At 38.6% G+C, this 576716-nt stretch overlaps 4 protein-coding genes across 7 annotated transcripts; 2 read left to right on the top strand and 2 right to left on the bottom strand.

Moving 5' to 3' along the window:
• The first annotated feature begins 37403 nt into the window (after positions 1–37403).
• FOXA1 (forkhead box A1) lies at positions 37404–42820 on the top strand. The gene is made up of 2 exons (XM_069858456.1): positions 37404–37890; positions 40245–42820. Exons 1-2 carry the CDS (start codon positions 37819–37821, stop codon positions 41505–41507), a joined length of 1335 nt encoding a protein of 444 aa, XP_069714557.1. The 5' UTR covers positions 37404–37818; the 3' UTR covers positions 41508–42820.
• A 27520-nt stretch (positions 42821–70340) lies between these two features.
• Positions 70341–230246, bottom strand: MIPOL1 (mirror-image polydactyly 1). Its single transcript, XM_069858457.1, has 11 exons — positions 230174–230246; positions 215246–215432; positions 213030–213171; positions 211934–212039; positions 195793–195922; positions 190149–190182; positions 189719–189889; positions 169546–169653; positions 120250–120344; positions 90805–91035; positions 70341–71025 (listed from the first exon to the last, which is right to left on the bottom strand). Exons 1-11 carry the CDS (start codon positions 230190–230192, stop codon positions 70959–70961), a joined length of 1290 nt encoding a protein of 429 aa, XP_069714558.1. The 5' UTR covers positions 230193–230246; the 3' UTR covers positions 70341–70958.
• Positions 230247–264077: 33831 nt separating this feature from the next.
• Positions 264078–516749, top strand: SLC25A21 (solute carrier family 25 member 21). Of its 4 annotated transcripts, none has more exons than XM_069858464.1 (10): positions 264078–264182; positions 404416–404464; positions 448737–448820; positions 486610–486676; positions 493233–493292; positions 496297–496404; positions 502338–502502; positions 512882–513063; positions 513877–513929; positions 516458–516749. In XM_069858464.1, the coding sequence occupies exons 1-10, from the start codon at positions 264116–264118 to the stop codon at positions 516526–516528; spliced, it is 906 nt and encodes a 301-aa protein (XP_069714565.1). In that variant the 5' UTR covers positions 264078–264115; the 3' UTR covers positions 516529–516749. The 4 variants fall into 4 exon arrangements, with proteins under 4 accessions (XP_069714565.1, XP_069714566.1, XP_069714567.1 ...); XM_069858465.1 differs by lacking the exon at positions 264078–264182 and adding an exon at positions 340150–340265 and having other exon boundaries at positions 516458–516748; XM_069858466.1 differs by lacking the exons at positions 264078–264182; positions 404416–404464 and adding an exon at positions 489584–489773 and having other exon boundaries at positions 448774–448820.
• A 3334-nt stretch (positions 516750–520083) lies between these two features.
• PAX9 (paired box 9) lies at positions 520084–541075 on the bottom strand. The gene is made up of 6 exons (XM_069858397.1): positions 540982–541075; positions 540271–540894; positions 538731–539357; positions 536355–536497; positions 531207–531359; positions 520084–521906 (listed from the first exon to the last, which is right to left on the bottom strand). The coding sequence occupies exons 1-6, from the start codon at positions 541073–541075 to the stop codon at positions 521652–521654; spliced, it is 1896 nt and encodes a 631-aa protein (XP_069714498.1). The 3' UTR covers positions 520084–521651.
• Between the last annotated feature and the right edge of the window lie 35641 nt (positions 541076–576716).

The following is a 576716-nucleotide window of genomic DNA, read 5'->3' as shown; positions in this document are numbered from 1 at the left end:
TTAAGAATAATTACTACCAGAAGCTTCAATATTGTAAAAAATTAAAATAAGCAATACTATTTGATGTATATTATTACAAATTGTACAATGGCTTATATACAGTGATTACTATATCCAAAAGTTTTAATAAAATAGCAGCATAAAATCGTAGAATCATAGAATCACCAGGTAGGAAAAGACCCATCGGATCATTGAGTCCAAGCATTCCTATCAAATACTAAACCCTGTCCCTCAGCACCTTGTCCACCCGTCCCTTAAACACCTCCAGGGAAGGTGACTCAACTGTCTCCCTGGGCAGCCTGTTCCAGTGCCCAATGACCCTTTCTGTAAAGAATTTTTTCCCAATGTCCAGCCTGAACCTCCTCTGGCAGAGCTTGAGTCCATTCCCTTTCATCCTGTCCCCTGTCACTTGGGAGAAGAGCCCAGCTCCCTCCTCTCCACAACCTCCTTTCAGGTAGTTGTAGAGAGCAATGAGGTCTCCCCTCAGCCTCCTCTTCTCCAGGCTAAACAACCCCAGCTCTCTCAGCCATTCCTCATAAGGCCTGTTCTTCAGCCCCTTCACCATATATTGTATAGCATACTATACAACTATTAGAGTTGGCAAACATAATGTTAGAAAAAACCTTATACTTCTGCAAGAGATGGGAACTCTAAAAATATGTTAAAAATACTTACCACATAGGTAGGAAATAAAATTTCCCTTAATGAAGAAATTAGGGCAGAGAATTTTGCTGGCTCTGGAGCCCAAAACATTTTTAAAGCCCCTGGATAAATGGAAACCTCCAAAAACAATACAATTCAGTTACCAAGTAACATAAATCCAGTTTACTAATAGCTGTACTGAATCTGAACTATTCAATGAGAAAAGTCTGTTTTCAGCTAAACAGGATTTTGTCAAAAAACATGATTTTGTCAAAAACCACTAAATACAATGAAATGCTGAGAGGTATAGGGCTCCACAGCCTGGATGAACTACCTGTTTTGCTCTTTTTAGTGTTTTTGTTTGTTTTTAATTAGCACATTATCATATTTTATTACTTCAGAGAAGAAATTAAGATCTCAGGCATGAGTCTTCAGAACAACACGAACCACCACACACACATTTTTATACTGCATATTGTCAAATGTTGAAAAACCAGCAGAACTGTATTTGCAAGGTCGTGTGTTCTTTCGTTGCATGACACAATAGAAATAAAAACACATTTTTTTCCCCTCAGATTTTGTATCTTGATTTGTAGGATTGTGCATGTACAGCACACATTTATTAAAATTATTTCTTAGTTCCTTTCCTACCAGTTGCAGCTGTGGCTTTTGAAGACAATATTCAGCTATTTTTTGGCATCCAGTTACAGTTCTTGATGTATGAAGGGGAAAAAAATGAATCTCATCTGTCTGATTATTTTGGAATTTGTCTGAAATAGGAACTCTGTAACAAATTCTGCAGTAACATAAAAGATGAGTGAATTACTCTGATTCTGTCAACTATTAACAGCACAAAAATAGCTTGGTTGCTAGAGAAAAAAATAGGTAAAATTTAAATAAAACTGCAAATAAATTACAAATAAAACTTTTTTTCTAAACTAAAGATTGAAATTACTTATACAATGGAAAACTCATGTCAAACTTGCAATTTTTGTAGTCACACACCAAATAATTTTAAGACTTTCATGATCAGGTCTATGGTTTATATTGTAGAAGCCACAAGAAAAATTTAACATTAAGCTCTAAATTAGTATGAAATGCATTACATGCATAACTTCATGCAAAGCAACATTTTGTGAACAGCACCTTTTGTGATTACTTCGGTATTGGATTCTGATTCTTTTTTGGTTTTCTTTTTTTAAAATAAACCTGCCTATGGCAAATGTTTCACAAAAGGAATATTTCCCTTGAGAAAGTTCAATTTTGAAGTAAATATACATCCCAATTTTCTATCTATTAATATCTACAATTTCAAGTTCCCAAAAACAGTGAACAATTTTACACAACACAGTAACTTACGTCTATATATGCATTTGCATATACTTATAAATTAAAAATCCTGTAATAACTGTTCTACTTCTGCTTCTTTTGTTCCTGGCATCTCTAAAGGGAAATTCAGATTTGAAGAATTCATTACTGCTAACAAGATGGTGACACTGTTTTAGAGATTAGTAGCAACAATTAACATCATAGAATAACAGAATGATTTGATGATTATCACTTAAATAGATATTTTACAGGATTTATATATAAAATTATAATGAATATTTTTAATAGAGAGTAGAAATTTCATTTATATAGTTTGCTATTCTTCTTGTAGCTTGTTTTATAGTACAATTAGTCGTCACTTACATAGTTCTTACTGTACCAGCAATTACAAGTACAGAATGCAAGAAATGGTGAAATGCGTAATAAATTTATAAAAGAACAAGAAAAAACCACTCAGTTTCTAATATTCAGGTATCCATATATGTATGTAAATTAAAATGTACATTACACGAAACATGACTTTTCTCAACACAGTGGCACAGTGGCCTATGACAACACTGACATCTACTGGTGTAAGTCAGGTTTGGGGTCGTTTTTCTGCAAACACTAATAATGAAGTTTCTTCCTGCAATTGTGGAACTCCAGTGTGCATTTTATGTTACTTGCAATTTCACTGGCAGAGGTATATCTGCTATAGGAGACTACATTCTCATTTATGCTAATTGCAATGTATTTCCACTTTAAGGTCTATTTAAAGTATCCAAATACCATGTAAATAAGGGAGTACCAACGTAACTGAGAACCAGCCATTTGATTTAGCAAAAAAAATGCCTTCAGAAGTACATTTGAATGTTAAAAGGGGATCTTTATAATGTAGTACTAGCCCAGAAACTGTAGTTCTTACACAGACAGAAAGATTACAGATCTGGGAATAGTTCTTGAACTCTTTCTGGAATGTTCCTTTCTTCAAGTAGAAGCTTTGACAAAAGATCTGTTTCTTGAGGAGAAGAAAAACAGGAACCAAAACCCTAACTTTTGACAAGTGTTTGGCCTTCCCAGTTTTTCTTTGCAGACAAGTGTTTAGTTGTTCTGACTCTTCAAGGTGGGTGTCTGCATGAAAACGCTGTCAAGTGAAGTTACACAAGATACAAAAAAGGTACAAAACAACTAAAATACTCCTTATCATTTAGTGGATAAAAGTGTTCTAAGTGAACAACATAAAAAGAGCTGTCCCTCTTTCGTGGCACTTTTGTCATAAATAGGTTTCAGTTCAAGGAGTTCATGCTAAGTAATTAATTGTGAGTCAATGCAAAACAGCATTCAGACTTTTCATTTCTGGAAGAAAGTAGTAACATGGAGGAAGGCTCCAAGTAACAAGAATACTGATCTAATAACATTCTGTTTCCATCTGCTGGTAAAAAACTGTAAAATCATAATGTCTCAGGGAGATGCAGGCATTCCTGCATGAAGGAATCTTAACATAACACGAACCTACAAATCCCATTAAATTTTTTGTAGGCTATCTGCCTAGAGCAGGTTTGAGTATCCATACATATATTTAGCTTAATACTTGTCTTCATGGCTGAAAAAAACCCAGCTTCTTAAACTCACAGATGCCTGCACAGTACACCGAAATGAAAGAGTAGAGTAAAAGCAAGGAACCTTTGTTATTTGATGAAATAAACTTAATATTGTCAGTCTGTAGCTGACCTTAGGAAGTTTACACCTTGATAAATTAGTACACCCTGCCTCACAAGGTGTTTTTTGTAGACATAAATGAGACGTTATATATATTTGTAAGCCTGTGGGTATTTTTCATAGCGAAGACAAGACTTTAAAGCAAGAAAATTATTGCTTTCTCAATCCAATCTATTATAAAATCCTATCAGTGTAGGCTTCTTTGGTCTTTGTTATAGTGAGAAAATATTCTTTCACAGCACAACTCAGAACTAGTACAATAAAATAAAGACAGATCTGTTACTATTTAAACAGTTGACAGAGATTTGAATTTTACTACCCTCTATGCAGAAATCATTACACCCACATAGATCATTTGCATCTGTAAAATTAGATAAATGTGGGGAAATGGTCAGTAATGAAATACGAACAGCTTAAACAGACCTAAAGTAGTGTCAGGTATATGATACCTCTGACCTTCAAGGCACACATAAGGCAATCCATTTTAAAAATTAAAAGAGATGATGATGGTAGATGGTGCCACTAGATGGCAGTGCTCAAAAAAAAGGTTTTCTAGATTTTGAGGATTAAATTAATTTAACAAGGATTTCTGGTATGGACATCTTTTTAAACTAATTCTCTTAATCTCTACAGAACATAGCTCTCAATGTAAAACTTTCTTCCTAAATATTCCTACTAATTCATAAGCTTAGTAGTCTAACCCTCAAAACCGTTGGCTACTTCTTGAAAACCAAACCACTGTCTTCATCAAATCCCACCCTCCTATAGCTTTTACAATTCACCTCTCCTAGTATGACTCCCATCAAACTCCTCCAACTTCCTTGGCATTTCAAGGTGTTCTGTCCACTAATCTCTTCTCTTCTTCCTCTATTTCTAATAATGTCCTAGTCAAAGACCATATACAAGTACCCTCTGCATGGCAATGAATCACATAGAATGGATTGAGTTGGAAGGGACCTTAAAGATCATCTCTTTCCGACCCCCCTGCCAAGGGCAGGGACACCTCCCACTAGATCAGGCTGCTCAATTCCCCATCCAACCTGGCCTTGAACACCTCCAGGTGAGACATTGCCGGCTCATGTTGAGCTTCTCATCAACCAGCACCCCCAAGTCCTTCTCCGCAGAGCAGCTCTTAGTCACGTCATCCCCCATCCTGCATTGAAACTGGGGACTGCACCAACCCAGGCGTAGGACCTTGCGCTTGGCCTTGTTGAACCTCATAAGATTCATACAGCCCCATTTCTCCAGCCTGTCCAAGTCCCTCTGGATTACATCCCATCCTTCTGGTGTGGCAACTACACAACTCAGCTTGGTGTCATCTGCAAATTTGCTGAGGGTGTACTTGATCTCTCTGCCTGCATCATTGATGAAGATATTAAACAGCACTGGTCCCCTGAGGGACACCACTCGTCATGGATCTCCATCTGGGCATTGAACCGTTGACCACTATTCTCTGAATATGACCATCCAACCAATTTCTTATCCACCACACAGTCCACCCATCAAATCCACCTGTCTCCAATTTAGAGAGAAGGATGTTGTGGGGGACTGTGTCAAAGGCTTTACAGAAGTCCAGACAGATCACATCCGTTGGTTTACCCATGTCCACTGCTGTGGTTACCTCATCATAGAAACCCACAAAGTTGGTCATACAGGACTTTCCCCTGGTGAAGCCATGCTGGCTGCCATTAGTCACCTCCCCATCCTCCATGTGCTTTAGCATAGCTTCTAGGAGGATCTTTTCCACGATGTTTCCAGGCACAGAGGTGTGGCTGACAGATCAGTAGTTCCCAGGGTCATCTTTTCTACCCTTTTTAAAAATGGGCACAAAGTTATCCTTCTTCCAGTCACCAGGGGCTTCTCCTGATTGCCATGACTTTTCAAATATCATGGAGAGTGGCTTGGCAACCACATCTGCCAATTCCCTCAGGACTCTCGGGTGCATCTAATCAGGTCCCATAGACTTATAAATGTTCAGGTTCCTCAGGTGGTCACAAACCTGATCCTCCTCTACAGTGGGAGCATTTTTACTGCCCTAGTCCCCATCTTGTTGTCCATTAACCCAGGAGGGGTGAGGAGAGTGATCGTCAGTGAAGACTGAGGCAAAAAAGTTGTTGTGTACCTTAGCCTTCTCCTTGTCTGTTGATACGAGGTCACCATTTTCATCCATCAGAGGAGGTATGCTTTCTTTAACCTTCCTTTTCTGATTGACATGATCTTTTCTTAGTGATGTCAAACCATCCATGCTAGCTCAGCATGCCTGAAAGTTAAGGATCTAATGAGTCTTTCCCTTTTCAACCTTCACGGCCTCCCCACTACTTTCTTTCTTCATCACTGTGACTAGCATCCCATCATTCACACAGACTCAGTACATAATTATCATTGACAACATTCTAAAATTAAAGCCTTTTTCTAATCTCTCTACAAAGCTAAAGTCTGGTATCTGATTTCATATCTCGCTTGCTGCAGCATCCATTTCTTTAGCCTAGACAAGCATCACCTTGTTTAGTTCACATCCATTTAAAGCACAACTGCAAAGATCATAGTTGTTTCCTTTGAACATTAACCCATTCTTTGAAGTAATAAAGAAAGAGAAGCTCATGCAAATATATAATGTTCCTCTGCTTTTAAAGCCTTTGCAGTGTTTCCTTTTTCATCCACTCTGCATCAGTAAAGTGATAACAACTTCTATTTCATGACATCTGACTCCATCACTGCTTCCTAAGGTCGTCTTTTTTCCTTTTTTGCATATATTCTTGATCACCCTCATATTGCCTCTCACATCTAAGAAAAACACACTACAGACATCAATTTATTCTTTCAGAATTTCCTTAAATCTTTCCACCTTGACCTGCAAAACAGTTAATGGCTAAGTTACCGGTACACTGAAACTCCTGCTTAGAGCACTGATCAGTGTCCTTATTGAGTCCTTATATTCTCTGTCAGTATTTGTCCAACAGACAGAAAATGCTGCTGAATCAAAAGTGAACACTCCAGTTACAGCTGTGAATGGTACTCATATGATTCCCAAGTTCCAGACAGAAGCAGAAACTCACAAAACCCATAAGCAGGCATCAGGGCCTAATCCTGTACTCTGAAATAATGCTATCCTTAATGATTAGGGTAATCTTGACTACATCAAAATAATTCAGTGACTAAAAACTTTCACAAAGGAATTTATGGATTCATATTTTAAGGTCAGAAAGAATCATCATGATTAGACAACCTGACTTTCTAAATAATACAGATAATATAATAGAATTTCATCAATATTTCTGCATGAAGCTCACAATTTGCTGGATGAAACTCAGGCTATACCTCAGAAAGAAATTCAGTTTTGATTCAAAGGCTGTACGTAATGGATAATTTCAGAAGCTGCTACTTAACTCCATGTAACTACACATGGAAATCTTACAACTGCTCTCAATTTGTCAAGACAGAAACTTCAACTACTGGGTCTCTTATGTTTTTATTTAGCAAATCCTCTTGCATAAGAAACTATACCATGCCAGTAGTAGATTCAAACCAACTCCGCAACTCTTGTGTAAAACCAACATAATGAATTTTTTTCATGTCTTAATACAGAACTGGTTTTCAGGAAAAAGAGAGCTCGCATAGATAGTTGATGCTTCTGCTTGCTCCCCTAGAATAGCACTTGGAACACTGTTTACTGCACTAAATGCACAACATTCCTACAAATCTTCATGTGGAAGAAGAATCACAGATTTAGCCAACTGGAAACCTATTTCTCCTCTCTGGAACATAGAGTTTTCAAGGGCTGCAGGCAGAAATCTCCCTCCATCTGAAATCCAAAACATGGAGCCCTCTTCTAAATGTTGATGCATCCATTCTCTCGAGGAAGGACAGATTTTTTTTGTTTGTTTTATAATACAGGAAAAAAAGCAGAACGGTGATTTCCATCTCATTATGATAATTCATTATTGAAGCTCACAGTCAGGAAATGACAATTTGTTGCTCATCTGAGGATTCAAACCTCACTCACCATAAGAGTATTTGACCATTTGGGGTGCAGAAAGTTGTACTATTGAGCAGAAAAGAATGCAAAAGTCATACAGCCAAGAGAGAGAACAAGTGGTGACATGACTGTCTCAGTTGTGAGAGCACTCACCTGGAACACAAAAGCTCTGAATAATATTTCTAATACCAAATTTTTTTTTCTATATTATTGCAAATGTCTCACCTCCTTTATTTTAGGATAAACATGTTTAAAATAAAGTTCAGGGAGTATTACACAGCTGTCTTTTGTTGCTTATCTTTGAAAACTGTAAAGCTCCTTTTAGAGTTACTGCTTTTCAGGATACAATCTCTCTTCCTGCAAAGGATGACCCTAATTCCCTATTCTTATCCTTATGACCTTGTACTTGGCTGCACTAAAATGGATGTTTTTCAAGTGAGCCCAAGTTAACAAGCTACTCAAATTGCCCTATAAAATTGGCCTCTCCTTATCCTTTTTAACCACTCTATCATTCTTTAGAACACTACAGACTTTAGGAGCAATAATTTTATATTTCTGGAACTGGTGATATACAGAAACTATAAGCAGCAAACTGCCAGTCTGTAAAACCACCAAGAGCATTAATGCTCCAATTATGAATTCTTTATATAACCATATAAAGTGGAAAGGCACCAAAAACAGGTAACCAAAATAATATGTGTGTTATTTTAGAGCAAAATAAGTAAAAAAAAAAAATAAATTAAACCCCAAAAATTTAGGAATTCACTACAATCAAAAATAAAAAGTGGTAGTATAGTAGCATGCTAAAAATGAGTAGGCTTACTCCAAAATCCATTTACATTTCCTTACCTTTCCTCACTACATCTTATAGAATACATATTTTGACATCTTTTTGCATGTTGTATCCACTTCAGAAAAATCACCTACTATGCATTTTACTTTACTTCAACTCCTCATTCACCATAGAAGCAGGATCCTGCCGTTATCACATGAATACCTTTTACACATGCAATGAATACTTTTGACTACAAGTTTGTCCTAGGTCCCAGTTCTGTATATGCTTAACTTTGTGCATGTGTTGAGCTCAACGGAACTACATTCAATTACTTAAAGTTATGCTTGTTCCTAAGTGCTTGAAGAATCAGGATTGAGGCAAGATTGTGTCTGTGATAAAGGGCTAGCAGGTGTGCACTTTAAACCTTTTACTGTTCAGAATTTTACAGTCACAGAAAGGCTACTCTATTTGCTCAGTATTTCTTGTTATTTCAGTGGGATCTCTCATGTGAGTAGAATATAATCTAAATTGTAACATAAAGTTTAAAATATGTCTACAAAAACCATTTCTAAAACCAAATAAAACATCTCACATGCTAAGCAAGATAAAAGCCTCTTAGTGCCCTTACTCTAATTATTTTAAAATACACCTACCAAATACAGAATATTTTTTTTAAATCTTTTCCTTGCCACCTCTTTGAAATGAAAAAAACTGAAACACTCTGAAAGCTACTTATAGACATATAATTCTTTAGCTTACAAAATTAGTTAAATCATAGTAACTCTGAAAACAAGTAAGTCCATATCTTTTCCATTTAGCTTGCTCTTTAAGGTATTTAGTTTAGATAATACTACATCATGACATGTATCACAGGATGTAAATTGCGAACATAAGTACTTGGCATGAAGTACTTGGCATACTAAAAGTAGAGATCACATTATTTAGAAAGAAGACTAGGTAAAAGCTAAAATGTTGCTAGTAATTGTGAAGTAAAAAATAAATGTAGTTACAATTTTATTTTTTCAACTTAAGCAGAGCTTTCACTTGCTGCACTGAAAACTAAAGTAACGTGGATTTAGAGATTAAATTAGGTATATGAATAGATGATATGTTAAAATGTTATATATACACACATCTGCAAATTCTCTCCTATTAGAGAGTATCCTGTAAATGCCCTTAAAACTTTGCATTAGTTTTATGATATGATATGACTTGACTTTCTTCCTAGCTCTTCAGTTCAGCTGTTGATTTTAGAGGAAACACTAGGCCTCTGACTATCTTGAAAAAGTTCATAACTAAAAAATTCTACCATTTAATCCTCCAGCCTATGTTGTGCTGAAGATGATGAAAGTCTATTGACTTCCACAGGCCATGGATCAAATTCTAAAACCAGTCTGCGGCTACTGTATGAACGCTGCAAAGTTAATAAATGTCTAACATGCAGACAGTTTCAGCGTGAAGAGCAGTATATGGAAAATGTCTGAGATATAAAAAAACTTAGAAATAGATCCCAAATACATGCTACTTTTAATTAAAGTTCATAAGTGCCTTCACATTTTAAGAGAAAATCCCAAGTGAAACTGGTTGAAATTGCACTTTGAAATTACACTGGGTAGTTTTTAGGTTTAACTATTTTTAGGAGGTTCTCCTGAAACAATGACACTTCCAATAATTTGGGTGTTTGGTTTTTTTTTTACTGAGTTCCATACCTTATGTTATAAATAGATACTACAAAGAATATATCAGCAAGAATGAAAAAATTAAGTAAGGAAAACCAGAACTGATTTATCATGCAATATATATTAAAGTTACAAAATCATATTTTATATTTGCTTATTTTTTCTGAAAAATATTGATAGTAAAAGAAGTAAAAGATAAAAATCACATATGTAAAATAAAAAGAACATGAAAATCAGTGTAATGTAACATAAATTTGACTCACAGTCAAGAAATGATCACAAGTATATACCAGATGTATCTCCATAATATTAGTATGGTTTGTGTCCCTATGTTTATAGGCATGTGACAACCCAACATGAAAGAATGTCAACACCTCTTTTCATTTTAATTAAGACTGCACAAAATAATTTTTGTCTAGCCATGCAACTTTAAAATATAGAACAGAGTCTAGAGACTTTATGCTTCAAGAGGACAGTTTCACCAAATCTTACAGTCCAAAGTCACTACTGAAATCAGCAGCATTTTTGCCTGAATGAAAACAAGGTCAAGGTTATGAAATACAATATGAAAGTTGAAAGTTAAAAATAAAAATAATATATCCAGTTTGAAAAGTAACTTCATCACACAATTCACACGACTGATTAGGATTTAAGGCATGCTTACAGCAACTCCATTTAACACAAAGAAAAATATTTTTTAAACTAATTCAATACATTTACAGCATAAATGCAAATGAGTAACTGTTTTGGAGTGTGAAATCAGAGATCAGTGTTTTAATAAGTGAATCACATTAATTTAAAATTGGAAAAAATAATGCACACCGCTTCTTTAACTTGATAGAGAGTATATAATCCTTATAAATGTTTACAGTAGTTTAAGTCAGGGTGCTCTCACACAGCTCATTTTCTCACTTTCTCTGCAATGCAATTACCACACAATTAAAACAAAACAAAACAAAACAAAAAATATATGGCAAGCAGTTTAACTTTGAACTTACAATATTTGGAGTGATTTCTGTTAAGGAAGACAGGCAAAATAATTTCAAAATTCTCTAGGAACTTTTTCTCTAAGTTTTGTCATTTCACTTAGACAAATAAAAATAATTTGAATGTTATTTTGAGTGCATTATCATTACTGCTTTTACAGAAGTTTATACTTTCATTGAATGAACTAACTGAATGCTTTACCGATGTAAACAGAAATATTTGGAGCATGTTGCAGGTAAACGTGAATGTTTTTACAGCCCACACTCTCCTAAAACAGGCTAACAGACTATTTATCATTCTTTGAAAAGGGGGACATGAAAAAACAATACAATGTGTGTGGCCTACATTACCTTCACTTAATGCACTAGATACGAGTTTTTTAGAAAATCATGCAGTTTCTGCACCATTGATAATCTGACAGTAAGTATTTATTGAAGGTAAAACACTCATTGTCTGTTGACACTATTTGTTTTAATATATAATCTTGCTAACCAAATGATCTTTAAGCAATGCAGATAAGCAATGGCATGCAAAGGGTCACTTAAATGCCAATTTGACTGTTTCATAAACTTAAGCATTCTTTTCCCATGACTATTCTCAGCTACTTAATTGAAAGTATTATCCATTTACAAACTTTAGGCTTGTCATAAAAAGGCTCTCTTCTGTATCCAATAGACCTTTCAGGACCCTAAGAACAACAAAAGCTAATAATTAAAGCTTCTTCTCCACCCACCCCTTGCCTGTTTTTTCTTTAAACCTCATAAGACAAGTGAAGCGGCAACCTATGGTACATCTAAACAAAGCTATCTATAAAGATCTTATTAGCAGTGAAGACCATAAAATTGAAGAGTTTCACTTGACATGGGATGGACAAGAAGAGTTAAATTAGGACACAGTCTGTACTACTTTTGTAATTTGCACTCCTACTACAGAAGGACAGATACAACCTATGACAAGAGGAAAGTAATAAGCAGTTGTCCTTAAATTACAGCTCTCCATGTAAAATCTCCTGATTTTCAGGCAAGCACTGACTGTAATACAAATTCAAGTTAATGAATTTTTAATACATCTTCTCTATTTAAAGATGATGACTTACAGCTAGCATTGCTTATATTAAATTTGTGGTATTTTCCATTGTTTGTTTTTAATTATTTTGATTAGATCATGCTTGGAATTGTATGGACAAATTCAACCCCACATAAGCAACTTCAGTTTCTGCTGCAGTCAAGGGAAGTTTCATCTGCATACAGCAGGACTGAATAGGCCCTCTGGATTATAAAAAACATAAATCAGAGCTATTTCAAGGAGATAAATAGCAAATTAAAACTAAGATAACAAAGTTAACTTCACAATTTAGATCAGAAATTGCAAGTGTTCAGATGCAAATTTAGGGAAATGGGATTATTTCTTCTTCAAACTTATCTGTCATGCTATGCACTAATGACAATATATTTTTCAGTATTTTCTTCATAATAATGAAATAAGATTTTAAAATTGCTTGACATTTGAAGCCTGAGAAGGCAATAATTGTTGCAAGTCATTTTCCTCTTGCAGCTCTTTCTGAACTTCATCTGGTTTAATTTTTTATATTGCTTTTCCCTCCACCTGTAGCATATCCAAGGATGGAGCCTAAAATATTCATGAACAGAAGATAAACACAGCATTACAAACTCATAAGTTATAAGGATATCATCACGCTTACTCTGGAGTAGAACAAGGATCAATGGCACAAAAGCAAATGACCACCAGAAAACAAAATCAATTAAGCTAGAGTAGTTTAGAACTGCTGTAACTACACAGCTATTCAAGATATAGAAAAGTATGGTAAAACAAAATTTCCAACATTCCCTATGTAAATTGCATTTCTGAGCAGGGTATGATTGTATTTCAATATGTTACAAAGAGAATAATCAAAAGAGCATCAGAACTATTAAACCCATGAACACATCTAAAATTTTCTTGTATATTTAAGCAAATTCAAACGGACATACATAGTTCAAAGGATGATGTTTCTAGAAAAGTTTCTTTAAGGTTATGTTTATTAAATGCATGAAATTCAGCAGAAATATAGATGTAAGGAATTCCCACTGTTTCCACCCATAGCTGCTCATTCCTATTTATTAGAGCACCTCTAGCTCTGTTGTGCCAAAAATTGTTTTTTCACACTGCGAAATAGATCAGATAACTGATCCATGATGAAAGAACACAGTAAAAGAAGAAAGTGTGGATGGAGGCAGAAATCAATCTAGATCTCTGATTCCTTTTGTAGAGTGTCCCCACACAGAAATTTTGCCAGGGGCAGCTCACTGTAATCCAGGAGCAAGAGCAAACAGCAAAGAAAATCATTGAAGTCATCATTGGTGCCAAAGCATCTGCATTTGTTTCATGAAACTCAGCTTCAGAATCTATACCCTTGTGATGCTCTTTCCATATTGTGATGACCTTCAGAGGTCCCTTACAACCTCAACCATTCCACAATTCTATTTCCAGCAAACTGTTATTAAGCATCCTAATACAGACTAGCAGTGCCATCAATAAAAAGGATTTTTCTAAACTTCACTTAAAAGTTCGCATATATAACACAGAAAAATCAGGTTCAAGAAAATAAGTAAGTATAATCATAGCATTAAAAAGATAGATAGAAACAGAACAACACAGTCAGGAAAACTAATTTTAGAGTGCTTCGTCTTGAAAAAAAATTCTCTCTCCCTATGAAAACTAAGACCACTTTTTTCCCAGCTCTTTCTGATACACTATCATAATTACTTCTGCAAGGCTGGCTAGCTTAGTTTACAGGAATCCAAATACAATTTTTGTGACAAAATTACTTTCTAATTAAGATTTTCAGTCACATATCTGGTTAAATGAATCACAAAAGCACAGGATTTCACTCTTCTTTGTCGAGTCATGTGCTTTCTTTTTCCCAAAATATAACTAGGCACAATGTCTATGCCTACTAATAACTTCAACACTATTCAAGTTCTTAAAAGGAATCACTGCATGAAAAAGTTATGGAAGTATATGGTTCATAAATAAGTATATTAATCACCAAGTAAAAGATATTGAGAACTCTAGAACATACTTAAATGAGTCACTAGCTTCTGAAAAGGCTTATTCAAAATTAAAACTTATATTATTAGTTTATTTTTTAAATCAACATCACTGTTCATATCTGCACACACATGAAAACAGATGAGGGACCAAAGTCAGATATTTGATGTTTACCAGAGAAACTGAAAGTTCATCAAAATTCTACTTAGAGAAAATAGTCTAACAAAAATGAGGAATACAGAAAAATTTGGAAGTAATATGTCTACCTGAAGATATATCATTAAAATGAGCCAAATGACAATGACTTTTGCTTTTGAATGTCAGGTAAATATTTCTGTCATAGTCTCTTGCCCAATTTTAAGAAAAAAAAAAGTAGCCATTGGATTGTCACTACCAGCTTTTGGAATGCCCAGATACTCAAATAATTTGCGGGGAAAAAAAGCCATGTATGTGATATCCAAAGCAAAAGATACTCAGCAACATTTGTCAATCTCTTAGACACCAATATGGCTAATGAAAACCTCCAAAAAACTGGAATTGCAACAGCTACTATTTTAAAATCATAAGCCAAAGTTCAGTGATCTTGTCTTTTTGTGACACAGATCATGAATAGGGAGTTCAACATACTCTTGCTAAGGAATTACGGAGACCATACTAAGTAGAAGGGAGATCCTTAAGCTTAAAATCAGAGAACATGAGCCAACACACTTACTATTAGATGGACATTTTATTGTGTATAATCTCATACTTTATTTCATTTTCTTTGTAGGAATACCAGTGAACCAACACACAACTTTTTAATCAAAATATTTATGTAATTCATTCACATATGAACATATAATTACAACAGCTAAAGCTAATAACTGGATTTTTTTCATCTGACTCATTTCTGTACAACCAAATTTGCAATTGCATCTGTAAAATCAATCAATTTATTTTGAAATTCCATGGGCCATGCATGCCACTGAGCAAAGCAAGATCATTTCAAAAGTAAAATGTCACAGAAACAGGCCAATGAACAGTATTCTATGGAAATACTAATATATAGTACATTGCCGATACTCTGTATCGCAATCCTTCTACTAAGGATGCGATAGAGCATTTATTTAAAGCATACGGGTTCATGAAAATATTTTTCTTTTTCTAAAATGTTGTGTCCATTATTTTTTCCATGTGTAAAGGTGAAATAATGCACTTCCAAATAAAATAACATATTTAAATGATTTATTACTTAGGTTAAATAAAATCAAACGTATGTTATCTTTTCAGGTGCCAGCCTTTCAAACTACTTTTTGTTGTAGGATCACTGAACACACACACTGATGGGTGTTGTTGCAACACCAGTGCACTACAGAAGTGAGACACTGCCCCAAATAACACTGTCATCATAGTACTCAAATACTGGTCAAATAACTGGGAAACTGTTCTGTTGACACGTAGTATATAATTTAGAAGTAATAAATAATTATACTGTATTCTTGGATATTATAAAAATGACCATCAGTAACACTGTACTGTGTATTGTTTACACATCACTTAGTATATGTAGTTTAGTAACCAACAGATCAACTGATGTTACAGAGAATAATCTTAAAACTACCTGCAAGCATAATTATTATATTAATTCTATAAAATATTATAGCCAAGTATGGATGGCACATGAGATTTCAGTTACTGAAGGATTGGAAACATTTCTCACCTGTAGAGACAAATATTGTAAGGAAAATTTCAAAACACAATATTTTTTCTAATTTAGCAGATTTGTTTTAAAGTAATATCATTCCATTTTCATCCATTTTCTTCAGCAGAAAAACTAACCTACCAAGCAGAAATAATTTTGCTACCACAAAAGTTTCTACGAAATATGAATCCTTAGCTGCAGAAGAATGCGTGTCAATTGGAATCGCTCAGGCCAGCGTCACTATGTCACTTAGGGTGCTACTTCATGTCCACTGCCCCATTGCAGAATGCAGTGCCAAGATTGACTAAACCTCTGCCTTATGATGGCTAGACCTTGAAACAACATGCTCGCAAATAGTGGGCCATCAACAAGCATCCCACATCTGCTGGTTACATCCTCTTTTCATTTTGGTCCCTTTATCTCCTTCTTTTCGACACCCATAGCTTGTCACAGAATCACAGAATCACAGAATAACCAGGTTGGAAGAGACCCACCGGATCATCGAGTCCAACCGTTCCTATCAAACGCTAAACCATATCCCTCAGCACCTCGTCCACCCGTGCCTTAAACACCTCCAGGGAAGGTGACTCAACCACCTCCCTGGGCAGCCTGTTCCAGTGCCCAATGACCCTTTCTGTAAAGAATTTTTTCCTAATGTCCAGCCTAAATCTCCCCTGGCGGAGCTTGAGGCCATTGTCTGACCTTGTGTTCACCTGATTTAAGTTTGGGGCAAGGCTATCTGGTATCTAACCAGCTAGTGGAAACATAACCCAGTCTTGGTTGTTCTCATTATACTATTGTAAACATATTAGTGTTTTTCTGTTTTACAATAAGCATATATAATAACTTTAAGGCAAAGTAATCACTTACATGGAAGCTGCAGAAGGAACTATGTTAGCGTTTTATTTTAGTATCTAATTATACCCTTGAAATACCAAAACATTAGAAACTGATAATATATGGGAAAAGATATTATTTGGTCTTAGCAACAAATTTGTCCCCTGTGGTACTGTCTTTATAAACTTGATATGAGGTCGCTTCTAAAAATCTAAGCTTTATAGAGTTGATATTGTAATGACAGTTTTTGTCATGTGTGAAATATCACAAAACCAAGAGGATATTGAGCATTTTGCCATTTTCCAGGAAGACTTCCACTTGTTAAATGTAGATTAGGATTCTATATACACATTGTTTCATTTGTAATCTACTTTCCAATCTCATAAAGAAAAGCCTAACCCAACATCTGACCGAATGAACCTTAATTTGGATTTTCCTCTAACCTTAAGCTGCAAGACCAGTATGAAGACCTGTTTTATAGGAAAGCTTCTTTTAAAGGGCAAGTGGTAAGGAAACAGCTTGCAGATGTCTGTATGCTCTAAAGCATCAAAACCTTAAGCATGGGAAAACTAATGTTGCCTCACAATAGTACTAAACCTGCTTACCTGCTTCACCTGCTTATTTTATGTTAACAGCTCATCTTTAGGCCAAGACTCATTTTCTGCTGCTTGAGATTGTTTCTGAACTGCTGGTGTCTTCTGAGGCAAAGGGAAAAACAATCAGTGTAAGAGGTGAATATACAGTGGGTTTTTTTAAACCACTTTTGTGCTCCCTGGCAGGTGTTTCAGTAGAATATTTATTATATGTAAATATTTTTCATCATCCGTGCATTTTATGAAGCATCTAGAACACTGTATCAATTTTATCTTAAGCCAAATATTTCCTCAACAGCTAACCAGATTTCCAAAAATAAATATAGTAATAGGCAAAGGACCTACAATGATTAACGCTCAATGATAATATTTATAGAGATCTCTTATCAAAGATCTGATCTGTTTCTTCTACAATTGAACTTGTAAGAAGAAATTGCAAAATATAAGAAGTAACATACAGAAATTTATATCAAGGGTTCTATGATCCTTTAAAGCAAATTAATCATTAATGCCTCTAAACATTAAGCAATCTCCCAAACATATCTAAGTTCAAATATTTAAATTTTCACAACAGTTTGAATGAAAGGCATGAAATGATGGGGACTAATACACATTAATATATATTGATGCCTTATGATGCCATTGCCCTAATCGGCATGCTACTTAATGAAAGCATAATTCTTTATATCCAGGAGCTGAAGAATCAAACCCCACAAGAAAAGGAATGAACAAAAGATAGAAAAGGAAAAGAGGGGAAAATAAAAGTGTATTTGTGATTTATGAAGTACCAAAATGCTTACAAGGACTATTTCATTTCCTTCCCAATTTTATCAGTTTAAAATATGAACTACCTATCTTAACAACTCTGCAAGCAAATAGAAGCACTATTAATTTATTATATTTCAACATTCCTAGATAACGCAGAATGTTACCAGGCTTGCTTGGTGAAAACTTGGCAGGATTGAGACTCTGTTTTTTTTCCTCTTGTTCAATCAGTACATGTTGTATATAGAAGAGAAAAAAACTAGAACGCTAAAAAGAAAAAAAAACATTCATACTACCTTATAAAACAAAACAATGCCAAAATAATATATATGCATAAATTAAATTCTGGGTCTTCATTACACAAATTAGTTTGAAAGCAACAAGTAGATTCAGAGACAAGTAGGTTCATCTTTGCAAACATTTACACACATGCCTCATTTTTAACTATAAGTAACTTCTCCATGGAACTGTTTATAGTCAAAAAGTTTAAAAGCTGAGTGTAAGAAAATTAAAGTTGCTCCACTAGCAGAAAAGCTTCTGCAGATTTGAAGTTCTCTGTTTCCAGGCATACTACTCTTTCTTCAAACAAATCCTATTTTGGTTAAGGTATATCCATAAGAAAAAAAAAAGCAGAAATAAAACACAGCAACAACTCTCAAAACAGATGGTAGTTTTAAGGACAATCTGCTTCCTAAGCACCTGGTTAGCATACATGTATGTAACTCAGCACACACGTACTTTACCCTTTGCGCCATATGCTGGCTTGAGGAACCAAGTTTTAAAGATAACAGTAACAAACAGAAGTATCACATCTAAACTACATTTCATTTTAGAATACAGTTCTTTAAAACTGCTACAGAAACATTAAATATTTCTGGGAAATATATTTCAGAGCCACAAGCTGATGCAAGAATACACTGAGGCTGTGTGTGTGTTAAATCAGTCTGTCACATCACAAAAAAAATCTTTTGCTGGCACAGTAAATGTCCATTTGGCTCTTTTAATGTAAATCTTCCACATCATAGCAGAATTTTTATCCTGTTGAGTGTATCATCAACCTAACAATCTAAAAATACTAATTCTTTTAATGCCTAGGATTTTATGCATGTAACTTTAATAACACATAAGAAGCATATTCTGCACTGTAACATTTTTTTTCCCTTGCATATTAGAAAATGAAAATGAAAATGAAAACGAAAATGAAAAAAGGAGTCTCTAGGCCAATACAAAGTGATGCATATTCTACCCTACAAATGTAAACTATAAAGCAATAAAATGGGATGGCCTTTTAGAAGACTGTACACACTGGTGTTTTGCTTTTAACCAACCAAAGCCTTAGTAATTTATCTACCTTTGACAGAAAAGACAGCTTAAAAAAAACCAATTCATATTACATATTTTTTTCATCACCATGAGAGCAAGGAACTAAAATAGAGGAATGTAGTAACAACTCAGAATAGAGGGAACAGATTCAGAATTATCTTGTCAAGCTGTGCCAAATAATCTTCATCTTCTCTGCAACACACACACATTTCCAAACATGGTGATTGTCATGGACAATTAATTATTATCATTTATCTTAGCTGACAGCAATTCTTTATGCATGCAATTTATTATCAAATTCATGGAATCAAAGATAAATTTTCACAAAACCTTTCATTTAAGCAGACTGGATCAACTTACATTTCTAAACTATTGCATAATATGTAAATTACAATTTTCCATATTAATTTTCCTATTCCGTCAAAACCAACAGAATTATATGAGCAAATATTATCTTAATTTAATTTTAGACACCTGTAGATGTAGTGTGATTGCTTTCCTTTGTTGGGTGTGGTGTTTTCTCTTTTGTCCACTATCCATGGGAGAATCACAGGTACAATGCTACTGTGTTATTTTAATAAAATATTGTGTACTGTGTATATTTGTACTATTGGGCTGTGTGTTTGCATTAGTAAAAACAAGGCCAAGAAGGTATGATCTAACTTTGAGAAATAAAAGTGTTGAGAACTGTGGCAACTCTTAATTCCTGTGGGAATCTGTTCTTCAGTGTTCTGCCCGTTCTTGAGGAAGCTATTTCATACAGTGATATTTTAACCTTGTGATGGAAACTCCTACTTTTCCTTCAAAATTAGGTTTATTAGACATAAACTTCCTCCTGCAGGTGTAGATACCTATGTAGGTACCCAAGCATCTTGATAATTCATTAGAAACCATTTTAATGCTTTCAGTCATTTTTATATGTCTGTTGCATATTTTGTAGCTGAAAAGACCCATTGTGAGTCCTGACATACAGAAAATTAACATTTTTTTGTTGTTTGAGTTTTTTTAATAATTACCTCTAAATTTATCTTACTTAATTATCAGCCAGTATTTCTTTAATTCTTCATTTGAAGTGACATGGTATTAAAATAAACTATTTTCCTTCATGTTGTGACAAGGTTCTCTACTACCAGTGCAGCAAATACTTTGATAAATGATAAAACAAAGTCAACCTAGACTTAGAAGACACCTTATAACTCCTAAAGCGAAAAAAAATAAATATTTTCAATAAGCCTCTTAAAAATACTGTTTTATCAGAAAACAATATATAATCATTAGTGTAATTTTCATTAAATATGAAGAATATATAGAGCAAATAGTCGAGATACTGTAAACTTATGAGCAAATACCCTCTTCTTGAATTTGAAGAATAATTAGTCTCCATCAAACCACTTTTGAGAGAGTGTTAATGCTCTTAAGATAAAATCTTCCCAGGGTCTCACTATGGAGATTAGCTGACAAGAGCTAGACAGAGTTGTTAAAAATAAAGTATATTCTGTCTTGTCTTCCGGCTAGTATGGTGCACTTTGTAATCTTTGCTTACTAGAAGCATTCAAATTTGATGTTATTTTTCATGAACAAAAATGTTGTTCTTTTAGTCACCACGCTCAAAAGCTGATCTAAGTAACCAAAGAACAGATCTGCTCAAAACAGTAATCAACTTAAGATGATGAACTGCAGGTTATCACCAAGAAAGCTGAACATCAAACTGAATACCAAGAAAATGTATTTCTGAAATGAATATAAACACCCTCCTAGGGATGCTAAATCCAATATAGGACTTAATAACTCAATACATTTCAGGGGTGGCAACAAGCCTCAAGACAACAAAATTACTCCAGGCATTGGAAATTATATTATTCTTATAATAAAAAATTCTTTTTAACAGAAAATGTGGTAGAAACCATTATTCATAACTGATTTCCCTCAGAGGAAACAGGACTAAGTACTAATGTCCCACTGAGCTGGCATTCCTTTCCACAGATAATGTTTTCTTCTATGCGGGGGGAAAAATAGTGCTCAGCCCCCATAGCAATATCATAATCTATCAATGCTAACCAGTCATTAATGCAAGATCAATAATAAGAAAAAAAGAATAGAATATTTTTTGGTAAGAAATTAAAAACACATTTAATTCTGACAGCTTATTTTCATTTTAGCAGTTCTGTTATTTTCCTAGGTATTTCTGTTTCATTTAAAAGACTATATTTCTTACTTCATTAGAGAAGCCAAGCCCTCAAGCTCAGTGTAAAGTAAATAAACCATGCATAATAATAATAAAGAATTGCTAGAGTCTTTATCCTATTCATAAGGTCAATTAAGTTCAAAAGACACCTGCTGAAAACGCCTTTGATTAAAAAAAAAATGTAATCAACAAGGGTGTCTTTCATCCTCACTAATGTCCATATGTCCATACCTAAAAAAACATTAAACAACAAACAACTGCACCAGAAAGTCATCACCAAGCTGAAATTTTCATTTCACTTTGAATGTGATTGATGTAAGATTTAGAAATAAAGAACATCACACTAGTCCAAAGGTCAGATTTTCAAACCCCAGAGCCCAGTTGCTCCCACTACAAATGATATAAAATCACTTCTTTCCACTTCAAATTAAGAATATTAGGACTTGCTAGCTTCCAGACTTTTAAAATCTTACCTACTACATAAGCCATATTCATAATAGAGTAAGAGAAAACGTAGAATGAAGCACATGTAATAGTTTTTCTGGGAAGGCTGAACAAGAAATGGTTTCCCAGATCCAGGATCTTCATTAGGTTTCTTCCCATCTGCCCTGTAGTATTTTTCATAGAATCATAGAATCACCAGGTTGGAAAAGACCCATCGGATCATTGAGTCCAACCATTCCTATCAAATACTAAACCATGACCCTCAGCGCCTCGCCCACCCATCCCTTAAACACCTCCAGGGAAGGTGACTCAACCACCTCCCTGGGCAACCTGTCCCAATGACCCTTTCTGTGAAAATTTTTTTCCTAATGTCCAGCCTAAACTTCCCCTGGCGGAGCTTCAGTTTCATCCTGTCCCCTGTCACTTGGGAGAAGAGCCCAGCTCCCTCCTCTCCACAACTTCCTTTCAGGTAGTTGTAGAGAGCAATGAGGTTTCCCCTCAGCCTCCTCTTCTCCAGGCTAAACAACCCCAGCTCTCTCAGCCGTTCCTCATAAGGCCTGTTCTCCAGCCCCCTCATGAGCTTTGTCGCTCTTCTCTGGACTCGCTCCAGAGCCTCAACATCCTTCTTGTGGTGAGGGGCCCAGAACTGAACACAGGATTTGAGGAGCGATCTCACCAGTGCCGAGTACAGAGGGAGAATAACCTCCCTGGACCTGCTGGTCATGCCGTTTCTGATACAAGCCAAGACGCCATTGGCCTTCTTGGCCACCTGGGCACACTGCTGGCTCATGTTCAGTCACTGTCAACCAGCACCCCAGGGTCTTTCTCCTCCAGGCATCTTTCCAGACAGACTTCTCCTAGTCTGTAGCACTGCACAGGGTTGTTGTGCGCCAAGTGCAGGACCCGGCATCTGGCCTTGTTAAACCTCATGCCGTTGGACTCAGCCCAGCGGTCCAGCCTGTTCAGATCCCTTTGCAGAGCCTCCCTACCCTCCAGCAGATCAACACTTCCACCCAGCTTAGTGTCATCCACTTCTCATCAGACTTCCCTATTTCTCTGCAGAGGCAGCTGATGCTGAAAAGGAATAGTTCACCCTCCAAGGGTGTATTTATTCCATGGTATCCCTAACAAGTGCTAGCATGAATATCAGGTGGATAGCGTTTTTTGTGACATAAGTTTCAGCCCTCTTGGGACTAGAACAAAACTAGGGGAAAAAAAAAGGGGGACTCTCTTACAGCTGCTTACACAATATGCCTAACTGTGACAATAAAGAATTTGTTTTATTAAGATGTCACAAGTTAAACAATAACCAAAAAAATAGTACTTCAACAATATCCCAAATGCATTTAATGCATTTTTTCATCTTAAAGAAAGCTTATTAAACTTATTAAACTATAACCTATAATAAAAATAACGCCTCAAAAGAGCTTATGCTTTAATATATTTTGATATTGGCTAATTTTCATTTCTAAGGGACATAAAAAAACTGGCAGAAGAAAGAGTGAAGAATATTCTATGATACATTAGCGTCTTTATCCAATTTGTTTTGTCTGGCTTCTGTGTTGTAACACATAGTAGGAGATGGAAAAAAATATACAAACCTTATAAAAGTAATATTTACCCTAGCGAAAAATATTGTTCTTGTTCTGGTTCACTTATTTCCATTTTTATGTTGTAGTTCTGGCCAAGAACACTCTCCAGGCATTCTTTCATCATCTGGTCTGAGGGAGATAGCAAAGCAGGCTGCAGGGAAGCAATTATTTCATCAGTAGACCTACCAACTACTTTCACAGGCAATGCTGGTGTGGAAGAAGGATCTTCAGGTTTACTCTGCTGGAAGTTCTTCTCGTATATTTTTGAAGTGTCTGGTCTAGTCATATCTCTTGCCTCATCCAACTGGTCTGGCGCAGACCTCACACTTGGCTGCTTGCTTCCTTTTCTCAGCACTCTTCCCAATTCAACAGCTAAATCTTGTCGCTTTGCTTTTGAAATTGCTCTGCTTCTCTTCTTACAGCTTTCCCTGAGTATTCTTCCCTTTCTTGCAATGTTTATACTCATATCAGAATCTGTACAGCTATTTTCAGAACTATCTATTTCTCCAGTTTTCTCTCTCTTTAAATTCTGAGGATCTATCTGTAGTATACACACTCCATCCTTTTCTAGCAGCTGTTGTCTTTTCTAATGACATAGAGGAGTTAGTAACATGAAAATTAGACCTGAAGTAACTTCAGTTCTGTGGTGGTGCTGGGAGCTTGACTATTACAGTTTCTTTAGTGGTACCTGCTATTACTGGCAGTTTTACAACTGTACTTTCATGACTACAAGTGACATTCTCTTTGTTAACTTTTTCAGAGCAACTTCTCTGATTTTTGTCAGCACTGTCTTCTTCCACAGATTTATTTCTTTAAGTCAGCATCCTGAGATCAGGAGTTTGTTTTTTCATGTCTCTTACTTCAGAAGAGATCCTTATTTTTTGTGAACATCAGAACATCCAATGAATTAATTAGGAATATTTTTATTTATATTCGCGACAGGCTTACATGGACTCTTTGACCTCTGGAAAGGATAATGTTCTTAACTGACGCAATTGATCTGGTGCTAAATCTTCCAATAAGGCCTAAATACTCACATTTCTAGCAGCAGTAACTATTGCTTGTTTGATCTTCAGACTATCCCACTGAGACTCCCTGCACATAGTCTCATGCTTCTTAATCATATTCAGCTCCTCCACATAACTCAGCACAAAGTCCTCGTGTTTTCTAGCAATTTTCTCCTACTGTACACAGCCCTTAAATCCAAGCAGAAATGAGTTTTTGCATTTTATATACCAACAGAGAACCCAATCTTGCAGAGACTACTCCATTTTGCTAAGGGCCCCATTGATTCTGACAAGACTGTGGTGAACATGTATAAATAAGCACCAGCAACAAGTGTTAGCATTTTATCTGAGGAAACAACTGAACCATTTCTACTTTTGGCAGCATAAACTGGGAGTTGGACAGAAACTCACAAGAGAGAAAAAAGAAAATAAAAAGGAGAAAAGGGGGGGAAAAAAGAAAAAAAGAAAAAAAGGAAAAAAAAAGGAAAAAAAAGAAAAAAAGAAAAAAGAAACCAAGAAAAAAGAAAAAAGGAAAAAAGGAAAAAGAAAAAAGAAAGAAAAGAAAAAAGAAAGAAGAGAAAGAAGAAAAAAGAAAAAAGAAAGAAAAGAAAAAAGAAAAAAGGAAAAAAGAAAATAAGAAAAAAGGAAAAAATAAAAAAAAATTAAAAGAAAGAAAATAATAAAGAAAGAAGAGGAAAAAAAAAGAAAAAATAAAGAAAAGGAAAAAGAAAAAAAGGGGGAGGAAAAAAAAAAAAGAAAAAAGTAAAAAAATAGAAAAAGGAAAAGCCCTTCGCTTGCACGGCCGGGCCGCCGGCAGGACGGGCAGGGACCGCGTCCGACAAGGGGACAGCATCCCCGAGGTGCGGGACAGCATCTCCCCGGGGAGAAGGAGCCGGGAGCGCCGCCCCGTCCCGAGCCGCCGGGCAAGGGAAAGACGCGCCCCGTAACCGAGCGACGAGGCTCCCGCGGGAGGGAGCGGGCGGGCAGCGCCCCCTGGCGGCGGGGAGGGCCCCGCAGCTTCCCGCTTTCCCTTCCCCGCGGGAGGCGGGGATGTATCGAGCTCTTCTGGGAATTGACTCGCTCGAGTGAGCTTGTATGGAGAAGGTCGGCAAGTTTCAGCGTCACCCGGAGACCTTGTTGGAAACGTTCAAGTGAACCGCGGGTTTCTGAAGGGCAGGGCGTAGCCGTAGTCTGTACTTTTTTATTATTTGTTATTATTTGTTTATTGTTCGTATTCTGTACTTTTTTATTATTTGTACCATTGTAGCCTCGCTTCTCTTCTGTGTCTGGCAAACCTTGTTCCGCCGTCGTTCACGGGATATTTTGAATTTTGTCCTGAAAACCGAACTCCAGAAGGGCATTGCTGTGAGCATGCAGTGCAACCACTTCCTGAACGCAATTACAGATGCATTTTTCCTGACAAACTAATTTTCAAAGAGTCAGCTTGGAGATGAAAGCCCAACTCAGCTGCGTTTGACCCATTTATCATCATCGATAAAGCTTCAGTGATCAAGTTTTTATTTACAGTACAAGGAATTGCCTGCAACAGGATAGACTTCATCTCAGACTCTATAAACCAACCAGCTTTGCAGTATTAACGTGAGCAAAGAAGTCCGCAGCCGGTTCTCTGGGAGGAATCCTGACCCTGTGTCATACACTTTTACTAGCCTGTCCTTCAAAGAACAGAGTATCAAGTGTATTTGACAGCTCTCTGGTGAAAGTTAAATTTTAACAGTAGTTCTTTTCACACATAAAGTATGAACTAAGAGAGGGCTACAAAAAAAGGTATGATTATTTCAATGTCCAACAAATGCAGGGATGATAAGGTGTGCTAAAAATAATCAAAATTCAGGGGAAAAAAAATAAAAATTAACATATAACTAAAAGAAAATGTAAAAAGCCAAAGTGAATCTGTCAAGATGGTTATAACTATGGCACAATCCTACAAGGTCACATTGACCAGGTTCCCAAGAAGGCTTATTGTCTAGAACATGGGCAAAGTGAATATTAGTAAAGGGGGCAGGGGAAAGTTTCCCGTGTATAATCTGAACTCAAAGCACTGGAATTTCCAAGAATCTCTGGGCTGCAGTAGTTCACAAAATTGTGTTTGTAATCCACTTATGTCTCTTACGGTGGGTAAAAATAAATTCAAATTTTTTCTACAGTTTGGGTCTCCAGACACCAATGTGATAACAAGGAACTGTAGAGACTAACTGCATGCATTGGATTCAAATATGTCACTCAACTGATTGAAAGTCTCCACTGATCTAACAGATAAATGTCTTCTGTTCTCCTCTACTTCCACTGTAGCTTTCAGCTACAGCTTTATATCTTTTTTCCCTACCTAGCTGTATTCCTGAAATTCAAGAGGGTAGCCAGTGTTCTTCTTGAACTAAATCCTTGTTACACTGGGATAAATGGCCCAGTTTTAGCAACTAAAAACTTGTTGAAGGTGAAAACCTCAGTAGCCAAAAACATTACATCCCAATTAATAGAAGATTTTCTTCCTCTGATAATAAGATAACTGATTAAAGCCCTGTAATACACACTAGAAAGCTTATCTATTTGGTGCCTGATTTTCTTCTCCCTCTCTAGCAGGAACCCCAGAGTAGCTGGAGGAGTAGAAGGTGGAATATGAAGTAGTTGATCTGTGTTGAAGGATTCCTGTCCAGGACATTAAAGCAGTTCAGAACAGGAATGAAGTGTTCGACTGCCTTACTGAAGATGAATCCTATTAGCAGTTTAATGCAGTTGTAAGCCTAAAGAACAGATTTGCTTCAAATTAGTTAAACAGTAAGTAAAGCCTCACCAATTTCATTTACCTAGAACAGTTCCTCTCTGCAGGAGTCACAGTGGGATGTGGAAGAAAAGACCCTGCATGTGAAGAGGTATTTGCATCAGGAAGTTCCAGTAAGAAGCTGATGAGTGACAAGAAGTTATTTGCAGAAAAAAAAAAAAAGAAAAAAAAATCTTAGGAAGAAGGAAAAATACTTAGACATTGGTTTTCTTTTCAGGTTAATAGTTGTGGTAAATATGAAAAATAAGTATGCTGCGTTATCCTACTGTATCTGTTTTCTGTCAGTTCTGCTTGCAGCAGACCAGGGACTGGCTCCTGGAGAAGGTAGTTAAGTTGCAAGAAAGGTTCCAGCCTTGGTTCGTAAGTGTTTACTGTTTTATAGCATTAAGACTAAGTCTTGCAAGCAAAGAGAGTAAGCACATACGGGGTGCTGATATCAAGTTATATCCTAAATGCTGTATTTTAACCCTACTAAGCCATACACACTGCTTAGCAGCCGTTCCAGGAGTGAGTGTTGCCAATATATCCTTCAGATCCTCAGCCTGAGCTGCTGGGATTCTTGTCTCTGATACACAGGAAAATAGGGAAAGCTTTTCCCAGGTATTCTTACTGTGTGCCACTCTCTTAATGACCATAGTGATGCTTGAAGCCTGAAGGTGTTTTTTTATTAAGTATTTAGTTAAACAGTTAAAGACGTATCCCTGTTGTTCGCGAAGTCCAAAATTTAATCAGTAGATGAATCCTTATGCTTAGCAAATGGATCTAGACTTGGAAAACCTTGTGCAAGTTCAGTGCCTGGGTACACATTATTATTTTTCTTAATTAGGCCTCACCAGATGACTAAGCTTTATAATATCACATAAATTGTATCAGCTAAGTTATTAGTCTATTAATGTTGAAAGGAAGGGTTTTTTTCTTTTTAGAAAGAAAAGCAATCATTAAAAAAAGTGTTCAGTTGGTTGGATAAAGTAAAAAATGCAATTTATTTTCTCCTAAGCTGGCTGAGTACACACCACGCAGGGAATCCCACCCCCAGCGCACATCATTGCCATGATCCAAGTTCATGCTGGACTGGGACTGAGATGTGCATAGTGCCCACAGGCTTTGGGATGTAACTGAAGCATAGTCAGGAGGACTTAATGGTGCTTTCAAACAGTCACCTTCATCTAGGCAATCAGGAAACAGGATAGCATGGTGCGTATGAAATATGTATAGCCTGGTATGGGCTCTCCAGTAAATGCCAGAATGAGTCCTTGGAAACCTGAACAGCAATTACTTAAAGGCAAAAGGAAAGTAAGAGCATAACTACTTTGTTACTTCTTCTGTGTTGATGTGTTGTTACTTCTTCTGTGATGATGCTAAGCCTTGTCTTGGTATCCTTTTCCAGATGGCTGTGGAACTCTTTTCACATTAAATAGTTAAAAGGTCCCTCAGTCCTGCTGGAGAATGCTGCTCTCTCTCTTTCAGTGAGCTACAGCAAAAGTGCTCTTCTGGTCTGCCTCAAAATGGCAGTGCACTCACCGAAACTATTCACCAATGCAATAGTTGTAGCAAGGATAACAGCATGTTTACAAATAAAGTTTCACTATGGTGTCCAAGTAGCATTATCCCATTTCAGAGACCATGAGCTAGAACAAAGAGAGCTTAAATGGCTCTCCAAACTCCCCTAGTAGAGCCAGCGGCAGATTCATAACTGAGTCTGTGATTCTGACTGCTAGCAAATAGAAAATCAGAGGTGTGTATCCTCAGGCTACAGGCTGCTGTTTCCTCTTCATGTCAACATCTTTGTTTTAATATTTCTGCCATATATATGTATAAAATGGCCAAAAATACTCAGAGAAAATCAATTAATTACAAGCTAAAACATTGAACTGCTAAGTATGGCCACTGGGAATGCAGCACACAAACTTCTCTGACAGTTACACTGCGGGGACAGTAATCTGTAGCAGAAAAGTGGAGTAAACAGGTTGGGAGGCAATAATCTCTTAGTTCAGAAAGTGTCAATACTGAAAAGCTTTTTAGTTAGCTGCAAGAGTTTGATCCAACTGAGATGACGGAAGTGCTTTTTTTTTTTTGGTCATCAATCCGTATTGAATCCCTTGTGCAGTAAGCAGTCATAGAAAGGTTTTGTGGAATTAGTATTATAGATTACACATTCAATCCCTTTGTGAGTGTTGAAAGCATTGTCATTCTTCTAATCACTATATCCTATCTTTGATCCATAACAAATATGCACACCCAGCTCTACTAATCTCCATTATGATTGTGAGATATCTGTATTTGCCAGTACTATGCCAGCAGAAATAGTTAAAATTTTCCTTCCTTGTATGATTTCAAGCTTTGCCTTTTTTTCTATTCTGATTGAAACATATTGTTTAAATAATAGTAATTCCATTATAATTCAAAACAAAAATAAATAAAAAGTTGGAAACAAGACGGAGTCCTTTTATTTAAATCCATATCCATAATGAGAAAATCATTACAATGAGAAAATCGTCTGGTGATTTTGAGTGATCATGAATCCTAGCTTTATTCTTTAGTATGATATGACTAGTATTTCCAGATGTGTGCCATTTTATTATACAGCCCAAGAGAAATTACATGAGTTACTTCTGGAAACCCATCACACGGCCTTTATTATAGACACAAGGTCAGAGGCACTCCTGGCTTTGAAGAAGGCTGTAAGCAATAAACGGAGAAATTACAGCTAAACACCCACCAAAGTCTTTGCTGGGCTCAGCCCGTTACTTGCTTTAGTTTTAAAATTTGATCATATTATCTCTGTTCTCCATTGTCTTTCAGCTAATACAGCAGATTTTCCAGTCAGCTATTCCAGTCCAACTCTTCTGTTCTCTCAGGACAACAGCTTGACTGGGATATATAGATGTAGATATATATGTGTGTGTTTGTAGGTCTCATAGGTTTCAGAGCTGAAGATTCAGCGTTGGGGGACATAGAAATCCCATTTAATCGCAGGAAAAACTCACATCTGATCAGTTTCTTCAGCAAAAGGAAATGCCCTGCGAAGGGTGAGGAGAGGTGTCTGCAGAGGTTGAAGTTCCAGCTACTTCTAAGGGTAATGTTAAAAGAGATTTAAAGGTTTATTGGCTCAGGATGGATGGTGATCCTTCATATTGATCCTGAAAAGGGGGAAAGGATTGTTTGTTCAATGGGTAATACAAAAGCCACCTGATCCAGCTATGGAATTGTTGGGATGGAAGAGAGGATCTCTCTCTTTTGGAGGAATTGAAGGATAGGTCAGGTGTTGTATTCCTTCCCAGTCATCCTACCTTATGTCACTACCTAAAAAGGAGTAAACTTGAAACCTCATGCACTGCAGAAAAACTTTGGCAGCTGCCTTGTTGGCTGGGGAGGGGTGGAGAAGGAATTATTTAAATCTGATTCTTCCTTGTCTCACCAGTAGTTACACAGAGAACTGGGCAAACGTGACAACAGAAGGGAAGGCACATAGTGAGCTAAGTGACTTTCCTGATGCCATTCCCTTAAATCTGCTCAGCAGGGAGATTCACCCTTGAAATGCATGAAGCAGCAGCAGCAGCTTAGGCCAACTGCTGGGAGGACCAACCACTCTCCAAAACACTGAACAGCTGCTGCCCCAGAGGAGTCCTAAAATGTTACTGAATCCAGACCTTCCTCTGTTTTCCCATGGATGCTAGTTGACTATCCTATTTTATGGTGTTGCTTATGATTCTAGGGTGTTACCAGTTGATATTCATATTCTCACATTTCAATGTAAAACTGTGGAATGTGTTACATAGGGCCTCAGGGCACCCTTTTCCAGGGCAAACATCATTTTTACTACACACAGGTTAATGTATGTCCCCTAGTAGAGTAAATGGCCAAAATGTTTCCTTATATGTGTGATCAAGCTGCCACACATCCCACAGTTGCTGGGTGTCTATGTTAGTGCTGCTCAAGAAAAAAAGTGCAGTTAATTCAGCCTGAATTAATTTCTGCTCTAGGAACTGCGAGCTGGGTAAAGCTGTGAAACTGCTCCCTGGGGAGGAGTTTAAACAAGCCAGGCTTGATTTTGTACATTTGATTCTTCAGAGCTGAAGCCAGACAAGAAAGACATTTATGATGGATACTGATGTCTCCTAATGCTTTTCTGTAAAACTGCTGTAAAGACAGAAGCAGAAAAATGAATAATTCCTTACAGGTAAAGGAGAATGGAGCAAACAATTTGAAAACATGGTGCTATAAAGTGAAAGAAGGGTAGCATTCCTCTGCTCTCCATCACTCAAAATCCAAGTGACCAAAATAAGTCCATCTCTGCACAGGAAGGTTAGTTTGCAGAAGGACTGGAGTATTATATTGGCAGGAATATTGTAAAACAAACAGTTGATCAGCTTTGCATATCTTATCCAATACAGCGATATTTGGTTTACATCAGTAAAACAGATGTTCTAGCAGAGAACTCACTGCAGATTTTGGAGAAACAAGACTTGTGGAGAGTTCAACCAGCATATATGGGGGGGGGGGGGGGCAGGGGAAAGCAGACTTTGATTTTGGACAACTTTATCAAAGAAACAATTAGAGATATCACGCAAAAGTTTCTCTTCTATCAAGCTTTGTTTCTCTTAGTGGTTTATATAGATTAATGGCACTCATCGTCTCAGTTTGCTGAGAGTCTCTGTTTCCTTATACACGTATTGCAAAAAATCTGTATATGTCCTGAAATATCAATTATGCAAGTTGGCTGAGATTCTACAAAGTGGGTGCCATTGGTGTATATGTTTTTATCTCCGTGCATAATCAAATTCCCTTTTCCTCTGCTAATGTTTCTTCCATGCCGTACTACTGCTGTTACTTTAAAACAAAACAAACCACACAAAACTTTAAAAAAATATATTGAGTAATTGCATAAGAACTGTTACACTGATCAAAATAAACAACAGAAGCATTTCCATTTATGTTTCAGTAAATCATAACATAAATAAAACACCCAATAAATAGAATAAATACCTACATAGCTGCTTTTGAGTCAAATGAGAAATATCAAGTGCATTTATTTTTCCATAAAGAAGGTAAAACACACTTGGCCAATCACACACTGCACTGTGGGCATCCTGCCAACTGGAGTTCTGCAAACAGCATACACACATCCAGACCTAAAAGCAAAAAAACTGATTGCATGCCATGGGTGGTGATTTACCTAGTTAAGAAATGTTTTGTTATAGTAAAGAAAAGGTAAACAAGAACACATAGAGTTCTTTACTCTCATCTCTTCAGCCATAGGATATTAAATTATCTGTATTTTTTTCTTTTTGCTATTTGTGCTTCTTTCTCCTTTAGCTGATCTGATACATGAGTATTGGGGTGGGTATTATTTTTCATATCAGGAGTGTTGCTTAAGTCACTACCTGCTAAATGATGCCTAGCAAAATGAATGCAATGAATTACAATAAAAATAAAATAAAATAAAATAAAATAAAATAAAATAAAATAAAATAAAATAAAATAAAATAAAATAAAATAAAATAAAATAAAATAAAATAAAATAAAATAAAACAAAACAAAACAAAACAAAACAAAACAACGGACAGTCTCTACTGCACCAAGCAACACAATGCGTCCCAGATCTCGTACAGCACCCACGAAAGGTGCCCCCGAGTGCGGGCCCTGAGAGCTCGGCAGGTCCATCCCGGTGCCCCGAGGGCTCGATCCGCCGCTGCGCTCCCGGCATCCCGGCCGCTCCCGAGCCCCCCGAGCCCGTCGGGGGAGGCTGAAAGGGCGGAAAACCCGCGGCCGAGAAGCAGGCAACGGGAAGGCAGAACCCTCCCAGTCGAGGACGGCGCGTCGGGAGGGCACTTCTGGTGCGCCCAGGAAGATCCGGACCGTGGGCGCTGGGAGGAGGAGGTGCAGAAAGGAGAGGAGTTTCCCCTCTCCTACGTCGGGTTGGTCGGGGGAAGAGGGTCGCTTGGCTGTGGTGCTCGTAGATAACTTGACGTGAAACAGGTTCTAAAGCAAGTGTTGACCCAATAGGGTGCCTTCACCTGCCCGGGCGCTGCTCCCGAGGGAGAGGAAGGTAAACGCCACCTTATCGCATCGCACCGGCCCGTGAACTCCGAGGGCTGGGACCGCGGGAGCCACCGCCCCGCCAGGGGCTGCTCCGGGGAGCGGAGGCGCCCCCGCCGCCTCTTCGCGGTGAGAGTTCAGCGGCAGGAGCGCGGAGCCACGGCAGCCCTGCCCGTGAGAGGGAGGGAAACAAGCCCCCCAGGCCCGCCGCCGTCTCGCTGGGCTCCCTGAGCAGCGAGGGGCACTCCGGGCAGTCACCGACCCCCGGCGACCGCCCGGCTTTCCACCTCGTCCAGAGAACCCGGCTCTGGGCAGCGGCGCCTTCCTATTCGATTACCTTTTGCCCGCTTGGGGTGCGATTCCGTGTTGGGAAAGATGGGAAAAGGGGGTTCCCGTCGTCAAGAGGGATGGATGAGTAAGGACATGAATGGGGGAGGCTTGAGGGAGTTTGAGGAGACTCGCTGCGCGGGGGTGGGGGGGCCGCCTGGAAGGCCGGGTACCAACGACCCTCCGCAGGAGATAGATCCAGGGAAAAGACAAGAAGGCTGAACAGTGAGGAGCAGGGAAGGCATCCTGATGTGGAGATAACCTCGCAGCCCCTTCCCGAGCTCGACATCCGCCTCGCACAAGCACTGCCGAGAGATTGCCGGCCAGAAAACGATGGTGTTTGGCAAAATCAATTAAGACTCTGCACGTTAAACCGGAGGGGTGGCCAGCAGGCACTGCCTCTGCCGGGAGAAAAGTCGCTCTTAGGCTGGAGCGAACTGGAACAGCGCTCCACCGGGAAAATTAAAGCCCCTTTCGATTCCCACGGCCGCCCGCCCCACGCGTGGGACGGTACCTGCGGGCGGCGCTCCCGAGCAGCCCCCGTGCCTGCTCCGTCCCCCCCGGCACGGCCGGAGACACCCCCCCCCACCCCATGGGAGAGACCCCTGAGAGCCGAGACCCTGCAGCGATGCTCTTCCCCAAAAGCGGACGCTGGCTTGGTAATATGGGCTCTCGTGATTGTCCTCCCCCGGCTCCACACGCACCCAAACCACATGCACGTACTCTTAGGTTAGTTATCACGTTTACCTCCTTGGCTGCACGCACCGGTGGAGCCCGGAGCCGGGACCTGCTCTCGTTTAGACAGGTAAAATACAGCTCACCTCAGCCTGTGCTTTTTCTCCAGGCTACACAAACAGTTCTCCCTGAAAACAAGCAAAAAACAAACGATTAAAAAAACCCAAAAACAAAAACAAAAAAAAACCCCACGATGTAGAGCTTGATCAGAAACTGGCTCTACTATAACCAATGTTGGGAAAAGACTCTGCAAATCAGGCCTGGGTTACCGTCCTGAAGTCTAGAAAACGCATAAGCAGCTACGTGTGTCTGGAGTGCTCCTGCCTGCTTTCACTCATCCTCCATCCTAGGAGAGCCCTTTCCTTCCTGCTGAGCCTGCTGCAAAGGGTACGGACAAATCGTGTTGGATTCTTGGAGCTTCCCACACGGGGTTTCGCAGAGGCTCAGGTGCGGGGCAGGGACGACTACCGAAATACCCTTTCTCCTGTGGCCGCAGGCAACGCCGTCAGGACCTTCTTCTTCACACAAGGAAGGCTTTTCTCCACCAAAGCTGCAGCACAGCAACCCGTGCTGAGGGGAATTTCCAGCAGCGGTTGATTCTGCCTCGGGGCTGCTGATTTGTACACTAAGCCGAAACGCTCCCTAAGAAGATTACAGATGGGAGCTCGTCTGTGCTCTCACCTCTGGGAGCAGCCTTAGAAAGAGGGAGCTGAACCCGAGACGCGGCCGGACAACAGGAGGCGCTGCGACTTTGCACAACCCGGGGTCCCCCTCCCCGCCCGGCCAGCCGGCGTCCCGGCGGGGGCGTCCCGAGGGCCCGGCCCGCTTGGAAAGCGGCTCTGCCGGGCGCCACGTCTGCTCCGCCTGGCTCAGCGCCTCCGCGGTGTGTAGCAGCATCCCCGGTTTGTAGCAGCATCCCCGGGAGCGTGGCCGGCTCCGTGCCTGCTCTTTTTTTTTTCAGGTACAGGGTGAGCCCGGCGTCCCGGCAAGTGTCGCTCCCGCGGGGTCGGGCTCTGGGTCACCCGGCGGGGAGGTGCCGCCAGCGGGGTCGCTCGGACCCCCGCACCCCTCCTAGCCCGGCCGTAGAGTTTCTGAACAGACGTCAAGTACTGAAATGAATAGGCCGCCACCGAAGGGTCTCTATTTTCAGACGTATAGACCGCTTCCATTAGTGAAAGAAGGAGGGTGCGTACATGAAGACAGCAATTTTCATATCTCTTAGATTTCCCACTGGGTTTTGTTCCAATTTCCATGGGTGTAGTTTGACCATTTGAGAACGTAGGGTTTTAATCCAGCGCTTTTATCTATTTTATTTCATTCAAGACACATTTTGATCCCTTGTTCTCGCCTGCTGATTCCAGAGTTTTGTTTGTTTCCAGGATTTGACTTAATTCTGTTGCCAGATTTAAAGAAAGAAGGACTAGGAGGGAAAGAACAAAGAATGGGATAACAGAAAACGCATTTAGAGGACAAGTTAAAACATATTTGTAGAGGCGGAGATATGGTATATCTCGTCACATGAATCCTGGGTCTCTCTGTACAAAAAAACTTTAAAATCGTATCTGTTAGGGTGACGTTTTTGCAGATCACTCGAGGACAAATCACTGTGGAAGCAACTCTGATCCTTCTGGATGATAAACGTGCCCGGCACAAATTCAGACTTGGATGCGTATTTTAGTCTGTGTGGTACAGTACGCAAGCCTTTTTCAAAATCCCAAGAAACTTTATTTCTCCTTCAAATACCCATTGCCCAGAAAGTTATTTGGGTTGTGTTGGTTTTTTTTTTTTTCGTTCGTTGGTTGGTTGGTGGTGGGTGTGTGTTCTTTAGTTTTATCTTTCTTTTTTTTTTTTTTACTGTCAGGTGACAAAAGTTCTAGTAGCTGGGTAGGAACAAACTCATAAAGGATAGGGTAGAGAAACCCAGGAAAAGTCTGTGGTCTTGATTTAAGCTCGAAGAGCTGGACAGAACAGGAGCAAAACCCGAAAATGTTCAATCCGTATGCAGAAAATGCGAGATTCTCTCTATAATAATAAAAATCGTTGTTCAGTGACAGTTTGTTTTATCGGTATCGCCCCTTTTAACCTTTTACCAGTCTGTGTAGATTCCTCCTGCTCTGTCCTTTCTGAGAATTCAAGTTAATGAGCAAGAAGTTGGTAATGAGATACCCGCTACTTATTATTGTTGCTTCTGGGCGCCTGGCACAACAGAAGGCTTCCAAAGGAGCCTTCTGGGCTGCAGGCTTTCCACAGTAAAGGTATAAAATGGTTCCAGTGACTCACCTGATGTTTGCCAAGGGGAAGTTAATATCGGTGGATCCGCATTCAAGCCTCTGTCCGCATTTATTGGGTGCCTGTAGTGCTATGTCTCAGCGTGGTGACTCACATGATTTCTAAATGCAAGGCACCAGAAAAGAAATATCATCACCATCCACACAGGACAGCAGCCCCGTTTGAAGGGCTAGGGGGAGGGGGAGGGGTTTTGGGGGGCACAGAGCCGAGTCCTGCCGCTCGCAGCCCGGAGAGCCGAGTCCGGTCCGCCTCCCCGAGGGCGCTGGGAGCTGGGGGGGCCGAGGCAGGGGCGGAGGGCTCCTCGGAGGTACCTGTTCTGCAACCAGCTTTGAAGTGAGGGGCAGGAGCCGGGGGGGCGTGGGATGGAGGGGAGCCTGCAGACTGCAAGACTCGGGACTTTGGAGCACGTCCCGGTCTTCACGTTAAAGGAGCATCTACTGGACTTTAGTAAATATTGCCCTTAATCTCAAGGGTTTAAGACTGGATGGCCCTTTGCATTCTCTCCAAACAGAGGGGGCTGCCCTTCTCTTATCTACCTCATTTAATTTCCACCGATCCCTCCTAGCATTTGTCCTGTCCATCTGAAAGGGTGGGTTCCGCCCTCCCCCTTCCTATTCTCTCCCCCTCTCCCACCTCTGTCTCTCCTTCTTTCCCCACAAGCTTAAACCAATTACGCCGCTTTGCAAATAAAGTGCCGCCCCGGGGGGAGTTGCAGGCGAGGGGAACTGCCTTGTTTGCAGGTGCATCTCCGGCTTTGTAGGTGCGAACGCCTTTGTGCGGCGGACAAATGGGGAGAGGAGGAGGAGGAGGTGGGTACTTCTGCGACGTAAGATCCACATCAGCTCAACTCCACTCACATCCCAGCCGGCACTTCCTCACTTTCTCAACTGTCTCGCCCCACACCGCTCCCTGCCTCCTTTTTGGCTCGTTATAGAGGAGAATTCAGCACCCCCCGCCCCTCCTCAGAGCTGGCTTCCTGCTAGGTCGGGTTTTCGGGCTCTTTTCCTGCTGCCGGTCGCTCACTTGCAAGAGGGCTGGATGGTTACACCGGGCAGGTTGGCTCCATAATGTTAGGGACTGTGAAAATGGAAGGGCATGAAACCAGCGACTGGAACAGCTACTACGCCGACACTCAGGAGGTGAGTAAATCCCAGGGTCTGGCTCCGCTGCTGCCCCTCTGCAAGGGGGAGGAGGGGGCCGGGGTGGGAGCTGGAGGGTCGCGAGCGATCGGTTTGCGCTCCAGATCCCGCCAGCGCAAACGTAGCTCCCCCCTCCCTCCGGCGCTGAAGCCGCTCAGGCTTCCCCGAGGAAAACGCGGCTTCCCGGGGTCCAGAGAGGCGTTCGGGGGAGACCCGGGGCGGCCGGGGGCGCGCCGGGAGGGCCGGGGGCAGCCCTGGGTCGGGGTCGGGCGGGCTCGGCGCTCGCACAAAAGCGCCCCGCGAACTCGCGGCTCGGGGCGGGCGACTCTCCGCGCCTGCGGCCCCGGCTCCTTCCCGGCGGGCGGCGGGGGCCGAGGCAGCGCGTCCCGGGGCGGGGGCAGCGCCTTCCCCGGGCTCCTCGGCGGGCCCCACGGCCTCTGTGCGCGCCCTCGCCGGGGGCCTCACCTGTTAAAGGCGGGCGAAAAGAAAGGGCGGAGGGGAATCGCCGTTTGTTCGTCCTTTGCCAGACGGGCCCCTGCGGCGTGCGCTGCTGCCGCGGGCCGGCGGGCGGCGCTGCCGAGAGCGGCCCCGGCGGCCGCGGAGGGAGGGGGGGGCCGGGCCCGCCGCCCCGGCACCCCGGGTGGCGCTCTCGCCCCCCGCGCCCGTTTGACAACACGGTGCGAAGCGCGGGGGTTGGGGGTGGAGAACCAGCCCAGGCGGCAGCAAGTCCGAGAGAAGAGAGGGCCGCGGGGCCCGGGGTGGGCGCTGCGCCGCCGCGGCTCTGCCGAGCGGGTCCCCGGGAGGAGCCGGCAGCGCGGCGGGTCCCCGCCCGGGAGGCGGCTGTTTCGAGGAAGTGCGGGAGCGAGACGGGCGCCGAGGTGCGCGCAGCCGGGCGTTGCATCAGCGCACCGGGCACACGGCCCCCCGGCCCCCACGCCTCGTCCCGGCACCCTGGAGCTGGCACGCAGCGCAGGCAGATACGTGTCACCCTGCCGGCGTCCTGCTTCAGAGAATAAAGTCGGCTAAGGGCAAACAAGGGTCATCCTAATTATGTGCCGTTTCCAGACTCGTTTATCCTCGCCGTGCTCGCTGTCCACAAACATAAAGTTAAGCGACCTTCGCTTTTGCTATTTTTTAGCCTCGGTCTTTTCTTCTCCCCTGCTATTTAACTGGAATCACGTCGTGGATGCAAGGTGGGAGACCCATCCACGTTCTACCATCTCAAATAATCAATGTGATCCTCTAAATTAAAAGCGCTCTCATAAGCCCGTGGAATTTGTAGTGAACAGTAATGAATTTTATATCAGAGAATAGTTTGGATTGGAATGGACCTTAAAGATCATCTAGTTCCAACCCCCATGCGATGGGCAGGGAATTATATACATATATTTAACCGTAGCCTAAAGATCCTTCCCTTAGCCGTAATGCCTTTGTTCGAAGTAAACTGGGAATGCCTTTCTCCAAAAGCAAAATTTCAGGCTCCCCAGTTCTGCCTTTACCAAGAGCTGTGTTACATAGTAGGGTGCTTAGGGTGCTGCAATTTTTTCACGGCGGGCAGTTGTAGAAAATCTCAGGCAGGGAAAGCTTGTCGTACTTTGGGAAAGTTTGTTTGTTTGTTTTTAAACTTGAATTTAAAGGCTGACTTTATAGAAGATGCAGACGAGGGGAAGCTTTCCACAGAGAAAATATGCGAATGTGAGCTGTTGTTTTTCTGTTCTGTTAGATTTTTGGGGGTGGCAGTGTTTGGGGGGGAGGGGGTTGCATGGGTTTGGAGGGGTTTTTTGGACAAGATATTATCGCATTTTCTTTAAGAACAGAAATTGAAATCAGTGCAGGTTGGGAGGGACGGGTGAGATTATTTTAAGAAAATTCGGGCAATTGAATTTGTCCTCGGCACAGTGCACGCCCTTAAATTTCAATAATCTCGGGAGTTTAAATATTCAGGTAGCAAGATGGGACACAAAATCAGCACAAACGCGGGAATACTCTGGGAGGAAACCTCCTGCCGGGGCAGCTGAAGCCCTCAGCAGCTCTGCGGAGCCGCTCCGGGGGGGCCGTCGGTCGGTGATCCCGGCGCATCCCGCCGCGCAAGCCGCAGCACGCCGGTAAACCGAGGCCAGGGGGCTCCTCTCTGTATCTAATTTATAAACACGTATAAATATAAATTAGATCTTTGCATCGCGCCAGCGGCCTTTCGGTGCGGCTTTTGGGAAGCGCTTTCCGTGTGTCGGGAGGCAGACGGTGTCCCGCGGCAGGACGTTTGCACGGCTCGCTTGGCAGAAAGGGCAGATCCGGCCCCGCTGGGATCCTACCTCTCTCCCCCCTAACCCCTTCTCTCCGTTTCACTGCCCTAGGCCTATTCCTCGGTACCCGTGAGCAACATGAATTCGGGGCTGGGCTCCATGAACACCATGAACACCTACATGACCATGAACACCATGACGACAAGCGGCAACATGACCTCCAGTTCTTTCAACATGTCCTACGCCAACACGGGGCTGGGAGCCGGGCTGAGCCCCGGTGCCGTGGCCGGCATGCCTACAGGCTCCGCGGGGCCAGTGAACGGCATGCCAGCTGGTGTGGCCGCCATGGGAACGGCGCTGAGCCCCGGTGGCATCAACGCCATGTCAGCCCAGCCAGCCCCCATGAACGGGCTGAGCCCCTACAGTGGTATGAACCCCTGCATGAGCCCCATGGCCTACACCCAGTCCAACCTCGGCAGGACACGGGACGCCAAAACCTTCAAGCGGAGCTACCCCCATGCCAAGCCACCCTACTCCTACATCTCCCTCATCACCATGGCCATCCAGCAAGCGCCCAGCAAGATGCTGACGTTGAGTGAGATCTACCAGTGGATCATGGACCTTTTCCCCTACTACCGGCAGAACCAGCAGCGCTGGCAGAACAGTATCCGCCACTCGCTCTCCTTTAACGACTGCTTTGTCAAGGTGGCCCGGTCCCCCGACAAGCCCGGCAAAGGCTCCTACTGGACCTTGCACCCCGACTCTGGCAACATGTTTGAAAACGGCTGCTACCTCCGCCGGCAAAAACGCTTCAAGTGCGAGAAGCCAGCGAACAGCAAAGCCCCTCAGGAGGGCAGGAAAGATCAGGCCGGGGCCTCCAGTTCCAGTTCCAACTCCCCCCTGCACAGAGGCCACAATAAACCTGTGCAGCTGGACACAGCCACCTCCCTCTCCAGCTCCAACCCATCCACCAGCCCCCAGTCTGTGGACCACAGTGGATCGAGCACGGAGCTAAAGACCTCGGCCTCCGCCGCCTCCTCCACCATCAGCTCCGTCCCCACCTTGGCCTCTGTTCCGCACCCTCCTCACTCCTTAGCCCATGAACCCCAGCTCCACCTCAAGGGCGATCCCCACTACTCCTTCAACCATCCCTTTTCCATCAACAACCTCATGTCCTCCTCGGAGCAGCAGCACAAGCTGGACTTCAAAGCCTACGAGCAGGCACTGCAATATTCCTCCTACGGGGCCAGCATTCCTGGTGGGCTGCCCCTGGGCAGCGCCTCCATGGCCGGCCGGAGCAGCATCGAGCCCTCGGCCCTAGAGCCCTCCTACTACCAAGGTGTGTATTCCAGACCCGTGCTAAACACCTCCTAGCTCTGCACCCCCCCTACCCCGTGCTGAGGGCGAACCTCTTTCCCCCAACCTTTTCCTGGCTTCTCTCCCTCTTTTCTCTCTCCCTACGACAAACCGAGGTGTTTCCGCACGCTGTGTGCAAAGGACTGTTACTTTTTAATTGTCTCACAATGTGTTGTGTGTTGTTACGATCCACCACAACCTCCTGCAAAGCCAGCCGCGTCCCTCTTGTATATACCCCCTCCCGCTACCTAGCCCCTCTCCCCAGAGATTCCCTCTAGCCTTTGCAGGGTGTTATTAAAAGGAAGAAAAAATTGTTGAGCTTGTAAACTACTTGTTTGTGCTTTCCGCTCCCTCTTCTCCCCCCTTCTGTGCTCTATAATCTCATGTAAGTTTACAGGTATGTGGCAATACTTTAACAATACGGAGATGAAGAAGCGAGTAGACATGTAAGACTTTTTTTAATTAAAAAGGCTTTGAAGGACAATACTGCTGTGAAGTAGCAAAACACTAAGAGAATCTCAAAGCAACAAGAGGACTATTTACTTTCTCGGATCATCCTTTTGATACTTGCAAAATAAACCTTTGGCTAGTACAACCCGCATACACCCAGATGCTGCGGGACGGATCCTGCACTCCCGAGGGGACCAACTGGAGCTTTGGAGTGCAGGATGCGACCCTTATTTTTTCCAAGTGTTACCTGTCTTGGGATGTAATATAAAGTCACAAGAGGTCACAGCCAGTTGGATATTTTTTTTCCTTCCCATCTGTTACTGAAGATTCTCGTTCATCAGGAACTCTTGACATGTGGATGACATGCTTATTTAATTTAAGTGTCTTCATTGTGTACCAGCTAGAACTGTGTATCTACAACACGGTTATTTACCCCTCCCCCAGGAAACGTTGGCTATTACACCGATGCAAGAAAAAGAGGAGAGCTGTTTCTCTCCCCTTTTCCAACTTGTTTAATAAATTCCACATCCAATTTTTTTGTGGCCATTTAATTATTGCCGTCGTTAGCTTGTTTCATCCAGTGTTAATGCACTTTCCACAGTTTTACATGGTGTTAGCATAGCCAGACGGGTTTTATTATTATTCCTGTTCGCTGTCTCAATGTTCTTAATTTATTGCATGGTTTATATTTTTTTTCTTTCTTTACAGCTGGAAATTGCTTTAAATGACAGTTTAAAAAAAAAATTACACGTGAATTTAAGAAATTTTGTTAATTTTATAAATGTGATTGTAATTGAAAAAATATTTTGATTTAAAACGATAACTGAGAATTTAATGCGTGAAGTATGGTTTTGATCATTTGCAGTTAAGGACTTTAAATAAATCAAATGTTAACAATTAAAGACTTTGCTGCTTTTTTCCGAAATTTCTGGGGCGGGTTGCGGAGGACAGAGACGCTGTGCCAGGGAAACAAACGTGCCGCTAAAGCGCGTATGTGGAGAGGAACGATTCGTACGGCCAAGCAGCTTGTGCGGAGGGCTCGGAAGGGGCCGGTGCTGCCGCGGTCGGGAAGAAGATGCGCCCGCAGGGTGTGTTTGCGGGGCGTTGCGGTGGCACCGCTGGCTGCGAGTGTGTATGATGGCGTCCTTTTCCTATTTTTTTTTTTTTTTAATTCACAGTGCCGGCGTTGTTGAGAAAGGGAGGGAAAAATTCACCTGAGGCGGTGTAAGCTCCCGGTGCCGGGGCGGCGGCTCTCAGACCCGGCGTTTCCCCGCTGGACGGGGCGACGCCCGAGGGGAGCATCCCTAGAGCTGCTCCGCTTCGGCCCGGGACGAGCTGCCCTCCTCCCTCCCTGCAGCCCTGGCTCGGATCCACCCCCGTAACAACGGCAGCCGCCCTGGCGAGCGCTGGTCCCCAGCAAGCGGCACTGTGGAGGGGGCCGGGGGTGGGTTTAAACGTGAACAGATTTCTCTGTGCTCAGCCCCCTTCCTGCTCTGCCGCCAGATAAAAGACCTGTGTAATTCTCATAATTATCACATAATTGCCCCCTGACGGGTTAGGGACAACGGCGGCAAATTAAATTTAAGGGTCGATTTAGAAGAGAAAAGCCAGCGTCCTAGACAACTCATCGAATTCCTCCAGCGCTACTACCCAGCGAAAAATGTGAGGAAAGAAATATCTATCGGAGAGAGCCTCTCTGCCGTGGGCTTTGCAGGTGCCCGGCGGCGCGGGCCGGGATGCGGACGCGGCTCTGCCGGTGAGACGGGGCCGGCGGCGGCACCGCGCTGCGCGGCTGCGCTCGGGCGGGCGGGGGTGGCCGGGGGTCCCGCAGCGGGAGGGAACGGGGGGTCTGTGCCTGGGGCGCCGGGTTTCGTGGAGAACCCGGTGAACCGTCTGTGCGGCCTCTTCGCCTCCTGCATTTTCTGAACTGGCGAACACCAGCAGATCCCCAGCAGCCAGGGGCAGCTCGGGGTTGCTCGGCAGGCGAATCCCGTTTAAAGTCCCGCTTCTACTGCCAAAAAGAGTTCCCTGCGAATCGAGGCAGGATGAAGTCCGTTTTCAGTAGGATTTCACCCGTCTCCCACAGGCTATAGCCTTCAGAGAATATGCCACTGCAGAGTGAAGACATTGATTTAATGCCCTGGGCTTGTACACAGAAAATATCAATCGAAGGGCAGCGATAAAGCAGCAGGTTTCGCATATCAGCTGAGGAGCACAAACCGTGTGTAATGGAAATATTCAGGGCGTGGGTAATAAAAAGGTTTAAGCGGACCGACGCGGCTCCAAACCTCTTATAGATAAGGAGCGGAGCCTGTCACGGATACAGAGTGTGCCCCTTTGCCTCTCGCCGTCAAGATCATACTCCTTCCCTTTCTTCTCGCAAGCAAATGGTGGCTGCGGTGGGCAACGATCCATTGACATAACAGGGATGCGGCTCATACTGAAAATGCGGGTCTGCACCACAGCACGTGCAGCTTTCTGTCTTAAACGACTCGGAAGTCTTAAATGACTTGGAAGTCAACAGAGGGGAGAAGAGTCTCCTGTTTTCTGCCCTGCTATAATCCTCAGCTCAAAGATCCCCGGCCACAGTGCAAAAATAAACTAAAAGTAGTCTCCATAGGAAAGAGGGTGCATCCCCCCTCCCGCCCCGCAATACGTAGAGGGGAGCTTACGAGCATCTCCTTCCAGTCGGACCGCGCTCTCTGTGCCAGGAGGGAAGATGCTGGCGGGTGCGGGGGTTTGGCCCGTGTGGCAGGTGATGTCCCAGCCCGTGTCCGGGGCCGAGGCGAAGCGGGGCCCGCCGGGCTGCGGGCTCCGGCCGTCAGCGCCAATTACAGGGGAACTTCGCCTTTTTCTACACGGCAATTATCTCCGATCGGCCACGTGCGAGGGAGCGAAAACGGCTCATTTAACGTCATTAAACACAAGCAGGGAGTAATTCAGGGCGGCGGGGGATCGCTGTAAAGATTTACGCAGAGTTTGGGTGGCGAGGCGGCCGGCGGCGGGGGGGTGTCGGGGGCGTTTGCCCGGCCGGGCAGCGGCCGTCGAGGCGGCTCCGATGGCGGCTCCGGTGGCGGCTCCGGTGGCGGCTCGGCCGGGCCGGGGCAGCCCGAGGAGCCGCCGCGGGTCCTGCCCTGGCCCAGCCGGGTCCGGTGGCCCCGGGGACCCCGAGAAGGACGGGGCCCGCGGCTCCTCCTCGGAGAACCTGCGAGCGGCTCTTCCCCTCCGGAGAGACGATTAGAATAAAACCGGCTTCAGCCTCCCAAATCAGGGGGCAGAAATAAAATCACAAGCACCTCCTGGGCTGTTTTCCGAGTGTAAATGGACAACACTGACACCTACATCGGCAAACAATCGGAGGGTGCGCATTTATTAGAAGAAATTAATTTAAAATGTTCGGGACTGAAAGATGCGAAAAAAAATATTCCCTGGCCAGTTTTTCCCTCGAAACGGTCATGTCAATAAAATACAAGTAAGTCGTAAAAGAACCGAGTGAGAAAACACTACAGCCTTTGGCATAGCTTCAAAAACTGTTTTGAAATGTTGAGTAGACATCGAATACTGGACTGGCTACTGGTCCGTCAACACAAACTCGAAATAAATTATTTTCCTTGCTGTAACGCCAAATAGCCTTTAAAAGAGCAATTGACTCGGTTTTAATTTTACAGCAGTATTGCAGGTAAAGCTCTTGATTGGGATAACAATGCATCTTGTTTCATTTCTTTTCCGTTCTGATAAAACGGGATCTGGGCATCTATGTGTGAGTATATGTGATCAATCACTCTGAAAAAAATATTTTAAGAAGAGAGTCTTAATAAATATATACTTTACGTGTGCATTCTGGTTGACCATATTTGTTCGTGAAGCAGTAAATTTTCCTCCTATAAACACGGGATAGAAAGTTCTCTCGGGAGTCATATAGATGCATTTATTGTATATATTACCATATATGTAATTAATATGTATTTGTTTCCAGGGGCGACAAGTGTATATATGCACAACACACAATGACCAGGCAAAAACCAGACCACAATAGGGCACAGAGGGTTACTGGGGTACGGAATGTACACGTAAGTCCTCGCAAAACTCCCACGCTGCAATATTGTGTTAGGAAATATAAGAGAATGGTTAACAGCTAAAATAAAAATGCAATTAGTTTGATTATTTAAATGTCAAGGGCGGTTCTGCAAAATGGGTCACTTTTTTCTCTTAATGCAACCCAGGCTTCTCAGCTACTAGCGAAGGCAAAGTAATAACTAAAAAAAATAGATTGTACATTTTCTGCTGTTTGCAATGTCGAAAGGTCTTTTTCAGCAGGAGAAAATAATTGAGGGAAGACAAGAGTGGAAAACGGGAGGCGATAAGAGGAAAACCTGCCATTGTTCTCTCTGGTTATTTTCTACTAATTATTCTGCCCATTGTGTCAAAGTAGCAGTTAAGGATAGGATAGTGTAAATAACCTCGCATTTCACTCCTAAACCGCGCAACTTTCTGGCCCAAGCCATGCCATAGTGTTTGTGTTTCCCCCCTTCACCTCAAACAGAAACTCGCTGAGATTTCAGATCTTTGAACTTTGGTCAGATCAAACTGCCAGCGCTCACCTTTGTCTTCAGCCATTAGGATTTAAAACATATGTAGCCTCATGGCAGAATCCATTTGTTTCTGCGAGGAGAAAAAATTACCATCTTCTCTCTCCTCCCCACCCCAAAAGTCTTCCGTTTGGCTAAATTGATTGAAAGTATCACTTCCCAGAAGGTCGCCGCTGCCGCGGGAGCGTCGCTCAAATGAGTTTGGCCCAGGCGCGTCATTCTGGGGGGGGTCGTCGTTATTTGGCTACTGCTGTTGGCAATCTAATTTTTCCCATGAAATGTTCATACACCTGCTGGTTATTCCACGGGGCAGCTACCCTCCGAATGGTATTATTATTATTATTACTACTACTACTATTCCGTCCTGCAGGAGGAACGCGCTCAGAACCTGGGCATGGCCAGGCGGGGGATGCTCGGAGGCAGCGCGGAGGCGACGCGGGAGCGGGCGGGACGGGGCCCGGGCGGCCGCGGGGTGCGGGGTGCGACGTGCGGATGCCGCTGCCGTCCCGGCCCTCCCCGGTCTCCATCCCAGCCCCGTTGGCCCGGCCCTTCGGTGTGCCCAGCTGCGGTCCGGCCCGGCTTTGTGTTTGCGACCCCCGTCCTTCGCCTGCCCTGGGAACGGTGGGGATGGAGGATCCTCGCCGGGAATGTTTTAGGCTGACCACGTTTCTGCTTTCGAAATCAGGCCCGTTCACACGCCTCTCGGCAGTAAAAGGATGGCGAGTCCAGGGGCAGAAACAGGCCCATCAACTGGGGCGGGGGCATCCCCTTGGCGGCCCGGGCACCCGCTGTCCCTGATGGGTCACGAGGAGGTGTTGTGCGGCCCCAGGGCTGCGCCCCTCGCTCCCAGCCCCGGCGGGCTCGCAGCGGGCTCTCCCCTCGCTCCCAGCGCCGGGCACCGAGGCTCAGAGCCGCCTGCCCCGGGAGCAGGATCTGGCCCCCTCACGGCAACCGTTCCTACGGCAAAAGCCGCCTTTGTGCCCGATACCTCTAAGTGCTCCCCAATGAATCATCTACGTTTGCGATCTACTGCGCAGTAGCTGAAATGTGTTTTCCCCTTTATTCCTTCTCTCCTCCGAGCCGGCCCGGCGGGTTGCTAACGCGCGTTTCCTCCGGTTATGACCGGCGGAAAGTGTAAACATGTTGGTAACTAGGAGGTGGGCCTCATTCTGCAAACCAGGATCTCTCCATAGTGACTCTCAGTAATGACCTCTTTAGCATAATAAAGCCCCAGGGGCGGGGAATCTTTGAACTGCGGGGCAGGCGATTGGAATAAGAGCATGTCTGAACTTATTCAAATGTATGCAACAAGTTTTCTACTTCTAAGGTTATCTGACGTGACCAACAGTTCCCTCTTCCCTTTTTCCTTGTCTGGTTGCTTTATCTAAGGAAGTACTTTACAGACTTCAGGTGTGTCATTACGTTACATGAAATGAAAAAAGCGGAAGGAGCGGGTAAAGATTCAAGCTCCTACCCCACATTTAGTGGAAAACCACAGTAATAACGACCTCTGTTTAGAAAAGTGGGGGTGCCCTCGCCTCCAGAGACGTGGCGGCAGACCTAACAATACTCACCGGCCATCAGAAACCCTGGCAGAACCATCAGAAACTGCGAGCGGAGGGGACCCAGCACATCCCTGCCTCCCGCGGGTACCCCGGGGGTTCTGCCCGCTCCGTACCCCTCCCCGCTCCCAGCTGACCGGGGCTTAGCCCCACGGACACCCGAGCAGCCCCCCAAGAGCCAGGGTGCATCTTCTCGTGTCTCCCTTAGAAACACCCCCACCGGGGCATCGGTGTCCAGAGGACGGGGAAAAAAAGAAAAAATAGCGGCTGGCCGGTGCAAGGCAGAGCTCTCCCCCACCCCATCCCCCGGGCAATTGTTCCCTTGAGCCCCTATTAATGCGGGACATATGTTATCCACAGGCAGTAGGCAGCGGTAAGACTTCGCCATCTAACTTGTTGCTCAACTTACGAGGCGGTTCTCATCTTCTCATCAAAAGCCGCCGGTCTTTCTTCAGCCGTATGGACAAAAATGTGAACAACAATGCCCGCCTCCCTTCACTTCAAAAGCTACCATCGCGGAGGCTACCCAGAGAATTTTCTTTCTGCCTTTCATTCCCGGTTTGAAAAAAAGGCACTACAGGGCCAAGGCGCTCCTAATACTCTTTGATGGGGATTGAATTCATTATCTCCAATAACACAATTGTGCTTGGCCAACGAAAAGAGCAAAGTAATACTCATCTAGAATTAGAGAGCGGGGCTCAGAAGAAAGGGAGCGGGAGGGTGAGGGGGGTGGGGGCATTTCAAAGGAAAAGGGGGGGAATGAGAAAACACCTATATCGAAAATCGGCTTGGAAGGAGGGGGTCCCCAGCAGTTTAAATTACAGAAGTGTATTAAGTGGCGCATTGTAGGGCTCAAGGCGCGTTGGTGGTCTGACTGCGCATTCCTCCCTGGGCCGGCCGAGTCGGCACCGCCTGGGCTGGAGGTTCTTGACGTTTCCTTCCCCGGGACGGCCCCGGGGCCGGCGAGCCCCGCTCCGCTACCTGCCTCGGCGCACCCCAGCGCCCATCCCCTGTCAGCCGGGCTGCAGGCGGGGGGCCCTCCCTGCCTTGGGACAGCGGCCCTGGCCCGGGTGTAGCTGCAGCACCTGCTCACGGTGACTTCGTCGACACTTCTCAGGGATGGCGAACAGCGGCAAAACCACGGAGCAGTCAAACAGGCGAACAGCCTCGCCACCACCCCACCACCCCCGATCCCATCCCCAGCCAACTCCAGGGACCTGAGGGACACCCCGAAGTCTGTCCTAGCAAGGGGGCTCTCAGAACCATCACACCCCGGGGCAGTGCGGGGCGACGGGCGTGCAGACTTAACCCCGCCAGAGGTTACCGGTGGCAGCAGGCGCAGCCCAGGCTACCGCGGATCCTGCCTCGTCGGTGGAGGGCAAGAGATGGAGGAATGAATGAATGACGGAGCTGATGAATGAAGGAATGAATGAACGGAGCGAATGAATGAATAACACACACATAAATAAATAAATAATCGAGCACCAAAAAATCAACCGATCGGAAAACCGCTGTGTTAATATGAGAGATTAAAATATTTGCCTGTTTGGCTTCCAGAATGAGCGTTTTCTACCGGGTCTTATCCAAACAGGCTAATTTTCAAAGCCAAGCGAAATAGAGCGCTGGGAGGTTAAAGGCATCGCAGGTGCAGCGGGCGGTGGCGGGCCCTGTGCGGTTGGTGTGCGGGTTGGTTACACGCGTGTCCGCGGGCAAACGGAGCGGCGGCGAGATGGTCCGGAGACGCAGAACTCAGTGCCTCACGTGTCTCTGCACACCGGCACACACGGACCCATCCCACCACAGAACTCGCTTGTGCTGCCAAACTTCCCAGCGCCCAGTACAGGGGCCCCGCAAGAGCTTACGCCGGCGCGGGAGGCCAGGGAGGAGCCGCTGAGCCCGTCAGAGCCGCGCCCGCGGAGCGCCGGGGAAAGGCGCGGAGACACAGCTTCACACCCCGGGTGTTTGCCACACCTTGCAAACGATGTCTTCGAAAATGTTTTACCCAGATAATGCCCTTTACGCGTCGGTAGCTACACGAAAGGGACCCAGTAAAGCATATCGGTCACCCAGGGACCTCCTGGCTGCTCCGGGGGTTAAGGGGTACACCCCACTTCCCAAAAGTCAAATTGCATTCCGAGGATCAGGAGTTCTCCCATTCCACCCTAAACTGGGAGCCAGGAACCCTAAACTGTCCAGCTGAGGAATTCACTTTGGGAATAAGAAATCTCATTGCATTTGGTGGGAGGTTTGCCCCAACAAGGGACGCATTGGCCAAAAGAGGAGAAAGGAGGAGAGAGAGACTCTCTCTTCCAGCCTCCGCAGGGGTTTCCTCACTTGCAGTAATGCTAACCCAGTAGCCTTTCCTCTCAAGACAAAGCTGACTTGGGCAGAACTGGTTTCTGTGGATCCACACTCCTCTTTTTAGACACTCCCTAAGCACGGGATAGATATTTTTTTTCTTCCCCCCCCCAGTGAGCATGGACCGAGATTGCACTGACCTCAGTAGAGTCCGAGGTTCAAGGATTTCAGGATATTTCCCACTTTGTGAAGTGCCTTAGGGGTTAATTTTTATTTGAGGGGAGTGGGCCGCTTCTTTGTGTAAGAAATAAAACAGATCTAGAATAAAGGGGTTGTTTCTAGGGCAAGCAGTAGCAAAATACTCTTGTCTTCTGTAGAAGTAGGAGCAGACCTCATGTTGTTTCCTCTGAGGTCTGTTTAGACCAAGCATACATGTTAACCGGCTAACTAAGCATTTTACTGTTGGTAGTTTACCTCCCCGTACGTAATGACTTCTCCAAAGTATACATTAAATAACCACAGACTTCATGTCCAAGAATCACTTTTTGCAAGCCAGCTTACCTTAGCGGTCAATGTGCCGTTTATACTTTTACAGAATAGACTTTAATTGTTACAAAGGAGCCCTTTTGTCTATGAGAAATAATTTGGTTTGTGCCGTAGCACAAACAGAGGATTAGGAGTTCAGGTAAGGAATAAGCAGCAGCAACAACTTAATTCCTAGGCAACAAAGATCCTGCTTTCACGCTAGATTTCTTTCTAGTAAAAAACAGAACAAGGCACCATATCCAGCTCGCTGGACCAGTCAGACATTAGTTAGTCTGCATTTCTTTCTGGTTTAAATCTGTCCAGGGTTTCTCGACCTTCATCCATCCCAAGGCCAAAAGTTGCATGTAATGCTATGCAGCGCTAAGTAAAAAATAAACAGCAGAGAATCGCCAAATTAAACAGAATTAATTTTTTTAAAAAATTCCTCACTATTCAACAGGCAGAGTTCGAAGCTGACTCTGTGGATTTAGTTTTCAGTATTTCGTATTTCCAGCGAAACCGGTGCAAAAGCGATTGGATTTAAAAGCATCATTGATAGTGCTTTTTTTTTTTTTTTTTTTTTTTCCCCCCTGCAGTCACCCGCATATCCCAAGTTCGGGTTGAAATTGTAAAACCCAACCAGATTTAGGACGGAAATCTCCTTTCCCTTCCAACGGCTGGGCACTAGCAGAGCATCACGGCGGCCAAACTCTCGCCCCCCACCCCTGCAGGGCGGCGAGTGGCCGGGGCCGGGGGACACACTCTTGTCTCTGAGTTTCTGTAGATGTTTCAGCAGAGGGGACTACCTGCTCACACACGGTGGCTGAAGCTATTCAGAGCATTCCCCCCTTTGGAAACAAACCTAGCGACAAACAGACCCTGAGCTCTGACCCAGCAGCTTCAGCCTGTCTCGAAACCAGTCTGGTCATCGTTTGTGACAAGCTGGGGGCAGGGGGAGGTGTCCCCTGGGCTTCTGCTGCCACCATCGGTGTGTGTGTGTGTGATGCTATGGAGGGAGCTGTGGACAGTCTCAGCCCAGTTCCTTCACCCCTAGACGCCCCAGCTTTTACTCTCACTTTTTTTTTTTTTTTTTTTTTTTTTTGTGTTGCCTCTTGGTGCCGTTTGACAACAGAGAAGGCGGGAATGACTCGCTCTGACCATGATCTCAAAAATTAAATAAATCAAACGAGGGACATACAAGTCGGTAGAGTGAAACCTTTTGTGTGGCTGTACTAGTGAGAGCTACTAGGTCAAACCCATTTGAGAACCAAGATAGACAGGAGAGACAGCCAAGAGATACATAGCAGTGCCCGGCTGAATGAAAGCCTTTTCCAAATGTTTCCTCTTCCCTTGACATCTTTTCTTCACTGACACTTTAAGAGTAAAGGCAGCGGAGATCACCCTCCTAGCACCACTAAGCAAGGCAAAGAGGTGTTTTAGGATGCCGAAGGATGTCTGGAAGGACTCTGGACTGCAGGTTGTTTCTAGTCTTCCATTATCAGCGGTGTAGATTAGCTGGCGGGTTTCCTTCTGCCCCTTCTAGGAACCGGGAGACCAACCTACTGCTGAGTTTTTCCTCACTGGGACTCGGTCTCCCATCCACAAGCACACACGTACAGAGACAAGCACGGACACACACACAAGTGGACTCAAAGCACCCCACGGGAAAGGCTGCACTGAGAGGTTAGCTTTAACCAAATGAAGGCTGAAAATACCTTAATGGAACAAGCAGGGGGCCTTGGGGGATGCATCTGACCTTCGATTATCAGCTCTTTAAAACAGGGACCGTTGTTTCCCTCTGTTACAGAGGTGTTACGATCCACGTGTTACTGGAATGTAATAAGTAAACAAAGCCTAAATAAACAATAGCAATCTTAAGTGTCTCTAAGAGATGCACTGCACTTTGCAGGGTGCAACTGCAAAAGCCACTCAGTATTTTTTAAGCAGTAGTTTGGATTTTTAAAGCTTGGAAAAACTGTACGTGTTTCCAGTCTCACCTTGATGCTATGAAAATATGTTGCTTTCACTATAAATAAAGAAGGGTTACAATATTTTTCACATATTGTGTCACAACAGGGGTTCTTTGCACAGCAGTTCTGAACTGTTTGGCAAGTATTGCCAAATTGACGTGAGAAATCAGAACACTTTGGTCTACTGTGATGGCAGACTTGAAGGCACTTTTAAATCTCAGGTAATGTGCAAAACTTTGATATGAATTAGTGTGTTTCCTGAGGCATAAACGTGTCCCCAAATACTTGTGTTTTTGTATAATCGTGTGCATTGTCTCTATTCTGGAAATGCTGGAGTAGAATAGAAGATACTGCATATATTAATCAGAAAATACATTAATGGAAAGCGGTCATTCCTGTTCAAATTTGTAATTTCAGAAGAAGGAAGATGACTGTACTTAACCACGTGGATTGTCTGTGACAGGGTAGTCTAAGAACAAACGATCAATATACATATTATGGATCGAATACTTCTTTACAGCCAGATGCCCTGGACTGCAGCAAATACACAGCACACGCTGATGAGGTTGTGAAGTACAACAGTTCCGTTCCCATGCCAGTAACCTTAGTAAGGAAAAAAAAATATAACAGGGAAAACTAAAGAGAAAACATCGGCAGTCATTATACTAAAAAAAAAAAAGAAAAAAAATCTTTTTCTCGATTTTGCCCTGGAATTAACAATAGCACCTTTCAATCTTGAGCTGCAGCCCGCAGCTGACTCCTATGGAAATAGTCAATACACAGGTCCTCGAAGACAGAGGGCTCTTTAATTTGCCGAAGGCCCAGGCTGGAGCTCTCCTCATCTGCAAGGACCTGTGCTCCACGGGCTCTGCGGTTTGGCACATGCAACACGCCCCAGCCGGTATGAGCGAAGCAGGAGACTTAGAAAATTAAAGGTCTATGTGAGGAGGGGGAGGAAGGAAAAAAAAAAAAAGAAAAAAAAGAGTTTTTCCAAAATAACATGAGTTTTATTGCAAAATTCTCGGTGGGTTTCTTAAATGCGGGGACTGAAAAGACGAAGTCGGGAGGCGTTAGAGCTCGGGCCGCCGAACGGCGTTTGCAACGGCAGCGGGTAGCGGGCGGGTCTGCCCCGCGCTCCCCCCGCCCGTTCCCGAGCCGTCGAGGGGGTTTCTCCCCGTTCTGGGGGCTCCCGGGCGGCTCCGGCGGCGGCTGCGGGCGGCGGCTCCGGCTGCGGGGAGCGCCGGGCGGGGGCACCCGGAACGCAGCTCGCGCTCTGGGCGACGCGCGGGGATTTCCCTCGTCCCTCCCCCGTCCCGCTGACACACCGGCCCCCGCCGGCAAGGGGACTGGCGGTGCCCCGACCCGCGGCCGCCGGCGATGCCCGAGCGCTCCCGTGCGCCGGGGCGGTTGTTCCTCCTCCTCCTTTCCCTGCTGCCGGCCGAGCTCCGCGGCCGCCTGGGCGGACGCAGCCGGCGCTGGCGGCTCCCGAGGCGTCGAGATCCGCGCCCGAGCTCCCTCCGCGGCGCTCCGCGGAGCTGCAGCCGCTTCCACTCCTCCGCGGAGGCGTTTGCGCTTCCAGCCATCGCTGAGGCGCCTGGGCTGCATCTCCCCGGCGGGGGGTGTCTGCTAGAAACTGCCTACCCGCCCGTAAGGTTGTTTATTCGTTTACTTATGAAGCACGAGTAACTGTTCTTCTGATCAGCTGCTTGTTTTAAAAAAAATAAAAAAACCCACCAAACCCAGACCTCCTTATCTAAGTTGAGCATAAATGTATGGCACTGGCCTCTATAATAACCATGAAATCAAGCTACCTCTGTGCTAACGAGCTTGCAGTGAGTCTATGAAAATGCAAGCCTGATCGAGGGTGAATAAGGAATCTGATGTCACTTCAGCTTGAACTGAAAGACTGAAATGATTCATGCTCGACTGATATTTCTTATTTTGATTTTTCCTGCTTCCTCTCCTGGTGTACACTCATTCCAATGAGTCCTTCAAACTCTCGAGGAGTGTGAAAAACAATGCTACATGCAGCATTGCCCTGAAGGGTTTTATTCCAAGGCTATCTAGAACAAAACCAAATGGCGTTTTTAAAAAATACTCTCTAAAAGAAAAGCGCCTGTTGGTTGTTAAAAGAGAGCAGGATATATGTATGTCAAGGCACTGATGTATTTAATGGTATCCTCTCTTCCCTTTTCAGCTGTGTGATATTTGGTCTTTATTTCGAGCAGTCATTGTGAATGCCTCATCCCTACCTTCATTTTGAGAGGTTTGTTCCCCAGATGATGGACAGCTTTTTTCTGCTGGCAGGGGTGGCACTACCCATTGCCCTCTACCAGGTGTCCGCTACATCTTCTGAAGATGGAGGGAGAGAGCACTTTGCAAAAATGGCCAGGGCCTTGGGAAAGCCAGGCTCATGCAAGGCCCTGGAGAACCAGGGGGAAGCTTGTGATTGGGGCACATGAGAGAAGCAAGGGTTGGAATAATGAGCAATGAGGGCTTAGAAGAAAGATTGAGGACACGGAAGGAAGAGATATAAAGCAGACAGTAAGTGAGGAAATATGGCTCTGCCAGGGGAGGTTTAGGCTGAACATTAGGAAATAATTTTTCGTGGAAAGGGTCATTGGGCACTGGAGCAGGCTGCCCAGGGATGTGGTTGATTCACCTTCCCTGGAGGTGTTTAAGGCATGGGTGGACGAGGTGCTGAGGGTCATGGTTTAGTGATTGATAGGAATGGTTGGACTCGATGATCCGATAGATCTTTTCCAACCTGGTGATTCTATGATTCTATGAAACTGAGGGATGCTGGGAAAAGGAGATGATTGCAGGGAGCAGATGGCTGATAGGGGATAGGGGACAGCATGAAGGTGGACCACACCTGGAGCAGCTGTCTGCCTTTTCTAGGAAGTGAGAAGCAATAGGAAAGCAATCTACAGGCTGTTGCCCCCCATGCAGATGACTGGAGACATACAGTGGAAGTCCGCCTTTGAACAGCAAACAAGGAAGCTGGCTTTTTTATGTGTGTTTAAGGTTGAATTTTGACCCCAAGCTGACGTCATGTAAATCAAGGGGTGGCTGCTGCTCTCTAAAGGCAAAAGTAATCCAGGGAATCAGATTAAAATGAAGAGTTACTAATTTAAACTATTGTTTAATTATCTCCTGGTTTGGGGTGTAGGAAGAGGCTGACTCAGGGGTTTCAGGAGGTGCTGTCATCTTTGCCAGTGATCAGGAATAACCACAGCTGTTTATTTGCTGTTTTTCACCAGGCCTTTTATAAACCCATGGAAGGACAGTCCCTGCTGGCACTTCACACTCTAAGGACTTGCAAGATAGGATCATTAGGTGTTTCTTGGTGTTCCAGTGTCACAGCGTCTCCAGGCTGGTTTTAAAGCATGTAAGAGCATGCGGAGTGTACTACTGCAAAAGTTACCAAGCTATATGCAATAGAGACTCAGGTTAGATAAGGGGCTGGCTGGGTGGAGCTGGTGAACAATGCACGAAAGTGCTTTTCTTTCACTGATCTTGGTTCAAATTAAGGTTAAATTCCAAGGGGAGTGTATTTTTTTTTCTCTCTCTCAACCTCTCTCTCTCTCTCCAGGAAGAGATTTAAAAGGGCATAATTTTCAGTTTCAAAAAAAAAAACCCAACAAAAAACCAAAACCAAACCTAAAACCACAAAGAAAGATACACGTTAATACAAATGTAGCATTCCACAGAGGGGAGCTAAGAGCTGCTGGTGTCGCACCCACAGCTTTTATTCAGTCAAAGCAAGTTCAGCAGTTTCAGCACCTGGCAGGAGCAGGATTGTTCCTGTTGTCAAGAAACAGCTATAGTAAAAGCAAGACCACATGCAAGCCACAGTCTATACAGAAAAAATGTGGATATACAGGAGTGGGAGATGGGATTATGAAAATAATACACATAGTTCAAGTAATTTTTACTAAAATGGTTCAGTTCTTACTTTGTATGACTTGGAAATCCATACCTTTACCCTTGGAAAAAAGATAAACTAAAATCTCATCTATGCAAGCATATAACAGAAGGAAATAGAATATGAATTTTGCTATTAAATCTACAAAATTAGATGCTGTATCTGCAAAAGGCAACAAGGCTTCCAGCTAGCTACCCTGAGACCTGCTTTTGTGGGAGGGTGGGAAGGGCAAAAAAAAAAAAGGGGGTGGGGTGGGTGAGGAGGGGGCTAAAAAAGATTTGGATTGGATTCTTCATGAAGCAAACTTCATAGAATTTGTTTGGCAACTTCTCCATTTCTCCATCATTAGTTTTCTGCTTTAAAGCCAATTTTCCAGGATACTGTAAAAAGTGCAATAGATTCTGTGTCATTCCAAAATGTGAAAGCTGAAATGCAGTCTCTGCTGTGATAAGAGGTCCCCAAAGTGCAGGGGCAAAGGTGGCAACTATTTAATGCTGACTGTTCTTTGGTATGACAAGAGCTCTTGAAAATCAAAGGGGAAATCTGCGGTCTTGATCCCAAGAGATAGTACGAGTCTGCTGTAGGGGAGTTCTTGTCTTTTAAAGGTCTGCAGGACCTTCTCTCATGCACTGCTTTCTAACTAGAGGGATGAAGCCAGTTCTGCCATGCTCAGGGGCATTTTTCATCACTGTGACTACTTTTGTCTTTTAAGAACTATGAGACATTAAAATACATTATGTGCCAGCACAATCTACCATTTCTTCCCTCAGTAGTGTCTTATTTGCCACATACACAGTACGTACTGTATCAACACAAAATCCAGCCTATCTTTTCTGAGCTGTGCCTCTGTTTCCCCATCAGAACAAAATGTTTTGCCCCATCAGTAAAATGAGTGTTCTTAATATTGTCCCTCAGCAGCTCCTTATTACCACAAGAAGGCTCTAGCATGGACTCAAGAAGCAATTGCTTCATGTATCTTAGATGGCTTTACAGTTCAAGGTAGCCGTGCTAGGTTATTTCAAGCAAAGTGTAAGCATTCCAAGGAATATTTTGGTGAAAACTTACCTCCATTCCACATCAGTCCACCTAAATGATGTTTTCTTCAAGTGCTGCAGAACACACAAGTCTGACAGCATTGCTTAATCAGGCAGTAGTGATTTAGGGTCTATTGGTGTGATAGATGCTGTTTGAATGTAGCCATCACTGATGGGTCAGAAAGCTAAATTAGCAGCTGGCTATCCCTCTAAATGTGAGAGGCAGACATTGCTGCCAGACAGGGCTAAACTCAAGTGAATTTAAGGTACAGCCTCATAAATCGTGTGAAGTGTTTGCCAGTGAGGGTGGATGCTCAATGCTGGCATTCGGCTCCGCAGTTCTGAGCTTGTGATAGCTTTCCTTACTCTTTGATTCCTGCTTTTGATCTCCTCCCTCTTAACTAGCATCAGTGCAATGTTTCTCACTCCCTTTTCATGGTCAGTGCAGTATCACTATTCCTACTCAGCGGCTTGGTCAGCCCTTACTGTCAGCCATACCTGCCCCTTGGCACCACTCCCTGCTGTGCTCATGCCAAGAACAGCCTCACCCCCTCCCCAGGAGCAGAGCAATATTTCTGCCCATCAGATCTGCCCCTCAAATCACATCTTTCCATTCACATTCCACTAGTCTCTAACCATCCTTTAATTCAGCCCAAATTGCAGTGTAATTAAAATCACCATGGAAAACAACTAAACCAACAAGATTAACTACACAATCACCTAGCTTTTTTTTTTTTTTTTTTTTTTTTTTGTAGCAGCCTTACTAAACATTTACCTGGCTTTGGCTCTTTTGACTTTCAGATAGTTATGACAGGGATATATTTCTTTCTATATTGGGGAAGCTTCATGGTCCAGCAATAAAATAACAAGACACAGAGGTCAACGTTAACAAAGGAGAGTTCGCTGAAATGAGCTTCCTAACTAAATTTTATCATCTTTCTTTCAGCTTCCTCTTTCACCATTGCTTTCTCTCTCAGATTATTTTCTATCTGGTGTCTTCTACATTGAGAAAATTTTGGGAAGGACTGGACTACAAATACACCTATTCTGGCCCCAAAACTGACACGGAGTGTGAGGTCCTGGGGTAACGCTGTGCCTTAAAGAATGAGCACAGTCCTTGGAATCAGGAAAGTACTCAGTAAGGGCAGGAAAAGGTCAGCTCCATACAGACCATGTCTGAGAGCAGGAAAGGAGTGTTGTGTCCAACTTAAGCACCTACCTGCCCAAGAACAAGAAATGCCTTACTGTCTGAGTAATACCTGATAAGTGATATCAGAAACTCACACTGCTCAGTTTATCCAAGAGAAGATTAAGGGTAGTCTGTTCATGGTCCCCAATTATCAAAATGGGGAGGGATTTGGGGTAGTAAATTGCTCTTTAAGTTCTCAGGGAAAAGCAGTGCAACGAGACCTTCTAGTCTGAAGTTGAAAGAAGACGAAGACAGACCAGAAAACAAGTTGAATAACAGCAGTAGATTCTCCATGGAGTCTTTAGTCAGGGATCTATAATTCCCCCCACACCTATAGTTCCACCTGGAGGCCTGGGTTCATGCTTTAGGTGTAGCAGACCAAGGGATGCTGGAATCAGTGCAATTCTGGTTGGCATCCAGCTTTCCTAGGGTGACTGCAACAAAAAAGCAACAGTAAATCAAGAAAGATCCTGCCATTTTTTTTTGGTATGTTGAACAATTCTATAGCATTTCTCACCTTTACTGTGCAGAACAGCTTTTAAAGCCAAGGAAATATTTTATTTTGGGTTGAACTATATCGTATGCACATGTTATACTCACCATAAACTGATATGGTAGCTAGCTAGATGTGCGTATTATATATGAACCACTTTGGTAAAAGAGTAACTGAATAGGAACTGAAGACTTAATTTACAGGTTTTGCGAGTGGGAGTGTACGGTGGGAGGAGGGAACAGGACATGCCTATGACAGGTGGTGGTATATCTCCTGCACATCCTGGGTCGAGAGGGTAATATGTAGTTCAGCCTGCCAGACCTTGGCCTGGTTTACTACCGCTGGAAAGCAGTAGTCACAGCATCTAGTTCAACACCTGCAGCAGTTGGTTTTAGGAGAGCCCTAGGTAGATAAAATGTCAACAGCACTGAAAAAAATTAATGTGACTTTTAATGAGATAGTAGGTAGCAGGTGACCTGATAACAAATGCTTGACTCTACAGGAAATGAGGCTGTGTGAGGGTGAAGTTCTGGAAGAAACACCTCGTAACATTAACGTTAGTCATTTGCAGACTAGACTTCAGTGACTGGAAAATTACAAGGATAACACCATCACTGAAAATAAGGGTGGACAGTTACAACAGGCGGTTGTGTATTTGCTATGTAGGATTGTTGAGAACTGTCCTGTGGGATTTCACATAAACATATACCGATGAAAGCATATTTTGTTTAGGCATAGGCAGTTCAGATTTATAGAAGTCTTACTCTAGTGGCTGTTAGAGCTCTGGGGAAATAAAGTTATCATGAGCAGACAAGCAAAATGTGGACAAACCAGGGCATTTAGCTGCTTGAAAAGCAATTGAACTGTGTTTGTGATCAAAGAAGAGCAAAACTATGAAGCTTTCTGCCCTTTATTACGGCACACCCCATGGCACTTGCTGCATTCAGATGTTCGTGGCTGTAGTTGCTTAGTAAGAGCAGCTCCTCTCACCCTCCACAGATATCCCCGCACACTGGCAGCACAGTTGTCAGTCAAGCCTTTGCCTGACACAGAGTGCAGAAAGAAATTGCATATCTTTGTCCTTGCTTCTCCTGCACTTCAGGCTCTCAGGAGGTTAGTGAACTCTAGCCCAGAAGTACCATAAATGGATGTAGGTAGTCTCATGTGCAAAAGCTTTGTGTCAGAATGGGGGAATCACAGCCCCAGCAGAGTGAGCCCTGCTCTGTGCAAAAGGCCAGGCAGAGAGACATCCAGAGAGCGAATTCCTGGGGCAGATTTCACTCAGGATGCATCTACATTTGTGTTTTGTCTGTGTTAGTGGTGCACTTTAAAAGCTACTCTGTTAGCTGTCTCCACTTTCTGTGCCTTGGTTAACACCCTCATGCAGTTTCGCTGCCCTCAGGATACCACAGAAATGATACTGAGAGATGTGCTTCTGTTGCCCACTACCAGGCAGCCCAGCCCAGGGAGCAGCATGGAGCTAGCCCCGAATGCACAGAAGTTGGCCGGGGTTGGCCTGCTCCATCTTTTGCTCTAGGGATCTCTCTCCTGCACTGTCTCACCTGGTAATCTAGACATGCTGAGGTGCAGCCATCATTTGGGCACAGCCCTGTTTCATGCACTTGTGATGTGTTACTCAAGCAAGAACATGCAGAAAAAATGAATGTGCTCAAACAACTGGATTCTCTTAACAGCTTAAACTAAGAAATGATTGCCTGAATAAAATAGAGGTGACTTCAAGCATGGACAGACATTAGTTGTTGTCAGGGGTGGGAATGATATTAAAGACTTGCTTCCAGTCCTCTATAGCAGAGGCTGGGGTTTCCCTGTCTGCTGGGACCCCACAGCCAGATAGTATCTCAAGACTCTACAAGGATCTGCAAAGCATGGTCACCCTCCACCTTTTCTCCCTCCCTTTTTGTCTTGACCTCTCCTTCCTCACCTGGCTCACCAGCACATGCAGCACTAGCTCTCTTGGCCACCAGACCACCTCTGGTCTTGTCAATATTTATTTGGATGGCTTTTATGGGGACTTTTTGAACTAAGGAAGAACTTAACTCAGCATAGGAGATACCTGGTCTCAAGTGGTCATGTGGTTAGAAGGGCCAACTGAACATCTCTACATTGACAGTGCGTGCGTGTGCATCAGGCAAGGAATCTTGTACCCCTAGGGAAGGGGGACATTTGTCATCTTGTCAGCAGAAGGCAAGACTGCCTACATCACGCTGCTGTGGAACCTCACTTAACCGCATACAATGCAGCTACCCCCCAGGGTAATATGCCTTGAGGGAACAGTCAGTCCCAAAGACCATACTGACTGTTCTGAGTGTCATTCCCTGTGACGGATCCCCTAGAAACCCACTCACTCTCACAGTGTTACCCCCACATCTTTGGTTGCCTTCAAACTCCACAGGTTCCCCTTTGCCTCTGAGGGAGTTCTTTTCCTTTCTGTAAAGCTGAACACTGCTGCTACTGGCAAGAAGAAAAAAAAAATGCATAAGGATGGTAAAATTCAGTTTCGTTTACTCTCTTGGGAAGCTTTAACCAGCTCCAGAGGTTCTTCCATGGACCAATAGCCAAACATTAGTCTATGAAGCAGTCCAAGAAGGGTACTATTTTTCTTAAAGACTACCAAATTCCTTTCATACATATCCAATATGTTCCTGATATGATTTTATAGCTTGACTTAAAGCAACTACTGAGCAAATAAAGGGACATTAAAATTAAGCCACCAAACGACAACTTTGCTATAGACATTGCCCTTTTACTCTTACAGTGGCACCTCATTATCTTGGGCTAATAATGGAGACAGCCCAGAATGAATGCCTGAGAGCTGTAAATTAGCAAGGATCAGATCTTCCAGAAGTTCCCAGTGGTCACTATTCTGGTCCACTGAAAAGGCTGCAGGTCTTCTTGGCCCCCTTTTTCTACTCACTTGGACAGAAGAAGCCGTGACTTTTTAAGTCAGAGAGTGAAACTGCTAGAAATTTGATAAAGAGCTGTGGATGGCTAGAGGTAGCATTTCACAAGTACGTCTGAGCCAGAATGGTGCTTTGACATTTGGTAGCACTGCCTGCACCAATAGAGATGGTAAAAGATCCACCTGGAAGACCCTCAGTCTAGTTTAGTCCATTCTAATCAGGCCCAAAATGAAGAAGTACAATATACAGTCAAATGCTCATTTAGGCTTTTCTTTTACTAATTTGGGGATAAAGTACTATTTTTATTAATTTTCTTTTAAAATATATGATGAGATTTATTGATCAAAATTGTAAAAGGGATCATATCCTATTAAATATTTTATAATACAGTATGTACTATTCTGTATCATAACTTTTTATTCACATCAAGAATGCCTTAGTGATAGGATAACTGCCATTTCTATTGCTCAGCAGTTAAGAAGTAGAGGGTACACTGCCAGTTTTCTTATTGATTATACAGGGAACAAACTGGCTAATTGTTAATTAGAAATGTTATTTCATTTGAAATTTAGAACTAAGGTAGCTTGCCCTATCAAACAAGAATTTAGTGAAAAAAACTGAACACAACCAAATTTCAATGATTTTCCTAGCCTTATTGTGTTCACGTACCGTCTTTGAGATCAGTGAGATGCCTACTTTCAAAGATTACAACAGCTGTATCTTGCTTTGACTTCCATGAAGTATTCAAGACATCTATGTGTAAGCAGAGCAAAGTATTTCTATCAGTCATTTGAACAACTTTTCATCCTTTTCTACAACTGAAGCAGGCAAAGCTCCTGCACTCATGCGTTTTTTGATTTTACACAATTCCATTCTGCTGTTCTGGTCAAAATTTGGTTTCCATCATCTTGCGCTTCCTTTGTTATACTGCTTTAGCAACAACGGGTCAGTCCAGGTGTCCTGCTTTGTGCCTTCCTTACCAGCTGGGAAGAGGGGCTATGATTTACCCACATCTTTCTCATTTTGCTGACTGGACAACACACTGAGGGCTCGTAACCTTATGTTTGAAATGGCGTTTTTGAGCCTCATAGCTCCTTATCCATGTCCAATGATGTGGACATGAGGCCCTACGTTTTTGAACTCTGGATGAGGGTAGCATCCCCATCAGTAAGTACACAGTTGAGCAGTAGAATTGGTCTGCCATAACACAGTCAGAGCTTGAAACATTTCATTTCCTGCACTGCCATTTTAAAACAACTGATGTAGCAAATGCCATACCTGATCACATTCCTAAGCTTTATCTACTCACACATCTCCCTCTCTTGCTTAACTCTACCGGTAATGTTTAGTAATGGTCATGTATAATACTGATGTTCTGAATGCATTTGTAGAATGTTAGGGGTGGGAGAGAATTTTTTCCCTATATAAAGCAAAAGAAACAAAGCCGATAATTTTATATAGCAAGTTAAAACAACAAATGAGGCAACATTAGTGTTATGAGCATGTGTTGATGGAGACTTCCTACTCTTTGGTATTCTATTTCTAGTCAAGTATACTTTCACAGAGGCTGCATCATAGTTATGTTGTTTGAATAAGCTAAATATCGAAGTGAAGAAATTAATTTTTTTTTAAAAAAATCTGCTTCTTATTTACATATATTAAAAATCTTGCTTCTAAGCAAAACTTCAGCTTCTCAGCTTCTATCTGTAAGTTGGTATCTATACCAAATTAGGCACCAGTGACTTCATTTGTCATAAACCGATTTTTGAAAACAGTTTACTTTGATCACAAATTCTGTGAAATAGTGCCACTACATTAGTGGAAGTCAAATACTAATGAAAAAAGTCCTGAGGTTTCAGATGATGAATTAGAGTAGTACCAAAGTATGTTTTTACACCTTAATAATTTGATCATATTTTTGTTTGCTTTTATAAGTTTGGCTCTGAAATTAGTTTTGCTAGTAGTTCATGATCAAATATACCATTGTTTACATCCTTTGAGTTCTTTGAGAAACCATTATATTCTTCACTTCTTTTTTTAAATAGTGTGTACATTCATGTGTGAATATTAATTATTGTAAATTCATGTATACGTATTCTGCAAGGTTTATCATAACCTTGCTTTAGCATGGCCACTGGGAAGCAGTTGTGACCAGTTCTACCAGCTATATTGCTGGTTTACCACATGACAATGGATCTGCTTCTACTATGTGCCAGAGGCATTCAAATAACAATGAAATGTGAATGTGACACTGTTTGGACCTTTGTCCCAGGGTAACCAGTGAGAAAACATGCCAAACTCCTCCTGATTGGAAAGGACTGTGACCCTTTGCAGCTTCTGGTGGGCTGGGCAACACACCAAAGCCCGTGCACGATTCTAACGGTGCACTCCAGGACTTGTTGAATGGGGGGTTCCTGCAGGCTTTAAATAAAACATAGTGGTTTCAATTTATACATTTTCAATCTTTTAAGTTTCTGTACAAGTTTTGGGTTATAAGTTATGAGTAAATAAAAGATGATTTAAAAAAAAAATTAAAATATTAGACTAAACATTTCCCCTGTCTCTCTCTTCCCCTTCTGCCAAAGGAAGGAAAGAAAACCAACTTCAGGTGAAAGACAGCTTTTCCTTTTCCTTGAACTATTTTATCAGTTCAGTACACCTTTTCAACCTGTTTACTTCATTGCCTGGCCCTGCACTCACCATCAGGGTGAGTACTTACTCATTGTAGTAGAGAGTATGACTAAGGGTAAAGCATTGCAGGATTTGGCCACTATTTCCGTATTTGATTAATTTTACAGCCAAATCTTGGCTATCAACATGAGGTCCTAAATTCTGAAAGCACTTCTGGCATTGTATTTCTGATGTTTAGTTGAATAGAGTTTCTAGGTAAATGTTACCTTAAAATTGATTAAGTTAAGGCAATATATCACGATTAACAAAAAATTCTCCAAACCCACACAACTCTTAAACCCAACTCCTTTTGCAAAGAGTATTTTAATAAAGGGATTATAAAATACAAAAGACAGAGAGACAGGTAACCTGAGATGCAATTTTGGAATGCAAACTTTTAGTTCAAATGTGCAAGCTCGAACTTAACAAATGTTTAAAATATTTGAGTTTTTCAAATGGTGCCAAAATAAACCATGTCTTTTCTAAAGACTACATATTTAGCTAGGCACTGGCAATGTAAATCTTTCAACCATTTCAAGTATTTGTTTAAAAGCCTCCCAGAACACGTGTGCTCCCAACAAAACCGAAGAATGAAATGTTTAGACCACTGAAGCTCAACAGTTTACTTATAATCAACCTAAAATGAGAACACCACCTTGGTTTTTTGGACTTGTGAATACATTTTATTTACCAATGCATGAGAAGAACAAACAAAGAAACTCCAGTATTGCAGACGTGATGTGAAATGGTACAGTGATAAGAGTCAGTACATGCAACGCTGTGATCATAGCAGGTACAGCTGTGATTATAGCCGATCAGCTATTTCATGTGCCTCACAGTTTATTCTTGCATGGGAAACAAATCTTCTAGGGTAAATACTACAAATAAAAAATCCTAAAACCTAACACCCTTCATCTGGAATTATTCTAAATGAAGAGAATAAAGGCACAGAGAAATCCTGTTCACATTCGTTTGTGTATGTGAAGATGTTACAAATCTTGAACACCTGATAAGAATATTTATAAAGCCATTTAATTTGAAAATTAAGGTATCTTGTAAAATGTCTTGTGATTTGGAACAATTAAATAAATAAATGTGCCTGTGACAACATACTGACATTGCTAAACTATTTCAGTATGATGGCTTATTTATAAAAGCAATTTTAATATTCCTCTACACTAATGATTAACTAATGAATCTTACTTGTGAATATATTTAAAGAGGAATCAAACTGACTTCATCTACAGGATTCCACTAACAAGACTGAGCTGGCTCTGAACTTTTCAAATATCAGCAGTTTTCCCAACACTAGTACAGAAAACCATGCTACCAATTTGGGCTACGGGCTGAATGAAAAACAGCACTAAATGATTAAAGGTCCACAGTTCTTTTCTGTTAAAGTTGATTTGTCACAATATTGTTAATTAGTGAGGGCTTAGGGAAGGCTTACTATGAATATAATTACAGTGCTGAAAAGCATTAATAACGCTCTTATCCCAAGCCAACATGATGCTATTTACATATTTTACCCTGGCATATACCAGAAATGGCTCCTAATGCATAACGTGCCGCAGCATCATCAAGAGAAACACACAAAATCTTGCAGAGGAAGGATGTTTCTGAGTATCTCAGTGCTCTTCAAGACAGCAGGGACACTAATTTGACCAGTAATTACAACCGTCACTATAAGCATAGCCTATGGTGAGCCACCTTTCACCAAGAACTACTGTTCTGTCGGGAAGCTAATGAATTGCTACTCCTGGTACATAATCTGATGCAATCTCATCCTCCTCTCATAAACAGGACAGAAGTGACAATTGCATTTGTTTGCTACATAGAGCAGGCTTCTTTGCACCTTCAGAGCTCTGTGTGGACATCAATCAGCTCTCAATTAATAAACTATATAATAAAAGCCAATTAACCCTTATTTTTATTATTGGCTATAGAATTCCTGCCCAGTTACACTGAAAGCCAAAACTCAGATGGGGTTCAATGGGGCCAGAAATTCACTCAAGGGCACTAAAGGATGGGCCCGCTTTACTGGACCTGTGTGACTTTTGCTGTTCACTTCAGCAAGTGAAGAAGTGGAAGTGTCTTGATATTAGCCACACAGACGCTTTCGCAAACTCCCCTGAGGAGCCAATGCAGCTATTCAGAGGCTGCATACCTTTTCTGACTGTCACTAAGACCACACACCACGTTGTTAGCAAGAAAGGGTGAGAACCCAACCACTTCCAGATTTTTGCCACTCTGCACAGTAAATTTCTCAAGGTCCTTTTCAAAGAAGACAAATATTTCTAGCTGAATTTAAAAAATCAACACCTAATTTAATTATGATTCAAAGTAATTTATCTACAGAATGATAAAAACCCCAAACCAAAAAGTTCACTGAATTTCAGGCTACTTGGTAAAAAACACAAGACAGAAAAACTTTTTCACTTAGGTACAATGTGTTAAAAGGAAAATTATGAAGGAAAATTATCACCTAATTTTACTGAATCAAGTATTACCCACAATCAGATGTATCTGACATTACGCCTGCTAGAATGCTTTTGCCTGGCCAATCCTACCTTTCTAAACAAAGCCAACTGACAAAAAAGGATGGAAGTCAAATAGTGCTGCTATATGAAGTCTGCACTCACCAGATTATTCACTCAGAGGCAGAGAGACTTGGGGCAAGGTGTGGATTTCTTGATACTGCTAGGGGAAGGAGGAACTGAGCACATTCATGCACGGCAAACAAGCCCTTCTTTAGAAAACCTGCATTTCTAACGTAGCAAACAAGCTTCCTCATCAAAGCTGCCAGTAAGAGGGAAGATCTTTACATGGAAAAATATGTAGTTAAAAGTTAGATTAAAACAATGAGTAAGAATAAACTTATCATTTAACAGTGAAGGAAAGTTACCTTAATGTCCTACAGGCATATTTGCTCCAGAGCCCATGTTGTGGAATTTAACTAAGAAATAACCTTGAAAAGGGAGGTAATTTGGAAATGTTGATGTTTCCTATCACTATATTCAGCATGGAGATGCTGATGATACTATGTTACTGTGAGCAGTAAAGATGAGCTGTGAGAAGAGATGGAATAGGAGCTTGTGGTCACCAGGGACGTTAAAACAACAGATGACATTCAGTACCCATAAATGCACAGTTATACATTTACAAAACCGTTCTGTCTTCATACACCCTTTGATGAACTCTGACCTTAATACTAAAACTGAGGAATGAGATCTAGAGTTGTTGTTATTATTACAGAAATATTACATTCACAAAATAATCTGTCATGAAGCAAATCTAATGCTAAAAATGATTACAAAGAGCAAAGAGAATAAACCAGACATCATCATTATGACAACTATGAAACTCACAATTTGTCCATATCTTGCATACCAGGCACAAATCGGATTGTATCTCAGTAAAACCACAGCAGAACTCCAGAAGAAATTGGTTAGCATGACAAGGCCAATTAAAAACATGAGACAGCTTCTTTACAAGAGACTAGGCGTCCTCTCTGGAAAAGAGATGGTGAAGGAAGGATGACAAAGATGCAAAATCACAAGGGACATGGAAACAATACGAACAGGGAATGGCTGTTCACCATTTCTTTAATGCAAAACTTAGGTGAGAGCAAATTAATAGAGCTGGTTCATAACAAAGAGTAGAAAATATTTCTTCATTCAATGCATCACTGACTGCATAAGTCCCCACAACAGGAACAAGTAGATACTAAAAATTTAAATGGATTCAAAACCAGGTTATGAAATAATGTTGCTAAATACAAAGACACCATCTCTGGCTCAGAAAGCCCCTAAATACCAAATTGCTGGAAGACCATTCAGGAGAAAGGTCACTAGTGCTGGCCTGACTTTGTACCATTTTGTAGGCACCTTCCACTTGTTATTGCCAAAGGCAGTCTTTGGGCTAGCTGGACCTTTGGTCTAGCACAGTATAGTAGTCCTTATATTTTTATCTTTATTCCTACCTCATCACTTCCTTAGAGCAGAGGTTCAACAGCACTGACATCTCAGGAGACCCTGTCTTTCACTTAATGCACTAAAACTTAACAAGGACAGTAGGAAAAAGAGTAGAGTTGCTCAAGTGCTGGACAGCAGCACATGAGAGATGGTGCAGGTGCTGGGAGCTGACAGTCCTCTGGTCTGGAACTTTCTTCCCACTGAATAAGGGTGGGAGAAGAGATTCCAGACTCACTGGCTATCTTAGGACTGATCAAAGGTCAAAAAGGAGCGTTTCAGAAGTTTCTGGAAGTGACTTAGGTAAATTTGGCTTGGAGGAATCCTATTCATCTCCCTGCAAGGAGTTAGGTTTGATTGACTGAAACAAGGAGAAGCTTAGCTGTGCAGATGATGAAGGTTTAAAATGGAAGTGCTTGAAAAGAAAATCGGGCATTGACGTGTTTCCCCCTACCCAAAATTAAAATTTTTCTTCAGCTAGACTTCCCTGCCTTGACATCTGTACAAGCAAACATTAAGAAGGAAGACAGCATAACGACATCAAACACAAAGTAGTGTAGGCATATGGAAGCCTTACGAGCAACATCCATCCAACCTGAGATGGCTGGTCCTGGGGGTGGCTTAAAGCCCACCATGCTTCTGAGGTTCCTTCCTGAATTTGGGCTGCTTAGAGGTTACAGTTGCCTTCATGAACAAGTTTATATAAGTGCTGACCTGACCTTTCTGCTCATCTTTGGTCATGTGGCAAAGACATACCGAATACAGGGACATATTTAGGTCACAAACACAACTCTAGGTCTGAGCCTCCTGTTTCTGTAAGTTCTGTAATGTCTGTGTAACCCAAATTTTCCTCTTCAGCACTCGGTTTCTCCCCTCCCAATAGGTTTTTATCCTTCAACCTTTGAATTCAGTCCCAGGGCACTTCAGGAGTACACAAAGCACAGGGTTGGCAGCCTGGCCTCAAACCCAGCCTGAATGGTAGTCTCGCACTGCAGAGCAACCAGAGGTCTGAAGAAGCAGGCAAAAAGTCTTGTGGGAAAGGGCTGAGGGACCCATCTTACACTAAGAAGGTAAATTTTAACTCCATAAGATGGTTTCTGAATATCTGAGAGATTTTTCCATCACAGGAAAGGACAGAGGAGTGACTAAAAACGATACAGGAAACTTTCTCCACTGTCTGAAATACTGTACAATGTCTCAAGGCTTTCACGTTGCAATTTATGAAGCTGTACCTCCAGTGAAACCTACCATGTATTAGCAGTAGCTATTCAATGGTTGTATAAAGCTACACACATATCCTTGCCTTAGATGTAGCCACAGTCACTAGCTGCAATTCAATGGGCTATGAGTAAAGAGGAAAAAATCCCCAATATTCTAGCCAGAGATATTTCTTGAGTATGAACCTACTTTATCAATTAATATATTTAACATACAAATACTGGACTGTTTGCAGTCTCACAAATAACATAAGGGATTTAAATTTTGAAACTGCTTTGAATGATTTTTACCTGAAGCGTGCAGTATTTGAAAGCACGATCAAGCTGTGCCTTGCAGCAGACTATAGGCTAGTAACACTGAGAGGACAGACTGTTAAAATAAGCATCTACATAATTTTTCACAGTGCACAGTGCCACAACGCATCTGCTTAAAAACAAATATATGTTTGCAGTGAAACATTTCAACAAATCACAGAACTCAGCAGCAAAGTAGTTAAACATTTATGATTTGATTTTATCTCAGCTTGGAATGTCGCTGGAGTGTCCCACTTCTAACAACTGTTTGCTAAGTTAAGGCTTTAGTGTTTACACAGTGCTGAATGAAGCAGCCTGGTCACCAGATGTGTATGCGTCCTTAGACTAGAGCTTTCAATCAGATCACGGTTCTAATGGTCCCTGCTCCAACCTTCTTCCTCAGGACATCCACCAGCCTTTCCAACCTGAGAGGGGGCAGGGGAGAAGGAGAGGAGAGAAAAAAAAAAGGAAGCTAACGTTAGGAATGTTCTGAAAGAGACAGTGTTTGCACTGAATCGCGCTGTCCTGGTGGTGGTCATGCCCAGGAACAAAGCACCACTGTAAGAGACAGACATTAAGGGAAAATGCAGACAACTTATGGAAAACTTTTTAACCTACAACCCAAACCATTTGCAGTCAGTGATATATATATCAACTCACTTTTCTTTTGTAGTATATGTGGTATCTGAGGTCCGCATAAGGCATTAACACAAAACCCTGTGCAGCAATCCTGTGCCACATCTACACTCTGGTGTAAGCAGGACATTAAACTCTTGCAATTTTTAAAATATGGGTGGTCTAAGGCTCTGTTAAATGTAACATTTAGCTGTTGTTTCCCTTTAAAAAATACCCTCCCCGTTATCCAACAGATACTTTTATTGTCCAGTTTATAAATTTATGCCTAAAACTCCACGTGTTCTATGTCAAAAACTTTTTCAAGATACTCAACAAGCTGAGTTTCCGAGGATGTGGATGATGATATTTTGAAGGTAGCGTGTATGACTACTATGTTGGCACAACTACAGAAAAATTAACAGCCTAAATAAGTAGGAGAGAGAGCTGCCTAATCCTCTCTTAGTTTTAAAGCCCAGGCTATAAGCATGTCCAGCATCTCACTGGCTTAATTTGTTCTTTCCTTTTGTTATAGTATATAGGCAAATGCAAAGGCCTAAATTTGTTCAGGGTTTTCCATCTGCACACATTTATCTTCAGCACTCTACTAACTGTGCATTCAGGCTGTTTCTTCAATTTAAGCGTATTTTATTGAGTCCCTCAATGGAAACTCTCCCACAAATAAACTAACTATATAAAGGCACACACTGTGAGTAACAGAACACTTTCAGAGCCATATTCACCATTTTATACACACTGCTTCCATAATGCATGAAAACAGTTGCAGGTGCAAACAGCTGGATTCACTGTTGCAAAGTCGACTATTTTTTTCTTGTCTGAAAAGACGGTTATTTTTCTTTTTGTTACATTATACATGAGAAATGTAGATAGGAAATAAAAATAACACAGCTTTATCAAAACTGTAAAATTCATTTTATCTCATAGATGCATTAATAACTTCAGTGCAGGAAAACTAGTTAACACGTCTTGGATTTATTGTCACAAGTCATGACTAATGCACACGGTACGTATTGAAACATTCTTGTTTTCCAGGAACCACCAAGCACCATGAAGCTACACCTTTCATTGTACTTACCAGGTGACTTAATTCCTGAAATGAGATTAAGAATTCACCACCCTAATGTAATTATCAGACACCACGAGAGGTATGTGGAAAGTCCAGCTACTTCTATCTGTTCCATAGGGATTCAAAAGGAGTGAAAGCACATGTGAAAAACTACTGCTTAAATATTCCTCTCCATTTTTTCCATGTATTGCTTTTTCTTTTTAGCTGACTAGTGCATTTTTCCTGTTTTTGTAACATACACCTACTGCATTTCTTTGTCTTTATAGAGGAAGCACCCAGAGAGTCATAACACAGTGCAGTCCATGAAAGTATAAAGTCAGGGCTCTCACAAGTTATTTCCTCCTGAAAATTTTCTCACAGTGAATAAATCAATGTTTTCTGGGTTTTGAATTGGTTCTTGGTAGATCATAGTTTTCTTCTCTTACTGAGAAGTTTCCCTGTGAAATCAATTGTCAGTCCAGGTGCAACTTTAGAAAGCAATGGCAGATCTGTCCTCACTTTTAGCAGTACCGCAACTTTCTTAGCCACTTTACCTATCACTGTAGGTCTCTTTCTCCCTCACACTAGCGCCCTCTCTAATGTGCTTGAGAGACATAAAGCACAGGATAAACATTACAAACTGTCTGGACAAACAGAGGTTTAGGCTGCAAATTGTTTTCTGGGAGACAGCAGGAAAATAGTAAAATCTGAGATCATGGCTTATTTAAATCACTGTTCAGTGAAAAAGGAATTCTGTGTGTCTTATATAAGTGAGGGAAAACCAACTTCAGTAACTGAGGTTTCATTTGGGGAGACACAGGTTGGAGGTCACTGCTTACACACTGCCCTGCATTTGGGCTTAGATGTGCACCACTCTGTGACGAAGCAATGACACTGCACACTAAGGCAGACAAGTTAGCGAAGAGCTGCCCATGTTTGAAGAGAAATACCACTGGGATGAAAGTAGCTGTCTTCTGTTTAACCTTGAAACTGTCAAGCTTCATTGAAAATAACGAGGCTTAACAATTATAACTTCTGCTTTTCAAATGAATGATGACTGAAATAATCAAAAAGAGGTATCCCGCACCAAATACAAACCATGCAGGGGTTATTTGTCTTTCGTTTCAGTCATATGTGGATTTGCAAATTTATTTATTCTTTATTAGAAGAAAGAAAAAAACAAGGCTGCAGGGGATTAAGAGACCATATCTTTGAAAGAGATTTAAACAATAATGCAAAAGAGAAACTGTAACAGCTATTTATAAGATAAAATAACGGAGGGCAAAATTCACCCCTACACAGACACAAGACCCAATATACCAATGAAATCCCACTTAAGCCTACAAAATAATGCTATGGGCTGAATCAGTGGTTAATAACTCTTGATACAGGCCTCAGGGGGCTTTTCGGAAAGATAATCCTGGACTCTTTGTTCACTAAGGGCCCAACTCTGCCACCCTGACTCATACTAAGCAACGTTTTTCTCTGTGAGTAATAAAAGGCAGCTAACAAGCCCATTTGTGTCAATGAGGTACTACCTGCCAGGGCTGAGGGTGGCAAATTTGCCCCTTGTCGATAATATTCTATGCCCAGCCCCATAAGATACTGCAGGCAGCTCCTTTTAGAGGCTACACATTTTAATCTGCAGTAAACTGAAGGAACAGTCTTATACTTCAAGAAAAAAGGTAACTAAAATCTAAACAGATGAATAGGAAGTGCTGGGAACTACCCTATAAGTCTCAGTGTTTTTAGAGTTTTATTCAAAATACAGAAGACCCGAAGAAAGCAACTTCTATTACTTTGCACGACCATGATGTATCTGCCAGTATAATCTCACCATATTTTACTTGACTGAAAGCAATACTGACTATGTTTGACCATTTACTAAGACACAGATTTAACAAACGACATTTGCCTTTTTGCTTGTGAAGTAAACAGCCCTCATAGTATAAATGAAATGCACAATATGACACTACGTTCTCCTGAGATGTAAGTGTGGATGCTCAGTGAATTTGCACCTCATGAAGCAATCAGTCATTTAAGAAGAAAGTATTTCAGCTTGCATTTTAGGTCAGACAGAAGAATGATATGGTAGGCAACTCAGTAGCAGCGCTGACAGTCCAAATATGCATGGACAGGCAGACACGTTTAGGGATGTTCAATAAAGCCTCTTAAGACCTCATTCCTCATTCTCACAGATTTCAATTCCTCACATTGGAGATTTTTGAGAATCCCAGTAGGTGACCTCTGCTGCTTCTTGGTACTTAAATAAAACTTGCCCCTTAACAAATAAATTCTCTCAGCAAATGGCATTTCAGCATTCTCTACATGATTACTGTATGTGTTCAAGGAAAATGAGCACAAAATGGCACATCAAATACAGGAACAAATTATATATTCAGATGAATAGGTACATATTTGGTGTTATTTATACTGACTTGCAAATATCCAAATTAAAAAAGTGCTGTTTTTCAGAATAGATAGAACTTGTGTCCATGAAAAGCACACAGATGAGAGCTAGAAACATTCTTCATCTACACTACCTACTTCTTAAAAGGTCATCTTAGAACTTCTGTGAAATGGAAAAACAAAAAACCCCTCACAAATTAGGAAAGGGACACCTAGTCCATCATTATTTTTAAGTTAGAAAAAGACACATGATTGTGAAGATTCTTGAACAGCAGTGGCTTCACACTTCCTCAGTACAAATTTAGAATTGATCAGGTGAATCTGTGTTTTAGCAAAAAGTTAAAAAGATTTCCTTGAGGGGCTTGCTGTTATGATTTTACCAGTTCAAATATGTACTTTTAAAAGAGTTGCTAAGCTTTAAGAAGGCCCTCATCTTCAGAGGAATGCTACTTGAACGAGAATGTTGCTAGGTGTGTCTTCCCTAAGAAAAATTCTCAACCATTCTCAATTCCTATTCCAGTCATTTCAAATTTTGTTTTCTTATTAGCTGTGCACACATCAAACAAAATGCCTATATGGAGCGTACGTTGTTATACAGAGTGTTCTTATATGGCTTCCTAACTGTCTGACAATCTGCTTTGATTTTTTAAAGTCTTACAAAGCTTTACTCCCCTTGAGTGTAAATAATTTCAGTTTTAGAATAAGTCTCCATAAAGCAGACTTAAAATTCTTATTCACAGAGCAGTTTGTTCCAGAGCCCAGAAGCCGGATGTATAACTGCAAAAATGTTATGTACTGGTGCTGACTCTTACATGCATTTTTGGCTTGCTCTCCTCTTTCAAGTATTCTGCCGAAGACGTCTAGCTCTGAAGTGTAGCTTGGGATCAATAAAAACTCTGTAACCACAACAGTACATTATCCCATGCTGGTCCATCTCTAGGCAAAAGAACTCACCCCAAAGGAGATCAATGGCTTTTATCTGCAAGTTCTGAATATGACAGCTATACAGTCACAGAGTAGTCTTTCAGGGCATCATACACCAGAAATAGCCGATATAGATACACAATTGAAAGCAAAGGCCATCCTTAAGTAGTCTATGTCTTAATCTGCAAAGCAATATATAGACTAGCTGAAAACAATAGCTTCTACCTGCAGACGGAGGAGTTAAGTGATAAAACCAAAACCCTCCTAGATTTTGAAATGCTATATAAAGGCTTATAAACCTAAACTATAACCCTTGGTTATCTTTCCAGTAGATAAGATTAGGCTCAGGCAATGAAGATGGCCTTACTTGCGTGATTTCTGGCTTCTTGTGGAATGTGTTTTGCTAACACTAATTCCCTTTAGAAACCAAGCATTTGAAAATATATTAGGCAAATAAAATGCATCGGACAAAAGCATTACAAGCGGTTCAGCAGTAGAGCTCAGTGAATGACTGATTGTTCACTGAGTGGTCATGCAAAGAAATTCATTTAATTTCACCTCTGAATAAAAAAAATCTTTTTCTTTCCTTTTCCTTTCCGTCAGTCTTCCCCTTGAATATATTTCATCAAATCCTAAATGGAGTATTCATTTTGAGTCATATTCTGCAAAAGTCAAGGAAATAAATGACAGAGAAGAGAGGCTGCTGTGATACTAGTCTCACTCAGAAACCAGTCACTTGGATAGAACAATTTACTCAAGAGGCTGGAGGAAATTGGTTCAGCTCTATTATCTGTATGGGGGAACTGGACTCCAGCTGCTTCCCTCTCAAGGGAGCAGCACTGTGTTAACACCGGCTGCTGGGGTGGCTTGTTATCAGTTTCAAATGCCGAGGATGCTCTGACTGAATAAAATGCTTAAATATTCACTGGATCAAAGCCTAGAATGTAAGGGTATGACCTCACAGTGAGTGGCCTATCTACCACACTACAGAGGCATCGTCCTCTTACCTCTGGGTGATTCAGTGAATCTTTAATTATTCTTATTCTTCAACTCAGGTGTTACTTTTTCCATCTCAGAAGTCTGTATTCTGAACAATAATTTTTGATCAACCTACTAAAAAACATTGCTGGTTCCATTTAATGGTCATACACTAGTCTGTAACAACTCCTTCACAAATCATCATAGCGGTAAAGACTACATACGGTTCAAATGCACTTGGCTGCCTCTCGTCGCTCAAAAAAGTTCCCTCTGCATCTTTTGGATAAGGGCCTGGGTGTCATTCTAAATGACACATTGGAGTTCAGCAGTGCTTTTGAACCTAACACAGGAATTACTGAGTAAAATTCAGTGCCCTGTGTTAGACAGGTGGCTGGACTGACCAGTATTAACGGTCCTTTCCGGTCTTAAAACACAAGTCTTAGAGACGGACTCAGCAGCACCAGTGAGCTCTAAACTGTGCTAGACCACAGTGCTGAATCTAATCACTCCACACATTGCCATCAATTCCTGCCTGCCCAGCACTGTTTATAATGTCACTCCAAAAAGTATGTTTCATTAAACTTACAAGCCTTAAATTTGGCAGGGAAAACCATTCTGCCTCTGAAAAGCACTGCCACAAAACAAGCATTCCTATTAAATCCCTTTCAGCGTCTTCTCAACCCAAAAGAGTAAGTCTGTATATGATTAAATGTAGGAGTAAATACAGCCAGTTGGGCTCCTGACAGCAGACAAATTTCAAAATAAACCTGGCCTTGGCTAAAATATTAAACCTTTATCCGTGGTCCACAATAACTAATTTTGTCAAATTGTTTGCTCTCTACCTTCTGTTTGGAAGATTATGAGGTAGCCCAGCATTACTATTCACCTTGTACCATCACTAGGCAGCAGGAAAAGTGAGTGGTAAACACAGTTGGTCTATTTTGACAGCATTTACCCTACTTTGCATTGATATAGATCCTGTACACAGTACTGGATAACACAGAACCAGGACTTCTCATCTATGCTGGATTTAATGCCACCTCATGAAACGTACTGCTCCTTTGCTTTCAAATGGTTTCTAAGGACAGCACATATTGATTACGAAAAATAAATGAGCTTGTGAGAAAGAAAAATAAACCATGAAACCACTATGCTATAACCTCATCTGTGTTTCACTAAATTGAGAACTAAATGCTTTACATTTAGACCAGGCAGGCACTCTTACTATCGGATGGACCATTCATATGTGAGCATGTGACTGACATTAAAGGGTTAAAAAATTAACAAGAATGGAAGTAGAGGATATCTTGGCATATCATGGCCAAATGATACTGATCAGATTATTTAACCAGATCACAGAATTTCACCTAATTACTCCAGCCTGCATCTAACATCTTATATGCAAATTTTATGCATTTACTATTTCTATTTGTGCAAAAAACCCCTTTTATATACCTCCTTCTATAAGCATGAATTACCTTTAGCACTCACACTTACTGCTTCCACTCATTTAGGGTCACAGCTAGTCTGTTTCATAGGAGAAACATTGACATTGAAACCTACTCTTTACAGTGATAGCATTTCCACAAACTTCATGTGAATATTAATAGGCAAGGGTCTCCTGAATTTTCTTGCCAAACACTACTTGGAAGTCTCTGTCATTTGCTTAGAAAAAGCTAGCAGTTTTACCTTATGTTTATATATCTTCCCTACAGAAAGTATTCTGTCACAGTATTTACCGATTTGAAGAACGAAAAATATTTCTTCCTATTAACTAATGAACCCTAGACCTGCCCATTGATATTGATGTCTGGTATCATTAGAGCACCATGAATCATAGGTAAGCTTATTCTCTCTCTGAACTGTTACACATTTTCTTCTTGAGAGGGATATAAACTCTGAAAAGCAAATATTCTTTACTCTGAATGCTCACAACATGGAAGGATGGTCAGTATTTCTATGTAAAATGTCCAAAAAGCAGACATCAGATCTATTTTGCATTATGTACATTTTGCATGTGGCAAAACAGTGTGCAGAGAAGTGAAATGACTTACTGAAGCTCAACCAAACAAGAAAACTGAAAAAAACTCCCAAACATTTTTTCATGTTTAATTGTAAATATAAATAGTCTTGAGCTAAACGGGGTTCCTCATGCTCACTGAAAAGAAAAAAAAAAGTGTAAGCACAAACAACTGCAGAATTAGACCTAAAACTGTTGGATATAGATCCCACCTCTATGCTTTGGGCCATGTCAACTGGTAACAACTAGCCAGTTCTCTTATTCTATACCCAGCTGAGACCTATTTCAGGACATGGATAAAGAACCTAATTTTTAGAGGATTTAGGTTTTATCCTAAATCCCTTTTCAGGAATATTTAAAAATAATGTCAGAAATTGATATCTAAATCAAATATTATTTCAAATCTGCCCCAAACAGATGGTTAGATAGCATTCTTCATAAGATACTGGAGCAGCAGACTGATACCCATTCAAGGACCTGTAAAGAATGGGGTTACTAAGAGACTCTAAACTTCAAAAAATATCAGTCTGATACCATTGCGTGACACCTTTCTCAATGTTTCAAACAAGTCATCCTTGTAATGCCAGGTCTGAACCTCTTAGCTGCATATTCCAAGACAGTTCACCCCTTCTGGGCATGTTCTGGTTAAGTCTTGTTTACAAAGAGTTTGTAAATCACAAATACTGAGGTACTACTCAGACTGTTCCCAAATATATCCCATCAGGGCACAACTTTGGCAGACTCATCTTGAAATCTTCAACAGTAAAGAAAACATGAGATTTTTTCTTGATTTCACAAATATTTTACAAAACTTGATGCAGACTTGCTACCTCTAGACAGCTCCTATTCTTGTGATCAAGAGTAATCTGGAGCTTGTGGAAAGAAAATCCTTCCACTTTACATTAAAAATAATTGGTTTTAGTTAGGTTTGAGTTATTTCAACAGATTTTCTTTCCTAGCATAACTGATGGGATATCACCCAAGCTGGAACGTCTTCTATGATGTCACCGAGAGATCAAGTAACAACAGAAATGGATATGGATGTAAGAGCAAAGCATTTAATTAAGCTCCCACTTGTGGCAAGTCCTTTGTGACAGGCTCAGGGACATGAACTCCCTACTCTTCTGGTGTGATCCAATGGTGCCTACAGACTTCTTTTGGTTTCAGGGTGACTTACACTCACTTAGTCATACTTCTGAAAAGTATTTCTAGAAAAAAATAAGAGGAGCCTTCCTTCAGTCATGGACTAACAACAACAACAAAAATCCTTGGGTGGAACCTTTTTTCCTCCTCTTAATGTTTGCAATATAATATAGATAGATGTTATCAGCATGAAACTTGTCTGTTATGATGATGTTACAACAGGGTCCTCTATGCAAGGATGACACCAGAAAAGATGTCTAAGTGCTCATTAAACTATCAGTTGAGACTTGGCATCACAGATCAAAGTATCCTCTACCTGTGGTAGTGTTCCTTAAAACACTTCATGGGCTTTTTACTAAGTTTTCAGTCATTTAAGGCCATTAAGGTAAAAAGAAGCCTCCATGATTCTAAGCTTCAGTAACCTTTCTCCAGTAGCTGGTAGACAGACTGTCTCCAACAGTCTTCTGTACCCTTCTAGCAGGATAATTCACTTGAGTTTTTTTTTTTTTTTCATTGGCTTTCTGGGCCTATTTAGCTCCATGTTCTTGTCATCAGACTGGAAATGAGCTTCCCCTCCTGCTCTTTGGAGATGAATGAATTCCAGAACAGGGTTGACACAGGAGAAAAGCCATGGGCCTTCAGCTCATTTTGCAGACAGCTTTAATTCCTCTGAACTAGTGAGCTTGCAGACTCAGACCTTGGTGGCAATTCTGCCTGATAGTGACATGAATGGGACTGATTGTAGGAAGAAAAGCTTTTAATATCTGCTGATGAACACTTAAAAATTTGGCTTTATATCAAGATTCAATAAATTATTCAAAGCACAGAGTAAAATGTTTTATCCTTGTTTAAATTTATAGATCTGTGAAACGTCTTTTGTGTTGAGTTCACCTCTTCGGATGCACCTTTTACCAGATGCAGGTGTTCATCTGTTACATCTTTCTAACAGTTTATAAGATTATCTTATAAAATAAAACACTGAGGTGATAGAGGTGGATATATTAAAAGACACAGAATAAAATGCTAAATATAGTTATTTTATTACACAGCTCTCCAACACCTGCAATTTGTTTCACCCAAAGGCTGAATTCTGATACTTTCTATGGCTAAAAATTCTACAACCTACCATGATAAAATTTGGTTCTAAATATTTACACCTTCCAACAACTCAGTGTTTCAATCTATATCCTTATATCCACATCACATACAGCAAAAATGTAGAATGGGAAAGCCAAGCTACTTAGTAATAGAAGAGTGCCAATGATGGCATAAAAGCTGTTGTTAGCTCTCATACCAATAAACACAATTGATGATGCCTTTCTACAAAATATTGCTAAAAAAAAGCCTTACGAAAAATCTGTATATTAATTAATGATGCAGTATTAGATTAGAAACATAAACTGTACTCTTTTCCTTGGAGAACTAGCCCTTGGTTTAGTAAAGGTTTTTTAAGCAAGAAAAAATTTAAATGTTAAAGTTTGCTTAAAATTAAACAACTTGGTGGGCTAGCCAGTTATTTCTATTTGTTGCTGTAAAGAACTGTTCCAGCGATTCTTTAAAAGATATGTAATTCAGAAGCTTCAGAAAGTCTGAGGTTTCTTGTTGAGCTTCTGCATATACATTTACAGTAGTCAATCTTTTGCATATGTTAAGAAACAGTATGAGTATTAACAGAAAGAACCGCAAATTTATTTTTATTCCTTCAGCCAAGCCACAAATAAATGACTTTTGCAAACAAATCAAATACTATTTAGTAACGGCAATGTACATGCCATGGACTTATTTTATTTGGATATAAAATATTAAAGTAAATGATTATTTGCTGTGACATTCATTTTATCATCTTGGAAAAAAACCCAAAATCTGAGAAAAATGTTTTCTTGCTGTTCTTCAAGGAGCACTCAATCTGCAAATCTTTGCTTTTCAAAGTTATTTAATAATTTGTCATAGAACAGTTAACTATAAGCTTACAAATACTCTGCCAGCAAGCTTCTTCCTATTGGGCAAACAACTTCAAAATCTAATTTGTTTGTGTTATTGGTCTTACTAAATATTAGTCTTTCTAAGTCTGGTTTACACCATTCATGTTAACTATGCCAACACTCTGATTTTGTTCTGAAGTATTCCACAACAAGTTGATATTATACAATACAAGCCCAAGAGCTAGCTGATCCAGTTTACTGAGTATACTTAGTGTATTTTGCTACTGATAAATCAATAAAACCATGTTGTAATCTACAAACTTCCATTTCTGTGAAGCAGCTATAAGCAAACTGTAAATGAACACACAGGTCAAAAACTGGGATGCTGAGATTATGTTGACTCTGAAAACATTTGACTTTCATAGAATACATTTTAGTGTTTGACAGAATGAAGTTTCAGCACTGCTTATATTTTCGTGAAAGACTGAGAAGATAAATATTCAAATGATGATAAATATTTGTGTTTATATTGTAACTACACATACTTTAAGAAAACAATATCTGCACTGCAATCCACAATTTATTGAGGTTAAGCAAATGTAAACCATAACTACACAAAGAAAATAAATACTTCACTTAGACTGTAGGCTCAGTTTTGCATTCTTCATCCGTGTGAAACTCCCTGCAGCCAGTGGGTATCTTGGGTGCGCAAAGAATGCAGGAAGCCCTTATCCTTCATTCCCTTTGGTTAGATTTTTTTGTCTTAATTCTCTTAAGTATGCCACTGAGCATAATACTGGCATTGATGATAAACTGTCAGGTGCTAAAGTTCTCACTATAATTTACGATATCCAAAATATCCATGAGAACGATACCTCATAATCTGCTCTGGCAATATCACACACTATAACTATATGAGACTTTCGGTACTGATACGACAAACTGCTCTGTTAAGGGCCATTGCCAAATGAAAACAAGATGTCGAAAGATATTATGAATCACTAGCACTACAAAGGGTCTCAGCAGCAAAAATTCTGAACATCATCAAATCTGTCTTTCAGGACTCTGGTATTAGGAATGGGACCTGCACATGTGTGCCCCACACTGGTGCACTCCTCCTCCAGAATGCACAGAGAGCACGGCAACACCTTGGGATCTGATTCGCAGCAAGCAGTTTAAGGAGAAGATTGTTCCTAAACTAGCCAAATAGGTATTTTTGTTCTTTTTTTTCCCCACAAATCTCAAGACCTCAGTTTAAATGTCTTGCTCCAAGCTGTCCAGAGGTCCTCAAGCCACCCTTCTCTAAAACTAACCTGAGGTTACTTGATTCTTTTCAGCTGACAAAGATGATAACAGCAGTGCTTCCACTACTCCTTTTAAAAAACAAGCATAAAAATTATACTGACTATCAGAAAAAGCATTTAGCCACGCTAAGGAAAACTTGTTTTTAACCCACATCTGCCACTTCTCAGGACAGCTGTACATGCCAGGGCTGATGAGTCTTCTCTACTTCTCTTTCTGAAGATAAGAGTTTCTACAGAAGAAACATCTGAAGTGTTATTAGATCTGAAGGCATGATTTTGTGGGTGGTGATCTAGGGTGCTCACCTGGAAAACAGGTTTTCTGATACTGGCTCTGTATTTATGTTCAATAGGCATCAGATAAAACTAAGAAAATGCCACAAAGGAAAGTATCAGAATCAGATCTTGCTCCTCAGAGACGAGTAGCCTACTCTCTGCTCTCTGATCGGAGAAACTTGAATTATTTTCTGATATGCGGTCCTATTTAAAGTACAGGAATAGAAAGCATCCAGACCTAACCCATGTGGTGAAAAGACCCCTTGAGATACAGGAGATCTGAACTAAGATCTTCTCAGATGGAGGAAACTCAGCTCCATTCCGTCACATCCTGGAGAAGCACTCCTGCTTCCAAACAACCGCTTAGAAAACTGGGGTAGAAGGACCTAGGTGCCAAGGAAACTTTTGAAAATTAATGTCTGTGGTCATGCTGCACTGAGTGGATATTGGTGCAATTGGTATGCATCACTCTGGTTCAGCATGTGTTTCGCCATTTAGGTCTCCAAGAAATCCAGGCAGAAAAGATAAAAAGTTGATTATTTTGTATTTTTTCAGTCAGAATTTTTCTGCTCATGCGAACCCAAGCTTTCTCTTCTTTGGGCTAGAGAGCTACCAGTGTTTGTCGCACTAAGTTACCAAGCGCTTCCTCCATTATAGCCTGCAAATTTTACCTGGACTGTAACACTGACTGCACAATTCAGAAACTAGTAAGTGTCATCCACTAAAGATAATATAATCCAATGTGGAAAATACATTTCATTACAGCTTTGCAAAAGAGATATATTTCCTTTTGCACAGAATGAGTAATAAGTTAGCCTTATCAGGGGAAAAAATATCTGCCTAGTGATAGAGAAATGCAGTATACCTACAGTAGTCCAGAGGATATACCACAAGTGACTGAATTCATTCAGCTCACCTTATATTTGAATACTGGTTCAATATTTTATTTCCTCCAGACCCATAAAACTGATTTCACTCTGTATGTTGAATTTCTCTGAGGTGGCACATAACCTCACTGGCTTACTCAGTTCTTTTATTACAGTAAACAGGTATCTCTACAACACTTCTTAATTAATCATTTCATTATGCATATTAGTGCAGTCTGAGGGGAATTTTTCTGACAGGAGTCATTGGCATTGGCACAGAATTCCAAGTACTTAAATAAATTCTGACCCTTCTCTGTACTGCTTTTGATTAGATCACGCATCTTAATTCCTCACTAAATTCCTGAAGCAGGCTACTTCCAAGCCTGTTTTCCCTAGATCAAACAAATTCACACTGCCTGTTATTGCTAACCTGGTGAACAGCAATATATTCACATATGATATGATGTGATTGCTACTAGATTTTGTGTTTCATTCTTTCTCATGTTCCTATTCATATCTTGCATGCCAAAGAAACTTTGCATCAGCTCTGCTGCACTCTGCAGAATTCTTCAAGGTATGCAGTAGTTTTGTGTGTCTGGGAACCTTCCATCTGGCTAGTCTGGCTTTCCTAAACACCATAAAACCCCACCTGTGGAGACTGTGTATCTGTTATGGGCCCCGTGGAGGTTATAATCTGCTTTTAATTGTTGTATGAGGCAGTCAGCATATCAGTCCTCATCAAGCAGTTTTTCCATGTTGAATCTCCCTTAATAACTTTTGATCCAGTTCTGAAAGTCCAGAACTATTGCTAATTTTCATCGGTATCTTAGACTGCTACAAGAGTTTTCTTCCTCAAGTCCCCATTTCCTTCCATACAAACCTTATAACTATTGATTTCTGTGGCTTGCTATAGCAAGTAAAAGATTCTTAGTACTTTGCCCTCACTTGCTCCTCTTTTGAATGTACCTACCAGCATCTACTTCTCAGTAAACTACAGGTCATATCCTTAACTGGGACAAATGAATGCAAGTCAGTGAGACTGAGCTAAGCCAGTTGGCTATAACTAGGAAATTAGCTCTACATCTACTTCTTCAACAAGTCACTAGAACTTACTTTACATTTAAAGATGCCAGCAATTATATTATTCCCTAAATGATATTAAAAGATTAACAACTATAAAATCTCAGCAGAACTTCGCAGCAGCAAGCAGCACAGTGGTTTTCATTAGAAGCAAAATCACTTTTGACATCTGCTAAATTATTTACCAACACAAACCAGTGAAACTATTAATATCTATGAAGCTGCACTCCTAGCCTCCAACAGTTAATGTGTTGATCTGACATTCACCTGAATATAGTTTTGTAAGCACAAAAAAAGCAGTCTAGCTTTTATAGGGAAGTCTGAGCACCTAAATATAAAACCTTAATAAAGACAGACATTAAATTGTATTTATAGTTCTGAAATATGAAAATTAAAGAAATATATCTCTAAAATTTTAAGTAAAGCCAGTCAAGTTATCTGACATTTGGTGGTTTCTCAAAACCAAATAGCTTTAAGTTCCAGTGAATGTAAAACTTGTTTCTTTTGTGCAGTACTTCTGCCTGCAATTTCTAATTAACTAGCTCCATTCTTATCTACAAGGAGTGACTGAAAGCATATAAGCATTCAACCCTATATGTGTAGGTATGATTTTAAAAGGGAGACAACTAGTTAACAGCATTTGTATGTGCATGTTGCAAAGACGCTCAGTTAGTATAATAATTCAGAAATCTTGCTTTTACCTTGTTCTCTCCATAGCTGCGCTGTACTGATTACAATCTGCACACTAAAGATATCATGTTTGCAGTTAAAAATTTCCAGAGATTTTAGACCTGTACATAAAGATACTTATTTCACTCTTTTCTGAGACACTGACCTGTATCCCCATTTAAAAATGAACACCACATCTTTATGTTATTAAATCTTTGTTTTGATCTATTAGTATGCACCAAAGTGCCATTTTATACAACCCCGCACTGAATAGGCAAGGCTGGAGGTAACCATCTGCAGCTTTAGAGTCTGCGTTTGAATTGATGAAAAGAGCTTTGTGTTTTCATTGCCAAGTTTGATTCTTCCAGTCATTAGACATTCCCCTCAGATCACATCAATGAAGCGGACTCTTACACCCATGTGTTAAATTCTCTTCTCCTCATGGTTTCCTTTGCCAGCTATACTCCAGAAAGGCTACTGGGTTTTAGCCACATTCTTCTCACAGCTGTGCTAAAAAAGAGCATCAGAGCGTTTTCCCAAAATCCATATGTGTATCTGGTCAGTCCCCTGTCGGAGGGTCACCTCACATTGTTGTGTGATTATTCAAATATTCATTCTTGTTCTTGAGCTGCAGTGCTCGGATCATTCTGGGAAAGATTAGATCCTCAGCCAGCACTGGAGAACGTCTTGGACATTGATGTGAAACACACACAGCTCCTGTACTCGAAAGGCAGATTAGCTTTAGTTGCAGAAGAGGTGAACTCTAACCAATTAATAAACACTTGCTCCTTATTTCTTTCCATTTTTGTATTCTTTTCAGCTGTGTCAAATGCTGGTAAAACCTGTTTATTTTGTTGTGTCATTGTTTGACTTATTTATCAGCATCAGCTAAGGAACAAAACTCCGTGAACAACTATGAAAGCAGAGAAAGCATGTTCAGAAATGCTGGAGGGAAATCCAGGACTACTCAAAAGAAGGTTGTGTTTCAGTAACAATGAAAGTTAGGTGGCCAAAAAAGATCACACCTTAAGAGATAAAGCAAATTTTTTAAGGATAGTATTTCTTTTATGAGAGATAGTAATTTCCTTTTATAAAACTATCTGCTTATTAAGAAGATTGCTTAGATTTCTTTTATATTCAATTCACTGATGTATTTTATTCAAATCTGTAACTGTCCTGACTTCCTCTTCAAATGGAAAAAAACGAAAATCAAAACAAAAAGGTGTCTTTAATGAACATTTAAGGACAAAGTAAGAATTTCTGTTTTGTGTCATTTAGATATTTGCTTTGTTCGTAGTAAGAACTACCTTGACAAAGTGAATAAGCAGTATATTTCTCGCTGTTTATGCTGATTTTCATATCTATATATTTTAACATTGCACCATTACTTTATGGATTTGTATTTACCTTTAGAGGATTACATAGAAATTCTACACACATTGCCTTCACTGCCACCTTACACAGTTGTGTGAGTGTGCAAGTGTGACTATGCTCATATGCAGAGAGCTATGCTTTACTGAGCTGGAATCATTAAACTGTGAGAAAAAATAGAAGCCCTCAATAGACAAATTGCATTAAAATTCACTCCAGCTGCAAAGTAGTTGCAGGAAAATAGAACATTTCCTGGAAAAAAACAGTGGCCTCAACCTTTACTGACAATTGGCTAATATTGATTTGGTATTACATTATAACCTCCTCTGATCTCACTGACATCAGTAGCCACTCCTCAATCCCAGAGGTTCCAGCAGGAAGGACAGTTTTAAAATGTCTTGCTTCCTCTGCTGGAAGAGGCATTAATTAATTTGCAGGCTCCTCCAGCCACCTTCTCCAGGCCAGCCACATTTCCCTGACAGGGCTGCACCAGCTAGCTCCTGGGTTCTCAGGCAGGACAAATTTGTGGAAGCCTGTGGTGTCAAGCCAACAGTCCTGGTGAATTCTATGCCACTGTCCTAATTCTTTGCACTTGTGAATTAGAGTAATTAATCAAATACCAAAAATTACAATCAAATATAGAAAATTGTATAGAAATGTAGCTTAATTCTACAGAGTATAGGTTAAAAACATTAAGTATTACATGCACCATCATAGTCCTATTGAATAAATATGTAGTGAGTTATATGTGCACATACATGTATTTATTTACATACTCCACACAGTTAAACCATGAATTTGCTATATAAACTAGAATATGTAGCTCTCTTAAAGGTCTAAGGTGTATCTCGTTAAGGTTTCAAAATCAAACCAGATTCGAACAAATTCTGCTAAATCTGTGTGGTCACTCTCTGAGCATCAACATTATCTGTTATACACTACCACCCCTGCTAGGATGGCAAATCATCTTCACAGGCAAGAACACACAGTGACAATTTATAACTCATACTGTAGTGAGTCCATGTGAGATTTCACCCTGCTTCAGTATAAACAGTATAAATTTTACTATACCCAAGTTCTCTATAGCCAGATTCGAATATACCCCCCCTTCTAGTTCACAGCTGCTGTTTCTTGTGGGATAGGATCCAGAAATTTTTTAGATGCTTTGTGTTCTGACAGAAAAAAACAAGACTACTATTCTGACTTGAGTTTCACATACAGAAAGCAACAATTGCAGGTGGGTGCACAAATGGCTGCTATGATGGTATTGCTGTGGAGAAATTACATTTCTATTTCAAGCTCTGTATATGGTGCTGAATGCAAAATTAAAGTTTTTAAGAACGTTAAAGAATTCTTTAGTGTTGCCACAGAACAGATTAGCGAAGGTATAGTAAACACCAGTAAATTACGTGGTACAACACTAAGTAGATCCTTTTCCAACATTATTTTAATTATTTTAATTATGTTCTTTCTTACTGAAGCTCATACTTATTTTCCTCTTCTGATTTTTAACTGTTGCTACATTATTTAGATATTTTAATAAATAATACTGAGAAACCACTTTATATAGCTGCTAAAACCACTTCCCTCATATGTCAGAATTCAATTCAACTTCAGCATTTAAAAGAAGTCAAGTAAAAAGATGCTTTAGAACTCCATTTAGGCTATGAACTGTAGTGGCACATTTTAAATTACAATAAGCATCCACTTAAGACAGTGCTAAAAATTAATACTACTGTAATTAACATGAAGAAGCCTTTCCATTGACAGGTTTATAAATTGTCAGTTCCTTTTTTGAAATGTAGAACATCCTACATCTTTGAAATAAAAAGCTAAGCTAACAAATGAGTTCCTGCCTAATTGCCAAACACTGATTTGTGTGAAGCGGTTGAGGTTACAAAGAAATTGGGAATTCTCAGCCTGGTTTCCCTGCTGATGAGTACGAACTGTCTGTGTAGCTCTCCCAGAGGTGTCAGAGGAATCTCTATAGTGTCACACAAGGGTTCTTAGCTCAAAGTAAACACACTTTCCACAAACTCAGCTGCTTAATCTGTTTGCAGGTTGAATTATAAGATGGGGGTGGATGACTCTGGGTGCTGGGAAGACGCACAGAGCATTTCCACAGTATCTTGGTAAAAAGGGCACGCTATTGTCATCAAAAGACTTTGCCCAATTGTTTAATTTCGCTACAGGCTCAGTGGTCTGATCTTAGCAATAATGAAAACTAACCTGACCAAAATTTTCCCAAGTAGTTGAGCATGTTAAATTGCACACATTCTTTTAACTACAGCAGTGCATCAGTACTGCTTTAATTCAGGTTGTGGCTGCACTTCTACTCTAGCCACTCGAGTTACAAGGGATTAAACAAGGCTGTTTCACTAAAAAAAAACCCAACAAAAGCCAAAAAACCAACCTTCACTTAGATATCTATGGTTAATAAGTGTTTATAAATAAAATGAAATAACAACTTTAACAGTGTACAGAAAGGTTTAGCCAATATTCTCTTCTACACACTCCAATTATTTTTCATAGGTTTATTTTTATCAAGCATGTACCTGCTGAAATTTCAAATATAACTAAGAGTTCAGAATGGAGATTTAAATGATTTTCAACCAACCACTGGAGGTTTTAAAGAGATAATTAAAAACATGAATTTTCATTTATATGTATACATATCCCAACTGTACTTTATGTGGTTATATATACATTTAGGAATATAAAATATATATTTTAAGAGAAGAACCCAACAGCTTTTTTTTTTTTTTTAAACAGGAAGAACTCTTGTTAGGTCCTTGAGATACATTGTAAGTCAATTTCCAGCTACTCTGGAAATATGCTGCAGACATTGAAGTTGAAGAAAATGTGGACTGACTGGAAAATTTGCATCAGTTTAGCATCAACACCATGGAAGGATGTGAGCGGGCTGTTTTGCAGCTGATTAATGTAACGCAGAGATGAGACGTGCCATACTGTTAAGAGGCTCTATCTGCATGTCCAACTATGTCCCAGCAATCAGACTTCTGAAGTAAAATCATGACAATAAGGACTTCAGCAGAGGTGAACTTCAGGTTTTGGAGTTCAGTTAACCTTTTAACAGGGAATTTTATGATAGGAAAGAGAATACAGTCCCTGTTCATCAAGTCAGAGATCTTCTGTTGGTTTCAGCGAGATTTTGAAGCCAACCCTGAAGAAACACATCAGCATTTACCATGGCATAGAACGTGCCCAATGTGTAGCAGACAACAAGAACCTTAATATTCTACCATGTAATTATAAAGGCAAATATTCTGTTGCGACAGGATTGCCATGGGTAAGAGCACAGTGAAACCCATTCGTAGGCAATGGAAATACTCTCTGTGCCTTGCACATACAAAAAACAGTTTCTGTAACAGTAATGACAGGCACACTGACTTGTGTATTACTATAAAACTGTTAAAATAATTGGCTTCACACTGAGCAGGTAACAAGCTGAGTGGCCGACAAAGAAGGAATTGTACTTTTCTGAAGAAACAACATTTAATTTGGTTTTCAACTACCATTTTTCTTGAAAGAAGGCAAGTGACTTACTTCTGAACTTTTTCATTGGCCTCCTGTGAAGCCTCCAGGGCTTTCTGGAGCTTCAGCTCTGTGTCCTTTTGCTCTGACCGAGCCTGGTGCAGCTGAGCTGCCAGGTCTTCAATTTGCCGATAAGTAAGGGTCACAACGTCCTCCTTGCCTTCCAGCCCACCTTCAGAAGTACTGAAAGTACAGTTAAGCTGGTCCTTCAGACTCATTCCTTCAGACAAAGATTTGTATAGGCTGGGAAAACAAAGCATACACATTAAATTTCAGTCTAAGGCTGAGCTGCAAACATACTACACTCAGCTTATTTTTTTTTAATATTATAATATATGGATCCACATATACTAACATCAAAACGCGTTTTATTTCAGAAGTGACAGAAAACAAAAAGAACATCCTGTTTCCACAAATCTGTTCTAGAAATATGCAACAACTGTCAGAATTTAAAAAAGTAAAAGATCTATTCAACAAAAACTTGAAAGGTAATGTTTTTCAGCTCTAGCATCTTTGTGATCGCCTTTGAGCAACAGCAAAAACTTATTAGTTAGATGTACACGAAGTTGAATTAACCAATGTAAGTTACTCACATGATATTTACTCCTGTTAAATAGGACTCTTTCAGCAAGCAGACTCATCAACTACAGTGGTTTTATTTGCAAAATTGCAGATTTTTCAATATAATGAAAGGAATAAAAATGCTACAATACAAAAATTAAAATAATTAAATCAGTAGGCTTACCTAAAAATATGAATGATTTCCACATGATAACCAATGCTAAAGGTCCTTGGTTAGTATTTTTGTGAAAGGAAACTTAAAGTAGTTCTTGATGACAGTTTAAATAAGCTAGTAACACCCGTATTAGAATACACTGTGTCTTAAATAGCTTCTCTGTAGTAGATAGAGATAGGTAACCTGTCAGCATCAGGGTTTTATCACAGGACATTTCAATATCTACAGTGGTCACCATAATTCCTTGCAAGGTCCTTTCTGATCCACTGTTTTGTCTTTACTCAGGCAAAAAGGACATGTTAACCATCTATTTCATGCTGAAGTGCCATGAATGAGCCTTGGTTTTAGATAAATAATTGAAATAATCTCAAAACAACTTAATGAATATAAGAAGCTGTTGCTGTATTGATGGATATGACTCAAGACCATCCCTCTGAATGACGACCATGCAAATATCAAACATTATTTCAGTGTGGATTTCCAGCAGCAGTACACACTGATTACAATACTCAAGACACAGTCTGCACGACAGCTGCTAGCACACAGTAGGATATTTTCTTCCTTTTCAGTTTATTAATGTGTTTGTATGGAAAACACCCTTAATTTTGGCAGCCCACAGAGGAAAATCATATACAAACTAAAATATAATATACATGGACAAGCAAAATCTGGATGAAACTAATAGAAATCCAGAAGCTAAAAGGTCAGAGTGCTGATATATCATTACGCCTACTACCTGCAGTTGTCTGAAAATAGTGTGAAGAACCTTTTCAATTAAATGAAGACATATTGAAAATATAAATATTTATAAAGGGACATTAAAATCCCTAGAACAGATTCATTTAAAACAAAATTACTTCAACAGTCACACATAAAATTTACTGACTGAAGTTCCACTATGGCTGAGCACTGATCTCCATGGAAAAATATGAAAGCATGCAAATAAAGCTGAAAGCAGTTTACCAAAATATCGCTGCTGCTCACTCCTTAAACAACTGGCACAAGATTAAAAGAAAAAAAGATAGACGAAGCATTCAGTGAATATATGGGTCCCTGATAAAAAACCAAACCCAAACAAATAGAGGATAACCTAAATACTCTAAATTGTTCACACCAGCAGAGAATTTTTTCCCCAGAATATATGAAAAATATAGTAATTTATTTATTTTCTAAAATATTGAGCCTATGTGGCTACAACTGGGCTTCTTCTCAAAGACTGGCCATGAAGAATACAACATTCAATACACTATTACACATTTTACCTCATAATAATGGCATCTGAATGATCAATACATTCTGACACGTATATGTTTTGTAGTCAGTGCGATTCCTCCAGCTAAAGGCATGGTGGTTGACAGATCACAGAATTATAGAATGGCTTGTGTTGGAAGGGATCTTAAAGATCATCTAGTTCCAACCCCCCTGCCATGTGTACGGACAAGCATGCAATTGCTAGATTTCCACCTAGCAATTTCCATCTAGCAATATGTGCTTTGCTAAAATACTTTTACTTAGTCCCTTTTCTTACTTATTAATTTTAAATTCCTTCATTAATGTCTCAAAGATATTTATTCAAATAGATAAAACATAAATGGGAGTTCTATGCCTGAAGAATGGGTTACACAAGCATTTAAACAGTTCCTTGATTTGGGTAATTCACATGTTCTTCATAGTAAGCCTTTTGCTTTACTATTGCAGCATGGCCCCTTTCTTGCTCCAGCTTGGGGCTGAGAACTTCAAGGGCTCAACTGCATCCAGATAGAAGAAAAGGTGACAAGTGATGATGTCACTTTGTCACTTATGCAGACCCTGCAGACATCAAGAGGTTTCCTCAGCCCCCAAAGTCAGAGCAGCTTCAAGTCTGCTAAAAAATGTCACTAGTTGTAACTACTCTCAGAGGGACTTGACTTTGCCTGAAAATCAACTGTATGAACTGCCGCTCTTATAACACTTCTCTCCCTGCCAGGCCTACTTTGCTGCAACATGGGAGAAGATTTTCTGCCTGAAGCAACTACTGAACAACATAGAGAAATCTTCCTCAGAAAAGGAACAAAAAACATCACCAAAATCCAAACATTTTGTATCCCTCCCATCCCTCCTCCCCCATCCCAATGATAAACATATTCAATGTTCCCAAAGACATGTAGGTCCAGTCTTGGTTTTCACCACAAATGTTTCTGACACTCAAGTTCTGGAGACCTCTCAGACCTCAGCCTGCACTCAGGATGGCTTTGAAGAGGGTCCCTTCACAGTGCTGAGTGCACTCAAGGGCCAGGCAGGATTGAGACCTTGGTAATACTGCCTCAAAGGTCCTCTCAGGAAACACTGCAATAAGATGATATTAAACAAAAAAAGCCCATAAGACCTAGGAGGACTTTGATATTTTGCTGTAAAGCAGAGGATACAGAATGGTCAAGTTTGCACTACATGTGAGTCAGAAGCCTGACAGCTGGTAGACTGGTAACTAGATGGCATTGCCCTACCATAGACAAATATTTTACTAGCTTTGCTTCCTTTGCAATTACACGAGTAAGAGGACTGTGTTTTCTCTTCAGTACAACCACCCCAACATCTCCTATTAATTTAACTGAAGACAGCAGCTGTGTTAGACTTTGTGGCACTCAGGCCATAGACCATGTTATTACCGTAGTGCACACTGTGTGTAATGCAGAGTATATTCTTTGCATTGTCACAGTCCATCTCAGAGTGTCGCTGTCTTGTGTGTGGTGTACCCACAAAATCTTAGTCCAGCATGAGCTCAGGCATCCTCTTTATTGTATATTCTCTCACCAAACCCAATGATAAGCACTTGCTGAGCAAAGCTCACTACTCATTTTCTTCTCTGTGGTGGTTGGTGCTATAACCTAAGGATATTACAGAATGCATGTCCATACCATCCAAATTCAATTATATGTGAATATGGATTCACAGTGAGCAGTAGGCCAAGTTTCAGCCTTCTCTCCCGAAACAGCCTAGAGAAACCTGTGCTGTGTACGAGGGTCCAAACAGTCCAAACTCTAGATGATTCAAGCACAGGTTCATTATCTACAGTGAAAGCTTGAACTATCAACCATGTTAGAACTCCCATTTTTCAACAAATACAAATTAAAGGCAAACACGTTTTCCCTCCTTGGGGTTCAGTCTCCTCATTTTTAAAAAACAGCAATCACAATACCACCTTTGCAAGGTACTCTGAACTTCACTACTGAAACTTCACTACCATCACTGTTGAAAGAGCTGTTAGATGCAGCACGGTCTGAATTTAAAACTAAACCCAGATGGTCTTCTGATGATGGCAAGCGCAAACGTTTTCTTTTCGTCCTCATTTTCACTCTTCAGGACCACTGCATTACCCACATCGTTCCCCTATGACTAGCTGAGGAGAGGTAATACAACACAGGGCGTACTATTTAATCACCTGAGCCTTTCTTGAAGTTGAAGGACTGCTGAGACATGCTCTCAACAACAAATAATCGGAAACTATACCTCCATTACAAACCCTTCATTTACAGAGTTGCATAGTAATCAAATGTTTCCAGTTCACTTCATGCAGCCACTGGGCAAATTGCTCAGACAGCACAGTCACATGAAACCAAAGTGCACACGACATCCAGCACCACCTATCATTCCTCACATTCACCATGCCATCAAACCATTCAGGACCCACACAAAAATATAACAGTTCCTGGATTAATAATGTTTAATTGAAATAGAGCAAAAGAGACATAATACCGATGAGCAGAAGGAAGCGATTTTGAGATTTTTGCAGTTGTGATACAATCCCCTTCAGCAAGCTTGTAGCTAAGAAATGCGCCTGAATTGCCTCAGCACATGATGCACCTAGAGCTGGGGTCTCTATTATCTCTGATTAATTAGAATCTGGAAGACGATATCTTAGCATTAGCTTTTCTTTCATACATACATCAACTCTTTGACATAGTGCAGCTGACTTTACAGAAGACACCACTGTAGATCTTATGCTTTAATCCTGAGTATTACTTTATATATGTTGACAGCTGTTACACATCATAGTCCCACCATGTACCTGTGTTTTTTACAGGACACAGTCACAGGCTCTCAAATTTCTTCCACAAAATAGGGGACTCTGTTTTCAATATAACAGAAACTATTGTGGATACTCTTCATATTTTACTAGACTGCATGTTATTCCTAGAATCAAACTTGCTGTAAAATGTTCCTGTCATGCTTTGACAGGGAATTGGCATATTCATAATAGCATATTCTAGCCTAAGTATACACAGAGTGCAACTATCCAGCCATGAAGACTTGCTTCTAAGTAAAATTAATCCAAAATTAAAAAAAAATACATTTTGTTTTATACAGTGTTTACTTTATCATACTAGAAGTTACAAGAAAGGATTTTGCTATCTTGTCTCTGTTCTTTATTGCCATTTCATATGCCTTGGCCATTCTTAAATATTTGCCAATGGCTTTAGTTAACAAAATAACTTTAACTTAGTATTTGCAATACTATAGTTATTCCCTACAGTAATAGATCATTTAGGTAACACTGCAAGGTAACACTGCAAATACACAGGGGACCTTATCTATTAATCGAAGACAGAACCCGCATCAAGTCATCAAAGGTGACCTCAGTATTTGAATATAAAGGATGTTTAAGATAGTGCTAGCAGCTCCATATTTTACCACGTATCACAAAACCCTGGCCACTTTTCCCAGGAAGCATGAGCATCGCTGCTGGGACAGAGCAGATCCTGGCTTGACTGGGCAGCAGGCATGGAGGAGGGGCACAGCTGGCTCAACAACAAGAGTTATTTTCACCTTTTCAGTCCTTAGGCTGAACTGGCAGCCCCTCTGCCTCTCTGTTGGCTGCTGGAGGCCACTTGGATGACATGGATCACTGAAGGGGTGTGTACGTGGGTGGTGTAGAGCCAGAGACTCTGGCTTTGAGCCAGAGTAGGGAAATTGCCTCTATCAGGGATTTGCAGAAACACAGACCTGGTGGAAAAGAGATGGAGCATATAGTCCTGAGGGTCATAGCGATTTATGTTTTATACTTTGAGTATGTTTTTGACAACATCAGTTTTAAGAACAACGCACCTTTTTCCTCAAAGTTAAACTTGATTAAGAAAGCAGTAACTCTGGTTGTGCACTAAAATAATAGAGCTGCTGGTATACCAACTAAACCAGGTAGAAAATAGACGCAGTATGTATTACTTTACTCCTTTTTTATTTGATGATCCCTGCCAAGAGCTTCTTTCTGAACAGTCTGTTACAGGGAAACCAGTGTATTATGGCATAGATGAACATCAGGCCTTCTGAGTAGGTGATTCAGAATTAGCTCCTAAGCTCCACACACCGACCTACCAGTCTGGTCCGGACTGCAACCTCTTCAGCTCCCATGGACCTGACAGCACACAGCAGACCGTTTACTCTCTAAAATGCCAACCACGGAAATCTTACCTGATGACAGAGAATGTGAACATTCAAGGGACAGGCATTTCCACAAGGCTCCTTAAATGACATCTCCTGTTACTATAGCTTCAATTTAAATTTGCCTCCATAACTAACAAAATCTAAAAGAGATATTTATGTTGGAAATTATGCAAGAAGTTAAGGCTAATTTGGCTTGTGCCTTTAGTTTCCTTCTCACTGGTAAGGATAATGGCTTCTGACTTTCATTTTATGTGAGTACTGCAACAAGTCAGATAATACAAATAAGAACCCTGATGCTGGACACTGAAACACTTAGTGAAGCGTCCACTTGGTGCAAAGGGGAACTTCATATATTTATCCATATATAGATCTATATAAAATAAATCTGCTAGTACTGCTATAAATCATAATGCAGGCATCAGAATCACCTGAAAACAAGCTCAATGCAATGACTGTCTGCTGTTGGCTTTTATTTTTGTCTCCAGGGAATAGTGTTTACTTTGCTTTAAAATTTATATGAGTCATTTTGTTATGTGCTTTTTTTTAATTAGTCTGAAGGAAACAGTCATTTGAGAAAGAGAGCGGAAATCAATTCTGATTCGATACTGATAGCTACCGTGTGATGTAAACTGTGTGTTCTTTCTAATTAAATGTAAACATGTGCAGTTCTAAAGTCCAGGAGTGATGACAACAACTACTAGAAAGGATTGCTTAAGCACTGGTCAACTGATTCTTGTGAACCTTTTGTTCATACCGTAGGTGAGCTTGTGCAATCTGTCGCAGGGTGAACACCAGTTGTAACTGACTTTATTTTAGGTCATCTTCAGAGAAAAGACTTGACAAGAATGTGGAGCACTCTGTAATACCTCCAGTTACCCATTAACTATGTCCTTCTGATAGCTAATCAATAGCATTGCATGGAGCCAAACATACTGCACTGAACTGCCCCTCTTCCAAAAGCCAAGTCTTGGTAAATATTTAATGGCAGTAAAGGTGTTTTGACTCTTATCAACCCGATATGTTAAAGAACTCTTGAAAGAAACTTTATCTTGCTTCTCTCTGCATAAATAATTTGTTCAGTTACAATATTAGTCTTATGCAAAAGCACTTAATTTAATGATTTAATGCTTTTAAATCAAGGCTTTGAACAGAGAAAATGTAGTTCCAATCCACATGTCACAAAATAAAGAAAAATCAAAGTTTATTTCCTTGATAAAATGCCAACTAGAAATATACATCAAGGAACCCAGCCCTTTATACTGTAGTAGTAAATACTGCACCAGACTCACTCAAAACCTGTTATACCAGTGCACATACGAGATTTTCTTACAAGGCTTTACTTTCTGTAAAATTCTTCGCTTTCACTCACATCAAGATGGCGTAGGATTTTTACCCTCTTTTCACCAGAAAAAAACAATAGTTATACTGAGATCCAGACTCTTATTGTTCCCATGCATTCCCAACTTCAAGTGCATATATTCTCTGCTAATGAGTTTTATCGAGATTTTTTTCCCATTTTCTGTATTTCTGTGCAAAGCAGCTTATCTAGATCACTAAACAGAGAAAAACTTTTCCCCCGATCCTTTAACATCTAGTGTGTGTAACCCCTCTCCTACAGTTAGGTAGGACCTACTCGTCTCCTTAGAGACTTAGATAGGCTTACCCCATGCCTCTGTGCTAATGTCACAGGACGGAGTATGGAGGAGTCTCCTGACCTCCTTCCCTGGCGCAATATTTCAGCCTTCTCTGCATGATCCAACTTCACTATAAGCCTAGATATTTTGAAGAAACTGATTGAGCAGTGGATCCAAGCTTTTTCTTGGAAAATAATCTGGGAATAAAACATTGATAGTGTTTCAGTTTCCAAAATGTGAATCACCATAAATGTTTTCCCAGAAGTATAAGCATTATTTTTTCCCCAGTGTTTAAATGGCCTCTTTAATGCCTTCGATGCCATTCAATAGATTTCAAAAATAAAGATCACAGGACACTAGGACAGATAAAGTGAACAGTCTGGAGTTTTCAAATCACTAGTAATTGTCTTTGATGAAAACAGTATAAATTAAAATCATAAAGGTTTATAAATCAGTCAAGCAGTAAAGCGCATAGCACCATTCAGGAATGACTGGCTGAAGAAAGTCTGTTACTAATAACCTCAGAAAATGTCTTGTACTTAATACAATGTTATCTTTATAAATCAGACATGATCATGAATTTTATGGCTTTCCTGATTTGCAAATGTGATCACTTGGCTTAACTCCCCCACTGAACCAGAAAAGCAAGAGACAAAGCTGTCTTGGACCCAGGGCTGGAAGCCAGCCCTGCTTTCCAGCATGGCCAGGAACATCCAGATGAGTAGATGGAGAAGAGTCTCTCCAGGAGAAGGCAATTAAAAGAAATACAGAGAATAGAAACATGTTTCAAAGATAGAATAACCAAATACATAAGGAATTTGAGAGGGGGATGATCTCATGGATGAGCTGAGTAGCACTAAAGCTAGAAATTATTAGTGTGATGGACCTGAGAAGGGAATTCATATGGGCCTGTGCCCTCTTGTCATTCCTTTCTTGCTGAATGATTCAGCTGGTGAGAAATCCTCAAATTATTTCAAAAAAAAAATTGAATACACCAAGTTTTTTAATTTGAGGATACTTCTTCCCAGTCCCAGGAAAAGAAAACAGAGAGTATTTGAACAGCTTTATCTGATTTTTATCAAAGGTGTTGCTGAAAATTATTAAGCAACTCTGACCAAAGTCAAACAAGGTGTCCTGTGCTCCAACACATGCCCAGCTGTGGTCACCAGTGTACCTAGAAGCGAGACACACTGATGAACTCTAGATGAGTATACCTAGCACATGGTTTCCCTGCACTCTTGGTACTGTGCACAGCAACACATGCCACTCTGAAATGGCGAGGGAGTCACTAGGAGGACTGCATGTGCTGCAGTCTGAAAACTTTCCTCCACACTGGTACAGATACCTCTAATGTCTGCTTCAAAGCTATCACGGCTTCTCCCATACAAAAATGCAGTTGGTTTGGGGATTGCTATGCAGATATACACTTAGCAAGTAACCTCCAGAAAGCCATGTAAATGACACAATGGCAATGTATTGCTACTCACTAAGCCAAGCCTTACCTAGCTGCTGCTGCCAAACCCTTTTTCATATAAATCATACAGCTCCTTGGACAGTTAAGCGCTATGAAATACGGCAGTTAAAGTGATGGCTTAAACGATAAAGGGAACGCCTGGGAAATTTAATATAGGGGAAGTCTGCTTCCCTATTGTACTAATACTTACTGAACCAATTGGGCAGACTTGTCTGGGCCATTCTCCTTAACATGAAACAAGGACACATGCTGGGGGAATGATTTAGTGGACTGGGGATCAGAATCTTGAATTCTCTTTTCTATTTCACTTCTTCTGTGTGGCATTTAGCAAGTCACAACATGCAAACCTGCCAAGCTGAAACTGGGAGTAAAGTTCCTTTCCCTTGCTTTTTATCTTCCTTAAATTCTAAGCTTTGGGGGTCCAGCATTGCTTGTCATTACCTGCATGTGTCACATTGGGACACCCGAGGCCCTGATCTTGATTCAGGTCTCAGTGCAAATTATTGTTTCTGGGAAGATACAAAAGAGCTAATTAACAGTATGTGTATATTGGCAATATATATCAGCCTGGCTAACCTCAGGAGAAAGATCCAGACTTGGGACCTTAATGGAAAAACCACAAGTTTCTCACAAGGGGGCAGTTTCTGATCCTCATTTCAGGTTCAGCCATCATTGCCACCACAGGGTGCTGGCAGCCAATAGCAGCCTTCTGTGCTTTGTCGAGCTACTGTGAGCTGAAGATCCATGTTACCTGAGATGTTGGTTTTGGCTTCCTCCTAGGCAAAAGGGGCCATCAACTGTATATGGCCCACCAGAAGCTGAAGCTTGTGTACCTCTTGAGAAATGAGATTAGGCTGGCAACTGCTGGAGAAAAATCAGTGAACAGAGAGCTCCAAAGCATAAGAGTTGAGAAATGGCTGAAAATGGATGCTGAATTGATTTCTGTATTCTAAAGCTTTTAAATCTCTCACATCTCTCTTCTTTTGCACTCATGATTTTTGACCACTAGTTTACTGAAATAAAATTTGCGAAAGAATAATTTTGTTGTGCACTTCGATTTGGCTTGAGTGAAGAGGAAAACAGCAGTTGCAACTTCATGAAGCAGAAAGAAAACCTGCAGCTTTTAATTTTTACCAGCATATCATTTCTCCATAATCAGCAGATAAATGTGAGATTCTGGAGCAGGAAATGTATTGGTTGCACTGAACCAAAAAATTAATTATTTTCTCAGGACTTGACAAGGAAACTGAATGATTATGAAAGCTCTTGTGAAATCCAGCCAACACAGAATTCAACACTGCTCAATTCCTTGTTTATTTTTTGAACAGGACAAGATAATTATTAGTATGAGTGCTGCCTACTGCACTTATATACATTCAATTGATATTATACTCTCCTCTGATAGGAGCAGTAACATTACTTAACAGGCAAAACTAAATTGTTTTATCATGATAGTCCTCGTTCTACTGTCAAAACTGCACAAGTATTATAATATGTGACTCTCTTGGTAAAAACAGTAGGGAAGAACAGCTAAACAGAAGAATAAGTAATTCTGCATCTCCACCAAGACCTTAGGATGGAAGTCTAGTCTCTGTATTATTCCCATTTAAAGAATATGATTGAAGCAAACAGAATGTGGTATTGTATGACCCTGGATAACATTAAAATCCCGCATAGTTCAGAAGCAAAATAAAAATAAATCGGATAATATGAGCCTTGTTACCCAACCTTCTTACCACTCCTTTGGGTGAGGGACAAATATACAGCACTACTCTATCTTCTTTGGAGAAAGCTTCTCCCAGTTCAATCTTCTTTAATGACAGTGGAAGTCATTAGCATTTCCCACTGAGGACCAGGAGAAAGCCTACTGAAGAATGCCTTGAATTTATTTGCATCAAAAAGCTAAAGGGTGCGGTCATCAGTAGGAGCTTACATTGTTCTGGGTGTCTAGTACAACTAAATCTTCCTAGAAATCTTAACTGCTTCCTCCTGATCTCTGGAACGGAATACCAAAAGAGAAAGAATCTAAGAAGATATTGTTTTATACATTGAAAAAGGGGGGCAAGAAGAAAAAGTTCCTTCAAGAGTAAAAAGAAACAATAAATAATCTAGATACTGGAAATTCTGACCTCAACCTCGCTTACCTCAATGACCACAGGACTAGTATGACACAAATCCTTCAGGGTAAAATTTGAACACGATGTACAGAGTTTTTACCTTAATGAGATATGTGAGATCAGAACTTATGAATCAAGCCTGTGATATGCCCCTAAGTTATTTTTTCATGGACAGTGGGTGAGCGGATGTCATTCCTCTGTTTAATCAGGAGTTAAAGCGTGTACAGTAATTCCTTATTTTCACAATATTCCTTCTGACAAAGATAACAACGCATAAGAATGGTTCCCAGCTGGCTAAACCAGACATACAGGTTTTGTTAATAAAAAAATGCATGACTTAATTAATGAAATGGATCTATTAAGACTGTCCCCCAATCTGCCACAGTGGCCCCACCTACAACTGAACTTCACATGACCTATCTTATGCAAAAAAGAATTGTAATGACTTGCACTGGAAGCTGTTATAGAGGAAAGGTTGCTATGAAGAAAAAAATATGACTCAGAAATGCACACAATGCCCCTAGAGGAGAAAGCTTAGCATTTTCACTTTTTCTCAGTGTTTTCTTTTACAGTGAATAATTGAAACGATTTTGCTAAACTGTGTAAAATTATTTCATCAAGAGTAATTACGTTTGATCTATTAGCACCTGATACTATCTATTGTCTAAATTGCTTGCATTCAATCTATGAGTAATGTCAACAGTATTAACGTTCATTATGGAAGCATTAGTTGAGTAAAAATAATTTTTAAGTGTTCGACATTCTTCTAACCTTCCTCCAGCATAATGTTCAAAAGAAACATCATTATACCAATATCTTACTGGAATTTTTTAAAGGCACGACTTCACTTAAGTCTGCAAACTCAGGGTCTTTAAACTCACAAACAATTTACCTGTTTTGTTCTGGCAAGCATAAATCTGCAGCGATCTACTCATTTTACATTCTTCTCTGTTCCTGTCTAGTTGTCCCACATTAAATGGCTCTCCAAATTCACCTCCATCAACTTTGGCAGGCTCAACACCTCTGTCGTTAAACCAGTTTTTTTCCCCTAATCACAAAGAGCTGCACTGTTACAAACAGAAAGAAGGGACACTGCAACATTTCTACAAAGCTATTTATATATTCATTGATTTGAAGAAAGTTGTCCTCCCCACCCCCGACCTGAACTAATACAACTGGATACACCTACTTGGAAAGCAGATACTTTCCCCCCTCTATTGGAGTCTTATTTCAAAGGTTTCCAAATTCTTGCTGCCTTTTAGCAGTGGAAATATTATGAACTGTTTGAGATTACATTCTCACTTGAAGTGATGAATGCCACAGTCTTCTCCAGAATAAAAAGCTACTTTCTCTCCTTGGAATAGTAACTTCACCGTAATTTAGAGGAAGCAGGAGAAACAGTTGGTCATTAGACATTAAATGGATTAATGGGGCACTCACAGTGTATGGTTTGTCTGGAAAAGGCAGTTCTGTACTTGCATTTCAGAAGGACTGCTGCAATACAATAGCTACTGTGATAAATTTAGGTTTACCCCACTTAACATCTAGAAGAATCTAATAATGAAAACTTAAATCAATGTATTTTCAAAAAAATGCATGAGTAGCACTATTCACATTTTAGAGCTAAGGGAATCAAGAGGCAAAAAAGAAACCATTCCAAAAGAGGCCTTTCATTTACACTCCCCAAACGAAGACCTTTAGAACTTAGTGTTTACAAGTTTCAGGGATTTGCAACTCCAGATTAAAACAATGACAAATCAGAGTATTCAAAGCAGGAGCCCCCCAAGCTCTTCAGCAACATGTAAAAATCATCCACCTCTCCAGACTCATGTTGCTCTTGAAGTCCTGCTCAGTTCTCTGGAAACCTCAGCCTGAGTATATGGATGGAGAATTCAGTAGCACTTTCTCGTTATGTAGCATTGTTAGAAATAGAACTTCTGCAGAGCTCAGAAAAATGATCCAACAAAGAAAAAGTAATACAGGCTATGTAGGATGCCTCCTTGTTTGATAAGACGGTTTATGTGATTCCCTGGAATAGCAGAAAAAGTGATTAGTATGAAGTGCGGTACCTTAGGAGACGTATAGAGAGACATAATTCCTAAGGAGTGAAATTCTGACTGCTCTCAAGACATTGTGAATCCGTTCTTTACAGTCTCCTTTCCTAGTGTGCTAGGAAAGTGTTCTTCATGACCTATCAAGCCTTAAAACACTTTGATGAAAGCTTTATGGATCTCCTTACCCCAAAGTTCCAATTCATTTAGGTGATTAGGTCCACTTCTTAAATTTTAGGAGGCAGAACAGCAATAAAGCAACAGGACCACTTAGAACACACTTAAATCAATGGGACACCTCTCGAGCCCAAGGTAAATATATCTGTCCATAAGGAACTCCAGAAATGGAAACACTAAGAAACAGGCATATTCACTACGTCCTGAGCTTCTAGTGTAGACTTTTGTCTTGTGTGGCCTGCTCTGGGGAAAATCAGGTCTTCGTTTTTGTCTGATGAAAAAAATTAGTTCACAGGAATCTGAAAAACAGAGGTGAAAAACTTATGCCTGGAGCAATATGCCTAGAGCTAGGGAGAATGTGACTCAGTACAAAAGTAATTTGTAAGAGCAGAGTAGATGACAGGATTGTTTAGATGGCAGATGAAAAGCTTTGGGACACACAAGCCAGATATTTCACAACAAACAAAAAGATAAATCAGCTTGCCACAATAATCAGAACCCAGAATCTGATTTACATGATTTACATTCATGGAAAGTCAGTAACATATTGCGTACTGGCTCAGTGGACAAGAAGAAGGGGACCAGGGGTGTATAGTGTCTTCTCTTGTGTAGAGAAAAAATCAGAAGGGCTAAGGCTCAACTAGAAATCAGATTGGCAAAGTCTGTGAAAGATAACAAAAAATCCTTCTATAAATATATAAATAATAAAAGGAGGACTAGGGAGACCATACAGTCCCTATTGGACGCAGAAGGAACAACAGTGACAGAGTATGAGGAAAAGGCTGAGGTACTTAATGCCTTCTTTGCCTCAGTCTTTAATTGTAAAGAAAGTCGTTCCGTCTGTGTACAAACCCAGGAGCTAGAGGAGCAAAATGAGGCTCCCGTGATCCAAGAGGAGGTGGTCAGAGCCTTGCTAGCCCGACTAGACACCCACAAGTCTGTGGGGCTGGATGGGATTCATCCAAGGGTGTTGAAGGAGCTGGCGGATGTGCTGGCCAAACCCCTTTCCATCATCTTCCAACAGTCCTGGAAGACTGAGGAAGTCCCACTGGACTGGAGGCTGGCTGATGTTGTGCCCATCTACAAGAAGGGTCGCAGGGAGGAACCAGGAAACTACAGGCCTGTCAGTCTGACCTCAGCGCCAGGGAAAGTCATGGAGCAGGTGATCTTGAGTGCTATCATGAAGCACATGCAAGAGAACCGGGTGATCAGGCCCAGTCAACATGGGTTCACAAAAGGCAGGTCTTGCCAAACTAACCTGATCACCTTCTATAAGAAAGTGACTCGGCAGCTGGATGAGGGAAAGGCTGTGGATGTGGTCTTCCTGGACTTCAGTAAAGCCTTTGACACAGTTTCTCACAGCATTCTGCTTCGGAAACTGTCAGCCTCTGGCCTGGACAGGCGCACACTCTCCTCGGTGGAAAACTGGTTGGATGGCCGGGCCCAGAGAGTGGTGGGAAATGGTGTGAAATCCAGCTGGAGGCCAGTGACAAGTGGGGTTCCCCAGGGCTCAGTGCTGGGTCCAGCCCTGTTCAATGTCTTTATCAATGACCTGGATGAAGGCATCGAGTGCACCCTTAGCAAGTTTGCGGACGACACTAAGCTGGGTGGAAGTGTCGATCTGCTGGAGGGCAGGGAGGCTCTGCAAAGGGATCTGAACAGGCTGGACCGCTGGGCTGAGTCCAACGGCATGAGGTTTAACAAGGCCAAATGCCGGGTCCTGCACTTGGGGCACAACAACCCTATGCAGTGCTACAGACTAGGAGAAGTCTGTCTAGAAAGCTGCCTGGAGGAGAGGGAGCTGGGGGTGTTGGTTGACAGCTGACTGAACATGAGCCAGCATTGTGCCCAGGTGGCCAAGAAGGCCAATGGCATCTTGGCTTGTATCAGAAACGGTGTGACCAGCAGGTCCAGGGAGGTTATTCTCCCTCTGTACTCAGCACTGGTGAGACCATACCTCGAATCCTGTGTTCAGTTCTGGGCCCCTCACCACAAGAAGGATGTTGAGGCTCTGGAGCGAGTCCAGAGAAGAGCAACGAAGCTGGTGAGGGGGCTGGAGAGCAGGCCTTATGAGGAGCGGCTGAGAGAGCTGGGGTTGTTTAGCCTGGAGAAGAGGAGGCTGAGGGGTGACCTCATTGCTCTCTACAACTACCTGAAAGGAGGTTGTAGAGAGGAGGGTGCTGGCCTCTTCTCCCAAGTGACAGGGGACAGGACAAGAGGAAATGGCCTCAAGGTCCGCCAGGGGAGATTTAGGCTGGACATTAGGAAAAAATTCTTCACAGAAAGGGTCATTGGGCACTGGAACAGGCTGCCCAGGGAGGTGGTTGAGTCTCCTTCCCTGGAGGTGTTTAAGGCACGGGTGGACGAGGTGCTAAGGGGCATGGTTTAGTGTTTGATAGGAATAGTTGGACTCAATGATCTGGTGGGTCTCTTCCAACCTGGTTATTCTATGATTCCACCATAGTGGAGGACCAGGTTTGTGACCACCTGAGGAACCTGAACATTTATAAGTCTAAGGGACCTGAAGAGATGCTTCCCAGAGTCCTGTGGGAATTGGCTGATGTGGTTGCCAAGCCACTCTCCAGGATATTTGAAAAGTCATGGCAATAGGGAGAAGTCCCTAGTGACTGGAAGAAGGGCAACATTGTGCCCATTTCTAAAAAGGGTAGAAAAGATGACCCTGGAATCCTCAGCATAAGAAGTATATGGAACTATTGAAACGGGTCCAGAGGAGGGCAACAAAGATGATCAGAGGGCACGCTGAGAGAGTCGGGGTTGTTCAGCCTGGAGAAGAGAAGGCTCAGAGGAGATCTTATAGTGGCCTTCCAGCACCTGAAGGAGGTGTACAAGAAAGCTGGGGAAGGGCTTTTTACAGGGGTATGCAGTGATAGGATGAGGGGGAATGGCTATAAATTGGAGGGGGGAAGATTTGGACCAGACATTAAGAAGAAATTCTTCACAATGAGGTTGGTGAGGCACTGGAACAGGTTGCCCAGGGAAGCTGTGGATGCATCCATGCTGGAAGTGTTCAAGGCCAGGTTGGATGGGGCCTTGAGGAGTCTGTTCTAGTGGAAAGTGTCCCTGCCCATGGCACAGGGGGTGGAATTAGGTTATCTTTAAGGTCCTTTCCAATCCAAACCATTCTGTGATTCTATGATTTTATGTTTATAACAAGTAAAATTCACTGGTTGTTCAAGCTGAAGCACAGGCTTAAGAGGGAGACTATGGGAAAGAGAAACTGAGTAACTATGCTGTGGGAGGCAGAAGAATTTCATTTGCTGGCCCCATCAAGCCCTGACAAAAGGAATGAAAGAGCTGTTCCCAAGGTGAAAGAACACAGGCTGAACAATTTGGCTAATGGGATCACATTAAGCTAATGGGATCACCATGACTTGCTTTGCTTCTCTTGGTGTATGTCAAAAGTCTGACATATTGTAAAATACATTTTCTTTTAGCCAGCAGTGGACTAAATCTTGAGGCACTTTTGAGAGAATTTACATATCTTCAGATTTTGAGATTTGTTCAGAAAGAGTCTATGAGACAAGAATATGTCAAGTTCAGAAGTTTATAAATTGTGAGAGCAGTTTTGCCAAAGGCTCGAATCTGTTAATATCATATTAAACAGACATTTGTTGCTGCTTCCTTCACATAGACATGCACAGGTTACAGACATTTCATATTTGTACAAGCCCCCAGTTGCCGAGTGTCAATGAGAGAGAATAAACCCAACTGTGCTGTAGCACCAAACTCTATCGTGGCACATTCGTATTTGGCAAGCACTGACAACACTTGTGAACGGTGCAGGTAATATTATTGATTTTTAGCAGCTCTGGAAAGCTTGATTAATGACCTTGGTTACAGTACCCTGATGCTCCTGGGTCAACTCATGAGGACTTAAAAATAAAATAGAACAGGTCAAAATGATCAGGCTTTGGTGCCTATACTTAAACAATGCTCTTGACTTTTGACTTTCCAAAGGGGCACTTGCAGATCCCTTCCCAACTTCTTAAAGTGCAAAGTCAGGTGCCTAAACTTATGCATCCAGGACTGAAAATTTTGGCCACCCTTCTTAATAGGCAGATCTGCTGGGAGGCCTCTTTTAACCAGATATTTTTTTCTTAAAGCCTCCTATTATTGGACAGATACTGGCCCAAGTCCAATCCACAACTGCAAATCCAAAGAAACAGCTCAGAGCAAACCAGCAGCCTTATTAGCTTTTAAAGATTTCATTTTCAAGAACTGAAGACCCTTTATTGACTAATGAAAGGTTGAGTCCCCAAGCCCACAGACTGATGTTGCTTGGAACATATTTTAATCATTTCTGTAGTAGCAGCCATCTGTCTAAAGAGCTTTGATCACATAAATGCACTCTGAACTGCAGCTTCTTCTGACTCCAAACAGTTTCCCAAAAGCCAAAGGGAACGTACAGGCAGGGCCATTTCAAGACAATTCAAGGCCCTGTGATGTGATAACGCTGCTGCTTTTATCATTTAGCACATCATTAGGTTTAATGACACTACAGATAACAGATACACTAAAAAGATAACATTGTCATCTCCTATCTTGTAACAGTAATATCTAACTGTGACTTCACTTTGTTTCTACCCAACACTTCTTACTTACTGTGTTATTTTAAAAGAACAGACAAATTAATTAAAAGGATTTTTTCCTGCTGCAAGCACCTGAAATACGAACAAAATAAATACACAACATATAAATAATACAAAACAGCACTCATTTTTTTCACTACTTTCTACTTTGTTGGTTTCTTTTAAAAAAGATACAGAAGACTGGCAAACAAATCTCAAACAAAATACTGTATTTATAGTTTAGGCTATTAGCTTTTGGGCAAACACTGTTTGCACATATGAGTCTAGTTTTGCCAGCACCAAAGACAAATTTACACCAAAAAGAGAGAGAAAGATTCCTTGCAGTTATATCTTCCGTAATGTTAACATTCATGAACAAATTTTATACAATTGTCATAATTATTTTCTACAATTGCCATAATTATTTTCTACACTAACTTTGAAAGACTGTGGGCATCTCAAAGCTTACTTTGTGGTGAACACTGTTTCCATCCTGGTGTCTACTGAATGGTACAGAAATATGCTATTAAGCCTGAAAACTTGGAAGCAACAACTTTCTCTCAAAAGTGAAAGCAGTATCCTTAAGAAAGTGGCAAAATCTGCATAGAAATAGCTCTCTTGATGACGGGAGACACAAAATGGTGGATTCTGTGTGGCAGACCATAACTTTATTTGTTCGTGCTGTCAGTAACCTCAGGGGGGTTAACCATGAGATCACAGGACTTCAAGGTTTCTCTTCTGAGATTTGATACTTGGCCCTTTCACTCATTCAGGACACTAGTTACCAGCTACAGAAGAAAATTTTACTATCACACACTGCAATATTGTATTTTTAAATGCAGTAGCTTTCATACTAAGTGTGGCTAGGTACTAGTGTGAAGAAGGTGAAAGAAATTAAAAAACACAGCATTTCTGTGTTGCTCATGAAAACATTTTTGGGTGGCCATGCTCTAACTGTTATCACTGACATGACACAGGTTAACAGAAAAGAAGGCAAAATCAAAACACGAAGTGGCTCAGGTAGGGGAAGAGCTTATTTAAACTTTGCTATCAAAGAAAATCTACTACTGATGATTCACCTCGCATAGACCATCTCCTCTTTGCTTCTGTGGCTTTTCCTTCCAAACTCACAGCCAGAAAAGCTTCTCTGCTAGTGGCACAGCAGCTCCATTCTGCTGCATACACACCTTCTTTCTTGGTCTTAGAAAAAAAACAAGTGCTCTGTGCTAGGTCTCCTTCCTGTCACGACGATATGAACTGTAGGTTATAAAATCAAACTGCTACTAATATGTTAAATTTAATCAAATATTTGAGAGGCTCAGAATTGCACAAATCCCAACAGGCCCACTTCTTCACTGGAAAACTGTGCCTTCAGCTACCAGGTCAGCCCCTATCCTTCCTAAAAATGACAGCGTTCACACCTATGCTGGAAGAATTACGCCTACCAAATGAATAACCCATCATTATGCAATGCTAGACACAATGTTAAAAATCTTCAGCTTCCAAAACATACAAGTTTCTACCAAATTAGTTAGAAAAGCAGCTCATGGACAGAATCTACAACTGGAAAATTTTCCAGTAAAAGACACCAGCATGACATGCATGTAGCAATTTAATAAAAACTCTAAGTTAAAAAAGCAACCAAATAAAGAAAATACCACAGTCTTTTCTACTCTCTTTGCAAACGCAACAGATGGGAAGTCTTCTGGCTTGTGTTCTGCAACAGGCAAAGGACTTTTCCTGCCACATGAATTCCTAGATACTTCCTAGGAGAAGTTTTCAATCAACACCACTATGAGCAGTATTAAGCTCAAAGTAAGAAAAGCAGTGTTATGTCTAGCATTGGCTGAAAATTGCCCACGTGGAAAATCTTCTCACCAAAAGAATATTTTTTTTAATTGGAAGATGTAAATTCATCAAAAAAATCAATGTTGGCTTCTCATGGCAAATTTTTAAGTGAAAATTTTCCTTTCACCTTGACATTTAAACTTGAAATGCTATTTTGTTTCAGTTCTTCAGCTGAAGAGAATCGTACTGAAACACATCAAAAAGAACATTTTTTTTATTATTAGATTGACATTTTAACATAAAAAATGTCCTGTAAAAAATCAACAAAAAAGAAATGGTATTTAAAGTCCTCCTAACATTGTTATTACTCAGTTTTTAATATCATACTCATAACAAAAGAAATTCCCTTTCATACAATATTTATAGGGCAGATAAAATTATTTTTTTGCAGTTTTAGATTTTCTTTCAAACTTCTCATGGGAACATTTGTCTTTCAAACAGCTCTTACTACACACACAGAGTTTTCCTGTATTTCTTTAACTTGCCCTAAAGATGGTAGCTTCTTATCCTGTGTCTGTTTTCCTTCCCTAGTTTAATAGTAGGAGTACCTGCATTTTCATAATCATGAATCTCTGAAGGTGTCATGGAAAACAGTAAAACTTCTTATTCAGTTTATACAAATCAGCTGAAGCAGAGTTTAGTGAAGTCATTAATCTATATTCATCCAGCATTTTAATGGCAGAATCAGAGTATGTAACCTCAGGTTACAAAACCTTTCTACCAGATAACAGATTTTATAATCCTGCATATGCTCTTTGCAGATTTTCCAATGTTTCTTTTGAGTTTCCTTACCTTACACAGAATACATATTAACTCTACTGATCCCAACATCCTAATTTTTACAAGTATTTCTACAGGACTAGAATACTTTGTATCACTAATCTACTCCAATCTATTGGTAGCACTCAGTCAATTGTTTGCAGATAGTTCTTCCAGAAACTTTAAACCTTCCTTCCAATAACTCCATTTTATTAGGCTTTAACAAATTTGAAAACCAGTTCCTAGAAACCACTAGCTACATACTTATTCCAAAAAACACAGAACAAAACTACAGTTCCTATGCTTCTCAGCTCACTGAGAAACCAAGGAAGTCATAACAAAAAACCACAGAGAGCAGAGGTAAAAGAGAAAAAGTCAGCCAGGTGAAGGAGACCTGCTAACAGAAAGCTAGCACACCCATGTATAGAGTCATGAGACCACATCAACATGGAATTCCTTTCTATTAAGTAAGTTCCTGCTCTTTGAGAAGAACAGAAACTCATCTGAAAAAGTCCATTGCAGCAAAACCGATATGGTATGTGTTTTGGTTCACTTTACCCCACAACAGCAAATAGGCAGGGAAGAAGTCTGCTCAAGTCTTTGAAATACAGCATAAGGAGTTGCAGAGTGCTTCTAGCTTTAAAGTGCTTGGCACAACAGGTGATTGGTTGGTGCTCAACAAATGTTAAAAACTTGAGAAAGTTTGCCAATATAACACATCCAATAACAGAAGCAGTAGCAGAATGAGCACAGTACATAGTACAGATCAAAACTGTACCACAGAATGCATTAGGCACTTTGGTCTATATTCACTATGCCCATGTTCCTCCTTAGTCCTGCTGCTTAGTGGTTCCTACTGACAAGACACCTCTGAAGGCCAAGAGCCAGCCCTGGAAACATTAGGCACAAAGGTTTCATTAAATGTAGTTGAGATCAGTCCACGCCTGAGTCAACAGCAGCACAAGGCAATTTAAGTGTACGACATTCACCTCTGTGCTGGTTGCAGGGATGGCATGGGGTAGCTTGTTATTCGATCAGGCACCTGTGACCTCTGATAGTCCAGTGCTTCCTTTCTCTTACAGTTTTTATAAATCACTAAAGCTGACTATGAAATTGTTTTTCCATATTACAATTTTTTTTCCCAGTGAGCTGGGAAAGTTTTCAAAATCATGTCAAGGCACAAAGAGTATTTCTTCAAAATTCAAAAGTATTTCTTCTATGTGTCTCTAAATGAATGAAACACAGAGAAATCTTGGAGAGCACTCTTATGGCTAAGATATTCCTCTGGGAGGCGGAAAAAAAAAAGGTACACTCCTCAACACCTCCCCCAAGTTCAGATTCCGTTTTTCCTTTTTATTGCCTGCCAAACTGGCACTGTAAACACCAAGCCTATGGTATATAATGGACTCTCTCTCTACCACCCCTCTTCTGTGCAAAAGGTCAAATATTAATTGGAGTACAGATGCACGTCTGGTCTGCCACACTCCCAAGGAAGTTGCCTATTCACTGATTTATAAAATCAGTCTCTTTATTATTGCTAGAAAGTACAGCAAGCGCAGAAGGAGACACAATAATCAATTCCAGGATACAGAACAAGAAATCTAGGAATGGGGCAGGGGAAGAGAATAATGCATCCAATGAAGTATGAAATACATACAGATAACAAGGATAGCAAGATAGGGAGCTGCCTCCACCACACACCTGCACCAAGACACTGTGAAATACAGCCATCTCAGTAGCACCAGTAAAACATCAGCAGCTTCTTTGCCAAGCAGAGCAGATTACTGATCCTCCTCCTCAGCTCTCTGTTCCAGTTTGCGAAGCAGCCCCTATACCCTGGGCGTTTATCTCATGTAACACTAACAACAGCTGCAATTGCACAAGCAATAAGGAGACAAAGGAAAAAAGGAGAGAGGGTCTTATCAGTGTGAAAATGCTTATGGGACTATAGACTGAGAAAGACCCACCAACCTAAAATGGCAGTTATTTTGGGGCTGCATCACCCCACTGGAAAGTGACGCAATAACAGAGGAGGAGGTTGAACTCGCAGATTCTAAGTACCCTGTCCAAATTACCAGGTTGTTGGCTCACTTCATCCCCACAAATAGACTAAAATCAACTGAAACCTCCATTGGTTGCTCAAGGAAGGTATGGTTTTAACCAATCTAACTTGAAAGACAATTACTCCCCTCCCCACCACCCATTTTTTATTAATTTCAGCACTCAGTTCAATAAACAAACAGGAAGAAAGCACGTACATTAAAAAAATGCAAACAAACCACAAACAAGGGCTATATCTCCATTCCTTGCATGTCCAAATCTCCCACAGAAATGGGTGGAACTTCATATGTAGGGAATAAACTAAGAAATATGACTTGGATAGTACCTGATTTTTTTTTCTAATAATGAAAGAAAAAAACTGCAGTGTTCTCTAAGAAACATTGTTTTCCATATGCTGGGTGGTATCAAATGGCAGTGGGTTAGGTTCCTTGACAAGTAGATATACCATACTTTCTCCCACCTTATAATAGATGCAAGCGCCTCATCTCTTTGATATAAAAGAGAATCTCTCCTCTGTTTGGAAGTGGGAAATTTAATTAGCTCAAGATTTATGTTTGATGTCAGGCGCTTGAAACTCTTGGATAAAATAGAAGTCACTGCTGCAAGGACAGAGAAAACAACTGCTGTCTTCTCCCTGATCTCCCCAAAATCATTCTGCAAAAAGAACAGTAGGTTTACAGTGATATCATTATCCGGTCATTCTTCTTAATGACTGTAATTATACCATGTTATGTTTAAAGCAACTAATACTAAAACAATGACAGCAACTGCCAGAACAGCAGTGAGCAGATAGGATGAAAAGAGCAGGAAAATGACTCAACGGCCATAACTGAAAAAGTGAGATAAAAGAACAGCCATGAAAAGACCAGTTTTCTGAGGTAAACTGCAAGGGCGGCTGCTCAAGGTGTCCTGCTATTGCTTTAGAGGAAGTACTGAGATCATCACTCTGTACTTGTAGCCTCACTAATCCCACTGTAAATGGGCTCCAGTTCATTTAGACTAGGAAGCTGGATGTTAGCGCAGCCCAATCTTCTGCTCCACATCATGTTTGACTGAAAGAAACCTGGACTGGAGAAATCACTGAAAAAGACAGAGACAGCAGAACAAAGAGGCTGAACGTTTGACTTGAGGTCAGTCAGAGAACAGGAGACTGAATATTTAGGCAGAGGTATTCTGACTTGCTACTGAAGTGGCTGTGAACCACACAATACAAGAAGAGGATGAATGTTGACTTGTTAGGTAGAATAATTTAGAGGATTTAATAGCCTTTAAAACTGGAATGAGAGGAACAATCTAACAGCAAGAATTACATCAGTATATATCCATGCACAGAAACCACGGAGCGTGGTTGAAATGTTATCATCTGAGTGTTATATTCCATACCATCAGGCATGAAACTATAGAATGGAAGTAAATTAAACATGCACCACTGTATTCAGAGCTTTGAATAGAAAACAGCCTTTTTAACAGAACTGCAAATAATGCCTTGCAAAGCAGCTTTTTTTCGTCTATTTCTTGTGTTATAGTGTGATTCAGAGTGTAACTAAATAAAAAATTTAATTTGTCCCTGTGCTTGTAAGTCTTTCATTTTAGGAAATAAAAACTTCTTGATTCTCTTTTCTTTCATATCTATAAATTGAGCCTCTACAACATTTTACAAGAGAATTTGTTGGAAAAAATATATGGACATCATAAAAAGAATTGTTATTTAGGCCAATTGTTTGTGTCACTTCAACATGAAGTCCAATTTAATTGAAGCATCAGGAGCATTAGAAGCTTTTAGATTAAAGTTATATTGAACTTCTTCAACAGTCTATTACTTCTTTGAAGTGATGCAAGTGGTTAGGAAGCAACAAACCTGCAGTTCTGATGGAGAAGCTACCCATATTGACTGAATGCCTGATTCTAAAAGTATTTATTTCAGGTCAAAGTACTTACTATTACAGGGGGTTTCACTGAAGATATTCTATTATTTCATTATTGAAAACTGTCACATAACTGTGAAACAAGCTACCTTTTTCTTGCATCCTTGTCCTAACATATAAATTCCAATTACTCTGCAATGTGCATTGTCTAGGACTATGATGTGCATCTGCCATTGAACTCCATCTCTCCACGTTACTATGATCTTTCTTTCAGATCTCTACTTCATTTCAATTTCAGAACAAGAAATAATTCTAAAGTAAATTTCATTTTAAAACTGCAAGATTTCTCAAATGTCTGTTCATTAGCTGCAATAAATGTAAGTTTCTTCCCATTGTGACTTCCAGCCTGCAGCTACTTCAGCATCTCAAGCATTTCAACACCAAATTGGGAGAACCTTTGGATAAAGTTTTTGGAAAAAATTTTTCACTGTCCCTCCCCTCCGTGAATATCAGACCTGGCAAATCTACAGCTTTTAGAGCACTCTATTAGATCACAATGGAGCCTTTTAAACTGTCATTGAAATAACTACTCAAACTTACTGAAAGCATCCCTAAATTTTACCTCAGAGCCTGGACACACCAATTCTTATCCTGAGAAGCTTCATTCAAAGGTGTGTGAACTAACACTGCTGTACATGTCTTACACAGCTGGAGCATAAACAATAATTCTATTGAATGGAGCATCACTGCATCTAACTCTAACATGAAAGCTATCAAACCCATACTTCGAAGTAAGGATAGCCCTGTATTTTTGTTTTGCTCTCCTATCTTCCATTGCAGTGAGGTTGATCTGTTAGAGGCATAACTTTTGGTTTTTGAATTTGTTCAAAATATTTGCCTGTGGAAATTCCTGGTGCCAGAGCTTTTCAGTTAAATATTTCTGACTTTTTAAAAAAAATTTGCAACGTATATACACACTTCCCTATATAGAGGTATTTTTCTCATACTCAGTTGTAACATGTCAAATATGTTAAAAATAATCAGTATGCAATAGCATATGTCTTTGTCAGCATTTTACGATGCAGAAGTACACTTATGAAGCATTACCTAAATAGAAGGAAATTGGTTATAAAAATGGAAAGACCATGTAACTGAAAAATATGCAAATAAAAAACTTGTGATGATGTTCAAACAACAGAGCTACATAAGAAAGAAGTAGTGGGACTAACACTCCTACATACTTCAAGAGTGATTATAGCCTTCTTTCGTCACTGAGGATCTATGATTTGCATTAATCCCTAGCTTAATGAGCACTGTGTCCAAACAATTACTTAAAGAAGCTAGAAAATCCATATTGTTCCAAACTGCTATGCAAATTCAAATTTACATTTCTGTTATGTATTTTTGAGTTACAATCCAGAAATGCAATTTTCCTTTTGAGACATGACACAAGAACAAACAGAAGCAGAGAATCTGATCAACTTTATTTGGAGCCAACTTCCTCTTCCTTCTGTATCTGAGTCTCTCTCTTCTTCTTTTTACTGCTTTTCACTTCTTTTTTTCCTTTTAAAGAAGGCTGGAACTGTTCTGGGATGTGCTTTCTTTTCAGAGGGTCAAAAATTAGATGGAAATGGCCCTCTGGAAACTTGCTCCAATTTACAGATGTCTTTCTTTTACTGGGGACCCAAAACTGGATGCAGTATTCTAGATACCAGGAATCTTTCTCCTGGAGACAAAAAAAGGGATTTTTTTCCCTGAAGCTCTCCACTTGTTTCCTTCCTTAGTGCATGCCTGTGTATACATACATTTGCATGTTCACATACACAGATATTTTGCACCTAAATATACCTTCCTTGATTTTCTATAATAAAATTATATTTGGCTTTTTCTGAACTATATTTATGTTAATGAAAGACGGATGAGTATAAAACCACACATTTTAATTTTACTGTTTACATATGTATGCATTCAAAAATTGTTATTATATGCGCACAGTCATTGCTGTTATGACCAAGCCCCTAAAAATGTGGTTGTGAGTTAAGGCATGGATTTAGGTATCCCTTGTACACTTTAATGTTAGCCTGTAATATTTTTTTTCTTAGATTTGTTTCTCTTTAGTGAAAGAAAGGAAGAAGATCTCAGAGCAGAAGGAGGAGAGGGCACCAAACGGAGGCAAAATTCCCAAGCTGCTGTCATGCTGGCACTGCAGAGACAACAGAAGGTGGGAGAAGCTGGCAAAGGCATAAGAGAACAGTAGGTGAAGGAAATGTGCACCCTGCATAATAACTTGCCTTATTACAGTTCAGATGAGGAGTGAAGCATGTGTGGAAGCCTATGTTTTGCTCACTGGGGAGTTCTGAAGTCCAAAAAACTCCAAAAACTCACATGGATCAAAACACCAAACTTCCACACCAGTCTAAAACAGGCTGTTTGAAAAACACTCTCACTGCTTACTCAAGATTACCATAGGTTGGTAGACAGTAAAAGGAAATAAACCCACCCACTCAAGATATCTATACAAGCATTCCTTAACTAGCCTCTAAATATATAACAATGAGTAAATTTTCACTTATTTGGGACAGCCTGGTAAATGTACTCCCTACTTGTCATTCATGAATACTCTGGCCAGCCAACCCTTGGCCTGATACAATCCCCAAAGCTTTATGCAAATGTCACGTATTCTTTGCATCATATACCTCATTTGGCAAGTGTTCAAAGTACTGCCACAGTATTGCATGACAGAGGCTGTGGATGTTCATGTAAGAAGTTGATAAGTATTCTCCTAATAGTTCAATTAATTTCTAACCAAAGCTAAAGAGGTACAAAACCTCATTGCTACTTATGCATTTATAGGAACCCTTCTTGAACCTGGTGGAGGGTGTAAAAGGCACCAATTCCAGGTGGCCTTTGGCTTTCCTAGCTGTGTTTCTGCATGCTTGGACAGTGTCTCTATAGAGGTTGTGGAGTCTCCATCCATGGAGATAATCAAACCCCATCCGGACATGGTCCTGGGCAACTGGGCTGGGCCTGCTTGAGACCTGACCTCCAGATGTTCCTGCAAACCTCAGTCAGTCAATCTGTGCCTCTGTGTGTCCACTTCAGAACCATTACAAAAAACTCCATCCTCTAAGAACAATGAAATAGGAAATAAAATCATCCATTTTTGATGTTCTGAGCTACTATTTAACTGTATATAACTCAGTAGTGATATAGTAGTTCTTGCCCCAAGGGATATTTCCACACCTTAAATCTTCCAAAATACCATCATCAAACCTATAATTATATTTTGCCTGTTCAAACTAAGGGCCATAAATAAGCAGCATGGAATATTCTAATAGTGATTTCTACAAATCATTATTGTTAACATTTCTGAGATCTAAAGCATTTACAATACTAAGCTGAGGCCATTGTCTACTGCATTGGTTAAATAATATATGTCAGCGTAAACTTGACACACTATCTCAAAACCATAACTCAAAAGTCAGCGAAAAATCTCCTGCATTCTGCAGAGACCAACACAGGCAAACTCCTAATTTCTGAAATATCAATAGAAAAATTGCATGTCTGTTTTTAGATTATTCTACAAGTTCCATTTAAGTGAGTAATAAGGGCACTACAATAAATTCTTTCTGGCTTGGTAAATCACACCATAATTTGTGCACACGGTAAATGCTGACCAAATTCATTAAAAGCAATAATCACAAATTGGTTGGGGTTTCTATTCCCTATTAACAGGCTTTAAATAAATGCCTGTGAGATTTAGGAACAAAAGTTGTTTTTGAAACTTCCCTCCAAGGTTTTAATAAACTTAATGAGAAGGGGAAACTCTAAAAACCTCTAGAAATCTGAGTATTTTTCACTTGTAAATGCTGAAACATTGAAAACATACATAGCTCTGCTACAGCAAATGCTATTTAGTCATAACTAGTCCTCTTTATTTCCAATGAACATAATATTCACACTACATTTATTATTTACCTCTGCAGCCCACATCTCTCTCATCACAGACAGTCAGCATTCACAATTTTCAGCTGTTCTGATGCCAGTTCTCCTGCCTTTAACCTGCTGGCAGCTCTGAATCCCCTCTCATGCCGGAGGTCAGGATGAAATGAGAGCTACAACCTAACACCACTCCATAAAACAACTTAACTCCTTCACTGGACCACACAGAGCTTTTCCTTAGGGACTAAAACCTACTGATCCATGCAAATGTTCAGTGCAACCCACCTAAATTAATGAGAGAACGGCTATTTCTCTCATTCTACATAAAACATAAGGAATTAAAACATATATATTTTGTTGGGGTTTAAAAGAAAACATCTTTTAGAATTACAGATTTTATTGTTTTAAAATCTATGTTAAGTTAGGTATGTGCAAAAAAACAGGGAAGAAACAAGCACTTCTGTTAACTGGTGCTTTTGTTCTCATGTTTTAAAGTGAACTCATCACTGTAACACAGCTTTTTCATTAATAGGAGCATCGACTGCCAGCAACCTTCCCTTTCCCTGAGAAGAAACTAATAGAATATTTAGGCTATAAGAAAAGGACTTTGATTTCAAAGAGAGCGTTGGTGAGCAGTAAAGCAGAAACGCAGGCCTTGATTCATTGATGTATTCACATTTCCAACAAATACCTATTTGATAAGGCCATTTCCTCACTCACAGTCAGACACAGTACATAAAATTTCCCCTATGAGTCACTAATTTAGATTAGTATTAATTATTTTACCTGTAATAAACACTCAGTGTCTGGATTTCTTCTTTTAATTTTTTACACTGTTGAAGAGCAGCCTCTTTTTCTTGTTGCAAGGCTATCAAGTCTGCCTGAAATACAATAAAAAAAAAGGTAAGCAGTTTATTCAGAATATCCATATTGCTTAGAAAGCATAACAATGATTTATGCATTCATTTCATTTGTGCTTTGTTGTAATTGCAGTATAAAGTTATACTGTTTTGTAACATGCCTAATTATGAAAAAAATCCTTTCGTCTTCTAGCATTGCATATTTTTCTAATTTTTCTTCCTAGCAGGATGATGAATGGCTTCCTTTGAGTATATGGTAAATGCTTTGAATGGCTAAGGTAAGACCTCTTCAACTCAGCCAAGTGTTTCTCAGCAAAATGTATTACATATCAACATAATATTCCTATAGTGCAAAACTGTTGACCAGCATATAGAGAGTGAAGCAAGGCACTCAGCCACAAACTACTGACGCACAGCTCCTGGTCTACACATGGTTATCCAGCTGTGAAGTGTGGCTCCTTCACTGGGAGCCACTGGCTGATGTTGACAGCAGGAGAGCTGCTGGATAATCTGCACAGAGTGGTAGCAGGTGATGAGCCTGCAGGGTCTGCTGAGACTGGCATTGCCAGCTTGCCCTGGGATCTGGGTATTCTTACCCAGGATCTGGTTTAGTGGAGTGAGGGAATCCCTGAGAAACCATCGTCATCTCTTACCTGTCAATCCTCCCGGATGTTTCCCTCTCCCATTGCTGACTCACAGCCATTATGGAAATTGCAGCATGTAGCTTGTAAGGTCAGGCAGGTGGTCAGACCTGACATGGTCTCACAGTTAAAGAGGAGGCAGGAGAAATAAGTACTCATGTATTTTTAATACAGCCCTACAGCTTAATCACCATTAATTTTTAAATGTCCACTTTCAATAGCACTGCAGGACTCCCTTGAGGGTGCAGGTACCATACAAATTATCTTAATATCAGTGGATGATTCATTATTGTAACAAGAAATAAGACTGGGCTTGCACAGCTATTCTTTGACACATGAGCCTGAGCAATGGGCTGTTTTCCAATGTTTTTAATTCATGGTGTAACTTATTAATCGTACAAATTGTAGGGCCCCAAACCAAGAGGCACATGTGTGAGAAATGCTGACTGCAGATTCTGCCAACTCTTCAGGACAGTGTCGTGGAAAAGTTTCTTGGTAAATTGAAGACCTGTTACCTGAGCTATGAACATATAAAGGGAAATGCACAAAGCTCAGTCTCTAGCTCTGCCAGACTAGCTATATAATCATGAACAATTCTGTCTGTATGCCTCAAAATCTCTCTTCTAAAACAGGGTCCCCACTTCTGTTTTCTGACTGTCTGTTAAGACTGCAAGTCTTCAGGGCAGGTGTTTTACCTTTTTTCTGTCAACTCCCAGTCATCTATGGGCAATTTATTCTGCTGGTTGATTAATCACGTCCTGGATACATGGCTGACTATTGGCAAATTTTATTAAACACAGCACTGCACAAATGCAGCTCCACAACCAGTCTCTGAACTGTGCTGCTCAGAGTGTCACAATGCATCCAGAGTTTTGCATTGCTGGGGTGCAGGACCCACAGCTGTAATTGCTGCTTTAACAGACATTCATAAATTTTAACAGGAAGTTCCCTGGAGAATAAAACCAAACTTTCTTACTATATGGAGGGTTCCTTCAGCTTTAAAAGCAGAAAGTGTTAATGTTTAACCTCTGAGTGACAGTGGTTTAGAGCTTCTGATACTGAAAACAATGTACTGAATGCTGGCAAGCCCTAACTCCTGTCAACAAGTGGTTAAAATCCTCTGCAGGTAAGCCTCCTGCCCAGTGCTGCTTGCTGCCTTGCAAGCAGAACTCAGAACACAAGGATGTTAGCCAAACCAAGCTATTTTCTGTAATTATACTGTTCTGTAGGTGAAACAACATTCTTTAAAATTGGAAAACATGCTTGAATCAAAGTAGGTGGTTTGTTCTAGAGCGCAATAATTAACATCCTTGCCAATTTTCAGCGTACTGTGAAGTGTGATTGAAATGGTAGACTGGAAGGAAATGTTTGCAGCTGACACACCTACTCTCAGAGAGATTAACAGCTAGTCTCTTTGGAGAACTATCATAAAAAATACATCTTATATTCCACTTCCTTTCCAGGACAAAAGTCAGGAGGTACTACAGTCTGAAGAATCTTGTTTATGTCAGTTTTCCAACAGAGAAAACCACACTGATTTGAGTGTGCATCTGGATTTACACCACTAAAAAATAACAGCAGAATTAGGTGCTTCAAATATAGCAAAAAAACACCCCCAAACAAAAAACCAAACAGCTACAAAAACTGAAGGGAAGAGTAGACATTTGCTAAACTCCTTAGTAGCATTTAGTGGAGTTGATACTAGAGAGCTGTCTGAGACCAACAAAAATTCAAGCACAGGAATTTTTGTGCACAGCGTGCAGCCACGGGATAAAACAACCCATCATTCACAGGCCTGTAGAGTGGTCAATGCAAATAAATGACTCAATTATACCCCCAAAAGAAAGATGCCTTCCTTTACTAGGAGAAGGAAAGCAAAACAATGCACATCATGAAGTTAAATTGCTTGCACTACTATAAAACACTTGGAAAACTCTTATAATGTATATTGAAATCCATCCATTGTGCACATGGCAAAAATCCTACATGAGCTCACCTCTAGTAATAACAATAGCTGCTCAGGAACTTTTTAACAAAATATTATTCTTTTGGAAAACATCAAGTTGTGAAAATCAGAACTCTCCACAGAAATGGATCAGTTTTGATTAAATTTTTTTCAAAGGTAGGGTAAAGAAGGAGCAGTAAGAAGAAAGAGAACTACACTCAGGTTCCTCTGGTGGAGGTTTTTCCTAAAAAGGTCAATTTAGAGGTGAGGTTGCTTACCACTTTGATATAGGGGTCACCCTCAGTGAAGTTCCTTTTTAATCCTGAGAGGGTAGTCTGATCACTGGCATGTGGTCTCTTTCTCACAATTCTGTTTTTCCCACAAGTTCCTACGCTTTCATATTCAGTTTAACACGGATAGATCCTTCCTTCTTTCCTGTTCTCCACCTTGCTTTCATGCAAAAGAGAATTCTTGTTTCTACACTTCTCCCTTTTTGCATTTCAGCAAAGAGTTACTTGTTGAAAACTTAGATTTTCCAATTGAATCCAAAAGCCAATTGTGACATCAAAATTGCTATATCTCAACTAAGAAAATCTCATTACCGAACTTCTTGCTGTTGTTTTTGTTTCAAATTATTTAAATGAACAGTACTACGTGTTTTCCTAACACAAAGGCTGGAAAAAATACAAGACTTAAGCAAAGGAAAATAGAGGGCAAAACTAGTTTTTTTTATCTTTTCCTAGTTCCTCTAGGTCAAACATATGCACCTTCAACTTCAATTTAAATTGAAATAGGTAAGAACACACAGCATCTTATGCTGTCAGGCTCACTGGGGGTAACAGATTGCTTTTATAATGATTTTCAACAACCAGCAGAAGGAAAAATCCACATTCAATGAACTTGAGTAATAAAGCTTCATAGTTTTACCTTTTTAGTGTTTTTTTTCCCCTCATGCCTTTATAGAGCATATATTTTTCCTTCCTTCCATGGGTTAAACCCCAAGCTTTCCTGTTACCTCTCGCAGTAAGCAGGCTCTCCATTCTCCTGATCAGTTCAAATCCACCTCTTATCAGTACTCTGATACTCCTAACTCTGGTGGAAACATCTTACCCGATACATTCTTGCACCCCTTTTGCTCCCTGTCATTCTCTGATATCTCTCTCTTTTCCTGCATATTGGTGGTGCCCAGCTAACAGTGGAAATGCTTATTAAGCCTGAAATGATGGTAACATATACTTGGTACCACTGAATTCCACCTCACTGTCTTCATTTTTCCAGTACTTGAGGCCATTCCAATCTTTCTGCAAGACAGCTTGAACTTACTTTGTACTATCTCAATTTTGTATTAATAACATTTCTCGCTCTGCGTCATCAAGCAATTCCGTTGGTACACAGTTGCTCTTCGTGCCAATGGTTTTCAATGACACCTTTAAAGAAAACTGGTTCAGCATCAATTGGTGAGAAATTGGAGAGAAATTCCACTAGTGAAATCCTTGGACCTTAACGTTTCTCCTTTCAAAGGTGTTTGCTGTTGCCTTTTTGCTAACTAGTTCCTTATTGCCTTTGCCTAATCCCTCATCTCCTTCATGGGTACATGACATTTTGCAGACAGATATGAACTCAATGTGCCCATCTTTCCAAACAAGAGATGCTAGGTGAACCCAGTTAACAGCAAGTAGCATTTCCCACATTAAGCTTGTGTCTGCTTGTAAAATAACAATATACACATTCTCCACTGTAATAAATAAATTTCCATATGGAACTACATATAAGCTTCTACGTCACTTGTATTTCACAAGTTCCTTTGTCTAAATAACCAGTTATCATGCCAAAGAAGAATTCTTGCATGATCTTACTTGGGTCAAAGTTGTACTTCAATTCAATGTTGATGGATCCATGCTTTAAAAACATTTTTGTTCCAAATTTACTTACAATTAAGACAAATTGTCTACAATTGTCGGAATTATGGTTTTTGCCCTTCTAAACACAGATGCTGCCTCTGCTAGTACCCTGTTGTATTACACTGTGCACAGCCTCATAGGTTTTATTTAATAACTTTGCTATCATTCCTGCAATTTCAGGTACCAGCTCTTTCAGAACTGGGGATAAAAAGCATCCATTATTTCAATCTGGGCACAATAACCTGTTGAAGAGCTATGATGTACTCCATTTCCATACATTCACTTAGTTGACATAGTTGACATCATCATTGCCCAATGCTGAAAGAAAAAAAAATAAAATCACACTTTCGGACCTAATCCGGATTATCTTTGATCACCATGCCATTCTCAAGAGAGGTGGCACATTTCCTCTTTCCTTGTTCTCATTTCAGTTGTTATACTACTGTTTGTTTTAATTTATTTTCCAAAAGCCAATTTAGTTTAACCTCTGGCAATTTTCATTTGTCTCTATCTCTCCTGTTTTCTATGATATAACTTTCTTTCTTAATAAGTACTTTTCTCGTAGAAGAGTTATTCTTACTTTATTCCTATTGAGATTATAATTAACTCAGTTAGAAATGACACTCTTCCCACCTGTAAGCATTTTCCCCCATGTGGACTGAGATACCTGTTAAGACACAGGTGTTCCTTAGCTCAGTTAACACTTGCTATCAACAGTTTTCTTTCTACTGACCCAGGAAATTCTTATGGAATAGAAGAAGTCTGGATGAGAAGTCTGGAGGGTCTCAAAAGTTATTTCTACAATTTATGGACTCAATGATTTACACACAGTAGGGCTATAAAATGTGGAAGATAGCAATAAGATGTCTTTCTGTTCCATTGGTCCTATGTTATCTCAAGTTTGAAATAGAATTTAGCCACAAATGGACAACTGAGAATTGTCCTCATTTCTGCTAGGATAGAAGTATGTTTCTGCTGATATTATAGGCTAGATGGACAGTAAAAGGTCAAGTGTCTTCTCAGAGCAGCAGAAGACTGGGAGAAGGAACAAAGGTTTCTTTCATTCTGAATTAGAAAGAATAAGCAAGAAAAAAAGGCTGGAAAAATGTTTTAAAACCATTGAAGAAATATTTTAATGTTACATGATTTCTAATGCTTTTGCAGTTTACACATCATGTCAATAAGAGAAGTACATACTGCATGACAAAGCAGGTCATGCTGTGACACATTATGACATCCAACTTGTAAACATTCTGTTATTTTTACATTAGCAGCTGCTACTTAGTGCAGATTACAACAGCTCATCTTATTTTCTATATCAAAATGTCAACATATCAAACTGTTCCACCAACAATAGAAGCAGGATATAGAAAAGAATACAAGCACTTGTCTTATTAATTAGGGGATCTGAGGTTTTCAGGGTCAAGAAGAAGACTCCAGTTAACATGAGGGGAATGAAAATGCCTAGCACTAATAACACGTAAGTGTTAACATGTCAAACTGTTTCATTACAACGCAAAGAGGGGACAGCCTGACCTAGAAATTGAGACAAAATGTTTCAACTTCCATTTAATTACCAGCTGCCTATGACAATTTTAAAACTGAAAAATGAAAATTAGAATCATACTACAATAGATACTATAAATTATTGACACCACATGAAATATAAAATTAACAATAATAAATCCAAATTTAAAAAGTAAAATTAAATCTTCATGTTGAATTGTTGAATTATGAATGTTGTTTCAAATATTTATGGAATAACACTTCTGGAAGATAACTCAAGTTGGAAAAGTTTGGAACAGTAACTAAAATTATTAGAATTTCATGAAAAGTTGTTTCTCAACACATCCTTTCCTAATGGAAATAGTTTTTACTAAAACTATCCTAACTTTGAGCAAATCAAGCAACAATATTTCTGATCCCTGACGGATATGTGTTGCTGAGGAGGATCAGTACAGCTAGACAACTACCCTGAAGAACCAGATGACAGTTGGTTTTGTGTGTGAATTTCAGAGTAACAGTGGCAGTGGTGGGAACTCTAACAAACTGTAAACTACACCTTCCCCCAACACACTGCCACAACCACGCCAAGGCTGACATTCCCTCTGAGCACAAAGGAATGGGATCTCAACAGCAAACATGACCTTTATGAGTTTGCAACAGGATCAAACAATTAACCATAATAAGATTTTACTCTACAACCTAATACTATTGTTGGTCAGAATAAATATCAGTTAATGAAACTTTTTTTTTTTTTTAATAAAAAGCATTGCTTCACTGAACAATAATGCCCTGTCAAGATGCATTGGTCTAGATTGAAATAGTTCTTAGGAATGTCAGGCTGAATTTCTGACAGAAGAGAGAACTTGTCCCCAGCCATGTGATCGGGCTATTCATTCTGGATGCAGAATGATTCCTAGCCTCTTGCGTTAACTTACTGAAGTGCTAGGCCCTAGATGAGACCTGGGCCGAGATTGACTTATAAGATGAACCCTGGCCCACTCAAGGACTAACACAATAGGTTGAAATTTACTCTTCACTGACACTTTAAGGACTAACACAATAGGATTCAGCTCCTCACACAGTAGAGATATTTTTACTGATAGCGACTAACTGTTGAAACACTCTGATGACAAAATGTCTAGGAGACATATTTTAGGAAACCCAGCCAGTTGCATTTTGGGCTCTGGCCAGACCCCAGACCTGACTGGGTGGAGGGTGCTCCACCAGATGTTTCTGCACAAAGAGAAACTGCAAGTCATCTTGACTTGCCAATTGGTAATGAATATAAGCCGGACCCCAACGTCAGTGGTCTTTGGAGGCTTCACCTATCAGAGGATGCTCTAGCCTGGGTTTTTCCCACTTCCAGGAAAAGTCTCCAAACCTCCACTTTATCTTGGAGCACCCCTGATGACTGCAGATCTGAATAATGGTAACATATTGATTAAGGCAAGTGGTGATGTATTTTTCTCTCTTAATCATTATTTCTTTTATTTTATAGTGATGTTTAGGTGTATTGCCTTGTAGTGTTTGTATTATCCTGAACGTCATTATCTTACAGAGTTGTTTGTCTTATGTGCACTACTCCATATTTTGTGTCGCTCATTTCCTGTGTTGTATAATCATATTTTTCTTGAATATTAACAGTAAAATAAGTTTAGCCCTAAATTTAATTGGCATCCTCAATTGGTGTTAACATAAATATTTAGCACTTTCTTGCAGCAAGACACTTACTCTGGACATGGCAGACTCCCACCAGTGAGTATACTTCCCTGCTCTAAACTCACATGAATTACTCATGTTTCTAATGACTTCCACTTGCCTATGTCCTCTTTCTGTTACTGGCACCAATAATTTTTTATTAAAATGCTAAGTATGTGAAAAGCAGATCCACACAAGAAGATGCATCATGGAACAGGCCTTATGAGGAATGGCTGAGAGAGCTGGGGTTGTTTAGCCTTGAGAAGAGGAGGCTGAGGGGAGACCTCATTGCTCTCTACAACTACCTGAAAGGAGGTAGTAGAGAGGAGGGTGCTGGCCTCTTCTCCCAAGTGACAGGGGACAGAACAAGGGGGAATGGCCTCAAGCTCCGCCAGGGGAGATTTAGGCTGGACATTAGGAAAAAATTTTTCACAGAAAGGGTCATTGGGCACTGGAATGGGCTACCCAGGGAGGTGGTTGATTCACCTTCCCTGGAGGTGTTTAAGGCATGGGTGGACAGGGTGCTAAGGGGCATGGCTTAGTGTTTGATAGGAATGGTTGGACTCGATGATCTGGTGGGTCTCTTCCAACCTGGTTACTCTATGATTCTATGAAAAGGAGACTAACTCCACAGCTCAGCAATCAAAATGTTTGAGGGCACCCAACTTGGATCAGGGAGCTGAAATCAGGATTTTCACATTTACAATGCAAGTACATCAACACTGGCTTTTCAGGATGTATAGATGTATCTTTTTCAGTTACTTTACAAAGAATGTCTTCATAATCTCTGTTTTATTTGAAAATTGTAATTGTAATTACATTAATTAATAATAAAATTGTAATTTTCAATTAGTGTTGTGCTGCAAGTCTACCTATTGCCACCATTCTTAACTCAGTCTTTGTGCTATCCCTAATTTAATACTTTAAAGGACATTTTGAGAAGACTTGTAAAAGACACCACTATCTGAGGTCCAGACTCTTGTCTTCATCACAATAACAAATTCCCCAGTAAGAATACATGTTCTTACCATATGAACATGGCTTGCATTGTCATTAATTTCTGAGAGGTACTCTTGTGACTAGGATGACAGCAACTGGCCACAACAAATATTATACAGGTTGTGCAATCAGGAAAAAAAAAATAAAAAAAATCACCAAATAGGTTTTTAGTGCTCTGTTGAAGAAATTTAAAAGATCCAATAGCATTTTTGTCCAAACTAGGTAAATACCTGGTTCATTTTATTACAATAAATGCAAACATAATAAGTACTAATTATCTTAAAGCAATACCAGTTGTATCATTATGTCTGAGATGTGATGGCCTCATTCTTGTACTACATGGTCACATCACACTGGGATGCACACAACATCAGCAGTATTTGACAAGCAGTTTGCTCTTTCACCTAATGATGTGCCCAAACAAGCACATACTACAGGCAGATTCAGTCTGTAATCACATTATGCAAGAAAATGTCTATATGAAATACTCACAATATTTTTCAGTAAGAATTAAGAATTCACTTCTCTAACCTGAGATATGATGTTGATACAAAGTTTCTTCATCATCTGCAATATTATTTCGTAATATCCTATACTTCTTCCAAGCAATATATTGTATATTGAAATTGCAGGAGAAATTAGCTATTCAAAGGACAACTCAAGGCATGCGATGAGTATATGAGACTAATACACGGGTCCATTTTATTGAAAAGAATGATTCATAGAGGGAGGAAGATTAATTTGAAATTCTGCCCCAGTGATGTTGACCCAAAACTGTAATTGACTTTCCAGGGTCAAGATTTCATCTATGGTTTCCATTTAAGTGAGTACATAGTTAAAAAACCCAGAGGTACCATAATATATACCTACTATGTGCATATGGATAACTACCTAAGGGTACCGCAAAGCTTATTTCAGGTAAGATATAATCTCAGTGACAAGAAAAGGACTCCTGAAAACTTTCAAAGATGACAACTACAAAATACACATTCACAGCGGAATTGGGTTTGCACATAAAAAATGTGTAGAAATTATGACCTTTTAGTAGGAGGGATTTTTTTAAGAACATAAGCTGGGAGAGCTTTAAAATAGCAACTAGTTAGGTGTTCATATACAGATAAATAGATACTTGTCTTACAACTAAACCATGATGCATACTGTGAAAAGAAATAAAAATACAACGATTAAGAAGACTTTGTTTTAATAGAGAAGCAAAAAAACATTCACAACAGTTATTTTTGTATAGTAGCTATGGCTTTAGAATTTATATGAAAATAGCAAAAGTAAGTTAATTCCTTTACATTCCAGGTTAAAGTCTGCTTACAGCTGTGGGCATGTGGAAAAAGCACATTTCTTCATGTTCTATAATTCAGGTTTGGCCTTGGTGACACACTTTGTTTTTGATCTAAAAATCTATTGGAAAAATGCAATTTCAAATAAATAATAGAAAGGCATCAACAATACAGAGAAACTTGTCTTATTTGAAGGAAAAATAAAGCATATTGTTTTGGGCATGGTGTTTACTGTATATCTGAGGAAGCCTTCTTTTGTCCTCCTTCACAGTTGCACGGGTAGCTGGACTAGAAAACAGACACATCCCTGCTAAGGCAGACCAGGTTATCAAACAAAAGCTTACAACAAAGAAGAAAAAAATGTCTCTGTTCTACTTTAACAAGAGGCATATTTCCCTCAACTGTGAGAGACCTGAACTGCTTTACATACACCATGAAGACTATTGCACTTTATAGCAAACTTTACTGGCAATCTCCCTAGGGGAACTCAAGAAGGAAACGATTCTGTAGGCTGGAGTGAGCTAAGAAGCCTTCTGGGTGGTGTCTGAGACCTTCTGGCATATTACTCTGGGAAAGCTTCAAATGTCAGCACCCATGATAAACTTGTTGTCCACACAAGTGACTTTGGCCACTTACAATATCAATTCAGTATCTGTCACAAGCAGCAAGTCATCAGCATAGGATCCAAAAGGCAGTGTTGTAATGTTGTCTCAGAAGCTTTGCAGTAACAAAGACCCTATTCAATAAAAACAGTCTTCCCCTTAGCCCCAAAAGTGTCCAATCCAGTTTGGGGTGGAACTGAACTGGCAGAAGAACAGAAGAAAGTTCATGTTACAGCCAGACATATTTTATTTGTGCTGCAGCCAGAAACTGCGTGCACTTTTGGCACTCTCCATCTGGTATATTTTCAGGCTCTACTAACTGACCACTGCAGTCGCCTCTCTACTGCTAAAAAGAACCAGCTAGAAACCATCTGCTGGCCTTGAGACCTACCTAAGTGACCTGCCTTGTGTTACCATATCAAAAGCTCTCTTCTGTGTACCCCTAAAAGGAAGGGCAATTAACACCAGATTGTTTTAGGGGAATAGGCCCTGGTACACAGTATCATTCAAAGGCATTGTCTAGGAGAGTGGCTTAAAACTGAGCCAGGGAGCTTCCTAACAAAAAGCATAGATGACAGCACACCACTGTGCAAGTCCATGCCCTATTTTAGTTACTAGAGTAGGTACAGATAATTGGTCTTGTCAACTAATAAGGGCTTAAGAAACTTGACCAAGATTGAACAACTTGCCTTACATGAGTTAGACTGATAATTTGCTTCTCTCACTCCCAGAAGGCTGCTGCGGCACTCTTGACTGTTCAGTGGGTGTTACCCACAGCTCCACTCCAAGGATGCAGGAGTAATTCCACTATCAGAATTAAACTACAGATCTTTCATAAAAGCCACGAGTCTGCACAGGATTATAAAAGTGAATTGGCCCAATGACTTAACTGGCACTACTTTAGCCCTTAACTTTTCCAGGATTTGGAAGGAAAGGCAGGGAACAGCACAAGTTAATATTTAGTACTTCACCTTGTCGGCTTCACCTTAGAATTACTAGCAGGTGTACACACTCAGATTTATCTGATATTTTTGTACACACAGAAACTGAGAATCGAAGTGCTGAGTTCAACAGCAACTGTCACACTGAAGGAAAGAATAACTCATTACTGAATAAATGTATCTGTTAGCAGGAAAACTAGGAATAAGAGTATACACCCTCCACTGACATGTACAGACCTTAACTACCAAGACATTCTCAAAACAGCTTTGAATCCGGCAAACATGTTCGTCCTTCTTTGATATCTAAAGTTCTTATCAGACAATATAGCAAGACAATTTGGGCTCATTCTCCAGATTGGTCAATGTGCGCCTGGCACTTCTAGGAAAAAGTCAAAGCTTCATGCCTGCTCCTGAGGCTGGATGCAGGCTTCACTACCTTGAGCCACTTGTGCAACTAGGTTGACCGTGAATTTCTGAGGCAGTGTGAACAAGCTACCATCACGTCACCTGTGATGAGATCTTAAATTATTTTCAACAGATAACTAAAACCACCTTCACTCTGAGTCTGTGCAATTCTAGACGTGTAAAAGGGATCAGTCCTACTGAGTCTGAAAAGCTGGTGCTGATTTTAACCAGAACAACTACCTGAATATTGCTTTCTCCACAATCTTACTGCTAAGTTTTCCACTCAAATAGAACTCACATTAGGGATTTAAAATTAAGGTCAGAAATGTGATATGAGGTGCTTGTGAGAAAGTACGTTTAAGTCTTTATAGGAGCCATCTGTCTGAAGGTAAAACTACAGGAGAAGCTTCAACAGATGGCACCTTCCTATTGAATCATCATGGAAAGGATGTCTCCATGGATTGTTACGGATGCTCTACTGTCAGATGAGATCTGTTGATATAGGTGAGTTACTTTCACTAAGGACTCAAAAGTATGTTTTAATAAAAAAAATCTCTTTACAATATTTTATATGAGGTAATCATATTTCTCTCTACTGTGTATCTTTTCAGTTAGATCCTAAGCTTCTGTTGCAGCTAACTCACACTCAACTACATTTCTATTGGACAAAAAGACAGTTGCTGCATATCTGATAATTATTGTAATCTTCAAAAGAAGGAAGAGGAAGGGAATGAGAGGAGTGACACATTACCCACATAACTTGCAAAGTGAAACAAAATAACCCTCTGAAAAGATAAACATTTTTGTCAATTATCAAATGCTCCAGCATTTTTCCAGTCTAATCTAATGAAGAAAGTGTACTTCTTTCCTCTTACATATGCAAGACAACAAAAACCATTTAAATCACCAAAGAATCTTGTGTACAAAAAGCACATATTGATAAACAGAGATAGTGAACACTTTTCTGTCTTTCTATCTTACAGTTGGAATTTAAGTCAGTGTTTTATTTTTTATTTGTTCAAATCATATCTTATACTTTTTCACTGCACCTATTATACATTTCTTCACTTGAACACCTGTTGAACTAAACTTGTCACACCAGAATATTTTTAATTATGCAATCTATTCTACCAATGGCAAGCACTTGGGTAGAATTTCTTATATACCTTTCAATGTATCCAGCATTCAATTAAGAACTCAGTGTACAGAAATATTTGCCAACTGAAATGTTAGTGAGACAAGTTTAATCAAGTGATCTTGACTAACTTCTAGGAAAGAATCACCATTTTTCATCATTGGTTTACCACGTCAGAATACCACTTTAAATGCTGCTTCTCAGAAATTTTTTTTGACTCAGTCATTCACACAACCTGCAATACATGCCTGACTTGGAAAACACTTCAGGCAACCATTCCACTTCCTTTTCATGGGTAGCATAATGAATGCCAAATTTGCCTTCAGCTTTTAAGAAAATTTTGCAGGGAAAATTCTAACCCACTGAAGCCAAGAGAAGTTCTCTGTTGACTTTAATGGGATTAACATTTCCCTGTACTTGTATACATGCATTCTCTGTTTAGTGATGAGTATTCCAATTACATATGTGCTGTACACAAAGAAAACACATAGAATAAGTCTAATTAAGAGAAACATCTTTCGCTTTGTGTTTGCTGACTGATACTATAAATTTAGATATTTAGTCAAGCACTGGGCAGAACCCTCTCCAGCTCTGTTACAATAAAATGGTAGGATATTTATGCAGTGCAAGGTGCTATCTGGCATTTACTTTTAAACTGACCAACATATCCACATTTCATCAGAGGAAAGAAAAAATACCACCTGTGCAACAAATTTTGCGAAGGATCTAAAGAGCAGTAATAGAATTCTTCAAATCAGCACCACTTTCAGAATGATGACACCTTTTCTGGGAAGCGGTGCAGGGCTATTAAACTCATGCACAAATGAGGAAACCCATTACTTTAATTTGGAGGCTGCTGGATCGGCAGTCCTGTTGCACAGGCATACTGCTGTGGATTGCAGCTGTTGTATGAAACTCCACAAAAAGCTTTTGATCCATTTTATCTTGCAACTTAGCAAAGAAATGTTGCAATAAGAAACACCAACAAAGATCTGAAAAACTTAAGCTCTGGATTACCATATTGTGTTCTCCTGCCATTCAATATGTCAGACAAAGGCAGTGGTGTTCAAAGTAGAAAAAGAAAAAAAGAAAAAAAGAAACTGGTCACAGAAAGTGCAGAGCACAGAGTAAATAATATTCCTCCACATCCCTACTCTTTCATAGATTTGTTGTTAAAAGAGTTGCAGCAATTAGGCTTTTGTTAATTACCAGCTGTTGAAACAGATGTGTTGACTGTCCTTATTAGCCAACAGCTGGGACAGGAGAACAATTGATGCTCTCTAAAACCAACAGCCAGCTGCTTTGCAGTAATTATCTCCTATCGATAATACAGGTGATAAAGGCAGTGAAAAGGTTATGAGCTTTAATAACCAAGGTACTGTTATTGAATATCACTGGAATTTATGGTTAATTTTAGAAAATGAGTAGAACAGTAAGTTGCTATGTCTGTTTACTATCTGCACTGTGTCAAGGTCAAGCAATATGCAAATAGTAGGGGAAATACAACCAGGAAACCCCCCCCATAACATTTTTCTGTTTTGTTTTGCTTTCAGCCCTCTTACTATCTTTAAAATGTCTTGGTGATGTTTAAGGAATGCTTTCTCTCTCAGGTGGCTATGACTACATGTCATTCATCATTAATTCGGCTTCTCCATTTGCCTTTCCTTGTGTTCAAATTTTACCATAAATGACTTTTTTGAATGTGTAGATAGTTATCCCTACCCGTCAGAAATTTTATTATATAGTATGTAATAAAACACGATAAACAAATTATTAAAGAGGGGGGCAAGCCCTCTAGAGATTTAGGTCCTAGTCTCAGGCATGTCATCAATTCTTAACGAAATTCACTTCACTTCTTGGAATTCAGTTTCCCTAGCACTAAAATGGGAGAACTATGTTTATCTCGATCGATCACTTTGTGATTGATGACTTTAAGATACTATTTAAATGCAAAGTAATGCTTGCATAATACATTACTGTAACAGGAGAAAGAAAAGAATGTTTTTCTAGTATTGATATACGTCAAAGGTTATAAAATGAATAGTTCTTTTAGAAGCATGGGGCCAACTTCCACGAATGGGAGCCACAAGTGTAACTGCTAATATCTGAATGGAATATATGAACATAGGTGGTTGGATGGTTTGTATTTACTTTTGCTCCTGCTTTGATCTATATTTTCTCATCTCCACACCCTATTAGAGCGCATTAAAAGAAAAGCAAAGCAGAGATTTTAAACCATTTCTATTAGCTGCTCAGTTCATCTCAAGCCAACAAAAGACATGTCTACAAGAATCTACAACCATGTCTATTCACCAATTAGTCTGCACTTAAAGACACTGCCTTACTGAAAACAAGGATTAAGGCTAGTTGAATACTCTCCCTTTCATAGACCTCCCTTATGTCTCTGTTGGGTCATCATAAGCAGCTTGTTCTCTGAGCTTTATGTAGGGAAGCCTGATATAATCAGTTTTGGGCCCATCAGCACACACTGGGGCAATTAACTGGAGCTACCAGCATTTTAAAGGTAAGGAAATCAACTGGCCAAAACGTTTCAACAACAGAGATGGGTAAAAATGTATCATACTCCCATGGCAGCTGTTTTAAGAAAGATAAACTGCAGGAGACATTATTTTTATTTCAAAATAAAGCAAAAAAAAAAAAAAAAAGCACTTGTCTGTTCCCATTACAGATTAGAAATTAAAAATCACGTCATTATAGCAAGAAAATTGACACTGATCCTTGTACACACTCCCTCATATCCCTTAACAAGAATTCACAGCACACTATAGAAGAAACAGAGAATTTGAGGCTAGTTGTCAGTTTTCAACTTCTAGAAGAATGCTAAAAAATATGGGAAAAGGGAAAGAGAGGAATTTTGGGCAATGGCTTTTCATTTGCTTTTCATTCTTCCCTTATTTCTCCAGCTGCTTCTCTCTACTCTTGCAGCGTTTTCAGGCTGTTACACTGGGTTTTCCCCTGGAAGGAGAAACTTGGCTCTTTGCATTTTATTTGTCATCCATGAATGAGTTTGGAAGGGAGGGGGAGCTGGAGAGAGGGGGAAAGTGGTTTAGTTTTGGTCTCACTCTGCTTTGGTCTGTCAACGGAAACTTAACATTTAGACTGTTCCAACAAGGAACTAATTTGAGCAATGGACAGTACAGGGCTCCTCTGCCTTAGGAAGAGATCTGAAAAAAGGTTTGTATCCAATGTGGAAAGATATTAACTAAATTCAGGATAGAAATCAGGAAATTCTTCAGGGCTGGTGTTCTGCGTGGGTTTCCATGGCAGAAACTACCACAAAGCAAGCAGGAACTTGAGCCTTGAAGACAAAAATGAGGGTGAACGTTGTTTCACCTAAGCCAAGACATATCCAGGAAACTTTCAAACTGCATTTATGCAGCAAGACCCTCCATTGCCTAAATCGCGCAGTTGGGAAGTCCAGTTCCAGTGTGTGAACTGACACTGTATGTCTGCAGAATTAACCACCAGCTTCTATTCTAAGAGCAGAAAAGCACCCTAGGGTGTGTAATGTGTGGCCACTGGCACGCTGTCAAAAAGCTGAAAGCACCTGGACTTCGGTCTCGTGTCTTGCAACAGTCACAGCCTGGTAACACACAGCTTCACTGGACTCACCATCTATTTACAGCAATACTTCCTAGCTGAAAATTAGACTTAAACTGATCTGAATTAATACATGAATTGGACACAATCTGTCTGCTGAGCCCCTCGTGAACCTCTGCTGCATCAGGGCCATGGCAAATCTGTCCCAGTGAATTTAATCCAATGTATTTCAATGTCTTGGTATCTACCTTTCTAAACAAAACTACCATACACAACCTGGAATCAACACACAGTGTGTTTCCCCTTGTATTTTTTTTTTCAAATGAAACATCTAGAGATAGCATGGGCCAGTTTCCTGAGAATGTAACATTGAAGACTGCTGTCCAAAACAAAACTTTTCTGATATCTCATAAAATCTTTGTAAATGTGACAATGAAGTGCTCAAGAAAATTCACCTGGCAACGGCTACATTGAAATAAAGTTACTGCAGCAACAAGTAACGTCACAGTGTTAATAATTGACATGGAAAGAATGAAAAGGTGAGCAAGGGATAAAGAGGACAAAGGAAAGATTTCAGTATAAACTTCTGCTGGTAAGTCATCAATCAAAATTAAGATTGAAAGAGTCGGTATGAACATTATATTGAAAGCTGAAGCAAGTTTATATCTTGGGCTGCTGAATGGGGCTTGTAAAACTGTTTTCTGCACCCTGATTTGCAAAATTTGACAAACAAATCCCCCACTGATTTGAATCTACTTTCATTCAATTCCCCCAAGAATCTAAAGCAAATGCAGGAACAGTGGCTTCTCATGTTTGCTAATGCAGGAAAAGTGACGTGTGATTCCTGGTTGTGCAGGTTAAGGCAGGAATTAGCAATGCAGTGGTAATGAATGAGTTTCTCAATTTACATAATCTAACAAAAGACCACTCCCTTTGGAGGGAGGAACTACATCCTAAAGACATCCTAAGACTGTTTAGAAGAAGCTGTTTCAGATGACTACATTATCAACTGACTTGGAGTGAGTTTGACTGCTGTCTTACTATACACCACTACCACTGCTAGAGGTCAAAGCAGCAGGAAAAACTTTTGAGAATACAAGTTAAATATTAAGAAATCAAGATTTGTTTCTTCAAATAACATTTTTAATGTATTCTTTAGTATGACTGACTTCTGATCTTTATATTAAAAACTATAAATTATCACTGTTTCATTTATAAAAATATTGCTCTGCACTTTGCCCAGAATCCTGGCAGCTAGTAAAATTAAACTGTTTTCTACAAAAGTTAGTCCTTAAATTTAATTCAAGTATCAGAGTTAATAAATTGAATACCTCACATGCTAAAATCAAATACTCCAAAAGAGTATACTCACAAAATTAAGGAAATTCAGCCCCAAAAGATATTGTTTTCTAGTGAAATTGGTAGATGGCTTCATTCACAATTTTTGAAGATGCATTGAAGTTTCAGCATTTCTCAAAAATGGAAATCCAGTTATGCTGCACCTCATCAGAGGAAAGAAAGTACTAATTCATACCAGCTCTTAGGAATATATTAACAGCAGCTAAGTGGAGATGCCATCAAAAAGCCACATTTTTTTTTCCAAATATCAAATAAAATCTTCCAGCAAAAAGTTACTGATAACTTATGAAATGTAAATAATTAAAGATGAACTGTCAAAATTATGTCACAGGAATATTTATAGTTCACTGGACTTAATTACACAGGGCCCAACGCTGCTCCCACTGAAGTCAATAGAAGTTGCTACAGTAAGTTCAGTAAGGACAAGGGGTTTCTTTCTGGTCTAGTCACTATCAAGTTGTCACTGTTGGCAAGAACTAATGAACTTCTTATTTCCTGCAAAGATTAATTAATTTTTCAGGCTTCAGGAAAATGATACTTCTGCAGTCAAAGGAGCACTATTTAATACTCAGACTGCCTGCTGAGGTTTCACAATGTGACACAAATTTAAAATATAACATATTATAAAACTTACATTTATTTTTAATGTACTGCACTGCGGTATTCTGAAAAAAATCTGGGAACTTTATCCAGCATGTAGGTGATATATAACCTTCCACAAAATACCTTACTTTTTACATCAACCAGACTGAAGCTGAATCACCACTTTCTCTGAAACTCTTATACAAAACAAAATTTCTGTTTCTCCTAGACAAACTGCTACCTCAGAGTTCATGATCAGCAATGTTTTTTTTAACTTCTAGGTTACCAATCTTCTGACTGAGTTACTAAAAAACCCCTATGATTGTCCTACTCTCTTCAAAAAGATTTATTTTACAGATATATTATTTTTAAGGATTTTTTTTGAAGCCTCTTATATTTTGGAGAACTATAATCAGAAATAACTGGTTCCCAGTAGCTATAATGATCATAACCGTAATTTAACATTTAGGTTGAAATATTTGTTGCTACAAACACTGAAACTAACTACTAGTATCTACTTTGCTAACAAAACCTACCATGCAAGTATAAATTTCACCACTTGGTAAAAAGAACACAGCAAGTAAATATTGACTGACAAATTCAAAGTATATTTGATAATAGAAGTATCTTGCTATTTCATTATTACTGCACTGAACCAAATTAGTATTAAAAAAAATCTCCAAAATTTTGCAGAAAAATACAATAATTTAAATTAAACATTCAAAATCTTTCCTACAGCACAATTTTAACAGACACATTACTAAGGAACAGAGATTAAATCAAGAATATTGACTAGAAAAATCTCCTATGCCAACAATCATTTTAGGAATTTAATTTTATTAAGAACATTTTGTTAAGATGGTTCAGTTATGGCTTTATATTGTTATATACAAGAAAGGGAAGGACAATACTAGGGAACCTGTCTCAAGGTTATTCTGATCTCCTAAACATGTATCTTAAAACGTAGATATTATTAGCAACTGATTAAGGAAAAAAAAATAACATGCCCCTGGATTTCCCTGTTTCACTATAAACAGTGAAGGACACAAGTCAGATAACCTCTTGCTGTTCAATGCTTTATCAAGCTTCTAACAGATGCCCATTAAACACACTGTGTCTTGAGAAGTTTTCAGCTCATTTCAAGTAGAAGGAGCTGATCTTTACCAACCAGAATCACCTCCATGTCATTGCTATATATATCTCACACTTTTACCAAGATGATCTGGGGACAGAACTCCTAGCTCTCATCAGTGACTAATGAGGCAAATTAAGACCTAATCCAAATTCAGTAGTTCAGTTCAGAAATGCAACTTTAACACTCCCGAGGCTTGATTTAAGAATTCCTTTTTAATTAGTACAAGTAGAGGAGAAACACAGTATTATGTACAGCTACATGTTAACACTGTATATATACGGGTGTGTAGGGCCACACACCCCTAAGCCTATAGAATCACTGAATCACAGAATCATTTAGGTTGGAAAAGACCTTGAACATCATTGAGTCCAATCCTTAATCTAGCACTGACAAGTCTACCAGTAAACCATGTCCCTAACTGCTACATCTACACTTTTTAAACACCTCCAGGGATGGTAACTAACACTTCACGGGTAAGCCTGTTCCAATGCTTGACAGCCCTTTTAATGAAGAAGTTTTTCCTAATATCAAGTTCAAACCTCCCCTGGTGCAACTTAAAGCCTTTTCCTCTTATCCTATTGCTTCCAAAGCACTTCCAAAGAACATTTCCCCTATCCTCTGCATTTATCTTTAGGGAAGAAGAACCATCTTGTGATGATATGTCCCTCTCTTTGTATTGACTATAAATGGAGCCCCAACAAGTGGCAGCTAAAGCTGGGTCAGTGAACCCCTTCTTTGGCAAAACATTAATAAGGACAAGAAGTCTCGTGCAGAGATATTAGGAAATGCCAGAGGTAAGGCTATCAGTACAAATGCATTGTGATTCCACTTTTAAGTGCATCATCATTTTTTTTCCAAACGTCTTTCTAATTTTTGCATGGAATGGACTTACACCTGGGCATGAATCATCCCTGCCCAGTGAAAGAGCCTGTTACCTGTTTATTCCTGTTTCTTTTGTTGGAGTCATTGGAGTGGCATCACAGTAACAGAGCAAATATGCTTCACATTTAATGGAGCTGAATACTGCTCAGCAGTCATGGAATCTACCCTTCCTTTGGTCAAAGTACCTTAGCATGAATTAACTGAAAGTTTTCAGAGGGATTCATAGTATATTATCCTTCTTCTGACTGTGCAAGATAAATCCCTCATGTCTAATCTGCAGAAGTACTGTGCACTCACAGCTGCAAATGAAGTCAATGGGAAACAGAACATAAATGCTGTATAATGCCTCCACATAAGACCTCAGATGAAATTACTGAATGCTTCAACTGCACTGAAAACAATTAAGAGGAAAATTAAAATGTAAGTGGCCATCCAGAGTTATCACAAGTGAGAAAGTTTATTTCCAGCATTTTCTGCCTGTCATCCATGACTGAAAAGAAGCAGATTTCAATCCGTGAAACAGCACATCAGTGAAAGAAGGGACTGTATGAACAGAACAGCTCACACCACACAAGTAGGAGGCTAATCTTCTCAGTTGGAAACTAGCTGGAGCAGCCAGGATATTAAATCAGCAACACAAGGGGAGGTTATTTGGAAGGCAAATGAGGTACATGCTCAAATTGAACACTAATGAACAAGTTGAACTAATGTGGCAAAGAATATAATGAAAAGAATCTCTTCAATTGTTTATGTATTGATCCTAGGAATCTGGGTAAACAGCAAGAGGAAATGCTCGTTGATGAGAATAAAGTTTGTAAAACCAGCATTACTAAAAACCGGTGGACAATTGGCATATTAAGATCACTGATTAACAGGAAGGACAAGACAGGCAGTAAGGGAGCAGGATACCTTAAAAAAATCCCTGTGACATTATTCCTTTTAGAGTGGATCAGTAACACAGGACCAGAGCTCTTGAGTGTGTAGAGGTCAATATGTTAACTAACATAACTTAAAAAAGACTTGCTGGGAGCAAATTAATTATGGCACAGGATGAGTTCTTCTTCAGCACGTATCTATAATCTTTGGAAAGGAAAGTAATGATACTACAGGGGACTTCAGTTTAGGACATGTATTCTCTGAGTCTTGTGTGGACAATTACAAACTAGTATTACACACTTTCAAAAACCATGCATTATTTATGAGCATGAGGTAAATAAACTCATTATAGCACAAGAGATTTTAATTACTGCACTAGAGATTGATAAATACTTTAGAGATAAGTGATAATAAAATGACTGAATTCCATATGGCAAAAAAACAACCAGAAACTTTATATGCACAGAAACACTAGAACAAGTATATGAAGTACTTCAAACTTGGGAGAAAAAAGGACAGAAAAATATGATAGGAAACTGAGGAGTCCTTTAAGGGTGGCTACAATAAATATCTGACCTCACAACCAAGTGAAATTAGAACTCCTTTTTTCATGTACAAAGGAAATAAAGGAAACATATGGTATAAAGTCACAAAACTATACTAGAAAAAAGTACAAATACATACTAAAAAGTCGAAGTTCTGAAGTGATGCCAACTGATAAGAGCAAAGTTATAAAGGAAAAGTTCATCATCGGCAAAAATACAAATAATAAGGATTTCTCATTACGAGAGGAACAGTGAATGAGTAAGCCAATTTCAAGCTTGGAATATCTATGCCATAAATTACAGTGCAAAAAAATCCTTAGAGTGTTCATATAACTTGGTCTGTCTTTAGAAAAAACAGGATGATATACCTACAGTCTATGTGGAATTAATAAGCACTTTTCAGTTTACCAGAAATCAAAGAGGGGTATGTTTTACATAGAATCATGCAGAGTCGTTTACATTGGAAAAGACCTTTAAGATCATCAAATTCAACCATAAACCTAACATTGCCAAGCCACCACTAAATCATGTCCCCAAGCACCACATCTACATGTCTTTTAAATAACTCCAAGGATCATGACTCAACCGCTTCCCTGGGCAGCCAGTTCAAATTCTTGACCTCTTATATTCACACTTACTTGGCTATTTCTGTATGTAACCTTGTTTACACATATACACACACACGCACTCCTAACTTGAAAACCAAACCAAACCTAATTTATTTATTCTGAGGGTTTGATTTGATCCCAGTCATAGGAAAACAGAGTTTGTTCCTTGTCCTGATTGTGTAAACAACCAATAATTACTTAAAACAATGCTTCGTTTCTTATAGACATAACTACATCTGTTCGGTCCCCAAAGCGAGGTTTACTGGAAGAAAGCACATTTTTTTCATGGAGTCTGTAGTTATAGACACCTCTGTAATATTAGTTTTTTATTAGTCTTATTGCAAAGGCAGGTGAGGATGAATCTTGAACTGTATACCATGACATTGACAGGCTCATCCAAAAAAGCTGGTGAAGAAAAGAAACCTCACATTTAACTTTTTAAAGGATGTATGTAGATAACTTTGTCAGTGATGACTGAAGGCTCTTGTGATTAAACAGAAGTTCCCTCCTTAGGAATTACTGTCATTTAACCATTTGGCTTCATGGGTCAGTACTTCTGGGATTCAAATTGGTCTCTTGACTTCCTGCAAGAATAGCTTTCTTCTCCTCTGCCTCACATCCTTTGTAGAGCTCTGTCAGATCCTTGCTCAGCTAAACGATGTTTTAAATTAATTTAAAAAATCTGTGGGTGTATTCTAGCCTGCTCTGCCAGCTCTAAGGCTACCCATTGCCCCTAAAATTGTCACAATGCTTCTTTGGCTATGAATGAACGAGTCTCTTTCAAAGCTCTTGTAATTAGAAATAATCTTTTGGTTGGTGTCCACTTCAGATTTTAGCATTTAGCCTGTGGTTTTGCGTATTGGTACAGTGTCAGTACTTCTCTGACCTGTGTGTATATAACAGATGGTTATGCATTCTGAAATGCAAACCTCATCCAGAGTGAAAAGCCTGGCAATCTTTAAATGTTGCTGCTGCTACTCAGTCAAAAAATTTTGTATTTCTGTCTTTTCACAACTAAACTGATGGTCAAGAAAAAGTTGATACAAATTTGTCTGAAAAAGACTGGCTATTATGCTGGCTACTAGTCTAAGAAGTATGGAGAGAAGCATCTGCTGTTCTTTGAGCTAAGGGGCAGGTGAGGGTACTAGTGGACACAGGCAGATCTTACAGATTCAGACAATTTTCACTTTAGATGCTATAGGGTTGTTAAAGAAGATCTCTGTTAACCAATCTTAAAATTCCTAAAGACTGGGAGAGCACTAAAAACGTGCCAATATTAAAAAAAAAAAGACTAGTGGGATTAAAACTGGGACAAATAAGTGAAAACACTGGATTCAATTAATACAGATTTTAATGAAAGAACAATTCCTCAGAGTCTATATGTTTTTGTGTAAAATAGGTCTTGCCAAAGGAAGCTGATTTCCTTCTTTAATGACATTAGTAATGGATGTTGCACAGACAGTTGTGAGGCTTTGACTCATCAGACATCACAGATTGATGAAAAAAAACAAATCCCAAAACACTATGCACCACCATAAAAGAACTTCTAAAGTGGATTCAGAATGGTTTGACAGTTAAAAAAACACCAAAATCCCATGTTGCAAGAGGCAATTGTCACTGGGTAATATCAGAATATCAGTAAGGCTGCACAGGTATCAGCACTAGGCATACTCTTATTCAACGTATCCTTCAATTACTTGGAACTAGGTAGACAAGGCTATTAATCTCCATGAACAACAAAGAAAGTAAGCAAATAATGATGATGAAACAACGTTCTGGGCCACTTGGCAGTTAGGCATATTCAAATCAAGTGTATTTTTATGAAAAACAAATGCTAAACTCCCAGTCTAAGAAAAGTGAACACAGGCTACACTTACAGAAACATAATCATATTCTGAAAAGCACTGTCTCTGAAAATCTGTGACTTCAATACAAAAAGACAGTATAAATGCTGTGGAAAAAATGAGGAAACACAATTTTTTGGTGTATACACAGTAAAACAACAAGTATTTCCACAAAGCAATTAAGTTGATTTTACTTTATGTATGACACTGAGAAGCAAAGATAGAAAAATGCATATGCATCTGTGTCCACATTCTAAAATAAAATAAGCTAGTAAAGATGTTAAAAACCCAGAGAAGATGTGGAAAAGAGCCATACCAGTACCGCAAACACTAGAGAATAAGGCATGTAGTGAACGAGCTTATTCTGTTCGGATTATGAAAATCCCTGAGGACATGCTTACTCAGTAAAGATCTACAGAGATACATGTGCTAATTCTGAACAAGGTAAATCAAGTACCATGAACGGAACAGTTTTTTGTTGCTGCTGATTCTCATTGTCCCCTGGTAAATGGACAGAAAATGCAGGATATGAAAGAATTTTTAATCTAGTTCAGTAAGGGTAACTTGAATTGCTGGAACAAACTATGAAAGGGAGATCATGGTTTCCCCACCTCTTAGACTTTTTTACATCAGATCTAGACACCTTTCTGAAAAGCAGGTTTAAACAAACCAATTTCTGGGCTCAGAACAGGGACAACTGCTGAAGTCAATGATCTGCGACATTCATTACATAAGAAATATCTTCTTGGCTTGGCCTTAAATGCTAGGAGTTTATGAATGATAAATATTCTAAAAGGTAAAGTCTTGTATGTCTCAAATAGGCATGCAAAATTTGTGGGCACTTTTGACCTTAATTTCTTCATGCATTGGTTTCCCCATGAAGCATGAAGAAAGTATACCTGCAAGAATACATTAAATCATTGTTTATTAAGACTTTGGCTCTTATGACATTGAATACTACAGAAAATCACCATGATAGTTACTCAAAATTCTGTTTTCAGGGAAAGGTTTGAACAGCATCCAGCAAATGGGGGACTGGTACATATAATGAACAGAGAAGATAAAAAATATATTGATTGGTTGTTCTCTGGATACTGTATGGAGCAGAAATGCTGTGAAACAAAGCACACATGATCTTGTAACAAAAAATATTAACATACTATTTCAGGGGGAAGGGGGGTAAATGATGCTTGCTTTAGAAATGCCAGAGTTGAAGTCAACTCTTGATTTGCTGGCTACTTCAGTGTAGATTTTTGCAAGTATAGCAAATAACACTGTACAATTGTGCACATACACAACACTCAAATTATTGTCTAAATAACCTGCTTTCCTGAAAAGACAAATGTTCTGATGAATAACTTTACTGAAAGCATGACCATTTGCTTGCCCTATCATGCACTCCCTAAATCCCCTGCAATTTGTCAAGTTTGAATGCAATACTTCTCCAGGGGCTACCAATGAGCTTTTCACATCTCGTTCATGTCATCCATTTTCCGCTTGATTAGTGAGGACCTGAAGTAATCTTTCTGCTTCACAGAACAACTAAAGCCAACATCACGAAAATACCAGTATCTTAGGTACAGCTCTTAGCATGGGACAAAGGTCTTTGGGGAAGTTCAGGATCTTGTTGGCCCAATGAAGTGGCTGAGACAGAGGAAGAAGAAACAAACATTCAGGCTGAAAAAAAAGGAAGGATAAGTTAGAAAAACAATGAGGGAAGACAAAAGAACACATTTTTGAGAATGGGGAACAGAAGCAAGCTGCTGGTGATGAAGGTGTGGTGTAAGACATGAGAAGAGAGAAGTAATACTGTGTATGGAAACCTTGAAGAGAAGAACACATATCTCAATGTACTTTACAGAGGTAGGTCAAAAGATGGAAGGAGCAGAACATGATATGAGACTAAAAGTAAAGATAAATATTTTTTTCACATCCCATTTTCTTTTATGTCTCAAGGTAATATTTAGCATTTTTTTAGCCTTTCAGTTTTGAAGTACTTGCATAAACAACAAGTTTCTAAAAAAGGCTTTAATACTGAAATATTACACAGATTATTCTTCTAAAGAAAAACAAGTGAGATTATTCTAAGAATCAGAAAATAAAACTCACTCCTCTTTGACTTTGTTTAAAAATACATAAAAATTTTTTTTATATTTTTTCCAAGTGAGAAATGCCACTGAATGAGTCTTTGACCATGAAAGTGAATGAGTTGAAAACTATGAGAGGTAGTTTTGCTGCCAGTATCTTTTCAACATTAACTTAACTCAAGCAACACCTCTTTTAATCTTCACTACTCCATCCCAAAACTGCCAGATATCAGTTGGTGTCCACACAACTAAAAACTAATGAAAGGAATTGACTTAAATTTGATGCATCAATATCCCTTCAAGGCTTAATGTCATCACTTCAAATGCAGCATAAAAAGAGCAAGAGAGAGAAATGATTGAAGCTCTTCACTATGGCTGTACTACTCTTGATAGATTTAAAATTTGCAGTTCTGCTATGAGATACAGTATTTTAATATATAAAAGAAAAAAAAGAAGAAAAGGTTTGTATTGACACTAAAATTTCTTGGGCAAAAGGATCTGTCTAAAATCAGTATACAAATAACGCAAGTTCTGTAGTCTGATACTTATCTTCATCCTCTCCCTCTCTCTCTCACTTTCCTCCTATCACTCTTCTTCATAATAACAAGCTCATTTTACTTCCAGTTCTCATAAAATTAATGGATTCTACCCATATTTTTCATGGCTTTCTACTATAATGCCTCTAGCATGTTATAAACTTTTTTTGGCCATTGTTTGGACAGTAGTGACATCCTGTTCCACAGCTCTCTCCTGCTTAACAGTAATGGCTACTGATGAAGTTCTCTGGCTTTTCCTTGAGTGGAACATTAGGAGTTCCATGAGAAGTGGCAACTAAGCAGAAGAGAGAAACCCTATTAGGGATCTAACTATTATTCTTCTGCCAGATTTGGCTGAAATTATCTAAAAATCAGAAGGTGAAAACAAAGTGCATAATCCTATATCCCATTTTTTTTTCCTTAGGGAAAGGAAGCTAAAAAATCTGCTCGCTAGATACTTTAAACAAAACCCTTTCTCTTTTCTCATATTAAAATTAAAGTACATTCTCATACAGCATTCTCTTGAGAAATCATTTCAATCCAGAAGAGACTGTGATCTATAGACCACAGAGGGCTTCTAGTCACTTTGGTACCCAGGAAAAGAACAGAACACTGAAAGGTCATCAAGAAGATGAAGATGAGCCTCATAATTGCAATCTAGGACATATTTAAACTATTGTTTCCTGTGGATTGTATGTACAATTGCTGCAAACACAAGCATAAATGTGGAGCATATATGAACCTCTCCACCTCTTTTCATTCTTGTTGAGAGTCTCTGACTGATAGGGGGGAAAAAAGCAGATAGATTTTTGAGATTTTACAGTGAGTGGAAGACCTATAGCTTCATAGAACAGAATCATAGAATCACCAGGTTGGAAAAGACTTTTGAGATCATCAAGTCCAACCATGCCTGTCCACTACTAAATCTACAAGTCTTTTAAATACCTCCAGGGATGGTGACTCAATCACTTCCCTGGGCAGCCTATTCCAGTGCTTGATAACCCTTTTGGTGAAGAAAATTTTCCTAATGCCCAATCTGAACCTCCCCTGGTGCAACTTGAGACCATTCCCTCCCGTCCTATCACCTATCACTTGGGACCAACACCCACCTGTCTACAACTGCCTTTCTGATAGTTGTAGACAGCGATAAGGTCTCTCCTCAGCCTCCTCTTCTCCAGGCTGAACAACTCCAGTTCCCTCAGCTGCTCCTCATAAGACTTGTTCTCCAGCCTCTCCACCAGCTTTGTTGCTCTTCTCTGGACTCGCTCTAGAACTTCAGTGTCTTTCTTGTAGTGAGGGGCCCAAAACTGAACACAGTATTTGAGGTGTGGTCTCACCAGGGCCGCGTACAGGGGCAGAATCAATTCCCTGGTCCTGCTAGCCACACCGTTTCTGATACAAGCCAAGATACCATTGGCCTTCTTGGCCACCTGGGCACACTGCTGGCTTGTGTTCAGTTGGCTGTCAACCAAGACTCCCAGGTCCTTCTCTGCCAGGCAGCTTTCCAGCCACTCTTCCCCAAGCCTATAGCGCTGCACACAGTTGCTGTGTCGCAAGTGCAGGACTCTGCACTTGGCCTTGAACCTCATCCCGTTGGTCTCAGCCCATCAATCCAGTCAGTTCAGATCCCTCTGTTGACCCTTCCTAACCTCAAGCAGATCAACAATTCCTCCCAGCTTAGTGTCATCCGCAAACTTACTAAGGGTCCATTCAACCCCCTCATCCAGGTTGTTGATAAAGATATTGAACAGAACTGGACCCAGCACCGAGTCTTGGGGAACACCACTTACTGGCCTCCAACTGGATTGAACTCTGCTTACCACCACTCTTTGGGCCCAGTCATCCTGCCATTTTTTTTACCGGAGGCCAGAGGAAGTCAGTTTCTCAAGCAGAATACTGTGGGAAATGATGTCAAAGGCTTTTCTTCCATGAATTAGCTATATATAACAGTAAACACTTTGCAGGTGGCAACCTCCCTGAGAGGATCAGGGGCTGTGGCTGATATACCAGGTAGTTAAGAATGCAACTTTCCTAAATCAAGCGCTGAACAAAGAAACCAAATCCACTGCATGATGTTTACAAAAAATAGTTGTTTTGAAAATGTCGTATATTGACATATTTTAGAAACAAACTGTTCGGCTTCCATCTTACTGCACCTTAAACAAGACCAGGTGAGACAACACCATGTGGTCCATGCAGAACAAAATGCATTAGTGCATATCCCCTAGAATGCCTATCCCCTAGAAACACAGTAAGAGGTGATACTGAAGATTGATGGAAATGTATCCTGTCTTTAAGCTGTTCCCTTACCCATGGATCAGAAAGGCATAAAGTGACTAAAAGCAAGATGGTACAAGCAATCTTGCCAGCACACACAGGCCTTGACCAAACTGAAGGGGAGGAATCAATGATATTTCAGTTGTAGCAAGATATGCTAGATCTGCAGTAAAGGCAACTCCATCTTTCAGGACACTCAAGCTTTAACTACTACTCAACTACTGTCTTTAATTTTGCTTTTATTTAACCATCAACTTTTACAGGGAGCAGGGATTAATTTTAACAGAAGTCAAAAAGCAGTCAGGCGATCAGATTTTTTGAGGTGCTGAGGCAGCTCAATACAGGTGCTTAGTGGGATTCAAAAAACTCTAAGTGGGTTAGATACCTAATACACACTGAAAGTCTAGAGAGGTAAGCATCCAAACCACTTAGACATATTTTGAATATCAGCTCCCTATTTACCTTTTTCTTATCAAGATCTCAGTGTTGCCTTCAGAAGAACAGTTACATTCACAAAGTTTTTTTCTACTCCTTTTATATATTGATATTATGCAGCTTGCTTTTAAAACACTTCTAGGCCTGGCAATTTAATAAATGTGACAAATTTCCTCTCTTTTAGACATATAATTGAATTACCTTAACATTTCCCTGGAAAAAATTCTGTGAACTCTTTAAACCTCTTGTGCCCCACATTTCTTAGCTGAGGTACTGGCATACATCCATTACTTAGTGGATTCCAGCAATACCACTGTGCAGATACTCAACTGAGAATCTAGCTCACATAGTCTTCTCTGTGTTCAAAGCTGATTCAGATGAATATCCTCCAGATTTTCTAGTCGAATCACTGAAAAAGGAGAATGTTTAAAACCCTCTATTTTCTAAGCACCTTCCCTTGCAGTCAGCTGAACGTAAGCTGTGTGTTCTGCAGAGGGCAGCTTCATCGGAGCATGCACTCATGTCACTTTTCCTATTCCTTGTTAAAGCCGTGGAAAGGTGGCTACACTGCTGTGCATCACAGAGAAAGATCACCTTAGCACTATTTCTCTGTTTATTAAAGATGCCCAGTCTGGAGGGTTTCAGCAAGTTACCAGTTTCCTCTGTTAAGTCATCATGTTAGACTAACAGTATTAAGTAATTTTGCTCTAGTTAGGCTATGCATCTTTGTTAAGGGGTTTAATGTTCATCCCCATACACAGACCTTGACTGTCTGCTAAGCTCACAATTCTAAAAAGAAATCAGTTTAAGGGAGAAATCACCTGTGCTCCTGTACCAACATTGTATTTTCTTTTTATTTTTTTTTTCATACTCTCAGAAAACAAAACCTGACCTATACTGAGTGATCCATAAAGAAAAACAAACAAAATTATGAAGTAGACATGTTTTTATAAACAGGAATGTCAGGCATGTCATCTGGCGCAGAAGGTGATGAGATGTTACATCAATCAAAAATTACTAGAGAAAGTAGCGGAGGTTTTTGTAAAGTGCCAAAAGAGTTTGTAAGACGTGAGCAAATGTTAAAGGTGATAATAAGTAAATTCGAAGCAATAGTAAAAAACATGCCTTTCACCAAATGAATATCTTAAAGACGGATCCACAAATGATTTTAAAAATTCTAAGCAAGCACTGAAAACCTGTGATACCTCAGCTTGCCTATTCTAAATTTTTTAAATATTGAATTTCCATTACCCAGTATTCAAGAGATGTCTATTTTATACCTAAATTAATTAAAGAACCCATTGCAGGACAAGATATTCATGTGATAAAATATGAGCTAGCACATTACAGAAAGTTAAAACACATCAAACACTAGGATATTATGAAGCAAAACTGTACTCAGAAAAGAACCATAAGATGAGTTCCCCTTTTTTCAGGAAGAGTGGTATAGAGGGAGGGCTATGCCTGTTTTGTATACTTTTAAATTGGATTATTTGTACAGGTTTTTCCAAATATTAGAATGAAATATCACTTTACAACAAGAATACTAATTTTTGTTATTACTTGTCACTAAAAAAACCCACAAACCAACACTAAATTGATTTTATTTCCACTAGAAAACAGCAAAGATAAAAATTTAGCTTAATAGACTACGAGAAAAAAAACATACACTATCTGACAGACTATAAAAAAATTAGAAAAGTTCAAAATGTTTTCAGCCAGGCACAAAAATGCTGTTAATGATTAGCTGTATAACAAGAGATTTATCTCTGTCTTTTCTACCTTTATTTTGTGTGTACGTGTGTTGCAAAGGCAACACAGGCACACTGCAGGTCTGTCTGTCTTCTAAGGCCACTTTCAGGCCGATTGAGAAAAGCTGGAAAGTAAACACAGGTGTTCTAAAACTGGAGCCGCTGTCATGGACAACCACAAACACCCTTAACTCTGATGTGGCAACGCCTCTTTCCCGCCCTCTCTTTTTTTAAAACGTTTCCCAAAAAGAACATGTCAGATGTTTCACCTTTCACCACCTCAAAATAACTTTGAGCTTATAACATTGTTTCGCAAATCTCAAGTAAAGAGATCATTTTTTTTCTCCTTTTCAGATGTAGCCAGCTCTAAATCAGTCACATAAAATAAAGAGTCATTGTAGTTCCAATTATTTTATTTTCAGTGTCCACTGACTTACCTGCAAGCACCGTGTTTCAAGTTGAACATTCCCTTCCTCAAGTGTAATTCAGACCCCTTGTTTTCATGATTCAGGTTCAACGAAAAAGACAGTGAGCAGATTTAGCAATAACTAAACAAGAGATTTAATCCAGGGGATAAGAGAATAGGTAAATAAAGAAAAAATCAACAACAAAACTCCACAAATCCCCCAAACCAAAAGAATAAACCTTGTTCTTTTGATTATTATGCAAGAATATGTACAAAACTAAAAAAAGTACTCACTTTTAAATTACCTGTTTTAGGAAACAGCACGTCCCTTCTAACAGCCATGAAATACTGACTATTTGGAGAAGAAGTAGGGAAAGCAAATCCAGAATGAATCCCCAGAAATTACGTAGCTATTCTTCACTCATGCAGTGAAGTTGATGTGCAGGGGGGCAGAGGGGAGGGGGAAAGTAACATATTAATTAAAAAAATGAAACAGTTACTGACAGTTGTGATTTTGTTCTGAAAAAAATGTAAACTAAATAGAGATGGTTACACTTGGACTGTACCTAACAGCCCCAGAAACACACCTCATCCCAAAATGCAGAGCTGGTTCATAATCTAAGTATCAAAATCTAGACCTTGCAAAAAATCTTGGAATTTTACACTCAAAGCAGTGAGACTCTCGCCTATACACCAACAGCAAATGTGTGGCAAATGTACAACATTGCTGAAAAGATAACACATGTCAAAATCAGGTCTTACTTATTGTAAAGGATGATTTTTTTCCTGTCAGTCTCAGCCTTCAGATTCCAGAATGATTTTCTTTTCTGATGTAGATGCTTACACACCCAAGTTTCAAAAACCAGACACCAGACTTAGTGTGTCCCCTGCGCTCCAGCTTAAACAAACATGAACAAATTTGTAAGACAGACAGCGCTCGTGCATACATTTATTTACGTTAGGACACAAGTGGTATTTTTCTTTTTTCCAGATTTTCTCCGGTGTGGTAAAAAGACAGCATTATTTATCAAAGGATCCTTCTGAACAGCCCTAAGCCTTCTCATCTTCCTATTAACTTCTCTGAGCATTCAAAATCATTCACAATCTCACAAAAACAGGCATCAAAAGATTTTTGCAAAACTGAACTTTGCAGTAAAAGTCACTGTTATTTCCGTTAGGCCATTTTATCTTGTTTTTGACAAAAATTATGAGCTATTTGTATACTTTTATATTAAAAGGCTAACCAATAATGCATTCAAAGCTTTACTGAATATAGGCAAATGAACACAACTGTAATGGAAGTAAAAACATCAAATTTGTGCCATCAGACACCATCATTCTTGGTGCTGTGCAATATCTAGCCATCACTTAAAGAGATCACACACAAGCACACTTTTAGCTGCCTATGTTAAGATAGCAACAAAAGCCATAAAGAGCAACTGTATTCAAAATATTACCTCATTTGTTTCTATTTCTGGCCTTTGCATTGGGCACACGTGACTTGAAAAATCATATACTGTTAAGATTAATATACATAGTGGACAAATTAGACTGAACAACATCGTATATAAATTAGCCTGTTCATTGGTTTGCATTACAAATACTTTTTCTATGAAAACAGGAAAGATTTATGACTGGCTATAATATAAAGCACACTATAGTGTTTAATTTGATACATTATAATAAAGTGCCTCACTATACTAAAGAAGAAAACTATTAAACATTCTGATAGCAACAATTTGGAGACAGCTAAAAATAAGGGAGATAAGCTTGTTGAAAAATTTCACCTCAAACAAAGATGCAGCAACAATGGTGTTATTTACCTGCAGATCTGTGAAGTCTCAGAAAGCATGTTTTAAACTAACAAACCGAGTTAGGGGAACTTCATCAAACCAGTAACTACCATTAAACAGCAATCATAGATTTATCCCTCAGTACTACAGTGCCCTCCTAGCGAAATGCTAATTTTTCATTCTTCTAGGCTTTTGTATTCAAAGTGATTATACATTTACAAAAGGAGCTGATTTTTAAAGCAAGAAACTTGCATCCACATTTTGAGAGACAAAAGATGCTTTCAGCTGCACCTAACTTCAAGCAAACTAGGGGACACAGTTTTGGGCATTTATTATTTAATGCAGCTCTGGAAAGCTTCTTTTTTCTTACATGCCTTAAAGAATGTGCAGGAGACATACAATAAAACTGTAAAAAATACAGTTTCAACTGTGAAAGAAGCTTTAACCATGAAAAAAGAGTTTAATTAATGAAGCAAATTGGGAAGGTGATTTTTTCATTTTAAGAAGTGGGGGAAAAACTTATAAGAAATACTAAAAAACAGATCCCTAAAGTTTTACTCGGGTGAATAATAGGTACTCAGAGAAGTAGCTTCCTGTATGAGGCTTACTGGATTAGGCCCCAATTTGTGAAAATGTTGTTTCTGGCCTGAGACTTGCTATTCTAAGTTTCAAGCTGGAACAAAGTTTGAAGAGTGGTGCGTTTAAGTCCTAAAGACAGGGGTCATAACAGAAACAGTGCAAGGGTGTGAAATATGGTGTTGCTGCTACAACATCAACTCTGCTTGGTAATTTTTCTCAAATTACCAAAGAAAGGAAATATGAAGTCTGATGTCACCTTCTTCAAACATAAACAGATCTCAGCAAGACTGTGAGTCTTTTTCTGCTAAAGAATAACTGAAAAAACAAAAATATGAGAAGCAGACATTCCTTTGTGAGGACAACATTAATAAAACATTTTATTTGGGAAGTAGACATGATAGAATTGGAGTTTGAAGGTGCACTTAGCTCTATTCTAATGTTTTAAATTTGACAACACTTGTCAAAAGATGTTAAAAATTGTTTTGTAATCCAACAAGTCACTCAGCAAGAATAATTTTTAAGCAGCTTTTCTTTTTCTTTCAGTTAAAATTAAAATCCATGCTGTGTAATCCTTGGAGTCAATCTGTAATTAAGGGGATTTGAAGAGAGACCACGCACCGCATTAATGATAAAATTTAATATCTGTTTTAATACTCTAACATAAGAAAAAAACTCTAAGCAACATACAAAACCCCAATCATCTCCACGGTTTGTGTGAATGCAGCATATATATACCATTACTATGTGTAGCAGCAATGCTCTATTTGGTGTCAGTTTTTTGTTTATAGACCAAATGTTTCAGGATTTAGCATCCACAGAGCTTAAAACTGCATCTGCCTGAAAGTTGGCATCCAGATTTAATAGGCTAGATAAACAGATTTTATTTTATCTAGTTTGGAAAACCAGTGTTTTTGTTGTTACTATTATGCAGCAATTCCAAATGGAAGGAACTATCAGCAGCATTTCCAAGGTTTCAGTCACTCTCCTCCCAGTCACCCAGCCACTCTTTCCTCCTACATCTAATACAATTACAGCGCAATTCTAAAAATCAGGAGCAGATAACCAATTAAAATCGATTAATTTTATGTGATATTCTTAAACACTTAGAAGCCTAACATATTACCAAAAAGATTGTTTGGTATACCAAGTGTCTCCTTTAGACTATATGCAAGGAAAAAGTTTGAAATCTGTCTCTTCAAAATACAGCTATTTGACACCAAGTAATGTATTCAAATAATTTACTCAGTTGTTTAACAGTGGCGGCAAAACCCGTTCCATTTTTAAACAAGGAACCTGTATTTAACAGTTCAATCCTTTCAGGAGATGGGACGAAGGATTAAAGTACAAGAGCAATGAGGTACTTTATGATTCATTCATTTTTTTCCAAAGAACTCAGTAAGAAGCATGGTTAATGTAGAGGCGCTCTTAATGAGATTTTGTGTGGAAAGGTTTTGAAGAGACACTTTCTCACAGAGAAAGGATAACATATTCTTTCAAGGTGAACATCAAAGATTTTTTCCAGTTAAAATGTCTTCTGGCCTGAGCTCTTCTGAAAGAATTAGCAAAGCATTCTTACCAAATCTCATTGTATCAGGTAAGATACCTTGTTTATGAAAACAAATTTGGGCAGAATTTCCTCTTATGTCTGAATAATGTCATAATGGCTGAAACAAGTATAACAGCTTAAGCCTTACAGATTCGGGACCTAGTCCCATTAAAATTTAAGTGCACATGGAATTCACAAGCTTCTAGGTCAAAATAAGAAAGGGTTAATTTCTTCTCAAAATGTAGATCCCATAACAGTACCTATCAATGTCAGTGGGACTGCTTGCTAGCAGTCACTGCTACACACGTGCACAGAATCAGGCCTAATCTACAAGATTAGCTTCAATGTTCGAAATCCTTATCCAACTGATGCTTCTAATGTAAAAAGTAGATTAAATAGCATTGATATTTAAAAATAAAATCTCTCAGTCTCTCAAAATGTGCAGCCAAGATCTCTGTGCACAAGTCACCCCCCCATCTTACTAGCCCCTCCAGTATAGCAGGTATTTCTTTAATAAATGAACGAGAATTGAAAAAATCATCTTGACTGTAATCCACAAAGAAGTGGCACATTTATGAAACCGTATGAAATCTGAATATGTCTAGTAAAACTGTGAAAGATGATGTTTGTTTCTGAGTGGAGAATCAATTCTGTAGATGGAAAATCCAGCATCAACCAATACAGTTCAGGAAATGAAGTCCCAGCAGGCTTCTTTATATATGGAATCTAACTACAAAATGACATTTGGGTCTTTGAGTTTAATTGTAAATTGTAAATTTGGCTGCTTAGCAGCTTAACACAATCACCAATTCACATTAATATCACGTCCAGGCAATGTGATATACGTTTATTTACTATTAAACAATAGCATTTGTTACTTCAGCTTCCTATCTGAAGTTTAAAGACAGTTTTCTAATTTCACCCTCTTATAGTTTTTCCTTTGTCAGATAACCACTAAGGAAGGTTGAATTTTGGACGTAACAACACAGCTGACTGAATTTTGGAGGCATAACAAAAAGAAGTTTTAATTGCAAACATATTTTACAGGAGAAAACAGTCATTCTTTGAGTGTTTTCAGTGAATAATTCATTTTTGTGCAAAAGTAATGGGTTGTGATTTTGATTCAGCTACACGACAGAGCTATGCATGCAGTGTTTCTAAATATGAAGATAAACATAATATATGGTGAGTTGAAATCCTAATGCATTGAAATACCTCTGCTGATATGAAGCTTACTTTATACCTTTCAACTCTCCAAACAATAAAAAACAAGGCGAAGTATTCCATATGCCAAAATTCTGTTCACGCTTATGTTAAAGAGAATATTAATATGCTTTCTGAATAGGTGGAACACCAGTGTGCCTGCACAGGTTTTCTATAGTTAATTTCTGGAAACGCAGAATTACTGATTTGTTCTACCAAATTTACTGCTTGACCCCTAACATATAACTGACTATTGTGAAGCTTACTCTTAGAGAAAAGCCAAAGTCCACCTGCCTAGTCCATACTTTCCTGAGAAAGTGATCTACTGGAAGAGTCAGGTGAGGTATGTTTCGCTTCATTAAGCTCAGTTTCTTATAAGATAAATGATTTGTTCTTCTGCTCTTCAAGCATTCTCACAACCTGTATACTGCTAGGGTAGAAATGCACACCTACTGCACACAAGGAGTTCATCTCTTCCCCTTAGTAACCTGAATATGTGAACAGCAGAGTCCACTTTTCCTTTACACCTCTGTGTGGCCACACACAACAGTCAAATCAAGATTTTGCTCTTATTTACAGGGAAAAGTGAGAGATCCTCAAAAGCCTCTCAGTGACCTACTACAAGCTCCCTAGCATCAAAAATGCAACTCTGCACAAGACCAAATATATACGATAGAAATTAAAAAGGACAAACAAAATGAGTCACAACTCATTCCTTCCTCTAAGTAAATGGAAACTTTCAGATTACAGTAGCACGATAAATAAGAGCAAACATGTAGCACCTTGGGGCTTCTCAATCAAGGCTAGTCTGTATTCTTATACAACACCAAGACCTAATGTTTCAGTGTCATCCTTTACCATCTGTTCCCCTTCTACTCTGACCACTCATATGATCACTTGCACGCAAAATGCTAGGAAAGAATTTTCCAGTTCTGAACAGAAATTTGGATAAATTTAAACACACCAAGATCATAGATTCCTTTTTAACAAGTACCTAAAACTCCAAAACATTTATATTGATCCTTCATCCTATCCCTGGTTTCCTCTCCCCAAGATCTAAACTAGATTCTGTCAATTCTGAAAGGCGTTTCAGATAAGGAGGTCATGGATGGGTCAGAGCAAGACCTTTGCTATTTAATGACCCTGTAGCTTGCCTTTTGCACAAGAGCTTAGGTTACTACCTTTGATACATTTTATTGTAGGACAACTAACTGACCTGTCATCATGCACTCAGGTGCAAGATTTTGTTTACAGTTGCTACACAAACAAAAAAGGATCATTTTCCTGTGTAGCATAAAAAATGAAGGGTGTACAGCATGATGAAAAAATGATTGAAAATTAAGATTTACCACACTGTCTTTCTACATGTAAGATTAACAGATTTCATACGGAAAAAGAAACAAGATTTATGAAATAAAAAAGTAATACCTAATAATGGCACCCTCTTCTTCATTCATTAGATCTGATATCTTGTCTTCAGCATAATTTAACACTCAGTACCTCGGAGAAAGGAAAAACTTAACTTGGCTATATATTTTTGGCACTTTCTATGTTTTATCACAGTACTACGCTGATAGATACTTAGAAAACTATCCCAGTGAGGACAGGGTTAATAGAAACTAATGCTAAGGGCTTCCTTAAACATTGCAGGAGATAGTTATTATTTTATGTACAAAATGGCTTCAGATTTAGACTGTCTTAACTAAGCCTGGAAATATGTTCTATGTATCAGACAGTGGTAAATGAAGAAGAGTCCCAGTTTTCTTATAGCACACCTGATACATTAGGCTTCATGATTGTTTTACAATTAGATTAATCTATGTCCTTCATTCCTGATCCATATCATCCTGAAATGAATCTCCATCCTAGTGGAAAAGTAAAGATTTGGTTTTTATAGCTGTTTGAAATGCAGCAATATGATACTTTCTCAGATGTTACAAAAGTTCACAGTGGCAGTACCAGTGACGACTTACTAGGCAGGAAGAAGGAAAAACAAATGCCTGACTTGGGTAATAAACTATACCACTGGAGATGGCCAAGAAGCTAATTATTACAGTTAAATAGTTTCTGTTTTTGTAAGAAGTTACTTTTGCATACAAGTAGCTTTTCTAATATGATTGTGGTTTCTACAGTATGTTTTGCTTATGTATCAGACTCTGTGATTCTAACTTACAAGATACTGATGTATTTATGTATATTTTAGAATGCACCAATTCTTTACCATTGCTTTAAGGCATGGGTGTCACCTCCATGAAGATAAGGAGTGAAGGAGTAGGTAGCAGACAGCTTTCTATCTGGCCACAGGATGCCTGCATACTTTGCTCTATTTTCTACAACTTCAGAATGTTTGTTAATTTCAGGACATGTATTTCTAGAATACATATACTTGAGATCTACCCCAGGCCTACAAACTATTCCAGTTTTGAGGTCCTTTACCAGAGTTTAGACAAAAACCTGAAAATGCTGCAGAACATTTACAACTGAAACAGTGTCCTTGAAACTGTAAGGCCAAGTGGCAGTGTCACTGGGCAAGGAAGGAACTTCCAGGAAGCAACCGGAACCACACAAAGTGGAATCTATCCTGTTAGAAGGAAAAACCAGGAACAAATGCAAAGTATTTGTAAAATGATCAGTTAATGTAATATGTGCAGATGAACAATTACAGAATGGTTAAATGAAAAACATGGATGACAGGGCCTTGTCAGCAGGACACAGAAGCCACAGTCACAGAAGCCTAGTACCATGAAAGGGATGACTCTATGCATAACAGAAGTGAAAATGTGGAAGCAGTCTAGATGACTGTGGGAATGATAATGCAGGTTCAGAATAACCTGAAACCATAATATTGCATTCCAAGAAGTTGCAGCATTCACCAGATATAATACTTCTGCTAACTGGAAGCAGTAACACCAACTGACTTCTTGGGAAGACAATTCCACCCATGGAAACCAAAAAATACACGATTCAATCAAAAGGACTGAATGACCACATTTCCCCCAATGACAAAGAGACTTTCATAGTATATTCAGTGACAAGTGACTCCATATATTCAGTGACTCTGTGAAAAGTGGTCTCCCTCAGGGATCCGTACTGGGACCAGTGGTGTTTAATATCTTCATCGATGATATAGACAGCAAGATCAAGTGCACTCTCAGCAAGTTTGCAGATGACACAACCTGGGTGGAGTCACACTAGATGGATGGGATGTCATCCAGAGGGACATGGACAAGCTGGAAAAGTGGGCCTGTGTGAATCTCATGAGGTTCAACAAGGCCAAGTGCAAGGTCCTACACCTGGCCCTGGGCAATCTGTGGTTTCAATACAGGATGGGGGATGACATCATTGAGAGCTGCCCTGCCAAGAAGGACATGGGAATGCTGACTGATGAAGCTTGACATGAGTTGGAAATGCACGCTCACAGACCAGAAGGCCAACATTATCCTGGGCTGCATCAAAAGATGCCTGGCCAGCAGGTGGAGGGAGGTGATTCTGCCCCTCTACTCTGCTCTTGTGAGACCTCATCTGGAGTATTGTGCCCAGTTCTGGAATCCTCAGCATAAGAAGGACATGGAACTGTTGGAATGGTTCCAGAGGAGTGCAACAAAGATGATCAGAGGGCTGGAGCACCTCCCGTATGAGGACAGGCTGAGAGAATTGGGGTTGTTCAGCCTGGAGAAGAAAAGGCTCCGAGAACTTATAGTGACCTTCCAGTACCTGAAGGGGGCCTACAAGAAAGCTGTGGAGGAACCTTTTACAAAGGCTTGTAGTGAAAGGGCTAGGGTGAAAGGCTATAAATTGGAGGGGGAAGATTTAGACTAGACATAAGGAAGAAATTCTTCACAATGAGGGTGGTGAGATAGTGGAACAGGTTGCCCAGGGAAGATGTGGTTTTCCCATCCCTGGAAGTGTTCAAGCCAAGGTTGGATAGGTCCATTAGCAGCCTGATCTAGGGGGAAGTGTGTCCCTGTCCATGGCAGGGGGTTTGGAATTAGAGGATCTTTAAGGTCCCTTCCACCTCAAACCATTCTATGATTCTAAGATTATCAAGAGTAATCCGGTACCAGCAGAGATTTGAAGGCTGTCAAATAAAAAGCAATAGACCTCAAGAAATTTTTTGTGGAGTAGATGAAAGCTGACATCAAACATAACGTGTGAATGAGTAATTAATTCCTTAATGCTTAGAACTGAACCAATGTTCAATAAAGAGATGCTCAGGATCTGTTAACAGGAGAGAAGGAAAACTTACGCTCCTCAGCAAGGTGAACAAACTCTTTTAGCCAAGATGCTGTTTGTTCAGTGTATCAAGACACATTCAGTGCCATTCCTGTGCGGCTTTTTGAAGGCAATATGAAGCATGCTAAAATTTCTTAAGATACACAGTGCTCTAGACAAGTATAATTAATTAGATACAAGTCTTCTCAGGATCATTTTCAGCACAAATGATCTGCCAATTAATGTTTACTCCATTCATATACTACTTTGCTTTGAAACAATCCTGAAAGACTTCAGGTCACAGTAAGTAAGAAACACCAGTGCCTGGTCCTCCTTCGTTTGAACAGAATCCAAGAAATCCTGAGTAGCTGTTGTACAGAGAACACTCTACACACAGGAATGCCATGCCCGATGGTGCTGTTAGTGAAAAGATAGCACTACAGATAAAGGAAGGAGGCATGGCCAGGGCAACCAAGGAAACAAAGATGAGGATTTTTGCCTGTCTAATCGTTTCCTTCATTTTGAAAACACCCCCAGACTTGAACAAGTTCAAAGTTCTGGCCCCTAGTGACACCTTAGTGAACCAAGAACAGTACAAATGGTTGCCTGTGCACACAGCTACTTAATGACATCACAAGTTGACCACTGAAAATCATGCAAGCACTAATGTTACCAAATATAATTTCTCTTCAACTCCCAGGCACACAACGTTTCATATAAATCATATTTATCACACCCCAGAAGCCTGTGTTTCTAAAGGGACTGTGGATGACTTCACTGTCAGTGTCTCATCTCATAATTTATTTCCCATGTTTTTCATTGGGGGAAACATTGTATTAGTTGCTTGTGGCACATTTAAGCAATTATTTTATCTTTCAAATCCCTATACAAATTAAGATATTTTTTGTCAATGAGTACAAATGCCTATCAGTGCTAAAACATTAATTACCAGATGGGAGGAGACCATCACTAGGGATGTTGTCACTCATGAACAACCATTCTGTCAAGATCTGCACAACTAAATAGAGCCTACCAGCCCAGATGGCTAGAAAAAAACAATTAATAAAACTGGCCACTAAAAGTGGTATTAGTAGATAAAATTTCTGAACTTAGCTTTTTGACTTATGGTCAAACACACGTAGTAAATTATTCACTTCTTGTCTATAGTGGATACACATAAGCAAACTGTTACACTCCTAAATATATGATGGCAGATGAAGGAGAAATCCCTGGCTGAGGATCTCCAGACCTGAAATGACCAGAATACCAGGTTATGACATCTGGCTCAAAGGAACAACTGAGTCCAAGAAGACTCCAAATGACTGCTTTAAAGACCATTTAATCAGTGCTCACATTTTTTCCACTGGGATTGAGGGGGAACTCTGGTCACTGTAGATTCTACAAGTTGTTTACACCTTCTCCATACATACCAATAACTGGGCATGTTGTCAGAGGCCTGTAGCAATAACTTTTGGAGACACTGCAACTTAAGCAGAAAGGAATGCAGAAAATTAATATTGAGTCGGAATTGCAGGATTTGTACACCGAGTCATTTTAGTGTTCATTTATGGCATGATGCACCGGCTTACACTGATACCCTCTGAGGTGCACAGTACTATTTAATAACATCAGCCATAAAGTGACTAATGTTTTTAGCATGGATAAGAGCTGAACAGACTTGGATCTAAACTTAGTGACATCCTTTAAGACCTTGTGATTAAGTGTTTTTGGGTGCTGCACAAGTAAAGGTTCTGTTCAATGCAATTAAGTCTGCAACTGTATCTACTCTGATAAAATGTCTAGGAAGCAGCAACTGAAGAAAAATGTTTGTATGTCCTTAACCACATCCAGATTGTCAGCAACATTTTCCAAGTTTTGCCAGGTCTTCTATTTCTACCTCCACTATATACTTCAAAGTAATTCAAGCATTCAAACCTCCACTCTAAAAATTAATAGTGATATCATGTGCTTTATATCAAGTTTTACTGATACGGTAGCAAATTTGTCTCTCACGTTGCCCAGGCATTTAAATGGAGACATACAGTGCTTTAGGGAAGCTACTGAAGAGTGATATGAACTCATACTTGCTTTCCATAACCTGAACTGAACAACTATTCTGAAAGCAGAAGAGCAGCAGTGCCCTTCCTAGGAGAAGAAACCGAACTACTGAAATTGCTCTTGCACTAAGCTAGAGACTGCAGCTTACTTTGATAAACCCTCTATTATTTTATTCTTTTGCAACTTATTGGAAGAATAGCACGAAGAACCTTTCAGGATTAGTTGTAAAAACACATTATTTGCTGGAGATAACATCCAAGAAGCCTGTTAACTATTCCCATTGCTCCTGAAACATTCCTGCAGTTTCAGAAAAAAAGATACAGATCATAAGTAAATGCAAGGGCACAGTGTATCTCCTTACACTGAGCAGCAGATCTGCAGTCTGATTCTCCTCCCCTTCTCCTTCCAATATGAAGCTGGCATCTCAGCCTTCAAACATACCTATAAATTCATTTGCAAATGTGACAGCAGTCCCTTTTATAGGTAGCAGCACATAAAATCAAAAATTAAAAGCATGAGTGCTTTAGGGTTAACTCTACAGAATAAGTGTTCAAGGTGAGCTTTCGAAGGATGATGTTCTGTTAGATACAGAGGAAACAGTCCATACTGGCTAAAGGCATTCATAGCAAATGTGATAGAAATGGGTGGATTGTCCAACAGATGAATAATGATGAGTTGCTTTATTGCAAAAACCCCAAAACTCTGAAGTAAGCACAATATTTTAAATCATTTTTTACCAAACAATAACACCATACCAACAAGTAGATCAAAGGCAAGTTTTAAACTCTTTGCAGAGTAACGCCTAGGAACTTTGTAGCTACAAGCTGGAGAAAGGCTTAACACTCACGTCACCAGTGGATAATATAGCTATTCATCTGTTAGCTACAAATATTGATAATCATCAGCTAGTTTCTATCACTAAAACAGCACTGCAGTTAACAACAGTTCACAACAGTTCAACAGTCAAAATGGCTGATGTTGGCAGAATGCTGCTTTAGATGTGGTTGGGCCTCACCATATTCAAAACTTAGCATTCTAGGTTTCTAATAAATCAACCCCAATCTCTGCTGCTTCACATAAAATGATGATGAAAGTATTGAAAGGCTTCAATACTAGGAGTTTTCTAGGATGCAATCGATAACTGTATCGATAACTATATTGATAACTATAATAACCAGTGTTTCCCACCACTGGTTCAGGCAAGTTTCCTTGGATTACAGAGCATTTCAGAAGCCTATGTCTCTGTCAGAAACAAATCAGAGGCCCTATAGCCATAAACCAGCTCTAAAGCCATTACAATTAAGCTCTGAAACTTCAGCTCTGAAGCTCTAAACATAAAACCATTGTTAAAAATGCTTAGCTTTTGCAGACTAGGGCCACAGTTGCTATCACCTGAAGGAAAAGCTTTATTCCAGAGTCAATATTATATGCTTAAACAGAATGAGTTTCATGCTTTTCAACAGTAGTAAACATTTTAAATTTTATGATAAAGCTTTTCTTAAAATGTTTTAAGCTCTTGTAATGTCATTTTGTCCTGGGATCACTCTTCATGGATGATACATTGACTAGTAAGCTGGATTTGGTTTTGTGTTGGCATTGGTAAGCAGATACAGAAAAATGGTTTCGGGTCTAAGAACCTGGGAAATTCTGGGAATCAAAACAGAGCTTAATATAATTTATAACAGGCATCAGGGAGTACTTAAATGAAATCTTCTAGAATGGCTTTTTCACAGGCATCATCTCTGGAACAACTACCAAACTACTATGCATTGTGGATTACCTGCCCTTGATGAGATTCTTATGTGCCAGCAGAAAGCAGATGACATCAGCTAAAATTTCTTTATGACACTACTGTAGCCAAATTCATGACAGCTCTTTCAGGTCACATTTTTGCCTCTGACTCTAAATTTCTGATCTGTTTAATAAAACCATGGAAACATGTAGAATGAATTCTACAGAAAATCACAACTAAAAAGATCGATTAGTCAGAAAAACATAACAAAACAAGCCTTTCATAACCAAAGATTAGCATCTTAACAGCTCCAAAGGAGATTAATAACCTTTACAAGTTCAAATGACATCATGCTTGGCTGGAGTAAACTCATTTAGTCACTAAAAAGGGCACCTGATTTCTGTATGATCACGGAAGAGGATCTTCTCCAATTTGACAGTTTGGAAGTAAATTGGCTTGAAAGTAAAACTAGTATTTTTCTTTGGTATTTAAAGCAGATTAATAGCTGTTTTAAGGAGAATGTAGTACCTAAATAAAAATTAAATTGAATAAATGAAAATAAATCAGGCCTGTGAAAAAAGTCACCTTTCCCTATGCTTCATTCAGATCCAGTTAAACATTTTCCAGGAATTTTCACATGAAGTTATATGTTTCACAAGACTTATTTCCTATTCTTCTTCAGCTGAGTAAAGAGGAGAGACATTCACATAGGAGAAGTCTTTATTTTTCTTTCAGAAAATGTATTACTTAAACCTCTGCGTTAAAAACTACATACTACAAAACTAATAAAAATAAAATGATCCACAAAAATATTTGAATACTAATGAAAAAATAGCAATTCTTCAACTTGTCTATATTTAATTGAATCAGCTGTTTCAGAGTATTGTGGGAATACATTTATCAGAATCAGGAGAGACCAAATGTTAATTATGAAGGCCAAGCACAAATGAATAATCTTACATATAGACTCTGACACATTAGAACTGCAAAGCACTCTGCAGATCTTATTTTATGAAAATGTACTAAGAGCGCAAATGTATAGGCCCTTAGGAAGCAATTATCCCTAAAAGATTTAGTTATAATTCAATCTGAAATATTATAAGAGATTTTTTAAAATGGTTTCACAAAGAGGAGGATTATTTTACTTTAACTATGGAAATAAGCACCCACATGCTTCTCTGAATGACCTCTGTGCAGTCGTGGGCATTGCCTAGAGGGAAGATTTGAAATTGGCCTTTTTGTTCAATTAATACAATCCCCTATGACCAATATGAATACTACAAAAATTAGAAGTACCAGTTTGGCACTGTGCGACTGAATGGCCCACATCACTGTCAGGAATGTTCTGTGCAATAAAGATATTAAATATGGAAGTTTTAAGTCATATACTACTAATAGTTATAGAATCATAGAATCATAGAATAACCAGGTTGGAAGAGACCCACCGGATCATCGAGTCCAACCATTCCTATCAAACACTAAACCATGCCCCTTAGCACCTCGTCCACCCGTGCCTTAAACACCTCCAGGGAAGGGGACTCAACCAGAGACAGATGACAGAGATTAGTTAAGAAGTACTGTCTTAAACAGTACACTTACACTTACACTTCTGTCACTCCCTGGAAACAACCTAAAGTAGATTGAACTTCTTATCTGCCACCTGTCACCAGAATATGTATTTTGTCAATTCATTTAGTTTAAGACAGTAGTGAAAATTAAAGGGTTTTTTTTTTGAAAAAAACCAACCAAACCCAACTTTCCTAAAAGATACTGCCCTGGATATATACAGAAGGAATACCTGGACTTCTTCTGCAGGACAGGTGTTTACATGTGAACGAACATAGCACTGTTCCCAGTTTGCACATTAAAGCAAAATAGCTCTCTGGATCATGGTGAAAATAAAAATATTTGTGTAGGTATTTAGCCTTGCACCACAGAGACAAATGGCCTGTTCTATTTCTCTGAAAACTGTAAAGACGATTAGAGGGTGATGTGCAGCAGAGAGGAGAGAGGGTATGCTGGAGTCTGTATGCACTCTGTGTGTAGTTCTTACGATAGCTGCTGAACGCATACTAGAGGCAGAAGGAGGCAGCTAAGAATAAGAGTTTCACAGGGGAGGTGTGTGCCAAGGCTCCACAGCACACTACTTGTCAGCAAGCTCTGGCTGGATATTTTTCTGCAGGGAGCTCTGCTGCTGATGGCACCAGGAGCGCCTTGGCCAGGCACAGACATGTCCAGAGCACTGGTCAAACCCATTTTGAAGGAGTTGCTGGCAAGACTTTCATCCCTGCCAACCACACCATATTTTCTAGGCTGTAGCTACACTAAAAAGGAGTGATAAAATTTTCATTTGCATGAATGCTTAGCTCAGGATGAGTACTCATATGCTGTACATCAAAGGTAACTACTATTGCCAATATTTCACATGGGTGTTTTGAAGTTTTCAAGGTCAGGAATTCAAATTAACCCACAGCCTTTTAAAAAGTACTCTGATGGACCTGTCCTCCCTGTAGGCAATAGTAATTGGAACTGAGACATAGTAATTGGAACTGAGACAAACTCTACAGAGGTACAACATTAAAAAAAAATCCGCTTTACCAGAAGTTGAAAAACAAACCTTTTTTCCTCCCCAGAGTCTCGTCTCTAAAAGACAATGACCAACTAACCTCTAACTCTGAAAAATCAAGAAGTGCCTGTGACAGCCAGAAATTAAATTCTTTGAAGATTAGGTGCTGGGAGAGCAATACCAGGTTTAGAATGAAATCCTAGTAACACTCTAAACTACTAAATTGCTTCTTGCTCTGAAAATACAATTTTTTGGTAAGCATTATGTCAGGCAATATTAAATATAAAAAGTATAGTTTCAATAAAACATGGCTGTTTACTAACAGAAAGATGGCATAATATTTTCAATGACACAGAAAACAAGTCATCATGCAATTAATGAAAAACAATACTACATGCAGTAAGTAGCATGCTCAGCAAGCACTAACTTTTAGTGATACCAGACTCAAAACAACACTATTATTGTGGTCAGAAACAGCTCTGAATATTTACAATCTCTATTTCTAATCATCTGAGGATGGATTGCTTTCAGTATTGCATACCTGATTTGTAATATTCATGATAGGTTCTGATGGCTATTACAAACCATGGAACATACATGCAGCCTCTCTCCTTTTGTGTATTATTCTTTTTTTTTCTTTTTTTTTTTTTTTTTACTGAGAAATGTCAAACTACACGAGGATTTACCCTAATTCCTATACTTTGCATCGGTCAAGTTGTTGCATGAATAATGATGTCTTCTGTCTATAAAAAAATGGAAAAGGAGACACAGGAAAATCTGCCTATAAATGAGAGACTTTTGGCTCTTACTGCCTAAATCAAACACAGTTTTAAAATGACAACACAGTATCAATAGAGTAACTTCTGTATTCATACTGTCTCTCCACCACCGATAAAAGAAATTTTTAAGAATATAGGAGTGCACAATGCTTGTACATCTTACCCGGTATAGTCTCTTATTCTGGCTACCGGTGATTGCTGGTTATGTAGCTATCAATTCCACTGATGTTACAATTTCCCTTTCTGCAAGCAGCAATAACCTGTCACTTTACATTGTCCTTTCTCTGACCCTCTTCTGCCTGCCTGCTCATTTTTATTCTTATTGACAAGACTTATTATTCCTCCTCCCAATTCCAACTGGCTACCCTTTTGCAAATAGTAGTATCAACTATGTGGTCACTAGTAGTATAGGTCAACAATGTTATTAATATAGCACACACTGCTGGGAGCAGATCAAACAGCCATGCTTTAAAATATTAGTTTTGCAAAGGTACCATGTAGTAAAATAGCTGCAGTTTTCTTCACATTATAAAATGTAATATTTCAAGGACAGATCCCAAGAATTCACTGTTAATTACCGGCCCAATAATTTGGAGGATATGTTATGTTTTTCTTGTTGTTTTCATAGACAAAATAAAATAAAACCATAACAGAAGGGTGCTGTATCTGTGTTTAAAGAAGGGGTTGTTGGCAAACACCATAGCTCACTTCTGCTGAAATGTACACAACTGATATATGCAGCCCAGAAAGCTGGCACCAGGGGCTTACAACCTTAATTTGCCTGCAAGAAGAAATGGAGATTTACCTTCTGAGCACGTTCTTGATTGTTTTCAGCAGTCAGATGTCTCGTGTTGTTTGCTGAGGTCTGGTTCTGCTCTTTCAGATGATGAAGCTCCTGCTCCAGCCGTTTGCACTGCAACGAGGAAAGAATCCCATTAAGTAGAGGAGTGTGGGCATATTTTTTTCAACAAGCCAAATGAATTAACGTAAATAACCCCATCATCATTTCTGCAGTAGCGAAAGCATCAGACAAAAGCAAGTTACAATCCCAGATCAGTACTAGAGCTACATTTTAAAAATGTGACAATTATTCAGTTTCTTCCTGTTTCATTTGTATGCCAAAGAAAGCTAAGTTTAGTATCAAATAAAGACACTTTGAAAAATATTTTAAAGTGTCTTAAAAATTATGAAGATGTTGGGTTGAAACTCTATTCCTAGTTATGCCAGTATAATGACAGATTTTGACTTTTCTATATTAAGTGAGTGGTTACAAAGGAAGCAATACATGCTGTTAGCAAAGCAAGCAAATTAAAGACCCTTCTCCGAAATCCAGGACCCAGCCTTTTATTAGAAAATATACATGTCATTTTTATACTTGCATTTTTCACACTAAGAGATTACTCCAAATCCCAAACACACACCACATCTTGAAAGAAAAGAAGCTTTAAGGTTGTTTTGTTTAAATATTTAACTTAATGACAAACAATGAAAAATTGCAGACAGACTCATGAAAAAACCAAACCCTGCTTTTAAAAGAAAATAAAAGTCAAAACAAACCAGACAAAGTATCTGGATGAGATAGGGGAACAACTGTTAGAACTAGGGAACAACATAGTATTAACCGGATCACTTTAAAATAGTATATTACAGGCAAGTAGTCTGTATATCACCAACAAACCCCAAAGCTCAGTAGGAATGAAGGATAATTCATTGATTAAAAGCATTTTAATAAACACTTTCTGAAAACGCTAGTAAGAAAGGAACGAGAATTGTGACATAATGGCCATGTAAGCATTGCTCTCTCAAATGAATGAGCTGGAAACATCAGTCTCTGGTGCTATCTTAATGACTATGGAAAACAGAACTGAGCTTCCTCTCAAGTGCATACAACCTATTCCTGAGCAATTCAGTATGTGGGACAATGTAGAATGGCTCATGTCAACTCTGGAAAAAAACAGCCTGTCAAACATAGAGCTGTAGGACTGCAAAAATTATAACTGAGGTCTATGTAAAATGAGTACTAAAGGATCTTGAGACAGAAATGTTAAAGACATACCAATAAATACGCTTCTTCGACACAAAATAAGTCCTTAACAATGTACTGCACATCAGGTATCCAGCACAGTATATAAACCAGAATGATTAAATCCTATATTTGAATACGGTTCAAGTAATTGAAGTTGTCTAACAGTACTATTAAAAAAATTCAAGTCACGCATCTGTTGTTGTATTTGCTTACTTCTATTAGAAACCTAGGTTCATTTCTAACAGGATTACTTATTTTAAAGGCACCAAATCTCTCTGGCCTAGTGCATTTTCTCAGTGTCTGATGTAAATGCAGAGTTTAATTTTATTGCAAGGAAAAAAGATACTTTCCCATAAAACAGAAAAACACAAGAAAAACAAGCTACAATATATTTCATTATATATGTTTATAGAGACTTAAGACATTTATCTCTGTCTTATACATACATAAGAAACCACAAATCACAGAATCACAGCTGTAATTCTTCTTCCATGTCCAACGTGAAAATCATGTGTCTGCAGACATTGAAACTACTTTTATTGAAAAAGTAAGCCCAGATTATGCAGGTTTTTTTTCTCTCACAGCTTTTTTTCTCTAGCATACATGACGTAAACACATTCTAAACAAGTAAAATCAATCTACTACTTCAGGCACTATTGTGACACTTTACACTGTGTAATATCTGTAGCTCTCTCACTTTTAAACTTTGCCAATATTTTTTGGAATTCCTCATTTGACAACAGCACAGGTTTCTTACAGCAAATATTGTTAAAAAGGCCAAAATCTCGACCTACTTTTAAAATATGAATTTATATTTGTGTCACTCTGTCTACTCCAAAAAGAGAAGTGAAAATGTGCTATAAGGAAAACCTAGCTACAGAACCATATGGAAAAAGAACTTGATGTACAGAGCAGATTGCACAACTGAGGGCATGGATGCAAACTTACTCTGTTCTACACTGCACTCCTGTGAAGAGAGGACAACGAAACAAGCAGCAGCAGTGGGACTCCAGTATCATGCAGTATATAGAGCATGTATGATACAGATACAACACAAGTAATATGAAATGGATGGACCTCCGTACGAAGTCAACCTTGACATAATTACATTTACATCAATCTTGGTTACATTTTGTAATTAGTCTTAAATTTAATTTTCACTAAGAATGTTGATACCTGAAAAAAACTGGGCTTCCTCAAGCCACATACTGCTTGAATCCATTTTGAGGGTATCATTGAAAGAAATGTTAATCTAATTTGACCTTTGCACCTAAGTATCTTAATATATTGGAAACAACTTATTAATAGAAGTTGTTCTGCATTATCAGTAAATATACATATATTCCTAGCTGTCTAGAAAGTAAAATCTTTAATTATCCTGTTAGTGAAAGTATTAGAATGCTCTTAAATGGCAACCTTGTGCATGTCTTACTAAATTTTATACTCTACAACACTTTGATACCTAAACTACTAAAATAGCATACTAAAAGCAAGCATTCTTTCACAAGAACAAAAGCATAAGAAATTTCACTGCAACTTTGTTGTAAATAAAAGTTTTAAAAATAGAACTTATAACAATGCAGCCTCTCTATTAATTTGAGCCAACCTTTTTCTGAATTCTGTGTCATTGGTTGTTAGCAAGGTCCAGTAAAAACAGATGTTCTTTCAAAGAACATGTGTTTTTATTGGTTCACTCCAGGGCTCTAAAATGCCAACAGCTGCAAGTAAGGAACTGGATTTCCTTCTGAAAACATATATAAAAATTCTTTTTAGAGAACAGAGAAGACATCGTCCAGTTCAGTATTGGCAAAAAGGAAATGTAGGATGTGTCCTTTCAAGAAAGCTGAAAGCTAAAGGAAGTGTTTAATTTTAAATATTATAAGTAAGAATGTCTAAATCCTGTTATCCCAAACTGGTAAAAATGCACAATTGGGAACCATTCAAACAGAATTCTTTGAAAGTCAGAGACAAAATGCCTTGTGCAACTCAGGTTGCCTAAACACCTGATGTGATAGCAATTGTGCACTTAAATGGAAGTTCTGTGAACTTAACGCTTTATGAAAGATGGGCTCTTAATTGAGAAAACTGCTTCTCTACCTCAGATACTTTGAGAACATCAAGGAATATGGCAGTAGTGCAGATGGGTGTCAAAAGAGAATACGCCTTGATCAGAACACTGAAGACTTTGCTATGTAAAGGATACTAAAGCCTTGTAAATAGTAACATGTCATTTTATAAGGGTCTCTCACAAACAATCCACCAAGAATTAGCTTCATTGTGTGGTCTGCTATTCTATTCAGAGTTCTGCATCCAGAAGCAATTACGAAGGTACAAAAAAAAAAAAAAAGCTTCAACCAGTAAAAGGTTTCCTCTTCTTTCAAACCTTAATATTTGTTCTCCTTTCTGAATATACTTGCCTCAAAAAGTCTCCTACCTTAGCTAGTCTCATCCATGTGACAACACACTTGTCAGATAGTGAACCTCTATAAGCCTACTGCAAGTATTCCTTAAGCAATCATCAGTGTCCAGCTGTACAGCCTTCACTACAACGTCATCCATTTCCAGCAAAGGGCACTCAAATCTTCGCTTTAACCATACCTTCACAGTGCAACTCAGCTGCACTCTTCCAAAATGCCCAGTCTTTAAAAAAAAAAAAAAATCCCTGGGCCCAGCACAGGATATATCACAAGCAGCTAGGACTCAAAATGAAACATATCAAAAGAATAAGAAGAGATTCAGACAGGAGAGAACATATAGACAGCAAGCACAGCTGTGTCCCTCTCCCATCTTCTAATTTGAAACATTAGGCTACAGTTGAGCCTTTTGTAATTAGTGTCAGCTGACATGATTCAGCAGAATGACAATGTTTGTGAGAGGTATAGGTTCAGCCCCCAGCAGGGACTGACCTCTTTCGGTAACTATGCGGACGGGAGGGTTGAGAATGCCACAGGGGAAAATCCAGACAAACTGCAAAAAGAAGTTCCTGCTAAAGGGGACACTGATGGAGAGGTCAAGAAGCGGACCAGGAGAATATCATTGAGTAAAGTCCTTGAGGCGCACCCAGAAAGAGACAGTTAGAACTGGTCCTAATTCCAGGTACACAAAAGGAGTAAAGATAGTTTAGAATGAATTGAGTATTTCAGAAGATAGAAAAATCAATGCAGATAACCACTTAATAGTGTTTGGCCTTTACTAGAAAATGAAGTTGCATTAACATATCAAACATAACTTTAGTGCTTGTATAAACAAATCACCTTTATCATGCTGTCAGTTTTTCCACATTTTCTTCTTCAACTTGTACCGATAGCATGTTAACATTGTACTATGGTGCTTGCCATGTCTACACAGATTGACCAGTTGTTTTTTGATTGTTACTTAACAGCATTCTTCAGTGAGGTGTTCTGACAGTTAAGTCAGAAGAGTAGACAAGAGTAGAGAAAAATCTGTAGGCGCTAAAGAAATAACATTAGTAGGGACAATGATGGAATACAGGAAGGCATTAACATTAAGCAGGACAACACCCTGCCCCAAACCGATTTGTTTATATGAAGACAACATCTATTCCCAGAGGCCTGAAGCAGAAGCGCATTTAACTCCACACTATTCAGGTCAATTAAACTATTCACACGCTTTCAAACAAACATAACCATTTTGCTACACTGGGGTCCCTAGCTTTCATCTCACTGAACTAGATAGTAATATCAGGTGCATTACTCATTTTGTATTTCAGTGCAGATTAGACCCAGAGAAAGGGTACTGTGACACTCATTGGTTGCAGAAGCAACAGCTAAAGCTGAGTATAACAGAAAACTATAACATTTCCTTCCTATAAATGCAGTCTTGGTGGTTTTTTTAACCCCATTATGTCTATATTTGCTTTTAATATTACTATACAGCATATAATGTTTCCCATGGTTTTTCATTAAAAGGAACCCAATCTAATCCCTCCTGAACTTATGGTAATATGCTAGAGAAAAAAAAGAGCCAACAAACTATGCCATTTACATGCTTGGAAAAAAAAGGAATTGATTTGTCTCTATTAATACAGGTATGAGGGTCAACAAAACACATATACTAGAACCAAGGTGTGGACAAATTCTGCACAAATTTATTTCCTGAACTCTGAATTACATTTGATTGTATCATCAAATTAGTAAACAGAAAAGACAGTATTTTATGAAAATGTATTTGTTCATATAGAGTCCTTGTTAAAAACTTAAATGTTTATAATCTTATGAAAATCAGCACTGGCATAAACATTCAAGACTCCACTGATGAGACTGATGAAGAAAGAGACAGTATGTAGATAGAGCTGCTGCAACGCGCTTGCACTCCTCCTGAAGCCTGAACTATTGGCTGAGTGAGGTCGGGGTTGTCAGGTAGGTGGGTTTTTGGTCTGATCTATATCCAGTCAGTCTAATGTGGTCTCTGTAGGTTAATACTAGATCTTGCATGTAATGACAGCATCCCACAAATATAGTAGTTCATTCTGCCATCAAATTTAGAGGTAACATATTTTTATTCAAGTCAGACAAAACTCAAAGGTGAGTGCAGTCACTCACCATGGGTCACCTGGCACATAATTACTTGATTGCCTATCAGGGTCTTCACTTTAAACAGTGACCACTCTATCACATTCTGTGGACTTTTATGTGTTAAGACCTTGCAGAACTGGGAAACCAATTACTGAAGGAGTGAGAAATAAAAATAACCTAGCTCCTACTGAATAACTTGGGAAAACAGTTTATGTATTCCAAATTATGGGAAATTAGGAGTCCATCTAAATGGCAGGTGAACTATTTTTCAGCATGCATTTTTTCTTTTATGCTTTTTAAACAAAATCCTCATCAGTAAAGTAAATGACACATTGTACCTTGATGGAAAATGCACAAATACCGTTAAAAGATGAGCATATGGGATACAAAGATCCTACTACAGCAAATCATAGTGATAAAATGCAGATACATTTTGAAATTAGTTAATACATATTCATTGCAATGAAGAACTGAAGTACAAATAATTATTCTAGACACCAAGCACAAAAATGATGAAGAAACATGGCTACTTTTTCACCTGTTACTTTTTAAAAATAATCACTTGTGGAAACGTGACTACAATAAACCACCAGGTGAAGCCAACAAAACCAATTAAACTGATTTTTATTTTAGTTTATTATTTTGTTCACCTTTTTCTTATTTCGTTTGTAATGATTTGCACTTCAGAGTAGCTCCCAGCTCAAAGATGCCGAATGGAACGCAAGTGTTCTCAGTTTGACAGCCCTTCACTTCCCCTCCCCTCAATATTTTTTATTTTTAACAGTCTGCCCCTTGTACCAAATTCATCACAACTTCTGGAGACGCAAACATCTTGCACCACTTGGATGCTGCACAGCTCTTTCCTTTGCAGACAGAAATAATATCAAAGTCATCCAGTCAAAACACAAACCAACCTTTGGTGTCACTGTGAATTATGTACTTTGAACTGCAGATGTTTGGAAGCACTTATATTTATATAGATAGATTTTAGTCTTTTTCTTCTAAAATAATAATTTTAAAATAAATAAAGAAATAAATAACTTTCTGCATAATAAATAAATGCTTCACTAGAAGGATTTTTCCATTAAATGATAATTTTGAACTAAAGATTTTAGTTCAAAAAGTTTTTAGGTTTTCTGAAAGAAAAGACTTCTCTTCAAAGTTCTGGCAAACCATTAACAAATGTGTTTAAATGATTATTTATACAATGCCCAGCAGCTTAGAACTACTGGGATTTCAAGAAAGAGAAGTGCTTTTGTAGAGCTTAGGCCTCAGCAATATATGCACCTTTAAAAAATTATATTAGTAAGAGAAACACTTAGATGTAGACCCTTTTTTTTTTTTGTAGCAGTGCAATGGTGTCTTGCTCCATCAGAAGCCACAAAAGAAATACATCAAAACATGAATGAAACATTTTTGTCTTCCTTATCGTTATAAGCCAGCATTAAGGTAGATAACATGCTGTATACATGACTTAGTTTCCTCCTACCATTCCTTTCCCTTTTTGTTTCTGAACCCTTCAAAATTCAGCAAAAGAAGGTTTCATTTTTTTTATTTGAACAGTTAAAGGCACATTCAGAAAATTCAGGCAATAAAGTTTGTTTCCGTTCTTCATGTTAACGATCCTTACATGTACAGCTATTCAAGAGCAGTGGGTGTCTCTATGATACTCACCCACCCAACTCCATTCTCTGCATATTCTCACATTCTCTTTTTCAGTGATGACATTTCAAAGATCAAAACAAGCTTGATCTACTTCCCAAAGAGCTCAGCACACACACTTTCCTAATCGATGACTCTCATTATAAAAAATAAGCAAGGAGAAGAGAAAGGAACATGTGATATTCACGAACTATATGCAATTCACAGGTCATTCAAGCAGGGTTTGTGTGCTGGCTGTGCCACTGGACTACCTCGACTCTGCCAGCTGGGGGTTGCTCACACATTCATAATCTGCAGGAGAAAGCTAAACAGTACAAGCTGCTGAAGCCACAAAACTGGATCACCTTCACAGCTTCCTGTATCCATTGTATGTAAGTTACCAATCTTCACCTCTGATTCAGTCTTTGAAGCTGTTTCTAATCAGAACATAATCCAGCAACTTGGAGTCAAAGATTTATTCATGAGGCTGTACTGGGTCTGAAGTTAAGCAAAAATGCATTCAACTAACGTAAGAATTTTTTTTCCTAATTGCCTGTCATGTATTATTACAAATGAGTGACTTCTTTTTTACATGGAAGTCATATTATTAATTCAATTTTTTAATTTCATGATTATAAGTCTAATAACATATAAACTAAGCATGTAAGCTGATGAGTAGTATGCAAAGCTAATATGCTTGCTCACACATGTCCCACTGGAGAGCTGTAGAAACGCTAGAAACTGGCACAGTAAAACGAACTTCATACAGTTCACATGTCACTGTGTTATATTCTAAAGCAAACTACCAATACTCCCAAATAATTAAAAAAATAGAAAATCCTAATTAAAATTTTATTATAAGAGGGAAAGATCATTCAAGAGTCAATATTCTCTTTTAAAAGCTATGACAAAAAAAGAGTAAATCTTTGTTAGCTAAATTCTACATCACTGAATAAAGGTCTGTAAGTACAGTAATACTTAGGCTAGGATCAGTTTTCAATGCATGGCAGCAATTCAACCTACGGATTCAAGAGACAATTTCAAAGTAGAAACTTCTGCATATAAAACAATTCTGAGTAATTAACCTCAACATCTTTAAAAACATTTAAAGAATAAAACTACACAACACCAAAGAGGTCTGGGGAAAAGTCTGCCATTAAAGCAGGGCATGTATTAAGAGAACTGCTTACAAGAGAACCAGGACTGACATACCCTGCTGACTAACCTGAAATAGTTTCTACCTTGGCTGAGTAGTAAGTAGCATGGCAAGTAAGGTCCCAAAGAAGCCAGTCAGAGCAGCTTATATTAAAATACTATTCTGATCTTCTTTTGCCCATGGTTTTAGGATCCGTTTTCTAAGTCAATGCAACTTTCACATACTCATATACATGTTATTTTGCAAGGCAGCTTTGGTCATTCTAAATCCAGTGCTAATTACAGTGTGATTTGTTAGCATTCTGACCTGTAATATGAAATGGGCTACTACAGTCACAATACTTTGTAAACGCAGATAACCTGATATACCACTGATTTTTTTCTTCAGTTAGATATGGACAGGTTCCTCAATAGCCAGCCATCTCTTCATCACATGGTCTCAAAAAAACCAATTACATTTTATTACTGCAGACTGGTAGATCCTATAGACATTCTTCCTAACATGGAAATATAATAACAGAATGGTTGAGGTTGGAAGGGACCTCTGGAGTTTATCATTCTAAATCCTCCTGCTCAAGGGCCGGCTTCCCAGGACTGTGTCTAGATTTTTTAATATTTCTAATGACAGAGACTACAAAGAAGTATGTATTCCTACTAAAAGGAAAAAAAGCCATGTAAACTAATGAATGTGCACAAAAAGGAGAAATCTTAGAAACACTCACAGCCTGATCTAACTAGATCTAGAAATCGGGAATATGATTCTCGGATACATCCAAGGCACTCAGCTGCTGACAGAGGTGTGTTTTTAAAATGTGTAGCCTTGCTTAATTGAACGCAACAAATATTAGTTGACCAGAAAACTAAATTTGGTAAACAATCTGTCATTCCAATGAGCTGGTTTTCAAATAATCTTCAATGGATTTTCTTAAAATCCGTATGCAAACAAGACTATTGCCTAAACGTTAAGTTGGCATTTACTGCACAAAAGGACAGGAATACTTCTGGTCCATTTTTAAATATCATCACATTATTTGAGAAAACAGTATCATGGATTACTCTATAGATGCCATAGTTTTTTAATCTCTTTATTCAGATGTTGTAATTATGGGATTGCAGGTGTTCCTCACAGTATACACTATCTGTTTGTTGTTATAAATACCATACTCTCAATTGAGCCATCAGTTGCTTAAGTGGCAGCTCTTCCATGTTTTTGGTTATGTATTGTGTTGTCCCTAAACTTCTTTAATGTGTAATAAAAGTTACTTTAAACTAGATATTATAACAAACTAATGCATTCAACTAGGTGGGTGAAAGCACAAAGCTCTGCAGATGCATCAGGGACAAGAAATACTTTTTGAATAAATTATCTGAATCAGTAGTATTTGCTCTTTCTCCATGGAAGTAATATATTTTTTTATGAAACTTCAATGCTAAAGATCACAACTATCTGAAAGCAATATTAATATGTGTTTTAACAGTCTGAGAATAACTGTGAACATGGAGTAACTAATTATAAATCTTCAAATGTCATTGTGAAATCAGTTTCTTTCTCACCAATACAGATCTAGGTAATAGCAAATTGATAAAATTTGTATTCAATACATCTTTTCAAATTTGCTCAAATACACTGAACTGTGGAATAAAAATATTAAAAAAAAATTAATCAGCTTTGCACAAGCTTAAAATGAGATATAAATAAAATACAAAGACACCCCACAAAGAAATGTTTAAGAAAGTAAACAAAACCTCCGCAAAACTGAAACCAAAACACTCATTTAGAAATTATGTATTACTCACCTTCAGTAATACTGAGAAATAGCTGTATGATTTTGGTATATGAATAAGACCTTTCAAGTATTAAATAGTGGCTGAATCTGAAGATTTTACCTCTGTAACAAAATTTAGTGTTAGCTTCACTGAAGCATTTTACAGGGATCAATGTGTGACTAGCTACCCAAATACATGCACATTTCTCAAGAGGACTGACCATGTAGCTTTGTATTAATAGCTACCTACATGCTTTCAAATACGTTACTGAAAAGCAGAAATGCTTAAACTTAAAATCAGCTGCCTTTGACATGAACAATTATCAATATTGTCCTTATCCAATTCAAAGCTTCCTGGAAATTCTATTGCTCATGTGTAGATGGCAGGACATTCTAAGCAGAAAAAAATTATGAAAAACACAAAGACAGAAGAATGTTATGACAACTTCTGAAAGCAAAGTGATGGGCCTGACTGCCAAAACAAACAAAATGGGTAAATGCATGACTACTGCTGAGAAGTGTCTGGATACTGTAGAAGACAATATGCTAAACATAAAGAGAGCATGTAATGAGAGAAACAGCTGCTGGTAGCCCTAGAGTAGAAAGCAGGCTGATAGGACTACTTAGCACAAGGGATTACTGAGGATTCTGCTGTTTCTTTTGGGAAGCTGGCACTGGATCCTTTCTTTTTCACAGTGAGATTTTTGAGTCTAGTTTTTCAGTCTGATATTCAGTTAAAGTCCTAAAATTTTGATTGTGATTGGGACCTCAAGAAATGAGGTTGAAAAAAATGACTGCAGATTGAGAAAGAATACTTTGTCTCAAAGCTATAAAAGATGAAGGAGGTAAACTCACAGAGAGAGCTGGTGTTCAGTCCTGTCCTGAACACAACTCAGCAAAGCTCTTTCAAGCAAAAAAGTAGTGAAACCTATTGTTCCCTGATGTTGCTGTGACCTGTAATACAATCTCTGTCTGAGGTATGACATTCCTCATAATGATTACAACATGACTTGGAAGGAAATCTTATCCGTTGGTGAGAAGTCATCTCATGAGACAGCTAGGAGCAAAGTGTTCATAGCCATTTTTCCGATATAGAGCTTTACTCTGTTTTTTTTTGTGTGTTTTTACTAAACTTTGGTAATACTTCTGCAGATAGAAGAGAAAGGTGTTACAGCTAATTAAGAAATAAGCAACTCAACATAACTCAAAGATGACCAGTAAGTGCAGCAGAACTTTGTATAACATACTTGGATTTACATCTTAACAGTTGCTAATTCATTAACTGGAGGTAATGCTAAAACTCCTCCCTCTCTCAAAAGATAGTATCAATTCTATGTTATCAACAATAGGAAGCAGAAGCATTTCTACCGATTATCCTGCATCAGTACACTACACCAATGAAATATCCTCTATTCAGCCACTTGTATGTTGTATTTCTGACAACTCCAGAATTGCAAAAAGTTGTCACACTTCCATGACTTAATACTCTTCTTCATCCATTATTAAATCTTTTTTTCTTATAGGTAAAAGTACATTTTACACAATCACAGATTCTCAAGGGTCTTAAAGGACTTCTACATGTTTCAATTGTGCTATTTAAAAAGGTATTTTCAATACAAAAGTTAACTATAAATCAGAAAATGATACTTCGTGCTGACTTTGTGTATACCCACAGCATACTCCACAATACATACTTTAAAAACACAACTGAGAAGTATGACAAAAAAATTAACATCAGAAAGCATTAACAAGTTCCCTGACAACAGCATCTTAAAATCACAAGAACTGAACATGCAATAGGAAAGCCTGTCCTTTGCTGGCAATAGAGGGCAATGGAAGCTAAATTTTTCTTGTTCTTAAGCAACTCAGCTTGAAAAATAATTAACAGTGGATAAACAGAACATAGAAAAGAGGGCAAATCCTAGATACTCACCATCTGAAGCATGAAACAGTAAAGCCATACAACAAACAAATGTAGGCATACTTGTTGAACAAGACACAGATAAGTTAATGCTACTGTGAAATCTTTCTTTCATAATGAGAAAATAGATAGATTTTCTTGTTCCACTTTTTTTTTTGCCAGGGCCACTACACACTCTAGACCAAAATATGTAAAGTAACTTCATCATGTCTGAGAACTTCCAGAAATTGCTTAGTGGCTTCACAACCAAAAAAATGTCACAATGTCCAGACCAAAGCAAGTGGAAAAATCCCTGTTGTGGTAATTGTTACCTGCTCATTTAAAAATAATTAAAAATCTAGAAAGAAATTGAAGTAACAAAAATGTTTAAGTCCTCCATTTCAGTGACTATCACCTACTTTTCTGCTGAGAATGAGTAATCAGCTTATCACCATTACAATAATCTTTCCTTACATTGTCTGTTACTGCCAGACCTAAACTTCCTTAATCATCACCTCTCTTTAGAGCTTAACACATGTTGACTCATAAGGATGACTGTGGAGGGTATTGCAATGCTAGCAGACAGGTCAGTATTTCACTTTAGGGACTCTGAGGGCTGGGGGGGAACCTAATGTCAACAAAACAGATCTATTAATTCTTCTCAGCTCCATGTCCCACAATATTCTTATTCAACTACTGATGTTGTGATAATGGCATGATCAGCAATATAGTTTAGCTGCTATTCTTTTAAGGTATCTCTACTGCCCAATTAAATCCAGACTTTACATTCTGTGTGTCATTTTATTTGTGACTTATGCCACTAGTTCAAAATCTGTTTCTCCTTGAAGGAATCAACTTCAATGTCATTAGGGATGTCAGAAGCTGAGAACTATTTCATACTCCAGATCCATTCCAGCAGGATCAACCAAAAAGTTGCAACTTGCGAACATTCAAGAAGTGGCAAGTGGGTAAAAGCAAGGGAGAAAATGAAAACACAGGTCAGACATATTAACCTTTTCAGACATATTAATATGAAACACAAAAATCTTTTTTGTCACCTATCAAAAGAATTTTTATGCAAACTCAGCTGGCTATCAAAAATAGCAAACTATTTTTGCATAAAATTTTCTTAGAAAGTTGCCTAAGAAAACCAGCTTTTAATATGAAACTCAGAGATGTATTTTTTTAAATTTATTTTTAAGAAAGTGAGAGACATTTTATCCAATAGGCAAGTAAACTGAACTCTGATTCAACACTCAGAGACTAACTTGAAAGTGCAGTGTTAAGTATTATGGAAAACTTACTTTAGGTACCTCTACTATAGTTCTGGTACCTACAGAACTTACTGTATGCACAGTGATTCATTCAGTCTCCTCTTCAGATGGAATGCTATTTGAATTCTGCTGCTTGTATCACGTTAGACATTTCCTCTATGAGTTGTTGCTACTGAAACAGGCAATCAATAAGCATACAAAACATTTTTCCTATCTTTCACTGTAGAGTTTTGACATTAAATATTTAAATTAATTCTCGAAATTGGTTTGGAAGTCTAAGCTGTGTGATCCTAGAGCTTAGCATCATGATAGATGAGTCAAATAGCAATTAATCAAACAAGCTTGTATGCAAATTTAGTGTCTTTTTCAAAGGGGTGAGGAGTTTCTAGGTACTGAAGAGATGAATGTTTAACTGGAAATTCATTAAAGTTTACAATTAAAGACACAAAACTTGATCATGCCCTCAAATACATGCCCTCTATGCAGACATGTATTTTCTGAATTCTGCACAACACACTGTTTGCAGAGGAACAACAGGTGATTTAACAATGCAAACAATGACGAGTCTCAGGGCATCACTGAGCCAAAACCTTGTGGCAGAAAAAAAGAGGAAATATAGTATCAATTAAAAATTCACTTCAGAAGTTCAAAAAGACAAACTGTAATCCCTCTCCTCAAGGAAACATTGCATTAACATTTACATATTTACTCACACTTTGCATTCATGGACTAAATACAAAAGTTCAGGATAAGAGCTCCTTGGAGTAATTTCCTTTTGACTTCCTATTCTCCCTTCCACTAAGGACCTGCCAGCTGACTTGCATTCAGTTAATGATGTGAGAAGCACTAACTCAAAAACTACTAGACCTCATGCAACCAAAGCCCTGCTGAAGTCAAAATAGGCATAAGCTGCAAAATACTCAATTTCACTAGTGAAATTCAGGCTTCAGTGAAATCAAACGGAGTTTCCTGCCCTACTGACACCTGCCTACAGAGAAAACACGATCTCTGCTACATCAATGCAAGAGACCAACTGACAGTGCAGATACAGATGTGTAGTGTCCCCAGATCTGCTCCTGTTATCTTGTCTGAACATTTCACCTCTCCTCAGCTTTCCTAACACCCTGCGAGCTGGGAGTTATGTACAGTGATCAAAGGAAACAAAGCACCATGACAAAAGACTAAACAAGTATCATTCTTTTGGGTAATATTCTGCACAAACCAGAAAACCCAACATAAGACATCAAGATGATTCTGTTTGGCCAGCTTCCTCTTACTTTAGTCTTTAGTGGACTGAAGTTCCTATTTCAGAAGAAAAACTACCTTATACATCTTCTGATTGAGTATTCTCCTGGCAAATACGCATACTGCAGTGAGCACAAATATATCTGAGGTAGAGTCAAAGCGTACCTACTTGTCTCAGAAAGTAACACATTATCATAATTTTTCAAGATGGGTTTGTTTTTAGAAGTAGTAAGCAGCCAGGTAGGGAAGAACACACTCTTGTGTGAGGTGCAAAAGATACTTGATGCTCTTCAGCATAATTCCCAATAGTTTTATTCCATGCCTCCCAACTACAGCAGTCACTGGCTCTGTTTGACACATTGAAAATTGTGTAACTGGTGAGATTCACCTGGTTTATTCTGAAAAGTAGCAAAGAAAACACGGATTTAAGCACGTTCAGTGTAACACAGACTTCCTAAAGCATGGATTTAGCCAAACTTTCAAAGGATTATCTCTATTTAGGTACACATCTGACATTACAAAGCACCATTGCAGTGCAACACAATCAAATGGAAGACTAATACTGCTAATCGCAACAACTACTCATATAATTTGGCTTTTTCTGATCCTTCTTTAGGTCCCCTTTTACTCAGCATCACCTCCAAAGGAGGATGTCTGTGAGGTTTACATGAAGCCATTGGTGTGAATACCAAAAAAACTGACAAACTTTTCTTCAACTCCTATTTCTTTTCTCCCCACAGTCACAGTGCAACTTATAAATACCAAATTATTATTCTTTTAATCTATTCTATATTTTTTTCCATATTCCTATTGCGCTCTTTCAGGACTTGAACTAAATTTGCAGGGCAGAAGCAGCATCTTGCAGAGAGCTCATGTCTCTGTTTAACCATCCTGCCCGCAGGTAATTTGCCCATACCCATTCATCTGCTACCTCTCGGAGAAAAGCATTGCACATGAGGGCAACAGGAACTTGCTGTTGCCTGCCCAGATGAAACCAGCCATAACAGTGAACCAGTATGGTCTTTGGATACTCAAACTGCAGCAAATATCTCCTTTACCTTCACTTTCCTTCTCAAATAAGCCTGTAATCAAGACCATCATTACACCACAGCAGCTGCCTCATTCATAAACAATTGTGAATACAGTGTTCTACCTTTTCTTTTCCTGTTTCCAAATATCAGTGGCAAAAAGGAAAAGGTAGTAGGGGAAGCATCCTGGCAGAGCAGCTAGAAAGGCACTATTAAATGTGCTCCTGCCAACCAAGAACTCGATTAGTATCCTTAACCAGGAGGTGCCAAAGGGTACCAAAACACAGCATTTAAAATATAACTTCTAATTCAAATTGCTAAAAATAACGCCCCAAACTGTGGTTTGGATTGCAAAGGGATCACCTCTATCCTAAGATAAGTGTGCAATGATGCATTGTAACCCGTCACCCGAGTATTCCCCAGTTAAGGGCCCAATATCCAGTAGTAATTTTTTTCAATTACATATGCTTTCATTGTTTTTATGCTTCACACAGCTCTTGGGTTTATTACTTCAGTAAGACCTGTTCACTCACGTGTGCTGAGAATGCCCTAATACTCCATGTAACACAGAGCTCTACACTTTATTTGGTGTAAAGGGAGGGAAATCGCTTCAGTAGAATGTAAAAAATCTAAGTTAGCAAGAAGTTGGCTTGTTGTAAGTACAGACATTTATCAGTTATTAGTCATTAGTCGAAACTGATAATGATGGGCAGTCAAGCATAGTGCTTCTCATCTTTGTTTTCAATGATGATAAACTGCTGCCTGCTGCCAAACACTGCCTCAAAATGGAGAAAGGCACTTAAACTTGCTTCAGATGAACAACTGGGTGCATGCCAATTTTTTACATGAACAGTCATAAGCATGTTCCTGCACAGCAGGATGTGATCAAACTATTCAAAGCTGTAAAACCAGGTTTGCTTGCCAGTTATATTATTGCTCCAAGATTAGTATAGCACAGATGATACTTTGCCAGCCATGAAACCACTGTTTTTAACAACAAATTCTATAACTTTACAACTCTGTACAGAAATGACTGCTCCCAATTTAAAAAAAAAACACAAACAAAAACCAAACAACAAACAAAATGAATAACCCCCCAACATTTACATGAAAGTTAGGAATATAAATATATCAAACATACAGTCACCTGAACTAGAACCCATCTCTTATTTAGCTTTAAAAAATCACTTCCTTCAAGCTGTACCAATTAAAAGGTCCTCTTTCTTCTCCAAACCAGAAGAAAAGTAATTGTAATGACTTACTCAAGTCCTCAGCTTCAGCCGCCAACCCTGTAATCATATTAACATTCCTGTCCATAAGGTGTGATGCAGTTAATAGGTGACTTCTAGTTTGAGACATTGCACTGTATTGCCTCCTGCTGGAAACTACTTTTTAAAAGCATTTTATGAAGATCATGCAATGTCACTATGCCATACATAATCTTTATTACGTCTGTCACTAATTGGATTACTCAAGCAAAAAAGACTTTTAAAGAAAGGTGGAACTGTAGTACAATCAACTGGACAAATAATTTTTTTCCTTTAATAGATTAAGATAAAACCGAACATCACAAAGAAGAAAATGGTATTTTATTTCTCATGATAATCAACACCTTTCTCCATTTTCCTTACAGAGGATCTGTCATAAAACAGACTCAAGCTTCTCAGTATAACACAATATCGGTTCACTAACAAACATATCTCGGCAAATACAACCAAACAGTTGAGTTTGTTTTTTTAAGGGGGTTGGTACAGGAGAAGATGATTGTCAATGTTTAGCCACGCTTCAGTTGTTTGTTTTTTATTCACTTGAAAATACATACTAAAAGTAGTATCAAATATTTGAGCTTATACCATTTTATTTGTTTTCACACATACAAAAAGTAGTTTGCATATTTGCTCAGCAATCTAGTGAATGATCTAAGATTACATACACATGCCTAGCTCAATACAGAGATAGAAGTGTTTCTATCTGCTTCCCAGTAAAAAGTAAATCTCAAAAAAATATGCAGGGATTCTTGGGTGTTATGGATCAAAAAACCATTTTCATGACCTTTACAAGACATGGATGGAGCTCTTCTTCTCTTAAGAATAAAAAGTTATTCGGGTAAAATTCAAATAGAAGATTCACAACTAACTAATCATTGCTAGTACACTGCAATAGCAGTCCAGTTAAATGCAACTTAACAGTATAACTCCCAGAAGAAGTATTGCAAAACTGCATTTCAAAGACTAGTTGAAAGTAATCTCTATTTACTTGGTCATAAGAAACACACAGCTTATAGAATGTCCATTCCCTAGGAATGTAATCCATTCCTTACTTTAAACCAAAACAATGTGTTTGAGTGATGAAGGCTTTTGTGTTACTATTTCTTACTGTGAAAAATCACGAATCCTACAAGTAAAACCCCAAAAGCTACATACTACTAATATTCACTGTGCCCAATTGTCAAATGCCAGGCTACTATGAAGAGAACCATAAAGAAGGCTAACAGATGAGGCTTCATTAAACACAGCCAGTCCAAATCCTTATTATTATACAAGCAGTTCTCTACCTTACGGAACCAGCTGTGGCGGTCACTGAAATGATGTTGCTGTCTTAAGCACCACACAACAGCAAGCAGGACAGAGCAACAGGGATGGCACCAAGCCTGTTAGAGTGCAAGGAGCATCTGGGCAATGCTTTTAGTCAATATGGTTTAGTTTTAGGTAGTCCTGTGAGGAGATGGGAGTTGGACTCAATGATCCTTATGGCTCCCTTCCAACCTGAGACATACTATGATTCTATGGTGTTCATAAAATGTCTCACGAAGCATTTAGCTTCCACTGTCCAGTGCCTTTTCCAGAAGAGAGCCACAGCATGCTAACCATTTACTCTATTCCTGCTTTGTCACAGCCTGTTCTCATCAATCCTCCCTTCATAAAAAGATTTTAACTTGCAGATGTTATGAATGTCTGAGGCTACCTCAGATCTAACTTCCAATAATTTGCATTTGTTATGCTAAGCATATACATCCCCCTGAATTATATCTAGTCCCTTTGTGGTCTAACGCAGGAATCCCTCTCCCATTGTTCTTGCTGTTAGCACTGTAATAACTACTGCTATTGCAATGTTAACAAAAGACTACTAATAATTCAAGTACAGTACGAATTCCCAAGGAATCGTCAAGTCAGAAATGCAGGTTGAAACAGTAGCTTCAATTCAAAGGACCTACTCTCTAGATTCAAGAGTTACAGCTGTAAAAGCATCACATATGCGAAAAAACAACACATGGTCAACAGAGTTCCATTAATAATAATTATTTTAAAGCAATGGTATTATAAATTGCCAACAGTATCACAGTAGTACAGCTTAATACCAAATATTTAAATTTTCATTTGGTGGGGATTTATTATTTTATTAATTTTTTTTTCAGTTGCACCATCTACTTAATATTAACTGTGCTTTTTGTTGGCAAGCCTAAAGACGGCTTTGCTACTTGTGGCACTTGAGACATTACTATATAAAATAATTATGTTCATTAATTTCCTAGCTGATTACTTGGAAAAGATCAGTCCTTAAATAGGCAGCTTAAAAATCAATTCCATTAAAATGTATATTAAAAAGCCCTAGAACGACATTCTTCTGACATTCATAAAAGTTTTATGTTCCAAGTATGCCAGAAAGTCTACTTCAATAAAGAAGCAAAAACTGACAAAACAAAAATAAAAATATCAAAAGATACTTCTCTTTTGCTGAAATGGGAAAAGCATGGATGCTCTCTTCATAGTGAAGAGAATGAAGACAATATTGTTCTGTGAAAACAGGAAATTGCAAGGACTGAGTGATCTGAGCAGAAAAAGGACCTCAGGTTCTTTCAAGACATGTAGAAGAAGTGTAGGATTGTAAGAGTCAAGGACCACATGGTAATTTTTATCTCCTGAATGTAAAGCACCAAAGGGAGGAATTGCCTGCATTAATGCATGCGGTACCGTTATCTTCCTTTACTGTATATTTCTGTCACTTATAATCCTTTACAAATCCTTGAGTCCCAGTTAACAGTCATCCAGTGGACTATACCAATACAATATACTACAAAACTAAGCCCTTAATAGCATTCTAGATTGGCCAATACACTGAAAACTATTTTGTTTTGAAAAAGGAGACAGCCAGTGACCAGGTGCAAAAAATACAGAAATAACTTCTCATTAAAAGCATTCATGCCTTTTCAGTGGGCAATACTACCATGAAGAAACAGTTGATCATTAATCAGCCATTTACTACAAGGGCTCTCTTTCAGATTTTCAACACAGAAAACTAAATAAAATATTTTTCTTACCCAAAAGTAGAGAGGAGAGGGGAAAAAAAAAACAAACAAAGGAAAAAAAAAGGAATTTGGTACTGAGTGATTATATACTTGTAGTCTTACCTGAGACAAAGCAGCATCCCGTTGTTCTATTACTGCATTCATTTCCTCAGCTATTATTTTCTTTTTACGTTCTTTGGTCCTGTGTATTCGATTCAGAATTATAGCTCCATTCTTCAGTATATCTGTCCCTGTGTCTGCATTGTTTATTCTGTTCAGTAATTCCTGTAATGTCTACCAACAGCATTATATGTTAGTCAGACATGAAGTTTTAATATATTTTATTTAATATAGGGTTTTAATTAATAGGCACATGTGAATTGTAAATTGACTGAGTGAAGTTATTGAATTTTCATATTGCAGCAAAGATGTACATTATTAGTGTGTCAATTCTTCTTTTTCCCACATCTTAGTTCTTGAAACCCACTCAATTGAACTTAAGCCTCTAAGATATAAGACTGACATCAAGAAATCTCCTCAGAGAATGGCTTACCATGTCATTTTCTTCAGGGTTAATATTTTCTAGCCTAGAAAAAAGGAACACAGAAAGCCTGATCAGTAGCATTTCCTTAGTGCAGCAAAATGAGTTCGCTTTTTAAATCTTTAGAACCTCAAGTAATTTCATTCTACTAGTCTTTAGAGTCAACCATGACACTGAACATATTAAAGTGCCACCTGCTCGACTCCATCTTTCAATAATGCTCCATATCTTCAGCACTGACTTCAGACTGTTAAGTTATTAATGTTTACTGCTATATATGACTACAAGGATCAATTGTTCATATGTGCTTAGATGAAGAAAGTTCCCTAGCGATAGAAATGACTGATGCTTTTATTTTATTTATTTCTGGGCTTACAACTTTTACTTGATGTTGTATTTTTGTTGTTTTTCATGCAGCCCAAATGAAATAGGACACGACTTTTGTGGAGAATTTTTTTTTCATTTTAAAGTAATTATTTTTCCACCTCTCTCTTCCAAAATGAGGAAAAAAAACCCTAGTTGAAATTTCCTAAAAATGTTTTAATTTTATATCTTGCATAAAATAGCAAGCTAAGCCAGCTCTCTACAAGGCTCTTATTTAATTCTTGAACAACCCCCCTGCACGTTCCTGCCTTTCTATTTCAACAGAACATATATTGACCTATCAAATACAAAGACGATATGAGGACTTTAGTCCTACAGCATTGAACACTGGTTGTGCAAAAGCAGAGAGTGATAGCACAAAAACCTAATAAATGGGATAGTATGCATTTTATTTTACCTAAGTTTGTTATATGGCCAACATATTATTCAAAATACTTATGTGTATTTTAAAACAGAAGAGACCTCTTTTCTGGAAAAAGCGAACATATTAGAGTTACCTACCACTCCATTGCTACTTACTTAATTATGACTTGTACTAAAAGTAGGTTTGTCACTAGCATATATTCTAAGAAGACAGATATAGTATGAGTAAGCATCTATTAAACAGCAACATACTCTTTTTCAAGAGTGCTGTGATAGGTGCTGCTCTGAAGCCAAGACTTTAGCTAGGAAGCTTCAGAGCACTCGACAGCACACTAGCACCTTTTACATTAAAGCATTAGTTTTACCAGATAACAGTACATAAGGCATAATAAATCAACCAGTACAGAAATTAATTCTTTAAATAAAAAGGAAATAATTCAGAATGTATGACCAGTGTACAACAGATGGTATGTTTATATGGAATTCACAAGCAGCAAATACTCCGACATATACAGTCAGTACCAGAACTAAAGAAAATAAAAGTAAAAGCCAACCTTTGCTGAGTTTGACTTGTATTCATAAGTAACACAAATCATAAAATAACAAACATATTATAAATCCAAATTCTCAGAATTGGCTTCTCATGGAGTTCCCACTTTAGGTTTTTTACATTAATCTAAGTGCCACTTCATGTGGGACTTAAAAATCAGATCTGCAGCTAGTTTGTATTCACAATGAAAGGACCAGTATTTGTCAAAGTAAATTGGCAGGACTGACCCAGCTTCTCCGGAGAACTTCAACCCTGATAAAAGCATGGGTCAACAAAACCACCCAGCTGACCAACAGGCTGGGTAAGCAAGACACCTTAGAGAAAAATGGGGTGGGAAAAAGAACAGAACTTCCACCGCAAGCGTAGCCCTTCAGCATATTACTGCCGCAAAGGATCTGTCTGTAGGGGTATGCACACATCCTTTGGTGAAAGTGTTTTTTAAAAAGCAGCATCCAGAGCTGTGTATTTGCCCTGCTGCTTCTACCAGTGCTGTGCTTAGGCAATAAGTGACCCTTAGATCTCTCATGATTTTAAACAGTAGTAACCAAGGACTCCTCTTCCCTGCAATTTCTACACACGTTCTGCTAATGTAACCCCTGGAGGCAACAGGACTGAAAAAATTTTGGTTGTTACAGTTAAATAATAACAACAGACATGCTCCAGCTACTAATTTAAAGAAAGAATTAAAGCATTTGATTAAGGTTGGCAGACTGTTCAATACTGCCCTCTTGTAAAGTTCTGATTGGAATAAGTCCAAAGCAGATGGAAGGAGTGACTTGTGATCTAAAACTCAAGAAGTGCGGTACAAATAGCCAATGTTCTTTAAAAAAAGGCAGAACTCCATGAGCTCCACAGCTGAGATGGAGAACCTGACCTTTTGAACAACCATCATCAGGAAGAAAATACTAAGGTTGGTATCTAGAAAAGTTCCAAGATCCCAGAAGAAACTCTTTCATAGCTCATCCCATCATCTCCGCTCCTTCCAAAGGAAGGAGGTGAACTACAAAAAAAAATTCCATTCAGCCACAATAATAAACTACTTAGAATAAAGAGGCTGAGAAAAGTAACTTCCTTATGGGGTTGACTCTGCTTCTGAGAAAGAAGCATCTCAATTTGACTCTGGTCATTCCTGGCTTGATTCTCCCATTGCAAAATGCCAGACATCCTGGCAGATATAGAAAGACAATGTCTTGTCACCTCAGCTGAGATGTTACCACAGTTAGTAAAGATGCACAATGTTTTGAAAAGCCTGAGTGCTGGCATCAGGCTGGTGTTCCAGCAGGAATCTTGGCTCCACTCAGCCACTTCTTGTCTGCGAAGGGTACAGCTGCATGAATAGGCATCCTGCAAGCTTAGAATAAGGGGATCAGAAGAAAAGCTGCTGAGCCTGATAGAAGCAATCTTGCCTTCTTGGTTCTGTAATGCCCAAAGACTTCAAATACAGCAAATAACTTTCTTCAAAAGGAAAAAGAACACACAAGCCCCAAACCAATAATCAAAATGGGAAATGCTTCACTGTAAATTTCCTATCTATGCTATTTTTGGAAGATATATCACATTATCTAGAAGGTACTGTCACGTAGAAGACTGATATGGATCAGGGAAGTGTGTGGTTGGCTTGTCTTTAGTCAGGTTGCAGAAATCGATGAATACACCGCTGACTGAGGTAATACTGAAAATAAATTGATGGAATAGAGCAAGATATCTTTGAAGTTTCTTACATTGTCTGATATGGCTTAAGACATTCCTATTAAACTTGCAATTTGGTTGAATAGGTAGCAAGGTAAGGAAAGAGGCAGATATTAAGACATCTGATGGAGTGAACATGATTATTACTTGAACATAATGAATGAGCTTTTCTCCCTTTCAAGGGATTACATAAAGCAATTAATGCCCAGTAATTCATTATGACTTAAGTACTCGCTGCATACATGATTAACAAACCCTACAATGGGAACAAATGAAGCTTTTGGGCTCTCTGCCTTTGTGGCTTTTGTCAATCGTGACTTTTCTTTATCGCTCTGATGACTGACACTAGAACTATCAATGATAATAAAAGAATATAACATTTTTGCAGAACCCTTAAGCAACATCTTTTTGGCCTATGGGAAGCATAAGTCTGCTTGGGATCTGTTTTAAGTATTTTGTTTATGTCTGGGATGCTCTCAGTGACAGGTCACACAGCATCCAGGACAGGAAAGGCTTGGGTATGACTCTTCCCAACGAGCTGCTGTTGCCACAGTCAGTCTCTGTAATGCAGAATGGGAGACCCTGGAGAATGCTGGAACTATGATCTTACAGTACACATACAGCCTAGCAAGGACAATTCTTCCAAATTACATTGGTTTTGTCCCCAGTTTTGTGTTCTGGTGTTGGCTATCACAGCAGCAAGTATCACACAGAAGCCTGATCCACACCCTTGCAGAATATACATGAAGAAATACTAGCTACAGACAATAAGTAGCTCATTGTTTTAGGCAAAGAGGAATGCATATCAGCTATCAACAGTAGCTGTTTAGGTCATCACAATTTTTACCTGTGTTGGGCTGGTATTCTCCACAAGGAAATCTCCTATCCCAGTTCTGAGATATGAATGGCATCAGGCTATCAGGCCACTCTACAAAGCATCAGAAAGCACCCAGGTGGATGACAGCAACAACTGCTATTCTCTAACTATAATAGCTTGGCTCCGAGCTATAAGTCAAGGGAGTTATGGACCCACCTTTTGTCATTACTAGTGCATCCTTCTGGCTTCTGACATTCTTTGGGGAAGGTAGTATACATATTCGCCAAGAAATGAATTCCTATTCTTTTCTTATCCTTCTGCTTGGAACTGAGTTGGTCTTCCAGTACATGAGTGAAACAGACAGAAGGGGTTGAAGGGAAAATAAGTGATGGTGTTCTGAGGGAGTCATGTGTGTCAAGACCTGCCACACGTGTGTCTATGGATTCCACTGCAGAAGAAGCAGAAATATACTTCTCATACACCTAACCTGTGATTTCTTCCAGAACCGGAAAAGCCATTGATTAAGTCCACAGACCCAAATAATTGATTTGCTGCAGGACTTCAGCACTTCAACCCCAAAGATCTTGAGTTTAAGTTAACAGCTCAGAGCCTCATTTGATCCTTGGGGCCATACCAAACATTCTTTACTCTTGGAACATAGAAAACCAGAAGAGTCACAGGAGAAATTGAAAAGACTGGAGTAAGGCTAACAGTTATGATGCGTTTGATGAGAATTTAAAGCACATTTTTAATTACCTTAGAGATTGCCGCTCAAAGCAAAATTTCAGATGCATGCACACCTACAATAGGCTCTGTAGAGATATTTCTCTAACAAAATGTGCACTAATTCTCAAGGGAATGGAATCTCCTAATCTTGCTATTGAGTCATACTTATAGACTGTGACAAACTCCAGCAACTTGTAAATTCCACAGAGTAACGGTAACATTCTCTTAACTATTAAAATATCCCAAAGAAGACAACTGGTTTTCTGTCATAAAGAAGAAAGAGTGTTTTTAGTAGAATCTATTATTTAAAACAATTGCTTGCCATTCAGTTAAATAATAATGGTATCCATTCAATCTCCTACCATGAAAAACTTCTCTGCTTTTTATTTCTCTTCGCAGAAAAACAGGAGAAATTTCTCAGCCACTCTAGACTTTGGAGGACTACTATAGATGATTGCCAAGACAACCACAACATGGATGGCGATGGATTACATGGAGAGACAAACTGAAGCTTCAAAGTTGTCTACATCACAAAGGGAGAAAACAAAATGTTCTTGATCTTCCTCTCCTGACTTAACAGTTTTGTTTAATATGAGATCACCTATTTCTGTTATGTTAACATGGAATAAATAAACCCTTATGAAGTATTAATTATACCCTTATTGCCTTACAACCTGTTCATACAATAAAGGTAAGAAAAAAAATCATATATTTTTTATTACATCACCCACATCAATAGCAGAAATTTTGCTGAAGGAAATGTCTAGTGGGCTTAAAAGCTTGATTGATTTCTTATACATTTCAACTTTTGACTGACATTCTGGTACTCCATGTCAAAAGATCCTACATAATGTTGCATTGTGCCATACTTGTGCCTGAATAAGTCAATACCAAAGCTTTTGATTATATTTTTAATGCTTGTGATCAAAATTATTCACCTTGCTCTTGGTCTTCATAGAATGGTCTTATAATAAAGGTATCAAATTAACCAGTAGCACAGTAAGACTAGCACAAGCCTGGTATTTCATCATAGAGAAGTTTTCCTTTATAACCACTGTTGAGCAGTTTATGATAATCATAGACTGACATAACAATCTTTTTGCACAAGCCAGGAAATGTATACTCACTCTTTGAGAGACTGTTCTAAACGCTGGACTCGCAGAAATGCTTCATCTCTCTCTTCATTGGCTAACCTAAGCCTTGCCATGACAGCCTCATCGCGTTCCCGTTGAGCAGAATAAACTTCTTCCACCAGAACTGCAAAAGTAACCAGTGTGTTTAACAAAAAAGTTTGACAGCAAAAGACACTATTAGATGCACTTACATGGGCATTTCTCACCATCTGCTAAAACTGACATTTCTCCACTGACCTCAGATTACTCTGGATAAGGTCTATATTACTCTTTAGACACAACACTAAATTGCTGTTGCTCACTTAAATAAAAACTTTAAGGAATGACAAAGTTATGTGTTTTCTAATTCATCTCTGTATAATCAAACAGGGCAAGGAAGTGATTTGCTTTACATTCTGAATACTTGCTAATGGAAAAGTAATTCTTAGAGCTCAGAATTATACAAGACACTAGTAGGTTTCTTCTAGGATGTAGAGTTAAAAGTAATGATCCATTAAAACTACTTCTATCATCACACTGCTTCCAATTCGGAGGGCACATTGATATTAAATATTAAAATTCTACTATTTTTATAGCCTCTCTCCAGTATCAAAAGAGTGGCACAGCTGGCATCTCTCCTTCTCTGCCAAGCCTTCACTTTATTGTGTAATATACTGTTATATTATCTGTTAGGGCATATATGGACCTTGGAGCATTAGGTGCCAATAAACTAAGATTTACTGTCTATCCTTGGGAGCAAACTAACACCTTCAAGTCACTTCTCATCCCCAGCTTTCGTTTCCTTCCTGCCTCTTCCCTGTCAATATGTCTAACACCAGCTCTGGCACATGGCCAGAATCCTCACTTCGACCCTGCCTTCACTAAAATCTTTATTCATACTTTCATCATTTCCCTCTGCAATACTGCAAATCTCTTCTCACAGCGATGATAAAACCCTGAAGTCGAAATGTCTAGGGACTTTCAGGATGCTATAGTTATACTGCTGTCACTGCAAGACAAAGGACTATATCCTCTCTGAGTGCCACAGGCACCTCCAAATAACTCAACCGAGGTCTGTAGTTCCTCTCCATGCTCCCCTTCTAGCCTGAAAAGCTGGTGTTTAGCCACAGTTTCCTAACAGCAAACTACAGCCTCTTTCAAATTTTGGCATTTATTTCTCTAGGACCTTCTGTATTAAGCCATTGCTACTGGGCTTTCTGGCACCCTTCAGAACTCTCTGCTCCTATCTGGACTACAACTTAAGTCATTAAGATGTCAAAGAAAGGCTCTTTGGCCTAGAGCTTTTATCCCTCCATTATTACCTCATAATCTTTGTTGCCTTTATACATTAGTTTACTCTTACTTCACCTTTGTACATTATTGTACAAAAACTTCAGTGTGACATAACATAAAATACTTTATGGTTCTTCACAGAATGGAGTAATAGGGACAGAGTAGTACATTTTGGTAGCAGCTATACTGCTGGCACAAAATACACTTTATCAGTAATGCCCCAAGCTTCCCAGTCAACTGAAATACAAGAAGTGGTAAGTTTCTGTACAGTTCACAAGAAGCTCAGATAACCAGGGATGTAAGACAAGTAAGAAGAAAAACAGAAAGAGTCCAGAGAAATTAATGAAGATGATGTTCAAGGTAGGAAAGCAAACCTCTTGCCCTCAAGCTGGGGAGAAGAGTGTTACTGAGGAGTAAGGAAGCATTTTTTGCAGGTCTAGCAAAAGGCTGCACAATTAGCAGGACTGCAAAAAAGAAGACAGAGAAAGGCTAAATGTTAGTTCTGGAAGTGTGGTCCCTCCTCTTATAAAAATCTGCAAAGGAGCTGCAGCCAGTGTTGTAACAAGTTATGTCCGAATAAAATAACAATAAAAAAAAAAGAAGAAATTCAGCATCCGAAACGCAGCTCTTGAGAAGTACAAAATTTAACAAAAAGTGATTTAATTCTCTACAGTTTGGTTATTTACTTGTTCCACAAGAACTGTGTCTTTTTTTTCTTGAAGATCTGTTTCCCCTGTTTGCAACAAGAAAACTTTGCTTGATATGGAATGGAAAAACTAAGGCAGGAGAAAAGCAGCTGCAAAACTGCACGTATACAGACTGGTAGTCAGGAATAAGTTTGTAGCACTCACAGAGGGCAAGTCCAATATCTGCAAAGGTATGTGGCTCAGCAAGAACATATTGTATAAGGTGGGCTCTGCAATTCAGCTCACTAGACTTCCACTTAGGTTGCTGAAGATCTGTGATGGCAGGAAAACTAGTACCTCAGCATTGATCGCCTGGGTAACCTACAATTCAACTGCTACATTCCAGTTGGAATACAGAAGCAGTTTAATTATTCATGGTAATTATTACCTATCTGTACCTTCATATATTTGCTTATTGTATTTTTTCCAGTAAAATATGCCAGTTTATCTAGCATCATGCCGCAGACACTGCACAGAGAACTCTCTCCTTAAAGCTGCAAGTGGAAACACTATGCAATTTTCATAATGAAAAAAACCTGCTGGAATGAATAGAAAGCTGTCTAAAATAACTCAAGATTTGGCACTTATTAGTGTTCCTGGGTTAATTAGTTTCCAAATTAGTAACCTTCTTTCTGGTCTCTTTCAGGGCGCCCCTTCTTCTGTCTAACATGACCTTCTAACATCTCCACCTCAGCAAGGAAAACTAGAATTTGCTGACTGCTACAACAGATCTTGAGCATACAAGTACATTTGGAGGAACAGTTTTGGCATACCTAATTCTCTCTCTGCGTACTTATAACTAGTGGCAATAATGACTATACAGGCTTTTAAATAACATTATTGCTTCTTTGTCCTTAAGCCAAAGCAATGTATCTATAACAGCATGAAAACATTCAGAAAAAGAGATTTTTTAAGCTACACAAACATCCTGCATATCTCAATTCTTAACATCCTCGATAGTAGCCCACAGGCTAATTGCATTGAACAGTGAACATTTGCCACACCTAAAGGTCCATTACGAATATGACCTTTTATTTAGTTGCTATGGAAAAGTGACCTAAATTGAGCAACTCTTTCTTGTTATTTTCTTATCTTCCCACTAAATGAAGGCATTGGAGTAAATATCCCAATGACCACATCTACCAACTACATTAAAAAAAAATTATAGTATTTTCATACAAATTACATGTGTTTGGCTTTTGCTTCTATTTATTAAAAGTACTATCACAAGTTATTTTTTTTATATTACAACATATTAGAGAGAATGTAGTAAATTATGAGAGATGCCTGCATGGTAATGTAAGTTTAAGAAAAGAAAAAAAGGGAAAAAAAAGATACTTTGCTGTGTTTTAATACCAAGTAGCATTATTGACACTGACCACAAAGAATTTCTAGTTTAAAAAATACTTACAGTCCTCATCTAACTCATTTTAGTGGTCTACAGAAGGCTAACTCACCTGATTCCTTTACTGGCCAAGGCTTCTGCTGAATTACATTAGACATTTCTGCTATCAAATGTCTATACATTTCTGACTCTATTTAATATTTTACAAATTCATTTATTTAATACTATATGGCATATTGTAACAGTTATACTAATGCAGGTAGTCTGAAGTATGGTGTTGTTAACAATAATTTTCACCACTGAGACTGAGATACGGAGTAGTCACAAGTAAAAGTTCAGGACAGTAAGAATTACAGGATTCTTCAAATGAGCCACAGAAATACATACACCTTTGGGTTGCAACGTAGCAGCAAGCCAAAACATTTTGTGTCATAGGTAGAAAAGTATGTTAAGTATAAGCTCTCCAATGAAAAGTCTGTAAGTGAGAGTGACATAAAAATATGCCATATTAAAAAGAGTAAAAACTAACCCGATTATCATCCTGATGCTTCTTAAAAGTGCCAGGTGAAAATTAATTCATTAATTGAGAGTAACAAGTCAAGCTCCTCAGCCCCATTAAAGTTACAGCACATACAGCAAAAATAGAAGCTCCATACTGGCACATTGACTTGATGCTTGATCCAATGAAAAAAGTGATCCAGCTACTTAGTCACCAACTGCTCTGGTCAACACCATGAGGTTTTTCTTGGAGACCTTCCAATGGTGCACCAACTAACTCTATCCTGTTTATCTTGAGGCCTCACCAACAAGAAACACAAATTCTTATAGAACTCATATTTCTAGCAAGAAAATGACACACAAAACTGAAACATGAATAATCAAGCTAAATAATTGTGTCACTTACTAATTCATATGCATATAATGATATTCAAGGTTAAAATATTTAAATCTCATAGAGATAAATTAAGAAAAAAGGATAAATTAAGAAAAAAGCATTTCCAATGCTTGCAAACACTGAAATATATACAAATATGACATTACTATTTAGTAGCATAAACTATATTTGCTTTGGAATAATTTAATAACATCTTTTTCCTTGTAGCTAAAATCCCTGCACTGTGAAAGAGCTCTTTATTTTAAAAGAATCATTATGCTAAACTCATCAATTCTAAAACATTTTTAGTTTTTAGTAAAGAAAACAATTGTAAACAGAGAGCTTTTGTAAGGTAGATAGCTATTACAAAGTTCACTTCGAAAATCAATATAGCATTTTAGCTGGAATTTGCTCATTAAACACCCACAGCTCTAATGCAAATTATGATGGAATGAATAAAGCAAATACATATGCTTCTTTCTTTTTATTAAATGTAGAATCTACTGTTAATTGCATCTGGTATGTCATATAAACTTTTCTCCTTAACTATTAAATGGAAGCTTTTACAAAAGTCATTAGAGATTCTCTTCCTTTGACTTGTATAAATTTCAATATTTGTTCAGTAAAGGTTCACAGCAGTTAAATTACATTAACAAATATTATTAGCTACTATGTAAGCCAACTAAGTAAAATACTTATATTGCAGGTAAAACAAATCAATGGGTGTTTACAATAATATTTGGATATGTCCATTTTTAAACAAGCTTATCAAATATCATGTAATTCTTAGTCAAATGAGAGAGACTCAAAGTAGATTTTTTCTTCCCAAATACTCAAATTTGTTTAGTAAGCTAATTGTTTTCTAATATGGGCAAAAGTAAATATGAAGAAGATGAACCATACCAAGTATGAGTTTACTGAGTCAAAGCAGTGTACATATTTTCTTAGTTGAACCTGATTCTTTCGGCAAACCTATCTTCTACACTTTTTAAACTACCTTTAGAATACAGCAGTAGTGAGAAGGTGTGTTGGAAATCATTCTAGTTTAAACAGTGGTTCATGATTTTCCAAACAACTGAACTCAGGGGGAAGGGAAGGAAGCATGGTTCCCAGGAAAACATTGTTTGCTGGTTTCCTAGAGGTCATCTGTGCAAATAAAAAACCTGAATAGGAGAAGCAAGAAAGAAGAAATTGTTAAGACTTAAAACGCCTATGACACGACAGCAGAAATCACTTCAGGATACTCATTTAAAAATGTAAAATACAGAATACAGGTGAGACCTTATAAGAATAAGACAAGATCACTATCCACACAGCTAGCTCAGAAGACACAAGTAAATATTGTAACAGTATAACAACTGGCTTTCAAGATAAGTCAGTTTTACAGAAATAATAACAACATTTTGGACTTCGCAAGGTGTTTGCAGATGTGATGAAAGACTGATTTTGGCTTTGGACTATGTAGAAAATAAAGTGATCCAAGAAATAGTACAATAAAAATTTCACTAGTGGTTTTTGTAACAAGCACTACTTAGAGTGATCAGTTACTTCTAAGAAAACAATATGGTGAGATAATAACAATGTTATGATATATTGCAGAAGGTCAGGGGGTTGCAGTTTAAGATATAGCATTCAAGATCAGTGGCTGATGAACAATGAGTGACTTGGGAGTTTCTTTGGTATTGATTCTGGTGCATCCAAAATAATTTTACTAGTTACTTGCACCATTACAGCAAAAATAAATACAAATGAGATGATAGGTTTTTACAAAAAGAGGTTCTAAGCATCTTGAATATTCAAGAACTGACTGAAATAATTAATGACTAAAAAAAAATAATTGATGCATGATTAGACTTCTGTTTCATATAGGTATACAGCTCTAACATAGGAGTGGATGTAGAACTCATGAGAAAAATGAAGCAAAGAATATTTTCTCTTTTTTTGCCTTTTGCAGACATAAATTACTCTGAAGGAAAAGTAGAAGCACTTGCTTGGCTGGGTTGTACTTAGAATTCAAGACTCCTGTAATAAGCTTCTTGTTTATCCTGCTCAGTTGCTTGCATGGAAAAACTGTCAGCTGAAATTTATCCTACAGAGAGGTTTAACCAAAGTGTTTTAGGGATTTTTGTTGTGTTTTCACTTTGGACTTCTGAGTAGCAGCTACATGAATGTGAGGAACTAGGGAAGTATACTGGGAAAAGCAGTGCAATGACCACCTGCCTTCTTATTTTCATCAGTTCTGTCATTCCAGTCCACCACTGCTGAGTCTCTGCCTGACTAATCACAGGAGGACTTGGAAACTATCCTTGCCATTTCCAGATGGGACTCTATCATTAAATTTTATTTAACCATAAAGATATATGATTGTACTCCTTACAAAACCACAGACATGCATGTATTTGTTATCAAGTCATTTCAGAAACCAAAATCCTCTGAGACCTCTTACTACTAGATTTAACGACTGTGCTCAAAATTCTTAAATAAGAAGCCAATCTTATCATAGCCAAATAAACAAAAAGACAGATTTACTGAACTGCTATGAAAGCCTTTAAAATTTGTCATTAACTGGTCTGCACATACATATTACAAAATGCAGGTAATCCCTAGAAACGTTCAAAGCCTAAGGCCCATACACAGTTCTTACTCAAGTTAATGGTAAACTACCATGAGCTCCAGGGCTGACTGTCGACTTAAAAACAGTGCTGAAATGTTCTGTTTCGAAACAACTTAAGTTCATAGCTCATTTTCTGAAAGTTACAATTCATTTACTTCAGTTATGACCTATAACTGAAAAATAAAAGCAAAACAGTGATAAGAAGATCATAGGAAAACTACTTAAGAGTTTTTACCGGTCTGTACCAGGAATTATAGACTACAAGTCATTTACACCTAAATGTGGCTTTACAGATAAAGCAATCTGAACAAACACTCATAGAACGCTGACTTCTTTATTGCTTTGTGCTTATTGTATGTATTTAGTGCATAGCATTCATCTGCTCCTACATTTCCAATGCTATAAACAATGTTCTTAATAAAAGGCTAAAGTTGCTTAGTGGCAGCTCTGCATAGGGTCTTCTTTGTGTACTTAGATTCCAATTCAATTAAAAAAAATAAAGTGGGAAAGAACAGCAGAGAATGTTACACACAGATCCCAAAGTAGTTCTTGTGAAAGCCAATCCCTGTAAAATACTTAAGCCTCTGCTTCTAATACACTAAACACAGCTAACTTCAAAATTTAAGCCATAATGCTGTTAAAACTTTTTTCCAGTGAATAATTGCTGGTGCCTGAATATTTACTTTAGGGGAGAAATATAAATGCATTAAAGTTTGGAAGTTATAGTTTGACAGATAAAGAAAAGATTTTGTAACATCCCAGGAAACAGATTATTTGCAGACCTTTTTATTCCTGAATCAACCCCAATTCTTTACATTCATCTAAGATTGTAGTGGGGAAGAGAGAAGGGCCATCACAAAAATATACAGAAGATAGAGGCTTGCTTATAATATACAAGCTCTACCCACGTTGTCCCCATGTGCTGGAAAATGAGGCAGCAGGGAAAAAACCAGCTGGTTTGAGCAAAGAGATCTGGGTGGACATGAAAAGGAAGAGGAATGTCGATGAGCTTTGGAAAAAGGGGCAGGCATCTTGGGTCAACTACAGGGAAGAAGTGAGATCATGCAGAGGAAAAATCAGGAGGGCTAAAGCCCAACTAGAACTTAGACTGGCCAATTCCGTGAAAGATAATAAAAAAATCTTTCTAGAAATACATCAGCAGTAAAAGGAGGACCAGGGAGAATATTCAGTCTTTATTGGCTACAAAGGGAACAACTGTGACAAAGGATGAGGACAAGGCTGAGGTACTTAATGCCTTCTTTGCCTCAGTCTTTAATAGTAAGGAAAGTTGTTCCCTGAGTGTACATCCCCATGAGCTAGAGGAGCAGAGCACAGCTCCCATGATCCAACATGAGGTGGTTAGAGATTTGCTTGGCCAATTAGACACTCACAAGTCTATGAGGCCAGATGGGATCCATCAGAGGGTATTGAGGGAGCTGGCAGATGTGCTTGCCAAACTGCTTTCTATCATCCATCAGCAGTCCTGGCTTACTGGGAAAGTTCCGCTTGACTGGGGGCTGGCTTGACCCATTTACAAGAAGGGTCGGAGGGAGGATCCAGGAAACTACAGGCCTGTCAGTCTGACCGCAGTGCTGGGGAAAGTCATGGAACAGGTGATCTTGAGCGCTATCATATAGCACATTCAAGAGAACCGGGTGATAAGTCCCAGTCAACACAGGTTCATGAAAGGCAGGTCCTGCCAAACTAACCTGATCACCTTCTATGACAAGGTGACCCACTTACTGGACGAAGGAAAGGCTATGGATGTATCTTCCTGGACTTCACTAAAGCCTTAGACACAGTTTCTCACAGCATTCTGCTTTGGAAACTGTCAGCCTCTGGCCTGCACAGGCGCGCACTCTCCTGGGTGGAAAACTGGTTGGATGGCTGGGCCCAGAGAGTGGTGGGGAATGGTGTTAATTCCAGCTGGAGGCCAGTGACAAGTGGGGTTCCCTAGGGCTCAGTGCTGGGTCCAGTCCTGCTCAATATCTTTATCAATGACCTGAATGAAAGCATTGAGCGCACTCTTAGCAATTATGCAGATGACATTAAGCTGGTAGGAAGTACTGAGCTGCTTGAGGGTAGGGAGGCTCTGCAAAGGGATCTGAACAGGCTGGACCGCTGGGCTGAGTCCAGTGGCATGAGGTTTAACAAGGCCAAATGCCGGGTTCTGCACTTGGGGCACAACAACCCTATGCAGTGCTACAGACTAGGGGAAGAGTGGCTAGAAAGCTGCCTGGAGGAGAAGGACCTGGGGGTGTTGGTTGACAGCCGACTGAACATGAGCCAGCAGTGTGCCCAAGTGGCCAAGAAGGTCAATGGCATATTGGTTTGTACCAGAAACAGTGTGGCCAGCAGGTCCAGGGAGGTTATTCTCCCTCTGTACTTGACACTGGTGAGACCACACCTCAAGTACTGTGTTCAGTTCTGGGCCCCTCACCACAAGAAGGATGTTGAGGCTCTGGAGCGAGTCCAGAGAAGAGCAACAAAGCTGGTGAGGGGGCTGAAGAGCAGGTCTTACGAGGAGCGGCTGAGAGAGCTGGGGTTTTTAGCCTGGAGAAGAGGAGGCTGAGGGGAGACTTTATTGCTCTCTATAACTACCTGAAAGGAGGTTATAGAGAGGAGGGTGCTGGCCTCTTCTCCCAAGTGACAGATGATAGGACAAGGGGGAGTGGCCTCAGGCTGCACCAGGGAAGGTTCAGACTGGATATCAGGAAAAGGTTTTTGACAGAAAGTCATCGGGCACTGGAACAGGCTGCCAAGGGAGGTGGCTGAGTCACCATCCCTGGAGGTATTTAAAAGACAAGTAGATGAGGCGCTCAGGGACATGGTCTAGTGGCAGATAGGAATTATTGGACTCAATGATTCAAGAGGTCTTTTCCAGCCTGGTGATTCTATGATTCTATAAATAGCTCAGTAATTTAAATTTTAACCTATGCCAGCTCATAGTACATTGTACTTCGAAGACCTGTACACAACTTTTTGGCAGTCAACAATTCTAAGAAATGGAAGGCAAAATTACAGAAATCAAGCTGCTAAAAATTAAGTCAATATGTTTGCAGTCACAAAACCCATCTTGGTTTTTTTTCCCCCCTCTCATTTAGCTGGATTGTCTGCCTTCCCATACAGAGGATTCAAATCCTACAGTTGTTTTTCAAATTCTGTTATTTATGAGGAAATAATTTGAAAAAATATTCAGGAAAAGTTTTGCTTAATGGAATCTTTTTAGGACATAACCCCCAAGAACTACATAGACTACATACACAAATGAATTACACAGAGAAAACTGAGTTAGGGAATATATACTTTACCTACATAAACTGTAAAATATTATTCATATTTAGGTTTATAAACACAAGGGTTGGGAACTATCGAGTTCCTTTGGCTAAAGCCCAATTTTGGCCTTATTTCAGTTTAATTGAAGAGGATCTTGAATTCATCTTCTCCATGAGATATCAGGAACTTGGATTTCTGTTTGTACCAAAGGTTAATAAGAAATGTGTCTGCAAAAGTCAAACAGCATTAAATACCAAAAACTGATTATTATTCTGCAGGAGTTGTTCTGTCATTCATAATCTCTCCATGCTCCAACCTTCCACAGCTAATCTTTAATGGATGACATGCAAGAAAGAAAAATAACATCTAAAAGGGACTCTAAAGTGAGCTTTGAAGAAATGGAAAATACTTTTTTTCTGTGCTGGAAGTTATTGCCACCCAAAGTTTATTACTGGCAAGATTACTTATTTCCTCTTACTTTATGGGATATTAAACTAACTCTAAGCTAATAGGCATTTGGATATTTGTTTTCACTTTTGCTGTTAGAACTATTGCCTATGCATTCAGGAATTATTTTTCATGTTAATTTAGGAAACTTCAAATAATGTTAACGAACATTTCCATACCATAATCAAGAATTCCAAACCACCAGAAAAGTTAATTCTTAACATTTTTGTAAAAACAGGCCTGAAAAAGAGACTTCATTGTAGGTATATTGCCCTAGTTTCTGAGAGACTGAAAGCTGTATAACGTATACAGCAGTATTAGAAGTACCGCTTTCCCCTTTTTACACCCTATATTTCCCAACATAATCGTGGTCTTTCTAAGAGCATCTGCAGAATGCTAACACAGTTTTCAGGCATTAAAGGTGTTGTGCAACACCTAACAGATCTAGCAGGGCTGGGCTCAATCAGCTGAATCCAATTTTACAAAGTATTAAAATTTGGTAACGTTACTATTAGATATTGGCAAAGCACCCCCTCCAGAATCGCCCTTGCTACAGAAAGATTTAACAAGCAATATTTTTTATTATGTTTTATTCAGAACTATTCTTAGTACAAATGTTCTTCTCTTCCTGATGGGGTACAGTACCTTCTGATGTTGGAGGAAATCCAACAGAAGAATAAAGAAGAAACAGCAGGAACCTGTGTCAACTAATACCACCAAAAGCAATAGTTTCTAATGCTTAAAAGCCTTCAACCAAACTGCAAATTCCCTAATTTTCCTTAGCCAGAAGTTCTAACATCCATTTTCCAGGCTAGCAAAATTAAAAAAAAAAAATCTTCTGAAAGTAACTTGCTTACAACACACAATACTAAATATTCTATTCCATCATGTATACCTTGACAGAGCTTTAAACTTGAAGGGGGAGGAGAATAGTATCAGGATTGCCTGAGGTAAGCTGAGGGATGACATGCCAAGGGTAGAGACAGGGTGCTAGCAAGGATGCTTAGCCGGGGCTACTGAGGTAATAGGGGCCAAGCGGGAAACATCATTGAAACCTCAAAGGAATTATGGGGTGTTCCTCTAAGAAGGTGACATGGCCAACAGCCCGGCTTAAGTGCCTCTAGACCAATGCATGCAGAATGGACAACAAACAGGAGGAGCTAGAAACCATTGTGCAGCAGGAAAGTCATGATATAGTTGCTAGCAGAACTGCCACCTTGGACTTCTGGAGGGCAGATTTTGGCCTCTGGAAGACTGGTAGACAGAATCCTCTGCAAGGCAGCCCTGAAGGGCAAAGGAGCCCAGGAAGGCTGGACATTCTTCAGGGAGGAAGTCCTAAAGATGCAAGAGCAGGCTGTCCCCATGTGCCAAAAGACAAGCTGGTGGTTAAGAAGACTGGCCTTGCTAAACAGAGAGCCCTGACTGGAACTCATTTATAAAAGGAGACTTTATGACCTTTGAAAGAAGGAGGAAGAGGGACAAAGCCCAGCTAGAACTTAATCTGACTACTGAGGTAAAGGACAATAAAAAATGTTTCTATAAATACATTGGAAGCAAAAGGAGGGCTGAGGAGAATTTCCAGCCTTTATTAGATGCAGGGGGAATGAAGAAAAGGCTGAGGCACTTAATTCCTTCTTCACCTCAGACTTTAATTATTTTTCTTCAGGTACACAGACCCTTGGGCTGGAAGACTGGGAGCAGAATGAAGCCCCTATAATCCAAGAAGAAATGGTTAGCAACCTATTACATCACTTAGATACACAAAAGTCTGTGGGGATGGATGGGATCCACCCAAGGGTACTGAAGGAATTGGTGGAAGTGCTCACCAAGCCACTTTCCTTCCATCGTTTATCAGCAGTCTTGTCTAACAGGAGAGATCCCAGCTGACTGGAGGTCAGCAAACGTGACGTTCATCTACAAGAAGGGCTGGAAGGAGGATCAGGGGAACTACAGGCCTGTCAGCCTGACCTCAGTGCCAGGTAAGGTTATGGAGCAAATCAGCTTGAGTGCCATCACATGGCACACACAGGACAACCAGGTGATCAGGCCCAGTCAGCACAGTTTTAGGAAAGGCAGGTCCTGCTTGATTAACCTGATCTCATTCTATGACAAGGTGATACACTTAGCAGATGAGGAAAATCCTGAGGATGCTGCCTACTTAGACTTTAATAAAGCCTTTGACACTGTTTCCCACAGCATTCTCCTAAAGAAGCCGGCAGTTCATGGCATAGACAGGCATACTCAGGTATGCTGGGTAAAAATCTGGTTGGATAGCAGAGAACAAAGAGTTGTAGTGAAGGAAGTTGCTGGACAGTCACAAGTGTTCTGTTTTAAACATCATTTACTTGGACAAGTGGATTGAGTGCTCCATCAGCAAGTTTGCAGATGACACAAAGTTGTGCAGGAGTGTTGATCTGCTTGAAGGAAGGAAGGCTCTACAGAGGGATTAGGACAGGCTGGATCAATGAGCTGAGGCCAGCTGTATGGAGTTCAACAAGGCTAAGTGTCAGGTCCTGTACTTGAGCCACAACAAGCCCATGCAATGCTACAGGATTGTGGATAAATGGCTGGAAAGCTGTTGGGTGGAAAAGGACGTGAAAGCATTGGTCAGCAGCTGGCTGAATAAGAGCCAGCAGTGTACCTAGGTGATTAAGGAGGACATGGACATCCTGGTTTGTACAAGAAACAGTGTGACCAGCAGGATCAGGGAAGTGATCATCCCCCTGTACTTGACACTGGTGAGGCTGCTCCTCAAGTACTGTGTTCAGTTTTGGGCCCCTTACTACAAGAAGGATATTGCTCTCCTCTGGACACACTCCAGCATCTCAATGAAGCTGGTGAAGAGTCTGGAGCACAAGTTGTATAAGGAGTCACAGAGGGAACTGGGGCTGTTCAGTCTGAAGAAAAGAAGGCTGGGGGAAGACCTTATCATTGTGTACAACTACCTGAAAGGAGGTTGTAGTGAGGTGGATGTTAGTCTCTTCTCCCAAGAAACAAGTGGTAGGATGACAAGTTATACCAGGGGAGGTTTATAACAGATATTAAGAAAAACTGCTTCACCAAAAGGGTTGTCAAGCACTGGAACAGGCTGCCCAGTGCTTGAGTCACCATTCCTATTTAAAAGACGTATAGAGGTGGCGCTTGAGAGACATGGTTTAGTTGTGGACTGGGCAGTGTTAGATTAAGGGTTGGACTTGATGATCTTAAAGTTCTTTTCCAACCTAAATAATTCTGTGATCTTCTGCCTTAACTCTACTTCTTATTCTCTCATGAAGCATTTAACAAATTTACACTTTTCACTGCTTCTTCACAAAGTAAAATCATAAAATGACAAGCTTTGGGTTATTTCTTTCTGAAGACTGTTGAAGTTTCATTTTAAAATGGCCTTTGTCTTCAGCTTTTCTGTTCTTTCCACAGGACTTTTTTAGGTAAAACACATCAATTCAGAGGGTTATATTTTAAAACAGAGTTGTAATATTCCTCAAAGTAGATGACATTTTTATGGTGTACCTTTCTGATGTTTTTTACAACATAATTTTGTGGAGTCATTTTCTTATCATAAAGTCAGTACTAAGTAATAATAAAAATGTAAACACCCATATTTATAAGCTTCACTCTACCATGTGTTATACGCTGTAGTAATTAAACATTAACTAGCAACACGAAATCACAGCAGCATGTGTTCTCCTTTCCTCAAAGGACTTAGCAAGTGAAGAAAAAGTTTTTCCTTAAACACACTGACTGTTCTTTATCAGGTTCTGCTTGTCCATTAGAACTGACTCCAAGGCTTTTATGAGAAACACATAGATCTCCACGAATTCAGTTTAGTTCACATCATTCCACATTTCAAAACGTTTATCCAAACTTGGTAACATTCTCAGAACTGTAAGACAGGAAGCAAAAAAACCATGAAATATTAATGATGCTTCCTTTTGGCAAACAGCTTAAGTAGTAAGAAGCCTCCTGCCCACTCTCTCGGCATTTAAAGGATTTTATACTTCCTGAACTCGTAAAAGGAGAAAAAGGTATTTTTTAAAGGTCATCTGTATTACACATTGTAGTTCTCATTAAAATTTGGTTTATTTTTCTGTTTAAAATGGATGAACTATGTTAATTATTATATCCATACTAATGCCATACTGTTTTGAATAGAATATTATGCTTAGGACATAATTAGAAAGTTTAAACAGTAATGTAGAAAAAAACAATTTACTAATAAACACTTCAATTGTACCCATAAAAATGAAACCAAACATGTTTTTGACACACCTTCTGCCATACATTTCTTCCCAGGTTTTAATGAGCAATGAACACCTATATCAAAGAGAATATTTCTCTATTATAGGAGGTAAAACACTGTGCAAGTATCCAGGAACAAACACAAAACTTGGGATTCGACCCAAACAATTTTTATTAGATATGGCTCCTGGATAGAACTACGATACATAGGGTAGATTTTTTTCTTCTGAAAATAAAGCAGGCAGTTTATGTAAAATGAAATAAGAATAAAATTATGTGTGTATTTCAATTTGCTTCCTAATATGTAGAATAGATTTGCCTTTCCCTTCTTTCACCAGAGAAAATCTAGTAACTGTCTCTTCCATCTATAATATACACAGAACATAGAATTCTTAGGAGTGACATTAAGTAGAAAGTCAGACATCTGTTTTTTCAGCTGGGTGGTTTGTTTTCTGCTCCATTCCCCTGAAGACAGTTACTATTCCTCCTTTCAGTACTAATATTTTGGGAACAGGTATTAGTTATTATTAAGACTGTATGAAGCATGTGTGGTCTATTTGGACGCGATTTTACCTAGCTTACACTTTATTTATAAACAAATGATACAATGAATTTGTAAAAGCACTCACATTCATTTCCTTGAAACAACTGGAGAGAAATCTCACAGTATTTTTCATCCATTGTAAATACAGTCACTTTTTAATAATAAAAACACTCAGCTTCATTACTTCAGAAATTTCCAGAACTGTAGAATACAGACTGTCTCCATTCTTGTATGTCTACCCAAAGAACAATTAACAACAGATACAAGCATTAATCCACTTTCAACCATAAACTTTAGAATCTTACATTTTGTGAGTCTGTATAAACTTCATTCACTGGAGACATACCATCATCAGACAAAAATCCATTAACTATCGCAAGAACAGATTTTTCAAGAAAAGGGCAAGTCTTTAGTTGAGGTGAATGTGTGACTACCTTCATACACGGGGAGGGGGTAGTATAGCTGTGAACAAGCTAAAACAATAAGTGGTATTTGAACTGCTGGTTGAAAGGTAGAGGCACTGGTAATCATTATTTCCCCTTGTTTGTTCAGGACCTTCCAACAAAACAAACAACCTTTTTGTGATTGGATTGACATGGTGTTAACAATGCATTTAATGCCCAAATCAGTATGAATACAGGTAAAGCTCCTGCTAATACCAGTACCAGGATGTTAAATGCCATCTATTTTCTAAGCAACTCTAAACAGCCACGCATAAAAAAAAAAAAGTCCAATCTTCCCTCCTTCAGCAAATAAAGCTAACATTCACTGGGCAATGTCATATAGCAACGGCGAGTACTGTATAAGCCATACAGCCATCTGTTAAACGCTTGCCTACCAGCAATCTTTTCTGCAATCTTTGCTTCTGTAGCTCCCTCTTGCAGTTCTAAGTCCAGTTTTATTGTCTTCAGCTCCTTGTCCTTTTCAGCCAGCTTATCCTGAAGCTGAATTGAACAAATGGACAGTAAGAATCTTACCCCGCTGAAACAGTCAGTCAGCTCTTTCAACATGAAAATTTTAAAGAATAGTTTCTTATTCCCAAAATACAAACACTAAGAGATACAACAGAAGTTCAATTAATTACATTTATTTATCTAAAGAACAAATATTAAAAATATCTTTTTTTATCTTCTGCGCTATCTTGTTCTGCAAGACAAGCAGCAATGTGTGCGCCATTATTTTTATTTGGGATTCTCTTCTTCAGGTATCACCAGCTGTGGCCCTTCTTGCTATGTTCAATGACTGGTCATCAATGACGTTCCATTGCATGGAAAACAATGCTGGTGGTGTCTCCATGAATAGCCTATTTCCTACCAAGAATACTCACATCACAGCCCACAGAGACTGTGGGGTAAATATATAATTTTTCACATGCATCACCAAATGGAAAAGTAGTATTTTTTCACATGTTGAGGCCTTTCTTTTAACTTTCTTTTCACTAAATCTTTCTTGGACAGATATCTGAGCTTGCCTTTGAATATTCAACAACACTTCACAGAAAGACTATAGACTTTTATGTTGTTTAGATGCATGGAACCACTACTAGCGCTAGAAGCAATGCAGTGAGCAGTAGGATGGAATTCTCCTCCCTTCAATAAAGAGAAGGTACCAAGGCACATTCAAGGACCACATGTAGAAAAGCACAAGCTCCAGGTTCTACTAATGAAACCCTGGTCTTGGTTTTAGTCCTTCTTGGTTTTCACCCATAATGCAAGAATCTATGATTAAAAAGGTCAAAGGGTAGGATGAAAGACTTTTTTAATTCCAGAGAAGCAGTTGTTAAGCAGACACTAAGAATCCAAAATGACAAGAAAGCTAGTTACTGATTGGTGCACTCAAATAAATAACACAACTAAATTAGGAATATTAAAATGTATGTTTTGTAAGACAACCATAACAGAACAAGAAATGTGATCTGAAAATCTTAATTGCACCTTTTTATTTTTGGCCCTCAGAGTATCCAGTTCTCTTAAAAGGAATGCAGTTTCTGTTTTTCCACCTAAATCTGCAGAATCCTCCCATAAGCATGTAAATTCAAGGGACATCCTGTTAGCCTGTCTTTCTATGGTGTTGTGTCTAGAAGGGGGGAAAAAAAGAAAGAAAAATAATGCAAAACCAATTACTTCCCCCACCACAAAATAAAATACAAATAAATAAATTCATCAACACGTCAACCATTACAAATGCATTAGATAGCCAGTAAAAGGGATGTCCTATCACGTCTTAAATCTGTAATTCTGAAAAAAGTTTGTAAATCTGGATAAGTAAATAAATATACTACAGTGCTAAGGCACAAAACAGATGAATATAAATTCGTCATGAAGCCTATAAACATAAAATGCTTATGGGAAGCAAATATTAAAAACTTGTGCTTCACACAGAGTGAAATTGTTGTGAAACATACGGGGATCAAATTGATAATCAGGTTAAAAGAAATCAAATTATTTGGTAGGATGGACAATTCTACATGAAGTAAAATGAGAATATCCAGAATACAAGATCTAGGAGCTCAACTTGAAGATATTTGTAAAATGATTCTAAATATCATAACTGACAACAAGAATTCTATGCTGTACACCACTCAAGAGTTTTAAGATAACTTATTTAGCCATGGACAAGGAAAATTAAGATTCCACGGCCACTAAAATTTTGTCTCAAGGTAAGACTTTTCTAAAACTCCTTGGCTCCCTGTTGATACTCACAGACAACTCAGATCTCACTTGTAAAATGCAGCAAAAGCAGCAGATGAATGGACTAGAAGGGGTTTAGTAAGTAATTTTAACATTTGGTTTCCTTTAGTGTTTTCTGTTTATAGACTTCACAGGCAATGAGTGATAAGAAGTAGCCACAGAAGAGCTATACCTTCTGAACTTCTACTGTATACGTTACTTTCATTACATGTAATTCATAACCTAGAAAGAAAAGGAAAGCTATCTGTTGCTCCAAAGAGTTATTCTCTTAGGTAGGCAATTGTTTGTACTTAGCCACCCCTTTCTTCACCTGCTTCCACTGGATTTATTTTCTCTATGGTACTTTAAGAAGGAAGTTAAGATCTATACTCACAGGCAAACTATGGCGCAACCTAAAGCACATCTAACATAGGGAGCAGAGAAATTCACAATAAAAAAGTGCTTGGTGTATTACACTATATATATGGTGGAAGAATCCTTAAACTGCTTATCTCCCCTTTCAAGATTCTTCAAAGCCTATTTCATCTTTGTCTAGAGCTAAAATTTCATTTAGTATTGTTTTAGACTGTGATAGATGTATTGCCCAGACATTACAGAACTAAAGCTGTTTTTCATGCATTTTCCATGTTCAGGAGGTGCTTCCAATGAACAAGTTCAAATATGCCTCAGCATCATCTTTCAATCCCTCACATGTTTTCTTCCTGATGTCTAAAGGAAAACTTGACAAGTCTCATGAGATGGTGGTACACTAAGACCATCATCTACAATGCAAATCAACATTTCCCGGGTCGCTCTATATCAAGGTATCTTTTCATCCTTGATTCTAGTTTCAGTTTGTTTGGAGAAGGAGATATTTTGTACAGTTTACATGGTGAGTTTTAGGCCTATAGCTTTGGGATCCCACATGCGATACATTTGCACATGAAACTTTAACGTACTGACTGCTGTGGGAGGTTTATCTCAGTGTTTGAGATCAGCCTGAGTGCCAGTGTGAGTGACACTGGTGTAGGATAGGAGCAACAGTCTTTGGCTGACTCTGCTGGCCTGTACTTAAGCACTCAAGACTGTATTTGGCTTCCAGTGCAAGATGCATTGCCTTAACAGTGTTTTTCAGCCCCTAATGAAGAAAAAAAAGCAACAAGACAAATTGAAAAGTACTAGGGACTGGGTTTGGCCTAATCAGGCACCACCAGATCATACTAAATATGACAAAACCAGGTGTAGAATCTGTCAGAATAAGCCATTGCCGTGATTGTATTGTCTATCAGTGCTAGAGAATACAGTGGTGAAATGCTGTATTCCGTGAGGGAAGAAGGGCAGATATGGTAAGCTTAAGTAACAAGCTGACTTACTGATTCTCAGTTAGCAAGTAAACTTCCCTATCTTTATAAAAAAATCCATATGTATATTGTCTACAATTTCAATGTAGAGAAACTATATATAGGGATATTTGTTTTTACCTTGATTCTTCACGACTGGAATTACAATTATTTGCATCTCCTCCTCTTCGACTGAGTACTGGCCAGTCCGAAAGTTTCGGTGTTTCAGCTTCTGCCTGGATGAAAATTTCTGGGTTTTTTTGAGAATTCTGATGAAACTGAAAATCAACACAGATGTCTTCTTTATTCCGATCCAGTATGGGCATTTCTACTTGGACATAGAAGCAAACACATTTTTTCATTTGAAAAAAGAAACATAAACTTGAGATCTCTCATTTAAAAATGACTTGCTATATTCTTATTTGTAGCACAAAGGAAAAAGTACTCTGGTTTCAGATTCACAGCTTCCTCATCCCTATAAGGAATGACAGTTGTGTTACTTAGGAGATACTACCTATTTACTGGATTTTTCTTATGGAAACCTGAAAAATTCCTCATCATTTCTGAATTCCTATTCCTCTTAAATGACTGCATAAAGTAATGCTGATGCTAGGAAATGAACCATCTTTTGTAAAAATCAGCTCTGTCCTAGTCAGACATGATGAATTTCTGCTGTAGATAGGGAAAACTGCAGGTTGTGAACTAGACTCATATTGAGGTCTTTTTTTCAAATCAATTTAGCTACAAAAAGAGTATCAGCAAGCTGTATTTAGCAACTACAAAAAGGCCCCATTATTCACTCCTGAAGAGTGTAAGGTACGGCCTCATACAATGAAAGAACTTGAAGAATGCAAAGCACAAATTGTGTCAAATTATCTGTTTAAGATGTTGAGTGTGATAGTTCTCTTAAGCTCAGCTAGTAGGTATTTTTAGGACATATTTCTGATATCAAAGTATTTAAATGAAAGAAAGACCAACATACCATGAATGTTTTTTCATAAGTAAGAACCAGTAAGTTTTAATTATGGAACTACATTAAAAAAATGAGAAGGGAGAAGCCTAAAAAAGCTGCAAATGGAAAAAAGTGCATATACTCTTCATTCTTAAATTTAGATTAGTAGAGAATAAACACTGCAGCTATTGCTCATTTAATAAAGTCTGCATTTCCAAACATTCTGCATAAATTATACGGTATAATTATTGGATACAACTTATTACTTTTTCCTCAAAAATAACAGAAACCGTTTATACAGTGGCAATCATGTACAAAGCCTAAAAATACATATCAGTCAGAATCGAAGTGTCATGCTGCATGCAAGAAACAAAAGCACAGATTGCAAGTCAAACATCTCTAAAATCTGTTACAATAGATCACTCTTTCCTTGAAGAAGGAAAGACATAGCCACTGGCACAGGAAGCATCCCGAAGGCATGGAGATATGACTCGTGGATTGGCTGGAGTCAGTTTAACAAGTTCCCATACAAAGCTATGTGTTACTCTCTTGACAAAAAAGTTACTGTATCCATTGCTCATCTGTATTCTTATTTACTCGAGCACAAATCCACTTGAACCCACTCTCACCATTCTTCTAAACTATAACCACTGCTTTTTGTACTAGATCAACAACAGTCAAAAGCATATCAGAACCTTTGCATCTGAGCAGTAATAAACATATGGGAACCATAACTTGATAAACATTCATCAAGTATAAAGTAATGTTACTTTCAGTACAGTGATAGAAGTGTGTTCCTTAGATTATTTCACAGCTAATGCAGAAACTGAACACAGCCCATGACCACCTGGATTTTTTGAGCAAATGCATGCTGTCCTTCACTGGCTTGAAATCCTGCAGGTTTTTGAGCAGAGATTTCCTTTTAAGTGCTACTACATTTTAAAATGGGATTAAACCTTCTTCTCCTTCTTATACTAAGTATCAGTGATCTCTAAAGAAATAGGCATTAAAAAACTTAGCATGTATACTTTAAAAACTTGCCCCAACTTGGGAATGGCAACACACGGGGTGAAATCCTCTCCAGTTGGTACTACCTGAAAACTAACCTAGTCTGAATTTCAATACCTGCAAAGCTTTTTACAGGGAGGCATACACTTGGTTGATATTTTTCCCATTTGATTTATATTATAAAGAACTGCCTATCAAGCATCATCCTGTCAACTTCTCCCATTTCAGATGCAAGAATCTGTACATATACGGTTGCAAATTATTCTTTAACACACTGAAGGGGAAGTGCAATGCTTCACTTGCTAGAACAACTTGTCCTACTCTTCTTCTATAGGGCATCAATATTTTCTATAAGCTATATATGTTTGAAGTGCCTCAGCTGAAGTGTGTTGTGTTCTGTGCAAGCACCCGAGTGTATCTGTTGCAAGAACCAGAGACTGTATTGCCATGAACCTTTGTTCCTTATTTAGCATTACTGCACTCTCCTTTGGCCCACACTGTACGAAAATTGGAGGAGAAAAAACTTCTTATTCTAAAATGCAAAGAAGACTAGATGAGAGAATGAAGCAAACATGTCTGCGTGACGAGACAAACATCTGCATTAGGTGCGGGAACATTCTACAGAGAACAAGGCCTGGATGCTGTGAGATTGTTTAATACTGACCAACTCTAACAAGGCCTTGAGACAGAGAGCCAAAAGATAAACAGGGGCCAGCTGGGAGGAATGCAGCAGCTAGTTCAGTGGGAACGAGTACCAGATGAAAGAAAAACCATTAAAGAGAACTATTAACATAGTTAATTTTAGTATAACTTGGTTTCTTAGCACGTGCAGTAGTTTAGCCAATAATATGTTAGTAATAGCCTTATGGACAGCTACCTTTAACCGATAATACACTGTAGATACCCTCGTGGGCACCCAGTTACGTAACCGAAAAGGGTTTATAAAGAAACAGCTAAGCTCAATAAAGTGAACATTCGCTGATCACATTGATCTCTGCGTTTTGATTCCATGCTCCCATCAACAATTAGGAGCTGAACTTCAGGCTAAATCCTTAGGCCATGTCAAGATATAGATCTTTATGCCTACAACTGTAAGTTACAGCAGCTGGAAAAAAATAGAATTTAGAATAGGAGTACACCTATGTTGGCCTTTATTAATGTTAATGCTGTTTCTTTAAGCAATTTACATTTGCAGCACAACTCTTTATCCAAAGTCAATTCCCTCAAGCACATAAGTAAGACTAAGCAGCATCACAGCAAGCCTGTAAGTGGCAAAACACAGAGGACCTATTTTTTCCCTCTACCAGCTTTGTAAGAGAACATGACGGCAGCCTTCCCTGCTCAGAACTGGAAGCACTGTGCCCAAGGGCAATAAGGTTAGAGGATTTTACTTGTTTAATAAAGCTGAAATGCATTTTTTGTCAACATGCTAAATCTGTCAGTACAATACTTTGTGAAAGACATTTTGAACACTGTCAGACTAATAGGCATAGTGATTTTTTTATTTTTAAAACCACTTCATTCTTCATATAGCCCATGACACTGACCCCAAGGAATTTAAACTTTGGTACATGATAGCTTGTTTTGCTGTCAAACTGAGTAGCAATATTAATCAATGTACTTCAGTGCTTTTCCTCATGCTTCCTGCAAATTGTATTGTGCACTAATTACCAATGCTGAAGAGACACACTGGGGAGTAAGTAGCATTTGCAATAACCAGGCTGCACAAGGAACATCAGAGAAAGGGTAAAACAGCCTTGCAAGCTTTAGAAAAAATGCTGTGGTTTTCATTAAGTGGTATCACCACCATTGATTCTGGTTCTTGAATATACTAAACAACTTATTTTCCATATAAAACAGAACAAGTTCAGTAGCCCAGATTAATATTTCACTATAGGGAGAAGCTGAACAGCTGATCTTCTGTATGTATTTATCTTGAATGAATAGCTTGTTCACAGTGAGGGAAAGAAAAGCAAATGTTAGGAAGAAAGAATATAAAGACACTAGAATTAAAGCTGGGAATTGATTGTGTGGGACATAAGGGGAAGATAATGCTGTCATGACTTGAAATAGTAAAGGCAGAACAGAATTCAATGTTAAGCTGGGAGTGGTTAGAAAGGCAAGGGAAAACATTGAACCTAACACATTTTGCAGGCAGCCACTATTTCTAGCAGCTTCCTCTTAGAAGTGGGTAATTGGCACTGAGACCAAAGAAAGCACAGCATTAGAGAACTCTGTACTGATTACATGGAAAAAAGTGTTGAAGATGTAAATGCACAGAAGGTGCATATTCATCTGTAAGGCTAAGGAGACGGTAGCTTCCCTTTTTATATCACTCAGGGTATGCAGCAGTCCTGTCATCCAGCAGAAGCTGGATGGGCACCTCTTTCCTCCTGTTTGTAGTCTTTTGGCACCTCACTATCCAAACTGTGCTGATGAGCTCAGAGGTTTGCAGGGGATCTCTGTGGATTAAAAATAAAGGAAAACAAACACAAACCAAAGGAACATGCATGCAGCACTGCAAAACATGCGGCTGGCTACAGATCTGCCTGCAGGATGAGTACGGGGACATTAGAAGCTCTTGGTGTTCCAAACCAGCTTCAAGTGTAACAGTACTTACTACTTGCTACCTGTAGCTTCCTAGTATTTGTTTTAAGCTGGCCTGTGGCATGGACAAAGCATGTTCTCATCTGTCTGCAGAAAGACTGCCTGAATTAACCCCTAGAGGGATGGCTGTAAGAGGCAGACCAGGAAAAAGCAAAACTAGGAAGGAAGAGAATGAGCCATACACACTCTGGGAGCATGAGCAAAGCTGACTGCAAACTCAGTAGCTTATTCTTCCTATGTGACACTGTCAAATTAAAAACATTTGAAAAAATGCAGAACAGAACATTATGCTATGTTTGAGAAACTAACTGCAACCTCAGTCACTATAAGTCCCCAAAATTCAGTGATTACAAACTATGCTGTTAATCATGTATTTTTCCTTCTCAGTCTGAGCAGCAACACAGCTTCAATTTCTATGGTTTTTTTTTTTGTTTGTATCATACCAAAAACTCTGAATTTCAAACACCAAGATGGAATACTCACCATCCAAAAAAACTATCAAAGCAAGGAGCCACACTGCCCCTACACCAAAATAGCATATTTCTACTAGAATAAAAAGGCACACTTAATACAGTTTAAAAATATTTGCTCTTGCCCCTGCCTGCAAACCACACATCTACCTCAACTTGTTGCAATAACTTTCAATTGTGTAATAGCATTACTTGAGAACTTCACCTTTTTATTTTCACCAGACTAATTGCTATTCTTTATTAGTGACTTTCAAATTAACTACATTTCTTGTATGTTAATAATATCACAATCATTTCAGAAAAGATAATTTTGGGGTATGAGTGTTTGACAATGCACACACACTTGCAAGCGTTCTAGCAAGCTATCAGGACAAGACACTTGCTTCATTAATAAAATGCAATTTTAATAGCTCTACATGAAAAATGGATTATGTAATTGTGGAATTGTTTTAAGGTCATAACATCTAATGCTACCGGACGTGAATTCATAGATATGCATAATAAATAAACAGAAACTAAATGTTTCAGTCTAATGGAAAATTTGAACCTGAAAGCCACTAACTTTTCAAGCTATGCAAGTCATATTAGTACTATTGCCATATTAGTCATATTAGTACTATTCCTTCACGAGCTGAAAATGGTGAGTCAGACTTTTTGTCAAAGACAAACATTCATTCATTCAGCTCTGACTACTGGAACTTCTACCAAACAGAATGACTGTGAAAGACTCAGCTTGCTCAACAGTTCACCCCTTACTGAATGATTAAAAAGCATAAATCCTGAAAATCAGTGTGAAACTAGAATTAAGTCAATTTATAGGCATAAATATGCAAAGAACAAAAATGAGGCTGGTGGAAGAAACCTGATCCTATTGCCTGGCATAAGTGGAAAGAAAAGAGCTGGTTTATGTTTTATGCATTTTCCTAATGCCTGTCATTTCCTTTTACAGTCATATTACATTTGGCACAGATAAAACATACATGATGTACATGGTATCTCAAAGGGTGTTCATTATTTTTGACTTTTCCCTCACTATTTTCTATCCAAAATCTGCAAAAATGTTTTCAGAGTTAATCCCAAGAAAAGACACTATACCTGGTTTTCAAGAATGTCATTCTTGCTTCTGGCAAAGAATTACAAAAGCTCAGTACACAAAGTACAAGGTCAATATATGTTTTCTCCAAAACAAACAAACAAAAGTGTACTGTTATTCATCTTTGGACTTAACTACAGATTTACTTACATTAACAATTATTCATACTCCTTCAGTGCAGTGTAGTATACTGAGAACCAATAACCTGCAACTAACAGCAAATGGCTGTCCCTTCATGACACACTTTCTAACGTTTAAAGATAAGTGGGCAAACTTTAAGGTCATTATTCAGTAGGACTCTAAGATATCAATAAATCACTTCTATAGCATAGCAGAATGTCAGTCCCAGGAATATAATAAGTGAAGACTGAGCTCAGAGTAGTTTTGTTATGCAAAGCTAATTTCTTTTATTTCTTAGTGCTTTGCCCAGCAAAAATGCCACATATACCCAGCCAAGCCCTTGGTAGTAACAAAAGGAAATCACTGCATAGATGCATTGTATGCTTAGTGCCCCAATGATACGTAACTGTGGGCCTTGCTGTAAGTGCCACGGGTCAACACAGAAGAACGAGGACTATTAACATACTTTTGATTAACTCTTACTCAGAAAGATCCTGCAATTTAGACTAAGACAGGATATCTGGTCTTACTTTAAGAAAAAAATCGCAGAAGTTCACTGAAATAAGCCTTTAAAATAAAATTTTCTGGAAACTCTCACAGATGTTTTGTAAGGGATGCATAAACACTGTGGTAGCAATTTTAAAGCCATCAAGATTGAGGCACACAGTAATGAAATAATTGGACTGAGGTCATTGTGCAAGGCATGTCAGAAACAAAACTGAAGATGTCCAAAGCACTGTATCTATGTTGTATCTTAGAGCCTGTGCTACCTCCCTGGTGGCCCTTCCTTGCTTCTGTCTCCTCCACAGAGACCTCAAATTCTCCTCTCTTCTGAGAGAGGGGCTTTGGCAACTAATTTCAATTGCACTTCAAGAAAAAGAAATACCATTTTTACTTATGAATGGTAGAGTAATATTTATACAATCAAAAAATTAAGAGAAATTTCAAGTATCTAGATAGGTATCCTTCCACACACCAGTATGATAATTTTCATTCACATGACAGACTACCACATTTCTGTATTAGAAGTGCAGCATGTAGTATATAAAAGCTTCCTCTGATTTCAATAGTAGGCATAAGAAATGAAATAATTTTCTTTTTTTCATAGACTGTCATTCCAGTACAGTAATCTTGTTTTAGAAGTCAGTCATGCTAACAAGAAAAATGCAATTCAAATGCTCAATCTCTGACTACAGCTAAGCATTTAAGGTGTCCAAAATCATAACTGAACAAAACTATGTATTCTTACTGGAACTTTCTTGATAAAGTTCTCTGTGAATGAATTAAGAACAACCTCAGTTAGATTTTGCACTAATGTCTCAGTTTGCTCTATATGTCATGACAGACAGACACAAAAGAGGCTTCAAAATATTTTGTCTGCCAAAATATAGACAGAACTCATAAGTTTAATGGCTGTTTTTTTTTTTCCTTAATGGAACATAAAGAGAACAGTGAATTAATTCAGTATTAGCAATTTAACTGGGGGGACATCTGTGTTACTCTGAACGCTTCTTTATTCACCTGTACTTGCATGGAACCCTGGCAACACCCTTCATAAAGAAATAAATTGAGAAGAAGATTAAGAACAGTTGGAATTATTCTGGCAAAAGCAATTTGTTACAATTCTCTGAGGATTCTGATTATTTTAGTAATGATGTTTCCCTCGCTTGTCTCTCTCACAGAGTCTTTTGCCCTCCTATTTTCTATCTAAACTGCAATTGTGTGCAAACTGGTGAATATTTAAAATCAAAAAATGCTTCTAAGTCTTTACAATACAAGGCCAATCATTGTCTTGGTATTCACTGCAGTTAATCATGATGCATTTATTAATGTGTAAATATCAGACATTTCCTTTGGCTTCCCACTCTCTGCTTGCAACTCATTAACATACTGTTATTTTAAAATACTAGTCTCTGAGAAGACACCAGATTTTCACTGGATTGGTCTCACATGTGAAAAAGCATTTTTATATTCTGAACGCATCAAAACAGCAGAATCTCTAGGCAGATACTAAGTGGGTCTCACTGAAACACAATGTTAGTTCTAATGGATGGATGATTGTGTTTGGTCTTTTGAAACTTTGAAGTATAGGTAAGTCTTGATCACACAAATTAATAAATCCTAAAGCTGGAGTTAACAATAACCATTACACCCAAATTCTGCAGCTTAGCCCAGCCAATTTTTCAAAAGGTCAGGTTGTGAACTGGAGAAGATCAGGGAGGTCCACCGCATAGCTTTGTTGCCAGGCATCTCTCGTCTGGATTGTTGCAGGCATTTATTAGTATTCGTCAGCAGACTCAACAAAGCAAACAAGAAATTCAAGCACGAATAATAAAATGAAATGCTGCTATATAACCCTTTGTCATTCTGCAAATATGGGACTTTTTAGCTACATTGTTCCTAAACCTGGGTTACTACTTTAATTTTTCTCCACAGTGCTGACTGAATGACTATGCATGTGTGTTAAATGCAGAGCTCCCTTAACAACTGCAGGACTGCCATTTAATCTGTTGGTAGATGGACCATTTCCTGTGGGAACTCTAGCTATGATTTCCAGATCCACCAAATAAATCTCAGATTAAGATTCCAAATGAAACCTGCCTTTGGCAGATAAAAAATGTCAAGATGGATATAAACAGTAAAATTATAAATTATCTAGGTGTTGCACAATGACTTGATGTGCGTTTTTTGTTTACACTTTCCCCGATATCACAACTATACAAGGCATTCATCAAATGTCACACTTTCATAATATTGGAGGCATCATTAAAACTGTTTGGCTAAGGACCTTGAAGTGTTTAAGCAGTAGCTCAAAAGTATATTTGTGCAAAGTAGAAGAATAAATTTACATATCAGCAGCAGCTCATAAGGGATGGGTAAATATTCTGTTTATCTCTCATTGTAATTCAGGTTAGTTTAAATACAGCGTTTCAGGATATCATTACAGCCTATATGGAGTTATTACATAATTTCCAAACACAGTGTCTGCTAGAGTTTTACTAAACACACTGCGTTTATGTTTTCTAAACCAGCTGAAAACAAAGTAAACCTTCTCATCCCATTTTTCTTTTGCTATTGTCATATCAGACAACTGCTTTTCATATATAACCCCTTCCATTACCTAAATCTTAATGAACCAGAAATTCCCTTTTATTTAGGAAAGGGTCGTGTTTCCTGATGACCACTAATTACAATGAAAATTATCTTATCCAAAAGTACTCAAGCTCCTCTACCAAAAAAAAACAACTAAGTCTTTGCTGAATTAGAGTTCTAAACAAAAGCTCAGAAAACTGCAGCTTTAGAAGTGAAGAAAAACATTGCAACTTTAACAGTCTGACATAAAAGGTCATTCTGCATAAAGCATCAGTAATACACCTTGCCCATGAGTAAATGGTCTACTAAAGGTGCAGGTGAACTCTTAGTTAAGAGTCTCCAATGCACTCCCAGGAGAACCTTTTTTTTTAAAATAAATTGTTATGTTATGTCTTTGCTCTGAACTTAAGCTTCATTCTAGTTGTTACTAAGACAGAAGCAATGAAGGTTTCTACAGAAGAAAGCAATTATGCTAGGTCTTCTAAAGTGCCATCTGAAGCACTACATAAAAATTACTGTGAGAATAAGTGCTACTCTTCCTGAAGCACATTTCAAGACATTCTGAAGTTAGCTGCACTCATACTTTAAACACTTCAGCAATTCAAAATGCAGTACTTCAAGGTTTGAATTCTCGCCATCTTTAGTGCTTGCAGAACTTGGTGCAGTTAAGGCACTACACATTTTCAGTGTACTGTAAAGAGTCTAGCAAAATCATATTCACAACACTCCAATGAGTCAGGCAGATACCAGATACTTAGTTGTGCTTCTGATGAGGAATCTTTCAGCATGCAGCGTGGTCAGAAATGCACTGTATTTTACCATTCAAAATGTTCAAGGAAAGAAACAGGATGGAATAACAAGCCATAAGAATTTATACACATGAAAGGGTGATTATATTTACAGGAGAGAGACCAGACAGTATTTGATGATTTTTCTGTTATCATTAACTCCTTTTTATCTTTTAAGTCATGGTACACACTTGCAAGATCATCCTCTCAACCTCCCTTCTGCCTTGTATACTGTGCAGAGAAACATGCAGCTACTCGTGCCACTCCGCAAGGGGACCTCTGACAGCACACAGCAAGCTCAATGCTGAAAGCACAGCACACATAGAATACACTAATCAACTGAGCCATATGTGTGAAAAGAACTCTCCCGCATACACACCCACACAGTACCCAGGTATTCTTTCTTTCCCAGGTAAACAGCATTCCTTATTGCTAAAAGAGGGAAGGAGAGGAAGAACAGGCTCATAGTATCTCCTGTTGAGGCATGTAAAAGCAGAAACAGACCTTAATATGACAAGCATGGTTTATTCTGCCTCCACTGCAGCCTTGGAAGAAGGGCTTCAGATTTACTTTCAACTGTTTACAGCTGTAAAAGCTGTATTCTGGAGAAAGGGGAAGCAGGACCTTTACAATTAGTTGCTTTTTGAGCCTAATAGAGCATCATATGAAAAATCTTAACAATAACACATCATCCTCAGAGCTTTCATCACCCCTTCATCTTTACGTGTGTTAGCGTGTGTATATGTATTAGTGTGTGCATGTTAAAGCCACGCAGCAGTAATACCAGACAAAAAGTCCTTGTAATTACTACTACCAAACCCACAAAAAAGGTACATTAAAATCATTACACAAGTAGAAAAACTTGCTACTTCTAATAAGGTAGTCTACCAATGCATGGTGAGGAACAAGAATTTCAGTTCTAGAAATTACCAAAAAAAATGACTCATTTTACTTAGCCTACACATATGCCTGTACACTGCTTCCATTACCAAGAATACAATAACGATGGCTGGCAATTAATGGAATGTATAAATGGGAGTAAATAAATGCAAAAATATTTATAGAGAGGTTTTATTTCCTGAATATAAGTCATTACACAGCAAAAGAACTAAAAAATATTCTCGTAAGCAATTCAATGGCGCCTACATGTCATGAACATGACAATACAGGGAAAGCTATGGACAGTTTCTAAACAGCAAGCACTATGCGTTCATGCAAGACCAATGCATGCATAAACACACAATGTAACTAAGATAATTGTTTACACGTAAGCTTATCACATGCACACGTGTCTGAGCAGCTATACATACATAACTTGTTCATTAGGTTTGCATGCCTGTTTTCCCCTTCTATTTTTCCTGAAGAACAGCTCACCAGCAGATAACACACTTTTCAGATTTCCCTGCACAAGCTGATTCTGCAATTCTGTTCCTCTCTAAATTATCAGCTCTTTTAAATCTAGAGTCTCCTCTGAACTGTAGTTCCCAGAAATGCAGTTTTAAAGTATTTTTACAAGCCATACAAACATTCTTTTGAGGGATAACAAGTTATAGTGAAAGCATCTACATGGATCACAAGTAAGAGCTGACATCAAACTCTTACAGGTGAAATAGGTTCAATGACTTACATTTCAATACATGCTTTAAGTAGTGGTTTAGAAATACATACATATTTATTTCTATGGGTGAAAAAATAATAACCACCTTTTAAGGAAGCAAACCACTTTGCCATTTAAAATAATCAATCTATTATCTTGTTTTCCAAATAATAATTACATAATGCATTTCATTTTGGAGTCAGCAAAATTATAATTTTATTGTCAAAATGGACCAAACAGTACTCGATATTCTACGACTTCACCTAATTTCTGCTCTGTCCTTAAAAATCATAGATGCACAGAAATATGACACAAGCAAAAAATATTAAAGTAGTGAAAGACTCTATAATACAGAACAAGTATAGCTGTTTAAACACAGTACATGATACGAGTCAAACGAGATAGAAATTTAACTCCAGTATATACACACTCACCAATTTCCTATCCTGCTAACTCTTTTGGAAAATTGACATTGAGTTCTGAATGTACATGTAAGTATGAAAAGCACCCAATTTTAGGTTCCCTCTTGTGTTTTCACAGTACTAATGTTTGTGCAGTTTATGTCATGCATATAAACCCTGCTAAACCAACAACTCCACCCAGGTGCACTGTGCCTCCCCCCTACATCCGCCACTGCAACACAAAGATATGCATCTATTTGCCAATATAAGATTATTTTTATAATGGACTATGATCCTAGACTTGCTAGCTTGGTTCCTGAACATTTTTCATTTGGGAAGAACACAGCATTTACTGTCCTGTTTCCAACGCTCCTGATACATTCTCTCATGTATTCTTAGAGAAAAATGAGAAAAATCACTACTCTGCTATGAAAAACTGTGCGCTGTGGAGACAAACAGTAAATTTAAATTAGATACTAACCCAAAATAATAAGCCTTGCACATAGACTGCTCTTTAACTCTTCTCAATATACCAGAACAGGCATATGTACTCAATCCACAAGGCATATTATATTCCAAACAACGTGGAAAGTTAAAAAGAAAATGTCAACAATCAAACACATTAGATAGACTCGTCTTAAACACTACCTTGCTTTCAAGTATCTTATTTTATAACGTCCATTAACACGTTACATATTATCCCATATGATTGCCATAAATCCACCATTTCTCTGTACCTAACGTTTTTGCTGTTGATTTAAAATTCTCATTGCTTGACTGAATTTTCATCTAGTCAGCAGAATTTAATCTCAGATGTGCCTTACCATCCTTATATTTTGACACATAATTTAATCTCCAGCATTTCAGTATGCTATTTAAAAAATGTATTTGCAGAAATCATTATAGGATTATTCTAAAAACAGCTCTTAAACTTCCAACTTAAAAGCAAGAAGCAACTAGATACAGTACCAGTCACAGATGATAAAGCAAGTGGAACACAAAACAGTCCACATTTCAACATAGGTATTTAAAGAGAAGATTAAAAGTTGCTTTGATTCAGTAGTTCAATGAGAAAATACACCACAATGTCTACCAAAGGCACGTATTAAACATAATGTTGCTGCAATTTATCTATTATGCTCATGATAAGAAAATGTAATTTAATTGCTAATACCCAAATAAAATTCTAAGGTAAAAAAATTTCCTCATCCAAACCTCTATGATGACATGAGATTCATCCATAATCCCTTTTTTAACTTCCCTAGGAGTAAAAGCATAAAGCATTATGTGAGTTATTAATAATCTGTAATAAGTGTATCAGCTTTACTTTTGTCTACATAACAACTCCTATTGGATGCAAAAATACCTAAGTATTAGCTTGTAAGAAATAGCTTTGTCAATAGCACAAAATACTAACTTAAGGCATGAAAAAAATGATACACATGAATCTCAGTGACTACCCAGTTTTTAAAGTATCTATGAGCAGCAGAACAATGCCATTTCTTCCAATTAGACAGAAATATTTCACAGAGAATTGGTTTATGGTATTCACTTGCCTACTCTGTAAAAGTTAACCTTTTGAACCATTCTTAGGGTATGCTGACCCCTAAAGGTCTACAAATACTAACTCTGACTAAGCTATTACACATTTAAAGTACAAATTGTCAGACTATAGTTCTCCACTGTTACTCCTCCATGACTATTTTTGTTTTGGAATCATACCATAGAATCATAGAATGGTTTGGGTCGGAAGGGACCTTAAAAATCTTCTAGATTCAATCTCCCAACCCCCCGCTATAGGCAGGGACACCTCCCACAGGTTTCTCAAAGCCTCCAAAACATTTTTAACTTCACACAGTAGTAGCTCAAAATTCCATTAATTAAAAGCGGTCTACAAGTAGTTTATTTTACACAATAGAAACAGAAATAGATAGAAATTCCTTTACATCTGTAAGATGCAACATCTCCAAGACTGAGTATTCTTGTTTCTAAAAAAAGAGATGCCATGAGAAACTTGGTATTTATTATCTTTTGAGAAAGAACACATAGTATAAATTCCAAAAAAAGGAAATGCACAAGATGTGATCAGGCTAGGATACAGAAGGCTTCTTTAATACTGACACGCCTTGGGTTTTTGTTTTTATTTGGTTTTTTTATGTACATATTGACGCTTACAGGAAAAAAAATCCACCCTTTTTTGATGTTCTGAAGGTCTCCTTCCTGTGCCCTTCCCTTTCTTCAATCTACCCATCAATCTAGTCACAAGCCACTTCCCGACAATTCTCTTCTATAGAGTCAGTCAGTCACATAGGGTGCCTTAAAATGCAGTGCTTTTTCTTTTTTCCCAATTTCTGCCATGAAACGGAGAAGAATGTGTCACCCAAGAGTAAAATTTTGGTCATCCAAATACAACACGATTCTTCTATCTTGATGGAGATGAAAACTCCACCAACCATGGAAGATCCAAGTTAACCAAGGCCTCCTTTACCTCCAAGCCTACCTTACCATCTATATTCAGCTGAGGCAATAATCAGAAATTCATTAACATTAGTAGGTGACTTAACGATACTCCACCCAGGCATGAATAGCTAAGAAGGTTACTTTAAGACAGACTTCAGATTTGTTATTAACCCATTAAGAAAAAAAGATTGGAAAGTAAAGTGTAACATACAGATTAAGAACTGCAATAAGACTTCCTGAAGTTATATAAAACCAAAAAAATTTCAGTAACCCTGAAAATAAAAATAAAGCTGGTGGCTTACATTCCTGCAGCTGCTCTCCTATTACCTGAAATACTTTTAAGAGGCAGTGTGTGTTTGCGGGTTTTTTTTCTTTTCTTCCAAAGTCAGTCATGTATCGGCAAGAACAAATACATTCCAGTCACTGCCTAGCACTGGTACAACACCTGAGGTTCCTTATTAATATCTTAAAAGTCCTTACCTTTTGACCAGTTTTCCATTTGTTCTTCTGAACTTGTTTGATCTGGCACTGAGTCCAGTTTTTGCTTGAAGATTTCAGAGCTAAAATAAAGCAAACCTTAGATAAATAAACTTGAAACAATGTATTATAACACACCTATAGTTTTTGCCTTCATTTGTTGGAAAAATTTACAAGATTATTTAAAAATATTTATAACAGGACAATAACATCTATGTATTTTAACAGTCAGTGATAAATTATATTTCTCAGTATATTTTCTTCACACATCTAATTTTTTTCATGGTTTGGTTCAGCTTTCCGTTGTGTATAACACCTTCACTGAAAAATGTATCAGCTTGTCTTCTTGTTCTAGAGTCTCGTCTTGGAAGTACATGCTACTGAGCACAGCCCAAATCACAGTGAGTGGTCCTGTTTGAGGTTATGAGACTGCTCACTTTAGTAATTCTCATAGATGGTGGTATGCGCTTCACTTTACAACATTCTTTCTCCTGCTTTAACTTCCTGGATGAAATACAGGTAAAGTGGCCAATGATCACTCCAACTCTGAATTTGCAGGTTTTTCTAAACAGCTAAATAATGTATCCTAATATTTGTGTACATATTGCTTCAGATTATACAGTTAATGACACAGTTGCAGTATTTCATATAATCAAAGATCTTCAAGAAACAACCCTCAATACTCAAAAATAATAGCTACAGTAAAATGTTATGCTTATTGGGTAATATTTTGAATGTTAAACTACATGCTGTCTTATATGTTAAAAATTCAACTATATTCTATATCTCAATAAAATTGTAATCTTGCTAATATAGTAAGCTTACCGCAAATTTTATTACTTATACTTCTTTAAATATTTATTGTACAAGGGACAATTTTTCATCTTTAACTACATAGTTGTGCTTATTTTATGTTTTCTGTTATATTTTTTCTACATATCTTAAAAAGACACAACATATTCCTTAAAGAGGCAGTGGCTGGATCATGAAAACACCCAGAGAGTTGTGATCGGGCTGATAAATATAAGAGTTCAGAAAAAAAAAAAAAGAGAAACACATTTTAAAATTCAAGCATATTAGTATATTATACCAAGACATATATTCTAACTAATAAAGTAGCAGAAGAAATTATTTTCCTACACAACATCAAAAAGGCAAATATTTTCATTTTTGTCTTTGTGATTATAAAAACCTAATAATTGTAAAAACACTTAAAATTCAACACTAACATTTACATTAAGCGTTCAAGAAATACAGTTAGCTCATATTTGTTGTTACCTATAAATATGCATGAGAAACAAAATGTGTATGATTTGATACGTCTTAAAATAAATAACAACTTCACCTAATATCACAGAACACAGAGTTCCTTACAAGAGTCCCTCAAATGAAGCTGTACGCTTCTTTTTCAATTTTGTGTAACTGTGTTGATTTGGAGTTGGCAATCTTTTCCTAAGTTCCTCATTTACTTTTGGATTAGCTGAAAATATGGAAGGTTATTAATATCAAGAAGTAGGTTTCTGTCAATGAAGCCATTTCCCTACATATTGCACAAAAAGGTTCATAATAATTGCAGTATTTTAATAAGATATTCATATAGCAAGACATGAAGAAAATACAGTATTTAATAACCTCTGGAGTATTTTAAAACATGTCTTAGGGCCTTAATGTGCCTAGTAATATACTATTTAAAACCATAATTTTATCCCTCCACAATATACAGTCACTCTTCCTCACCATTTACCCAGCTAATGAATGCCAGCAATTAGTAAAATGTAATCCCATTGCACAATCATTTTAATGCTTTTAGCACTCAGAAAAGTAAACACCAAATTAATACTGCTCAAGCCATATCAGATCCTAGTTGGAAGCAAGCAATTATAGTTCAGCTCCTCAGGTGTAATTAAATGATTGGAATGATTTAGTTCCATAAATGCAAGTTAATTCATAAGCAAGCAACAAATATACTGGGAGTAATTACAAGAAACATTGACAGTCTAAGCAGGGCATGTGCCTTCAGGACCTGAGGTAGGAAAATGCTGCCCTCTCCTGGAAATAGTAGACTATAGCACGGGAATAATTTGAAGTCAAGGGCCTCAATTTATAGACTTTTCTTCATAGGTGAAATACGTTTTGCTAATTAATAGGGAACTTACACATATAGAAAACAAAAATACTATTGATATCGAATTAAGGCAACTTAATGAAGACAAATAGAAAGACCTTTTGAGGGTCCCTAGGGTTTGCAGTATACTTTCCCTACCAACAAAAGTAATAGTGTTAGGAAACGTAACAACAAAATATTCTATACGCTAAGTATATAGATTGGTTGTTCTGAACACAAACTCTGTAATAGGAATATGACTTAAGTACAGTGCTTACATATCATTCAAGATGTACCTTTAACAATAGGTACTTCAAATATAAAGTGGTTTTAGAACCAGAACTTATTGAACTACCATTCAGATGGTGTGAAACTTCACCGTTCAACAACAATCAGAAGCTCGCCATGAAGGTTTTCCGAGGAGGAATTATCAGAAAAATTAAATACAATTATTTTAAAGCTTTACTTTATTTTCAATTGAAGACAATCTGTGAATAATCGACCTGCCTAATACTCAAAAGAAATTAAAGCTGGACATTAAAATAAAGTACACTGGTGGGCTGAGACAAAATTGAGAAGGCCAAATGAAACTGTAACCCAAAATCTCGAGTTAATTTTAAATACTAATTTCCTTATTCACTACCTAGTTATTGACTTATATTAGTGTTAAGACTACTACTTGCATATCATGCATAGAAAGCTAAATAAAAATTAATTTTCCTTATCTGTTGAATATGATGTGCAATAGTCACGTAAAATTGACACTAAATATTTAAGTACAAAATTACATACAAATATGAATATAAATTAATGAAGTACCTTCCTAGTAATGAAAGAAATCCCAGGTCTACCTCATTTGCCCTCCACAAAAATAACAAATGCTTCACAGTGCTGCATATAGTAATGTGGGAGAAAAATCAAAGACTGTGGTCAGCATATGATTATTTTCCACACACAGAAACTGACTGTAAGAAAGCTCAATTCAAAAGCACCTGATCACTATAAAAGATTAAAACTGTTCTTTACTAATAGCACTTTGGCATCAAAATATTTCTTTCTTCCAGATCTCTGTGTATTTCAAAACAAAGCCAAGCTGCGTACAAATAGCTTCACTGTTATTTTACCTACTGTGGAAATGAACCAAATTATTTTAAGAAGTCATATTATTAAAAGTTTAAAATGTACAGCACATTTGCTTTGCCCTTTGATGTCACAGTCCTATTTTTCTATTCAAATCTTGTACACTGTAAGTTAATTGCTTTTGGAAACTACTTATTATTCATGTAAAAATTAATGTGCCAATGTGTTTAAATCCTTTTAAATGACCATTCATGCATCTTTCTTCTTTAAGTACCAATGAAATCTGTCAAAGATATCAATGCAAGATGGTCTTAGAGAAAGTTCTAATAAAGATTTTTTCTGCTAACATAAGATTTTCATTTTCGTCAACTTTACTTAAATTCCATTAATTTTTTAAGCTGCTTTTAATAAATTCACAAGTAAAAAATTTTAGCCTCCATAGTCTGTCATTTGTGTTCCAGCTGACTTTATGAATATTAATAACAGTGTTATCCTGATTAAATAGGCTTCATATAAAATCCCTGTGAATCCTATAGCTCAGACATCTCATTTTTCCAACTCTTTATGAATTTGGATTCAGACATTAAACTGGAAAAAACCTTAAAAACAGATTCAATGGTACATGTGTGTACCCTTAAGCAAAAAATTAGATGTTCTAATGATTCAAATAATTAAAATTGATAGGACCACGTATTGAGATTTCAGGCTTTCTGTAAACATGCAACATATTTTAACTCTAATGAACACATCGACATTTCACAGAACAAAAGATTAAGAATCTATTATAAAATAATAATAATGTCTGCCCTTATCCTTATGTTAAACAACTGATGATATATTTTTAACGCTTGATATAGGTAGGGCTGCTTTGCAGAGGAATGTCCCAAAGAAAGAAATTAGTGGATGCCTAATTATATAAGCACATATACGAAATACATGAACATTCTAGCTTTGCATGGGTGTTCAGTGAAAAAAAATACTAACTTTTAATTGGTTTATACTTCAGTAAAACCAACATTTTGCTAAAGAATGTCTAATTGAAAAACATAAGAAAGAAATTTTAACATTATCCTAGGAGACTCGTGCAGTCACACTTTCAAACTGTCAACTTAATCCCATGCTTATATGTTTATTTATGTCTGTGACAGATGAAATTGGAATACTAAGGTCACTGCACTGCTTTCCCTTTTTTATTATATATAGTGCTAACTAAAATTACTTGTATGTTCTCTTGTTCATTCAGGGATATATGTTGCAAAGATGGCCACCAAAGTATTTCGCCTTACAATACCTTAAAATATGAATGGATTTTAGGAGAAAAAAACCAATGGCATATTCAGGATAGCATGCCTGTCCCAGTTCTAATTACTCGCCAACACAAACACTTAACAGGAATTAAATAAAAACAAGAGATATACAAAAATAACATACATCTGCAAGGTAGGAAGCATACAGTGCTTTACTTGTGCAGTTCTGAATAGCTTTATTACAGATGTGGCAGCATTTCCACTTTCAGAGGAAAAAACCTCCAGTGTCTGCAGAATATATATTACACAAGGGAGCACCCCATAATAACACCATATCTCAACCATCTGAACTGTGATGTTGACCCAAGATATTTAGATTAGTGACAGCCTGCTGTAGCTGCCAGTGCTTTCCCTTCCTAGGCAGGAGATCAGGAAGTCCATATTCTAATCTTGCCTTGACAGGTTTTGAAGACACCTATCAAATCATGGCCTTTGCCGCTGTGACTGGAAGCAAACACTTGCTGGTGTGGACAGAAGTAACCTTTTCTTAACAAAAAGTCCTCAGGTCTTGGGAAGTTTTTCCACAAGGAGGACTACCCTGCCGGCTCTTCCTGCGATGGAACAAGAAACTACTTTCCACCATCCCCTGGAATGGCACTGAGCCAGTCTTTGTCCCCCTTAAGGAAGCAGGTGGCAGTTGCCACTGACAGTGAGGCATGGAGCTATGTAAGAGATGGAACACCATATGCTTTATGGACAGAGAAATAAAGGAAGAATTTTATTATTATTTTCGTAATAATCTTAGATTACCAGGATCTCCCTACAATATCCTGAAACGTTTTGCCTCAGGCCAATATAAACTAAAAATCTTAATTTAGGTGGGTACACTACACAAAAACCAGTTACCTTCTAGAAGCATTTCCCTAGGGAACAAACAGTTTTGCCAGCCCAGGTGGAGGCCAAGTTTTGATGCAATGACACACTCTTCAGCAAAAAAGAAGTCACATTTCCTCTCTACCTTATGAAACTTTATGGAAAATTCAAAATCTCTGACAACTCAAACTAAGTTCAAGTTAGCTTTGGGCAGTTATAAAAAATACTAGTCAAAGAACAACTGAAATAGCCCCTTCAAATATTTGTCAAAGTTGGAACAACACCCATCTGTTAGTCAAAAGCTGTGATATGATAACAGTTAGTTATTTTACAGTATTCTATTACTTTTATAGAGTTCTATTACTTTTCTATGCTTTTAAATACAAGTAGTTCATGCAAAATACTCTGTTTTTAAAAGAGTATAAAACATAAGCAGATGGCCTAATCTCGTAAGTGGATAAATGTAGCATGAGTTGTACTTCGAATTTAAAACACACTGCTACAAAGACTTCATGATTTTGGTTTACAGAAGTAATTGCATTATCTGGAATCTTGATAAAAACATTCTTCCAGAGGGCAGTCATATAATAATCCCTGGGTTTTCTTCTCTATTGATTCATGGCCCAAAAGGAGTCTAGACGTTTGCTGTTGGTTCCAATTTACCTGCATAAATCAGAAAAACATGGGGAACCAGGGCTCAGATATTTTTACTCAATTGCTCATTAAAGAACTAAGTCAAAGAGCTCTTATTCTCCATATCATGCTTCTGATAAAGGCAGAAGGCCCAAAATGCAGTTTCAGCTGCTTTACATCATATCTATTTCTGAATCAAATTTAATTGGATAAAGGACATGTACTTTTCTCTATTTTTTCTTCCTAATTTCTGCTTTTAGTTCAATGTCTTCAAAGCTCAATTTTAATTTATTTTTTTAATGTACACCAGGAAATGGTTTAAGTGCATATTGGATCACTGACAGTTCCAAATCTCTTCTCCCCTCTGATATAATCTCTTCTCCTGTCCCCCTTTTAACAACCAAAATAACTGTCTCCATTTTTATTTTATTTGTAAACAATCTTCATCCTGCTCTGTCCTCATCTTTCCCAGTTTTCAGCTGTCCTTTGTCCTCTATTTCTTTTCTTTTTGCTTAGTTTGGTCTTCTTTTTGACAATAAATGCCTTTTACTTCTCCCCCTTGTCTGCTACCTCTTTGAAATGTAAAAAAAAACAACCTGCAGATGATCTTATCAAAGACCATCCCTCCTTTTTTTCCAGCTTTTCTCATTTTGGTGTGCATTCTGTGAAGCATCTTTCTTCTGTGACACTTCCATTAACATTGTTTTAACTCTAATAATGAAACCATGAAATGATTTGGTCAAGTGTGGAACAGCCAATTAATTTAGCCATTCTTCAGCTTCATTGTAAACATTTTACTGCTCTTATAACTCATTACATTACATGTAGGCAGCTAGATCTCTGTTTCTAAACTGTTTACAATCCAACTGTGAGTTCCATAGCATTTAAGAATAAGGATATATACATATATTTTAAACTAGCCATTGTCTTATCTGGAGCCATAGAATATTTACTAGAATATTTTAGTAGAAACAGTACTACATACTCACGGTGGTGAGGGCTACCTGTGTATTACACTCTGTTGACAGGATCATAGCCAGCACACAAAAGGAAGTGATTAATCCCCCATTTGGCACATTTGAGACCACATATGAAGTGCTGTATCCAGTCTGACCCTCTCAGAGATATCCTGAAGCAAGTCCAGCAGAGAGCCATCAAGATGATTAGGGGTCTGTAGCACATGACTTGCAGGGAATTTCAAAGAGTTGGAGGTAGTTGGTTTTAAGCAGAGAAGGCTAAATGAGGATTTTATTGGGTTTTAGCTGCCTTGTGAATGAATATAAAGAAGATGGAAACAGATTCTTCTCTGGGAGACAAATTGTAACAAAAAAGTCAGAGTTACGGGTAAGAGATTTTTTACGCTGGAACAAGTTGCTCAGAGAGGCTGCAGAATCTCCACTGCTGGAGTGCAAAACTCATATGGATACAACAAGCTGGTCTAACTTTGGAGATAGGCCCTTTCTGAGAAGAGATGTGAACTGGCTGGTGGTATTCACAGATGATCTCCTACCTACCTAATTTATTACCCCAAGGACTGCAATAAAAGAAAACCCACCAGAACCAGTATTTCTACAATAAACTAAATTCTGGGTTGTTTTCTGCAGAGCAGGAGGAGGAAAAACAAAGACAGTAGTGAAGCCTGACCAAAGATGACCCATGTGGCAGAAAGCCAACAGGGAGGAAACAGCCCAACAGCAGCATTAGTGCAGCACTGTGAGGAGGAATTGTCCCACTTACTCCAGTTTGCTACATGACTGAACGACTGGGCATTGGGCCAAATGTTAAACACTAATTGCACACCATCCTTCAGTAAAACAACCCTGGACCACTGATACAGGTATTTTACTTGCCTTTCTGAAAACATTTGGCTTAAGCTCCACAAAATCTGTCTGCCACCCCAAACTTAAAAAAAAAAAAATTCACTGTGACTGAAGAGCTCCAAAGCTAACTATGAAAGTCACTCATTTGAGTCTACAGTGCCTATGTTAGTAAAATTCATATTGGCTATCTTGAAATTCCCAGACCCCTAAAACATAATTTCTTTTATTACAGAAAGAAATTGCTTGCCTAGATTTTACCATAAAAGCAAAAATAAAGACATAGAACATTATATGCCTATAAAAATTAGAAGTGGTAACTTAGTGCCAGATTCATAAACCGCTAGTATAAGTAATAGCATTAAGCAGAAATATTTCCCCTGCTGAAAGAATTCCAATTTAATTGTTCGCTGCCATCATAGAAAGAAGGAAAATCGAACGGGGACTTAGTGAAAAAAAGGAGGTAACAAATCCCACTAAAGCAGAGAAACTCAGTTTATTCAACAACCTCACATTTCTCAAAGTACCTTCAAACAGCACCATTTTTTTCTGACAGCAAACACACTAAAAATAAAAAGCATAAAGACTACAAACACTGTGGATATTGGAGTCTGACCAAGAACTATCATGAGAGCTGAACATGCAGAGGGCTGTCAGAAACGTGCCAGCCTTTCAAGACCCAGCCCTGTGTGTGGAGACTGAGGGGGGCCCATTGGTCTCTTGCAGAGAAACAGCTGCATCAGTAATTTATCTGTCAGGCTGTTTTGAACAGCATGAAAACACAAATGCACCTTTACTGCTTCCATAAATCAGCATATCCAGTGCACTGGGTCTACCCCAAATTATTTATCTACTCAAATTCAACAATGTACTTCTGAGCTGCTGAAGATCTCGTCACCTGAAATCTCACAAGCTAAAAAGAGCAGAGACATAAACCAACACTGATTCCAGATCAGCCAGTTCTTTTCTTTTTAAGAGAATTAACTAAGCAATCATTTTTTTGGATGACTACCTGAAGAGAATGCTATCCTCTAACTAGAAGTATAACTGCGCCCTAAACTATGCTTGCATAGCAGTAAGAACATTGGAACACAGTGTGTTGCTCAGGTGTAAACGCAGACATACTTTTTGACTCAATAAACATATAGTCTCTCCCCAACTTCTGATTTTTATTTTAAACCTAGCAATTAGATCCAGTATTAGTGTTTTCATTGACTACAAGTAGTAACTTCATCCTTATAAATGAGAACCAGAGGGAGGTAAGGAGGAATGGCACACTTCAGGACATGTTTTTTTACCCTCTAATACTATTTCAGAGCATTTTCAGCACCTGTGCATTGGCTGTGTGCTTTACAATACATTTAACATAAATGACGCCTAACAAGCTCTATCATGTGCTGTTGCTTATTTAGGTATGATTAGCAGGTTAGTGTTTTTAGAACTTAATCCAGATGCACCTCTCAAACTTAATACAACGTCAAATAAACCTGAAGGCCAGTACCATTTAAAATAGCAGGATACACATCTACAAATGGTCTTGGACCATCAGAGAAATATCAGATATTCTGAGGTGGGCCAGAACTCAATAAGAACTGGAGATGAGTCTGTGAAATTAAGTCTGTTGAGAATGTCTAGAATTTAAAGAGAAACTAAAAATCAAAGAGGTTAAACCTGCAAACATCCAGCACCACGGAGCAGTTGCACTGCTACTTGTTCTTGCACCAACTGAGAAAGTTACAAGATTAAAATGGAATCACCATTGACTCTAAACCATTGCCAGGCAACTGGGAAAATACAAACAACAGAAAAAAAGGAAAAAAAAGACATTAGCTATAGTTAAAGAAGTTTAGATCATCAGTCACATTATCAGAGATATTTGTGACAGCAAATTCATCTCCCTGTCAAATTTTAAGAAAGCAGTGCAAAGTACAATCACATACGAGCTTCCCAATCAAACCACTGCAAAATTTCTGTTCATATCAAGGAAAACATTATAGTTATACTTAAAACTCAGTTTGGAAAATATTCAGAACCTTCTTTCAGCTGAAACTTGCCAAAAATAGTCATCTTCATCTAGTAGGAAGGAAATGCCTACTGTGGGAAAAAAAAAAATCTCCATCTAACACATTAGAATTACAAAAGTTGAAAACTCAAAGAAAAAAGGTATTCCAAATAGAGATGCAGGACAACAGGCAGAACTATTAGATCACCTATAATGAAAGCCCTGTCATTTCTGTTCTTGTTCACTTGTTCAACCAAAACCAATGAAATAGTTGAGCTTTTTATTTCTTTCTTTATCCACAACTTCCCTGGGCAACCTGTTTCAGTGTCTTACCACCCTCATCATGAAGAATTTCTTCCTAATGTATAGTCTAAATCTTCCCCCTCCAATTTATTCCCCCTCATCCTCTAACTACGTGCCCTTGTAACAAGTCCCTCCCCAGCTTTCTCGTATGCCCCCTTCAGGTACTGGAAGGCTACTATAAGTTCTCCTTGGAGCTTTCTCTTCTCCAGGCTGGACAACCCCAACTCTCTCAGCCTGTTCTCACAGCAGAGGTGCTCCAGCCCTCTGATCATCTTTATAGCACTCCTCTGGACCCGTTCCAACAGTTCCATATCCTTCTTATGTTCAGAATTCCAGAGCTGGACACAATATTCCAGGTGGGGCATCATAAGAGCAGAGCAGAGGGGCAGAATCACCTCCCTCGACCTGCTGGCCACGCTTCTTTTGATGCAGCCCAGGATATGGTTGGCCTTCTGGGCTGCGAGCATGTATTGCCGGCTCATGTCCAGCTTCTCATCAATCAGCACCCTGAAGTCCTCCTCCACAGAGCTACTCTCAATCACGTCGTTCCCCATGCTGTATTGAAACCATGGACTGCCCCACCCTAGATGTAGAATAAATAGATCATTCTCGTTCCTTAGTCTTGTCATTGTTTATAATGGCATACAACACAGGGAAAAAAGAAGCAGGACAGACTTTTAAAAAAAAAAGTCTTTACTGTGTTTTGAAGAAAGGTCATTTATTTTAAACCCTTAATAAGCACATTATCCAGCTAAAAACATGGTAGTAATTTACAGTGAAGAAACCTTAAAGAATTCCTCTGAGAACATAAGCTACAAAGAGTTTCATGTAAATTGTGGGTTACACAACTGACAGAAAAAGTTCTTATTAGGGGTTCTGAGCCTTAAAATCAGATTCTTTCCACACAGACAAATGGGGAAAAAACCAAAATCAAACCAAAATAAACTGGAAAAAATACAAGACCTAGGATTATCTAGGCAGTTTCACAAAGACTATTCTCTTCAGTTTTTCATAAGACTAGATAGATGTTCTCCTCCTTCTTGCAACCTCATCATAAATTCTAACATCTTGCATTCAATATTCCTTGATTCATCAAGTTACATTAATGTTTTTATTGCCAAAACAGTTGACACCAGAGGTGAAAAGAAGAAATTATGTGAGGTTGCAGAGAGCTTAGACAGCAGCTGAATCTCAGCCACACATCAGTTATTCTCAGATGGAACACAGCAGTTATAAACCCACTTACTAGACGAAGGAGGCAAAATCCTTACTTGGCACTCTTGAAACCCAGGCTTATTTTGATGACTGCTTTCTCTTGCACATAATCTTGCTGAACAGTTTGAGGCTTGTTTGTCAGATGTTCTGGGCACTACAAGTAGCACTACTTGGCATCACTAAAAACCAAAGAAATCGACTTTATGGCTACAGAAGGATAGATAAAACACAAGATTAAAAAAAGGAAAATTTGGCCAACAGTTCAAATACTCAACAGCTTTTAAGACCTTCTTGGACACTGCAAAGCTGCAAGACTTATAGATTCCAGAATTTTACCTCCCCTTTCATGTTGAAGAACTATCTGACAAAGTGCCTAGGATAGCTTCTGTGCCTAATCATAGTACTGGGAAAACTCCTAAATAGCTTCCTATTTCACCGTCGAAGGGGAAATAAGAAAGAAAGTTTTCTGGAATATTTCTTAAACATGTTATGAATGAAGGCAACTTTGTTTTAATGTTCTTTAATGACTCCTTGCTGTAGAAGGCAAATCTTAACTTGTTCAGGCTTTAATGTAAAATGGCATAATTCTGCTAAAAATTATGCCGCTTTGACACTGCTTTTGTAGCAGTCTTCAGTATTCTTCTTTTAATTTCCTCTAGACTTTAAAGCCATAACATCTAATCAATTACTAACATTTGTAAAAACTTATGCCAGTACGTCACAGCCCTCTTATGTTTTCTCGTTATCTAAAGGAAGTATTTCACTGTAGTCAGTATTTCAGCTGGATTGTGCATCTGCTGTGCACAGAAGGGAAAGGTTGCAGTTTTTGCCATAACTTAGCTTATTACAGTATGTTGTTCTTGTCTGAAAAAACTTAAATGAATTTAATTTACTGATCACACTGAACCTCACTGAGGTGTAAAATTATTTTTTGTTTTAATCAAAGATAATAAAAAGGGTAAACCTAAGGAGAAGTTAGCTTAGTACTTAAAAGGTTTTCCACAGTGTTTTCAGCATAGGTTGAAAACACTTGTTCTCAGACATCCATTAATATACACCTCCCTAAAAACTTGTTTCTCAAGACATTTGAGAAGTCCAAAGACCCCAAGACTAGCAAACTTATGCTCTGATCATGACTTTTTAAAATCAGATGAGATACAGGTTTGTTCTTTTCCTAAATATTTTGGATAACATTATATAATTAGTATGAACTGCTATATAACTGGAGTTTAACACACTCTGCGTTAATTTCTTTAGCAACTGGAACAACGTTTTATCATAGAATCATAGAATCACCAGGTTGGAAGAGACCCACCAAATCATCGACTCCAACCATTCCCACCAATCTTTAAACCGTGCCCATTTTGCTTTTCTTTACAGTGAAAAGTGGCACTTTTGCATAGATTTGTATGACATAGGATTACAGGTTTTTTTTTTTAAAAAAAGCCCGTCACTGGGTTATTTGTATTAGATGTGGGATTTTTAAGAGCTGCAGATATACAGGCAATTCTTAATTTCCCTGATCTCTGTAACGGACTGAATAGCTGCATTATTGGAAAAAAAGTGTAATATGTACTACTAAATGGATTCTTAATAAAGTATCTAGTTTGATTTTATTTTTCCTGGTAAGTTTTGAGATAAATTTGGAAAGTGTGTACCACACCAAATATAGAACAAGCGAGGTGGGCAGATACAACTGGAGCGGAACCTCGGTATGATAGCAACATATGCTATTTTTTGGTAAGTTTTTCCTCGTAAGTGGTAGAGAGTGAATGTTTGCAATAGGAATTTTACATCCAGGAGGGTTTTTGAAATATGAAAGATACTTTTAAACTATGAAGAGAATTATAATTTTTGCCTAATGTTTAGTAACCTTCAGATACTGTAATTCCACTTCAGATCCTGGAAAAACATTCTGGAGACAAATATTAGTCTACCACTGGATAGTGAAGAGGAGGAACAAAATTACATTTCAAGGGGAAACTGTTTTTATTAGAGTTACCTTGTACACCTGCACAGCAGTCACCTTCAGTACAGTATGAGAAAAAGTGTTTCACCCCACAGCTGTGTTTATTCTTTCTACCCTCAAATTCTGAGTGCATACAGCAAGAAGCTGAAGTTGCTCTCAGGCATACTTATATTATCCTGTATTTATGCTAGAGTAGTGCAGAAAATTAACTTCAACACCCTTAACTGGTTGACTGTATATCTCAGGATAACAGAATCTCTTGATAAAGCCACTGCATCCTAATCCGTAACACTTATGACAAAGGAATACTTCCTAGGTGCTCCATTCTTTTATACTGTTGGAGTGAAATGAACAAACTAGGGGACTGAGTCCATTAGCACCCTTTCACAGCTGTATCACTTTAGTAATGGCCTCATGATGATCCTGAAAGAAATCTCAATGTATCAAAAAAACAGAAGGTGAGCCTCTTCTCAGAGAGCTGCTCTTCCATCTATTTCCTTCTGCAGCACAATGGACCTATGCCCTTAGAAAGAGAACGAGTCCAGAGAAGAGCAACAAAGCCGGTGAGGGGGCTGGAGAACAAGTCTTACGAGGAGCGGCTGAGAGAGCTGGGGTTGTTTAGCCTGGAGAAGAGGAGGCTGAGGGGAGACCTCATTGCTCTCTACAACTACCTGAAAGGAGGTTGTAGAGAGGAGGGTGCTGGCCTCTTCTCCCAAGTAACAGGGGACAGGACAAGAGGGAATGGCCTCAAGCTCCACCAGGGGGGACAGGACAAGAGGGAATGGCCTCAAGCTCCACCAGGGGAGATTTAGGCTGGACATTAGGAAAAAATTCTTCACAGAAAGGGTCATTGGGCACTGGAACAGGCTGCCCAGGGAGGTGGTTGATTCACCTTCCCTGAAGGTGTTTAAGGCACAGCTGGACGAGGTGCTGAGGGGCATGGTTTAGTGTTTGATAGGAATGGTTGGACTTGATGATCCGGTGGGCCTCTTCCAACCTGGTTATTCTATGATTCTATGATTCTAAAGCTCAGTCACATGAGAGGCAGATCACAGCGATCTGATCATGGGCTCTACCTGCTGTGCTACAACCTGTGCAGAAGCCAACTCAGGGCTATACTTGTTAACTTTTTGGTATGCAGAACCCCTTACCTTGAAGCCTACCTGACAAACCAAAGATCAGATCCTGACCACGTCACCATGGCCCTTCTGTTGCTGAAGCAGAAGAAGTTACAAGGTTACAAAGAATAATACCACTTCTGAAGAAAACAAAAGACCATTTGGACCCCAGCACTTAACTAGAAGAGGTGTTCAGTGACACCAGTTCAGCACCTAGGGCTACTGAATCACATTGTTCATTGCCGCTGCTCTCTGACAAGAAGTAACTCAGGTAGCAGTGGCAAATTACTAACCTCAGCAACACTGGCACTTTGACAGGAGCCCTGTAAACCTGGAGTCTGTAACAAGCAATAGATGTCAAAATTGCTGCTTCTGTATAACAAAGGCAGCTGATTGAGGTATGTTTTGGAAGCCGACACTTCTGAAAAATGTCCAGCTGGACAAAATATCTGTCAGGTCTAGTAAATTTTTTGTGAAGTGGATGATGTGTACAAGTCTATTTCTTACCATTCTAGGACTCAATAGCTCTAATAGATCACACATGGAAAAACCCATCAGTGAATGTTACAGCATATTTATTAAATAGTTGTGGTAAAACGAGTGGCAGTCATTTCAGTTACCTACCTACAAGTTTCCAATTTCAGCTTGCAAACTGGCTACTCAGAGGCTGTCTCCTCCTTTAGTTCAGACTGACACAGATGGTCAGCTGAGGTACCTGACTAAGCCACCTCCCTACTGGATAAAATCATCAACAGTGTATGTTCTCTGTGAGGACCCAGAATCCATTTTACTTTCCTGCCAAATTTGAAAAATAGTTAAATTTTCTTCTCTTCAAGACATACTAGAGATCTGATTCTAGATAATATAAGCCTTCCCAACAGAAGATTCTCCTGAGAGGAAGTAATTTATTATAGAAATGGATTCTTAAATCACAAGTTCCATCATCTACCTAACATTTGGATCCCATTAATATCTCCAGCACACTTGAGGCCATCTAAACAAGGCCAAACTAATTTCTCATTGTTATTGTGGCAACAGTCACATTCTTACCCACAGACTGCAAGCAAGTTTTGCACTTATCTCTTCTTAACAAAGATGTTAATTTGGCTACAGGTAACATGGGAGGACAACAAAACCATCAATACCTATTTATTCCTTTGAAAGTCAAAAATACTCAAAGCTCTAACATTTTAATTAAAGAATGAAGAACAGGAAAGATGGTGCTCATTGGTTTCATTTAATTTACTTGGTACTTTCCACAGCAGTAATGTGTTTTACAAGGGAGGGGTTTCCATCTACTGACCTTGGCATTCAGGAGGACCACACTGCATTTTATACTGAGAATTCAAAGCATTTATTTGATCTTATATATAAATGTAAAATACATAAAACAATTATCCTAGTGTAAAATTGAATTTTATCTCTCTGTAACCAGCTTTCATCTATGCTACAAATAACTACATTTGAATAAAATTCAAAATTAATAATAGGTATAATTTATTTTCTTACTTTTCACTACCTTGATATTTTAACAATATTTTTTTATGTACTTGGGGTTTAATTTCATCTAGAGCTTCAAACCAATAGTTCCTTTTTAGAAATGTAAAATGTGTCTTGCAGAATACCTCTTCACGGAATAAGCCTGCTAAAAAAACATACTGGACATTTACCAGATCAAAAAAAACAGTATAAAGAAATAACAGAATTTTTTAACAAAGAAAACTACCAGATTAGGAAAGCAAATGTATCTCTCCATGTAAATGACAGAAAAACACATATTGGAAGAAATCACAAGTTACAATGAAGAATCAGACACAGAAAGTAGAGTTCTGAAGTTGGCGATACTGGAAAAATTTTAACACTAAGCTTAGATTGTTTTGTTGGGTTCTTTTTAAGAGCTGGAAAAGATAACCAAAGAAGTATATTTCCTACTAAATAGCAGTTGCAACGTTACTTTGAATGCCAAAACACTAGCAGTTGAATGTAGGGATTAACCTGGACACGAGCCTTTCAGTGGTTCATGAAAAATCACATTATCGAGCAATTTCAGGGGCTTGAATGTAAATTACACATATGTACCAACCTAATAGTTTAATTTCTTTATTTAGCACAATAAATTAGCATCACTTCAACTAACCATCCCCGATGTTTTACTACCTCAGACTTAACGTATGTTGACTTCAAAGAAAGTCAACTGTATCTCCTGCCAAGTTCTCACTGCTGTGCAGGCTCAAATATACTTTTGATGCATGTGTTATGTTTACACAGAATCTTTCTTTGATGAAAAGCAAAAGGCTCATAATTAGAGAAGGTCAGAGAAAAAAAATCAGATCTTTCAAAAAAGCAAGGAGCCCAATTCAGCTATGCTACATGTACACAAACATGCACAGTAAAAGATGGAAAATATCCCAGAGATTTTGAGAAATAAATATGAAGAATGGCACAGCTATGTGGGCTGATAGCAAAACTGCAGCATTCCATGCAGGGTGAGCAGAAGTCCATGATTGTGGCCACTGCACAAAGCCAGACTCGCCCTTGTGTGTGCTGGCTCTGGGACTGCTTCATGTCTGTAGAAAATGAAGCTGCTCGCTGGGCCTTTGTGACTAGATGAGGAATGTCATAACCGTGGTGGTCTAGACTGCTATGAGCAAAAATAACACATCGCAAAATGAGTGGCTCTTGGTCTGAAGTGCCTGTGGTCAGGATGAGGCATGTTTAGAAAGCAGACCCTTGAATACCTTGTGATAAACACACGTGGAGAAAATGACACAAAAGAACACTGTAGTTAACTTAATAAAAGGTTAAAGAAAATAAACAATATTTTCGCAGCTTAGCATTTATTTATGGACTGCTAGTGCAACTCTATGCTTGACAGAAAAGCTAAGAAGCTTTTGGTGCCTTGACAAGACAATCTACAAGCTTGAATGATATGTTCAGCTTAAGGAATTAGAATAAGTCTGATGACTGATGTGCTACTGAACGTGACAGACTGTCATCTGTTTTAAACAGGATCTCTGTAGGAAGTACTGAAAGCAATTTTTTCCATTACCTTAAACACACTAAGACTTCTTCCAGTGAATTCTGGCTAATCTATGAAGACAAAAGATCTCAAACTCTTGCTATTTCAATAAAATAGTGAAACAGTAATTCGGCTCACTTGCATAATTAATTTATGCTGACACTGTACTTCTGTGATTAATTTACATCCAGTCCACTAAAGTATACAAAAAACCCAATTACTCTGACTCCCCAAACTAACTATAAAATTCTAAGATATGATCAAAAAAGTGATTAAAGCAGCTTATCTAAGCCTTATTCATATGTAGTTCCATATACAAAAATATGAAATTGTTTATCTGTTATCAGAGCAATTAAATATATTAATGAATCAAGGAAACATTCTAGTAGTATCTTTTTTATCTTATCAGTTGATTCTTTACAGAAATAGGTACAAGTGTTCTGCAATAGCTTTTTAAAATCAAGACAGCTGATGAACAACAGTCCTACAGTGAAAACATGCTGCATCAGACAGCTGGAGATAGCTTAAAACACAGAAACTCTGTTTTAACCTGGTGAGATCCTAGAAAACAGTTAAAAATCCTAATACATCTGTGTGTTTACTTCTTTTAATTATATACATAGACATTCATATAAACAATGTAATAAACGAAAAAACTTTGGGAGGCAATTTGTGCTGTTTTAAAAACCATTTGAGCATCAAAAACTTCCGGAAGATGTAGGCTAAAATGGGAATATTCTTCCTGTATCGGACTGTAAATAGTTCCTGTAGGAATTACTGAGGTACTTTAACACCTCCATATCCTAATGATGCAAATCTGTCCTACAAACAAAAAATAAAAGGGGATTTTGTGACATCCACCTGAAATCTGTGCCTTAGATACAGGAAACAGGCAAAGCGGTTCCTTGTTGGATAAAAAGCAGTAATGTCAGTTTTAATGACACCATATTTACAAAGCTGAGCAGGGCAGCCAGCACAACTGTCCAGCTTGCACAATCCACTTCCAACTGGGAATAAGAATCAAATCACCACAAACATCATTTAGCTTTCACAAAAGGCTACATGTCACAGGTGCACGCTATTTAAGCTATTTCAGCTATTGGGTGAATTTCATTCTTGGTTGATTTATGTTCAACTAAAATTTCACATCACAAATTTCTAAGAACAGAACAGTCCATATTGTTTACCTCATAAACATCAGTATTAGACCAATTTACATTGGCAGTTTTCCTCGCTGCTACACAAGAGTACCACAATTAGGGGGTAATTAGCCCAGCAGGAAACCTATTTCCAGGCATGGGCAAGATTGCAAGTATACACCACATGTATTTTACTGCTGGAACAGAGAATTAGCATTCTGAAAGACGCTTTACATTAGAGGTAGCGAGCTTATGTGTCTGACTTAATGTTAGAATATTAAAACTTTGCCCAGTCCTGCTGCCAAGATGCAAATTTAAGCCATGAAGCTCAAAGAACTCAGTCAAAACAGTGTTCCATGTAAGACTGCAGTTGTCTAGGTTCCCACCTCCCCTGCATTTGCACTCAGAATCCGCTCAGACCTCAGAAGACCAACAGAACTTTTTCAATCACTTGCTGTGTTATAACAGATGAATACAGAAGATCACAAGCCTCCGCACAACCTGATGATATGTTCTGTTCTGCATTTCTTTAAATGGTTCAGTTCCCACAATCTCCTTCCCCACTAAATGTCATCTGTTAAAAAAAAAAAACCCTATTGCAGTGATGAAATCTCATGCTACAGGCAATTATCAATAACTCTTTGAGGTACTATGTACTGTCAGGAGAAAAATCTATTACTTCTGCTTATATCAGAAACAGAAATTAATCTGCTTTAGTTACCCCCTGAGATCTTTTGGATCAAGAGAAACAGAACCATAGCCTAGAAGCTCTGAATCTTCCCAAAGCTCTTCACAATTGCTAGCTATACATTTCTACCATATTTCCTGGGTCAAAACACCAGGTCTCACTACAACCTCTGCTATTCAACATGTGTTGTACCTCCCTCCTAAATGCTTCAGGCACTATGTAAAAATTTCTCAAAAGAATCAGGTGCTGATACATAAGGAATGCTGAACACACACAGAGGTGGTCTCCACATTATTCTGGACAACTGCCAAATTCAACTGATGCAACAAGCACAGTAACAAAAACATTTGTTATCAATCATCTTTTCATTAAGTTCTCCATGCACTTGCAGGTGCAAGACTTGATGTTTCTGTGTTTTGTTTTTTATAAACATTTTAAGGCCAAGTCTAATGAACGCTTGTCTTTTTCTTTTTCCTACCTTTTAATGACCAGGAAACCCACTCTATTGATTCTACCATTCATGTAACGTTTCATACAAGACTATTAAGCTATTTAGGCAAACATTCATTGGAATGTCATTTTCGGGACATTTTGTCTTTTCAGCTCTACCTTGTGTTTCATTGAAGGTGTCACTGTCAAACTGCTTCTGAAAAATCCCCCTCCCTCTCCACAGAAAATTCCCATTTAACAAGAATACGAGCTAAAACTTTGTAGCCATTCCCTTGAGGAGGAAAAGGCTTATTATTATAAACACTCAAGTCAAATATCTTCTACAGCTTCCTTTTTGTGTTAACCACTGCCTCTTACAGTAACTAAACAAAAATTCAAAGAATATAAAAACATGGCCACTCTATCACGCTGTAACCATCCAAAGATGGTTTAAGATACCCTGTTAATGCTAAATCTACGTGCTGTAACTGTGAAAATACAAAAAATCACTACACTGATCAACTGCTGCATTGAAGTCCAATTTCTTTAAAAAAAATATTAAAAAACTAATTAGCTGATGCTATCAGAAGTAGATATTAATATAAATTTGTGTTCCTCCCTTAAAAATTTAAGATGTATATCCAGCTAAGCTTTTAACATTAATATATCTTTCTATGAAATTACAAAATGCTTTTCATAGCAGGTTCTAGAATAAAATAGACTACTTTTACTATTGAAAAATAAGTTACTACTTGTATGCAACCAACTTTCTTCATAAAGGCCTGCATAGTACTGTGTTTTGGATTTGTGGCTAAAGCAGTCCTGATAGTACACCAATGTTTTGACTGTTGCTAACAATGCTTGCACATCATCAAGGCTTTCTCTCCTTCCCCTTCCCAGTCAGGGCAGATTAGCCTGGGGGGTGGATAAGAAGTTATGAAGGGACAAAGCTAGCCCAAACGGATATTCCATACCATACAAGATCACGATCAGCAGTTTAAACTGGGGTAAAGCAAGAAGGGTGTACAGTTTGTCTTCCAAGGCAGATGTTGCTCACAGATTGCCTGGGCATTGGTATGCTTATGGGTGGAAGGTGATGAGTGACTGTATTTGCATCATTTGGGTGTTGGTGGGTTTTGTGGTTGGTTTTTTTTGTTTGTTTTTTTTTTTCTTTTTTTTTCATTCTTCTCTTTCCTTTGCTTATTAAAATGTCTTTATCTTGAACCATTAGTTCTGTTCTCCCTCTTCATTCCCCCATCCTGGTGGGGATTGTGGTGAGCAAGTAGCTGTGTGAGTGCTTAACTACTGGCCGGGGTCAACCCACCACAACTCTTTTCCTTTTCTCCCAACAAAGTACAAGGATGTTCATAGTTGTGGTTTGTGTTTGCTTTTTAAAATCCACTGAAACATTAACAAGTTGCAATATCGTCTAGAGCTTCCTCTCCCAAGCGCAACAAATACTTGGGTTTGAAGGGCTGGTGTACCACAGTTTGATATGGGCCATGTTAAAGAAAACCTGTAATTTCATTTTTGTAAACCATAGGCAAAAGTGGCTACTAACCACCAAAACAAACAAACCAAAACAAATTATAACATTCCAGCAGAATTCTAACTGAATAATTTATTTTTGGCAAATCCTTTCACAATCTCACTTTTAACCCCCTTCCCTGACATCTGCATGCAGGTTTCACGTGCATAATAAGCAGCAGGCAGAAACATACTTTCAAAGACTATTTCAGATTACAGTTTAGCTTAGTATTCATACAGTCATCAGACAAATCTGCAGGCTTTGAGAATAAAATCATTTTTCTTTTGGGATATAAGGTACTGCACACAAATATTAGTCAGAGCAAGAACACTGGAGACCCACACCCTTCCCATTGTTTTGAAATGTAAACATTAAGTCATCTAGAATTTCAAATAAGAAATGCAGGGTATATAAATTATACAAAACATGTAACTGTTATAATAACAGAACAATCCTAATCTGGAAGATTTTTCAAGTAACTATATACTTATTGGCACAAACACAAACAACTAAACTACAACAGAATAAAAAGTAACTATTTCTTATTACCTCTAAAACATTATCCTCCTTTCTCCCTTTGAAACTGGGAATTGTATCTCACACTTTCAAATAAAATCAGCACCTTGCTATTTAGCAACTGTTTTCATATTAAAGTAACTAGTCTACATACAAAATCACATCAGGTAAATTTATTTCTAAAGGAAGTTGTTTGCAACTTTTATGTTCCTCATAGTTTTACAAGTGGCCTGCACAGATGTCAACAAACCAAGGCCATTATATCAGTTACTTGAACTGACTATCACAGTGCTGGGCTGAGAGCGTGGACACACATCATGCAAAATAGGGAATATGTAAGATTAGCTACCACTGATTTTGAATTTATGAACTGTGCTGTTCAACAAATGTCAACACTCAAAAACATAGTTTCAAAAGGATTAGTAGTTAGCATTAGTGAGAAATAAAAAATACAAACCCAAATCCTAAAACTTAAATTTTAAAAGCAAATTCCTCTGCTTTATAAGTTTCTTAAAAGACTCTGTCTTTGACTTTGTCAATCTAGATTTGCCTCAGGGCAAGCAACTGCCTTGGAATTTAACCAAAAAGTTAACACGGCGTACCAGATGAGCTCTCATACTTGCAGCCCTCTAGAACAGGTCGGGGTATTTCACCCACCTGTATCCACGAAAACTACAAAACTGTCCCTAAGCTCCCCATCTCATGGTTGCTACCTGGACTTGCACAGCTAATACATTTAATTCTAACACCATGTTCATTTATTACATATGAATAAAACATATTACAGATACATGCTCAAGAACTCTCCCCTGCCTGGCTCTTCGGATAGAGAGGCTGCAGGTACTCTCACCAGCCCGTTTAAGGCTGGCTGTTGGCACAGGGGCTCCCTCTACTGGTTTGCGGTCCTGCGTACACACGAGAAGAACTGGTCGGGAAAAAAATTAAAATCTCAACAGCTATTTCACACCTCCGTTTTCTACCGAGACCAGGATACTCAGAAAAAAATACGGGTTCAGAAGAAAACAGCAAGCCACGTACATCCACTCACACACGTTCAGTGAAAACAGTGGTAGGTATATAAAATCTTTTATAATCCCTTAATATTGATAAATGTATCTCAAAAACTGTTCTAAAGAACCATCTTTTTTTTTTTCTACAAGAAGCGACATATACTCCCAGTCCAGGTGTAAAGCTGTATTGTTTCTTCTTAGAGCAAACAAATAAGTAAACACAGATAACTTGGAAAAAATACTGAAAACTAACTGCATATCCGCACAATTTAAGGCATTAGAGTTGGCTACATTTTTCCCTTAAAAGAAAACCCGGGGATTTCTTAAACACACAGAAGCAAAAAGTATCTGTAGGAGATACATATACATTTTCATCTTGTACATTTCTATACTGCAGCAACTGCAGTTCATTCAGCTATAGTATGTCTAACTTAAAAGATTAATTTGGCTACAGCTGTTACAGCCTGTCTCAAATTGACCCATTTAACCCTCGCCTTACAACCTCCACTCTGCCTTCAATTCACAGAATCACAGAATAATTCATATTTGCTAGTGAAAAAGAGCAGCATCTTTTCCTCTCTGTGCCCACCAGCCAACCCTGATGAGCTCAGACTGCAGAAGAGAAGTCAGAACAGAAAGCAGCAGCAGCAGCATCACCTCAATGCAGCAGTTCAGGTAGTTACCTGAACTTGTTTTTAAACAAGCTTATTGTAGTCATTGTGTAGTAACAGCTGAGAAACCAGAGAGCAACCAGTGATCACATCTAGGTGGCAAGGGCCAACAAATGCCTGACCAGCCACTCTAATTCTGTTCTCCAAGGCATGACTAGCAAGATCAGCAGCTAACTGAAGACCTGGTGTAAGAAAAGGGACAGTGCAGAAAATGGACAGGAAGCTTCACAACTCTGCCCCATCTTTTCTTTAAGCATCCTGCCCCACAATCAAGAAGAAGTTGATGGCAGCTAAATGGGATTCAGTACTGTAGAAAGCCCAAGAGCAGTGGGATCGGGGTAAGGGAATCATGGAAATATCCACATCCCTCACTCTGTACCTATATCTAGGAAAAGATAAAAATAATTTAGACAGGAATACCTGGAAACAACCAACAGATGGTCACAGCAAGAAGACAGGAAGGGAGTGAGGAACTGGTGAACAAGGACACAAGGGAATTCACACAGTTCCTCTAGGATCCAGCTTTCCCAAATCAGCTTGTCTCCTTAAAACAACAGTTGAAGAGACTCATGGACAAAATCTCCTACAATGAACTTGCATACTACCACAGAATGCAAACAGAATGCTGCCTTTTGTCTTTTAACTTGAAATGAAATCAAAATTTAAACCCTGGAGGTGGCTTTTCGCTTGCTAAGTTTAAATTTTAATCAAAATGCATTCGAAGATACAACTAAGCAGAACTAAGGAGTTGCTGATGTCTCTTTAAGGAACAATGACATCAATGCATGCTACACTTGAGAAGGATATAGGTGTGGAACTACATCCGTTTTCATCATACATAGTCAGGTGCAAAGAGAAAAGTTTAACTTAAAGATTCCTGTGGTCTAATGAAAATAGATGCCATTACAAACAGATCCAAGAATACCGACTTGGTAAATACTGTTTGTTTTCCTTCAGATATAGGTCATGGAAAATGAGACACTTAACTACTTCGAGACTAATTTTTATTCTGTCTTAAACTGTTTACACTGTCAGCAAGGTCATGGTAATTTGACAACTAGCCGAGGAAAAAAAACCCACAAAAGTGGAAAAAAGTAAACCAGCATCTGTGAAAACAGATTTAAACTGGCATCTGAGTACGTGATTGTCCTACTTTGATTACACTGAGCACTTCAATGTCTACAATCCTTTATTACAAATATTGCTAGATGAGTGATAAAGAAATTAAACAAAACACAACAGATTTTTTATAGCTACAAAACATTCAACAAATCTTAAAATTGTCGCAAGTGTTTCACAGTGCCATTTTCGTCACTGCATAGAAGGCACTAAGCAGCAACTTTGTCATACAGTGCTTATATCAAACTTCAGACAAGGAAAACCACATCCTAATACTCTTCTACAACAGAAAATGGAAAACCTGCCTGCACCTGTGCACACATATAAGCACAATAAAGAAAAAACAATATGAAAAAGGCTGCTTTTTTCTTATACTTGTATCTAAACATTTAACTCATTCTCACTAAAAATTCATTCTCACTTACTGAGCCTCTAATGCTGCAAAATCCTGTACAACCTGAAATTCTATTTACTTGAATTTACTTGAACCACAAGGACAACACATTGAGAAACAGAATCTTAAAGCAAGTCTAACTGTAAATCAAAGACATTTGAAATTGAGACCTGTAATTGAGAAAAACAAATTGTGCCTTTCTAAAAGTAATATTAATAACTTTATTAAACTGATACTAATAACTTTATTATATCAATACTAACATTTTTATCATAAGGCGTATATAATTTAAGCAACTACAACAAGCATAAATGACAATATCCAGGCAACACAGTGCATTAGATATGCATCTTCTTCATATTTCACCATCTAATCTCTCTTAAACAGGACTAGCTGTTTTTAAAGAAAAACCTATCACTATATATATACTCATACCATTGTTGAGAGAAATTAATGTCCTTAAAAATGGACACACTTATTTTTGCATAACATCTTTCAGTAGCATTGAAACAGTCCCCGGAATGTCTTGGAATAACCTTCTAATTATGCTCAGTTAGTATTCTCAGTTCTGTAACTACAGTCAGCTACAAGCACAGTTATCATTGTTCTTGACGACTACGCTTATGTTTTTGGCAGTCATTGGCAGTCAATTAAGCTTCTAAAATTAAGTTAAATCCATAATACTTAGGAAAAAAAAAACAGCCAAAAGCATAATATCCTATCAGATGTAATACATAAGCACTAAGAACGGTTCAATTTCATCACCTGTTGATACATTAAACTCAACAAAGAGAGGGGTTCAAATATATGCATTTGGAAATAGTCTAATGAAAGAAAGCTAGAGTAGAGGTGATTAGTCCCAAAGGAAACAAGCCAAGGACATTAAAAAAAATAAAATCAATGCCTACAATTATAAAGACTTACACATATTTAACTTCATGCATTAAAAACTGAAGCAATGCACAATAACATTTTTAAGTGTGTACATGCTCTGCAAAAAGGAAATACTTAATACTTTTCATTTCCATACATATCAACTGGCATGCCTTGGAAAGCCTATTCCCTTTCCTCAAGCCAATCAAAGCTTAGTACCATTAACTTCGTTAAACTGGCAATTAAGGACAATTTGTATTTCTGGGCCCACCAAGTGTAATTCATACACACACCCAACCATGAAGCAATTTTTCAGCTGTAAATACCCTCTCTACAAATGGGCGTTTTATTTATAAGCTAAAGTAGAATTCAACATAAATTACTAGGTTCGTACATTTTAAAAGCACTATTAAAAATTCAGTCTGTTTGCTTTAAGTACAGCAATCTTTGATCCCATGTTAAATTCTTTCACATTGGAGCACCATACAGCATTTCAGAACAGTTTCGATTCAGGCACAACCTTGCTCTATTTCCACAAACCGTGGCGGGAACGCCCACTCCCTCCATCCAAAGAGCTAATCAATAACCAAGCATTTTAATCCTTCCTTGTCCTACTATTGCATTCCTGAAGCAGATTAGATTTTTCTAATTTCTTTCACACTTAACATCTAAATTAGTGCATAGCTAGCTAGAATATTACTATATAAATGAATGTGCAACTTAAAGATCAAACTCTATCTTCAGAAGATTTACATAAAAGAACAGAAAGGATAACATTTGTCTACCTGCATGTTATGTGGATCTCCTTAAGTCAATTTACTGTGGATTTCATGGTGCAAAAAATTAATGCCCACCAGAAGCTGAACTCATTGCCAATTTTTCTTCCAAACTCACAGTGTAACCCCATGCTACTGTGATGGATGGAAGTTTTGCCATTTAATTAAACGGAAATTGAATTTGTTTGTTGGTTTGCTACTCTAGCAAGTGACACTGAGTAGAACGATACCATAGATGTTGTCTTGACTTCTTTCTAGTAAGGAAAAAATACTATGAACCAGTATAATTTATTTTATTCCTTAATAAAACTGAAAGCAACGTATTGCTGATAATTTTAACTACACAAAGTCACCAAAGGATTATATGCCTTTTTCAACATGAATTTCCAGAATATATTGCAGCAACAATAATGGCAAACAGCCTGCAGATTTGCCTATGGACCTTACTCAGCCATTCATCCCCTTCCCTACCCCGCAGTACACAGAAGTGTCCCTGCAAGTCATCCTGCACATGTGTATCACACCAAACTCACAGAACACATACAAATAGCCTCCTACTAGACACTTGACAAAGTGAAAAAGTAAAAAGGCAGCAATCCTACTTGCAGGAAAATCTGCCAGTTGCAACATTACTGTAACCCAGAAGGGTTGGTTGGTTGTTTTAAAGGTAAGTTTCAGAACATATATTGCCCATATAGGACAACAGAAGTAAAAGTGAAAAGAAGCCTCTGCATAGATTTGGGAGATCTGCGCTAAAGTGAACATCCAAGTCAGATCAGCAATTTGTAGTTTAAAAACATTTTGCTATCTGCATGCTGCCACTAACATGCAGCATCTACTCTGTCATTATGTTTGACAACCTAAAAATTTTAAGAGGTACCAAAAAGATCCAGGCGGGATATTTCTCAAGTTCACATGACTGATTTTATACAAAATTGTGACAAACAGGCAGGACTCTCTTCCTCTTCACCCTCAGCTCAGTTGTACCCTCTTGCTTTCAATTCTAGTGATTCTTGCAATACTACTATGTGAAAACCTGTACTAACTACAAAAAGGGTATATACAAATGCCTACAATAAGGAATCATTTACTAAATCTAAGACAGTATGTTTTGAACCTTATCAGTCTAGGTACCTGGAAGAAAACTAGAAAAAAAATCTAATTCTAGGGAAGAAATGGCAAGGATATTCTGCTACTGTATGTCCTCTCTGAAGGCAGATTTACAAAGTCCTAGGAGGATTATAATCTCCCTGATACTGGCATCACTTCCAGTGACCGGATGCAGCAGTGACTGCATAGTTTCATGACTCCCTCTACTTCCCCCCAAACCTGCAGCAGCAGCGGTCCCTACTTTCTCAAGTCCTGTATATAGTTTTGCCTCTCAAGTCTCTCCCTTCACCTTCCATACTGCAACAACTTCTCCTTAGCTGGATGGGTAAGACAAGTTTGTCACTTTCAAGAGCCTGAAATCAGCGCCGATACCTACATCCAGTGATGGGCATTAGAGCTTGTAGCTGTCATGCTGATGGTACCTCACTGGTGTATACAACTCAGTCTCACACATCTCATACAGCTGCAGAACCTTGTCTGAATTACTACATTTTGCTTACTTAATAGCAAAACCAAACCAAACCAGAAGTACCACATAAAACAACGTGTTTACTTTAACTGTTATGTCTTAGTTTTAACTCTTGTTAAAACTCAGAAACCATTTCAGTTAGTACCGTAATATATTTAAATAAGCAAATAATCCAAAACAGGTGGTGTCAGGTTGAACCTGAGCTGTACATTCCCCAAGACGGACGGAACAGATGTTCAAGCACAGGTATTAAGAACAAAACAAGCACATAACTGCATTTCCCTAGGACCCTTGCCCTCCAGGGTTTGCAGTTCTGAGTCTGCTGAGCCAGAAGCACATCTCTGCGATTAACTGATTTTTCTTCCACGACTAAACCACTGCAGTCTTAAGTGCAAGGAGCTAGAATTTATGGAAATATTTTTTAAAAAAGATACCATGACAGGGCTGGACACTCTGAATTCCCAAACTCGGGATGAGCGATTTCCCACAGCACCCAGTTCCAACCACCTCAACTCTCTGAATCTATACCTAGCGCAGGTTGCAGATGTTCCGCAGGCAAACACTGGAGGGGATGCTAAAACAGGCCTCTGAGTAGGCTTACTGAATGCTTTTTTCCTCTAAAATGCACAGACTTAGAAACTATGGCCTTGGCACCACCATCAAGAAACTGGATTAGTGTAAAACTTATTTATGTCAGAAAACTCATTGAGACTTCCTAAGGATCTTCTTTCGAAGTCATAAATTTGGGGGAAAAAAAAAAAAGGCGCACGGACTGAAACTTTATTTTGGTAGTTTCCTTTTGCGTGGGTTTGCGTTTTTAGTTTACGCCTATCCCGAGTCCCCTCCGCAGCCCATTCTCCCCGGGCACTAAAGACGCGGCTGCGCCTGCCCGGACACGCTCGGGGCCGGCCTCGCCCCGACTCTCCCCGCATCCCCGCGCGGCCAACGCGCGTCCTCGGCTCCCCGCGGCGGCGCGGCCGGGCGGCAGCGCGGTCGGGCAGCCGGTGCCTGGAGCGAGGCCGGGCCGCGGGGGCGGCGCTGGGGGCAGAGCGGCCGCCGCCGCCGCCCGGCTCTGCCGCGGGAGACGGGCGACCTCGCAGCCGGGAGCCGCGGGGCGGCCCGGGGCCTCACGGGGCCGCGGCGGTTGCGGGAAACGCCCCCGCCGACCCGTTACCTGCGCGCTCCTCCCCCGGCGCCGGCGCCTCCGCAACAAAGCCCGCGAGCGGGCGGGCCCCCGCGGCCGGGGCGGGAGGGGAAGGCGGGCGCGCGCGCGGCGCTGGGGCCGCGGCCCGGGGGCGGGGCGGCCGCGGGGGCTCGCGCTCTGGCGCGGGGCGGGCCCCGCCCCGCGGGCGGGAGAGGCGGCGCGGGGCCAGCGGGGCCCGGAGCGCGGGGCCGGGGCAGCGGGAGGCTCTGGCACTGGGGTGCTGCCCGGGAACCGCGTGGGCTGCTGAGCGATGCAGCGATCACACACGGAGCGAGAAACCCTGCCAGGGCCGCTCCGGAGGAGGATGCAGTGCCGCGCGTGTACTGGTTTGGGAAGAGAAATGAAAATGACTGTTTCCCACATGAAAATGGGATCAAGCCTAGAGGTGCTTTATGAAATCTGCAGAGCGGGCAGGTCAACCTTTGCAGGGGAGAAGGGAGCAGTGGATGGAGATAAAGAGATGTGCAAGACAGAAAAGAGATACTCAGCTGGAGAATTTAATTCTGTTGAGGTGGATAGGTTTGGGGTTTGAATACTATGTGACAAACTTTATAGTTCCTAACAATAACAGTTTATTTTTTTAAGAAACAGGTGTTATGCTATTCTGTAAACATATCCCTATATAAATGATACACACTCTGAACACTGGTTTTCAAAAGTTTATTCAGGTAAACTTTTTTGTTGCCGCAACACCTTCTGCAGAAAATAAACCTAACCGGCTGTTCTCTACACCTTCTGGTCAATTGCAAATTCTCTTTAATGTTGAACTACTGCAAGTCCGCCTTAAGACTAGATTTGCTGTTTGTATCAAAGGAAACTGTGCAGGGAGACCTATATCTGTTGAAGGCAAGTAGTGATGTTTCAGCATCTGCTTTTTGACAGAACACTGGAGACTTGATGATCCTGTTATATTTATTGAGCGGTAGTCTCAAAGAGCCAAAACAAGAGATCTAATGCAAATGTTACTGAAACACTAAAGTTGAGATTTTAATTACTTAAAGGTCAGCACATTCAATGTTTATTAATTTAAGGAACTTATTCTTTATTTCCACAGCAGTCCCCACTCTGCTCCCACACACAAAGAATGCAAGTTACTGTTCATTTGCTGATGCATGTAAATCATATAACTGGATTTTATACTTGAATATAATTCCTTTTTGCAATTACAGTTTCAGTCTTAACACTTTATTTTAACACTTCTCCATGTATTTTCTATGCTTCCACACTTCTCCATAGCAGTAAAAACATTGGTTTTCTCTAATCTTTGCTCTAAATTACCGAAAGCTACATTTCTTTTCCAGTTTGGAACCTCTATTCAGTTAGCAACATTTGTTGCTAAAATATCCCAAAGCCCTCACAGGAACTCTATAAACTAGCCCAACAGAACAGTATTATGACTTCATGAAAATACTTTTCCATTGACACTGTTACAAAGTTTTGGCTTCTGAATACTACAGTGCCTGCAATCCATTCTCAAAATAGGAAAACATATTTGGAAAGGTTTGACAAATGATTTCCAGAAAAGCCTTTGGGGGGGGATGAATACACTGTAGTTTCAAAACCTTATGCACAAAACCCTCTTGTAGGCTGTTGAAGGATCCTTCCTTCTCAAAATCCTCTTCATGTAAAAATCATTGGGTTTTTGTTGGTGGAAAAAACGTTCTTTCCCAGTGAATGAGGTAACAGTAAGCTTTGTTTCTCCATCTACCCCACCTAGAAAGCTGTAATTTCAGACATCTTTCACAACATTTTCTGAAACAAATTGTCTCTGATTGCACTGCTTTCCACCTCTATGAAATAATTATGGCATTTAAATCCCTATAAAAATATATTTTATCTTTTATTTAAATATATTTTTACCATTTACTAATTAATCCCTTTGATTATGTGAAGTCCATCTGTCAGTATGCTGAATGGTATTTCTTTGTGCCTGTCTACTTTAGGTATTTCCATCTTCACTTTTATAGCAGTCAACCTTTCTTCACAATGGAATTTTTCCTCAACTTTTTCCCTATTCCTTCAGGAAAAGATGTGGTATCGTTAGAAAAAAAATGCAGATTCCTCTTGTGCTTTAAAGGTTCCTTCCACGAATGGAGGACCAGGAAAATGAGCATGTATTCTTTTAAACTCCACTATGCTTCATATATTCCTAGAATCAGAGTCATGAAATCCTGATTTTAGCACAATGCCTCTGGTGTGCCTAGAATTCACTGCGCATAGGATTTTACCATAAAGTCACTGCTTCAAAGGCTTTAAATGAAAACCTAGAAGCCCCTCTCTTGCTAAAATAAAATGTATATAGACAGCAGACTGCAGTCAAATACCTACCTCAGGCATGGAAAACAGTGCATAAACATACTGCTCAAACAAAAGAAACAGTTTTCACTTAATATGTTTCTTAAGGAATAGAGAAAAAAATAGGTACCAACATTTGCCTTTGGTAGATGTGCTGCAGGAATACGTAAATACACCTAGTTACAAATTACCTACGCTTTGAGTTTGGCATAAGCTGATGCTCTTGTAAGGCAACAGCAGTCGGTATTTTTTTTCAGGGGAAAGTAGTTAAGAAATAAGGATGTAAAAAATACCTTCCTTTTCCTTCTGTTTTGGAGAGGTGCCAGCAAATCTAGCCTGCTAGTTCTATTTCAAGATACTGAAGATCAAACATGGTATTCAGAATCTCTTTGAAGATAACGTGAAGGATTTCTGATTCTAAATGAATATCTTGGTCTGTGTTAACACTGTAGGGCTGTTAGTAAGAAAGAAAAATAATTAATCCAAAATTATCCACGTGACTGGTTAAACAAACAATCTAGCCCCTCATTCAAGAGCCATTTCCTTAAATCCATCTTCTTAACTCTAATAAATGTGCCCTTCAGATCAACAGTAGCTCTGTTTTCTCCCCCAAACCAATGTAATCGAGCTTGTATGTACCCAATTATTAGAAAGGAAGCAAAGGCTGAGTTCAGAGTGCACAAGCTTTCCCTTGGGGTAAGAAATATCAGTACTAGAGGCTGTGGACTACGTGCACAAGGAGGAAACACAGAAGAGTGTGAGAAACCAAAATGCTATTCAGAGTTAGGGGGAAGAGAAGAAGTGGAAAAAAAGAAAAAAAGCTTTGCAACTAGCTGTTGGTAACCTAGGGGCTTTTCTGAATAGCAGACCAGGGTCAGTGATAACACAGGGAAAATAAAAGAACACGTGCAGTACTGTGTCTTCTCCCATCTTCTGCAGGCTCCATGTCCATAGAAACATTTAGGTATTCAGTTGTTGGTCAAGCGCTGAAGCTGTAGCTTATCAACCTGAGTGCCATCCTGAATCTGGCTCTGAGTCAAAAAGACTACATCTGTACTAGTAAACAGAAAGGATCTATGCCCATTCTCTGGCCCTGAGAATAAAGGTCTCCGTGTGCTTTGCATCCACACGGCTAGACTGTCTTCCCCTTCGATGGTGCCACCCTGGGGATCAGCCCATGTTGCCCCCACATTGCACCCTTCTGGAAAAGCAGTCTGGCATCTTCTGGAAAATCACAGTTTGGCCTTCAGCGATGGGGACTGCCAGCAGCAGTACTGGCTGTGTCCCAGCATTCCAGCCCATGCTCTGGCACCGCTTCATTTACAAAGATGGGCCAATAGGTCCCTGTAACCCGTGCACTAACCTCTCTGCAAGTGACAAAATACCCGTGTCCTCTGACCACCAAAGACCCGGAAACAAAGTCTAAAGGTTTTAAAAGAAAGAACAGTATATGCTTCAGAAAGACAGTGGGTGAGCCGAGCAGCACTGCTGACCCCTCCCGAAAGCGGAATCATAGAATCATAGGATAACCAGGTTGGAAGAGACCCACCGGATCATCTAGTCCAACCATTCCTATCAAACACTAAACCATGCCCCTTAGCACCTCGTCCACCCGTGCCTTAAACACCTCCAGGGAAGGTGAATCAACCACCTCCCTGGGCAGCCTCTGCCAGTGCCCAATGACCCTTTCTGTGAAGAATTTTTCCTAATGTCCAGCCTAATTCTCCCCTGGAGGAGCTTGAGGCCATTCCCTCTTGTCCTGTCCCCTGTCACCTGGGAGAAGAGGCCAGCACCCTCCTCTCCACAACCTCCTTTCAGGTAGTTGTAGAGAGCAATGAGGTCTCCCCTCAGCCTCCTCTTCTCCAGGCTAAACAACCCCAGCTCTCTCAGCCGCTCCTCGTAAGACTTGTTCTCCAGCCCCTTCACCAGCTTTGTTGCTCTTCTCTGGACTCGCTCCAGAGCCTCAACATCCTTCTTGTGGTGAGGGGCCATACTTCTTGTGGCGGAGCGCCAGGCGATCGGCCGGCGTGACCCGGGTTCGCGGCACCGGGGGGGAGCAGGGCTGCACGGCACCGGCCTCCAAGCACGGAGCAAAGGGCACGAGACGAGGAGGCGGCAGGCCTTCCCGGCCGCCGAAGTCTCGCCTCCCAGCGCCGGCGGCTCCGCCCGGGCCTGGAGGCCACCCGAGGGCCCCTTTCCCCGCCGCGATCGCCGGCAGCGGGGCCGGGCGGGCCCCGTTGCCCAAGCCCGCCGCGCCCCCTCCGCCCCGCAGATAACCCCCGCCTCCCCGCGGCTCTCCCCACCCGGCCCCGGCTCGGCGCCCGTTCCCCCGGCGGCCGCGGGGATGGCTCGGCAGCGCGGGGGGTTCCCGCAGGAGGCGGCTCACCAGATCGTCGCGGGAGGCTCGGCGGGTAAAGCGCGCGCTGCTCCCGGGCCGGGGCGGGGGGGGAGGGGGCTCCGCGCGCCGCGGGGACCGGCGCGGCTCCTCCCCCGCCGGGGCCGTAACTCGCGCTGCCCGGGGCTGCGGTTTGGCCGCTCGGCGCGCCCTGCGGCCGCCGCGGGCGATAAACGACAACGCTGTCCCCTTCTCGGGCGCGTCCCGTGCGGCTCTCGCCGTTCCTGCCGCACAGAGAGCGATGCGGGGCTGAAGGGAAATATTCTGTGCTTGTTCGAACTTCTAGGAAGCGGAGGGCTGGGGCACCTCCCATACGAGGACAGGTTGAGAGAGTTGAGCTTGTTCAGCCCGGAGAAGAGAAGGCTCCGAGGAGACCTTATAGCGACCTTCCAGCACTTGAAAGGGGCTACAGGAAAGCTGGGGAGGGACTGTTTACAAAGGCTTGTGGTGACAGGACTGGGGGCAGTGGGTATAAACTGGAGAGCAGAAGATTTAGATTAGACATAATGAAGCATTTCTTCCCTATGAGAGTGGTGAGGCCTTGGCAGAGGTCCCCAAGAGAAGCTGTGGCTGCCCCATCCCTGGAGGTGTTCAAGGCCAGGGTGGATGGGGCCTTGGGTAGCCTGGTCTGGTGGGAGGTGTCCTTGCCCAGAGCAGGGGGGTTGGAACTGGATAATCTTTAAAGATCCTTCCAACCCAAACTGTTCTATGACACTATGAATGTCAAGGTCACTAAGTCATCACTTTATTTGTGCTGCAAACTACAAATGTCAAAACTATAGGCATCTGCTTAGCAATGAAAGCATTGCTACTTATTCCCTCAAGTTTCTTTTACCTAAATCAGAATTGGCGTTATTTACACGAGATCCCACTTTTTCGACGGTTGTGGGTAAATCCTGTTAGCATTCCAATTATGTAGTGTGTTCTTTAAGTATTCTTTGGTGTCTCTTTTGGGGTGGAAATGCTGTTTACTATGTTATTTTTAACTGAAAGAGGAAAGCTACATGGTAATACTGCCGTGTCTTATGTAACACTTTGGCAAAAGCAAAATTGTCCTGTGTGTACTGTGGCTGCAACACTGCTGTCTTCTCTCCAAGTCCCATCCTATCCCTAAATCCACTTTCATGCACTCCCGTTACCAATACATATTTGAGTGCTTCTTTTTTATGCTCGTGAATCTGCGTGCCCTTTGTTTTCAGCCTTCTGCTTTGCCACAGAGAGATGTCACAGCAGAAGCTGAGAGGTCTGCTGTCCTGGCCTTTCCGGTGTATTGTGTGACTGCTTATGTAGCGCTTCTGCAGCCTTTGAAATCTTGAAACTTTTTTCAATTCTGCTTGCCACCCTCACCCCCCCAGCCCCCCCACTCCTCCACGCCCCCACCCCCCCTCCTTTAGGAGAGAAAAGAAAGGTTTAATCTGTACTAACCTGTTACAGGCCCTTGGTATCTGAAGGGATACTGAGGTGCTTTGCTACCAGATGTCTCACAAGATGATGGATTTATCTGCCCAAAGCAGAGGGCCTGTGCCTTAGTGGATCACATTGTTCTAACTCAGTATCTCCCTATCCTTTGGCAGCAACTTGTTTTCTGTACAGGATCTTTTTTTTTTCTCATAGAAATGTGGACAGTTTGGCTAACACACTGGAAAGAAACTTGTCATTCAGAGAAAAGCAGAGTTTTACAGAAGGACTAGAATTGCAGAACAACTGTATTTGAGAGTGATATAGAGAAAAGTCTCCATGAAAACTATTTGCTGATTTGGCAGGTAGAAAACTTAAGCTGAGAGAGTTCTTAGTTCAAGGAGACAACCGGTCTGCACTTAACACTGTTGAATCTAGTCCAAAGGCATACTATCAACAGATGCTTGCATCCTTTTGCTTAGTCGTCTATCAGGCAGGCAGGTTCATCATCTCCATAACTAGCCTTAAATCTGTACAGAAATATTCCACTCACTGATATTGACATAAACCAGTAAGGACTGTTCTAAAGGTCTGAACAACACTAAAATTGTACCAGGGGGAGGTCAGCATATGGCTCGAAGTGGGAGTTCAAAGGTATTAGAAGGAAATCGATCAAACTTGAACTCACTTCACAAATGCTTAGAACTCAATGGTATTTTTCTTGGTAATTTATAGAGAAGATAGAAAAAGAAGGCTGTAGCTTTGAGGTCTTCAGTCTAAAGGTTGCATTTCTCAGGCAAGTGTGGATCCAACATGGAAAAGATAGAGGCAGGAAGGAAAGGATGCAGGACATGAGTTGTTGAGAGTGTACTTGGTATTTTGTCCTAATGAGGTTTGGTTGCCTGAAAGTTTTCCAGTATCACTTTAGACACAATATTGCTTTTAACCACCTCTGCAGAAGTACGCAGAACTTTTGTAAGTGCTTTGCTGTGTTTACGGGCCTCGTGACTGTCACAGACATCCTAGTGTGGCCTTGCTACCTGTACCACAGCCTGGTATGTAGAAGGAAACTGGAAAAAAAAAAGTGATTGTCGTGTACTAATGTGCAGGTTTTTAAGAAGTTCTGATCATCATGTACAGTTAAGCACAAGGAATGTATGAAGCTGTAAGAAAGGTGCTGTAAGTGTGTGGCTTTGTCAAAACAATGATAAGAAAATAGAGAGGTGGTTAGAAAATGAGCTGCATATCAGAATAGGTGTAATTGAACAGTCAGAAATGTAGTCCGCATAAGTAAAATAAGAGGTTATTTGGCATCTGCATGTCTGATGCAAAAGGACCTGATAAGAAGTGATTCTGCTAGGTCGAGTGGAAAATGATTAGAGATAAGCCTAAGCTGTCAGAACAGGAAGAAAGGGACTTTTTAAGCTTTATGGAAGATGACAGGACTTGTTAGTGGACTTAATAAAGACAGGGGAAGAGGAAGGAAATGAAGCATGACCCCTCATTTACAGTGCTGATAAAATGGAAGATACTGGCATGCTGAAGGAAGGAGAAATGAAAGTATTTAGTATTGTAAAGGAAAAGATTGAAACATACTATTGGCTGTCTGAGGCATTTCTAAGTTAAACTTGCATGGCTCTCTGGTATAAGTGAACTGATAAACTTAAGCATGACAAGGTCTCATGTGTACTTCATGACTGTGACAAGGAGTGCATCTACTTCTGCATGGCTTGTAATTTGACTTTATCTTAAATGGAAAGCTCTGCTTCCTCAGGATGAACTCTATCTTCAATATGAACAAAGTCTTATCCAGTCTTGGCCTATGTTCTTTCTGCTAGCATTCAGTTTTCCCATCTTTCAGATTCCTGGATGGACATTAATGGCATAATTGAAAATACTTGGTTTTGTTTGCTTGCCTGGGCAAGACAATAGTGAGGAAAGGACTTCAACTGAAATATAATTGGGACACTTTGTTAAGTAAGTTTGGTCCCTTCTAGTACAGTGAACTGCAGGCAAACTCCTTTTTTCTAGTAGTTAATTAGTAAACTAAGGCATGTGTGGAATTTATAGAAAAAAATTAACAGAAAATAAACCCTCTAAGCTGTAAGAATCACTGTGAAAAGAACAACTTGGGAATCTCTAATTGATTTCCTTAGATTTATAGCAATCCTTCAAAAGGGTATTTGAGAAATCCAGTTAGTGTAGGGTTCAAGTCATAGGAAGAATTGTTTCTCTGTTTCCCAAGGATGAAAACCTCCCTTGTTTTGTCTGCCTGTGGTGGAAAAGGCAGAAATTAAAATAATAGTGTTGCATACAGTGTCAATGGAGTGTTCTTTCCTCATGGACTGGAGTTGAATACTGCTAAGTATGTAGTATGATACCCAAGTCAATTTGTCAAGACATCCTTTAATAGAGTCCTGAGTCAGCTTAATTATGAAGTCTAAATGTCATCATAAGCAACTGCACAGATGAGCCTTGAGTGGGTGAATATAGTTACCCTGAATGTTTTATGATGCTGCTACTTATGATGTAGCTACTTGCTACATGTTCTTGTTTTTTTAATACGAAAAGGCTGCAGATGGAGACAACTGGCTAAAACCACACCTAACATACAGAATTGTACTTATTATTAGTTTGTATGATCACATCTCTTTCTTCCACACATTTTCAAATAAATAACACATAAACATTTTTAAATTTGAAATTAAAATTTTGAAGAATTTATTTAATATATGTAATAGGTGATAAAACAAAGATGACATGTTTTTCATATCTGTAATATTGAACTGATTTTTAAGTACTTTTCTGCTGTAATTCAGTTGTTTAAAAAATGTACATGAACTATTTACCCTCTCTTACTGCAAAATGAATATGGGAAAGTCAGAATAAAATGAGCTTTTTTTTTTTTTTAAAAAAAAATTCATTCTAAGAATAACCAGAGCTGATCTCTTTTTCCCCATTCTTCATATTTTCATGAAGCAGCAGGGTTTCTGCCTGTCTGGACCTCTTGGCTTTGATTTCTTTGGAAAGAGTTAGGTTTCCAGCTCCATTGAAATCTAATAGGATTTGGGAGCCTAATTCTCTTAAGCTCATTTGAAAGTCCAAACCTTTTCTTTTGAGAGGTGTTTTATTTCAGCAGCAAGCAAAGTTGATTATCCTGGATAGCAGCAACTCCTTTGAGCCAGACTGATAAGCAGGAAAGCAGGTCATCAGAATAAGACTGTCGGATGCAAATACAGTATTAAAGTGTTTGGTCTTCCTGTCACTAGAGGCAGACAAACATCATTGCAAGGTATGGTGGCCAGCACATTCTGAAACACCTTAGGTTCTTTGGTTCCTATGAGTGGGAGAGGGAGTGTGACAGATACACAGGAAGCACTTTAAACAGCAGGGAGATTGGCTAATTCTCTCCTCCTCCTCCCCCCTCCCCGGTGTTTAACTAATATGTTGCAATAATTTTTCTGACATTTTTCTGTCAGCTAAAGTTAGAATGAGTGTTCTGTGTTTTCTTAGCTGCTTTTTTTCCCCGTTTTTAAGGAATAAAATTGACGCTTGTTACTAAAATAATTACTTAATGCTCAGAGGTCATTTTCACTAGCTAAGTACTTAGTGAAACCTTGTAACTATCTTGACTTGAAACGATAATATTTTAAAGTCCTTAAACCTTCCTCTTTCTGAAGTCTCTTAAGGCTGAAATATTCTTTACGACTACAGTACATGATCACTGTCTTTCACTGCCTACACTTGGCATTTTGGATGTTAACAAAGACTGGTTTTATGTTGAAAAGCTAAGGGTGGGAATCTGTCAAATATTATTAGTTTCAAGGAAACAGCCTACAAGTTAAAGTACTCCAGGTACGTGTTCATACCAGTGAGGCCAATTTTCTCTGCTAGGCTGAGAAATTGATAGCATGCTATCTGGTGTTGGAGTTAGAGCTTTTGTGGGGAGCTGATTTGTTGACAATATGGTGGAGAACTTTGGGTGAAGAGAAGACCGAAAGAAGGTTAAGTATTTGTAAGCTGAGATTGGGTATCCTGAAGCTCCTCAAGTATGGTCCTAGCAATCTGGAGGACATAGGACAGTTAGAAAGTTAGGACTTGGAAAAACTTCTATTTGTTTCTACTCAGACAATCACTCTCCACCCCTCCACTGTGTTTTATGAAAAATATCAAAAGAAAATTTGAAATACCTTTGCAAAGATAATACAACTCCTATTGCTTTCACTGTTATACAGTTCAGAGAGGGAATACAGTATTCAGGTCAGTTTGTGACTTAAGTGGATCCCTCAAAATAAGAAACAGCCACAGGAGAAGCTCACAAAAACTAATACTAGTTTTGAAGTTGGTATGATTGAATTGCTGACTTCAGTCTCCTGAGCACTTAAACTGGTCAAGTGATTTTCTTCATCCCATGAGATGAACATACCTCCACGGTGAAGACCAGTGCAGTGACCAGCTATCTGAGGGTATGCAGAATGCCATGTAATGAACCAGTTACAGTTACCTTGTGAACATTCCCCAGTGGAAATTTTTGAGAGTATCTTAGCCTCCTCTTTTCTACCAGCTGACAACACTTAAAATTTACCCCTGAATCTGAAAGACTGGTTGGACTCAGAAATTGCTCCTAACATACTACTTGTTGAACCTGGGGGTCAAATTTCAAACTAAGCTAGTGTCGTTTTGCCGTAATATTCACTGTTGGTTTGAGCATCCTACAGCAAACTCATCAATCTCATTCTGTCTTTGTTCCAAGAGAAATACTGGGAAAAACAAGCAGTTGGTTGAGCTTTATTTAGTCTGTTAAACAATGGAACAAAACTTATACACAGAATCCTCTATGGGCACGCAATAAGACACTTACCATATGTACAAAATCTTAAGGTTAAGACTGAGGATTTAAAGAAATGTCATACATTTTCTATTTTTTTAGTGACAAAACGATCAACCCCAAACCTCAAACGCTGTTATTGATACTCTTTTGCTCTACTACCCACGAGATGGCAGTGTAATGCTGCAATAAGATACTAAGCGTGGCATTTCGTATGGGTGGAAGATAAGTAAAAATGTACGTTGAAGAACTTGTAGGTGAGAAGATTAGCATAAGTCATTTTTGATGATAATATGAGAAAGCAAAGCTTAGAGATATAAAACAAATAAAGATCAATAAATGCTGATTTCATTCATGTACTGCAAACCCAATGGCACTGAATTTGCCTTTCTTTGCATCAGTTGCAAAAATTGTAAATGATGATATATCTCTGGTAAAGGTCAAAAGATGGTGCTAAGGCTAAGATACCACGTATAAATCAGAAAACTTGGGATCAACTTCTGGCCCAGTGGAATCAATATGCAACTAGCTACTGATTTCTAGACTGAGGAATTTGTTGTTGATTATTTTAATTTTAACATAGATTTTATGTGGTTTTGCAGAAATCTCTTCAAACTTTCAATGTCCATCTATAAATGAAGTGAAGACTGCTGTGTTACATGCTGTTGTAAGCTAATGTTGACTTCTTTCAAGTATTGGCAGGAATGAGACCTATAGCAAAGTAAAAAAGCTTAAAGATACGTACTTCTTCAGAAGAAACTCTAAATATTTTGTTCTCAGATTTCCAATTTAAAGCATATTACAGACCAGTATTATACATGTAAAAGCAAGTAGGGAGTCAACATAATTAACTGGAGCAAGTCTGTTGTAAAGTGTACAGGCGAAATAATGCTTTGCCTGCTGTGGTAGTTCTGAGAAGCTGATACAACTTTTGTGGGCAAAGATTTTACTGGTGTTAAGAGCAAATTTTCTTTACTGTGTTTACTGTTTCACCACTTGTACCTCATGATGTATGTTCATGTTCAAATACATTTGTCATAGAAGTATAACATTGTCATAGCATAAGGGCTACTTACATAATAAGAATAAAATTTGAGTGTAGAAACAAAGTATAGCTTTTCATAGCAATATGTATATTTCTGTGGCAGTGCTCTAGAAGTTGAAAAGAAAACTGATTCTGGTTATTTGTGTGCAGAATATCTGGGATTGTTGCCTGTTAAGTGATAGTACAAATTTTTCCTTAACTGTTGCTCAGTGTCTGTGACAGTACTGTGGATATCCTTTCTTACACTTGTAAGTATTCCTTCTTATGCTTGTTACTTTTCTATTTTAAGGTAGTATACTGAGACACTCAAAATCATGGCAATGAGACTGGAAGAACTTGTCTGTTACTACAGGATTGACTCTGTCAAAATTCTCTCTGAAAAATGGGTATATTAGCCTAAACTCATCAGACTGGCTTAAGTATTATGATTAGGGTTGGTATGAATTAAAAGTGCAAAGAGAACGAAAGAGAAGTGGGAAACACCCCCCCCTCTTTCTCATATAGTGATGTAACCCCTACTACTTAGTCTTGTAAATCAGTGTGGCAATGAACTGATAGAACTGACAATAGTTCTGTTATAGGGATGTCTTTAAGTATTTTCAAGTACCTGCATCTTGATCAGAGAAAGCCCTAAATCTCTTCTGTTTCAATTGGAGTTGAAAATGTATAATTTTTTTTTCCCAGTCTTAGGGGATGGACTGGCATTCGCCACCTTTGGAAACAAATTACTAGTCCTGTTGATGGATAAAATAAATCAATACTGTTTTTTTAAATTATAAATTTTATTGCCCAATTATCTATTGTGCAAGAAAATGTTAAACATCAGTCATAAATAGTAGTTTCTGTGCTGGAAGCCTGTAGTACACATCACCTGCTTTGGGTGTGTTGAGAGTTGATAGCTAAATAGTTGCAGGACAAGTACATGCCATTTTTCACGTAGTATGTCTTGTCCTGGGAGTTCATTTCAATTGGATATAATTTCATAAATATCTGAAACATCGAAGATTTCAATTGCCTATAGTGGTGGCTTTCTGATAAGAAAAAATAGTTATATCTGAGAAAGAAAGTTTGACTGTTTATAAGGAGTCTCGCCCATATAGCGGGGAAAGGAAACACAGGAGTAATTGGCCTTTACATCTGCTTTTCAGTCATTGAACCACATTGTTAACAGCTGTTATTGTTGTTTTCCTCCAGATCCTTTTCAGTCTGCCAATTTTTGACAGGAAACGTAGTTTATGGGTCATCTTCCACCCTTTAGTCAATGGATCATTTCCCAGTTCAGCAAAATGAGTCCTTAATAGTACTTGCAGTTTGAAAAAATTCTTTACACTATATAATCCATTTCCCCTTTGAGCTAATTCTTGCAACAGAGTGAAGTTTTACTTATTCACTATTACCAACACTTATTTCTTAATATTTAGTTACAGGCTTAATTTTCCAAATGAGTATATATTTTGAATGTGTAGTAAATATTGGTCAACTTTGTTTTTTTAAGCTGATTCCAGAAAGAATGCTTAACTTGGTATAACATGAAGGGCATGGCAAAAATAAAAAAAGCAACACAAACAAACTCAACAAACAAAACCCCCCACCATATGGTGATTCTAACTGCCATAATCATGGATAGAGAAGCCACATTTAACTTTTTTTTTTGTGGGCTTTGTGATATTTGAAGTCTCTTCCTGCTTGTGGACCTATGTGATTTAGTTTCAAAACTTGAAAAAAAGCCACCCTTGTTTTGAGTTTCAAAAAATTCTTATCTTGTGTTGTGTCACTAAAGCTTGAAATGAATTATAAGGGCTTTAAGAACCTAAAACCCAAATAAACTTTAAGTAATGGCTCTCAAGATTTGTAGATGAATTTGGGATCTGAGCCATGAGGTTGTGAAATACTCAGAGCTGGTGACAATACAGTAGCCTCTTTTAGGCTGGTTATATACTTGTGTTCTCCACAGCCTGGTTTGCGATGCTGCCTTGCATGTGATGGTCTATACACATGTGCTTAACTTCAAGCAGTGAGTAGAAAACAAAGCATTGGGATGTCTATAGGTTGTTAGAAGAATTTATTTTTCGAAACAGTCTTATTAGAGATGCTGACAAGTGTTGTCATAACCTTGTAAGAGTATATACACCCTAATTTTGTTAGAATTACATAGCAGTGTGAACAAGAGTGTTTGCCTTGTTAATGCTGCATTCTGAGTATTATGTGCAGCATCCTTTTTAGGTGTTTTCTGTGATTGTATCCTTGGTAGACCTTGTCTCTATGTTGCTGTACTAGTTCAACTTTGGAACAGTTCCTCATCAAAATGAATTCTTGTGTGAAGGAATCTGCAGTGTTCTGAGAAGATGACTTCTGGAAGAAACTGGGAGCTTTGAGAGTCCTCATAGTCCTGCTTGTCACTCATTTCCAAACCTGTGGTTATAGAACCAAAGCAATGGGACTTTTAAGGAATTACTGTGTTGTATGGATGAGAGCTTCATTCTCTTCTCCCAAATGGTATTAGGTTTCTGAATAGGATTGGGGTTGTTGAACTAAGTAGAAGAGACGTGGCTGCCACTTATTTGATTATATCTGTTAGTAAATATTTGTGTAGCTAAACTGTAATACTGACTGGGATATTAGAAAATCCTTGCTTAAAACAGCCCTTACTGTGTTTTTTGTAAGCAGTGAAAAAAATAAGTATCAAGATGCGATATGCTTTGTCTGGCATATTCTTCCTTAGTGTGAAGTATGATGATGGCTATCCTAGATGACAAAAAAGGAAACAAATCAATCTCTTCTGACGATTTGTCATCAAATTTTTCTCCTTTCTGCAAAATTATACTTCTTAATTTGATAAGAAATATAAGTTTATTGATTAGACATTTCTAAAGGTGAGGAAGAAAGCATATGGGCTTTCTGTAAACATAAACCAATGAATATTGCTAGAGACTAAATGGAAAGAAATGTCTTATTTAGAGTATGAAACCCTTCCAAGTTAATGTCCAAAAAGTTTAAATTAGTTCAGACTTTTCTTATTAGAATAAATGTTTCCTTTTAAAAAAGCATGATAATCATAATCAAGACTAAATTTGTTCTGTTATTTATTTTCAAAATGATTGTACATGTTTAGCAGACTTTTGATTTAAATCCCTAGGGATATATTGGAGACAGATGTTTAGATGACCTCATGTTTAAAGTAAAAGTTATATTTGGACACTAGATTAAATTTTCCTTAAAATCTTTCCTTAAATGTTAGATTGTGGAGGGGTGCAGAAGGTATTGAAAGATTTATGTTGAAAAGATACCGCTTTGTTTTTTAAATAAGTTGTTAGAGCTCAGTAGATTTTTATTTCAGAGACCCTCAAAGCACAAAATGTCTGATTGTGAAATGGTATGTTTACAAATGAAAATATTGTTTCTCATTGGGGAGCTAAATGAGGAACAGATTTCTTTAAAAGTTCCTTGAATTCGAAAGCAAATTTACCATGTCATTTATACATTCCCTCCAAACCCTTTAAAGACTATAGTAGAACTTAAAATATAAAGTCAGTTGAAGACTGCATAATAGCACATAACAGTAACTAGTATTTTTACTACTTTCTGGTTTTGAACAAGTAATTGTTTCTCTTAAGTCACAGTTAACATCATAGTGTGGATAGCTATGATGGTTTCATATGTGACACTCTACAGCATTTTGGAAAAAGTCTTCAATATTTCATCAAGTCATAATTATCCCAATTGGCCTGTTGAAAACATATTGATTGACAGATTAAAAAAGAAGCCATTTCAGTCTTTTGAAGTTCATGTAGGCAATGCTGGCTTTTAATGTGTTTAGTTAGATAAACAAGTTACTAAGTTGCTGGAATTCTGCCATTTATAATTGTAACTGAAGTATTATACTAATGGACATATACCTATTCTTGTTAAATGTAGAATATTTAGCAGGAATACTCTTGCTAAATATTCCTAATTACCAATTTACTGTCAGAATAGACTTTTCCTGGTAGACTAATGTAAAGGCTGCCCTAAAATATTAATTGGATGCTTGGCACTTGGACTGAAAATACCCTTTACCCAGCTCTGATTTCTGAACATTTCTGTGGGATGGCATTTTTTATTGTTTTCTGTCACTTGTGATGATTATGAAGGTTGATGTAGCCAGCAAAGCTGGAAATATTTTGTGCTGAGCAGACCTTGTTAAGTTTAGGTAGCAGATGCATCATTTTTTTCAGTAATCTCATTGAAGTCTGCTGGGTTAGAAGTGGAGTAGACCTTCTAGAAAAAAAATTAATTGTTTTGCAGTATTTGGAGTCTCTTCTTTAATATAAGAGCAGTCAACACTGGTAAAAAGTAGTCATCTCTACTTCACAAAGGGAGTGAAAGGAAGAGATTTCACCCTGTTCCTGGAAAGGAAGCTTTTGTTCTGTATTGTTCTTCTAGGGCTTGTTGTAATTAGGTGAATGTTCATAGACAATTACATATTAGGCATGGACAGTAACTGTTTAGCATAGTATGGATTTAAGCAAAACCTAGAGAATGATTGTGTAGTACCTATGTGGTGCCATTTACTGTAAGCAGAAATTATGTTTTCTTCCTGAATCAAGATTTGGAATTTAGCTTACAATTCTGGGAAATAAATGGAAAGATTATTCTAAAAATTAATAAAAATTAACAGTTTTGCATAAAAATAGGATAACACCTGGTAATTCCTGTATGAACTAAAAGAAATTGTTGACCCCTTGTTGAAGTGGTATATGAAAGGCCTCCTTTTCTATATTCATAGACATAAGAATCCAAACTGTTTTTATAGATCTGTAAAATCTGTAAAATGCATAATCTACCCTGTATTGAACTTTTGTATTTGATATATTTTTTCTGTTGCATTATGCTTATCTGAAATTCAAATTCTGGCAGCTAAGTACTAAGGAGAAGGATTTTATAAACTCTAATCAAAAGTATTTTTTGAAAATTATTAGGAAAATAAGGTGATTTGAAACTAAAGTTTATGCAAACACAGGTGACTTTTGAAGACTTTTGAGAAGCAAAAAGTGGTCACAAAGTTGGAGCAGATAGCCCTGAAACATCCATTAACAATGTCACTTGTCAAAATTGCTGGTATGAAGGTAAGTGACAGTGTAGAATGAACTTCTAAATATTTTGCTGATAAAGCAGTTTTACCATGTGGTTAGTTATTGTTTACACACAAAGATTGTCTACATTCAGAAATGTTCTGCAAGAATATTTATCAGCTGATACATCAGATGCCTTCATCCAGATCATTGATGAAGACATTGAACAGGGCTGGACCCAGCACTGAGCCCTGGGGAACCCCACTTGTCACTGGCCTCCACCTGGATTTCACACCATTTACCACCACTCTCTGGGCCCGGCCATCCAACCAGTTTTCCACCCAGGAGAGTGTGCGCCTGTCCAGGCCAGAGGCTGACAGTTTCCGAAGCAGAATGCTGTGAGAAACTGTGTCAAAGGCTTTGCTGAAGTCCAGGAAGACCACATCCACAGCCTTTCCCTCATCCAGCAGCCGAGCAAGTTTGCGGACGACACTAAGCTGGGTGGAAGTGTCGATCTGCTGGAGGGTCGGGAGGCTCTGCAAAGGGATCTGAACAGGCTGGACCGCTGGGCAGAGTCCAATGGCATGAGGTTTAACAAGGCCAAATGCCAGGTCCTGCACTTGGGGCACAACAACCCTATGCAGTGCTACAGACTAGGAGAAGTCTGTCTAGAAAGCTGCCTGGAGGAGAGGGACCTGGGGGTGTTGGTTGACAACCGACTGAATATGAGCCAGCAGTGTGCCCAGGTGGCCAAGAAGGCCAATGGCATCTTGGCTTGTATCAGAAACGGTGTGACCAGCAGGTCCAGGGAGGTTATCCTCCCTCTGTACTCGGCACTGGTGAGACCGCTCCTCGAATCCTGTGTTCAGTTCTGGGCCCCTCACCATAAGAAGGATGTTGAGGCTCTGGAGAGAGTCCAGAGAAGAGCAACAAAGCTGGTGAAGGGGCTGGAGAACAGGCCTTATGAGGAGCGGCTGAGAGAGCTGGGGTTGTTTAGCCTGGAGAAGAGGAGGCTGAGGGGAGACCTCATTGCTCTCTACAACTACCTGAAAGGAGGTTGTAGAGAGGAGGGTGCTGGCCTCTTCTCCCAAGTGACAGGGGACAGGACAAGAGGGAATGGCCTCAAGCTCTGCCAGGGGAGGTTTAGGCTAGACGTTAGGAAAAAATTCTTCACAGAAAGGGTCATTGGGCACTGGAACAGGCTGCCCAGGGAGGTGGTTGATTCACCTTCCCTGGAGGTGTTTAAGGCACGGGTGGATGAGGTGCTGAGGGATATGGTTTAGTGTTTGATGGGAACGGTTGGACTCGATGATCCGGTGGGTCTCTTCCAACCTGGTTATTCTGTGATTCTGTGATTCTGTGATCACACTTTTAATTTGGCTAGTAATTTACTTAATCTTGTAGTCCTAGAACGAATGCTTGGAATTGGGCTGAAGTAACTTGGGCAACTACTTTTGTGTTTGTGTAGTATGGTTTACTTTTCATTATGCAATAGCCTTTTTCCTTTTCTCCATATCAATGTATACTTTCTTAAGCTAAAGGAAAGAAGAATGGTTTTCTACTTAAATACTCATTAACTCCTCATATAATACGTAATCACTTACTTGTATGGCCTAGTTCAGCTGGGGTGCCCCAGCCAGGTCAGTAACTAAACTGAGAAGCTTTAGTTCAATTTCCTTCCACACCCTGGGAAAGCAAAATGAGAAGAAGACTAGTGGGTTAAAACAAAATTAAGGCAGCTTTAATGCAACAATAATAAAAAGGAAAAAATAATATTAAAAAGAAAATAATAAAATCTATTCAAGTATGCAAAGCTAATTCAAACTTCTCGGATGGTAATGTCACCACTGACACTGCAGGACAGGCGTGGGGAAAGTCCTGGCCTGGACTCAGCATCAGGCTGGAGCTAAACTTAGCAATTGGATTTGTGAACACAGATAGGTTCAGTGGCTGGCAGACAGACAGACAGACAGACAAGGCCCTCCCTGAACTTTGGCCATCAAAGAAGCCTGTCCCTCATGATCCCTAAGCTTTTATATGATGTATATGGCATGGAATACTTCCTTGGCCAGACTGGGTCACCTATTCTGTCTGCTCCTTGCAGCAGATGCAACTCCCTTTACCAGCAATGGCCCATTACCTTGATGATAACTGTCAGGGCTATCACTTCTACAGGCAGAGACTGTCTGAAGAACTGTGTTGGTAACTTTCAGAAACTGAAGTTACTCAGAAGAGGCTTATCGGAGAACATGTTCTGCTTTAACCCAAACCAGAACAATATACAACATTTCACTATTTTTTTTTCTTGGTTATGCATAAATGTGTTGATACTACTTGAATATTTTCACCAATGACTTAGGCTGGTGTGCTGAGATTTGCAGGAGTGATCATTCCTCCAAGGTACTTCAAGTCAGACACCTGCAACTGAAGTAGGCATGTTTACTGGGATGCTGTGAGTGTTTTACACAATTTGTAGAGAAGCAGGGAGATAATCCCAGGAGGGAGGAGGAAGAGATGGTTTAAGCTACCTTAATTGTGATTTCTTTTTTTTTATTTCTCCCTACCTTTATTCTTTTTTTTATTATCTATACATCTTCCAACCATTTTTAAGAACTCGAGGGGACCCTAAAGACTAAACTACTCCTTTACTCAGACTGAGCTGTATGCGTTCTGTGGACTGTATTGGGCATATAGCATCCTTCTGGGATGCAGTCTGATTGCAGTCAAATAGAGTTGATACCACAATTACTACCAACTCAGTCTTAAACTGATCTTTAATCTTTGTTTTCTGCATTTTTATTAATATCTGATTTCACCTAGAACCTGAATTGCAAAACCTGTGAAGAACTAAAAAACTTTGATAGGAGAGTCAGTATTCTATAAATCCTCTTTTCAATGGGACATGAATAGGGCTAGGACCTTATTTAATGCAATTGGAATTAGGGGTAGCTTGCTTTGTCTTCATTGTAACTACAAGCTTTATGGTTAGCAAATTCAATTCAGGCAGAGGAATAAATCATTGTATTACATTTTGTATGATGGTTGAACTGTTTGTAAAACTTGGAACATATAAAATATGCTTGCTAATTGTTTTGTAAACCTTTCAGTATTCAAGTTTGTAGTATAAATAGTTTTGACTATGGACAAGATTTAGACTGCCTACATTCTGCAAAAGCAAAACCTGGATGCCTCTGGCTTATTGAATGATTCATTACAGCCCCAGAAGATTCAAGTTAGAGAATTGGGACCCTCCTTGGCTTAGTTTGTAGCCCAGGAAGGAACCAAGAAAATCCTCTTTTCCAAGAATGTGTTTTTTGTTTTTTTTTCACCAGGCTACCAAAGTGTGTTCATTCTTGCTCTCTCTTCCTAGGGCTTTAAAACTTGGAATTGTTTTTTGCTTAGTGGTATGGATTTGACAGGTTAGCTGCATATGCAGTGGCTGTAGTGGTCAGTTAAGTCCTCTGAAAAGGGAAGTAATGCATTTAATTTTTTAAGCTGAGGACAACTTGTTTTGCTTTCTCGGCCCTAACGCATTAGCTTTTCATGTATGCTTTCAGGGGAACTGTCATTCCTCAATTCTAGGGGAATTGGAAGTGCTGGAACCACGAGACTAATTAGTACCCCAATTCCACTGAAATCAATGGAAGTTACTGTTTCTCTGAATTTCTGAACTGTACTAGAGCTGCATCAGGTATCCTGTGGTGCCCTGCATATCAGCATGCTCATGACTAGTTCTAGGTGGCTACTACCTCTGTGTGTACAGAAGCTGATCTGTTGTTGAATTATTTCACTGGCTGGGGGCTTGGGCACTCAGAAGTGTCCAGTTGATACTGGAGGAAATTATCATGCTTTAATTTTAAACAAAAACTTTAAAAGATTGTTGTCACATGGTGCTTGTAGGAAATGAGTTTTACACTGGAAGAATATTCACTTTATGCCAAAGTAGTTAAAAATACTCAATGAGAGAAGTAAAGTTTTAAAATACATTACTTCTGTTGTAACTATTGCAGAATGGAGGCTAATCACAGCAATAAAGGATGAACATTATATAATTCTCATGTAAGTCGAAAGCTTCAGTCTTCTCTACAATGTTATAAAATACATAAAGAGTAATTAATGGACTGGACAGAGCCTTGCATCGTCTGAATCAATTTAAAAGTTGGCCCATCTTTGAGAAGAGTTTGGACTAGATGACCATCAAAGAGCCCATCTCACCTAAGTAACTAATTCTAACTATTAGAAATGCTACTTTTAAGTTACTTGTAAATCTGAGACAATCTATTAAGTTATCTCTATGAAATCCTGCTCAAGATTTGAACTGGTATCCCCACTTACATTTGGACATTAGGCTAAAATGCTGGAATATTTGCTATAATTTTAAAATAAAATTCTGTAGGAAATGGCTTTTGTGATAGCTAATTAATTATATTTCTGTTATAGTTTACATTCTCAGTTTATATCTGTGGTGGGGGAAAAAAAATCTGTAACATGCTGTAGAGCTCCTAGCTGAAAAATCTAGCCAGATCTGAATTTGTACTTCTAAATGTACAATCTGTTGTCAGGTATTTCTGGATCAGCTGTAGTGTTAAGTGATAATAAGATGCACAGAAAAGCACCATAAAACTCTTGGAAAACTGATAACCCTGGAATCTTCTACAGAATGGTTTTCCATCCAACAAATGGAAGCCTTTGCGTAGAAGGTGGAGAGCTATTGTGATGTATCACTGGCATCCTTTTCCATTAATTGTTTCATGGCTGCAGTGTTCTTATTATATGTTATTTCTTGTTCTGTTCTAGAACTTTTATTCTCAAACTTCAACAAAGTTCCTCTTAGTATTTTTCTTCCCTTGCCCCTAGTTATGTATGTAAAATCACATTCATGCTGTTGTGCTGTGGACCTGGTTTCACTGGCTTTTTACCGAAGGACCTGGGGCGCATATCTGGAAATAGTTGATTATTTGTAATTGGTCTGTAAATGGTATTCTTGCTGAGTGAGGAACAGGGTTTTTATGGACTCCACAGACACTGAAAACCTGCTCCTGAACCTATTGTACTAAGTGAGCAAAAACCTAAGCAGTCATCTGTCTGAGCCTATTTACATGTATCTAATGGCATTGCTGTTTTGTTTTGATGTCCTAGTTTAGGCTATGAAACTCTGATACAAGAAGACTGTCAGTATTTGACTTAGAAGCTTCTATGGACATCTCTGTTATTCTTCAAGTCATGTCTGGGACTTGTTCAATTTCTCATCCTTTGAGCTGAGATTTTCATCCCATGGGTATTGGTCACCTTTGGTTGCTTTGAATCGGAGGCTGAACTCTGTCTTCTGGGGCTGCATTGAGCGCAAGTTTCCTTCCATTGTTCAGTGCCCAGTATTTGTGTTTCTCCCTCATTTGTTGAAGTGTGTAGGCTGACAGTGTTCTGACAGTGCCAACATCTCTTTGAGGTCTGTTTCCATTCAACGGAAGTTCCATTTGTTTTGTTTTGCTTCTGCTCAGTGACTCTAGATTTTTCTACAACTCTGATCATAGTGCTTTGCATTGAAGGAAGGAATAAATAAGAATCAAATCTTGGCCAGCTTGCAGTAAGGAAGAATGTGATTGTAACAGGAGTTTAGCTTGTTTACTAGTTGAAGCAAGGACAGTTCTGCAGCAGGAATAAAGGACAGACCTGAGCTCATAAAGAGGACTAAGTGAGGAAGGAGATAAGGTAAAGACCATCAGAGGCACACAGAAGACACGAAGAAACTGTGATATGCATAGAAAAGTGGGTATACTAATAAGTTCCCAGAAAAACAATGAACATGTAACTGTTTAACGAGTATTTCCTGGAATCTATATGAATATGTATGTTTAACCAGTATAAAAGTCTTGTAACCAGCCTCAGTGGTTACACATATTAGGTGAAATGATTCACTGTGTGTCCGACATCATATTATGTATTAAAGAAATACCTGCATAATAATCGAATTGGCAGTGATTATTGAGTTTAGCTTTTTCTCTGCATCAGTATGTAGAACATACATATTCATATGTAGAACATCAGGTGATGTTCTACATCTGATCTTGCCAGAAGAACCGTTGTGTTATCAAACCTGCTGATGGGGAAAATATTAAATATCAGTGATCTCCTCCGAAGTCTCTCCTCCTGTATGTAGTTGAAATATTCCTTTTTTCTTGTGTCTACAAACTAGGTAAATAAATGAAGGCCCTGAGCTTTTTCCCACCTGTTGTAGCCAGTAAATCTATCCACTCAGCTCCTCTGTTCCTTCTGATGCCTAAAGCAATAAACTTGCAAGCTTTATAGGCTGTCTCTTAAAGAAGCTTCCCCATTTACTAAGTGTGAACTTCCTCTATGTTGAACTTCCTTGTTTCCTGTCCAAACGGTTCCTTGATTGGGATAGTCTCAGGAGCTCTTATTGTACACCAACGCTTTGTAGAATTAAAACACCAGGGAGAGTGCTTGTCAGTATGATATTTTGTTGGTTTTTTTTTTTTTCAGTTTGTTATTTGATTTTACAATTAGCTTGTGTTGTTGTTAGGGATATCATTGCTTGTGCAAGGCTTATTTCTTGCTTTAGCCAAAGGCTATCTACAAGAATACTTTTCTCATTTTACTTGGTGCATTCAGCTCAGTGGCCTTTGTTATTCTGGTTTGAAATCTGCACAAATTCTTGGTGCATTGAAGTTGACGATATATTATTCTTCTGTTGCAATATTCCTCATTGACCTATTAGGAGATGCAGTGCTATTTATCTATGCCTGTTCTCATTGTGTTAAGAAACTCTTCGAAATGATGCTCACTTTTTAGGGAACTAATCTAAGGAGCCTAAGTTACAAAAGCCTAATTGCTTTTGGTAGGATTAGTTTTCTGTTAGTTTATTTGGCTGAACTGGGAGGGGGCTGGCAGGAATTCTCAGTCAGTGAAGGAAAAGTAGGTAATGGCTCTGGTAGCAGCTGGATTGTTGGATTGCTTTACCTGTTTTATCAGGCTGCAATGAGTTCCAAGAACACTTCAATTCTGAACTTCACTCAAAGCTTAACAGGTATCAGCATTTTTTTTAATTTTCACTGTTGTGGTAGCTAACTAAGCTTCCATATTTCCCCTTGTAGGATCTGATTCTCAGGTAACCTGAAGCTTTAACAAATACCATTAAAGGAAGATACTTATTCAAATAATCCTTACCAGGAAAAAGGACTTTGCTTTGCTTTGTGTGAGGCTTAAGAAGGAAGGAATGTTCCATGTAGCTTTTTAAGAAAGAGCTTAATAATCTTTTCTTCATACTCTTGGAATGCTGATGAACATATACTAATACTAAATTGAGTTTAGGGTCTGGGGAATGTATTTTAGGCTTTGTATTGCATTTTTCTCAGTGTATAACCCGCTTGACTGTGGGAAAAAAACAGCAAATTGCAGATATGAAAGCTGAGTCACTGTCTGCTTCCCAGTGCATAAGCCTATCACTAGAAAAAACATGATGATTTGTGTTAATTTGGAACACTGTCGGTTAAACTAAGGCATAGAAACACCTTGAAGTATGTCTTCTGCCTTTTGTATGCTGGTCATTTGGGGGCAGGGGCTGAGGCTGGAAGTGTGAGAGGAATGTGCATTTTCAGCTAGCTCACTTGTTCTGTCGCTTCTAGGCTTTGGTGCTGTTGATTTTGATGCATTTCTTGTACACTATGCTTATTGGTTAAGCTTAATTTTTCTGCGTGACAGTGTTTATCTTAATTTGCTTGTAAATGTTTTAGAAGCCTTTACATATGTTCTTGTTTGCTCTACTTTGTAAACTTTTTGTGTGATACTTGTACTTCACCATTTTAGATGGAGATGGCAGTGTTGTGCTTCTCCGCTGTCTTGTTTGGAGACAAAAGCAAATTGCTTACTAGGACACTCAGGCTACTGTGTTGTTGCTGAGTTCATGTGTGCAAACAGAAGCCTAACCATGCAGGGGGGTTTGCTGTGTGCAAGCTTATTTTGTTGGAAGATAAGTATATCTTATGACAAAAATACTGAAGTTAAGAAGCTACTGGAAACAGTTAAAGATCAGTCTGAAGGTGTTGCAGAGAAGTTCTATTATATAACACTTGTTCTTAATTTAAATATTTTTCAATCAACTTTTCTTTTTTCCATAGAATATTGCCTGTGTTAGTTCTAGATTGAAATGGAAGAAAATTGGCTTTTGAGCTATTCATGGTCTGGAAGCTATAAGCTTTTATAGTAATTATGAAAATTTTATAAGCACTCATAGAAACTATAATATTATTTTCAGACATTGTCAATAATGTTATAGGTGTCTGGGCAGAAATCCCCTGACTTCAATAAAACCCTGAATTCTGTGTTTGGAAGACCCACCGTGTAAATGTATTCTTGGTGGAGCCAGAGCAGTGCCTCTGAACACCTGGAATTTTGGCCTTGTGTTTGGAAAGCAGCCAGATGCTGACCTTGGTGGTCCTGCACCTGTGGATGCAGTGCCCACTCTGGTAGTGTCACCTTGCACAGCATCTACTTGCACACTGAAGTCTGAAGATCTGTGCTTCACTGACTGCTTGTGTCTTGGCTCTTGCTTTGATATTATGATGTTCTTTATATAAGCAAATATTTCTTGAATCTTTTACTAAGGCAACCTCACAGGTGATAAATAACTTTGTTACTCCAAGGTGCATTTACTTTTAATCCTCTAGTTTTCCTCCTTAAGATTTCCTCGCCTCAACAATAACACTTCTACAGTTGAATGGTTTCAGTGTACACGCTTATTCTCCTAAATTTGAACAAGACTGTGTATCTGTTAATAAACTATGTCCTAGTGTCTCTCATAGCTATTAGTAGAATTCAATGGCAATTGTTTAATTTTCAGCACATCATGAGTAGATGTAAATATTTTGAGATATATATAGTATGAAAGAATAATATACTCTATATCAGTGGTGTATGCATTTTCAGTTCTTCATTCCTCTTGAAACTCGCATCAACAATGGTAGTTTTAAGAGCATAACCCTTAGTAACTGTGGTAGGGCCTGTATTACTGCCAGGTCTTACCTATTTTATCCTACAGGTGAAGACTTTGATACTTAAGGTGTTTGAATAGCTGTCACAAAAACAATTGAAGCAGGGTTGGAAAAGGGACCAAGTATGATACATCTGTGCTCTGTGTATAGTGTCTTGTTGTTTCTCTAATGGCTGTGATTGCATTTACAACTGCAGATCTGTCTGAAGGTTGTTGCTTAAATTGATATTTAAAAGGTGACATCATTCGTATTTTCTAGACTTCTGCCTGTCAAAGCCCTATTTCACTATTTAACTTTCTCTGTCTCTGAAGCAGGAATTTCCTGAAAAATGGTTCCAGACCATGCAGAGAAAGGTGTAGTAAAACATAAATATTGTAGAATATAGTATGATGACACTGCTTGTGTGTATGTGACACTGCTTTTGCTCACTGTATCAATAGTGATTTTGGAATTACTAAGTAGATTGTTTTTCTTTATCTTCAGTGTTTTATCATTTAACATCTTTTACTGAATGATGAAGCTGTTTCATGGGGCAATTACTACCATTTTGTTCCTAAAATTCAAGTATTATAGTACTAGGAAAGCATTACTTCTCTTTTTGTTTGGTATTTTAAATTCTTGTATGTTAGTTTCAAATGTTATACCTTATTTTATATATTGATTTTTTTGTTTCTAAAGTAGTGATTGATATATACTGAGTACACACTTTTTTTTGTTTCAAAAAAGTATTAATTAACATGGCCTCTTAAAACATTTATATAGCTTATGTAATTAAAAGCAATTTCCCACTAAAGGCAATGATTGGAACCTAATGTAAAGCAAAGATCAAGAATCAGTCAGGAAAAATCCAGTTCTGTACCATTCTCTTCTATAGCTGAGTTTCTGCTGCATATAACATCCCCAAGACTAGAAGAAACCATAACTACCAAACCAATGCCTGTTTTGAGAAGATTAGAAAAGATAGCTTGTCTGTTCTTTTCACTGTGCGCTAATGTTATGCTAATGATGGTGTTTACAGTGTTAAAAATTTTGCATAGACACGTGCCAACGTTTTCTGAAGCTTAAAAATGTGTGTGATGACCTGATAAGACTGGTCAAAAGTATCTATCTAAAGATATCTTATTTTTAACAATTCATGCTTGGACTTCGGAATGACTTGATCTTGTCTTGAAAGAAGGGGTTCTCAGTCTCCAGAAATCTGAAGTACTGTATTTCAAACCTGACTGTGAACACTCCTGATTACGTTACTCTTTAATTTAACATCTAAATTGAACTTAAGTATTAAATATATAAAACTACTTTACTTCAGATATTTCATTATTCATCTCATTGTTAAGCCTACTCCCATCTTGGTTACCAATGTTACCAATGAAGAGGGAGATGTGACTAAAATGTCCCTTAGCATACTTTGTCCATTTTGATTTACTAGTGAAATGAGCTGTTTAGTAGTTATATTGATATGGTGCAGCCTGGCTGTTCTGTCTTCGGAACAGCATATTGTATTTTGGATAGAATAGAAGGGTCAGTCTTTAATGTTGGAGGCAGAATAATTGCCATCCTGCAGCTGATGTGGTTTTGCTCATAAGAATATATCAGTCTTTCCATAGGCAAATGTATTTGTACAGACAGCTCTTGTGAATTTCTGTAAGCACAGATGCAATGCTGGGCATTAGCAGGGCAAGGGAAAGTGAGGATTAGTCAACAAAATGTGAATATGTGTAACATTAATTGTTTGAAGCTCTTTTAAAATACAGTGCCTGTTTAGATCACTAATGTATTTTAATTGTTTCCATCTTTCAAAATATGTCTAGCAAGTTCAATTTCTAGTTGTTGTTACACAAATAAACTGGTATTAGATGCATTGCTTTCTTCCTTTCAAACATACCTTCAAATTAGTGCTTAATGTGGTTTGAAGATTTTGCCAACATATTCTTCCAGATCCTTCTCTTGTTTGAGGGTGGTTGATTACATCTATCTTTCTCTTTTGGTTTACAAATGCCAATATGTTCTGAAGAATGCAAACCCTGGGACCGTTTGTCATCACACTTTGATTGTAGTTCACTTCATTTTTGTATGTAGGAGGAAAAGCAAACAATTAGATGCCTGAAGGAGGGAGGGGGGGAATTGGAGTGTCAGGGCATGCTAAACATTCTTATTGCATTGCATACTTTAACCTCCTATTGTTTTCCTGTTGCTTTTAACACTTGCCTGCCTGGATGTGTTAGATGCACATACATTTAAAAACAAATCAGAACTGTTTGGTTGAAATAACTAGGTGCAAACATTCTTGAAATAGATGGAGTCTGAGGGCTACAAAGCTTTAGGATTTAAATTTAAGTTGTTTTTGTAGACCAGGTGCCTGACTTTTAGATTCCAAAAAGATCTTTAAATTTTCATTTTAATAAGAGCTCAGTTTTCGGTAATTATATTTGCTAGGTATATTTGTTTGCTTTGTAGACTTACTCATGTCCAAGCTGTATTACAATTAACAGTGTGTTTAGGTGTTCTTCATGTTCTCTGCAGGGCTCCATTCAGATGTGTTTAGAGCATAAGACCAGGCTTTGTATAAATCATTGTGGGAAGAAAGATAGCTCCCCACAGTTTTGTCCTGCATCTGCTTTCTCTAGCTCTTCAGTGTTAGATCACTTGACTGTGAAGCAAGAGACTTGCATTCAGCTCCTTCTCTGCCTGGGAAAACTCAAGCTTGCATTGTTTGCTGTGTTGGGGCAGTATGGTGCCCTCTTTAAGTTGTAGGGAACAACTCATACTCTCAGCCTTCTGTATTTTACACTTTTGCATGAAAGATTTAGGGGCTGAAAAAGGTGGTGTGCTTGTTGAACTAGGGATGGCTGTGGAGCCTACTGACAAGGAAGGAGGTTTCAATTTAAGTGTTAAATATTTCTTCAAAGGTGATATGGTGACCTGGACTTTCTGCCTCCCGTATGACTGCCTCTTCCACTAGGCCACAGTGTATGGCCTGTGATCAAGTGGATCTCTAATTATGCAAAATGGACTAGTTTGAACAGAAGGGAATGAATAAACTTAACTCCTACAGTTCTTCTATTGTAGCTTAGCATTTAGGGCAGCCTCCTGGAGATGAAGAAGGCAAGTTTAAAACCCTTTAGGTAGAGGGAGGCAAGAAGTCAGTCTCTTTTGCCTTGATGTTATACTTCATTTACCTGTTGACTTGTTTACCTGCTAGTGTGCAGGTACAATCAGTCATTGCTTTTCAAAAGAAGGACAAATGTTAATGCATCTAACTCCAGGGTGAGGTTGCAGGTTGAAAATACTAGGTAAAAATGCCTTGCACCTCCTGAGAATTTGAGTGCCTGATCCTGAAGGCTGGGTCTCTTTCTCATTGGCATGTCTCAGTGCTACTCTTCAGCCGAGTCCTTTAGCTTTTGACTCTTTTGAGGAACCTTAATGGTATTTACCTTGTCTGTGAATCAAGGTTTTGGGAATCCTACCTAACCCAGTGTGGGTTGCACAAACGAGACAGAGAATTTAGTGTAGGTCCAGTAGCATACAGCATTTCTCAGCATGTTCTTTATGGGTTTAGCCTCAAAGTAGTAGTTTCAGACCTTGAAAGTGTCATAAGTGTGTGGTGAGTGAAAGGATATTGACTCCAGCAAAAATGCCCATTCTGCTGATAATAGTGAGAAAAGCTTAAAGGAAACAGTGACCTAAATAGGTCCAGTATAGTGTCCATTTCAGTGGTGCTTTTTCCTTTTCTTCAGTTGTGTGGCCTGAAACAAGATGCTTACTGTAGAGTCACTAAAATAGGTGATAAAGCAACACAAGGTGAAACACTGCATCTTTCCTTCTGATGAGCATTATCAAAATGACACTGACAAAATTGCAAACCAGAAGAACTGTGAATCGAATCTCTGCCCAGTAAACTATACAAGGTGACAACTCCAAAAGACAGTATGCTTAAGTCATGGCTGGTGAGCTGTTCACACTGCACAGAAGAGCAGAACTGAAGACCCAGTTGTTCTTAGATGCGTCTTTATTTCTGAGATACTTCTGCAGGCTTATAATGATTACTTCCATTTCAGGATTAGGGCTTCAAGAGTATTGGCCTCTGCTTAATCTGCTTCAGTTCTTCATAGTGTTAGAACCCTAATTAGTGAAAGTAGCCTACTGGAGGTCTTATGCTTGTCCCTTCTTTCAAGACTACTTTTTTTCTGCCAGTGATCTGTAATTTTGCAATCCAGTGCCTTTGGAAACTGTTTTCTTAATTGGGCCATGTGGAAATAGGGGATACCATGGCTGTTTAGTTGCTCCTTTTGGACCTTAAAGTCAGTCCCCTGTTTATATGTCAGGATTCAAAAGAGAGAGATCTGAGAGAAAGATGGCCCCTCACTACAAGACAAACATTGAGATCCTGGAGTGTATCCAGAAAAGAGCAGCAAAGCTGATAAAGGGGCTGAAGAATAAGTTTTATGAGGAACGGCCGAGGGAACTGGGGTTGTTTAGCCTGGAGAAGTGGAGGCTGAGGGGAGACCTGAAAGGAGGTTGTAGAGAGTTGGGAGTTGGTCTCTTTGCCCAAGCAATAGATGATAAGACAAGAGGGAACTGCCTTAAGCTATTCCCAGGAGAGGTTCAGGTTGGGCATTAGGGAAAATTTATTCACCAAAAGGGTTATTAAGCACTGGAACAGCCTCCCCTTGGAAGTGATTGAGTGACCATCCCTGGAGGTATTTAGAAGATGGGTGGATGAAGTGCTTAGAGGTATGATTTAGTAGTGGGCAGATATGTTTGGGCTTGATGATCTCAAAGGTCTTTTCCTACCTAGTGATTCTATGATTCTATGAAAAGAAGGTAAATTAGCGTAGAATCCTTCTACTGCTTCATAGATCAGTCACCATAAACTGAAACCACAAATTTTAGTATCTTCCTTTGGCTGATGCTTGGTGCCAAAGGCTCCTGAAGTTTCTTGTTAACTATGTGGTTTTAAACATTATTATTTGATTGACCATTTTTTAATTGGTATTCAGCTAACCCTAAATAAGCATCCACATGCATCTGAAAATCTATTAATAACCAGTTTACAGGCTTAGAAGCAAAAACTGTACATTTACTCAGGCCCCAAACTGCGCTCTTCATATGGATACACCAAGCTGGAGGAGTCCATTTGTGCTGATACAGGAACTGGAATTTTAGGAATAACAGTCACTGAATCATCTGTCAGCTTGGTTTGACGCAGCACTTAGGAGGACTTGGTAAGAAGACTCCAATTCATTTCAATTTTCATTAGATGGACCTTTAATGCATAAGCAGGAATTTCCTTTGTTCAAAGAACATCTGTCATCTTGGGTGGAATTGTAAACAGGCTTTGGCCTGAGCTCATCTTCCCTGCTCCCACTGAGCGACAGATTTTGGGTTTTAAAACACAAATAAGAGATTATTAGTCCAGAAGCTGGCCTACAGCCTTCCTCACCGCCCATGACTAGGTGTTTTTTTTTCTTTTAAAACAAAAAGCTTTTCCAAGTTATGTAGGCCAAGCTAGGGAGTTCAGCTGCCCTGAGAATCATGACTTCCATAGCCTGGAAAGCATTTGCACAAGTTGTCAGTTCTCTGTTCCTGACCTCTGTTTTTGGCAGCGATACAGTTCCTAACCGAAGAGCAGAAATGCTTTGGAAGCTTTTTGGATTTTCCTAATGCTTCTGTTAACTACAGTGCTTCCATCTGTCTTCTTCAGAGGCTCATGTGACCTGGAAGGCATAGATATTTCAGCTCTGGATCACCTCATTAGGCTTAAGAGGGACGTACAAATTTTACCGTGGTATTTTTTCCTTAATTTTTATTCTGAATAATGTATTGAGGGCTGTACTAAGACACACCTAATATATGATGGGAAAATAATTTGGATTGTCTATTTTATGACCCTTGTGCAATTACCCTACTTAGGAATGATATGTATTAAGTTTGCGCAGCAAACTTCTGTACAATTGAACAAAACTAGCAGCCTCTCTTACCAGACCTTTAGACTTATAGTCCCACAGGTTGGCATTCTTTTCCTTTCCAGCACTGATACATCTTTGAAGCTTTGTCTTTAACTCTGTAGCAGGTGTCATAGTTTTTCTCACTAGGTCTGTTCTAAGCATGTTTTTCTTTTTTCACTTTTTAAAGCTGTTACAATGCAATTATTTCTTTTATGCATGTTTTGAAGATGCAGTTTTTGCCTTTATGGACTCTTTCTTTTCTTATGATTAGGAGTAGCTCAGATCAACATAACAGAAGCTTGTTCACTTAATTTCTCACTGAAGAGTTTCACTACATAACTTCCTTGAATTCACTTAAGAGTAAGATCTTGGATCAAAACCATACCCAAATCAATAAATTGCTTCAGCTCTTGTTTGTGAGTGAAAGGTTTAGTATTTTTTTTGTTCTCGTCTTTTTTAAATTAGGGTGAAATAGACCCATTATACCTTTTAATATCTGTTGCTGTGGTAATACTCATCATACCTGAATCATAATTGGTTGTGGAGTAAAATTAACACTTATGTATAGGGTGAGGAGTTAAAAATAAAACACCATGCATGAAAGAAGGACTACTGGTATTGCTTTCAAGCTGTGAAATCTACAAGCTGTTAAAGAAGGATGTGGTGAAAGTCTTATCATCTTAGTCCTTTAACAGCTCATTAGAAAACACACTAGAATAGATTATAAAGAATGATCCTGCTTGACCATGAAAATGGCCTGTTAGGTCACTTCTGGTTCAGTCTCTATGACTAAGCAACCCCACAGAGTGAATTCTCAGTCTTAACCATGCACCAATACAACAAGGCCACAGCTAAGCAGGAATAGTAAATAATAAAAAGTATATTTATTTCAAGATACTTGAATATTAAAGAGGCATAGCACATGGGCATAAGAATATGGCAAACTGTCATTAGATTTTTACTGCAGTGTGATTTCGCACTTTGGTACCCTTGTGAGATAAAGTGAATTTCTCAGTGGGGACCGTACAGCTTTTGCAGCCAGAAAATTCCTGCTTTGTCTGGCAGAATCCCAGTGTTATACCTCTTCCATGCCTTGGTGACAACAGTTACCAAAAGCTTTAAGTGGAACAAATGCAGAGACTACTTGAAAAAATTACGGGCATGCAGTCCTTTTGTGAATAGATGTCCTTTTCATGTGAAATACTAAGTTGTAGATTTTAGGAATAACAGGATGAACTGTATGTGATTTTTAACATGTGGGCAAAGTTTTTAATGTACAGGATGCCAAGCTTTTGCCTATGAGATGTGAAAATAAAATACATCTATGGTTCTTAGAAATCATAGAGCTAGCAGACTTTCAGAGCATGTAGTATCTTCTGCTGGAACACAATTTGGGGTTATGGTCTGTGTGGGCATAGTTAACTTAAATGATTATGGCTGACATGGATTTTTGTCCTTGTAATACCAAAATGGACAGTGAAATCATAGATGAAAAGAAAATAACTTGAGAACTGAATATAGCATGCTGTGAAGTTTGTTAACTTTTTTGATGTTCACGACCCAGAATTTTTATTTTTTGGTAGAAAAATCAAAGTATATTGTAATCTTTCTTCTTGTCTAATGCCGTCTAATCACATATGTGAGTCTAAATAACCACTTCTATAGTTTTAAAATCTTGTAATAAAATGTTCCAGAATTCTGGTGAAAATTAGAGAGACAGAAAAATGTAGTGTTTTATAGTGTGTTTATCTGTCAAGGAATAAAAACTACACAATACTGATGGCACATACTGAGAAGGTCTAACAGAAAGGAAAGGTTAGGGGAGTTTTCTAAAGTTTTCTCATTAAAAGGAAGAAATTTTACTCTGGGCATGAGTGAGAGGAAAAGGGTGGATCCGGCTTTCTTCACAGAAGTAGTCTGCTGAAGTCATTTGGACTACTTGCATTAAAACTACAATCTGGACTCATCCCAGAGCATTGTAGATGATGTTCTAAGGAACATGGAATATAGTCTGTTTGAATAAGCAAAAGACTGCAGGACTTGAGTACTTTATTTACTAAGATTAATTTTGAAATTAAAAAAAGTTGCTATAGTATTTTAAGTTTCTAAGAATTTGCTTCATTCATAGTGCTCTTTATTTTATAGTTCTTTTACATTACACAGTATTTATTGTAAAGACAGTTTGTTTTTCCCATGAAGACTTTTCATTGCTCAGAGAAAATATCTTTGAAAACATATGTTGTTACATAAGAGCGTGTTTGTGGGAACTTCAGGGAACTTGTGCAGACTTGCTTAATCATCCTCTGGAGAGCAACAATGCTTATTTCCTGTCTGCTTCTATTACTTGATTCTGTGCCTTAAAAAGGTACTGCAACCAGGAAAAAAATGTCTCTGAACCAACAGAAAACATTTGCAAATGTAAGGGAAAAAACTAAATAGCCATGTGAGAGTAACTCATTGTAAACAACAAAATAATCCTTGAACATTGTACACAATCTATATAACATAATGGTAAAAATACAGGGTGCAAGTTTCTTTGGTCTTGAAGACTGGTGCCAGTTTAGAAGTAATTTCCAGATATGTGATTTAATATTTATTTTATTTGGCTCTAAGACAGTCATACTGATATGTATATAGCTTCTTAAAAATAAGGACAGTTTTGTAGCTGTTGAGACAGCAGTTGAAACTGAAGATGAAATCTGTGTGTTCGAGTATATTAGATGCTCTTTAGATGCAAATATAGAAAATGTCTCATTAATATCTGAAACAAGAAAACAATAGGTGAACTGGAATATACAACTTGGTATTTAGGTAGCATATCCATATCGCTGTTGTTCTTTTCAGTAATGTAGCAAAAACGGATGGTGATTGACCCCTTTGAAGCTGTCTTGTATAAAACAACCTCTGCCTTAGAAAATCCTTTTTCATTACTTGGGGGAAACTACTGGCTCTTTAAGTGACATTCTCCTTGCTATATCTGACATATATCTCTGATTTCTGCTCTAACACCCAGTAATTGTTTGGTGCAGCTCTGTCCCTTTGAATCTAATTTCATGCCTTTTTCTAGAGCAGAATTATTTGTATTTTCTTTAAGCAGACATTGGAGACAAACCCAGAAAGATATAGGAGCTGGGCACAATCCTAGGTTTCCCATTTCACACACTATTTCAATGTTGTAATTTAGAGGTTCATTTTCATGAGTATACTCCTTTAGTTGAGATTTAGGTGCTTCTATTGATGAGTTGCTGAAGAATGTTTTAGAATTAACAAGACAATCTGGATTAAGGTTAATCAAACACCTCTTATTCCTCTAGGCCAAAGCTTCTTAATATCCTTTTCCTACTGAAGCTGCTGAAGCAGTCCTCTGTCCCTCTTGAGTTGTCATGACTTACCTGTGTCTTGAATGCTTATCGCCCCTCAGCTTCTGTGGGGTCACCCTTTGTATTTTTCTCCTAGTTGTTTTTTTTTTTTATCTTTTAGTGTGAAGAAAGGCAAATATTTTTAATTGTCTCTTTCACTTCAGCCCTCTGAGATTCTCATGACACACTTTTAATCCTGTTTCTTCTTACATCTGCACCTAGCTTTTAGCAGTCTTCTGTACAAATATAAAATTTAGTATTATTTCTGTGCTCTGACTCGTATTCTTTGTTTGAGACCTCAAGTGTTTCTATCTCGCTTAAATCTTGTTACCGTGAAGTATTAATTTATGTTTATGATGCCTGAAACAGGTTTTCCGTCCTCTGACTGTAAACCCACTTTTCATTCTCTCTTAATAAACATCAACTACATCACCAGTTCTCTGGGTCAATCAATAGCTGTGATAACATTTCAGACAAGATGGGCAAGAGTCTTTGTCTAGGTGCTTGCTTTCAAATCTCACCCATCTGTTTACCTAACACTTAAAGGCTCAGACTTTCTGGTCGACATTAATGTGCGAAACAATTTTCAAACGTGGCTGTCATGTGTTAATGCAAGATTCTTTTCTCTAGAAGCAACAAATAAAATCTTGCTCTGTGTTGATTCAGAAGTGTATCTCTGTTGCTGTTAGGAAGTGTACCACCATGGAGGTGCTTAGGGACCTCTGTTCTCATTGTTGTGGTTCCTATCTGTAGTCTATGCTTTCAGGCTTTGGAAGTTCAGTATCCAAGGGGGAAAAGCAATTGTGTGTGCAGTCAGCAGTGACAGCCATATTGGGAAGTTAAAGGAAGATCCTCCTTCTTCCTGTCTCCCAAAGATGAAACAAAATTAATTTCAGACTACACCTTTTTATGCAAACTGGCCACAAAGCTGCTATTGCTTGGTTTAATTTCCTTCTTCAGAAGAAAGGAAAAGAGAAAAGAAAAACCAATCATACTATGAATGATTCTGGTAAGACAAAGTTAGAGCTAGAAAGAAACAGCAAATCAGAGCAAATAAGGACAATCGAAGAATGATAGGAGAGTCTTCCTCTTTTAAATCAAAGTTCCAATTACGTATTTTGCTGTTTAAAGGGAACCAAGACAAATAAGTAGGAATTTTCCTTTACAGATCAAAAAGAAAAATGCAACTTATGGAAATAGCTCCTCAGCACTGATTATTTGTGATACCTTTAGAGTTTCCAAACTATATTTGCCAGGGTGCATGGTTCTCAAAACAATGGAGGATGCTCCTCAATTTCGCAGCTCTTACTGGAAGAGGTTTATTCTTATATATGCACAAAATCTCAGATACCTGAGACAGGAAGCTTGAGGCTCCAGTGTTTATTTCTTCCTTTCACCAGATAGTGAACTATTTTACTGAAGTGATGAAAACTGTCTTAGCTTTAGCACAAAAGTCTCTTAGGTATAGAGTGGGGGATGCATTTGGTTCCTTCTGCATTTTGAAGAAGGAGAAGACAGTGGTCATTATCATTTTGGGTTTCAAAGTAGCACAGGGTTTGCCGTGTTAAGGAAGAATTCAGCTCTGTGAACCTCCCCATTTTCCTTAGAGCTGTCCTTTTATTTGTGTCACCGATGGCAAAGTTTGAACCAGAACCTATGAGTGACTGCAGTGCTTCTCTCTATGGCCTTTACAGAGCATTGCCTCTGCAGCTTGATTTTAATTATTAAGTTGTTGTTGTAGGTGACACTGGCATAACTGCTGCCTTCTTCATGCTCCCAGGAACATACAGAATTTGTAATTCCAAAAGAAACCCCAAATGAACTCTGAGATTTGAAGTGTACCTAAGCAATATATTTAATAATTCCACTTCTAGGTGAAGGATGCTAATTGGGTGTTATTGATACTGTACTAAATGAACTGGCATCATTGAAGTCTATTGTTGCATTGCTTTATTTAAATATGTAGTACATTGCATGCTGACGGAAAACTGTCACAACAGCGATCGCTGCAATCTGGGAGTTCAGTTTGACTGAAACATATGTCTTCAATTTTAATAGCTCAGCTTCCCAGATGCCCTAGAGGAGAATATTGCCTGAGAAGGAGCTTTTCATGTAAGAATAATTTGTGTTAAGTAGCTCAGTGATCTGTTTGTTAGGTTAGAGCTGACAGTTTGTTTATATTTCTAAAGGGGTATGATGAATGGAGGAGAAGTTGATGCTAATTAGCCCAAATTGTTCCTAAGAATGCAGAGCACTTTGCTAGTTTCATTGTTTCTGTTTCTTTGCACATTTTCAATAATTGAATGGAGCTCAGACCATTCATCATAATTTTAGGTAAGATGGAAATAAATGAATATAGCACAGGCCAGCCTGTGCGATGGAGGATGTCACTTTAGAGGTCAATTAGGTAAGACATCAAACAAAGACTAATGTAGCATTTTCTAATCCAATTCGATAAATTTAGTGAATGTGAATGTTTTCGTCTAAGGAATTAATTCTCTCTGTCATGAGACCAGTATTAACTATTATTTCTTGCGGTTACTCTGTCTTACTAGCATAATTTTCATCTTACACCTCAACTGTTACCTCAAGGTACGGACTCCTGACACTCCATGTGATAAAATGTGCTACTTTTCAGTATGCTGTATATTGGATACAATAAATGTAAAAAGTCTGCTTTTGAGAGAACAAAAACACTTGTCAGGTGTGATATGCAGGTGTGAACTGCTCAAATTCAAAACATCCTATCCATACACAGAAGCATAACTTTATAAGAATGTAAATTTTATATTGAAGATTTTCCTTGATAAATTGAAGTTATATTTGGGGGCCAAGGACTTGGAATGTTCGGTTTTCAGTCCTTATACAAGACCATTCTTTTTTAATTTATGCACATATAATGCCACAGGAAGAGATGGTATAAATTTGTGGACTGTGGAGAATGAGTGAACATTTTTGAATCAGGATCTTTAAAAGGGGTGAAATTTGAGTATGATTAAGTTAGGAAAAAGGCTCGCTTACGGCGGAAGTCAGAGACTCTGTATATATTATAGGCATGTCATGGCTTTTAAAAAGTTATGTTAGACTTCTACACAAATTGTGAAGGAATTTGTATTACCCCAAACAAAATTCTGTGTGACTCCAAACTCTTGCATAAGTACAAAATAAAATAAAATAAAAAGGAGAGAAATAATAATAGTAGTTAGTATTCCAGTCAGGAGTGAGTGTTGCTGTAGGGCAGGCTGGTAGTTTACACTGCATGGGTGTTTTGTTGGTCACTAATTTTCTTGGAAGGAAATGATCCCATGGCTTATGCTATCCGCACTTGTGCATATTTGCCCTATAATTGGCATTTATTAAGGGGACTTTTGGTTTGATGGATGACTGTCAGAGTATTGCCTGCTAGCTTTGATGCGGATTGCTTTTGCATGAGGTTTTTTTACATTAACTCATTAGAAACTCTGCTCTGCTTCAACATGCTCTTTATTTACCTTCTGAAAATGTGAGACTTCAGCCCAAGTTTCAAGGGACTTAGCGTGGTTTTATTTATGTACCAGTGTTTTATTTTGGACAGATGAAAAAGGTTCAAAGCAGAAAAATACTGAAATTTCAACCTGTGAATCTTAAAACTTGTAAGAGCTTCATCTAATCAGCTTAATTAGTTATCTTTGAAATGCTAAGCCACTGACAAGGTATCTTTAGTTTATATCACTAAATTCTGTGTTCCTAAGTTTTTTTAAGAAAAGGAAAGGAAAGCAAAAATCAAGTCCCATAAAAGCAGCAGGTATTGTAATATTTTTCACAGCAGGTCGATATTCAATGAACGTTCAACAAATCCAGGATTGGTGTCTGAGACGTATTAGTAGTTTCTTCAAGGACTGATTGATTTGGTTGTTTCCTGTAATGTATCTGGGACATAGGACTGTTAATTAGATTAATTAGCTATAACATGATTTATAAAGCAGTTATTATAAAACACAGTTACCAGTGTATTGCTGTGTTTTGATTTTACATTTAGAAAAGCATATAAAAGGAATGGAAGTTGTGTGTGCTGACAGTGTTACTTTGAAGGTTCTTTTATTAAAACATTTTCTTTACAAATAGCCATGCAAAGGAGAACTATTGTTTACTGCACTGAGCAAAGATTCTCTTAGCATGGAGAAATAATTGGAATGTTTAGGTTAAACTCTTCCTCTGGGTTCACATTGCAAGAAGAAAATTTGATAGAGAACTTCCTACTTTCCTAGTTTTCCATTGTTTACTGCCTTGATATCTTAATAAGATCCTGCATATCTTGTGCTTGCCACCCTTAAGACAAAAACAAAGCCAAACTACAAAAAAGCCAAACACATTTAGGTGGACTCACAAATTGTTTTCATTATTTCAGTGGACACACCATGTAAAATATTTCTTACAAGGCAGAGTAAATGTAGAATAAAAATAACATTGACCCTTGTATTTCAGTGTTGATTGGATCTGAAGATTCGATTTAGAGAGTTGATGGAGTAACATGACATGGGTCTGTCTTTTCTGCAAGGCAAGAAGTTTGTGAATGATCTGAAATTTATTTGGATTGATCTCAAAATGAAATTATTTATTTTTTTCTCAGTCCTGTAAATTCCTTGTGCATGTTTTTAACTTGTTTGAAAGGGTTTGCTGGACCAACTGACATGCTGAAATCTAGTTTGCAAGCTCACAGCTTGTTTGTATGTTCTGCTTGCTGTAATTAGCTGTTACTGTCTGAAGTCTGTTTGAAAATGACTTTTCTGTTAATTACAACTAATCTTGACTCTGTCATGAGGAACTAGTTTCTTTTTCTAGTAGTAAGACTTCTATGAGTATATAAAGAGCGTATCAACCAAATATAATCCTGTTCTTATGGATTTGTAAATTAAAGGCCTATTAACCTCACTGATCTAGAAAAAAAGTTCACTGACAGTGTTTGAAATGTCTAGCTCCCTTTTATTTATTTTTCATGGCTTGATATAGTACCCACAAGATATCAGTGCCAGAAGAAGCTGAACTAAGTGACCAAATATATTATTTGTTTAATTTTAAAATTTAACTACGTGCTTTACCCTTGCCTAGAGGTGGTAGGGAATGAGGAGTAACAGATTTGGCAGAAGAATGTTTACCTGTGATTTAGATTTTGAATTCCATCCTGAGAGAGGGTCTGAATACAAACTTAAGTTTGAATTACTAATGTTGCTGTGCCTCTGATGCCAGTATAAAAAAAGCAAGATTTATAGTGATCAAACTCAAGCATGGAAAACAAATTGTCAGTTGCTTGTTCCATACTTGTTTTATGTAGAAATTTGAGATTTGATTTTTACCAATAAATAAGTCCAGTAATGCAAACTCAAAAGTTTGTAAATCCAGCGAGTTTTCTTTTCCCCACAAGGATCATCAAGTGGTTCATTATTGAACTTGATCAGCCACAAGTAGTCTGTGACAGTAGTGGTTAGGCATCCCCTTCCTTACACATAATGAACAAAGAAGTGAAGAGGACACAGTTTGTTCACGTGCATTTACGTGGCTTATTTGCCTAAGGAGGCTTGTCTAGTAATAGATCCAAGTGGGACTTTCTGGTTTCTCTTGCAAGTTCAGCTGCTGTTCTGCTTTGTTGCTGTTTTAGTATCTGCACAGCCAGTTATAATGGGACATTGGATACAGTTGGGAAAGAAAAGAAGTTTCAGAAGTGACATACAGTGGGAACACTGGTGTGTTTCTACCCTAAAGCATTTCTCAAGTTCTGCCACATAGATAACAGGGCTTTTAAAAGGCACGCCCCACACATTGTCTGGTAGAGAAGTTTCTTATGGTTGATTGTTCCATCCTTTAATGAACTAACAATTTTTCAAAGGTGAGATAAGCTGCACTCTACATCTTTCTGTCTGCCTACCATCTCTTACCTTCTATTACGGTCTACACATGCATTTTTCAGGATGCTAAATTTTTTTTTAAGCTCCCTTCTTCCTCACCATTTATTCTTTTCTCTGTATGGACCAATGTAAAGAGCAATTCATATGGGCAGGTGGAGGAAAATGGAACTGGACTTCTTGCAGTGATCAGCTGAGATTGAGGTCCAGGAATCTTTAAGGGCAGCTACAGCTGTCATGCCCCAGAGCAGCGCATGGCACGAGGAGGCTTCATTGCAAGTTAAAGCATCAGCAGTTTTGAGCTGTCCCTGTCAGTCTTGCTGAAGCTTAGAACTTGGGATTTCCAGAACATAAATTATGAAGTTATCTCTATTCCTTCAGCCTTTTGAATTGTACTCGTACCCACATTATTCTCCCACCTGTAACTTATTCAAGGAAAACGTAGGCTGATGAGTAATACCACAGAGGTGTGAGTTTTTAAAGATCACTATGGTCCTGGTTACTTAGTCTGCCACATGTTGAGTCAGAGGTAAAATTGGAGAATCTGGGCTGATTTTGTGGTATAGACAGGGGAAGATGCCTGAAGTGCACAGGCATTTTGGTCAATTAACTGTTTTTTAATCTGCTTAAGAAGAATTCCCCCAAGTCTTTTGACACCCTGTGAAAGATATCAAAGGACACAATTTACTTACATGAGGACAATAAATCCCTTCTGGCATCACAAAGGCTGAGCTGATTGGGGTCTGGAGGTACTGCCTGGTGTACGCTGAGATAGTAAGAAGAGAATTTGTGTCGTATTTTTCCTTTTGAGGAGAGACATTGACAAGCTTACTGAGACTGTAACTGCCTACTCAAGATATCTTTTAGTTTTGTTGTTCCCAGTAACTTGAACTGGTATCTTATACATAGCTGAAGTCAAGCAGTTGATTCCACAGCTATTTTTCTCCAAATACCTTGCACCAATTATTTGCTGTGTAACTGACTAAGGGCCCATATCTACAGAATAAGCCCGTGCTATGTTCTGAGAACAGAATCCACGTCTTTCAAGTGGGTATTATTATTCCCAACAAACAGAACACGGGGCCCATCAAAGTGAAAACGTAGAGGATGAGCTCTGCCTCTCTTGCTCCTACTGAGGAACTAGGAACTTCTGGCAACTTCAAAGAGCTGTACTTTGGCCAAAGAGGATGAATGCAGAGAAGTGTGGTGTTGAGGAGTTTTTAGATCAAAATGGGCACGGATATTTAGACGTGCACAACCCAGCTTCTGCACCTGAATAAGTTAGCTTTGTAAGAGAATTAATCACTGTAGAGGACACGTTGCCTTTAAGGTTTCTCTCTGTATTATCAGAAAGTTGCTCTGCCTTGTACTCCTCTCACTTCTCACGGGAGGCTTTCCTCAGTAGTCCTTGACTTGTTATTTTCACGAGTAGTCCTTGACTTGTTATTTTGTAGACCAGAGTGCTCACATAGCCGTTTCTTATGGGAAAGCATAATACTGTAGGTAAATAATGATTGTTTACTGCTAAAGGAGAACTGACAAATCAGCTTGTAACACCACGGCTCGCCCCTTCTGAAGAGAGGTATAAGTGTAATGCAAAATCTCAATAAAACGGCTTCACTGGATCATATTGGTCGTGTGGTGTCCCAATCCTCTGCAGTGTGGCTGTTTAACTTCATAACTGAGGCGCATTGGTATGTTGTCAAGATTCATGAGTTCCTGTTCCTGTTCCTGTTTCAATGAGAATTTGTGTTGCAACATATGTTTAATGAAAAAAGAAAAAGCTGAAACTACTGGATCTAGAAATGAATTCCATCCACACCTCCTTGCTTTTGGAGAATTGCCTCAAGGATTAGTATTAGTCTTGAGTATTCACTCTCTCTTTGCTCTAATAGTCTTTGCCTAAAAGATTTCAGGATGATAAGTTGTGATTGAAGAAATGAAGTCCATAGGTGAGCAAAAGGGGATCTTAGGGCATCATGCATTGAGGGTGCAACAGAGAAACAGACTTCATTCTGCTTTAGCCTGTAACATCGTAAAATGTAGATCCTACTGTGTGTGTTATCGCATTTCTTTGGCAGAAAGTATGAAGCATTTCTGAGGGAATCTAAATTTTAAATTCTCTTGCCCTCATCTTCCTTAATGGGGCCTGAGGCTTCCTTGAGAGTCACTGTATTGAGTACCTGAAAAGAAACAGACCTCTAAGGTGTTTCTTGAGGATCTAAGTGTAAATTCCTGTGTGGGTCTACCTCTCAAATAATTTTTCCAGTGATCTTATGTCACAGATTTTCCCTTTAAATATTTAGTGTTCAGGCAACTTGCAACCATGGTAACCTGGTAAACTATGCACCAAAAATATTAAACCTATCTATTGGTACATATATGTGTGAAAATTATGCTTAGAACTTTGCACAGGCATTGCTAAATGTGCTACTGCATGGCAGTAGTTAAGAAAAGACTTAAAATAAAACTTTTGAACAATTTTTTACAAAAGTAGGTTTAAAAACAGTCGAAACATTTCATGGGTTTGGTTGGGATGAAAGAAATCCAGTGTACAAGTTGAGCTTTGAAAACTGGTTGAAAAAGAAAATTCGGGGTGCATATTTGAATTTGATATAATATCACCCAGTATACATTAATTCAGCTTGAGATGGCTAGAAGGCTAGCTCCACCTCCACCCCATTACATTACAAAGTCTACATCTCTGCATGTACCATGCTACCAATGGCAAACTCCATGTTTCACTGGCTATTCCTGACATGAGTATGAAAAATAATGGCTTTAAGAGGAAAATTACAATTAAAACTAAGCATTCATTGTTTTGGAATTAGAAAGATAAGAAGAAGCATCAATGTTGTGCAGCTGTTTACATCACAGCCACAAACATGGTTTTGTTTTTTCAAAATCTTTCTGTCTTCAGTGCTTTTGCTGATTAGGCACACCAGCTATATTTAAGCAAGTAGACCTGGAAGCATTTCTAGCACGTCTGACCAACCTCATCTCATGTTGCAGCAAAACTCAAGCACAACCTAAGTCTTCTGCCTCACCCCGCAGCCACGTATCTCAGTAGTCTGAGACCCAGCTTTCTACGAGTTCCTTTTTTCTTCCTGCTGTCCCCCCAGGTGCTGTTGATTGATGCGAGGGAAACCTGAGTATGAGGCCAGATGGGAGCCAGACTATGCAATAGCTGATCAGCCTGATCTGAGTGATCAGGAGACCAAGGTACACAGTAACGTAAAATGTTTTGCAATAGATAGCCAGGTCGTTGGCCTAGGCACAGCCAGAAGGTAACCCATGAGCAGCAGTAGCTTGTCTACCTCTAATCTAAGCAGGCAGAGGAAGTTACTTGTGATGTTACTTAGTATTTATTAAGTAGTATGTGATCATGTACTTGAAGGCTTTAGACATGACTCCTCCTTAAATCACTAAGAGCTTTCATTTTACATAGTGAAAGAGAATCAATAAAGCTATATATAATAATGCACTTTTCAACAGTTCACAGTAAACTCTTGAAAGTGATACAGATACATTTTTTACATCTTAATGTCTAGGTTTACAGGTTGAATCCTTTCTTATAGGTGGGAAAAAATGTTAAAGGAGAAACTCTTTGGTTGCAGGTTCTAGTCACTTCCACAAACTGAGCCAGTGAAAAGAACTGCTTTTGTTGAAAAGAATATTTCCTGTAGATAATACCTGACTGGGAGACAGTAGAATGAATAACTAACATGATATCTGTTCAGAAAGAGTTAGTTGCATATGTACATTGGGGAAATAATAAAGATGTAGGAATTATAGTCTTCTGAGGAAGAGTAATTTTTACCAGTTTTTCCAATGTTATGCTAACTAGTATTTACCAGTGTTAGAAGGCTGCAGAGATTTTCATATGGCTATATTAATAAGTGAAAAACGGAAAATTGTGTGGGTTAAAAAAAAATGTGAACACTTTCAAATTTGCGACCAGACAAAAGAAAAAAGTTACCCATTTTAAATCTGGAGAACTTTACAATGCTGCAAGTAAGTAAAAGCAGATGTTTTAAAGTTTAGAAAACCAAGACATTATTTTCCTGTTTCCACTGAATATTTCTAAACACACTATAAATAAGCTTTGAAGTAGTACAAAATACTGTGTTTGTTTTGCTGATAGTATCTTTTTTTTTATAAAAAAAACTTTATCAATGTTTGTTTAAATTATAAATTAAATGATATCTGTGTGGTTAAACAACTGGCTGTATCTCTTGCAAATACAATGCTTAACTGCTTGCAGTGTCTGAGCCCTTCAAAAGCCTATCTGATTGATCTTTTGAGTTTAATTTTAAACAGATTAAATAGTCTGTTTACAGAATGTAAAAATTAAACTCTAATTTTTTGCAAGTACCTCAGAAGAACATTCTTTTCTTTTGCTGTAAAAAGTAGCTTTAAATCAACAAATTGTTCTAAAACACTTATCTAAATCACTAAAACAGTAATTTTGGGGTGTCTGGCTTATTGTTTCTAGGCATATACTTTACTTTCAATAAATGTTCAGAAGCTTTAATAAGCAAATAAATTGACCTTGATCTGTGTTTGTGATTCTAAATGCACCTATTGACGATCCTGTGCATTAAATCTTATGTGATTCTATTAAAACGTGACCACTGAACACTAGATTTGCTGAACTGCAAGGTCTGTCTGTCAGATGAAGCAGTGTTTCCAAGAAGCAATCATGTATTTGGGGGTATATGTATCAAAACAGCATGGTGATTAAAGGGACACTGAGATAGCAAGTTAATTGAATTATATCCAGTTAGTAGACAGCTTTAGTTTGAAAAACAGTTCTAAAAGACAATATTGTCATTCCTTTGTTAGTGAGTCCTGTGAGTACTGGCTGTTGAGAATAACAAAGGAATTAAGCAATCTTGGTATTCGTCACACTATATTGATATTCATCACACTATATTGATATTCCTTCACACTCTGTGAATTCTTTTTTTATATAGCACTAAGACCTGAGAGGGGAAGAGAAGGGAATGTTTTCTCATTTTGCCATTTCCAGTGGAAGTTTCCTGTTGGGGACAGGTACGCAAACTGCTGCAGGCACTGGGGAAGTTCCACTGGACTGGAGGCTGGCTGATGTTATGCCTATTTACAAGAAGGGTCGGAGGGAGAATACAGGCAACTACAGGCCTGTCAGTCTGACCTCAGTGCAGGGGAAAGTCATGGAACAGGTGATCTTGATCACTATTATACAGCATATGCAAGAGAACTGGGTGATCAGTCCCAGTCAACATGGGTTCACAAAAGGCAGGTCCTGCCAAACTAACCTGATTGCCTTCTATGACAGTGATCCACTTACTGGATGAGGGAAGGGCCGTGGATGTAGTCTTCTTGGTCTTCAATAAAGCCTTAGACACAGTTTCTCACAGCATTCTGCTTAGGAAACTGTCAGCCTCTGGCCCGGACAGGCGCACACTCTCCTGGGTGAAAAACTGGTTGGATGGCCGGGCCCAGAGAGTGGTGGAAAATGGTGTGAAATCCAGCTGGAGGCCAGTGACAAGTGGGGTTCCCCAGGGCTCAGTGCTGCGTCCAGCCCTGTTCAATGTCCTTATCAATGTCCTGGGTGAAGGCATTGAGTGCACTCTTAGCAAGTTTGCAGGTGACACTAAGCTGGGAGGAAATGTTGACCTGCTTGAGGGCAGGGAGGCTCCAAAGGGGTCTGAACAGGCCGAACTGCTGGGCTGAGACCAATGGCATGAGGTTTAACAAGGCCAAATGCCGGGTCCTGCACTTGGGGCACAACAACCCTGTGCAGTGCTACAGACTCGGGAAAGAGTGGCCAGAAAGCTGCCTGGAGGAGAAGGATCTGGGTGTGTTGACTGATAGCCTGCTGAACATGAGCCAGCAGTGTGCCCAGGTGGCCGAGAAGGTCAATGGCATCTTGGCTTGTATAAAGAAATAGTGTGGTTAGCAGGTCCAGGGAGGTTATTCTCCCTCTGTACTCAGCACTGGTGAGACCGCTCCTTGAATACTGTGTTCAGTTCTGGGCCCCTCGCTACAAGAAGGATGTTGAGGCTCTGGAGCGAGTCCAGAGAAGAGCAACAAAGCTGGTGAAGGGGCTGGAGAACAAGTCTTACGAAGAGCAGCTGAGGGACCTGGGGTTGTTTAGCCTTGAGAAGAGGAGGCTGAGGGGCGACCTTATTGCTCTCTACAATTACCGGAAAGGAGGTTGTAGAAAGGAGAGAGCTGGCCTCTTCTCCTAAGTGACAGGACAAAGGGAAATAGGCTCAAGCTGCACCAGGGGAGGGTCAGACTGGATATCAGGAAAAGGTTTTTCGCAGAAAGGGTCATTGGGCAGAGGAATAAGCGGCCCAGGGAGGTGGTTGAGTCACCATCCCTGGAGGTATTTAAAAGATGTGTAGATGAGGTGCTCAGGGACATGGTTTAGTGGCAGATAGGAATAATTGGACTTGATGATCTGAAAGGTCTTTTCCAGCCTGGTGACTCTATGATTCTATAAGTGGCTGATCATGTCAGAAATACATTCACTTCACTTTCTTTACTTAGACTACAGTGTCAGAAATTGTAATCTTGCTGTCTTACAAGATTTTTAGATCTGAGATATGAATATACTGATTGAAATGAAAGAGTTTTTGTTGGCTTCTGCAAAATTTTCATGTATTTCTTTGCATTTGTGAATGACGTAAGACCAAGCATCTGTGCATTGGAGGAGTATACCAAGAGCATATATGCAGGTGAAAATAGTATATGCAATGCACAAGCAAATTCCTCTCAGATTTTTTTAGATGGCTACCTTTGTGTTAGTCATTCTGGGCTCTCTCTGTAGCCCTTAAGAGTCCTCAGGTAGAAGTAATTCTTTTTAGGATACTTGTCATCTGACCTGTATTAGCAGTGAAACCATGCCAAACAACACTTGTGTCTCTGACTGTACAGTGAGTCTGATCAGTTAGCTCACAAATAGACATCTTTATTGGTTCAGAGGACCTTCTTTACATGAACCTGCACTTTGAATAACTGCTTTGCTCTGCTTATTGCTCACTTTTCTGAATTCCTTTAGATTTTAAGTAGGGCAATACTATGTTTTTTTAATATCTGTGAGTTGCTTGAATATAAACTGTCATAGCAGAAGTTGCCAACAGAGCAGCATATGCAGATTTGTGACATTGGGCTCAGGATTATAGACAGTTCACTTCCTAGAAAAAAAATTACAACTATGTAAACCCTTTTCTGCTGCCAGAATCAATCGTGATTTTGATATCTAATCAGATCATAATTAACTTGTAACTTGGGATAGGGAAGAGGAAGGACTGGAATAACTCCAGAGAATGAAGCCACAGGGAACAGGTAAATATAGCCATAAGAAGGTACGTGGAGGGATTAATGGAGCAAAGAAAGAAAATTTTGGTGACCACGACAGTGGATATAAAGGCACTTGGCCTAGATGAGAGAGAGGTCTGCACTGGTGCAGCTTTTCTTGATTAAGGCTCTATCTGGACTCAGACTGGCTTAGACTTAAGTTAGTTTGGAGCCTGTGCAGCCCTGGTTCTATTAAACAGCTCACAGATGACTGGCTATTGACTGTGCATGAAACAATACTGATAGAAATGCTGTGTATATTGCACCAGTGAGAATACAGTGCTTGGAAAAAAAGGGAAAAAATGTATTTTGTTTTCTTTCCATTCATGTCATTATCCCATCGATACTTTTATAACTCACAGTATATCTGAAGTCTGTATCTCTGGACAAATGTGACGTTTGCAGACTGTGTTTTACTTCCTTTAATTTTTGTTAATTCAATTATGTACTTTTCTGAAGCCCAATATATTTGCCAGCCTGCAATCAACAGGACCTTTCAATCGAAGCATCACTTGCACTCCATTACTGACCCAGCCATATTTCCATAGTTTCTATTTCTATTCATTCCTTCACCTCTGTGATAAGAGAGCCTTTACTGACATTCCAATTAAGTTAAGCTATGGCAAGAGGTTTTAATTTACTAGAATTGTAAGCTCCTTTGGTCCTTCTTTCCCTTATGTCTGTAGACTGTTTAGTGTGGAGCCCCAAGTTTGGGGTTTTTACTGTACTTTGTAGATGCTAGCATAATGGAAATAGCACAAATACGCAAGCTGACTGAGGACTTAAATGAAGCAGAGTTTGTAGTGCAAAAGCCAAATTTCAGCCATCAAAAGGTAATTTGATTTGGCCTTCTCGGAAACTAAATTTTGGGGTTAGAGCCATAATAATTAAAAAGGTTGGGAGGAAAAAAAGTGTTCAAAATACTTATGGAAACCGTGTACTACTGGGAAAAACTCCATCACTTTATTTAAAATTTTTTTTTGAAACTGGAAAAATTGTATAAGCAATTTTGTAGTAATTTGTTAATGAATATATTCTATTAGCATTCTTTGTCTCTTCTTGCATAATTTAGTTCATTGATGATTTACTCTTGTTTTCAGAAAAAAAGCTCAAAATATATTTAAGTGAGAAAAATATATAGGCCACATGTCTTAACTGAGGGGATTAAGGCACGGACTTCAATCTGGTGGATCGAAGACACTTTATTGAGTTACCTGTTTCTTTATATACCTTTTTTGGTTACATAACTGGGTGCCCATGAGGGTACCTACAGTGTATTATTGGCTACAGGTAGCTGTCCATAAAGCTATTACTAACCTATTATTGGCTAAACTACTGCGCATGCTAAAAAAACAAGTTACACTAAAATCAACTATGTTGATATTTCTCTTCCTTTGCTTTTCTTTCAGTTGGTACTTGTTCCCACCAAACTTGCCCTTGTTTTTCTTTCGGCTGGGTATTTCTTATCAGAAGGCTGTGTCTTCTTCCCACCGAACTGGCCCTTGTTTTTCTTTCAGCTCTCTGTTTCAAGGCCTTGTCAGAGTTGCTCAGTATCAACAAGGCCCACAGCATCAGAGTTGCTCAATGTCAGCAAGGCCCACAGCATCATGTCCTTCTTCCCTATAAAATGTCTCCACAATTAACAGTCTTTATCTTATCTTTAATCTTCACAGAGAAATGTGATCCACAGTCATCAGTGGTTTTACAGGATGTTTCAGATATAGACATATAGTTATTGTACAACAGTTGATTTTAATAAAATTGCTAAAGTATTTTGGGGTCAAGACCATTGTTGCTACATTCAGCAGATAGGCTTATTAAATTGCAGTGGTAACAGTAATCAGACTGAGTTCTGTAACCTGTGCTGTTGCAGAACTAGAGCACAGTAGATGATTTTCCTTTTTCTAGCATGTTACAGTAGATATCCTCGTCTCCATTAAATAATGAAAAACATGAAATAATTTGACAATTGACCAGCATGCAATATTCATGTATCACATACGTAAATAATACATGAATTGCTGAAATAAGCAAAGATGACACAGTAATTCATACTGTTCATTGGAAGTATGGAATTTCTTTTTGGCACAGCTTGTTTTACTTCACACTGTGCCACGTCCTTCAGTGGGCCACGGGGTAAAACAATGCAATGCATTACCTTTTTCTGCAACAAGACCTGTTTCTCACCACTTGCCCTAAAAGCATTGGCCTGTTGTTCTGGACAGTTGTAGCATTACCCCTGCATTTATGATTTTGCTTTCAACTCCTGCCTTGAAGAACACGTCTGAAAAGCTTCCCATGTAGAAGATGCTCCTGTGACTTTTGAAATGCAAAGGACTCTGCAAGAAGTATGAACAGTGTCTAGACATTGTAATGTGGTTTCTGTTACCAAAAATCTGGGCCTTACTAAATGATAGGGTAAATTCATTAAGAATATTTAGTAACTATCCATGCTCTCTTTCTTTGACTCTTAACAGTGAAAAGATTAATTACTGTGCCTAATGTAGAACATGACTGTTTAATACGTTACTGTATATGTTTTTTTCATGTAATGTTTTCCTTACTCAGGATGTATGCTTTTGTATTCACATCTGAATATTTTACCAATGGCAAGGCAGGACCCATAAGTTTTCAAGCTGATTTTTTCTGTCATAGACAGGGTTTTTGTTTGTTGTAACGACAATGTGCTGTTCTGGTATATGATGTTCCGGTATATGCTGTTCCAGCTGCTGGAAGAGTATTATTTTACAAACATGGAAAGTAGAAAGCTTTAAGGTATACAAGTTTTAATGGACAGCACAACAAAGAAAGAGATGGATATGTGTGGAGGAAGGTGTGTCAGAAATAAAAGTGAGATTTTGAAGCCTGGAGGTTACTTTTTTCTCAAAAAGGGTAAAGATAATTAAATTTGCGTACATCCCACTGATCAGTAAAGAATGAGATGGAGATAATTCAGAGTTGGACTGGGGTTTTTGTTTTTTTTTTTGTTTTATTTATTGAAGAGGACCCTGAAGGCATCTGTAGTTGCCAGTCAGGAACATGTGAAAACAAATCAAGCCAATGCCACTTTGTAATTTATTTTCCGTCTTGTACATGATACAAGCTGAGACATCATCTGATATCTGTTGTATACTTTTAAGAGGTGGATTCAGTTCTGAAGTCCTGTTTAGAGCATGTAAGAATATCTGACAGAGCAAGCATACAGTATGAATGCTGCTACTGATTTTCATTGAGGTATGCTTAGTTATACATTCCTGTTTGAAATCCTAAGAAGTCCTGCCTCAGAGCCCTAGTTATGAAAACCCTTGACCTGTGTCTCATTAACACATAATAGTGGTACTTTCACACTCGTCCTTTTCATTTTTTTCTGTTTCATTCATTTAGTGAATGCCTGTCTATTTCTTGCTTGTCATGTGTGAGAAGAATCTTATAAAGAAACTGCATAAGGTTAAGCCGTGAATGAAAAATTTTGGAGAACACAAGAATGCACACTGACTTCTGTGCAGATCCCAAACCAACCCACAGTAGGAAGGGTTTCTAAGATAGGAAGTTCTTGGATACAGTGACAGTTCCAACACTTCCAAGTATATATGCATCTTCTTTTCCATCTACATCTTGATAGTTTTTTATAGTCAGATGCACACTTTATTTTTCCCACAGTAGTTCAAATTTTCACCATTCTTGAAATTAGGTTTTCCAAACTAATGTATGTGCATCTGCATCATAAAATTGAGTCAGAAACACCAATGTTCCTGACAATGGTGGTATCTACCTTAGATCTGTGCCCTGTTGGTGATAGCTGCTACCACTACTGCTGGTAGGGTTAAAAGAATCTTGCCTCTAATATTTTTGTGCATTTATTTGTCTTGCTTATCTGCCTGTTAATTAAACCTCTTGGACAATATATGCAGTTTAGCAAAACTATTACGCCTCTGCTGCAATTAATATAATCAGTTCGAAGTGCTATGGAAGAAAATCTGTTTCTACTAATGTAGAAAACTTTAAATTCTAGCTTTCGCCCCTTGAAACTCCTAGTGGCAAAATATAGCCTCTACAAGCCCATGAAGTCAGCCATCAAATCTGAGCAACTGCAGAGAATCAGAGGTAACTGACTCCAAAATCAAGGAACCCTTGTTTGAAAAAAACTGTTAATTCCCAGCTGTTCATATCAGCTGGACTTCAACCAGAGTCTTCTGCTGAATTGGACTAGAAAGAGGGGGAGGGAGTTTCTTTAGGCACACCTATTCATCAGTCTAGTATGTACATGTGTACTACTCAGTGCAGACGGTCTCTTCATTCATAGAAGTGAAACTTCCAGTCCTAACTGCATTAGCATATTGATGTTATAGCATTTCAACATATCTTAGAAGATCATCATATATTATTTGTAGGGATGGATAAAATGATGTTAGGGCCATAACATTACATTAGACTAATTAGGCTCTTTGAGGAAGAGACAGACTTCAGTATTTCGTAGACAGTTCTGACTAATTTATTCACTTCCCCGATAGACTGTTGTTTATATGGAGGCCCATATTTCTCGCTATCGCATGTGAAAAACTGATACTGTAATCTTTATTTTTTTTTATATATATATGAATTCTTCATATATTTTGCTAAGTTTTTATGATAGAGAAAAGAGGATCAAAGCACTATAGTTGGCATATGGCATGGAAGAGAGTAACGTCAAATATGTTCCACTGCATTCTCTTTCATATTTTGTTACTGTAGCAAGGGTGACATTGATGAGGAAATGAACCCATAGTTCTCAGGTAACTAAAGACCAAGCATCCAGTTTGCTGATTTTATTCAGTATGTTAAAGATAGTCTTTTCCATTGAAGTTGTCCTGGTAGTCTGTGAGGCCAGAAAAAGACAGCAGAGAGGATACTGATGAGTTCCTGGTTGGTTGGTTGCTGAGAAGTAGTACAATATTTTGTACTAAAGATAAGAGCCATGTCTTCTGCATGGATATACCACTTTGCTGTAGTATTGGGGATGAGAAAGGAGAATATAACTGAGGTAAATCATAAATCAGAGTGTGATGTTTTTTCGGTCAGAAGTGACAGAAAGCTTCACCTAAAGACACTGTGAGAAGTGAGGACCTGGGAGGAGTCTAGGAACATATCTCTACTATTTGACCTGACAAAGATGGTCATGTTATGACTCACACTTAATATGAGAGCTAATATTTGCCGACCTTTTTTTCCCAGTTACGGAAGAACATTTTTTTTGGAGGAGGGGGGAATATGTGTGGCTTGATTTTGGGGGTTGTTTGTGGTTTGGGTTCTTTTAGTAGAACCCCTGCCTGTATGCTTTCTTAGTGCAAGGATGCACACTGCAGATTTTTGGCAAACTAATGAATAATTTTTTTAGGATTTTTCTTGATTCATTTATTGATACCATATCTCTCGGTTTCTATATAATTCCTCTCCAACTACTCTGGGTAGAGGAATGATCATATTCAGTTGCTAAAGCTTTTGGACTCAATGATCCGGTGGGTCTCTTCCAACCTGGTTACTCTATGATTCTATGATATATGCCATGTGTGTAATGGTGATATCACTGTGACAAATTGCAGAGTCATCTGATAAATTGTATTTACATCCACCTTTGACCAGCTCACCTGCTTTCTGCCACTAATCTGTCTCCACTGGGATGCATTCAACATTCCAAACCTTGGAGCAGCTTCGGACATCTGCTAATTTAAAAAAAAAAAAAATCAGCCTACCAAAGAAAAATTTCCTGCCTTCTTCCTAGCCAATGAAGTGCTCTATTCCTCCAAAAAGTACACTGCCATGTGTAAGAAACCTGGCCAACAACCAGGGCAAAGTTTAGTACTTCACAAACTTTCATATTTTATACACATTTGGCTCCAGTATGGTACACTGTCTGAGACTGTCCTTTGAAACTCAAGTTGAAAATGGGATGATTTTATTTATTAAATTCTGTTGGAAGGCAGTTGATTTCAGCTCACGTGTGCAAAGTTAGCTTGTGAGCCCAGTGATGTTTGTAGGAACAGTGTTGGGCTGCTGAGAACTTGATTATGGTGCAGATACCTTTCCTGGAAGCTCTTTGTGTTGTGTTTATATTGGTGTCCATCATTAATGTTGTCTAAAAGGCTTGTGGTTTTGGAAGACTAATTCTAGCAAGACTGTATTGGCAATGTTTGTATTTAAGCTCTGATGAATCCACATACTTAATCACAGGCACAGATATTTAAACTTGACGTGAGGAGTTTGCTTCAAAAGTACCCTCTGAAACAAGCTGTTAGTTGGCTTTTGAATAACTTTCTCAACCGAAGTCACAGGCCGTTTAGTCTTTGTTAATGGCAGATGGCTGATATTTAGGGGAATGTGAAACAAGTGGCTTCACAAACCAGTTAGATATTTGCAGCTGCATTTAAAAACAGATTTTATGAACTGCTTGGCTAATGTTACTGAGGAGAACAGCTAACTACAAGACTTCTAATATGAAAAAATGAGAGCACCAGTAAATATGTGGAATGGTTTGGGATAGCAGCCCAACATCTGTGATATGAAGAGTTAGCCAGGAAATACGCTGCAACAGACTGTGCTTTACAGTCTACAGTATTCTTGGCTCCAGTATCTTATTCAATAGTAAAAATCAATGTGCAATATAACATCTGATAGTCACCGTTATTGTGACAATATGATCACATGTGGAAGTATTTCATAACCATTTGCAAACATCTCTGCTTTTAAAAATGTACTTGTGCACTGGTTTAAATGTTTCTGTCTAATAGGGAACGTACTTCTAAATAATTCTTTTCTCAAAACTGTTCACTTCAGCTCTTCAAACAAACACATTGGAGATATCACTGGTTTTGTGACTCACCCATAATGTGTGAAATATCTTGTGCTGTATTAAGCTGCTAAACAGTCCCCTTGCCAGCTGAGTACATTCTTATTAAAATTATTGGAGATACTGGGACACACAGAAGTTAAGAAAAATGAGCCACTTAAATCAATGGTAGAAATACGCAATACACATTTACCACATAGTCACTAGAGGGGAAACACATTTTTTTCCACAATAAAATGTAGTTATTGTGAAAAATGCCAGACCAATAAAACTAGAAACTGATGTTTTCTAATTGATTTGTGAGAGTACAGTGAGAAGCTGTAGAAATTACTTGTTATTGCTGCTAGATCAATCTAAAATTATAATGGAGACTGCCAATAAATACTAGCAATGGTTTTGAAAGGCATATTTAAATTATGCTTTTACAATGAGTTTCTGTATGTGAAAATATACAGAAACTCTGTTGTGGCAAAACTAGGATCTATTAATAAGAATTTTGTAAATCTGATTTAAGTGTCCACCTCTGATGAAATTCCTATTTGATGTACTTGCACAAAGCCTTCTGTGTTATTTAATTTTTTTTTAAATGAAATTAATTTGGCTTATGTTGGATAATGTCTTGTACAAGTGAATGTGGAAAACAGATTAATCAATCATTTAATTTCTTATGATTAATTTTTTCAAGAAGAGGGGGGAGTATGGAGGCAAGGAGTGGAGAAAGGGCAGAAGAAAATAATGTGAACTAATATGTTGATGAAACACAAAATGAGTACATAATTTATTTTTCATTTCCCTTCAGTTGATATAAGGTCCTCTGAGTTTTAAGTATCTTCTAAATCTATTTTAGTCAAGGATCAAATTTTCCTAATTATAACATGAGGGAGCAATTGGCATATGAAGGTTATCACTTCTGTGAGTATGAAAACATTTATTTATGTTTTCAGGACTTATCAGTGTGCTTTGTGTTACTCTGAAACTGCTCTCTAATCCTTGTTCTGTTTCTTTCATTAAGCAAAAAAAAAAAATCTGAAAAGGCAGCAAGGAAAAGGCATTCTGAATATATTTTAGTAGCTTAGTATGGATGTTAGCATATATATAAAAATATATGTATACATATATGTTTAACTATTACATATAGGCCCATATATTCTCACATCTCAAAGTTAAGCATTACAAATATAGTGCCCTACATTACATAAAGATGTGGCCCTTTATAGCAGTGCCAGAATTGAATTGTTAAGTAAGTATTTCGTTTCCCATTTAGCACACCTTTTGGAAACGGAACAGACACTTCTGAAGTCTCTTTATAATGTCTAGAGATCAGTTGCTGGGATGTATTTTTTCTCTTATGTTTATCATATTTCTGCTGTTCCTGGAAATCAGGGGAGACACTTGGCTGTTGAAGTAATGTGTTGAAATAATTTCATTTATTTGATAGAAGGATCCTTAAAATCTTCTAAGCTATTTCCCAGCTAATTTAATGGAAATAATTTGAATGTTATTCACCACTTCACCCATCTTGATTCACTATCAAGTAGCTGAGAAAGTGTATCACTGTCATAAGCACTGCATGTTTCAAAGATGCATGTGTTTGTCACAGTGTCTTTCTGGTTTGGATCGTTTGCTTCTTGGCTCTCTTCCCAACAGAGTTAATTGTAGATTCTTGATGTATTTCTATTTAGTTTTCTTCTCTACTGTGAGAAATGGCTTTTTTAGCTGAGAGCTGAGAGCTACTGCTCTCCTCAACTCCTCTGCCCAGATAACCCTCCCCCCAAAGTTGAAAAAGAAAGCAAAAATGCAAATAGGAAAAATGGAATGAAAATGGAAGAGGAAGATGATAAAACCTGGCTTCTTTCAGTTCTGTTTATTCATTTTGATTACAAGTTGATCCAGCCTCCATTAAAATTAATGTAAGTCCATTAGAATTGCATTTGCTGAATTTTAATTCGGTTGTCAGTAGCTAAATTGCACTTATTTTCACCTTCATTGTCTTTTGGAATGCAAAGTGGTGTAATTTATTGTTGATAAATTTTGATTTAAATTCTTGGGATACAGTCAGTTTTAGAATAGTATTGTCAAGAAATGGTGACCCTTCTGTTTAAATTACTATCTTTTAAAAATATATACTTTTTGCTGTTTGTTTGTTGAATTGTTCATATTTTTCTCAAGCAGGAAATGCTGAAGAATCTAACTTGATTTTTATGCTTTGATCACAGTGTTTAAATGACATAGTACTAGGGTTAGAACTACTGAGCAAGATACTACGCAAATTCCATGTTTCATTGCATGGAAACACAATGTTCTGAATGTAGATTTTGGAAAAGCCTGGTTTTGCATGTATGAATACAGGACCTTGGCTGCAGAGTCATCCTTTATTAAGCCCCTTAATAAATATATATGTATTTTAATTTTGTTCCACAATACAATGATGAGTTTGCCATTAATTTCAATAGGCATTCAGGTAAAAAAGCACATCAATATTATTTGTTTAATATAACATATTGTGGCTTTAGAAGAAGAGAATGAGAATGTTTTGACAATAAAATGTGTGGCATTTCCTGTTGGTTGAAATTTTTGTTTGCTTACTAAGTTAATATTTAATGTTATCATTGGCAAGTCAAACCTGTAGGAAAGTATCAGTGCAAATTTTACTAGTGAGATGGGAGTACAGGCCATAAAAATTCTCAGTTTCCCTTTTAAAAACTTAATCCATTTGTTCAACAGGAATGAATACAGAAGGACTAGAGGTTTTGAACTTCCCTCACATCTGGGTATAGCAGTGTATTTTGACTCCAGGCACAATAAAACAATCGTACTTGCTGGTGGTATATGACATAATGACCCAAATATGTTTTTAAAAAATCATTTATTGCTGTACATAAACAGCTAAGTTAGCACAAGGGATGATAAAATAACATTGGTAATTCTTCCTTTAGCTGGGAACCATTGGTGGCCCATTAGGATTCCAGATGTAGCCATATGTGCTTTTCCATTTGTTTTCTAATGTCTAGTGCTTGGGCCCTTGGTACCTTTGCTGTGGTTGTCAAGCGTGTTGGCTTTTCAGCTTGAGGTCTTCCTGGAGAAACACACTGGCTTAGCTAATAGCTATAAAGCAGCTTATTGTCTTGGGCCTAGTTTGTTGGGACTAGCCAGAGTGAGGGCAGCTTCCTGTCAAAGGTCAAACACCAGCTTGACCGAGTTTTCTATGGTAAACACTTGCAACTGGACCTCAGAAATCTAGATGTTAAAATATAAAAACTAAGATGTTTTAAAACATTCCTTAAAGGACAGCAATCTGTGACAACTCCAGTCTACTAAGAGTGCATTGGATTATATTCAGGTATTCAAGTTATTATTTGGAAAACACTTATAATTGATTTTGCAGGCAATAACTTGAAGTATTACAATAAAATGGAATAATAAAAGAAGAAGAAAATTACTGGAGAGAGTAACAATGATGAGCTCTCTTTGCCTGAAAGCTAAAATGAAAACTTCAGTTTGTTCCATATGAGTCAGGATTCACAGCTGTCTTCAGCTACTGATGGTATTATGATGTTGATTTAAGACAAAACAACGCATTGAGCTTGGGCATGGTAAGAGCAGAGAATTAAGGTCAGTGTGTTGGTATTTATGTATATAGACCCAGACTGTCAAAATTGTTGACTTGCTTAGTCCAGCTCAGCTTCCTAGGACTATTTATGTAAGTAGTTCTCATCTAGAAGTAATTGACATTCTGGCCCTGCCTGATTTCAGCAAGAATATTTGAATAAGCACAGTTCAGTGTCATTATAGCAAATGATGCTGTATACAGTGATGCAAATGCCTCTACTGAAACAGAAATTCAGTGGCCATGGGAAAAGCATAATGTGAAAAATGGTGGGTGGGTTGTTTCTTTGTTTTTTTTTTAAAAAAAATTCTTTATTATACGTGAGTCTTTAAATAGAACTGAGCCCAAACCAAGGCAGTTGGGACATTCCTGATTTGTTCATGAATATGTATGTGTGCATAGCCTTGTTTTCATATTTGTATGTATTTTATATAATCACCTACCAGTGTAATGCAAATTGATCTGAATTTACTCTTTTCTTTGAGGTCCTTGGATCTAAGGTACTTAGGTGATGGTCTATACTAACTCTGCTTAGCTGCAATTAAGAACATTTTGATTTTCATAGCTATAAACCCACAAACTTTAAATGCTCATGGGGGTATTTCTGAAACATGAACGGTTTTATAACAGCTAGTCTTAAGCTTTCCATTACAATTAAATTAAACAACCTAGATTCAATAATAACTGGTGTCTAGCCCCACTAGTAAATACAGCATACACAACTGAGATTCATTATTCAAGATACAAAATACAAAATCATTACTAGAGACAAAATCATTGCCAGAGACCAGCTGTACCCATGTGTCTGAGGAAGTGCTGGTGGCAGCAACCTGTTAGATCCTCCTTGCGATGATCCAGATTTATGTTACTTTTAAAGCCAATCAGCAGAATGTTTTTGCCTGCTGGTGAAAAGCTGGTAGTAGTCCATCTCAAGTCATGAGGACTAGTTCTGTGCCTGTTCTCTTCTGGCAGATCAGTTTGAGAGGTTTCACACCCAAATGAGCCACAGACTATCCTCTAATAACGAGGCTGTGCAGTAGACAGGATGAGAACCCTCCTGTCCAGTGATGAAGCTTCCTGTGCAGCAAAGACTGCAGAATCCCTGAGGTCACAGCAAGAAGGTGGTTGCTGGGGAGTAGGTGGGACCATTATATGCAAGGGGAAATGTTGTTTATTTTTGATTATTTTCTGGCTTTTTACCAAGGGGATTCTTGGAACAGAAAGTAGTCTTGCTGTGCTTTACCAAAATACCCGAATGAGCACTTGAGAAACGGGAGGAAATTGCAATTGGATGGCAGCAGGGCGCATGGGTGGAGGAAAAAGAGGATGTAGTCAGAGGTCAGTGAAGTGAAAGGTCCAAGCAGATGAGACTAGCCTCATCTTGTGGTACACCCATAAGAGTAATCAAGAGTGAGTTCTTTTGAGCCGAACTGGGTGGAGTTTCTGGTTTTATAGCTAGTCAATACACCCGATTCCTTCCCTAAGCACTAGAGATTTTCCTCATGCATCAGATTGTTTACTTCTGCACCCATTTACTGTGTTTATATTCCAAATATTCTATCAAAAGAGAGTTAGATTTCAAATGGCAAAACTACCAGAATTTTTTGAAGTGTCTTATGCTAGCAGAGACTCAAATCAAAGTATTGTGAAAAGTATAATACCTACCTTAATAGTAACTCATAATGGTAACAAGCTTTCCGGGCATGTCTAGCTTTATTTTTTCAGTATACCTGAATCTTATTTGTGTATGCTATTAGAGTTCTGTAGTAAAGTATGTAGTGTGCTTTGTGTGGAGTGTTATGTTTTTACTTTTCTCTGCTTGGAGCATGCTAAGCATGAATTTGTAATATAGAAATTTTCTTAACAAATTCTTAGTTTTGTGTAACACTGAATTGTCTAATCCCCATGGCTAGCTTATTCCATGCGATAATCAATGGGATAGTTCCTTCCTTTGGTCATTTCCGCTCCAGCATTATGTTGCTCTGCAACTTGAAAAAGAGAACAATTCCTTTAGCATGTGGAAGATTGTAAGTTGGCTAAATCCTAGCCCTTTGGCTTTGCAAATTAGAAGTCATGTACCTATCAGTAGCATGTTATTTGAGAAGCCATTGAGAATGCTATATCAGCAAGCATCTTCATGGATAATTCCATGTCCTTCTCAAGGTAGGCTACTGAAATCTGTCTGATTAATGACTTCTCCTCTCTCTGCCTTATGCATAGCAGCATCCAGTGACCAGTTTGCAGGTACAAGTGTCATGTTTTTCACTCCTTTTCATAGGAGACAAAGACATTAAATCATTTAAGAAATCCAAGGTGAAGGAAAGTGTTTGTTTTCTTTTTTTGGCATCTGCGCTCTTTGGCCATCAAAGATAAATACAACAAGCCAGCAGTACTTTGAGGATTCATGTCACCCTCGACCTTTCCTGGGCTTAGTTGGAACCAGCTGCCGTACAGCTGGGCAGTGACTTGCAGTATGTGTAAGGACACTTGCATACTGTCACTGCCGACAGCCACATACTGAGATACTGACAGCAGAGTAACATTTTTAGTAGAGTAGCCCGATATTTATACTCCCTTTTGAACAGTCTTCTGTAGACGTCAAAGAGAAATTCAGAACAGGCATTTCTAACCTTTGACTGGTGAAGAGTTTTAAAGAATGCATCCCTTCTCTGGATCCTATTACAAAAGGAAGCTTTGGAAACACTGTAGTGCTGGACACTGCTCCAGATGTGCCATGAAGGGGAGGAACTCTGGATTGTGGATGACCAAATTGCAGAGGAATCAAATATTGTTTTCTGTTCAGTGTAACAGATGGTCCTCTGTTTTTATTATGGCTGTCTCTAGTGTAGGTACAAGAAAGAAGTTGGATTGCAGTGCATACAAAATATTAACCAATAGAGGTCATATTGCTGAATCTTGTAATGACTGTTTAAGAATTTGCCATTTGAAATTTTAAAGTACTTATTATAAGACTAACTGCATTCTGACTGCAGGAGTATTTTAGTGGTGGATGAGCTAATCTTTAAGTTGGTGTGTCAGTAAGTGAAAGCATAATTTGAGAGGAAAACATCACTGATCTTTAAATGAAAAACACAGTGCAAGCAGAACAATACAAAATGTCAATTGAATGTTGTCGGGGACTAAAATAATTGTTCCTGCATCTCTGATTTATTTTCTCTATTCAGCATTTGAATATTCTAAAGACAGAAGAAACAGAAGCATCGTAGGGTACTAATCCTTGACTCCTTCTGCATGAAATAGGCAATAGTGTCCTTGAGGTAAAATATGTAATACAGGTTTTAAAGAACTGTCTCCTTTATTGGTATTAATATCGATGGAAGTTGAAACTTCTGTGTCAGATATTTTTGAGGAGAAACAATATCCATTTAATGGTTATCCCAACCAAAGCTTGTTTGTGTTTTGGGTTTTTTTTTACTGTTGTATTTTCAGTGGGTTGTTTTTAACAGAACAGAGTGGAGATAGTCCATGTTCCACGTAAGCCAAAGCGAATATGGGAGGGACCTAGCCTTTGTCTGTAAATGAACAGATCCTCTGCCCTATGATAGCCATTGCTGAGAAACAGTCATTTTTGTCATGTTTCAGAAGAGATGATTACTTCAATATTACAGCAGTCTTTATAGTTGCCTTGTAGAACTGTCTCAATGAATATTCAAGTCTATGTATACTCCTGCAAGGTACAGAATTATACAATGGTACTTTGTATTAAATAATGTAGAATGGTCATGTTAAAAACCTCTTCTTTCTTCCTCTCTGGAGACCAGATGCAAAAGTGCCTAGGTTACTTCTCAGGAGGTAAAATGTCCTAGATTGATGCCCTCCATACAGTAACATAGTACTCTGTACCTTCAGCTCAGTCCGGAATTTTAAGCAATAAAGGCATGCCTTATCTTTTATGGTCTACTTATAATGTTGTGCATTTTGCTTTCTCTGCACAATGACACTCTCCAGTGCTACTGCTGAAAGGCAACCTCGAACTGAAGCTAGCCTGTATCTGCATTTTTCAGGTAAAAGATGTTGAACCACTTCTGGATTGAGGAAAGATTTGAATCCTAGGATTTGTACCAGATCTCTAAGGTTTCCCATAAAAAAGTGACAGGGCTGGGCACCACCAATACTTCCTTTGTTAGTGGTGTTTTGTAGCGCCCATAGACATGTTTTCATAAGGTCCTGGTCTGTGTGTGCATGTCAAGTATGTTGTGGTTTTGCCTATGGGATTGGGCCCCTCCTGTGGCTTGTGTGTTGCACTACTTAAGTTTTGAAACCTGAACAGGCTTAAGCAGGAATTAATTTAACTGTGAAAGGCATACATTCATGGGCACAGAAACATCACCAGGAGCTTATGGAACATTAAGCTTAGACCATTGCCTTCAGGGCTAGGCCGCTCCTGAATAAAGCTATCTGGAAATGTGTGCATAAATCTGGCTTGAGCCTTATTTTAGAAACTTATATCCTCTGCAGTCAGTATGTTAAATTAAGTCAACTTTATAGAATTTAAATGCCAATGAAAGGTTTCAGTCACTTCTGTTCAAAGGAAGCCCAACTCAGTCTGCTTGATGACAAGGAGTCCTATTTTCACCCTCTCTCACATGTATCCTCTTCTTTAATGGAAATATTTGTTATGCACTTCTATGAACTGAAGTGCAAGAAGAAAACAGTCTATTAATACATAGCTGATAATTGTCATTAACTATGACAGTGCTTGGTACCATTCATGGATTCAGAGTGTGTTTGTGCATAAGCAGTAGATGATATGACAGTTTACATCAGATGCTGGAGCTGAAGGTGACTTGTAGGTGCCCAAAGATTTCTTTGGGCCTACATTGTATTTTCTAGTAAAGACAAACTGCTGAAGTTGAATGAATTTGGACTGCATTCTGACAGAGAAACAGCTAGAATAAATGCTTCTAAGGGATGCCTGAAAGTGTGCAGAGGAAATCTCTGAAGCCACATAAGCCAGTAGAGCTTGAGTTTAGGTCATCTGCTTTCCATTCTTCTGTAAGGGGCAAGACTGGATGTCACTGTACTCCAGCTGGCAGCATCTTGAGATCAGCAAGTAGATTAGAATTATTGTGCCCTTCTATTTCAGTCTCTTTCAATTTTACTGCTTCTTTTATGGGGCCCTTCATTCAAAACAGTGGGGACTTCACTTGCTTCCAGTCAGTTTCTTCTGCAAGGCTGCCAGCAGGTCTTTGGCTGGGTATGCATCTTGATGCTTTTCCTGGCCAAAGTGCTGTTATCAGCTTCTATTGTGTAATTAAATAATGTCAATATGGATATTGCTCCCTGGCAAAGAGTACGTAGAAAGGATTTCAGATTGATGTCTGCCTGCTTTGTGTTGCGTATTCAGGAACACTTGTGTAGAGCCCACTCCCTCTTAAAAAGAGTAAACAGTCAGTTTACTACTATTCCTGCTTGAGTCCAATCTTTGTTGATATAAAACAAATCTTTAGCACTGTGTTAGTTTCAAAACTCTACTTCTGTGGCATATACTTAGTAATTATCACATTTTTAGGATGTATATACACACATTTTGTTTTGGCAGAAGTTTAATATGTATATATATCAACTGAGAAAATGGGAAACAAAATAAGATGTTTTTTGATGAATGGGAAACAAAGGATGATGTGCTGGGTGAAATAAGAATACATTTCCAATGTCTGTTTGCAATTAATTTATGATAACTCACGAAGAAAAGCTATTCCTTTAATATACTGAGCTGAATTCAGTGTTTACTTGGAGCTGAACTTAAATCATCTGGATAATTTGACTTGAGACTTCCAGTTGATCTTAAAAGAAAGATTCAGAAAGAATAATCACTTTGATTTGTAATACATTACTAGGATTGCATTACTGTTTAATAAAATACTTTTGTGTTACGCTTGTATTTTTAGAATTAAAGATTCGTTTTAGCAATGTACAGTAATTGTTACTGACTCAAAACCAGCAGCTTGTGTGTGAGGGTGAGCCAACTTTTTGTTGAATTTCCGGAACAGAAATCCTAGTACACTGCTAACAGATCACACATAGTGTTTCTTCATTTTCTACACATTTGAAATGATGCTCCCCCCATTTAAACACATTCATGGACTTGTACACTTTTTGATGTCCAGCAGGCAGACCTATAATACCATAGATTATTGATTCATGTTTCTTAGGCAACAAGAACAATCCAACAACCTAAATAAAAGTAACTAATAAAGCCACAATATACTCTGGAATTAATGGAGAACCAAGTATTAGTTGAATGACTTCAGTTTAAATTAAGGAAATGCCTACTGTGTTTTCTTTAAGAAATTTTCAGCTTTGAAAAATTAAATTTAGTGTCTTTGTATCTTTTGCTGCTATTGGTACAAGAAGACTTTAAAGAAAGTTTCCTCTGTAAGAATGGTATATTGTAAGAATCTGAGCAATTCTCCTGCATGCTAACATAGAGCATAATAGTCCAGGAAGTGAGTTATTAAGCCAAGATGCTGTATCACTGACTCCAAGTTTCTAAAGTTGTTTTTCAGTGTATTTATGTGAAATGTAGTTGGAGTGACTAGAAGTGACATATCATTTGTTGGGCATTAGATATTCTAGTTTATTGTAATTAAATTTTGTGTAATTGTGTGTCAGATGAATAAATAAATGGATATTTAAAAGGTTTATAGGTAAGATTTTAGAAGGTTGCTTTTCCGCCTTATATTTATACAGTGGAATTTTTGATGCTACACTAAATTAAGAAGTTGGATGACTTTCATATGATATCCTATTTCACTAATACAGAATAACCTTGAGCCACAGTGGGGCAATAATTACCAAACTTAAATCGGAGACAAACTCAGCCAAACAGCTGTTTTTAGTTTGTTAGGAGATCCATTTGATTTACTCTTGGTCAACTTTCATTACTTTATAAGACAAAATTTCACTGGAGATTTTTAACCCTAAATTCCCAGTCTTGTTGGTTGCCTGCTGTAAAATTGCATGCTTGAACTGTCACGGCCACTTAGCATGTAGGGGAGCTACTGTTGTGTTTTACATTGACTCAATTTTCATTACAAGTGGTTTCAAATACTGAAAGGTGAAGGTAGACATATTTATATATGGCCTTCCTTCTCCTGTGGCAAAGGAAGGAAAAATGCCTTGTGTAAGGTCACTGCTTTGCATTTTGGTGGTTTGTCAGCTGAGTGGTGTATCACATCATTGTGAATATGTGATACTCAAATTGTTTGATACAGAAATTGTCATTGTTTGTGTTGGCATTTTACAAGGCCAGCACATCTCTGTTATCTCACACTGAATTTTCATGTACTTTCCATGTTTGGTGGTGTGAAATTTGAAACTTAATGCTAGCCTCTATCTAGCAGTTAGCTCAATTGGACTTAACCACTTCTGTATCCAATCACTGTCTTTGTTGTGTTTTACAGGACTACCATAACACCAATGTGATGCATTGATATTATGGTAATTGTCAGAAGTTTTCTTGATGGTATTACGAGTTACTGAAGGGAGGATCCAGGAATAAAAATGGGGTATTTTTTTCCCTGTTTTGCACAAATTTTCTTACTTTTATTCTAATATTGCTGGTTCTCTGGCTTTCCTTTCTGTTAAACTATTGGAACATATTAGCAAATTTTGAAAAATTACTGAATTTGTCCTTGAAAATAAAACACCTGGCAAAATCAAGAAGTTTCTTATAAATTTATTTACAGCACCAGTTCTGTTATTGCAGTTTGTTTCCTTTCATGGCAGTCTAAAAAGCAGGCATTGGAAAAGGAAACTGATGTCTTTCACATCTTCAGAACTAGTTTAAAACTTGCTTTTGTATAAAATTGTTGCTTTTTTTTACAGCTTCTCTAATAGCATTTCCTGTCCTTTTGGGTTATTTTTTTCCATTTAAAAAAAAGATAGTGCTAAGCCTCATTAATCATATTCCTCATTGAGCACACAGCAATTCTGTCCTCTTTTCTCTTATTTTGGGAAGGTCAACACCTCTGAAAAATGGGGGCTGCAAGTGTGCTTTTTGTGCTGACTGCTTATCTGCACAGTTGTGACACAGAAAAATAATACTACAGGGTTTTTTTCAGGGCCTTTTTAGTCTTCAGAACACTTTGTAATAATTAATTAAATTATCCTGCTCTTAGAAAGTAGAATTTTAGTCTCAGCTCATACACTACACATACAAATATTAGTGCAGGAGCTCAAACTTATCAAAATAGTTGCATCATAACTTTAATCAAAGGAGTTTGATTGTATAGGAAATACAAACGTGTTCTGATTGTACAACAGAGCATTCGCCCCATCTCCAGTGGCACTGAGTGTAGCTGAGTTTTAACTCAATAGATGAAGTACTGCTCTGTTCTCCCAACATGGGGAGAAACATTTTAGTGCGAAACTAAAAGGTCTAGAATGGGAAAAGCAGGCAGGTAGCTCATCTCAGTTAAGAGAGTTTTATCATGCCTTAGAGACAGGATTTCACCAAGGAGGCATTCACTTCCATCATCTTAACTGCTTTTCAGGCTCTGGGTCATTCTGTTTTCTCAAAGCTGTTGCTTATGTTGTGCCATGTTTATCCTGTTTAATTAATGAACGACTGAAAGCAAAAGGCTGAAAGTCTTGCTCCAGAAATATAAGTGGATGTGCAAGGATATTTTTTTGCTTTCCAGGAATTTACTCCTGTTTTCCAGGATTAAGTTTCAAGGAAAGAATATTTATAATGTGTTCATCCTTTTAGTAAAGGCCTTGTGGAAGGTACCATCCTATGTTAATACTGTTGTGCGCTATTGATGCTATTGCTCATAGTTTACATGAATGCTCAAAAGAGGAATTAACTGTGTAGGTAAAAATATGTGGCATCCAGTATCAATATTGTGATAAATCCATGCTCAGTATTTAATGACAGAAAAAACACATATAGATTGAAGTTGTGCAACATTTATCAACAATTGATGATGCTGTCCAAGACATTTTCCTGTCTGTTATGATGGCCAGTTCTTTCAAACATCACTTAAGCAAATTTTACATATTGATGTTTAAGCAAAAGAGAAATAAGGAAGATTCCAATATTCCTAATATTCCAAGAGGAATAAGCAGATAAGCTGAAAATGGGTATCTGTTATCTTTCTTTGTACATTTACCCTAGATAAGAATAGCCTTTTCACTAGAATCAAAGGAAGTGGGCTATTGATCCATCAGCTCTGAAAACCCATCATCCTTCTGAGTGTAAAATAGCTTTCAATAGGAAAAGTCTTGATCTGGTTAGTAAAGAGAGCAGGCTGTCCTTTTCTGCCTCTCTGGAACTTTTCATGCACACATGTTGACAGGATGGGATATAGGGACTCCTTTCTTTCTACTGCTGTCCCATACCAGGCAAGATTGGAAGGTTTTTGTGTGCTTTTGTTTATCCAGTTATATGATGGACTACTGAAATAGCCATGGTTTTGATCCAAGCCCCTAACTCTAGTTCCTTGCCTCTTTTTAAGTATGTTAGGTGGAAAGACTGCGATCTTCCCCTAGTGGTTATTCTTAGGCTCCCCAGAAGCCTTAGACTATTCTATATCCCCAGCTAACTTCTGCATCCAAGAGGAAGCCTGAACTTGTGGGTTTTTTTTTACTCTTGTGCTGTGAAGTCCCTTCCCATTCATTCTGCCTGCAGTTCATCACTCTGCAGTTGCCACAGCCAGGATCTGAGCGTTCTTTCTTTGCTTTCTTAGTTTCCCACGTGTGATCTTTCATAATGCAAACAACCCCTAAAACAAACAAACAAACAAACAAACAAACTTATCCTGGTTTTACTTAGCTGAGATACCTATGTTTTAGTGTTTCTGTCTTTGCTAGAGCCAGGAAGCGAAAAAGCCAGTACACTCTGGAACCCAGGTGGGCTAAACAGGAAATATTCAAGAAAGTAGTCTTTGCTTTGGTATTTTTTTTTTCTTTTAGGAAAGGAGATAAAGCATTTGATCTGATGGACTCACAGAAATCTTTTTAGAGCGATATGGATACACTCCACTTATATTAGGCAATAAAATATTGTTCAAAGTTTCACTGACATTGCTACAGTAACAAACATTATATACTTTTTCTCTTACAGCATGAAGTTATACTCTTGTATCCTTTCATCCCTGGTGGAAAAATTTGTACATCTTTAGTCAACATACTGAAGAATATCACTTTATCTGTGAGGAAGGTGCAGACTTTACCAGTTTCTCAGTTTAAGGAGAGCAATGAAACAAATGCTGTCTGGAGTGTAAAAAGTTTAAAAAAAAAAAAAAAAGAAAAATCAAAGTGCAAGTGTTGGTGAGTGAGCTTCATTGTGAGAGCATCCACAGTGGTGAGTGAGTATTGCCTTGGCGTTTAAACCGAGAGCAGAAAAGACAAACATTTCTGTTGTTGCAGATGAGCTCACTGATACAAAGTTGTTTAATTAGTGGAGATGTAATTTGTCTTTGCTTCTTAGTGACAACTCCATGCCAGAGCGGCTTTATGATCCTCAGGAGTTATGTAATGTTGTGTTCAAGTGATGTATTTGTGAAGTTAAGCATGGTTAAGTTTGTCTCTGTAGCAATGATACTTACATTTTGTGAAAATTACAGACTAAGATAATGCCACACTCAAAACTAAACTTGAGGCATTTGAGGGGAGGGGGAGGGGCGAGGGAGCGGAGGAGAGGAAGAATAGAAAAAAAACAGCGTGTCCTTATTTAAACTGCTTAATGATGCTCATGTAAAGGTGGAAACTCCTAGGGACATTGCTAAATAGATTGTGAATATACAGGAAAATTACAAATTGAGTTCATGCGCTAGTTTCCAAATCCTGCAAAAAGGAACTGAACTATGACTCAGAGCAGATCCATTTCAGTGAAGGAATGCTGTTCTGAAGAGTAAATGCTGATATATACTCACTGAGCTTCTATTTGACTGGTATGAAATGCCAGTCATTGACTTTGCAGAGCTTTGGGGTTTTGACTTTTAGAAACATGTGCACATTTCTTGTGAGGTTGTAGACATACTGAGGGTGACAGCACTTTGTTAAAATTTCTTCTGTGATAAGAAAAGATCTGCAGAAGTATCTTGAAAATTATTTGATGTTGCAGTGCAGTCTTCAAAGCAAGGATAAGGGTACTGGTGAAAGCTTCCCTGTGTCACATATTTGATGGTAAATGAAGGACTGCAGCATAGAATGTTGGTTTGGTGTGAATTCTGCAAAATGAAACTAGTGCTTTTTTTGCTGCTTTCAAGGAACAGATTTCTGCATACTTTACGTAGTAATGCACTCTTAGTACTTCTTGTACAATTCAGTCACCTATTGGACAAGTCTGATGTGGGATCTTGTGGCTGCTGTTGTTTCATATCTACATACATATACTTGAAATTTTCCCGTTCATTCAGTCATACTTTTTAGAATTTTCCCATTGATGCTGTTCATTCCATCTTTGCTGTTGTAAACTTAATTGTTTAACTTTGCTGTTACTATTGCAGTAATACAAAGCTAGCAAAACTAATAATAATCATCTAGATGCTCTACTGCATGTTGCTTAGAGCTGAGTACATAAAACCAGACTTCACCACAGAGACTGCAAACCAGTCAACCCCCTGACAGGAATGCCCGCACTCAATTTATTTTATGACCACGGAGTCTCTTGCATACAAAAAATTTATGCTGGGTGGGAAGACCACAACAGGAGAATAAATATGGGCAGCTGATATGGAGGGAGAAGAACTAAAATTCATATGAATGATGTTCTAATCATGATTGCAGATCCCTTTACTTCAGTGTGCCTCGTGCCTTATGAAGCAAATGAGGGTATTTGCTTTTTTGAGAAGTCTGGGACTTAAGAGTCAATTACATCAAATCCTAAATAATAGCACTTGGAATGAACAAAAAATACTCAAAAGGCAGTATTTAGATTCCACTGACTAAAAACCGAGATAAGTTCTTAGGGATCACCATTAATTCCCATCTGGAAAAAGTCTGCAATGAAAAAGCAAAATCCTTGAACAAAATGGGATAAATTAAATATTAAATAAATAAATATTAAATAGAAACAGCACAGATTTAAAGAAAAAAACAAAACCTCTTTTCTAAACAGTAAATGAGTTTATTTAACAAAATATAGCTATATTTCAGAAAATTCTGATCCCTGATACAGAATTACAGATTTCTGGGGAAAAAAACCCACAAGCAAACAAACAAACAAACAAACCCATGACTCTGTAATTTGCATGCCAGTGGAACTTTATGTACTTGGGCACATTCTACAGAAAATATAAAATGGAAATACCCTTATTCAGCTGCAATGTCTAAAAATGCTTAACCATTTATGAAGGCTTTAAAAATCTCAGAATTATGTTAAAGTGAAATTAGTGATGTGTTTATTTCTTCCACTTTAAATAATTCTGTCTACTCAAGAATGCGAAATTCTCCATTTTCCCCCACTTCAATATGGTAACAGCGTGTTTAGTTTGGATGTTGGAAGAGTGAATTTGCTACTCACAGTTGGAGGATAGATGAGGGTGAAGCTTTTTATCTGTGAAAATTTTCCACATGAACCAAAACAAAAGCAAAATAGCTATTTATAGATTTAGCATACTATTTTTAGAAGCTTTAACAGAAGAACTGGATAATCTTTATAGATGGTAACAGACTTCCAGTTAGTAGAGCCTGGCCCTTGTAAAGAAGGTAAAGACTTCTAGTTAGCTTTATTTTAAAAACCTCATCACAGAGCTGTCTCCAAAAATATAAAATATCTGTTTTCATTTTGTAGGCTTGTAACTACTAAACTGGAATGCTTACACGCATGTCTGTAGTTTTATTATTTTAATGCAAGAAACTCTCTAGATGACTACATGTTATAGAATAAAATGAAAATATAATGTCATAATTTCTACTCAGGTGCGAGTAAATGTTGGGAAAACTTGGGTTTACATTCTTTTTTCCATCTTCATGTTAAATGCAGTGCAACTATAATTGTCTTTAAGATAAAAGAAGGTAGTTTTTACGGAGTATGATTTCTTCCTGTAACAAACACAATTAATTGTTCCATTATTTCAATATAATCTACAAGGCAAGTATTCTTACAGATTGCTTTTAGTAAGTCAAAGCTCTTTTCTTATAGAACTCATACTGCTTTAAGAATCACTTTCATTTTCTCTGTAGCACATTTCTTTTTGTAAGCCAATTTTCTCAAATTTCTTCACAAATAATCAGGATATGTAATAGATTATGGATTTAATTGAATCAACTGGAATTGCCATTTTATGTCTTATATGAAGTACATTAATCATTGCTTGCAAGTTGAAATGATATATTTTATACACGTGTAAAAGTCCACGTGCCTATGTAGTACACAGTGTAGATAGAATAGCCAGTAGAAGTAGATGACCTCAAGAAACGTCTGATTTAACAAATCTTTAAATTGGAAATCTAATTATTTGCCTTAGGTTTGCAGTGCTTGGGAACTTAATGCAAGACAATGTTAAATAAACGTATTATTTCTGTTTTTCATTTAATCTGTGGGTTATGGTATGACCAATCTGTTTTATATCCTCAATCAACAGATGATTGTATTTGGTAATAATTTATCAAGAATAAAAATCTGTTTTTGAAACTAATCACCTCATGTTAGGTCTGCCCTTTTTCAAAACCACCATCTGATATTCATTTTGTCTGCAAGACAAACATACTGATGAAAATGCATCTACCACAGGATACAGCAAGTGGAATGAAGCCTTTATATATATTTAGAATATTTTGTTTTCTCCACAGATGGACCAAATTTTAGTATTAAAGAAAAAAAAATCAATTTTACATAGTACATAAACAATTTTGAACAAGTACATTTTGCATTTCTGATTACTTTGTAGCAAAACATCCCTTGGAATTTGAGGATCAATTTGGGCCATATAAGAGAGAAAACATTTAAAAGGCTACTTTAACTGCTTTCTATGTCTGACATAAGAAAGCTATCTGGAAGCCAGAGTTCTGAGCAAGCCTTTGAATTTGGCCCACTGAGTTTAAGCGCTGGAGTTTTCTTTTGAAAATTCTCCATCTTCTCAGAAGTGGCTGTTCTTTGAAAAGAGATTGAGAGCACAGATGTGTTCATGCACTAAATTACTTCTGTACCATAAAGCCCTTCTCTGCTTAGACTTCTGGCCATTGCCTAACCTGATGTGTTCTTTTAGGCTGTCAGCTGAGTCTTGCATCAGCTTGGATCTGATCAAAGCTTCCCATAATACTAAAGTGTAGACTTGATCAAACCAGCATGCAAGCCACATGCATGGAGTACGTGGAATATGGTGCACTTACACTATTATGCTCTGTATACAGTAGTTCTGTGACATTAACTTCTGTCCCAGGAGGTTTAAACTGAGAATAACAGGCTCATTTTAATTTGCAGTTGCCAGCTAGATTTAGACTTTTTAACCCTACTCAAAATTCTACTCAGATTTTTATAGTGCAACAAACATTAAATTTTAAAAGAGGCAATAAACCATTACAGAGTTATTAAATTATTTTTTTATTTCTAATTTTTAAGAACTGCACATACTGCACTGGACTTCTTCCAGTGTTCATTCTTCCCCAATGGCTTTATTAAAATAAATCCAAACAGTTTCCCAAGGAAGTTATAAATTGTTGTCCATTAGAAAATTAGAAATTCTATGGTGTCGAGTTTGCATGATAGAGTATTTTTATACTATCTTTTAGCAACAAGTTATTAAATGTTGTGATTTGAGATCACAACCTGTTTTTACAATTCCAAGTAATGTATTCTGAAGTCAATATTTGACCCCAACCCCCACTCCTGACTTTTACCAGAGGGCTTTCCACTCTCCTATAGCTCTCCCCCTTCCTCCACCCTAATTTCACTAGTGTGTTGGCCACCATGACAACAGGGATTTTTATCTGACAAAAAGTTAAAAAGCTTTGGAAAACAAAGACCCTAAAAAATGAAATACAGCTGTTTGCATGCAAATATAAACCAGAAGGCCTCAAATGCTTTCTACTGATTGGCTGGATTACTTGAAATGTGGCTCATTGTTTCATAATAATCAGCAGTTATTTTTCCCTATTAAAATGTCCACTGGCAAAGTATTTGAAACAGCTTTCCCAATCCATTTCTACAAGGAACCAGGAATATAAAACATCCCTATAATTTTTATTGCCTTTATGCTAAGAGACCAACCAAAACAAAACTGCCTAGGTTGAAAATCCATTTTATATATACATGCATATTAAAAATGGGTTTATATACTATTTTTCAATTCTGAGCAATACAGAGCTCTTTTGCAAACTAGCGGTTTTGGTTCCTGATGATGCAGTGAGTAGGCAAATGTGTCATCTGCCATAACTTCTGTAGCTCACACATCTTTAGATGGTTTTAGATCTTATTTTATTGAGATAGGAAGTGTTGGCCAGAATTCTGGAGTTATAACCAAGCTTTAAAGAAAAATGATAGGAGATCAACTTTCAGTTGGACACCAACTAGAGACAGGCAGAGATTTCCAGCTCCTTCATGTATCACATCAAAGCAGGCTGAAGTCTTGTGTTGAAGTGCATGGCCCAGTATGGCTTTAATTTTTTTACTGCGTAACAGTAGTTCACCTGTACTTAATCATAATAAAATAAAATACTTAAGGGATTTTTTCCTGTTAATTTCAAATAATATAGTAGTATCAGTGTATCCAGGAAAATGGAATAGGGCTATGGTATAAAAAAGATAAATCACAATCAAAGGGAAGGCAGACCCAATTATGACCCACTCTGCAGGCATTGAGGTAAGAATCTACATCCACCAATCTTGCTCCCTCACCAAGAAAGATGTAGCTTGTAGTAAATATTCAACTTGCACACAGCTGGATCATAAAAAATTGTTTAGAAAAGATAGCTCATTTTCTATTTTCTTCTGAGGTATTGAGTGTGAATGTAGGCAAGGAAGCACACGACTCCAATTCCCATTTCTTGGGTGTCCTCCAGACTGGAAAGAAGTGGACCATTGGCAGCTTGAGCAGTAGCGTCTTTATCAATATAAGCAATTTTTTTTCTCTGTATTATAGATTTGTTTTTTTCCATAGTGGTTTGGGTTTTTTTGAGACTGCACTTAAACTTTGAGCTGGAAAGCTAGTTAATACTAACTCTTATAAATTCCAATATACTTCTATTTTTTCTTATTTTCCCCTTTCTTTTAAAAGCAGCATAGAAGTCTCTCATTTTAGCAAGTGTGTTCCTACTCAGATGAGAAACAGAAGACTGAGGTGATAATTCTGAGAAAGAAGTAATTACTTAGATTTCTTTCAAAATCTAAATACTTGACAGCATAGAGAAGTCCAACTCTTCAGCTTGTCAGGAGCATGACAAGAGCTGACTGAACTGTTGAAATAGATCATTGTCTTGATACTCTAACTCATGAGCACGAGAGTCACTTAGGACTTAAGGACTTAAAAAATTATTTTCATTGTAATGTAATCTAATGATCTACTTCTTTCTGGAAGAATTAATAATTGAAATCCTAGTAACACCTCTTTAATGATACTTCTTGCATCTTGACATAGTGAACAACAGATTAGTGGATTAAACCAAGCACTTTAAAGATAGGTAATATGCCATGCATTTTGGTGTATTTCATCTTCTAAATATTCTCAAAGCATCTTGAACAAATACATTTGATTTCCTTATGTGCCTTCCTATACATATAGGATAGTAATATATGGAGCGGGGTGCACGTCTGCTCGAGAAAGTCCTATTTGCTGTGCTGTCATTGAAATTTGCTAGGGGATTTTTTAATGTAGCTGAGAAGAGAAAAGCAGGGGACAAATAGACCTCTTGAAACCTGCCCTCAACACTACCTTTTTGGTTTCAGTATAACATTTTGCGAGGGGGTAGGGGGTGGGAGTGTGTTCTTGTTTCTCTCCTCCTTCTTTCCCTGAGACCTGGTAAAGAAAGGTGGGATATTGAGAGATGAAGAGAAAAGTTAAAACCTCTCATTACTCACAAAGTTTTTCTACTGACTTTGGAAGAAAAAAATTCATTTGAGAAAATGTGCTGCATAAAGGTCACAGTTTTCTTGCTGTTGCCTATCAGATTTTTATTTTGGATGTCACATTTTTATTGTGCTGTGATAATAGCATTAAATTTAATGCAAGTGTATATGTGCATGCTTATATGAACAGGCATTATTCCAGATAAGTATTATTTGTACATAGAAATACTGATGTGAATATCATATACATTTTCCAAACCATTTTTTTTGAGGAACATTAATTTCTTTTGTATTTGTCTGCATGAAGGCACTGAATTTCTAATTACATGCTACTTTGAAGTCCCTCAGATGAATCCTTAATTGCCTCTCGAGATCATCAGTGCTTTTCCTTTTCAATAGCCCTCTGCCTATCATTGTGATGTCTCTTAGCATACAGTTTGGCTTCATATTCACTATATTTTTGTTTGTTCAAGTATAGTATATGCATATTTATTTAATAAATATAGTACTCACTTTTTATATGCTAACTAAGTTGCAGGCAGTATGTTTCTTATTCTCAAAGGAGTAACAATTCGGTTTTGATGAACAAGAAAAAAATCAGGTGGAAAAATAGCCATTTTTTCTCCTTGTCTTTCAAGTTTCTTAAGTGAGAGCAAAGTCTTGAGAAATTTTATATCTAAAATTATTTTACTTTAGTCATTCTTCTTTGAGAATGAATTTTCCTAGGGCAGCAGACCTGTATTCATTTCTAGTTATCACAAGAATTTAAAATATATGTTAAAAAAAGAACATGCTTGTTGTGTCTTTGTATATACATATGCATGATTCTTGTTAATGAAGTACTGACTTCACATGCACTCTGCCTTAAAAAAATAAAAAATAAAACAAAAAACATCAACAATGTGGAAAAGTTTGCTGTAGCTTCACTGCTTTGTATCTAGCTCTCTTAAGGAGATCATTATAACCTTACATTTAGTGGCCAATTTCACATTTTGAAATTTTCACACATGGTTCGAGTCTCCTTAACTTTAGCCATCTATAAATTCAGTGTCTAGTCTAACCTTCCTGTATTAATAGAGTGCACAGTGAGAGACACCTTGACCAAAACTGTCGCAAGATTGACATCTAAAGTGAGGACAAATGTTCTCCTATGGAGCTTTTATCTGTCCCAGTTGAGTGGGAATTTGTTTTCTTAGACTAGATGCCCAAGTTTTTGCCTAAGGTTGTAGATGAGATAAATTCTACTGCATGTGATAAGTAACATAGGTTTAAGGCTTCCTCACTGTGAGGGAAACAGGCTTATGATTTTGGAGAATCTTGTGCACTCAAGTAATCCCACCAGCCCTAGTGGGGCTACTCATGCTTTTAAAGCTAAACACAAGTCCATGCAAGATGGACCCCAAACAGTAAATGAAAACAGTAAGTTGACCTCTGTTTACTACAGAGTAATGTAGAGCACTTTACCGTGTACTCATTCGGCTCTTGAAATATCGTATCTGAGTATTAGGAGAAGCAAATAGGAGTGTGGTGTTTTCCTTAGTATTGTTTCATGTGCATCTTGAAACCAATGTGCAGAACGAGGAGATAGTGATCCTCAGTTATAATTCTAGCTCAGACTCTGAGTGCTCAATGCTAAGCATGTTTTATTACTGCTTTGCAGTTTAACCTTCTGTCAATAGTTTGGCCTGTGAATCAAACAAGCATGTATTCCTCAGACTAAGAATGGGTACAAGGACTGTTACCATAGTTCAGCTGATGCATGTTAACTAGCTTAATTGAGATAACTGACCTGTGTGTCTGGACACTTTTTATTTCTCTAGGAAAGCTATAAAGCATCTCTGGTTCTGCCTTGCTTGGAGCCAAAAGAAATAGAGGTAGAGCTGAGGCAAACTAGAAATTGTAATCTTGGCAGTGCACAGAAATTCATCCGTTTAAGTACAAGCATACTATATAACTATTGCTTCTAACATAATTTGAGGCAGATGCTCTCAGTCTGTCCTTCTCAAAACTCAGTTTATGGTTCCTTTCACTACTCCCAGCTGTAGGAGAGTCAAGAAAGAGTCTGGGGACCTCAGCATTCCCCTTTTCTATAGAAATGTAGGTGAAAATCTCATTTACCTCTGGGAATCAGACAATTTTTGCTATGTATTAACTGCAACTTGTGATAAACTGTATGTTCTGGAACTTTACTTTTAATATTAGATTTCTAATTTGTAGCGTTCTAAATCCTAATATGCCTGTCTCTGTAGTCCTGCTGGGAGGGTGGGAAACTGATTGCATCTCGGATAAGTTGGCTCAGTAGGAAATATCCCTCCCTTTATCCTCAAAAAAAATGTAGCTGTTCAGTACCAACATATTCTCAAAATTTAGATCAGAGTCCATGGTATTGTGCAGAGAAAGTGGGGCATCTGAAATGATGTGATGCTTGAATGGCACGAGATAACATTTGGGTTTTCTAGCCAGAGCATGAAGGAGCTGAGCAACTGTTCCTTCCTTAGTCACCGCAGTAGAAGAAAACAATGAGGAAAAACTGGTAGAAAAGGATCAGGTGTGTTGAGAGAGAGGGAAAGGGGACATTTTAACAGTGAATTGAAAACAGGGTGAACCTACCTACTTTGACTTGATGGTCTTTTTGCGTAATTTTACTAGGATTCAGAAATTCCAGTGTGACTGCAAGGTTACTACTTAACTAGCAACTGGGATGGAAGTTGAGAATACCTTCAGTTCTCATTAAAACTAGTTGGAATTGAGAGTTCTCAACATCTGGCATCATTGGACTCATCCTTAGCACCTTTATGAAAGGCCATTATGAATAACTGCAGTTCTAATAGGTGTATATGAAGTTACATGGGAGTGTGTAACATTGAGAATATGTTTTATGTCATGCCTTAGAAGGGAATTAATCATTAGGCTTCTTTACATCATCAGTTACTTCATGTGAATGCTTACCTTTTCAATTATCCCCTTTTAATGTATGCTTTGGCAATTATAGCATTAGCAGGCAAACATTCATACTGAGAAAAAATCTAAAGAAAATATGACTTTATGCTGAACCCCAGTAATGATTTCCTATGTGAGAAGAGAAGGTGTTACAAGACTGACTTATAAGCAAGTTGGAAAGCGAGACATGTTGGCTGTGTGTCTCTTAGCTAAACGAACAAGCGGGCAGTTGAGGAAAGGATGTGCTTTTAGCTAAGAAACAATTGGCCAGAAATGACGCCTGCTATGCCAAGCTGAATGAAAAGCCACTGGAGAAAAAGTTATGTGGCGGTTTCTTTTGAAGTGAGATTCTAGATCTTTGGAAGGAGCTTGTCAGTGCTAGACTGAAAGTTCATTTTAATTATTTGACTGCCAGAAGTTGAACTACAGCACATATTTGCTGTGAACAGGATGATATTCAGAAACAGATTCAGAATAAAGTACTCATCTGCTGTTCATGATTATTTTGTATGGTGCTGTTACCACAAAATACTGTTTCTCCCCCTCTTCCTTTGAGGCATGGCTTCTAGCAAATCCTGCCTTTAGACTCACAGTGTTCTCATTTGCCACTGCAGGAACCAGATATCAGCAGCTCTGTGTGACTGTAATATGAGGTTAGCTGGGACAGAAAAACAGGATCTCAGCCTTAGCCTAACGAGAGGATGTCTGAAACGCCTGCCTGGTGCCTTCAGTTTAAGAATGTCAATACTTAAAAATTAGGTGTCCCAAGTATCACAAGAGCACAAGGTTGTGAGAGTTAAGCAATGGAGAGAATTAAGTGTATCTGAAGGGAGAGTCAGAACAAAATAGCACAGTCTGGGGGGGAAGGGAGGGAATTCTAGATCCTCTTCGCAGCTAAGATGCATGTTTTAGAATTACACAGTGAGTACTTCATCCAGCTGCAATCCAAACTGAGAATGTCTCTCCTGAGAGTTGGATACAGCTGTGCCCTTTGTTGTGTAATTGCTATTGACAAGCACAAAAAGTAGATGTGGTTTGAATTTGCTCCAGCCTGAAGAGATTCATCCTCGGTCTTCCAGTGTGTTACAGGAGTCCCTTTTACTGTGTCCCAGAGAATAACTGTATCAATAGAGCATCCTCCTTCACCCTTGCTGCTTGGAGTGGCATATTGTATTGCCAGGTATCCAAACAGAAACAAGTTAGCCTGAGTTGTTAAACTTATGGAAGAGGGGGAGCCAACTCATTTCTTTCTTTATTTAATGGTTGTTTAATGGAAAATTCCAAATTGGGCTGAAGTAGAAAAAAAGAAAAAGAAATAACAATCAGAAATATTTTTCCAGATACTACAGTCTCAAAAGTGATTCACTAGCAGACCAGTATAACCTCTATGAAACAGCAAAAGGAAAACTACACTGGGCAAACATTTATTAGTGAGAACATGGGAAATAGTTCCATGTGAATAAGGCATCATCTCATTGTTTAGGCTGTGGTGCTTGCTGCAAAATGGATTAGAGCTGTTTTCAAAAAGTAGATTCTTGCTTGTGGAAAATTAGCTACTGGCAGCAGTGTCTAGCTCTATGGTAGAGTCCAAAGGCGATTGTCCCGATGGCTTCTAACTTCCTCTGGGGTGTGTAACGTGATTACCTTGCTGTGGGGCTGGCTAGACTACTCTTCCTCTGGGAGCAGTTTAACCTTTAATTTGGAGGTATTTGCACTGTTACATATCTGTGTATAAAGGTAATATATTGTGGTTTGTGCTTTGGATGTGCTTTGTCTATTTCCACATACACTCTAAATTGAATCTGTGTTATGCGAAATTCACATATTGCCTTCAAAGACCACCTACCGTCAGGATCTTGACATCATGTTTTTCTTGAGAATCAGTGAGGTAAGTTTACAGATCATGCTTTCCAGCCTTCACTATTCTTATAGAAAGCAGTTTGCTAATCAGACAGAGCAATAATAGTTGAAAAGTTGTTCTTTTTAATATAAAAATGATCGCGTTTTACATATGTTTTATCCATTATTTTATTTTACGTGTACACTTGAGACTTCTGTAAAGTTCTCAATCCTCCCTGGCCTTATTGACTTTGCAATGATTTAAAGATCTTAAGGATTTTAATTCTCCTATTCCTTTCCCTCTCTGCTCTTAACATTTCTACCCTTAGAATTTATTTGCCTCAGAAAAAACTAATAAGCAGTAGCTATTTTTAATAACTCTTTGTTTTATTTTCACTGCATCTGTTCTCTGCAGTATGAAGAACTCTTTTAGGATCAATACTGTGGTTTATACTTTACTCTCCTACAGCTACTGGTATTAACTATCAAAATTCTCTAAAAACTAACATGTCAGGAAAATCGAATTCTTAACAATTCTACTAATTACTTAGCAATGATGTAATTGTAATCAGAATACTGTAGTGTGCTTAATAGGAGAGCTGTAATGTGCTTTTAGTTGCATTTTCTTTCTGACTTTGTATTGATGATATCCACAAAAACATTTTAAAAAAATTAACTCCATATGATTTTGAGACCTTTCATATTTTTCAAAGCTTTATCTTTGTAAAAGGAGTCAAATTTATTTCATATATCCAAGTAATCTTTACAATGTAATTGAACTTTAAATGTTTCATTAGTTATTTATCCTCATTCATTTATTGTTTAATGAGATGAAGTGAATTTCCAATTATAATATCTGTTTCATGGTCATGGTAGATCCCTTTTCATAAGAGAAGGGAAATCTAAACAGAAGAATAAATGAAATGGAAATGTTGCACATAATCATAGGAATTTTTGAGATGTTTGACCTTGTTTAAGTGTACATATTCATATGGAGCTTTTTGTCTTGTTGATTCGGTTTGTTGTTCATATTACTGCTTCTAGAATTATTTCTAGAATAATACAGCCATGCAAGTGCTGAGGGACCTCTGGAGGTCACCTGGTCCAGCTTGAAGTGGGTCAAAATTAGATCAGACTGCTCAGACCATGTCTGGTTGAGTTATATTGCCAGGGTGGAGATCCCACAGCCCATCTGGGCAGCCTATTCCAGTGTTTGACAACCCTAGCTGTGAAAGGGTTAATATTGTACTTCAAAAATGTAGAATGCATTTTAAATTGTCTAAATAGCTTGACATATAAACAACTGAGAAAAGTAGAATGCTAAGCTGATGACTTCTCTGCTGGAGCATCTACCTTCTTAGCAGTGAAACACCTGATTTCAGCAGTGCTCCTCATGTTGCACATATGTTGCGCATATGAGCTGTTTGCAGGACTTGATATTACTGGGTAGATATGAGATAGTAAACACCACTTAAAAAAAATTTCTTATTGATATTATGTAATGTATGGACCAGACCTGATTAAAGCTGAGGTGTACGTGACTCCACAGACAGACTCATTTATACAGAGGACTACAGTTATGCCAAAGAATATTTTGTGAGCTTAAGCGTTTGTGTATCATTGTTCATATCATCTAGGAAATCTTCTGGAGCCTCAGTTAGAGAGAATGGATCTAATCCTGTCCTGTGCCATCCAGATTGTTATTGGTGGCAACGGGAACTTGGCTATCATTGACAAGCCCTAATAAACCTAGAAATTAAGAATATCTTTCTATTGTAATATAAGGGACTATTTGGTATTTAGATTGTATGTTTGGTATAATTCACAGCAGTTTTCCTCTGCACTTTGTTATATTGTAATCTCATGGTCAGGTGTTGGGGTTTTTATTGTTTCTGAATTCGAATTGAAATCTCCTATGTGCAGCTGGTCTGTTTCTTTGTTGTCATTTTTAAGGCTGTAGCAACCGTTGCATTAGGATATTGGGAATTCTGAATCTTTCAATGTCTTTTAATATTTGCAACTGCTTATCATAGCTGCAGTTATCAGAATAAACCTTTTTCTGTCAATACCATTCTCATGTTCAACTTAATTGAGGAAAGAGCCGGATACTTCAAATGAGATTGGTTCTCTGTTCATTTTAGGAGAATATTTTGTGGAAGGGAGTTTGGAATGCGAAAGTAACTCCCAGGGAGCTGGATTAGTGGGCAGGTGTGCAGTCATGGGTATCACATACCTCTCCAGTTTTTCACATGTATATTACCTCTATGCCTATGGGGTGCAAGTGTGTGCTCTATGCATATATCTTCCAGAAACTCCAGGAAGCTGTGTTTTTATTGATAATGTATATCAAAAAACATGACAGTCGGGGGAAAAATAATGCATTTCATTAATTTATGGAATGTTGTATAAGTATCCATTTACATTATAACTATGACAAAATAAATCTGAAATTACTCCTTTTTCCTGTAAAATTATTCTTCCTACTAACAATGAACATTTTTACTTCAAAACGTAGACAACAGAATATGTTCATGACATCATGACAAAAAAAATGTTATTGTTTCCGAGTTAATGAAGGGCATCCATGTGATGAACGTCATTTAGTTCTACTTTTGTCCCAGATGTCCTGGGTTGAGAAATTAAATATTGGTTTCCTATACAGTAATGCAGGCTGTAATTGCCAAGTGTTTCCAGACACTCTGCGTGTGTGTGCTTTAAACCCATGTATGTATAGCATGTCTTATGCACTGGGGATGATACAATTGTAAATCTAGCATCTTGCTTTGTAATATTAATTCTTGCAGCCTGACTGATAAATTTTAATAGGGGAATTTTGCCTATTCTCATGGAATGTTTCTTTTTTATACTAGTTACTTTCTCCATTTTCAAATGATTAAATACTCTCCTAACTTTTAAGCAGTATTTACTAATAAAGTAACTTGAAACCTGAAAAAAATATTAAGTTCTTGTCTTTGGACACAGTCCGCATATAGCTTGGGCAACAGGAGAGGGTGAATATTTTTGAACTGGCTAATGATCTGCAGAGTAAGACAAAATCCCTGTGGGAGGGCCGAGGAAGAGCTGCCATAGAGATAACTGCTGCTCCCTTGTGTGTGAGCAGTGCCTCCCCAGGCAGGGAATAGCTTCAGAGTGCCAGGTGGGTCTCTTACCCTCCTACATACCATCTGGGGGAAACAGCAACTGTTTAGCTGGCATGTCCAGTCCTTTTATTCTTACACTATTAAGTGTTATGAAAAGACTTCCCCTTCTGTTTATGGACCACATGAAGTTAAAGGGAAACTTTCAGGTGTCTTTGTCATACATTGCAGGAGGCCTTAAGTGAAGAGTCAAAGTTGTGGTATTTCTACAACATAAGACATAAATTTCCTGTGGCTGTGTTTCTGCTGTAATATTCCTCACAGAAAAGAGAGTACTGTATGAAAAACAACATGATGTGAGCAACTCCAGCATAAGGCTACAGAAGTAGTACTGTGGTCTTATAGCCATATATATGTTGGAAGGACCACTCTTAAGAAGGCTCAGTTAGAAAACAAAGATTACTTTGGACCTGAGAAAAATGTTCTAGGCTTCAAATGGAGCTTTAAGTGTCCATGATCCAAACTATGCAATTCAAGTGCCCATAACAATCAAGAAATAGGCTCATTGCTGCAGGTCTTTTTATATTTTGAGTTCTCAAAATGGAATAGGGAAAGAGGTCTAGGTTTCAATGGATGGTTGCTCACCACCATTCTGTAAATGTAGTTGTTACAATATGGTTTATTAAGTTATGAACCTAGGAACTTTGGTGTCTAAAGTCACAAGGCAGTTTTGAAAAGGTAATTTGCATTAGTCAAATTAATTCCAACCAGAAAGTATTCTACGGTATACAGATTGTGTGAAGATATTTTAATACAATTCTGTACCTGCTTTTCAGAGCAATAAAGCATTCTGAAACAAAGTATCATGCATTTAAAAGTTTGTGTTTTTTTAAAAACAGTAGTTTATCAATAACAAGTATTTTTATTCAGGGAAATAACTAAATGATAGCTGTCTACATATAGAGCAAGAACTAGGTAGCCAACTAAAACTGGCTTGGCATATATATATGTAGTGTAATTTCTGTTGTACTTTAATTAAAAAATGATTAACCTCATGGTTCTTTAAATGTGATGTGCAATTTATTGCCATAAAGAATATAGATCATCTGTTTGTTGATACTCTTGATTACAGGAATGTTTCTAAAGAGTATGTCTAGACATACAGAAGGTGTGCTTTTCTGGAGGTCTTGTAAAACCCCTCTTCGCCTGCACCCTTTTTTTAAAAAAAAAAATGTTTCATCATAAATGTGGTGAATTTAAAGAAGTTCCCGTGGATCATTTCAGCCTTAAAAACTTACTCATGTAAGACCCAGTCATATGAAATGGGTTTGTTTGTAACCTTCTATTCTCTTTGCCATATCATATAAGAGTAATTTGATTCTGAAATTACAGTTCACCTACTGCAGAACTGGTAAAAGGCATGGAAGTGGGTTTGTGACCTGCACAATTCTTTGTAGTAGTGTATAGTAGCAAGCTGACTTTGGGGCAGTACAAAAGTACTGTAAAAATGTTTGATTGCTGCTTAACCCTGAACAGGGACATATAAAACCCGTAATAAATATGTATGCAGCCACCTAATATGCTTGGTTCCACAATTTTTGACTGGGAGAGCATAAGTGAATAATTAGATAATTGCTGCCTTGATTGTCCTTAATAGGAAACATTTCAATTAGGCTAAAGTACACAGAGAGGAAGTAGGCTTTTTACAAAGGGAAACATTCCTTGTCATGCAACTGTCAGCTTTCGCCCACACCAAGAGTTGGAATTAAGTGGATCTATGCAAAGGAAAGAGAAAAGGGGGAGAGGGGAAGATTGGAGTAATTAGACTTGTACTTAAACAGTGTCTTCTGCTAAAATTTCTTGATGGTTTGGTTTTTGATAACATAGTTCTTAAAAACCTCTTGGCTGCAACAAATTACGATGTATAACCCATGAAAGAGGTTAAGTTTCTGCTTTAAAAAAAAGACACAGAGAGAGGGAGAGAAACCTTTTTTCATTCTGCATAATTTAACTTCCTTTTTTTCAGATTACCCTTACCTTCCAACAGAGTAAAAAGTGAAGTGTTAGGTGAATATTTTTTCCTTGTGGAAAGTGCCTATGCACAACCCATAATACAGGAATTTCTCTGCAGGACTGCTTGTGTGTCAGTGTAATACCCAAGCTGGGACCACATGGGGTCTGGGGCCAGTTTTCTCGTGAGTACTTCTAGGGGCTTCAGCCATACCCGCTGCCGTTTGTGGCAGTGTAGCTCATGGGCATTTTGTCCATGTTAACGCCATCCTTGCATTCATACCAACAATTAAGGAAGATGGTTCTTCCATGACTGGCCGCTATGTAAAAATAAAACTGAACAGATGCTCTGTTGTCATCTAATATTACCATTTCCCTTGAGGCTGCATAGCTGCTGCTGCTGGTCACATGCAGCAATTATATAGCTTGTAAGTCCATTACAGCTTCTATGGTCGCAGAAATGCAGCTAGGGACAGGGGGGACTGAGATGCACGAGTCAAGCAATATGCAGTGATGTGAGAAGCATGTTTATGGCATGTGAGTACTGGTTTTGTCTTGTGGAAAAGACTTTGCCTTGTCTTGCCTGCCTGGACAAGTAGCTGCTCAACAGCCATTTACCACCTAAGTAAACAACTATTTTCATCCAGCTAGAAACTGCTAGGTTATGAACGCCTGTTCTTTATTCCTAAATCGATTGTAAGCCACTCAGTCTCTATATGACACTACCGTTAGCTTCAATAGTTTATATTCAGCTGTAATTGAAGCTTTCTAAGCTAAGCAGGACCATGCTGGTTTAGTGCTCTGATCAGTAACTTTGAGAAGGATTCACCTACGTTGTGAGCAAAGCTGATCCCAGAGATGAATAATCAGTCATGTGTGGCTTTTGGTGCGGCAGTTGTGAATACCACTGGAAAAGGTTAATTTATCTGCTAAATATTGCATCAGCATCCTAACACAGCATTAGGAGATAATGAGCTACTCGATTATTTGTCTTTTGGGAACAATACCTAATAGTGACACCAAATATTTGTATTTATTAAAGATACTGCAGGAATCTATGGCTGTGCAGGCTGTTCCCCGGTGTGGTATTTTATGATAGAGGTTGGAGCATTTCAGTGATGAATGGAGGAATTTTACCTGTCTGAGGGAGGGTCTAGGTATTTAGCTTTGAGTGTGAAAATCTGAAGTGTTGTCATATGTTACTAGTAAAGATGCTAATAAGTGCTCCTTTGATAGGAAGAGATGTATGTGTGGCAGTTTTCAAAACAGTAAACTTTTGCATGTCTACATTAAAAAAGGACAGTTTCTAGTAAGTTTATGCCTGCCAATCTGGAATTTGAATATTAGGACAGGAACAAGGGATGCTGAGTTCAATTAGGAACAAATTGCTGATTTCAGAGGGAGGTTTGCATGCAATTTAGCATGTTGCAGAGTCACGTTAACAGACACAGTTTCTTTTTTAATATAATTTTATGTATGTTGAAGTTTAGTAAAAATAAATTTCTTTTCATATACTAAAAATTAAATAGAATTTGCATGTTTTCAGATGGTATAGCAAATAATTCCCTTGAGATCCTCATGAAATTGTTACAATTGCTGCTGAAGGCTGGTGTCAAGTTTATTTAGCCTAGAAATAGTTGGCCTGAGGTAAAGAACTGTTGGGGGGTTTCACATTTGCAGCTATAATTTAGTAATTTATGTTTGCATAATATATGACAAATTGACTAATGAGTGCCCTAAAGAGAAATGCCAGCCTAGTATTTCATATGCAGAAATTTTATGGCAATATCAGGTGGACTGCCTACCCTATAGGGCAGAAATAGCTTTGCTGCTCCATTCTTAAATTTTGTATTTTAGTTAGGTACAGTTCTTCTTGGCCTTTTTTCCAGGAGCTGCTTTTAAATGGAATTCTGCATTATGACAGAAGCTTGACATTCTGCCAGAAAAGTTAGCAATGAAGGCTTAAAATAAATACTGGGGATATTTCTCTTTCTCTCTCCCTTTCTCCTTTTCCTTTTCTCTTTCTTTTTTAAGGAAAGGCATATGTTCTTATCCTAACTTGTCCCAGTAGAGGGTCAATTACAACCAGTTGGCTGCAAGTCCAATCCAAGAAAAATACTGAATACAGAAACTCCAGCAACAGGTACCAAGGGCCTCTAGTACAGTCAGTCATTCTCAGTACATATGAAATGTGAACATAAAGCCTATGGGTATGATATTTTTAGGCCCTAAGTTTCCCATGATGGTCCAAAATGAATCAATAAATTAAAGCAGACATTTTTGCGTAGTTAGGTATTTTCCTGGATAACTCTTTAAATGTCCACAATAGTATGAGATCTTTTATGTGAATCATGAGAATAGAACAATGTCTTATTTAGAAAAATACGCCTTGCCAAATGTTAACGTATAGGCATATATTCTGCAACTTGCTTTTGCAAGGTCAACTAAACATTAAACTGTAGAGCTAAATGAAAACACAAATATGTATGCATAATAATAAACATGAGTAGGGGAAAAAATACACACGCGGTCTTTTTTTGCCAATGGTAGTCCTCAAATCCTCACACACACTGTGTCTTAGGGCTGTCTTATAGTAGTGGAATGCAATTCTAGTGAAATAAGTTTCTCCCAAATTAACTAAGGTAAGCATTAGTATTTTGAAAGTCAGAGTTCTGCCAGATTGGCATGGGAGCTTTGGCCACTGCACAGGTATAACAGTGTTGAGACCAAGGCCAACACTAGTATTTAGCAGTATCTTTGGGCAAGTATATTAAAAGACTATGCAAAAGACCAAGCAAAGTTTTAAATTGAAGATATATAATTTATTCCATAGACAAGCTAAGCCGCAGAAGGAGAGGTAATTGTTACTCTTTTTTTGTTGGAAGCTTTAGTTCAGCTGGCCTTTCTTCTGTACTTCAATATTTACAGAATGAAGAGGGAACATGTGGCTGCTAACAGTACTACTTATGCTGCATATTGATTAGATTTAGACAGAGAAAGCAGGAACACAAGTTTGAAATGGCCCTGTTCCACCTTCATCCTTATTCAGGAGAATTTTTGTCTCAGCCCTTGTATGCATTTCCTTTCTGTGGCTTGTCACCTGTGTGCTTTCAGTATGTATCTCCCAATCATTCTTAGCCTGTGAGGTCCTAGATGCATATGATGGACCAACAATCTGATCATTCTGTTTGTATAGAAGGAGTAGAACTAAAAGTCTAAAACTCTAAGCACAAAATTAAGAGCAAAAGCTTTCCTGCCACAGAAAACAATCTCTGCAGGCTCTGTAACATGTTCCAGCAGATTGCAAGAACTCATCTGTTTCCAGACTGACTGAAACTGGTTAAAATATTTTTAATGGAACAGATTTCTCTGTAAAAGATAAAAATGCAATTTTAATGCAATAAAAAAATTTGTGGGAGCTGCTTATTTTGATACCTTCTCAATAATAATAGAAACAAGAGTCCAACAATTTCCTGAATTCATTTCAAAAATTTATTTTGATATGATAAAAATTTTTGTGTCAATGCTTTTGTGTGGATTTGTTTATTACAATGTGTGTGTGTGTGTATCTTTCTATATAACATTTACATAAATATTTCAGCTTGTAACATTATACTTGGTATCAACATATGTTTGAAGTTTTTAAAAATAATAAAACCGGCATGCTAGGATTTTTTTTTCTTTTAATCTTGGAAAACTAACTATCTCAATATTGCCAGAAGGAAAAATTGGCATAGAAAGCAAAATCAGTTTAGTATACTGATATTTTTTTCTCTTGAAATTTTTATTCTGTGGAAATTGTTACAGTGTTCCTCTTCTTATTTTGACTTTTCCCCTCTCTGAAGTATCAAGTTTGCAACCTCATGAAAATTCTAGTTAGGCTATCCCTGCTCTCAAACATTGCAGGAAATTTGCCCTGTCTTAAAATGTGATATCAAGTTGTTTCTGGTGATTCTATTTCCACGAGTTGGTAGCTCTGCCTGACTAGTTTTCCATTTTTTATATTGTGTATTAGACCAGTTCTACTGGGGAGCACACCTGTATGATTTACTGCCAGCTTTGTCAAATTAGGATGTTTAGCGTTTGCTGATTTGTCACCTGAGGCTAGCAGAGATTTGCAGATAATGGTATTTCATAGAATCACAGAATGGTTTGGGTTGGAAGGGACCTTAAAGATCATCTAGTTCCACCTACCCTGCCATGGGCAGGGATACCTTCCCACCAGACCAGGCTGTTCAAGGCCCCGTACAACCTGACCGCAAGCACTTCCACAGAAGGGGCAGCCACAAATTCCCTGGGCAACCTGTGCCTGTGCCTCACCACCGTCATTGTGAAGAATTTCTTCCTAATGTCTAATCTAAATCTTCCCCCTTCCAATTTAAAGCCATTCCCGTTACCTGCCCTTGTAACAAGTCCCTCCCCAGCTTTCTTGTAGATTCCTTTCAGGTACTGGAAGTTCACCCAATGGTCTCCTCGGAGCCTTCTCTACTCTAGGCTGAACAATCCCAACTCTCTCAGCTTGTCCTCTTATGGGAAGTGCTCCAGACCTCTGATCATCTTCATGGCCCTCCTCTGGACCCATTCCAACAGTTCCATATTGTTTTTATGTTGGGAATTCCAGAGCTGGACACAATACTTCAAGTGGGGTCTCACAAGACAGAATTAGAGGAGCAGAATCACCTCCCTCAACCTGATGACCATGCTTCTTTTGATGCAACCCAGGATATGGTTGGCCTTCTGGGCTGCTTTGCTTCTCTCTCTGTGTTCATTCTTCTTTTCATGATGCTTCTATCTGAGCCCTCAGGGAAGAAAAGAAAAAAAATTCTTGAATGTGTGTTGGGCTAACTGGCAATTCTCACACAAGTGGTAGAGACGTGCTTTTTGTTTGCTGCTGCTTTTATCCCAGCAAGGCTGACAGGTAATTAGGGATGCATAAAGGAGGCAGAGGATGTTATAGGATGTCAATAATGAAACAAATATATGACAGTATGTTTACCTTGTTAAGGAAAATGATAAGAGATTTTTGGAATATGCTCTATGTGCAAATATGTTATTTGAAAATATTCTTTTCTCGTTTGATGCTTAAAAGAGGATTTTGATGGTTGCTTAACATATGTAGTGAGGAGTATATTCTGAGTGCAAGGGACAAATTTTTTCGTACAACTATGTCACCCTAAGGAAAAGAGGCCAAAAGGATGATTAAGATGTCATGAACCAGAAGAGCAAAGGTCATGAGCTGCAGGATGGAAACTGTCCTTCAGTGTGACTTGTGATCCTCTTCCATGTACAAAGTACATGCACATGCTGAGTGTGGAGGTACTGAGGGAAGAGCACAAGGAATTCAGTATCTTTGCTGAAGAATTGCCTCCTAATTACCACTGTTAGCCAGGGAAGCTGTCTGAACTACAGGGATCATACCTCATGCTGGGAAGTCTGATAAAGTATTTTTCAATGGTGTTTTCTCACGTAAACTAAAATATGTTCTAAGAGTATGGGAAAAGTTCCTTACACAGAAATGAAGACTCTGGCCATGAAGATATTTTCTTTCTGTTAGTTCAACATCATGCTCCATCCTAACTGTTTAATGATCCATTTCCATTTGCTTCCATGAAAAACAGTGTTAAAACTAAAATTTCTTCTAAAAACAAGATTTTTCTTTTCTTTTCCCATTCTTCCTTTTTGCGGGGACTCATTTGGTTGAAGAAGAAAGTAGCTGGCAACTTTTGGTTTGGTTTATTTGTTACTGAAATATAGGGTCTCGGTTGCAGTTTCTTCTCAAACTAGATGCTGTAGGTCGGACTCATACAGTGCAGGATAATAGTTCACATTATTAAAATATTAGTCTCAATGTATACTACCCAAAAAGAGAATGAAGTGTAAAAGAATTTGTGAGTCATCCAGCACTCCTTCCTGTTGAATCATTAAAACATTTCAGGCTTTGATTTGCTTTGATTTGGCTTAATGTAACCGCTGAGCGTTTAGAACCCATGATACCATTGAAGGTGACCACTGAGCACCCCCTCAGCAGCTTTAGAAGAGAATTGTTTCATCTGAGAGAAACATATATTTGACAAATTAGATGCATCAACATGTAATGAAGCTTGCATGTATATTGACTATGAATAAGATTTGTGGTTAAAGACCTAAGACAGATTCAGAAAATCTTTGTCCTCTTCCAGTCACGCCCGTGTGGGGAAGCTGGGACTGGCTGATTGGAGTGTCTGGTTGTGCTGCCTGAAGCTTTCTTTGTGTCTTTGGCTGTCATTCTTGTGAGTCTAACATTACCCTAAGTTTACACATGACATCATTTCTTAAATTCTGTTTCCTTGCCTCTGCCCAGGACAACATAAAATTTTCTTGTAAACTGCAGGAAACAGGAAAGATTGCATGTGTTTCAGTACCTTGCAGAATTTAAGCTTGTTTTTTCCCCTATATAATAGTTTTACATTAGTCAAGAGGAAGAGAAAAAAAAACCAAACAAAAAACCCTAGGGATCGTACAGAAAGGATAATAGTGGATAAAAGGTAGGATTTATGCATCAGTGTTCATTTACAGATCATAGTTTTAGAATAAATAACTTCTGCTTGTGTAGCAGGAGAACACAGGTCATATCTGGCAAAATTTTAATGGTGATTAAAGGATTGTATGACAATGAAGTCATAGATAAACAATGATACCGAGATTAAAATGCATGTGGATATTCCAGTAAACAGAATGTTTTCTTTGAAAATTCTTTTAGTGTAGGCATTTTTGCAGGTACTGCTTAATGAAATGGAGAAGCCTCTGGTATATAGAACAAAGAGATAAGTGGTATATCTGCTAACAAGAGGACAACGTTGCAATTAGTTTGAATACATTTTAGTGTTTGTCCAAGCTACTTTGTAAAACAGTTTTGGATATCAAATTGACTGAAAGAAATCAAAATAACTTGTGAATTATTTGCAAACTATAAATAATTATTGACAACATGGAGTTGTAGAATCATAGGATTGTAGGTTTGGATCAGAAGGGGCCTTAAAGATCGTCTAAGTCCAATAACTCTACAATGGGCAGGGACACCATCCACTGGATCAGGTTACTCAAAGCCCCATCCAGCTTAGCCTTGAACATCACCAGGGATGGAGCATCCATGACTTCTCTTGGCAGCCTATTCCAGTGCCTCACCACCTGAAGAATTTCTTCCTACTATCTAATCTAAATCTCTCGTCTTTCAGCTTAAAACTATTACCGCACATCCTATCACTGTGCTCCCTGATGAAGAGCCGCTGTCCAGCTTTCCTGTAGGCCCCCTTTAAGTACTGGAAGGCTGATATCAGGTCTTCTTGGAGCCTTCTCTTCTCCAGGCTAAGGAAGCCCAGCTCTCTCAGCCTGTTCTGGTATAGGAGGTGCTCCAGCCCTCTGATCATCTTCGTGGCCCTCCTCTGGACTCACTGTAACAGATCCATGTCTTGGGTCTGTTGCTGAGGACTCCAGAACTGAATGCAGTACTCCATATGAGGTCCCACAAGAGCAGAGTAGAGGGGAAGAATCATCTCCCTTGACCTGGTGGCTACACTTCTTTTGATGCAGCCCAGGATATGCCTGGCCTTCTCAGCTGCAAGCACACATTGCTGGCTTGTGTTGAGCTTCTTATTCTCGAATCCTGTGTTCAGTTCTGGGCCCCTCACCACAAGAAGGATGTTGAGGCTCTGGAGCGAGTCCAGAGAAGAGCAACAAAGCTGGTGAGGGGGCTGGAGAACAGGTCTTACGAGGAGTGACTGAGAGAGCTGGGGTTGTTTAGCCTGGAGAAGAGGAGGCTGAGGGGAGACCTCATTGCTCTCTACAACTACCTGAAAGGACGTTGTAGAGAGGAGGGTGCTGGCCTCTTCTCCCAAGTGACAGGGGACAGGACAAGAGGGAATGGCCTCAAGCTCCGCCAGGGGAGATTTAGGCTGGACATTAGGAAAAAATTCTTCACAGAAAGGGTCATTGGGCACTGGAACAGGCTGCCCAGGGAGGTGGTTGATTCACCTTCCCTGGAGGTGTTTAAGGCATGGGTGGACGAGGTGCTAAGGGGCATGGTTGGAACTTGATGATCCGGTGGGTCTCTTCCAACCTGGTTATTCTATGATTCTATGATTCTTATCTACCAGCACCTCCAAGTCCTCCCCTTTAGGGCTGCTCTCAGTCCCTTCTCTGCTCAGCTTATAATTGTGCTTGAGATTGCCCTGTCCCCGGTGCAGAACCTTGCACTTGGCCTTGTTGAACTTCATGAGTTTAGCATAGGCCCAACTCTCAAGTCTGTCAAGGTCCCTGTGGATGGCATCCCTTCCCTCCAGCATGTCAACTTGCCACACAGCCTGTTGTCATCAGCAAACTTGCTGAGGGCACACTCAAACCCACTGTTCATGTCTCCAACAAAGTTGTTAGGCAACACTAGTTCCAATACCAACCCCTGCGGAGTGCCAGTAGTCACCAGTCTCCCCTTGGACATTAAGCCATTGACTACATCTCTGAGTGCAACCATCCAGCCAATTCCTTATCCACTAAGCGGTCCATCTGTCAAATATGTGTCTCTCTGATTTAGAGACAAGAATTTGCACCTCAGTAAGCTGCCTATAGTGAACCTCAGACTCAATGTCCCTTACATTATATGTCTGTAATGTACAATTCTGTGCAAAGCCCCACAAATCTATAAAGAGTACAGCTGTAAAAGCACACCTTTGTGTTTGAATAGCCAGCATTTACCAATTCGCAGCTGGGGGATTTGTAGTAGCTTTTCATTAGACTGTGTTGATCCAATATATCTCTGAAGTTACATATGAGTCTAGTGTAGGCACACGAAAAGATTTCCTTACCAACTACTTTATTATTTATTTGTTAATTTAACTGCCCCAATTATCAAAGATTCATCATAGTTTGTAAACCTTGTTTCAGAGTTCTTCCTTAACACTGGCTTTTAGGCACTGCCGCAAGACTGTACAATGCCTGTGGAGAAAATCTCCTCTGCAAACACTCAGAAAGGAAGAAAAAAACATAATGCAGGCTAGACTTGTTCACAGGAGTCTTGAATTTGATGGTTCTGGCTGCGCACTCATACTCTGAATGTGTTCAACACACAGTGTTGTTGATGTGGGAGACTCTCCAAACAAATTCCCTATATAAACTCTACTTAAAAAGTATACTTCTGTATCTTTGTTTTCAAATTGAAACTTTCAACATTGTGGATGTACGAAAGATCATTCCCAATTATAGTTATGACTTCTAGAAAAGACTACTGTTGGAAGCTAAACTCTGATAGCATTCCAAATATTTTGTTGATAGCATTTTTGTATATGTAGAAGTAAAGTTAGGACTGAGATTTTTGGACAAGTGAATAATTTTTTTTCTGCTCTGAGAAAATTATTAGTTACTTTGTTGCAGCAGGACTTCTCTTTACAAATGTTACTGCTCCAAGCTTAGGCGTATAAATTACATATTACATGGAAATTACTGTCACCTTTCCTGAGAGCTGGAAAGCAAACACAATATTTTATGAAAATGCATTCCATTTCAAAATGTCTTCTGTTTTTTTTCCATCTCCTTTAACTGGCAATGTAAGTTAAGACCAAACCTAAGACTGCACTACCTTATAAAATGAATGCTAAGAGAAAAAAGGGAAAAATACAGATGAGAATTCAACCGCTGTTTCAAGATAAGGTTACCTTTCTTGTTGTGAGGTTATTTAAAAATTATCTGTACTTGTTTTCTACAAACAAGATGACCATCACTGTCTTCTGATGCTACTCTATATATCATGCTAAAATAAACATATATCTGTGAGTGAGTAGCTTATTTTAGAAAAAGCAAAAGCTTCTTTGTAGAAACAAACAGTACAGTCCCTCTTAGATCTTAATTCTCTCAGTCCCTGAAATAATAAAATTAATCGATGATCCGGTGGGTCTCTTCCAACCTGGTGATTCTATAATTCTATGATTCTATTCTGTGATCACTTTCTTGTGAAATCAGGGAATAATGCCTCTGTGAAGCTGTAGATGATACACTTGCATACAATCATTTGGAGTCAATTGGCTTTGCTACTTCAATAAAAAGTTTATTCACAAACTGATTTCTTTTGGGATTCTTAACTTCTGTATCAATATTCCCCAATGGCATCTGATTCCTTCTTTCAAATCTTCATTTCTATCCATGATTTGCCAAGTTTCTTCTTAGTAGTACCAGCAGCAACTGCAAAACTTCTTCAGAAGCAAGACAGCATGAGGAAAAAATTGTAGAGCTAATATCATCTTAGTTATTTCCAGGACAGTCCTGATTTTGGGAGAGGGTCTACAGACCCTCTTGCTGGGGTTTTAATTACTTTTAATTACTTTTAATTACTTGCTGAATTTAAGCATACTTATCATTAAATCTCTGATTCAGTTCCTAAGCCTGCAACTTTTGTATGAAGCATATTTTCAAAAAGATTTGTACATCAAACCATTAATCTTTTTGCTATGAAAATACTTACTATGTACTATTAGTTACCAAATTTTGAGAGCCAAGGAGTTATAATACCAGATGTGGCTCTTTACAAAGCTAAACACATTCATCATCTGCTCACAGTGCGTTGGCTTCTTATTCTGCTGCATTGTCTCTCATATGCTTATAGGCTTGAGGAGGATGCTGTTTCACAAACATAAAGTCTCATGAATTTAAGGTTCTGGGTATGGTCCATTATCTCCTTTGTTAACCTCCGATGATAAGAAGCAAAATAGACAGTATGTGGTCAATTTAATTTGAATTGGATTTGTCTTGCAACATTAATTTACTAGTTTCTTTCTCTGCGTTTTGAGGCAGCAACATTTTTGCTTGTACTTGGACTGTCACATGGAGAACAAACATTTGAAATCAGTTATTCTGCTACTCCAGATAGCACATACATGTCCTCTTCTAGAATCTGTTCTGGATAGATACTTTCATCCCTGCAGGATAAAAGCAATCACTGACAGGATAATGGCAATAATTGCCTGCAGCTCTAATCCCTTTAAACAAAATTTTCTTATTTTGACATCTTCTTTCAATAAGAAAGTCTTTGGGTACAAAACATCAATTTTTTATCTGGCACAAGGCTAATACATGCAGTGGTGATAACTTCAAACTTGCAAGTGGATGTAGAAGAGTAATGATATGTTTAATTACAGTATAAGTTACATGATCATGTCAGAACAACCTGTTGCAACCTTAATGTATTTTTGTTGATAGATAATATAATGCACAATTACACGTAGGCAACTCGTAATACAATATAAAACAGTTCAGCTGTTTTACAATACAGTACTTTTTATTGTATGAAAATAAAATAACAGTACTTTTTATTGTATGAAAATCTAGATAAAGTTAAAAAAAAACAAAAAATGATTGTGTGTGCATTTGTTAACTTCTGTCTTACTCATAGTTTCCTAATGAAATCATGCATTTAAGCATTATGCTTGTAATGAATTCAAAGATCTAGTTTTGCCCATGAATGGATTCTAACTTAAGAAAAAATAAATTGGCAAAATTGGACAGTATAGTTTCTAATGAGTGAAAAACATTAATTTAGATGGCAGATACAATATTATAGTACGTTGGTGTTTTGGTGGATATTACTAGAAGTTGTCGTTGAGGTTTTTTTACCTATTTTAAGATACTGATTACTGAACATGATGTGGTATTTGAAAAATTGCCCCTAAAATATTTCTAAGAAAGCTGTTGTTTCTTGAGGCATGTAATCAGTCTGTTTATTTCTGGTTTATGGGTGAAGAATCAACCTTCAATTAAGATTAAGGTAGGAACTTGTAAGTTGCCAGAAGACCATGCTATGAATATATAAATAAGAAATTCTTACTTTATTATGAATGTTTATCATGGCTTACTATAATTCTGATTTGGTTTTGTTTGTATTACTAGAAGGAAGGGGAAATAGAAAACAGAGCAGACAGGAGAAGAAAGGAAAAAGTTACCAAAGGCTTTGGCAGAAGGAAGAAATGTTTGTGTGATAAATCAGTATATATTGTTTTTTGTTTATCATATTACCTAGATACATGTGTACTCTGCCTCCTCCTGTAATTGGAAGAACTGGCTCATGTATCTGTGTCTGGTCTTAGAGTTACTCACAGATAGTAGCCATCTGAAACATATCTGGGCCAAATTAATTTTCAGGCTTCTGAAAGTCGGTTTTTTGTCTACTGGACCTTAAAATGAGTATATTTTCTTCTGCAGAGATTCTTCAAATCCAGATTCAAGCATCTCTAAAATCTAAACTATATGTGATGAGCACAAGCTCCGGGGGTTTCCTATGAACACCAGGAATTACTTTTTCACTGTGAGGTTGATTGATCAGTAGCACAGATAGCCTAGGGAGGTTGTGAAGTCCCCCCTCTTAGAGATATTTAAAAGCTGTCTGGCCATCGTCTTAGGCAACCGAATCTAAGTGGCTCTGCCTGTGTATGGGATCTAGACCAGATGATTTCCAGGGGTACCTTCAAACCTCAACCCTTCTATGATACTGTCATCAAAAAGTATTGAAGGACTATGTAGCAGCATTCCATCCCTTATGTACTTTATTGCTATATAAGGCCTGACTTTTTTTCCCCCTGAAGTCTTGCCTACTGGAATACTTTGAAGATCACCCTAAAAAGATTTGTCCTATATTGGCTGTCCTGTTCAGTATTAAAAATTTCTAGTTTCCCACACCCAGTCCTTTTACTGGTGCTAATTCACCCAAATATAATCTCGTAAGCTTCATCCCACTACATTTCTCCTTCCATTTGTCTGATTTAGCTTTGTCAGGCTCATTCTTTGCAAAATTCTGGAGTTCTGTGCTCCTCTTTTGTGGATAGTTTAATTTAGGCTAGCTATAGTTAAGTACCAGCACTTCCCATACGATTTTTGTCAGTTTAGTCTGTTTGGAATGGAAGCATTCAGCGTGCAGGTCCTTCAGTCTTTTGGGGATTTTTCTCTTCCTTGGGATAATGTTACTTTCTGTACTTGGTACTTTCTCCAGTGTGGTGGGGAAAGGGAAGAGTTTTGCCTAACTTCCACTGGCTTTTCTCAAGAAAGAACCCAATACTCTTTGTGGCATTTCCTCATATCCAGTCTTTAACTTGGCCCTGGGAGTGCAATAGTACGCTCTTGGAATCTTAAGAGGCCTGGTAGGTCTCCAAATGGAGATGACCAGAGCTGCCCAACCCTGTTCAAGCTGCAGAATAGCTAAATGACTGGGTAATCTCGATGTTGAAATCAAGCAATCCTGGTGGCTGCCATTTCAAATTAAAAAATGAAGGAAGTCTTTGTTTTTAACAAGTATATATCCATAGTGTCATTGTAGTAACTTAAGGGATCAGTCAGTGGTACACATTAAGAAATGGACTGGTAAAAAGAGAGTTATAATCTCTGAAAATCTTCGGTAAACTTCCGTTCAACCTTTCTGGGAGTGTTTCTGTGCTAGCTGCATTTCCACTCAAACCCTAACATTTAATTACTTCGAAAGCTGAAATCCACCAGTTCATCAGTCAGTCTTAAAAAGACTGAATGTGTCTAGATTAGTCAGGAACAAATTACTATAGTGTATGGATCATGACTCAGCAGCTAGCTAAGAACAAAACTTAACAAATTTAGTATTCCTTCTCTGCTATTCTTTATAGCAAACAAGTGGTAGGTCAAAAAAATGTCCATGTACATCCTGGTCCTCGACAGTTCCTGAAAAGAAATAGTTCTAGTCATAAATACATTGGTAAGCACATTATGAAATGGGACCAAGGCAGTTTGAACAACGTGGCAGTTCTAAAGAAACCTCCTTCCATTTCCAGGCTGCCATCTGCAAAGGAATTGGGTACAATTTCAAGGGCAATTTAAATACTGAGCTATGTGCCTGCACATACAATATCTATGTAGTGTAGTGCTATTTGAGTTAACTTTTTTAATAAGCTTATAAAATGTGAGATGATAAGGTCAAGAGAAATGAATGTGATGCCTCCGCTGAAATAAGAAATTCACTACTTTGTGTAGTTTGTTTCTTTAGACATTTTGCAATGATGCTTGTTATCCACTCCCTTACTTCTTTCAGAACTTTATCATAGTGTATTTCTTCACTAGAAACACATGCTGTGCAAATCCATTGGTCCTTTCAAAGTGTTCTGCCATGAACATTTTTTAAAGTTCAGGCGAACTAATTCTCTGATCTCACAACTGTCTAGAATGACTTCTGTTATGATAGCTATACTTTTAAGTAAGTCTCTTTATTGATAGTGTGTTTTGCAATCATCTCTGAAAGTGCTGTAGAACTGGTAAACTGGTAAAACCCTTTAAGACTCCCAGGGTGCACATACAAACTTAGTGCACCTTGTATCTTTTTTCTATCTCCTATAATATTTAGATGGTACTATAACATCGTGGCGTTTGTGATTGTACTATGCTTGTATTGTTGAAAGATTTATCAGAATACATAAAAGATTCTATATAAATTGTTGAAGATTTCACAGTTTTTAAATAAAACCAGGTTTAGAAATGTGGGAAGTATATAATTTCTCTGTGTGTAATAATGAACACACTACCATGTCTTTATCATGCTAGGTGGGATATGAGCCTATAGAAAGGGAGAGGAAGGAATAAGTAATTCTTGTGCCTTGCCATACAGGTTCTGTAGCACATTCTTTGTGGTGTTTGGCTTAACTATACATGCAGAGTCTCTTGCCTGACATAGTTCCGATGGGTGAGAAATCTGGCTTCCTCCTGCTGAGTAACGAAAGGAAAAGAAAACCAGTGAGTGGTTATACATATGTATACATATGGAGGTTATGCCACGCAACAGGGTGCCTGTCTCTGACCTAGTCTTAGACGTGCTTGAATTGCTCCAGCTCTTTCTCTCCTCCTCTTTTGGCTTTTCTGTGCTTCACTACTGGTGGTCTGCTGGATACCATGCAGGTGTTTTCCCCATGTTATTTCATGGTTATTTTTCAAGTGGTTTCTTAGTAGAAGGGATGGAGGGTCCACACATGAGAACATCTGCTCTAACAATTTTTCAAAGCAAACAGCAGATGGCATTGCTGCTTCCTTTTGATCTTGCAAGAAAAAATCCGTACCAACAGTGTTGGTTTAAGTTTCAGGCTACTTGGTAATGGTGTACGTGAACATTTGCTTCTCCCTTTTCTCACAACAGCCACACTACTTGCAGATGTTTTCTCTGCAGCTTTCTATTTTAGCTTTTTTTCTTTTTGTGACCCTAACTCCTACTATGTGTCATGATCTTTATTTTTTTCCTCAGCCCCGCTCATGGGACTTTTATTACTGCAATATCATCCTTACCAATCCTCTTTCTCTATTCATATGCAAATGGTAGGGAAATGGAAGGCATGAACTATTCTTTAGCTTTCTTTTTTTTTGTTGTTCAGCCTCTGTATAAAGTGAGTTGGGAGCTTTTTATACATCTCCATTGCTACTTCTTTTTTGGAAGAAAGCTTTATTTCTCAAGGTGATTTCTTGGTTTCTACTTAGTGTTCTTCGCTTTTACTGCAATTTTTACATTCAGAAAATTAATGCAATTAAGTGCCTATGAAATTTAAAATGTTTAAGTAAATTTATTTTTTTATTTGGCATTAATTGAGTTTTTAATTGAACTCCCCTTGAAAAAGATGCATTCATGTTTCAGGACCCTGATGCATTTATATGACTTCCTTAGGTACTTTCTGATCAAATCTTACTGTGCAGATTGAACAAGTTACTCTTGTTAATGGGTAACAGTGTGAGAAATTAAATTTGCATTCAGGAGGTGAAAATATGACATAAAAATAACCTTATTTTGTAGAGAAGGAGGCTGCAGTAAAATTTTTGTCATAAGTCAGTAACAGGAGTAGGAGCCTAGTAACAGAAATAGGAGCAGCCTCTGGGGCAATTCACTTGAGTTTATTGCTGACCTGATGTGGGAGAGTTAGTAATGTCACTCCTTTTAACCCTGGAAACTTAAGGTGGAGACTTCAAGCACTGTGTCCCTTTAGAGTTGTAAGGCTGTTAATGGAAAGTAGAGCATGCGTGAGGTTATCCTGTTTCTAAAATATACTAAATTGTATTTAGTCATTTAAGTTAGAGGCCAGCGGTACTCCTGTATCCAAAACTCTGGTACATCTGCACAGGATCCGATTTTCAGATCTTCTGAAATCCCCATGTTTAATAGTACCTCATCCTTCAGCCTCCCCTTATTTGGACTATACTGCGACCATTTTAATTTTATTTCAGTTTAAGCCTGAATTTTCCTAAGCAATGCATACAAATAATTTTCTATAAAGATTTTATCTCCAATTTTTTATAATCTTTAATAGTTAGCTTTATATAATATCAGAAAGATTATTTTTGGTTCCAAATATTGAGTTGGTTGCTGATTGCTCTGTATTATTTAGAATTTCAAGATTAATTTGTCAGGGGCATTTTGTTTGATTGGCTTTTTTCAAAAATTAATTTAAAACCTTCTCTGAAAGAAGCTAATTATGTGATAAAATGTACAAAACACTGGCCTTGAATGTTCTGTGTTTTTTACTGGAACTTGATATTCTATATTAAACTTCTCTCATAACTTGGCTTTATAACTGAAATCAAGAAATAAGAAAAGGAAAACATTTTTTACACATGATTGCAAATGGCTTTGGTATCTTTCTATTCTCCAGAAAATGGCAGCTTTACTTTTTTTTTACTAGATTGATTTCCCTATTGACATAAATTTACAGATGGATATAAAATAGATAGGTATATATAATATATATAATTGAGTTATAAACACAATTAAAAATTAAACCTGGGTGTCATAAAAAGATGCCATTATATCCACATCCTAAAATCGTTGGAAAATCAGTAGATATCAAGAAAGGAAACTTGCATTATCCATGTAAAAATTACTTAAGGAGAACTCTTTGGACAGACACTCATTTAGCTAAATGTATTTTTATTTGGTGCCATGAAAAATAGATCCATACTGGCAAAATTAATAGGCTAGATCTGTTGAAAATCTGATTTCAAATCTGTTTGCAGCCTCCACTATATAATTTTTTCATTTTTGTAGGACAGAGAGGTTTTGCAGCCTGTTCTGGAGTACTTGGCTACTATCTGGCAGTAGCGAAACGGCCTTTGCAGAGAGCCCCGTTCTATGGCTTTTTGCTGTTGGTATCATAGAGAGAGAAAATTGGTTACTGTGTCCACTGAGGGGCATAGTCTAAAGACTGATGTGAAAGTTAGGAATTGTCAGTGCACTTAAGTTGGGGTTTTGTTTGCTTTTAGACAATGATGAAGCATTTGCTGCTAAAGAAATGGATTTGCACACAGCTGCGCATTCCTCCCTTGTTGCCACCTAGATTCCTGGAACAAGAAGGAAGATTTGTGTGGATTCACATGATGCAAAACTGAGGTCAAAACTGCCCTGACTGAAAAAAAACAGAAGGACTGAAGTAGTGCATGGTGTTAAGGAAATCATACTGGCTGGAAGATTTATAACAACGTGGCATTTTTTTTATATCATGGTAGTTTTCAGAACTGCTGTGACAAATCTGTTTTAACCAAAAATTGTAGGCTCTTACATTATTTTTGAGCCTCATCAAAAGCGCCTTTACTTATATCTGCCAGCTACAAGCAAGATTTGATTATTGCACCAATCCTCAAAAAGCCATTTGCAGCTTGATGAGAAGCAAATTGTAATTCCTGAGGTTCCCATACTGCACTAAATTTCAGTAATATTGAGGGGGGGTTGTTTTGTTTTTTCCGTAGCATCTCTATATGTCAGAGATTCACCTTGTTTCAGTCTAGACACTGCACATGTTGAAAAAGGTAAAGCAAGAAAATTAATAGAGAGGATTTCAACAAAAGAAGGGATTACATTTTCAACTTTCAAATTGGATTCAAAGTTACAAATCAGAGACTAATATAAAATACCTTTTTACTTGCCAGTGTTCTGCTGTTTTCTGTTTATGATTTATCTGAAGTTTGTCTAAACTGAAGGAGCCAAAGATTTGATTCAATGGTATTCAGTTTTCTCAGTATTGTCACTCAAAGCTAAGCTTGTGGAGTTTTTTTACTGAAACTTGCTGAGAACTGCCTGAGTGCCTCAATAGTACTTCACCCTGGAATGCGATTTCAAAATTGATCTCTAAAATTAATCTTTCCTTTCCAAATTAGGATTGTTTCAAGCTGGGAAGCCATCTAATCTGGGTTCATATATTCTCTCCTCCCAGATGGAGACCATTCCTCTTCAATTATTTTCCTTTAGAATACTCTTTCTGGTTCTTTTATTAGAAGGGAAATTTAGGATTCATAGCTCTCCTCAAAGTTTGACTGTGACAACACACATTCTTCTCCCCATGGGTCTATGAAGTTCTGTATCTTCTTTCTCCTTCTTCTATTATAAATTAAGCTTTTATTTCTTCGTGTCAGTGGCCATTGAAAGCAAATGAAGTATTCAAGGGTTATTGGATTCAAGTAAAAACATTGTTATAATAATTTGCAAATTATATGCCTTTGGAAGCATGTTGATAGTTTGAGAGTTGCATGCCATTACACAATCTTTGTAATTGGGGCTGTGTTATGCCAATGTATAAATATTGTTGAGTATTTTGGTGACAGAGAATTATAAATCTGCACTAAACTCATAGCTGGTTTGTGCTGAGATACAAATATTGTTAAACTTGTCAAAATAAAGATTGACTAAAATTTATTAAATACTTTACTATGCTAACTGCAGCAACATATGTCCTACCATGAGTTCATCACCCAATTTTATACCTCATTTCTTAGATGAGCTTTTGTAATTTGCCCTGAGTTCTATACTGCCACAGTTAAAAAATAACAAAAGAAAAAGTATAAAAACACAGCCGATAACAAGGCTAGCTGGTCAGGGCATATCTTTCATGATTTTTCTAGGTACATTTATTTTCGCACAATTTTTCTCAATATTTGCTAAAGAGATTATTGCTGTTTCTTGGGCAACTCGATGCAATCCTGAGAATGTGTGTATTTTACAGGTTTTTCCAATTGTGATTCACATAGAGTCTTAAAAAAAAAAAAAAGAAAAAAAAAAGAAAAAAAACCAAACCAAAGTTAAGGTAGTTTTTTTCCCTCTTAGGAACCTTGTGAAATTTTATTTTCAAGCCATAACTGGTATGCTAGTCTTGTCTGGCTTTAAGACTGCTTGACAACACATGATACTTGCCGGAACTTCATGAAAGATAATTCTATCCTTTAAAAATCATTCTACCAGGTTTCTTCATTATCTCCTACTCATTCACAATTCTAAAAAAGAAAACAGATTATGACATTTTCTCATGAAGCAACTCTTAATTTGTTTATTCAGGAATCTTTGCATAGAGTGGTACATAAGGGACAACATTGACTTGCATGGTCTCACAAAGGGATGGAAGAATGAATTTCGATTCCACATCACTTTTTTTTTTGTCAGGTTTGTTTCTACTCTATACTGGTAGCAATTTAATCTCATTTTGTATTCATTTTACAAGCACCCAGGCAAGTTTCCAAGAAAGGCAAATATTCCTTTGCTATCCCACCCACTTGTTGTTTAGGTACAGATAATCTTGGAATGCATATTCTTTCTGCCATTATGTGACTCCCTGCCATGTTTTATTCATATGAGAAACTAAAGGGACATTTGCAATCCATTTATTATGTGCAAGTGTAAAGGACAAGAGGTGATCTTGCCATAGTATTTTAGTGTGCTAATGTTCTGGTTTTGGTGTTTAACACAATTAAATCTAGCAGTGTTCTGTACAGAAGACCTAACCTTGAATGTTAACAGAGTAGCTGGAGCTCCAACACTAACAAAAGCATGCCAAGCATTTATATTAGGATAGATTGCTCACTACAGTTGAAGCTAAATGAAACTTTTATTCCCTAGTTAGTCCATTTGAAAAATAAAAAGTCAGAAGTACAGGAAAATGGGAAAAGTTACTAATTTCCTGGTTTGCAAAATATCAGAAAAGAAAAACCTTCTTAAAAAATCCCAATTTTTCATTTTGTGATGTTTTATTCATTGAAAAGGAAGGACTGTGACACTGTGAAAGGTATATGCTTTTATAGTAGTATTATGGCATGCCCGGAACCCAGAGGAGACTGCTATGGGAGGGGGAAGACAAAAGAGGAAGGGGACATAGGAGCATCATAACGAAAAGTAAAAAGAGCAGGGCGTTCCAAAGAAAACAGATAAGGAATAGGAATACGAAAGGTGACACCTAGTGTCAGTGAGGACAGGAGGAAATGATGATAGAATTTGTTTGAAAGAGTGGTATAAGGTCTTCTGTTTCACAAACTCTGGTGAGAAGGAATTGTTTACAGAGGAAGTTAAGCAGAAAATGTAATTTGCTGACACTGAGTCTATAGATGTTGGAACAAAAAAAAAAAGCCGAAGTGCTTTTCATTAGCTGGACATGAATAAATAGTTAAGCTTAATTAATTTATGCTGGTAGGACACTCTTAGTGTGTTTTACTCTGCCATTCTCCAGAATTGCACGTTAATACTTAGTTTCACCACTTCGGTGCAAACAGCGGATTTAAACTATTACATGTATAAGGTTTTGAGAACAAGATAGAGTACTTTGTATCATGACAGAATGCTGAGTCCTGTGCCAAGAATCTAACATTTTGTTTTTCTTACCTTCTCTAACAGTGCACATGTGCATGTTCTTATGCCATCTTCTTAAACAGTCCCTGCCTCAGAGGGAGAAAAGTTTCTCTATTGGTAAATGTAATGGCATCAGGTCTCTCTGCTGGTGCTGTATGGAAAAGACAACAACCCTGAAAGCTTTACATTCTCACATTGCTTTAGCTTCTAAGTTTTGTCAGGTGCTGGTGACTTGGACCTAACACTGAGTTGTAACTCAAGAGACAAAACAGTTGGAAAACTTTGAGAATGGCTGTAAGGGTCAGCGAAATTTACTATGGGCAGCTGCTGCTTCAAAGCAACTCACTATGCAGAAGCCTATTAAGAAGTAGTAGGTTACTTTCCTGCCATTTCCCCAGCATGATGGATGACGTTCTGAAAAGTGAAAGGACTTCCTGTGCCACAGAGGTTTTCCCTGAAACTTCTTACCCAGACCCAGTTGCTTTCAATGTACTGACTACACTTCTATCTAAATACTGTTAGGGCTCACTCTAAATAAAGTGTTTTCTGCACATGATGCTAAAAGGAATTTGTTTTCATCTGTTATAGGTGTTTGAATGCTGTTATTTCCAGATGGTCCTATTTATGGTCTAAATTGTTCATTTACAATTCAAAACAGCAATAAATCCTTACAAGAAATAAGTTCAAGCTGCACAGCTCAGAATTGGAAATTCATTTTTCCAAAAGTTTGGTGTGCTAGATTTTGAGACTTAATTTCTCACTGTAACATGAATCAACAGCAGAGCTTAGAACAGTTTTGATTTTAATAGTATTCATATATAATAGTCTATGTTTGCGTATTTCCCAATACCTACTGTAAAATGATTAAGTGAGCGTTCACTTAATTTAGGGTTGGGTAAGTTGTTTGCTTTTAAATAACAATGTTCTTTAGCAAGTTTAAATACTTCCCAATAAATATGTGAAACTGGAGCAAAAATTTATATGAGGTCAGCTAAGATAATATATTTTATGAGCCCAACTACTTGATGACTCTCATTAAGATACTTATCTTCTCTTCCATATTTAAAATAGGGAAATGTAAATATTGATGTGTCTGTGAAGATGTAATTATGGGGGTTTGAGATCTTTAGTTTTGTATGTAGCACATGAAATAGAACATACTGATAAAACAGAAGAATGCTTTCAATGGGATTTTTATCAATAAATTCAAATATGTTTGAAGGCAACAAAAAATACCCTTTTAAATTCTAACTGTTTCAAGATAAAAAAGCATAGCCAAATCTTCAGTAGAAGCTTTTGCTGTAATTGGTTAGGAATGTGAAGAATAGGAGGTTCATGTAATCCTGCTGTGTGTATGTCTCTTGGCAGTTTTTGCTCCCTCCCTTCATAACTTTTTTAATCTTTTGCCAGTCTTAACTAGATATAGCAGAGGGGTGAAAGCCTCAGAACTATTCAGCTTCAATAAATTCTGTGAGAACAGGATGAGATAGGAATGCATGCACTGACTTGGACCAAATGTCCGGTGAGCTCCCTCTGACAATGGTCATGAGTAAATACTTACAAAAATCATACCAGAGTAGAGCAAGTAAAGACTGATACTTCTTCCAGCATATCTCATGTTGTGGGCTTTCTGCACCCCATCTCTATCCATCAGTTTAATCTAAATTACTTGCTTACTAACAACAGGCATTATTTGAGGTAGCCTCGGGACATAATTTCCCTCTATGCAAGCCACGTTGATTCCTCCTTTTATAGCATTAGTAGCATGTGGTCAAACATGGTATTCTTTACTATTCATTTATAGGGTTTTGTGTGGTACAGAATTTAGACATTTTTTCCTCCACTTCTGCTTATCCTCCCTACAGTCCACATGGGATATCTTATTTGCTGCTTCTCAGTATCATTTCTTCAGCTTCTCCATGCATTTTCCCAGTATATAATTGGCAGGAGGAAAAACTGCCTTTTGTGTCCCCTTTTCCTCTTCACTTGTGTTAGTACAGCTCATGAGTTTTTCTGTAGTTTTTGCTGTTTCTTTTATTTTTGGGGCAAACACACAACCAAACTTCTTTACCCATGTCTGTTTGTATATGATTGTGCCTGAGGTGAAGACTGCTTTCATTTCACTTGTCTAATTAATTAAAAGAACATATTGACTTATTTTACGGTGAATAAATAGTGACTGTTACCACCTTAGTAGCTTCTACTCCAACCCACAAAAGTAGTTTTGCAAGGGGAACTGAGATGTAGACCAAAATGTACTTTGCATTCAGTTATGCTACTCTGAGCTATTTTTGCTGTTTGGTAGAGGTTCTCCATTGCACAGATCTGCTATGTGGCAGCTCACCTGTACATTCTGCAGTGCTCTTTACTGAAAATCAAAGACTTACTTAACAAATTTATGTAGTATTGTGCTTCAGCTGACCAACAGCAAGCTATCTTGGGAAAGGATGATCTTGCTCCATTCCCTTACTTTGGATATATTATTTGTTCTTTATCTGAAAAGTTCACCTGAATGACAGTCAGGGGACCTGCAGGGTTCCACGGTGAGCTGGTTCAGGGAGCAAAATCAGAATAACGCTGTTTGGTTGGTTTGTAAGATAAGTTTTGCCTGACACTTTTAAAAAATTATTTCAGGAAATATCCAGGGAACCACAAATGAAGGAATTTGATATCTGCGCTATGTAGACTAGTAGGAACGAGAATCATGAATAGAATTAATAAGCATAAGGGCAGAGTCGAAATGATGATAATCCTCACCAAAGGTTGTTTAAGAACCTGCCAGAGAATAAGGTAAAAAATATTGACATTCAATAAATAACTGAACAAAAGGAAACCAAAACTAAGAGTAAATGGCCAACTTTCACAGCAAATGGAGATCATCAATGAGTCCTCTCAAAAAAATGGGATGTATGATAGTGAGGTGGCAGTTTGTGATTGATACTGTTACTAATGGAAATCAAAACAAGGGCCAAGCATAGAGAATTGCAAATAGGGTCCATTGAACGGTTTTGTGGTAAAATGTCAGTTAAAGTCCTTGTAGGTTACTGTAAATTAGTAGGTGGAGGAGTGGGAGAAATCCTAGCTTTACATATGAAAAGACAGACCTTGAAAGGTCTGTTACCACTCAGTTAGTTCTTGAGCTTATAATAGACGTATTTCTAAGCAAAAGTGGAAATATTTGTATTATATTCCTTTAGCGGAAGAGACAAATAGTTATAATAGTCCTGCAAAAACATTAGCTTAATGTCAATCAAAAGAAAACAAATCCAATGTTCGAAATTATTTGAAAGGGAACAGAGAACAAAACAAAGAACAAAGTTTATGTTCCTCTGTACAGATGTTGTGTTACCATATTCTGAAGACCATATGCAGTTACAGTTCCCCTCTGTCTCTATAAAGATGTGCTAGAGCTTTGCCAGATTCTCGGAATGGTGGCAAGCCTCACCATGAAGGAGTATTCATACAGACGATATTTAAACAAGTTAGGACTCTTTAGGTTTGTAAAGAAATACTGAGGAATATGAAATACAGAAGGAACCACCTCTGGTGTGAGTAATCCCTCAGCTGTAAATTACTGATGTCTGTTGCAAGGGGGAAGGGAATCGCTTTGCTCACTCTGTTCTTAAGCCTCTCGAACATCTGCTGTTGGGTAGATGGAGCCTTGAACTGACCCAGTACAGCCGTTCTTATGATTGTATGGTTCAACAACCTGAACTCGCCCACAATGTGGTGAGGTTATGCAAATGGAGGAGGAGTAGCAAACATTGTTCTCAGCCTTATTTCATGCACTGACCCTCAGCAAGTTTGCTGCTTTTATTCTAGTGTGTGCCATTGCAGATTAAGCCCGTGTATAACTGAAGTTAAAAACCAGAGTGTATCACTGGTTTGAAGTTTTTGCAGTCATTCCTTAAAATGTGCATTGAAACTCAAGAAGTTCAAATGATACTTAAATTGGAAGGAAATCCAAATATTTTGCAGTATGGAAAGCTCAGGCAGGGGGCCCAAACAATGCTTCTTTTTCTGGTCACATGATAATATAACCATCCACATGTCATTATTGCAAAATCATAGATGCGTTTCACGTGCCAGATTGCTTTTAAGAGCGGTATTATCTTTTTTTCACTTGTGACCTTTATTTCTTCTCCTGCTATCATATGAGAGCAGAACCAGCGATTCTACATGCTTATTGTGTTCACCTCTAATGCTAAGGAGACAACAGAAGCAGAATTATGGCCAGATTTATAGATTTGCAACACCAGTATATGTAATTGATAAAATGTAATCTTTTTCAAAACTGCTGTTTGTAGTGGCCATGTGCTGAATCATTTTTAGATCTAGCATCTAAACTCCATCCTAATTCTGGCTTCATGCAGTATGTGTGGAAGCATACACAGGAATTTGCATTCCCAGATGTGCTTTATGTGCTTTCCTATCCGTAGTGGCCTGCTGCTTTCCAAAATAGTAGAGAATCTGCAACACATGCTTCCAGAAACTGTGTCAAAATATGATGATTTAATACAACATTCCTTTCTGGTTAGGAAACTACTTCCAATGAACTATCTGCTTAAAGATTTTTATCAGACATTGAAACTACTGACTCTGCTTTTAAATGCCGCTTTTATAGGCTGTGTGTTACCTCATTCAGACATCTTATACAAGGAGATTAATTTTCAGCTTGTAGAACACTGATTTAAAAGAATTCCTCTCTTTTATATTAAGCAGAGAGAACAGCTCGTAAATTAACACTTACATTTTACTGTTATCATTGTTCCTAGTGCTTCCAAGGCTTTGTGCTAACTAACTAACTCTATTAAATATCAGTCAGGCACATAGACATGATGGATATGTGGTGATAAGTATTTTATACAGTGGAAGTACACAAAAGCCATTACACTTCCTACACATTAAACAAAAGTTTGAAATAACTCAGAAAAATCGAAACAAAAGTCAAACGCAATAATTCAAAGAATTTTACTTTAACAGTGAAGATGGTGATTCTTTTCAGTAGTGATCCCAGGCTTCTGGGCCTTGAGCAGTAAAGTTTTGTTCGTCATCCTCTTTCCATCTGAAGATATCTGTCCTTGCCAGGAAAGCTGATCTCCAACAATATAGGACTGCAAAGTCTAGACCTTGCTCAGCCTTGATTTACAGTAAATGCTAGGTACAGCATTAGTTTCACAGGTAAAGGTCTTGATTAGGTTTTACTACCACGATTCTACAAAAAATCCAGTTTACAAGTAATATATCACATTATGATAATTTTGTTTGAAGGTTAACTGCGTAAGTGACCACTGAAGTTGAAAGCTTTCACTACAGAAAAGAAAATGAATTTTAAAATTTTAAAATTCATCCTATCCCTTGCATTAAAACCTTTTATAGAGTTAGAAAATATTCAGTTGGAGAAGCCCATATTTATTCTTCCCTGGAGAAGAATTAATAGGGATGAGGATTTTCCCACAGACAGTTTGGTTTGGGTTTTTTTTGAGTTATGTCCTTCTTCAAATTTATTGTTCATTGTATATCACAATTATCTTCCCCAGCTTCATCAAGATTCTCACATGCGTTGTTTCGGAAATTTTCACGTTCACCTTTATTCTGCAGTATTGTGCATAATCACCAACAAAGTTACGAGTATTTCATTCCCACTGGGGAGGGGACATAAGATGATTCACTCTTGGATTAACACCAGCCCCTTCAATGCAAGGTGATGAGTTTTAATCACTAACTTTAATTCTCAGTCATTTTTTTTAGAAATGCTAGAAGCCAGCACAGCATGAGAGTCATATAATATAGAACTCTACTAGTATAAATGATAGCCTAGCTGTTCAGTTGGTGAACAAATGATTTGCTAGTGTAACCTAATACCTCCCATCTAATTTGATGCTATGAGAGGTTGGAGGCTGAAAGGACACACAAATGCAAGATGCAAATGTCTGTTTAATGCAGTGTTTGATAACCACAGATGGCTTTGCTTGTAGACAAAGACAAGTAAAAAGAAATAATAACTTCATCTACTGGAGACATTTTGCAAGGTTTTTACTGCCTAGGAAAAAAAATCAGGACAAAGTCCAAAGCAAAGAGGTGCAGTGGGAGACATGGAAGAGATGCACAAATTATTTATACCAAATATGAAATGTAGTTGAATTCAGATCTGATACTTTAAAGAATCTTAGTCTATGATTATGAAGGTCATGACTGTTCACAATGTGAATATCCTGCAATCTTCTTTTCTTCTTTTTTATAGCCAACCATTCTTATTCATCCTGAAATGCTGCAAGGAATCTTTTTTTTTTTTTCCTCCCAAAATAGAAACCTAGTAAATCTTCTATGTTTCCCAGTTCCTGTGACTCTAAAGGACTTATGTTATGTTGTTAATTCCTGGGTTCTTCAGAATGTAATTCAGAGTCATGTTCCTTGAGTGGAGTTATCCAAGTTAGCAGTGGGTGATTTCCATGTTACTGTCCCTTTTGGATGGCTTGACTGGATGGTCTATTTAGCATTTGCCACTTTCCAGATCTGGAATCTCTGGGGTTTTTTCACTTCCCTGGAGTAAAATGAGAGCAAGAAAACTCTCCTATTCCTCCTGCTTATAGTCAGATCCTCAGAGAACTCAAAGACTGTAGAGCTCTGTGAATTTTATCCTTGTATGCATACATGAGGGGTACTTGGGCTGCCTACGATTCATTCATTAGATATTACAGGGATTAATCTTCTAAGGTAAATGTGCTAATAATTCAAGAGATTACCAAATGCTTGCATTTGTATGTGAACAAAGAAATATAGGTTCCTTTCCAAACCTTCTGAATCAAACTGCAGGGGTTCATTTTGTGAACTGAACCCTTCAGTATTCACACAGCTGTAGGAAGAAATCTAACACCTAGTCCAAGTGAAAAAATTCCAGAATCCTAAACCACACAAGCCAGAAAGCTTGGTTTCTGGCTTTGAAATTTCTGTGGTGCATACATTTATTTTTTGTGTCCTTACTGCAAGCCACTGACTATTCTTTACTTCAGGACAAATCATAAACCCTAAGGTAAGGTTTTCTTCAAGCAAACTGTCCTTGAAGTCTATCGAAGCCGGAATTTTGCTCAAGTAAAATCTGAATGAGGGTCTCATGTTATGACCTTTAAAGGCTTTCACTCATTTTTACAATAAAACATTTACAGACATTTAGGTAAAATCAGTAGAACTTTGGCCTGTGTCACCATTCATTTGTTCAGAATTCTGCTTTCTTCATAGTGACGGCTTTGTAGATTACAAAGTGAGAAATGAAGCAACTATGGTAATTAAACTTTGCAAAGGATTACTTGAGTTAGTGATGTGAGGTAAAACATATATAGAAAATCTAAGTAGATTACAGGAAATCAGGCACACATAATTGATGCACTTGGAGAGTGCATTTTTTATGTTGTGTACAGGAAGCTGAGAAGTACAGGTTTTGTTGCAGGAAGTGAGATGAATATAACAAAATGTATAGTTTCTTATGAATACTGTAAAATCTTTAGAGATTAAGTCCTACACCCCCATTATTTATGCTGTGGACAGACTGAAGTCAAGAGGATAACTCTCAAAATCATACATGTGATTATATGTGCTGTCTGAAGTTGAACTATAAATGGAAAATACCCTCTTTTCTTTGAAGAACCACTGCTTGTCCCACCCTGAAACTTGTATCCTCCTTACTGCATAGTAACTACATAAGTGATAGCATGTTCCTGTTGTAGTATGTTGTAGATCTCTCTTGACCATTAGGTTCACAAGCCTGAATATAAAATAAATCATTGCAAACTAGGAAAGCACTGTTTTGTTGTAGGGTTCCAGCTTTTTAATACTATTATATCCTTCTCCACTATGAAGAAGATTCTTTTATTATCAAACACACCATCCTGTATGTACACATGAAACACAACAAACTTCAAACATCACATTAGAAACAATGTGTAGTGCAATGTGCCTTCCTTTGTCATACTAGTAGTAAAACCCTTTTTGTTTGCTTTGTTTAATTTTGGAGCATCTTATGAGTGGACATTGTTTTTAATAGTTTTTCAGCAACCTTTGTGTGAATAAATTTCTGTATTTGTCACCATTTATAACAAAATAAATGAGACACATGCTGTGCTGTTCCACCACACCTGGAGCAGACATGGAAAAGGTATAAATGTGTCAGTGTTACAGGAGGGAAAATACATAAATGCACATGTTGACTCTCTTAAGTCTTGGGCTCAGTGTGATACTAATTCATTTCAGTGACATTTGGAAAATTTCTCCCAACATTAATAATAAGTTTATAGTAAGGGGTAATTCTGACAGACACAGTGTTGAAATAAAAACTTGAAAGAATGTCCATCAGATTTTACAGGTGCATAGAACATGCATTTGCAGTTGATGGATGATCTTTTTGTTAAAGGTTGACATAATGTTGAATGGAATGTTTTGTTTATATATGGTGGTCTAGTTTATTGACCAGTACCAAAATGTATGACCAATCTGGGACTTCGTAGAGTGTCTCTTTGTTCTTTTTTCCTGGAAGAAAATTCTGTATTTATCTTTTCTTCTGATCATCAGAACATGGATGCTATTTGATTATTTTATAAATATGATTTTCTTGAAATAATTTGTCCTTTAAAAATACTCACTTAAAGTGAAAATTTTAGATGAATGTACCAGAATTTTAAGCAATTTTTAGCAAAAGGATTCTGGGTTTGACTTCTGGGCAAATGTTATAGAACTTAGTTCTCCTGCAGTTTTTTACTGAAAACAAATTGAATAATTGTGTCTTCTGTTTTGGAAGACTGTTTCTGTAGAATTTAACGTAAAGAAAAAAATCTGAAAAAGACCGTGAAGGTATCTACCCTTAATGATTGAAAGTGGAAAAACTAGGAAGATGGTGCCACTATTTAATAAAGGAATTGAGTGTCTCTTTTATAAGATCAGATCAGTGGAAGAAGGGCTGTCTCTAACCTTACTTCCAGTTCAGAATATTATAGTAGTAACTGCAGCAGCTAAATATCTAAATATTGTATTGGTCTTAAAATTATGAAGATTTGTGTCCTCACAACCATTCTTGTAATCCATCTAAAACTTAAGCTTCCATCTTAACAACAACATATAAGTTGCTTATGGTTATAAGTGTGAAATGAGAACATTTTCCATTCTTCAGTCAATTTAATTAGCTACAATTGGAGTCCATAGATATCTTTCAGTCAAAACTGACATTAAGTCCAAAAGGGCATTTTAAAAATTGAGACAGAACTAGCTGAAAGATCCTAATAGCAACTTTGTCCTTAAAGGTCAAGCTATGATCTTGTCTTCCTTGAGACTGCACATTTGTATTCATGCTCAGGAATTCATTCCCCTAACAATGCAGTCTTATAAAAATAGCTTGCTCAGGAAGGAAAAAAAAAAGGGTATCAGTATGTTGGAGATATTAAGTAGTTTGTTGGTCTGCTTCTGTTTTCTTTCTCTCAAAATATGGGGATCTACTTATGTGTAATGTCAGTAAGGCAAAAGAGGGAACAGTTCTTAAAAATGTCTTCCTCTTCATTAATTGTGCCGGCAATTAATGTTTTGGCAACAAGCCAAAACTGTTCTGCCTGTCCTGGATTATTGAAGTGTATGGATTGAGATGTAGTCAAGGAAATTATTCGGTTGTAATCCAGCCAATACTGGAGGTAGTTTCAGACATAATGTCAAAAAAATTAACTGCTTGTAACTATGTTCCAGATAGGACAGCGTATCAGTGAATCTAAAAACATAGGCTCAATTTATCTCCTTATTCTTCATATAAACAGAATATTTTATACGTTATTTGTTTTTCACCTGACCTTAAGAAAAACAAAGTTAGGGAAGTTATTAGCACCCAAATGGATCAGGTAATCTTAGTTTACAAGCTTCTTCAGACAGACAAGGTGTTTGTTTGAGTCCTTTCACCCTCAAGCTGAGCTGAACTTGTGAAAAGTCTTGAAAAACACCAAGGCTCTTCAGCTGTCTCATTTCATTGTGTCTTATCTCTGTTCATTGTACAGATTCCTATATTTAAATTGTCTAATATTATAATCCTTAGATTTTCCACAGATACAGCATGGAAGTGACAGTTCTGTATGTGTCCCATTCAGGATTTAGTCCACCAAGACTAAATTATAGCTGCTTTATACACCTGATTTAATTTCTGAAGAAAATTGATTTGAAATAGTTTCCAAACATGCTCTGGTGATTTTCATGTTCCTCAATAAGGGTGAAGCCCTTTCAACCAGGTAATGTTACGCTCTTCTGTCTTCTGCATCCAAATCCATACGGATGTGAACCTGATGCCCTGTGTAATGTATAATACCCTTTAGGGTGCTGTTATTTTTTATTTATCTTTCCACTGTAGCAACTGAATGTAGAAGTTAGATAGCAATACTGAGAGAGTGACAACATACTCTTTTCCGCTAAGACCAAAGACATCCTCTTCCTTCTAAGAAGGAAGTTAAAGAATTGGGAGAATCATAGATACATGAACTGTGGGTGTAAAAAGGGGGGGGGGGAGGGCGCTAAGGAAGGGAAACTAAGCTTTATAAAGCAGAGTGGAGGCCATTTTCCATGCCCAACAAAATTTTGAAATGACAGTTCTGTGAGTGCTGGAAAAAATCTTCAGTCCAATTGTAATAAGATTTGAATGCAGATCTTTGTTGAAAGAATTTTTAGAGTAAAGCTTAAAATTATGTTTTCTTTTGTATTATTTTGTATTTTGTATCCCTGCCCATCGCAGAGGGGTTCCCTGCCCTTTGCAGGAGTGTTGGAACTAGATGATCTTCAAAATCCCTTCCAACCCAAACTATTCTACGGTTCTGTGATTATTGTGATTGTATGTATGTTAATATAGTTGCATAGTGTTTTCATCCTTTTCCTTAAGCATGCTTAACAATGTTGGTTTCACTTTTTTTAGTTGCTAATTCTAAGTATTTGAATAACTATAATATTTTAATATTTTTAGTAGTTTTTTGAGCCTGTACTAACACTTAAAACTACTCAAACTGCCAACTCTTCAAGGTAAGAGGTGGTGGGAACTTCTTATGCAGTGGTAAAATTAGTTTCTACCTGCAAAAACAAGTAAGCTTCTAAGACCAGTGTGGCTATCAGTGACTACTGTTAGATGTTGCCAGTGAATCTTCTTCATTTTCTGATATTCCTCCAGTGAATACTTTGTTTTTAATTAGGACTTTGTGACTTTTGGAAAGCTTAGTTTGGCATCTAACTCTTAAGTTCAGAAATAACTGTCTGAAGTTTCTGCCATTTATAAAAAGACAGTGTGTATAAGCAAATCAGTAGTTGCCCTGATTTGGGTATTAAAAACATCATTGCTGTCTTTTACTTTTCTATTGTTTCACAAATGTAAATCCAGCCTTGTATAAACTTTGTATAATGTAGAACTTTGAAAATGTGGAAAATGATGTTTTAGCACCAAAACAAACTCCCGTGCTGTACTGAAGTCAGAATGCCAGCATGGAAAAAAGCCTTTATCTGCCATGCAATTACTGATGAAATATATTTCTGTATTGTAATGTTGTTTTAAATAATATACCACTTAAGAATGTATTTTGTATATAATAATTTTAAAAGAAAATACATGTAGGTAGATATTCATGCCTTTCTGTGCTAGGAAATTTAAACATACATCAGGTGTATATGTGTCAGAGCCTGCTGGAAAACTCTATGTCATGCAATTCAGAGCAGACCTGGTAAATCTATTCATCATGAGCTGCAGACCACCACTGTGTTTGCAGTGCAAAATGCTAGCCTTTCTTTTCTGGATAATAAATGATCACAGAACTGGAAATGAGTCAGACCTTTCAGACAAGCCAAAGACAAACTATCCTTGATTCCAGTCCTCTTGATTCACCTGTACACATTCCATGTATTACTCAGGTGTTAAGCAGAAGTGCTTTTTGTCTTCAAGGCTGAATGGCCCTTTAGTTTAAATTAGGGACGTTCACTGGTCTTCCCTGAGAAAGTAAAATAAATTTACTAGTGGTTACTAGTTGTAAAAAGCTGTTAAAATACACAAGTTCTGCCTCATTTCCAGTGAAATGCTGTGACTTAAGAACACTCGTTTATTGTTACACAGTATGCTGCCAGACAGTCCAGGTAGATGAAACCTGATTCTCTCTTATTGCTTTAAGCATTTCATTATCACTTGTGGGTTGTTTCAAAAGACAAGGAAAATATAAAACTCCTTGGAGTGAAGTAGTTATTTGGAGCTGAGATTTTTTTTGGTGGGTTGTTGGAGCTTTTTTGCAATAAATGACTGCATATGACCTTTGACTCAGGAGGACCTTATGGTTTTCTATTACTGAAGAAATAAGTTTCCATTACAGTGCTATCAGAGGTGAGATGCGTAAAAGAAGCTATTATATAATGAAACATGAAGAGACACACATGAAATATTAAAAGCTTGACTGGGCACGTCAGCCTGTGTAAATGGTAATGTTAAGAACATCTATCATGTGCCCAGTCTGTGATACCCTGACTGCACGCTAGGTATGTAGTGAGATTGCTTGAGTAGCACACTTTGTCACTGAACTGTTACAATGATATGAAGTGTTAAATGTATTTTTAGATATGCTGTCTGTTTGCTATATCTAGACAGCAAACTGTTGATGATTGATTCCTACCTTTGCTTTCCCGAAGTATTTTTAATGATTTCTTATGAATACTTGTTACAATTTTATACCTTTGGATTTTAGCCCTTGTGGTTTTTTGTTCTCCAAGTGATGATACTTAGACATTAACAATGGTTGGAAATTGCAGAAATCACAACTGTTGCTACATATTTAAATGCAGTTAAATAACTTTTTCATGCTCTTTTAATTCATAGGAATTTCTGTCCATATTGAAATAGATCATGGAAAAGTTCGCTTGGTTCTTAATTCAATTTGCTAGATATTTATGCCTGTTGTCTCCTAAAATGATGATGCTTCCATTTCCTAAGTTGCAACTGCTTGTAGGAAAGTGTAGAAAGCCTTGCAGACATCTGACATTTCTTAGATTGCTGATTCTGATTTAAAGCTCTTGACATTAGTCTTTGATCACATTGTATGTTAGAAGTACTTAAAAAAGGCAAAAGCATTTGAATAAGTGTCACAGTTCATGGTTAAAATTAGTCTAGGTTAATTCTGGAATTAACCTGGCTGAAAAAAGTAATTTTGCATTTACAACTTTCTTGGTCTCTGTGTTAGTGGTTTATATAATTGTCAGCTTGTTAACAAGTTGTTTTCAAGGCGTTTTCTTCCCTTTTTTTTTTTAAGGTAGGAGAATTTTAAAATGCCTTGTATCATCAATCCTTCCATTTTCAACAACCTGTTTTCTATTTTAAAATGCATTAAACTGTGCAACACTTACTTGTTCCCACAATTTCTGTTTCGGAATCTGCCTGAACTTTTTCACCATATTAACACAAAAGCAAATAATTGTTAATTTTATTCTTATAGTATCCCTCTGAGATAGAGAAATAGTAGCTTAATTATACAGCCAAGGAACTGTAACATCAGGCATATTGAGTGGCATGCAGAGGTCACACAGGAGGCCTGTTTTAGTAAACATTTTAAAATGCATATGGAAATAAAACTTCTTAAAAGATTTAATGTCAGAACAGACACCAAAAAGTGACTAAATTGCTACAAATATGGTTGAACTGAAATCCTGAACAAAATTTTGTAATTTTAGGGTAATTTCTAATTTCCACAGCATTTCAGTTTGCTGAGGTTTGTTGATTGGCTATTTATTTGTATAAACCACTTCAAGATAGATTTTATGTATATTATGCAGAAATAGAGAAAATGTTACAGGTATTTTTTGGTTCTTCTGGTACTAGGAAGCCGTAGATTTCATCTTTTAAGTCTCCTGAAAAGCGTAACGTAAGACAAGATATTATCTGCCTTCTATTCTATTTTTCTTTCCCCCTAACATGAACCTTAATTGAATGAATAAGTCTTCAGACTGGTTTGCTTCACTGAAGGCAAAGAAGGGTGAAATGGTTTAATGTAATACAACACCATGAAGCTATCTTGTAGAAGATCCTGTGTACGTGCCTTGTTTCTTATAACAATAATGGTTTGTGGTAATGTTCTTTAATGCATATTTCCACAGGATTTTATAATTGTTGCAAAACTACTATAACTTGCTCTGTACTTTAGGTAAAAAATACATTAAAATGGTGATCAAAGGGAAATTTATATTCTCCATGTTTTTCTGTATTTTCTCAAGCCATAGACGTGGATGAGGTGGTTATGAAGAACTTCAGCCAATGTTTCGAATGCTGGTATAAAATTTTCTTGAGAGCTATAAGCATTGAATGAATGCAAGTAGAAGATAATACCTTTAGTTGGTTCAATAAGACATATTGCTCTTCCTTCTTTAAAAATCCATTCCAGTAGTCAATAAACAAATATCCATTCCCAAAATCTTTTTCCTCTTTTGCCATATTAGACTATGTGGAGGGAAGTCCCATCATATGTCAACAATAGTACAGCTTGTCACCATGTTTCTGCTGCACAAGAGGAGTTGGTGAGAGCAGCAGCATTGCATTAGTTTAGGTTTTGATACCAATGTTCTGAAACAAAGCTTTTCCTTTGATCCTAAATCACAACTTCTAACGTAGGGAAAATTTTTGGCAAAGTTTCAATTGAATATTTTCCTGCTTCTATGTTAAGAAGTTTTCTGAAAATATATATTCACATTTGGAACCTGTGCAAGTGAGGGGTCTCACCTATGCGTATATTTAGATTGAATTATTGAACGAACTCAGTTGCTTAAACTTTGTGGTGTGGATAATGGCTCAGAAACATCACACACAGTTTTTCTTTGTCAGGCTTTCCTTAAAGACATACGGGAATACAAAAGTAAGATGGTGTGTTCAGAGCAGAAAGCGAAAGATCAGTCACACAGTATTTTTTGGCTTTATTCTTTGATTTATCTACACTGCCAGTCAGCCTCTCAATCTCAGTCTTTTCCCCGATATCTGAAGCTCTTATAAATGCTGTATTTACATGCATATTTAGAATACAGTACTCAACATAATAATGAATCAAAGGTTCTATAGGTCTGTTTTTAAAGTGCTCAGAGGACTTATAACAGTAAGAGATCCGGTTCTTGATGTTTACTTTTCTCTTCCAGGAAATCTGTATAAAAACCTGAGATATATTTTAATGCTGTTAAAACCATAAGTAACTTAAAAAGTAATCCTAGGTGTACTTTTCTACTACCTTTATCCACTAGGTGACAGTACAGCTCTTTTACCTTTTATTATTATCCGTAGGTATTTTTTAAAAAAGCAGTTCTTTGCAAACTTCTAAGAACATATTCTTTCCAACTGAAAAGGATGTGCTGTGCATGATTGTTTTAATGAGAAAAAAATCTTGTATGGTAAGGAAAATTGTCTCAGTGTAGTTAGTTTATTTAATGTAATTCAAATTCCTTATCATTAAGCAAAGTTGTTTGGTTTTAACTGTGAAGAGTGGCTTACTTGTGGTCTGATACATTGCTATGGAAAATCAATTTGTGGAAATAGCTTGGAAAAAAAGGAAGTTTTCAGCCCCAAGGTAAGATATGCAGAACAATTATACTTTTAATTGTACTGTTGGTCTGTAGAATAGAAATTAAATTAATAAATCTTTCCTTTAAATAAATAATAGATCGTGCAGCGTAGTTAACTCTTGTTTATAAGACCCGTTACAGTGATTTAATTAGAGATAAATTGCGCACTTTCAGTACTGTATTTTATAGTGCAGTTATCTTTTACTTCAGCACTTAGTTGCTGCTTGCTTTCTGTAAATTATTGAGAAGCCCATACACTTGAAGGAAAACAAAAGGTTGAGTTTATAGAACTGTATTTTCATGCAAAATTGCATGCATTTTGAAAACTGATCCTGCTAACGTTCATTTCGCTGCTGCTCTGTACTTTTGATTAAAATATATTTCTGAATGTCTGTAGATGCATTCTCAAAGCACTGCCCTGTACGAGATTAATCTTACTGTAAACATTAACTTTGCTGCATACATAGGTGTCATATAATTACATAACTAGTTAAAATTATCATTTGTCAGGAATAGAGACTTTAAATATTCCTGAAATCCAAGTTGAAGCATTAAAAAGCCCTAGAGAGACACATTTAGTGTTTATCATAAACATTTTCATAATACATTTGATCAAGATACATGGTTTTGTTAAGATTATTTTGTTACACTGTCACTGCATATTGTTTGCAGCTTGTGTAATTGTGTGTTTCTTAGGAGGAACATTTAGTAATTGCCCTGATTCTTAACAAAGAAAAAGATTTTGTTACATAGTAGAATTGTTTGCTTTTGTCATTCCACTGCTGCATTCTGAGAAAAAGTCTTTTAAAAGCATGCTTGAATATATACAGTAGGCAAATTAAGTAAAAAAATTAATATTACATATTAATAATAAAATAAGTTAGTCAATTTGTAAAATTAAATAACTCTAGTGATTTGATGGGTTTCCTCATCAAGCACCTTCAACTTAAAATGTATAAAACGTTCAATTTTAAATATTTAGGAAAAAAAAGACTTGTAATAACTTATTCAAAAAATGTCATTCCTGTAAAAAAAAAGTTTTATTTACAATACTGATTGCCAGCTGAAATTTTGATAAGATTTATGCTCTGATTATTAACCTTCTTCCCCAAAATGGTTCAAGTCGTTATAGAATTTGGCTAATTTATGTTTAATGGCTGAGGACCATGTAAGGCTTATGCACTTCATACTTGTGATAGAGCATTACAAAGGGTTGCTTTGCACGTTGACTTAGGATTTCTAGCAACATTAAAGGCTAGTTTATTTCAGCACTTCTGGTAAAATGCTATGGTTCACCCTTGAGACATCATTTTATATACATGTTGTAAATAAGTGTTATTCATTTTCTTACTACAACGTAGGGTATGAATGAGTATTTAATTTCAAGGAAAGAGTTTCTCTTTAACTTCCATCACTTTTCTGTATCTTCTTAGACAGTAAAAATCAAATACACTTTACTATGTATTCAACCACATGCATATTATTTTTCATATTTCCTTTAGGCATACTCAAAATAATACATCCTCTGGCTGGACAATCTAAGAAGCACTTCTGCACCTTTCAGTTTAATTGTAAAGCAGTTAAATAAAAAAGCTTACATAGATGATTTTAAGCAATTCTATGGACAGTAACTTTAAGAAAAAGTTTTAACTGAGAGATGATAAGGGCATACAAAAGAAAATATACTTATGAAAGCACTGTCTTTTTCTACAATTCATTTAGGAATCAGAGTAGCAACTCCCTCATAAATTCATAGTTAAGTAACTTCAACAATAACCTTGGGTTTTGGGGGTTTTTATGACTGAATTCAGGCATTTAAAAATAAACTAGAGAAGTTGTGAGGTCTTTTTTTTGGCAGTCTTTTTTTAAAAACGTGTATTTGAAAAAAATAGCTATGCTTTCTTGACGTGTACATAAATAGAAAATGCAGTTTTAGAAAGCTGTAGTTCATAAAAGCATAAGTGTTAACAAAATAGAATCTTAATTTTTTAAAATAGTTAGCTACCCTCTGTGAATGCTTTTGCCAAAGTGGACCTTCCTGAGCCAAATGAAGCCATTAGATTCTATGCAGAACAGAAGTAATGTCTTTTTAAGGGAGCTCAATACAGTATGACTTCATGTACCACCACTCTTGGCCTGTTTCTAACCTTCCTCTTATTACATAAATTACTTCAGTTAACTTGTTTGTGATTTATAGCAGTGCAAGAGAAATATCAGATGTGTCATGCTTTTACCAGCTTCTTCTACAAAATAAGATGTGAAACATTGCAACCGAAGTCTTCTCTATTCTGTATTTCACAGGAAAAAATGATGGCTTGGTTCTGAAATTTGTTGAAATCTGTAAAAGCAAGGCTTTTCTGTCCACTTCAGCAGGTGTCAGGTCAAGCACTTTGTTCTGATTCTGCAAGGATTTATGTGCAGCACAGTTAAGTAGTGTTGAATGTATGTAAGCACGCCTTAGTAAGCACTAGGGTTAATTATTGGTTTTGTACATAAATCCAAAAATGATCGTGCAGTTTGACTTAGAAATATATTTGATTTGATTTTTTAACAGTTCATAAAATATGTAGGAGCTAGAGGAAAGAATAAAAGGCAACACTGTAATCAGAATACTTCTCTGGTTATGCAAGGGACCAGCATCTTCTCTGTCACTAGCACTATTCATTGTTTGGTGTATACAAATTTGGATAAAGGAATTGACTATGTTGAAGAAAAACAAAAAACATAGAGAACAAGTACAGTCAGGCAGATATATGGGAAAGAGAACAATTATAACCTACCAAGAAAATTGCCTGTGAGAAATTCTGTAGTTGTGTCTAATTCCATAAATATTTATTTTTCACATTTTACCGTGGTCATTGCCTGGAGTTGCAAAACAGCTTGTGAATCTACATTTCTCTCTGGCTACCATTTATTTCAATAAATTTATTTCAATAAATGGTGCAACTTGTTTATGGAATAGCATTTATTTCAATAAATTTATTTCAATAAATGGTGCAACTTGTTTATGGAATAGCATTTTTGCCAACAGCAGTAATCATAATGAACTGTGTCCTAACTAGCATTTTATTATAAATTCCTCTCAAACCCAGAAATTATTTTTTTTAAAAAATCATGTCCAATAAGATACTTGTGTCTCAGAATTCTCATTAATTAACTCCGACATACAAACAGAGATGGAAGAATCTCTTCAGTCCATAACGTTTTTAGTGAACCTGCTATTAATGACCTAAATTTAAAAGTGTGATTCTGAACTTTAATCGTTATTTAATTAATTTAATAATGATTAGATAGATACTAATTCTCTAATTAATTACTGAATCTATAACTTAAAAATGGAAATGGGAGAAGCATTATTTTTAAACAAACTATTTGTATGTATACGTACATGTTCATGTATTTTTCAGGTTTTTTTATTGTGCAGCAAATTATTTCCTCACCCAGGTAGATTACAACATTTTCCTGAAAACTTCTTATTAATTTGTTTTCGAGTATGTAGATAAACTTAAAAGACCAGGTATTTAGGAAAAGTGAGCACCTGGAATTGGGTCAGATTTTTCAGGAGGTCAGTGTCTGAGAGTATGCACAGATGACATGTCACCAAATGATGGTTGCTTTGTTCTGATTTCCTTTGTCCCTAGCTTCATGAGTTATATAAGCAATTAACACAAAGCAAATGGATTTTAAAACTTTAGTCAAGTGATAATACTGAGTGCCAGTAAAAGTTTAAAGAGACTACCTGCAGTGAAGGACTTGGAAATGGTAAGAAATGAAACATCAAGACATGGCAAACTTAGGGTAGTAGTCAGTAAATTGATAGAAGTTTTCAGTAGAAAAGCATTTTACACCGCTCACTTACTTTACAAATCACAGTGAGATGATTATTCATTAAATCAAAACTTCAGTATCCCTCCCTCCTTTTTCAGGGGTTCATGAGGAGAATCAAAAAAATTATTTGATGAAGGATCATTGGAGATGGAGAATTTATATGGTTCAGTTTTGGTAAAGCAGATGTAGATTTACTTGTAGCATTTGTGTTCTACTAATATTGATCCCCATTGATATAGCTGATTTTTCAGTCTTTATTCGTAGGTTGTGAATTGAAAAGCTGCAGAACACTAACTGATACTGGTGAAGCATATGCAGTTAAAAACTCAGTAGCAAAAATCTGATAGGATTTTCTCAGGTTAAAAATACAGATTATCATAATTCCTTAAAGCGGTAAAACTTTTACTTAGCAATGTTGAAGTGCTTTAGCCATCTGTTGAAATCAAAATAATTCTGATGCTCAGCTTCCACACACAGTTTAATAATTTAGTTGGGCAATATACGATGAAGTGAATAGTTCTTACATAAATGTGTGAAAACTAAGTAAATAATGTATGTTTTTCCAGTTTTACAGTTACATGATGCTGTCACTTGTTCAGGATTCCCCCCAGTTTGCATCAGAGTTGATTTTGGTGCATTCATACGTTGGAGGAAAACTCACAGGGGCCTCTCTTACTGTGTTACTACTCAGTTTCTTCTTAAGAGAGAGCTGAGTGCTGCACAGCTTTTGTCAGAGCTATAATGTTGGTCCAGTGATATACATAGGGCTCCATTTAAAAAGCTTGTTCCTCATGCTTTTATTTTTTACATTTCTAAATAAATTTAGTGGATCTGTTCCACTGAAAATATGGCTACGGAACATCTACACATTAGGGAGATTTCACATGGCTCTTGTTGCACCTGAAAAAATAGTTTCACTTTCAGCACTAAATAGAGAAAGAACATCATCAGTGTTCATGGTTTTACATTTTAACGTACCAGGTGAGAGAGCTGCTCTTCAGAATGGCTGTCATGCTAGTTTCAAAAAATGCAAAAACATGTGGGCTTTTTGGAGCTGAGCAGTCCATGCTGGCTGTGTGCCAGTATAAGTAAAATGTGTGGAAACGTAACGGCCCAGAGCAAGCTAATAAATGACAGTGTCACATGGGTTTAGAAACAAGATCTTCAGGGAACAGCAAGAATATGCATGTCTTAAATATTTGTGCTCTTGGAGGATTCAAAGTGCACTTGAGAAAAAAAGGGAGGCCTTCAACTGAAAACAAATATGATTTAAGTTGAAAGCAAACCGTAAGGCATGAGATGTGAAACTGGAAAATACTGTTTATGCAGAAGTAATAGCTTTAGTAAATCAAGGCTTCTGTGAGTATTTTGATTCGTACTACTAGGCTGTGCAGATACCAATGCAGTCTGATTTATTGTTTGCAAAACTGGTAAGATACAACAGGTGGATGGCAGTGATAAATTAAGATGTAAAGAAAGGGAAAAGAATACACAGTTGTAATGTCATGATGGTGCCACTTGTGCAAAATTTGTATATAGCTGTCAGCCAGCTGAATTCTGCACTCATCATGGGTTAAACTATCATTACTGAAGTTTTGCCTTTTTTGTTGCCAGGCTATAATATATGCATTGCTATATTCCTTGGATATCTGCTGGTGTGACTTCATCTGATGTTCACTCAGGAGTATTGTTATGTTTAATTTGTGTATTCTCTGCCCATGTCTGTTACATAGCAGAGGTTTAACATTGATCTACAGAGATGCAAGCCTTATCAGCTGGACTTTGATTCTGAAACATGATTAAGTCCATGGCAAATCAATATTCAAAAACTATTTAATATGAAACTGTCCTGAGGCTTTAGTTTGCAAAAGAAGAAAAAAAAAATCTCGGTATTTGTGATAGCTCTTGAGAATGTTGAACATTGGAAAACACATTTTACTTAGGTTTGAAGAAAGGTTGTTGTTCCTAATACTTTTAACTTCTTTACTCCTTCAAAATTAATGTTATTTTTAGAGTGACAGCAGAAGCTTGTTATTTTTTTCTAAAAAGGAATAAAGTGGATGAATGCTACTGTTTAACACAAAACATGATAGTTCAGAAAGCTGTGTCCCTTTCCTCAGAAATTTCCATTTCACAAAAAAAACCCTGGTTTTTTTTTTGCTACATTTTCAGTCAGAAATGGGGTGTTTTCCAGTACAGGCTTATACAATGATTATAAATGGCCAGGTGCAGAGGCACCAGCCATTATTTTTGAGGAAAACAGTGACATTTTCTTCATTGGGTCTCATGATAGGAAACCAAATAAAAGTTGCAATCTAACCATTTACAAATTAACGACCCTGCAACGTATACACAATGACTATTCATGTACCTATGCACATACCATAAAAATGGTGGTAATTAGCTAAACAGATGATATCCCCTCTAGTCTAAATATCAAGTTTCAGTGCTGTCCTGCACCTCAATAGCACAGGACTGCTTTCTTACAGACTTTCCAATGGGAATGTTTCCAAGTGCAGGGCTCCTGGAGGTGGTCTTCTTCCAAAAGACTTCTGTTTTCTGCAAGAATGAATTCTCAGAATTAACTCTGAATGAATGTATTAATTTTATACCAATAGGCTATCCAAGATGGGAATGTGTAACCTACAAATTAAATGTATTGTTACTTACCGTATCTCCAGCATGAGGTTCAGAGAGTGGTACATAAGAAATATCAAAACAATTAGATATTTGAAACCGAGTGTTCTCTCTGACTGCTAATGGCAATGTTTCCACCTAGCATTTTCATTTTTTTCAAGTCTCACAGGATTTTCATGCATTTCATGACTTGATGTTTCTCTTTACCTGGATCTGCCATGTCAGACATAGACAAAAATTAAACTTGAAGAGTGCTGAATCTAGATTGCACGCACTGACAAGAGGAATTTGGGAACTAATATCAAAAGGGACTCATAGCTTTAAATTATGGTTTTGCCCTAATTAAAATGTAAGATTTGCTCTGTTATTGTGGCACTGTTAAAAACTTTTTTTTTAAATGAGTTATGATAACAAGGTTGATAAACATAAAATAGAGCCTAGCGTATCTCCAAATTACATTAATTACATTTTACTAAATGACACTTAGGCTGATTTTAAAGAGTACTTTAAATAATATCTGACTTTTAGAACCAAAATCAATTATAAAACAGGACTAGTAGCAAATGCGTATTAAAGTCTTGATTTTATTTAAGCAACTAAGTATTAGACTGTTCCCACTAATAAGAGGATTGTGGCTATTCACAAAGTAATTTGCATAACCCTTGTCTAAGTCTCTGGTCTTAAAATTTTTGCATTAATTAATCATACATTGATTAATTATCCCGTAGTGAGATGCCTTGCTCTGTAGACAAGGGAAGGGCGTTGGATGTTGTATACCTTGGCTTTAGGAAGGCATTTAACACAGCCTCCTATAGACTTGTTGGCACCATGCTGGTGACATGTGAGTGACATAAGTGATCAATTATTTTTGTTTTGACTTTTTTTTAAATTTTCAAAAAAAAATTTAAATACTGAAAATTTTCACTAGAATTTTTGGCCTCTTTTAGACTAGTATTTTGCCGTAAAGATTTCATATTTCTTTTACACTAGGCTATATCAGCTTCTATGTGTCTACTATTAGCCATCATCCTGACATGCATACAGATGCTCTCAGTTTTATCTTTGAGCTTTAGAAAGAGATTGGTACTTAGATCCTATAAAGTGCATAACACCAAAAATACACTTAAGTGTTCTTAAATTTTCTTCAGTTCCCTTTTATAGATCTCACATTCTCAGATTGATGCCCTGTATTTAATAAATTTAATTACCTGCAGATAAATCTTTCTTCAACCAACTTTATAGATGAATTATTGTCTTCAGAGACACACAAAAGTGTGTCTTCACAAACTTATGATGTGCCTTGTGAAATTTTATTGACTCATTCATCTTAAATTCTCTTTCTGTTCTAGCTTCTTTTGTTTCTCACATCCTTGAGCTACACAGAAAAGTGCTGAAAACCAGTATAGATACTTAACCAGGTAATCTGTCTAGCTGTAGTAGACAACAAGAGGCTCATGTTGACATGGAAGCTATGCCATACTGTGTCTACATTGTTTTTTTTACTTTGGAGCAGAAGTATGATTCAGTCCACAATGTGGTATGGTGAACATGAACTAGATAGTTTTGAAGGGAATGAAACTGCCTGCTCTGCTGTCAGGTCACCGAGTGCTTTCCAAACCCTAACAGGGAAAACTAATCCAAACCAAACCAGAGCATAAGACAAAGTCTGTTTTTACATAAGACTGTATGTAATGTAGGTGTTTTGAGGTGTCTGGACTAATTCCTTTATTCATGTCACACATTTCTGTTGTGCCTAATTAATTTCAAATCTAGATATAACAAGGTAGCAAAAAGGAGTTAAGTGGATTAATTGAGTCCTTTAGTTACAGTCCTCAAATAATAATGTTGTCCTCGCTTCAGCTGGGATAATTTTCCTCCTAGTAGGTGGTATAGTGCTGTGTTTTGGATTTAGGTGGAGAATAATGTTGATAACACACTGATGTTTCACTTGTTGCTAAGCAATGCTTATATGAAGTCAAGGACTTTTCAGCTTCTCATGCCCTGCCAGCAGGGAGGCTGGAAGGGCACAAGAAGCTAAGAGGGTCTACAACCAGGACAGCTGACCCTAACTGACCAAAGGAATATTCCATACTATATGTTGTCGTACTCAGTTTATAGTCCAGTGGGAGGTGGCTGAGGGCACTGCAGCTTGGAGACTGGCTGGTTGTTGCTCAGCAAATGGTGAGCAATTGTATTGTGCATCACTTGTTTTGTATATTCTATTATCATCATCGTTGTCGTCCTTTTCCCTGCCTTTGCCTCAACCCACAGTTTTTATTATTTTTATTCTCTCCCACATCCCACTGGAGGTGGAGGGATGTGAGCAAATGGCTGTGTGGTGCTTAGCTCCCTGCCAAGGTTAAGCCACAACAAATGTAAAACACAATTGTTGTGTCTTTAGTAACTTTGCAGAGGAGTTTTACTTCTTTGATTTCGTAGAGTAGAAGCAGCATATGTCATTTGCTTCCTGCAAGCATTCAAGCTAGTTCTGATCCTCACAAAGTGGATTTCACAGGTCTGCCTGTCCCTAACTTTGATATCTTGAGTAGAGAACATTATTTGAATTTGCTGGTATACAGGAACTCTAATCTTTCTGGGCTTTTTAATAAATCTGTGAAGAGAATGGGTTGTACTGTCTACCTCAAGCTGATGTGGAGAGAAGAGAGTTTTGGACAGTGAAAAGTGGGCTTTGCAGGGCAGGGTTCAGCATATCTGCTGTTTAGCTGCAAAAAAACTTGGATTTATAGAATATTTTTCAGATGCTGGTTGCTTAACATGACCTGGCTTTGGTAGACATATTTGTGCAGGGAAAGCATGGACATGACTAAGGGATATAGAGCTTCTCTATTAGTGTCAAGAGTAGTGTGGCTCACTATACCACAGTGGTGGCATTCTCTATAGTTAAGGAAGTCTCTTTAAAAAGAACAACATAGCTACTTTAGACTTATCCTTTTGCACTTGACTTGCAACTAACCACCTGTCAGTGATTAGAGCTCATATTAAAGAAATAAACAAGGGGATTATAGAATCCTCACTGGTCTTGTGGCTTCTTTTTATTCTGAAAAAAAAATCTGATTTTATAAAACTCAGTGGAGGAAATGTGTCTTCTGTGTGAAAGAATCCTTAGGAATTCATAATTAATTTCAACATACCAGCAGAAGGAGATTTGCTACCTGACCAATAAAAATCAGAAAATTCTCAAAGAAAGAAGTTGAAAATATCTATCAATACAGTCGATGGTTGTTATGTCCTCATACTTTCAGTGGAAAACTATCCTTTCTTAGCTGGTGGTATTAATGTTTTTAAGACATCTGTCTCCTGGCAAGTTTAGCATTACCAGTCTCTTTGCCTCTGTGGAGGATTATTGCTCTATCTTTATGTTAAATACAGCTACACCTTTCCCCCTTCTTTTTCTTCTTTGGTGGTGTTTGGTTTTTTTGTTTTGCTTTTTTTTTAATGCTGACAAGCTGCTGATGTAATTAAGTTTTGGAAAGAAGAGAGGGTGTGGGCGCCTGAAAATGTTAAAGACAGGTTAATTCTAGATGTGGCTTTGCATGTTGACATTTCCCAGTTAACACACAACTGCATAGTAGGTTTCTCTTGAAACTTTGCCATGATATACTGCCAGCAAATGGGAGTGGTGAAAAACACTGGGAAGACCAGTGACTGCTAAAATAACACAAAATAGTGGTGCTGTCAACACCTGTTGCCACAACATAGGATTCAACAAAAAATGCATGCAGTAGAAGACCCTAGAATATTTGGAGAGCTTTGTCTACACAGGTCACATTGAAGAAAATATTTTATCCACAGATACTCAATAATCAGTCATTATCTTTCAGCAGTGTGGGCACCAAAAGTCCAGTTTGTTACTGGTATACATTAGAAAACTTCTCTGAAATGCTAGGAAGCTGCTTCCGTATTAATAAGGAGAGAATTGAGTCCTGAGCATCTTTGTACGCAAAGCACATCTTTTAAGCTTCATCTTGAAACTGGGATTAATATTGGTGTTGTAGTCCTTATAGTGAGTGTTATTAATATTGGTGGAATATTGGGGAAGAATAATAAAGGTATATATAGTTGTAGATCTCTCTGTAGAGTTATGTGCTACCTGTGGGGTGACATCGCTGATTTGAAACACAAGTTCATAGTCATACATAGTGTTTTACAGCTCATAGACTTTATTATTGGGTATATTTTGTATAAAATATTACTTGTGAATTGTGAACAAAAGATGCGAACAAGAATAAGTCTTCTTTTGCATTTCTGAAATGGTTTCTTTTGTACAAGCGTGAAATAGAAGTTGTTAAAATTTAGTGAGGAAAATGAGGGAGAAGCTCGCCCTAGGACAGCTGGTCACTATGTGACTGGATGGTTTGCCCCAGAGTAATAGACATCACATCACGTTACTTTTTTTGCACTTCTATTTCTTCACAGCATTACTGAGTTCATCAGCTGTTCTAAAACAGACTGCTCTAAATGTCTAAAACACTGGTTTTTCAGTGTCTTGCATGTGTATTTTTGACCAAATTTTTATGTGTTATTATTTAACTATTTAGTATATTTTTACCGAGAAGAATGATTTATGTTCTTTATCCAGAAGAAAAATAAGGTTTTACTCTGCATTACATAAATGCTTCTAATGGTAACCTTTTAGGAACATTTCTATTACTGCTGTTAGGTTTATCTTTGGGCGAGCTTTTCTTTGACCTTTTTAGTACTCTCTGTACAGATTTCTAGTCTGAAATTTTTGGGTCCCAGGGGTATCTGAGTCAAAGATTATGCATTTTCAGTGTAACATGGAAAATTGCCATTATCTATATTACACATTCAGTATTACTATGCCCATTTCTATTTGCTTTCCTCATCTGAGCTGTCATTGGTACTGTCATTTCGTTATTCATATGTCTTGATACTTCAGTTTGTTTTTACATTGATGATACAAAACTTGGAAAAAAAACCCCATGTCAAGCTATTCAATTATTCTTAACTTTAGGAAGTATGTAAGAAGTAAGTATTCTAATTTCCCTTAATTTTATTTTGTTTGTGCATCTTTGTCTTTCAGTTACATATGGAATATGTATACATATACATATGTTTATATATATGTGTGTGTGTATATATATATATGTATACATATGCATATATATATGGAATATATATACAAAGCTGGTGAAGGGGCTGGAGAACCAGTCTTACGAGGAGTGACTGAGAGAGCTGGAGTTGTTTAGCCTGGAGAAGAGGAGGCTGAGGGAAGACCTTATTGCTCTCTACAACTACCTGAAGGGAGGTTGTGGAGAGGAGGGAGTTGGCCTCTTCTCCCAAGTGACAGGGGACAGGACAAGAGGGAATGGCCTCAAGCTCCGCCAGGGGAGATTCAGACTCGACATAAGGGAAAAATTCTTCACAGAAAGGGTCATTAGGCAATGGAATGGTCTGCCCAGGGAGGTGGTTGACTCGCCTTCCCTGGAGGTGTTTAAGGTGCGGGTGGATGAGGTACTGAGGGGCATGGTTTAGAGGTTGGTGGGAATGGTTGGATTCGATGATCCAGTGAGTCTCTTCCAACCTGATGATTCTATGATTCTATGAATTTGATTTTCAAATCTCTAAAACAAAAGGGAAAGATGTATGCCTTTTGAAATAAGTGATTAATAATTCTGGCTTTCAGATGTAGTTTGCCTTAAATACTTCGTACAATACTAGAAAAGAAATGTGAACAGTAAAGTTGAGGTGTAACAACAATCCCTCAGGGTTCATAGTTGGAGAAAGTTACTTCTGCCTACTGCTCATAGTATGGACTTCCCTTGAATAAGAAAGTTTAGCTTCTAGCCGCACCTGCTTACTAGCTACTCTACATATATTGAGACAAGCTACTTGACTGTTTATGTACCTCACTGCTAATGTCTTTGAAAGTCTGCTAACTCTTCTGGAGAGGTGATTAATTAAAATTTTTATAGGGAGGACTTAAAGGTTGACATTTTGGAAAAGGGTATGGAGGTTACAGTTTGCTATTACATACCAAGAAAGAGGCTGAAGAATAGTTCAGTCTACAGAATCAGTTTTTGAAAACTTTCTACTTTGTGTATCTATCCTTTATATAGATTTTTCTGTTGTTAAGTAATCCTTTGTGAAAGGACCCAAACCAAAATCCAGAGAATATGAAGAGGTTCTCTCCATCCACCTCAGTGGCTTTATATTATGCCAAATGTGATCAAATACCCATAACTTGAGTCATTTAGTACACACTCTAGCTGCTGTGTTCAAAACTGTTTTATTCCATGAGGTCCTTAGTTTTATGATACAAGCATTTAGTGCAAACCTGACTACTGGACTGTGACATACAAGAATTGCTTAGTGATCATGCAGCAATGAAGGAACTTTCTCCTTAGTCAAAATCCTACTTGAAATTAGTGTGCATTCTGTGCTCAGCAGAGAGATCCCCAAGTAACAGAAGCTATGTGAAAAAAAGAGTTCTAGGGAATGCTGGTAGTGACTTTCTTTATAAAGAGCACCACAGCTCCTAGAAGCACAGCATGCTGTGCTAGCCAAAGAGGTGCTTGCATGCCTTTCAGTTTCCTTTAGGATTCCTTGTTGTGTGATATTTACTCATTGCGTTGTTGAGTAGTATGTTGAGTAGTACACAAAGAAACATAAATATCTAAATCTAAGCTCAGGAACTATTACATTTTGACTCTCCAAATACTGTGTCATTTCTAGCTTTTGCAGATAAATCCAGAATAATATTATTCCAGAACAGTATTTCCATAGTGAGACCAAAGATTTTTTTGAAGTCATGTATTTACTATTTTAAATTTTCATTTTGTAGAGACTTTTGTAACAGTACAGTCTTTAAGGACAGGTCAGAAGGCTTATAGACTGTTGAATGTGTGACAAAGAGGCCATAAAGAATCTGGTCAGATGTACCTAATTAAAGGTAAATGAAGGACAGCTGCTTTTTATGTTTCCAGCACATCTTTGATCTGCTCTACCCCTCAGACCTCTGTGGACAAGGTAGTTAAATACAATCTAGGAGGCCTATTTTAAAAGACGTTAAAGCCCTCCAGGGCAATCTAGTGACAGTCCAACCAGCCATAAGCTGTTTGCTTTATTCATTAGAGAACTTTAAATGTGTCAAGAAATAGAATAATGTCCATGCTCTTAGATCAGCATTAGCAGTGAAGATTACAACAGCTCTGGGACATATGAATGGGTAAACTTCTTATGAAAACAAGTTTATTGATAAGCATTTTACTATAATGGCAAAGAAAATATAGGCTATACATTTTCATTTCAGGAATATTGATTCAATATGCATTGAAATATATAAAGCTGTAGTGACACAAACATCGCATAACCCAGTACTGACCTCAGTGATCCTTCAATCATGGTTTAAAAAACTTCCTTTTCAGACATTCGTGATGGAAAGAATATGTCATACCCTAGTGACACAACAGCACATAATACTTGCTGAAGAATTTATGGAGAATTTACACAATATATAGCCTTTCACTTGTGTCTAGAGGCTCAGGTACTTAAATTTGTAAATTGCAAGTGTTTATTTTATAAGTCAAAGCTTTAATGTCAATACAACATAAGTAAAGGATGTAGAAAGACTAAATAAAGAAAAAAAATCAGTAAGCTCTATAAGCTCTATAAGCAGCTCTTTATTGCTAGTCTTTTTGGAAAAAGTGACTTTGCCCAGAAATATCTGTGAGTCTAACTCTGTCTATTTTTTGAAAATTGTTTGATATATTAATTTTGTTATTATTATTTTGTAAATGGGAATTGAAATGGAAATAAAGGCGAAACAAATTCTTGTAAAATTCTAACTGGTCAATGCCAGAGATACATGCCATATCGCTTCAATGATATTTAAGAACATAGGGAAAATATTAGGTTTTTTTATATTGTGTGCTGTGTTTTGCTGTGTTATCTTCTGCGTTGGTACCTAAATGTTGCATTGTCTGACTATATAATCAAATTCTCCTGTTATTCAGTCCCACTAGGACAGTTTTGGTATTTTAAAACCAAGAAAAGATCAGAAAAGTCTGGAATTTTAAAATGGTCATGTCAACTGCCTTTTTGACATAAATGCAAACTTCTTGGTCTTACCACGGAAAGAACATTTCTACATGGCATTTTACCTCAAAAAGGCTTATTTGAGTGGTGCAGTTGGAATTGCTTGGCTATGAAAGTGCTGGATGCTACTGGAGTCTAGAAGAGCCTTTCTTCCAAAGAGATGTAAATGTATTAGAAGATCTTCTGTGACTAGCTACCAATTTTTCCTAGGTGGTTTCTTAGTCTTAATATAAATATATTTAATTGTACATAATTTAAAACTAATTTGCTCCTCAAAATTGTCATAGATTTCTCAAATGGCAGGTACATAAATATTTCTGCAGTAAAGTCACAGACCTGAAGTTAAGTTGGTGAACCAAGGACGTAATTTTTTCATTTAAAATAAGCAGCAAATAAAAAATTCAAATTCAGCTGGAAGGTGGCCCTTGTTTTTACTCAGTAGAGATACTCAGTGAAACTCAGCTTAACTGAAACTCAATAAAAGGTTCACTGGGCTGCATTCTAGGCAATAGTAAGTATAAAGATGCGTTATAGGCAATAGTAAGAATAAAGATAAAATTACTGGCAGCATGACCATAATATACTGATCTAGCTCATTGTGACAAAAACATTGCGAAAAGCAAACAATGAATGAATAAATTTGTGCTAAATTTAGACTAGTTTGCATACATACTTTAAATATTAAAGTGAGATATTTCTTACTAAGAGGCAAATAATAAATTGGCAAATTATTACAGGTTTCTGCTAAATATAAGATAAATACATATTGTGAATTGAGACCTATGGTTTTAGCTAGCATACTTAGATCTGTTCCACTCACATTGTATCTACATCTGTCAGCTTGGCTGTGTGTTAGACTGAAATAAAAAGTTCGTACTATGGTAGAACTACTGTGAAAGAGAAATGCAAAAGCTTCGTATATCTTCAATTTATCCATTTATCTTCAATTTAAAGAACCAATAAAAAAAGTCAAAAAGAGAACTAAAATAGAAGAATAACGTTAAGTTTTTTAACAAACTTTTTTTTTTTTTTTTTGGTAACAAAGTACCTTGGCTAACAAGGCAAACTTTAAGAATGCAAAATACCTTCCTTACTGACAAATGCTGCATTGTAAATGTTGGTTTATTACAACAATGACCTCAGTATTTGTATATGCATGTACCATCACAAGATGAAATTTGCTTTTTCAAAGGCTATAAATGCATATAAAGGTTTATGCATGTGTGTCTAGATACAATCACAACTTACACCGAGTATCTTGTATTCGTATCACAACTCTTTAAGATCTTCCATACCATTTTCTGTCTTTATTCATTTAACTGCTGTAACCCAATTTTCAAGCTAAGCAAAAATAATAAAATATAAAAACTTTTCCATTTGCAATTGAACTGAGCAATTTACCATCTCGCAATAATAATGATTTCTTTAGCTGGGCAGGGAGCAGTGAAATCATGCAGATACCAGGTAAGCATTATCAGCACCAAAGATGAGCATTTCGAACTGTCTGATGTGGGTATTGAACATGAGCACATTTCTAGGTCTGTGGATTGGAATTTGGGAAGCTGAAGGGGTTTTACATCTAAGCAACAGCCAGTTTAGATGACATGCTGCCCAAAACACTAATTTTCAGCTCCTCTCTTCCACCCACACGATTCTCCAGCACTTGAGTAACCTTTACTTGAAACCTTGAAGATTAAAATGCTAGTTTGCTATACAATCAAGAAGCCATTAGGAATTCAACAAAGGCTGATTTGCTTTCACAGAGGGAACGCTGACCACTTTAAGCACAAATGATACAGGCCAAACATCAGAAATTACCGTGTGCTGCTGAAGTCCTGGGGTTTTTGAAGGCCAGCTAATCACTGTTCCCAACCCTGCTGTTCCTCAGTTTCCAGGTAGCAATGCAACACTGACAGGTTGCATATATTAAGGAACACTGTTACCTAACAAATGTTGAAAATGACTCAGCTCCTCCTCTAGGCATGCAAAAGCCTTCTTCTAAAATGCGTTGAGTAAGAAAGGTAAAAAGAGAGTTCCTCCTGGGATTAATTGTGATCAGCTAACACATTTTTAAACTTAGGCATCCTTGTCCAAACTGAGGGAAAAACTGTATTCCACATCTTGTTTAATTAATGTGTTTTCTAGCGTATTTTCTCAGTGTAGACAAGGTCTTTAAGGAAGAATTACTTATGAATGCATCGTTGCCACTATGCAGTACTTTTTGTAGTAACTTTACATTTCTCCACATTTGCGAAGGAAAGCATTAATTTGGCTCATTACCTAAAAGGTTAATTAAAGTTTATGAGGAGCTCCAGGGTACCATTAGTTAATCACACACCACATCACTAAATAGAATCCTGGGCAAGAGTCAGAATAAGTGTCACTTTCTTGAGTGAAGACTGATATGTAGATCTTTTCCAGCATAGTCCATGCATACTGCTGTAGTGTTTTCCTTGGAGCCTACTTGATATACGATGATTGAGACGGGCTCAATACATGCCTGCCTCCCTAGGAAAGGAATGGGCCTTGGCTGCCACACATATTGCAGTGAAGCTAGCATTTTGGGGATATCTCCAAGGGAAGTGTAACCTTACAGAGAAGAGAAAAGCTTTATGTGTCTGTGAAGATGTAGGGGACAGCAGTCTAACAGAAACTAGCCTGTGCAGAATTGACTGCAGGGATATTTTTTTCCAGGCACTGTTTATTCTTTAAATAATGCTGTTACAATCAGGAAGAAGTTCCATGCTTCATCTTGTCAAATAAAGTGGTTTAGCCAACAGACAAGCAGATTTAAGAGGAATTTGTCATTGTTTTTACTAGGATACAAAGATCAAAATAAGATTCTTTCTGTCAGACATATATTCTCAAAGGGAAATGTGTAGTACGCATAAAATATTTATGATCATTTCTTACATTGTAACTATATCTACCTAAAAGCCAAAATAAATACCAACTGTTCCAACTATACAATATGCAGTGCCTGATGTGTTTATTGCCACATTTTGTATGACCAGTCTCCTTTCTGTTGCGTTTCTCCAGTGACTGTTATTCCAGGGAAATGAGTAACTCAAGGGGAGGAGGGCGCATAATCACTTCTATGCAGCGGGGGGTTGGCTGAACTAACATATGGATCATGCTCTACGTCTCTTGAATCTGTGTTGGAGTCTGTGTTCAAGGTGTATTATGCAGAAAACATGTAAAGGGTGAGCTACTCGGGTTTCTTTGAAAGACAAAACACAGATACTTCACACTTTTCAGTTCATAGCTTTGATGGTCAAAGAAGAGCTGAAGGTAAGAATTTGTCTCCTGAGGAAGACCAGAGCTGCAATGAATACAATTTTATTTGTGCTGTATAGCAAGTACTAATATCTAGATTTCATTTTCCTCTCTGTTCTGTGAGTAGATGAAGTATGGAAACACTGGGGAGATGAAAATTATAATTTTGTATTGCTGAAGTCTCAAACTTTGACTTTTTGCCAGATCAATAATTAGAGCACATTTTTATCAGAGTCATGGTATTCGCAGGCAATGTTTTATGATTATTGTTACAAGATCTGTGTGTATGGTGGCATAGAGGACCAAAGGGCAAAGGAACTCAAAATACTCACCAGTCACCAAAATGTTTGTGTTGAAGGGATGCACATGAAGACTACCAGTTTGGAATTTTGTGTGTGAATCTTGTAGGGGGATATGTAATATAATCTGTAATGGGAAACAAATAAAAAATAGAATACATTAGTTGGAAAAAGGAAAATGCTTCTCTTAGAAGGGTCAGTTTGGAAGTCAGTATTTTCCGTCATTTTATTCCCTCTGTGGGCTCAGTTTCACAGAATCATAGAATCACAGAATAGTTACGGTTGCAAGGGACCTTAAAGATCGTGTAGATCCAGCCCCCCTGCAATGGGCAGGGACATCTCAATAGGTCAGGTTACCCAAGGTCCCATCCAACCTGGCCTTGAACACCTCCAGAGATGGGGCATCCACAAATTCCCTCGACAACCTGTTCCAGTGTCTCACCACTCTCATGGTGAAGAAATTCCTCCTAATGTCTAGTCTAAATCTGCCCCTCTCCAGATTATATCCATTCCCCCTTGTCCTATCACCACAAGTTTTTATGAATAGTCCCCCTCCAGCTTTCCTGTAGGCCCCTTTCAGGTACTGGAAGGTCACTATCAGATCTCTTCAGAGCCTTCTCTTCTCTAGGCTAAACAAGCCCAACTCTCTCATACTGTCCTCGTGTGGGAGGTGCTCCAGTCCTTGGATCATCTTTGTAGCCCTCCTCTAGACCCATTTCAACAATTCCATATCCTTCTTATATTGAGGATTCCAGAACTGGACACAATACTCCAGATGAGGTCTCACAAGAGAGGAATAGAGGGGCAGAATCACTTCGATCAACCTGCTGGCCGCACTTCTTTTGATGCAGCCCAGGACACGGTTGGCCTTCTGGGCTGTGAGTGCACATTGCAGGCTCATGTCGAGCTTCTCATCGACTAGCACCCCGAAATCCTTCTCTGCAGGGCAGCTCTCAGTTTATAGCAGAATGTTTTATATAATAGAATTCTGGACTCCCTTCTTGGTTGTTGATATTACACTTGTATACACTCAGAGCATGTTGATGACAACTGATTATTTCTTCAATGCAGAGATTTTGATTATGTGTTGTTTTATGATTAGTATCCATTTTTGGCAAAGAATGTTTTCTGACCCAGAAGACAACAAATGTTGAACTGACCTAGTAGTCGTTCTTTGCTATATTCCTTTTGGGCTCTTCTTCAGCTAGTTGGATCCGAGTTGTTTCAACACAATTAGGCCACCATAAATCACTCTGGGCTAGTTCATGTATGACATCACCAAGGAGACACAATGGGGTATTAGAATATGCTTTTGGACAATCTATCTGTAGCCATGCTAACTACTTTATCATGGAGGTGAAGTATGTAAACAGTAGTCTTTACACGCTGCTACAGCTCATCAGCAAATTAGATTTTCATAGTGCTAATTGAATTTGTCGCAAAGTTGATGACCATTAGCTAAAGAAAAAGCAACATATTTTATTTTATTTTATTGAGCACATCTCAAGGTACTTGTAATTTAGTAGGGCCACCACACTTTCTGGGCAGGAAATCGAGTAGGATGTCTTTATGATTTGCATGATTACTATAGTAGATGGAAAAATGTAGCTTGTATTTGTACCTGTTCCATTAGAGTCTCATTTGGTGTGTGCTCCTTTGATGCTCCTCAGAGAGCTGTGTCATAATCCAAGCATCTTTTGAAGAGTTCTGTCTGGTGAAGTTAGTAACTATATACAATTTAAAACCTAGTGCGTAATTAAATGATGAGACAAAGGAAAGACTGAGAAAGGCAGATAACCAATAGAATCCTGAAGTTATCAAAATAGAGGTCTTGCCAAGGACCTTGGAATTCATCTGATTCAGTTGCTGGAAAAATGCCTGAATTAAAAACTATCCTATGAGGACCAAGAAAATAGAGCCAAATTCTGTCACTGTACAGTTTTCTTCCAAAATGGACATTAATACTACAAAAACAGAATAGGCTGAACAGCCCTTGGCCCCATGTTTGGCCCCCTACTGTAGGCTCTATCTGCCAAAAAAAGATGGACTAGAAGATCAAACACTGAGTGAGGGGGAATGGGGAGGAGAAGTTGGAAAAGGAGGGTGGTTGGAAAGTAGAAAACTCATAGGCTATGCCCCCTGCCAGCACTGAAACACTCAACTACAGCTCCACTTGCAAAGCACCTGTTGGCAGCTATTGGAGTAGTTTATAGGTTCTGGGACAGAATCATGATAGAAAACTTATATAGTCTATGCTCCCTGATGAGACATGTGATTTGGCCTTATTTTAGTAAAATAAAAGTCATTCCTGGGCAATAATTATAGCAATAAATATACCTGAATGTTGTTCAGAAATAGGACAGCTTTTGCTTTGTAGAAAATATAATAATAAAAAAACATATAATATTTAATTGCTTGATTTTGAATGATTGTCCTTACTACTAATATTAATATTCTTTGGCTGATATCATCGGTATTTTCTTTCTATCTAGAATTGAAAATGAAAACAATGTTGCATGGAGTGGAAAGAAAATAAGACAAAAGAATGATTATAAATATTAACTTGATACTGTCATTTAACACTGCAGCAAGAAGCTTGGTGGAAGGGGTTATCTGACCATTTTTATGTTTTGCAAGCTTTATATATTTGAGTGGGATGATAGAAAATTAGGAAAATTGTAATGTTAAATAGAATTCCCAGCAAGTATTTTATGTCAGGAATTCAGTTAAAGCATTCTAACATCTTCGCAAACTTTCGCAAAAAGTGTTGTTTAGATATATTTAATGGAGAATGTTAGCATTACAGTTCATGCCCTCTTTCTGTTACTAACAAAAAAATTACTTATATTTGTATACAAAAACTTGCAGTCCTTTGTTGTTATGAAAATATGTTATTCTTTCTTAAGAGAAATATATAACGATTATAAAACATATATATATATATCTCAAATCTATAAAGTATATTAAGCAGAAGATATTTTTTTCTTAAATGTAGGCATTGGTTTTAGGCAGAGCTAGAAACTCTATTGCTTTTATTGGCTAAATGTCCTTAGACTTTAATGAGAATTTTCCCTCTGCTAATGCTTTGGTGCGGTGTCAAAGGCTTTCTTAGGAAGTACCTGAACTACTCAGGAAGCTTGGGTAAAGTTGAAATAGTAAGTAGATAATGTTTTGGAATTTATTTCTTTCTTATATAAACTTTAAAAAAAAACCCACAATTTTTCCTGTTCTACTTGAAATACTGAACTTATTAGTTCTAAAATAATTTAAATTTGAAACTTTAAGCCTTCCTGAGATTTATATTCAGCAATGAAATAAAGAACTCAAGTTTCTAACACTGCAGCATACACTACCCAGGCAGAACCTGGGTCCTGTGTGAAACCCACCCAGAGTCTTTCTCCATCAAGTCTGCCAAAGGCCAGCATGCAAATTCCATTAGTCAGTAGTTCGTGTGTGGAATATTTCAAACTGAGATTTTCACTGTGTATTAGAATAATTTCTTTGCCTTACATAGAAAGATAAATTAGTTGAGTAGCCTAGCATGTAACAAATTGTCTTGGGTATTGGAGACTGTTAGCTTTAGTGGCACCTGAGTTCAGTCATGTTCTGTGCTATTAAAATAAGAGGGCAGGATCTGGACCTTGGGACAGTGATATCTGAACAAGGAGAGCATCTGGTGGAACAAAAGCATGTGCTTAATTTCACTGGGACTATATGGTATACATAAAGAAAGGAATTTGCAGATAGTTTAGGTTGAATAAGAATGCTTCCTTTAATCAATCTTTTTAGGAGTTTAGCCATGAATCACCAAATGATGCGTTCTGCATTACAAAAGGTTTGGTATTATTTTGCTACAGTAATTAGTATATGAAATAAATGCATTCAAACATTACAGTAAGCATAGTCTTCACAAACTGCTTTGCATGTTGTAGCATTAAATTTATTACTCTGGATACAAAGACAGTGGATGCTTAAGAGTTTTTATTAACGGTACAGAAAGTTCAAAAACATGATGATCTAGTATCTTGGACCCACAGATATGTGCTTTCTCAGTATTTCAAAATCCTTTAAGATTGTGTAGTTGGTTTTATTATATCTGTATATTATCAGATCTCAGAAATGTGCTTTTACAGTGATCCTGATAAATACATCTTTTTATTGCATGTTTGATGTTTGGAATGAGGACTATGTATGAAATGGACAGAGTAGTAGAGAAGGAAAGTAAAAGCAGAAATTAGAAAATGTAAGCAAATATAGAGAAGCTCTGGAAGTTCTCCCTGGGAAACTAATGGTGGGGACCATCAGCAAAATGTGTGTGGTAAATTTCTGGACTCTTCTTGAGGTGACAGGTGGGTGAAAAAAAATGGAATAGCAGTATAGTAGTAGTGTTTTTAAGGCTTAGACTTATATGACAAAGAAAATGGTGCCAACCTGAACTTCTTTCCTTCGCTACTTTCAGCAAGACATAATGCATTTATTTATGATGCCAGTCAAATGTTCCTGCTGTATTTAAGTCAGAAAACTGAGCTCAAAAACTATGAATAAATTGATCACATAGATTAAGACCTCACTTGCCCCACTATGATGAACAATTAGCACGTTTGCTGTCTAAAATCCGTTTTGGTTCCAATATACAAAACAAGAGCATGTTTACTATACAAGGCATATAGGTACTGTGTCATCAATGATATGTTTATGTTTTTACTTTTCAAACTTCAAAAACTATTGGAGTCAATGAAAATTAAACTACTATTTGTACAAATGTTTATTGGGCCTTTTTTAATTATTTTATAGGTCTTGTAGAAATTTGCCTGATGCATCCCCTTGATGTAGTGAAAACAAGGTAAGATTCTGCTTGAACAGGTTTTGTTGACACTGGGAGATATCCAAATTAGGACCTGTCAAAAAATAAAATGCTATAACTTCTCCAAGTAAGATAACTCGTGCCTTTAATGGCATTTGTATTTACTTACCTGTATCTACAGCATTTGACAGATGGAATTTGAGTAGGATGACAGATTTCTGATTGGAGATCATCTAAAGGTGTTAAATCTGTTTTCTGACATGTATTTTTAATATGTCATAACACGTAACAAAATCCTATAATATGAAGAGGACTACAGTTAAAGTTGCTTACAATAAGTAACATCTGCAGTAATGCTTTTATATGCAATTGGGGAATACCACATTGCCTCCAAAATAATTTTCACAGATCTTTGAGATCTGATAAAAATAATAAAATAAGGTATTCCATATTCTTTCTGTAAGCTAAGTAACTTCATGCTTTTATCTTTTTTTATAGTTTTATCTCTCTGTTTTCTTCATTGAATACTTGTGCTTATCGAAGTATAAATGGTAGTGACCTGGAAAATTTGGTCACATTAGGCGTTTTTTAATGTTGATTATTGAGATGGTAATCAAATAATTGTATTTCTAGTTTCTTGAATGTCTTTTTGCTTTTCTATACCTTTTAGTTTTCATATTGATTAAGATTGAGTGTTACTATACATAAAAAGCAAACTAGAATGCAGAAGCATTCAATAAGGAGGAGAAAACTTTTCATGCTGTATGTATTACACACAATACCAATAATTACTGTATACTCCTCCTGGAGCTCTATCTAGGTCTCAGGCATGTAGGCAGAAAAGCTTCACTAGGAGATTAATCAGCCCAAAACAAATGATCAAGGCAGCTGTGGTCCCTAGAATATGCTTGAAGCAGTCAATTATGACTTGAGATTCTAGTTCTAGTTAGCCAACATGTGAGCTTGTTACTTGTGTATTTTTGGCTTCTGTTTAAATTACATTCTGGGGTTTGCCTAAGATCTTGAGGTACACTTTTCTGCAGCATGCATTTTATAGGAAGAGGCCATCTGTCTGTTGTAGTTGCCCGATATCAGAGGATGATAATACAGGCTCCATCTCCATTAACTGTTCCTGAGGTGCTGTAGGTACTCCTCAGGTCTTGGAGTCTGCTCAGGCAATTCTTCTGTATGACTTCATAATATGGAACATGTTTATTTTTATAAAGACAATATACCTGGTAGTTTCAAGGGCCTTCTCTGCATCTCCAAGTACCACTGAGACCTTGCTGTTAAAGCAAGATTTACATCAAAGGACTGAAATTAAAGACTTAGGAACAACAGAGTACAATACAAGACCAAATTGAAAAGAAAAAAAAATCTGTCTTGCTCTGCTGTCAGGTGATCTTCATGGCATGCGCTTTGGTGATTTCATTTTGGTAGGTTGCGCTATAACTCAGCTACAGCTCTCAAGCTTTCAGTTTTACCTCTTCCTGTTTCCTTCTATGTACTAAAGCAGGGGTTGTGTTCTTACGAAGTATAAATACAGTGTCAGTTATTTACATTTCATGTGTTTGGTGCCTCTGAGGTTGTCATCCTGCTCATCTTTGTTCCTCTAGTCTTGGTTGAAAGAACTTAATGTATGTCCTTAGAATCATTCACGATTTTGGGCATGACATGTATGATAAAAAGGATTAATTGCAGATCTGTTCTGATAAACTGACAATCAACAGGTGTACTTGCAGCTTTCTTATAGAAGCCTCACATGCAGTGGACTCTTAGAATACAAGGACAGATTTCCCCATTTATATTCCAGATTTAACTGGGTTTTTAAGTAGTGAAAATTCTAATGAGATCTGAGATCCAGAAATGGAAGGCATTAAACAGTGTACAGGTATGTTTGTGAAGCTGTATCAATTAAAAAAACAAAACAAAACAAAACATGATAAACATCTGAAACCCTTGAAATGTGAAATCTGAGTACATCAACACTGGAATTTAAGAAGAAAGCAGGAAAAAAATGAAAGAACCTTAGGTGTGTAGGAGAAATCAGATTATGGATCATGGTGAAACCAAGGGGCTGAATAGAGTTAAAAAGCTATTAAGCAATTTTCTTCGTTTGGAGAAACTTCAAGTGCAGTTGAGTTAGCTCAACTCTTCTCAGAAGTGGGCAGCACCCAAGTGTTATGTTATGTCCAAGTGTTAGTTTTTCTGTTTTGCTGATGCAGATATATTCAGAGATATTACAAAGATGCTGCAGTAGCTTTTCTGCAGATCTTTGCAGATGTTAGTACTTGGAAATACTTGCATTTTGAAGCATATAACAAAACTAAGAGTAGAATATCCCTTTGATCTCATCCATTATTCTGTTCTGTGTTCCCAACATGCCACTTCCTTTCGTTTTGTAATGGTTCCAATGTACTCTAGCAGATTAATTTCTTGATAACCTTGGAGAAGTTAAAATGAAACATTTTTTTAATTCTGAACCTTGGATTTAGAATATTTCCTACTACATTTTCTTTTACTTTATTCCTTTGTTGCAGTGCCTCTAAGTGCTGCAATATACTTACTCTTTTCCAGCATGGTATTGATAATCTGTCATTTCCTAAACACTCCCATGTAATAGTGTTTTCATAGTTTGTTTGGAAGGTGGAGGGAGAAATTCTTATGGGTAGGTGAAAGGATGCATAAAAACACCATTTGTTGCTTAGTTTTAGGGTGTTTTGAGTTTCCTGGCATTTTTCTATGAAGTGTTTTTCAATGGAAACAGTCCCATGGCCTTTTTATATTAGTGGAATCTTATGTGATCTAAGTTCGTATTTTGAAGGAGTTTAAGGATGATGCCAAAAACTAACATCTAGTGGACTGGTGGCTTAGCATCTTTGCTTCATTGATTTTGTGTGTGTGTGTGTGTGTTTAATAAAAAAACTGGAGAAAAGAAAGTTCCTGTCAGAGATTATTTTGAAACACTGGAAAATGGTTGGCTGTTTTGTGTCAACATTTTGCAATATCTTTTCTGTGTTTAGTGATTTTCTATTATTCTACAGTAACAATACTACTCTCCTCACATCAAGGGAGGAAATATATATACATGTTCATATAATATAGACAAGCTTAATAGAGTGGGTTTTTTGCTACGTGTACATTTGAAAATAATTTTGTTAATCTAATCTAATGTATTAGAACACCAAAGTTCATTACTTTAAGAAATTCATGTGAGAGAGCTAGCTAGATGGAGATAACTATGACCCATTGTTTTAGCTCTATGAATCCCACTCATTCGTTGGAATACACCTCTTTTCTCAATTACAAGATAATAATATAGTTTCTGATAAGAGACTATTACAAAAAAAGTGTGCTAAACTTTTAATGTCTCAATATAACAGGGATTCTGTTAACTGTTTTATTTATCAGCTACCCTTATGATGAATGTAGTCATCTGTAGGTTGAATAAAGAACTGAATCTCTATTCTTATTTTCCTAAATTTAAATGTTACTGAATTCAATGAGGTTTTGTGTGTGTGCCTGTGTTTGAGGAGGGGGAGAAGTAGCAACTAAGAGTTTTCTGGTATAGATACAGTGACGACATGGAAGGTTTACTTTTTAATTAAGAAAACTAGACGATATTTCTTTGCCTGAGAGTGAGGAGAAAAGTGTCTTGGTCTGGATAAAGAACTGGTTTTGATTGTTTTGGACTCTTTTTGAGGACTTAAGTGTAATGTAGGCTGTAATGTCATTTTCATCAATCAGACTTACCAAAGGATGACAAAAGTATATGCAAGATCATCATACATAAGACAAGACATTGTCATATATATTACTTTAAAATTAAAAATAGTAAAGTGTTTTTCCAGCTAAAATTTATCCTTTGCATCCTAGTGGTAGATTTTTTGGCTTAAGCAAATGTACAGAATTTAGAACTTAATAATATTTTATTGTTGGAAAATTAATACTTGTGCAGCAGCACACAGGTGTAATTGGTGAGTGAAAGGGACAGAATTATGGGGAGTTGTCTGAAATCAAGGGGAAGCTAATATTGTTTGAGGGATTAGTCAAGCAAGCCTGACTGATAACTGGAGGATGTTACTGTGGTCTGTCTGATGTTTCCGGTTAGGTTCTGGTGTGGTCTTATAGCTTTAAACAGCTTGATTTTTCAGATAAAAAAAAGACCCAACAACCTGTTAATTTTTAAATTTTTCCTACTGCTGGTTTGCTGGCATAAAACTGACATTTTCAGGAGCTTAATATTTTCCAAACTACTGCACTAACCTGTGATTTTCCTTGCTACTACATTTTAACACCTAAAAAAAAATGCATGCTGCCAAGAATGATATGGCAAAATTAGTGCTATAGTTAGAAATAAAATTTTGGCTTATATTTACTCAGGTTTGGAAGTTAATTTCCTTAGCACGTGCTTTCTCTTTTTCATGGATTGTCCCCAATATTTATACTGCTGAATTTTAGTGACTCCACTGTTCTTGAAAAGGAGTTTCAAAGTTGCCTGCGCAAGTATTCATACAAACTGAGAAACATATTAATATATTGAAGCAGAAACAGTCATTATAGCTGTGACTTGGTATTGTGTAGTTAGGAATTGGAAACCATAATCTGTAATTTCTTTTAACAGTTGCCTACGTGACGATATTTAAAATAAAACACATACAAAGAACTGTATGATTAAGAGCTTTCAAATAATAGAGAAAAAAATAACAAAACATCACCAGAAACGTTTAAATATATAACACATCTGAAAAGATTTTTGTCTGAAATTCCTATGAACTGGAAAAATGTTTTGCAGATTAGGTGAATCCGTTACTTATCTCTTTCATTTTGGCAGTATTTTGACATCACTATGTGTTTTGAGACAAATATTTGAAAGAAAGATGGTTTCTCTCATCTCAAACTAATACAAAAACATGTCCAGGTCTGTGTTGACTTCAGTGGAGATAGATTAGTTCATATCACTTGAGGACTAAGGTTTTTTTACTTCTAGACAATGTATTCGAAGAATGGTAAATGTTACCATAAGCAACCTGCCACCTGAAGGACTTGGAGAAAGTCAAGTTTATTATTTTATCAGAAGAATAATCAGAACAACTTGTGTCTAACAAATTAAACCTATATTAAATGGGCAGTGTTTTAGTAGTTCTGTGGTTAATTCAAATAATGACAGTTCGAGGTTATATTTAACTTTTTTCTCTTTGTTTAAACAATCTCTTCTATTTTCAGACAGAATTGTGTCTTCATAATGCAGTCTCACATTGGGATTTTGAAAGGAATGCCTAAGAGAGACCCAGGAGTTGTCCTTTCAAAAGCATTTCCTTGAATCTGTCAGGAGAACAAGTTAATAAGTATAGATTGTTTTCCTGATCAACCTAGTTGACTTCCCTGTTTTTTTTCGTAAAGCTATTTCTCCCCTTTGGCAGAATCTGAGGAAGATGCAGTCCATGTTGCTTTTAAACTTTTAGCACCTTTTTACACAGTTCAGTGTTAGATCTGAATCTTAATTTGAACTGACTTGCCATCTTCTGTGTGATCCCAAATATCACCATTAAAAAAATGAGGCAAACAATTAATTTCTGAAACTCTGGAGAAAGTTTTCATCTGGTCAAGGTAGAGATTTTATTGATTATCACTCTTTCTGCAAAAATCTAAGCCAGTATCATAGATCTAAAGCCCAAAATTTAGAACATAATTTGGTATTTAAGTCCAGATTTGGACTCTGCATTACAGACCCATTTCTAGTTAGCGACTGTTCTGCTGATTTCCTGTGCGTGTTTATCCATTTTGTTCCTTTGTTCCAATTCTGTCATTTTGGTCTTATTAAAAAAGTTCAGCTTACCACATGTGTTTCTGATCTCATTCCATCTGTTGTTTTGTAAGAGCTACTTCCTTTATATCATTAATTTCTCTTTGATTTCTGGTCTTTTTTTTTTTTTTTCGAGTGAGCAGTAGTGGAGCCTGTTTCTGAAAATCGTTGGTTTAAGGAAGAGTTCATTGCACTTATGCAGTGTTACAATTTCCAAATGACCATAGCTCACTTGGTTCGCATCAGGCCATGTTAAATTCATGTTACTTGATGCAAACTGCTGTAGTTAGATTCATAAGAGTTTTAAGCAGAAAATAGTCTTCCTGTCCTGGGAAAATTATCAGGATACCAAACAATTCTGTATTGAAACAAACAGTTGAACTCTTAGAAAAACAATTAGTTTTGGCCAATGAAACTATTCATTTAGCTAATTTTGAATTTTGGAAGTTTTCACTTCCATTTCTTTTTTTTTTCTTTCAGCAGCTTTTAAGTAATTTTGAACTAGTAATCCAGAAACTTTGGTTTGGAAATGTAGGGAACAACATTTATTCATCTAAAAGAAGTATATAAAAATATATTGAAACTGATAGTTTCCTGAGAAATTATTTTTTCATTTTGAGAGGAAAAATATAGTAAAAATAATCCCACACCAACTCTACTTAATGCTCTTATTTCAACTAAATGTCAAGACTTTTCTCTAAGATTACTTCTACTTGATTTATCAGTGGCCTTTGGCACAATTGCTCATAGGTTTTGTGTGCATATTGCAGCTTATACTCTTTTTTTTGGCTTTGAATTTCACCTTTGAAATACTTCAAATATTTCCTTACAAATGCAAGTTTGGTGTAAAGAGAACTTATCTCAAGTTTACAACAATTTGGATGTGGATGTGATCCAGGTCTCTCTAGTTTGCTCGTTGTTTTGCTTCTATGTACAGTCTGCTAGGAATTAATAAGCACGCACAGGCTAATGATTCCTGCTAGATGTGTTATTCCAAATTAAATCTTTCCCTAAATTAAAGAACAATATTGATGTGCACTGTTAAACAGATGCTCTGATTTGCAGTACTGGTCAAAGTGATTTCTGTTCCTATCTGCTTTTTTTTGTTTCCTTAGGCATACTATACATGTATTTTATAAAGATTGTCAAGATCCTTTGGGATAAAATGAGCTGTATAAATGCAGCTTCATCCTCTCCTCATGCGATACGGTGCTACTTGTGATCAAATAGCAGAACTGCTTAATAATATTGCTATTTCAATTCAGCACAGATTTTTGTAAAAACTGTAATATATATTGTTTCTTGATTTTAGAATAATCCTATCCATTCTTTGATAGAAATTATATTTTTTTATCATCACATCAGACAGCCATAGATCCCTCTTCTCAAGCTTTTCCTTCATTTTGATTAAACATTCTGCCATTTACTCTGTTTTTTTAATGAATAATAGGTACTTTTATAAACAACTGAAATACCATTAAATAATGATTTCCATTTGACAGCATGGCACGATGAAACCATGATTTGGGTTACATGTCATCTGTGCCATTTCACTGGCCATACCAAAACTACCCTCTGTTTCTTGAGACACACATGAGGTGTAACAACCTGGACTTTCTAACACCCACCAAATAAGCCATGTCCACATTCAGCATGCTCGAGACAGAACAATAATCTCTATTTCCATTTTACAGAATCCTTTTCTTATTTCTGAGGGGTTTAGGTGTATAAAATTGAATATTATATTGAATATTATCCACCCTAACAGTGACAAACCTTTTGACTATGGACATTTGCAACAAGTAAACCCGCATTTGTTCTCTTAACAATTTTATGCTTGTTATTTTACATTTCCACCAATTCAGACAATGAGCTACAATAATCCATTTCAGGTCCCTTTAGTTCACATTTTGCTTTCGTTCAAATGCCATAGCACAATATTCTTTCCGTGTTTGGGTTTCCAGTGCTCACAAACTTTATGTAAACATTTCCTGGCAAATACATGGGCAGAACTTGTAATAAGACAAGAGCCTGAGGGTTTCCCTTCTATAATCTGCACTGTTATATTTACATGTTTTAAAAATAAGTTTACACAGACATATTTGGTTGTACTGCTAAAGCATCTTCTTTCATAAAGAAAGTGAAGTTTCTTCATATTTAAGTTCTCTGGCACTGGAAAAACCTGCAGTTGATTAGCTGTGTCCTCATGATGCAGTTGCAAGAGGGCATTGCGTATTGCATTTTATGGTTTCATGGGCTGCATGTTGTGCACTTGCAGTTTAAATCCAAGAAAGTTCTTTTTCATTGCACTATCTGATAAGGAAAAGGAAGAAAAAGGAGTGAACCTAAGACCAATTGTCCTCGAAAATATGCTTATTACACTGTTGAACACTTCTCTAGTTAGAACCGACCAAAGAAATAAGATACAGTGTATAAACACGTGGATTTTCTTTGTAGTATCTCAGTATTTCTACATATAATGATGACATTTACGTGAGTCAGAAACCATGACCAAATCTTCAAGATGAAAATGAAATTCAGTTTGAAACATTTTGGATATGTGGGTCAGCTGACAGATCTGGAAAATTATAGCCATATTTGTACAGAAAATACCCTGTTCTGTTATAATGTGTGTTATGGTTTATATTAAACACAATAGATGTGTTTAATTATTTTGTTTAGATTCCCACAGCCTGAGGATATGCCATTGTATTGCTGTCAAAACAACAACAAAAAAAGAAGTTACTATAACTTATGTTAATGTACATTTTCTGAGTTACGTTAATTGCCTCAGTACCCCTTACACCATAATAGTGAGAAAGAATTACATTGAGAGTCATAAGAGTCTTAGTATTCACTGTAAGGTGGACTATCCTGTACTTAATTTATGAATCTATTTGTTTTGGACGTGGGAGATGTATTTGCCTAGTCATCTGTGAGTTCATGGCAATGAGGAATGGCACCAAACTTGCTAGCATTTCATCCAGGGCAGTACTGAAGGCAGTTTATACCACTTTAGTAGAACCAGCACTTAAAATCGCAGCCAGTTTCCAAATGAGGTCTTATAGCCTGCGTCCATCATGTCTTGCCCCCTGCCACTACTGTACCAGTACTCAGAAATCCCCATCCTGGTGCTGAGTTCAGCAGCTGTTTCCCTCTCTCCTTTTCTCATCCCTGCCTCTTCTAGCTGCTTGGCCCTGAACCACAGCTTTTCTCAACCATGTTTTAAAGTGTGCCAGGTGACAAGCTCCCTCCAATTCCTTTAGGAGGCTCCTGCATAATCTACTGCTTCTCACAGACAGAACGTATTTTCTAATGTGCTAATACTTCCAACTTCATTGCTAACAACTACCTACAACCCCTTTACTGCACATTGTTCCCTTTTCCTTTGTTTATTGCCTTTAGACATAGTAGGTGCGTGGCATGTCCCCATTTTTATTTTCCCAAGCCTAAATTAGTGTGAGATAATCAAAGAAGCTCTTTAAATAGTCTTTTCTCTGTATGAGTGGAATAAAAGCAAGAGCAGAAAGCAGAGAGTGGAGGGCTAGAAGGTGAGAAAGTACATGGGATTCTATTTACAAGAAAAATATGTGCTGAAAATAAATATTTAAGATGGGAATTGGGGAGCCGAAATGAACAGATGTTTGCACAGTTACAAAAGTAGACTGGAGACAAGGAAATGGGATAGTTTTAAAATGTATGCATTTTAAAGTAAGATTTTAAATAAAGGTTAAGCAGCTTGGAAAGGTTACATAGGCTACAAGTTGGAGACCACTATGGTGTGCATAAGATTTCTTTAAAACAATCTAACAAAGCAGCTAGTTCAGTTATTAACAGATGTTAATGATTTGTCAGTGGTATCAAACATTAAGATCACATTCAGGATAGACCATGGTCATGCCTAAATTCTCCATGGACAAAAATTTTGCGTTAGACCACTGTCATGCCTGATTTGTAGCCATGGATGGAACATGCTTAAAATAAAACAAGCAAAGAACTACTTTGTTTAAAAAAAAAAAAAAAAAAAAAAAAGAGGGCAGGGGGAGGGAACCTGTGGCTACTTTTATTAATACTTGGTCGTGTAGTAAAATGAGTGGGAAACAGTTTAAGTATGGAAAATCACCATTTAATGTCTTCATTTACAATTAAGAGAAATTTTCTATCTATTTCCATTTCTTTTTCTTCTTGCTTGTATTTGAGCTAGATTTTAGAATCTATGGATACAAGAGAATGAAGTTGTGTATGTTGGACAATATAACTGTAACATTGCCAATAATTCTCTCAGAGAAGTTGGCCATTAATACTCTTTTTAAGTATGTCCCTAAAATAACTACATTAGACCAGTAAGTGCCAAGTAAATCCATAAATAAATAAAACGAGAGATTATATCTTTATGAACTATGCTTTTTTTGTGTTTTTACAAGCGGATGCATCAGTGTGTATTCTATGTCTAGAGGGGGTTTTGAGAAACAAGAGTCTTCATATTGAGTAGGATGCAAGTAAAATACCATCTCCAAAATAATCTTGGCACAATAGAGCTGTCTTTTGAATTTGTTTCTCAAGGGAGTAAAAAAAAAAAAACCCTAAGGAAATATTTGCAAGTTTTTAGCTGTTGCAATGTTGTAGTAAGCTGATGACTCCCTGGTGAGAAGGCAGTGAGCTAGATTGTGCTTTTACAGCCCCAGTTGAGTCCAGGGCAGAGCTCAGCAGCATCAGCTGTAGAGCAAGCACACAGGAGAAACTGTGCCTCAAAGGCACTGACCTTCTTGGTTTTCCCTTATACCAGGAGTGGATTGTTGATCCACAGTAATACTAATTTCTTGTAACTATAAAAGTACTGCCATTCCTTGTATTCTTTTATCTATTTCACTAAATCTGGAGCAGGGGCAAAATAATGCCTGAGAATCTCCTGTGTACTGGCTGCCTTATACATGTCTGCAGCGGAGTGTTCAGAAAGTGCCGCAAGTGCCCATACATGCAAAATGTAGTTCAGAGTCTGTAACAGAGAGGAGGGAGATATAATTTTGAGTGCTACATGTGATACTACCCATCTAGCATCTGCCCAGATGTAGCAACTTAGATCAAGATGGTTTCTTCCAGGAGGTGCATTGGGTACTTCTTTCTTTATCATGTTAGTTAACTGAATCAACTCAACACAAGAACCAGACAAGTGTCAGATATAGTACAAGGGAGGAAGGAGGACAAGACAAATGGGAACTGGGTTGGTAAGAGTACCTGTAGACAGCAGCAGGTCATTAGATTATTCTGCTGTCTCATGATACTTTTCCCTGATTGAGTCAGCTACAAACTGGAAGGATCAAATTAAATAATTCTGAGATTGCTACATTGGAATGCACATCAGGAAAGGAAAAGCAAAAAGGAAAAAAAAATTTTTACTTTTTTTGTCTCTTAGAAAGAAATTAATGAAGGCGCATTTCATTTGAAAATATAGTTCCACATTTTAAGCTCAGTTGTTATGGAACTACGCTTGTTTTCTTGACACTTAGCTGTACAGTGACAGTTGGGGAGCTAGCACAGTGGAAAACTGATCATTTACAGGTTGGGTTTCTTCTTGACCAGCTTGGTTTCCTGAGCTGATTCCTCGTGCTATTGTGTAACAGGCAATACCAGGACAAAGATGGGGGCAACCCAGACAAGTCATCAGTGTCAATCACTGAACTGTATCCTAAAGGTATGCATGAAAGTCATGTGCATATACACTGTCATTACGGTGGAGTATGATGTTACTTTTAACCTGGTGAAATGGTGGTCTAACACTAAAAGTCCTGCTCCTCATTCTTTGCCACACAACTCTCTTCTCTAGTGTATGCAGTATGGTCATGCCATTTACCTTATGTCAGATCTAGCAGTTGCAAAACTGCGGGAAAAATTGATTCAGCTTGATGATCTTTCAGAAAACTTAGGTATTAAAAAGTATATGTTTTCTGGTGGCTGCATACTAGATCAGCTTTGTGTTAGATCAACTCTGTTGTAATGCAAAACTGCATCCTAACCAAAGATGAATATGTATTTATTTGCCATGTCTCTAATTTAAATATGAACTTTTATTTCTATGATTGGCATTTTTTCTATCTCATCTGATAGAACATATTTCATAGTGTTATATCTTCTCTTACAATATGAAATCCAGTTAGTACAGACAGAAAAGTTCCTCTGAAAGCATAAGCTGAGTTCCACCACAGAGGGAATAAAAAAAATTCAAGAATGATATGTAGGTAAGACTTGCCTAATTTAGCCATTGAAAGGTGAATTTTTAAATGAATAGCAGTGCATTCTTATCATAGTTCTTCCTTTTCTTCTTCTTACATAATTGTTTTATTACCTGTATAGTTTGACCTACCTAAGAGGTGAAACAGCTTACAATTCCATTGTTACAGAGATAATGTGTTGTAACAGATTGTAAAAGATAATGTCATATGTCTCAGGAAATTTAAAAATATACTAAAATTTAGTTTTCAGTTTCTTCAGACAGAAAATTACAATTTTGCAGTTCAAGGACAAGATGCTTCTCTCCCTCGTGTCAGCAAGTCTTTTCCTTACAGAAGCGGTGGACCTTGTTGTAGTTTCCCATTGGCCTCTACAACATATTGTCCTAGTAGACTAATTGTAAGAGTTTGTTATGAATTTGTGATTTGAATCAGCTTGTTAGAAGAGTTCAGTGAACATCAGAACTATCACAAATGAAGAAGCAGGACCACACATGAAAGAAGGAGTATGAACAAGGGAGAAAGAATTGAGAGTGAAACCTCTCTGCTTTGTTTTAGGTCAACTTTTACATTAGTTCAACTGATTATGGAACAGGTTAAGTCAGAGGCATCAAATAATTTAAATCATGGGTAAATTAATTCCTGTTCTTCAGAATATTAATTTATTAGTTCTGCAATACTCTAATACACGTGTCTAAATACTTTGCCAAAACTGAATGAATAAAGGATTCCTGAAGTTGCTTGTTAATAAAATTGCACCATATTGCAAAAGTTGCTTGCTGTTGTTGCAAGACAAATGATTGCACATTACAAAAAGCTGTTGACTTTTCTGTGAAACATGTAATTAGGGTTGAAATTCCATGTTACATCTTCAGCAGATATAATTCATGGCTTCTAAAAGGAGTCTTACACTCCCTTATGCCAGCCCTGCATTCAGCTCTGTAGCTTGGCCAAAAAGTAATTCAATAACAATAAGAAGTTTTTTTTTAAAAAAAAAAAAAGAAAAAGAACAAGCTTCCAGCAAAAAGTATGTGTTGGAGAGAAGAGGAATACATAATGAATTAAATGTCTCTTTCTAGGCAAAGAGAGCCTCCTAGCTATCTTTCAGTATCTTAGTCACTTTCTTGGGTCAAGTGACATAAAGGCATATATGACATAGTTGCCTGTGGTAACACAGGCTGAATTTACTGACTCAGCCAGTCCCTTTCAGTCCACTGTTTGATTTGCATGACAAATCATCAGAAAAGTAATAAAAGAATGATGATTAATGTATCATGCCCACATACATTCTGAGTAACATGAAGAGCATCTCATCAGTTAGAAACAATATAATCCAAGAGAAAATCACCCCTGTGGAAAAAGGTTAATAGTACCAGATATCTTCAGCTGGCTGTGCTACAGAAGTTATTACACCTTAAACCTTTCCCTGATTTGCCAAACAATATTTTAGGATCAATTAGATGCATTAATGGTGCCACATCTATCTACTCACTTAGCAGACTTTGTATAAGTGTATGCAGCAGAAGTATTTATAGCTGATGAAGAGGAAGGGCAAAGTCTTATTCTTGTCTTTTTTATGCTATTCTGACAGCTCAAGGGACCTTGAGGGAGATTTTGGCACTGGAAAATTTTCTTAATGGAACAGAAATCTGTAGGTGGTATAGAGGCAGATTAATGACTCTGCTTCACCTGTTCCTCACAAACTCTTATATGGGAATAGGTAATTCTGGAAAAAAGTCAATGGTCAGAATGTCTTTTATACTTCAGCATTTTGTGGCTGCCAGGACAGACCCTTGTGACTAATAGGAATTCAGCATCAATTAGAACAACTCCCACAGTTGCGTTATGTGTGCTGGGGCTACAACAGTTCCACTGTTCTTGGCTAGCTCGAGTGTAGTGGAACTACACAAAACAGCTCTGAAAAGTTTGGCCCTTGGTCCTTCCTCCACTTAGGCACATTGCTTAAGGATAAAGTAAACTTCAGTCTTGGGCAACAAATCATAAAACTGGTACAGCACAAAACCAATTCACAGGTGCCCTTGAAAGATATAATTTGTGCAGTTGCACCAAATCTCACTTGATATGCATAAATAGCCAGAAGCTTTTGGAAAGAGATTATTTTACCATCTGCAGGCAAGTTAATTTCTAAACAGGAAGCTTTCTTGAAATACTGTGTTTTAAAGCTTCTGTGTTTGAAAAATTAACCACGATTGTTATCCAGAACATGATCAAACTCGAAATAAACAGAACTGTTGTTGGCTAAAGTTTTGATGAGTCAAATTTCAGAAAGCAGAGTCAAATATGTTAGAAGAAAATGTCTTTATGAGATACATCAATTATTAGAATTTTCAGTAGACTTTTCAGATTTCAGAATAAAGCTAATGTGAAACTGCAGAAGTGATAGAGATGCTGGATTCCCCTTGTATCTCATATCTCCTGAAAATTGTACAAGCAGTCTTTGCAGCAGCTCAAAGAATGCCATAGAGGTTTTAATCCCCACTGAACAGCAAAAAAAAGAGAGGAAGAAAACTGGAACGACTTCCCTTAGTGGACAGCAGAGCAAGGACTGAAATTCTCTCAACCTCACATTTTTGTCAGAGAAGGTCTCCTAAATCATACTAGGATTACCAAGGATGTCCTGAAGAACAGCTCAAGCTGTCTCCTTGTGGCAGAGGTTACTGCTCCAGTAGCAGAAGTGTATCTGAAGTGAAAATGTAGTGGCTCTTCATTTACTGCAACTTACAGACCATCAAACTTATTTGACATTACTTCCATTAAGGAAGTAAGTTATTAGCAGAAGTATCTGAGTAACAGTTCATTTCATTCCTTCTGCTACAAAGTGATACACTGGGGCAAGGTGTTGGGACAGATGGGTGAAAGTAATATACCCTTGATTACAACGTTGTTAAATCCATTCCACAAAGTCCTGTGGCTCAGAATAATCAGTTACATACACCAAATATTAGTGGGTAATTTGGCTTGACAACATGAGATATTTTTGGAAATTCAGGGTGATGTATGTCCATGACTTTAAATAGATGAGAAAATGTGAAACATTTTTAAAGAACTGTCTAATTTTACTTTTCACTAGGGCATTGCCACAGGATGGTGCAGCATCCTTCATACACCACTGAGCATTGAAATAGGGCTGGAATATTTCAGATGCTCTGCTCTGACTGTCTGTATAAGCTTGAGTTCATGACATGGAATATATAAGCCAGGTTTTGTTAGAAATTCTTGTATGTTAAGGAAGTAAAGTACAAGTACTTAAAAGCATAGAATTTAATTGCTCTTTCTGTTGTTGTAAATACTTCTGTAATGCAGAAGAATTGCACTGACATTTTAATATGCTGTCACTTTAAGATACTGCATGAAGTGTGAACAGAGCACAGGAGCTTTTAACAGGTGTCTCTAATTGTTAGTTTGTTCCTTAGAAATAGCCATAATGTAAAATTTGGTGAAACATGGAGATCCAAGGTGTTTGGATCCTGCAACATGCTAACCACATTTTCCTTGGGCTGCTGGTAAAAACAAATTGGGCTGTGTAATTGATTTTTTTGTAAGTGAAGCTTTTATGTTTGCTTTGAGTTCAAACTCCATCTTTTTCTTGTTATTTTTTTGTCCCTTAGGAGGGATTGCAACATGGGCTTTTAGAAAAAAAGAGTTCAGTGTATTCATTTATTTTAGCAAATAGGATGTTTCTATTACTTTCAGATTTTGCCAGTCTGTAACTGCAGAAATAATTGTGAAAAGGATGAAAGTCATATCAATTACATTTTTTAAAAGAGTATTTTCACTACATTTTCCAAGTTCCTATTGTGTTCAAAAGGGAGTTTGCGATTGTCTTGTTCACAGAATATTTGAAAAGCCTCTTAAAAGAAACAGATCCTTCCAGAAAAAATGTCTGGATTGTTGGGTTAAATGTCCTTTAAAAAATGGCAAAAACAACACGCATGCAGCCTTTTCAGATTTTCATTGGTTTTAATACTACTCCCAGAAGTTGATATAAAAGACCAGAATACAAACCTGGTAACAAAAGTTAATATTGGATTTTGAAAAGAAAAAAAGCAACCAGTTTTGTTACATAGTAAAATAATTGTGAGCATGCATCTTCAACAAAGTTTACTTAGTTAACAAGGTTTTATTAGAAACAGTTATTCTTTTCCAATTTGGCAGAAAAACAAACTATGTAAGTTCTTCAAAGTTATATACTTAAGATTCAGTGAACATTTCAAGATCAAATGTTTTACTAATTTTGCAAATATATTTAGATCGATTGCAGAAAATTATGTAAGTCTATTTATTAGTTAAGCTGTAGTTAAAGTAAAGGAATTCTGATCAATTTGCTAAGAATTGCCTCCAGCTGTGCTGGTTTCCGTCACATAGTTAAACAGAAGCTCACTATAGTTTGATCTATTTGTCCTCATTTTCATGGTCACTGAAGTAAAGTATGATGGGCTCAGCAGCAGTCATGTGTTTCTTGAGTATTCAGGTGCTAATCCAGAGAGTCAATGAAAACATTCAAGGCCATTGGGGAAATATATATTTATTTATATATGTATGTCTGTCTGAAATTAATATAAATTAATTTGTGCATCAATTATACATTTTAGTATCTATGAAGAAGCCATGTAATAAATTCTTAATTTCAAGTTAGAATTAACAGAGTAAACCTGGAATAGACAATAACCTCATTGTCATAGTACATAGCCAAGAAATCAAAAAAACCAGTTCAAATTCCTCCTTTCCTGAGCTGAGAGTCAGATTTGATCTTCCCAAAACCTACACGGATGCCTTGAGCTCTGAGTCTCTATAGCGTAATTTTTTTATTCAAACCTCAGTAACTACTCTAGGCAAGTCTAAAACTATGAGCTCTGATTATGGTATTCCTCCAACATGATCACTTGCACAAAGGGTTCAACAACAGACTATGTTATAACAAAGTGAGAACTTTAATGTGTCTCTGCTAGATCCCATTGTGAGTACTATAGTCACTAATATCTTCTTCTCCGACAACTACAGCTCTCTTTAATCAAAATAACAAGATAGAAGATGGCATTTTTGCTTTTTCACAGGAAAAGAAAAGAAACTGTGTCAAACAGATTCATTCTTAAAATGATGGCCATATGTACATCTGTGCCCTAGGTATAGAATCATGCACACTTAAGACACAGAATATTTTTATGTCTTAGCACCATCCCTGATGTATTCCTGTACTTCCCCTGTGTGTGACACGTGTAGTATGCTCAAGTGCAGAAGATGAGCTTGCACTTCAGCTGCTGCGCTTGAGAGTGTCATTCCAAACTAGTATTATTCTTGAGGTTTTTCTCTGGATCTCATATCATTTCAACTGTAAGTAGAAAAAATGCTCAATCAGCCTTACTCTTTTAGAAGATACTATTACTCCTTGTGTGGCTGAACCTGGCCTGGTGATTACAGACATTGACCATAGTATGTATGTATTTTGGCATTACGTCTACTCCCTTCAAACAGAGGGAGTCCTATTCTTCACACCCTTTCATATCTCTATTCATTTCTTGACACATATCAAAAGAAGAATCTCCTTCAATACTTATTCTGCTTAAATCTTCAATGTCGCATCTGAAATGAAATACATGATTAACATGAAATACATGGTTACTGCACTGGAGGTCCTTTCACCTTTTATGGTAGATCCTCCAGCCTAAGTCTGACATGTTTTGATAGTCAGCAGCTCCATGTGGGTTATAACTTGGGGTACCTCATGGTCACCTCATGGTGATCAGTGTTTATCCTAAAGACAACATTTTTCCTTTTCTTAGATCATGGTGAAAAACATCATGATTAAGATCAGCAAGGAGTCCTTGTACTTTACCAGGCTACATGTTAAACTTGCATATAGTGTTCAACTCTTGTGCTAATAGAGATTCTTCCCTTCTAGTTTGTTTGATTTTTTTCTGGAACCATAAGAACAGACAAGTATCTATCAGTAGTGAAAGTTTTCTAAATGTTGTATCTTCTTGTCATCGATGTGTATAGCTAGATATTCTTTATTTTCCTTCTCAATACAAACCATGTGATTTTGGTAGAGATGCAGAAAATATTGTACTCAGAGAATGTGTGCAATATGTTTTAAACAAGGAATGTAAAAAAATGTAAAAGTAATGACAAGAACAAAATGAATGGAATGACTGACATTTTTTAAATATGTGAATCATAGAGATCTGGGGAAATTTGAATGTGGGTAATTATTTTTATTCATTTCTCCTATAATCTTTCTGCAAGTGCAGTTATAGATGCTATTGGTCTCTTTTCACAATGGCTTTAGACAGAGTAATGTTTCAACAATCAATCATAGTCATAAATTCAACGGCTTAATATATTTCCTATGATATGTTTTAAACTCAAGTCCACTCTTTCTGATATTTAGCCCTGATATTTTTGCAAGACATATCTTTGTTATGCTTTCAATTGTTATTATTAAAATTTAATTCTGTGATAAATTACTAGATAAATGTACTGCAAGAGGATCATTCTTTTCTTCCTTCCCTAATTTTTGTGAAACACTACTGGTTAACTTTATGGAGGAAACAGTGACAGAGTTTAAACTTTGAAGGATTAAAGACCACTTGAAGAGCTAAGATCAGCTGTGCTGAAAAGGCATGTGCATGGCAGTTTTGTGGTGAATGTCCTGTCTGGGAGGAATTTTTATTTTTCTGATTAAGATAAAAATACCTATTTTCTGAATCACTCTTCCTTGTACAGCTCACCAAACTTAACTCAAACCAGAAGAGTAAACGTCTTGAAAGCAAATCAAATTACAGGCAATACTCCCACAGGGTTCTTGAGCTAATTGTAGGGGATTTTCTTTTGAAATTAGTCCATCCTTAGTATTTTATCAGAATCATGTAGTAGGTAATGTAGCCAGAAATATTGCCAAAGAAGAAGTTGTTCCACACAGATCAGAGGAATATAACTGAAACAGAGAGGGTAGAGCCATGCAGTATGCATGAAGTATCATGTGACTTAGAATGCATGCTGCATTTATCGTTGTTGTAAGAGCTTATGCACAGTATCTCTTCCCCTGACTAGTTTAGAAGAGGTTTTGTCTACAAGGACCTATTGACTTCTGCCATTTCTTTGATTTGAATGCAAACCCAGTCTTCTTAAGGTCCCTACAGCAGAGTTTATCTTTTAAAACAGCAACTAGAAGTCTGATCATGGTTGTGCTTATATATTTAAGCTGGAGGTAGACAAAATCTAAGACGGACAAGACTTGCTTCTAACAGCGAATCTACTACATTCTTCTGTTTAAAGGTACTGGTGCTGACTCTATACCTCATAGAAAAAACAATTATTAAAGTTGGAAACAGAGATAAGACATAATCTAGATAAAACCTAATGTCCAGTAAACTCATTCTTTTAAGTCTCATTCCTGTGTTAAATCTGAGAACTTCCTGCAATCAAAACTCCTTTAAGATATAATTGACATTTGTCCTTGGAAAATCTAGCAGTTTAAATCCTGACTTCTGTTTCACAATCTTTTTGTTTTATCATCCTCTGGGCTGATCTGCCAGCAAATGAAGTCTTTCCGGAAGATCTAATACCATGTTTGTCTTTGTCCCCTGCAAATGGCCTTCATTTTTCAGATGATGAATCCTATTGTCTTAAAACAAAATTAAACAAAGCACTACTAGAATTTTTTTTTAATTATGTGTTTCTTATTGAACCAAATTTTCTGACCTTCAAGTCAAATTTACAGTCTGTTTAGGTCAAGCACAAAGGGAGTAATTATTGCACACTAAGTAGTAGGTTGCATTTGCTTGTGCAGTTACTTGGAAACATTTTACTCATTGAATTTAACCAAGTCTTCAGGTGTTGTGTATGTAAGCCACTGTACTGTTTTACAATACCTGAAGGTTTTAATCTGGACTTTAAATATAACATTATTGATGCATAGTGTGTTCTGTTGCATTTTGAAATCTTTAAAAGGAATGGCAGAGAAGGGATGGCATCACAGAAATGGGCGTGTGCTAGGTGAACCCATTTCAGACTTTCACTGTAATAATAAAGGAGTTGTACCTAATATTACTATGGAAAGTTTTGTAGGTCATGGATAAGATCTTTCTTTCTCCTTTCTCTTGCCTTCTCACTCAATCTCTCTCTCATTCCACCAGGCTTCTGAATTTGCAAGGGCTAGAATTTAGAATCATAGAATCATAGAATAGTTAGAGTTGCAAGGGACCTTAAAGATCATGTAGTTCCAAACCCCCTGCCATGGGTCAATAGGTCAGGTTACTCAAGGCCCCATCCTGGCCTTGAACACCTCCAGGGATCCACAAATTCCCTTGGCAACCTGTTCCAGTGTCTCACCACTCTCATCGTGAAGAAATTCTTCCTAATGTCTAGTCTAAATCTGCCCTTCTCCACTTTATATCCATTCCCCATTATCCTATCACCACAAACCTTTATGAATAGCCTCTCTGCAGCTTTCTTGTAGGCTTCTTTCAGGTACTGGAAGGTCACTATTAGATCTCCTTGGAGCCTTCTCTTCTTCAGGCTGAACAAGCCCAACTCTCTCATGCTGTCCTCATAGGGGAGGTGCTCCAGCCGTTGGATCATCTTTGTATCCCTCCTCTGGACGAGTTCTAACAGTTCCAATTTAGCCCAGGGTGGTTTTAGTCCATAGTGGAGGACAGTGCAGTGTGGTGCTTAGTGTGCAGATTTGCTATTTTTTTCCTGGACACAGCTCATTTTCCACAAAACAACCCCTTATTGCCTCTTCTTTTGCTGCTTGGGCTCTCCCTTTATGTTAGGACAATATCAATGCAAAATCCTTTTGCAGAACCTGTAGACCTTCCTGAGCCTTTGCAAGACAGGACTGCTCTACCCTGACATTTTTCTGAAGGGAGAAGAGGCACTAGAAATGTGGAGCAGTGAGATTATGCATGTGAAGCCAGCTCAGCTCCGAACATAGGAACAGTGGGAAAGAGGAACCATGATGGTCAGAAGAAAAACAAAAAGGGGCCAAGCCTTCTGCAGAGTGGACCCACAGAACTGGGAAAAAAACATTTTCTCCTGTTGGCATTGGGCACTTGTAACATTAGTTTTTAATCAAATGAGCATTCTTGCTTTCGGTTTTTAGTGAATTAAATCTCAGTAATTTTGTGTTTCATGGATGCACTTCTGGGATTAAGCAAAATACACATTGGTGTCTAATGCTGTTGCATTTTTCACCAAGGATTTTGTTATTTTATCTCTCTTTTCCACAAATTCTTTTAGATTGTGGGCAAGTCCAGTCGTTGTACATCAAACCAATGCATTTATTGTAACTGCCTGTTCATGTACATGTGCATGAGTGCTTAAGCCACTGAGGTACTGAGTCTGCCGTCACTGACATTCCTCCTATGCCTGCCTCTATCCTAGATATTCTGCCCCTTTCCTTGTCATCCTGCAGAATCTGGATTATGCCATACAACCTACCCCAGGCATTGCAGTCTTGAGGAGAAAGAGAACAGACCTAAGTGGACTACCTAACTAAATTTCACCATTGCTGCTCCAGTGGTGACTTCTACAAAATACTGGGACACCTGCAGCCATGATGTGTCCTGAGGATATGACCATGGGAGTTTGGGAACACTTGGTAGTAGTTTGATGGCAAGTTTAAGTGACCTGCTCTATACTATGAAAAGTTGGTTGTGTTTTCATGTGAAATATCTCTGTTACTGACCAAAACCCAAACAGCCACCTAAGGAAAACAAACCATTGACAAATGTGTGCTCCCTCTCTAAGGTCACTTGCTGGCACATTGGCAGTGTATCAAAGGTAGACAGCTCCATCTATAGTCAAGGGAAAGAGAGGAACAACTATGCAGGACAAGTAGTTCCATCTGTCCTTGATACCTGTCTTTGCAGGGGATGAATTGGAAATCAGAGATGCGTTTCTCTGTAGTGATTTTCCAGAGCCTAGACAACTGACTTAAACTCAGCACTTAAAGATGGTCAGAAGTAAATGAGATTAATGATACTTAAGAACTCAAAATGTATTAAAGGGTTCTGCTTTAATGTTTATCTAATTCCAACACGCTGTACATAGTTACAAGAGTTTTAGGCAGATTCTAACTCAGTCTAAAGGCAGAGCCCTTCAGTGACACTACAGTGTCTATGCTAGACTTGCTAGGCATGACTTAGTTTCCCCATTCATGGCGGTGACAGAGATGCCCTCTGCCTGCATGTTTGTGGTATGTATCTACGTGGGTGTTGCTGTGTCACACAACCAGAATTGTGTACTCTGTGAAATAACATTAATTGAGGACTACAGTCCTCATATTCTTGATAAAACCATATCTGTATCTCTACTAGAAAATAGTTCATACTTTCTTTAAGATTACCCTTAACCAGTGGTTAGAAGAGCAGTAAATAACTTCACTGGCTTTTTAGCTGTGGTGAACATCATGAAAAACCTCATTTGTTTTGTGTTTTTTGTGTGACAGAGCTGCTTTGTTGCTCTCATATCACCAGTGGGAAGGGTGGGTAGCAGCTGATTAAGTACATTTCTAGTAGACACAAGAACAAGGCTTGAGCTGGGTGGTCAGGAGCCCTTGAGTGGGTAACTGAGATTATGGATTTATGGAAAGATCCTTTTACTGTTGTGATTGCCATTCTCTCACATTCGTAGAATGAAAAGAACCCAGGAATTTAATTTCTTCCCTGCTAGTTAGATTGAACATCCATGTTTTTTCACCCAAGGGATGCATAACACATGATTTACAGAACTGCTGACTGCTGTAGTTGCAATTAAGACAAAACCGCCTTCATAGCTTGAAGAATGAGTGCAAACAGGCTGATAGTTTAATCAATCCATTTTAAAACTTATTAACTAGACCAGCAGTTTACTGTTCTTGTCAAACGCTAAACAACTGTAAATCTTGTTTTCAAAAATCAGCCTGAGAAAACCTAGCACATTAAAAATGAATTAGACACGGTGCACCACCCATAAGCTGTATAATAAACAGATCACAGCCCTATAGTAATAATTGTGATTTCTGGCACGACACTGGAGAAGAACTCATGGGTTTTCAGAACGACCTGTGTCATAAATCATCACACTCCCATTTACACTGAGCACATGTATCTAATTTTTCAAGAGTGGCTTCTGAAATCCTGATGAATGGCTTCAGCACTGATTACTGGAGTGTATGGAAAGTGGTATCACAAATGCCTAATTGAGGAAAGAAAAAAGAGACTAAAAATACATCCAGTGAAATCTGAACACAAAATCATAATATATACAGTAAGAAACTAACAGCCACCCAGGAGATAAGCCTATGACATGACAGATGAGAAATCTGCTGTACTTTTCTTTAAGATAGATAAAGTAAATTAGTATGAATTTCAGTAGAGTTAAAATAATGTAAATGCCCAAGCCAAGCATAGATCATACATGTATTTTTTTGACTATGCAGGCATCAATATCTTGCTGTCAAGTTTAATGTGTTCTCTGTACGTTAGTATGTATATTTTCTTAATATGGAATGCGTCATGTTGGGAAGAATTCTGACATCCCAAACCAGGAAATGTATTCAAACTTATTAATGAAACTCCAGAGATGCAGCGAAGTATTTTTATGTATATCTCATCCACTTCATTTATTTGCATGATCTTTTGTGAGCACATTTGAGCCTCCCACCCCCTTCACATGCAAAGTTTTACAAAAAGCTATGCACTAAGCCTGAATGTATACATCCTGTCTCTCCCTATCTCTCCGCACACGCTACAGACATACTATCAGCACAGTCTTATCTTTTAAGTTACACGTAGAACTGTAGCAGGTAAATGCAATTTTTATTTCCCTTATGTAAAAGAATGCAAATTATACTTTATAATGTAGATTACTTTTATGTTTGGCCCACTTTTAAAGATTTATCTGTCAGCAGCTGGAGCACATGGCCTGAAGTTGAATGTGTTACATGATTGTAGCATGTAGATTCTGATTTGGTGTTGAAAGAAACTCTTTGGCAGATAAGTAATGAAATGAAACAGCGAACATGCCATCACCTAATAAAAACATCAGTTCATAAGAACCATTAACTACCTTTTCCCAAGACATCCTTTTTTAATTGAAATATTTGAATTTGTCATAAGAAAACAAATCCATGTTATTTTAAAAATAAGTGCTAAGCAGCAGTTATAGAATAAGAAGCATTTTTAAAAGAAGCTATTGCCCTTCGTCCAGTCTCTCTTTGTGAGGTTCAAAATGACCAGCATTTGTTAAATTTTATTGCTGAGGTTCATGAAAGTTTCTTTGGATTAGAAAAGCATAACCTTCTGTCCTTATTTAGAATGGTGTTGCAGCTTTTCATTAACCTGGAAACCTCCTATTTACATGGTTCACAGCCTGGTCTCAGCTCACTTGGAGGTAACAAAGGGTGTCGGGACAAGAGTGCAGCAGGGGGCTCATCCTTTAGGGCTGCCATCTGAATTTGATCAGGTCAACTGTTTTAACTCCTACCTCATTAGGCAAAATAAAATGGTGTGTGGAAGGATCACGTTACAGACAGCAAGCTCTGCCTCCTGACACTGTTGATTTTGCATTTTGACAAGACCTTGCTCTCTGTGTTTTCCATTCTGTATTACAGCTGACTTTAAATTATTTTGAAGACAAGATCATTTGTATCCCTTAGCATTTCAGAGCTTAGCCAAGGAGGAGTGAAGTAATAACCAAAGACACATCAGTCTCAGAGGCAGTTTACCTACTGGAGAGATGTCACTGCATAGCACAGGCTTAATTCTGATAGACACATTAATTCAGCTTGTTAAGCAATGCCTAGCTCTCCTCTTTTCAAAGTCTAGTTAGCTGTAAATTTGAAAAAAAAGTCAAGTTTCAGTAGGTAAATTATTATTGTCCTGGCACAGAGAAGTAAATGAGTCATTTCGATTACTTATAATTAACACATTGATTCTAGTCAGTTTCTCTTTAGTTAGTGGTTTCAGCGTTTATAGAAAATTGTAAAAATAGTTTGGAGTTAAATATGTTTGTTCCATTACAGCGCCTGTTAGAGTGGAGATAAGTATAATCTAATACTCATCTCAAAGTGACAATTTTTGCTACCTGGTTGTCCGCTAAAAAGCATTTCCCCACTGACTTCATCTATATGTGTCATGTATTACTAGAAAGTTCTCCATCACTAAAAGGCAAAATATGGTTCAGGATACAAGTTTAGCCAGCTGGCTAATTGTCAGATCTCACATGAGGAAGATGGTTATTATCTGTCACACTCAGTTATGATTTTCTTTGGGAAAAACAGGTGATGCTTAGCAATTAGGTATGTCTCTTCTTTCTCTTCTTTTGTTTGTTGGTAAGATTTTCCTTAAATTCTTCCTTTATAAACTAAGAGTAACAATACATAATCAATGAAGCAAATGTAGAAATATCAAAATTAGAAATAAATTTACATTATTGTTGTGATTAGTCATTTATAAATCAAACTTAAGCAGGAGTACAGACACCACAATGCTGTCAAAACAAGAAACTCCCCTCAGGAAAGGGGGAAAAGAGACAAGTAATATGTGACAGGTGTGACCATAATGCAAAGTAGAATGTTCTCTATTCTATGGTTAGAAGCATAGCATAAATTTTTTTAAGCTAACTTAAGAGCTGTTATTCAGGTAGCGACCAGCTGAGAAATATGCTCTATTGTTATCTTCTAAGTGGATTTAATATGCCTGAATTTAAAGCCACTAGCTTTCAGGAAACTATAGATTGCACAATCCATAATAACGTATCTCTTCCGTAACCGTCACAAATGAGAATTTTTAGGTAAAACTCATATTTAAATAAAAGTGCAACGTAACAGAGTTCAATCATAAGGTCAAGTTCTTACTGCATGGAGGAGACATATGACGGAAAATCAGGTTATTTGTGATTATAGCTAAAGAATTATATGTGCTAAATGATAAAAGCTTATCTTTAGTTCCCTGTGTCACTTAGCTAAGATTTCAAGGCATCACCTTGTATCTCCACCATACTCACCTGGATGTACTGTCGACAGCTGCCAGGAGTGTACACTAACAATTGCCAGGTGTCAGTTCACTCTGAAGTCCAGATCTGAGGTTTTGCAAGGCAGACTCTCAGGCATTAGATTTGATGAAATAAATAATTTAGTGGATGTATACAGCAGCATGGTCAACTCCGCAGAGAGTGACCAACATGAACCAAGAAATCTCTCGGCACTTATACCCTTACAGGGAATTTACACAGTGGTTCGATGCAGTAGTAATTTTTTGGTCTGAGTTCTTCTTATTCCTCATTGGATTCCTTCTTTCAGACACATTGTTTCTTGTCTTGGTGCAGCTGCTGTTGATGATCTGTATCCTTGAAGCCTCTCTGTTTTCCTGGTTTTCATTAGTTCAGGAGGCCATGTTTTGGCTAAACAGGCTGTATGTGTTGGGAAAGTTTTTAACTTGATATTCCCACCTTGTACTCTAGAGTTTAAGAGCAAGTCTTGCTGTTATTCATCCTAAGAAAAATAAGCAAACAGCATACTAAATCTTACAAAATTATAATTCTAGAATCTTATTTAAGCTAATGGTATACTGAGTCACACAATATTAAAACTCCAAATTACTTATTCTACTTAAAGTATTAGTTATTTTGGCTAAACAACTAGTTCCTGCTGAAAAGAGTTGCCTGGTTGTGTAGTCCAGTTGCTACCCAGGGAGAATTCAAATGGGGCTTACTAGCAATCTGTTGTTAGTAAGAGATCTCGTTGCTCCAAGGTGTACTCTTGAGAGGCATCCCAGCACAAGAAGGCATCATTGCCTGCAGTCACACCACCTAGCAGGGAGAGCTCACTTAGGATGTCATATTTATGTGACAACAGTTGTTGACTCATATTCAAATTGCATGTGAGGCTACTTATTGGTGTTCACTGTGTTGCCCAGTCATAAGCAGGCTTTTACCTCCTCTGGAGACTGAACTTAACTACACCTTGAGGAAGGGAGGGGTGTGTAGAATGCATCCGTCGCAGTACATAAGCCATATGACCACACTAAACAACTTCTGCATATTATACACCAGCTTCAATGTCCTTATTCCTGATGCAACCTTATTCACTTGCAGACTACCATGTATCCCATGGACTTAAGGAGGAAGAGCTCTCAAAAAATAAACTTCTTGTTGCACATTTTTGTTTCTGTATATCTGCCGTAAGACTTGTATCTTGTGGGAATGTTTAAAGTTGAACTTTTCTCTAAGAAGTTTCGTAGAATAAACCTCCCACTTCCAAAGACAAACCACAGAGAGTCAGAGAACACGATTTTCATGAAACAATTACCCTCACTGAAGATATTGAAAAGATTTTTATTACAGAATATATCACATATCATGTACACAAATCATTGCAGATCCTTGTGACCCTCATAATGTCATTTACATCTGTTACCAGCCTCCCATTTCTCCTTACTCTTCTTTTCCCCTTCTAGCTCCAAAAATGTCTCTTTTTTTTCTGTTCACCTTACAGCAATGGCTGCCCTTTTCCACCAAATCTGCTCACTGTCTCTTATTTGTCCTTTTTAAAAACCTATCCCAAATTCCTTCTCTCCGATTAATTTCCACTTCACTTGACAACAGTCCTTAACTCACTCTGTTTGCTTTTGACACCTTTAGACAAAGACATTACCTTCTGCTTTGAGCTTAGTACTTGCAGAAACAGGGAGAGTCATACATGTAGTGATATGCCTCTTAGATACTATGCTGACTATAATATCTATGAGATCCTATGCCGTAAAACAAAACAGGTTGCATCAGGAAAATTAAAGTAATTATTTAAAGCAAAGCTGTGTTAAATTTGGTGTGAACTATACACCTCCACCCAAGAGCAGCTTTGAATTTGTTATGAAAAATAAAGCAATCTGGTCTAATAGCAGGGGGGGTTGCTTTTCCTCTACTCATAAACATTTGCATCAGCAAAACAGTCTGGAAAAAAGTAGTGATCTTAAGTTGACTTTGCCATCAGAGGAACCATTCATCCAATTATATCCCAAGAGGAAAATGTAAGACATTTGTGACACCTAACTGTCTTCCTGGTACTAAGGCCACCTGAATCCTAGTAGTCTAGTCTGCAGCACATCCAGTCCTGGAAAAGTATGGAGGGCTGCAGACCATAGGACTCATTACACTGTCCAAGTATTTCTTTAGTACAGAGGAATTCTCAGCTGTCACTTTAATAGGTTTTGTCCTTCATTAAATATAATTTTGGCCGAAGGTCTGGTCCCACTGCGGATGCAGAACAGGCTCAGCTGTGCAGGTAGGTTAAGAGAGGAATTCCCTGGCCCTATGTGATGCCAAGGAGTCAGGATGGCAAATTCTCAAAAGTGAGACATTTATTCCTCTGCATTATGTACCACCTAATACGGTTGTATTATTTGTTGTCCAATTAGAAAGCTGAGAAAAGTGCAGCAAATGCTACTCTTGCCTACTGTAGGCAGTAAAAACCAAAAAATTATACTGATGTATTGCAAGAGCACAATGGCAACATTCCTCTTTCTCTGTTTTTGTTGTCTGAAAACAATACCAGCCACGCAGTAGGCCTGAGTCATCTGGCATAGCTCAGCATGACTCTGGTGGCTGGAGAGCAGCAGTCTGTAACTGCAGCAAGGGAGAGCAAACCTCACTGACTTGCAGAGACAGGAGCAAAGAGGCAAAACTGGACAATTCTACAGCATCATAATCTCACACCTTTGAGGTCCAAGGACAACCCGAAAGGTTGTGTTCCCTCAGAGTGTCTAAGAGAGCATTAGCAAGGGATCATGCCCAGACTGTTTGACAAGAGAAGTAAAAGAAAAAAAAAGAAAAAAATTGTCTGTGCCTATTACAATCTAGCACAAATAATAAATCTCTGATTATTTTAAGATGGGTTATTAGTGTGTAATGATTAGAAGTGATGTGGTGCCACACCCTGGAGATGATTTATCTCAAAGAAACCTTTGGCTTCAAAGGAGGTGGAAAAGCAATGCAGTACAAAAAGTTGTTCTCTGTGGTTGTGCTCAATTGCTCTGAAAGATGCAGCACGGTGAGCTACATTACTAGAACCATACTATCTTTAGGAGTTTCTCTCCCCCTGGGACACATTAGCAGTAATGCTACCATCTCTAAAATTCAGAGCATGCTGTCCTAATCTGATTTGAGTCAGCAAAAGAAGGTTCAGAGTTTGAACTTCTTTCTTGCCTTTCTGTTTATGTGGTACCATGTAAATAAAGGATCCAGTTCATGATGTCAGATTCCTACTTTAACATTTTAATATTGTGCAATTTCACTACCAGTGCATGCCAGCACAGTTTGGCATGGATTGCCTAGAAACTGAGTTGTTTTCTATGGGTAAAAAATAAAAATGAGAAGCTTTTCAAGAAAAGGAAGGAGTAAAGGATCAAATACAGAAAATACCTATATTTGCACCATAAGTATTCCAACTGACCTTAGGCGTAAAATCATTACTGGAACTCCTAATCTAATATGCATACTATAAATTACATATTTGATTTTTTTGTAAATCTGTGGTTTACAGTGAAGCCATGTGATTAACATATTTTATTGGTTGATTTAGACTATTTATGATAGATTTATTCTCTCTAAAATTTTCTCTATTTGTGTTACATTTAATTCCTTTGTGCACATATCTCTATAAGCCATTTTAGACTCAGTCATCTGATATTCTTAAGACAGACTTTATGTACGAATATTTTTCTGGGTCTTGGAGAGATCTGACATAATATGTCTTATGTTCTCACTTCACGACGTCTGGATCTTTCTACCAAATTTAATAGCTGTTTATATCTTGAGAAGATCTTGTCTAATGTACTATTGGTTGAGGGTCATTCATAGCCTTGCATTATATTGAAACATGGACAGAGAGCTTACTTTGTTAATGTCATGAAGGATGAAGTTGGTTAGAAAGGGAAGTGTACACTATTTATAATAACACAAGTGTTTCCTTGCTAATCCCTTGGCAGGTTCATTATCTGTAGAGCCCCAGGCAACAGTTGGCCTATCATGAGAGTGAAATTTAACCCACAGCGTGAAATTAATCCTCAAAGACTTTGGTCTACTCTTTCCAGAAATGATACATTCAAAGTCATTTTCTAATTCTCCTCTCTAACTTTATGCAGGGGTGTTAAATTGGTATCTAAACTCTGTGGCATATGTCAGTCTATTGATTTATGTTTAGTTAACTAACATGCAAGCATATACCAAGTGTAATAAGGAATCTGAAGACCTGAATTAGTGGTGTGTTCATTGATTCTTCCTGAAAACTTTTCTTCTGTGGTAATGCAGAAAGTTATATTCCTTGTAATTACACGGGAAATGAGGAATACATACACATATGCACATATGCAACGAGGTATGCGCATATGTATAAAATCATTCAAATGAACATATCTGAATTTCATAGATCTTCTGGGTTTATGTCTGAAATAACTTGGTGAGGTTTTTCACACCCCGACTTCTTTTGTAAAACTTCTTAGAAGTCTAAGAAGAGTTTATGGCTTGTAAACAAATGTGGGTTTTGTAGGGTTTTGGAAAGTACTTCTTGAATCAGCTCTGTAACTATTGGGTAAACCAGCTGTATTTTATTTCAGAAAGAAGTTTCCTTTTCTTAGCTATGCAAAGTTCTCTCTGCTGAGGAGAGAACAGGTGAAAGTGATTTGTTACTGACTGATTCTGACTCTCCTCTGTGTTTTGTAGAATGTCATTCCTCACTCATAGCACAACCTGGTCTACAGGAGTAGATGAGCAGTTCTAGATACTATTATATGTATCTAGATACTTTCTAGAGATAGTAACTTATACAGGGTAAGGATTTTCCCCACTTTTAGCAAGTATTTACCATATATATATCTATTGCCTAAACACTTTGTATATTTTGGTGCTCATCTTATAGAAAGTTTTTCCACTCCTGAAGGCAGCAAGTCATATTTGATAGATGTTTGTAATTGGCTATATCATCTATGTTGAAGAGCTCCTTCAAGATATTAATTGAAACTCCACACAGTCATAACCCTTGGGACAGAAACCAAATGACAAGAAATGAAGCAGGTTAAGTGTTTCTTAGTACACAGTCCAGACCCTGAGAAGGAAGTTTGCAGACTACTTATATAATTGCAGGCAATTTTATGAGCAGACCTGGAAATACATTACTCCTCCGATTATCCCTCTCGTTCTTCAGACATACTTTATAACAGTAGTGTAGACATTGAGCCATTGTCACTTCACATATTCCTTAAAAGAGAATCAATTTCTCAAGTCATACCATATTTCCTCTGTGTATTTCAGGAAAGTTACTTTTGTTCACACATATGCTCTAGTGGTGAGAAGGAAAGCAGCAGTTGCTGTAGTATCTTAAACAGAACAGTGAGCAGAGGAGTGTCTTTGATCCTTAGAAAAGACTTCAAGACATCTTAAAAATGCTGCTTGATAGTAAGTAGAGATGAAACTGTAATGTAGGTCTAGAAAACCTCTGAAAACTATATAGCTTTTTGTAATATTTGTTGCTGAGGATAGAAAGTCCTACTGAAGTACCTCATATAAAGTTAAAACATAAGCTTCTAATCTGTACTGTAAATCAATACCATATAGTAATTCAGATATCATTTATGTCTACATTATCACTGTCTCTTCAATGCAGTAGCAGTAGAGAGAGGGGAAAATTGCAGAATTTCAGTGCTTGGTTATAGATGTTAGACATGACAAGGAAGGAGCAGAGGAAATGATGACATTGCTCATTGTTTGACCAATGACTACCTCAAAGGTTTCCATCTGCTTAATATACAGTGTTTCTTCAGGACCCACTTTTCTCTCTCCCACCTTTTTTTGTGATTCTGCTCATTCCCTGTACACCTATCAGTCGTTCGACTTTTCCTATTTGCCCTTTTCACAGACCACAGGCTCATAGTGAAAACTTGCAACAAAAGCAACAGTATTTGTTGATTGTGAGACTGCAATTTCTGCTGCCAGTTGCAATGACAAGTTGGCATCTTGTGTCCTCTAATAAATGATATCTAATAAATAGCAGGTGATAACTTAGCTGTTAGGCATGATGGCTGTTTGCATTTTCAAGAGAACCTTGAAACAGAAAAAGGCTAAAAACTCTCCCCTACATGTAACGAAATTAGGGATTCCTTTCTGCAGACCTTTAAGATCAGCTTCATCCTTGGGAGGTGTTCAGGCAGTAGATTTTTAACAAGCATAATACCAGTGTACTCTGCTACGTTTAGGTGTGTTAAGTTCTTCACCTACCTTAGTGTGGGCACCTTTCAGGCTCCATAGCAGGGAAAGTTGGAGCCTGGGGATCCTTGTATTCCTATTTATGTGCACAGACTGTATTGCACAAAGATTAGGCTTACAATGGAGCAGCTCCTGCCAGCATAATGTCACACAGCAAACCAGGAGCACACACTACATGGCTAGCTCTTTGGAAGTATATTTGCTTCTCCCATTGGCTAGTATATATGATGAGAAATAGTGAGCGAGAGCTAACATGCCTACGTTTTGTACATTGAAGCTTTTATTCATTGTACTCTTACTCAGTCTGGCATTTGGCAACAGCAATATATGGACTAACAAAGGCATAATACTACTCATGATATGTAATAATATATAAAGTAATTACCCATTAATTCTGTATAAGCATGCAGAAGCACTTTTTCCAGCAGTCATTTTTCAACAAGCCATTTTGTTTATGAGTAGGCATTAAATAATTCAATAATTCAAGTAGTTTTATCTCTGACTCCATTTAGCACTACAAAGACTTGACTAAGTGGTTTATGGAAGGGGTACCGAACATAGTGAGGAAATAAAGCAGCAGTTCCTGAGAAATACTGCATGGCAACATCCGAACTGCCTTTCCTTGTGCCTATTTTTCAGCCATAGGGCTCAATAGCTGAGTAAAATCAGCCATGTTAACGCAGGACACTTGCCTACCTGCCCGGAGAACAAAGTGAGCAAAATGCTTTTGAAAGACTTCAGTGACTACAAAATGAAAGGAGGAGTTTTTCTAGCTTCCAACTGGTGGTTAGTGAAACAATTTGTTTTCCGAGTTAGACATCACCGTAATAGAACCTGAAGATACTTCCTCAATTTGAAGATTTTTATGAAATCAAAAGGAATAATTTACCATTTCTTTCTGGAAAAGCAAACTTTAAAAGCAGTGAAATCTGCTGAAAAGTAAACGCTCCACACTACTGCACTGCCTGCTACCCACAGTTTTCTGAAATCCTCTCTCTTTTTCAGCAGTTACCTTGCTTTGTACATTTAGCACTAGGAAAAGTCCTGTTAGATCTGAAAAAAGTCATTTTTCTTTAGAATTAACAATGTTCCAGATACTGATTAAAAAGGGAACTCTCCCTTTATTCCTGAAGTCAAAAAGAAATATTATGGAAAATTGCATTAACTCTTGCAAATCCCTCTACAACTATAAAAGTACAAATGAGATCGTCCCTGCTGTTTCAGTCAGGCCTATGAACCTCAGAGCAATAGGATATTTATAAGAAAATTCCAGACATAGCAGTGGTGCCGTGATCCATATGACCCAAAGTTTCCAGTCTTTGTCTATCCTCCTGTCTTTAAGGAAAAACAGAGGGGCATAAAATGAAAACTTGGAAGATCACAAATCATTGTTATGACTCATTCTAATGAATGATTTGTGCATTACTTTATGGAGTAGTTAGGTCGAGTTTGGAGGAAAAAAGAAACCTACCTTTTTAATTTTCACCACTTTACACTGATTTTCAAGCAACTGTCTCTCCTAAAATAATAGCGCTCTTTTTTCCACCCTATCCTGGATAACTACTGAGTTTTTTCAGCTGCATTGAGTGTGTTGTGATACAAAGGTGCAGCCTTGTACTGCTGTTGTCAATAGACTGTTAGTGTTTCCATTACAATATTAAGTCTTATTTTCTGGTGTTTAAAACTGAGCCATAAAATACTTGAAGTTGAATGCTGGTAGTTTCCTAAATGTATTTACAAATAAGAAAAGTAATCTCATTTGATGGGGCTTTCTAATTCTGTGAAAAAACAGAATCCTGACAGCTTTGTAGCAACTGTGAGTCAGTTTTGGATTCTCACAATCAGGCTTCTGACCACTGCACACAACCTGGATTCTAGAATCTTCTGAGTTTTGTTTAGCATTATTTTTTGTTGTTAACTATTGATAGTATAGGAATTATTAGGAAAATAAAAAAAATAAATCTACTGAAGTCTGAAAATGGCTGCTGTTTTTTTCTGATAGATTGAATCTGTGAGAACTCATCTTCATTATTTTGCAATATTTTTATACAGTGAATTAATAAGGTATATTCCCAGGTGTCAAAGGTTTCTTTTTGCTTCCTAGGATAACTTTGAAAGTTACACAAGAATTTGCTGAAAGTGTGGTGATGTATCTGTGGACTCTAAAAGACATTGGCAAGCTACCATTGCAACACAGCAAACTTTCCTTCAAGTTATGGATTTACATTTTTATTTTGCTTTTTACGGAGGGAAGTGCACTATTTCAAATAAATTGTATTACAGAAAACAAGAGTGTTCCCATATTTTACTAGTTTTACTTTAAGTCACCACAGCAGAGAAAGTCATAGAACTTTAGGGGAAATTTCATCCTTAACTTGCCTCATTATGCCATCCTGTATGTTAAGAGTTGCTGAGGTTAGTAATGAATTCCATGTAAGCTGTAATATTAGGGCACAGCTGGGTGGGCAAGAGTTGAGTTTCAGTCTTTGACTAAGAATTTCCTTGTTTTAGTAGTTTAATTTCAAAAGGTAATGCTGCTTTAAGGTTGTACAGTTTCTGTCATTTAGCCATACAATCTAATAGAAAAAAAGTAATTTTTACATGGAATCACCATATGCATAATAGGTAATGTCCATGTTATGTATATTAGCTAATGTCCATGTTATGTATATTAGCTATGAGTCACTTTACATATTTTGTCTGTTAATAAGAAAGGGCATGAGAGTTATGGTTTTCAATGCAGAATATTTAGCTGTACTTTTCAGTAGAGTAAGTCTGGTTATGTCCCTTTCAGTATTTCAAAAATTTCAGTCACAGCATCATAATGAAATTGTTTCTGTATTAAATATTTTCAAGCACAAGCATAGGAAGCTGGGTGAACATTCAAAACTAGCACTTCTTTCAGCAACTTGAAACTTTATTTTGGCTATTTTCCACTGAAAATTAATTTGTATTTCTGAATTTGCCTATTTCCTTCCTTTGGGAGGAAAGATATTTTTGGTTATCATTCCTACTTCAACTGTAGGGAGTGAGCGTAATGTATATTTTGTTGCAGTTTGCAAAATTTTTGGTGTTAAATCATTTTGATACAAAAAAAAAAATATATAATATGCTATGATGGGATTGATCTCACTTAGAATGCTAATGAATACTGAAAAGTATTGAACAACCCTCAAAAAATCCTCCCCCAAAGTCTACTTGCCAGAAAGCCGCAACATTTTTCCTGCCTTCTCAGAAGAAAAAGTGTTGTGTTATCACCATAGGGGACACAGAAAGCAAAGCTATGTTGAGAAAAGTATGTAGAAGTATTTGGCTCTTGCTATAGGAATTGTTGAAGAAAAAACTTACTTTTTTTGTTGTGTGATATAGATCTTAATTACATTTCCTAAACTGGAAGAGTTTTAGAACGATGCTTACAGCTTGTATTTCAGATATGGTACAGTGATGACCAGTAGTAATTATTCATTTGAAGCCTTCCTGTGGCTTATCAGATACATGTTTTAGCTTACAAAGCTGCATTAAGGTTTGCCTTTGTATATTTTTGAAGTAATAGAGAATACCATTACTTTTTAAAGGCAGCAAAATTGTTTCTCTAGACTTGTATCCTTGATATCATAACAATTTTAACTGCTGGCTGACATTTTCAGACTTAGATTTAAATTTTTTGAAGTCTCCAGTTTGCAGAGACTCAGTAATGAATTCATAGATCACAGTAATGTCACAGGACACAAGAATGGCTCTATGGAGTTAGACTAGAGATCCTCTAGTCCAGCAGAGAAAGGTCAAGGGAGGATATACATTTTTGTGATAGAAGTTAAGCTGAGATAAGAAACTGGAGAGTTTTTAAGCAGGCACATGTTACACACTGATATCAGCCAAACCACATTCTCATTTTTCCTTGGACTGTGACTGAAAAGTGAAGCCTTTATGTAATACAATCTAACATATGATTTCTTGTGAAATGTCTTCTAGTCATTAGTTTATATTCCTCCTCACTTTGTCTGTTGTTTCTCTATAAGCTGTTTAAAAGCAAACTCATAAGACTTCTATCAAAAACTAATGAAAACCAGACTTCTATTGATGAGGCCACGAGTGAATATCTGTATTTAAATTCATGAAAAATAGCCCTATCATCTCTAACAATACAGAAGTATTCTTAATGGTGCCATTTTCAATCATTTGTCCAGTTTAGATAAAGAGAAAAAAAATCTGTAGATTTTTGGTGGTTCTTTTTGCTTAGGAAATAGAGATTACGTGGAGTTTCAGAAATAGACTACCATCACTGTAAAAAAAAACCTGCAGGGTTTGCCAATGCTGGTTTATGCATGTTTTTTCATCATTGTTACTAAGTGCTTTATACACAAGAAGATGTAGACAAGAAAAACAAGCGTGTTTAAATTTGCCTATTGCTTTTACAGTGGTTGCTTTCTAGCCGATCTCATCTTTATGAGATCGTTAAGGTCATACATATTGCACCATCTTTAGCTGTCTCTTTATGATCATTGCTGTCATCTTAAGTTGTGCTCTGAAGTTGTTTCCAGGCAACCAAAGCTAAGTTTCAAGGACAAAATTGTACCTTCGAGGTATGCACAATGCTGGCAAAGAGGCCCGCAGAGCTGTCCCTGCTCTCACAGATCTTGTAGACAGGCTTTACAGACAGAACATTGGAACAATTTCTGATTGGTAATACAAATGTGTGCTGTTTACAGTTCCATAACTGAGAGGAAGGGCTGTACTGTGTGAGGAGCATGCTGGCCACCCATAGCTGCCAGTACTATTTGGGACCCGAGAAACACAAGAGCATAACAGGACTTGAAGGCTGGTAGCTGGAGACTGGAAACACTTGCTGTATATGTGCAGAAGGTGGAGTGGACACCAGCTTGGAGCCTCATTCCATAGTTTTACCTTGCCTTGAAATATGCAAGTGTTCTCAGTATTTTCATCCTTGAAATACAAGGGAATTTGCACAGCATCATAGCTATGAGTATGCATGATGTCCCTCTGAACAGTTTTTAGAGTGGAATGGAAAAATGGTAGTTTTCACTAAATTTGTTGTTGATGTTTTGAACTCCCCTTCCACACATATATTCATTGATGGAATTAGGTTATTAAAAATATTTATGGTTTGAACTTACTTTCTGCTGTATTTCTTTCTTGGAAGGCACTAAATTATTTGTATGTAACTGCTATGACTAGTTATTTTTATTATTCATTAGCAAAATGAATAATCTACCAGAGTAGATTTACATGAAATAGGTACATGGGTTAATTTTACCTGCTTACAGTCAAATTTAATTTTGCTAAATATTCTCTTCTAAACCTACATGTAAAGGAAAATTTCTTTCTAACATTATAGCTACTGTATATCAGTCCCTTGCACATAATGGAAAAATAACTGCAGGAGAAAAAAAGTAGCGTAGTTCTTCATTAGTAGCTGTCAAAATACAGCTTTCATTCCTAAACCACTTTATTACACTCTTGGTATATATAGTACTGCTTTATTTTTCCCCACTGATATTTTTTGATGGAATAATGTGTTTGATTATGAAAGCGACAAATAGAGGAAAGTAATCAATAGAAGGGACAGGGTGCACAGAAAAAATGAAGTTATTTTTCGGATTAGTGCACTTCTATCTGATCTAAAAATAAGACTCACATTCAGAGAACTGACCAAGAGGACCAATGAACTACCTATGCCATTTTGTCCTGTTTAGAATTTTGCTGTTTCTCTGTTTGATGATGCAGTGTATTTAGGGAAAATATTTTCAAAACGAAATTGTAAGCTCAGACTAAGCTGCACATGGGAAGTTCTCATCATCAAGGCTGAAAGAGTTTAGTCCAATAGTTTCATAAACATTTAAATAAATTGCTTTTAGCTAACCTAAAGGGAAGTGGCTACTGATGAAGATCTTACTGGATTCAAATTTTGATCAGAATAGCCAATATGGTCTATCTAAATTCTACAGTAATCTGTATCTAAATTCTAGTGTAAATTGCTAAATCTTATGTTGATCTACCTCTAACTTTTACTGTGAATGTACTCCTTATTCAAATGTAGGTAAGTGCTTGCTTCTTTCATGTCCACTGGTAATGTTTCCTCCTTTTGGCCTACTTATATTTCCTAGCAGTTTCTGAGATTTTTTTGTCACAGACAAAGTAGAAATTGCTGGATAACCAGTCAGATAGGGCGAGGATAGAAGGAATGGATCAGAATTGTGGTAAGGCAGAGGTCAGGTATGGAATAGACGAATTTATGAGTTGCAGTGTTTGATAAGCACTTTGATAAATGTGATAATTCATCTCTTTGTGTATCGTATTTTTTTTATTTGACCATCATACCGGGTAGTTGATGTTCTAACTCACATAAAATTCTCTGCAGAGAATTTTGAGTTTTCAGGGTATATTTGAGTTTATTTCCGTGATTATTATTCATTTCTTTCTTCTTCTTCAAAAAGACCATGTTTCTCCAAAATTTATAGAGGCAAATCAACTCAAAAGCATCATGAATTCCAAAAAAGTAGAATTAATTTAGATTAATTTTGAAATATTTTTTGGCAGTGCTTCTCTGCCATGGTTCTGGTTTATTACTTTTAAAGAAAATATGAACAGTATGAAAGTAGATAGTAAATTCTGTGAATAGGTGGAGCAAATCTATGTCTGCTATGGAAAATGATTGCAATAAGTTCTGATCTTTGTCAGTTGTCTATGCTAGTACTTTATTGGATTCTTACATGTTTTTTGCAGTTAAATAATCATCACAGCAATTCTATAATACTTTATATACGAACACCTACACTAGCAAAATTTATATGTTTGGCTTAAAATAATTAGTTGGGTTTTTTTTTAATTTTAATATTCGGTTCTTCAACAGCTCATATTATTTACTGTTAAAATATGTGACAGGATTATACTCTGAAATTAATTATTATCCTCTAAGTAACATTAGCAACTCAAAGAACTTCAGCCAAAAAAAGTTAAATAAATTATATTATCAAGGTCCATTTTGCCGTGCAAGTTTTTTGCATGAAATGTAAGCATCAGTAGATAGCACTAACTAGTAGCAACACCTGAATAAATGTTTAAGTTAGCAAATAAAGATCTTTTTAAATTACAATCCAGTTATTTTTCATTATAATCAGGTGAACTGTTAAATAGTGTATATTTATATAAAGCTCCAGACTATACATTTTGTGTCAGCTTATGTTGATAATGGTAACTACAGCTAAGAGTGTCTGGAATCATGGGAATTACTGAAAGTGCAAAGAAGCTATAAACATTGTTTTCAGTTTTCCAGCTGAATCTTTTATTTAAAAGTTGCTTTAAATTTAGCATTGCACAGATAATTAAATTTGCTTTGTTGTCATGCCACATAACTCTTCTTTTCTTTATAGCATCTAAACACCTCAGTACCTGGGATTATTTGTTTTGGTACTGCTTAAGTCCTGATCGTGAAGGAAAACATTAGGAGCTTTATTCAAAATAGAGTAGAACACATGATAAAATCCTAATAAGACATGTGAAGAGGAGGAAAATACAGCTAAGACTGCCACTAGTTGGCAAGCACTGCAACATGGTATAAAGCCTGTTTCTCTGAGTCAGTGTTTTTCTTTCCCTCTGAATTCTGTGGTTGAGGAACTAGTCAGCAGCACAGTATAAAGCCAGCAAGAAATTCTGGAATTTATGCATGAGGGTATGGCCTTCACAAACCCAGTGGCAAGAATTTGATGAGTCTAATCTGCTCCACATCACATTGTGGTTGTCCAACATAGCTGGGATTTAACTGCTTGCTATCTACTTGAACTTAGATATGAAAATGCAAGTTTCTTCCTTTTAGATCTTAAGATGACTAAAACAATTTCAGCATGAACTGGAAATCTTTCTGCAGCCCAGATCAGTAAATAAAAGGTGGAGGTAACATTGTGGTGAACTGATTTTAAGCACTAAATACCTAGATACTGTAGTGGCTGACATCCACAAAACTTTGATGAGACATTCAGCAAGCAGGAGCAAAAAATTTTGCATCTGATAGAAGGAGAAAAAGGACACACCATTTGCTTGCCTGCTTGTCATCCTATAAACATTCTGTGAGAAAAAACTACTTAGAGGACTTTTGCAATAGGAAGAGGGGCAGGAAAGCACCCTGTGGACTCAGAATTTTGTAATACTTGGAATGAAATACTGGCTATTATAAAACCAACAAGAACTGTAAGTTAGACATTGGAAACAGATACACGTATTTCTGTAGAGTCATTGCTCCACAATATGACATATCACTTGTTAAATGTTAAGTGGTTTGAAGAACTGATGAAAGGACTCAAGTATCTGCATGGTGGGATTTTAGGCCAAGCCCATTGAGAATTACTGATCAAGGACTGCTATAGCCTTAAATATTACTCTGTGTCACGCTGTCAAAATAAGAATGATTTAGATTTATTCATTTCACAAATAGGAGTTGTAGTGCTAATTAGTGTGGATAAGTTAAAATATTTTCATGGTTTTAGATCATGCAGTGTTTAAATGAATATATTGCCTTTTGAACCTACCCCAAAACCTCAAATGTTTCTGCGTGATTTAGACATTTTGAGATCCCAACCATGCATCTTCTGGAGTAAACAGGGAACACTGATATTCATTTCTTAAACAATATCAGGACACTTGTATCTAACAAAGAAACTGCAAAGGTAGTGTTGAGTCAAACGGGGTATAAAAAGCCAAGCCCTGTGGGTTGCTGCTACAAGCCAGAAAGGGAGATTGCAAGGTCCCCTGAGGTGTGGGAGCTGGAGGTAGGACCTAGGAGGAGAAGTTGAGAAGGCAGGCAGTAGGTGCCAGGGGCACATGGAAGATCCCAGGTAAGGAAGAGGTAACCTGGGGGGCCAAAGTGCCTTCCACAGCTCTGTGAGCAGTCCCTGGGTGGGTGTGCACAGTACCACAGCCTTTTGGCCAGAAAGCCGAGAATCAGGAAAGTAAGAGTGGAAGCAAGTTAGCCTCATGATCATTTTTAGAGTGATAAAGCTCTTGGTAAACAGATTGGTGTGTCTGATAACTTCTGGTGCTTGTTGTATGCTAGTAGTGAGTAGGAAGTTATTCATCTCAGTCCAGGAAAACTCTCTCTGCTCATGTGTCCATTCAGCATGTCTCTGAATGCTGCCTGCATGTTTTGCTTTTCAGACTTCAAAATAATAAAGCAGATCGGAAGTTAATGCTCTGATGGTATTTATAGGCAAAATATGGTTTTTTGTTCTAGAAAAGCTAATAACATACAAGGCAGACATCCAGGTTTCAAAAATGCCTGAAATTCAGTGTTTTATAATGCTTTTAGAAAGGAATGGATTTGAAGCAGAGAAACCCATTATGTATCCCCAGTTGTGTCCATTCCTCTAAACAGTCATTAAAAACAGGCCAGGTTGTTTTTTGAGGTGAATGCGTTCACTCTTCTATATTATTAAGATTTCTAATACAGCCAACTGCTGCCACTGCCTCCAGAAAAATAAACATTTTTTCAGCTCTTCCCTGAGCTTCTTGTAACAAGTGTTGGTGATCAATTAGCTAGTTCATTAAAAAGTTACACATGATTTTATTGAGGCAAGCAATTCTGAATCAAAGAACCTAATTCGCAGATCTCGGTTGAAGCACATAATTGGCACGTATTTTAGGATCACTGTTAAAGCTATAAAAAGATTTACTAGGGAAGGAACAGATCCAAAAACCCTAAAGGAACAAATATGGGGTGTGTGTGATGCAGTGTTACAAATGGACTTATTTAATACTAAGGTCTTATCTATATTAAGACAAAAAAACTGAAATAAATGTAAACCTCCTTCGGCTTACTTCTTTATCAAGAAATTCTCCTTCATTTGATACACATAAATTAAATATGGTATTATTACATTTCTTCTGCTACAATTTTTACTATTGCTATCAAATATGCATTTTTATTAAATCATTTAAATTTAGTTGAGAATTTGAAACAGTGTAACTAGAAAACAAGATTATGTAAGGTTTATTCACCATGCTGTTGAGTTCCACAGTGAGCTGGGGTTAAAGTCGCAGTTCTACAAACAGTTGTGCATGCACAACTTAGTGGGGAACCCTACACATGTGCAGGTAGGACGTGCTTTAGCATTTGCAGGGTGAAAGAGGGGGAAGGAGCATTATTCAGAGGATATTTTAGAAAGAGTGAAGTTTGTTCTGTGTTTACAAGTGGGACAGATTTTGGAAACTGAAGAAAAGGCTTCGGGTTAAGAAAGATTTTTTTTTTTACATACTTGGAAAAAGTTATTTACTAGTGAGTTTTTGCAAGGCTTCTTTAAACAAAAGATGATTACTTTTGTATTTTAACTAAGAAGTGTAAATAGTCAAGTCTTACATATATTAGGACCTGCATAGTATCTACTTTCTGTTGCAATTTTGATTACTTGATTGCCACAATGTAAAATCTTCTGTAGCTGATATTAGTGCTGGACTTTGTATGATGGCATTGAGGAATTTTCAACTATTAGCCTTCCCAAGGGTTCTTTTCAGACAAAATGTTATGCATCAGCTCTTATTTGAGTATAAGCCTATTGAATAGCATTCTCCTTTCTGCCAACTTGGCAGCAAGTTCTTGCGCTAATAAAAGAGGTTACCCCAGATAGAGATCCCAGATGTGCCTGAACTGCTTTTATTAGGACTATTGAGGGGTTGTGTTTCCTTCTAACTGTTTTCAAAAAAGGTTTGGGCTTGCCTCTATAATTGTCCAAAGAAATGTATTACATCACTGAAATTTTTTTCCTTAAATTAAATAAAATGCTAGATGTGTTACCACAAAATATAGCTTAAGAAATACTGATGTTCAAAACAGTGAACACCTTTTGCCACAATACAAAGCTCAATTTAATCGTACTGAATTCTGTTGAGAAACAGGAAAACTCTTGAGTTAAAAGTACCTTTGTTTGTTACATATTAATAAGATCCAATATGGTGATTAGAATAAGTAAAAATAGGTGTTTCTCAGAACAGCAACACACTGGTGGTATATGACATACTTGACTGTAACATCAGTTATTCCTTGAAAATTTGAAACACTATTTATTCTGTAGAATTATTATTGTGCTTGTTGATAAAGCCAATTTAGTGAATGTCCGATACAGAGCTGTTATAGACTAGAATAGCTAACATTAATATTCTATTTTTTTGAGTGCTATATAGTAATTAGAAGTTTAAAAAGAAATTTTATTGCTAAAAATACATTCAAAATTTCTCCATACTATTTTGTTGAATGTGTTTGCTGCAGTTTTAAAACTGCCAGAAACAGGAGAACCTATCTGAGATACTTAGTAAAATAAACTAGTTTGTTAAACTTACTTTTGCTATCCATAGATAATAACTAATAAGATGTTTACAATCTTAAATCACAATTTGATTTTCCTTTCAAGAACACATGCTTCCTGTTGAAATCTTTATTGTTGTCAAAATGTGAACTGAAAAACAAGGTTTTAATTAAAATAATCCATTGCTTGCTTTTATTGTTCATTTTATTGCTAGATTATGAAAAATGAATGGTTCTCTAATTTCTCTTTATGTCTCTAGTTGATTTTTATTATAATTGCATCAGATATAAAAAGAAAAAAAAACCTACGTAGTGGATTCATTTCTTAGTGAAACACATGGTACTATTCCATTTCAGATTTTAAAAAACAGGGTTTGACTCAAAACTCCCATTAGTTTCAATGAGCTTTGGATCAGACACAGGGTTAACAGCTTATTTTTCAAACAACTAGAAAGAGGTGTAAATGTCAAAGGTGATAGCTATACTGTGAGTTCCATAAACTACAAAAAAAGTTACTACTAAAGCTCTATTTTTCCTTAGTTTAACAGCTTCTATGAAAACAGTGTTAATAAGTATATCAGGAACAGTATATAATAATGAACCAGATACATAAAGAACCCTTTAAAACTCCTTTTATATAATAATTGGAAAGTTAAAAGTTACTTAAAATCCCTTACTTCTCATGCTGTGATGTAAATTGTATTTTTTTAGGTTCCAAATTCAAAGAGGGAAAACTGATCCGACCAGTTACAAGAGCCTTGGGGACTGTTTTAGGACAATTTTCCACCGAGAAGGGTAAGAGTATGTGTTTTTAAAATTGTCAATTTTATGTGACCTGTTTTAATTACCCATTTTCCAGACATTAGATCCTCTTTATATTCCGCTCTTTTGCAATTGCCAGAATTTGGCAAGAGTAGTCTTACATAATGAGCACAATTTGAAAAGTCTTTGCATTATTTACCCTCACAATACCAAATTTTGCTATTAGGACACGTTTAAAGACCAGAATGCACAGCTGTGTGGAAACACTGGGGCAAGCTCTGTTTCAGTACTGGGAGCAGGATACCCACATCTGCGTAGATCAGTATCTAGGCTCTGGTATCTTCTTGTCCTTGTTTTCTGAACTAGCCCAGACTGAGCTATTAGCAGTTCCGTTTCCAAGCTCTGATGAATTGACATTCCCAGTTAGTTGTGGTAGGTATTTCCAGGATCTGTGAGAGTAAAATTTCACAGCTTTCAGTTTGATGGACTAAATAAATGGATTTAAGGTCCTTAGTCACCTGAATTGTACTGGTTTCAGAAGGTACCATTGCTCCAAGCCTGAGCTCCAGCAGGGGACTTGGGATCTGATAAAGAGAGGCACTTAAATACACACTTAATTTTGTGAGCAGTCCAGGTAAACTCTATGAATGTAATTGGACTGGTCATGTTCTTAATGTTAAACCTGTTATCAACAGGAGCTATTTGGGACCTAGCCTTTAATCAAGGTAACTCTCATTAGTAACTGGCAGGTTTTCCATAAGAACTTCATTAATACAATAGCAACCCATTTTTGTCCATATATTCTTCAAAATGGAACTGTTCTTACATATAGTGACATAGATACCCCGTATGGAGACAGCATAGGTGCAGTGGGGCACAGGCTTCTCATGCCCACAAGCCAAACTGGAAAAACAGAGATGGAAGACTAATGCTGTGCATTATCAGTACAAGGCATTAAAAAGCTTAAAAGCTGAAAAGATTTCACAAAAATTACATTTGGTAGCTTCTGGGGTTTTCTGAAGGTATGTTACTTTTTATTGCCTCTTGAAAACAATGTTTTCTCAATAGGACAGCATTAATATTACAATCGTGTCAATTTGTTTTTAAATGCAGCGCTAATTTCATTATTTAAGTCACTGAGCATTAAAACTCTGTTTATCTTATCCAAACTCACTGGTATTTCTTGAGTTTCTGGTATTTATGAGTTGTTGTACTACTCATAAAATAAAATTAACAAAGGGTAGACATATCTGGAGCAGATATGAACCAAAAGACATCTTCCCAGTTAATTGATTATAGTGTCTTATTTTATTACCTATAAGATTATATTGTGTCACTGGATATTTGTGCTTAAAGAAAATAGTAGCAGGACACTGCAAACTTCAATGTACCATACAATACACAGTTCCCTTATTATTTTGGGGAGGGGAGAAAGGAAACAAATACTCTTTATTCCAACTGTTCTACATGTTGTACTTTTCAAATTCTTCTGAAAGACATAGCTATGACTTATTCTATGAGTTTAACTCCATTATTATTTTCACAGTGTTCAGACTATGTGCGCCCTAACATATAAACTGTTTGACTGTGGAGAAACAATGAAGATTGTGAGCTCAGTAGTGGTCTGTGAATGAACTTCAGAAAAGAAAGATGAAGATTTTTGGGTTGGGTTGGTTTGTTTTTTTTTTCTGTAGAAGTCTTATGCCTCAATACTGAACCCAAATCAGAATAATGTCTTATATTTATACCAAGGCATGACTAAGCAGAAAGATGGCTACATTAAATTTTTATACATTTAAATCACAGTTTAGCAGTGGATTGCACTACATTTCTGTCAGGCTAGAGCCTGAATACAGAATTTTACTTGCTTGTTGCAAAAGCAGTCAATGTCGGTCTAAACAAAAAGCAAATCTTATGAGTACCTATTTTTCTCCAGGAAGACACAGGAATAAGGGCACATTAAAGCAGTCATCAGCAGTAAGCACGAGGAAAAAGAAGAGACAAAGAATCTCAGATACAATATTATCCTATATTTTGGATAAAAACAAAGAAGAAATCCACTAATCCTGAAAAAAACTGTTTGAGTCCACAAGTCTTGCATTCCCATCTGCACAAGTTGTGCAGTTTCTGGAGCGTGGTGATTATGACACTTCTGAGGGAAGTGAGAGAGGTGACTGTGAAGTCTTTAAAGTGGAAACCTTGAATCCTGATAACCCCCTCCTTGGCTGACCACTAAAATATGCAGAAGACAACGCCAAGAAAGAGCTTCACATTTAAATACCAAGCAAACAAAAACAATTTATGAGGTGTTCAGATTCAAGTGTGAAAATCTTGGAGAAAGATTTAGGGAAGTCTTTCATGACCCATGTTTATTTCATATTGGCAATATGAAATAACCTCATCAGTGTGTGGCATTTTAGACTGATCTTCTGAGATATCTAGTACACTGTACACTGACTGTAAAGAGTCTAGTCACCTCTCTTTAGCACTCGGATTCCTTACTGTTGTATGTGATTTTATGTTGACTACAAAGCAAACCAATTAAAGAAAGAAACACAGTGGGAAAAGAAATGTTACTAATGGCCTGCTCTTGAAAATGTCTACATTTGGGAATAGCTCTTATAGTCATGTGAACTTGTATTTTCAATACTAGCAGCTACACTGGGCTAGAATGTCAGAGCCCAGTTCAGACAAGATGCTTCCTAATGCCTTATATTTTTTTTGACCTTGTTATGTTGAGATTGAGTATGCAGAGTCAGCCTGGGAGGTACTTATTTTTATGAATACATATGCAACTGTTTCATTTGCTGCAACCCTCTTACTGAGGAGTAACCAGTTTTATGTTGCTACAGTATAACGGTAGCAAGCTAGTGATTTCATGGAAAGCTGCTTCATCATAAATAGTGGCCAGGATTTCTTTAACCATCCCTCTAATTTTCTTCTCATTATAATGAAAAGGACAGAGGAAACAGTTCCAGTCTACCACTAATAGAACACTGTCCTTTTCGAATAAATTGAAGACCCCTTTATCTTCAAAAAATACTAGAAATTTTTTAACCAAAGAAAATCACAGAAAGAAAAAGAAACTACAAAAGCTCCATTCCCCCAGACTCTGAGCAGCTCTTTGGATGGAAATAAATTTTCTCCACAGGGAATTAAATTCTTCAAAGAAGAATCCATCCCTTGAACTCTTTTCTTGTCTTACAAGAAAATGGGAGCCACCAAACATAAAATTTAATTGAGACTCACTAAAGGAAGGCTCGGTCAAGCAGAGCATTAAAGGTCACATAGCTTTCTATTAAAGCAAGGCACGAGTCTTAACTTCAGGGCTTTCACAAACTTGTGTTGGGAGCATTCAGTCACTGCTAGGTGCAAAAGGGCTACAGCACTACAAATCCCTCAAATCACAGAATCACCAGGTTGGAAAAGACCTCTTGGATCATCACAGAATCACAGAATCACTAGATTGGAAAAGACCCACAGGATCATTGAGTCCAACCATTTCTCTCTGCGACTAAACCATGTCCCTGACCACCTCATCTACCCATCTTTTAAATACCTCCTAGGGATGGTGACTCAACCACCTCCCTGGGCAGTCTGTTCCAGTGCCCGATGACCCTTTCTGTGAAATTTTTTTTCCTGACATCCAGTCGGAACCTCCCCTGGTGGAGCTTGAGGCCATTCCCCCTTGTCCTATCACCTGTCATTTGGGAAACGAGGCCAGCACACTCCTCTCTACTACTTCCTTTCAGGTAGTTGTAGAGAGCAATAAGGTCTCCCCTCGCCTCCTCTTATGGTGAGCAACCTCTGCTCAGCTGGATTCACTAGTAGCCATGCATCCGAGCTTCTCTGATTTTGCTTATGAGATGATGCATGTATTGCAGATCTTTGACAGCACAGGTAAACCCATCAGGAACATATCTGTTTATTGATGAGTAACAGCTTTATAGCCAGCATAAAAATAATCTGATGTTTATTGCGTAAAATATTTGAATAGAGGATTAACTGAAACCATTAACAGAGAAAATTTTTCATTCTTTTTATGTTCTACAAATAAGAGGTTAGACCATGTTGCATGAGCAAATTTTGTATCATTGTCATCTTTACTGCATTTGTATTCACTCACTTTTTCTTTGATAATGGCTTAGGTTTGAATATGAAACATAAGCATAAACCAACAGTCTTGCTGAATGACTATGTTGCATTTATATTAAAGACACGTGGTGTTGTGTCTTATATTAAGAATGGAAAAATATGCCCATCTGCACTGCCTTAATTTGCAGTTACAGCATTAAAATGATGGATGCTGTTATTTCGAGTCTGTAAACAACTTTGTTCTTATAAACTTGGATTTTCATGGGCTCATAATTTTAACAGTAAGTGTTCTGGGTTACAGTTGGCTTTTCTGGTAGGCACTCAGTCAAGAAAACTCTTACTTTTTCATTTGTCCATTAACTTGCCTGAAAACAGAAAGGGCAGTAGAGTCCTTGTTTCCAATTTTATACCTCAAAACTTGAATAAGTTACAGTTTAAAGTGCTGTTAACCTCTCTCAGAACAAGATGGTCCTGGGAAAATGCAAAATACAATTGTCATTGATTATTTGAGACTTCATTGCTTCTACTGAGTTATTTGATTTTTTTTTTTTTAATTTGGTTTAGGAAGGAGCAATTACATCCATGTTTACACAGCTCAGTATCTTTACAACTATTACCTTCTTGTTCTCAGCACCACCTTACCGCTCTCTTGTGCCTGTAATTGTTTGTATGACCACACACCTTTTTTAATAAGCAACACTGACTCATACATTAGCAGGTTTAGGTTATAAAGGTGCACAAGTCTTGTCAGCTATGGATAGAGTCAGTGGGAGAACAGCCAAGACTAAGCAGGAGCGTGGAGTTGTCAGCAAACATGCAAAGGCTAGAGGGTTCCTGTTTTATGTGATATTGATTGCTCATCAATTAAGGAATTTGCTAGCTTCTTTGTCCTGTTTCTATCTGTTGGCCACCTGTGATGGTAACAAGTGCCTGAGAGACTTACAGCAGTACTGTTGAGGTCTGGCTCTCCCAGCTGGCTGCAGATAATATTCTGCTGCTTCTAACTGCCCACAGGTCAGAGAAGGATACTTGCAGGATTGCCAGCCCTGCAGGCAAGCACCAGCCTCTGGCACTCACCAGCAATCACCATTGCCCATTCCTGAGGTCCAGATGGATGTGTGCTCTTCCAGATGGGCTGAGGAGAGCTATCAAAATGCTGCCAAATAAGTGTTATGCAAGATACAGATACTTGGCTACCCTGTGCCTTAATCCTTCAATGAAATTTCTGACCAGGGAAGTGTGATATTGTGAGTCATGCCAAAAAAAACTTTTTCCAGTGAGCAGTTATGAAGCAGAGATTAATTTCCACTTACAGGAGGCATAAATCCCTGTGGTATCAAAAGAACAGACTTCAGTCTCTGAGGCAACCAGAAGTGGCAGATAAAGATATTACTTCCCCTCACAGCTACCTGCCCCACTCTTTGGTTTCTTGTCAGCACTTCATACCTGGAAGAGTGGAAGTGAACTTGAACCCATGCTTGCTTGCTACCTTCTAGAATTTTGTTTCTTAGTAGAGACCTATCTGCACTGCCAGTTTCAGAAACTGTGATCTGCAAACTGAAGGCACCTTTTCTACAGGCACCTTTTCTCTTCTTCCCCTGCAACAGGAGCAGTAACTTATGGTTGAATACTGAGGAAGGTCTGCTAGCACTCATACTCCAGAAATATGCCTGCTTTGCCTATCTTTAAAGAAGAAATGCACGTGTTAGTAAAGCTAGAATTTGCATAGTTTCAGGGAGCATGAGCTTGCAAAATTTGGATGCAGATATGGCAAGTTCTTGTAATACACATTAAAATTATAGACCATTTAATCTGTCCATTCACTTTTGGAACTGAGCACTTCCATTTCCTTCACCATTTTTTCTGTTGATTGAGAACTGGCTCTTACAGTCCCTCTTCAGCCAAACTGTGACACCCAACAAGCACCGTCATGCCTGTGCATTTTGGAAGACAGGATTCAAATGGCACTGGGGGAAAAGGGCTCACAGATTGCCAGTGAAAGGAGAATGATGGTCTAGCATAGACTTTCGCCTCAAGGTGCACCATGATGAATTTCAGATTTTTTCTCTGAGTAATTAGTGAGAGTTTCTTCTTTGTAATCTGTGATGTATATATGAAGAGTAACAGATCTGCTTTCCATGTAACTCTTCTTGGTGCCACTTACTCTCACTCTACCCCACATCTTACTCTTCATAAACCTATGCACAATGTCTGGTCTTACTATTTTCAGTTGAATTTGGTTGGTTTTGTTTGTTTTGACTTGTGTCGCAAACCCATCATTTTTATTCTTACGTCAGTAAGACGTAAGATGTTGAGCCATAAAATTTAAATTATAGACTTGAGTCGAGTCATCCTCAAGACACAGCTTAAGGCCTTTCCCTCTTGTCCTATCACCTATCACTTGGGAGAAGAGACCAACACCTTCCTCTCTACAACCTCCTTTAAGGTAGTTGTAGAGAGCAATAAGGTCCTCCTGTTCTCCAGGCTTAACAACCCCAGTTCCCTCAGCCACTCCTCATAAGGCTTGTTCTCCAACCCCTTCACCAGCTTTGTTGCCCTTCTCTGGGCACGCTCCAGAGCCTCACTGTCTTTCTTGTAGTGAGGGGCCCAAAACTGAACGCAGTACTTGAGGTGCAGCCTCAGCAGTGCTGAGTACAAGGGCAAAATCACTTCCCTGGACCTGCTGGCCGCACCATTTCTGATACAAGCCAAGATGCTATTGGTCTTCTTGGCCACCTGGGCACACTGCTGGCTTATGTTCAATTGGCTGTTGATCAGCACCCCCAGGTCCTTCTCTGCCAGGCAGTTTTCCAGCCACTCTTCCCCAAGCCTGTAGTGCTGCACAGGGTTATTATGTCCCAAGTGCAGGACCTGGCATTTGGCCTTGTTAAATCTCATCCCATTGGCCACAGCCCATCAGTCCAGCCTGTTCAGATCCCTCTGTAGAGCCTTCCTACCCTCCAGCAGATGAACACTTCCTCCCACTTTAGTGTCATTCGCAAACTTGCTAAGAGTGCGCTCAATGCCCTCGTCCAGGTCATTGATAAAGATATTGAACAGGGCTGGACCCAGCACTGAGCCCTGGGGAACACCACCTGTGACTGGCCTCCAGCTAGAGTTAACTCCGTTTGCCACCACCCTCTGGGCCCAGCCATAGAGCCATTTTTTTACCCAGTAGAGGGTACCACCTGTCCAGGCCAGTGGAAGCCAGTTTCTCAGGTAGGATACTGTGAGAAACAGTGTCAAAGGTTTTACTAAAGCCCAGGTATGCTGCATCCACAGCTTCTCCCTCATCCATCAAAAAGGTCACCTTGTCATAGAAGGCGATCAAGTTAGTATGGCAAGACCTGCCTTTCATAAACCCATGCTGAGTGGGCCTGATCACCCAGTTGTCCTGTGTGTGTTGAGATGGACCAAGACCTTCCCTGGCACTGAGGTCAGACTGGCAGGCCCATAGTCCCCTGGATCCTCTATCCAGCCCTTCTTGTAAATGGGTGTAATATCTGCCAGCCCCCAGTCCAATGGAACTTCTTCATTCAGCCAGACCTGCTGGTAGATGATGGAAAGTGGTTTAGCAAGCACCTCCACCAGGTGGATATCCTGATATCCAATCTGAACCTCCCCTGGTGCAGCTTGAGGCCATTCCCCCTTGTCCTATCACCTGTCACTTGGGAGAAGAGGCCAGCACCCTTCTCTCTACAACCTCCTTTCAGGTAGTTGTGGAGAGCAATAAGGTCTCCCCTCAGACTTCTTTACTCCAGACTAAAAAGCCCCAGTTCCCTCAGCTGCTCCTCGTAAGACTCTTCACTATCTTCATTGCCCTTATTTGGATGTACTCTGGTACCTCAATGTCTTTCTTGTAGCAAGGTCCCAAACTGAACACAGTATTCAGGTGCAGCCTAACCAGTGGCGAGTACAGGGGGCAATCACTTCCCTAGCCCTGCTGACCACAGTTTCTGATATGAGCCAGGGTCCTACTGGCCTCCTTGGCCACCTGGGCATACTGCTGGCTCCTGTTCAACAAACACCCCGGGTCCTTTTCCAGCCACTCTTCCTCGAGCCTGTAGCATTGCATGGTTTTGTTGTGGCCAGGGTCAGGACTCAGCACCTGACCTTGTTGTAACTCATATAATTGGCCTCAGCCTATCAATCCAGCCTCTCCACATCCCTCTGTAGAGACTTCCTGTTCTCGAGCAGGTCAACACTCTTGCACAATTTGGTGTCATCTACAAACTTAATGAGGGAGCACTCAATCCCCTCATCCAGGTCATTGATAAAGATATTAAATAGAGCTGGCCCAAATACTGAGCCATAGAGCCATAGAGAACACAGCTTGTGACTGGCCACCAACTGGATTTAACTCCATTTACCACAGCATATAATATCAGAGCTCTGAGGAATATGTGTTTTGGACATAATTGCATTCTTCAATACCAGCTCCTAAGTTAGAAGGGGTCTGATTCAGCAATCCATTTTGTGAAGTAGTTTGTCTGAGATCATACATGGGGGTAGTGGAAGTTTAAAGCCAAAAGTTGGATGTCCTGACTGTAAGGCTAGTGCCCTGTTCAGTGGACTGCCCTGTCTCCGGATAGTCAGCAGTATTTACAGTGATGTTGCTGTCATGAGGTTTTCATCATCCCCTTCCAGCAGGAATTCTCTGTTCATGACTCAAGGTTCCCTACCCCCATCTTCATATGTTAACACTTGAACACATAAGAAATGGCTCTGGAACGCGAAAAACTTCTATTCCCGGTTTTATGTGTGTAGCTTTCTGCAGTACAATGAGGTTGTACTGATGTAACTAAGGGCAGTATTTGGCTAACCACATTTTTATTGGTAATAGACACACATTTTACTTGCAAAATTTATATATATGATAGCACAGTAAACAAGGACACTCTTTTAGAGATTCACTTCTGAGAATCATATGCTTTAAAGATTAAACGTATGCTTATTTATCTCCCGTAGGAGCAGAATACAATAAAATCATGTCAATTTTATAAGCATCTTAGAGGTAAACAGGCCAGACCTTAACTGGCATTAGTCATTAGTCATCATCCTATTAGATAAGTCCACTGAAGGTACGTGTCTGTTCTGTATTTTATAAAGGTCCAATTTGCATTTTTTTTAAAGTTTGAAATGCTTCCATAATCAGATTGTTTTAATCTTAAAGTTATGATTTCTTGATTGTCTATATTTTCTAGTAATAGAACATAAATAGAAATCATTATAGAATTGGTGTTTATAGCAGTAGCTCCTGCAGGCCTCAGTTTGGAATCAGATGACTGCGTTATAAATGCTTATACTTACAGTAGTAAGAAGATACCTACAAGACTACTTTACAAACCATTTTTGTCTGTCTACTCTTGTTAGCAAAAGATCAGCAGAGCTTTAATTTTTAGTCCTTATGATTTTAACATTCAAGCATATTTATCATCTTACCACATTAGGTTCAAGTTGATTTCAAGCATCATGTTTAAATAGATCAGTGTAATAATCATGCCTCTAAAAAATAAACCCTTTTAGTCTATAGTGTATGGAAAATATCATACTATGCTGTATCATTGGGTTCTCTGATGTGTTTATGTTCCCTGAAAATGAAGCACATATCTGCCATATTTGGTAGACCAGGAATTTCTCCTAGTTTAGCAATTGGTTCAGCACGAGGGTCTGCAGTATTTTGCAGCAGTGACAGTGACATTCCCCAGCGCTCCAAGCAGAGGTTTACACCTTGAGTCCTGGTGGGGACATTCCTGACCCACACCATTTGCCCATCTTCGGGCAGCAATGTGGTGCCACAGCTGAGCCCTGAAACCTCCCATGTCTTCGAGTGCAGTCCCTGATGTGCAGAGTGACAGGGTGCTCCGTGGGCAGCTAAGCTGCTGAGCCAGGAGACATCTAGAGTCAGAAAGCTGGCAAGAGATCGCGTACAGTGTGTACACTTCTCCATGGCTTCCTTGGCTCACCCAAGGAAAATTTCCAGACAGCAAGAAGCTTTCGGGTCAAGAATCAAAATTAGTCATAGCCAGGGCTGCTTATCTTCTCAGCGAGAATTTATTGAATTATTGTTTTAAGGTTAGATGGGTAAATTAAGCTTAAGTCATACATTTGGATCATCCTTACTTTGGGGATCTGTTCCTACACAAGTTGCTTGTTCTGAAATTGTTTATATATAGATATAGTCCCATCAGAGCCTCCGAAAGTGAAACCTGTATTTAAAAAGGAGAAAAATTCTTCGAGCTCTGACTTGGGGATTGGGAGGAGGATCTCCCAAATCTGACCTGATGCAAGGCTGTCATGTCCAGCTGCAGGCAGATGAAAGAATCAGGAATCTATCTGAAACCTCTTTCTTTTCAAACGTAGTCGCTCAAATCTGATGATGAAGTTTTCAACAGTCAGCTCTCAGAATTGACTGTTATCTGTTGTGTACATCTAGCTATTAACGTTTAAAATTTCATAAACAACATCGGATGCATTGTGAGATGCAAAAGTAATTACAATTACGTGTCATGGTTCTTTAAAAGGCAAATTGTTATTTACTTCTCTGTAATTTGGGATTATAGAAGTAAGTAATTATTGACCTGTTCTTTAAAAGAAAAATTCCACTGTATCAAAGAAAAAAACAGTGAGTAGAGAACAGATAAATCACTTTTATGTCCTTAGAACAGCTGACTTTACACTTTTATTACGTTGTTTGAAAAAGCATCTTTTCATCTGGAAGGAATCAGTTTGAAATGTGATTGTCAACACAATGAAACCAGCTTCCTCTTTAAAATGGCTGCTCGTGAAGCTTAGAACTATAGTTTTGCCAGGATTTTCTTTCAGATGTCTGTTAGTTACTAGAACCAAGAGATTTTAGATGGGATGTTCACAGGAAATACCTGGTAGACAGCATAAAATGCAAAGTAAAGCATTTTTATTTAAGTTGTAGGAAGCATGCATGTGATAATGAGCAACAGTGTTTCAGGTCAAAAGCCTTATTTTTAAAATAGAAGTTTGGAAGTTGTAGTTTGAAAGGGCAAGAGAAAAAATCCTTGTTAATTTTTTCATGTCTTGACAACATATATTTAGCATATTTCTTACATTATTTCATGCTTATTTATAATTATACTGTTATACCTCTCTCTAATCTGCATTTCTTTACCACATCTAATTTCATTTCCTTCACTGGTTAAATCTGAAAACATAGCTTTGTCTCCAATGCCAATCCTTTTAATGTATTCCTCATTTGTTTACTTATATATAATTCTCCTCAATTTGACCTCCTATGGTTTTGAAATCTGTAAATAATGCAGATGAAGACCCTATGTAAGATAAAGTATTGTATTCAGTACTAGAACATTTTCACTCCAGAAATAGTTGAGCTTTACATGTATAAATTAGCTTATTATTCTAACTGTAAATTATGAAGATGCAGTAAGATAATATCTACCTATTAGAATAGGTAGAATTTTTTCAAAACTCATATTTTTCTTGTTTTCAGGGTAGGTTAATTATATGTTACTGGTAATATTTTTATTAACAACTTCATATTGTGCCATACATTGAAAATATATGTATCCTCCATTATTTTTCCTTAATAAATTACTTAGGTTTGCTTTTTTTAATGTTGGAAGATGAATAGCATTGTATGAGGAACTTCTAAAATGCATCCGAGTTAGAAGAAGAGTCTCTTTCCCTGACAGGCTTCCTTATGTTGAGGCATAGAGCTGCCACTGCAGGATAACTGCTACGTATGCAGATCGTTCATCTCTTGACACCATTATGAACCGCTGTTCTCTTTGCAATATTCTTTACTCAAACTGAAGTCTTCTTATATATCATTCTTCAAATTCTGAAAGTAATGTAGTAAACTAGATGTTGAGACTATCTATGCTTGACCATAGAGGAGAAGCTATTCATCAAATTCAATGCACCAACTTGAAATAAAAAGGCAGTGTAAATAGCTATGAATATTTGACAGTTATGTAGATTTTCCATGGAATATATCTTAAGAAAAACGAGGTAAAATGAGGAATGGAAATTTCTTAGACAAGTGTATTTCTGTATGGTACTAACTCATCTTTCAGGGCACATTGCTTCCATATGATTCTGAGAATCAAAACGTGAAAAATAGTTTATTTTGCCTGTTATGCTATTTGCTTCTTCAAAGAAAATAAAATTCTATATACATATGAGGTTGGCTTGTTAGTTTTCAAATTTTTTGCTTATGCAACTTTACCTATGGTTTGTTGTGATTCTTTGCTATAGCTTTAATACAATGGAAATAATTTTATTTAATTATACATAGGTCTACATCAAGTGCAGTGCGTGTTTTAATCACTGCATCATCTTACATGAATGTATACATATAAGCACAGGTAAACTCTACCGCTGCATTCTGTCTCGTGTAGAAAGCTTCTTCCACAGTAACCCGTAGGCACTTCATAGTAATTTCTGAAGCTTTCGTGTAGCATATGGGGCAGTAACTCTAACTGAAGCATTGACTCCAATTATGAATACAAGATTAATTCCCATGCCTTTTTTTTTTTTTTACAGCTTGCCTTCAGTGTTTGTGTATTTTTGCATATTTTGGCTTTGTCTGAACTTGCATATACGCTGTTTTATATCTGATTATCATGCACTGGGTGTCTCAAGTTAAGAATGTTTTTGGGGGGTTTATTTTAATCTGATAAATGGAATTTTCCACAATAAGCAAACACTTCTGCATCTTAGGAATTTGGTAGCCAAACCTAACACATCTATTAGTTGTTCCTTGTAGCAGTTGAACTCTGTAGCAGGCACAAATACTTCTACATTCCTGATGCCTCTTAATCTAGGTAGGAGCTCAGATTTCTTTCTGTTAAAACATTTCTTAATGTAACTAATTTTTTTCAGTATTTGAATCTCACAGAAAATATTTTTATATCTTGATTTAATAAAAGTCAGGCTTTGATCAGTGTACCTTCTTTTATTTGCAAAATCCCATTTTATAACAAATTAAATATTCCACTTATGTTTTCACATGAAAAAATAAGTTCAAATAAAATACCTTTAAATATCAAAAAATATCTTAGATATTTTAAGAACTGATTTTTTTATGCCACTTTTATTTGGAAATATTATCTATCTCCAGCATGAATTACCATTTAGTATATAGGTAATACTTATTCTTTTGATTGCCACTGTGATTTAGAAGAATCCATTTTGTGGATAAAAGTAAAGTACTAACTAATAAGCATTTGAGCATTTACTATATTCTCACATAATATGTCTTTACCTTTGAAAATGCAAAATAATATACATATTATTTAGATTTTCATATGTTTATTGGGTCAAAACACATTTAAGTATTTCATCTCAATTTTTTCATCTTTTCTTAATAAATGGGTAATTTAATTAAAATATCAAAACTAATTTAGGATATCATTAGGAAACCTAAATGCAAACCAGAGCTTTTAGTTACATTTTAAAAGAACCTGTGCAAATCACATATGACACAATTTTGAGTACAATAAAATGTCTCCAGCAGTGTTTCAACACCTCATTGTTAATAATAGCAAATAATATTTTTCAAAGCTGTAATAGTACAACCACAAAAGTAACAGTATGGTTTTGTACAAATATCAGTTTCATAGGCTTTCTCAAAAATCTTATAATAGTAATTTTATCTAGCACAACATAAAGAAAAAGGGAAAAAGGCAAAGGTATTTGATGTATTCCTGAAAATAAGTATAGTAGTGTAAAAGGTGAAAAGTAACTAGTGAGCATTTTAATGTAAGGAGACTTAGCTGTCAATGCAGAATGCTGGGAACCAGTGGCAAGAAAGTTTTCCTCAGCATCCTGTTTGGGAAAATGCTGTTTTAGAAGTAGGTCTTTCTAAGTTATCATGAGGGAATGCTTGGAATTTTGTCTTTCCACCAAAAAGGATTGGTTTTCACTTGATAATCATCAGTTTGCTAGGTTGTCCTGCTACTTAAGCTATTAAAGACTGGTGTGCTGCTTGGTCTCAGGTGATCCATAAAAAGGAATGAAGGCTTGGGAAGGTAAACCATCACCAGACTGGCTCAGTGTATCAGCCTTCCATGACGGAAGCTCTTTGTTGAGAATAGTTGGCAATTGCAGCAGTTTCCAATCGAAGATAAGAGCCAGCGTTCTCGGATAATGCCCTCGATCACACACCTGATGACAGACTCCTGCATGCAAGTTTTTTCAGGTGCTATGTTTGCTCAGTAATCCTTCAGGGCCAGTCTTTTCTAAATGGTGAGCAGGTCCCATCAGTAATGGACATCAGCCATTAAGCTTGTAATATTTGTCAAATATCAGGTTACGTCTTTGTTACTGCAGTGTGATGAATGGGTGCTGTTATGCTTAGAGAAATAAAGAAGTGCTATAAATTTAGCAGTCAGTATTAAATGAGCTGCTACTTTAAGGGCCTGATTCACATCCTTCTGGAGGCAGTGTAAAGTGTTCTGTTGGCTAAAGCTTTTGTATCGGGCCTTTATTTTTTTTTTTCTCTTTCAAAAACAGAAGCCAGGGCTGTATTTAAAATACATTTCCCCATTTCTCACTATCTATAATATTACACATAATTAGTAATTTTAATGTAACTCTTAATTTATGGCTTAATGTCTATGTTCTGTGCAAATGTTTTGATTAGATGTGGAGGCATACAGACTGTTGATCACAGAACTGGGTGGATCACTCATGAAATACTCAAAACTGAGACTGGGGTGTTAAAAAATCATAGAGGATTTATTATATCTGTGGGTTTTTGTGATCCTACTAATTCCTGTTCCAGATTTTGAAGACTATGCTCTGACATTACGCTTTATTTACTTGTTGCCATTATTCTGGAAGTTATTTTAAATGAAGACAGAGTTAAAAAATTATCAAGGAAATTAGAATCTGTGCATGGCAAAGGCTGAATTGTGTTGCAAGCTGTTTGCAGGTTTTTTTAGGAAGTTCACATAAAGATAATTAATTTCCTTTTTATATTCCAGCACTTAAATAAGCTTACTACTGATGAAAAATAAGGCTGTTCCAAGGTATAAGCCGTACAAGTTTTAACCTTTGTTACTAGCCTTGTATGCACAAGAGTTTAAGCATACTAGGGGCTACTAAAATGTTAATTCTAGGCGCATCCATAAAAATTCTGTATAATTGTTTACTTACTAGTTAGCATGTTTGCTATAGCAACTCCAATTTCAAATGACACTATGGATATCCTGCTTCTGGGAAACAGAATATCATCTTACCATAAAGTAGATGGCAATATGTGCTGCTTAAATGCATATGCTTATTTTTAAATTATAATTAATCCCCTCAATCTTAACCCATAATTACTATACAGCCTTCATTTTCATACTGACGCTAGTGGTAATATTATACAAAAATTCACTCTTTCCCATTGTTTTTTAAATGTTAGCACTCTCATTTGTGCTGTCAGTGAGATTAATTAAATCAGCTATAAAAAGGAAAGAGAGTAGAAGTTGCAAAAAAATAAAAAGAGAAGTCACTCAGGAAAACTACTCTGAAACTTGTTCAGTTTGGGGTGTTGATGCTGAGAGACCTCTTCTATCCTTAGCGGATATTTGACATGGAAAGGGTCTGGGGAATGGTGGTAGTTAGAGAAGCAACAGGGGAAAGAAAGAGTTCCATACCAGAAGACATAAAGACAGGAGGGGAAGAATAAAAAAATTTCCAAAAGTAGGTATGCAAGGGTACATCTTAATACAGTCTTAAAGCTGTAATGTATGCCTTTTGGTTTATGGGAGCAGTACTATTTGTTTTTCAGTAGAGGAAATGAGTAAATTTGAATGCAAACTACTCAAAGTTTGCAGATCCTGCTTCTTATTGCTTTGATTATACAAACACATTAAAACCCTTTTTTTCCAAAAAAAGAAATCCAAGGTCTTTGGCTAGTGCTACTGCTTATCTACTCCTAAGGGCCTTCCTTGATTCCTTCTGTGCTAGGTAAGTAATTTCATTCAAAATGAAGCTCGTATTTCCTTCCAGAGCCTTGCATGTAAATTTGTTACTGTCCTATTGTGTGATCATTATAGTCTGCAGTGTTGCAGGCTCTATATAGAGAGTACACTCTTTCCCCTTTAATTAGTGATCTGTAGAATTACAGGTTATTTACCAAGTTCTTCTGCACTGCCTTTGTAACTCCTTTCTGGCACTTTACCTAAACCTATGTTTTAGACAACATATTTAATTACACACTTTCTGATTTTACGGTTGCCCTAGGTTTTAAGATACCCAGCATGGAAAGCAGAATTTATACACCTATAATTCCGTCATGTAAGTAATATGCATGTATAGTGCCAACAGGTGTCTAAAAGGCATTAAATACAAATCAGTGGAATTGTATTTAATTTGAATTCAGATAAAATTGTATAGACAGTGCCTGAAATATATGGATTAGTCATCATCTATTATAGTATTTTTATTAATATTTTTTTTTTAAAATGCAATTATTTTCATTTGTGAAGGATCTTAATCTCAGATAGAGTTTTCATAGTCAGAGAAAATGTTGTAGACAGCAACAGTGAAATGCCTGATAGCATTCCAGATACCCTCGGATGTCTACATTTCCTATCTTAACTGATGCGTGACCGAAGCTTCTGCTTGTATGATTCATCTGAGACCACTTTATAAACACCTGTGAATAAAAACATCTCTCACAGAACGATGTTAATTATAAAGAACTTATACAATTCTGTGTGTAATTCTAACAGAATTATTGAAATGGCAGTTCTTGCCCATCACTGAAAAACAGCTGAAAAATTCTGTTAACCCTCAGGGTTTGCCACTGATTTCATATCTGTGCCTGATAGTCATTTTATCAGGAAAATTAATCACTTATTTGTGTAGCAGAACTTCGAAATCCTCATTAAACATGTAGGACAAAATCTGCTTTGTCATCAGAGCCAACTACAACACCTGCTTAGCAGCCTACCAAAGATCATCCTATACGTTTTATACTTATATGATAAATCTGGCCAAGCTGGTATAGGGAGAAAGATGTGACCAGAACACCACTGTGTGTGTCCGCATATCTCTAGAAAGTCCTGTTGGGGTAGACTCTGGGACGAAGGGCAATGTGTTGCAATCTAGACTGTGGACAAGACCCCAGGATTTGGAAACTGCAGAACAGCTATAGCATAGATTGCATGTGAATAAAGCTACTTATAAAACTAGCTCTGCATGGATACGTTGTATTAAAACCATAAAATCTGTACCAGTGGTTATAGTGTCATTAAAACTGATGTATTGTTCCATTAAAAAACTACAAAGGTATAATTTTTCCAAATTGTGATTATTCTTTTAAATTAGAAAATCAGAATTAACCCAAGTTAAACTACTCTTTCTGAACCATACCAGAAAGTTTGGCCTGATATTGATAAGACAAATAAAAAAGCCATATCCAGAAAAAAATATTATAACCAAAATCTAAAACTCTTACTGTAAGAAAGCTTACACGGTTGCCAGCTGGAGACACCTGGTAGGCTAAATCAAATTCTAGACATTTCCAGACTGTGCCTAAGCCACTCTCATAGGATTGGGCACCTCATAAAATACGTTTGTGTCTGCTACCTTGTTTTTGAAAAATAAAGGCCTCTGAAAGGTATTTTCATTTTTACAATGGCTTAAACGGCTCGCCCAGGAACTGGAGATTCCTACTCCAACAGTACCCACTGTTGGGTAGAAATCCATATCGTTAGCTCCCACTTGCTGGAGTGTGGTCTAACCATCGTTTTACAGCCTCTCTTAGTAATCACAAAGGAGGGAGAGTAGGGATGTGAATAGTTACTTTACATTTCTGTTGCCGCTGTGTGTTTCACAGTACAGTATCAGTTCAGAGGGCATGGCCTGTGACTCCGTGATAGTGCACATGGATGGAGTCATGGCTTCTGATTTTTTTCCCCAAACTATTTATGACTAAGAATTTATTTTAAAAAAAAATCCCTTGCAGATGTGGAAAAGTGCAAGTGAACCTGTCTTTCTGGTAACTAATTCCTACTGCCATTTCCCTGCAAAATAATAGGTGTTTATTCTCTTGACTTCAAGAGACCTAGATGTCTGTTTTTGAGGGGTGACCACAAGTCATAAATGAAGGAAAGTGCTACCCACTAGGCCACTTATGTAGCAATTACAGTGGGGAATTAAAGCTTCTGTAGTTGAAGTCAAGTGACTGCTCTGCAGAGTGAATCTGAGCTTTGCAGTACCTTGTGCGGGGAAGCTTATGCTTTGCAGCACCATTTCTGCTTGTGAAACCCAGTTCTCCTCTGCTGTATAAAACAGCTGTCCCTTAGCTTGACCCTGTGGAGTTTAGTCAAGCTGTTTCTCCCCTAGCTTAACAGCACATCAGATGCTTGATATTATACTACCTTTAACAGTTACAGCATCCTGAAGTAGACATTCAATCCTCACTTCTCTCTCTATTGTCAACCTTCCCTGGGAGGGTAGTCACTATAAAATCTCGAGTATATAACTAAGCATGTCTACCCAAAACTGTATAGAGGTGGTGTTGGGATTGGAAAGCAGGCAGGATGTCTTACTACAGGCCTTCTGCTTTGAGAGGCTATGGCTTGTTATGATATATTCTCCTATTAAGAGTTTCAACTTTGAACTTAGGTTCCCTGTAACTGAATAATGAAGCACATCAAGCTTGTAACACAACACAGTGCATCAACTCCATAAATGCTGAGATTTAGGATGCTGAATGAGGTGCCCCACAGTAGCAGGATTTGAGAGAGGAGGGTCCTGTAAAGTGATATTTTGGGACTACAGGAGCTGGCAGTGGGACTGCAGCACTGTGGGGGTGTTTACAGCCTCTGAAGAGGAATTTCTGATTTTTCTGGGAAAGAAAACAGGCTGTAAAAACAGATCTGTACTGCAGGGATAGCACTGACTACAGAAGTAAAGGGAGAAGCCTCTGGAAAAGTTTTTATAGATGTTGCTGAGGCAGGGCAGGAGCATATCTATTTATTTTGCTAGAAGATGCATGCAGCCTGATATGATTTTAGAAGGATAATTATGCGGCTTTAGTTCTCCCATTAGCATACCTTGGGGCTATGCTGGCTCTTGTGCAGGATAAAGGGCATGTTCCACTGCTGTACAACTTGACCTGATTTAGTCAGGGCTGCATCTGCCACTGCACCTTTGCGAGACACATAATATGTGTCTACAAAACTGTTAACCTAATATTTTATTGCTCAGAAATAAAGAAATGGTGAGTAACTCAGAGTTCACATAAGTTAGGGTCAGAGGCATCTGGTTTGGAGTCTTGTAGGCACCAAGTAGTAAATTGGAATAAAGAAAGTTATTCTAGTTAATTTGTTTCCTGTTTTTACATATTTGACCTGACTTATGGAGAAAAATTGAATTTAAAACAGACCGTTATGATGGATCTGATCTTGTTGTAACTACTTTTTGGAACAGTTTGGTCTTTCTTTTACTGTAACTTGTTTGTATTTATATTTATGTTTCATTATTGGAAAAAGAACTTCAGAAATGACTGATAAGGAGATGATCATCAGTGTCTTCAGTACTCACAGGAAAAGCATTCAATTAAAGAGAAAAAAAGGTTATAAGAAACATTGCACATTTCTTTAATCGATTATTTATGCATTTTTTACTGGAAGTTAACCACAGTCTTTTTTCAGAAGTATTTTGTTCTGAGTTTTGTTTATTTAGCTGTAGGATTTCCTTAGGCATCTAGATTTTGAACCAGATATTTAACTTAGACCATGTATTGCCAGGGATGACTACATCAGTTACTGAGCGATAACCAAAATTTTAAGTCAAGATTACTGGAAAAATAAAAGAATGACACAATGACAGTGCACTTGCAGGATCAAGCAAGCTTATTGCTGATTCCTGTGGAAAGGGGACTTGTACAGAAAAGGCAGATCCTCAGAGTTGATAAAAAATAAATGCTCAGTATCCACCAGCTTCTCATATCACAGTAGAAGTTTTTCATTTAGAAGCCAATAGAATAGTTATAAAAATTTCGTTCTGTTACTAGCTACGCTAAAACACTACATTCACTCATAATTTCATATAATTCTTTTTTAGATGCAGCTAATGTTTTTCTTCATGATCTTGTACTGTAATGTCATGACATTCCCACAGTGACATTCCTCCCACTGGAGGAATATATATTTTACTGTAAAGAGATCAACTATTGTTGCTTGTGGAATTATGAACTGCACATTCTTCTGATTAGTCATTTTTCACTAAAAGGATATCCAATAGATACAGTTTCTCATTTACAGTCCACACATTCCTTCTGAAATCCCAGAAAAGAAAGATTCCTTTAAATATTCCCCGTAGTCTAGGAGTATATCACTGTAAATCTCACAGACTTCAACAACTGGAATAGAAAGAGTCTTGAGGTCACACCTGAAACAGAGTTTTGGGGAGTAACATATTTTATTACTAAATGAGTCAGTGGACCAGCTGTGTTTATATGTATTGTGCAATTAAAAGTTAGTGATCTTTCTCCTTATAACAATGGGATATGCTACATGCTGAATGTACTCTGAATTCATGAGTCACATGGAGAAAAATCTACTGTTTGGCCTTTATCCAAAAATGACAATGACAAGTACATGAGCAAGTGGTGATTTGTCTTGCTCAGTCTCTGGAAGACTTTTTTTTTTTTTTTTGAGTTCTATTATTTACAAAGTAATAGAAATGTTGAGCAATAATCAAACGTAGAGAGCTGACAGTATTAATATGGCATTGATGGACTGGAAACCAGATGGTCTGCCAGATAATGAAGTATTATCTGGCAAGAGATTGTTCCTAAAAGCCAACATCCTCACCTATTTAGCACTCTGGAATGTTGACATATCAGTTTCTGCTTTCATGAGGTGGTATGTGTTGTACTTTAGAAACGATTCCTAGAATAGGCCTTTTAATTCAAAATTACTGCCTGATGAGAGGATAAAAGTGCCATTATTATAGCACAGCTGGATGAGTATAATGCACAGCAAGATGTGAACCATACATAAAAAAATCAAGTTAAAGAGGAACACATAATAGGCCACATCCTGATTTCTGTCTAACCAAAGCCATAGTTTTAAACCAGCTCTGCCACCAGAAGGAGCAATGGTGTATGCGTGCGTGCCCAGAACCATTACGTTCCTGCTTTTATGCTGCACTATCCTTTGTGCCAGCACATACATTTCTGCACCTGGTCAGGAGTTTTTATTACTTTTTTTAATGCCATTTTTACTGCTTTCATGAATACTTGATTGAAAACTAGCTGACCACATATTGTCGCTTCAACTCCTGCCCATTCTAGATAGTTAATATTTTCATAAGGCATTTTCTGTAATCATGACAAGGAAGTCCTCTGCTCACACGAAGGAGGAAAAATGGTACATATTACTATTGGACAGAAAGAAAATAGTTAGACTCTGTCAAGATCTGTAATAAATATTCTGAAGATGTCTGATATCTCCTGTTAAAGAGTTGATATATTTTGCCATAATTCTTGGCATTATTAATTTATGACACCTAGAAAATAACATAAATCTGAGAAAAAGGCTTCCCTTTCATGCTTTCAGTGCTATAACATTCAATACTGATTATATAAATATTTTTTTTAAAAAGTCCACTCCACTCAGCGAACTGATATACAGAATGAAGCTTCAAATGAGTTAAAGTGGATTTGTGGTATCGCCAGGCCTAGTTATCTCAGCAGGGTGAATGCTTCAAAGCCATTGTTAGCTGTAGTATCAAATATGTAATTCAGCCCAGCCTTTAATATTTTTTAATCAAGTAGAGAAGAGCTCCATATAAATAAAAATGAAGAAGCCACACACAGAAAGGAGAAATTAAAATAAACATTTAAAATCAGTGTTATGTTTTCTTCCCAGTGAACATTTAATGAAGTCGTTAAATGTTTCAGTTAACACAAAAACTGGTGGGGCAGCAAATGAGAACAGATCATTGCTTTAGAATTACATCCAATTTCATGGTCACCATGCAACTAAAGGCATTTTCATATGGCCAAATACAAAGTAATTCAAGGGGGAATCAAAATTCAGATTATACTTGCTGTATTAACAATGCAAAAGACAACGTCTTGGGAAGTGATAACACCGAAGAAATCAGTTGTTAAAGATAACGGCATTAACATGAGCTCATAGGACTGTACCACAGCAAAAAGGGTAGTGCAGTCCTAAAGCATACAAAAGAAAAGTACTATGAGTAACTAAAGAACAATAAGGAAGTACAGAATTTTACCTCCATATATAACTTTGATAAAGAAACTGATAAAATACTGAATTAAGTCAACACTTCAAAGAAAACCTGGAGATACTGAAGAAATTTGAGATTTCCACAAGGAAAATAAACTTTGTGTCATAAATTTCAAGGGATTAAGTTTTTCTGGTTGTGAAAGAGACTATTGAAAAGTTACTTGATTGCTATGCATAGATATATTTTTCACCTATGGAAAAAAGTTTTTGGCACCTGTGAGTTCAAGGATTTTCAGCCTTGCTCACCACAGCCAGTGCCTGGAATGTGATGTTAAGCAAATGCAGCCTTTCTCTGAATGTAGAAAAGCACTGGAACAATCATCTGCAAGGCTTTTGTTGGAGGGCTCTTACTTAAGTCTTTCCAAATATTATTTAATGTAGTTTCTAAAAAGCTTGTATCAGTAAAGTGATGTATCCTGAAGAGTCCCTTCTGAGTTTATAGTTCAGTCTCATAATTCATAACTCATTCCTTGTCTTGTATTAAGCTTTGAGAACAGGAAACCTTGCACTGCCCTAAACCTACTACAACACTTGGACATTTGTTTTATAGTAGTGACTGTACTTACATCATGGTTGGGAGGTTTATCAAGTCACTGTCAGGGATCTTAACGTGCAATTGACTAGATCCATGATAGGGGAGTTTCCTTCCTTTTAAGCATGATTGGATACAGATGAAGATTGGATTAGTCCTTTGAGGTTCAAAGGAAAGCCATTTGGGGGAGGTGGGGTTTTTTTGGAGGCTCAGTGTCTTACCTATTTACAATTTGCTGGTAAGGAAGGAATTTCTGTCTCAGTCTGGTAGAGAATATCATAAATTTCCTGTTCCATTCATACTCCTTGTCTCTTTCTGGCCATTCTCCCCATTCCACCTAACCTATTGTTCAGTTTCGCTACCTTTAAGACCAATGTATGAGAACAAATACAGCAAAATATAAGGCTTTTTTATCCCTATTGAACATCCCTTCAGTCAACCTGAACAGAATTTCAAACCATAAATGCTCTGGTTACGCATCAGTCACAGTTTTGACATTTTAGCCTCTTTTGCTCTTACCGTGTCATCTCCACTTGTCCTGTCACTTCCACGTACATTTCATTCTTTCAGAACATTGTGACAGATTTTTAGAAAGACTTTCACTGTTCCCAGCATTTCCATTTCTGAATTCCTTTAGTCACTCTTCACTGATCTTGTATATGACGCAATTTCACTGATAATTGTATAATATTAGGACACATGAGAGTGGAAGACCATGGTATGGAGATGGTATGAGCATCTGGGGAAAGGTTTGTTAAGAAGGTGTAGGATATCTTAAACCAGGTACATCGCTGAAGAATGCTTACCCTATAACAAGCAGTTACTAAATGCAGCTGTTTGTGCACTTATTAAATGTGTTTTACATTTATTTCCTGTCATAGATCCTCGCTTGTATGTTAGGCACCCTTGTGCTGTCTCCTCCAAGTTGTGTTATCCATATATACAGGTTGTCCAGTTCTTTGCCTCTCTTGCTTATCATTGCTTATTGTTGCTCACCCTTGCTATACATCCAAATGATCCTCTTGGCATATTCCATTTTCTTTTGTAAAATTACTTCTGAAGCCTCCTCTGAGGCTGAAAAAACTCTATAGGCTAACTCACTGTTACCACAGCATAAGCCTCCTTTAGTATCTTTACTAATATGCTAATTCTTAAGAATTTAGCATTTAATTCAGATTAGGATTTAGGCTGAGATATAGATGGGATTTCACCTGTCGAATATTTTAAGTGCATACAACAAGAAATGCTTGGTGACTCAGCAAATAACAGATCAAATTTAGTTTACTCATCTGATGACTTAGTAAGGGATGTGTTACACTACTGGAAAGAAAGCTAGTGGGAGACTTGTTAAATTTTACTTATTATTCTTGTCAGCTCTTGTAGCTTAGGCTTTGTTTACAGTTCTCAGAATTTCCAGTGGCAGTAGACCAGTTCCACAATGCATCAATCCACCCCCTTGGTGGACTTGGAAAATGTTTCCAAAGGCTGTGTGTGCTTCTGAAAACACAAAAACTAAGGCACCACTGTTTCCTTTAACAACTGATGAAAGTAAAATGTTAGCAATTAGAATCGGCGTGGCTTTACTCAATTTGGGTGTATTCCATGGAAGATTAAAAAAAATATATATTTCTAAAAGATGATCCATTACAAGTGGGTAGTTTTCTGGACACTGAAATGCAAAAGATCCAAGAACATTCTGTAGCTCCTCACAATTCTCTATGTGTGGAACTGTGCACAGCTACAGATGTTTCCACTGCCACAGGATTCACTAAAAACTGCCAGGGTATTTGCCCCATATGTGTTATAGAATTACAGTGACCCTTGTAACACTGAAACTTTAAGCAGCAAATGCCAGATGTCCAGTAAAACAGTTAAAACAGATCCAAAGCATGTTTTTACCACATTATCACAAATAAATATGGAGTGAATAAGCTGAAAATCTCAGGTAATACTTCATTATTCATCATTTCTAAGCTGATTTTATGTGCTTGACTTGTGATACTGTTGTGACTGTTTTGAGTATAATGCCTTGTATGAAGGCTGTGTTAGCAGAGGCTTAAATAATTTTGTAAAATTAATTAATTAATTAGACAGGCATATACATCAAACTTAATACAAGGTTGTATTTTACTCCTTACTTCCTTTCTCTACTCATTTTGCCTGAAAAGTGATTCTGGCTGTTTGTGTGCTGTGCTGCCTTATGACAGCTTGCCCACAGGCAGGATAAATGAACTGCTGTTTGTTAGTGCCAGGTAATGTAGTACTGCTTTTACTCAAACAGTAGCACACTCGAGCTGCAGTACCAAGGCCCCATGCACTGCTACTCTGTGTCTGTATGCATAGTAAATGTGCTTTTCCTTCAAATTACTGTTATTCTTTACACTACGAGGCACTGCTTTAAACTTTGTGGTTTCTGAAAGGTCTATTGGTAGGTCACACTCCAGAGATGATAGAAAGTACTTCTTTTTCCATTCTCTATTGATTATTTATGAGTTTTTATAACCTCAAGATTAACTTTTATGTAGTTATTATCAGAATGTACATTTAGCCATTTTTAAGTGTCTCTGAATCAAAAAATAATGTTACAAATCCTGAATCAGAATGTACAATGTTATTTGTGGAAACCTGGTTGTGTTTGTTAGTGGTATAGATCTGTATAGGGCAATAGACATAGATCAGTATTCATAAATCAGAATCAATGTTTTTGCTTAAAGCTTGAACGCAACAGTAGTCTGCCCTGTTTTGTCTCTACAAAACTAATGGTACTGAGCTTTTTTACTTGGAACTGAGATCATAAGCTCCATAGATAAAAACTGAAGAAAAATAGGAAGAAAGTACCGCAGGTACAAAAGGGTCTTGTATGCTTTGAGCAAAAAGCAAAGAAAATGTAGTTTTCCAAACTCTCTTAAATCTTTGAAAAAGATGTAATATAAACCCTACTAAAATAAAGAGAACCGCTTTGACTGCAGTAGGAGCTTAATCAGTGAAGAAGAGTCCGTAGTTCTGTTACTGTTAATCACTTTCGCAGAAGAAAGTGTAAAAATTTGTTTACTAACAAAGTATGCTCTTCCCCAGAAGAAAAATTCATAATTAATCAACATGCACACTGTGGCAGAAAGTAAGTTAAGTTAAACTACTGCTTTCAGAAATACTGCTGCTCAAGAGTCTGTGATTTATTTCTTTTTTATTTTTTTTTGTAATAATAGAATCATAGAATCAACAGGTTGGAAAAGATGTCTTGGATCATCAAGTCCAACCATTCCTATCTGCCATTAAACCATGTCCCTGAGCACCTCATCAACCCATCTTTTAAATACCTCCAGTAATGGTGACTCAACCACCTCCCTGGGCAGCCAATGTCCAATGACCCTTTCTGTGAAAATTTTTTTCCTGATATACAATCTGAACCTCCCCTGGTGCAGCTTGAGGCCACTCCCCCTTGCCCTATCACCTGTCACTTGGGAGAAGAGGCCAGCACCCTCCTCTCTACAACCTCCTTTCAGGTAGTTGTAGAGAACAATGAGGTCTCCCCTCAGTCTCCTCTTCTCTAGGCTAAATAACCCCAATTCCCTCAGCCGCTCCTCATAATATTTGTTCTTCAGCCCCTTCACCAGCTTCATTGCTTTTCTTTGGACATGCTCCAGAGCCTCAACATCCTTCTTGTAGCAAGGGGCCCAGAACTGAACACAGAATTTGAGGTGCGAACTCACCAGTGCCAAGTACAGAGGGAGAATAACCTCCCTGGACCTGCTGGTCACACCGTTTACAAGCCAAGATGCCATTGGCCTTCGTGGCCCCCTGGGCACACTGCCGGCTCACGTTCAGCAGGCTATCAGTCAACACATCCATATTCTTCTCCTCCAGGTAGCTTTCTAGCTAGTCTGTAGCTCTGCATAGGGTTGTTGTGCCCCAAGTGCAGGACCCAGCATTTGGCCTTTTTAAACCTCATCCCATTGGTCTCAGCCCATCAGTCCAGACTGTTCAGATCCCTTTGGAGCCTCCCTACCCTCAAGCAGATTGACACTTCCTCCCAGCTTAGTGTCACCTGCAAACTTGTTAAGGGTGCAATCAATGCCTTCATTAAGGTCACTGATAAAGATATTGAACAGGGCTGGACCCAGCACTGAGCCTTGGGAAACACCACTTGTGACTGGCCTCCAGCTAGAGTTAACTCGATTTACCACAACTCTTTATGCAGCTGTTCAGATCATTTTCAGCTGGCCTCAGGTAATGTCATTGTGTGAATTTTTGTAAACAAAAAGGAGAACACAAGGTTGTTGAAAACACTGTTGAGTTTCTCTCTCTCTCTCTTGTTTTTTACTGTATTGCTGATTTTACATAGTTTCAGTAGAAAATCATAAATTGTGTCATTTGCTCTTGAAGTGCCAACAGCACATATTTTGTTAAAAGCTCACTGACACTTGTGGGCTTTTCGGGATTTTTAACTTACAGCAAAACACAACCCGCAGAAGAACCTGCTGTGTTGTGTATCACACAACATGTTGTGTATGCCTTCCTTGGATTGTTGCCTCAGGGAACCCAGTGCTTCAAATGACTTTAGCACCTGTTCCTTCAATACCAGCTACAATTACAGCAGAAATCATTGCAGCTGGAGCTTTCTGCCCACCCTTGCCTCACAAGTCTGCTTGCAGCACAGACTTCCTTGTCTTCCACAGGAGTTTGCTAGGCACAGGTCTGCAAGGAAACTGCAGTTCTGACTGCTTGTTACCCCACTTAAAATAATATAAATGTGTTCTTATGTCCTTGCTGGTTTTGTTGATTGTAGAGACGTTTCTAAATCAACTCTGTAGGTAATCATTTTGTCATGCCTAGTGAAATGTTGTTTATATTGACTTTGTAATCCTCTCTGATGATGTTGAACAAGGAAGTAGTGTGGTTGCAAATTGTAGTTATGCATAAAGTGTGTGAGGTCATGTCAAATCATACTGCTGTAGAAGTGGGTAATAATCTCTGGGTAATCTGGCTGAGTTCTAAGTGCTTAGAGCTGGTTACTGAGCAAGCCTCATGGACTGCAAGAAAAATGGTTTCTTTTCTGCAAATTCAGATAAAATCTAGAAGTAAAGCAAATTTGACCCAAATTTGCTTTCTTTTTGACATATTGATGGTTATAAAGGTATTATTATTTTAAGTAATAAAATGCAGAAAGGTTTGAACAAAAAATTATGCTGTCTGCTGTAAAATAAATTGTGTAGTATTACTTGGACTGCTATGTGAAATGCTTTGTTCATTTGTGAAGTAAAATACTCTGCATGCTTTTAAAAGTAAGTTGAGAAAAAGGGTTCATTTGTTTTGTTTATTCAGTGCTGAAGTGGCAAAATTTCTTTTCTGCAGAAGAATTCAAGTTGAGAAGGGTGATGGATCAGAAGAGTATATTGAGGAAAAGAAAACATTTCAAAAGAGATGTTCGAGTTAAACCTGCTGAGGCAGGTTTGCTGCTCAAAGAACACATTGCAAGGGTTTTTTAAAAATAAATAATCTAGTAGAAACTGCCACATTATTGAGACACTGACTCTATTACTTTTTTGAAAAAAAAACCCAACAAACTGCCAGGTTTCTTCACAAATGTCTATGAGGATGAGGAGACTACTGGCAGGTGAGACATGGCTACATAGAACAATTAGATCACTGAATCATAAGTAGCAGTAATAATTAGGGCAGCTACTTCTACACGATTCTTCCTTTCACACATTTGTGTTGCCTGTTGATCTGGTTTCAAAAAGTATTTATGTATCTCTGCATCACAATCTTGTAGCATGTTTTTCATCAGTAGCTATACTGAAGTGTATCACTGTTGTAAAGCCTTGCAAAATGTGTTTCTAATTGCTTACCAGCCAGCTTTGATTGGAATCCTTTGGTAAATCCTTTGGTATAACACAGATCTTCATCTGACAGAGATTTTCTTAAGTAGTGTAAACTGGACTGGAGTGGGCTGGTGGGAACAAAGGTCTGGAGTTTGGTTTCACACCCATACCTTGTCTGTATCACACTGGTATTGCATGATGACACTCAAGAGGTGGAGGAAAGGATCTGGGGCATTGTGTCCCTGTGCCTAGGGACAGTACCTGTAACTGCAAGAATTTTATGCTTTTTTGAGGAATAATTTTCTAGCTCCCAAGTACATAAAAGTCTGTATAATAACTTTCTTAGTGAAAAAAATCTGTTAATGATTTCCCTTATAATGATTAGCACTTTCTGAGTGAAAAGAGGCTTGAGACCAAATTTGGTTTCAGTGACATACAGAGGTATTTTGTCTGTCTTCGGGCAGGTAGTTGTCATTTATGTAAGTTTCCTCACAAATCTGTGTAATGATATCTCTTACTCTGATGGTGTGTCTATGTACAACAACTGTCTGCCAGATGGAAATTTAAGTGCCAGCATGTATATGTACTCATAGTGCCATTCACTACCTAAGTAGTGCTACAAATTCTGCATACTTTGATCTCTGTGTGTATGACTCTTGCTCTCTACTGATGCAACTATCAGCAGTATTAGTGCTACAAAATCATGAATCTTTTATGATTTCCTGGTAAAGATACCGTAAAGAGAATAAGCAAAATACCTCAAAGGTCAAGATGCTAGAAATGGAACCAAATTAATTTTTATGTGCGTGTTTGTATATTTTTAGTTATATTCTTTTTAATGCTAAAAAGTGCTGCCTTGATATTTTTTGAGAAATGGAAAAAATATGTAAGACTTTTAGTTTAGTAAAAGCACTATAAAACCACTACTGGCCTAGTTTTATTTTAGACTTCAGAAGATTGATGTATTTATTAATCCAAGTCATTGCAGACAAAATTTTGCACCTGCAGTTATGGTTGCCTGCAGTTCAGTTCAGTTTAAGTATCTACATCACTGATTGCATCTATAAATTAAAAACATCTAAGTAACCTAAATGACAAGCACAAATAATTGCAGGTGCAAAACTCATGCAAACACAAAATGATGTCTGAAAGCTGGTCTTCTAAATCTTATTGTAAGTTATTCACTGTATCATGAACGTAGAGTCCTCTTGGGAGAGTCACTAATGGGTATAATGACACTGAAAGCCTCTTGAATCTCATATTTAACTAGCAGATGGGAAAGAATATGTGTAGTCATATAACTCTCTAGGGATTACACATGTGGATTTTGAAGATTATAACTTATTCCAATGAAGGCTAACATTAACTTGCAATCAAAATTTCCTTCCTGAGCCACATTTTTTTCTGATGAAATTAAAACAACTTAATGTCATATTTTTATAAAGTCACAACCAATCTGAGCAGGACATACTACCCAGGCAAGCACAGAAGTTTTGCTAATCCCATGATTTTCATTTAATGAATCATTATAATTTTTGTTTAGTTTAACTCAGAGAAATGCTGTCAATCTTTTTCCAGAAAGTACATCTAGTTATCCTCTTTAGGATTTTTTTTTTCTAAATGCAAAGCTACAGAAGGTATCAGAAAAGCTACACTGGTATCAAAATTAATAATGAATAATTTTCTTGCATTCTTTAGCTTCAATAGACGTAGGTGTGGAGCTACTTTAAAACAGTGACTGGTTCCTGTCATACCAGTTACAGCAGTATTGTTAGCAAAAGGGGAAAAAAACAACCCTTAAATTCTCTTCTAGTGTTTGAACAACTAAACCTCCTACTGAACAAATGAAGCATTCTGCCAGTTCTGACAATCCAAAATGCAGTGAAGAATTCTTCTGTTGCAGAAGCTCTAGGCAAAGCTGTTTTGGCATGTCTGCAGCTTATTCCTATTGCAAACAAAGGGGCAGCTAGAGGGAAAGTCTTTGGGGGAAGAAAATGCTGTCAGAGATACAAAATTAGAAATGCAGACCTATTCTACAGCCCAGCTAGTGATTATATGCAGGCAATTTTATAAAAGACTAGACCTGCTGCCAGTGATAATAATGTTGCCATTTGCTCTGGTTTTAACAGGAATTATATCAAGCAGACCATCTTAAGGCTTCTCAGAAGCATAGGCAAAGTTGGTATTTTGTTCATTGGCCATGGGGGCAGACCATAAGTGTTAAGAAGGAACAGGCAAAGGTGGCAGGGAGCCCTGCAGTGTGAGTGTTGCTGCTGCTACTGGGCTGGCAGCAGTGGGAGCAAGAAGTGCTTGCTGCAGCTGTCAGGGAACACCAGCAGTCCCCATCCTTCCAGGTTGCCTGATTCCTCCCTCATCAGCAGCAGTGAGACCAGCACGCATGCCCCTGCCATTGGAATGTTAAGTGGCAGAGGTGTAAGCATATCTACATTTTTAAAAATCCCAATTAATGTAATACACCTGTTACTCAAGCAGTACATGGTAACAATGTACTACTTAACTAATTCATTTATAATAATCCTTGGAGAAAAAAGCCAGAACAGGGTGGGATTTTTTATGCACAGGCAACTGTTGAGGCTGTATTGTGTATTACAACGCAAGGCTCCAACTTCACCTTCCTAGAATTTTTTTAGATTTATAGCAAAACAGAAAAAGCATAATCCAAGAGAAAGCTAGATCCTCATTTGAATAGAGAGAAATTTTAACAGGGATTTCTTTTCTTTTACTTTCACTTTTTAGTGCACAAGGCACAGGAAAGGAAGGAGAAGGTTTCATCTTTCCCTCTCATGGGGGATTTATGTTTAGGTTTGTCCTGTAACATATATTCAGAGTACAGACTAGAAAGCCAAAAATTAGCAAGGATTTTGATGAAGAGATTGAGGTGATTAAAAGTCATGGAAGAAAGACTCATTTATCAGTGAGAATAATGAAGTCATATGGATGATGGCTCATAATAACTTCATAATCTGACCCACATGCAGTAAATAAGGTGATGACTGTCATTTTGAATAAATGAGGTAAATTGATGTTGATTATTAATCCATTTCTTGGCCAATCTGATTGTTTCTGAGCCAGATCCTCCACTGTTTAGTATTTTTCTGAAGTATCTTAAGATTACCTTTCACTGACAGTCTCTTGCTTTGTAACCAGTTATTTTCATATTCTGTGTTGCCTTAACCTATTTGATGGATTTCTTTCATGAGTCGGTCTGCTTTTAGTATTCTCATAGCTGCACACTTGGTCTTGTAGCATGTATCATAACATCAATGTTACTACAGGCAAGTGTTAACATATAATTCTGTGTTATATTTACACGCTGTGAACAAAAATTCTGGTTTCCTTAATTCTCATGAGTTGCAGCTGATGGTGATTTACATGAATGCACACTCAGTGAAAAAAATGAAATATATTATGAAAATAAGTACTTAGTATTTAGTACTGATATCTAAAATGTCAGGTATCTGTATAGTTGACACAGAACAGACAAAGAAATATATTGCATAACAGAAATTCAGAAGCTAGCTTGGCTAAGTGTGTCATTGCTAGTTTTTTTATATGAGGTTCCTGTAGGGACATGTGTTTAACATTTGCAGCAGGACAATATACATAACATGCTTCACAAGAAAAAAGCTTTCTGGAAAGCAAAGGAATGTCCAAGCCCGGTCTTCTGTGAATATGTCTAACCTTTGATATCTTTTCAACTCTGTGCAACCTTCCCTACAGCAAACCCCTTCAGCTGGTCAAATGGTTGTAGACTCTGTGATTAAGGGTGAACTACATGTGTGAGCGGGCTAGCAGCCTACTGCTGTCAAAATAAATGGCTAAATTGTAAGTCCCTTTTTCTTAGCAGTAGGTACTAATTTATGCCTGCCTTCACTAAGCACTCTCTAGTTTTCTTGAAGCTTCTGGGAATTTAAAATCTTTTCAGTCTCCAGCTAGGTCAACATAAAGATCACTTCACACGAATAACTATATTAAAATAATTTTGCCCTGGTTTCAATTGTTTTGCTTTGTGTTAGTAATAAATTCACAACATGCTATATACCAAGAAATAAAAAAAAATTACCTTTTTCCCAGTAAAAATGAAACTCTAAGCAAATTGTATTATATTTAAACATACTTTCTTCCTCTTTTCAAACACCAACCCTTCTACCAGCTGCATCTTAAAAATTTCTTCCTTCTGTTGAAATAAAAAAATCTGTAAAATCATGCATTTGTTTAGTGCAACTGACATGGTCATGAAACCCAGGTCTTTTTTTATTTATACTCAGGATAACATGGAGGTAATGAAAGCAGAATTGAACCTTAGAGATTTTTGTTTCAATTATAAAACAATGTGGGTAAGAGACTTGGATTTGACAGCAACACAAGAAAGGGAATATTGTGCTCATGCCTTCAATCAACTTTATTAGATCCTTAAAGGGAAAATTATGTGAAAGACAGAGGAAGAAAACAACAAACTAAGCAAGATCCCAGTTTTAGTATAATTTGGAGAAAATAAATGATTTAGGCTGGTCATCTTGCCAGAGTGAATGACTCAAGGCTTCCAAACAAGAAATAGAAACCAGAAGGATAGCAAAAGCCTGAAAGAACAAATTGAGAAGATATGATTGACTATAATGTTTCGAAATCAGCTGCTGCAAAGATGAGTTTGGGCTGTTGCCCAGAATACAATTGAATGGTGATGTTCATTTAGACCCTTAATGTTAAAACAAAATAAGATGTAGCTGTGTTTCTGTTAGAGATTTTCTTGTTCTTTCCAGTGTGTCTAGCTAGGGATATGATGTCACATTCTCTTCTATGACACTCTGCAGTGATTGCTGCCACTATTCCATAGTTTTTCTGAAGAACAGTTTTCTGAAGGAAGGTCTGAATCCGGGTGATAATATCTTTCAAATGTGAAATGTCATCACCATTCACTGTGTGACTTCGAAAAATTTTATACACCATGTACAATAGGCTACCTCAATATTATTGTCCAAGGAAAACCAAAGTATAAGGTTGCTGTGTGTATGTACTTGCTGACTGACAGAGCCATTCAAGTTTTTGTTACTATCATGCTATTTAAAAAAAAAAGTAAAGAGCTCATTCTGCAAAGTTTTCAAATAGTTTTATCTTTAATGGGCATAATTTGTAAAGCATTATTCAGAAAAGTTTGGGGCAGCTGCTTGTCCTCCACCTCAGGCACAGAAGGTTCTAAAAGAGACTACACTTTATGCAAAAAAATAGTCAGTTGACAATAGGCAGTGATGAGATGGGATTGCCTTCTACTTCCTCCTTTCCTTTATTCCTTTCATCTCACTGTCCATACTTGCTAACCTTTTTTCTGTTTCTATTTCAAATGAGGAAGATAAAAAGAAACCAAACCGCAGCTCATAATTAAATACTGAACTATTTCTTACCATGTTTACTGAATTACATATTGCATATATGGATGTATATCCTGAAAATTTTCCTGTGTTTTTAGATTTCTAAACTTAATGCGTTCCATAGGAATAGACCTTAACTCTTTCCTGTCTGTTTTTCGTGATGAGATTTGCCTCTACAGAGGAAAGGAGGAGTAAAACAGTGAAACCCAGTTATAGATCCCTTAAAATTTTAGGGGTTTGCAGAGCCATGAATATAGTTGCTGAGCTCTGTGGATTCTCCTGATTTGCAATAGAGATTCCTCCAGCAGAAAATCTTCAGTGTTGACCTTACAGCTGCAATAAGCAGATCAGCTTGGCATGACATGCACAGTGATGTCTTTGCACAGGTATGTCTGCCACAGGGTGGCTGACCTGGAAAGAGGGCTTTAAACCCGGAACCGGGAGGGAGAGGTAGAGTTACTGCAGCTCTGAGAGAGCAAAAGACAGGCTGACAGGCAAGGCATGTGGGATGATGTAAATCATGAGGAACACAATATGAATAAAAGAGGGCTTAAGTGGCATTGCCTCAAGCATTTGCATGTAAACAAACAAGTCTCTCCAAAATTCCTGCACATGGAGGCATGCCGTGTGGGGCATAGAGACAATGAATTAAAAATCTATGTGTAGCTGCAGCGATAGGAACTTGTTGGGTTCCCAGTGATGCAGTGGACGTCTTGCATGCCTGGAGTGCTGCAACACAGGGATGCAGACTCTTTAGGAAGGACAGGCCAGGAAGACAAGAAGGAGGAGTTGCCCTTTATGGGAGAGAGTAGTTGGAGTGCCTGAAGTTCTGCATGAGGGTGAATGATAATAGCTTATGGGTAAGGATTAAAGAGCTGGTTACTTTGTAGTAGGTGTCTGCTGTGGGCTGCCTGACCAGGAAGAAGCGGCTGAGGCCCTCTACAGTCAACTAGAAGCAGACCCTGATTCTCGTGGGGACTTCAACCACCTTGATACCTTCTGGGGGGACAACATAGCAGGGCATATACAATCCAGGAGGTTGCTGAAGAGCCTCAATGATAACTTCTTACACAAATGAAAAAGGAGCCAATGAGGAGAGGTGCTCTGCTGGACCTCGTACTGACAAATGAGGAAGAACTCATTGAGGATGTGAACATTGAAAGGAGCCTAGGTTGTTGTGACTCTGAGATTGTGAAGGTCAAGATTGTGAGAGGAGGGAGCAGGAGCAGGGTAAGAAGCAATATCACAACCCTGGATTTCATGAGAACAGACTGTAGCCTCTTCAGAGATTGCTTGGAAAAGTCACATAATAGAATTGCTTTTCATATTTTCAGTTCCCATTTCTCTAGAATTTTCAAATAATCCGCAGCCTAGTCTGTTGATCATCTGAGTCACTGGTATTTCAACATTTCAACCACAAGCTGTAATGGAATGATGGATTCTCTTTGCAAGTGATTACCTGCCTTGCAAGATTGCTGAGATGCTAGATCTGCTGGTCAAAGTCTTGGTATATCCTTCCCCTCTATGTTCTCTCTGAAAAGTTTCACCTGAGATCCTCAGAGACCATGGGAACGTTACCAGGCTTGTATTTTCAAAGCCGTATACACTTGAGTATATAACGAAACAACCTGCAAAACCAGTTTATACTGCTCTATAAGGCTAGGAAATGCGGCTGTGTCTTTTTAGAACTGAATTATTGCTTTACACTGCATATTTCTGTGCTTATGCATCTTTTATTAATGAGAAAATCTGGACCAAATTTGAGTCTCAATTTTTTTTTTAGTCAGAGCTGTGAGTAGAGCAGTGGAGCACTTTTCATTTTTGAATTCAACTCATGCTGGACTACTAGAAATGCCAAGTGGAATACTTGTTGTAGATATGTTTGCATGTGTTTTAGACTGTGAAAGGAAGAAAGTGTTTATAGGGGGCTGTGTTCTTGTAGCTGATCCTACTTGGAGCTCAGTTTCAGTTTGAACTCACATTAAACTATGAATTACATGCTTCAAGTTATTCAACATTTCAGTAGCTTGCTGAATCAGCAAGAATACTCTGAATATCTATGAACATTTAAAGACTTAAGGCTGGATCTAGTATATCTATACTGTTATATATAGATATCTGTAGTCATACCCATATTTGTGTGGATAGATATAGATATATGTATATATGTATATCTGTTTATCCTTGGAAAGTGAGATTTGGGGAAAAACAACCATCTGATAACTCAAATGAATTCCCGAAATCTCCTTCTCAGTGACTTTCAGTGTTTTGTTATTAAACCATAATTTGCAAAGTACTCAAAGTTTCCTTTTATCATGGACTGGAATTAATAACTTCTTTATTTCAGAGGATGGATCCTCATATCACTTACGTGATATTCCCACTCTGGAGCATCTTACAAAGCCTAAATTATTTTATTTATATTGGAACAGCTTAAGAAAAGAACTCCAATGAGGCATTAGGAGAAGGGTAGATAAAGTGCTATACCATTTGTGGTATTTTACATTCACACTGGGAATATGAATTTTTTTCTTTGACTTGTACAGGATAACTGTAGGAGAATGTGTTGATGTGATGACTGTACCACGCCCTGCAAGAAAGTTTCTTATTCCAAGTAATAGGCTGTTTTAGAAATGTGAATCGCCACCTTTCAATGACAACACTTTTTCAACATTTTAAAAAGACGCAAATACTTTGTTTTAAGAAGTAATTTCTTCTGCAGATGGAATCCTCTTACAGTCCTGAAAGTGTATACTAAAGGTGGATAAGTTGTAAGATACACCCTTGTTGGCTGACAAGTTAGCTTCTTGCTGATTGCATTATACACCTTTGTGAACTCTGGCGATGCACTGTCTAGGTTAATGTAGAGACCCAGCAGACTGTGATTTAAAGTATGCCCAAGACACAGCATTATGCATCTACTTTGGTCTTATAAGCAGAGCTCAGGCTGGCTACAAATGCCGTGTGTGCTTGTAGAAGACTATATGTATACGTATGTGTATGTGTATGTATATGTATAATTTAGATGTTGCAAAGCAAAACATTGGCCTCAGGAGAGCTCCAAATGTCAGCAGCTACTGTAAACTCCTTAGATGTTTATGCAGCCAGGCAAGACAAGGGACAAAGACTTGAATGAGTATGGTAGCAAGATATTGCCCAAGTGTTTTTTTCTAGGATGAAATACAAAGTTTCTTTTATGGCTCTCTGCTAGCAAGCTTGTGTTAAAATGGAGCTGTCAAAAAAATACTTAACTATTAGGCATATTTAGAACTAAACTTTAAAAGATGCCTTAACCAAGCATCTGAAGATGAGCCTGCTGGTTTTTTGTGTGCAACTTGCTGAAGTTAGAGTTTTTTTCCAAAACTCTATTTTGTGACTTCAGTTTTTAATATTATCATTGATATGTCAAGAAAATTAAAACAATAAATATTAATTCCTCTTCATTGTCAAAATTATTCCTCTTCCTTTAAATATAATTTCTTGTCTACTCTGAAAAAATGAATTTTTACTTATTGATTGCTGGGTTATTTTATATCATCTCACCAGCACATAATAGAATCGGTAGCTCATTAGTTACTTAGAAAGCAAGCAGAGTGTCATTATTTGTCTGCATGCTTGTCAATGCTGAAGGTTTAGTTGCTTTACGCAAAAGTGAAAATAGAATTGGCAATATGGTAAAGATATCTTGTTTATCTGTATGAAAATAATTTCTTTTTTCTTCAATAGATTGCTTGGCTTCTACAAAGGAATATTTCCTCCCATCTTGGCTGAGACACCCAAAAGGGCAGTGAAGGTAAAACTCCCAGTCTTCTTCTTTTAAAAATATGAGTAGGAGCAGTGGCAGCTGTAAACCATTTTATTTCTCCCCCGCTGATTAACATTAGAATTTTAAACTTATTTTGGCTTATTAATCCTCTGATTTTTACTAGGAGAAAACTTTCTTGTTGATAGCACAATAAAACTGTGCTTGATAAAAAGATGTAGCGTAAGGTTCTTAAATGCTAGGTTATTTTTGACCTGTATGTCTAATATAACTGAAAACCAAATTGCAATTAGTTTATACAATCAAATTTAATAAAATACTTTAAGTGATAGTTTAGCCTCATAAGTACCTCTAGCTTAGACTTTTTTTTATTGAAAATGCCTAGCAACTGGCAAAACCACTAAGAATAACTTAATAAATTAACACAAAAAGTCATTGAAGAAGCCACTCCTAATAAGTACATACTCGGTAACTTGAAATTGTATATTTGTAGGTCTGAAGTGCTGCCCAGAGTTTTCTTGTACTCCAAAGAGTACTTAACTCTGTGCTATCACTTTTTTACAGATTAAACATAGTAATAGTACAACTCTTCATCATGCAAAGAACATTTTGCTGCAGCTCTCCTGCAGCTGAAATAGATGCTACTCTATCAAAAGTGATTTACTGTCAGATGTTGATCTTTTATTATCTTTTAAGTTCATTTGTGGAGCATTATTCTAGTAACATTCCTAAGCAAAATACATGAATACATCAATATTTTTCAGTTAAGTTAAAACCTAGTAGTTAAGCATCTCATCTTAATGTTCTAAAACTATCAAAGTATCTATTGTGTTATGAGCAATTGTTTGTCTTTTACTTAAGAACTCTGAAGTTTCCCGCAGTTGTACCAAATATGTCTAAAAGCAGTTACTACACAGAATGTCTTGATTTTCCTTTCTTTCTTTTTCAGTTCTTTCTAAAAAGGCAGCATACGATTCTTGTCCTTAGTCTGCAATTAATCATTCACATTCCAATTCCTTTACAGTGGAATAATATTTGTATAAAGTGACAGGATGTGACCCTGTAATAGAATCCTAAAGGAGTTCTGGTAATGTCATCTTCTTGTTTGCACTGGCAGTTTAGATGCAATTGACATATGTCAGCTATCTCAAAATTATTTCATACAACTAAGAAAACTAAAGTTCAATATAATAGAGAAGTAGCAGTGATTAATAGATGCATGATATTTAGAAGATTCCTAATAACTAATTTTCTTTGGACTCTGATGTCTGAAAAGGTTGGTAAGCACTAGAACAAGCTGCCCAGGGAAGTGGTAACATCACCATCCCTGGAGGTATTTAGAAGACATATAGATGTGGCACTTAGGGACATGGATTAGTGGTGGGCTTGGCAGTTTAAAACTTATGGTTGGACTAGATCTTAAAGGTCTTTTCCAATGTAAATGATTCTGTGATTCTGTTTCTTCTGTCTTTCCATTTAATTTCATTTGAAATAGGTCCATCTGATGATGCTTTTTAGATTCCAGTGTATAGTTAGTTAAAATAAAACCCCAGGTTTTATGTCTGTCCTACCATCATTCAAAAATCTTGAGTTACTTTCCCTTACTCAATTTGATTAAATTGGCTTAAAACCCACAATATTCAATAAAGTTGTTGAATCATAGAAAGATTTAAGTTGGAAGGGATCTGGTAAACCTCATGCTCAAAGCAGAGTTGTCTTCATGGTTAGATCACGTTGCTCATTTTGTCTTGTCTTCAGTGATGGAGTCTGCATCCTCTCTGTGCTCCTGCTCCAGTGTTTAATTACTTTCACTGTGTAAAGTTTTGTCTTATATTTATTCCAAACTCCCCTGTTGCAGCTTTTGCCTACTGTCTCTCGTGCTTCTATTGTGGACCTCTGAGAAAGTCTAACTTTGTCCTTTGTATAACCTTTAGAAGGTGGAAGACAGGAAATAGATCCCTTAGCCTTGTCATCTCCCGGCTAAACACACTCAATTCTCTCAGCCTTTTGTTGTACATCCCAAGCTCACAGGTCCTTAAATGTCTTACTGGTGCTCCCTTAGTGTGCATTTACATGAGGCTCGGTAGTGTTTCTGCAGCCATAAGAATCAAGTTTAAATACTAAACATTTTCTTAATTAAATATTTTAATTCTTTAATTCTCTACACTACTCCTTTAGATTTTATGCTGATTCTAGGACACTAGGAGGACTGAGATATGGTCTATAATCTACATTAAAAGAATTCAGTGACAGAATAAATCAGGACAGTAACATCCTTGTAAGTATCCGCATACTGAATCAATTCAATGTGACATGTTATGTGCCAGCACAATTTCTAACATCCAAAGTGGAGTTTATACCCAGGCTTTGATATGAGCAGAATCTAGCTTGTCTCAAATTTCCTCCAACCTTATTTGAGTATCACCCCAATGAAAACATCGCTGCTTCCTGTGTCTCACTCTCCATCTTTTATTCATCTAATAGTTTTCCTCATTTTAACAAGCCCTGAGATGTCCCCTGGCCACTGCCAAATTGACTAGTGAGATATAGGGGAAGGCTATGTCCATCCCTGTGGCTTAGAGACTTCAGAATCACAAAAGGTAGGGAGGCGATTTCTAGGTTTCAACAGCCTTGGTTTGTGTTTGTGATGAAAATTTCTAGTGTAGTATCTTTTATATCTCATAAATTTATAGAGAATGGACAAGGTAGATTGTACTAAGGAGAAATGTGCTTCTGCTACTGGTATATTGTGTTACTGGTATATTGTATTAATCTGGTGTGGATATTTGCAAATAAAAATAAAGCTACTAAAATGAGATTATTTAGACACAGTTATTCAGCTAAATGTTGAAGATGTATCTTCTCTTTTAGTCAACTATTTTCTCATGTCTGTCTTGCTACTTTTTTTTTGTCTCTCTTTATGTCCCTTCTAAATAGAAAGCTGGTATTTCTGGAAGATGAAAAGTCAAAGTTTATAACTCTGTTAGGTTGAACTTGGAGGAAAGAAGTGATGATGCCAATACAATGGTTAACAGATGAACGTTTGGGGCAAACTTATATTGTTCATGTGTTGCCAGACATCTTGTTTCAGGCATATATTTTTACCTTAGAGTTATTGAGACATCTGGTAAGTACCTTGGCTATTTTCTGTATAACGAATTAAAATGTATCTTTGCCAGATGGACAATATTCATTATTGTATACAGAAAAGCATGTTTTAAATACATTAATTCTGGGTTGGTTTTTTTAAATACAAAGCTATTAACTTAATAAAGTTGTACAGAAAAAGACAAATAATGCTGTATTTTTAAACATATTGGGTAGATGTACATGATATAAATCCATATGATACCACTAGACATTTTTTGGCAAATTGGCATGTATGCTAGCCACTCTAGTACACCCAGCAATATTTATATTGAGTTTTATTGCTGTTGATTTGTTTTCTTTAAAAGATTTTGTAAAGCAGAGTTACTATTGAGTAGTTATTTTATTTATAACTCTGGGAAGCTATTGATTTTTTAGGTAACATTTTTAAGACCAAACAATTGCTAGGCAATATATTTCTGCCTTTATTACAATCATTTTACAGATCTGTAACACTATGGAAAACATTAAGGAATACCAGAAATTCCATTAAAGGTTAAGAGGGTAACAATGAGTAGAACGATGCTGGAGAGAGAATAAAGTAAACCTTATCACAATAAGAAATTAATTTAGTTCAGTGAAGTAACTCACCCACCCACAACTGGCACTTTCTCAGAGACTTCCTCTTACCTGTAAAGTATCTTCAGTTATCCAAAATGACAGGCCTAGAGTTCAAGTAACGCTTCTATCTTTTCTGATTTGCAAGTTCAGGACAACAATTTTAAACATATTTGCAGGATATTTGCAAGATTAGTGTTCAGTCTGTACACTGTTTGGAGAACAGTTAAAATCTGGGCCCCCATCCTAGGACTTTTCCTACAAAATGAGATAATAATCACTACAGAAGATTAAAAAAAAAGTACCTATCCACTGGCCAGAGTATCAGTCCTTCAGTTTTCAGAACTTAACATCCTAATTTTGCGCTATGTATGCATATTCCCTTCTGCTTTAAATGTGGTAACATCATTAACATATTAACACCTGTTTCTCTGATGGTTTTCAAGTGATTCTAGAGACCTTCCATTTGAAGCAAGTCCTGACTGAAGAATGATATTGACTTCACCTTATAATGGAGTTCAAAACAAGATAAAATGACAATATAGGGCTTATTACTTGTGTTCCTGTGCACATAGTATATGGAAAAGCTGTTTTGTTCTGATAGGTCTGTGGTAACTGAGTCCTTAGGGACTGAGCTTGACTTCCTTGGCTGAGACCCAGCATAGGTCACACAGACTTTCTGTTTTGTCTGAAAAACTCTATTTTCCTATGTTTCTTATAATTCCCACATCTCCATTGACCTCATTTCCCATTGCCTTGCTCTTGTGGTGAAACAGTTTGATAGGCATATGTGTGGGCAGGTGCTATGTGGAGGGATCACAGCCTCATGTGGGCGCAAAATGTACAGACTTTCAGAGGATTCCATCTTCATTTGAATCAGCTTGCTTTAAATTAATCAAGTGTTACAGGTCAACTTTGGAAAGTAGCCAGGAAAGTCAGAGGTCCTAGTTATCTACTTTTGCTGTGGAGGGATGTGACAGTACTTGCTGTGGAGATCTCCACCTGTACTGATGCAGTCTTTGTGCAGCTGTGACAGGTATTTGTAGTTCAATCCCATAATACTGGACATGCTGTGTAAAAGCCACTTTGGTTTTGCATGCAAAGTTGTGAATACATCTTGGACAGATTACAGGATTCACAAACAGTGAACTGTAGTTGCAGGTCTCGTGTTGCTTCATATGTCAAACTTCTGTGGAATAACACCTCCAATATCTTTTAGTTTACCTAGAATTCAGATATCTACTCTTTATAACTCAAAAGATTTTTTGCTGTCCTCATTTCTCGTGCTAGATCATCTTTACTCTCCTCAGAATTGTCTTATTTGGCATGAATCTGAAGTCCTTTTTCAGTGGCTTCAGCAATATATTTGCAGAATGTGAATTTGAAACAGTATGAGTTCTGGGGAGATTTGCTGAATGTGGAAGCACTGGACTAGAAAGGATCTCCTAGGTCAGCAAGCCTAGTCCCCTGCTAATCTATGATATCCTTAATAAACTTACCAAACTCTCATTTACAAGTGAATAAGATTTCCCTGCATTATTCTTATTGGAATTTTGTTTCAGGACTCCACACCTTCGGTTGTAGGAAAGCTTCATCCGGTCTCAAGCCACATTCTATTTATGGAATCATAGAATCACAGAATTATGGGATGTTTTGGGTTTGAGTTGGAAGGGACCTTAAAAATCATCTAACTCCAACCCCTCCGCCATGGGCCGGGACACATCCCACCAGCCCAGGCTGCCCAAGGCCCCATCCAACCTGGCCTTGAACACCTCCAGGGATGGGGCAGCCACAGCTTCCCTGAGCAACCTGTGCCAGTGCCTCACCGCTCTCATGGTGAAGAAATTCTTCCTTATGTCTAGTTATGAGTCATCTTCAGTCTTAAAACATTTTCTAAGTTTTTGTTATGGTCCTGGTATCCCTGTTTTGAATATACTGTAGTCAGAGCTTATCTTTTTTGAACAAAGGTGGCCAGGATTGTGTGCTGTTTTTCAGACGGCATCTTACCAATTATTTGTAAAAAGTCATGACTACTCTTTCTTTAGAGAATAACTTCACTGATGCATCTCTCAGACTTTATGTCCTCAGACAAGGAAATAGGCAGTGAAAGTTCATCTGCCTATGTCAGTGGGAAGCTTCTTACCGACTTCAGTGCAGTCAGGATATTCTCTACGGTTTTCCTGGAGGAGCAAATCCATTAATTTATTCTGCTTTGATTTTTAGAACATTTCACGAAAATTATTCTGAAAATTGGTGGCTTTCGGTGGCAAGAAATGTAAGGCTGCAAAACAAACCATTTATGAATTATTACCTTTTCTGTGTTGGTGCAGGTGAAACTACTCATTTTTTTCTTGGAGTTCAAACACCCTTTCCATCAGCTTTCAAAACTCATGCTCTAAGGAACTGCAGGTGCTCATAACTTCTGAGCAGTCAATTGATGAAGTCTCTATTTTTAAGGAGAAAACTAAAAGAAATGTACCTATTCACAGTAAAAGGTTATAAAAATCTGCAGACTTTCCATCTTAAAATCTGCAATTACATCTCTCTGATGAGAATTAGACTAGTATCTGAGAAATCAGAAAATGATTGCAGTATATTATCTTAAAGATGTGGGGGTGATTTCCTGAAAGAAATTCTAGTATCTGCTACTACATTTATACCAGTATCTGAATGTTCAGTCTAGAGGAAAAGTTTATAAATTAAAAGCACAAACTGCTACTGAGAGTGTGAAACAAAAGTGGCTTATATTTCTTTTTGCAGAACTGCACACAACTGCTCATGACATGAGGTAGTGAAACCCCATTGCAGTTTGGTTTTTCTAATTTGCCTAAGTAACTCGTAATTTTTTTCAATGCAATTTCAGTCTAACTTTTATTTACAGTTTTTCACCTTCGAACAATACAAGAAGCTTCTAGGATATGCATCACTACCACCAGGACTGGTATGTATGGATAAAGAAATTTATGTTTTCTTTTGATATGTGTATACTGAGCAGTCCTATCTGTTTCCTCCCATAAGAGCCCAAAATTAAAGGGGCCACTTCAACCAACAGTTCTTCAGAAGAGGCTTGAAAACATTGATAAAAGAATTTAGCAAAAAGATAATTACATTAATTTTTACATCAAATATCTTCAAAATAATTCTCTATAATGTCATAACAGTTATTAACATGGATAGCAGCAGTCACTATCAAAGAGTCTGTGTGCAGCTTGTTATTCTTTATTCTTGAATAAAAAAATATTGAAGATACTCTACTTTTTTTTGTTGTTTTGCAAGAATAAAGAATAACATAGTTGTCAGAGACCTCAACTAGGTATCAAAGTGCTATTCTGCAAGGCGCAGTGCAGCTAAAAAATAGTATAGACTTCAGTCTTATTCTAAAGACTTTATAACAGAAACAAACTATTGATAAGAAACTGCTGTCTCCTTTGAAATCAATGGCAAAACTCTTTTATACATCAGTGGAGTGAGGATTTCATTTCAAGAATGTAACTGTTTTAAAAGCAAAATACACGTACACAAAAATGTTTTAATGCTGAAATGTAGTTTACATACGCTTTCACTATTCTCACATATAGGGCTTAATTCTGCTATCATATAATTTGGAATAAAAAACTTTTTATAAGATTTATAAGTATGTAATAGTAAATATATGTTTTCACAGTAATGGCATAACAACTGCAGGAAACAATTGACATCTTTATGGATATGCTACAAAAGGTTTTGGTAATTAATGTTTCTGAGTACTGATTTTGGTAGTATTTTTCAGAAAAATCTTGAAAAAGAGCACACGTAACATTATGGGAGATGCCAGCCAATTTTCCCAGCAAGCATAATATTTTGTTTAAAGATCATTTTAAACTAGCAAGTTGTTTCTTTCTTGAAAATTTTCAGTAAATTCTCATTCAATGTTTCCACTTTGATCTGTTCCTTCCTTCCAGTTTACTTACTTTGGCATTTGTTAAACATCTTTGCTCTTTAGCAGCTCCTGCATTTTTCTTATCATTGTCAATGTATCTAAGCATTAAGTAAGACTAAAAGTGTGAATTATCTGGAAGAAGGTAAATACCCTCCTTGCTTGTTAAATAACAAACAATAAAATCCTGGATACTTGTATTATAATTTTCTTGATCAAATTGGTTTTGAATTGGACTTTTTTTTAATAGTTTAGGCTTTCAAGAGAGAAGTTTATGATGACTGAAAATCATCACATCTTGTAAGAACAAGTAACTCCACACAGTGTGAGCCAAAATGACATCAGGAAAAAGAAAAAATATAGATTTGTTTTATCATTATTTCAGATCTCTTTCAAATAGCAAGCATTACTGCCATTTATGTTTGCCTTCCATTGCAGCAACTGAATGGTCATGGAAGCATGCTAATTGGTTTACAGCAAATTTTTTTTTCTTTTTAATTACTCCACTGGCCATATAGTAGTTTACAGTATCTCCTGTTTTCTTGGGTTTTTTTCAGTAGACTCTTCTTTTCCTTAGATGCAAATAGAAAAGCTGGTACTTATTTTCTAGCAATTGGAAGGGGCGGAGTTTAAGTTCCATAGTACAGCTTCACTTCTTTGGAGGAAAATATGTTGGAAAACTGTAAACATGCAATAGCTGACCAAAACTTCCTCTGAATTGTATAACAGATGCAGCAACTACCAGACACCTCTGACATTTTTAGTGCAATTCTGTTACCATAGAGGCATTTTTGCCTCTAACTTACCCACAGTAGTGAGGGAAAAAGAAGACTGAGAGGGATTCTGGTCCAAGGTAGGCAGAATGCTTCTAGGTGCCTCAGCAGACCTCATGTCAAGATAACATTTATTTTTAAGAGATGCATACATTAGCAAGGTCTTCCTGCTCGCTTCAGTCTCATGGTTGGTGATAAAAGCAGTAGGTTATGTTCCGATGTCATTTCGGAAAAATAGATTTGTTGGTAACACAGTGTTCCCCAAAGACAGTAAGGCTGCAGCTTGCCACTGCTCTCTTAACTTACCACTCTTCACTTTCTTGAGCTCTCAAGAGTCCCTGTTGTAATTCCTCTCTATTGAATAAGTTATTTTTCTCACTATTGTTTTTTCATTGGTTTCCTTGAATTTCAGCAGAACTCAGTGTATTGTAATATAGTCCAGCAACTCTTTTCAGCCTCTAGAAGGTTTGGACATGTAAATAGAGGCAATAAGTGTGTAAAATGATGACAAAAATCAACCCCCCTGAATTTTCTCAATTGACCTAAATATTTCGGTATTATTTTTCTGTTAAAAACAAATTGAGGTATTTTTAAACCCTGTGCTATGACAGAAATCAAAACTGTGAATATCTCCATTTCTGTGGGTGTAATGTACCATCAGCTTCTATGTAAATGGATTTAATTCATTCTTGCAGAGGATGCTGACATTGCCATGTGTGTCACTCATCCCTCTATAAACCTTTTCAGGATTGATATTTTCTTAGGAGGACTTACTTGTGTAATTCACTTAAGTACTGTGCTATTTTAATTTCTTGTATTTATTTACCTTTTTTTTAAGTTGTGGTGTTCCTGTTATATGCTTAATCCTCAATGCAGAGGTTTTATTTTTTCCAGTGCTGCATAACTGCATATATATTTGTGGTTTTATTCAGACTCCACCCAATGATAACATAAGAACATGGCATTTCCATGTTTTTGTAATCAATTGGTACCACAATTTTTCTTCAGGCTGAAAAGAGAATTCATTGGCAATGCTATGACATTTTATTTTGTATTTTTGAATGTGGTTTATGGCTATTGTCATGTTGTCTTCATGAGCTGTCAGCATCTAATCAAGGACTAAAGTTGCTCAGTAACAGAATACTGCTGCATTGCTGTGATCTTGCAGTTTGCATTGTATTATTTAGTTGCATAATCAGATATAAGGGAAATTTTACTTCTTAATTTTTCAGTATTGATTGATTTAACTTTCCTAGGCATTTGCTGTTGCTGGCTTGGGATCTGGGTTGACAGAGGCGGTTGTGGTTAACCCTTTTGAAGTAGTAAAGGTTACCTTACAGACAAATCGGAATGCCTTCACAGAGGTATGTCAATGGCTCCATTCTTCTTTTTCTGCTTTATTAAGCATAACACACTTAAAAGGCTGTATTTACAGCAGAATATCTGTAATGTATGAGTTCAACACAAATTATTTTCCCACAAGCTTAACAGAAATGGAAAAAAGAAAAGACTCAGTAGACAATATCTTCAGATATGCGTAAGAGTCGTACAGTATTGTCAGCGGTGTCAGCATCTCCGTTGTAAACATTCTGTGCCTGAAGCGCACCTTCGTCCCTCCAGAGTAGCCAGCAGCCCAGCACTGTGAGGAACAGTAATCCAGGAGCACAAGCCTGAGCCCCTTGAACACAATTCATTTGCCCCAGCAGGCTCCAGATTAAAGAGAGTATCGAAGGTTAGCATAAAACATCACAGCCACATGCCTTAGTCAGGGTTCAGCTAGTGTATTTTATGTTAAAAATGTAGATTTTGGAGTCTTGGATGAAATTATTTATGTTATAGGTCTCTGCATTTATAAGCACAAACCAGGAAGTAGTTATATGGTAAAGCACACCAATAATTTAAATTCCTGTTTCATTTCAGAGTTTTATTATTCAAATATTGTTTCATTCAAATAAGCCAGTGTGCAAAACTGACTTTATCCGTGTTTCTCAGCACTGCTGAAAAGAGAAAATGATTAAACTGGAAATGAAGGGTACCTGGGAACATACCAGATTAGGTTGATTTTAATGCAGAAAATGTTCCAGCCAAAGTGAAGGCAGTCAGTCACACAGTTCCTTCTTTTCTCAGGGCATCAAGCTAACAATTGTCAAATCAAATATTTCAAAATCTTTTGAGAAATCAGCTGTATGATGATAGAAGTACCAAATCCCATAAGCATGGCACGAAAAGGTCGGCTGAATCCCTGGTGAGATGGGATTTTTTACATTCTGCTATTCAGTTTTAACTGAGTTAATACTTGCATGCCTTGTAGCACTCATCTGCACAAACTAAACCCTTTTGGGGGATGCACAGTAAAGATATTTATCACCTGGCCATTTATATAAGCTGTTTGGACCAAGCTCCCAGGTACACTCTGGCAAAATACTGCAACTGATTTCCAGGTGTCGTAGCCTAGATGGTATCTAGTCCATAACTCATACAGAGAAGCATTCTCTTTCAGAATAAATTTTAAAACATTTGGTAAATTTCTGTTCAATTCTGCATGTATGCAAAAGAGGTGTTTGGTCACTCCAGGTCTCCAACTTGGACATTTTTTAACCATAGGCAGCAAAGCCACTGAAACAGAGAGCTAATACCGTGCAGGGCTAAAAAGTTTAGGATCCTTGAAGGAGAGAGACTGAAAGTGGGAGAAATCAATGACTGAGGAAGTCTCTCTCTGAGGAAGGTGCTATGAAAAAAATATGGACTAATACTGCTCCAGTAGTAGTAATATAAGCAGATACTCTGGATCTTTCTGCCTCACAGTTGTGAAGATATAATTAACCTTGTCATAAAACTTCTATTTTTGAGTGTAAATACACCAATATTATGTTTTCAGCAAACTAGTTCCTGTAAAGTTGTTTCGTGCACTCAACAAAGTCTGGGGTGTTTTAGTTCATAAATTTTATGCAATTGCTTACTTTAACTACAGCATCCTTTCCTTGGTGACCTTCAGAATACTCCATTGTTCACAGTGTAGCTGTCCAAAAGCATTCTGAGTTGTTTTGTTCTAGGCAAATAATCCTTGAATTTAATTTAAATACAAATTTCCACAAAATACAAATAATAAAACATTATCATACAAATAAAATTGTAGGAGAATGCTATTGGTACTGAAAGTGTCTATTTGCCCTAATGAAAAAATCCAAAGGATTGAAGTTCTTAAACTACAAAGATAGTTAAATCATAGACATAACAATTTTCAATACAACTTAAAAAAAAATTGTTAGACTTTCACATTTTGCTGTAAATCAGAAAATCTCCAGTGACTTCATTACCATGATCTCAAGTTCTCATTAATAATGTGTTAAAGAACATTCCACACTGAAGCATGTAAACTCAAGCCTACTAGGAGAAGCATGTTCCTGTTATATTGTCGAGCGTAAGGCAATGGTACACTCATTTCATTACCATGCACTGTTTTTCTAAAAGGTTTAAGTAAGGTATGTGCCTGTCCCATTGTGTGGCTTTCATACTATATGATGAAATCTAAGGCAGTTCACATATTTTTCTGACTGTTGTGTTGAAATAATAAACATATCTTATTTGAAAGGAACAAGGAAGAGTATGAACACATACGCCCACACCCAGGCTTCTGCACTCCCCCAAAGCAAATATTCACACACTGTGGTGACAGCTGAGTTATTCTATAGTACCAGATCATCTTTCTAGGGATGATAGGTTTAAAGAGGAAGATCACTATAAATCATGTATCGGCACCTTTGTAATGTGGATTGCTACAGGTAAAAATAACGGTGACTTTTTGGTAAGGTAAACTGTTACAGCCTAACACCTTCTTATTTGGGTTTCTTTTGTTGGTTTTATTTTCTTTTCCTTATAGCCATGGCTGACTTACTGGCTATTGAAGCTAGTGTGGTAATAAAAATCTTCTTCTGACTTAAGAGTTGTGATTAATTAAACAAATAAAAGTTTCTGCTCTATGATGAGAAGAATCTGAATCTGTATTCCATTGACTAGGTTTCTATTAAGTATATGTCAACAGTTGTGTGAAATGAATTAAACTCCAGATGTTTATACAACAATTCCTACATCTGAATTAATCATTTTAAGGTCTTTCCATCATCTATGATGAAATAAAAACTTTCTATGGCTTGATCAGCTGACATTTTAGATGACTACTTTGGATGAAGTGCTGTCTAGGAGAGCCCTCGTTACTGCTAAAGAACCTCAAAAAAGAAGTCTTTTTGAGTAGCTCAGATGTAGATGTAGACATTGCAGGTATCTACATTTGGACAGATGACTCATATCTCAGGTGTTCAGCAAATGATAGGCTTCCCTCTGAGTCATTAGTAAATCCATTCTCAAGGTGAGACTAGAAGATACCTTACTGTTGAAAGTTGCTTCATTCAGCTTAAATCACTTTATTCGGGACCACTAGTTATTTTTTAAAGATCTAACCCTCATTTTTTTGTGCATAAGAAAAGGTGTCTTTATCAATGACCTGGATGAAGGCATTGACTGCACCCTTAGCAAGTTTGCAGATGACACTAAGCTGGGTGGAAGTGTGGATCTGCTGGAGGGTAGGGAGGCTCTGCAAAGGGATCTGAACAGGCTGGACAGCTGGGCAGAGTCCAATGGCATGAGGTTTAACAAGGCCAAATGCCGGGTCCTGCACTTGGGGCACAACAACCCTATGCAGTGCTACAGATTAGGAGAAGTCTGTCTAGAAAGCTGCCTGGAGGAGAGGGACCTGGGGGTGTTGGTTGACAGCCGACTGAACATGAGCCAGCAGTGTGCCCAGGTGGCCAAGAAGGCCAATGGTATCTTGGCTTGTATCAGAAACGGCATGATCAGCAGGTCCAGGGAGGTTATTCTCCCTCTGTACTCAGCACTGGTGAGACCGCTCCTTGAATACTGTGTTCATTTCTGGGCCCCTCACCACAAGAAGGATGTTGAGGTTCTGGAGCGAGTCCAGAGAAGAGCAACAAAGCTCATGAAGGGGCTGGAGAACAGGTCTTACGAGGAGTGGCTGAGAGAGCTGGGGTTGTTTATCCTGGAGAAGAGGAGGCTGAGGGGTGACTTCATTGCTTTCTACAACTACCTGAAAGGAGGTTGTGGAGAGGAGGGTGCTGGCCTCTTCTCCCAAGTGACAGGGGACAGGACAAGAGGGAATGGCCTCAAGCTCTGCCAGGGGAGATTTAGGCTGGACATTAGGAAAAAATTCTTCACAGAAAGGGTCATTGGGCACTGGAACAGGCTGCCCAGGGAGGTGGTTGAGTCACCTTCCCAGGAGGTGTTTAAGGCAGGGGTGGACCAGGTGCTAAGGGGCATGGTTTAGTGTTTGATAGGAATGGTTGGACTCAATGATCCGGTGGTCTCTTCCAACCTGGTTATTCTATGTTAGTGCTAATATCTGGACTATATTCCATGTTGAGTATCTACATTTCAGTATAGTTTCTGATTTTAATAGCTGGAGATTGTCAGAAAAGTAAACTACAGTAAGATATCTGCAGAGCATTAACAGGATAATATTAGTTACCAAAAAATAGAATGAAACATAACATTAAAGACTGAACTTGTCAGTCACCTAAAGTGACAGTCATATGCTGTGTCAGATATAATAGGCATGATTTGGCTGATGCTGTTGATCTGCTACGATGATATTTTGAAATGGAAAGCTATTAAACAAATAGGTATATTGAAATTAGTAGTGTTCACTACGCTGTAGTCAAAATTCTTCTGTATTTTCATGTTTGAGCCTCCTAGTGGAAGTCATGTTTTGCATTTCTAATTAAATATTTGGTTACCCAGAGCTGTCTTTGTGCTTTGGAGAAAGCCAGACTCAAGTCAACAACCTTTTGAAGGGAACTTTTCTGTAATTCTGCTAAAAAACATCTAAAATGTTCAGAAAGGGAACACTTGATTCTGTGTATCACAGTATATTGGAAAATAAATCAAATGTACATGTAGTTAAGTAGATCCTGCCTGAGGAACTGGTCACTATGAAACTGGACTCTGAGGAAGTTTCTTCTGCCTTTTATTAAATGGAAGTTGGCTGACTAAAATTATTTCTATGTTTTTTGGGCATTATTTTCAAAACAGGCAATTTTGTAGATATGTAACTTGGAATTTAAATCAGTTCTGATTTTCAAAATCTAACTACACTTTGAAAGTCAAATGATTCATTAGGAGGGCAAAACAGGATTTACAGTTTCCAGTTTATAGAATCATAGAATCATAGAATAACCAGGTTGGAAGAGACCCACCGGATCATCGAGTCCAACCATTCCTATCAAACACTAAACCATGCCCCTTAGCACCTGGTCCACCCCTGCCTTAAACACCTCCTGGGAAGGTGACTCAACCACCTCCCTGGGCAGCCTGTTCCAGTGCCCAATGACCTTTTCTGCAAAAAATTTTTTCCTAATGTCCAGCCTAAACCTCCCCTGGCGGAGCTTGAGGCCATTCCCTCTTGTCCTGTCCCCCATCACTTGGGAGAAGAGGCCAGCACCCTCCTCTCTACAACTTCCTTTCAGGTAGTTATGGAAAAAAAATAAAAACTAATACCTTCTTTTCAAGACTTTTAACACTAAAAGAAGAAAGCTAAGCATGTGATGTGGTTTTAAAAATGTCTGCCTACCAAATAATTCCCTCAAAAGCGAGTGCCTTAAAGAAGTACTTTGCATTCCCATCAGCCTGAAGAGAATCAGAGGGCTCCCAGACAATATATGTGCCTTTTGGCTTCTGTCAGCCTTATTCCTAACATTGAATATGGAAAGTGCAAAACTGATCTTCAACACAAATATTTATAGCCTGCCTTGCTGCTCTAATTTGTGGCTCCCAAGGTCTCACTTCCCTATCCTTAAATGCTCAAAAAATTCCTGTTCCAGTTATGTCCCATTTCTCATGTTCCTGTCCCACTGTTTTCACTAGACAAGATGTTCTTATCTCCTTATTGTCCAGATCTCTTATGATCTTAAGTGCACATCATCAGTGATAAAAAACTATTGCCAAATTCGCACATTCAAAGCCACGTGTTGCTCTATAGAATCTATTTTTTAAGACTATTTCCTTTACTTTAGGGATCTTTAGTCTTTTATAGTACTAAAGTCATGCTTTCATCTTCTTCCTACAATCAGAAAAATGAGGAATTTCTTTTAAATGAAAATAACAAATGTGGTGGTATGGATAAAATGACAAGAATTTGTAATACTATGTGTCAACAGGGTTGAAATGATGCTACAGTTATTGTTTTCTTTTTGTAAAGATGATCTCTTCCTTTTCTTAACTTGTGTAGCAACCATCTAGCTTTGTGCAAGCTCGGGAGATCATTAAAACCCATGGGCTGGGCTTCCAAGGACTCAACAAAGGTCTTACTGCAACACTGGGCCGTCACGGAGTTTTTAACATGGTTTATTTTGGATTCTACTTCAATGTGAAAAACATTCTTCCAGTCAATAAAGTAAGTTCTTCAGACAATGTGATAGACAAACAGATAAGAGGTTTGGCAATTTAATCAACATTGTATTTTTCTGGGAAAAGCTGTGGGTTTTAGTAATAAATAGTGACTAACTTAGCTCTCTATTTTGCAGAAATCTGTAGCATTTTAATGGAAGTAAACCAGATAAATAAAGTAGTCATGCTTGAATTCTCATTTTTACAAATTTCCCCTTATACCATGGTAGCAATGTAAACAGGCAGAAATCAGGATATAGGTATGTTATGCTTATTTTAAATACGTATGCACTTTTTCATAGCCAGCATATGTAAGCTGGCTTAGAAGAGAAAAAACAGTTTCTAGAACTTTTTTCAGCATTCACAAAGCAAGAGCAAAGCTTGAGGAAGTGGCAGAGCTACAGTACGTAGGGCATTGTGGCCATGTATTGGGCCTATTTACTCAAAGGAGACTTCAAACTAGCATTGAAGTATCACAGGGCAGATTTATCCAGCCAGCCCAAAACAGGACTTCAAAGGGTCAAGCACAGGGACTTATGTAGTTTGTAAGTTAAAAAAAAAATAAACTTTATGGCTGTAATTTCACTTGCAGCAATTTTATACGATAGTCTTCTATTCCTTTACACAACAAAGAAAACATTTCCCTTTACTACAAAGGGGAATTTTACTAATGAAAACGTGCTAATACCAACAACTTTCTAAGTGACTGTGTGAGCAAGAGCTAATGGTTTATTAATGACTCTAGTATGTTACTTACTGAACTGTGTTTTCACTAATGTGATTTTTAGATGATGACAGTTAAACAGTCATAGGTGTAATATGTAGTGATATTCATATAAGAAGCTGCAGTTTACGTCAAAAGGGATCAGTTTCTATTCCCAGATGAAGTAACACCTCCTTTTTTTCTGAACTTCTGAATAGCCTGGTATTTTTGTTGGCAACATTGTGTAAATGGCGAAAAGCTCGACTTGTTATTTACAGATCATTATAGTAAATTGAATTGTTCAAAAGTAGCTAACCCAAAAGTTTCTACAAGTTTCTTTTAGTGTATTTAAGAATACTTTACAATGTATTCTGAAAACTCAAGACACAAGCATAGCTTGATACTAAGCTAGTAAACACAGTTATGTTGATCAAAAGTTGAAAAAAAAATAGTTACTATGCAGAACAGTCACAATCATATGCAGGTAAGGACAAAAAGGCTTGTGTGCAACTTCTATGGTAATGCTGAAGTGGTCTTGCATAGAAATTGAAGAATAGTAATAGCATTTCACATAAACATGCCTTCCCAGGCTTTCCAGATTAAAAAAGGGGGGAGGGGTTATTATATTATTAGAAAGATTGAGAGCTTTATGATCTGAAAGAAATTAGAACTTTATACAGATTTTGTGTGAGAGAATTGTTAATGTCTACAACATAGATTTGAATACATCTAGAAAATGATACGGAAATTATAATACTTCAGTGGTGTCAGCCAGTGGCCCAGTTGTCCTGTACATACTGTGAAAAGCAAAAGACAATCAATGTAGGATTAGATTGCGTTACTGCAAATAAGTGGAAAGGTTTGCCTTGTGGCTTGCACGGTGGCTATATCTGTGCTAGTAAATTGAACAGCGTCACTGAAACTCAGTCATCTGTGCTGTTGAATGTTCCTTGGCACAGCTTTGGCCCACGCCAGCCAACACTGTTCCTGGGTACAGCTTAGGAGCTACCACAGACAAGGAACCATTCCCACTACGCACATTTTGTGCAGCCAGCCAGTTTTGAACAGTAATAGCAATTAATATTACTGATAAAGCTAATAGGACACTAGACCACCTGGCTTCAGTGCCACGGACAGTTCTGTACTTACCCTGAATTTAACAGGGTAAAGGTCAGACCTCATCTGGCTTATTTGGCTTGTTCTAGCCAATAGTACATCTCAGACATCTACTTGCATTGAACTTCACTTCAGTGACTAGAAAATACAAGCCTTCAACAATACTTGGTGATATTTAACTTAAGCCTTTTCTGTCAGTGGGCAGGTACTAGAGGCTAAGAGTTATCAAACCCGTACAAGGAATTTGATAGAAACTGTTTTGCAGTCAGTCTGAAAAATATTAGGCAGGTGTAACTTTTCAAGATTTCTCACATACTTGATTTCGTTACTAAATGTAATTTGTCTGCTTTGTATATTTTGCCAAAAAAGAAAATCTTAAAGTCAGCCTTGTGACATTGACAAACATAAAAATTGTGAAATAAGAATACTACACTTTTGAAATACTTTTGGCTCTTGATCACGTATCTGCTGTTCAACATCTGTAACGTAAGTGGAAAAATGTATGGAAACTTCCGTATGAGCCTTTTAGCTGTCAACAGTGCTAAACTGTGCATTAAATTTGCATCCCAATTAAGGATGTTTGCAGTTTATTTTGCCAAAAGCAATAAACCTTTCATGTTGAGTGGTCAAATTATATAAATGACATGTGTGAGTTGTAAATGTTTGTAATGAATAATTTTTCATATGTTCGATCTATTCTACTAAACAGACCATTTACAGACAACCTGGTGCTCTGTTTACTGAAAGTGGAATAAGCTGGGCTTGTTTCAGTTACCACTTATATAGGAACCATAGAGCATTAACAGGTATGCATCTGCACTAGCAATCAAATTAGTCTGAAAATTTATATCGTCCCAGTTTTATGGCACCTGCTTTTATAGCGCATTTCATAGGCATCCAGCAGTTTTTGCTTTTCAATTTTTTATCATGGTTAGGTTTCATTGTAAATGTTAGTTTCATTAAAACCTTTGCCTACTACCACCTCCAAGTGGCTGTCATGTTTCTTAACGATACGAAATTTCCTTACTGTTTGTTAAAAACACTCTTTGAAATGTGGCCAACTGTAAAACTCATTTCAAGTCAGGCACTGGCTGACCCAGCTGCCACAGATGTGCCTGTTGTTAAAACGGTTGCTGTATCAGACAGTGGGAGCTGAGAGGTATGGATTTTTGGCAGAGAAAGGGCCCTAAACATCTATAGGGAAAGAAGAAGAACAGATGGGAAACCAAAACTGGCTATTCAGCTTGGCAAAAAAAGTAAGATTGTAAACAACAATTTAGTTTTTAGTCATTTTCAGATCTTTACCAACATAGAAGACACATGTAGGAACAGACAGTGAATAGGACATACAGTGCAACATAGTTGAAAAACTAGTAAACGAAGATGATTTAGGAGAAGGCTGGCTCAGAGTGGAAAGTAGAATAACCTCAGAGCTAACATCCAAGATCAAGTTTCAGAATGACTTGTGAACTGGAAAAAAAAAAATCCAATACGGTCTTACAAGCCACCTTTCGATCAATACTCTCCAATCTGAGGTGTTCTGCAACTGTTGAAACTACAGCCTATGCTGTTTAAACACTTCAATGCAGGCCATTTTCACCAAAAGATGTATCAAAGGAGGAGAGTCTGTTGCTACCTCACATGTTCCTGTTCTGTGATATCCCTGTAGGCAAGACAGATATCAATTTTCAGGAAAGGAATCTTTGTTCAAAATAAAAATGTAAAGAAGAAAAAAAGAAATTTCTTCTGTTTTCCTACAGAAATTAGGGTAATGCTGAAACTAATAATCAGGTTCGACCATAGCTGACAGAAAGGCAGATTTAAAATAGCTTAGTTCTTGCAAAACATGCAGACATCATCCTGCAAGTCCCCCAGATAAGGGAAATTTTCAGTGGGAACTTATGTGTTATTAAACACTGAACTGCATGGGGAAAAGTCCATGTAAGGCTTAGTCTGAGCTTCCATCTCTCCAGACATCAGTATCAATCAGTCACAAGAACCCACATGACATCATACTTCTTTAGTTCTAATATTCATGGGGTTACTCTTTTTGCCTATTTGATAAGTTACTGCATAACTGAGACTGAAGATGGATAGTACAGACTAAGGTACTGGATGCAGGGGTAAGCAATAAGATATCCATTTCTGAGTGCCTTTCTCTGCATAGTTAGTGTCTAAAGGATGCCATGGAAAGGTGACCTACTTGTAACCCCAACAGTTTATGAACAGTCTGACCATATGTGTAGACTAGCTCTATGTGGGAGAGCTAAGTCTCCAGAATTCTGTACATTTTGTATTTAGTTACCACATTTATTGTTGCCTCCTGCCTTTTTTTATTTATATCAAAATTTATTTGGTGCAAATGTTTGGTTTAGGACTAAATGAAGTCCTAGCCTGTTCCTATAGGTCCAAAAAGCTATAGCAAAAGAGTAAATAATTCTACTTATAAATCTGAAGTAGGATTAATAATTTTATCAGGAAATTGTATTGCGAGAAAAACAAATCACTGAGAGGATTGCAGACTGTTTGAGAATGTATACCCTGTACAGCAGACAGACATGTCTTTCTGGAGACTAGCCAGGACATTTATCATAGTGTCTGTCATTCATCTTCTGATGCTGTCAGACATCTCACAGGTGGATTTTAAAAAGTTAAATAAATGTCTGCTGCAATGAGATTGCACTCAAGGAGGAATCTGATATACTAGCAGTGTGTAAAAGCACATTTAATTAAAGTGCAGCTGTGACTATGCAGATTGGAATATCTTTCCTGATCATCAATATGTTATTATAGTTGTAATTTCAGCATTTCCTATGCATCTTGACAAAGATAAGACCACCATTGTACTAATCAACAGCAATCTGTTGTTTACAGTAAGCAATTTACTATGTGTATGCATGAGATGGACAGAAGTTCAGGGTGAATAAAACTACAAAGCTGTTCCTTAAGCTGTGGTCAGATCTTGATTAAGTCACAAACAAAACCTGTGAATATCCTTTAAAAGAATCAAAGCATGATGTTTCATCACAACTGTAATGAGACTCACTTTCATCTTTTCATCTTCACCCTTTCTTAGATCCTTGCAGTGAATCCACATCATTTTCTCCTCCTTACTGCTGATTTCTGCCAGGTGTTTAGATGCCTCCAAACCATCTGATCACTTCTATACCAGCCTCTCCCTCTCCAAGAGTAGAATTTGACAGATTTTCTTCCCAGTTCTCTAGGATTCAGCAGGAAGACCCAAACACTCTGTCTCCTCTGGGTTCTGGTTCAGTGTCTGTGTTTTAAGCAACTCATTTGAGTTTTTCATCTGTTCCTTGTTACTATCCTGAGAGCTGTCTCCCACCTTGCCTCTCTCTAAATATACCTTTCTTCTCTGTCTTGGAAGCTTCTCTTCCTGAGACTCACATGTTCCTTTCTTCCACTGTCTGTTGCCAGAGGAATCTTTTTTAGGTGGTTAAAACCAATTATCAGGCTGGTTAAAGCAGTTCCTTACAGCCTGTTTTGCTGCCAGACACTTGATAATAGTCAACATAGCTTAGGTCAGGTCTTGTGGCACCTCTTAGCCTGCATACGAGTTCCTATGCTATTCCAGTTTACCTTAGCCAAAAAGGCCAAGATGCAACTCTACCTCTTATTCCTGGCCTATGTCCTTCTGTAGTCTCATTATTCCTAGGTATACTGGACAGAACCGGAGCTGGCAAAACTAAAGCTTTGACTTTCAAAGTCTCTCTTGTCATACACAGGGAGGTAGAATGTACAACACACAGTGCAAAGTATCACAGCTCCATTCCTGGCTTCTCTGCTGACCCGCTGTGTGACCTTGAGCAAACTTTTTTAAAATTTAGTGGTCATTTCAAATCACTTTTGGCATTTTTGTGTCACGTGTTACTCATTTACAAAACTAATATAATGACTAACACTTTCAAACTAGTTTAAGGAACTGTTGGAACAGGTCTAGAGGAGGGCTAAAAGGATGATTAGAGGGCTGGAGCACCTCCAGTATGATGACAGGCTGAGAGAGTTGGGATTGTTCAGCCTGGAGAAGAGAAGGCTCCGAGGAGACCTTATAGCAACCTTCCAGTACCTGAAGGGGCTACAAGAAAATTGGAGAGGTGCTTTTCACAAAGGCTTGTAGTGATAGGATTGGGGGGAATGGCTATAAATTGAAGAGGGGAAGATTTAGACTAGGCGTTAGAAGGGAATTCTTCACAGTGAGGGTGGTGAGACACTGGAACAGGTTGCCTAGGGAAATTGTGGATGCCCCATCCCTCAAGATGTTCAGGGCCAGGTTGGATGGGGCCTTAGGATGTCCCTGCCCATCGCAAGGGGGTTGGAATTAGATGAGCTTTAAGGTCCCTTCCAACCTAAACCATTCTGTGATTCTATGATTCTATAATTCTATGATTCTTCTCTGAGCATCAGTTGTGGACTAACTTCACTAGGCTGCTTTTCAATTACCAACTTCAAGCATTATTCTATTATTTTTTATTCTCCATTAAAATTGTTAGGAATTGGCAGTCTTCTTATCCAGCAAGCGTTAGTCTTTTATAGAAAACTTATCTACGAGGTGCTCAGAAGTACTAAAACTTTATAGAAGTATTCTTTCACATCTCAACCTCAAGCAACAAGGAAAAAAAGAAAATATCTCAAGGTAAACATCCAAATATTGAAGCAAACTAACTTCTAAAAATAGCTTCAGTTAGACAAATCAGTATTTATTGAACTTTTTATGTTATTGGGGCTTTTTCCTTAAAAATAGGGTTAATTTTTTTTTTTCATGAAAGTCTGCCATTTCTATTCAGACTGAACAGGGAAAAACAAGTAGTGTTCCTAAGTGTTTCTGTGGTCAGGTTTCTAAACACTATCATGCGTCTCAGTGGACTGAACACATTATATATTTTTGTTAACGTCAAACAACCTAACTTGAGTACTTTGAGCTGTTCCTTTGAAAGTACCTACCTCTTTTCACTGCATATGTGAGTGTGATGTCCTACCTTTGAACCATTGGATTGCATCTAAGATGGGTGTCCAGATCAGTACAAATACATCTTCTATAGTGAGTCATTTTTCTAAACTTATTTTTTAGTTAATCTGAAAAAAATAAATTGAGTTCCAAGCATACTTGCCTTTACCAAAGGGTTATTTCATGGCTGGATTAATATCCATGCTTCTTATTGAATTAAGTGACCTTCCTTCAATGTGGATGAAGATAGTCTGGAAGCTTTTGACTGAGGTCAAAGATATAAACAGAGATTTTGAGAAAGTGCCTAGCGAATAAACAAGTGAATTAAGTGATAGGGAAAGGAAAGCCTGGGGCTTTGTAGACTGAAACTGATAAATTAAAACTGTCTCCAGTGGGTGACACTCTTGTACATGGGTGTGTATGTGCTAGATTTAAGGCTAGAGTTTGTTGCTAGAAATTAAGGAATGTAAAAGAAGGAATTAAGCAACATATGGTTCAGGAGGAACTTACAGAGTCTCTACTTATTTAAAAGTGTTATGATAGGAGTAATGAAGTAAAAAAAAGCAGAGAGATACAATCTCAATTTTTTTCTTCCAAATGAAGTAGGGAAATTCAGCAAGACATGCATAGATATGGCATTTATTAGTGATGCCTACTTCTCTTGATTTTTCATGGCTGGTGGTGCTCACATGGCAGGGACTCAGGTGTACAGGAAATGTGATTGTGATGAGCGTGGTAAAAAGGTGAGATGATCACAGATTACATTATCCAAACACAGCAGAGTTACTCCATTGTGAATAAGTAAACAGATATTTCATTTTCTTGTGGTATATTACACTGTGCTATGGCACCATCCAAGATCAAGTTTCTGTTCTATACCTTGTGCTCATACTACAAAAAAATTGCCTTTGTTTAAAAAAAGAATTCACACGTGTTTTTCCTCCAATTCTCTCGTTTACGAAAGCAAAAGGAGCTCGTCAGAAACTTTTTTTCTAATGTAAGACATATGGAACATATAATATTTGGTCAGCGAACTGCATAATGCAGAAGTTAGTGACTATAACATCATGATAGCTGCCTCTGCTAGGCAGTTGCAGCGTTAGCACTAGATAGATACTTCATCCTCGTGTCTGCTTTCATGGAATCCTAGACTGTTAGGAATATTTTTACATTGTCCCTCGGTCAGGAAAAGGACAGATTATGATGTAAAAAGACACTGCTCCCTGATAGTACCCACTTGCACCTACCCGACAGACAACCAATGTTCTTTTTTCCACGTAAGCATTGTAGACAGAGTCATAAATCATGTTTGAAATTCTCTTTTCAGTTGGAAGCATTCACACAGTAAAATGTCACAGTTCTGCTGTTGGAAAAAAATAGCTTTTTAATTATTTTTAACAGCTAAATTTATTTTTAATCTGTTATACAAATTAAATGACCCAGATACTACAATGATGAATGCCATAGAAAAACCTTTCCCATGAGATATATAATAAAAAATCAAGTTACATAGCAAACCCAGTGTGTACCATAGCACATTTGGTTAGAATCCATTTTTTTTGAATGGGCAAAATGCTGACTTTCAACTTTTCTTGTGTTATAAATACTGGAATAGAAATAAAACAATTTGGTTTAATGTCCCTTTAGTTGTGTTAGTGCAGTCTCAGATTTTAATAAATACTCACTTGATCGGACATCCACTGTATCTTCTACTCCTTGGCACTCTCAGTCATAAAGCAGGCAATGTTGGCATTGGGAATTCACCAAAATAGGAAAACATTCAATCATTCAAATATAAAGGATTTGTCAGGAGCAGCAAGGCTTGAAATTTAATCTTTAACAACTAAATATTTTTGCCTGACATATATTGCCTAGCCCAGAGGACAGCCCACTGTGCTTGGTGCTGTGGAGGAATTGCCCTTGTGCCAAGTTGCGTGATAAAAATACTTCAGTCCATTCTGGACTGTGAAAAGTCAACAGAGAAGTGGTAGCCTCCTCACTGCAGCCTGGTTTGAAGAGGTTAGTACAATCTGGAATAGTACTTAGCTCTCAGGTGTGGGTATAATCATACGCGTGCTACCTAGAGCTGGGTAGGCACCATGTTCAAACAGGGCTGCCGTGCTGCTGCCCTACAAACTTCAAAAGGGGTCCTTTTTTCTTCTCTGAATAGAGAGAAGAAAGAAACATTTGATTTATGTTGTTTCCATTTAAACTACTGTCAGGACGTTCAGAATAAACAGAAGTTTGCTTCTAAGGTTTTTACTAATAAAGTCTTGCAATTCAGTATGTACCACAAACCATTCTAATTTTAAGAAGCATTACCAGTATGTTTCATGCTTTGTGAAATCAAAGTGTTGAGTTTTTCTGCGAGTATGAAAAGGCTCTGTTGATTTTGACATTTCTCTCTGAACACCTGTATGGACTTTGTCCAATGCATATTATGGAAGTTTTAATTTATGTTCCTTGTTGCTAATCTTCATTATTCCTTTTCTCAGTCACAAAAGCACAAGTTGAATTAACAAAGAACTCTTTTTTGTTTTAATATTGTATTGATGGTATAACATGGAAAGATTATCTGTTATTTTACTGATTAAGTACCTTCATGAAAAATATGAAATTGCATATATATGGTCTGCTATAGTGAAAAAAAAAGGGTAATTTATGTTGAAGACCAATAGTAAAAAAAAATAATGTATATAGGAAATGCACTGGAACACGCTTCCACTGCTTAGAAAAATAGGATTAGACTTGCTTCAGGAGTCTTTGACTCCCAGATAAACTCTGAGTTCTTTGATGTCATAGAAAATGCCAAAGTAGGAGGTCTTTCTAAAAGATCAAATAAAACCCCGTTGGACTGTGAACTGAGTGTGAGCAAAGAAGGTTTTAGATGCACTTCTAACCTGCTTTTTTTACTCTGAATATATAGTAGGTTTCAGAAGCAATCTGTTGTAAATTCTTCAGCCAATTAGCTGAGTGAGTTACCACCGTTTATAATGCACAGAACATGGAGTCTCTTTTGCAGTTGCACCGAGTTGGATTGTTAATAACAGGAAGCTAGCACTTCTCAGTACAGTGGATCAGCTACATGTGAAAATAAATGTAAAAAACCTGGAGGGGAATGGCAGCAGACTGAGATTAGCCTTTATTTAATTTAGCATTTGGGGGTCCAACACACAAATGAGCGTTTTAGTAGGCTTCATGGTGGAAGTTGTTGTCATTTGTAAAATATTCTGGCCAATTAGTTAATAGTGTGCTTGGATTTCTCCTGTTTTGATACAGTAATACTAAGTACATTGTGAAGCCCAATTATACAAATCATCCCCATATGCCATACCAGTCTTTCTTTATGAACTGTGTTTATAAATCCTGTGTGAGGAAATGTGTACTTCAGCAATTTAGACCATGTGTAAAAACATAGCCAATAGGATTGTCAAGAAAACAAGTTCCAGCATAGGAAATCCTAATGTGTTCCGCTAAAATAACATGAGTGTGTTGTGTTGTGTGAGTTTTCTGATTAAATACATATTACTTTATAGTGCTTAACCTGCACAGGTCCTTCTGCTTCCCTTTTGATTCTTTTTTTCTCTCTTTTTTTTTGTAGGATCCAAATTTGGAGTTTTTGAGGAAATTCGGAATTGGGCTAGTCTCAGGAACAATAGCCTCAATTATTAACATTCCTTTTGATGTTGCAAAAAGTAGGATTCAAGGACCACAGCCAGTTCCTGGAGAGATCAAGTACAGAACCTGTTTTAAAACTATGGCAACAGTCTATAAAGAGGAAGGGTAAAACATTCTTATTTTAATAAATGTCCAGACCTATGTTTTAGTTCATATAGATCCATAAACCCATGTTGTTACATTTCAGATTTGATGAGGAGCATTAAGCCACTCTGAATTCACAAATCAGAAGAGCATAATGTAACATTTTTTAAATGTATTTAATAATTACAAGGAGATATCCTCCTACTCCATGTGAACTTTTACAAAAGACTTACAAGGTGATTATTGGGTTGTCAAAATATATGTTCCATAAAAAATTACTTGTTTATCTTATGTAATTTTTTCAATTCTTCATTTTATAAAAGGAAAATATCAACAGAAAACAGAATATTTTCCAGTTAATTCTGATTGCAGTTATACAGACCTCTGTATCTTTAAAATGACTGCTGAAATAATTAAATTGGGGACAGATCCTTGTGGCAATAATGTTTTCCAACTTTTTAAAATATTTCTCAAGTGAGGACTGAGTTGTAGCTTTGATTTCAATTATAGCAGTCATTTTCTCCATGTATGCAGCTGTTGTTAACAGTCTTGTCTTGAAAGCAAAACCATCTCACTGATTAAAGTCATATTTCTGATTGGCTAAGCTTACAACATAGCTTTTGTAACTGAGCATTGATTAACTTTTTCTCTTCATCTGATCTGCCTCTGTAAATGTTAAAATCCAGATACAGCCTGCTATTGAACATGTGTAATTTATAATAATTGCTTCGAAGTGCTTTGCCAGCATTTTAACAAACACATGCTAAAATTCCATTCTTCTTTTAGAGCAAGAATATTGTTTAAAATGTTTTGTTTGTTTTTCTTCTGCTACAGATTTCTGGCTTTGTACAAAGGCTTGGTTCCCAAGATCATGAGGCTTGGTCCAGGTAATTTTCCCTCTGTCATTTCTATAGTGATTTTGTTCTTGCTTTCTCTTCCCATTTCTCTGTTTCTTTACAAAATGTAGTAAGCATCAGTCAAATAAATGAAACTGTGCACCAGAAATCATCAAAGTATCTTTCATCTTGGAATGATTTCTTTTAACAATAGCATCATCTAATAGTGTATTTGGCTGACTATGTGTCTAAAAAAATCATATACACAAACACATAGATCCAAGTAACTGCTAGTTTGTGCTTTATTTGTGAACAAGCCAAATGCATCCATGCAAATGCCAGAACGATAAAACCTTCTGAAGCCTTTCTTAAAGCTTGACTTATTCCTTCCATTGTCTTTTTTTGTTCCACTACGACTATTCTGTACCAATGTAAAGTCACCTTAAACCGCAGGTTAGAGTCTCTCCAGTATAAATGCTCTCAACTAGTCAAGGCATGGCCCAAGAATATTGAATTCCAGTTACTTCTGTGCCCTGCACAGGGGGATCTGTAAAGTACAGATCCTAAAAGGCCAATAGCATGAGCTGGCATGACTTGCATAGCCCTAGAAGACTACAAGGAGAAGGAAAGTTTAAAATTCAGTTTATTGATTGACCCTTTCCCACTTGTTGATACCCCAAATGCAGGAGCACAGTGTTTGAGAACTACATCATCTTTGACTTTTGGACTATTTTTCCCTGACTGGTTTTGATTTATCATGAAAGCAGAGCACTGGGCCCTTAGACTTGGCCAGCCCACAAATGCAGTCTGTGTCAAAAACAGCTGAAGCCCAAATTTGAACAGTATCCCATTCCTGGGAAATTGTATTTCCAATTATGCAGGGTGGTTTAATAGACAAGAATGCACATGGTTAAAAGCAAGTAAGTACAGACTCTGTTCTGCAGTATAAAGGAGGCACTAGGTTTGTCTGTAAATGTTTGCAAATCCAGTCTGTCTGGCTAAGTGCTAGAACATGCCTAGTTAAGGTCAAAGAAAGAAGGTGAGCAAGGGAAACAAGGAAGCTAGGCATAACTCTGGAGCTAAAAGCCTTTTCCGTCATACTCCAAATATACTAAATTACACATAGACAAAAAGAAGGCAGGGTTTCACTTCCCCAGTACCCATTAGTACAACAGATTTTGGAATAAAATTTTATCTCGCAAGTGACTATTCGTTCTGGCCCTGATCCAGTGAGTCAGTTAAGTGTGCACTTAGGTTTAAAAACTTTTGTAGTCCCATTGACTAATATATAGATTTGGCTTTCTGGTGAAACAATAATGCATTCTTTATGGTGACTGGAAAGGTAATTCCTTTTTTCAACATGTGAATGCTTTCAGAAAACGAGATACCCAAACAAATCACACAGTATAAGAATTGGAATCTATCTTGATTCCATTCTTGTCTATGATTTGTTTGTTGGTCAAAGGCTTTTGCAAACTTTTGCTCTGTCTAGCTGTTCATAGAGTATTTCAAGTCTGATAATGGTTCACTTGTATAAGTAACATGGGAAAACTCCTGTAGTAGTTGTGTTCCTGGTTGTCTGAGCCTATCCCATCTACCTAGAAAGATGAGCCCAGTTCAGCAGAAGACTTGTTAGAGGTGCCACTCTGACCTGCTAACTGAGCCAACAGGCAAAGGCAAAGGAAAAAGAAAATATTTGTGTCCCAGTGCTGGCACCTACAAGTAACACATTGTAACGCACTTCTACTCATGCAGCCTGGAATCAGATTTTCTTTCACCGTCTTCTCCAACTAGAAGCTTTTCTATATGCTTAGTGTTTTTTATATATATATATATACACACACACACACACACATATGTATGTACACACATACATAAACTTTCTGAAATGTTCCCTTCTTTAGCTCCTGAAGTAATTACAGCCCAGTTACAGAAGGGTTTTAGTCTTGCTTCGCTAACAGTAAAGATAGATTATAGCATCAAGCTGGGATTTTATACTGTTATCAGTTCTAGCAGATAATGTCATTTCATCAGATCAAAACTTTGCCTGTGGATTCATAGCCAGGTACAGGCACAGCACAAGAATACTCATTTCAATAGTGTGATCTTCTGCTTTAGATGTGGTAAACAAGCAGCTGAAAACTTTTCTTGAATCTTACTTGAAAACATTTTCATCACCCTGGTGATGAATTTTTGTCATTCCACTACTGAAGCTGCTCTTTCATGGCCAAATCTAACTCTAAACAAACACACAAATATATACATATTCATATTAATAACTTCACTTGTAAAAGAACAAAGAAAAATATTAATCTTGAAAAACTGTTAAGAGAACTCACACTGAGAGTGATTTTGATTTAATATACAAGCTTTTTACATCAACATTATGGCCTAATATTAAGTAAAATTGGTATGGTTTAAGAATTAGTGAATTTTTAACCAGTTAGGGAATTAGTAGAATTATTCATTTTGCAAATAAAGCTTTGGCATATCCTGGTTTAGATTGCACACTACAAATACTCTACAATATCTTGAAATATTGAATTTTCAATGTAATAAAATAATATCTTTTCTTCCAGGTGGTGCAGTGATGCTTTTGGTTTATGAATATGTTTATGCATGGCTTCAGGATACAGCTGATCATAAGTAGCACTTCTTAAAAATGTACTCTCTAAAATTATGTGCATTCTGCAATACACTTCAATAAAGTAAAATAGATTCAATCCTTTATGGTGTTGGATGCCCTCAGATTACACTGATATTAATACGGTCCAAAACAAATTTGGTCTTCAGGTCCTGGTCTTGATATTTTGAATTGTTTTACTGGATCAAGAAAAAATATGAAAGAGACATAGAAACAAGATAATTTTCCAAGGATAAACTGAAAATTCTGGATACTGAGTTATGCTATGCAGTCAATACACTTAAAAAACTAGCTGTAATGGCAAGATAGTAACTTTCAGGAGAATGTGAAGAAAAAAAATAAAATAATCCTGTGGGGATAGATACTAAGCTAGTGCAAACTGACAGTGCCATGGTCTCCAAGTTAAGAATATGACCCATACTCTGAAAACTCTTGTGTCAATCTTGGGTCCAGTTTCAATTCAACCAGTACAATTTCCACATTGATATAAGACCTTCTTAAGCTCTTGGGAGTTAGGGATAGGTGAGGAACATCACAACTAGCCATTAGCTTAAAAATACACTTATTGTTAAATGTTCTACTTGCTCTTAGCCATATGTGTCATATAAATCTTACTCTGGTCAGAGAAGATATGGGAAGTAATTAGTCTGAATCAAGCTACATAAAAGTGCAAAACAATTGTGGGAATCATAGAAGAAATGAGCAAATACATGAACAGAAAAAATATTTTCAGGCATGTGAGATTTTACAGTGGATTTTTTTATCCACCTTCATATACTATTGCTTAAAGAGCTGTCCTGTGATAAAAATACTCAATGCCCTCCGTTTCCACCATGGGATGGAGAAACAATGTTCTAGACTGACAGTGCATATGCAGTCTTAATTAGCTAGTCATACACCTCAAAGGAATGCACCTTTCCACAATTAAAAAAAAATGTTGCTCTAAAGCTAACATTGTTACTTGTCTCATTCACTATAAATATAAATATTTCAGTGGTGTACTCCTGTCTTTACTAGCCATTCTAACTAGCTCTGTGCAATAATTTCTGCTATGCTTATTGAAGACATAGTTTCAGTTCATGCAGTTGTGCCACTCAACAGTTTCTTTTCAAGAGCTCTTTAAGAACTTAAAATGACACATTATTGTGAAAATTTTCCCATTATCTAAACCTGGCTGTTTGTCAAATGAATGCATATCTTGCAATTGCTGAAAGTTTCTGTATCATCCCATACTACATTCACACCATTGACTTTAAATGTTCTTCCTCTTAAGGAGATACAAACCTTTTTCCCAACAATGCAAAAGAAATATCTTTCCAGATTGTTACTTGAAAATGACAGGTCACATGTGAAATCTCGTCTCACAAGTGTTTTTAATGCGCTAGAAAAGCAACAAAAAAGCTAAAATAGAAATGCTTTCACAGCACTTTAAAGGATCCTTGTACTGACATGCTAAATAAATCTCTTTTTTGTCTCAATCTCACAACAGTGACTTATACTTATTCTACTTCACAGCTAAAAATCAATAAAATTAGCTCTGTTACAGCTTATAATTTTAAGGCAAACGTTTGTTCCATTTCATTATTGGTACCTAGCCAAAGAGAAGACACTACCAAGATAATTGTGAAAATTAGATGCAAAATGCTTTATAATTAGTCTTTATTAATTTAGAGAATTCAAAATATAAAAATAAAAGGCTTTGAACATACTGTATATACATATATAGCCTTTGGGTTTACATCCTTTCCAACGTTATTCTTTCCAGAATGATCTATGATAAAAAGAGAACTATTAGAAAGCAGAAAACACAGCATTGTTTTAGAAAACAAACCTATGAATGTGCCTGCCCAAGCCCCCAGCACTCCTAGTTTAATATGGGGTCTAATTCAGTTTTACGCTGGAGACCATCTTTACTAGGACAATGAAAACAGTGGGACTGTCATAGATGGGAGTCCTAGGCTTCACTGATTTGTTTGGAAACGTTTGACACTCTGGGAACAGAGCATAGGCTTTTCAGGTTAAAACCTTAAATTCTGCACGCACACATACTGCATATTTCCCATGTTAATCCATTCACGTCTGTGGATTCACTCTAGATTTATACTCCTGTACCTGACTGCAGCAGTGGACCCTTGTTTATTATTTAAGAAACAAAACAAAACAAAGCACGATTCCCTATTTCTCTTTTGTTTATTGCAAAGGGGCTGAAAATTTTGAGGCTAATATGTTGTGGGTTTCAGTTTACCCATGAGTATAAGCATAAAAAAAACTTCTGTTTCACAGGTTTGTAGTTAAAAAAAAATTGTTATGAAAATTCACACAAAAAAAAGTCCATCACAGTCAGTTCCCCAAGGGCCAAGGTAAGGCATCTTTGCTCACTCTGAACAAGGCTTTCTGCACACAGCCCCACTTACCCTCCACTCGGGGGGTAAGGTATTATATAAAGCAGGCAGAAGCACAAAGAGCAGTACCTAAATAAACACAAAACAAAAATGGTTCACGATGGTGTGTCCCCATGTGAGAAATAATTAATGTCATATCTTGTCCTTGCCATAAATTATGCTAATTTAACTGAAGACAAGATAATGCAAACAGCTCATACAAGTTAAGGATCTGTCTCTCTAAGTAACTCCCAAAACACACTAGTTCCTCATAGGAATGTCAGAAAAGATGATCTTTATTCCAGAAATGACCTCTTGTTGCCTGGGAGAGATTTAAATTTCAGTATAGACATACCTTGTTACAGGCTTGTCAATTCTTGGAGCTTATAAAGCTGTGCTATGGAAGGCTTCTCTTTGTTTTTCTGTTGTGGTTTTTTTTTTTCCTTTTATGTACCTTGTGTTGTATGGGTAACAACAAGTAGACTTACTCAATAATTCTATAATCCAGTAAAATAACTAGGTTGAAAGCTAAAATCCTGTTACTGATTTAATATCTTTTTCCCTTTTTTGAGCTTTTACTTATCTTTTATTTTCTCCATGTTCTTTTTAGTGCAGAGATTGTCTAGAATTAAACCAATTTCTTTTTCATAGTGTTAAAGTTCATCTTATTTCAGCTGCAAGTGCATAATGGAGAATAACATCCTTATATCACTAACAGAGTGGCAGAGTGGAAATGCATAGGTGTGTACATTACCTTCAGTGGTTTCAAAGATACAGTCTTTAAAAAATGTTCTGCTGAATAACAAGGGGCTCAGCATCTCGTTAAAACTAAACAGCAGTCAAATGCCCTTGCTGTATTGAGGCTGAAGAATACACGACCACATCCAAGATCAGATCTTTCTTTCCTTAGGGCCATAATACAATTCCTGTGTTCCTTACAGAAATACAGTTCCATTAACTACTTTTTAATGCTAAACGCAAAGGTGGAAGCAGCTAGTTGAGTCCTCTTATATTTCAGTGGTTATACTGTACACAACATATGTACTGGTTACTTAGATTATATACAAAAATTTACCCACTGTCTCAGTGACAAAAGCTGGAAATCCACAAAGAGAGGACTGTATTTCAAGAGGGGACTGTATTTTACTTTCTCACTGAGTTAATGTTTAATATGGTATGTAGATAGAGCAATATTTGAAGAATGAAATTTTCTCCTCTGGCTTAACTACCTCTGGTGTGATTTAGGTTATTGCACAACATTTAGAAAAATGCACAATATATTAATATTCTATGACGGATATGACATCACACCTGGCTTAATTTTTTTTTTCCCGCATTCATATTCTGAACATACCTATAGCATGTGGAAAGCATTCTGGAGTAATAGTCAGAACTTTATTATTGCCCAAGCTAAACAAGTAAATTTTCAAAGATCAGAACATTAGCTGTCTCAGGATTAAAGTTGAAAGCAAGATAACTGGCGCGGAGTATTTGTCACTGGATACAGAAATGTAAAAAGGGAATTTGTTAATATTAAATAATATCTGTGTTTGTAGCACCACCACCAGTATACCTAAAAGGGAAAAAAATGCTTCGGGACAATAATGTAAACTTTACCAGGAGCCATATTTTACATTCATTAAAGCAGAAATTAGAGACAACTTCCTCTTAAAAAATTACAACATAATCTTGGGGCTAAAAATGCTGGACATAAGTGAGCTGACAATGATGGTGCAATTCTGGTTTTCAGTGACTTAGTTGGCTAACATGGCTTTATAAGCATCTCTACTCAGGTTTCACAGCATTTTTCTCTACAGTTTTCAGTTTTGTTCAGAATATTTTCTGCTCATGTCGGTTCATACTCTGAACATAGACATGATGTTCCATGAATCTAAGAGGCTGGCTATAGCTGGGGAGGGTTACTTGGCTAGATTTCTGCCTTTGAATCTTCTGCTAAAGAAATAATTGTATCATGAGATGTTGAAGCCTCCACTGTAGGCACAAAAAAAAATATGAAACAACTATACGTAAACCTCATCACCTGAGGCTATCACTCCACCATGCAAACACACAGCAAAGAACTAGAAAGTCACCTTTTTAACTCAAAAAAAAAAAAAGTAGAAGTAAACGTACTGGAAGGTGAAAACAAATGCCATCAATCAAAAACCTATATTTACAAATGGATAAAAACACTACTGCCTAACCGATGTCGACATGCCAGAAGAATCTGAGAGCTGCACGTTGTCTTGGTTCTATATTTGAATATCAAAATCCAACAAAACAACCCAAAAGTGAGCTCTAAGTTGCAGTGTATTGTATAACCTCATCTATGAAAGGGTTGTTCTCTAGGCAGTAGGCAAATGCCTCCATTTAGCTGCCTTTGCTAATTCAAGGCATAGCAGGATTTTCTGTGGTGACTTTTCTTTATTGACTTTTTAAACAAATCTTAATAACAATTGCACATTTAGAAAGTCTGTGATGATTAAGAATAAATACATATGGTTTGACCAAGAGAGAATGGGGCAAGGCTCCGTGAGCCCTTGGAGGGGTGCAAGGTCTTTACTTAAAGAGCGCAACTTCTCTCAGTTTCTGATGTTGTCTTCAGCTCTTTGAATCCCAAAAGCCTTACAGGAGATAAGTCATGAGGAGGAATGCCAGATATAGGTGGCTCAAAGGGAACAGTTCATCAGGCAGGCTCAGGGAACGGCCAGTCAGCGGGCTCATGGTGGTCCTGGACAAGCTCCTGCATCAGAGAGCAGAGGCTGTGACTGAGTGGCTGCCCTCCCTGGCCGTTTGCATGCCTTTGAATGCCAGCGAGGCAGGGATGTCACAGCTGTGAGGGGACAGTGGGGTGCCTCCAGTGTGCTGCCACCCATGACTGGCCATGTAGCTGGATGGGGCAGCGCTGTATGTCATGTAAGGTGACACTTGGGCTGGCGTGGCATAGGGAGGCATAGCTGGTGAAGAAACAAAACTGCTGACAGCTGGGAGGCCATTGGGTCCCTGAAATGAAAAGGAAAAAAATTCCTTAGTAAGACAGCAGACCTGCTATAAGATACCCTGCCCTCAGATGCTGCGTGGGCTTTGTACAAGAACCAGGGCCAGCGGGGACACACAGAGAGCCACCCATAACCATTCCCTTGGATTTCAGGGGAAGTGGTCCCGTTGTTTTTTGGTTTTAAGACCAGCTACTCTGTGTGAGCCCTACGCACCTCTCCCAGCAGCCTGTCCCAGAAAGGGACCAGCAGCAGATGTTTAAGGAACACACACTGAGAGCAGGCAGGAACCGTCAAACCCCCTTGTACAACCGCCTAGCTTCCTGCAAGCTGTTGTTCAGTGACACCTTAAGCCCATGGTTGCATTTAATCATTACATTTGAGAACTACTGCTGGAAGTATTTGTGATGAGTTTGTCCCATCTCTCTCACTGAGCACCTTCTTCCTCTTGACAGTGAGTCCCATGGGCTGTAACGTTTACCCAGCTTTCCCAAATTTTGCACAGGGTGTTGGCCACTGTCCCCCTGGCACATAGTGTTGTGGCAACTTAGGTGTACAGTGACCACATCCATACCAGCAGCAGGAGAGGCAGACCCATCCCAGAGCCTTTGCCTACTCTGTCCCTGAAGGAGGGTGGGCTCAGTCCAGGCTGCAGTGGGAAGGCATGGGCATGGATCATGAAGCAATGCTACCCAGAGCAGAGGGGTGACAAGCAGCTCTCAGGAGGTGGGAACATCTTAAGCTCTTTGGTAACTGTTTACTCAGAGCATGAGTCAGTACTATACTATTATTATTGATGATGTCTTTTTAAAAATCTGTTTTCTAGGTACTTGGGGATATAATCTTGCAAATGTTCTTTGCTCATGGCTTCTCCTGGTTTCAATAGAGTTTCTGTGTACAAAACAATTGCAGGGCTGGGTCCTTTCCTGCAAGCTATTTTCCTAGGTCATTCTGTAGGCTGGAGAGACGCATTTCTGTTTAAATAGAAAGGGGAGAGTCCTTCAGTCTGCCGTGGTAGGATTTCACAATGAATGACTCCTTATTTAAATAAAAAATGTTTGGTGGTTTATTTCACACCCCGTGAACACTTCTTCAGCAGAACAGGTACAAACGAAGATCATTTATCTTGCTTAAGTTTTGGTTTCTGCAGTGTTTATGTTTTAGGGTTTGGGTGATATTTTTTCCCAGAAACATTTCATATCTGAGTATGAAAGAGCAAGTATCAATTCAGCAAATCATGTAGCGTCTGCCATTTTTAATCACCTCATGGAACTGGGTCTGGTCTGAATACTGTGGAATTAACAAATTAAACAAACTTTTGTTTCTGCTCAATCTTCATATGGAGTAACATTTCACCTGTTCAATTCCTGCCTGGATTGCACCTGCCTAAATTTCCAGTATTTACCTCCATAAATGGCAAAGGCCTGCTTTCAGGCTCATGAGTTGCCTACCAATGTAGCTCACAGTTCCACTGGCTGGACTGTCATCTCTTGCCACTTGGGAAACCAAGCAGTAATATTGCTGGAGTCAGTATAAATCTGTACAGCAATCTAAAACAGCAGGAGACAGTGATAGGATCACAGCCACAAGCCTCCAATAGGTACATTAATTAATACAAAACTTACAGCTGCAGCAACAATGTAATTGTCATTCCAAATCCATAAACACTTTCTTGAAGCTGAACTTGCCTTATTCTTTTGAAAATCCAAATATGTGGTTTGACCTTCACCTCCAATTACACATTCCCTACTGTGTCTCAGAATTACACTTTAGCCTCAACTCTAAATATCGATGTTTGCAACAATGTTAATTAATGCAAACATTCAAAGAATTGCACTGTAAATTAGTACACTTCTTAAATCACATAGAAAATTATTTCACTGAATTTACCAGAAAGTAAAAACTGCGAAAGGACCTAAAAAGCTGCTGTTCTCTAAGATCCCTGCTTCATCCAGTGCATAGAGCATTTTTCAGAAGAATGCAAAACAAGAAAAGAGCACCTTTCTTTTTTTTTTCTAACAAACAGCAATAAAAAGCTTTTCACAGAGGCCCTAGAGCCAGGTTCTAGCACTGGGACATCAAAGCCACAACCCAAAGGTATCTTGCACAGAGAACTACCGAAACCTCAAAGGGATGCTGGGAAGGAGAAAAGACCTGGACCAAGCACCTGAGGAGTCTCATGTCTGTTGTGGCAGCAAAGGGCAGCCAAATGACTAGCCTCTGAGGCTGAGAAGAGGGTTTTTTTTCGACTCTGCAAGGCCACCCTGCTCCTTCAGGTTTGCCCACTCCAAGCAGGCTGGTACCAAGCTGTGAGTTCAAGGATGTGCCTGGAAGGCCCATTTTAACAAGGATTCCTCACTGTGAGTGACCATGCCCTATGAACCCTTGCCTGTGCTTTTGAAAGGATTCCTCCTAGGCTGCAGAGGAGGCACATGTCTCTCCAGACTCCTGCATTGTCACTCCCTCTACCACATGTGGCTCTGGGGAAAGCCAGAGTCCTCATTTGCCACAGAGAAGAGAAAATCCTTCCCATATGCTGTACAGACTGCCATGCTGTAGGATACTCTCCAACTCCTGGCACTTCCTCTTAGAGCTCTTTTTGAAAAGGCAGACGCTATAACAACATCTCGTCTGAGGAAGAATAAGACTGTAAATGCATCCTTCGTAGTTGTGCATTGTGCAGTATTACGCCAAGGCAAAATAGTTGAGGCAATCACTTTTGCCAAGCACTTCTCCGCACCCCACCACCACAGGCCAAGAGTATATAGGTAGAGAAAGGCAATTTTGGTCCTCAAGAGATTAATTCCTGCCACATCTGATGCTTTATTCAGTCAAAAAAAGTCACTGAAGCTGATGGCTCTGCCTGCACTTTTAAGTGAAACAGATCTTTACAAACTTTTTGGCCCTGAGTATGAGCAGCATAGTACAATACCCAACCTTCTGCTTCTCCTCTATTCTGCCAGAAACAGAACGGTCTCTCCTCAGAACAGCAGGGCCCAGGGCTGTGCCCTGCGTGACCCCATGCTGGGGCAACAGCTGTCAGTGTGTTTGTGGGCACAGGCTAGTTCTGTGCCAGGCGATGTACCAACAAACCATCTCTTTGCTGGTCCACCAGTACCTGAACCCATGTCCTGGCCTCCTGTAGCTCCTACAAACAAGGCTGCCAGGAGACAAGGCACTGGAGAGTGATCACTTTGCATGATTCAGGGCAAATCTGAGCTCCTGAGCAGCTCAGGTTAACTCAGATATTGTTGATGAATATTTAATTCAATCATATATATGTTCCTCTACTTCTATTTATCATTTTGCACCCTTCCTTAATACAATCTTATGGAATGAAGGAAAAAGAAAGTCTGTGTATTATAATTACTGGAGAAGCCTAATTTGTTACTGAATTACATTGAAGGTGCTGCTTTGGTTGTTAGTCATAAAATACAGGACTGGACTAAAAATTAATTAGTTTGTGTAAAAGCTTACTTTAAAAGAATAACTATCCCGATTTATAACAGACAGAACAACCCTTTTATACCCCAACGTCACTGCTTTGGTAAAGTGCAACTGAAATAACTGATGTTTTTATGAGGACTAACTGTTTTGAATGTGACAAAGATCTTGCCCTAACTACTAAGGGCAGGATGTGGACGTAGTTGTGTAGGTACCAACAGTTGCGACCTGCCAGAAGCCACAGATGCTGGAAAGCTATTGTCGCTGAATAATTGAACCATTCTTATTTTAACTCCAGTACTACAAAGCTTTACTGCTCAAAACCATGATGATGTGGATCCCAGCAGGTACCTTCAGCCAAGAAGGCAGCACAGGGATGAATAAGGACTGGCTCAGCCCAGAGAATGTCCCTGCTTCAGATGAGGTTTCAGCCGCACCTGCAAAGCAGCCATAGGTCTCCTCTGGCCCAGATTTAACGTTGAGGGAATAGGGAAACCTTCACCTTAAGTGATTTAAAACTATGCTACTCAAAAAAAAACCAACTGATTTTCATCTCTGACTTTCATCAGTCGAGGACTTGACCCAATGATTTTAACCACAAGGGGTTTTACTTCTAAATGGCTTTACATACAATAGGTAGGTTATCAGAAGGGTTGAATCTTGTCTGTCAGTCTGGCAGTTTTTACAAACATGACATTCACTTAAAATAAATGGAGGGGATTAAGTTCCATGACCCCGTATATACTGGATGAATAATTCATCCTGCAGTATTTCAATCAGAGGAAATGAACACCAAAATCTAAACATTCATAATTAGGAGTGCGAGAACCCCACAGTGTTTATGGATTTTTAAAGTCCTTAGAACTTGTTTTAAGTGCAGAGCTTCTTGAACCTGGTTTTTAAGTTTTGTAAATATTTTTTTAATTTAAACCACTGCTTTTCAAGGGAAATCTGATTTTTTAAAACAAACAAATATACACATAGTTCTAACTGAACAAGAACCTCTGCTGTGCAAATGATAAGGGTTTCTGTTTGAGAGCACTTACTGTCCAGCATCCAAAAAGACCAGAGAGAAATAGTTGCTCTGAATTGCTGCTTCTATCAGTGTTTTGAGACAACTGATGGAGAAGTATTTCCAGATTTTAGAGCTTTGTTCTAAACATAGAACATGACCTCCCACCGATTTGCTAATTTGGTTAAACATGTTCTTGCAAAGATACCTGCAAAACAGCAGTGGTTGTGTCATGGTCACGGGTTGGGTCTGGTGCCTTTTTACTGAGTTACTGCTGCTACACACCAATGGCACTAAAAGGAGTATCGAAGCCAGAATTCAAAGCCAAGGTGAACATAAAGTCTTACTTTAGGTCACATTAAATGACGCTGCTGAAGCCAATAGACTGTGTGTATTTTCACCAGTGAGGGAGTTGGTTCAGTAGTCTTAATGGAGGGAATTTTTAGTTTTAGACACTTCAGGTACAATACTAAATTTTTGTTAATTTTCAGTCTGTTTCAGATTTATGACACAGAGGGGTTGGGTGGATGAAAAGTAAATCTAGAACCAAGCTTATGTGGGATTGTCTCTGGACCTAGTGATTTCCATTAGCTGTTCGGACTCTTAAAAATCAGAAAAGTTCCTTTCCAAACCAGAGATGCCACACATCGACACCCCCTTGATTTCTGTTATGAAGGTCATACTGATATAATCTGTTATACAACTGCAAACTCCTCTCTCCTGCATGGTGAAAAAAGACAAGGTGCAAGCTTTCTGGACAAACTTATCATCAGTCTGTCAGACTAACTACCTGACTTTATTTTCCTGCCTTCATCATGTTAATACCAGAGAAACACACGAGCTAGGAATATCAGAATTAGACCATTTCCTGTGATCCTTTCCCATGTGGCTTCTAAATATTTCAGAAAATTACCCAGAACCACAGCATTAAATATCACAGATCTGCATTTCTGTTAGCTATCACTAATAAAAATAATGCAAATTATCTCATTTCAGGTTTACATGAATACAAACAAGAGCAGATGTGATGCCACAGGTGAATGTCAGCTCAGTTTTATAGTCTATCTCTAAAGTAAATGTCCCAAGGAATGTAAATCATCCTTCTTATTTTAAAATTATTATTTCCAATTATTTAAATTGTTTGCTCATTGTAATGGGCGTTGTAATATTTTATTAAATAGAAAATTTATTGCCTAGACCAAAAGCTTGTGTTTTGTAGAATTATTCTAGATGTCTATAAAAAAACCTTTCTGGAGAAAAAACATAGGCTTTAAGTTTGAGTTACCCAATTCACTAGCCCTAATGAGCTTGGACAGTGACTCAGCCCGAAATCCCCTGCTGGAATCAGCAGAAGTTCAGCATGTGTCAGGACTTGGGCAACACACCTTTGGTGAATGAGGTTGCTGTTTCATTTGTATTTCTCAAGTCTAACACTGACTTGGACGGAACTAATGCTTCCTGCCCTTGATTCGGCAAGCCCAGTGCAAGGCATTGATCCTCCAACATAGAGCCGTTTCCCAAGAGCAAGCAAAACAAATCTGCAGAGGTATCGCAACCATCTTTCTGAGCAGAGTGCTGGCAGTACCTTTAGCTGCAAGAACACTACTGTGGCTCTGCAGACAGACACTCTAGTGCTGTTGATTTTTCGAAATGAAATTAAAAAAAAAAAACAAACAACCAAAAACCAGAACCATTTCTGGAAATGCTGAATCTTTTCTGAATGTCCTGAAAACAGGACAAAGTAGCTACTAGAGAAGTCATTTTTAACACAGCAAGGGAAAAGCATAGCAAAGAGCAGAGCTGAATATCTAGTCCTTCAATCAGAAAAGCAAATTACCTTAAAAACCCAGAGGATACCCCAGGTTCTTAGTGACATACACATAATCAGTCAAAAAGGTTACAGCAACAAGACTGGGAGCAATCAAACAAACTGCAAACATAAAGGAAGCAAACAGGCTAAATTTCTCTTTTTAATTGGAGGTTAAATATGATTTATAAATCAAACCAACATATGGGATCCCAAGGGAAGAGTAAACAAAATTTCCAAGTAAAACATCAGCAGCAGGTCTGTAATGGAAATCTCATTTAGGAAAATGGCATTACCTAAAGTTGTAAGTAACACACCTATGAAGAACCTTAAATAATATTTTGGCTAGAAATGTTAGTTAACTAAATTAGAGCTAGATTCTGAAACTGCTACTCAGCGCTACAGCGTCAATGAGAAAAATTACATGATCCCTCAAACAGTGATTAAGATCAGTGTCCCACTGAAATTAACATGTCTACACAGGTAAGTCAGAGTCACCTAAAAAATAAGGCTGACAAAAGTGAGCACTGAGTAAATTTCTGCAGCTTACAATAATGCTTTTTAATTTTTTTTAAGAAAAATGTAATAAAACTCCTCAGATGGCAAGATGTATGTGAATAAGCTAGTCAGAGATGAATCTGCAAACCAGAGTTTGCTGACTTTTTAAAATGCTAGAAAAATTTCTTGAAAAAAAACTTTTCACAGCTCACATTAGACCATGTATCTGCAATTTTAGATGAATGAACTTCTTTTACTGAATGTATTCCAGCTTCCATTTTACATTAATTTCACTGCAGACAGAAAAGAATAGAGCAGATTCTGAAAAGTGAGGACACTCATTAAATAATTTTGACATCCAAAAAGCCTTGAACAGAAGAGGGAACATTTTCTAGGTAGGATATTACTTTGAAACATATGCCTTAATTTGAAGAAAGACTGGACAGTGGTAATACTTTGGAATTTAGAACCTTTTAAAATAGCACATGGGAAAGAGTTTTACAGTCAGTCTGTTGCTTAGCTGAACTGGGTTGATTCCCAGAAGACTGAGCTTTGAAAAAAGGAAAGACACCTTTCAGGAATGGAGAATTACAGTATTTCTCTTTCAGTGTAAGTCATATGAAGCAATGTTGGTATTCTAGTTGAAGCCACAGTTAAAAAATAGTTATTTGCATGCTTGAGTGCTTTAGGATTCCAAACGCAATTAACTACCTTACCCTATACGGGGTCTTTTACAAAGATGCCATTTTTTTACAGTTATTTCTCCTGTTACTGAATTCAATGTATTACAAGGTACTGCATGAGAAAATCACACTACTTCCTTCTGAAAAAATGTTCATTCCCTTAATAACGAGCAGATCCTATTCCCTGTATTTAATGTGGTTTTTTATTAACTTAAAGTTGTTTCCTTTACTATAGGCATACTCAGCTGCACTGAATATCGCAGAATTTAGATAACATCAATTGAGTATTCTAACTATAGCTGCAACATGCATTGAGATCGGTCTTAACTATATTTTCTTATCAAATTTTAAATCTTGACTTCTTTGGGGAAATAAAACTCCGCTTTTGGAAACAATAATAGTAACTTGAATTTACACACCATCACCAATCCTTTCCTAAGGAGCTAGGGGCATTTTATGTCTTTTCCAAAACACACTATCGTAGAAATAAATTTTAAAAAAAAAAAATCAAACACTCTTCCTTAGAGACTGAGGAATCCACTACAAAAACAACAGAGAAGAAAATAAGTAAAAGATAAAAGCATGATGATGACAAGGGAAAAGAGGTTGATGTAAATTCTAAGCGCACTCAAGTGTTTCCAATGCTTCTTCATGGAATGGATGGGTTTAGATGGTTTTCACAGTGAAGTGAGATCTCCCACACAGGGCACATGCTAATACGTCTACCTAAAATGTCTCCTAAATGTAGATGATTGAGCAAGATCTACACATTCACTGAATGGTTACTTTCCATTCATAATCTAGTTTAGGAAAGTTATAAATGGAAGTCACTGCCTTCCCAGTGAAGTTGCTGGGTCTTGGGATAAATTCTATTATTAAAAAAACCCTCACAATCAGACTACTGCAAAGTGAAGTGAAAACATGTTCTCTTTGTTGTGAGTATAAAGCTTAATTTTGATGATGAAGGTGCAACTACAGCCTCTCTTTGACAGATATGCTGTGCTTATGAGAAGGAAAGGAAATTTCAGGAAAAAAAATCATGCTGTATAAGCAAACTCTCTAGTTCCTCTCTTGAGTAGGAACTAACAACAGAATCCCATAAATTTAGAAAAGATTCGCATAATAATTCCTTCTAGGTATTTTGGCAAAATCTCTAGTCAGGCAGGGCACTCAAGGACATCAAACAAGCAAATACACTGAAAGGAATAAACATTTGTTCTTTCTATGCTGATGGTTAAAACTATAATGTGTTTGCAAAATCTTCAATCAAAAATGGCTTCTTAATATAATATATTTAACAATATATTGCAATTTCAATATGATGTTATTTAAATGAGACTGATGTTGGAGGAAGGAGACATTGGAGACAGGAAGACATCAAAGGATTTCTTGATGGCTAGAAGCTGGGCAAAGAGGGGGTCAAACTGGTAAAATCCCCACTTTGTCCTCTTCAGGGAGAGACAAAACAGTGGGCCCCTTGGTCTAACAAATCTCTGATGCTGCAGAGGCAATTACTGGGAAGCTGTATTAATTAACAGAGTGAAACCAGAGCCCATTGATTGTTGAGTAACCATCAGCATTATTACTAGGTATGCTGAGAATTCCAAAGAGCTGATAAATTGCTGCAACAGACAAATTCAATCACACCATATAGTCTGCAAGCATTGGAAGACTGAACAGATCAAGTCCTATCTAATCCCCCTGCCCCTGGCACTCTGCTCCTTGGTTGTGAAGGTATCTCCCACCACTCTCACTTTTCAGGCCCTGGTCCTGCTTGTTATGGCAGAGCTCCTGGTGGGTTGGGGTCCTTTGAGCAGAGGGTGCTGGGAGTGTAGTTGGAGTGTCATTATACCATTCACTCACCTCTCTGACTTTCTTTATTAGTTTCATCCAGGTGGAGTGCCCTGAAGCCATGTGGGTTGGTGGGCAGGGGACTGTGTTTTGGCTGTGGAAGCAGGTGGCCAGTAAGAGGCAGGTCTCACAAATGGGGTTCGAATGGGGTGCCATCCAGATCACCTGGGAAGGAATCGGGTGCATGTAGTGGGATCAGCTCATGCCCCTCACCCACAACATGCAATGACATGGATGCCTCGACCTCGAGCAAGCCATCTTAGTGACAGTATTGTAATAATAGGCACTGGTCTGGAGATCCTAATGGGACTGACACAGAACCAGACAGTCTCCAAGACAAGGTCTGAACCCCTGCACCAAACAGGAACTCTGCTAACAATTCTGCTAGGTACTAGAGCAAGAAAGAAATAAAAACCTCTCCTCAACACCTTCCCCCCTCCCCACTATGAGTGAGGAGCAGGAGGTCAGGACCTTTATCACTGATGGATTTTGCATACACTCATAGCAGAAATTCAACTGCCTGGATTCTTAGAATATAAAAAGACAGGTAAGTAATCTGCTAATTAATTTTTTCAATAAATAATCTTTGTAGGAGGATTATGTACTTGGCCATAACATTTAAGGTTACATTTTCAACGTGTTCCCAGGGAAGTTACCATATATTGCAAGTTCTAAACACTGCAGATAAAAACAATTACAGATGCTTTGGCCACTGCATATGCAGTTCATTGTTCATCTACAATCAAACATCAGGAACTAAATATCTACGTTGCTTACATTTTCTGTGCAAATAATTGTCCAGAATTGCACCCACAATTATTTGCAATCACTTGCCCTAAATGGAGCCTTCCCTTTACGTGCTCACAGTCCATAGAGCTCATGACCCCTAATCAGAATGCAGCAGAAGGACAGGGAGTGCTATCCCAGCTAAGCCAAAAAGTCAAGCCACTAACAGCTGATGAAGTTCAGATGAGACATAGTTGAACCAGTCGATACTTTGCGGTCTGTCCAGTATGTCAGAGAAAGACTTCCCTCAAACCATGTTCACAAGCCCCTCTGAATCAGGATGTTTTCAGCAAATCTGGAAGGTTTGGGGTCAGGCCTCCAAAGTGTACCCTTGCGAGCTTGCAATAACCACTTTCTCCTAGACATACATACACCCTAGCTACGAACTTTTTCCCGTTAATGAGTATCAGCTCTCTTTGCCAGTGTGCACATCTGCTTCTTGCAATGCACAGAGCAAATAATTCCGAAAGAAAAAACTCTTTACAAAGCTATTTGCATATCAACAAATCATATAGACATATGACAGATCTTCTGCATTTACACGTGTAAACAGAGACCACAATTTTTTCACTTTGCACATTCATGACTTTAGTCCAGAAAATCACAAGCAACAGTTGTCTGAAACCTGCATTTTTAAATATGATATATATTTATTAATTTTTTTTTATTTCAAATGCAGGATACAAATGGGTTTGGTTTTCAGTGATTTCAGCTATTTTTTTGCCTAAGGTGTCTGTCAGTATAAGCCACGTAAAGCATGAAATACACTATTTATCCTTCATATTAATAGTATATAATTATCAGGAGAAGCCGTCCCCCCAAACCACCTTGAATGTGCCTCTCTGTACAAATACTGCAGTGCAACTGAGCTCCGTATGAAATGTGTATGAACCAAAACTGTCCAGCTCTCAGAAAAACCTATTTTCCTTTTCAGTTTCTCTGGTTCACAGTCATTCTCTTTGCAAAGTTCTATGAGAAATGTGTGACTATGATGCACTGGGAAATATAATGCAATTACTTATGTATAAACAACTTGCGACATCGAGTATTTAAAAATGGATAGAAACTTGACAAGGAATCTCTGTGATTTCCTGAGGAACATTTGGTACAGAAACACAGTCTGCCAGGCAGAGCTTTCAACTCCCCAAACCCAAATACTGAATAACGTCGCAACAAAGGCCCCAGGAACACCAGAAAACTCATAATATATAAAATGAAAACTATTCTACGTACAGATGTTCAGTTTTGTGTTAAACAAAAAGTGTGTTAAACAAAAGTTTAGCTAAACATTAAGAGACTAAACATTCTTGAAGCAAAAATCTGAAGTCTTCCTGCCTCTTTTGTGGAGTCCTTTCCCAAGCTGAATTCCCACCAATGTGTAGGACAGGGGGTGAAATGCAGCCGTTCAAACCCATCAAAAAGATCAGCCTTGGCTGCTGACTGACAAGTCTTGGAAGTCAATAAGAGTTTTGTCCCCCAAAAAAGGCTACGCGATCTTGTGTGTTGAAACAAATGTATATCATTTGAAAGGATGGATCAAATAGATACAGTTTAAAAGTACATAAGACCTTACTCTTGAGACTCGATTTTTCAAGTCTTTCTCATGCAAAGGGAATTTCCAGAGGTTTTCTTGAGAAGTAAAATATTGTCTTCCATAATTAATCCTGGGGGAAACAAGTCCTTCACTTGGCTATCAGCTATGGAGCAATTTGCAAGCTGCATACAGGTGAACTTTTGTCTTAAATGTTGCTGACGCTTAAAATCTGTGGCTGATATCTGTTGGAAATAGCAGAATTCCCTGTCACTCACACAAAATCTTTTACTGACGTGCTTTAGAGCACATGCATTCTGCTCCTGTTGTATAATTGGAAAGCCTAAGTAAAACACGCACACTTGATTCCCTGCTGCTCTAATCCTCTTGTAGGCACTGCTGACTTTGATATTACAGACATAAAACTGGAATATTACAGAACAGAAATTTCTCTTCTCTGAGGAAAACCTGCTGCTTGCCTTGTTAAAACCCACCTTTTGTAATGAGCTTTCCCCAAAGGAGATGAGGAAAATACCCTGAAGTCCAAAGACAGAGCCTATTTCACTGTAGTCCCTCTGGCACTTAAATTATGTCTGTAGCTTCCCCATTTTTCCACTGCTCCAGATACCCTTTTGCTACATTCACTTAGATGAACCAATGTTCTCTCTTGTCCCCTGATCATCTATTTACATCCAAAGCAGCACACATTGCAGGAGATTACGAAAAGATCCAAGGAAATCGGAGACCTTTAGTGAGACTTTATTCTCACAGACCATCACCCCAAACACACTACACTTTAGCAAATATGCATCCAGTAAGTTAATGCTATGTGCAGCAAGACCTTGGTTCATATATGTCACTTTGCGCCTTGTCAGAATGAATTTTATGGCAAAATGAATGTCATCAAAACTGCAAAAGGTCACATTTCCACATCCTTATTTGACATTACTTTTTTCCAGAAAACATTCTAAATTATCAAGGTAGTAAATTTGTGACATATGAAGCAACTAACGTACATGTGAATGGATTCTCTGGTAAGCAAGTCTGAATACTACAAGAATAGACTGGTCTATATGTTACACATTTCGGAAGCCAAATTCTCTTTACACGTATTATTACGGGGATGGCGGGAATCACCTCTGTGTCTTCTTTTAGTGAGCAGAGTTCCAAAAATGACCTTTTGGATAAATACTTCTTCACTTTTCTGCCCTAAAAACTCTCTGGACAATATATTTTGATAAATGAATTCCTTTTTATTAATAGCAATTTGCTGCATTTTTAAATAGCAAATGTGTTTATATTACATTTATCAGGTGATTTTTCAGGTTGAACAGAACTTTAAAGTAAGTCTGCTAATGACAGTAGAACAGTGATATATTATGAAGATGAAAGCGTGCATATTGAAGGCATGAAAAGAAAAGATAAAAAAATAGTTTCCAACACCAGCATTGAAAATAACCAGGTTTACATAACGTTGTTCCTCCACACGTCCGTCGAGGTAAATGAGATACCAACATAGGCAATGTTTTACAGCGTATAAGCGGGATCGTGTGAAGGCCCAGCTTGGAATCTAGGACAGCACAGCCGTGGTACAGCTGTTCTGAACAGAATAATGACAAGCTATTTCCATCATTTTTAATAAGTCTGCTAACACAACTTTTAAAGAAAATTGTGGAAGAATTAACATTAACTCTAAATCTAAGTCTAATTCTATCTTTAACCATACAGTAATGCCTAAACTACAGTGCACATTATTTATGATGTGAAATGAACAGCATAATAATGGGATAATAGAAAAATATCATACACTATGAATAGGACAGCTTTAAGAGTGCTATCTTGTTGGTAAGACAAAGTATGGAATAAAGTAGTTGTTCACTTTTGAGGTCTAGGACATTTCCTACTCTGTCTCATTCACCTTTTTCCAAACACTACCACAGTTTGTACTCCACATCTTGAATTTGAAAGGGTCTGATTCAGCTACTCTCAGCACTAAATATGAGCTACAAAGGTCTCCTCGACATGGCATCCAAAACCAGATGCAGAGCTCGAAAAATATGTCCAAACCTTCTATCTTTGAACGAGAACACACTGAACACACATTTTTTTCCTCGGCTTTGTTATTAGTATTAACAGATGAAGGGCTGGGAAGACAGTGCATCTGAGAAACCAGCGATATATTTTGAAATGTTTCCATCCCACAGAAAAAAAGTTTTCAAAAACCTGGGCTTTCCCAACTAGCAACAGTTGAGTCTTTTATAGCTTTTCTCCCGGCATGGGATTTGATTAGCAAGTACAAAGATTTAGACAGAGATTTATTAAGTAACAGTTATATTGTGTTGTAATTAAAACGTAGGAAATTCGCCGTCTACTTAAGCGTTTAAAAATGCTTAATGTAGGAAGCAATTACACCTAATTTTCAAATTATTCCCCTGCCTGCGGAGCGCGCCGCGGACAGGGGGGTGGCGGAGGTGCCGCTCCCACGGCCCGGGGCTGAGCGGCCCGGCCTGGGGCCGCGGGGTCCGGTCGCCGGGCGGCTTGGCGGCGATTCTCGGGTGTCTGCCTGGCGGGCTGTGCCGCGGCGGCGGGGGCATCTCGGCGGGGAGAAAGGAGGGGTTAGGGGCCGCCGGGGAGGCTGCGGCGGCCGTGCTGAGGGAGGGAGCGGAGAGAGGAGCTGAGCGAGGAACGGGGCTCTTTCCAGATGTCGGCGGACTCGTTTGCAAATCAAAACCGATGGAAAGCCGGCACCGGCTCCGAACCGAGACCCCCAGGCAAGGGGCAGAAGGCCGGGGCCGAGCTCAGGGACCCCGCGCATCACCGCCCTCCCCCGCGTCTCTCTTTACCTGGCTGTACTTGGCCTCTTGCTCCAGGGAGCTCTTCTCCAGCCCGTTCACGGCGTGCTGCGCCGGAGGGGGGAAGCTGTTTCGGCCAAGACTGCTCCATTCCTCCACCTTGGGGCTGGGGTAAGGCGAGGTGTCGCTCACTGCTGGGAAACACGGAGGGAAACGGAGGTCAAGGGCAGGGAGCGAGATGCGGAGCGCTTCGCTTCGGGACAGAGACGGCTCCCCCTCCCCACCAGACAGAGCTACGGGGAAGCCTGCCCCTCGCCCGCAACACCTCCCTCATCCTCCCGGGAGCCGCTAGAGAGGCCGATACGGCGGGGGAAAGGAGTCGGATCCCTCCGTGCAGCTAGTGGCAGCGATCGCCAGCCGAGCCCGGAGCGGGCGAGTCGCTCGTCCCTGCACTGACGGGACGGAGCTGCTCCCGCGGCATCTCCCAAGGGGGATTTACGGGAATCACTTTTTGCGTCCGAATATGTGGATACCCCCTGTTAGAAACGTCCCTGACACGGCTACAGATGAACCAGGCTCCAAACATTTTTGGGGAAGGAAAAAAGGGAGAAAAAAAAAAGAAAGAAAACAAAACAAATAAAATACGAAAAGAAAGGGGGGGGGGGTGTTAATGAAAGAAATGTGAAAGGAAAATAAAAGGGAAAAAATGAGGAAGAGACTAAAGAGGGTACCGGGATCATAAAAGTCCTGTTCTTTACAGCCGCGGCAGGGGAATAGCAGGCTCTTTTCCAGAGGGACGGATTCTCCGGGCACCAGCGGGGATCCCGGCGGGATGCCTCCCCGCGCCTGGCCGCAGGGGAGCCTGCGGGGCAGCGGGCAGCCCGAGGAGCGGGGTTCCCATCACCCCCTCCGGCTCCGCGCCGGGGCCGGGGAAAGGCACAAATCTTAAGTTGTCTTAAGAAATGGAACTCTCTCGGTGAGCGCCCTTTTCTGCTGATCTCACACTTTCCCATGAATAGGGGCTTCCTTTCCGTGTCAGCAAGGTCAGTTTATCCTATAAATCAAGGGCGAGCAGCCCCCATCTGCGGCATCGGCCGCTCAGCAGCCCCGGCTCTGCTGGGAAGGGGAGGGGGGAGATTTAACACTGCAGAAAGATGTGTGCAGCTCAGAGGGAGACGGGGCAGATACCGAGGCACCCGGCAGGACCGTCAGAGGCCTGCCTGCCTGCCAATATGGTGTTAATAAAAGAGGAACTCGCTTGGAAAAAAAAGAATACCAAAAGTCAGTTTCTCGTGTGATTGTAATGTTTTCGTTCTTTCAATGTTCTTTGCCAACACTACCTCTCTCTCACACACAGGGCGGAGATTGCCAGGCATGTAATTCTTAAATTCGACTCAGAAATACGTTTCTTTGTGCCAGCGAGGTCTGAGGATAAAATTTATACCGTGAAGTAGAGGGTGAAGGGCAAAACTATATATTTTTGTATGTATAAATATAAATAGAGCATAGTTATGTGTGTGTTGCTTGAAAAAGTAGCACTTTTTTTGAGGAAGGAAAAAAGGGGGGGGGGAACCCCAGAAAATTATTTTGAAAGGCCTAAAGGATCAATTTGCATTTGAAGTGCTGCTTGTTGCTGGAACCGGGTTGTTGCCGTTAAAAACGCAAAGAAAACAGAAATCATGGCCCTCCCCCTCCGCTAATTGGGATGGAAGAGTGGGACACAGAGATCGCTGTAGGCGAAGGTTATTTTAGACTGTTGTTTTAACCACATTCACTGTTAGTTCTCTGGCAGAGGCCGAAATGGAAAAAATGTCCCTTTCTTTGCGGCAAAGCGTAGCGAGCGGCTGGAAGACAAGACGCAGTTTTCTGACGGAGAAACAGAAAGAAGGTGGAAGGGATAAAAGAAGGAAATCTTGGGGTTCCTGGACCACCGCTTCGGAGGAAAATACAGCATCAGAATGAAAGCAATTAGGTGACATTTGAACTTCCTGCCGGAGCAAATTTGGCCTGATTGCGAAAACTAGGGAAAATTGACTTCTCGGTAACGCCAAGGCGGCGCCTGCGCCTGGAGGGCGGCAGCGAGCCTCAGCCGGGACCGGGACCGGGGCGGGAGTGGGGCCGGGGCTGAGCGCACCCTCGGGCCGCCGCACCCCGGGCCGCCCCCTCCGGGCAAGGTCGCCGCTTCTCGGGTCGCAGGGCAGCGGTGACGGCTGAGCAGCACCGTTTGGCGGCCCGTCGGGCGCTCCGATGCGCGCGCGTGCCGAGGAGCATCCTCCGGTAAGCTCCGTACCCAGCTCGGCCTGGGAAACGCGAGAGGTTTCCCGAGGCGTCCCACGAAACAGCCTCCCGACCCTGGGAGAGAAAGGAGCCCGGGAGCAGGGGACCCAAACGCTGCCCCCGCTGCGGCCCCGGATCCCCCCTTCTCACCTTGGTCTGTGATGGATCGGATCCCTAGGATGTCTGTCACCGAGTGGGAGGACGGCCACGTCCTGGGCATGGCCATGGAGCTGGGGATCGCCGGCACCCCGGGAGGGGTGGGCACCTTGGCTCCCGCGGCAGCGATGGGGCTGGGGTAGGAGTAGATGTGGTTGTAAGGCAGAGCGGGCTGTGGGGGCGGCTGGTGCTGCTTGTAGGACTCGTAGTGACTCTGCTGAGACAGGTTTCCGATTTTGTTCCGAAGGATGCGGCTGATGGAGCTGACCGACGGCACGTTGTACTTGTCACACACGCCGTCGGCCAACAGGCGATCCCGGATCTCCCAGGCGAAGATGCCCGGATCCCTTTGTTTGTAGGTCCGGATATGTTTTACCACCGTGGGGGTGGTGACCCGAGGCTTGCTGCCTCCGATAGCCCCCGGTAGGATGGAGCCAGTCTCGTTGTAGCGAGCCAGGATTTTGCTGACACAGCCGTGAGAAACGCGGAGCTGACGGCTGATGTCACACGGCCTGATACCCAGTTGTGCCAGTTCCACAATCCGCAGCCTGATGGCATTGGGCAGGGGTCTCCCGTTGACAAACACCCCCCCGAGCTGGTTCACTTCCCCGAAGGCAGGTTCTGCAAGTAAGCACACAAACACCCCCGTCAGAAGCGGCGAATGGCTCAGAAGAGGGCGTCTGAACTGCTTCTCATCACAAGGTAGATGTCACGGCTCGGGGACCCCCCAGCCGCGCCACGCACGCTTCTTTCTCATAGTGAGATGCTCTCGAAACTGAGGGGGACAGTGAAGACAAGAAAGAAAAGGAAAAAAAAATCGGGAAAAACAAGAACATAGGAAAAAATATAGAAGAAAGAAAAAAACTCGTGGCAACTCATGTGGAAGCATTTCGGACTGTGCATCACGCATATTCCAAAAAGGCACGTTCCGAAGATGAAAAACGAGATCGTCCCAATAGCTTTATTGCCACAGGAAAAAGGAAACCGAAGAGAAGAAAAAGAAAAGAAAAACATTTTTGAAGTCGTGGGGGAAGGGGAGGAAGGAAAAGAGGTCGAGGAAATTCTTTTACATCTTTAGAGAGGCAAGGGCAACGCGGTGCTTCTGAATCGCGACTAACATTTTAAAGACTGTTTCTGGTGCTGTTAGCGCCTCTCGCTTAACAGCACAATTACACCAGGCTGTAAAACAAACGTGCTAAAACGTTAACCGCTAAAACCGTGTCAGGAATAATATACAACGTGCCTCAGGCTCCAGCCATCCACTCGGCTGCGATCCTGCCTCGCGCTCGCCTAATAACATTAATAATAAACCGAGCAGTCATTAGCTTTCTCTCTCTTCCCGGCTCCTGACCCCTAACGTGTTCTTACAACTTGTAGGAACACGAGCAAAGTCAATAAGGGAGCCGCGCCGCGGCACGGGGCGCGCACGGGTGCTCCCCGTCTCTTGACAGCACTTGAACCCTCCTGCGGCTCCCAGGCACTTACCCATATTCCTCTGAGCAGGACACCTCTGGGGCCGCCCCGAATCCCAAACGGAGACCTGCGCCCGGAGACAGGCTCCCGGCCTCCCGCGCTGGCGCCCGAGGCTCTCCGACCTCCAGCGAGGAGACGGCAGGGGCGTGAGGGAAAAGGGCTACGAGGAAATGCGCTTCGCGGCGAGAGAGCCTTGACTCGTGCATTTCAACCTCGGGGCAACGTGGGCAGGGCCGGGCTGGGCAGGGCGCCGCAGCCCCTCGCTCCCCGATCCCGCCCCCGGGGGCGGCCCCGCCGCCCGGCCGCCCTCCCAGTGGCCGCGGGAGATGACGGACAGCGCGGGGCCGGCGGCCCTTCCGCTCTCCCCCGCGGGCGCGCTCGGCACCTGGGCGTCCGCCACGATGGAAACGACCGTTTCCTACCTGCCCGGCGGTGAGTTGCGCGGGAAGCGCAGCGGCTGCCGCGGCGGCGCCGACCGGGACGGCGCTCGGGCTCGGGACCCCGCGGGCGGCGGGCGCGGGGCGGCCCTCCCAGCCCTTTCCCCGGTCCGCGGGCGCGGAGGGGCCGCGGGGGGCTGGCAGAGACGCCGCCCCTTCCCCTGGCAGGAGCAGTCTTGCCACAGGCGCGGGTTCCCCGCGGTGACTCGGCAGCCGCGGGAGACGAGCTTTTCGTCCCTTACGGTTGTCTAATAGTAATAAAGCACCTTTCCACGAACGACTGTTTCACGAGGCTGGGGGAGCGGTGGGTACCAGAAGGCTGTGAGCGACGAGACTTGAGTTATTCCTGATAGAAACCGCAAACCGGGAGCGAAATAAGCTGCGGATTCGCTTGGAAAAGACGGGAGGGGGCTTACGGCGTCCGGGCATCGCGGTGCTGATATTCCCCGGCGTCAAAGACCGGCTCCGCCTTTGTTTTAATCCAAACACTAAATACTGCACCGCTCTGAACTGTAAAATGTCAACGCCTCGCAACTGACTTCGACTTTGTCAAAGACACTGATACATATTAACAGTTAAAAGAAAAACACACAAAGCTGGTAGGAATTAAAGCATGCGTGGGTCACGGCGTGTTTGCTTATGTGGAAGAAGTGTTTGGGTTGGCATTAGGTGTACAGGTCCCGATCTGTGAGCTCGTGTATGTGCCTTTCCCGTACATCCCATTTAAATCATGTGGCACACGGACATCATGGGCTTCCCGGCTCCAGACTAGCATTTATCATGTGTTTCATCCTCCTTTTTTTTAATTTTTTTTGGTTTTTTTTATTCTGAGAGTCTTTTTTTGTTTCTTTTGTTTGGGTGAGATTTGATTTTGTGGTTGTTTTTTTTTTTTAATAAAGCCTCGAAGGTACAGGCTATATAAATGAAATAAAACCTGAAAAAAAATTATATGATGATCGGAGTGCACGAAATATCAGCAAACAAAAAGATGTCGTTGGTGTGTATAAAATTACTGTTTCGCGTTAAATATTTGTAAAATGTTTTCAGGAAAAAAAATAAAATTAATTGAGCTACATTTCAGAGCCTGCACGTATCGCTGTGAACGGGCGTAGTTTGCAATAAGTAGGATGTTGCGGGAGATTGCCCAGAAGTTAATGGCATGTTGCAAGTCGCTTTGTGGTGGAAAGAAAGTGATCATGGTTCTTTCGCAGGTAACTCTTCATTTGATTGGAATACCGGCGGATACTTCTGTTCACTTCACAGGGATTAAAACCAAGCAAACCCAACAATAATAATTTTTCTATAGTATTTTTGTGGTTATTTCAGAAACGTGAGTTGCCTGTTTAGAATATCGCACTTGTAAATCGTGATGCTTCCTCAACCTAGAAGAAATGACCTCTGGGGCAGGGGATCTCCTCCCTCCGCGCAGAGAGCGATGGCTCATGCTGCGCAGGCAGCGCTCGCCGGCATCTCTCGAATCCTTTTCGGCGCGGTGAGCTGACCTGCTTTGGATATTTTTAAGGCAGGCGGCACGAGACTAGAGGGACCCAGACGCAGCCTTTAATTAATTTAATTATGTCATTAAACAATGGAAGGGGGTGCGCGGCCGTAAAACTTCCGATCGGCATTAGCCGCGTCCCGCTGCCGGGAGCGGAGCCGCTCAGAGGGATTCCGGCCCGGGGCAGCCCGCGGCGCTCTGCCAGCCGCCCCGACCCCGCCGCTCCCGGCCGCCTCCCCGCACGTCCCCTCCCTCCGGTCGGCCCGGCCCGGCCCGGTGGCGTGTGGCCGGGGCCTATCTTCGGGCGCACGGCCGGTGCGAGTCCGGCCCCGCGACTCCCGGCCCCGCTCGGCGCCCCCGAAGCTCCCCCGGGGTCGCTGGGATGTTCGGGGTTGACCCCGCGCTGCGCTCCCACGCTTCCCGGGCAGTTTCTCTCCCCATCTGCGCCCATTGTGTGCACAGTTGTGTCTTTTTCTCCCCCCTCCGCCATGTCCTCCAACCTGTCTGCTCCCCCTCCTTCCCTCTACTACCCCTCCACCCTCGAGCCCGCCTCTGATCTCCTGGATATTTGGTTTCTTTCCCTTTCTCAATGTGTGTTCCTGATGTGGTCCTGTCGGAAAAGCTCGTTTACTCTGCTCGGGTCTCCAGTGGTTTAAGGATAATGTTTATCAGAAGTGAACGTGCTCAACTTGTTTCCATTCAACTGCTGAGTGTGGGCTGAAATACCAAAGGTCACATCTACAGTGAGTCGGTAGAGGGCAGGGGGAGCCGAGAGGAATATGAAAACATTATAATATACAACAGCCTGTCGATCGCTTCTGGCCTGCCTGGCAAAAAGATTAATTTTTTTTTTTTTTTGTGTAGGAAATCACTGAAGAATCGGAGGAGCAAGGCGGCGGGGAGAGGAGGGCGGGAGGTGCGGGCCGGGGGGTCTCCGCCTGGGGAAGGACACGCGTGGCCGGGACTCGCCCCGAGGTGCGGGACAGCCCGCCGCGGGGTCCCCCCGGCTGGGCAAAGCAGAGCCGGGGCGGGGTGGCGGGGAAGGCTCGGGCAAGAGGCAGCCAAGAGCCGCGTTTCCCCTCCCGCTCCTTCCCGTCCGTGCCGAGGAGGGACTGAGCCGTGTCGTCCCGCACGATGCTGCCGGCGCCCCTCCGAGGTCCCTGCCTCTGCCTGCCTCCCCCAGCACTGCGGCACCGCAGAGGGGAGCTAGGGGCTGCCCCTCCCCTTCCCTCAAACGCGTCCCTCTCGCACCCGTCTCCCCCACGAAATGGACTTGGCCTAAGTTTTCTGCAGCAAATCGCCTGTACGGCGGCAGCCCCGGTGCCGGCAGCTCCTGGGTCCCCCCGCTCACGATCCGGGGCCGGGGATCCTCCAGAGAGCGCCCGGTCTCGCTTCAGACCCTCCCGAAGCTGGGAGCGGGGTCCCGGCTCGGCAGCATCCCGCCCCTCGGCCGGGCTCCGTTCTGGGAGGGGACCGAGGTCCCCAGCCGCCGCCGAGCTCCCCTCGGCGTGCCCGGCCCCGGGGTCCCTGAGCCGCCCTCGGGGAGAACTTGTCCTCCCGGGGGGCTCGGCGGGATGCGGGGCCTCGCTGATCCCCAGCTTCCTCCGCTCTCCCGCTGTAGGGAGAAATCAGCGAAATAAAAGGCGGCAAGCACTCCCAGACCCTCTTTGAAGCTGCGAATTTTAAATGATTTTTTTTTTTTCCCTGAAAGGAAGCGAAACTCCTCTCCTTTCCCTAGGGGAGGTGGCTACTGAGGAGCTGTTAAGGCAGAAGGATGGACTCCACATCTTGTAAGTAGAAGCCTTTCCTCCCCTTTACACCCCCAATCCTTTCCTAAGGACGAAGAGCCCCCACACTCCGTGTATATATTCGAGTGACCGTGTTTCTCGGTGTGGGGAAGATGTAGGTCTGGGGTGGTGGAGGTTAGAGCCCCACAAAGCGGTGCAGCTGTCACAAACTGCCCGGCCTTCCCGCTCCCAGCCCCTGCCGTGCCACGCAAAGCCGTGGAATTTCCCCCGGGAAGAGATGGGATGATTTGGAGGGCAAAGAGCCAGAGAAGGGCCGGGCAGCAATGCGATGGTGGTGGGGGAGAAGCTTTTGGACACCTCTGAAAGAAGGCAGGGCAAAGCAAAACATAGGCAGGTGGAAGGGCAGCGGCAACCTTAGAGTGCAGCTGGAGGTGACTCGTCCCGCAGCAACCGTGCTGTGCGATGAGAGATGAGACCCACGGAGCTTTCAAACGGGGCTTTCGTTTTGCACGGAGCTATTCCCACATGAGGGCTTATAGTAACCCACGGGATCTCCCGGGATCGGTCCCGGTTTCTGTGCTGTGTGTAAGGAATTAAATGCAGGATGAAGGGGCTTTCGCGTATCGCTGACTTCCATGTACATTTCCTCATGCGAGAGAATAGCTGAGCCCAGCAGGCTGGTGAGAAATTACTCGGTCTGACCCCCAGGTGTGCGGTGTGCTGACCCTTCCGCGTAGCCGAGGACAGGCGCACTCCAAACAAGCTCCCCCGGCAGATGTTTGCTTGGAAGCGGCTGCGATATAAAGGAGATTTTCCATGGGAGATGCGCCTTTTGGCCAGCGGGCAGCTGCAGGCAGGGACAGCCGCCTCCCCACAGCCCCCGATCCCCTTGGCGACCCCCAGACCCTTCTGCACGGGCAGGCCCGGTTTTCCACTTGCTCTCCCCTCTTTGGGGGGAAATGCTTTGTGAGAACGATCCTGGGACGCGTTGCCGATCCTTCGTGGACCTTATTGCTGCCCGCTGCCTTATTTTAGCTCGCTAAGAGACACAAGCTTGTACGTTTGTGCTCACATAAACTGCCCACCTGCATGTAAGAAAGTACATGCGAATCCACGATGGGAGGTTTTTACGTTAATTGAATTAATATAATATTCAAACGTGCGCGGAAATGCACCAACAACTCCGAAACTCCTATAAAACATTTTTTTTTTTATTTTGCCCTGTCCTCTGGATGGACAGACAGCTGGATGGGAAACTAGGGGGGAGTGGAGGGGGACGCAGTGCGATGTGTGAGTGTGATTTCAGTTTTGAGAAATCGATTTGACGTCAGGGACAGGACGGAGAACGGAAATGGAGCAGGGATGAAGTTTTATTTAACAAAGTTTCATCGGGTACAAACAAGCCATGTCTGAACATTTCCTGCACGCTTTGAAGCAACGGCGGACAAAATGCAGTCAGGTCTTGGAGTCACCTTACCGGTGACAGACTCCAAAATCTGAAGGCAAACGGAAGACAGGAAGAAATCGAGGCACGAGGCTTTCGAGGGCGATGCATTTGGGGCAAGGACGCAGCCTGCTACAAATCTTCCTGGTGCGCACGAGCCGGGAAGCTCCGTTTCAGCAGTTAAGTGACGTCCACGCAGAGTGGGGCTGTCTGGGCAGCTTGGCTGGAGGGCGAGACCCTCTCCTGTGCTGGGTGAGCGGCTCCCTGCAGCTCGGCCCCGGCTGGATCCCCGTGCTCGGCCACAACTCCCAGCCCCTGGGGATGCCGCGGGGAGCCGCCTCCCGGCACGGTGGAAAAAGGACCTTGGCAAGCTTAGGCGAACCGTGGCGAGTGCGTCTGGGCATTTGGCCCCTTCCCAGGAGAGAGGAGAGGACAGACAGACCCGGCTGCCTTGTTCTGTTTGACCTACCCCCTGCCCCCACCCCCCGTCTCACATGCTTTCCAGGGAAAGCAAGAGCAGACGCCTGCACTTTATTGGAATACACTGAAGACGGGTGAACAGGTGAAATAAATGTACAGCAGTGCGAAAACGGGAGAAGAGCAGACCGAGCTTCCCCTCCAAACCCTGCAGCGCCTTTCCCCGCTGCCGAGCACCGGGAACGCCCCAGGCCACCCCCCATGCGGGGCGAGGGGCATCCCACCCTGCCCGTGGCCCTGGTGCCAACGTTCTGCTCCTTCCACCCTCGGCTGAATATTCAGATCGAGGTTAGGAGGGTTAGGTGGGTGTCTTAATGACGTGTTAGTTGCTTGGACATTAAATGACTTCGTCGCCACTTGTTCTTAGCAACCCCTCTGGAAACCAGACAGTGCCTCATTAGGGCTTTCCTGGTGCAAACATTTGACTTGAATGAGCGGTGCTGAGTTAATTTCTCTTTGCACTAGGATTTGTTTAATGACATATAGGGTAATAGACAAATCTCGTGGACGAGGCCATAAAGCTACAGAGGACCAGATTTTAAAAGCATATTTTGTTCTAATAAAGCAATCGGGTTTTCATTTGTCACGTTACATGAATTTAGAGTAAACGAAAAAAATACCTCTACTGTTCTGCATTAAATTATCGGAACCAATTGGGAATTCCTAGGTGGTTTTCTCCACGTCTACCTTCGTTTCTGCAATACCTAGTACCAGTGCCACCTACAGGAATACTTGCATTTTAGAGCTATTTTCAAGCAACCAGAAGCGTTTGAGAGTCCTAGAAGCTCTGTCGGCTTCCTGATCAAAGAGCAGAGAGTCTGACTCTGAAAGTCATAGTTTTTCTTCGTGATTTTAGTTAGACGTTATCCCCAGCCTAGTGTGCAAATGCAGGCAGGCTCCCCCGTGCCGCGGCAGGGGGAGGGACGGAGCTGGGCAGGAGATGGAGCAAGCACAGGTGAGGGGCAGCACGGTGCTCACAGTGTTTCTCAGTGTCCCTGCCATGGCCCGCTCGATGCCGGAGGGGTGGCCCCCTGAGCGCTCGTGCTTTCCCCGGCAGAGGCCAACACATCTAAAGGCATGGAGAATTGTGGAGTTTGCCTTCACAGCGACCCAGCCCGGTGCCACTTTATCTCCTGGAAGTGTTTTTATGAGGCTACAAGCCCAGCGCGGCTCTGCCTTGTTCTCCTGCACACCTCGGGTCTTTACCTTCGCCGGACAATTTCTAACGAATGTCTCCCGATTTCGACGGGAGGAATAATTATCCCCTCGCCCTGCTCTTTAGTTGAGAAGGCCTTGCCTGTCCGAGGGATTCCTCCTGGGCTGCAGCCGCGTAGTGAGGCCGAGGGGGCTGCCCGAGCTGGGGAAAGGGTGGCCGGGGGCGGCGGCGAGGGCTGCGCTCCCGCAGGTGCCTGAGCTGGGGAGGAAGTTTCCTCGCTTGTCTTTGTGTTCACTAATCCTTTCGCACGGTTAAACCGACCCCATAAATATTTGTCTTTGAGACTGAACGGCGGTGGTGCTCCTTCCTGATCAGGTTTGAAAACGCGCTCTTTTGCTCTTGATCCTTTCTGTTTAAGGGTTTTCAGTTCCTATAGCTCTACGTGGGCATAAGGCCCTTAATAAAAAACGTGCATATGGATACGTTCGTACTACGCATTGTACTCGTTGATGCCCCGTTGGTCTGGAACGGAGATACCTTCGAGGTGACATAAGGTTTGTCTGCAGGTGGGGACATTGGTGTCTGCGGCAGCCAGCCCAGGTGGAAAGGTGGGACACGCAGGGCCCCGACTCCCCAGGCCGGAGTTAGTGCTGGAGGCATTTCCAAAGGAAAAGGGCTGTTAGCGCTTTCCTCCCAAACTTTGTCTCTCCTTACGCTGCACAGTCGCAAAACCCGGAGCTATTTTTTTTCCGGATAGGTCAGGAAATACGATCACATTTGTGAACGAAAGCAAGCTTTTTGGTCTACGCTGTAAAATTTGTAGCTATTTTAATGTTTTGCAGCCTAGAGAAAGCTCGATTGCTCCCGCCCTGAGGGTTTCCTTTCGTTGTGAGAATGAAACCGGGGAGAGAGAGACGCGGAGAATCTTTCTCCTTACCTTTCTCCTTTTATCCCCTCCTGCTTTGCACGGGTCCGAGCTGCTGTCGGTCCCCGGGGGGACCCAGTGCTGCCTCTCACCCCTCTCTCTAAGGGGCCGGCGACATTATCGATGCCCGTGGAAACAAATGATTTGCGACGTGAAATAGTAAAGACTTAATCGGTCACAGAGTTCACTATCGGTTGCTGGTTTTTATAAGGTAAACGAAAATTTCTACCTCCGGGGCTTAAAGTTTCTGCCGCTAAAGTCAGTGTTTTCCACGCGGCAGGTGCCCGCTTACTCCACGCGTGTCAATAAGAACGTTTCACCGACGCTCGGCACCGCCAAGGGCCAGACCGGGGTTACCCCGGCACCTTGCGCTGCCGCTTCTCCGACCGAAGCCCCGCGCCGGCGGAGCCCCGGGGCAGCACAGCCCGGTCCCCCGGGGCGTCACAGCCCGGCCCCCCGGGGCAGGACAGCCCGGTCCCGCCAGGAGCCGCTGCCCCCGGGCGTACGGAGCTCGGGGTCCGGGTTCTGCCCCGCGCCGCCTCGATTTCGTTTGCCAAAAATTTCTCTCCCGCAACTGCGATGTAAATAACTGAGAGGATGAAACCCACCCAGCACATGTACAACGTTCAGACGCCACCGCGTTTAATGCACTAATTGTGCTGTAACTATACATATTTTCTTGCCTTTGGAACGGCTATTTCGAGGGAAGACTCCTCAACACTGCCCTCCTAACGTGATTCCGCTGCCGGGGAGAGGTAGATGCTGGCTCGGCGCTGAGTATTTTATTTTCCTCGGGCTTCTGGCGCCATCGGAAACTGCATTTAACAGTGGCTTCTTGGTGGGTTTTCTTCCAAACGCAGCAATGATGAATAAAGCGGGGTCGGTGCGGGGCTGAAAGGCGTTTTGGCTTCCCCCGTACTGCTGTGATTTTGCAGCGCCTGTTCTTCCAGGGGCTGTAAGCGCTGATGCCCGAGCCCAAGAGACGGTAGGTGCCCCCTAAAGGGATGATTCCGTGCTGGGACCCCTGCCCAGCCCCGAGAGAACTGCGAGAAGGGCAGCCTGCAGCCAGCAGCCCTGCACGTCGGGGCGTCCCCTTGCACCGTCCTGCAGCTGTCCTCTTCCAGCCCCATATCCCGGGCTACCCCTAGGGAGACGGCGCAGCAGGACCAGCTCCTGGGATGCTTAAGTGCCCCACTCCTGGCAAGGGAAACCCGGAGCATCCCCCGAGGGAGGGAGCTTCCAGGCTGAGGAGCCGGATCCGGCCTCTGTCGTTCATGCACTAGTCTGGGATTACTCCCAGTGGCAGAGCTGGAGGGAGGAAGGTGAGGAAATCTTGCTATGTACAGCCCTGTTCTGAGCGTCGAGACATCGGCTATGGGTGGCTCCTCACTGACAGATAGACAGGGTTACTTGCTGCCTGGCTCCGGCTCTGACTCCCTCGGGACATCCCAGTGCCAGCGACTCGACCCCCAGGGTAAATGTCAGGGCCCCGTGTCGCATCGGGCTGCTGCTCACCGCCTGCCTCCATACACGCCCCGGGACTGATGTGTGCTGCGTCCTCCCGGCATCACCAGTGCTTCCCTTGACAGTTTTCCTCTTCTCCAAGGATGAGATCTGAGATATACCCATTTGGAACATTTTTTCCTCGGGGTGTTTTAGGTCATCTCAGACTGCCCAATAGGCAAAAGGTGCTCAGCGATGGGGCAGGGGAACAGAAGGGCCTTGGAAAGCGTGGGCTTTTTCCTGCTTCTTGTGGGGTACTAGGAGTTATATGATAGGAGGAAAGGTGATGCCAAGGCCTTCAGAGAAATTTTGCAGACAAGACCTTTAAGTGTAGCTGCTGCTGGAGATGCTGCTACTAGCAACTCTCCTGTACAGGGGCACAAGGGTACCAGGACTTCTCTGTATGACAAAGATCAGTGCTCATCCAAAAACAGGCAAACCACCGGTGCCCAGTCAGAAGCTCTGTGTGGTGCAGCGTGAGGTTTAGTGCATCTCTGCCACTTCCAGGTATCAGACCAGTCCTTAACACAGGCAAGTGACCCTTTACTGCAAACACCTGCTGCTGGTCTCTGGGCAGAGGCAGCAGGAGGTGGCTTAGGTGGGTCCTGTGCACAAATTCATAGATCAGTGTCCATATCTATGAATTCAGCAATTGTTCAAGAAATTAAACCCAGCTGCTTTCATTCATTGTGAAAAACTGCAGATATTTATTCCATCAGAGTTCTGTGAACAGCCTCTTAGTCAGGGTATAAACCACATAGTATCTCTCCTCACTTACGTACAAACAATTTCCACTTACATTAGAAGCAATAGATGAAATGTCACTTCAGAAAAAAAAAAAGCAAATAACACTCCATTGTTCTTCATATTTGAAGGTTTTGTTTTTACTTTGTGTACTCACAATTTAAGATGAAGGCAGGGGCTTCCACTGGACTTGAACAAGATGCTCTTTTTACCTTGTAGTTTTTAACCTACATCCTCCACTAGTAAATTGTGACTATCAAAAGAAAAAGGCTGTTATAAATCCCAGTCCTGTTCAGTATAGTTGCAAGACCAAATAATTTTGATGTCTCAAATGGAAAATTAATTTAAAATAATAAAATAATTGTAGATTAATTATTAATGTATCAGTAGGTAAATTAACAATTACTACACATTTGGGCAGCTGCAGCACCATTGAGGACACACAACACTGTCAAGATCAGCTTTCTATATTAATAACCATACAACATTCTTTTAAAAATTGTGGATCGTTTTTTGTCAGAAACAAAAATGGCTTAAAACTTTTGAACTTATTACCTTTAGTATTTCTGTGCTTATACACTTACAAACAAATCTGAGCACATTGTTCCAAGAAACAATGCAAAAGAGGTAGGATTACCCTGGGAATGTGTTGCGGATTTAGACAATAAGATGAATTTCAGCTTGGCTTTCAGAAATGCTTTTAGTAAAAGTCAGATAACTTTTTCATGCTCATATTGCCTGGTTAGTATTTTATTTTTAATGTACACATGCTCATTAAAATCAGTTTCCTCTTATATACAGATGTGGCTATGTGCTCACTCGCTGAACTAAGGGAAAAGGGTTAGGCTGTTCGGACACCCAGATTCAGTGGCAGCAGGGAAAGATCCTCTGTACCGCCGTGGCAAGGAGCCCGAGCGCCAGGGTGGGGTGGGAGCCTGGCTCCTATCCTGACACCGTTTCTTAGCCCTGGGAGGAGAGATGCCCAGCCCCTGGAGCACCCCCTGATCTCCACGGGGCTGCAGCTCCTGATTTCAGTGGCGCCTTTGTAGTCCTCACCCGCAGAGAGGGGACACCGTGAGGCAACACCGCAGCTGATATTCTGGGTTGATATTTGCAATAGCCCAGTGACAGTTTTATCACTTTCAAGGCACCAGCTTTTTGACCGGGAAGCTGTAAGGCAGGTGGTTTCAGTTGCCCACCTCATCCTTCCTCTTCAGTCGGGGCACCCGTCGGAAAGGAGGAGGGGGATGCTCTGAGCTGAGCGCAGGGAGCACGGATGCCCTCAAGCAGTGTTTGCCCGGCTCCTGTCAGGAGAGCAAGGAAAGCCCCTGAGTCCCAGAAATACTCAGACTGCCATAAGCACGTGGCACAATCCATATATAGTCTTTTATATTTATATATACATATGTATGCACACACACACATGTGCGTATATATGTATATACTTGCTTTGAGCGTAGTAGTGCCTTATATGAACAAGAATGTTTTCTGGGAGAGGGAGGCGCTTCCATCCCCAGGACTTTGCTGGAGTAACCAGAGCAGTGTTTGCCCCCGGCTCTTGCGCTTATGCTCCCCAACTGCGTGCTTAAACCTAACACGTTTTTTCCTGCTCATTTATTTTTCTCTTGGTGTGCTTTGGGACTTTCTGAATAAGCTGCTGGTAATATCTCTAAATCCCTTCTGGCGTCAGAAGCGAATGCAGCAAATGCAGGCCCTACTGTGTTTCTTTTTTCCATCTCTCCTTCAGCCTCTGAGCCTGATGGGGAAGGAGTGCGGGGGAGACGACACCACGGCGACATCGAAAAAGCTTGAGAGAGAAATATACTTGTTGAGTTTGGAGAGAAGCGTTTCTCCCTGCCAGAGCCCAGAGTACGCACAGGGAAATACTGGGCAGAGATACAGCTCTGCCCACCACCCACCGTATTTGGGGCTGTTTGAATATGCTGGGAGGGGAGGCAGGAGCTGTGGGTGCATGGCATCTTTGTTTCTTAGGCAATTCTAGGGTTTTCTTCTCTTGTCAGGTTGATGTTAAAAGCCAGTAGCAATTTGGAGGAATGCTCTCCTCATCCTGCTTAACAGAGATCACTCCGGGAGCAGTCACCCTTGCCTCTGAAACATCCACTGTGTGAATCTGGTACTGGGGAACCTGGAGGGAGTTGGACCTTGGTGCTGGACACCAGCCATCCCAGAGGGAAGATATGCCCACCAGCAGCAGTGGTTTTATTTTTTTTTTCTAGGTCTTGGGAAAGCACTGCCAGGGGAGAAAAAAGCAGGCAGGTACAAAAGGTCTCTGTCCAGGCTTTGAATTATAGTCAGCATGCCTGCCTCATGAAAACCATCATGCTACAGCCTTTACCCTACCAGCCAGTCTCTGGGGCCAGGATCAGAGCCAGAACAGAGGGTGACCCCGTCGTCTAGTGTTGGCTGAGTCGTGGTCTGATCTCTATTACTCCTGCAGCCAATGCCGTCAGGCTTCCCCTTCTGTCTGCTAACCATCCTTTTAAATTGCAGCTTCTCATTTAAAATAGCTCAGCAGCCTCCCTCAAGTTGATGTGATGTGTGGTTAGAGTAACCCTTACTTGCTAGACTGTTGGGGTATAGGAAAGTCTCTGAGCTTAACTGTACTGGAAATTTTCCACTTTCATTTCAGTCACAGAAACTGGTTGTTTCCAATTTGGAAAGTGCTCCAGGCCTCTGTGTGATTAAATTCATCTGCAGCATTTGGGATGGGGCATTGCAGTGACAGAAAGGGAGACTGCAACTTTCTGCTGTGTCACAAGACTGCAAGCATAATTCAGACAGTATTTATACACCTAAGGGTTATCCTTCCCTCTCGCACCTTCTCTATCTCCCCTTTGAGCATGAAGGTAGTCCTTGGCTAAGTGCAGTGTTTATACCAGCACTCCCTTGCAAGTTTGAGTCAGTCACAGAGTTCTGAGAATAGCTAGTAAGTTATAAGACAGATTCAAGAATTATTATTCATCCAGCTCATGGTGGCATCTGCTTGAAAGAAGGCGAATCTCATGTTGATAGCAGTGATGATGATTGCTTCATTTACTGCAGTGCAAGACCACAGGAAACAAGACAAATATAATTTAAAGTAACAGGGTTGCTTTCACTGACAGCTGGTTTCTTTTTTTTTCATCCTGCCTCTGCTACTCCCAGGATTACAGTTTTAACTTTATGCTTTCCCTCCTTCTCTGGTATCAATATTGTACTTGAATGAGATTACTCACCACAGAACAAAGGCTTCTCTCGTAGTAGTCTCTGTCCTTGAAGCCCTTTTTTACCTTACCAGCCCTTCAATACTAAGGAAGTCCTGTCATGCTTCCTGAGATCTAGTCAGCCATCTGATCCCTCTTGAAGGATTTAAGAAATCTTCTCTGATTTCTTCCTTTTCCTTTAGATCATTATGTTTACCTGCAAAACATTTCCACTAATCTATGGAGCAACAGTCCCCAGTTTATCACAGTGCATGGAAAGAACAAGTCCTCTCAGACAAATCAGTGTGTTAAAGCCACCAAGATGGGCTGCTCTCACCAGCTGTGGGCAGAACTCAGCCTTCCCTGGGCTGCCAGTGGGTGTGGAAGCTGCCTGGCGCCGGCATGCCTGGAATTTCACATGCTATGCTTGACACTTGCACAGTCAAGTCCAGGTTTCCAAGTATATTCTTTCTGGGCTTAATTCTGCCATCATGCACCAGAGCAAGTAATATCTTATTTCTCAATGAGTTTCACTCAGTCTTAGTCATGAAGATGGAATTGGTCCTACAACAACAACAATAACAGCTCTTTACCTGTGTCATTTCCAACACTCCCTACATGGCCTTCCCATCACAAAAGCAAACAGAAGGTCCCAGAAAGCAGCAGCAAATTCAGAGAGATCTGGCTCCTCACCACTTCAAATTTGACCAGGTGGTGCTTGCTCCATAATACTGAGCTATAGCATATCCTTTCCAGTGTTGAACTCCTGGGAAGACGTGAACTCTTTTATGCAATGGAAAAATAAACACCTTTAAATAAACTTATCTAATAGTTAACAGTACTGACTTTTGTGTATGTTGCTTCTAACATGAATCTACCTAGCCGCAGCTTTCAGGAAAAAAAAATTACTTCATTTTCTAGACAAAAAGTCTTTATATTTGATAACAGGAGTGTTTTACACCTCCTGGCTCAATATTCTGCTCTTGCTCCCTCTTACGGTTCCTGTAATGAAGTTTGTGAGAGATATGTGTGGGCACTGGGGAAAAGGTCTTATGCCTATTGGCAACTATAATTACTTGAGTACCTCAGCCTGATGCAAGGTAAGCCAAATTGGGCCACGTGTTACAACTGAATAGCTGGGTAGAGCACCTTAGTGGCAGCTTGCTTTGTGCATCGTTATTCATACCAGGTACTTCTGAAATGATTTTCTGATTCTTTTTTTCATCTTCCTGTTTGGTCACATCCAACTCCATATGATAAGATGCTGAGTAATAGCTGATGAACCCTGTCAAGTGATGGCTCCAGGGTTTGTTTACCAACATCCAGTAGAGATTCTAGCTTTTTTGTAGAAACAGAAACTGAGCCCAGGCTTATCCAGGTATCAAGCTGTCACATTCCTTGGGGCCTGCAGAGCAAACTGGCCTTTGTGAAGAATGTTTACTGTGACTGTAAGGCAGCTGTGTTTAGAGAGTTATTTCAGGAAAGTCTAGAAATAGCCAGCTGAATTTTCATAACAGATTCATAACTAATTGTAGGGGAAGAACTACCATTCATCAGCTGGAGATTTGCATCCATCACAGGTAATAAAATGAAATGGCAGTGACAAGATTCAGAGTCAGAATCAGACAAGGATGCAGGGAAGTCTCCAGGGCCTAGATGTCACTTAGGTCTAACTCAGGTTTTAATTTATGAATTATTTCAGGATCTGTTCCCAAAACAGTAATAGAGGAGCCAATTAGCAGAGTCCTGATCTCTGTGCTAGTGGCAAGTATTCCTGCTCAGTGGGACTGTAATTAGCTTTAGATTCTTGCTGTGCAAGCACTGTGCCTACAGCCCATTTGCTCAGTAGTTGTGGAAAAATTTGCTGTTGAACCTAGCACACAGGAGAAAGCTGATCACAGAGGCTTATCCCAACTTCATGACAAGATTTAGGTTTTGCTATAAATGATATCCCACATGTAAAGAATTATATCCATATTTTTCTAAATTGCTGCACCTCTCCTCTCCAAACATTTCCTTTTCCATGCCACTACTGGGACCAGAGGTAGCCACACACAGGATATAGAGGAGGACTGAGCAAGCCATGAGGGAGCTTATTATAGATGTACAATTAACTTTATACTTCCGTGGAGCACTGACTCTGGAGTATACTGCCTTGAACACGCTCACATAGATACTATTTAACCCAGGCAGAACAGGTCCTTTTAACTGGACAAATAGACTAGTTGTGTTTTGTTTTCCCTGGGAGATTTGTTTTTTTCTACAAATAGATTCTCTTTGTCAATGAGACTATAGTCAAGGTGAATATTGTAAATCTTATATTAATCACCTCATGTCAAAGATGAAACTCCTCTCTTCTCCTGTAATGAACCCAAGCTTTCAAAATATTCCAGACCAGAATGTTGCAGAAAATTCTAAGCTATGAATTCTTAGTTATTCTATCAAATCATTTGTTTGTTCACTTCCATTTTTAGCCTCACTGATGATGAAGATTCTTGTCTCCTGTGACCTTATTTGCTACTTTTGCTGCTGGCATTTATTTGTGTCTGAAACTTTAAGTTATGATTACAGAAAAATTGGTTATACTAACTGAAAAAATTATATTTATTAATTAAATGGATTAAATATCCAGCTATGGTAATAAACAGATGGAGTAACTCAGACAAAAGATTTGTTTCCTCTGTATGTCTGCAAAGTGTAATATTTTCTAAGACTTAAGGCCTTGCAAGTTCTGCCTATGATTCACCTGCCGTGCTTTCCAGAGAGGGAAGGAGTTACCAGAAGATATGAAAGAGGCCTTATACTCTATAGCAGATGACAATTGTCTTGTTAGCTCAAATTTTAGCAGCTTATGCTTTCACTCCAGAGTTCCTTGAGACAGTTCCTTGATTTATTACAGCCCAAATGGTAACTGGCAAATGCACACAGGCAAAAGAGCCACAGAAGCCAGCAGCAGCCAAACACAGACGTCTGAAGGCAGAAGTTTGTTTATGAAGTAAAACTGCAAATAATCCAGCCTGTTTGGGTTTTTTTCCTCCCCCTTCCCTTAAGGAACTGCAGTTCAAGAGGTGATGGAAATACTGGAAGAGAAGAAAATTAGTTCTCAACTGTTTGTGCAGGGTTTCACTAGGAGGAGCCTTACCATAAATAATGAATGTGTAGAGCTGTTTGCAATTAGTACGCATCAGAACTGCTCCCAGGGCAGCATTTATGCTATTGCCATTTATCTTTTTAATAAAGACTTTTGAAATAGATCAGAAGGTAAAATTGGCTCCAGTTACTGTGATCCTTTGATTTCTCAGTATGTTATTTTTATAGACTTCATTCTGCCACCAAGAGGATAGTAACTATAACTACCACATCACGTACACACTTCTATTAGAACTGCAGTATTTTGTAGAATGTTTCTATATCTTCTTGTACATTTTGTACAACCATGAGCACAACTGGACATGATCCTGCCTGGTGTTTCACCTGCAGTAGAAACGATAAGCAATAACAACGCTGTGGGGAGTCAGGAGTGTGAGTGTGACTTATTACTTGAATTCTACAGATGTTCATCCCTAGGAAAAGCACAACCGTATCTTTGAGATACTGAAAATGGCACAGAGCCACCCTGCTCCAGGTTGGAAAATGTAAGAAAAGAAAGACAAGTAATGAGGCAGACTGCCTTTGGGAGAGGTCTCTAGGATTGTTGTCACTGCCATGTTTTTTCAGGAAGCCCAGAAGTCTCTCTGTGGGCTTGTCCTTGGAGAAGACAGCTACAGCTCAGCCTCCTGTTTTACCTCTTGGAATGATTCATGCCCCTGAGGTGTGAAATGCTGCATGCCTGCTTCTAGGTACAGGAGTAAAGGTCCATAATACCTCCCACTTCTGCTTAGAAATCTTTCTTCAGGCAAGAAAAACAATTTTTCCCAGCCAATACAATCTTGAAATATCACAGTAGACAACTGGCAATACTGTATACTAGAATTACAGCATACAGTATTTCTAACCTTGCAACTAACACACTGACATCTTCCTGTGTCTGATACCTTCAAGGCACATACTATACTCTTCGGAGAGAGGTGGGTAGATTCCTCTGTTGGAGTGATCCATAGTGATGGTAAAGGTTCATTTACTTGTATGAGGTAGGAGTTGAACCTGTGCAGGCAGCTGACCCTACAGAGGACCAACAGATATCAGCATCAGAAGCCCTTGCTGGGTCACCTCTGCCCACCATAAGGGATTTGGAAAGTGCAGTGGATTCTCCATCACTATCATTCCGCATTTCTCTGTCATAGCAACCACAGCTGATCTGTTCAAAATCACTGAAGAGCTTACTTTTCAATTCTGTACTGTATTATGGGTCCAAGCTAGGCTAAAAATGATGTAAGAGAACAAAAAAACTAATATCCCATTTGCACATTTCCAATATGTATAAAGTTACAAAGTTTCTTGCATGAGTAGACTTTGGTTCTTTGCATCTGTTTTTAACAGAAAAAATGTTGCAACTTTCTTCAAAGGTGGCATTCAAACATTCTGCTTACAGTGTGTTCCTTGCAAAAGCAGGCTGGAGTCTTACACGTCACCCTGCTTAAACCTACTATACTAATTTTTTTTTGCAGACTGAATCTATTTAGATCTCTGTGAAATGAGAGATCAACAGCATCAAAGGATCTGTTGCAACAGAAATGTTGCAAAAATACTAGCAAGGCACTGGAATATAGGAGGGACTAGAGAAGGGAAGGTTTTATCCCAGTGATAGAAAATATATTTGTGTTATTATTTTAACACAAGTGCCTTCTATAATGCTAAAGTTTGCAATCAAATAAAATATAAATTGCACATCTGGTTGGAGGAAATAAATGTACTAATGCTTCAAAGACTATCTGTCAGGCTTAAAAAGAAAAGACATGAGGATTTATTGGTGTTTTTATTATTAACAGAATGGCCTGAGGATCTCAAAATAGATCAGGGTTATAGGTAAAAGTGGGTTCTCTTTTCTTCTTTGTTCACCCTAACAAGCAATTAACACAAAGCTAAAATAGTATCATCTGAATACTAGTATGTTGTCTATGTTCTTTTGGATTATATTAGTTTAATCAACACATAGATGAAAAAGAAAAAAAATGTAGAGAAAAATATATGTTACAGGCAAATCTTAAGCATTTCACTCAGTGTGCCATTCTGGGGACATTATTTGCTTAAGAAACCCCAGTCTTATCCTTTTCCAGTCTTGCAAGACCTTTGGGAAGAAAGAGTGGGCTACTTCCACACCAAGGCTTAGAATGAATGTCTATTTGCAACAGATGAATGATGAAGGAAAGAGTAACTTCTAAAATATATGTCTTCTAAAATCACAGTTAGAGAGATTTGAGCTAAAAATAGCATTTCCAAATTAGCAAATCAAAAGCAGTTTGAAGGCACACACATAAGATTTCCTGCCTGAGTTGTTTGTGACTTCAGCCTCCTTTCCAGAAGTACATTGTTCCACTTGATGCTGGTTAAGGCCTTGTAAGACTCACTGTGAGGTCCTGGCGACAGCTGTGCAAATCCTGGCCTGCTCTTTCTCCTAAACATTATCTGCAAGACCTTCTCTTCTGCTCAGCTATGTAGGTCTGGGTTGAATCTTTCCTGAAATTTAAATTAAATTCTTACAGCAGCCTCTTTATCAATTTTATAACAAAATCTGACTCATGCTGTGTTAAAGTGAGGATACCCTTTGTTTTGTTGGGTTATTGCTTAATTACTAAGTAAAGAAATATTATGTACAAATTTGATGACTCATACAATATTTCAAAATGACATGTAATGCAAAGTCCAATTTACATCTACCACGTTAGCATTTAACTCACTTTCTGTTATTCTTGAGGTTATTAACGTCAGTAATTATGGGAGGTAACGTGTCTGATTGACAATATTGTGGAATAAAACAATGCTGAGCTGCTAGAAGATGTTTTGTGTTAAGTATAAAAAGCTTCTGATACAGATATGTAACTATAAACCTTAACTAAAATGCTTATATGTTTCCCTTATGACCTGAATAAACTCAGGTATAAGCAGGGCAACTGAATAGCTGCTTTCTGCCTAACCCCATATTCAGCTGAATGTGCACTTACAATATCCTTTTCATATTGAATAATAACTGAAAGGCAGAAAATGGGCTGAATATTTTCTTTAAATGAAGTATTTTTTTTCCAGAACACTTAGTTCAGTGTAAGAAAAATCCCTGAATAAACACATTAATAAGACATAAACCAATCAAAATAATGTGCTGTTGTTTGTTTTTTCCTCCCAGCAGAAATCTAGTCTGTGCTTATGATAAGAGGTTCTCTGCAGGGTTTGGTGTGTTAAATATTGAATACCAGTGCACCATGCCTCTTGAGGACTGTGCATCTTTCTACCCCTTTGGGGAGGCTGCCGGGTGTGGAGGTCCCCTGGAAGGCCCGGCATTCACTCTTTGTGCGAACAGCTGAAGGATGTATGAGAGGTGAGGGTAAGGAACAGTTTGGGAGGTTGTGCCAGACATAGCTGATAATGTAGTTTGACTTGGCTTTGTGCTTGCTTGCACTTGCTGATCCCACTCCACCAAGCAGAAAGCTCAAGCAGCAAAAGCACCCGCCAAAGACAGTGTAAAGACCAGGTAAGACCCTGCCACAGCTCGGGCTTCCAACCTCATGCCCTGGGCACTGCAACACCCATGTATTTCCAAGATATGAGTACACTTTTATTGAGGTTTCAGCCCAAGTACCTGCAGTTTGAGGGTGGCTGCAACATGGAAGACTGCAGGGTGAAACAGGGAGTGATCTAATTTGACCCCAAAAAATAAGATTTAAGTACAAGTTGCACTGAAAAACACAGAATTAAGCCCAGAGAGACATCAGCTACCAGAAAACACAAGCCGTACCTCAACCAGTTCCCACAGAAATTTGGTCCTTTAAATGGGAAGTTCTCCTTAAGGACCTTTGGAACAATATGACCCTTTAATATTAAGCATGTCAACATTTAAATTGATGGTGCTAATATTTTAGAACTGTTTACAAGGGGAGTGTTTCCCTCTGAATTTGTAATAAATCATGCAAGACATCTTTTAATTCCATTTCCGTTTAAAAATAAATATTTGGTAGTTTAAAATGTTTAATGTAGTGGAAAATCTAAAGGGGAAAATAAAGCATCAATAGGCTTTTTCAGCAGCAGAAACCATTTGGGACTAGCTTAACCTCCTAAACTCTTCTCCAAATTTATTTGGAAAGGGGCATATAAAGAGCTCAATACTTTCCACCTCCATTTTCATGTGTAGAGCGTACAAAATAGTTTAGCTTCATACTCTTACTCCAAGTTGATATTGACAGCGGGCTGAAGTAATTTGAGATCACTACTTCTTCCTCCTTATGACAGTTCTGGAACATTTGTTTGACTAATTACCTTGTTACTAGTCAGCATTATTTTTATAATTGACTTTATTTATGAAGGTACGTGTCTGTATGGGTAAGAGACACACACACAGGATACCATTTTAAACCAGAGATTATTACAACACCATGTCCCTGGGCTTCCCCCATGCTTGTGATAGGAAAACCACACAGCCAAGAGAAAACTTCACCAATGTCCAGTACTTCGCACTGTCCATTGCTTAGTACAGAAAAAAATGAAGGACTGACATAAAAATGGGATCAAGATCTTCTCCTGACTTCAAGGGTTGAGGGACTAAACTTGAAATCACAGAGATTATGGTGCATCAGGCAGCGCAGGACATCACCACCTCCTCCCTCTTATTAATTTGTAATTAATAAATCTGTAAGAAAATGTTCTTCAAAACCCTTCCAAACATAACAGCCAAATTCTGCATCTGCTGAAGGACTTGACAGAGTACTCCTTTTGCAGTCAACACTCCAATTATGTCAATAACAACCAACCAAGCAAAAACTGTAGATTTAAAGCATAAATTAATTATAAGGATGCTTGTGCATCAGTGGCTGGCAGTATCTGCATCCGTATCAGTGTCTCTGTATATATATAAGCTTACCTCCTGCGCTAAAGATAAAGGCTTTTTAGCATGCTGAAAATTGAAAGGATTACATTTAAAAGTTGAACCCCATAAACAGCAGCATGTATTTTCCCCCTACTCTCTCCTTTCTATTTCTTTTTTCAGCACTGTCTGACTTGGCAGACCCTTGCAGGAGTATCAACTCTCTCCTCCAAACCCCTGCTGAAAGCCTGGTAAAATGCTACATAACACTGAAAAACAGCATTGGCGTTAACACTACATACATAAGCATTCATACAGCCAGAGAAAATTATGTTCCCTAGAGAAATGATTGCTAGCTTCTATAGCGTTAAGTCACATCAGCCTGACAGACTGCTTCCGGAAAGATCAGCATAACTATAAGGGTAAAAAATGTCTCATTTATTTATCGTAAAAATGTAAGTGGACCCTCCTGAAGGGAAGTAATTAAAAAAAAAAAATGTAGGTGGAGGACGGAGAGCAGACATGCTGGATGATGACGGGCAGTTTTGTCCCAGTAGAAGGATTTTCACTTCAGCACTTCCTGGGAGACTCTGTGGCTGCAGGAGAACAAAAGCAGAAGAGGATGATGAGAGAGGAATACAGACCAGGTATCAAATGTGACTAGAGAGCAGCTAAGGAGACAGGGATAAGGTTTTGATAGTAAGGACATATGCAAAAATCTGGAGCTAAAAGGTTGCATTCAGGGGGTGGAGAGCTGGGTCTGAGGACCCAAGGGGATGAGGACTTGGTATTCAGGTGGGAGAGACTGGCACCTTCAGGTAAGAGACTGGCAGCAGGAAAGGCAGAGCAGTTGGTACTGCTTGGGAAATGGGAACAACAACTGGCTGAGATAGAAAACAGTGACTGGAAGCAAGGAGCCAGAGATGAGGAAGGAACAGGACTGGGACAGAGATGGTCACAGGGGAGTAAGACAGAGCTAGAGGAGGAAAACTTTCATTAGTGACAACAGCTCCTTCACTGGTTGTTCCAAGGCAGGCAATGGAGTGTGAGGACCCTGCGTCACAGCACTGCTCTTGTCTCAACTCCTAGCAAAAGTGTCCTATGGAGAAGCTGCCAGTTCATTATTGCTACAAATTAGTCTATTAGCTGAGAGGGCAGAAGTCCATATGGAGAAGCTAAAAGTTAACCTCTATAGCATGAGGCATAGAGGTGTTAATATGATGCCACATAATAGATTTTTTGTTTTTCCACTTTGCTTCATTAAGAACCTAGGAAATTACCTACAAGCACTCTCTTAAAAGAACTCTGTGAGCTGCCAAAGCAAACACACAGAAGTTGGAAAGCATCAGAGCTGAAGTTATCTGTGCAGGTTTTCTCCTTTTACACATACGCATTGGAAATAGAATAAGCCGTACTCTTTTCCCACAGATGTGTCAACCTGTACTCAGTCCTGGTCCTGTTCAAGATGAGTCAGAATTGTGCAAGGACAGATGCTCAGCCCCGTCTCTGTTCTTTTGTTTCAGGTTGGAAGGTGTGTTTTAAATACTTGAGGACTTGGGGAAAACAATTACATCTATCTGGCTTAAAGCTATTGAAAGTCAATCTGAAGAACGGTATGTATCCCTCCCTACTTGTGTCATGTATCTCTTATACAACATCAATAAGTTCTTACACCAAATTCTGCACGCATGGTCACTGTTTACGTGCTCCCAGTTATATGAACACCTGACTTGAGACTCTGGAGTCTGATTTGGAGAAGTGCTGAGCACTTACAGCTGCAGCACGAGTCAATGGGAGCTCTTCTCTGAATATCTGAAGAATTACATAATGGTAAGTGCCCTGACAAATTAGGTCCTGAAGTCTTAAACCGGGTACCCAAAATCACTGCACTTCTCTGTTCTTCTGCTTTCCAGCTGTAAAATGGGAATTATAATCATAGGGGAGATCTGAAAATAAATACACATTTGTGAACTGCCTAGAGACTACAGTCATTAAGACCATGGGAAGCTTCCCAAATTAAATTAAAAACTCTTTCTTCAGATCAAGATTGACTGGTCTGTGGTAAATAGGGCGGTTGACCACATGTTTTAAACACATGGAGAAAGAAGAATATAGAATGATTTTTCAATAAACGAATACCACCCATCCTAAGCAGTGAATGAAGCAGGAACCTTGTGGGAAAGGCATGAAGTGGTCATGTAATTAAAGATGACATCACAAGCATGCGTGTGGAGGGAGCATATTTAGACTGTATGTTCCAAAGGTTGGCCATTCAAACTGCTGTACACTTAATGTCACAACAAAAATTGCTAATAAAATTTCTATGTGTGGAGGGTTAGGACTAATAGATGCTTTACAATTGTCTTTCCTTTTTGGGGAGAGATTTTCTGATAGTAATCCAGCTAAATATTGAATGTATGTGTCATTAGCCAACCCTACTCCAGCTCAAAAAAAAAAAAAGAATATGTGTATATACTGTTACAAAAACCTAATAGGAACTGGGTGACTGCCATATATTACCTGGCACATTGAAACTGTAAAGTCTGTTTTCACCATCAGTGAGTGACTTATCATCTGGAAGTGATTTAGTTGTGTGGTTACCTTTGGACTGCTGTTCTTTTTGGTTCTTTGCTAGCAAGCAAATAACAATGGAGAATAAGACTTTAGCAACAGCAAGTAAACAAATAATTGGGCTGAAGATTTCAAAACCAGAGTTGAGAAGTGATTTTGAAGTTAGTCAAAACTCTGCAGGTTTTATCCTACATGGTTGTTATTAAAACTAGTTACAGAATCCAGATCTTTACCCTCCCTCGCTCGCCAGCTCCTTTCCCCTTTACTATGCGGTATGCAGGGAGCATTGCTTGAAATATACTGCCACTCAGCTCTGCACAGTCCATGTCCATAAACTGTGGGGCTTTTTTTCTGCAGTAATTTGCACAGTGTAGATCTATATTCTTTTCTAAGTGCACACACCTGTTGTTTCCATCAGCATCGCTAGAAGCTACTTGTATGTAATGAAGAGAAAATATGTGCTGCACTGGGGACTTTGCACAAGAATCTCCAAATGGGCTTGTGTTACCTCCTTCTGACTGAAAAAGTAATGAAAAGCACCTCTGATAGATTTCCTATGATTGGTTCACATGGCAGGTGGCCCTCCACTAGAAATAGAATAGTTATACCTAATGTCCCTGATATTTCTGAATCAAGGATAGAAATTGCATGAGCCTATCAGCCCAAAGGTGTCATTCTGTGAGGGATCACAGCTTTCATGCTGAATCCCAAAATTTTTTGTAGAGTTAATGGGCACTGTTTGTTTAGCAATAAATAAATGCACAAGAAGACAGAAATTAAAAGGTGATGATATCTGAGAAGATATTTACTCATAGTCAAGGTTAAATTTGGTCAAAATGGAGAAATATTAGAAGGCAGTTTGGAAGGCCACTGTTTGTCTTTGACACCAGCAACCAACAGAAAAATTATTTTGAAATACATTCTGTGAGAAAATATCACTGATTTTAGGGGAGAAATTTGACAAATTTATTAGCTAATATGTTTCACATTTGCTTTCAAGGTTATGGCTAATCAGAATCACAGAATAACCAGGTTGGAAGAGACCCACCGGATCATCGAGTCCAACCGTTCCTATCAAACACTAAACCATATCCCTCAAATGAATGACTGCTTCAGTTTTGCAAAGTATTTAACATAGGCCCAGCATTAACGAAGGGTCCTTGAGACTGGCAGCACCAAGAATGGTAATACTGTCTCAGGCCCTCCCCATGCCTGAAAGAGGTCAGGAATGCCAGGCAATATAGGCAGAGGAATGCTTGGTCTGTGAATCCTGTGGGACTTACATGGGAGCTACTTCCTTACAGAATAGCTTTCACCTTCTCTTCATGTGCCCAGCAAGAGAAGTGTGTGCGTGCAAGTGCAAGACATACCTCCAGGATAAGGTGCCAGCTGTGAAGGTATGGAGCAGGGGTATTGTGAAAGCCAGGATAGGGGCTGCTGGACACAGGAGCTTAAATGGACAGAAATGCACTTACATGCTTACAGTCTTTTGAAAGTCTTGCTCCACATAGCTAATATTTAATACAAATCTGTTCTGGGAGAATTTTTCATAAATTATCACAGAATCATAGAATTATTTGAGTCAAAAGGGACCTTAAAGATCATCTAGTTTCAAGCCCCCTGCCACGGACAGGGACACCTTCTACTAGATCAGGTTGCTCGAGTCATCCAACCTGACCTTGAATACCTCCAGGGATGGGACATCCATGACTTCTCTGGGTGACCTGTTCAAATGCCTCACCACCCTCACAGTAAAAAAATTTCTTCGTAATACGTAATCTAAATCTATCCTTTTTCAGCTTAAAACCATTACCCCTTATCCTATCATTGCATTCCCCGATAAAAAGCTCCTTCTCAGCTCTCCTGTAGGTTCCCTTTCAGTACTGCAAAGCTGATCTAAGGTATCCCTGGAGCCTTCTCTTCTCTAGGCTGAACAAGCCCAACTTTCTTAGCCTGTCCTCATATGTCTTTGCACAGACCAGAGCCCGGGAGACATTATGGCATGATGAGTCCAGTGTGTGAGACAGCAGGGCTGTGGTGAACAGGTACAAGTTGGGCCCATGGAAACTCACACCCAGAGCATGGGCCTTACCCTGTGTATCTGTGACTGGCAGGACAAATAGGGTTTTATTTTCAGGCTTTCAAAAGCAGAGGAATCCGTAAGTCAGACTTATGACTGGGTTTGGACAGGCAGTTGCACAGTTTAAAGCGCTGAGTAAAATTGACATCCCATCAACTGAGCTGCCGCAGCTGAGTGTACAAGTGCTCTTAGCACACTCCAGCTGCAAGGGATGCTGTGTTAGGTGTTAAGAAACCCTTGTGAATATATGCAGGGCTTCAGCAGCAAACTGGAAATCACTCCATTCTTCCTCCCAGCATTAAAGACAGGAGACTGGCAGGTACAAGGAGACAACTCATTTATGACTAATTGACTAATTGAATTATGATATGGTTTACTTTATCTTGCAGATCGAGAAAAGAGTAAGGCGGTTTAACACATCTCACCCACCCCTCACACCCAAGTACAATTTTAAGTTTCTATTTATTATAAAGCCGGAATAGGATCTTTGATTAAGTGGCTTAACAAAGCTACAGAAATAGCAACACTGGGTTGGTTATTTAGAAAAAAAATACCCAAGCTTGGCACAATGCAAGTACTAACTCTATTATATTTTAGTGCTTCCCACACCTATGTAAGATATTGCAGCCATAATACCAAGACATGAAAACAAATTTTTATGAAAACTATTCATAATACACAGAAAGCGACTAAAGAGGGACGATGCCATAGATTACCTTTGTCAAATTAATATTGTAGGGCAAGCCCTGATACTTACAACATTGGCCCTAATTTGCTTGATGAACCTTAACTACATGTAGCAGTGTGTAAGGTTATGTCTAAAACTTCTTTCCCTCTTCCCTGCTGCAAGCAGACACTGGCTGATATCATCAGAACATCTGTGTGTTGCCAGCTTCTGCACTTTTAGTGACCAGGGAGAATTCCAGACATGTCCTTTCTGCACTTTTTTATTGGTTAAGTTCACAGAAAGCCCACTTAATTATTGCATAATGCCTTCATGAATCAAGCTTTTACCGTGCAATTCAAGTTGCAGTAAAATAAGTGTGCTTCATATGTTAACAATTATGGGCTAGATTTATAAAAGCATCACACACTGTTTGCACTGGCTTTTCTAACTACTTTATTCATAAAATAGTGTTAATGCACCTAAAATAAATTTACCTTCTTTCTGAAACTCATTAAACTCTCATGTCTCTGCACAGATGACTCTTTAGTCCCCACATACTTTAGGAATGCATCATGTAAAGTAAAGATGGTATGCTCCTGCTCACACCCTTTTACTGTTCAACCAAACAAGCGTGTGAGTTCATTGTGGCTGGAGCCAGGTCTGCGCTGCATCTCAGAGAGTTTGAAGTTACAGATATGAAGGATCATCCATAATTGACTCAGTCCTAAAGAGAAAATGAGTGAATTACAGTAAGGATCTAGCCCACTATAGAAGGACACCAAGAATAATTTTGCTTCCAATCTGTGCTGCAAGTTCAAGTTTGTTCTGCTTCCACTGGCTTCAATGAATGTCATCTGTACTCTCACAGCTGTAAAATGTTATTTATACCTGCAAGTCTAGCGAGGTCAGAGCAACATAGAACTGGTGTGAGAGAAGAAGCAAGCGTGTTGCCTTGTTGTTAAGTGACTGCAGGATTGTCTGCGATACAAAGCAGTCCTCCAGCAATAGATCTTTCTTTTTACAAATCATGTTTTGTCTGGATGGAAACTAAAATTACATTAATTTTGTAAGAAACATTTCTTTCCTTACTTAATGCAATCTGACCTTTTAACAGTAATTTTTGGTTTTACACTAATAAGACAAAATAATTGCTTTCCAACTGATCTCTTGGTCTTTTTTAAACAAAGTTTGTTCTGGTTTGGTTTTTTTAATATGGACATGTACATACATATAAATGTATTTATCATGTTGTAGAATATGGTTTTTAAAAGATGTGGTGAGGAAGAATTTATTGATGGAGAGGACTCTGTGTAAGCAAAACACAACTGCTTTTTGACTCAGCCTTCTTCTGGAGATCCATAGAAACCATAGCATTTTTTTACAAAATACCAAGTGAATTTCATGATTGGAACATGTGATCAGCTTGGAAAATTGTGGTTTTGTGCAATCTGTTTCCTGCCCAAGTATAACTTTGCCTTTGGCTAAACTAGCACCACAAGTCATAATCAATTAAAGTTCTTGTTTTTCCTTTTAGAACCAAGCACTCAAGCTTTTCATGTGAAAGTCTTAATGGTAGGTATATGTGTAAGTGTGAATGTTTTCCTATGTTATTCATATTAATGAAGGCCTGCAGGTGTATTTGGAACACATTTTCTGAAGTAACTTGCAGAAAATATTTTTTTCTTTTCTTTTTTTTCTGGAGAGGCCCATCGTCTGCATATAGAATCACATTTTGTAGCTAATCTGGGATTCCATAGACCATGAATTTGTACCTACTTTAATCTCTTCTCTGCAAAAATGCTATAGGAAAAGACTCAAACAATTTATTCTCCATTACAGAAGAAATGCACTACTTAATGGGATGTAAAAATACTCCTTCAAATTGATCTAACCAAAATGAATTTGTTTCATCCTCCTACATTTGAGTAACAGGTGTTGACAAAGCTACTGAATTATTTGGCTCTAAGTCTAGCTGAAACTTCTCTTAAAGGCGAACATGAGAGGAATTTTACACATGTTGCTCAGCCTTGAGCAGCAAGCTGAGAATTCCTTGTTAATTGATGATGAAGTCACTCTTGTTACTCCAATTTCTGAAGTTTTCTTAAAAAAAAACCACACAGAAATCTGATTGGAAAGCACACAGTATTTGCCAGAATGAGTCTCCGAGAACACACTAAGCCTGCTGAAGTCAATTGACAGATTTTTCATCTTTTCTCTAGGATTTGTGTCAGTGCTCACTTTTTCCCACAAGTATTGTGATTCAAAGCCTAGGAACACCTCATCCTGGACTATTAGGAAATCTTAGACCATGAATTTGGGGGCAGTAACTCAAAGGTTTTCACCTAGTGAGATTCTTCTGCAGAGCATTGATAAAACAAGTCTCACTGTTTAAAACCCAGAGATTAACAAATAATTAAATCCCAGGTGGAAGCAAACCAGCAAAATGAACCTCCCTTTGGAGAGCTGAGATCTAATGGTGGTTTAACAGCATTTACAGGCTGCAACCATGACCTCAGCGAGCTAAGCACTCTGCAAACACAGTTTTCCTAAAGCCCTTGCAGAAACACTCTTACTTTGGACTGCCCAGGTTGGGGCAGCATGCCTGTATGGACTCTTTTCTTCCTTCAGAGCTGGCTTTGTTGGAACACATGATGGGCTTTTGGTTCCAGCTGTGGTTTAATGGTCTTCATGGTTTCCTGGTCTTGCAGTACACTGAGTCAGTGGCGTTATATTTTCTGGAGCTTTTAAGAGCATGAGGAAAAACAATTTTGCATTAGACCAAGTGCCCAAACCTCCACAAAGTATCGTGTCTTCAGCAGTGGCCCAAAATAGCTATGTGTGGAGGAACACAGGAAGACAGAGAACACATGTGAGAACAGAGAACACATGTGAGAACATGTACCCAGAAGACTCATCAGATCTTGAGCAATCTTTGGGTTAGGAGTTCTCTTGTTAGCAGTGATGCCTTGTTTTGAATAATGATCATAATTAAACACATAAGAAAGATTTACAGAGTTAACTGTGAGCATTTACACACAACTTGTGGAAAAATAGCACCATGAAGGACTCTAATATATACAACTTTAACATGAAAGAGACAGATGTGTGATGAGCAGCTGTGTCAAATCTTTCCTTTCCTCTGACTAGACTTTTTTCTTTATAGTCTTTTCCTCACAAATGTCTTGTAGTGGTAAAAGTAACATCAGCACCCTGTTTCATCTTTGCACTGCAACAATTGAAATGCAGGAATTTCTGTTTAAACATAAGAAAATAAATTACTGTGAATGTAATCAAAAAGGGAAACAGGTTGCCTGGAGAGACAATGGATTCTCTGGAATGGTACCTTCTCCCCACTCACTTTGAACTTTCTGAACCTATGAAAGCAGGGAGAGTAAGGCCCTGTGACCCATGCTCACGCACCTACACACTTTAATTACATGGCCATAGTGAATTCCTGCATTGTCAGGACAATATGCAAATGAAAACTCACACCAAAAGTTTTTCAAATGGATTGCACACTTGTATGTTTGTGATTGCATAATTCCACTTTCAGAATAAAATTTGCAGATACTTTCAATGCCTTTCTGCCCTTCTGTTCATGATTTCCCTGTCTGTGCCCCCCAAACTAACTTCACGCCTTAACACTGTAACCATGCTTATTTACTTTCATCCTAATGGAATCATAGAATCACAGCAGAGCCTTCTGGAAAAAAAAAATAAAACCCAAAACCAACTCAAAAGCTTAAAATCAACATCTGTTGATTGTCTTTTGGACAAATCAGTTTTAACACATTATTTTTATTTTTTTGCATTACATTATTCCTCATGTTTTAGGGAAGGTGTATTATGGAGTAAAACATCTTGTGCCTATAACATTTTCCAGCCCACCATCTTCAGATGGGTCAGGTGAATTTCAACAATTATATAGGCCTGACATGTGTGTGCATAGACATTGTGAGAAGTGCGGATTTTCTGTGCCATTCCAGGGTCTCTATGAGATGCTGATTTGTCTGGTAGAGTAGATCTCAGAACATCTCAGGTATAGGGGAGTTGATTGATGAGAAGTTCAATATGAGCCAGCAAAGTGCACTTGCAGCCCAGAATGCCAACAGTATCCTGGGCTGCATCAAAAGAAGCATGGCCAGCAGGGTGAGGGAGATGATTCTGCCCATCTGTTCCTCTCTTGTGAGAGCCCACCTGGAGTATTGTGTCCAGTTCTGAAATCCTTAGCATAAGAAGGATATAGAAGCATTGGAACAGGTCCAGAGGAGGGCTACAAAGATGATTTGAAGTCTGGAGCACCTCCTGTATGAGGACAGGCTGAGAGAGTTGTGCTTGTTCAGCCTGGAGAAGAAAAGGCTCCAATGAGACCATATAGTGACCTTCCAGTACCTGAAGGGGGCCTACAAGAAAGCTGGGGAGGGACTGTTTGCAAAGATTTGTAGTGATAGGACTAGAGTCAGTGGGTATAAACTAGAGAGGAGCAGATTTAGACTATACATAAGGAGGAATTTCTTCAGTATGAGAGCAGTGAGACACTGGCACAGGCTGCCCAGGGAAGCTGTGGCTGCCCCATCCCTGGAGGTGTTCAAGGCCAGGTTGGATGTAGCCTTGAGCAGCCTGATCTGGTGGGAGATGTCCCTGCCCATGGCAGGGGGGTTGGAACTGGATGATCTTTAAGGTTCCATCCAACCCAAACTATTCTATGATTCTATAGGGCTTTGCATATACGTGTGTGTGTGTGTGTGTGTGCGCGCGCTGCATTTCTTAAGAGTTTGTCAAAACTGCAGTCTTGTAATTCATGTGCAAAAAACCTCAAATATAATTATTCCCTTCTGACATAGGCAATGATTGTAAGATTTACACTGAAACAAAAAAGGCAAAATATTAAGAAATGTTTTAAAACCCCACTATTTATGACGGATGTATTTCTGTGCAGTGAACATTGAGTTAGAAGCCTGATTTCTCCACCACCTCGTACTTTTTATTTTTTCTTACACCTGAGCAGAGGTCTGTAATTTACGATCCCACTGAACCAGCAAGTTTGTACCCACTTCATAGAATCATAGAATCATAGAATAACCAGGTTGGAAGAGACCCACCGGATCATCGAGTCCAACCCTTCCTATCAAACACTAAACCATGCCCCTTAGCACCTCATCCACCCGTGCCTTAAACACCTCCAGGGAAGGTGAATCAACCACCTCCCTGGGCAGCCTGTTCCAGTGCCCAATCAAAGAGGTATACCGGGTTTCTACAGAAGGGAAACGTTGAAGATGTGAGCATTCAACCCCCATATCAAGCGATATGACCTAAGACACGGCCATAGTGGTTCTGCGGCAGCCAGGAGAGCCTGGGACTCTACTTTTGGTTCAAACCAGGGAAGTGGTTTTGCTTTTGAAACAGATGCTTCAGACTTTTACCTCTAGAGGGGGGTAGATACCTATGTACTTGCTTCCAGCCTGCGGCGGGGACCGCTCTGCTGGGCTCCACAGTCACAGCATCTTCTGTGAACTTCTCTGTACGCGTTACTGAGTCATCCGGCAAATACAGGACAGTTTTTAAGGAGCTGGAGGCCCTATGAGGAAGCCTTGTAGCAATCCATGTTCTGACACCATCTGAGGGCTCTTCAGAATTACTTGGAATTAGAGCACAACTGCTGGCTTTGAAACTGGGCAGAGCTGAAGAGGGGGGCAATGAATTGTCCCTATAATCTACTCACTTATAATTGCTTCTGTGCACTTCTCTCGGCTCCCCTTCACTGGGACACTACAAAGGCCAGAACACACCATACATTCTCCTGCAATGGGAAAAAGGCAAAAAAATTAGGTTAAGACCCCGCATTTGCAGATTGCCAGTTTGCCTACGCAGGTGATCTGGGAGTGAGGCATTGAGGTAAAAATGGGGGTTATGGAAAGCAGAGCAGAGGAAGTGTTGCTCCTGTGGGAAGGTGTGACCCACAGCTCCACAGAAATCCAGAGTTTCAGTAATGTAAAATATTCAGTTTATTCAGAATACAAGCAAAAATAATCAATATAAATAATTCCTCTTGCCTCTCCCATTCTTGCCTGTCATTTGAGAGATGAGGGAACAGCATGACAGCTAGTGTGGATGTTGTGTATAAATGGTCTCCAGATGGAAAAGGAATTTAGCCACTTATTTGGAGTTTCCAGAAGTTTTGAAACCCTGGACAACTCACGTGTGCATTAAGAGCACAGACCATGCACATCACGGAGCTGAACTGCAGTATTGGTGGTACCAGTCAATATCCAAAATGAGAGATGTCTCAGAAGTTGAAGATACTGAAAATTTTTTTCACCTTTTTCTGCCCCAGGGGAAAAAAAAAAACATTGAGAGAAAAATATTTTTTAAACAATTAAATCAGGAATTTTTTTTTCTTTTTTTTTTTTTTTTTTGCCTCTTCAGGCACAGAAAGTGGATTATGCATAATTTAAGTAGAATTTAGAAATTTCTGCAAGATATAGTTTTAAAATAAATGAACATTATACAATGTAAAATGACTTGGGACTGTGGAAAGAGTTACCCTGCATGTGAAAGCACATCAATAAATTCTTTTTCTTATGCCAAAAATTAGAATATTAGTCTGCTCCTTTCCAACAACCTTCATATACTTTGTACATTCAGACCATGGTCCTCTCACTGGCAATGGGAACTTTCTGCCCATGTAAGAAAGTGAAGCTGATGTATAACGCATGCCAGTTAGTGTTAGTATTTTCTAAGTCCATCTTCAGGATATCTTTCTGCCTTTATTTGCACCCTTCCCTCACCAATTCTGCGCCCCCGCCTACCCCCCCTGCAAAGGGCTTGAGCTTCTTGCATCAATGAGGAAGTAGGTTCTATGGCTTTAAACTGATTTTATTAAGACATGTGCAGAACCAAGGATGTCTCCCTGATTTTTGTACTGAGGCTTTCATACTTAGTAGTTCTCTCACTTGTGCAGTATATTCAGCTGGTTTTGGACATAGCAAGATTTCAAAGCAATGATCTGTATCCACAACGCAAAGTTTTCCCACCTTGTCTATGTAACTGATGCTTCAGCTGATTCCTCTTTCAAAGGTCATGAATTACATTACAGAAGTCAGGATAGATCTTTGGTTCCATTCACTCTCTTGATTTCAGTCTGCCATGTTGAAAATCTGGGTTGCAGAGAACGGGATGACTGTTGAAGTTGCAGAAATACACAATATCCCTTTGACATTTATTTTTGTGACCTGGAAATGCCAAGAAGACACTTAGAAATCAACCAGAACAAGATTTCCTAACCTTGTGTTTTGGTCATATATGCTTTTTTGACATGAAAAGTGACTTGAGGTAAATAGAAATCAAACAGATAAATGTGGTCCAATTTATTTTAAAGTAGTTCTGATTTCATAGAAGATATAACTGCAGTTAAGATTTCAATGTGCTTTATTTTATATAATGTTTGCTGGATTGAGTCATGGTGAAACTAGAAGGGCAGGAATCAGATGAGGAAAAACATCATTCTTCACTTATTCGCAAAAAGGCTTTTCACCCCTATGAAGCTTAACGAGCTGCAGTCAAGAACTCAGCTTCAGACAGTAGGTTATCTTAAAGTACTAGGTTCTTACTGGAGTATTTTCTTTTTTTTCTAGAGAGAAGAGTCTAGAAAAGGTTGGATGTGTAGGTTTAGCTTATTCTGGGCTGTGGGACAAGCCTGGTGGCCTGCATTACTCATCTATGTAGCTTTTCTTGTTTGAGGGCAAAAAACAAATTAAATCTGTGTTCTGGCTCTGAAGGAACTTACGGACTACGGGGATAACATGGATTGCCTTAAAATTCAGGTAGCAGATAATTTCATATGACTCAATTGCAACCTCTAGACCCTTCTTGGGTAGAAGTGCCATTACTGAATGAGGCTGGTTTTGACTCCGGCATGTGCTCTTGAGCTCTGTATTTGTTCTGTTAATTACAAAGACTTTTCAGGTGTCAGGCATGGACTTTGCTGTTTACACAGAGTTACCCTACCTGCATCTGTACAGCCTCACACAGGGATTGGGAGGAGAGATGTTCTGGCAGGCCCACGTAGTAGCATCATGGCACAGAGATGGGTCATGGGGAGTTGGACATTGTTATGGGGACAAGGCTAAAACTGAAAGGAAAGGCCATTCTCTTTGCCCTGGATAATTTCTTATGGTTTGGGAACCCTGTGACCAGACAATATGGGAGAGGAGCAGGTGGCACCCTACTGTGGCGGGTGTTGGGGGGGCAGACTACGGGGTGTTTTGAATCTCACGCTGACTCGGGAAGTCTGAACCAGCCTTTAGCCGCCCATCTGGATGAACTGAAAGATCAGGCTACCTTAGGGTTCATTTTGTTGAATGACCTCAGTTTTAAGTACTATTTTAAATCCAAGAGGAGTGTGACCAGGCAAAGACAACTGCAAATTTCCATGATCGTTAAAACTGGAGGTAAATCTCTCAGGTGCTCTGTGGAGAGCAGTTCTCTTACAGGAACTTGTCAATCTATATACTACAGTCTGGCCAATGATAACCAAAAGACTAAATTCTGGAGGAAGAAACCACATTTTTGGTGTGAGCAATCATTAGTTGAACAATTTTTATTAGAACAGAACAAATTTGGAAATTTCTATTTCAAACTTTTGGGGAAACTTCTTCTCTTTCCTCCCATCCTGCGCCCCCACCAAAAAAAAAAAAAAAAGAAAAAAAAAGCAATAAAAAAATACTCATGCTTAGAATCAGGATAAAAAGTCAAAATTGCTCATGACATGAAATACCTCAAAAAGACACCCACAGCAAGCTTTGCTCTTTTTGCATTGATTTCATTGCTTGCAGTTTAAAGTATTTTGTTATTTTGCCAAAGTCAAAATATTACAGCTAAATTGAAGTGCTTCAACTGTAGAGAAGCAAAGCACTTCAAGCTGATGAAATGAAATATTCTGATATTTTTCTACCGAGCAATTCAGGTAAAATGTTAGAATCATAATGAATTGTCAGGCAGCAAAGAACCAGCAGTAGCCTGCAGAAGGATGCAAGGAGGGAGAGCACATTGTGGAACCATGGGAGTAAATGGAGTGGAAGATTGACGAGAGCCTTTTATTTGCCAGTCTTAAAGGACCTTGTGCGGGAAGGAAAGACACTTTTACAGTAAGCATTGCTAGAATTCTCTTTTTACGTTGTAATCTTTTTGCTGCCTTGAAATATTTCAGGCTGTTACAAAGACAGAAATGCAGGAAGGGTGTAAACAAACTGTTCTCATGTTGACATCCCAGCAGCTTACTTGTCATAGGATCATACAATCATTGAATCATAGAATCATAGAATAGTTTTGGTCAGAAGAGACCTTAAGGATCATCCAATTCCCACCCCCTGCCATGGGCAGGGACACCTCCCACTAGCTCAGGCTGCCCAAGGCCCCATCCAACCTGGCCTTGAACACCTCCAGGGACGGGGCAGCCACAGCTTCCCTGGGCAACCTCTGCCAGTGCCTCACATTGAGTTGAAAAACCTCCATAACCTTCTCATGTTGAGGATTCCAGAACTGGACTGAATACTCCAAGTGGGGTCTCACAAGATAGGAATAATAGGGCAGAATCCCTTCCCTTGACCTGCTGGCCACGCTTCTTTTGATGCAGCCTAGGGTATGGTTGGCCTTCTGGGCTGCGAGTACACATATCAAGCTTCTCATCAACCAGCATCCCCAAGTCCTTCTTTGCAGAGCCGCTCCCAACCACATCATTCCTCATCATGTACTGAAATTGAGCATTGCCCCAACCCAGGTAGGACCTTGCACTTGGCCTTGTTGAACCTCATGAGGTTCTCACAGGCCCACTTCTCCAGCCTTTCCAGGTCCCTCAGGATGACATCCCATCCTTCTAGCGTGGCAACTGCCCCACTCAGCTTGGTGTCATCTGCAAACTTGCTGAGGGTGCACTCAATCTCACTGTCAATATCATTGATGAAGATATTAAACAGCACTGGTCCCAGTACGGACCCCTGAGGGACGCCACTTGTCATGGATCTCCACCTGGACTTTGAGCCATTGTCCTACAAATGAACCTCTAACAAAATCTACATGACTTTTTTTACTGTTTCTGTCAATTG

This window comes from Phaenicophaeus curvirostris, chromosome 5 (assembly GCF_032191515.1).
Source record: "Phaenicophaeus curvirostris isolate KB17595 chromosome 5, BPBGC_Pcur_1.0, whole genome shotgun sequence".
Lineage (NCBI taxonomy): Eukaryota > Metazoa > Chordata > Aves > Cuculiformes > Cuculidae > Phaenicophaeus > Phaenicophaeus curvirostris.
The sequence above is the reverse complement of the archived record's forward strand: the minus strand, read 5'-3'. Positions and strand labels throughout refer to the sequence as shown.

What these genes read in the sequence shown, in the direction of transcription:
- FOXA1 (XM_069858456.1), top strand. Translation starts at nt 37,819, where the DNA reads ATGTTAGGGACTGTGAAAATGGAAGGGCATGAAACCAGCGACTGGAAC. An exon ending in ACTACGCCGACACTCAGGAG is followed by an intron (nt 37,891 to 40,244) that starts GTGAGTAAATCC and finishes TCACTGCCCTAG; the next exon opens with GCCTATTCCTCGGTACCCGT.
- MIPOL1 (XM_069858457.1), bottom strand. An exon ending in GATTGCAGAAAAGATTGCTG is followed by an intron (nt 195,923 to 211,933) that starts GTAGGCAAGCGT and finishes TTACTTTTGCAG; the next exon opens with TTCTGGTGGAAGAAGTTTAT. An exon ending in TTAGAACAGTCTCTCAAAGA is followed by an intron (nt 190,183 to 195,792) that starts GTGAGTATACAT and finishes CCTTTTTTCTAG; the next exon opens with GCTAGAAAATATTAACCCTG.
- SLC25A21 (XM_069858464.1), top strand. Translation starts at nt 264,116, where the DNA reads ATGGCTCGGCAGCGCGGGGGGTTCCCGCAGGAGGCGGCTCACCAGATC. An exon ending in CTTGATGTAGTGAAAACAAG is followed by an intron (nt 404,465 to 448,736) that starts GTAAGATTCTGC and finishes GTATTTTTTTAG; the next exon opens with GTTCCAAATTCAAAGAGGGA. An exon ending in CACCCAAAAGGGCAGTGAAG is followed by an intron (nt 486,677 to 493,232) that starts GTAAAACTCCCA and finishes TTTTATTTACAG; the next exon opens with TTTTTCACCTTCGAACAATA.
- PAX9 (XM_069858397.1), bottom strand. Translation starts at nt 541,075, where the DNA reads ATGCCCGGACGCCGTAAGCCCCCTCCCGTCTTTTCCAAGCGAATCCGC. An exon ending in TTCTATCAGGAATAACTCAA is followed by an intron (nt 540,895 to 540,981) that starts GTCTCGTCGCTC and finishes TATTACTATTAG; the next exon opens with ACAACCGTAAGGGACGAAAA. An exon ending in TAATAAAGAAAGTCAGAGAG is followed by an intron (nt 521,907 to 531,206) that starts GTGAGTGAATGG and finishes TTTTCATTTCAG; the next exon opens with GGACCCAATGGCCTCCCAGC.